Source organism: Patagioenas fasciata, chromosome 24 (genome assembly GCF_037038585.1).
Source record: "Patagioenas fasciata isolate bPatFas1 chromosome 24, bPatFas1.hap1, whole genome shotgun sequence".
Taxonomy (NCBI): Eukaryota; Metazoa; Chordata; class Aves; order Columbiformes; family Columbidae; genus Patagioenas; species Patagioenas fasciata.
The window spans coordinates 5,841,597-6,374,874 of NC_092543.1; the positions used below are offsets into that span (position 1 = coordinate 5,841,597).

At 46.9% G+C, this 533,278-nt stretch overlaps 22 protein-coding genes across 55 annotated transcripts; 10 read left to right on the forward strand and 12 right to left on the reverse strand.

The window, feature by feature from the left end:
* The first annotated feature begins 24,994 nt into the window (after positions 1–24,994).
* On the forward strand, positions 24,995–243,641 carry KIRREL3 (kirre like nephrin family adhesion molecule 3). 4 transcript variants are annotated; one of them, XM_071798881.1, is made up of 18 exons: positions 24,995–25,253; positions 47,025–47,085; positions 181,887–181,964; positions 198,080–198,229; positions 199,582–199,731; positions 213,641–213,798; positions 214,863–215,013; positions 219,696–219,801; positions 230,992–231,140; positions 231,770–231,897; positions 232,899–233,025; positions 235,652–235,752; positions 235,844–236,042; positions 236,923–236,958; positions 238,313–238,420; positions 239,916–240,025; positions 241,677–241,763; positions 242,321–243,641. In XM_071798881.1, the coding sequence occupies exons 3-18, from the start codon at positions 181,931–181,933 to the stop codon at positions 242,780–242,782; spliced, it is 2,256 nt and encodes a 751-aa protein (XP_071654982.1). In that variant the 5' UTR covers positions 24,995–25,253; positions 47,025–47,085; positions 181,887–181,930; the 3' UTR covers positions 242,783–243,641. The 4 variants fall into 4 exon arrangements, with proteins under 4 accessions (XP_071654982.1, XP_065711752.1, XP_065711754.1 ...); XM_065855680.2 differs by lacking the exon at positions 47,025–47,085; XM_065855682.2 differs by lacking the exons at positions 47,025–47,085; positions 236,923–236,958.
* A 528-nt stretch (positions 243,642–244,169) lies between these two features.
* Positions 244,170–257,721, reverse strand: ST3GAL4 (ST3 beta-galactoside alpha-2,3-sialyltransferase 4). 5 transcript variants are annotated; one of them, XM_071798884.1, is made up of 12 exons: positions 257,639–257,721; positions 250,765–250,825; positions 247,063–247,138; positions 246,717–246,798; positions 246,373–246,453; positions 246,168–246,265; positions 245,787–245,847; positions 245,418–245,513; positions 245,153–245,342; positions 244,929–245,072; positions 244,707–244,850; positions 244,171–244,472 (listed from the first exon to the last, which is right to left on the reverse strand). In XM_071798884.1, exons 3-12 carry the CDS (start codon positions 247,076–247,078, stop codon positions 244,386–244,388), a joined length of 999 nt encoding a protein of 332 aa, XP_071654985.1. In that variant the 5' UTR covers positions 247,079–247,138; positions 250,765–250,825; positions 257,639–257,721; the 3' UTR covers positions 244,171–244,385. The 5 variants fall into 5 exon arrangements, with proteins under 5 accessions (XP_065711759.2, XP_071654985.1, XP_071654983.1 ...); XM_071798882.1 differs by lacking the exon at positions 257,639–257,721 and adding an exon at positions 254,991–255,054; XM_071798885.1 differs by lacking the exon at positions 257,639–257,721 and adding an exon at positions 253,409–253,431.
* DCPS (decapping enzyme, scavenger) lies at positions 256,736–264,007 on the reverse strand. Its single transcript, XM_065855688.2, has 6 exons — positions 263,802–264,007; positions 262,771–262,939; positions 260,150–260,295; positions 258,965–259,078; positions 257,639–257,749; positions 256,736–257,170 (listed from the first exon to the last, which is right to left on the reverse strand). The coding sequence occupies exons 1-6, from the start codon at positions 263,973–263,975 to the stop codon at positions 256,904–256,906; spliced, it is 981 nt and encodes a 326-aa protein (XP_065711760.1). The 5' UTR covers positions 263,976–264,007; the 3' UTR covers positions 256,736–256,903.
* Positions 264,008–264,293: 286 nt separating this feature from the next.
* TIRAP (TIR domain containing adaptor protein) lies at positions 264,294–268,135 on the reverse strand. 7 transcript variants are annotated; one of them, XM_065855720.2, is made up of 6 exons: positions 267,990–268,135; positions 267,682–267,758; positions 266,284–266,357; positions 265,766–265,805; positions 264,846–265,412; positions 264,294–264,735 (listed from the first exon to the last, which is right to left on the reverse strand). In XM_065855720.2, the coding sequence occupies exons 4-6, from the start codon at positions 265,770–265,772 to the stop codon at positions 264,692–264,694; spliced, it is 618 nt and encodes a 205-aa protein (XP_065711792.1). In that variant the 5' UTR covers positions 265,773–265,805; positions 266,284–266,357; positions 267,682–267,758; positions 267,990–268,135; the 3' UTR covers positions 264,294–264,691. The 7 variants fall into 7 exon arrangements, with proteins under 7 accessions (XP_065711792.1, XP_071654990.1, XP_065711793.1 ...); XM_071798889.1 differs by adding an exon at positions 265,982–266,109 and having other exon boundaries at positions 267,682–268,135; XM_065855721.2 differs by lacking the exon at positions 267,682–267,758.
* A 146-nt stretch (positions 268,136–268,281) lies between these two features.
* FAM118B (family with sequence similarity 118 member B) lies at positions 268,282–274,326 on the forward strand. 5 transcript variants are annotated; one of them, XM_065855602.2, is made up of 10 exons: positions 268,282–268,362; positions 268,734–268,768; positions 270,316–270,393; positions 271,263–271,515; positions 271,717–271,944; positions 272,436–272,564; positions 272,750–273,035; positions 273,230–273,283; positions 273,814–273,883; positions 273,996–274,326. In XM_065855602.2, exons 3-10 carry the CDS (start codon positions 270,323–270,325, stop codon positions 274,324–274,326), a joined length of 1,422 nt encoding a protein of 473 aa, XP_065711674.2. In that variant the 5' UTR covers positions 268,282–268,362; positions 268,734–268,768; positions 270,316–270,322. The 5 variants fall into 5 exon arrangements, with proteins under 5 accessions (XP_065711674.2, XP_071654730.1, XP_065711675.1 ...); XM_071798629.1 differs by having other exon boundaries at positions 273,817–273,883; XM_071798627.1 differs by lacking the exon at positions 268,282–268,362 and adding an exon at positions 268,518–268,540.
* SRPRA (SRP receptor subunit alpha) lies at positions 273,746–279,643 on the reverse strand. Its single transcript, XM_065855604.2, has 14 exons — positions 279,448–279,643; positions 278,717–278,800; positions 278,018–278,181; positions 277,769–277,929; positions 277,504–277,654; positions 276,841–276,994; positions 276,524–276,630; positions 276,265–276,383; positions 276,099–276,185; positions 275,853–276,025; positions 275,160–275,373; positions 274,916–275,079; positions 274,717–274,815; positions 273,746–274,645 (listed from the first exon to the last, which is right to left on the reverse strand). The coding sequence occupies exons 1-14, from the start codon at positions 279,571–279,573 to the stop codon at positions 274,517–274,519; spliced, it is 1,932 nt and encodes a 643-aa protein (XP_065711676.1). The 5' UTR covers positions 279,574–279,643; the 3' UTR covers positions 273,746–274,516.
* Positions 279,644–279,777: 134 nt separating this feature from the next.
* FOXRED1 (FAD dependent oxidoreductase domain containing 1) lies at positions 279,778–283,753 on the forward strand. 3 transcript variants are annotated; one of them, XM_065855678.2, is made up of 10 exons: positions 279,779–279,978; positions 280,531–280,772; positions 280,870–280,980; positions 281,069–281,187; positions 281,274–281,368; positions 281,623–281,724; positions 281,831–281,883; positions 281,966–282,102; positions 282,326–282,455; positions 283,248–283,753. In XM_065855678.2, the coding sequence occupies exons 1-10, from the start codon at positions 279,816–279,818 to the stop codon at positions 283,602–283,604; spliced, it is 1,509 nt and encodes a 502-aa protein (XP_065711750.1). In that variant the 5' UTR covers positions 279,779–279,815; the 3' UTR covers positions 283,605–283,753. The 3 variants fall into 3 exon arrangements, with proteins under 3 accessions (XP_065711751.1, XP_071654779.1, XP_065711750.1); XM_065855679.2 differs by lacking the exon at positions 282,326–282,455 and having other exon boundaries at positions 279,778–279,978; positions 283,248–283,543; XM_071798678.1 differs by lacking the exons at positions 281,966–282,102; positions 282,326–282,455 and having other exon boundaries at positions 279,778–279,978.
* Positions 283,754–283,968: 215 nt separating this feature from the next.
* Positions 283,969–314,518, reverse strand: DIXDC1 (DIX domain containing 1). Of its 5 annotated transcripts, none has more exons than XM_071798675.1 (20): positions 314,447–314,518; positions 305,142–305,271; positions 303,276–303,401; positions 302,479–302,728; positions 301,219–301,326; positions 296,851–296,963; positions 295,885–296,033; positions 293,261–293,350; positions 293,101–293,154; positions 292,461–292,511; positions 291,750–291,854; positions 291,185–291,238; positions 290,559–290,651; positions 290,398–290,469; positions 289,615–289,701; positions 289,289–289,450; positions 289,095–289,161; positions 288,457–288,565; positions 287,818–287,926; positions 283,969–286,947 (listed from the first exon to the last, which is right to left on the reverse strand). In XM_071798675.1, exons 1-20 carry the CDS (start codon positions 314,501–314,503, stop codon positions 286,867–286,869), a joined length of 2,067 nt encoding a protein of 688 aa, XP_071654776.1. In that variant the 5' UTR covers positions 314,504–314,518; the 3' UTR covers positions 283,969–286,866. The 5 variants fall into 5 exon arrangements, with proteins under 5 accessions (XP_071654776.1, XP_065711858.1, XP_071654778.1 ...); XM_065855786.2 differs by lacking the exon at positions 314,447–314,518 and adding an exon at positions 312,351–312,589; XM_071798677.1 differs by lacking the exons at positions 291,750–291,854; positions 314,447–314,518 and adding an exon at positions 312,351–312,589.
* Positions 314,519–316,017: 1,499 nt separating this feature from the next.
* Positions 316,018–324,426, reverse strand: C24H11orf52 (chromosome 24 C11orf52 homolog). Of its 2 annotated transcripts, XM_065855838.2 has the most exons (4): positions 324,257–324,423; positions 320,026–320,066; positions 319,249–319,295; positions 316,018–318,902 (listed from the first exon to the last, which is right to left on the reverse strand). In XM_065855838.2, the coding sequence occupies exons 1-4, from the start codon at positions 324,286–324,288 to the stop codon at positions 318,666–318,668; spliced, it is 357 nt and encodes a 118-aa protein (XP_065711910.1). In that variant the 5' UTR covers positions 324,289–324,423; the 3' UTR covers positions 316,018–318,665. The 2 variants fall into 2 exon arrangements, with proteins under 2 accessions (XP_065711910.1, XP_071654868.1); XM_071798767.1 differs by lacking the exon at positions 320,026–320,066 and having other exon boundaries at positions 324,257–324,426.
* A 2,458-nt stretch (positions 324,427–326,884) lies between these two features.
* On the reverse strand, positions 326,885–329,977 carry HSPB2 (heat shock protein family B (small) member 2). 2 transcript variants are annotated; one of them, XM_065855752.2, is made up of 3 exons: positions 329,826–329,977; positions 328,524–328,977; positions 326,885–327,131 (listed from the first exon to the last, which is right to left on the reverse strand). In XM_065855752.2, the coding sequence occupies exons 1-2, from the start codon at positions 329,917–329,919 to the stop codon at positions 328,526–328,528; spliced, it is 546 nt and encodes a 181-aa protein (XP_065711824.1). In that variant the 5' UTR covers positions 329,920–329,977; the 3' UTR covers positions 326,885–327,131; positions 328,524–328,525. The 2 variants fall into 2 exon arrangements, with proteins under 2 accessions (XP_065711824.1, XP_065711823.1); XM_065855751.2 differs by lacking the exon at positions 326,885–327,131 and having other exon boundaries at positions 328,097–328,977.
* Positions 329,978–331,735: 1,758 nt separating this feature from the next.
* Positions 331,736–336,613, forward strand: CRYAB (crystallin alpha B). Of its 2 annotated transcripts, XR_011735637.1 has the most exons (4): positions 331,736–332,129; positions 333,496–333,618; positions 334,515–334,809; positions 336,484–336,613. XR_011735637.1 is itself a non-coding variant. In XM_065855745.2 (3 exons), the coding sequence occupies exons 1-3, from the start codon at positions 331,932–331,934 to the stop codon at positions 334,716–334,718; spliced, it is 525 nt and encodes a 174-aa protein (XP_065711817.1). In that variant the 5' UTR covers positions 331,736–331,931; the 3' UTR covers positions 334,719–334,843. The 2 variants fall into 2 exon arrangements, 1 of the variants encoding a protein (XP_065711817.1); XM_065855745.2 differs by lacking the exon at positions 336,484–336,613 and having other exon boundaries at positions 334,515–334,843.
* Positions 336,614–337,423: 810 nt separating this feature from the next.
* On the forward strand, positions 337,424–343,162 carry FDXACB1 (ferredoxin-fold anticodon binding domain containing 1). Its single transcript, XM_065855718.2, has 6 exons — positions 337,424–337,632; positions 338,521–338,677; positions 338,817–339,020; positions 339,357–339,515; positions 340,201–342,276; positions 342,417–343,162. The coding sequence occupies exons 1-5, from the start codon at positions 337,464–337,466 to the stop codon at positions 341,387–341,389; spliced, it is 1,878 nt and encodes a 625-aa protein (XP_065711790.1). The 5' UTR covers positions 337,424–337,463; the 3' UTR covers positions 341,390–342,276; positions 342,417–343,162.
* A 45-nt stretch (positions 343,163–343,207) lies between these two features.
* ALG9 (ALG9 alpha-1,2-mannosyltransferase) lies at positions 343,208–364,818 on the forward strand. Of its 3 annotated transcripts, none has more exons than XM_065855825.2 (15): positions 343,208–343,527; positions 344,014–344,152; positions 344,344–344,478; positions 345,198–345,268; positions 346,142–346,230; positions 346,825–346,960; positions 347,329–347,416; positions 347,555–347,660; positions 352,440–352,562; positions 354,301–354,455; positions 355,225–355,354; positions 356,021–356,168; positions 356,474–356,603; positions 358,457–358,587; positions 364,572–364,818. In XM_065855825.2, the coding sequence occupies exons 1-15, from the start codon at positions 343,427–343,429 to the stop codon at positions 364,693–364,695; spliced, it is 1,806 nt and encodes a 601-aa protein (XP_065711897.1). In that variant the 5' UTR covers positions 343,208–343,426; the 3' UTR covers positions 364,696–364,818. The 3 variants fall into 3 exon arrangements, with proteins under 3 accessions (XP_065711897.1, XP_071654774.1, XP_071654775.1); XM_071798673.1 differs by having other exon boundaries at positions 343,244–343,527; positions 344,017–344,152; XM_071798674.1 differs by lacking the exon at positions 364,572–364,818 and adding an exon at positions 359,998–360,219 and having other exon boundaries at positions 343,319–343,527.
* An 11,952-nt stretch (positions 364,819–376,770) lies between these two features.
* Positions 376,771–408,390, reverse strand: SIK2 (salt inducible kinase 2). Of its 3 annotated transcripts, none has more exons than XM_065855640.2 (15): positions 408,158–408,389; positions 401,980–402,096; positions 400,880–400,943; positions 395,849–396,010; positions 389,692–389,816; positions 388,758–388,881; positions 387,621–387,841; positions 386,995–387,147; positions 385,980–386,144; positions 383,961–384,189; positions 383,126–383,410; positions 382,782–382,945; positions 381,619–381,735; positions 381,103–381,194; positions 376,771–380,499 (listed from the first exon to the last, which is right to left on the reverse strand). In XM_065855640.2, the coding sequence occupies exons 1-15, from the start codon at positions 408,305–408,307 to the stop codon at positions 379,896–379,898; spliced, it is 2,772 nt and encodes a 923-aa protein (XP_065711712.1). In that variant the 5' UTR covers positions 408,308–408,389; the 3' UTR covers positions 376,771–379,895. The 3 variants fall into 3 exon arrangements, with proteins under 3 accessions (XP_065711712.1, XP_071655003.1, XP_065711713.1); XM_071798902.1 differs by lacking the exon at positions 408,158–408,389 and adding an exon at positions 407,535–407,631; XM_065855641.2 differs by lacking the exon at positions 381,619–381,735 and having other exon boundaries at positions 408,158–408,390.
* A 1,725-nt stretch (positions 408,391–410,115) lies between these two features.
* Positions 410,116–426,219, reverse strand: LAYN (layilin). Of its 3 annotated transcripts, XM_065855669.2 has the most exons (10): positions 424,953–426,219; positions 424,577–424,662; positions 422,743–422,802; positions 417,075–417,098; positions 415,661–415,953; positions 414,142–414,299; positions 413,742–413,780; positions 413,301–413,384; positions 412,492–412,594; positions 410,116–411,975 (listed from the first exon to the last, which is right to left on the reverse strand). In XM_065855669.2, the coding sequence occupies exons 1-10, from the start codon at positions 425,515–425,517 to the stop codon at positions 411,618–411,620; spliced, it is 1,770 nt and encodes a 589-aa protein (XP_065711741.1). In that variant the 5' UTR covers positions 425,518–426,219; the 3' UTR covers positions 410,116–411,617. The 3 variants fall into 3 exon arrangements, with proteins under 3 accessions (XP_065711741.1, XP_071654869.1, XP_065711740.1); XM_071798768.1 differs by lacking the exons at positions 422,743–422,802; positions 424,577–424,662; positions 424,953–426,219 and adding an exon at positions 418,495–418,630 and having other exon boundaries at positions 415,661–415,958; XM_065855668.2 differs by lacking the exons at positions 417,075–417,098; positions 422,743–422,802; positions 424,577–424,662; positions 424,953–426,219 and adding an exon at positions 418,495–418,630 and having other exon boundaries at positions 415,661–415,958.
* A 6,469-nt stretch (positions 426,220–432,688) lies between these two features.
* BTG4 (BTG anti-proliferation factor 4) lies at positions 432,689–434,254 on the forward strand. Its single transcript, XM_065855826.1, has 4 exons — positions 432,689–432,861; positions 433,414–433,551; positions 433,725–433,917; positions 434,075–434,254. The coding sequence occupies exons 1-4, from the start codon at positions 432,689–432,691 to the stop codon at positions 434,252–434,254; spliced, it is 684 nt and encodes a 227-aa protein (XP_065711898.1).
* Positions 434,255–451,118: 16,864 nt separating this feature from the next.
* Positions 451,119–461,088, reverse strand: LOC136111385 (uncharacterized). 2 transcript variants are annotated; one of them, XM_071798803.1, is made up of 12 exons: positions 460,637–461,088; positions 458,198–458,319; positions 457,851–457,899; positions 457,551–457,594; positions 456,753–457,411; positions 456,087–456,192; positions 454,917–455,063; positions 454,648–454,708; positions 454,255–454,421; positions 454,056–454,172; positions 453,378–453,489; positions 451,119–453,070 (listed from the first exon to the last, which is right to left on the reverse strand). In XM_071798803.1, the coding sequence occupies exons 1-12, from the start codon at positions 460,875–460,877 to the stop codon at positions 453,060–453,062; spliced, it is 1,836 nt and encodes a 611-aa protein (XP_071654904.1). In that variant the 5' UTR covers positions 460,878–461,088; the 3' UTR covers positions 451,119–453,059. The 2 variants fall into 2 exon arrangements, with proteins under 2 accessions (XP_071654904.1, XP_071654903.1); XM_071798802.1 differs by lacking the exon at positions 451,119–453,070 and having other exon boundaries at positions 453,088–453,489.
* Positions 461,089–479,666: 18,578 nt separating this feature from the next.
* Positions 479,667–490,984, forward strand: POU2AF1 (POU class 2 homeobox associating factor 1). Its single transcript, XM_065855743.2, has 5 exons — positions 479,667–479,783; positions 487,087–487,214; positions 487,902–487,944; positions 488,033–488,307; positions 489,141–490,984. Exons 1-5 carry the CDS (start codon positions 479,768–479,770, stop codon positions 489,450–489,452), a joined length of 774 nt encoding a protein of 257 aa, XP_065711815.1. The 5' UTR covers positions 479,667–479,767; the 3' UTR covers positions 489,453–490,984.
* A 1,005-nt stretch (positions 490,985–491,989) lies between these two features.
* Positions 491,990–502,410, forward strand: LOC136111495 (NF-kappa-B inhibitor delta-like). The gene is made up of 7 exons (XM_065855742.2): positions 491,990–492,067; positions 492,658–492,804; positions 494,804–494,855; positions 495,249–495,415; positions 495,782–495,898; positions 499,508–499,672; positions 500,107–502,410. The coding sequence occupies exons 1-7, from the start codon at positions 491,990–491,992 to the stop codon at positions 500,176–500,178; spliced, it is 798 nt and encodes a 265-aa protein (XP_065711814.1). The 3' UTR covers positions 500,179–502,410.
* A 1,086-nt stretch (positions 502,411–503,496) lies between these two features.
* Positions 503,497–511,828, reverse strand: POU2AF3 (POU class 2 homeobox associating factor 3). The gene is made up of 8 exons (XM_065855535.2): positions 511,745–511,828; positions 511,495–511,630; positions 510,003–510,290; positions 509,807–509,949; positions 508,586–508,681; positions 506,722–506,779; positions 504,971–505,197; positions 503,497–504,096 (listed from the first exon to the last, which is right to left on the reverse strand). The coding sequence occupies exons 1-8, from the start codon at positions 511,826–511,828 to the stop codon at positions 503,758–503,760; spliced, it is 1,371 nt and encodes a 456-aa protein (XP_065711607.1). The 3' UTR covers positions 503,497–503,757.
* Positions 511,829–513,955: 2,127 nt separating this feature from the next.
* On the reverse strand, positions 513,956–524,169 carry POU2AF2 (POU class 2 homeobox associating factor 2). Its single transcript, XM_071798649.1, has 7 exons — positions 524,040–524,169; positions 523,793–523,966; positions 521,689–521,770; positions 519,265–519,424; positions 515,977–516,019; positions 514,985–515,283; positions 513,956–514,357 (listed from the first exon to the last, which is right to left on the reverse strand). The coding sequence occupies exons 1-7, from the start codon at positions 524,167–524,169 to the stop codon at positions 513,956–513,958; spliced, it is 1,290 nt and encodes a 429-aa protein (XP_071654750.1).
* On the forward strand, positions 523,961–529,098 carry HINFP (histone H4 transcription factor). Its single transcript, XM_065855724.2, has 9 exons — positions 523,961–524,330; positions 524,557–524,783; positions 524,907–525,018; positions 525,479–525,631; positions 526,129–526,206; positions 526,300–526,420; positions 526,532–526,670; positions 526,968–527,092; positions 527,777–529,098. The coding sequence occupies exons 1-9, from the start codon at positions 524,168–524,170 to the stop codon at positions 528,297–528,299; spliced, it is 1,641 nt and encodes a 546-aa protein (XP_065711796.1). The 5' UTR covers positions 523,961–524,167; the 3' UTR covers positions 528,300–529,098.
* The last annotated feature ends 4,180 nt before the right edge of the window (positions 529,099–533,278 follow it).

A 533,278-nucleotide genomic window follows, 5' to 3' on the forward strand; every position in this document is an offset into this window, starting at 1 on the left:
GGAAGAGAAATAACCCCAAAGTCCAAGCTGCTCAGCCCCAGAAGCAGTACGTTGCAATATAGCAAGAAAGTGCTCCCTCTCTGCTGCACTCACCCTCCGTGCCTCAGTTTCTCTCCCTCCCCAAGGAAAAATTGTTCCTGCATCCTGGGGTAAGGGAGTTGGTGAAGCTGAATGTCAGGAAGAGAAAAGAGAGGTAAATCGCAACATTAAAAAAAGAGGAATAAAACCTCCCAGGATTAGGCAGGTGCAATGATACCCGGGGGGAAAAGCCACCCTGATAACAAAAAGTATAAAAATACAGCGCTCCTTCCTAATTATTTTGAGGTTCCATTAGCTCAGTTCCAACCCTTGCTCCCCAGGGATTTTTCTTAAGCCTTTCATACCTTCCCCTTTCCCCGCGTCACCTTCCCCTGGATGAGCTGAGCCACTTTCTGTGGTCCAGGGGATGCTCTGAGTGTGGATCAGAGTCAGAGGCCGCTTTGAAAATCCCCAGGGCAAAGGATGGGGTCGAAACAGGATGAGCCGCCATCCACTTAAAACTGGCCGAGAAATCTAGCAGCTTTGATGAAAACTGCCTTCCTTTGCCTTTGACACCCCTATCCGAGCAGTGTTTGGTGCCAAGCTGATAGCACGGCTTTCACCTGAAGTAGCAGCAAGAAGAAAACATGCTCGGATAGATATTGCGTGAACTGGGAGCGATTATAGAGCACGAGGAGTGTTTAATGTATAGGTTCAAACACAGCAGATGCTGGAAAGTGTCTGTAACCCAAACAAGAAATAAAGGTTGTGATGTGAAAGCTCCATCTGCCTAAGGCCGAGCTAAATATTCCTGGGCCAAAAAGACAGGGTTGCAGTGAAAATAGAAACGTTTATAGACATTCCATAAACACACGCACAACTTTACATCAAAACCCTTGAGATTTCAGAGCACCGACATATTTTGGGGTGTTTGTGCACACGATAAACATATTATTTGGTTTTAGCTGTTTTCTGCGCATTTTCTCCACTGCTTGAAAGAAATTGCTTCAAACCTCTTAAGAGCAGAGTTGAAATATCTTTGAAATTTGATTAATAATGCCCTCTCCGTATGGGATGCATACTAATTCGATCCCCACCTGTGCCACCCAGGCAGATATAGGTCAGACTACGATACTGATCTCCAATAAACCCTCGAGCACTGGGAGAAATCCAAAAACCTGAAAGCAAACGAACCTCGTGCCAATATGTAGGAAGGATAAACGAGATGACCTGTGTAATTACAGCCCTGTCAGCTTGACATCGATTTTGGGCAAAATAATGGGATGTCTGGTACGGGACTTGTTTAATAAGGAATTAAAGGGAATAACATAAAGGATGCCAATCAGCGGGGATTTATGGGGAATAAGTCTCGCCCAACTAAGTTGATATCTTTTTTTGATGAGGTTATAAATTTCAGCTGATAAAGGTGATGCCGGCAGTGTAATGTACTCAGGCTCCTGCAAGGTTGGGTCCTGCGTGACACCTTGATTAAGAAACTGGGAGGGCAGGAAACGGCTGTGGTGGAAATCAGGTGGATTAAAAACCAAAGAGTTTCCAAAGGTTCCTCTCCAAGTGGGAATCAACAGGGTCTTCTGCTCCCCACCGCCTGCAAGGGTTGGTTTCCTGCTATTTGACATTTTTATCGATGACCTGGAAGGAAACATCACATCGGCCCTGATAAAGTTTGCAGCTGACACAACGATCAGGGGAATGGCACGGGAGGAAGAGGAAAGGGCATCGATACAAGATGCATCTTAATAAAATCATTCGGCCAGAGCTGGGGAAAAAAGGCTCTTCCCTTGGCAGTGGGGATGGGAGATGGGGCTGATAGACGGACAAGATTTAGAGGATGAAATGCAATGCTTTTCCAGGCTGAAAAGCATATTTTCAAGCTTTCTTACATGAAAAGATAGAAATTTTGGATCAAAGCCCATTTGGTTCTGCCCCGAGCAAGTCACGCAACACCCCTGCTCGTTGTGCACCAGCTCCGCAATGCTCGCTGACTTCAGCTCGTTTCTCCCCCACTTTGCAGCATTTCAAGGACTTGCAGCTCTCAGACCTCACTGCAAATCCCACAAGGCACCTGCCTGAGCCTTTGGGCTTCCAACTATATTAAAAACGTGGCCTGAAGTGACTTGCCTGGAGCCAGGCACCGAGATACTGATGCTGCTCAGCGGATCTCTGCGTTGTGTGGACTTTGGGCGATGTGCAGGGAAGCTCAATGCTCCCTCCTTGCTCTCGTTTGTCCCAGAATTGTGTCTTTTCCCCCAAAAAACCTCTCTTGCAAGCCTCAAGTAGCCGCAGCCGCTGTGATTTCGAAGCTGCCTTCTGCGATTTCTCCCAACGCCAAACACATGCGACACTCCAGGGCACTTCATTGCTGGTTGGGTCTTTTTTTGGCGGCTCCTGCAAATCCAGTGCCCGAGAATAATGGACAAGCTTCAGCCGAGGGAATTTAATTCTGCTCCCACTCCTTGCGGATCAGAGCCCGTGTCAGCGGGGTGCTCTTACAACAAGAGACTTTATTACAGCTTATCCAGCACTTGGCAAGTTCTCAATCTGGAGAACTGGTTTGTACAACAGAGATTGCTGCTCCGCGTTGCATGCTAATAGAGATCTATAGCCGCGCTTCGTACATATAGGGGAAAAGATGTTTTTAAACCCTACGGTGGTGAAAAAGCACGCTGGAAAACTTTGTGGAGGTTTGAGGTCGGTTTGCATGGGAAGATCCGCATCAGGTACTGCGGTCTAGCTGGAATTATCGAGCTGAATAATTCCTTTTCATCCAGCTGCTGCCATCCATGAGAAAAAGAAAGAAGCAACTGCACCAGAGATGTACAAAATTCCTCGGGAAAGGCTTCTGGTCCCAGGTCCATAGAGCATCATCCAACACCGCACTGGACCCACATAGAGACACAACCCTCCCTCTTTATTCATTTTTTCCCTCATATGAGCATTATGTTCACCTGCAGAAAAGCCCTGGGAGCAAATTGACCTGCGCAAAAAAATGCCTCACCTACCCAAACAGCTTGCAGCAGCTCGCAAATCCAGCCTCCCATGATTTTTTTCCTCTCATCTATAGTTTATACTTCCCTGCTGAGAATGAAACCCAGGAACCCTGTTTCCTGGGCTCCTGCCTTGCCAAAATAGAGCATCTTGTCTATTTTCTGCCCTGAGCAAGCATCAAACCCCCTTGAACTTCAGCAAATTCTCCTCCGGCCCAGCCGGGGAGGTAACGTGAGGATGCTCGACTTGTCACTGCGGATGCCACATGCCTCTCTCTCAGGATGTGGTATAATGAGCTTCTTCATGGTCTCCCAAGGCAGAAATGTATTTATGGCTCAAGGGGAGATTTATATAGGGTTTTTTTCTTTCAAATCTGTCAGCTAATAATAGTTGTGGCTGGGCCTGGGCTGGTGTGCAGGTATAAATCAGGGCTGCGCTCTCCACGCCATCATTTTCCCCTATTTGGGAACCGAGGAGATAACGCCGTGTCCAAATGTTTGCTCCAAAGAGAGGAGAAGGATAAGAAAATACTCCAGCTGGGCTGCCAAGGCTTAATATCTTATCTCTATCCTGCACTTCCCTGCCAGGGCATTCACCTGGATCACCTTCTTGCAGACCAAAAACCGCTTTCCAAGGCAGGGATACCCCAGCGAGGGGAGGTTATCCGTACTTAAAATTATTCATCTTTACCCTGCCAAGTGACCTATATATCTTCGGCCTCAAGCAGCAAGCGAAGTTGATAAAACACCTCCCCTTGTCCCCTGGTATCGTGCAGCCTTGAATAGTACAAATGCCCCAAAGACAATTTTTTTTCAAGCAAAATAGATGCGTGTTATTTTTCTTTTGGTCTATTGGGGTCTGAATAAAATAGCTAACAGGTTCCAGAGGGATGGATCCTGTTAATTCCACTCATGATAAAGGTCTTTTAAAATGCCACTGATGCCTGAAGCGCTGATGAGTTTCCAGGTTTGCTAATTTGTGGACCGTGGGCTCCCAGCGGAGCCCATTAGGTGCCCTATAGATGGATGCACAGGCACAATATGCCAGTCAAAAACTGAAAAACATTACTAAGCAATCCTGTGCATTTCCCAGCTCTTGCAACAAGGCCAAGCAGGGGGACGGGTTTCTGAAAACCACAGCAGATCAGCTCCTCGTTTTTTTAGTCTTCGTGTCACGTTAATTATTTCAATGTGGAGCTCAAAGTGTGATGCTGGGGAGGAAGAAGAGGGGGATGAACCGGCTACATCACGCCGTGATGCATCTTGCACCTTCTTCACCCATTGCACCCAAAACCTCATGCAACCCGCTTTAAACTTCAATTCCTTCAAGGCACAGATTTGTGCAAGTCCATCTCGAGAGGTTCTCACCATAATGTCACCGTGTCCACCTCATTTCTTCTCCGAGCTGCTTCATTTCTTCCTGCAAGCCCAGCCCGAGCTCGGTGGTGGACGGTGTAATTCAATAGGCTTGCAGATCTGTCTCCGGTCAATTTTAATTCTATTTAAAGGACAGTCAATAGAGCCATCTCTGGGGTTTTCTGAGACGGAATTTCATCTTGTGTTTAATATGCACTGAATGCACTGGCCAGGGAACAAGTATTTCAGCGTCGATGAGACATAAAGGATGGGACAGGAAGCGCTTTGCAACCTTTCTCCTTTGCTATTTTAGGCTTTGTGAGACCCTTGTGAGCTGGTTCAGGGAGGAGATGACATGAGAAGCACCCATGTGCTCTCCTGATGCATGTGGAGACATGAATGAGCTCCTTCTTGAGCATCACCACCCAAAATACCACCCTAACACCAGATTTACACCACTATGAATGCATCCTTGGGACCCAGGGGGGGTAATATGTAGCAAAAAGGAGATAATCCAAATTGCATGAGATGTGAGTACTGGTGCATGACCATTACAGCCCACTCTACCTCCTTCTTCATCATAAAATAAGGGGTAATGTCTCTGAGAAGAGTTGGATATTGATAAAGAAAGAGGGCTTGCAATGCTGCTCATCTCCAACACTCCCTTAAGTGCAGGATGAGATGTTCAAGAGCTAAGACACAGGTTTGATGCAACTTAATAAAAGGGGAAAATGATATCACCGCTGGAAAATGAAACAAAATACATGTAGGGAATTGGATTGCATCGCTTTACACACAGATCAATCCCAAAATTGCATTGCACAAGCAAATGGGGGAGTTATCAGCACTCAAGGAAACCTTTGCTTGGATATTTCTGGGGGGACAAACCCCATCACTCCAGATGGAAACATTTTCCCACCAGAAAAAGCAGGAAAAAATGCCAGACTCACCCAATAAACCTGCTGCTGTAGGATAAACTATTCGTGATGCATCTAATGAGCATCCAAATGATAAACGTGGATTCATATCAAGGAATGAATCTGCTTGCCTCACGTCAAGACAACGGCAAACCAGAGGTTAAAATATCCCTCTGGCTTTTGCAATAGGATGGGGGGGAACCCGCTCTCATGTTTTTTGAGCACGTCACGGGGTTCGCTCCCGTCGCGGGGAGCATCCAGCCGTCTGCTGCGGCTCCAAATGAAATCATCCGTTCCCTGTTGGAGATAATTAACGTATATCAGAGAGGAATTTAGCTGGAGTGGCTATTTCAGTAACACGCAGCGTTCTCCCCCAGTTTGGGTTTGTTTTCGAAATTGCACATAAAGTGCAACTGCGGCACATTTACTTTTCTATTATGCCTCCGAAATTAAGTTAGATGGCCCTAATAATAGCATTGCCTTTAAAATAACGTTGTGTTTAAAGAACAAACTCTCCAATGTCGCCGGCACAGCATATTTGTCTTGTGCTTAATTTCCACTTGCTGTTGTATTATTAGACATTAACATGATAGTTTTGTTTAATCTCTGGCTCCGTCGCCCATGACTGACTCCAAACCAATCACTCGCCCCCATTGATGAAAGTCCTAATTCATCCTCGTTAGTGCAATTAGGGGGAAATTGGATAACAGTGCCACTTCTCACAAAAGGTCTGGGAGAGGTTGAGTCTCTCCCCTGAGAGGTGAAGCCAACAGCAAGTTCTTGGCTGCAGGAGGATTAGCTGGTGATGGCGACAAAATGAGTTGCGACTTTGCGAGGTTTTGAAATGGAATATGATGGGGTTTGTTGCTCTTTTTCCCAGCAGGGAGGTGGTAGGAGCCCACTCCTGAAACCTGGTGAAGGTCATTGTGGCTGTAGTTTGGGGGTTTTTTATTATTACTTTTTGAAGTGTTTGCTCTTTGTGGGCATCTTTCTCCCAATCATGGACATGAGCACAGAAATGAGATTGAATTATCTTTAACTGTGATGCCGAAAATAATGTGCAGGTTTGCCAAGCAGTTCCTCCAACCTTTGTCCCTCCTGGCGTGACTTTTTCAAAGCTCTTATCTCCTTTCCACCCAGCTTTTCTGGGTTCAATGAACATCTCCATACCTAAAACCACCTGCAGACCCAGGGCTCGATTTGGGTGTTGCTTCCCATCCTGGTCAACGTGGGACCTGCAGTGAAATCCATGTGGGATCAGGAAATCTTGAGAATTCGCTTCCCCTCTGTAAAAATAAGGCTGACAACCCCTAGTTCTTGGAATATCTACTTTATATTATAGGTTTTTTTCATGAAATGAGGGAATTCAGGGCAACAAAGGAGGAATTATTGTGGCTCTCACCTCACCTGTGTTCTCACCTTCCTGCATCTCACAAAGAGAATTAAGCTAAACCAGACAAACGAGCTTTTATTGCTTAATGAAGTCCATTCCTCATGGGTGCAACTAGGAAAGGTACAAAGGCTTTTATACCAGAGGCGATTAAATAACTCTGGTTTCTCACCTCAGAAAAGAGGCGGCCAAAGGGGGATTTGATGGAGGTTTCCAAACAGTGAATGGCACAGAGGGAGGAATGGAAATTCTCATTTCTGCAAGCGACTTCAGATTGAAGAGGCACCGGTTAAAATGAGCAAGAGGTGAGTTTAAAGCAAATAATCGGTTAAACTGCGGCACTCGTTTCCAAAGGAATTTGTGGCAATCCAAATTATAGATGGGGTGAATGTGAAGGGTTGGACGAATGTGTGGAAAATGATGTGTTCTGTTATTAAATATGCAGATGCAGTCATGGCAGGAGTACTTATTTCTCTGTTTTATTCAGAACAATTTTGAATGTACATTCTTCATTTTTTCTGCCGTTGCCAGATCTGGTCCTTCCAGCAAACCCACATGGGAATATGTATCAATAAAATATATAGAGATGTATTTGGGTGATTAAACCCAGAGATGCCAAAGGCAGGAGGCAGATGATCTGAAGCTGTTCAGGACTGTTAAAAAAGTTGTGGTTCAAACATCCCAAAAAGTCGATATTTCCTGGTATGGTTGGGGTATCTCCCAGGTTCTGTGCTGGATTTATTGATTATTTTCAGACTTTAGGATTTTGGCACCATCAACCCAGCCAGCCCAAGAAAACCCAACCAGTCCCCCATAGGATTTACAGATGTCCCCAGTCGGTACCATTGACTCTCAGTTCAATTCTCACCAAACACCATAGTGAAAACAACAAAATTAGATTGGAATTTGTGTAGACAACCCCCCTCTGCTCCATCTCTAGCAGCTCTCAAGCTTTTGTATAAATCAGGGTTTATTCACACATTCAGGTGGGCTCGTTATCCATGCAAACAACCACAACAGTAATATTTTATCTTTTAGTGAGGATTTCTTCGCACGCTCGACAAAACATTAACATCCAGCTCCTTTTCGATGGGCTGGGGAGAAACAGGTTTGGACAGTGAAGGGTGGAAGGAAGAAAAATTGTGGCTAAATGTTTTGTTGTCACAGTCCTATTAACCTCCTTTGGGTCTAATCCTGTCTTTAATTGACTTTATTCTGATTATATTCTCAATAGGCGATGAGTGATGAGAAGGATAGAGTGAGCTGGAATATATAAGAGTGCGCTAGTGTCTGATTTTTGCAACAGCAAATGGAAGGAAAATCAAGTTAAGACTTCCAAATAAAAGAATAAAAAAAAAGAGAAATCTCCCCCCAGAACGAAAGCTACTGTTTTAATAATTAAGAAGCTTTAAACTGGTTGTTTAATACAGATGGAAATACCATCTGCAAGTAATAGGGAGATGATGCTCGGTGCCTAATCAGCCGTCTTGGTGAAGCAACACCAGGCTGTGTCTGCAATCAGCGGCGGAGCGGAGGCCGCGACGCCTTCGAGTGGCTCTCGGCAAGGGCTCCATAATTGCAAGAGTTTCCCTGGTGCAGAGCGATAAATCAGGGATAATCATAACTCTTCCCCCAAATAATCCTCAGGTGGAGACGAGGGGAAGATGGTGCCAAAATGTGGTGCCTGGATCCAGGGGGCTACGAATACAATGAGTCTTATCCATGCGGCCAGTTTGCCATAATATAATTTTATTAGTAGTACTCATCTGTAAGGATTAAGATTTTTTAAAATCAATTTATTTCCTGACTCATTCTTTTGCAAAGAAGCAGCTCGAAAACGCCCAATTCAAGGGTTCCTTGAGCTCCAGCATCTTCTCCACCCGCTATTTCCATCCGTCGGAAGTAAAGCCCCAAGAAATCCTACCCTGTTACCCCAAAAATAAGACCTACCCCAAACATAAGCCCTAGCATGATTTTTCAGTGTTTTTGAGGGTGCTCAAAATATAAGGCCTCCTCCAAAAATAAGCCCTAGTTACAGTTAATGAAAGCGGTCGGATTAAACATTGTCCAGGCAGCTATACATGTAAAGAAAGGCAACTTTTGGAGTAAAAATTAATATATTATTATTAATAATAATAATATACAATTATTTATTATTATTAATATACTATTTGGGGGGAAACAGGTTATTTGTGGGGTGCAGAATCTGTCAAACCACCCAACCCCCAGCTGAGGAAAAAGCCAGCAAGCATGAAATAATGTCATCAAACCACCTTTCTTTTTTCCCCTATTTATTCATTCCTTTATTAGTTCTGATTTTGATTCTTTTTGCCCCCCAAAAAAAGAAAAAAACCAGTGTGTGTAAGGTTATTTCAATGTTTTGAAGCGATTCTATTTACTCGGGAGATGAGAGGATTGATTTACAGCCAGGTGATGAACGCAGAGAGGGGCGGAGGGAAAGACCTGGAGCAGAGCAGCCGTGTTTGATTTCAGGGCTTGGAGGTGAATGTTAATGTGAGGAGCAACCTCAGGCCCTGGTCATCTCCAAAGGAAGGGCTGGGGATGGTTTTGCTGAAATTGGGATAAGAGGAGAGGGGGAGAAAAAGAAATAAAGCATCTCGGTGCTCAAGAGACCTTTTGTGACAGCATCTTGGGGAGAAATAATGAAGTTTTAGTGGTTTATTAAAGAGGTTGGTTTAAACATTGTCCAGGCAGCTATACACGTAAAACCGGCATCTTTTGGAGCAAAAATTGATATATTATTATTACTAATAATATCAATTCATTATTATTATTATTATTATACTATTTTGGGGGAAACAGGTTGTCTGTGGGGTGCGGATAACCTGTTTCCCCTTTGAGGCGGCAGGGGGGTATTTTCTCTTATATTTTGATTTATTACGCTTTAAGAAGCAATGGAGTACAGGGAGGAAATGTCGGGGAAGTGAGGTTTTCTTTGAAAACAAATCCAAAGCAAAGGAAAATACAAACATTCAATTCAAAAGCTGATCCTTTAGTACGGTGAAAAGTTGCAAACAAACCGCAATTTTGGGGGGTAGTTTGCTTTCCAGGACACATATAGGACAATTTTTGGGAATCAGATCTACTCGAGAAACTTTGGTTGGGGTCTCTGGATCTTTAACTTCCCATCCTCAGCATTGAGGTTAAAACTCCCACTATATAAACCAAAGTTCCCAATATTACCGTCTCTGCGATAGCAAATTTCACCCCAGTCAGCTAATGGAGCTGGAGTAGCTTATAAGGGAAAAATAAGTTGATGGAAGTGCTTAATCTGGGATGGATGAATTCTCCCAGCTTTACCTTTGACTAAATCGCTGTGCACACGTGTGTGTGCGTGTCCCAGCTGCATCCCCTGCTGAGCCTTTTTGTTTTTACGAGCTTTAGGTTTTGAAAGAGGCTCTTGGCAAAGGACGGGGAGAGACAAAGGGAGAAATGATCAAACCCAGCGGCTCCTGCCTCTTGTCTCCTCCGCTCGGCCCCTTTCGCAGCCCCGCGGAGGAACCCTGCTTTTATACAAAAGCTAAACACTGTCAGTGGGAGAGCAAAGCAGGATCGCTCTGAAATGCAAATGTCTTTTTTTGAGAGCAGCCAGCTTTGAAAACAGGGATCCTGCTGACTCATGTGTCGGAACTGAGGGAGAGAGCCTGTTCCTGTGCCCTCTCCTCTTTACCCATCTTCGTCTCCTCTTTACCCATCTTCGTCTCCTCATACCATGGATGCGGATAGGATAGGATAGGATAGGATAGGATAGGATAGAATAGAATAGAATAGAATAGAATAGAATAGAATAGAATAGAATAGAATAGAATAGAATAGAATAGAACCGAATCCTCATATAGGTCAAGTGGCCCATACAGATAAAACAGCGGACAGGATCTACAGCCCAGCCTTGCAAAGCCATCAGTTGCCCTTCCAGCAAGGAATAACACGATGCTGGCATGGTGGAGGATTTAGTACGGATTTCAAGCTTGATAAACCATGTGGATTTGGAAGGGCAGCTCTTCAAACCTCTTTTCTTCCCCTTTCTCACCCACAGCATCTTCATTTTCCCTTTTTTCCTGGTCATTCCCTAGATCCGCAGCCTTTCACTTTATTTTAGGTCCGTTAAGGTCGAGCCTGCACCCAGCTCCAAGATCCAAGGAGGCAGAGAGCTTGCAGAGGGCAGAAGCCAAATCGGTGGCTACTCCAGCATTTCTTTCCACTTTTAAATCTCCCTTCTTATTATTTTCAAGAGCAGATTGTCAATTTTGGCAGCTGGTTTCCCAAGCCCTGTTTTCCCAAGCCATGCCCGATCATCAAAGGGGCAAGGAGCTGCATGACTGTGACCCAACACATTTGCAACACATTTCTACGTGTGCATGGTCCATATTCTCCCCTCTCACTTTCGCAGTATCTCTTTATCCATTTCTCATTAATATAAACCAATACACAGCGTGTCTCCGATCCAATGCAAAAGTGTTTTTTCCTGAGCGATGAGTAGTTGATAGCAAAGTTGTACAAAGTCTCTGCCTCCTGATACCCACCCACAGACACCGCTCAGGCTCACATGGGTGAAACATCCCCAAAATCTGGATTAATGTCATGGGGCGACTGGCCCACATCTCCAATCACAGCCCAGATGAGCGCCTTGTGATCTGAGCTGCCTGTAGGTGGGATACCTAAAATCAAACCACATCACGATAAGCAGAGCAATAATGGAAATACCGTGACTTGTAGCGATATTGCGCTCCAGGGCCATAAAGGAAACCCAGCCTTTTTTCTCCTAATGCACTTCTGCTCTAATAACCATTTTTTTCTCCCCTCATCTCTTTTCATCTGCAAACACCGGCACCAGTAGCAGCTGCTCGAGGCTTCATCCGTCCCGCTTGTTACCCCCATTCCGCACAAGGGGAGATGAGCAGGATTTACGGCGCCCAATTTGGCACAAGCGTTGCCCCAAAGTGAAATACCCACCCGTGTCTGCTCTCGGAAAAGCTGCAGCTGTGCTGGGTCTAAGGCTGCGAAAGGAGAGACTTTATAGGGCCAAATAAAATGTTTTATTAGACCAACTGATCTAGCTGGAAGGAGCAGACAGGTTTTAGATACACAGACTCATTTTTCGCTCTTGGGTTGTCTCCATAAACCCCGGAGATGCAGGAGATGAACTAACACCACCCTGAAAAGCCTCCAAACCCCTGCCCAAATCCTTCTTTAACACACCAAAATATCCCCATCCTGGGGGTTTTGCTGTTTTCCAACCCATTTTTCCCTTTCTTTGGAAACCCACCTTGCAGAAAATGATGCTGAAGGGCAGCTAAAAGAGGGAAAATTCTTTCCTTTTCTCCTTGTCTCATATATTAATCCCACTGAGGAATTCCCTCCACCTTATTTAGAACTGCGTCAGGCATATCAATACGATTCATCTTCTTTTTTTCTTTTAAATAATAAAAAGGATTGATCCTGCTCATAATTTCTAATAATTGTAGTAACCTGATAATAATTTCCAGCAATTAAGCACAATACTAATTCACTCATTTACTGAGTAACGTCTTTATTTATGGGGGCTGCGCCGGAATATAAATATCTTCCTCACTTTGTTGGGTAATGAAAATTTACGAAGTAGCTTTTTGTTGTGGTGGTTTGTTTTAAAAAAAAGAGTTTATTCATTTTACGCGATTCTATTCTTAGCGATCACGTGCGAACCAGGAGTAATTGCTTGACTTGGGGATGGTAATTAGAAAGTACTAAGTCATTGTTTTCCTCTTGCAAACGGATGGTTTGTTTAAGTGCGCATCTGCTCTCCCGGCATTAATTTAACTTGCCAGCCCTGAGCACCCGGGGCCGCATCCTGATCGCTCCCAACAAGAGTTTTGCAGGGCTGGGGATGCACAGAGTGCGATTTGAGGTGTCCAAGCGGCTGCAGAATCGCTCGATTCGTGTTGTTGAGAAACCCTCCATCGGATCTTGGCGGAGCGGATCCATCAGCACACGTAGCAGGATTTGCCGCTGCTAATCAGAGCTGGGAAAGCAACTTTCAATTTAAAACAAAAATAAAAATCCCATTACGAAGCAACCGGCTGTGAAATTCTGCGCCGGTGTTGCAGCCCTGCAAACCTTCCGCTGCTTCTCTCCCTGCCAGGGAGGTGGGAGCTTCTCCTACGATGGGGAAGAGGCATAAATGAAATAGAAATGGGAAGCATTAGTGATATTCATGCACAGCCTGCTCCACTTGGGTTGCTTGTGGAAAACTTAAGGAAAAAAGACATTTCTTTTCCAAAAGCAGCCAGAAAATACGTGGCTTTTTGCAGCGTTAGCCACAGGACTGGTGCATTACAGCTTTGCCAAACATATATCTGGGAGATGTCCATCCACATCTCCAACCGCAGCCCAATGAGGTGAATCGATGTGACTTAACGCACAGCATGCCTCAGTTTCCCCATACATAAACTGGCGTGAATGGTTCTGCTCCCCTTAGCAAAGAGCATCAGGATGTCCTGGGCTCCCACACTGGGCTAAGAGCTGGTTGCCGTGGGGGATATTGGGCATCACAGCATCGTTTTGAGGCGGTCGCCACGATCTTTAAAAGCAGCGAGCGATTTTTAAGTGCTTCTCTGAGAGCATTTACAGGGCCTGATTTACTGAGTGCTCAGAGCAGCCTGTTCTTGCTGGAAAACAGGCCTTGAGATGCAGCCGAGCATCTCCAAACACCAGCTTCGCGCTGGCTTAATCTCTGCCTTTCTGGTTTCCCATCTTTAAAAAGGGACAGTCCTTCCCTGTTTCATCCTGATGTGACAGCAAACTAGGGGGAAAATCCCCATTACGTGTCCCAGGATAAGGGATAAAATGCTGCAAACGAACCCGCAGGCTCATCCATCAGGTAAGGAGGGTTATCAGTGGTATTGGTATATATTCCATACCTATAAAATATATATCTCAGACATGCCTGGCAGCCAGAGAGCCAAAGGAGGGGTCAAAACACCACTTAGGGGTCTTAATCATCTCCTTCTCATACCAAGGTTCAGCAGCTTTGTGCAGCATCTCCCAGGGTAAATTTTCATGGGGACCATTTGCACTTTCACATCCCCTTTTCTTTCCAAGCATCCTTTCCCTCCCGCATCACCTTGCTTTGAGATTACTGGTGCTGTCTCCAAAACTGCAATAGGATTGTACTTTAAGAAATAAACAAAATGCCTTTTCCACCTCTCTTCAGCACCGCTCCTGCTGGGTTTGGTGTTCCATGGGTGCGTAGGAGCCGGCGCGAGAGGAGGAGGCAGATCCAGGGCGCCTCGATAAATCCCTGCAGGGCTCCGGTCCAGCACGCCTGCTTCTCGGAGATAAAAAGAAAGCGCGGCTGGTCCGTGGCAGGAGCACTGGGCTAATCTCTCCATGTACCGGCGCTGTCACCGTGTCACCAGGAGCAAAGACGGGCCAGGGAGGGAGGCGGCTCCGCGCATCCCGAACCATTCGAGGGAGATCAACCCCAACCATCTGCTTGGGGAAGGAGGGAGGACTTGCATTTATTCTACGCGTGGAATTGGAAAGATTTCTTTTATTATGTTTTTTTTTTAATTTCAGAGTGGAAAAATAATCCTGCAGACAAGCTCTGGGGTTTGGGGATGTTATTGAGGTGGTTTGAGATATATCTTAAGGTGCGATGCGGCTCTGGCCAGTCCCATGATGGGGATCTGGGAGGACAAAGAGGAAAATTGCAGATGCTGGAGGAAAATCACTCGATGAGGCAGAAAAAAGGCAGCTGTAATGATATATAAGCAGCTTCAGAGGGAGAAAATACCAGGCAGAGGAAGAGAAGCAAAGTGGTGCTGCAGGACCAGACAAATTCACGTCGGAATTTTAACAGGGAGGGTGATCAACCCTGGGAAGAAATTACTGGGCAAAATGAGAAATGCTCCACCTCTTGATGTCTGCGGATAAAAACGAGGTGATTTTGGGGAGGTTTTAGTTGAACTCGAAGCCCTGAGGTCCCAAAAGGAGACAGTTGAGCTGATGTGGGAGATTTTCCCACCCTGTGCAAGGAACGTCTGCCAAAGCAACAACGAAGTTCATTTAGACTTGAGCGAAACTTTGCATTTCCTTCAAACGTGGCCCTTCTCATAAATGTGGCAGCAAAGTCTTTTTGGGATGAAAATAAAGACGACAGCAAACTCCAGCGACGTCCCTGGGGGCGAAGATCTGATGTTGTGATGTTGTCCCAAGTCTTATATCTCCTGGGATCATTTTGGGGGTAATTCATCCAGTCCCGAGCACACGGATGGGCATGACAATAGTCCCCAAAATTCACATTAATCTGTAATAAGCCCAGCTTGGTTGCAGCCCATCAAAGCCAGAGCTGGGTCAGGCTTTCTTCAAGCAGCAAAGAGCTAAGGAAGGGGAAAGAAACGCTCAGAAAAAAAAAGCAAAAAGCCATTTGTCCCTTCGGCTTTATTCCGGCTGCCGAGCCCGAGCAGCTTGTAGCTCCAGAGAACTTTTAATAGAAATCTTCGGAATGAAATGGGCTACAGCTGTTTGCCTTGATAAATATATTTTATGCTACATGCCTCAGCCGCCATCTGTTTGCTGATATGAGCATTTCTCTGCTGCAGCAGCTGAAGAGAAGCCATCAAAGGGAATAGCGGGAGATGGGTTTTGTTGCAGGTAGGAGGGGAAGAGGTGAAGTGGCCCGTGCAATGGAGTTATTCCGGCGGCTTTACCGTGGCAAAGCCGTCAGGACAACAAGAGGGAGACGACGGGTGGGCCGGGAGTTGGGGTTTTGCGGGAGGAACCTGGTTTTTCTGCTGGAGAAATGGTCTGTATAATACTCCAGGTCAAGGGTTGGGCTTCTGGGAGGTATTTAGATATTTGGAGGTGTGTAGGAGGAGTTGCAGAAGTTTTGGTGCTTAATGATAATTAAAAATTGCCACGCTGCATGGGGAAATGCCACGAGGTGGTTCAGGCACCTCAGTAAAAGAAGTGGTGGGACTTGGGCTCCAACCCTCGTCTCGCTTCATCACCACCCAGGAAAACTCCCCTTCTACAAAAGAACCAGCCCCATAAACCATCCACGCTGATGTAAAAGCCCAGTGATCGGCATTTTTCTCTCACCCTAGGAGCATCATTTCTCCAGCAGAGACATCCAGCCCTCCCTGCTTCAGAGGGACCAAAATGCTCCCTGATTCACGGATATTCAGCCCTGGGGTGACCTCCAGACGTGAGCCACGTTGTTGGAAATTCAGGTTTTGTTTTCCTATTTCCCCTCCTCTCTTATTAACACCCAGCCCTGACACCATGACACTTAGGTACATAATAGCTGGTTGTCACCGTCACCCGCATGCCTAGGTGACAGGCGCCCTAACCAGAACGCAGCTTGTTATGATGATTATCACTATCATCACTATGATTATCAGATTATTTTCTGTTGCCTGGGTGGCTCAGCCAAGGTCAGGGGTATGGAAACACATAGAAAAAGGGAGACCCATGTCCAGAGGGGACTTGTCATTAGGCGGATGGGTGACAAGGTCTGGATCGGGGCTGGAAAAATTTGTGTCCACCCTTTGCTGTGTGTGCAAAACGCTCCTTTTTTATTGTCCTGCATCTCTTTCTCCCTCTCCCACTCCTATTCTTCCACCCAGAAAGCTTCAAGCTCGCAGCACTTGAAAATTCAAGGGGATTCAATACAATGCAGGAGGTTTTGTATTTTCCTCCTCCTCCCTCATCTCCGGCATCTTTCATACGAAGTGTCTCCAAGCTGGGGGAGATAAAGGCTGAGAAAAACCTTTTTGCAGAGCTGGACATCCTGGCGGTTCAGAAAAAATGCTGTAAAGCAGCGAGCAAGCAAGGAAGGTGATGGTTTTAGGGCATGGGCTCCCCACAGATCCCAAATCAGGGATGGAGAAAATGAGGGGTACCCTAGGAAAGGAGCCCCCGCTTCCCTTCAGCATCACCCCAAGCCCTAGATCTCAAGTCACCCATTTGCCTGCATCTCTTTGACCTCCTCCCTGCCCCCATCCTTCTAGCCATGCTGAGAATTTGAGCTAAAAGGGACTATTTGATCATTCAGCATCCCACATTTTGGTCCCCAACCTTTGGACCACCCCAGCATCCCAGGTTTACTCATCCCCATGCTGCTGCCACTGAATTTTGACCAATCCAGGAGTTTCCATCCATCAACTCACACTAAGAATTAGGGCTAAAAGAGATGACTTGATCGTTCAGCATCCCACATTTTGGTCCATGACCCCTGGACCACCCCAGCATCCTAGGTTTACCAACCCACGTGCTTCTGCCACTGAATTTCAACTGATCCAGGAGCTTCTGCTGGTGGGAACTTGTAGATTTAGGAGCATTTCTGTCAGCGCACACTTATTCCCATGAGTGATTCCTTGCAGCAACGCCAGGCACTGAATCACTGGTCTGTGATCCTGTAAAATTAACGTGCCCCGTCATAAATAACTGCTCTCTAATGGGCTGTCATGCGACGGTTTTTCGGCTCGTGCGAGGGAAAGTTTTAATGACTGTAATTGAAACAAGATGAAACCCATCAATGTTGGGCTTTCTGTGACCCGCGCTAGGACAAAAACTATCATGCATCGGGGAAAAATTACCCCCCTTGGGACACGTCAGGGATGATGAAGCCCATGTAACTCTGAACACACTCTAGAAGCGCAACCGGTATTTGGTTTTCTTGCATGGTGTACAGTCAGAATTTTCCCTTTTCCATTGAATTCCTTGTGGGGTGGGATGTGGTAGAGAAGCCACCAGGTCTGGGAAGCACTGATGCCCAGAGGATGCTCAGAGCTGGACCGGGGCCCAAGCTTTTTGCTTAATATTTAAGAAGAAACACAAATTATCATGGCTATAGGTAAAACAAGGTGCATTTTGCCCCAGCACACTGATTGCACCTAGGTTGCCATTTATTGTGCGCCCAGGTTGGTGTTTTGTTCTCTTGCTTCTTCTCCTCCCAAAACAAGATGCTTGGGCTCCTTGGGGCTGCAAACCCCCTGTGTCCACCCCCCAGATCACATCGTACCCCTCGGGGACGGGATAACAAGTCCCCGTGTGCATCTCGCGTGATTCTTGCACATAACAAAACATCTCCCCTCCCGGGACGAGGCGACGAATTAAAAGATGCCAAAGTGCCCCAAAAGCGCCGCTTCGCCTTTGTCGAAGACGCCGCTAATGAGGTGGCCGGGGAAGGGCGGCACCGCTATGGGGTTTGGGTTTGCTCCTAAGAGGAAAAGAGAAGAAAATGGACTTTATTTTGTTGGGTTTTTTTCAGTCCTAATAGGCGCCAGTGATTTTCCGGCACGCAGAGACATCCAGGGTGATGCTTCGCTCTCATTACCCGGGGAAGGCACAGCGGGAAGGCGAAGGGGGAGATCCTCGCACCACGGTTTGAGTGGTTTCCGCAGGATTTTTGCAGCAAAAAACACCCGGAGAACATTCATCAATTGCCCAGTGAGGCGTCCGTTGTGTTCTCGGGGAAACTGAGGCACAGGATGCTTCAATTTATAGTCCTACAACCCAAAAAGCAACTGTTTGGGGATGCAGAGCTTTGCAGCCTGGCCTCAAAATCTCGATTTTTTTAAAAGGAAATACAGTTTATTGTGGCTTCAGGTAAAATCAAGGGTTCTTTCCATCCTGTTGGAATGACATTCAGGTTGTTGTTTATCTACTAATAGAGGAGATGGATGTTTTGGGGTGGTTTTTCCCTGTGAAACTTCTCCTGGCAAACAACATACTTCCTATGACAAAGAATTTGACTCCACTTGGGCAGCTTTAACTGTCTTTAAACTCGCAATTAATATTTTTCACTTGAAGAACTAGACGTTAAATAGGGGCAGATGTTTCCAAAACCCACAAGGAAACAAAACACCTGAAAATAGAAAGAAATCAAGTAGCTCGGGGCTATCGGAGTGAACTGGGTGCTTGGTCTGCAAGAAAACATCATTTTAATGTAGCAGTCGCCGAGGAATTTTTACAGGATCGGTTACCATCCCCTATCAGAGACAATGTTTTTATTCCCAAATTGCCAGCAAACCCAAAAAATTTGATTTTCCTCTCTCTCTATTTGTAAGTGAATATTCAGAGGGGTATTTGATAGCTGTAATTTACTCTTCAAGCTGTGTAATTAGCCACCTCAATCAAATTGCATCATTTCTATCTTTGCTCGAAGAATAAACCATTCCACTGCAAAACAAATGCCTTTTTTTCTCCCTCAATTTGAGCAAATCTCAGGAATGGGCTGAAAATTTCCCAGCCAGTTTTTTGCTTTGTCCTGGGGTCCAAAAGCTTTATGGGAGGCAAAAGATAAAATAGAAATAAAGAAAAGATGAGGCTGAATGTTGACTCACAGCTCTCGCTCATCCCCCATAGCAGCAACCAGCTCGGAGAGACGGGAGGAAGGATTTAACTTGATATTTAGTGAATATTTTTCCCCAGTATTGCAAATTTTGGGGCTTCACGGCATGGGAGACGAAGGGGAAGGAGCTGCATTCACCCAAAGGTTCCTTTTATTGCCAGCACAAAGATAATTTTTCAGTAATTTATCTTTTCCTCTCTCTTTTCCAGCAGATAAAATGACCCTTATTTCCAACAGAGAAATCATTTCCCCGGAAGGTCAGGAACCGCAAATCTCTGCTGTCCCATTTACATCCCCTTTATGCTCCGACTTGTCTTTTATATCTGGGTGTAAAACCCAGCTCAGCCCGACTTCTCTGCTCATCTCAGTTTAAATTTTAGGACGTAGCAAGACTCCGGTATGGGCACTATAATCCGGGCCTATTCTTTACCAGTCGCGCTTATCTAAAACCAGTCTCAAGAGATTAGGAGCTGCGAGCCGGAGTTACGGCCTCGGTGCAGTAAAATTGAAGGAAAAGAGGGAGATTGCCTTATAAAAACCACAAGGACTTTCAGCTTTCTTCTGTTTTTTATGCTGAAGTTGTTAAATTCAAGGCTGACTTTGGAGCTTCAGCTCGTTCCTGGCAGACTTGAGAGAGAAGAACTTTTTCATTGCGTATTCTTCTTAGCATAACAATCCCTTGTTAACATAATAAGATTAATTTTTGTGCTGCAATCCACTTTCTCGGAGCCCTAATGAATATCGTTCCCTCGCCACATCTATAAGGTAGCGGGGTTTTTTACGTCGAAAGAAATAAATAAATGGAAATCTTGTAATCTTGAGATAAATATAACGGTGCGGAAGCTCCGCATTCTCCTCCAATCTGATTGCAGTAGCAGCAAAAGGACGTGGGCCTAATTAAAGTGCCAATCAAGCAAAAATGGGACGCATTGTTTTTATACAAACGCCGCATTTAACCCTTCGTGGTTTGTTCATTTTTGCGGGGTTTTTATACACGCACCATTTCTTTTCACCAGCAAAGAGTCCAAGCTGGGGTTCAGCAAGAGCTTGTGGGATGAAAATTAAGAAAATAATAATATTAATAGGTGTATAACTGGCAAAGGGGAAAGGGGCTGTCTGTGTCCAGCAGGCTCATTGCAGACTCTAATTTGCATGTTTAATTTGCATGTTTAATTTGCATTTTCCCACAGGCAGCTCCTCTCCTGGAGGCAACAGGAGGAGCTGTGAAGGTCCTGCCTGTGCTCCCGCTTGCATGGGACCTGGAAGAAGTCAGGATCAGATGGTGATTCTTAGCAAACACTAATGCATCCGGTCTTTGTTATATTGTTATCATCATCAACATGTTCAGACAGGTGAATAACCCCTAATGCAGAGGTTTAATAGTTTTTGCAGTAGGTTGAGGCAATCTGCCCACATCTGAATATCTGAGTCCCTTGTGTTCTTGGGGAAACCGAGGTATGGGACATGTTGGCTTATGCAACTTTTTGGGGATGCAGAGCTTTGCAGCCTGGCCCCCAAATGTTGATTTTTAAAAGGAAATACAAGTTATTGTGGCTCCAGGTAAAATAAAGGGTTCTTGCCAGCTTGTGGGAGTGAAATTCAGGTTTTTGTTAATTTACTGATTGCTATTAATTACTATTTGTGCCCATCCGCGCACAAACACTGCAGCAGGTTCAACTCGGCTATTTTAATCCTGCAGCACAAGCAGCGGGACGGAAAAACATAGAAGCAGCCGAATGGCAAGCACGACATTAAAATAACTTGGCATTCAAAGACCTGCATGAAAAGCTGCATCAAAGCATCCCAGGGATGGTTGCAAGGATGATCTTGATTAATTAGGAAGGCCTAATGAGGCCTAACGATGGCACTTGGCTACTTTTGGAACTTCAATTTGTCCCCATTGCGGTGTGGCACAACCCGCTGCATCTAAAACTAAGGGGACAAAGCAGGGTGAAACCATGGGGACAATTCAAGTATTTTATTAGGATTTGTGTGGGGGACACACTCCTCCAGCCTTGGGGACACTTTTCAGGGGACACCAGTTTGGCGTAGAAAGCCAAGCTGCCTTGCTATCCCCACCTGAAACACAAATGATCCCAAAAACGCTGCTATTTTTCAACTTTAACCCTGGAAATCTCAGCGCTTCTCTCTTTTTTCCAGGCCCTGCCTCTCTCTGCCCATATTGCTCCCAGAAAAAGAGCTTTATCAAGTGCCACAAGCTGAGATTTTGGCGGCTGTCCATCCCGCAGGGAGAAAGATAAAGGAGACAAGGAGAGAAAAAGAGAGACAAGGACCAGGAAAAGAAACAAGGAGGAAAAATAAGAGCTCAGGCCTCTTGCTCAGCTCCCCTGGCCTAAGCCTGGGTTGTTCTCTCTGGGGGGAGATGTAGCACTTTTCGGCACTGAAAAAGAGCCTCGAATGTGTCCCCAAAATCTCAGAGGAACCTCAAAAGGCTTCACTGCATCCCAAGGATGCTCCTTGGCATCTCCACAACACCAAATTGGCCGTGAGGTCCCACGGTGTGCGTATCGCATTATTTTGGGGAATAATGCTCTTTCCTCCAGCCCGTTACCCAAATAATTGCCCGCTATGCAGGTGGTTTTGCTTTCTAATTAGGAGACAGCTCACACCTTGCCTTGCAGAGGGGGAAACTGAGGCAGGGTGGGATGAACTTCCCAGCAAGAGCAGGGAAAACCTCCCGTGTTTTTATAGCAGGGCTACACGCAGCTTTCACTTGTCATATGTATTTTTAAATGACAAGGCAAAGATGTTATAAAGCCGGGGAACGCGTGCTTATTTTCCCCTCTCTCCCGCTCTTCCAGGCGCTTGGCTCAGCTTTGCGACGCACAAGAATGAAATCCATCGCGGTTGCTGTTGTCCTGCTGTTTAAAACCCCGTTTTCTGTCAATATTGCTTCATTTTGATCAAGTTGCTTACACGTTTTATATTATTCTCTCTCTTTTTTTCTTTCCCCTCCCATTTTGCTGCAGCAGTTGAGAACATTTGGTTTCTTGCACTTGTCGGTAAATAGCCTGGAAGTAAGAGAGTCAAAGGCACGCGGAAAGTATTTGCTTTCATTGTTGTGATGTTTCACATCTATTGCACTTGTCGATGTGGAATACCAATAAAAGAAAAGGAAAAAAAGGAAGAAAAATAAAGAGAAAGGTGCCTGGTTTATCCTTAAATCAAGGGAGAGGTTTATCATCTGGTCTTCCCAGCTTCTTGCAATGCTCTTTGCTGTTAAATATAGGGAATTACACGGAGGGGTGCAACTACGGTCAAGGTCTTGATGCAAAGGGACCCAATGCGGTGTTTCCACCGACAAACCTCCCCAAGGATAAATCAACCTTAACATCCCGTTCCACTTGGCTCTGCGATTCTTTTCCTCAGCTTTTTAATTGCAATGATTCATTTCCCTCCGCGAAGCACGGCAGATTTAAATGAGATACCTGAGATGAGCGTTTAATAATCAGTTTGCACTCGCATTTCTCTGTCTCCTGTAATAACGCCATCATGCAGGTAAAGGAAAATCCGTCTTGCAGGACGATACTGGGAGCCGCAAGCCTATTGCAGCTCCAGCAAGCCAGAATTATATCAGAACTTGAGTTTTATATGTGCACAGTACAGTCCTTTAAATCAAATTTGACTACCAAAGTAGTCGAAGCCGCAGAGGTAATCAGTTAATAAAACTTTGCACTTACATGCTACTTCCATTCAAGGATTTAAAGCCCTTTGCAAAGGTCAGTATTGCAATGATGAGAATTTTCCAGCTGAAGTGTTTTCGCTGGGAAGGAGAAACAAATGAAATATATTCTCCTTCCCTGGAAGTTAAAAACACATTCTGCTGGTTTTAATGCAGGCGAGGAACAATATTCTGTATGAAAATAAAAAAAAAAGAAGAAATTGCCATGAAAATGTTAACGGTGTTTTGAAGCTTCACTGGAAAGCTTCACTTGCGTAGCAGCCTTAATATCCATTAGTACCCCCGGTCTGTAAGCAAACAACGTTTTGCAGAATAAACTCAAACACGACAGGGAAAGTCTCGGAATTATTTAGGAAACTTATTCCTGCTGAAACCCGACGTTGAGAGTTTTATTCAATGTGCATTTTAAACCAGCGCCGCTGCCGGAAAAATCCGCCACCTGCAACCCGGGGAGCCCCATGAATATCTTGGTAGCCACAAACATACTTGTGTAGCCGCCAAGGGTCAGAGTTGGTGTCACTTGTCCACGTGGCACAGGGAAAATACAGCCCAGGGGTGTCACTTTTAGCCCTGCTTTCAAGTGCAGGAACATGATAATTTGCAAGCAACCGTCCGCACTTTTGCACCTTTACTTCCCCAATGGGTTGACAGGTATGCAAACAGACAGGGATGGGAAGACCAGTGTGCACGGACAAAATGAGCTTGATTTCCTGAGGGATGCAAGCTAAATATAAATATATATATATAAAATCTTTATTTCCCCTCTGCAGAGAGCAAAGCGCGTGGGTGCCAAGCTGAGATGCTTTATTAAACCTCAGTTCACTGCTGCTCCTAAGCCAGGTTTAACCCACTGGCATTGGTTTAGCTTGGCAGCACAAGAGGGTAATAATCCTTGCTCAGCTAAACCAGCGCAGGTGACCACAAAGCCGAGCTCCATCAAGGCAAGCAGGCACTTGCAGAAGCTCCCAGCACGGCACCAAGAGCTGTGGCAGCCCCCTTTGAAGTTCACCTTTCGGCACAGCGGTAAGTAATTAGAGTCCACAGCTGTAATTACTTTCTAATGCTCGGGTTTATAATTGCGCTCAGCGGCCCTCCGCTGCCCCTTTCGGACTCGGGAGATGGAGGTGAGGGAGTCTGTGGCCTCGGTGGCTGCGCAAAGCGTGACGGTAAGAGTTGTTTGTATTTGTTTGTGTATTCTGAGCCCCCTCTGTTTTGTCCCAAGTATTTTGCTGGGTAAAAAAATAATAATTAAACGAATATTTGTTTATTAAGAGGAAGAAAAAGCAAGCCTAAAACTCTCAGAAGTGATGGGTAGAGAGAAGAAAAGGCCTTTTCCTGCCTTTTTGGTTGCGCGGGGGTTGCAGCAGCTTCTGCAGAATCCACGCGTGTGTCCCCCCCCGAGCGCTCCCGGAGCCCACTCAGCGCCCTCCGGTCCCCCCCCAAAAAAAACCTTCATTTCGGGGTTTTTTGGGTGGATTTTCCTCCTCCCGGCTCCCTTTATTTTTGGGGAGGGGGGTGAAGGGAGGAGCCGCTGCTCCGCTGGGGGTGAGGCTGCGATGGGGGGCGCTGGACGAACTTCCCCCCCATGACCTGTGCAAAGCGCCGTTTGTAAGGATGTAACTTAGCCCTGAGAGGGGGTGAGTTGGTTTTTGGGCCCCCTTAATTGGACCTTAGGGTGATTCTTTGGCTGCTTCATCCCCCTCAAAATCGTGCAGGTAGGTGAGGACGGTGCTGGGGGGCGGGCAGCGCCCCCCCTCCAAATTTAGCCATATATATGGGGGGGAGAAGCCACATAACTGCTTGGTTTGTTGTTTTAATTACCGCGTTGGGGTAGGGAGCAGCACTGGAGGGGGGGGTAAATTATGGGGGGGATAAATTAAAGAAGCGATGCAGAAGCAGCCGGGCCCCCTTCCCCCTTAATTTGCACCCCACGCCGTGTGGCCAAGCGAGCGCTTGGAGGGGGCGGGTGGGTGGGTGTGCGCGTGCAAATGCCCCCCACCTTGCCAAAATGGGGGGTGGGGTGTGTGCACAAATCCTTCCGACCTTGCAAAAAAAATGGGGTGCACAAATCTCTCCGACCTTGTAAAAAGGGGGGGTGCACAAACACCCCCACCTTACAAAAACCGCACCCCCCGCGTCCCGTCTTGCGGGGCTGAGCCATCCCCGGCTGCGCGCAAGTTACTCCCCCTGTAACCATCACTTTTCTTCTTCCCTCCCCTTTTTTCCTCTCTCTCTCTCTCTCTCCCCCCCCCTCCTCAAAAAGCCAGGCAGCGCCGCCGAGCTTCGCTCCGCCAGTCAAGGCAGCGCTGCCGGGGGAGGAGCTGGGGGGGCGGCGATGGAGCCGGGCGAGCGGAGCCGGCGGGCGGCGGCCGCTTGAACCCCCCCCACCTCCGGCATCCCCGGTAACGGAGCCCCAGACCCCCCGGCGCCCGGAGCCCACCCTGAGGAATGAGCGCTTTCCAGGCAGACCTGCTCCTCCTCCTCCTCGGCGCCTTCCTCCTCAGCCACGGTAGGGACCCGGCACTTAGTTGGGGGGTGTTGTGTGTGATTTTTGCTCTTTGGGGAAGGTGGGGGGGGGGGAAGGAAAAGGGAGGATTGCAGACGGTTTTTCTAATGCATCTCTGCCGAGGCAGCTCGCTTTCTCCTTTTTTTATTTTTTTGAGAAAAATCTTTAGCATGCAAATGAGTTCTTTCTGCTCCAGCTCCGTTAATTAGACCGTGTTTGTGTGTAAACACGGGTTTGCTCAGCAACAGCACCTACCCCTCCCACCCGGTACCGATGGAGGATGAATTTCGGTGGTTGGGGGGGATGAAGCCTCTTTGGCTGGTGAGAGAACCCGCTGGCTGCACCCAGGAGCCTGCGGTTGTAAACCTGGGGTAGGGAGCGATTTGCTTCGGGAGGGAGGGATGAGAGGAGGGTGGAAGAGTTGCTTTGAGTGCAACCAGCACAGGGAACCCCTGTGGTGGCTTTTTTGGGGGTGTCACAGCCGGATCCCACCTCCCCGACAGCGCGGGAGCTGGGGCAGGAGCGTGGGAATCTGCCTTGTAACTTTGCTACTTGCTTGTGTGCCCCCTCAAACGCAAAAAAAACCCCAAAAGATTGGGGGGGGGGGGCGCATTTTGGGAAGCCGTGTTTGTCATGCTGCTGTGTGCCTGGTCCATGGACTGTGTGTCACCTGTGGAGGACGCTGAGCTACAACCAGACCCAAGCTTCGTGGATCTGCTGCCCGTCCCCTCGCGACGCCGGTGTCAAAGACCATCTGTGTCCCGCTGCCCTGGTCCCGAAGCCGGCTTTTGTGAGGGTAGGGCTTGGGGTTGCTTTAAAACAAAAAGAAAGGGAAAAACAATCCCCACTCCCGAACCCACGCGGCTAGTCCATCTGTTGATTAAATGAAGGATAAAACTTTTGGAGAGAGTGGTACTTCTCAATGGGCAGCTGCTTTTTTGCGCAGCCAGACATTATTGCTGAGCATCCCCCACCATACGCTGCGTTTTCCCCCTATTCCCCGAGCAGGGACGTTGCATTGAGAGGCAGCTGTGCTTCTGCTTTTCCTGGGCTCGGATGCGACGCTGGGCTCCCACGCTGCCCTCCCTTCCCTTCTTTTTCCTCTTTCCCCTCTCTCTGCTTGTACTAATATTCCTTCAGGGAGAGAGCTGTGTTTGCATTTGCCTTTGCTCCTGCACAAAAGAAACCCACTGTGCCTTCCGTGTAGGTTTCTGGCTGAACAAATTTGAACTCTTGCTGGTGCAGCAGTGGGTCCGGGGATATATCAGCAAAATTTGGAAGCTGATCCTGTCCTTTTGCATCTCTCCCCACTCCCACGAACCTCTTGACTTCCCACAGGTCAAAAGGCAGTTTGTAACCAAGCTGAATAAGTTTGTGTCTGAGATCCAGCGGGGAATTGATTCCCTTTTTTCCCCCTCCTCCCTTTTGCAGCCATTATTTTTAATAAGGGCTAATGCACTTTTTTTAATAGCTCCTGCGTTAAAAGCTGCTGTATCCTGACCCCGGTTGATTTGTTTCTCTTGTCTGTACTGTCAGGAGTGTGCAGCTGGTACCTTGCTTATTCATGCTGGGTTACGAGGCAGAGAGATCGTGTCTTGCAGAGGGTTTTTGGCTCCTTTCTCCCATCAAAAGAACCAAATGCATTTACATGGAGTTGATGCTCATAGTACATGAGAAGATGGGGCTGTCGACAGCATAGTAGCTTTCCCCTTGGGGTGAAACTGTGTGAGGGATCCCTAACAGGATTTCATGCAAAGGATTCCTTAAACCACATGGTACTTTGGGGGGGGATGTAAGAACCGAAGCTTATTTTCCAGCACACGTTGTGTTTGCCTCCCCTCGAGCAGCTGCTCTGGTTGTCCTGATGTGTCTGGGTGCGGTGGCGTTTGCTTTCCGTGTGCAAAGATGCTCCTAAGGACCGGCGGGCTGTGGGGTTGGGATGTGTGTACCCAGAGAGCATCCATGCCTTGCTCTGGAGGGAGCTGGTGGGCCAAAACCCACCTGAAAAAACAGCTAAAGATCACTTGACCCTGCCTGTCAGGAGTTTCAGTGACTGCTTTCTGTGGGCAAGGGGCAGGCAGGGCTGTTGTTTCCTTGCCTGCAGCACCAAAAGTGCCTTGAAGGGATTTGCCATAATAAGGTGGGCAGGACTTATATTCCCCTGAGCCAAGGGCAGGAGGGAAGGGAGGAATTGTGGTCTGGATATTGTCTGTGTGTTTTTTTTAAAAAGCCTCGTGAAAAAGGCATTTTCCACCACTGGCTCTGTATACCTCTGCCCTTGGGTTTGTATTTCATGGGCTTCCTTGTGGCATCCTGCTGGTTTCTTGCACACTGTGCAGGCTGAAGCTGGGCGCTCCCAGCTGAGCTTGCAGGAGGAGCGGAGGTTTTTTGCTCCTTTGCTACACCTGGGTGTACACGGGCATCGCTCAGCCCAGGAGGAGCATCATCTCTTTCTTGCAGCTGACTCCTGTGCTTCTCTTGAGTTGATCTCAGAAGAACAAATTGCCTTTCCCTTGAGCATCCTCTGCCTTTCACCCTTGCAAGCGGACTGAAACAACCTGTGCTTGCTCTTGCTGGAAGTCGACAGGTCTTGTGTCTTCTTCAGGGCTGTGTTTGTGTTTATTTTTCCCCCTGGCTTTGCTCGCTCTTCCACCCACCTTCCCCCCAATGCTGTGAGGACCATGGTTTTGGTGGAAGGTGAGATCAAGTCTCAGCAGGATTTGCCTCATGCAGAGACTTGGATCTCTTGGTGGGAAAAAATTGATGCTGCCTAAACTAGTGAATAGTTTACAACCCTTCCTCTGCTCCACCAGCAGCCAAACTGGGAGAGGCTGGAAGCAACTGGGGAAAGAGCCTCAGCTGTAGGAAGAAGGACCACAGATGTAGCTACAACCGCCACCTCCTCTTACTGCCCTGTACCAACCTAGATGAATTTGGCAGGATGTGAAATTTACCTTGGATGGGGAAGATTTGTGCCTGCCTGGGGCTCTGTTTCTAAAGTCGTGTTTGCTTTCCCTTAGGGTGATGAATACCAAGTTCTCCGGGTGTTGCAGGCGATGTTTTTCTCCTTCACAGTTCACTTGGTTCCTCCCTGGAAGCAAATGCTTTGCAATCTTCTGTCAGAGGGGTCTGTTATTAGCAGCAGTGGCTCAAATTCCCAGTTCCTTGTCATCAGCCCCAGGTGGAAAAAGGGTAGAATTATGCTGGTTAAGAGAAATCGGGCCAATTCCACCCACCACTGCTGGCTAGGACTGGGAGATAAGGTTTTTTAGGTGCTGTGAGGTATGTGTACAAGGGTTGGTGGCTTTGCTTGCTGCTTGGGAAGCCAGCGAATTGCACGTGGTGCTGCAAAAGGAGTGAGTGCTAACGGGCTTTGAAAATTAAGGCAAGGAAGAGTGCTCGCAGCAGAAGTCGCAATTAAAAGCGAGTAGAAGACAGTAAAGGTTTGGAGAGGTGTTTTGTGGGGGTGGGAGGTGCTGCTGGTGGAAAGGTGTGGGTTTGGTGGCACCACGGGAGTTCACAACTGGGAAACCGAAGTAAACCTCAAGCTGGAGCTGGGATCACCCAGTCTGTGTTATCCTGGGGGAAAAGTGCAGCGTTGCCTCTTGCCGTGTCTGATTTAGTACAATTTAGAGCTCTCCATCTTGAGTCTGTATCTCCTGCAGTGATATTCACGTAAGGTTCGAACTGGCTTTTCTTGCGAGGTTTGAATTATTTGAGAAGAACAAGAGGGAGGAGCAGTGGGTTTGTTTCTTCAAGTGCACTTTGCCAGAGGGATGAAAGTGAGGAGGAACACCTGCCCTGGTGCTACTACCAGATTACACAGAGATTCCTGGAGGGTTTGTGCACAACACATCTGGGCCAGATGTTGCTTATTTCTCTGCTTTCCCATTGTTTTAGGGGAAGACACCAAATGGAGGAGAAATGCACACACAAATCCCTGACGGCTCCTGGGCTCTCTGCAGTTAGACTGCACAGTTAGAATAAAAAGGCTCAATGCTCTTCTTCCTTTTGTAGCCCTAAATAAAGGGGAGAGGCTGATGTGCCCCTTAGGTTGTGAATTGGCTGAGGATCAAGGTCTTTGAATAAACTGTTTTCCTACAAGTGGCCGCAATAGAAAGCCTGGCTGGCTTCAAACCTCTGATTTAATGATTGGCTTTGCAAATTTGCGTGGTTCTTCTGGCTTTCAGCTCCTCAGTGTGGTGCAGGGTGGAGGAGACTTCATGAAAACGCTGCTGGAGAAATGGCTTTACATGACTTCCAGGATCCTTCCAGTAGGATTAAACAGCTTTCTTTCTGCTTTTATCTGTTTTAAAGACCCAGCAAATTTATAACCACAATTGGTGAAGGCCCTGATTCAGCCTCTTTTTAGGAGCAATACGAGTCTTTACTTTGGCTTCTTAGGGAGCTACCTCTGGCCAAAGGGAGACAACAGGGCAGCAGTGATGGTTTACAATCTTATTTTATAAATCAATAGGTAGTGAAACAAATTGGTGGTAAATCAAGTCTCTTATTTGCTGAGATTTAAGGTGGCTGACAGATCTGAGAGTCTGTTCTTAAGGCCGTCTGCCCTCCCTTTGGGGCTGGCAGTTGTCCCAGCTCTCACAGGGGGTGTGAATCCCTTACCCGCAGTATTAATTTCAAAGGTGCTAGGAGACGTGCGGGGTATTCGTTTTGGCTGGGAAGAAGTGAAGTTTAAAGCCTGCGCTGCTGTTTCTAGGCAAGGGTTGAATAGCAGGATCCTGATGCTGCTCGGGACTCCTGGGTTTCTATTCTTCTGCTCCACCGTGCCTCGAGAAGCATCTATAATCCAAACCGCTGGAGGAGGGAAGAGGAAAATATCCCTTTCTGAACGGTGCATTGTGGTAGGACAGAGCAAACGCTGCGTTCTGGTCTTGGAAACCGCGGCCCGACAGATGTCCTGGTTCAATGCGCCTTTTGAGCGCCGTCAAGGCTGTTTATTCATCGCCTGGCTGGCAAGAGCCGTGCTCGAGTGTTTGCCTTTCCCTGGTGGCAGCAGCAGCCTCCAAAGCTGAGCAGGAGGAGCTGGAGGTCGCTTGGCTGCTACGCGGCTCTTACTTTATTGAGTTGCGTTAAACAGCTTAAAAATCACATGCGCTTTGAGCGTACCTCTCAGCGATGGGCCTCCTGCCTCTTTTAGCATCATCACATGCTAAGTAGGAGGTGGAATGCTCGTGTTGTTAAATTTGGACGCTAACGTCGGGATCTTCTCTTAATATGTTCATTCAACGCCCCCACTTGCAGCAAGAGCTCTTGGTCTGGTGCGTTTTGGGTTCTCAGAGTGGAGCAAGATTGGGGTTTTTTTGAGGGCTTTGCCATAACTGCTGCTCATTAGCTGTTGACAGAAGCACATCAGACTTTCAACTAGGATAATAGATGCTGTCTTTTGTTTCCAATGTTCGGTGGGATTGCTGTGCTGGTTTGATGTCTGTGTGGTCAGATGGTGGCTAATTCGCCTCTTAAGTGCCGGTGAATTTATGTCCTTGGGTCCCTTGCTGGCGTTTTCAATATGACATGTGGCAAAGCCGTGGTGTGGATGCCCTACCTGGCTGTGCCAGGCTTTGGCTGGATGCTGCAGCACCTGAAGGCTTTTGGCTGGCTCTGTGGGAAGGGAAATACAGAGAGAAGTCAGTGATGTTTTTTTCAGGAGCAGCCCAGCAGGCTGTGTGCTGCAGGCTAGGGGGACTGGTTCTGTGATTCTGTAATTATAGACAAAATATGCACCGATGAACTCTCTCAAACTTCCTCTTGGATGAAGGATCAAAGCTTTCTGCTGTGGGCCCAATATTACTTTTATTTTCCCCCAAGCAGAGAGTGAGTGGGGGAAGGCATTGGATTTAGAGTCCCACCTTGCATTTTGGGCAGGTATTTACTCATTAACTTAATATTGCTTAACTCATTAAAAGATCAGAAATGAAGGGCCTGAATCCTCCTCAGGTTTTCCCCGTCTCCCCATAAGCGTAAATGAGTATTCAAGCTGTATGCTGCCAGTCAGTAAATGTCAATATTGGATAAGTGTTTCCTTCATATCACTACAATTTAGCATAAGCTGCTTGGAAACAAATGTCTTCCATAAGCATGAGGTGTTTCAGTAAGTACACAGTCAACATTACTATGAGGATTAAATAAATGTCAGCCCCACTTGTGTGCTCAGCATCAAGTTCAGACAACCCAAGCTGCATAATAGCGGTGACAACGGGAGGGATTTTGCGAGTCTTTGTGGAGAATGTAGGATGGAAGGAGACACTTTGGGTGGATACTAAGGGGATGTGGATGCTCAGAGGGTGCAGATGCACCTTTCAGTGGTGTGAAGAGCAAGGGGTGCATGGACTATCCTCCAGAATAACAGGGCTGCTCTGGAGAGAGCCTTTTTTTGGCACTAGCTGGCAATCCAAAGCCAAAAACTTGATTTAACCAGTTGCTGGCTCAGTGTGAGCATCAGTCTGAAGATCTGCCCAGGCCACCAGTGCTTGGCTGGACCTACCTCTGTCTTTTCCGGTGCAAACTGGGAGTTGCTTGGCTGCAATGGGCTTATCACCCCTCGCTTTGCATCTTCCCCGGTCACCCTGAGATGTCACTGGATGCTGCCTGGATCCATGGAGAGAAAATCTGGGAGCATGGTGGGGGGGCTGAGCTGGATGTATTTCCATTTCCAGCCATGCAAAACTGCTACTTTCTCCCCAGCTGGCAAGCAGTTGACTGTAGCCACTCGTTCCCAGCTGCACAAAAATAACTGTAGACAAAGTCGTTAGCAGGCAGATGAGCCTTATCAGCTCCTCTAATGCCTGTCTCTGCTTCTGGCCTGTGTGGACTCGTTACCCTGCAGAGTGTGTATTTTAATGACTGGCCCTTGCTGTTCCAGGTGACTTGAGCAGAGCATCCCAGTCGTGTCCTAGCAGCCCTGGTGAGCAGTTGGGGAGGTTTTTGCAACTCGTTTCTAGAGCTCAGCCTAACCACGGCTCTCGCCTCGTTAGGCTACGCATTTACGGTGCTGAAGAAACAGCTTGCAGACATGTGGGGTGTCTTAATAATTCAGATTAGAGGAAGGGGGTGCAGGGCAGGGAAGGAACACCCAAGTATTTTGAATCTCAAACCAGGTCACCTCGCAGAAATAATGCAGCTTTTCTTCTCGCTTTTCCACTTCAGCCTGGCGGTGGCAGCAGCAGCGCTCGCATGGAGCCGAGCAATCTGTGTAGGGCTCTTTTGCAGAGGTGCAAGGTACCTGCTGGGCTCCAGCCTCTTGGGGAGACTTGGGGTTCAGCACCCAAAGCCATTCCCCTCTCTGTGCTGCAGAGAGGTTCTTGGAGGGATGAGGTAGGGAGGAGACTTGGGGGACCCCTCCTGAAGAGCAGTGGTCACCCCATTGTATGGTTGGACACATCTCCATGCAACGAGGCAGATCTTGGGATGACCCCGCCAAGGGGAACATAGATGCCATCAGCTTGCTCAAAAAACAGCAAGGGTGAGGGTGTAGGAGGGGAATATGGGGCTGTGTCTGACCCACTGCTTTTTGCCCCCTCCCTGGTGCTGAACTTATTTTTGCTGATGCCACACGGGAGGTGATGAACCCCCTGTGGATGCAGCAGCAGGGATGGATGCTGTAGCTGGTCAGTGGTGCCTTTGTTTTATTTATCTTTCTTTTTCTGTCCTCTCTCCCAGGAGCTAATCCCCAGAGTCTGATTTACCACTCCTCTCTTCTCCTTCTGGCTGTGTCTTTAATAAGCTGGGAGTGACTGGGGCACCGTCTTGGCCCCCCTCCCGGCTCCCCCCTGTAAGTGCTGAAGAAACAGAAGCACCAGATGCTAAATTTAGGCACAGCTGTTTGCAATGTTTTGTCCTCCCGATCGCACAGTCTGACACTGTCTATGCTTATTCCTCATCTTGTCCAGAGACTGAAAAGGTTTAAGATATCAAAGCTCTGAGTTGGCTGTAAATTAACTCCTGTTTAAGCTGAAGCCTTGACTAGTAGATGGGAGATTTCTTGTGCTTTCCTTTATTTGCACTTATAAAAATGGAAATTACCCGGTAACCTCGGGAAAGGTGTCTTCCTTCTCTACTTGAGAGACGGTACTGCTGGTTTTTCCCTTGCTCATGAGCTTCCCCACCAGAAACCAAGGGACACATCTTCAGCCCTGCTGCCCCTCAGCTGTTTTATGTGCCTAAACCCAGTTCTCAAGTGCAGCTTAAACAAGCTCAGCAGTCCAGCTCAATCTCTGCATGCCTGAAGTCGTCCTGATCCAGTACCATGTCCTGGATATTATGGAAGATTTAATGATTGCTTTTTCTCGTGGTGTTTTTTCTTTTCGTCTTGTGTGTGTGTCGAGCTCCTGCGGCAGCAACAGCTCCTTGAAGATTCCTCTTGCTCTGGTCATGCTTAAAATGATAATATTGGTTTAAGATAGACACTTGTGATAAACTAGCAAACACGATGCCCTTTGAAGTTTTCAAAGCCCTCTTCTCTCAAATGGGCTGGCTAGAAAGGCAACTGCTAGGGCACTCATTGCCACGCTTGAGATGCCAAACTCCTCCGAAAATCCCATTTTCTTTGAAAGAGTTGACACCTCTCACCTTCCTCTCCTTCTCTGGGAGGTGCTGGCTGCATCAGGGTGGTACTAACTATGTTGCTCAGCATATCTGTGCAATGTACTTCTTGTGTACCACCCGTCACCTCCCAAAATTTGCCTTTTTTTTAAACCTTTTTGCAATGGCAGCGAACCAGTGCTAACCAGGTAAAGCAGGTTTTTCCTGGGGTTGAGTAGGAATGGAGGGGGGAAGAGTGAGACTTATCAAGAAAAAAGGAAAGGACCATATGCAGTTGCCAGATGGGTGATGTCCATTAACAATTTCTTTACAGTGGTGGTTATGGAGAACTTCTCATCTAGCATGATGATTTGCTTTTGTCTGCAGCAGGTAGTTTCTGTCTGTGGTTTGGCTTTCCAAGGGTACCAGAGTTGCTGTCCTAGGGGAAGCATTTTGCTCAAAATCAAGGAGAAAAATTGAAGTTCTGAGACTTGTTGTGGAGCAGGAAGCACCTGAGAATTATGGATTGGAAATGTTGAACTGGACTTGCCAAAATACTGTGTTTTGATATTTGCAGTTTTAACGTAGAGTTCAGGAAGGGTTTTTCTATGCACAAAGGATGGTGAGTACTGCAGTCCTCTGGATGAAGGGGTGCTGGGAAGCTGGTTTAGAAACTATCCGAGTGTTGATTGCTGCTCATCCTTCTCTGGGGTTCGGAAATGGGGTGCAGATCTCTTCTTGACTTTGACCTGGTGATTTGTCACAATATATTTCATTCTAGGACTATGTTAACCTGATTTGTATGTCCGCAAAGTGTCTTGGGGTTGGTTCAATGCGATTGCGTTATTTTCTAACACGTGGTTGTTCTTTTGGTCTGCTTGTGTCGTTTTCTTGCCCATTCTCCTGTACACCATGATGATGTTGTGTGCCAGCGTGTGCATTCCTTGCTCTTCTCTGAGAGCACCCTTAAAATTGGCTCATAGTTATTGGAAAATATGGGAAGATTATAAAGGTGCCAATGATGTTCATCTGGCCCTGGTGCATTGAGCAGGACCTAAGAGGCAATTGGAGAGATTGATGGGCAGTAATGGGTATAATAGTAATTTTTGTCCCGTGTTTTTAATAGTGATTGACGAGAAACGCAGCTGGAGCCCCCATGTGGAGGCTGAGGGATGCTGTTAAATTACAGAGGTTTCTTAATGAGCCCGTGTAATAAAAACGAGGCATAATGAGCAAAGTATAATAGCACTATTATGCTTACGAGTGCGCTAGCAGAGGGCTGAGCAGGCAGTGCCTGGGTGTGCTGAGGGATGATGTCTCTGGGATGAAGGGCTTTCCTGGTTGGGATGGAGATGAGGAGGCTGGGGAATATTTGGGAGAATTGGGGAAAATGTTGGCTAGTGAGGTGCCATGATTCCCTGTCATCCAATGGGAATGATGAGTAGGTGGAGAACCAGAGATGGTTGATCCTACATCCTTTTGGTTTTGTTTGTAAGGTTTGGGCAAATCTCTGCTCTGGTTTTTATCCACTTAATGTAACCTTGGGGAAGCCCATGCGAGCATCCTTGCTATGTAGGTTAAATTGCAAAGGGGTCAGACTTTGTGTCGGGAAGGTAAAGCAATGGGAATTTTAGTGGCCTGGACGTGCAGGGAATTGATAGATTAACCAGATTGGGGCTGTTTTGGGGTGGAGGTGGGAAGCGGATTAGCGTCTGCAGAACAGTTATGTCTCTGCTGCTGTTAAATGTAGTTAAACTTGAGTGACTTCTAATCTAATAATGAAAAGGAAGAGAAATAAGTGTTCTCAGTGATGCATGCCCCTCACTGTAACTACTAATTGAAAACAGATATTTACTTTTAAAATGAAAATGTAATACGATAAATGGCGGGTTGAGGATTTTGCGCACGTAGGAGGGAGAAATGAATGTGTGCAGCCTCCTGTCTGCTCTGCATCCAACTGGGAGCAGGACCTCCCATGCTGTGGGACAGTAAGCTGGAGAAAGTGCCTGAGGCTCATGTTAGAGCCGAGCTCAGAGCTTTGCTTTGCTGAAATGGGGTGCATTGACGTTCTCTTCATCTCTTTCTCCTGTCCCCTGCAACCTGCCTGCAACAAGCAGCAGCCAGAGTCACAGTGCTTTTTAAAGCAGTTTATAGGCAAAGATCGGTGCTGCGTGACCGGTGGCCATTAAAGGATGCTCCCTGACAAAAGCATCCCCCCCAGAGCACTGTAATCTTTGGAGGGAAGCAGCCTGGCCCCTAATCCCTTTGTGCAGAGTTCCTGCTTGTTTCTTCCTATGGGTGCGTTGATGGAATTTGCATTTTTTTACACTCTTGATCGTATGCATAGAATTCAAATTGAAAACAGGGGCTTGAATAGATTTGCATGCTGATGAGGTGGTGGTTTTATTTATTTATTTGGAGCCCTCTCAAGCAGTCATCAGGCTGCTGGAAAGCCACTTGTGCAGCTCTGGTGATGCTCTTCCCTGAGACTCACTTGTCCCCTGTGTGGTTGAAGCTGATGGTCTCTGCTCCAGCAGCTCTTGGCCCCATCCTTCCGAACCCTCATGGAGGCAATTATGGAGATGGAAGGATAATTTCAGCCCACCTTAACTCACCAGAGATGCTAACTGGGTCTGGGTGTGGACCTGCTACATGATGAAGGGGGAAATGTTACGGTGTTGGAGCTGGTTAGAGCTGATATGAGCTGTTTGATGCTGAATATTGGCAGAATAATGGGATTGTGCCCCCGTTCTCTCCATGACTTTGCAGCAGTGCTCAGAGTGAGTGCAGGTACCTGCTGCCCATGCTCCTCATCAGAACCTTCATCACCGGGCTGTTACTTCTGCAGCTTTTTCAACCAACCTTGGGATACTGCATATGGGCTTTGGCTGTGATGCCTGTCAATCCTGCTCTGCTGAGGACATCTTCCACCGGTGCTGCCGTGGTCCTCCTTGAAGGGAGCCTTCCAGCCTTTTTCAAGGTCAGAAAGCTTGGAAATACCAAGCAAAGTGTCAGAAGGGAGAAGCCAAGGGCCAGAAGGCAAAAAAATGGTTCCCAAAATGCCACACTATTGCTGGGGAGGAAGAAAAAGGCACCGAACCCCAGGTGTTTCATTGAATTGTGGCTCTGTGTCCATTTGCGTTCTCATCCCCTGCCCCAAATCTACAGCACATAGACCTGGCTTAGAGCTTAGTGCTCAGCCTGCCTGTGCCAGCTCTCCCTCCCCAGATGACTTCTGCTGCAGCTGAGTTCATTGCTGAACCACGGCCAAGCTGGGGCTTTGGAAATGGCAGCAGGAATTTGGGTCACATCGCGCTGCCCTGGGAGGGCGAGTTTCTCTCGGAGCAGTCTGGATTCCAGTTATTATTTTACGGGGGATGTTGGAGGTTGATAAGGGAGCTGTTCTGAGTGCCGATGGGGCTTATTGTATGCTCCGGTTTGTATTTTAATATAGTCAAAGGTGACTTACAACTTTAATATTAATTTTAAAACTGATTGCTTGAGTGCTTTTTTTATATCTATGTGAAACCAGATTAATCTCGGCCTTCCTTGATACTACTGGTAGCTTTTCTTTCCCTGGTTTGGAGACACATGTGGTCTGTGTTGCACCAACAAAAGAGAAGACGGGGAGGTGTTTGCGTAGCGATAAATAATTGTCACAGGGTCTGCTTTTCTTCCAGAGAAATCTCCGCTCTACAAGCTCGACAATGGCATCAGTGGGATCTCTTGCTTTTGTAGCAGGTTCTCTGCCTCGGCTTGCGGAGCGGGGCTTTGCTGAACAATGTCCAGCTTTGTGCTTCCCATAGAAACCTCATTTTTGTTGTCGTGTTTCTCCCCGGTTTTGCAGGCTCTCCATAAATGCATCTCCTCCTGTGTCACTTTGTACTGCCAGAATTATAATTCCTTGTGCTTGCTCTGCTGCTTGCAAGATGTTTTGTGCCCCAGATGACAATATTTTGTGGGATGAGAAGGTGGCCTTGTGGCAGGGACAGTGTGGTGGGTCATGGGGAGCTGGAGTTCAGTCCTTGTCCTCCTTTTGGCTCCTTGAGCATCCTTGGGTGGTCATGCCAGGCTGGAACATCCAACAGCTGCTGGAGCTTGGAAATGCTTCTGCATCTGGACACCTAATTTGGGATGTTCAAAGACACCTTTAATACCAGGGTTTTGCCTGATACTTTAAATGTCATGCCTTTTAAGATGACCAAAGTTGAGCCCCCAAAACAGAGTTGCTTTAAGTAAAACTCAGTTTTAATGCTAGGCTGCCTTTGGAAGTGGAAGCTGGTGCTCTCTGACACTTTCACAGGTAATAATCCCAGGTGAATCCCGTTGTTTTGCTCTGGGATGCTCGGTGGCCGATTGTGTTGCTGCAGTTGCTCTGGGTTTAGGAGCGGCTTTACTGGTCCTGCCAGTCTGTGGAGCATCAGTGAGTGGTTGGTCTTTGGAATGGGAAGAGAAGGATCAGAGTTGTGACTCTGGAGACCTGTGGTCATGAATCTTCATGTTGTGAGCATTGGTCAGCCTGTATGAGAGTGGCACGTGTTAAACTTACCCTAAATAATGAGTTTACAATGCGCTGTACTGGGAGTATTGTTGGTACCTCAGTGAATGATTGATGGAATCTCATCCCTTAGGAATAAGTGCGTTTCAGAGCTTGTTATTCCATGTACAATGTAACTACTTATATATAAATATGTTGCACTGGGAATTGAATAAGCTTAGTGAATCTGACAGTGGCAGGTGAGGGAAACTGAGGCGCAGAAGTCTGCAGCAGAGATCTGTGCTGGTTTGTATTACAGCCTGGGGGGGAAAATTGGTTTTCTTGCTAGAGCTACTCCATGTCTTCCTCTCCCCCATGCTGTATTTCAGCTTGGGGTGGGAAACCATCAGCTGTTGTGTTGCCTCAGAAGCCAAACAATTTATTTTAAGACAGTGACAAGACCAAAGAGCCGTCGAAGGCAAGATTTGACGCTGTGCAAGCGCACGCCAAACAGCAGCCGCATAAATCCCATTTGTTTTACATTTCAGAGCTTAATGAGACAGAAATCGCATGGCAATTGTCATACGTGAAGGCAGAGATTGCTGGTTTGCATTTAACTAAAGCAACCGCCGTATGCGGCACCATCTCTGAGACTGTGCCGTGATACCCGCTGGCTGCACCGCTGCTGTGGTGGGGAATGAACTTTAGGTAGCTGCAAGGTGGTGTTTGCCACGAAACTCAGCACATATTGCATGTACAAAACCCTTGGTGGTAGCACCAGGTTGTCTTGGAGGTCACCAGCCTTTTGTTCAAAGTACTTGAGTATCCCACTCTTCATGCAAGGACTTGAGGCATGCAGTAATAGAGGCCAGAAGCCAGGTTTTTGCACAATTTCACTAGGATATGGGTATTAAAAAACCTATAAGGTGTCCTTTAGGGTGATTTGTAGGAAGTTCTAAGGAGCATCGCTCTGGGACAGCTGAATGCGGTGGGTCCAGATGTGCCACTTCCCCACCAAGGGCTGGAAATGGTTCTGGAAGTCATCCCAAATCTCTACAAACCATCAAGCTTTCCTGTTGTTTTTTTCAGTATAAACCTATATCTATTTAAAGTTAGTCAAACAATAGGAAGGTATTAATGTCAGAATGCATTATCTTGGGTAACTTGCTTCGTCTCTGCTAATTCGTGTCTTAGCTTTCCAGATAATGTTCATAAATTGCTAAAGCAGTATTTTAGTATTAACATAAGCTCCAGTCCTTTCAGCAGCTGTTAGAGAATGGGCTGTGTATAGAGCTCTCAATTATTTTTCCCCCCTTCCTTGTCTGAACTGAATGCTGAAGAAATGCTATATTGGCTTAACTGAAAACAAGACTGAAAATATTTGTTTCAGGTCAAATAAAACATTTCATCTGATATGATATGTTCTTTATTCAGACTTAAAAATCCCTTTTTTTAATAGTAAATTAACTTCGGGGATGTCTTGAGGGGGAGTGTGGGAAGCGAATGTTTCATGTAGAGGGAAAATGTCTAAATAAACCACTTTCACTTTTGACACCCACTCCCCCGTTTCAGTCCGAACAGCTGAATGGGTTTGATGGGAGTTCATGAATAGCGTCACTTGACCCACATCTGCATGTTGGAAATATTGTGCCAAAGGCACAGGGGGAAGAGCTAGTGAGTCATTTTTCTAATGGGAATCTGGGTAGGTGAGAGAAGAACTGAAGTTATGGATTTGAGGGAATAATGGGACTGTAGTTAGGTGACTAAATCTTACTCTTAATCATCCCGGGGGTGATGAAGAGGGGAAATTATGAGTCGGATCATCCCGATCACATAAATTGTGGGTGAAAATAGTATTTTGCAGCTATCCTAGAGCTCCTGGGGGGAGAGGGGGAACCAAACCCAAGCTGACAGTGATCTTTTCTTGTTGAGAGGTCTCCTTGATGGTGTTGATCATGTTCCATCAATGGTTACATCAAAAACATATTAAATGCCTTAAAGGTGAAGTGAGCAAAGGCTTGAAAAAGAATTCAGGTGGGATGTCCCTACTGGTCCAGGTCATCTTCTGAACAATGGGTGTTTCTCTAGGTACGTCTGTTTGGATGTATCGCCTTTCAGGTTTGCGCTTGGGGCACCAAGAAGGGTGCTATCTGTTCCGATGGAGTAATTGAGCAATCGCATTGTCCTGGACGTAGCAACTAATGATTTTTTCTGTATGATAATGCGTCTTCATTACTCTAGGGAAGTCATTTGCTCCTGCAAAGACAGGCCGCTCATTCCTTTCATTGTGTGGGTTAAGAGGAAAGAGACTAATGGCTTAATTAAAAGGTTCTGGAGAAAAATCTGTCTTAACTCTTTCATTTTTTTGTATTTAAAGAGTACCGCAGGTAGGAAGATTACATATGAAGGCACGCCACAGCCTGGCCTTGTCTAGCAGAGCTATTTGGTACCATTGCATCAAGTGAGGGACACAAATGTCAGGTCTTCAATCCGTCACCATCTCTCCCGTAAGCCATCTGTGCCCACTGGAGTAGACATGCACTGCACTTCTTTGTGGGAAATGCTGAGATTTATTCTGTGCAGAAAGGGGAGCGTTATTTAAATCTGCACATTTTGCAGGATGTGAAAGCAGCTCCGTGTAATATACAGCTTTCCTCTCCGCTGGGACCGCTCTATTAACATCTTTCATTTGTGTAGTTGGATGCTTTGCAGTTCCTTTTAGCGGTGATAATCCAGCAAAGTCCTCTGTGTTGTTCACACTGCAATATTTATGGAGCCAGCCTTCCTTTTAATTTCCTTGCCGAGGTTGGCTATATGCAGAGATAAAATACAAACGGTGGCTTTAGTCGCACAATAGTTCAGGCTTTTCCCTTGGTGGGATGTGGGGCTTTTCAGTGACTTATTTGGAGCCGATTTGGTATCCTTTTGGAAAAGGAATAGAAAGGTTTGAGCGTGTCTGACAGTGATTGTGCTCTTGCAAAGACAAATAGTGGTAGAAAGCCCTTGGTTGGGAATCAGGTCAATGACTTTGAGTGGAGTCAACAAGGCCAGTGGGTCAGCTACAGGGATTTTTAGGATAGAGGGGACCTGCTTGTTTGTATCCTTCCATCCAGCCCTTTTAACAAAGGAGTGAATGAGAAGAACCATCTTGCAAATGAGCAGCATTCCACCTTCTTTACAAGCTGGGTTTTTGGGGTCCTACAGAGGGGAAGGGAGCCCTTCTCAGGTGATTTGTGCTTGAGTGTTTCCATGCTGGGACTTGTCTTGTACCAGGGAGGAGAGCAGAAGGGAGCCTGGCAGAAGCCAACATGATGGGGCACATCCAAAACAGTGCTCTTGAGGCTGGTGCTTTGGCTCGTTTAGGTGCTCGCCTTGGCACGGAGGCACTGGAGCACCCGGCACACACGTGCATCCCTGTCTTCTGCAGCTCTCGTTCCTCCCAGCTTCTTTCTCTCCGTTTTGCACAATTAAATATTAAAGCCGGTAAACACTTCGGCTCGTCTGCGCAGCACTGTCAGCCCAATTATCCTCCTGCAGGGCTGTCATATTGTGCCAGTTGCGTCCCCGGGTGCTGGCAGCCTTTAGCCCACACGCCAGTCATCGCATCGAGGAAAGCTCCTGCTCTCCAGCCCTCTCTCCCCACCTCAGTCTACAGCTTTTCAGTGCCTTGGGGTTACCTGTGTGAGATATTGGGCTGCCCACACCTTTTCAAAACAGCCACAAAAAGCTGTTCGTCCTTCTAAAGCTGTCTTGTGGGTTTCGACAGCAAAGCTTATCCTAAAAACATGTCAACACAAGTTGGACCTGTTGCACCATGAAATGCAGAAGCTGTTTCTCGCTCCTCAGAGCTACAGGATGGTAATTCTGAAGTTTGGTCCCACCAGGCTTGGGTACTTTGTGTGGGTCTGCAGCACCCAGGAAACCTTTGCTGCCTCCCTGTAGTAGTGAATGTGGATAAGGGTGGGATTTTGCTGCTTCCCAAGTATTGGAGTGAAGGCATTGGCTTCTCAACTTCAGAAATGTGTTCTCCTCAGCCCCCTATCCCAATATCCTTTTGGTAACTTAAAACGCTTTTTGTATTTTTATACAGCCGACGAGATTTTTCTGCAACCATTCAAGTAGAGCTGGTTTGTGTTTTGGTGTTGATTTTTTTTCAGTCTTTTCAGAGCCTCGATATTCAGTGGAGTCCATTTCCAAGAGGGATGGGACAGCATGATTTCTACTGTGGTTTCGAAAGACGCTTTAAGTGCTTGAACTCCTGCCATCACTGAGTTACACGCCTGAGTGTGGCCTTGACTGCGCAGGTTGAATTTCTCGCGGTGATTTTCACGGTAGTCTGTATTAGCAGCCTGTCTGCCAGACAGATGAGTGCTAACAGCTAATAGGGTTTCTCTTTTCACTCAGTGGTGACGTGCTGTCCCAGGCTTTGGCATCTGAGATGGTCAGCGTGAATATTGCCCTAAGAGCCAGAAGTCTTGTGCTTCAGAGTTTTACCCCAGAACAAAATTCAGGTGGGAATTTTTCCCCCATCTCCGTTAAAAGTTATTACCTATTGGGATTGCCATCAACAAGGCTCTCCTGTCACTCAGTGTTTCCTTCCTGGATCGATAAATCTTGGTATTGATTTCAAAATGAGTTGGTATATTAGAAACACAGTGGTGCTGGCTTCAGGAGGAGCTCAGGGCTCTGCTGCTGTTTGAGATGTGAATCTCAGGTCCCTGTGGGTTGTATCTGCAGGTTGCCACTTCCATAGTCAGCTCTAGGATTGGTTTTGGTGTCTGTATCTCAAAACCAACCTCTCCCTGTGGAGAGGAGGAGACCAAAAGTGCTTTAGCTGAGGGGAACAGTCCTTTTGTGTTGCTGAATTTTGTTGTATCATGGGTCAAGGGCTCCTATAGTGCCTGGGCTGTTTCTCAGCTGAATCTGATTTGTTTTAGAGCTATTGAATAGACTGGTGGCTCTGGCCATCCTGTCCCTTAGCTCCCCAACACCTTGCTTTCCAGCCCAAGGAGACCTCCCGGAATGCTGGTTAATAATGCTGGAATCTCTCTAGGCTGGATGAACTTGTCCCTGCGGTGGCTTTTGTCCTATACGAGATATTTCATAAGGAGCTTTACTGTTTTATACCGGCACCAGATCTTTCAGGCTTAGCTGGCTTAGAAGCAGCTGAGGCATCAGGCAGGATCCTGTATGAAATCTGTTGGGAGTAATGAACCACAGATGACTCTGTTTTCCGAATCGATATCGAGCTGCTGTTTCTAGAAAGCTGCCAACCACACAAATGTGAGGTTAGGGATGGCAGAGTGTTTTCACGGGGGAGTCGGGAAAGCTGTTGGTGCTATCAAATGTCTCTGCTTTCCACCCAAGAGGCTTCTGTGTTTCCGTCTTGGGCGAAGCGTTTGTTCCTGTTTTCTTCCTCGTTCCTTGTGCAGCTTAGTGCGGTTCATGCCTGCAGAGCTGCTCTTGGGTAAAGCATGCTTGAAAAGTGCAAAGTATTTATTATTATTTGCATAGCAGCCCCTGACCTGCTGTGAAGAAGCAGCCCTTCAGCTCTGCTGAGTAAATATACCTTCATTAAAAAAAAACACCCTCTGCCTGTACTGCGTTGAACCACTCTGTCTCATGTTCGTCTGCTTTTTCATGTGTAAAAGTCTTAGGAGTATTTGACTTTAATGAATTTTGAGCGTGCAAAGCGCCTGCCTGGACCAGCATAGTGCAACATCTTGACCCTGACAGATATGAACAGCATCCAGGTGGGCTGCTGAGAAATTATTCACTTTAAGGGGCACCTCTACACCCAGTTTAGGAGTTGCCTTATAGCTGGAAACCTGCAAGCTTCTGTTCCAGCTAAAGGACCAGTTCAAGGTGGTGTGGGGGTGATATTTCAGCTTGGTTTCCTGGAAAGGTGCATGAATTGAAGCTGTTGTGGGGCTCCTTGTTGGAAATGCTGCCAACTCAAGCCCTGCTCCTAGGGCATTGCACCCACACTTCAAAGCTGCTTTAGTCCTGTTAGTGCGAAGCTGTTCGGGTTGCAAATGGGATGCCAAGGTTTTCCATGCTCTCAGTGGCCCGTAAAATCTTCTTGAGCTTTACATGACGTTAAGGCTTGAAGAGTCGCTATTTAAAGCAGAGTGTTTTCACAAGTGCTTGAGGTTGGCTTAGTGCTGCTCTTGTTGCTGTTGATTTAAGCCTAGTTCAAACAAACTTTGCTTGCCACTCTGAAAATATTCCCTCCTCCCTCCCAGAGGAAGGCAGGCAGATAGCTGTATTAGACGAATATTTGGGAAGCTCTGGGGCTTTATAACACAGGAGGATACAACCATTTGCAGCCCGACTGCTGGAGATGTGGAGGACAGAAAGCATTGGCCATGATCCTTTAGCTTCCCAGCCTTGGCAGATATGGTAAATCGGATGCCAGGCAATGCTGGGTGTTAAAGGGAGCGGTTATTTCTCCTTCATAATTCATTGGTCTGTGTACAGGTTCAAGTGGGAAGCTGCTTTGTCTTCAGCATCTTGCTCAAAACAAGCTGCACATCTCAACAGATTTCCTTGATAAATTCCTGGAGCGTACCCTCATATTTCCCTCTTGGCACCTGACAAATGAGGGTTTTGTCTGGCGGTTCTTATTGACTTATTTGCTTTTAATGTAACTGTGTCACAAAGAACTAAGAACCTGGGCAGCAAGAGAATCTTGTTTATCACTTTGGGGTTTTGCCTTTAATTTAGGAACTGGGGTAAATTCCTGTGTGCTGGTTTCATTTGAGGTTTTGTGTAGTGGATGGAAAGTCTCGTGAAACTTCCCAAAACCCCAAGAATATGGCAGGGATAGAGAATAAACAAAAGATGCTGTAGTGTCACTGAATGAAACTGAAAAAGCGTAATCCATCCCCTCTGTGTTTTGCTTCCCATGCAGTTGTTGGTCAGCAGAAGTCGTGAGGACGGTGCAGCCACGCGTGCAGGTTCTTGGTCCTTCTACCCAAGATGAAGGATTTCTGCTGGCTTGCTAATTAATCTGCCAAAGGATGGGATTTGCCAAAACACTTAAGAGCTGGAGTTCAGCTGGCTTGCAGTAGGATTAGAGCTCCTAAAGAGGCAAGGATCTTAAAAACCTGGTGCTACTGTCACCTCTGCCTTGGAGCAGGCAGTCGGGGAGTCTGTTAGAATCATTTGGTCCATTTTATTTTGTCTTTTGATGCCCTGGTGTCTTTCCTACCGAACCACCTTTAAGACAAGATGACTTTATTTGCTGGTACGGAGCACAGCAGCTGTATCCTAGTGTCCTGCCATGTCTCTCGCCAGTTTATAGCAGGTAGAGCAGAATTAAAACCTAGGAGGATTATAAGCAGCCAAGATGCAATTACTTAGGGAGAAATCCACTAGGATTCTGCTCAATACCACATCTTAAAAGGACTTCTGGGGCTTCTTAGCTGTCTGGAAGCTTTGGGATCTGCTAAGACTGTGCTTTGAGAAAAGTCGGTCTTAAGTCTGTGGTGTTGGGGAGGCGGGGAGAGAAACCCTTGAAAGGTGCAATTTCCTCTGGGCTACTGTGGGGCAGTTGGAAGAGCCAAATAGTGCGCTGGACCAACTTTACCCAAGAGTATCCTTTCCAGATGCCTCCTCTCCTGTCGTCTTCCAAGACCTTCCCCAAGCATTTTGGCCAGTTGCTAACCGTATTGCTTTTTATCCTCCTCCCATCTGAGTGATGCTCGCTCCCCCAAGTCCCAGCACCATATGTCATTAAAATGCTTAGACATGTGGAAAAGGCCTTGACAGAGATTCAAGGAGACAAGGGAGATGCGGACAAGCGGAGACTTTGTCAGATGGAATGATTCTGACATTAGCGACGCTAACCTGAAGAGAAAGATACAGCTATAGGAGGGGGATGGATGGGCCGGGGGACGCGAAGTGACAGAGACATGGGGATGAGGGACACTGAGACACGGAGGGAAAACCGGAACAATTTCCAGTAGCAAACAAAGCGTAAAACAGCGGTGGGGATGGGGAGGACCTGAGCATCGTCTTGGTTTCGCAGGGCAGCCTGTGACCCTGCCTTGCCTCAACTTTGGGGATGTTTGGGTCTGAGACCAGCAGAGCAGATCTTGTCTTTTCCTTCTCCACCCTTTGGCGAGCCAGGAGGGTTTTTTGGGAGCCTTTTCTCCCCAGTTGTCCTCCCACAACCCTGTGAGTAAAGCTCAGCTTCCAACAATACCAGGTGAAGGCGGAAAAATCAACCCTGTGAGCATTTTTAAGCTTTTTTACCTTCATTTTTACCTTCTTGGCTGAGTCTGTCTCCATCTGTCACCTGCTGCTGTTTGCCCAGGTGCAGGATTCCCCCTGCTCTCCCCTATTTTCATTGGACTCTCCTTAAAAAGACAAGACAGCTCTGTTTTGCTGGTTTGCTATCACGCTTTGAAGGTATTTTTTGCCTGCAGAGAACACCTCTGAATTGCTTTGTGATGCTGTAAAGAAAACAAACGAAACCAAGCCTGCCCTGCTCCCATTGATAGGAAGAATTGAAGCATCCACATAGGTGGCAAGCGTGAGATGCGTGTGTGTATTTGATATTCAGGGCAGGAAACCGGTGGGGGAAAAAAACCCCAGCAAAGAAATCATTGTGTTGTTAATGCAAATATGTCCATGGTTCAGAAACACCAAACAAATGAAACACTTGGAGCTGGGAGGGGGGAAGAAAACCAGGCTATTCCCAAACTACGTGCAGCCTGCAACAAAAAACACGGCTTCTCTTGTTTAAACAGACTTAGCAAGAAAGTGCCAAGAGGAACACCATCTGGAAGGGAGCGGAGCATCAGAATTCAGGTAAAGCAAGTCATTAGTGAACCAGGGAAGGCAACTGTGCTGTAGAGGATGCTCCTGCACATCCCTCCTCACTCTGTGTGCCGGGAGAGGTTATTTTTATCTATTTACAAACAGCTGGAGGCTGGGAGTCTCCAGCCAGCGAGGGTTTGCCCTGTGCTCTTTGTGGAAGGGCTGGGAACCTCCTCTCCGTGTCCATCACTAGTAAAATTGGTTAATGTTGTCATGTTCTCCTGAGTGGTTGGGTTGCAGCATCTCTGAAGATGGGGCACTTCAACCAGCATCCAAATGCTGTAGTCGCCTCCTGCACTTTATTTTCTTGACTGTTTTTACCTATGTTCTGTGAGGGATGCGGTGATCTGCCTTTAAATGTAAGGGCGGATATTTGCTTCTGGGCGGGTGACGCTTTTATAGAGGCTGGGCAAAGGCAGCTTATTTGGTTTTTCTCTTGTACCTGGATATGATCATTGAAATTTTAGTGTCTCCCTAATTTCTGTTCTGGTGGCTGTGTTTTTTCTCGGTGTGTTTCTCCTCCTTGTCTCTCAGCACAGTGGTGTTTCCCCAATGAGTCGCTCTGCAGACAGCACGTCATTTTTTTCCTGCAAGTACCCTACATAGAACAAACTTTGTGCTCTTAAGTATGAAGGGAAGCATTCTTAGGGGAGGCGAGCTCAATTTGTTTAACACTGTAATTCACTGTTAGAAATCTCTCTCTTTTGTCGCAGACAGAGTCATTGGATGCGTCAGCCTTTGATCTCAGCAGCTGATCTTCTGCATGTAAGAAATTTCAGTAACATTTTAAATTATGTGTCTAAGATCCCCATTACTACCATGTTGTGCTTAGATTTAGGGAGACTGTCGAGTGGTAGATAAATACTGGATGAGGCGCTTTTTAAAAGAGTTTGTTTTATTACGTGGGTATTTTTCGCTATGAGATGCTCTTAGGAACTCGGATACTGCGTTTCCTCCCCTGCCATTTAAAAAGATGCTCCACAAGCATGAGTTTATTGTAGTCTGCCTGATTTGATAGATGTTGATAAATGATAGATCTTATAACTAGCGGCTTTGGGGCTGAGCATGCTTTGTGGTTGGATTTAGGTTTGCTTCTTACTCTGCAATTAATTCCTTGGGTGACCCTGAGCGTGTTGCTTCGTATGTCTCATTTTACTGTATTATGTATAAATTAAGTATCTCTATTTGGAAAGCATAAAGGAAATATCTTGGTAGATGGGAGATCAACTGGTTCTGTGCAATGGGTTGCAAAAAGGGGTTGCATTTCCCCCTCCGGTGCCGCGTTGTGTTCCACTGGAGTTAAATCCAGCCTTTTGCACTCATCTGTCAGGCTCCTGTGCGAAGGGGATTCACCTTGTTGCTTTTACACGGCTTCAGGTCCCTGTGCTTTGCTTAAGGGGATCGTCTGGCCGGGAGACAGCTGGGGGAAAATTTAGAGATGTGCTTTTCCTGCCACCTGTGTTCTTGCTGGGAAAATCTATGGGAGCAAATCTCACAGGCTGCAGGAGGCGAGTGCTTAGAAACACAGCTGAGACTTCTAAATCTCCTCTGGAAGCATCCACCTGAGTGCCAACCATGTTTTAAAACCGGGTTTTAAACCGAGAGGCTTGAACCGTGCACACATAAGCTTGAAAAGAGCTGGACCACCAAGATGATGAAGTGATGCAGCTGTTGGAGGAGAGGCTCTGGTTGGTTTGGCAACTCACTGCCCAAAACCTCAAGTTTTGGGTTTTTTGGGGGGGTTTTTGGCCCTTTTTTCTTTCTTGCGTGTGGTGATTGAACCCATTTAATAAACCACAAGAGCAGCAGGAGGGACTGATCTCCACTCCTGGACAAATCCGGTGGCATGGCAAGAGAAAGCTGATGTTTCTCCAGGGCTAACAGCCTATAGCTGTTGTTAATAGCATAATTTCCAAGCTGGTGTTCTCTTTTGAAATCCCATGAATGGGATAGGAAGGGTCAAATTTAGAGCTTTTTAGCTACTTGACCTCCTGCTTTTGTTTTAAACAGGCTGTGCTTGTGTTTTGTTGGGAGAGCGTTACAGGAGCCTGTGCCTGCACCACTAGTATCTCACAAATGGATTTATAGTCACAGCGATGCTGGTTACTCTTGTTTAACAGGTGGCTTAAGTCATCTCCAAATATGTTGAAGTGCAATGAAGTAAATGTATAAAAAGGTGGGCTGTTTTGTTGAAGATGAACCTGTACTCTGAGCATGTTGTGTATTATTTGTCAGAGGAAGGTTGTAGCTTCTGTAGGCAGAGACATCTGTAGAATGGAACAAAATTTCCTCAGGTGGGCGTTAAGAGCAAAGACACATTGATCGGAAGCAGTGAGGTCTGGTTGGCCACCTACCTGCCTGGGGCCTGTGGTTTTCCACTGGCCTTTGCCATTTGCATCGAGCTTTCCCCTTTGGCAGCATGGGCACAGCAAAGCTTGCTGCCCTTTGAAGTGCTCACAGAGCTAAAGGAGGAGGGGAAGAAACCCAAGAAATAGGTGCTAAATTTTTTCTCCTATGGTTTATTTGGTGTGCGTGGAAATGCCTCAAGGGGGAAGCAAACCAGACCTAGGAGCTGGTTTTGGGGTACACTGAGCAACCTGTAAGCACAGATGCTCTTTAAAGTTCATTATGGACTTATTGTTATTTCTTGCAGCTGATGCAGGTGAATAGCTACTAATACATCCAAGTGTATTTTTTGTGTTTAAGTGCAGCTGCTGTGCTGTGTGAAGACAGTGCAGGTTAGCAGAGGTTACTGTGAGGCATCGTAATGAAACATGGAACCCTTCACCCTCAGCCAAAGCTTCTGCAGATTGCAAACGGGGATTAAAATGGGCCCAGGGCCCTGTTCCTCATGGTGCGAAACACATGGTGAATTTTCCTCAAGCTGAATTGGGAAAAAAAACACACTTAGAAAACAAGTGTTATGGGGCAAAGGGGAAAGTCTAATGAAACTAACTGTGATTATGCTCCCCAAATTAAATCCAGAGCAGTTGGTTTGCAGAGAACTCTCTGGCCCTGGTTATTTTTTTATTCTTATTTAATAAAGCAGTCATGTAGTATCTGAAAGAATTGTGGAGATGGAGAATCGTTGGGAGGGGGGAGCGAAGGCAGGAGGAGATCAAAATGGGTTTGTCAGTGCAAAAATCACATAGTGCATGACAAGGAGACAGGGAGAAGCAGATCGCATGGGGGAAAATGAGACTGAGAAACAGCGAAGGTGTCAGAGCAGGTTTGTCGCCGATGGAGCCAACTGGAAGTGAAAGCGTCACGGAGAACTGGAGGCAGATCGAGACTGTCAGGGAGATTTAATTTGTCTGAGGACTGAAAACACTCAGGGCCCGGTGGTGATTGGAGCCGATAGCGGGGATGGGGATGCTGGAGGTACCCGATGAGGTGCCCGGATCTTGTGCAGCCCCATGGTTGTGATGTCCAAGGGGAGCGTTGGCCTCACCTGTGAAGAGTTGTGCCCTCTGGATAGCTCGAGGGTCTTTCAGTTGATTTCCTGATGGACATTTGTTTGAATTCTCCAAGAAAAACCAACTATCCATTGAACTGAGTAGGAGTTGGGAGAAATTGGTGGCGCATGAGGAACTGGTGGCCGTCTCCATGTGGAGCTTGGTGCTGGGGGAGCAGTGTAGAGCTTGCTGGTAGATTCCCTTTTAATATTCTTCCTGGATCCTTCTAATGCGACAGCCAGGGGATGCTGCTGTGCTTTATTGCCACCACGTTAATGAAAAGGCTGTTGTAACCGAGCTTCTTCTTGTGACTTGAAGATGGATCTGCTCTTAAGGCGAGTAAAATGAGCCGTCCTCATCCCGTGTGGAGATAAGAAATGGTGAAAGATGGCTGAGACCGGAGCATATTTTGCCAGGCGTCTGCCATTCTTCTGCCTGATGGCTTGTTGTTTAAAATCCCAAAGACAGTCTCTTCTTGTCGAGCAGTGCTGTGGATGCTGCAGGCTGGGATTTTTTGAGAGCTCTGAGCACTGAGGACCTTACGGGGAAGAAGGAAAAACCCTCTTTGCCCTCGTTTTAATACCATGGAGAGGAGCTTCAAAAAGATGCAGGGCAAGGATGCTGAGGCAGCATTTAAGCAAATGAAGGGTCGGTGGAGGAGGACTCAACGTTGTGTGTTTCCCAGGTTTCAGCAGAAGGTGGCAAGGCTGGGGTCACAGTGCAATCGAATACAGGGCAGAGAATCTGGAAGGAGTCAAAGCGCTGTTGAGCCCCATGGAGCTGCGTCTGCCAAGAGTTCGGCCCTTTAGAACTAAATTTAATGAATTTTTTTTAGTTTTTGCACATTTCTGCTGCAGAAAAGCTGGTTTTTAAAAAAGTTGGGAGGGGAAAAAGTTTCCTATCTGCTTTAAATTAAAATAAATCCAGAGCAGCGAAGGCCTTTTGTAAGGTCTGCTGAGTTAATGGATTCGTAATGACTTTTAAAGCTTCACTTGGGTAAGAAATACTGTTCATTTTATAATTGCATATAAATATACTTTCTCATAATCCAGGACAGCATAGCAGAAAGAAATCTACTGGCTTAATTATAAATCTCTTTATTAGCTGGAACCCCGCCGGAATTAAAAAAAAAAGCCACATATTGTTTTTATCTAAGAGGAAAAACATGGGGAAAGGGTTGGGTGGAATGTCTTGGAAATGGGTTATGAGGAATTAAATGGGAAAGAAAACAACTGTGAGTGCCGAGGGCTGATGTGAGCGCTTCTCCCCATATCAACCTGCAGGCGTTTGGCCGCCTACCCCGGCTTCCCCGGGCATTCGGACCCAGCATGGAAGATGAATTCAATATCCAACCGGTGGCTTCTCAAACATGTATTTTTCTATTGTTTTGACCCACTGTGACCTGAGCTGAAGTGGATTTTTCTCCTTAGCTCCAGGCCACCTCATGTAGCTTTTAAAGTTGGGCTGGGGCAGAAATCCCAGATGGAGGAGTGTCCAGTGACCCTGTGTGATGTTTGGGTACCTGGGGGAGAAAAAGCAGATGCATGTGTGGTTTTTTTGGAAGCGGGATGCAGCGTGCCCCTTATGTAAGGGATCCCCCACAAGCAAAGGGATGCTGGGGGTAACTGGGACCTGTTGTTTGCTCTTGGAAGTGAAGTCCAGTCACTTGGGCAGATGCCACCAGGGCAGAGCTCTGGCGGCAGAACCCATCTCCTGGGCTTGCTGTTCCAAGGCTGGAGGCTTGGGCAAATAGCCCATCCATCATGGGGCTCCAGGGGAACATGGCACCCAAACACTGCTTTTAAAAAAACAAACTAATCAAATGCTTAAAGGTTGGGCAGCCTGTTTTGCACCTGATGGAGATGAAAGAGCAAATGGGAAACCTGGTGCTCTGCTTCTGCTGGCAGTGACAGGTTGGCTGCAAAGCCCTGGCCATGCCAGGCAGCTGCTCCTGGCATCCACCTGCATGAAATATGGAATGGGGCCAACTGGGAAGGATGGTGTTTCGTGCAGCTTTTCCACAGACTGACCAAGCAACTCTTTACCACCTGCTTGTGGGCTGGTAAACGTTGGCTTTTTTGCTCATGCACCTTGTCTTGTTTAAAGGACCATGAGCAAATCAAAGTCTTTTCTTTTGGCTGTAGGAAGGTGTGGAGCTGCATGAAAATGCACTCGAGCGCCTTCAGCTTGGTCACTGGTTGTGTTTCTCTAGTAGCCCCACGTTTGTATGGTTTAGTTGTTGTTTTTTTCCTCCCAGACATGTCCAATCCTTCCTTGAACCTGCACACACTTTGCAGCCAAGTGTCCCAAAAGCTTCTCATCTCAGTTGTGACTTGGTACGTGTTTCCTCTTGTGCATCAGCTGTATAAGACTTGATTTTTTTCTTTGCAAAATGTGAAATTTCCACCTGGGCTGGCCAATTTATGACTCCTGAATGTCCTTTTCCCCCCTCTGATGGCATTTGGGGACCAGGTGTTCATGAGAACTTTAATCTGTGTGACCAAAGGGAAGCACAAGGGCCTCCTGGTCTTGCTCTTCTTCTGAATTCGGGTGCTGGTGTCCTCAGAGTTGTGTCTAAAGTGAAATACAACTGGAAAGTGTGAAATCTGAAGGGCTACAAGTAATTTCAGCTAAAAGCATGTGTAAAACTCTCTCTGTGTGGTTATAATCCAGTTCTTTGGGAGGATTTAAAACACCAGCATGGCTGGGAAAATAATTTCCCTGTTTATTTTGCTTTGTATGTTGAGAGATCTGATGATTTGTTCCTTCTTAGGGAAACCCAGGAATCTCTTATCCAAGCTACACCAAATAATCAACAAACAGTGTTGGCTTAGAGCTTCCCTGGCTCCTGTATGTGTTGATGGAGGTGGGAGGGGAAGAGGGAGCCACAGCAAAACCAGAGAATTAAAAAAACAAAGCAAAGCAGACCAGGCCTTTTCAAAGGAAATGGGGCAGGGGGGGGAACCTCTTCTCCCACCCTTCTTCCAGACCATAGAATTAAATCTATAACTATTAGAGAAACGTTTTGACCCAGACATCTCTCTTTTGTCTTTCCCCTGCGCTCTTCCTCTGCGTTCGGAAGCCTCCCGAGCGCCAGCGTGTTTCCGTGCAGCCGGGATGTGCGCAGCATCTCAACGATGCCGCGGCAGCGCTGGAGAAAAGTCCCCAGCACACGGGCCCTGGGGGTCAGCGCCAGCTAATGCGCCGTGCCCCCCCCGCACCGTGACCTCCCCTGCGCTGCCGAGCGCGGGTTGTGCTGATAACACCCCGTACCCTCTGTCTATTAAATCTCATCCACCCTATAAGCAGCGCAGGGGTGGAGTTATTTATTTTTCCTGCTTTCCCCGTTTTTGCGAGGACCATCCTGTGCTAACGGGTTACCCAGTGGGCGTTTTTCACGTTGCTGGAATTGGGAAATTTTGGTGCTGTTTGCTCATTTTTTGAGTTTTCTTATCCCAGCCTTGGGGCTACCTGCTCTAGACAGGAATGCATTGCTTCCTCTGATTGCAACAGAAATTATTTCAGCCCCGTTGCTCATTAACCACGCTTGCACCAGCTTGCTCAGCAAGGAGGGAAGAGGTCAGGCCACCAAAGCTGCTATTGTGGGGGCTTTTTGTAGGAAACTGTGGGAGCCTCTTAGAAGAGAGGCCTTGGGGACTCATTATCTACCGCTGATGTTGCAGGGTGTGAATTGGCCATGGATCTGCTTTTAAATATAAACAAGTGTGGCACTGTGGATCCCAGCGTGTCTTCTGCAGGTCACCGAGACCATGGGGTGCTCCGGGAGCAGGAGGGTGGGTGGCCACAGAGAACTTAAAGCTTTTTTTGGGTGTGAAAGGTTAAGAGCAGGAGAAGAGACACCTCTTCATCCATATTTCCATATTAAGGACCTGCTGTTCCTTGGGCAAAGAGCAGGATGACTGTGCAGCGAGAGATTTGCACTGTGGGGATAAGGATGTGTCTTAAAGTGATGGAGGGAGCTTGTGTCAGGCAGGAAGAGCAAAAGAAACAGGAGAAGGCAGCCAGATAGACACCTTTAATCTTTCACATTAACTGGGTCTTTTTGCCTGTGAATTTGGGGAAAGCAGCCGGCTCCTGTAGAGAGAAAAATAAAGAGGGATGAGGGGAGATCTGTGATGCTGAGAGGGATAATGCTTGTAGGGGAGAGTGTTGGAATGGGGGGAGATCGCCGACATCTGCTCCGCCGCTCAGCCTTCACACTGATCCGTCCTCGAATCTGACAATCCGCTCCCAATAATCCTTAAATCCCAGTGATCTGCTGCAGCCGCCTGCCCCAACACTTCATCATCTCTGGGCAACCTGCCTGCCCGAGCTCTGCCTGTCTCTGCAGCTGCCCTGGTGACTTTCCCCACCTGGATAATGATGATACGGTTGTTGCCGATGGTCCTTTTTTAGTGGGCAATACTGTGTTTTCCTTTGAGAAATGTCCGCCTCTGGAAATCCAGGCTTTGCACCAAGCAAACCATAGGCTGATGCAGCAGTGCTCAATGACTAGCTGATTTTTTTTAATATTTATATATATATAATGTATTCCCCAGTGTTTCTTCTTAAGGAAATTAGAGGTCTTTTGGGAGGAGGAAAAGCTCTACTGTGTTTGCACTGAAACCCATTGGCATGTGGAGCGTGCTGAGGTGCCACCTGCCATCTCTTTAGCACCTTGTCAGTGGCTGAGATTGCACAGCCAAGAGAACTGGCTATTAGAGAATGCTGGCTTTTTACATTATATGTAGGTTCCTTGGGGGTGATTTTTCTCAATGTGTTCTCCCCCTTTGTCCTCCCAAAGTTAGCTGACTTTGCGGTGTGTGACACGCGGAATTGGAAAAGCATTCTGCAGAGAGGCCTCTTTTAAACCTTTCACGGCTACTGGAATCATGTCCCTGTGCCAAGGAAAGATGGCTGTGCTGTCTCAGGGAGCAAAACTGATGTTAATTCCCATTGCCGTGGACAGGTTTATGCTTTTTTGGGGGGCTGGCAGCCATTCTGCTGTGTTGGGGAAGCACATGGATGTAGCATGTCTTGTCCCTTATAAAAGCGTGATCTGGCATCAGTGCAAACCTGGGATGTTTGTTATATTGATGCTGTCCAGTGCAAGAGCGCTACTGAATCGCACCGGCTTGCCAGATGGAGCCAAGCGGGGGTTTGCTTTTTGTGGGACCATGTCCTAGCTGTTTGCTGGCATCCTCTTGCACATGCAGGATGATTTATTGCTGCAGCAAGAGCTGGAGAAAAAAACACGCACCGGAGCTGATGGTCATTAACTCAGGGCATCCTGCACCACAGGTGTCCTGTAGATCCTTGGCTAGCAGGCTGACATCTAGGGATATGTCACTAATTACTCTAATTACTGTTGCCCAGAACTGCCAAGGTCGTCTCTCAGTTGTAGTTCCAGGCTTTGCTGTTTGGGCACAGCCCTGCTGGTTTAGTGGGAGTGATTTAAATGGCACTCAAAAGGCTGCAGGTGGGTGGGATGGGGGGAGAGAGGAGAAAATATGGTTCGCGTGTCACAGAACCACAATGCCAAAATCTGGCAGTTGCGTAATGATGCTCTCATGGTCTCCAACAGCTTTGTTGGGAAGGAATCGAGGATCTAAAGAGGATTTAGAGCTGAGAATAACTGTGCTTATGCTTGTTGTTGGGCCCACGGGTAGCAGGACACGCTGCCTGGAGGTGTCTGAGGAATAGATAACTCTTGGAGGTTTTGAGGATCGACACCAGAACTTCTTGGCTGTCTGGTTTAGATAAATCACGTTGACAGATATTACCTTGTCTGTACTTCTCTGCGCAGCTTTGGCTGGAGGCTCTTGCCAAGTCTGGGGAAATGTGAGTCAACCTTGGTTAAGAAGAGCTGTGTGGAGTGGGATTATCTCATCCCCGCCAGTATTTCCACTTGAAAAGAGGGAAAGACAAGAGGTACCTTTTCCTCCCTCTTCTTGCCAACAAAAAAATTCAGGCTCCTCGCTCTGTTGTAGCTGAATTAGCTTAAGCCTTTTTTGTGTAGGTAACCTTCTCTTATTTTAAACCTACACCCAGCAAGCCCGTGTTCATTACTTATTAATTTACAAAGTGGTAAATTTCAAAGCTGTCACGATGCTGAAGTCATGTTTGCTTTAGTTATTCTGCATAATTAATTACAAAGTAATAATTTGTACATCATGATATTTTCATTCCAACATGAAAGCGAAAAGACTCGGAGCTGTAACAGCCTCGGGCAGGCGAAAGACGGAGCCTCGTGGATGTGTCTGCACCAAGGGGAATCTCAGTTCAGCCTCGGTGGCCGCAGCTTCTTGGGGTGATTTTTTTGTTTTTTGGAGCAATCTCCGTCTCTCACGCCTCTGTCGTTTTATCTCAGATGCTGAAAAATAGCTGTTGATTTGGCTGGGAAGAAATGCCGCTGCCGGTGGAGCTCCACAGGGAGCAAACCCTATGATTTGATCGATTTGTGCTTTTGATGCTCTTTTTGTTTATAAACAAAAGGAGAAATAGATTGTGCCTGAAACTGCCAAGGACTTGAGCCCTAAGATGCTGAATCCGTGTAGATAAACACACCTCGAGGGATGGAGCAAGAGCTGTTTCCCCTTTGCACGAAGCCACACTAAAGCTGAGCTTTACATGCAGTACTTCTCTTAGCCCAGGCTGAGGGTGCTCTTAGTCTTTCTCCCAATGTTGCTTTGGAAGGGGCTTGACCACATTTCCAAGCTTTTAGTCATGAAAACGAAAAACTTTGAAAGGACAACCGAGAGGACCAGGCTCACCTGACCTACAGAGCTCGGGCTTTGGGTAGAACTTGAAGAGATCCCAGCAAAGCTCCCTGTAAGCTCAGTGGCATCGATTTCACTCCAGACATAATGAGCCTTAGCAGCTCTGTCAGTTGTACTGCTTTGATCTCCATTTTACTACCGGTTTCCTTAGCTCTCCAAAAAAGCTTCTGACCTCTGGTTTCCCAGTGGTTGATTCCTCTGCTTTTCAGTTATTCCTGAGACAAACGTACTGGTTTCTGAACTGTGTGTTCTATTTCTTCTGCACCTCGAGGAAAGTCCTGGTTTTAGTCCCTAGTCCAGCTCCCCCTTTGCAGACCTGGATGTTTTTGTGCCTCCCGTGTTGATGCTGTCGATCAGTGAGGTCCCCGAGATGAAGTCACCTCAAGAGCTTGGGCTCATGTTACTCTGGAGCCCCTTCATGCAATGTTGAAAGGAGAGGACTCATTAAAAATCCCTTCACCCTGGGTGCACGCTGCTGCCAAAATTTGAGTGTATAACTACAGAGAACACCATGGACTGTCTGTTCTTTAATTACCTGGCAAGCGGTGATGAGCAGGTCAGTTTGAAGTTGAACCTTCATGTGGGAAGCAGCTTTGAGTCCAGTGTCACCATCCCACCTCCCAAATCCTCAGTGGACAGCAGGTCACTTGTATTTTGTTGCCCGTGGGCAGAACCACCAGCACTGGGCCCCCTGAAGAAGGGTAAGATCATCAATCCTCCCACAGCCAAATCAATCCTTTGTTGTTGGAGTTTGCCCTGTTGCGAGTGTCGCTTACCAATCCTATCGCAGGAAAAAGAAATATCCCATCTGGCAAGTCTAATTAGTTTATTGCGATTGATGATGCAGTTGCAACAGGAAGTGGTGAGGGGGTGTTAACAGCAAGCATTGCGAGGTTTTCCCAACTGCTGTGCGCTTCACGTCCTTCATCATAGCCGGTTTTGACATCCCATTAGCAGCAAGTTGCATTGCTACCGGCACAGTAAAGGCTTTTCAGCCCTCTGGAAACAGGGCTGCAATTTTTATGAAGTCTGCCTATGTTTATTTGGTGAGAAAACAAAAAAACCCTAACTTACTGAAAGCAAACAGCTCTCAGAAATTGAGTGGTGTAATGGCAAACTTATAATTTGGGAATGGTTGTTATATTTACCATTGCGAAGATCAATCTAGCTTTTGTGAGCTGGTTATTTTACCCGGTCTGGAGAACTTATTTTAATCACTGGAAGCTAATCTCATTTCCAAGCCTGAAAATGGTCCCAAACATTGAAATTATATGTTAATATAGAGAGATTGACAAAAGGAAGCTGGTTGTATTGACTTGGAATTAATGAAGCAATTCAGCGATGAACAATAATGCTGGCAGGAGGTGTTAAGGAGAATTGTCGCAGTTGTTAAATTTTGGCACGGAGAGGTCTCGTTGCTCTGAGGAGACGGTCAGATCACTGCAAAATGAACATTTCCTACTAACTTGGGGGTTATTTAGCCAGCCTGAGTCATCGCGCGAAGAGTACAAGAGGAAACAGGAGAATATCGGTGGAGTTTATCCTATTTATCCACTCACTCTGTGATGCTTGGTGGTCAGCGGCGTGAGGGGCTTGGAAGTCCCTGAACCGGGCTTTGATTCTTTGATCGGCGATCAAGAAGCGGCCAAGAGCCACAAAGCGTAAAGCTCCGTGTCAGTAGAAAAGGCAAACTTGTTAAAAAAATAGAGTTTCCGTTCCTTTGAATGGAATTCTCAGGACTGTAGAGAAAGATGCTGAGATGTGTTGTTGCTGTTAACGTCTCAAGTCTTTGAACTCGTACATGCAATACTTGAGAGACCAATTTGAAGAAACCGAATTCAAGGCACAACAAAAATGCTTTAGAAGCGGCTTGCTGACAGTGATAAGCACGGGAAACAGTGAAGCTGTTGCCCAACAGATTTTTGAAGAGGCTACTGGTGAAACTGTTCCTTCAAGGGAAGCCAAAGTTGAAAGTTGAAGGATGTTTGCCAATTATTGGCTTGTTGATTGATGGCTTAGTAGGATGAATGAGACGTGAAAACATCAACCCTGGTTTTCTTGCAGAAAAAGGGAGATTCCCGCATGGCTGCAAAAGCAAAGCAGGACCGTCGATGGTCTGTATCCCACTGTAGTTTGATTTTTCCTGGAGCATTAAGTGTTAGTGATAGACTTTTTTTTTGAGGTAAAATATAGGGTTTTGAAGTTGCAGCCTTCTCTGTTTTGGTAGGTGGTTGAGCCTCCAAGAGAGGCGAGGGGATATGTTTTGGTTGGGTATTAAATTTAGGTGGTTTGACCTGTTGTGAGTGTACTGCAAACAAAATGATTACGTTTTCCATCTCGAAGTAACTGAAATTGTGGACTCGTGTTTTCCCTTGCAATAAAAAGTAAAAATGCTGATGGTTGATAATGCTTCCATTTCATGACTTCAGGATATTCTCCGAGTGCGGTTCAGGTTTGCAAAATGACTTCGTGCCCTCTCTCTACCTTTTTTAATTACAACCTCCCTCAAATACCTGAGCTCCATGCAAAAGAAGCCCATTTGGGGCAGCAGTGCCTTGAATTTCAGGCTGAAGCAAATTCAAAACCTCCGTGTGAAAGTCTCTATCGGGGTCCTGATGTCTTTATCACTGTGCTGGACCTTGCAAATATCTTTACATTCCCTTGATATGAGGTGGCATTATCACATTTTAATGATGGAAAATCATCTGTGATTCAGGTAGGACTGGAGTTCAGAGCAGCTGTGTTCAAGCCTCAGTGTTTAACCACAAGACCATCCTTCCTCCCTAAAAATTCAGCTTATTTGGGATTACATTGTTTGTTTTTCTTCTCTATGGAAGTTTGCATGTTTAAATAACAGCGAGGCACTGAAGTATTTTGGCCAAACCCCCAAATGTTGACATTTTCAGGGCGTGTGTGTGTGGTTTTGGAGCTGCGCATCTTCTGTACTTCTTGTATTGTACAAAGACAGTGTTGTGTCCAAAAAATGCCCTTTTCTTTGCAGTCCGCTTGCTCACAAATCAGATGTTTTGCTCTCCCCCAGGCTGAACCAGCTTTTTTTCATGTGTGATATTCAGTACCCTGTTCTCTGAGCCTTTTCTTGCCTGTATTTCCAAGTACATAGGCACAATATTGTGCAGATGTCTCAGGCAGTGGATGGGAGGTGAAGCCTTTAGGAGTCCTGGGGATAAAACGGAGCAGTTTATCAAAATATCTCCCTCCCTGGCTAAACAACTCAGGATTTTGCTGCCTCTTTGACAAAACAAAGTCCAACTTGTCACTGTTTTCATCTTGATGATTCTTTTTTTGGTGGAGAAAAGAAAAAAAGTGCCTTTTTCTTTTTGGTGGAAACTCTGCTTTTCAGTCAAAGCCCATTTTTTCAGCAGAAAATGGGAAGAAAATTGATTATTCCCATCAAAAACGTGCCTCTGCAGCTTTCTGTCCCCAAGGCTCCAGGCAGGGACATGGACATCAGATGATGAATGTCCCCAGTGTCCAGTTTAAATAACTTTGGGTGTTGCTCTGAGACCAAAAAAAAAGGGGGAGGTGGAATAACTTTTGGGCTGGGTGGGGTGAGCAGCTCGATTTGTCGGATAAGAATCCACCCATCTCTGCTTGCTGCTTAATTAGGTTGTCCAGAAGCCGGGATTAAAGACTTTGCCTTATTGGCTGAAGGAAAATAAAGAGGGTTTAATGTGACTTCAAACCGACCTTCAGCAGCATCTGTTAAACTGCCCCAAATCCCGCGTGTGCCTTGAACCCCTGGCCCTGGAGCGTGGCAGTGAGTTAGTGCTTAGAGATTCCTCCCGGACGTTTATTCCGAGCGTTCAAGTCGATGGCCGTGAACCCGACTGCTGGGGATGCTGCTTTTTGTGCTTTATTTTCTGTGTCTGGCTTAATCGGTTTGATAGGCTGTCCATCACTTATTCTTATTTATTTGTGTTTAGGAGGGGGAGATGGACTCTGTTTGCTGTCACAGCTGTCCAACAGTGTCTGGCTTGGACCTTGCAGCCTAAAATAAACTAAGCCAAGGGGTTGTATAGAGCACGGGCTTTGTATGAAGCAAAATAAAAAGGGTGTGAGGTGTTTTCTTGTCCCAGCCCGGTGTGTTCAATGTGGTTGTGCTAAGCAGGAAATTTGGCCCGTTTAGTGGTGTTTCTGGAGAAAATGTTCTACAGGCAAACGCAAAGACACAGAGAATTGTCCCCTAAGAGGAAAAAGCTCTTCTGACTTGGGGTTTAGGTGAAATTATACCATTTTTTGGGTCAAACTGAGGTTTCTGCTGCAGGCAAACCACCATCGACTGCACAAATGCCTGGTGGTCGGGCAGTGGGATGGCATCCTGGAGTGGACACCTAATAGCTTGATTCTGCTATTTCCTAAAGGCTGGTTTTAACATAAAGGCTTTTATTGTGAAGACCCCAAGGTTTGCTGCCTTCTTTAAAAATAGATATATTGGATTTTTAGAACAGGGTGTTTATAAATGGTTAAGTTAGAGCAGGGTGAACCGGTTGTTTCCTTTCTTGCGGTGATTTGCAGGCTACGGTCAGGGCAAGAGGAGAAAAGCCTCTTGTGTAGCACAGTAATAATACATAGGAAGCAAGTGTCTAGAGATGTTCAGCATGTTATTGTGCTCCTTAAAATACATATGCCTTGAAGTCTGCCAGGCGTTTTGTTCTACAAAGCATATGGTTTAACAGATAAAATGATTTCTGACCTGGAGACCTGAACTGACAACTGTGGAGACAAACAAAAACCAGGATGGCTCCATCTGTCAGGCCCGTTTCATCTCCATGCTGCTTACTGACATTTATGTGTTTGCATCGGGGAAACTCTGCTTCAGTGCCCCTTTCCCTCCCTTCCCCGGCATCCAGCCTCGTGTCTTGGCTCAATCCATGGGTTCAACTCCGGGCTTCTGGCCCCGACCTCTTCTTCAAAGGGCTTTGCCATCCCTGTGGCTTGCAAATCAAGTTATCGCCACCTCAAATCTTGATGGCCAAGGGTAATTGGTAGATGTCAGTCCAGCGGCATGTTCTGCTGGATAGCAAAAGCTTTGGGTGCTGGTCTTTATGCTCTGCTTCCTTTTCAGTTTGCTGTGGGTGTGTTTCTAAATCCTCAGTGGTTTGTTTGATAGGACTATCTGGCCGTATACCCACTGAGTCTACATCGGAGTGATTCTCTAAAATACCCCGTGTTTTGTGCAAGAATCAAGTAACCATTGCAGAGGCATTTGTTGGACTAATTACTTATCTTGGTTGAATTCAGAGGCTGAATGATGGTTTAGAAAGCCCACCTGGCCTCCTCTTGTAGATAACTCATTCATCAACCTCTATGTGGTCACTGCATTCAAGCTTGATTGCAATAGGGAGTAGTAGTGTCCAAAATTAGTGCCCAAAATTGCCCATTCACTCCTCTGGGAGACAGCAATACTCCTTGGGACCTGCCTTCATGTATCTGCAGCAGCTTGGGTTGTAGTAGTGGTTTTACCTCCGGAGAATATGGTTGGAAGATAAGACAATGAGGTTGGAGATGTCCCATGTACCTGTAGATACATGTGCATGTGCTTTCTTGGTGGAGATGTAGCTGGGGGTGAACTTTTTCCATGTTGCCTCCTAGAATAAGCTTTGACTTCTTTCTTCTCATCTCATTATTCCCTCAACACCCCGATCTCCCTATGTACTTGCAGGGGTAGAACAGATGACGGCTTAGGAGAGGGGGATTACTTCTGCTTTTATCAGCAAATATATACCCGTGTAGTTATTTAAAGCTGAAACTAAAAAGCCAGTAGCATCTGAGCACGGAAGCTCTGCTAAGAAGTTCTAAGCAAACATTATTAGATATGACCTCTTATTTGTGAAAGACTTTGCAAAGGAAAGTCTGTAACCCTGTTACTGCCTCAGCAAAAGACCTATTTTCCCCATCATAATATCCCTGCCAGCAATCAGTCTGATTAGAGTTTAGGATGATGCAGTAAATAGATGAAAGCTCAATTTAACCAACGGCACAGAAGCAAATAATAATAAGTCGGGGCCTTTGGCTGTAAAAACACAGACATTTACCTTAAATGTTGACTTAAAGCATTTCAATTTTGTGCCAAATGAGCCTTGAAATGTAGCACCCAACGTAGTGTCCAACTAATAAAAGTTGCCTTCAATATTATACTTTAGTGCTGGCAGCACATGACAGAAATTAAGCATCTCTTTCGAAGCTGGAGCTCCCTGAAGTGATGCAATATCTGATTTTGTTGTTGTTTGATTGGTTTGGGATCTCGGAGCGAACTGTGAATATTCACTGATGGCTTTCTGCTGTCACCCGGGCTGTATGGCGGAGCGAAGCGTGGGTGTCTTTCTGCCCCAACCTGCAATTTTAGGTTGAAGGAGGGGGATAAAAGGAAGGAGGAGTGCAGACAGATAAAGCCAAGCAGCTGAAATCTCCATCTCTTTGCTTTGCTGAGCTTCCTGATTCATTAGCAGGCCTGATTATCCAGTTCCTTGGCTTTAATCTCTAATTAAACACTGCCGCAGACAGGGTGTTTGTGCCAAGCTGAACATAAGTGGCCTCTTCTTAATAAATGTGTAACTATCATCTCTGTACTGTTAACCAGAAAAATGTGAGAGCCTGGAGTTCTTGGAGGATGGTAATTGCCAAAGAGACTCGTCTCCCCCACCTTTAGATGCACAGTAGATGATCATCAGCCTTTCGGTACCTTTTAAATGGTAATTCCTTAAATCAAAAGCATTAAAAAAAATAAAATAGAGGGCTCTGTATGTGACTGTCAGGCAGCAAGGTGGTAATTAATCTGTCTGGAGAAGAGGTGTTATCTTTTGTCTGCAGCTCTTGGTGCTTCTCTGTGTCCTTTTCCGTGGGGACCGAAGGATGCTTGGGATAATTATTTGGGGAAAGAAATCATGATGTGTGTTTGGGGTGGAGTAACACATGTATGTTCCCTTATTCTACTGGTTTATCAGCAGACACGTTTGAAATGGGTTAGGATCATACGATCTCTGGAAGGGCAGTAACAACTAAATGGCTCGAACCTGTTTGCAAAAGCACAGTTGATTGCGCCTCGCTCCATGCATGCTCAGGCATTTGCTTTAACCTCTTCTGCCTAAAATAACAGCTTCTTTAGAGAAGAAGCACGAAGGGGACAAAGGTTTGCAGCTAGTGCATTGATATTTAATGCACAACACTGGGCTAAACCAGTGCTACGGTTTTGCTTGTAAAATGTGGAATTAGCTAGAAGGATTTTGACCACATCTTCCAAGGCTGAGTGATGTGGATGGGTGTGCATGTGCAGGTCAAGGTTCCATCCATGAGAAGCTGGGAAGGCTCTGCAGTGTGTACAGCTGTGCCTGCCTATTCATGCTGTTTCCCTTGGTTTTTGGCTCTTGCCTCTTAATAACTGATTCCTTTTTGATAATCTGCAAAGCTGAGCTTGGGCAGAGCACAGGAGCAGACCCTCAGGGCAAGGGGCTGGGTGGAAACAGGAGGATTTCAACTGTGGACCAAACAGAACAGAGGAGACTTTCCTCCCTCTTTCCTTCTCCTTTAAAGTCAGGAGGGACTTTTCCTTCTCCGCAGCCCAAGTCCAGCTGCTGAGGCTGCAGTGGATGGAGATGCCGTCCCCGGTGCCGCGGGCATCGCTATGAATTCCCCGTGCCCTCGGAGGTGGATGCTGAGCAGTGGACATCGCTTCCTGGTGCTCCAGGTCCTGCCTTTTGCTGCCTCCACCGCAAAATGTGACATTTCTTCTTTGGGGCTTGGGCGGGCAAGGGTGATGCTCTGATTTCTTGGCTGTTGGGCTTCTTACTTTAAAGATAGACACGTGAGCCATCTCAAGCCTCCCCCTAGCACCACCTTTTTTTCCTTTCCCTGAGCAGATGTTAAGATCTTGCTTTTGTCAGCTTTCCTCCTGCTCAAAAAAAGAAGAATTTGAAAAGAATATAAAATCCAGGAAGGGTTGAGAGCAAGTTTTCCTATCGCACATCAGAGCCGCGTGTCCCACATTCCCCTCCTCGAGGCGGATCCTTTGCCTTGATTTCTCTTCTTTACCTTTTTCTTTTCTTCTGTCGTGACTCCTGGAATAATTAGTTACTAGGAACTGTGTGTATGTGGTTTAAAAGGCATCTTTCATATCAGCAGTGTGGGTTCCCTTTGCCACAGCTCTCTGCAGTGGCTCATTCCCTTGAAGATATGCAATCAATACTTCTCCTGAACCCACTGATATACTCGGTCATCACTTAAATATCATTACAGGAAAGATTTCGACGAGATCACTGCGCATTATACTTTAAAGTTTGACTTTAAAAGAATGTCTGGGCTTTGCTAAAAGGCATTAGTAATGGGATTCTGTATCTTTGAGCTTAATTTATTCTGAAGAGAAAAAGGCCATTATCTTATATCTTTTTTTTTCCTATTTTCCTTCTCTTACCGCAAAAAAAAGGAAAAAGCAGGCTTCTGAAGTCCTGTACTTATGGCAAAACCATTGTTTAATTACTTTTTTAACCCTTTGGAGGAAGGGGAGGTGGGAATCAACTGCATTTTGGTGCCGTGTCTCGTGTTGCTCCACAATGCTGGGCTTGAGATATTTTCCAACCCCTTCTGTACTTTACCTGGTTTAGCAAGTCCTGGGCTTCTCTTCAGCAGGAAGCCTCAAGCCTTTTATGTCACACCATGTCGTAGCTTTGCTGTGGATGTGCCCCGACTAAGCCACGAGGATGGGCAGCAAAATTCTGCGTTTTCTCGGTGTTATCCGCCAACTGCAGGGTGGAAACCTCCGTCTGACAGACGAATCCTCATTTGCAGAGTTCTCATTAGCTTTGCTACAGATCAGGGTGGAGGTGAGTGCTTGTCCAGGGATGTATTTTGTGTGCAGAGATGGTTGGGAACAGTTGTTGGGTTAATGAGGATTTGATCAATAGTACCAGAGCAGAGAGCACCTGAACCTCCTGATGTTAACACTCAGCAACTAACACTTGCATGTTTTGTGTTTAAAACCTGTGTTGTGCCTGTGCTTTGAAACTGAGCAAACCCTCTTGCTTTGGGTTTAACTCCACTTGAGGATAAGCCTGGCCTTGCATTAAACCCTATAGAAACTCTTGGATTAGGCCAGAAACATAACTCAAGCTCAGCTTTCAGCAGCAGGCATTGTAGCCTTGTTTTATTCTGTTAGACATTAGAGACCTGGTGATGATGAAAATTAAATGAGCTTGTGCTGAGGTGTTTTGGATGGTTTCTCACAGTTTTGGTCCTAAGCAAGACTTAAACCTCAGTCTCCTGACTTAAACCTTGTTCTCCTGACTTAAACAAGCGTCACTGGGCATCTGGAGCATGAACTTCAATTTGTGCAGCTTGTACAGGTTGATGTAAAGTCCTCATGAGAATCCAGTCTGGTGGTTAAAGCAGCATCAGATGCTTTTTTAAATCCCTTTGACTCAGTTTCTCCCTGTGGTAAAGCTGTATTAATGACACTTACCTGCTTCAGCGCAGTTCTGAAGGTTAACTTCTTTTTTTCCAAAGCACTTAGCAGACATTAAGTATTCCATAAATCTCAAGTATTATTATCCACAAGATGCATTGTTTTGCGTAGTGTGGTCATATTGTCTAGATTTCTTTTTTTTTACCTTTAAAAAAATCAATCCATTAGAAAGAGGGGGGGAAAAAAACCCAACTCGTAGCTCTTCTAGGAGACCAAACAGTTACATAAAGAGCACAAAATGTCTTATCAACGATAAGGCAAATGGGGCCAATTGTGTGGCAGCTCCAGCCTCCAGTTACGGTTTTCATCGACCATACTGGGGAGTTGGGTCTTGCTGGGACAGATCCTGCAATATGACATTTTCCTACTTTATTTCCCCTTATTTCCGTGCACCGTGCTGCCTCTGGTTGCCCCTGGTTATTAACAGGAGTGGCTCGTGCGTCATTGGGGAGAAAAAAACCACATTTTTCTAGCAGAAGGCAATATTATTTACACATCTATGCCGCCGTTATCTCTCTCAGGACAGGGCAGTACAGCCCCGCGTTTTTGAGGGTACTGAATGCAACCACAGGGAATAAATCATCAGGGAGCAGCAGTGAAGAGCAGGGTTGCTCCTCCGGCTCTGGATGATGCTGTAATTTCCCCTATCAGGAACAGCAGGACAGGAGAGATAACTGAATGTTTTCTGTTGGGAGGGGTGGAACTGACAGAACCGGTGAGGTTTTATTTCTTGCCTGAGTGGCAACATAATGGCAAGCATTGTGTCTTCCTCCATTTTTGTACTTGGAAAGCTAAGGTAGAGTAAGCAGGGACTTATTTTTATATTTTTTTAGCTTCTTCAGAGCCATGAAAAGTGTCCCCTCCCCAGCTCCAAATCAATCACGACTCTGTTAGGATTATTGATTTACAGACAGTGTGAAACCACCAGCTCCCTACACCCCCAGGTTATTTGCTTTTTGGTAGAAATTATGAATTTTGCAGTAGCTCAAGGCAGCAAGAGGTGGGATGGTTGTAACCAGGGGCTGAGCCAAGCGAGTTGCATCTATGCTGACCTGCTCCTGTGTTCCCGACTATTGGGCTGAAACTGAGCAAACTTGTTTCATGCAAGCCTCTAAAATTGAAGATTTGAGTCAATGAGATGGGAGCTGCTGATCCTGGGGGAACCGGCTCTTGCTGGTGGTGTCCGGTCTGGTGTTGATGGTTCACATGTTGGGTCTTCCTTGGGGCAGGGTCATGTCTGCTCCTGCTCTTTCACTGGAGAAAGAAGGGGGACGTGTGGTTGTCGTGCCAGATTCTTGGGTTTCTCTGCTTGGGAAGCACTTGAATTCTGCTATAGTGCACCCGTTTCTGAAAGAATGGAAAAGTGGAGAAGCTCTATTGCTTTTCAACAAGCCCAAAAATCAAGAGGGTTTTAAATTCTGTTTACTAGCGGGTGGGATTCGCGTTTGCAAAAGTGCTTCGACGTTCTCGGCAGATGGACCCAACAGAAGCGCAAAGTGCCGTTGTTCTCCTCTGAGATGTGAAGAGCCCAAGATGGGTTTGTAACAAACTTCCCCCAAATCTGAAGTGGTTTCGGAGCTGATGGGCTCTGCTCCGCGGAAGAGCGGGCCTTCCGAGGCGGCGCATCGCGGCGTGTGCCGCTCAACGGGATCTGTCTGCTGCAGAGCACACTCATTGTCCCCACCGCGTTTTGGTGTTTGTCATAAGCCACACGCTCTTATGAAGGAAAAAAAAAACCCAAACCATTTGCAAGATAAGTAAAGGAAAATGTAATCCCTGAGTGGAATGAAGGGTGCTTTGAAATGAATGGGGGGATAATCCTTTTGTTGTCTGTTACAAATACACTTTATTTCTGCATTATCTGAGCATGAGAATAGGCTGTTCGCTCAGCCAACAAATCCACCGCAGCACCCTCTCCCCGATGCGTCAAACCTGAGCGGCAGACGGCGGAGAAACCTCTGAACTGCCTCGGCTCGACCGCTTGTAAAGACCTTTTCTGTTGAATTGCAAAATCCTGCTGGCGTGATCATTTTGGTGCTTGCAATGTGCGGAGCCTTGGCGCAAGTCACGCTCAGAGACGTGGGTTGAGGGTCACCAAGCAGTCTGGGGGATTTAGCTGTCTACCTACTCTTGATTTTTCCATTGAGATGCATGGGGAAATCTGCTTTTAAAAATCACCGAGACCGATCTCTGGCCCAGGGATCTCGTAGTTGGGGTAGAATTGCTTCCTTCTTCTTTCTCAGTGTGTTTTGCTTTCTCATGTTGCCAAGTTCCTCACAGCGAGTTCAAGCCCGTTGACTGATGCGAGGAGACCTTCCAGCTTTTGCGGAGCGTGGGCTTTTTGACCCGTGTGGCCCGTGGCCAGGAGATCCAGCTGACCATGCTGGCACAAACCAAAGCTCAGAGCTTCAAGACTGAGTGCTGCACGGCTTTGAAGGGCAGCAGCTATTTTCAGCTGGTGTTAAAGTCCTTCAGTTACTGTGGGTATCGATTCTTGAGGCCTATAAAATGAGTCACAGTGTGACTTCTCCTCGTTTTGTTGTTTTTTGGAGGTTTTTTTGAGTGACCTAAGTTCAGGAGATATGTCATGAGATATATTTGCTCACTTTGATTTTATTGCCTCCAGCCAGCAATCCAAAAACTTCATGTTCTCCCTCCCTCCTGATTTGATGCATTTGCCATTGAGTTTCCATGAAGATGTGATGCAGATTTTTTTTGTGTTTTAGTTTTGCTTTGGGGAAAGTCCTTGGAAGTAAGGTCTGTCCTGGCTGGAATTTTGTTGCACAGTTTGCAACCTGGGCTGCGCTTTTTCCCAGCTAAATTTCCAGCAGGAATGCTCGATGCTCCAAAGCAGAAGATATCATGGGATCCCATCGGACCCCAGCTCTGCAGGGAAACTCGCGGTTTTCCTTAATCAACAGCTCCAAGCCTGGACCTCCCATCAGTCCCCATATGGATGATATTGGTCTTGGAATAACCCAGTTGTTTTTAGTAAAGCAATTATAGCTGGTAGAATTTGTCTTTGCAGACATAGTAATTAGGGGAGAATAGGAAATTGATTAAAAAGCTAATTATAAAGGCTGTGGATGTTCTTTTCTACTCTTTAAATGAATTTACTTTTGTTAAATGCCACCTTTTTTCTGATTGATTCAGCTCTGGTGGCGGTGGGTGGGGAAACTGAGGGAAACAAAACATCGGCTCCTGGCGTGGCGCGATGCTGCGCTGCCTTCTAAGGAGATTATGGAATATACGATGGAAAAGACACAGGAGCAGCACTAAGCTGACTGTAAGCCTGTTGTCTTCCAGCTTTTTCCATTAGGAAGCACAAAGGAAATGCAAGTTTTCTGCCTCCCGGAGCCTCACACCATTCTAATCTAAAGCTAATCCCTTCGAACACGCGTGCCGTCCGCCCTCGGAGCGGGTTTGTCGTGGGGTCTCGCGTGCTCGGGACCTACCGAGTACTGCAATTAATCTGGGTCTTTAGGTGGCTCCTTCTAGACTCGGCAGCAATTTAAACCAAGTGGCCACTGGTAAATGGTAAAAACTACCCAGGGAAAACATGTGATGTTCTTCCCATGCATAGCAAATGCGTTCATTAGCATCAAAGCTATTACGCCGAATAGCAAAACGACCTCGCAGTCATTAGAAGCTGGGTATGTTATGACTTAAGTTTAGAAGGCCTTGCAGTACAATGTAAAACCTAATTAGTGTTACCTCTGCTAATTGCTGCGTATTCCTGAGGTGTATAAAAATAAATGCATGATTGATATCAAGAGCCACCAATGCTAAGGCTAGCGCCCATTTTTACGGAGAAAGAGAGAAATTTACTGCGGTAATGAGTAGCAGTAATTTAGTTACCTTCATTGACACCTCGTTAATGCATCTCTTGTTATCTGCTTGAATGTAAAGAAGATTTTTGAATGTGGGTTGCGACCGTAGGCTTTGCTGATGTCTTTCCTAAGGCTGAATGGGTCTGTGGGTAGAAAAAGCAGAGAGTGTTGGCGGGGAACTATTAGCAGTAATTAATGGTGGTGGATTTGCCAAAAAGCTGGTCCAAGTACAAGACTGTGGCTTTGGATTTGGGGTCAGAACCTTTACCTGTGCTGCCAAAGTATAAGGAAAATATTTAAGTAAAATAAGTAAAACAATAAAACTTCATTAAGTCCAAGGAAATACTGAGGTTTTTATCCCCAAGGACCCACGTGTCCCTTCCCCAAAGCTGAAACTTTGGTTCCTGGGGCTGAATATCGTGGTGTGACGTCTCTATGAACAAGCTGAGCAGAAGTGATGGGTTGACCAAGGGATAATTGGTGCAGGAGGCTGAGCTCTGTGGAGGCAATGGCTGTGTCTTCATGTATGCAGGTAATCAGTGCTTTAATTAAAAAGAACAATTTGTCTTTATCCTGCCTTGCTGCTGAACAGTACGTGTAAAATAAGATAAGCTTGGATTCAGTGGCAATGGCGCTATGTACCCGAATTGCTGACCTCCGAACGCTTTTGCTGCTCAGCTTTTGTTTCCCAGCTGCCTTAGGGTGGTTTTTTTTTAAGCTTTTTGTTTGTGGGGTTTTTTTTGCAATAAATGCTTTAGGAACCATTGAACTGCTGGTAATTAAAATGAGCCTTTGTTCCATGTGGTCTCTAGCCCTATGAAGTCATCATCAGAGCCAGGCGGTGATATTTTGATATTCTAGACTTTAAGTTTTTGGTATTTGGAGGGGAGATACAAAGCAGGGAAGGGACAGCAGGCCTGGCAGTTTTATCATCGCTCTTTCTAACGTGCGGTATCATGGGAGGCCTCTTAGATGTCTCCATGGTGGCTTCTGCGTGCTTCAAACACGTGTGCCGTTAAATGCAGAAACCAGCTCCTGAATTAATAAACGCGGCTTCAAAGGACCCTCCCGCCTTTCCCGAGCCGGAGATCTGAAGGCGATCTCGAAGTGGGTGACGTGCCTTTGAAAAATTATGCGGCGCAAACAATAAACCTCATTAAACGAAGTCGGGGAAAGCGGCACAGAAATCCAACGTGGAGGATGGACGTGGGGGTTCAGGTTGGTGGTGGTGTAGGGAGGGTTTATCCAAGCGGGAAAACGTGAATATCCCGTTAATATCTGTATATCTATTAAATATTGATCCACCTCTACGGTGAAGAACACTCGGCTCCACCACCACCATCTCCAAAGATGTCCCACCCTCCTCTTGGAGCCTCGATGCTTTGTCTGTTCTGAAATGAGGATTAATGAGTTCCTTGCATTTGATACTCGTTTCAGATTTGCCATTTGGGTTCATTTGAAGCTAATTTTATTCTCCATGTCGCTGGCAATTTATGCGGCAAATGCAATTATTGGAGATGAACGCCTGCCACAGCTGAAGGCTACAAGTGCCACTTCCTCGGATGCAGGAGGAGCAGAGAGCCGGGGAATTGGGATAGAGGGGGAGGAAGGGAAAAAAGAATATTAGAAAAATAATCTTTCCCCACAATGCTCTCAGAGCTGATACGCTACACCTTCATAAAAATGTAATTTAATTTTCCCAGTGCAGCAACGAAAAGGAGATCTAATTATCTACTTCTAAATTGCTTTCTTAATTTTTCAAAACGCGGCTTTTTGTTTGTGCCTTCTTTTTCCTTCCTGAGCCCGGCTTAGAGGTGGCTGTGGAGCTCACCCCCATATGGAGGTCAGCGATAAAGCCACCTCCAAACCTACTTCTTTTTGGGATAGCAGGTGTTAGAGCTCCTAAAGCACCACGTTGGCCTTTTTTGTGTAGTAATGGTGCTTTTCCACAGATTACGTGCTCCAAGTGACTGTAAGAGAGGCAGGGCCATGCAGGTAATTTGGGAAGCAACCCCAGAGCTTGGCCGGGGACGCACATCAAACTCACACTTATTATTTTCGGGGAGTTCGCAGGAGTTTTGCTGCCTCAAAGCTCTGTGGGTTCTGGCATTTCTGGATCTCTCAGACCATCCTCGTCGTCTGTTGTGCATCAATATCAAAGACCTTAATCCTCCGTAATGAAATTTCTGGCGTTTCCCAGAGATTCCCGCAGGTGTTGCCTTTTAGGCTGTTTGTTTTCCTTGTACCTGGACAATACTTTCCATTAAGTCCCCACAGACCCAGTGCTTCTGCAGGAAGCTCTTGTAAAAATCATCAGCTGGTGTTAAAGCAGAGAGAAGCGTTTGAAGAAGAAGAAAAAAAACCTTGTTATTTTGATCATATCGCATAGTGCCCCTCGCCATGCTTCATGTGTTCTTCACAGGGATTTCCCTCAAGTTCAGCTAACAGCCTTGCCTTCTGAATTTCAAATGATGTGCGCACATACCTTCTCTAATATTTATAGGATAAATGCTAAGCTGTACTTCAGTGATTATCATGAGTTTCTGAAAAACAGATTTGAGATGTTGGAGGCGACGCGTCACCTTCACTTATTTACCGGTGACTCTTTGCAAAGCGCCGGCTACAATTTGTTGGTGTTGAGGTGGGTTCAGAGCCTCATAAAGCAGCTCAGGCTTATGTTGTCTGTGTGTTGAGCTTTTATTTTTGCATTGTGTCCCACCATTAAACGCTCCCTCTGCGTGCTCGTTGTTGGGATGGGCAATAGGTTTTGCGCAGAAAATCATGACTGTTTGTTTGTTTCTTCTTTCCCTGTTTGGGCTTTTAACCCAAAACTCTATTGGCTTATAACTTTTTTTACCCCAGTTTTTCTTCCTCCATTTTTACTGGCAGCAGACCAGAGCTTTTTAGGGTTACCTTGCATCTTACTGGCTTGGATGTGGTTTGTGCAGGGAGGGATGCACAAGCTCTAGGGTCAGAATTGGCCCTCGCCACCCCCATGCAGGTCAAGGACCATGGGGACTGAGCTGTCGGCGGCTCGGGAAGCTCATCTGCAGAGCCTGCCTGTTCAATAATGCTCTAATTAACTACTGCAAACTTCAGAGGACCCAGCTAACTATAATTGAGAGATCAACAGAGGCTGCAATGAAGTTAGATGTGCATACTAATTACCGAATTATCTAACACCTGCTTTTGAGAGCAGCACCGAAATATAAATACATTTTGCATTGTGAGGCCCTTTGCTATAAGGAATGCAAGATCTCGCTTGAGCGAGAGATGAAGTGTCTTGTCAGATCTTAGATCGCTTTCAGCGGCTGCGAGTCCTCGTTTGACAAATCTCTGTCCTTTATTTTCAGTCGGGGTACTGGGGCTGTCATATCGCAGGCTCAACCTGCGAGGAGCCAATTAAACAGCATTCCAGGCGTTAAATCCGCCGCTCCCGAGGTGGTGGTGAGGATGACTATGGTGACGTTCTTCGTGAGGCCCCGGTGGGTTCTTTTGGCACCACACGTTTTGTGTCACTGTTCAAATGACACTCGATTTGCTGCCACCTCCCAAAGCCTCTTGGCAGAGGGGAGCAGGGGGAAAAAGACTAACAAAATATTAGGATTCATTTTTCAGCTACTAAAGTGACAAATACAAAGGTTAAATATCCCAGACATTAGTGCTGTGGTCTGCTGAAGGTCTGTTGCCAATCAATCTTGGCATGGGGAAGAGAAACAAGTGAGAAGGGAGAAAAAGCTTTATTTTTTCCTTCTTCTTATCCCTTTCTGCTCTTTTTGAAGAAATCCTTATCTGAGGTGCGATTTCCACATCATCAGTTCCATCAGCCATCACCACCAGCCCTCTGAAGGCAATAATTTTCTGTTAGGCAATTTTGTCACCGTGTTGGAAGGAAAATTAAACCAACATTTCAGTATTTTGTCCACCCTGGGACTGGCACGTGGCACAGTTCACCATCTCCCCTTCCAACATGAGGTTGTTCGCTTCTTTCCCCTCTGCTGAGGATAGAGCCGCTTACCATGGAAAAACACTTGAGCTTTACTATTTCTTCCTTTTTGTTAATCCTATTTGCCCAAGTGTCATAAAACTCATTGGCTGTTTGGTGGTTTCAAGTAGCATTGATAAGACTCGTTGCAGAGCTGGTTGCATATTTTGGTATTGACAACTCAACCATTGCAGCCCTCCTGCAAGGTAAGAGCTCTCGTGAAGCCTCCTGCTCTTGAAGAGATGCTTTTTAGTCATCGTTGCCATCTACAAAGCCTTGAAACCCAAAACCTCTTGAAGGCGTTTGAGCCAAAGCTGGGCAGGGTGAATCTTTTTCTTGCAGGGCTGTGTGTATGCGGCATCAGCCCAAACAAAATGATGTTGACCTTTTGGCAAGACAGAGCTGACTTGCCCGTTGATGCCTCGTCCCTTCTCTCCATCGACCAACCTTGTGTGGCTCCACACAAGGCATCCTGAGTATTTGGGAGAAGGGAGTCGTTAGAAATTCCTCTCTTGCTCCTCTTATCAGAAGCAAACCTGGGCTTATTGACTGCTTGTGATGCTAAACTTTCTGTGCGCTGGCCTCAGCCTCCTGCTTACTTTGAAAATCTTTTTGTAGCCACGGTTGCTGAGCAACTGTCAGCTACGTTTCTGAGATGCTCCCTGCCTTCAAGATGTTGGAACCTGAATTCTGCCATTTTTCACTCCAAGATTACCGTTTTCCCTGGGCGCTGGGCTTTGTGAAGACCAGGTAGCGTTCTCCTGATTTCACCCTTATCTCTGCTGGCTTTATTAGCGTGTTTTCACAAAGCTCTCTGCCCGCTTACCGCGTTGATTATCTTGCTGGTTGGGCTTCAAGGGGATGCTTGGATCTCCTCCTTTGTCGTTCCAGCACGTACTTTGACACCTGATGTGGTGTTGAGTCTGTGCGAGCTGGAAATCCAGGTGTTGCCCCTTGTAACTGGTACAAGTGTTCCATTTATCATGGGTTTTTTCTTATTATTTGTGTTGTGTTGGCTCCTACCTCCTGGACCATGGTCCTTGCAGGGAAAGGAGCTGCTCCAGGTTGTTGTTTGCAGCAGAAGCCTGGTAGCATCTCTCGCAGTCCACGTAGAATTGAGAGGGCCGAGGGGAAATTAGAAGCCCATCAAAGTTTGCCTACAGAAGTGCTTATTAACGGGCACCCTACGTACATGGCCGCGCATGGTTTATTTCATTTTAGCGCCGGCCTATTCCATTTGGGCTAATAGAAGAAATATCCGTTCTATTAGGTGCGTTACAGTGACAAAGCACCGAGGGAGAGGGAAGCTGTGCGCTCGTCAGCGCTGTCACTCGTGCCATCAAACCTTCCTGCTTATTTGCAATTTTATTTTCCGATGTGATTGACATCTGGAGGCTCTGACATTCTCGGCACAAACATACAGCCTGTTATTATGCTTGCATTAACATTTTGATAAACACACAGCGCGGCATTGAAAAAGTAATTACATGTCATCACATCTCTGCCTCATCAAAGAAAACTTTGCTGTGTAATTGCTCCAAGATTTACCCAGGTACAATGCGCTGCTTCCAGTAAAGGCTGCTTTCTGTTGAAGAGTTTACATTTACCTTTTAAGATGCACAATATCTTTTCCCCATGGGGCTTTCTTGGGCTAAAATAAACTTGGCGATATAATTTAGCTTTCCATAAATACGCTTGGATATTAGAGTGCAGTACTCTCTGCGTAATAGTTATTTAATGCTCGATGTAAATATGCTGGGTATTATATGGGCTAAGCTATCAAGGTATGTTTTTGACGACTGGGAGAAATAGCACATTGTTACGTTGGTTTCTGCATTACCAGAAGGGCCTTTTTGCACTTATATTTATATCAGTACTTCTCACAATGACATCTAATTTTACAATAAAGTGAGCCTAGCTGAAGCGCCTCGCTGCAGATTCTAAAATATTGGCTATTTCCTCGCTTGTAAAGGACTTTTCTGATGTGTCTCTGAAAGAGGTATTATATGGAAGAATACAAATAATTCCAAGGGTATTTTTTTTCGTCCCCTTTCCTTCAGAGCCAGGTAAGGAAGAGAAAACCTCATTGATGTTCAGTCAATAAATCTTTCAAGATAGACACTGAAAGACCTGAATAAAAGGTATAAGGGGGGAAAAAAGTGATGATAAAACAGGTGGAAGTGGTCGGTGGGACAATTGCTGGCCATGCCATGGGTGTGGGTTATTTTATTTAAGGTGCTACATGCTGTCCAAGTCACATCGCTCCTTGCTGGGTAGCCTGGGTAATATGAGCTTTTTTCTACTACTGGCTCATGGGATTTGATTCCCTTTGCTCAAGCGGTGCTTGTCTGGGCTCAGAATTACAATTCTAAGCTGTGTCCCTAGTTCTGGTGGGTAGTGTGCGTAATCCTGATGTTTCCCACCAGTGGGCCATGTGTTGAATATTCTGTCTGCTTTTAATTGTTATATTGAAAGCTTTTTTTGTTTCCTGTGGCTACTGGGGAGATGTGAAGTCTTGTGTGTCGCAACATGGTTGGTCTAAAGCCTCTTCTGGAGCAGAGAGTAACTCTGTGTTGTTCACGAGAGGAGCTTTATGAGCAAATCCTTTGAGATGCCTTCTCCGTCTAATTCTAGCAGCAAGGAATGGCCTTAGAAGTCATTTCGTCCTATCTTCCATCCTCTGCCTTTCATCAGGGCTCCTGTTTCCAGAGGAAAATGTTTTACAGGAACAATTCCCTTATTTCTGTGGGTTTGCTGCTGGTTTTAACAGAGGTGCCTGATCATCCTGAAAGAATCTGGCTCCTCCTGGGGTTGGGATCCCTAAAATTTGTGCCCTTTGAGAGAGGAAGCCTTGTCCAGGAGATGCCACCACAACAGCAAAGCCTGTTGGTTGGGCTGATCATCATCGCTGACCTTGCTGGGGGATGATTTATAATAAGGAGCATTAAAGATGGACAGAATGGCACGTGTTCCCAAGTGTGTTTAATGGTTTGATAATGCGATGTTAGTGTCTATTAATCCTCTAAGGAGATTGGTATTAGCTCAGCTTTAGCGCTAGACTGAATAAATACGCTAACAGGATGCACCCAGCCTTGCGCCTGGAACATCTGTATCCAACATCTGTATTATTGTGATTATAGGCTTGTGGCCTATATACGGTATCTATGAAATTAGATCTGGTATTATGCCTTTAGTGCAGCTGGGATAGGTTAATTCCCTGGACTTGCTGCCAATGACAACCCTGGATGATGCTCAGGGACCCTGTCCTCTCCTATCAGAATTTCTCTCATTTATCCCAAAGAGTTATTGCAACTGGCTCACAATTCCTATTCATCTTTTCAGCCCTTTACCCATTTGCTTTTAGGACATTTCCATTTAAATGTGTGTTTTTGTAGAAGCTTTACAGGAAAACAAAATTGGACTGGGGAAAGAAAAAAAGAGGAGAGTTTAAAATGCATTTTTCATGCTCTTTCATACTCTATTGATTTTGTTTTTCCTCATTTTTTCTTATAAAGAGAAGGTTTTCTGATACATTTTTCAGAAAGAAAGGAGTCAGCAGTTCTACCCTCCTAAAGCAATAGTTATTCACCCAGATTATAAACAGAATTTGTGAGGGAGGGCTATTTATATACATTTCCTTTTTCAATAAGATGAATATTGTGAATAAAGCAGGCAGCTCACAGACTGTGGCTCCCAAGCGGAGAGTTTGGTTGCCGACTTCTCTCCCTTTTCTGGACTGGAGATGCTGGCCCGTGGGCTTCGCTTTGCCACATCCCTACACGAGCATCTTGTGGGCAAAAGTCCATTTACCTTGTCATGAGGCAACACTTGGTGTTGTGTGAGCGCTGGATTGCTGCGGTTCGACAGCGTTCCCGTCCCAAATTCCGGTTCTTGCTTTGAAATGGCTGTTTGCCAATGCTCTTTGTGTTGGTCTTTCTGAAAACGGGAAGAGAGAAATGAGACACGCAGCATGTCAAAATTATTGAGAAGATTTGCTGTCACTGACTCGATTTTTCTAATCTTGCAGATCTTTTTTCCAGTTAGGGACCATTTCTGAGATGTTGATAGGATTGGGGTTGTTTCTTTGCATTTGCGAGCGTGATTATTTTTGATACCTCAAAAAAACCCTCTTTCTAGCTCTATTTTGATGTAGACAACCATGTATCTTGGTTAAGCTCCTGGAGCTTGCGAGAAGCTGCCAATGATAGTCAATAATATGCCCTTTTATATCAAATCTGCCTTCCCGGTTTGCTGGAAAACAAATGGGGCCGCGTATACTAAATGACAAACTTTGGCTCGGAGGCTTAGCTCTTTTTTTCCCTTATTTTTCCCTTGTTTGTATGGCTCTGCAAAATTTGCGCCAAGCGGCTGTGAAGTCCCAGCCGAGGGAGGGACCGTCTTGCTCTGATGCTCCCACCACCAGCACTCAAAATTTGCAGAGATTTGGGCAAACAATTTGAATTAAATTTCTTAGCCTGTGGTTTTTTTTCTTATTCCCTTACTGCTATTATTACTATTAGTAATTATTATTAATAAAATATTGCAATTATTATTATTTTTCTTGCTGCGTGCCTCTGGAACATCGTCCGTCTTGCTCTGAATCTCTGCAGTCTCTCCTTATTTACTGTAAATGAGCTTTGGCTTCTTGCTTAGGGATATTTCCTCCTCCCTCACTTCTGTGGACCAAAATGTCCTCACCAGCTGCGGGAAACCTCCCCCTTTTTGTTTTATCCTTGTTCCTTGTAATCTCATACAACGTAGCTAAATCAACCCACTGTCACTGGGGGAACTATGGGTTTAATTTCATTTCCATCTCCCATTCCTTCCCTCTTGGTGCTGATCTCCAAGCTTTTACAATAACTCGTAGTGAAGGGCGTGAAGTCGCCCCGTGGGAATAGCTCTTTCCTTCATCCCATTGGATTCATTAATAACAACATTATGTTATGATGTTTTCCCCTTGTATTCTCCTATAGATCATTTTTATTATGTAGATACAAACCCTTTGATATTGTAATTGTGAAGTACACGTTATGAAGACAAATGTGTTTGGCTTAATGAGAATGGATTGCCAATAAAAACTGAAATAGAGGAAACCTTTTTTAATTTATTTTATACCGTTAACCCTCATAGAAAGCGCTGTCAGCCTGAGCATTCAGCAGCAAAGACCCTCAGATGCGAAGAGTATTTTTAGTCTGTTGATAAAGCGCTGACTTTCCGGAGCGTTGGGAGAAAAGTAGTTGAGTAGTTATAAGGCTGGAAAATCAGGGAAAGGGTGGAGGTGGAGCTGGCGCATCCTGGTACCCTGCAGAACAGGAGATCTCTTTTGGAGAAACCAATGGATCCCCCACCAGAACTGCATTTGCAGGTCTGTCTGGGAAGGACAGATGATAAATCCCGGTTGGCGTTAGTAGGATGTACTGGGAACCAGTAAGCTTGGAGGGCGCGAAGCGTGGGCTTGCTGCCTCTCTACTCTTGTCACCAAGGATTTCGGAGCCGGGCATGGATAAGAAGCATGACAGGGATATATTTTCCCCTAATTTGCGTTGTCCCCAGTGCTCTCTGGCTTTTTGGCCCTCCCCTTGTGGTGCCAGGAGGTATTTTACCTTCCCATGTCTGAAAAGCTTGTCCAACAAACACATCTCCAGTATGGAACTGGGGAAGGGAGCAGCCCTGGTCCTCCTGCTTTGCAGATGGAAATAGAATTGGAGGAGGGACTCAAGATTTTGAAACCTGAATGTCTTGCACAACGCGGGTGAGAAATCATCAGGTGGAAGAGAGGGATCTCCATGCCCCGATCATTCCTGAATTTCCTAGATAAGGGCTGTTTGTGCAGCAAAAGGAACGCGTCCGGATGCGGGCGCACGTCTCCGTGCCCGTCTCTGCTCTCACCTGTGGCTGCCAGAGCGAGATAAACTGAGGGACCTGCTGGCTGAGCCGCCAGATGGAAGGAGCCCTCTTCCCATCTGACATGAGTGCAGATTTAATCAGCTCACACTTCTTTCCCACCTGGCACAGACGCTGGGAAATGTATCTTGATTTGCGTCTCCCAACCCCTCCCCGTAGACTCTCAACATCTTTGGGGTTTGGGTTTTTTTTGGGTTGTTTTCTGTGACTTACCAGCAGTGATTGCAACCGAGCGCTTTGCCAGCTGTCGCAGGGACGAGCCCGGTCCCTCCTTGGCTGTTACAAACAGATTCATGTTTCAGGTTTTGCTGGATGGTAAAATACGATGGCAAAGAGAAAATCATCCAGTCTTGGTGCTCTTGGCTTTTTGTGGTGGGTTCCTGGGTCATTTCTATGTTCCCCATCTTTCTTCCCAGCTTTACAGAACCATTTAGGCTCAGCTTTGTTCAAGGTATTAGTGAAAGTGGAGCTGTTTCACGCTTGTAGGCGTTGCTGTTGCTCACGATTTACTTAATATTTAATGTCTTGCGTTCTTAAAGCCCACCTCTTGGAGCTGATCATTGAATGTAAATCTGTTCTCAGTAAGCAAATGGGAGCAAAAAAATAAAAGAAACAAATGACAAAGCCAAAACCAGATGCCTCGAGAACTACATTAAATATTAAAAAGATGACTTTTTTTTGTTTTTGAGATGGTAAAATGAATGAAAGTCCTCATAAAGTTCAGTTGCAAGAGGCTCCTGCAAAGCTGTTGGCTGTTCTTGAGTAGATCGACCAAGGTTCTGTGGGAAGCATCTGTTGTATGGATGGGGAAACTGAGGCACAAACCCCAGTTGGCCAAGGAGGAGAGAAGCCAAATCCCATGTGCCTTTCTGTTAGGAAGTAGATCAGCTTGGTTCATGTTGACTTTATTCAATAAACGCTAAAAGAATCAAAATGAAAAGCAAGGGCGAAGGGAAAGTCACTCCTTGACTGATACCTGAGGTATTTGTGCACATCAGCAGAGCTGTCAGAGTTAAACCCCAAACACAACCCTTGGAGGCGAGTAAATTGAGATGTGAAAAGTATTTTATTAGTATTCTACTATTGATTCCTTAATGGCTTTTCTTCCTGGAAACCAGGAAAATATTCAGTCTGTGAGTTGCTTGGGGCAGGGGCTGTCTGGGCAGCAGGGTCTGGTGGGGGAGATGCCCAAGGAGTAACATATAGAAAATTCTGCGAGTTTGGATTCGGTTTCCACCCTCTGTATGCGCTTTCTCACTTGCACATTTCTATTATTTTAAGCTTTCAGCACAGCAAGGGGAAAAAAACCAAATCGCTTTCTACCTGCAAATGATTGTATAAAACACATCACTGCTGTAACGCGAGGTGAGGAATCTGGGATAATAAGAAAAAGCAGTAAGGAGGCTCATCAGTTTGCTTTGCCCACCCACAGGTGATATATTAGATACTGGTCTGGGCGGTTTTGGTTGATACACTGAGCAACCAAGTTGCCTGGAAAGCTAAATAACCTTGTTTGATCTGCTCTTGACTTCTTATTCTTTCCTCTCTCCACCTTATTTTTTCTGAGGGGGGCTGTGTTATGTGAATTTCCTTGGCTTAATTTGCATTGCATTAGAGTAAAACATTTTAAATTTCCTCACAGCAGAAGTAAATCTGACAGACTTTATGAAGCCATTATACCTGCAGGTATTTTATACTTTTAAAATACATTCTTGTCAAGCTATCTTAATTATATTATTATATGTACTTTTGAACTCAGATCCACTCTTGGGTGATATATTACGCTTCTGACAGTGCACTCCTAAAAAGCTACAATTTATATCAAAGCTCCGTGGCTGAACAAAGATGTACCTATTATGGATTCAGGGGAAATTTATTAATTTACTGTTTTGGAACACTTATTCATTGACAAAGCTTCCCGGCTTTAAATTCCTAGTGGGTGGTTATTAAGTGCAGCGTTTGGGGCTGTTGGGATGGCGATGGAGAACACTGGAGATCAGCTGTTGGCTGCGAGTGCTGGAGACTTTGCTTGGCTTTTCCCCAGGGCCATAATGTAGAATATTAGCTCATTGTGATCCGCTTCAGGTCATCGGCAACGCTCCTAAGAGGACCTGCCCTGGCAGAAATGTCTTCAACAAGTACTTAGGTAAAGCTGTTTGATGGTCAAATTGACGGGAGTTAAGAACATGGGAGTTAAGGGCTTTTCTGAGTCAAAAAATCTCGTTTGCGGGAGTGATTTTGCTCAGAAAACTCTGTTTATTTGCATGTTCCATGGAGTTGGTCATCCCTGCTACCAGGGGCAAAGACCTTGCCCTTTTTTTTTTTAAATCACCTGAGAAAGAGGCTGGTAGTAAATAATTATCAATTAGTTGTCTCCTTGATGAGGAGATAGCATGTTACTCTGAACTTCTGAAGTGCAGCGGTTGGACTCAGTGATCTTAAAGCTCTTTCCCAACCAAAATGATTCTATTTTGCAATTCACAAGTGCTTTTGCTGCAAGGGGAAGCCACGTGCTCACCCTAAATGTCAAAAAACAGCCCATGGACCTGGAAGGGCTCAGCTTCTTGCTGATGCCGGTGACCTGGAGGTGAAGGTCATCTCCAACCTTCCTCTTCAAACTCTTCCCCAACTCCATGTTAAAATCAGAAACATATGGATCAGCCTGTAGTTCAACCACTCATTAAATTGCTGTCAACTCTCGTGGCTGGTGGGCTCCGATAGACAGGAGGGCGTTCGTGAAATGGTGAAGGCAACATCTACCTCCCATGTCTGCGTTGGCTCTTGGCGTCTCCGCAAGAGCCGTTGGTGGAGATGCGATGAGCCAAGAAGGTTGGTTTTTATTCCCATGAATCACCTCCTCCTCCAGCAACAGTTTTTTTCCCACTTTTCCTCGTATTAAGGAGGTGACGAGAACTGGAGGAGAGCAGCGCCAGACTTTCTATTCTGAGCTAGCAATCGCTGAAATCCATTCAGAAAGTTTAATTGCTGTGAGTAAAACCCGTAAATACCACCGCGGCATCAAGCACAGTCAGGCAGACGATTTTCTCCTCTGCCTTTTGAGAATTCAAATGATTTTTCACCCCCTACGTTGTTGTTTTAAAGGTTTGGAATAGCATTGGTTTATTTATTTTATATTTTATATTTTTGCTCTTCAAACCCTGCGCTTCCCTCCTAAAACGTGCTCCAGCCGGCTTCATTGTAAACGTCTCCCTATTGTCAGAAAAATCAGGTTGACTGCTTCATCTTTCAAAGCTTAAAAATTAACTGACATTTCCAAGTGAAATGTCATTTTGCTCCAAATAAATAAATAAATCAAATGTTTTGACATTTTTAAAGCGCTTTTCCCTTGCAAAAGGGAAAGAAGTTCTCTAAATGAAAATTGTGTCAAGATTGGCTTGTGGGTTTGGTTTTTTTTTTTCCTTCGGAGAAATTTTGACTTTTATGGATTTGTTTCTGTGAGAAGAAATTTGGTGGCTCCCCCGCGGGCTCTGGGGATCCAGCCATGTGTTGAGGTGCTGCTGCAAGTCTTGGCCGGTCAACACTGAATTCCTACACATGCCTGGCTGCATATGTATTTTCATATGTAAAATGAGGATAAAGACCAACATCTGAGCTGAAAACCGGTCTCAACTTCAGCTTCTGCCTGCAGTGGGGCTGGGAGATGCAAACCCAAGACACTTGCTTGGAGAAATCGAGAATAACCACATCTATGGCCGTTTCTCTTGTTTTTATGTTAAGGAGTTAAGCAGACTTAGGTAAATCACTGCAGGATGTTGTAAGTGATGTGTGGTTGGGGAAAAGTCGCATATTTTTAGCGACTGGAGGTTGTCCTGCCTCTTGTAACTTGGTTATGCAAAAAAGTGACCCTTTGGCCGCTGTTGAGGTTGGCATAGGAAGATACAGCGAACTACAGACCAAAATCCAGCTGGGTGATGTTGCAAACTGCTCGTTTTGAGGAGTCACTTTAGGAATATCCAACCCATTTCTTCTGTGTCTGGTTTTTATCTCCTGCCTTGCGTGTGTCCTCCTTCCAGACAGGACTCTGAAGCTCCCTTAGCCAGGATTCAGATCATCTCGAGATCGGCTGAAGCCCAGACACGGCCCCCGCTGCACAACCTGCTATTTTGGGAGGCGAACGAATTCCAGGGGCTATTGGTTTTCTGTCAGTGCCGCTGAGCCGCTAAATGAGAGGTAGTCAATGCCATAAGAGATGTCAGGTTTTATTTCCAGTAAGAGCCGGTGAAGCTGGGAAAATTGCTCATTAATGCTGTATTGATATTCATGTTACTATCGAAGAAGTCTGGAGTATTGGGTTGGGTTTTTTTGGGGGGGTGGTCCGTGCTTGTGTTAATGGGGCCAGGCTGGAAATAGGTTCTTTTATGCCCAGGCTGTGTCAGGCTCTCTAAATAGAGAACAGATCTGTTCTGTGGCTGAGGAAGAAAACAATAATGCAGGTCAAACTGTGCCAGAAGCGTTGGAGTACTCTCTTAAGCAAAATTTAAAGCAGATTGTTGTAAAACTATACAAAATGTTCATCCCCGGGTTTGGGGACTATTTAACCCTCATGTTTGCTTTAGTGTTCTGTTTTTAGAGTCATTTGAATTTAAAATGCTCTATCAAAAGGAATTTATTTCTAAAGTGTCAGATTACTTTATTTCAGAAGCGCTGATGCCAAAATGTTTGGATTTTGAAAAAAACAACAAAGCATACTCTTTGGTGGTGTTGATGGTCACAGATGTTATGTGCGCTTGGGAGTGTAGCATTTTCTTTAGGATCTCGAGGGATGCGGATACAACTCCTCGTGCCTCGGTTTCCCTGGGCGCTAAAGCAGGAACTGCGATGCCTTTTCCTGCTACAAGATGAAGGACGTGAAGTCTCCAAGCTCTTTGTTCTCCTTGTTGCTGCACAGAGTGTTTGATCAGGGTAGGATTTGTGGAAGGGCGGGATGTAACATCCCCAGGGCTGAACTTGACCCAAAACTCCTTGCTTAACCCTAAACAGCTCCTTTTGGGCGCTGTTTTAAGCTCAACACATTCCCTGGTCTCCTGAATTTAGTCCAATCCTTCTGTCTGCTGGGACTGGGTCTTAATAGAGGACTGGGCATCCCACACTTGTCAAGAAGCTTATCCTTGTTGTTCCTGGCATATAAAGCAAGAAGAGCAATTCTGGTTTTATAGGTAGAGAACATTTTCCCTGGTGACACCTCCTTCCCAAGGCAGGAAGGCTTCCCAGTAAAGCTGAGCTTGCTTGAAAGGACTGGGTAATCCCCTTTTTGCAAGACAAGAGATGGAAAGCTGCTTGCAAATACCTTCCCATCCCTTTCCATGCAGAGAATGGGGACTAATTAACGTTTATAGGTGCTGAGATGATGAACGATGCTCTAATCAAAGTTAGGGCACTGCTGCTCCTAGGCCTAAGCAGAGCATAGGGTCACAGAAGCAATAACACTGCAGGATAAGGGTCTCCGTTGTTTTATGGTCCTTTTCGTCACCAGAAAGTTGTTTTAGTTGAAAGTTGATTAAACTTGCAGGGAAATACAGTAGGTTATGCCAATCCTCCCAATCGCTTCGCAGCCACCATGTGGATTAAGGGTGATTTAAAATCAGGGGAAGGTTCCCTTGTACCTCACATAGGGTTGTTTGCTTTTTGAATTGGGTTTTTGGGAGCACCCCTCTCTGCTTCCGCTCTGCTGGATCCCCGCTGCCAAACAAGAGGAGGGCAGGGGCCAAAGCGCGAGAGCGTGGCGCTGATTATTCTAAATGAAAAGCATCTCTTCTTATTAAAGCTGAAAATTACGGTCCACGGGTAACTCCGATGGCGGTTCACAGAATCAATAAAAACCCCGGTTTGTTTTGAAAGCCGAGTTGCTGATGTGCCAAAATACATATTTTGCAAATTGCTTAATTTACATTTGAAAAGATCAAACCATATTTCTTGTGGAAGCTGAGATGTGGGGCAGGGGGAAGGCGGCATGCGCGCAGCAATTTGAATCTCCTGTTTGCTATCTTGCAAAATGCATAATCTGATCGAAGCTGATAGCAGTTGAGAAACTATTTTCTGGGGTTTTTTTAAATAACAGTGTAGGGAGGCTGATGGTCTGAGTTATCAGGGAGTTTCTACTAATTCTGAAGCAGCCATAGCTGGTTTTTTGAATCAAGGTTTCTAGGGTGTCTTCGTTTGCAGCATCAGTCTCTTGGAGATGCGATGGTCATCGGTGCTCTTGGGGATGCTCATTACTTCTGTCTCAAGTTCTTTACTCTTTCCTAGAAATTTTGATATTGAAAATGTTGGCTATAAAAACCTTCTTATGTAGGATATAAAACCCTTTCTTATTTTGATGAGGGTGAGGGCAGCTCCCAAAGATGTTTAGCAAGTCTGCTAAGCTCCTGCTGCAGCTCTGCTCCTCCGTAAAAACCTGGAAATGTCCCCTTTTCCTTGGATTTTGTGATAATCTCCCTCCCAGGCTCCTGCTCCTTCCCAGCAGACGCCCATGACATCCACGCACCTTCCACCCTGTGCCTCCCCACCCAGGGACTTCTCCCTTTTCTTCACTAAACCCTCGCAACCCACTTGAAAAAATCAAGATGTACGACTCCCACTTGAGGAGAACAGATTGGTTTCGATTGCTATTCATCTGTTATTTTAGAAAGTAAAATGAATAAAACTTATGCAGGTCACAGACATTAAAGAGCATTTTTATATCAGTTTGGGAGCGCTTGTCAACTTTGATTTATTAAGTAAAGTTCCCCGACTGGCTACTAGTATGTGTTGTCAGTCTCTTGGTAATGGATAGACCTCACAGCTGAGTGCTCTGTGATTAGACTTCTCAACTATATATTTTTAAATAAAGGCATCGCATTTTCGGGTTTGCTCATTTCCCTCTCTTAGGCAATTTCATTCATCTTCCCTTGCCCTCCCTCTTGCTGCTGTAAATTTGTTTTTGTTGCAAGCTATGAAGAAGGTAAATGGGACGCATCCTTAAGGCTTTTTTTTTTAGTTTTATTTTTCCCCCTCCCAATGTATCTTGATTGATTAAATGTCATGAGGGGGACAAAACTGGCTGAGCAGAAGCCATCTAAACATCTTTCCAGAGACACCCATTGCATACGCTGCTCTGTTCCTACAACCACATCAGCATTTTTATTGTCAAACTGCTCTTCCTTGGGGCTCAGGGATGGAAATTCTGGTGGCGAAGGGCAGGGGATTTGTTCTGAGCTGCTGTCATCAGCCACGTGTTGTGATCTTCTCTGGGTTGGCCACTGGTTCCATCATCCCCCCTTGGTACCAGTGAGAAGATGCTCTGCTACAAATTGGGTACCACAGACTAACATCCCCCAGCTCGAACTTTAATTACGCTTCCATCACGAACGGAGCTGCAAGGAGGATGGGATTGTTCCCCTGGGGGCTGAAGGAGCACTGGGTCTAATTCATTAGCATGGAATTTAAATAACACAGGCGGGAGACCAGCAAGGACCTGTGGGAAATGAGTCTTGCGGATCCTTCAGGAAGGGGAAAAACCCCAATGACTTCCCCAGGATGCGGGGCTCAGACTGGTTTTGTTATCCAACATCTTGGTCTCAGAACAAAACTCATGTGTACAACCTGCAAAAATGCAGAATGCGCTGAAAAATATACGTGTATAGTCCGTTGCACCAATTTCATAAGCGTGTTTGCTCTTGTATGACTCCAAAACTTGCCTTTGATTGAAAGGTTTAGATCTGACAAGCCAACTGACCTTAAAGATCTTTCTTCCCCCTCTCTCCTCTTTTCCTTCAAGTTTTCTTTAAAACCTTGAAATATGAGAACATCTGGATGGGCAGAGAGGGAAGCGAATCTTTTGGGAAGTGCTACTGCTGTTTAGGATACGGTGGTTGGATGAGGACTTGATTTTTCTGCATCAGCTTCTGCTCCTTCCTGCAGCAAAATCCCTGCCCATTAAAAAGAGGATGAGGAACCTCATGGATGAAGAATAGATGAGGAAGAGGAGCATGGAGAGAGGATAGCGCAGGGCTTGAAGCCACAGTTTTGGAAGGACAAGCAATGTGTCTGCGGTTATTTGATGCCATGGTTTATTGCAGGGTACCGGTCCCATCCCTAGAACTGGAGTGCGCTCGGAAAAATATCTTGTGCAGTTCATTAAGTGCCTCTGCGTTGCTGTTTCACAGCCTGAAATGGCATCGGTTGCTTTGCACGTTCCAGTGCCGCTGCCATTATCTCCTAATAACACATGCATTAATTATTAAGCCAGCTTGCTTATTCTACACCTTCAAGTGATAACCCTGCTCTACGTGCTCGCTTAATATATGCAACCCCAGTGTCTTTTTAAACGGCTCATTAGGGGCGTTTTTAGCTGGTCCCCACTGACTGTTGTTTCTTAAGCTGCTGCGGGGACAGGAATTTCACAAGCAAATCAATGCAAGGGAATCACATGCTCATGGTGTTGTTGATGGTTTGCCATCAAGAAGATGTTGCAAGTTGGGTTTTTGTCCTCTCTGTGCCCACGTCCATCCTTTGAGCCCAGGGAGGTGTTCCTGGGCTATTAGGAGGAGTTAAATACAGCAGGGAATGCAGAAAATGTTATAATAGTGAATTAAAACCGCTATCTGGACCCCCAGCCCCCTTTCTTCTCACACAACTCCTGCTGGAGCACCAGATGGGGCTTAATCAGGAGTGTGGTGGTGCCGGAGGGTTATTATTAAGAGACATCTAGTTCTGGATGAGAGAAGATTATCCAGGGTTTATTTCCAGCTGATAACACTCTGCCCTTCCATAACACCTTTTATCTGAGCATCTCAGAGCTCTTTACAGCCTTCCATTAATTAAGCCTCACATTGCCCTCTGGTGTCGTGGGTGAAACAGGGGTGAAGCATCGCGGAGGAGCAATTAGGAGGGATCGGGCTCTGGCGGGGAGATAAGATAGAGATGATCTCCTGGCTCTTCTTAAATATCTTATTTGCATGTTTATCTCCCCTGTGCAGAGAAAAGGGAACCCAGAGGTTGCTCAAAGTCCTTGTTTGGTGCCACACCAGCTAAGAGCTCCCCTTTTCCAGCCCCACTATGTGCTGGATGCAGAAGTGTTATACGTCAGTAGTGCACGATGCTGGCTCTGCCCTCCAAGTCTCCCTTTTCTTGGTCTTCCTTTGCTAGAAAATAACAACATCTCCAGAAAAAGAGCTTTTGCCATCTGCTTCTGCAGGGCCAGACTTCTCAAGGGCGATTTTCCCCTGAGAACATCTGGGCCTGAGGTTCCCTTCCCCTCCTTTTTTCTTTTCTGTTCTCTACGTTCCCCCAACTAAAAAATCAGGAAGCTCTAAAATCCTCTTTGAAGTAGCACTGTATGAAGAGGATTTATCCTTGTCCACTTAAATATTCATGACAGCTTGCATTTCTGTTCAAAAAGACACTTGTTTATTTAGATAAGATTTAATTTATTCATAATTTACCTAAATTTGCAGGAGCGTGCATGTACATTTTAGCTTATAAGCAGCGTAATACATAAAACATTATTGAGGCATGCAAATTACACAAATACACCATTTGAAAATGCCGGTTTGTTTTAGGCAGATAACTAATTTCTTACCCTGAGTAGAGACAAAACCACAATCGCATGGGCTTGTTGCCTGGGATTCAGCGACTCTGAATTTTGCTTCTCTTAATGGAAGAGATGGAGCTTTTTAGCAGAACCCCGCTCTTTTTTTGAGCACGAACCACAATAACGTCGAAGCCCTTTGCGATATCTTCCCAGTCCTCTCCCCGGGGGCTCGATTCGGGTTTGCTTGAAACCTCTACATTACTATTTTTTTTCCCCAGGGTTTGTAGCAGAGCATCTTCTCATCGGTACCCAGGATGATGGTGCTAGCAGCCAAGGATCTGGCACTGTTGGATCTACTCTTGCTATGCATCCATCTCTTAATTTTTCCCCCTAATTAATCTCTGCACCCCTCAGGGTGATACGGCCGCTTGTTGCTTTCCTTAGGGTAGCCCCAAAACATCCTATTTTACACTTCCAGATAACAATTGCACAAATTAGCGTCTACAGAGTGTGCTGGGCCATAGAAACCAGGGTTGGCTTCCTCGCAAATCTTGACCCCTCCACGTGCTGTAAGCACAAGGGCTGGAGACGTTTTTGGGGGTTTTTTGTGTTGTGCAATTTGGCTTTGTTGTCCAGGCACTGACTTAGATGTTTGCAGCGGTATATATGAAATGTAGTGTATGTGCATATGAAACCCATAGGAGAAGAGACCTCAAGGACTTTGAACATCGTGTGTTCAGCTGCGTTACCCCATGATGTGTCCTTAAGCTCGTCTGCCCCTTCACATGAGATTTTGCTTGCCCTCGCCAAGCTGTAAGTGTTTGGGCTCGAATTTCTGGGGCCAGATGTCCCCCTGGGCTCATGGGCTTTATTTGTTCTGCAGGGAGGGATGGGAACAGCAGAGCTGTTTGATGCTTTGTGTTTTTCCTACCTGAAATCACAGCTGATATTTTCAATAATTTCCAAAATTGAGGCTAATGGAGAAAATACATCTTACTTGGTTTTGCCTGCTGCAAAAATGGCTTATGAAGTAGGTCAGGACAGGGAGAGATGCTTTCGGTGGGTCATTAAAACACCTTTCTAACCTTGGGAAAAAATCTCTACCCTGTTTTGGGCTTGGTGTTGAGTGCTTGATGCGCTGTGGGTGATCAGTAGGGTAGAAACTGGCTGGATCTGCCTTGAAATTCCACCCCAGGAGACAATTTGCCCCTCATGTCCCTTGTCCTCGCAGCCTCAAATAAACCAGAGCAGCATCTTCCTTTTCTCTCAGGGGTCTGCTGGGTCATGAAGCGAGGAGGAGGAGGAGGTGGCTGTATCTGAATGTGGTCTGCATTTGCATTACAACAGCCTTTAATTACAGAGGCTTAATTACATGATCACAGCCCTATTTGTTTTATCTGCAGGGCCAAGCCCTCGCTGGGTGGACAGTGTTGGCTTAATGAGTCACTTGACTCAGGTGCTCCAGTGATGAGTGGTAGGAAAACCTAGGAGAAAATTAATGTAATACCTTGTCTCAGGGTAACGTGCAGCAAAAAAGGCTTGAGGACACCTATGGAGCAGCGAGGAGAAATTGCAGTATTAAATATTTCCTTATTAAAGGGGCCCTGCCCGTTGTGTGTGCGCTGTAGATCCCAAAATGAAGTGGTGCAACAAGTCTGTGCATGGAGGGCTTTACTAGTCTTAACTTTGCTAAAGCTTAATTTAGTGTGAATGATCGTGTTATCTGAGCACGATCTTTCAATTTATGTGCCTGTGTCTGCATACAGGTATTCTTTATATTGAATTAATCACCCTATTGTCCTTTTTCTACTCGGCTTTGGCTGGTATTTGTGCATAGAGGGCATTATTAGGTGGGAATATTGTGATGGAGCAGGTAGGTTCCAAAGAGGTTTGGTCTCAGGTGGAGCTATAGAAATGCAAAGAGATGGTATATGTGGTAATGCCATAGGGGTGAACTGAAACACACCTCAAAAATGAGTTCTGGGGAAAAAATTGGCTTTACCCCTGATTTTGGAAGGAGTGTGTGTGGATCGGAGTCTCCAGATCAAAACTTCAGGTTTCAAATTGTTTTGCTGAAATAGCTCAAGCTCGCATGCGTTTGAGTGGCGCAGAATGGGGGAAATGCGGTTTTTGTATGCGTGCCCACATATTAATAACACGGAGAGCTGAATATTTACTAACGGTCACCAGCGTGGTGTATCGGGAAAGAACAACCCATCGATCAGGGTACAAAATAAATAAATAAACAGAAACCTTCCCTCCCCGCCACCTGTAGATGCATTAGGGAGAAAATATTGAACTAGGCTCTCCCGGCTCCCCTGCAATTGATGCAATTTCTTTTCAATTTGTCAAACGTGGCATTGGAGCAGCAATTGTTTTTGGTGATTTATTAGGAATTTTCTAAGCAGGGCACTCTGTCATTGGAGCGACTTCACTTGTGTCCCAGCAGATTTTTGTCTTTTTCAAGCTGTGAACCCAAGAAAGTGAGTTTTTCGTTATTTTTTCCCCCCCTCTTCCTTTTTTTTTTCTTCTTTAAACCCAAAGCAAAAAATCAATAGAAACGAAGCCAAAAAGAGAAATGGGGAAAAAGTAGCAAATCTACATATTTTCAACATGATGACAAGACGGGCTGTTTCAATTGCCTCTGTGAATTGATTTAAAACATGTTGGTAGCATCTCTATTTCATTAACTGTCTTTCTCCTTCATTTCAGTCACTGGAGTCATTGCCTCTTATTACCTCCCAGGCTCATGATATCCATCCACGCGCCTATTTTGGTTATTACTCTCTGTATACAGAAAAATATAAGAGGCAATTTTGGGACAGAAGCAGCTCGGGAGGGATGTAGAGTGAAATAAAGAATGTGATTTCTATATGGCACCCGTGATATAAAGCCCTCGGGATCGCGATCGCGTTAGCGCCGGGCGTGAGGTTTGGGCAGAACCTGTGGGAAAAGCTTTGCGGTGTCGAATCTGGACCTGGCAATGATGCGTTTTCCCATCTGAGTAACCAATAATGACCCCAAACTGAATTTTCTCCTGGGAATTAAGCAGTCTGATGTGTGCGTGGTATTTTTCAACCTGGCATCAGGAGTTTGGGGAGCGTAATGTGGATTTTCACTGACCTCCCACTTTGCGATAGAGCTCGGGGAGCAGGAGGACCCATCTGTGTCCTTGGGGACATCAGTGTCCCTCGTTACATGGGGCATATCGATGCTCCCCTCAAGTAACAGGTACGATGTGAAAAGTTGAGCTTTTTGGGACGTCTTTCTCACAGCTCGAGCCATTTCCATCGCTTCTTTTCAGACCGCAGAACCCCCAGAGAGCTCTGGATTATTTTCACAGTTTCAGAAAATACTGTAGCTTTTTTATTTTTTCCAGCAGAGTCATTAACTTGCTTACAGCACTTAAAAGAAAAAATGTGGTGCTTGGGAGACTTAGCTTCTGTTTGCTGTCTTTACCACCAACTAATTGGTTGGCTAACGAGCAAATATTTTTCCTCTGTTCCTCAATTTCCCAGCTTTTTGACTTGCAAGTGGGAAGAGGAGAAACTGCTGGTTGGCAGCCAGCAAAGAGAAATAAGAATTTTGCTGGAGATGCGATGGCAGCTCTTGCTGCCCCCTCGTTTTGTGCCTTTCCTTTGCTTTTGCATCCTATAGGTCTGGTTGTATTCATCGTATAGACCTTCAAAGCCAGTGGGAAGGGATGGGGTGAAGGAACATGGTGTGACCAGTGATTACTGGTTGGAAATGGTCAGAACGAAGTGTCCAGGAGGCTAAGAGCACTCGGGTGATCCTGTTGTCAGGGTAAGTGCAGTGGGAAGAGACCTGACTGCACAAACAAGCATCACCTTGCTTTGAAGGTAGCATTTTGTGGCTTTAAACTCTGAATTCCCCAGTTAGGCTTGGTTTAATTCAGAGCCACGCAAAGCAAGAGGATGCCATTCACCCCGTTAAAAAGCCACGTTGCCCCACAAGCACAATGAGATACACTAATGGGCTTAATAAAGCGCGTTGCGAAGGCACCGACTTATTGAAATCATGGGTGTCCTGAGTGCCAGGAGGAGAATAGAGAGCTGACCCGACAAGCAAGAGCCAACCTCTTCAACGAATGGATCCATCACACAAGGACGTTCTTGCTGTAAACAGCGGAGCTCCGTGAAAAGGGCGGCTGTGGACACGCATTGCAAAGCCCTCATCTATGGTTTGAAACCTTTATTGGAGCTTCAGGGCTTGGGAGAAGCAACTTTACGCTCGGCTCGGTGCTAAGGGCGCAGCATCCAGGAGCACCAGGGTTTTAATTCGTCCTCTGATATGAACCCAGCCTGGGAGCATCACTTTAGCTCCTTTTTTTGCCCTTTTTTTCAGTACCTTAAATTGTGGTGCGTGTTCAGGTCAGGAATACAGAGATGGTTTGGTAGGAGGTTGCAGCTTTTGGTATCACGTAACTGCCCTCACACATGACATTGGGAGCAGCAGAGGTAGCATGTTCTGTTGGCTTTTCCCCACTATCTCAATATACAGTTGCTTGATATATTTGGCGTAGAATGATTTATCCTTTAGTAATTCCTCTTTATACGAAGGGAACACCTAGGTTTTGAGTGTGCGGGAGAAGCCCCTCACGTTAATTGCAAACGCATCCCTCGCAGCGTCCGATTTCCAAGACCATCGCTTAGAAACGTTAATGCCATTTACTGTAGTGTGTGTCGGATAATGGTATTGCTCAACATCTGTTATCATTTAAAATTTCGGAGCCTTTCTCTTTTTCCTTTGGTAACGGTGCCGCCTCGTCCTTGCCGGGTGGCAGGATGGGAAGTGACAATCTCCAGCCCAAACCCCCCAAAAATGTTATTAATGAAGATCCGCAGCTGCTCCTGGGACTTGGCAACTGCCTGCAAAAGCTGGTGACAGGATTCATCTCGTGAAACGTCCCCGTGATAAATATCAAGTGGGAGTGATTAGCGGGAGGTGGTTAATTCATGAGCGGGTTTTGTGTGTTGGCTGGGGAATAATTTGGTTTCCAGTGGCAGCAGAATGAATTCTTTTTGCTCGCTCCGTCTCCTAAAGATGCTGAGGGTTTGAGTGCGTAAAACAGCGACTGTTGCAGCTCCTCACCTCGTTTACAAGCCGAGGTTGATCAGTCTGGAAAGGAAAAGGACCCGGTGATGCCTGAAGAGCCGGGATGTGCTTAGGGAGGAGAGGGAAGGGTTAAAAGCAGGCAGGGTTTTATCTGTTCTGCAGGTGAAGGCAGCAGTGATAGTTATTTTAGATAATCACCCTGCTCCATCTGGGCTGAAAAATTTGCTAATTGAGGCAGGACTCGTTTCCTGCGGGAGAAACAGAAACAGCAAACCCTGTTTGCAGGGCTTTAACTATCCCTTATTGCAAGGGTCGGAGCAGATATCCCTTTGGAAATGACTGGTTTAGCTGAAATAATATCAACTATTTTCCTCCTATTTTCCTCCATCCCCAGCCCTTCCATCCATACAGGCTTGGGGGGGGGGGGAAGCGAATAGGGGGAAAAAAACATTAAAATATCTATAATTTCCATGTCCAAAAGCTGCGTTTCGGCTCCTGAAGAGCAGGTGGCGCAGAACTGATGCCGCCTCTGACAGCTCGATGCCAACGGGGGGGTGGAAAAAAGCCCTGTGTTTCCATTTCCAGCCCTGTCCCCCTGGGCAGAGTTCACGGGGAGGGGGGAGGAGAAAACAATTTGATGGCGGGGGGGCCCTGGAGTCAGGAACTGCTCTGGTGGGGTTTTTCACTTGTCATCAGCGTCAAGTTGATTTTTATTTTTAGAGAAGTGATGATATTAAAAGGAAAAGGAGGGGGAAGCCAGTGAAGCACCTACAGGTATATGGTGCAGAGCCCCCGGCAGCTCTTCAGCTGGTCCTTCCTAAAATGCTCAGAGATTTTTAGAGCTAATTATATAAAAAGTACATGGTGTAGAGGGGTGCAGGTGCAGAATTCAGCTTCGTGTAGCCACGCATATCTAATGCATTAGCAGTATTCTTATATTTTATAGCATTTTGGGGTGGGGTTTTGCTGCCTGTGGCCAGCTGGAGGGATTTATAAGCAAGACTGAAGTGCTGCAGCACAGAGCTGAGGGTCACCTGCCATCCAGACAGGTCCTGTCCTACCTCTTAACTGCTACAAACTGCTTGAACACCTAAAACCTGAAGTTTTTATTGCCTATCTCAAACCGCTCCTCCCTTCTAGCATCATCTGCTCTCACCCCATCACTCACATAAACCTTTAATTGCTTTAGGCCCACCCAAAATCACGTTATTTGAGAAGCGTGGATAGACGTGAGCTGGTGTTTTGGGGAGACGCGTCCTCTTTTTTGCAGGGCTGTCTCCAAACTCATCCTGTGGGGTTTTGAAGCCTTTCTTTCATCCGTGCAGAGAAAGGAATGAAGGAAAACCTGTGGGCGGCAAACTGTTGCCTGCACAATTCCCTCTCTTCATCGACTTCTGCTTAAATTCTTCCTTCTTAATGATGGTCGTATGTATGTGATGCATATGACCATAATGTATATAGATCTTTTTTTTTCTGGTGATCTGAATTGCCCCAGCAAAGCTCACCTAAAATCAAGGCTGAAACAAGATGAAAGTTTGCTCCTTTCCATGCCAGGGAGCATGAAAACGAGAGGATCCTCAAACTTTTCTCATATTTTCCTTTTCTTCTGGGTGAAAGGTAGCGGCAAAACAATAAAATAAGGCTTCCAGCCCAGACTCCGGCTGCCAAGAGGATTATTAGGCTGTTTTTTCAGCCTAGTCTCAGTAAGGGCTTTTTATTTCCACATCCCAAGCTACGCAGGTGAGATGAGGCGCTGCTTTTTGATGGTGCTCAGGCAGGTCTGTCTTTTCCCCTACAACAGCGAGCAGGTGCAGTCGGACGATGCCGGCTCCTCTCACCAGGCAAAACAATGAATTTCCATCACTTTACTCCACGTGCAAACAAAATAAAAGAGCGCCTTTTGTTGCTGAGATGGTGCTGTTCTCGCACTGACAGTGGGGCTGCGCAGCGCCATCCTGACTCTGTGCTGGCAGAAATGCCAATGTGGTTTAATGAAGAATCCTAACCAGGGGTCGGGGGGTGGAAATTAATGCTTGCTCGCAAGCCCGCAGGGTTGGATGGAAGAATGGGTAAAAATCGGCTCTTCTCCTGCTTCAATTAGTCAAGATAATGGTCCACTTGCAATGAGATTTTTGCTGATGGGTGACCATGGCCATGGCTTTGTGATCATCCTGGCCAGTTGATGGTGGTGATGGCTCCTAAGCAAAGCCGCAGGTGACATAGGCTGAGCTTAGCAATCAACAGCTTATTCATCCCTGCTCCCGGTGTCATGCTCTAGTAACCCAGGCAGTTCTTGTTCATCTAGAAATCCCCATTGAACGCCTTCATTATCGCACAGCAGCGTTGCCTTTGTGGATAAGAAGTCATACAGTGAGCATTAACGTAGCCCATGTCGTCTGGGTTTGTATTGTGGGATTGTTGTAAGCTCTGAATGAAGCTTTTCCCCTCTTTAGGGTATTTATTCAGGTGTGAGAAATGGAGTCTTCATTGTCTTGTAAGATCTGATTTTAGAGGGGTGTTTATAGGGCTGTACCTTATGAAGTTAATCAGCTGCATGCATGGAGTCTCTTTTGTTCTGTATCCCATCTTGTACCCACTGTTGACATTGTCGTCTCGCTGGAGTTTTACCCCATCTGCACAGGAGAATACAAGGTAGATGATGCCTGGGATTTTAACATCTAAAGGAGGTTGTGGTTGGAGCATCCTCCTCTCTGCAGGGTATCAATGTCTCCCAGCAGAGATGAGAAAGCAGATGCACAGCAGAAGGAGGAAAGATGAGCTCAAGAACCAGAAAACGTTCTGGGGACATGGGAAATGGTCCTTTTTTTGTTGTCTGGAAGAAGCAGGACATGGTGGGGCTTTGGGCCAGCAGCTGCAGGGGTTGAGACGTCAGGTCGCTCCATCCTGGCTGGAAACCTCGATGCTTTCGCTCCTTGAAGAGATGGGTTGAGATGCCTTAATTGGGATGGATGTGTAACTGGGGGAGAGGCTGGCAGGGCGGATTTCCACACTACACCTGTGCTGGTGGCCACAAGGTGAGGAAGAAGGATGCCCATTCTTACATTTCATGTATAATATTTCAAATCCTACCTTTCCGTCGGTGTTTCTGGCCAGAGTGCTGTTTGCTTGGCTCCGGGAGAAGCTTTAGCTGTGGCACCAGCAGCAGGAGGATGCTCTGTCCTGCCAGGGAACCACGGATGTCCCTGTGGGTCTTCTTTCCTGCACCTTCCACCCGGCTTTCTCCATCACAGACACTTTGAACACTCACCATTAGTATTATCCTCACGGGCTGGACTTTGTCAGGTGCTCCCAGTCCATCTGAGAGACGCCTGCCAATTGCAATTTACCTCTTCAAAGACTTCTAACGAGTTAATAAGGATTGATCTGCTTTCCACGAGATCACGCTGACTGTTCTTAATGAACCTGGGTGTTCTCAAGCCTTTCCTTCCCCTTAAAAATCAGGCTCCAAATAAATACTCTTCTCCCAGCTGATTCTTTGTACAAATCCCCAGTGAGCATTTAGATTTTGATTGAAGGAGGCATCTCTCCAGCTTCTGTGATGGTCACCTGTGTTGGTTTTGGGAAGGGACTTAAACAAAACCTCATACTTGGTCCTGGGTAAACATAGATTTAATTACAACTGTCTCATTGAGCGATGGCTTGAGAAGGTGGGTTCAGGCCTGATTTTTCGGAAAGATATATAAGATTTAGCTCCTAGCCAGCTGAGAACAGCCAGGTCTCGATTTTCTTCTGGAGAGGCTCTAAGCCTTGAATAGCAGAAATAAAGATGGGGAAGAGCATTTCAAGATAAGCAATGAAATAAGTGACTTTTCCCTATTGTAACTTAGATAATCCACCTTACTGTGTATAGCAATGCCAGGAAAGAGAAGTCAGAGTAATGGGGTCTTGGAGAGATCACTGGTTCTTCTTGTAGAAATGTCCAAATACTTGAACTCTCTCTGTTCCCTGTCTTCCCTGTTTTTAAGGGAAATCCATAAAACTCAAGTCCTGCTTTGTCCTTGCTTCGCTAAATCCCTCGTGTGCACATTACCATCTGGTCCCTAATGCTTTGTGTCAGTTTTAAGTTCCCCTAAGCTTTTATTGACCGTTTCTTGTGTTATCTGCGCGCTCCCTAATTCCTCTTCTCCTCTCCCGGGGGATCTGATCCCCGACGCAGGCAAATCCTCATCCTCTTCATTTGTGAGCACAGATGCAAAAGTAAATATTGTAGGTGTCGGTGTCAGCTTCTTATCCTCTTCTGCCTCCGGTTTCCCCGTCACTCTTATCTACGCCGTATCCACTTATCTCCTGTGTATATGTAATGTTTTTTTTTCCTTTAGTGTTGTTGTAAAGCCAGGAGATTCTCCACCGTTAACTGTCTTTACTCCTTTAATTATATACTTGTGTGTTTACCTTCCCGAACCCGTGCCCCCTACTTCTAATGGATCCCTACTTCTAAGCAGGTGAGTTTTCTCTGTACGGCGCTTTGATTAAAGGCAGGAACACGCCAAAATCTCGCGGGTTGAAAACTCAAAACCTCAGACTGTTTGAAGCTGAACCTGAATTCCGCATTGAGTCGACAGTTTTGTCTGTGTTTTGAATTGTGCCGTGACTGAGGGTGGTACACGTGTGGGATACAGGATACAACCCCTTGTCGTGATGGTCTGTATGAAATCCAGTGGGTTTTTTTGTCTGTGTGTCTTGGTTTTCTTGTCTGTGAGATGGTAATATTGGTTCCTACAAAGATAAAAGGTTGTGTGGGTGAAAGCTACTGCAGAGGGCACCCCCTGGCAGAAGCAGGAGCTGAGCTGCCTTTCCCTTGTGATACTGGTTTGTATGGATGTAGGAGTATTTTGGGAGAGCCTGTACCTCAAGTGCACGTGTAGTTTAAGCCAGAACATGAGCAGAGAACTCCCAAAACGTTTTGGAGCATCTCATTCCTTGCAGAGCCGCAGCCCTCGGTGGACGGTTGGTGCTTTGTGCCAACTTCTGGTCCACCCCCAACCCGACGATTTGTGGTCTGACCATCGCCAGCGTTAGAACCTGGTGACGAATCGATTTATTTTTCACCTGCAAATGCCACAAAGTGGTGTTTATTACATAACAATTCCCATCAGGAAGGTGTCTTGCCGGATGATGTACGGCAATACTAAACGCTGGCGTAGCGTGAGGGCTCTGCTTTTTTTTTGCAAGATGCAGCGGTTTGTAATTTCGGGATCGATATGATGACATGTTTTTCGAATTTTAATGAATAAACTACACTGGTGTTTGTTGTTTACCTGCTTTCTGATTTTTTAACAAGTGGCTCTAGTGATAATTACTGAAATTCTGCAGTCACAGAAGGAGGGGGGGAAACCTGGATCCTTCATAACTATCCAACTGGGCAATTATCTCCATACTGTATGTGCTGCTTTTCTATAAATGTTGAAATTCAGTAATTACTACCAGAGCCAGCCGTGACATTTCCAAAGCAGATACATAATAAATAGGGATGCCATGGAGTCATTAAAATTCAGATATCAAAACAGCTCTCCCTATTCTTCTTTCAATGAATCCCTCGCTTTGTTTCATGAGGAATTCAGATGCCAATTAAATACCTTTTCTTTTTCTTCTTCTTTTCTATTTTTTCCCCTTTTCTCTTTTTTCCTTTTACAAATGAATTCTGATCTCCATGAAAGGAACTGAGCTGACAGTCGTGACAGTTGGCGCATTAGGAAAAAGAATGGGTGAGTTTAGTTGTTCCTAAGCCAGCACCTCACAGTTGGGGAAATGGTGAAGCTGTACCCAAAATTTAGGGGGGAAAGGACGTTTTCCCCAGTGATTCCCCTTCTCTCCTTCCAGCACCACTTTTCCTGTAAAGGAAAACAGCTTTTAAGGTTGCAAATAACTTTGGGAAGCATTTTTTGCCCATCCTGCCAGGGCTCTGGTTTTGTCGCTGACAGGAATAGCTCAATTATTTCCCAAATATCTTTTCGTGCTGCGGTCTCGTAGCAATCGCTGGCATCTTGAGGTTGTGGGTTTTTTTTAACGATGTTGTCTTGTTTACGGGTTTGACTCTGGGAAGACAGGATTTGATGCCTCCCAATCAGTCGCTAATGAAACGGAGGGATTGACAGTGCAGAATTGATCCTTCCTTTGTAATCCTGGAGCAGCCAGACGTGTTTGTTTCTCAATCTGTCAGCAGGTTGGATGTAAACCAGGTGTGATGAGGAACCCGTGCGCTGAAAACAAGGAGAAACAGCAGTTTCAGAAACCTCCCAAGCAAGGAAACCTGTAGGGTTTTTATGCCTCCGCTCTTCCCATATCTAAGGGCTGCTTGTCTGTTGTTCCGTGAATGTCTTTTAGAGACAGCAGGATGAATCTGTTCGGAGAGAGGTAAATCTTGATCCTTCAGCGTGGGTGAGCACCACGAACCTAAATAGTCAAAATTAAGGCTTTTGGAGAGGTCTGTGCTCCAAATGACCCGCAGCTTTTGTCTTTCGTAGCTTTACTCTGTGCTTTCTTGGTAGTTTGTCCCCAGCAAAGCTCATCCCACCCTTGGACAACACCCTGTTTCAGGCCCTTTATTTATTGCATCCTTCCTCTAAAAAATAATTCTGCTAAGATGGGAGGATTTCATTTTGCTTTTATACAATTTTAAGAAGCCTCAAGTCCATCCTTTGGTTATGACAACGCTGATTCCTCCTCCACCAATGCCTTCAATAAGGGGAGTTAGTCTGAGGTTTATTCTCAAGCCTGGCGCACGTGTGTGAAGGTGAATAGGAATTATATTCACTGCAAGGAGAGACGAGGCCCTTGTGTTGACTACATTATCATTTATACTAACAAAAAGAGCTTAAAATGTTAGCATATTCTTTTGAAAATGGAGCTTTGCATCCTATTAAGAGGAAGGCAACACAACCCGCGGCGCATTATATTTCCAAGCGCCTGTCAAGAAGCGCTTAGGGCTGTCGCCTGCTTACCGATCATCCTGCAATAGGAATAAATGGGGAATCGCTCCCCGTGTGCTGTGCCCCTAACCAGAGGCAGGAGATGGGGTTTGATTAGAACACCAAACAGCCAAACGCAAATCCTGGGTCAGCATGGGACAGAAACCTGGGGAACCGGGGTGTTCAGAGGGTGGCAAGTGTTGAAAATGGGAACATAAAGACATCTTACAGCTCGGTTTTGGAGAGTGGAGGAATTTGGATGAGATTCCCCCCGCTTGCGGCACTGTGGATTTTGGCAGAGTCATTTCTAGCCTGGCTGGAATGGAGAGGAAAAACAGATTTGATTTAACCTCTCCCATCTTGGACTCCGGTTTGGGGAAAGCACTGAAACATCAAGATTGCGTCTCGCTGGTACTAAATGGTTGGTTTAGGTGCAAAAAATCAGAGTTTGCAATATATAGCGTGTGGCTTTCTTGCAGGGACATCATGTGCTATTAATAAACTGGCCATGGGGACGGTGCCTCCCGCTCCTCAAAGCTGCTCATCCATCCCCTGAGGAAGGCAGTAAGTTCTGCCTGCATCACTACAAACACAGTCTGTGTTTTTAAGGAAAAAAATAAGAGAAAAGCCTAAATCCCAATCAGAAAAACTCCAAAAGCCCTTCCCCAAGCAAGGTTTTTGGAGATAAGCTGCTGCTTGGCAATTTGCTAACATGAGCTTGAACAAACAGAGTAGGGCTTGGACACACCATTCCAGAGCTCCATCATGTATGAGCTGCAGGAAATCAGGGCAAGAAGTGACATCGAGCCAGCTTTGCTAACGGGCTGGCTGCATCGTCATTGGCACCTGTGTGTGTCTCCATGAGCGTGAGCAGGTGAAACAAAGACGTCCTGCTGTGCTTTCTCATCAACAGCGGTGCATCCAAGATCCCACCGAGCACCGTTTCCTTCCCTGTCCGCTTGGATTAATTTGGCCCCTCATCTCTAGCGTCTCTGAATTTGTCTTGGTTTTGTTCTTCCCCTTGATGCAGAAGCTTCTCCCCCTCCTTTTAACCACCATTGTGCTACAAAGCCCTACACAATTCGAGCAGCGAGACCAGCAGGAGATGATGTGTAAGCCACTGTGCTTTACAGAGCACAAAATCCAGCTGTGAATCCTCTTTGCGAGACTCCAGAAACCACCGCTAAGACCCGTGCGCCGGCCAGAGAAACGGCAAAAGCTCTGCCGCTTTCAGGCCCTTCAAACCCGGCCATATCAGGAGGACACAAAGTCCTTCCAGCTTTAACACAGAGGAGAGAATAAAAGCTCAGCAACAGCAAAGTCCACTGGAAAGGTTTCTTTCTCGTGCGCTCAGTAAGATAATGTATGGAAATGAGGACAGCACCGAGTTGCTGTACGCTACAAGAACTTGTCGCTGCTCTCGCAGCGCGTTCCCAGGATTTGCTCTGGCCAAAGTGGCGTGAATAGATTTATTTTGCATTGTTAGACTGTCAAGCCGCTGCAGAGCAACAACTTCCAAATGATCGCTTCTCCAGCGCTCTCAAATTGTGAATTAACGTGCTTTTAGTCCCCGGTGAACACGCGGGGTGGGTTGACAGCAGAAACCTTCCTGCCCTTCCCTCTCGCTTCTCCCTGCCTGTGGTCAGTGGTTCAGCATCAGCTCCCTCCTACAAACCCGCTGGGGCTGTTATTAAGAATGATATCAATTTATTTCTAGCGGCAGAGCGTGTAATTGGGGACAAGAGGGAAGCGCTTTCTTGCTGATCCTTAATGTGATGTTAGCTGGGTGAGCTTGGGTTGGTCTGGAAGGAGTTTGGAGAAGGGGAGGTGGCCAAGACAAGGGGACGTGTTGTGGTGGGACATCTTTCCTTTATGGGTCAACATCTTGTTTTCTGGAACTTTGACCCCTGTTGATGTCATTGGTGCTGGAGATTTGAGTCTGTAGGTGCTGGGAGATGGCTGTGGGAGGTGATAATGGTGTCACTGACTGTAGCTGTAGGTGACATGGTGAAAATGTCCCATCCAAGGGGTGTCCTGGGTAGTTCAGCCACATGGGCGCAGAGATAATTCCTGGAAGAGCAGGAGCTCCTCTGGGATGTGGAGTGAAAGGGAAAGACTTGAGAACTGGAGCAGTGGAGATGAAACTGGGAGGAGAGCCCAGGCTTTTGTGTCATTGTTCTCCAGCTTTCCTCTGGTCCTAGAAATCCAAGAACAAGGGACGGCAGATCCTCGGTGTTCATGGCTGAATTGCCTTTTATTTTTTCCCTTTGGCTTCTGAATATCCACAGAATTTTATTTCTTGTTGAGGTGGGTGTTGCACATGTAGGTCTGGTCTTCGTGCCTTTGTTTTTCCTGGATTTATGCAATTATTGGGGTGGAGTAAAATTTCACAGACCCTGGTGTTGCAGGCACTGGTTTGGGAATGCAGAGCGTTCGGGGTGGAAAGTTTCGCTATGATTTTCTTAATATTCCGCTGGAGTTTGAGTCTGAATCAAGAAAGTTCTTTGAAAAGGAAATAAACCCATAAATTATAGCAGGAAGGCAAAAGCAACACAAGATGTTTTAGAAGTATTATTTACTGACCTTGACAGCTACTTGTGATGTTATTTAAACATTTGGGTTTGCAGGGTGGTGTTCTTATTTATTTATTTAATAAGCTGCCAGCTTACAAATTGCAAAACTTCTGCAAGCTCCTCTTATCTTCTGCAGAACCACTGAGATGGCAAAACATATTCTCTTTCTCAACAATTCAAGTCTATATTTGCATGAGGAAATTGGAAAGCAAGTTGTTTTTCTTCGTTTGCATGACAATACCCAGAGCGCAGTACAATCCACCGTTTAATTTGCGGTAGTTACTGGGTGAGAAGAATGGGTCGGGCGGTTTGGCTCAGCTGATGCCGCCGTCATTGTAATTAAAATTGATTTATATGTAAGGGCGAAGAAATCTAAACTACCTGGTTATTCAGCGTGTTGTGGACCTGCTGAGCACAATGGTTGGGGTCACCAAGTTCACTTCTCCTACCGGAGAGTTTGGCTGAATGAAGTTTTCAGGGTTGAGCTTCTAATTAGTCAAATATTTCCAAGTGGGTGATGGTGGAAAGTAATCAGACCCAAAATCAGAGGAGGCAGCAGCTGGACATCCACAGGCATTGTCCTTCCTTACCGGGCTTTATAGCCTAAAACTTCGGTCCCGGGAGTGACTTAATCCTCAACTCATTGCGTTAATTTGGCTCCAGCGACACATCTCTGCTGATGGCAGCTCAGGGCGGTTAATAAGCGCTTGATTGGATTGAGGAATCCCTTGAATTGCAGGGGAAATATCTGAAATGAAGCTCTGCTGCAAGGTGGCTCCTGCGGTTTGTTGGGATTTTGCGTCGCGCTGGTGCTACCGCGGGTGGTTTAGTGTCACAGGCGGGGTCTGAAAGTGTGAGCTGTGAAGCTTGGATTCCCATAATTGTTGGTGGTTTGTTATGTTTAGTCAATGGATTGAAACAGGCAACATCAGCGGATGCTTTGTCTTGGCTGCAAACAGGCGTTGGAGGAGGCTTGCCTGCTAAAAACCCTCATTTCTCTCTTTGTGACGGTAAAAGAAATCTCAGGTGACTGATTCATTCCTCAGTGTCCGACCTGAGATATCTGTCCCGCTTGCTTCAAACAACTTGGAAGCTTCTCAGCACTTTCTGAGCGTTCTAAGAGGAATTGAAATTCCTGCTTTTTGCTGTACGTCACAAGGTTAATCCTGGAGCTGGAAGCAATCCGTTCCAACTGAGACAGCGCAATGGTGATTACGATGCTGTTGAGACAACAAGAAGCGTTTTGGACAACTGGTTTGGTCATGAAGGAGTTTTGAAAGGCAGATTTAGGCCGATGCCAAATAGGCTTTGAAAATCCCACTATTTACTCTTCAGAATATGCAGCAGCGGAGATTTTTCTGAGTAATCCCTCTAGTTCTTCAGCGCAAAGAAATATTAACATCAGACAGCGATCACCTGGCTTTGTAAAAGAATAAACAAAGGCCAGAAAGATTGAATAGTTGGAGCAAAGCGCGTAGCAAATGAAAATCCATTTCTCTTGCCCTCTCCAAGCTCAGGCCAAGGTTGGAAAAAGGCTGAAGCGCTGGGCTTTTTAAAAGACGAGTCAACGAGGAGGAACTGGAGGGTATATGGTATATTCATACACATCCTTAATGACTGTCGTTACCTTGAGAGTGTTTATTCGTTGTGTTCGAGCTTCATAGGTTTCGCAGATTGAAAGTTGTGTTTGGGGGGTGAAGCTCATGATGTGAAATAGAAAAGATAGAGCAGCCCGAGGATAGAAAACTGCTTCTCCAACCATAGTGCAACTGCTACCAGTAGAAGGTGACTTAAGACTTAGTTTTATAATGTTTAAGGATGTCAGAAAGTTTGGGGAGTCGCGGCCTCCTCTGACCTGGCCCAGTGCGGGGAAAAGCCAAAAGGTTTTGGCGAATCTGTACGTATCAACCAATATTTGCCATTTATGATATTTCGGGGGAGACTTGACTTTTTAGAAAGCGTTTCTGAGCTTGGCCTCTCATTATGCCTTTTTTTTTTTAATTCTCTTCTGGTTATTAGGAGATATTCAAATATCGCAAACAAATGTCAGTCCGCAGAATATTCATGAAGTCTCCTGTTCAGGTTGGTCCCCCAAGCCGCTGCTGGCTAGAATACATCAGTTAATGCTGATTGAATGTGTTTGGGGTTGAATGAAGATATTCCGCTATAAATAAGCACAAAACTGCTCTTCTAGTTCTGAGGCTGGGAACTGGTGAGTCCCAGTGCCAAAGAGCTACTAGTGGGGTTTTTTCTATGTGCTTGACCATCTCTTGGTATCAAGGGGGAGATTTATCTCCTCTGGCCACCTTAAATCCCTCTCAAAACGCTTTATCTGGGCTCCCTGCTTTAGTCAAGAGCAGCAATTACAGCCCAAACCATGACAAAATGGCAACGTTTTGAAATGTTGTCAAAACATCCTTTAGAAAACAACCAACCAAAGAAATCCCACCCAAACAAACCACTTCGGCTTGGTTACATTCTTCCAATATACGCAAAACATCCTATGAATACCCTAATTCCTGGTTACTTTTGAACTAAACATTTACTTTCAGAAGCAGCCAGGGCAAGTTTCTGCTCCGAAGTTGCCAGAAGAGGATGCGCCACTGCTTTGAAAATGACTCTGTGAGCTCTTTCTGCTTTGGTCGAGCTGGAAACAGTTTTGCAAATTAGTTGCTTCAGACAAAATAATAACACGGAAAAAGGGAAAGCTTAGGGGTTGGCCTATCTGGACTTTTATTGTTGCTTCTGAGTTTGGGTCATTTGCAGTAATATACAGGTGAGAGAAATTAGAGAGCAAAATTCATCAGGTGTTCCGCTCTGGCCATCGGAGATGGAACAAAACCCAGCGGGTGGCAGATGGAGCTTCCAAACAAATTCAGGTCAGAAAACAAGCGATACCTTTAATAGGGATGCTGCTCAGTGCCAGGGGTTATGGCAGATTCTTTGTTTTTGGCAAAGTTTCAGTGGAAACCAGATGTTTTGCTGCCATCCCAGTCCTGTAGTTTAATAAAACATTAACGTGGAGAAACCGCGTGTGATGTTGAGCCCAGAGGTCGAAACAGCAGATCACAGCGGTCCTGCAAACCTTGCAAATGTGTGGATCCAGTGTCAGGATTATACATTTATTATAAGAGATGATACATTTATAATAAGCAAGCTTTGCAATCTATTTCTGTAGCAGCCGTTTACTTCTCAGTCACCATCTTTAGCGTGTGAGCTGCAGGGAGAAATAATCACATTGAATAGGAATGGTGGGTTCCCAGTGCAGATGTTCGGTGCTCCTGATGAACAGAAACATCAGGCCCATATAATAGCTGGGAAGGGTTATGTTCTTGGAGGTGTATTGTGTTATTACCCGGGGCTTTTGTTGGGTTGTCTGGAGACACCGCGCAGGTGTTGGGTGGGAAAGACGACGACTCGATGGAAAAGTAGGAAATCCTACCCTGCTTTTAAAAGATGCTACTTAGAGGCTTTAATCTCGCTTTGGTTGCTGAGCCTCCCAAAGAGGCACTAGGAGTGGTTGTAGCCACCAAAACTCCCAAGGGGAGACAGAAAGAACAAGAGATGCTTTGTAATCTGTTCTTGGGCCGGCGCACCGACTCAGAACAAAATACAGGAGACCTCAAACCTTGCTCCTAATTTTTCACTCCCCATTAAAATCGCTGCATTAAGAGTATTTGAAAAAGTCATTGCCTCCTGTGACTGTTACCGCTTCATCTTTTTTTTCCTTGTAATAAAAGCTGGGCATGAAAGTCACTGGCTGAAAACAAGCGTGTCCCACACTGCCGGTGTCTCGCAACAGTATTTTTTTAAGATCGTAGCTCATAACCACAGGGAGAGGTCTCTGCGGAGGGAGTGAGAAGTAACTCTCTGTTTATAGCCATTTACCTTCAAACCGTAATCTATTTAAGAAGGAAAATTGCCACTTACACTTGCAAAGCAAATTGGCTTGTGCTCAGTAATAGCTTTGCAGCCTCTGTCTAGGAAAGGTCATGCTGGAGACTTCTGCGCTCTGCAGAACTCAGATTTGATGGCCGGGAGGGAATTTGCGTGGCCCCCGAGCTGTAATTTCTTCCATATGTGAAGATTTCAGCTTGCGAAGTTTCTCCATCCTCGTTGCGTCCTGGCCAGGGTACGGATTTGTCCTTGGGGTCTCTTCCCCCCAACACGAAAAACCCTGATTTGTGTCAGACAGAGACCCGCTGGATGCGTTTTCCCCTTCCCTCCATCATCTTCCACTTTGCAGATGCATCAACCTGCTGCGAAAATAAGTGCCCGTGTTCCATTTTAACGTTATTAACCATCGCCTTGGCAACAAATATAGATGTTGTGTTTGCAATAGCACCGTTTCGCAGGTCCCCGAGGAGTCTTTACCCTTGAGTGCATTTAGTTGATAGCGAAACCAAAGTGGACGTAAAACAAGCAGCTTGGAAACAAGACAGTGGCCTTTTTTTGCTCCGGTCCAGCTCCAGAGTGCAAATCATTGGGTCGGGTAATGTTGCTGACTGTCACCCTGCGTGTAAATCTCACCCACTTGTCTGTCCTCAACACTGTAAAACAAGCAGAGTTACCAACTCTAGTAAAAGCCGTCGTTGTGGCAAAGCTGGCGAAGCAATTATCTTAAAAACTTATTCCTTTTTGCTGCTGTTTTGATTAATACAGCTGTTTGTCTGTAAGTATTCTCACCTTTAGCAAAGCCTTTATGAGTTTTGGGGAGCAGCAGTAGACTGGAGACCAGGTTTTGTTTTCGTAGAACCATGGAGCAGGGTTGTTCAACACCTTGGGAAAGAGATTAAAACACCCCCGAGAGCCATAGGAGGGTGAGGAGGATGCTCCAAACCAGACCCTGGCAGATACAATCTTGAGAATGGGGACCAAAAGCTCCAATTTAACAGGAGTGCTTGTGTTAACTGAACAGGACCAACTTGCTTCCAGTGGTCCAGCAATTCAGCTCTGCTTGGATTTCTCCCTTGTCTCAACGCTGCTTTGCATCTTCCGAATCTCTTGCTGAGTTTTCTTCTTGTGCTTAAACCCCATGAAGCCAAAACTGGCATTAGCTTTTCTTTGCCTTGCTACAATGCCCTGATTTCATCTTCCCATCTCAGCCCAAACAACACCCAAAGTGCATTTCCCACCGCGTGCACCGGCGAACCGTGGGATGGCACCAGGTTTTAGATGTTTTCTTCATCTACCCATCATTCACAGCGCAATAAAAAGATCTGCCTGGGTTTTTTTGAACCTGTAGCATCATTAAATGTGAGGACGACCAGGCTGGATCAGAGAGCGTCACGGTGGTCCCTGCAAATGGAGGAGATGCCCTTGTCATCGGCCAGGGGGACGAGTGTCGCGCCAAAACTTTGCTAAAAGGACACCCGGGGCTCGTTATGGTGGAAGTGAAACTGGAAGGTCATAGGGGCATGGAGGGATGTTCTGGGGCTTAAGGAAGAAAAGAAGAAATAGAAGATATTGCGGTTGGTTTGTGTCTGTTTAGAGATTCTGGGCACAACAGGCTCAGAGGGCAAACTTCTCGCAGGAGACGTGTTCCTGCTACTCCAGCGCAGCTGAATCTTAATCGAGATGATGTTTTTTCCCCCTGGCAGACCATCCCTATCCGCATTGCTTTTTGCAAACAAACATCCAAATGAAACTTTTCCATATATTGCAGTTGAATCTTCTTTTCTTGTGCCCTACGCTGTATTTTTTGTTGTGGATTGCAGGAGTAAGAAACTCGCCCTGAAATGGGAAGAGATGGGGGATATATTTGATTTTCTTTACCTGTAGAGAGAGGGGTGGCCCCTTTTCCATCTCGTTCTTCTCTTGTTGTTGTGTTTTGTTTTGATGTTTTTTCCTAATTTCTTTTCCATTACCAGCGAATCTCATCACCCCTTGTCAAGTCTGGTTGAAATTCACTGAGAAATTCAAAAGTACTTATGAGACGCTGATTGATGTGCTAACAAGGCTGTCAAAACAGCTTAAGAAAATGAGGCTAAAACTAAAGATAATAATTAGTGGAATAGATAAAAAGGAAAGAGGCTGGGAGGCTCTAGTAGGGATAACAAAGGCAATCGGGCACCTGGAGTAGAAACTGTTAGAAAATGAGCTGAGATGTCTTGCGCTGAAAACTTTGAGCCAGAGCTTCCTGAGGATGCTTAAAGGGGAAGGTGGCTTCATGTCAGACTCGTTTGTCCCCCACCAATTGATGATGATCCCATCAAGGGATGAAGGAATAGAGAACAGCCGATGGCTGTTCTTACATCACCTGCAAGCTGGGGGATCGGAGGCTTAGAGAGACCCTGGGAGCGTGGGTCTCATAGATCTTTGAGGTTAAAAGAAACCCCGTACTGGTGTGTGGACAGCTGGAAGAATGAAAACAAGAAGGTGAAGTGGCAAAACTGAGATAAATGCATTTTGGAATTAGGATGGAATAGCTGGGCTTGGTGTAGGAAGGTGCCAAAAACCAGGAGAGTCCTGCTTAGCGGCTCGGCTGCGCAGCCAGGGGTCTGCACGGGCTGTTCCCCTGTAGCACTGATGGATTCTTTTCATTTCCGGATGTAAAACCCAAATTCTCAGCGAGGTTTTGTCCCCGCGGTGCTGCGCGGCCCTCGCCGGCGATGCAGGTAACGGGTGTGATGGACTCGACACCCGCGTTCATAAATATGTACCTACATGCAGAGGAATCGCCTCAAACCGCTCAAAACACAATTATTTCATTTCCCTCCCCATCCAGGATTGTTGTTGCTCAGGAATAAATTGCTGCTGATTTACAAGGGCAGGAACGGCAGCATGAAATGGGCTCAGTGAAGTGATTTTTGAATTTCCACTACAATTACTCTTCCCTTCAACCATATGATTCCCTTTTTCTCGCATGCACCAGCCAGGTCTTGGGTTTGTTTTGCTTGCCGATGCCCTGGGAGGTTTTTCCTGCCCTTCCTGTGCTGTAAACCCGGGGCTGAGCGTGCGGAAACAAACCCGAGGTGCTAAATCGTGCTTTACTCGAGGCAGAGAAGGTAAATCCCCAAATCCCACCACGCGGACACCGAGGGATGTTGATGCTCTCGCTTCGGTGGTGAAGTCAGGAGTTAAGACCCTGGATTTGTGTATATTGGTGTTTGTATAAATCTACAAACTACTGGGCAAATTCCTTCCCTTCTTGGTACCTCAGTTTTCCTGCTGTTATGCTGGTTTTTGCGGTTTTCTCGAGCTCATTCAGCTGCCTCAGGGTCACATCTATAAATGGGCTAAAAATTCTCCTTTACCCGCAGGAGCTCTGGAGCCCAAATCCACCCCGCTGACCCTTCCAGGACACCGGGTGTTTTGGATGGTGTTACTAATTCAGGGCTGTTTTCCCTAATCTTACATTGTTTTACGGAAGGTACATGCTGGGGATTCCAAAGTTATTAACAAAAATCTGAGCTCTGCTAACATAACGCTAATACAACACTAGCTACGCCGAGCTCTAAATAGTCTAATAAATGTGAACATCTTGGGTAATGTGATTTATTATTGGCAGCATGAATAGGAAAATAATAAAACAATATAATGATTCTGCAAGAAAAATGAGGAGTTTTTATTATTATTATTCATACTTCGAAGCTTATTTACAAGGCAGGAATGAGGTCAGACTCTTAAACAGAGCCGCTGATGCCAGATCCTCAACTTGGAGATGTAATTCCCTTTCCCCCAAGTTCATTTGTGTGGGGAATTAGGCTCCCCAGTTTCATTAGCGCTAATAGACCTTGCCTGTTTCTAAGTGCTGCACCGCATTGGAGGCCTGAATTGATAACTGAAGGGCGAGCGATGGTGTTGGGGAGTGGGATTTGTTGGTTTAGCTTAGCAAGGCGGGAGCTCAGGCTCAGAGATGGGGTTTGGTGGGGCTGGGGAGAGACAGAAGAGGGGTATCCAAAACCCTTGAGGTTATTTCGCTGAGGAGGAAACTGAGGCACAAAGAATCGCTACAGCCAGCCAGGGATGGTCCGTCAGGATGCACAAGGTGTTCATAGGGCAGTGATGTTTAAAATTATACCCCAAACATCCCCTTTTTCATTCCCTACCAGTTGTCTTGGGCGTTTTCCTGTTTCCCTGGGTCTAAATGAACCCATCACTTTCCCTCCAGTGTGTGGTGCATCCTGGAACTTCCCCAAAAATGCTCCATCCTTCTTTTTACGTTTTGCATTCCGCTTCTTGCCCGACATGGCAACATTTAACAGAGACAGGGCTAAAGCATCGCTTATTTACCTCTTTATTTTGCATCAGCCCAGCTGCACTCAAGACCAATTGGATTTTTCATTACCGTGCCAGGTTACGATCCTTTTGTTACTTTTCCTGTAATTTTCATGTATGCCTTTTACTATTTCTTATGAGATTGAAAGCTGCGGATAAGAGGCTGGTGAGCTTTTGCTCAGCGTGTTACAGGGGAACTACTTGAATTAGAACGAGGTACGAGGAGGTTTGAGAGATACTGGGCACAGGTGATGGAGCTGAGCACAGGGAGGTTGTAGCACATGAAGCAATGTCCACAAAACCCACATTTTTTAAGGCCCAGTGGTGCTAAATCTCTTCCCCTTTATAATTCCAGCTCCTGCTGCCATCAGCGTCTCCCTAAAGTCATTTCTTTTAGATGCTTCATGTAGAAATGGGTGTTTATAGGGAGGTATTTTTTCTGTTTATATATAAATGTAAATCTATACCTGTCGTCAGCTGGTGTTAGAAAGAACATAAAGCACATTTCTGGCTTGGCTGGGATCGTGTATTATAGCAACAAAAATGGCCCAAACGCCAGCATTTCCTCTCCATGGGAGGGCACCACTACAGGTTTTGGTATCTGTGGGATCTCATGGATGCTTTGGTAGAGAGTAGGTGTTACTGAGCGTTTATGGCACTTTGTTTTCCTCTGTATGAGAAGGAAAAACAGCACTATGGGTTTTTTCCTTGAATAACTTTTGCTGGAGAGTGCCAGCTTCCCTGCAAAACAGGGCTTTGTGGAGCTCCCTTTTCTCGGAAAGTTAGATAATGCAACTGTCTTATTTAAATGCCATTAAATGCTGCTGATGACACTCGGCTAAACCCCCCTCCTGTGGCGTTTCACGGGTGGTGGCACAGAACAGCATCTTACTTGGCTGGAGGGACCAAACCACGAAGGGATTTGGAAAATCTCCGCTATGGGACCCAGATATTGCATTTTGATGGAGTCGCCTTCATTAGCTCCGTACTTTATAGTGCTCATCAGTCTTTTTCCCCTGCCAGAAAGCCTCAAATAGGCTGAGGAATGTTCTGGCCTCTCTTCACAAGCAGTGGAGATAAGTGGATAATAAAACACACCTTGAAAATATTCGCCGTCCTGTTATTAGCCACTTTCTTATTATATTTGCATAGGAAATAATGCAGTTATAAAGCGGCGTGCCCTGTCTGGACACGATGGACTGACAATACAGAGCTTGCAAAGACAGTCGTTCAGTAGTGTTCTCACTGTTGTTTGTTGATTGGCTCCGTTAATTGGTTGTTCGTAGGCTCAGCTGCGGGTTTCCATGCACCGTTTAAATCTCTCCTCCCTCCCCACAGCCTCTTTTCCTGCTCCCATGGAACTTTGAAAACCACCATTTCAGCAGGAATGAGAGGAGACAGATCTGCAAAGGTACCTGCTCTCCTTTTGCAGAGAACAAAAGCTCCCTGGAATAGCAGCTGTTATTTATTCATCTCTCATCAGCAGATTTGACCTAATTTTGCTCTCTGTTCGCCTTTGTTTCAAACACCTGGTTGCGGCATTGCCAGCGGATCTGACTCCTTTACAGTGACTGGTTTTATTTGATGGGGGAGAGACAGGCAGCTCCTAAGCTGCTGTAATTGTTGCAGGACACGCCACATCACCATTTAGCTTAAGGGAACCCTCCGAGAGGCTTTTACGGGGCGTTTCGAGAAGATGGACTCAATTTCAAATTGGAAATCGCTTTGATATTGGGTTTATCTGTAGTAATATGTTGGTGCGCACGCCTCTTGCGCATTATAACAGGTTTGCGGCACGCATATGACCATCTGGTTAATGCGTTGCTGGGTCTTATCAAGCTCAGGTGATGGGCACCCGAATAACTTGTCCCCCTCTCCATCAGCTCACGTGGTAGGAGCAATTTGACCCATCTCCAGCGCTGCCCGAATGGATGTGACTGCAGATTTTTCATGGCTTTCCATTTAAAACAGCCCCCATCTTCCCGGGGAGATGCGCCGACGAGAAATGCGGAGCCCCTAAATTCATTTTTCAACGCTGGCAAGCAAAGCCGGTGATTTATCTGCTGTCACTGCGGTCCCAGCAAACCTTCCCCACCAGGTGAGCGACGCAGGGAGGGCGGCACAGCAAACACAAAACACAACCAAGCCTTGTCAAGTCTCCTCGCCTGGAGCTGACTTTGATTTCGAGCCCTGGAAGTAATTAACGGCACCGACTAGAAAAAAAATAGTGCACCTTTCTCCCATGCAGTGTCTCAGGTTTATTGGCCAACTTGGCTCCCTGTCTCATGAGTTTTCATGCTGGTGGCTCCCCCCGTTGTCCTGCTCCAAAGGTGATAAATCAGAGACCTCATCCCCTGACCTGGTTTCTGAGAGACCTTCGATGTCATTGACAAAGACCCATCACCGCCTCACAATTTTCGGAAGTATTAATAGTGGGTGTCCCGTTGGATTCCCTTGAGGTTCTCATCCATCTCCTCCTTGTCACAAATATTTCTGGTGAAGTTTTCAGCTATTTTAGTAGAGTTGTGTGCTGTGGAAGCTCTTTGGGAGCCATGTGATGACATAGTGAGGATCAGTAGGTAATAACCGCGTGTCACCTTATTTACGTGGGTCAGTGAGCAGCTCTACGTGCCCTCAATCGTGATATGGCATCAACCTGGGAAAGCAGCAGAGGCTTAAAAGAACCTTGTGAGGCTTAAAAAAGGGGGTTTACAGAAAAGAAGGGGAGGTTTAGGGTGTGACTCCGTGCTTATCTAGTTGTAACGTTGAATTATGAAGAGATCCACGGTGTTTGGAGGTCATGGCCTATGTACTGGACTTTAATATTAAAGGCTATTTTCAGTTGGTCACCTGTGCTGGAATTAAGGTCCGACATCCAGTGCCTGGGTGCTCCGGGTTGGCGTCTCCTTTTGGCTTAATTTTCTTAGAGTGATGCAGATGGACCAGCTAAATATCTACCTGGAAAACACATTAATATCTAGCCGCATCCGAATAAAACTAGGGATATTTGCTCCCATACCATTACCATTTTTTAATAAGGATGCAAAATATTGTTCCGCTTTCCGGGTCACTCTTTCTCCAGGCACATTGGATGGGAGCTGCAACTTCACTGGGTCATCCCTGGTCAACAGCTTAGCTGGGCAGTCAATCAGAAAACTCAAGGTGCCATCAAACAGGGCTGGTAATTCTCTATTCCTGCTGGGAATTTTTATATGTGTGTGGTTGGCTATTTTTCAACCAAAAATGGAAAGTAATCAGCCAGGTATAGTTTGAAGGAACCTCTGCCAGATGATTGAAGGTGGTGACCATGGGCTCTGGGTCAGATTTTAGATTATTTTACCTGCCTCACGTACCTAAATCCCCTCATTTTTTGTCCTTTCAGATAGCTGAGTTGTTCTTGACCTCTTCCTTTGAATTCTCATGGTTCGTTACTGCTCGTCATTAAAGAGCCGCTGTGCTCTACACCAGAATCAATGCGGTTCAGACCTAGGTAAATGAATCCTGTAGATAGTCGATTATAAGCACTTTGGGACCCTTCTGCGTGTAAAGAAGTTATATAAATGCAAACAGTTATCTTGTCATTTAGACAGTGAGCTCAATAGACTCTTTACAAGTACCCAATAGGTATGGATAGTTATTCCTATTGAAAACCTTCCACCTGATGCTTGGTTTAATTATGCAAATTATTGCCAAAGCAAGTTCCTGTAGACCTTTCTTCCTCCTCGGTGGCAGCACAACCTGGAATTGGGTTGTACCCTTACAGCTGAATGCCCGAAATCTTGTTGTTTGCCATCATTACGTCTGCTGGGAGGGTGACGTAGTGGTGAAGCCACACATGCATCATATTTGCCCAGATTTAATGAAAATTATACCGAGGAAACCTGATTTTCTTTGCTTTCCCCTTTTCTTGCTGCGTTGGGTGCAAAGCCTGCACGGCAGGTTTGGTTTCCAAAGCTGACTTTTGGGTCTTTATTACTTCAATCAGCGAAATATCGTGAACAACCCCGTGATTTCTCATCCCCTTTAACATAATGAAGCGTGCGAGGTACTTGCTAATTCATTAACGCTAAGATTGCTTTTATTAATGTTCTTACCGTGCCAGCGACGGGGCTGGGACTCCGGGAGAGGGGCTTGATTTCAGATAAAAGAAAGGTGATATTTTACTCTGAAAAGAAACACAAAACACGGTGAGACTCACGATAAATCATGTGCTCGACATCCCTGCTGCTGCAATGGAAATTAATGGGAACCGTGAGGTGACATTCCCCATCGCTTCTTGCAAATCTCAACTGGAGTTCGTGTTCTTGGAGCACTGAGCCCTCGTTCTTGTAAAAAGGGGCCCTCCAGCAGGCTGTAAACTTTACGAGGCGACGGAACAAACCAGAGCTAAAATGGAAGCTTTTTGTCATAACCCAACGCAGCCACTCTGGGGGCTCGGCGGGGACCGTCGCCTGCAGAAGGGTTTGGAAAAGATAAAGCATCCGAGGTCTTAAGTCTCTTACAACATACATAGAGCTGATTTGGAGTGAGGCAATAACCTCGGAGTTGCTCTCTTGGCTCTAATAACCCAAATGTTCGAGGTGTTGGGTTGTAGCTCAAGAACAGAGCGCCGATGCGCTGGCATCTGTAAGGGTCCTTAATGAAGCATTAATTCATCCAGCGCCGCTGCCTTCTGGTTTTGTATAAGACAACAGGGGGTACATCTAGTCACAAGACCCTTTTTCTCCCCTGTTTTTCTTTTGGGAAGGAACCTTCTTTGCAGTTAACGCGTTGGTGGCAGGTGGCAAATCTTCTGCTCGAATTTCCTAAAACCTGAACCTGCCATCAGGGCTCTGATCCAAAGTCACCCCAGCCCTCAAAAGCTGTGGAGATGTGTGGAGTGACATCATATCATCTTCCTGTGGGCTTTTGGAGCCCTTTTTGGCCAGGTGGTGCCAACAGACAAGGGCCAGGCCAAGCCGAGATAGCAGATTTTTGTTCTCCTACTCACCTTCCCCACAGAAAATAAGACTTTTTGTTTTAGCATGAGCTTTTCAGCAGGAACTCTCTGCTTTCAGTCAACCATTCGAGCATATCAAAGAAAGAACATATTGCTAATTTTGGCAGAAATTTGATGGCTTATGTTCAAACCAAGCCTTCCTTGCTCTTGAGACCAACCAGCTCACAGCAAAACAGAAAATGTCGATGTAGTGAGATCCTCAGCATCTCAGTTGCTCTTTGCTGAGCTTTCTCAGGGAAGTGAATTTCCCAACTAGCCGTAAATGTTCATTCCCGTTCCCTGTTTATGAATTATCCAGCACTATCCTGGTGCCGTGAAATATCCCAGAACTGCCATTAATAGCTCAACCTGGAGAAAAACGCTTAGATTTAGAGCTGCAAAACCTCATGCGCTCCTCCGATGCTTTGCCTGGAGCAAGGACTTCTCTGTAGTTTCTGCTAGGTGATCTTTGCCCTGTTATTTTGCTTTCCTTCCTGGGCAGGATACAGCTAAACATTTGTGCCTAGAAAACAACAAGGATTTCTGCTTGAATATGAGGAATAGAAAGAATTTGTAAGGTTTTTTGGGGAGCTTGATTTAGCACACTTGGTTTGTCGTTCCCTCCTCGTGCTTTGCGCCGTCCCCGTTATCTGCACGTCAGGAATTGCACAGAAAACATACGGGTGGGGAAATAATCCTTTCACCAGCCCGGATGAGAAAAGCAGCTATAATTAAGAACAAAAATGATGCATTTGGTTTCTAGCGTTGGTCTTTATTCCCCACCAGGCTGCGAAGACCAGGCCAATTAATCCGTTCCAGGTGGGAGTTGCTTTTAATGTCATGTCGAAAGTCAACCTAAGTTGGTTTGTTGGTTTTCTCGTTCCACCATCCGACTTGGTCCTCCTGCCCTCTTGCCTTCATTAGTGGGAGACAATAAAGAAAATGACGGTGTAGCCCTCTCAAGGCGGCTATATGGGAAGGGGTGGTTTATTTTTAAAAAATCAGAAGTAAATAACAGTGACCTGGCAATTACTGGAGGGTTGTTTATTCCAGCGCTAAATGCGCCAACCTCTTAAACTGCAGCAACATGGAAACCTGTTATAAAGAAGATTAAAACCAGCTCGCCTTTGAAATATTATTATTTTTATATTTTAAAGGTGATGTACATGGGACTGTTTCTTCCTTACCGAGGCTTTTAGCTCTCTATAGTGTCTTACATAGGGATGCTCGATCCGTGGAGGGACATACCCAGACAATTAGTTTTCAAACCCTCTCTTGCTGCAACCTCAGGCTGGAGTACGCTGAACCAGCTCATATCCCTCGATTTCACAAAGGAATTAATGAATGGACAAACACAGGGCCATGGTGACTCAAGGTGGGGCGAGGAGCAGGCGCAGCAGTCGCATCTGCCCCTTGAATTTCCTTCGGCTGCGGGAGGTGAACCTTGGGAAATAATGAAGCGGAATTTATTCTGACTTAAGTACCTTTTTAATGCTTAAATGCATGAATTATCTTCCCGTTAATTGGGGGATTTGAAATATCAGTGAGCATATGCACAGCCTTACCTCGTGATTTTGATGTATTTTTTGCATAGGCAAAGGGTAGAGGCAGCAGAGCCCTTGCAGGGAAATGGGGGATGCAAAGCAATATGATGTTTCTTTCCCATCTTTCCTTTTAAAAGGAAACCAGCTGGCAAAGAGAGGGGATGAGACCACAGACACCAAAGGTTTCCATCCATGGTCCTTCCAGCAAACCTGTTGCTATCATAAAAACCATAACACCTCCACTTGGCTCAATTAGGCAGTTCCGCAGTCCGTGTTTGGAGTTAATAGCGCAGCACCGAAAAGTACATTTATTTGTTTATTAAGAACCCGTTTCTCCCTGCTTTTGCACAGATTGATAGCCGAACGGAGACTTTGAAAGGTTAAGTGCTGGCATCCAGGTTCATATTTTCTTGCTGTTTAAAAAGAAAAAATACCCAATTCATCCAAGTCGTGGCTTTTTTTGCAGCTAAAGCAGTTCCCCGGAAGAAGTTGTCACGCAGGCTCATAGTTATGCAAATGCAATAGTTATTTCTGACACCGGTAAATAATAGTTCTGTATGCGCCGACACTGTTTTCCTACCTTAGCGTGCGAGGTCTCGAGCCGTGATTTAGATGTTTGCAGCATATTAGCATTTTTTGGACTGTGGCAAGCAATTTGTATGGCGTGTTTCCATCTTATTTTATGCATACAGAAGGGGGAAAAAGGTGATTAGCGCTCTTTGGAAAGAAATATCTACTAAACTGCTGTTCTGATCAAGGTAAATCAAGCTATCGGTGTAACGATCTGGTGTTATCTGTGAGCCAATCGTGCCCGAAACTACTTCATGTCAACAGGAAAATTAAGACCTCGTGGGTTTGGTTTGTTGGGTGTGTTTTTTCATTCCCTTTCTGCGAGGGCGAGATGTTTTTCCTGCAAAACGTTTTATCCTTAACCAGGGAAAATAGGATCTAGCTTCTTTCATCAGGAGATCTGAATGCATGTCAGGGTGCTAAAGTAAGGCTTAGGAGAACAGCATCGTGTCTCTGCCATGCTCAGATTAAATATAATCCTGAACAGATAAGCTTTGCTCAATGACACCCACACAGGTGAGGTCCAGGACAAAGAGCCGTGAGGTTTGTGCTGTTTATTTGGTCCCTTTGCCAGGTGGCTTTGCTACCAGATGCTCTTTTATTCCAAGTTTTCCAGGGTTGCACGTGGTGGTGGTTGGGGTGAGCAGCCTGTGTATTGCTGGCCAGGACTTTCACACTTTGGCCATCCCCGAAATAGGTTTGTCTAAGCTGTACTTAACAACCCGCAGTGACAGCCACTCTGCAAAGCTATTATTTTTTTCTGATGTCTTTCCTAACTTTTTCTCGCTGCAATTTAAGCTCATTATTTCTTTCCTATCTGCTGCGGGCACGGAGAGTCGCTTTTTTCCCTCTTGCCAGTGGCTTTTCATGTGTTTGAAGATTATTCCCGCGGCTCTCCCCACTCATCTCCTCCACAGACAAAACAGCCCTGGCTTGCTCGCTAACTCCTCTTTGGTGGTGTTTCCTCCTCCCCGAGGCGTTGTCACCGCTGTCACCTGGCTGCTCATCCCCGTCTCCTTTTGTGCGCGATGTCGCTGCTTTATCAGAGACGAGCAGAGTGCAAGGATTGCTTTGAGTCTCCTACACGTCCTGCTTGGCTGTGTGGACAGAAAAAGCCAAATCTTCACATCAGGGAAAAAGGTATTTAATCCATTTCTAGCTTGCATGAGAAAGCATCGCGTGGAGAGGAGATGGTGGCAAGATTCTGCACTGGGAAAGACCTCTTGGGTCACATCCACTCCTCTCCTCTTGCTTGTGTACTTACTGATGTTTGGACTATAGTTAATTAAATTTTCTGCCAGCATCACCCCATGGTTCCCTGGAGATGCTCTTCCACCACTTCGCCCTTGTTGCAGTTCAAACATTCTTACAGTTTCCAGCCAAAATTCATGCACGTGGTGGGATGAATCCAACCAGGGCTACTGCAAAAGCCCCAGAGCTTTGCTCAGAATGAAAGACGGGGTGGTGTTAGTTAAATACAATGACTTTTGCATCCTCTAGCTATACGATCATGTTGATAAGGCTGAGTTGTCACTGTGGTGTGGGCTCCTCTCCAGCCGCAAAGGAGCTCGGTGGTGATTATTTGAGATGATATTTATTCATACAACCCAGCTGCCCCATAAGTTCAGCTCCCATCCTCTACCTCCCTTCAAAACACTCCCCACCAGCTCTTTTCTTCATATTTAGAGCTGCTGTGCCCCAACCTCGAGGTGTTTTGGTCAGTAAAGCCACCTGTTGAAGTCGTTACCCTTGGTGCCTCGGCCACCCAACACCCTTTTAATAATTATCCCTAATCCGACCGCTTGTTTCCGCCGCAACTTTAAACATTGCTCCTTTTTCTGTAGCGCAGCTTTTAAATTTTCTCTCCCTACCAGAAACGATTGTTTATGTTGTAAATGCCACATTAGTCCCCGCAAAATGGAGATGGAATTGATTTTCATTTCGGAGATTTCACAGCTTGCCCGGGAACTTTTCTGCTTGATTGGTGGTGCTCAAAGAGGCTCCGAGAGAGTAAGAAAGGACGTGTCAAACGTGGTATATGCTAATACAAGAGTCTTGCTTGAAACAGAGATTTCTTCTGCTTTGCATGCCTGTAATTTGCAACCATCTCAAAGAGTTTATGTCCTTGAGTCTCCCATCCTGGTCAGCTTTGGAATCGGTGGCTGTCACTGAGTGTTTCAGGATTCATTATCCCACCACCAGGCAAGTCGTGAGGTCAAGGAGCTGCCTGGTGATTTCTTTGTTCTTGAAGACCTTGCTTGGATCAACCTTTCCTTTTCCAACTTCCAAACATTAGGATGTGAGCCCAAGTCTACCTGTCCACATGGCAACCAGTTCTAGGTGATGCTTGGCTTGTACCGAACCCTTGCTCCTGGTTGTTCCACCTCCTAGGTGGCTAAGACTGGAGGAAAATAAGTATTTTTCTTCCTTTTTTGGTGGTGGTGTGATGGAAACTCATGTTCCCTTCCTGTTCTTGCAAAATCAGGTGAAACTTTGAGGAAAATAAGTTTTCATGGGGTCTTCTTCATGCTAGAGAGCATACAGAGCTATCATAGCAGGCATCGTACAGATGGGAACATCACGCAGTCCCCATTTAGCTCATGTCACCAAGATGTCTTGGAAGGTCTTTGTGGGGGTGGCAGTGACCCATGTAAGGAGCAGAAGGACCATGAAAAGGCTGCAAAGATGCTTTTCCCTCTCATGCATTGGCGAGGCCGCGGTTGGTTTTGGTCCCCACACCACGTGGAGGCTCCTCTCCATCTGCTCACGTAGCTCCTTCTCTTAACGAAGCGCTCATGGTTAATCACTCAGAGCCCATGCGTCAAAGCCAGGCTCGTCCTGTGTGCGCCCGTGGCGACATTGCGTTGAATCATTCCCGAGCGAACCCACGGGCTGAACTACATTTGCATCAACCATTTCTCACAGAATGCTACATAGAGAATCAGTTCATAAATAACCGGGCTCGAAAGTTCATAAACACCAGCGCCTGTTGAACAGTTTGCTGCAAATAATTCACTGTTGTGGGGTTTCATAGAGGGCAAAGCAGGAAAAAAAAGTAGAATCCCCCTCACTATCACCTTATAAATGAATTAAAAGAAGCTGGAGATTAATCCATCGTCTTCCCAGGGCGTATTTTTTGGAGCAGATTTTCTCAATTCCTGTGCAAATCCAAACTCCCCTTGGGCGCCGGAGCAGGATACAGTGACGCGCGCGCCGGAGAATCGCAAATAAGTGGCGTGAAGACAATTTGCTTGGAGCGGGGAGGAAGATGCGCTCTGACAACGATGGATGGAATGAGGTTGTCGCCAGCAAAAAAATCTCGAGGAATTGCCAGCCAAGTAGGGGAGAACCTTGGCTTGCAGCGAGCGTGGAAATCTCCTCGTGTTTTTTGGTTTTGAAGCCGTAGACGAGTGGGAGGGGGTAGAAAACAATCCAAAGGCGCTTTGTCAAGCCTGACATTCCTTTCTTATCCAAAAGCGGGTATTGATTTTCCACCCGTGACTGCTAGAAATGAGAATTTCTGCGCGGTGGCCACGGCCCGCCACTATTCGCGTTTCTTATCTCTTTAAATATGATTACCGGCGCTTCGTGGTTAAAATCCTAATGAACTCTGCCGGCCAAGTCAAGTTCAGCGTCTTGGGCACGTTTGTCCGCGAGATCAAACGAATCCTCTTGCATCCCTGGGCTACAGCTTTATTGACTGACTGCTAATTTTCTTGTCAGGGTAATTCTTCCAATCAAGATTTAAAACAAACCGAGAAGGTTGCTGAAGTACTGGAGATTAAAGTCCTAACGCTTTTGGATTTGATTAAGAAACCTCGGAGCGTGGGTGTTTATTTTAGGGGAAATGGGACAGGGGCTGGGGACTTGATTTGGGTTTGGTGCAAAGATTCTCTTGGAGGGATTGGGTTGTTTGTTTAGAGCAAATCCTTCCTTCCATGCCGGTATCTACTGCTCTGGAAGCAAAAAGAAAGAAGGAAATAGATTATTACCAGTGCATCAAGCTACAGGCGGCTGCTGGCTGCAATTTTCTTCAATTTCTTGCCGTGAAAAGCAAGACCGTTCATTTTGTAAGTGCTGCTTTTGTGTGTGACCCATATTTTGAACACTGATGGGGTCACCACCTCCCTCCTCCCAACCTGTTGAACCAGAGAGTGTTTGAGATCTGCCCTAGATTGCATTTATCTCCAAGATTATTTAAAAAGCAAGGTAGCTATTACTAATAAGACAGTGTTCTTCTGGTGGGTTTTTGAGGCTTATTTTGATTTTTTCTCCTCCCCTTTGGCAATGAAAGCCCTCGCCTGGCTCCACCTGAGCAAGAAAGTGCTTTTCTTTACGTCTTGTCCTTCAGAGCCGATTTAGAAAGCGCGTAATCTTTCTCCATTCATCATCTCCTGACCCTTTATGTTTTATTTTCATCCCCTGTTGGTTGCTATTAGGCTGGCTAGCAAGCTGAAGATGTCGCAGCTTGTCAGGCAGCTTTGAAGCCGTCGTATTTGTGCATATGGATACGGGCAATTTCAGCGCTCGAGTCGCTTAATGACTTGTCTCGTTCCTGGTTGATTGGAGGTTGAAACCAGTGCAGACAGAACCAGGTGAGATGCAGCAGCCCAGACTCATCTGTGCTCAGCAATTCTTGCCCTATTTCTCGAATTTTAGGGTCTTTTTTCCCCATCAGAAGTTCTTTTTTTTTTTTTTACCCTTTAATCTCACTTTCTATTAAAAGTCTTCCCAGAGCTAATGTAATAAATTTAGATCCAAAGCCAGATGCATAGCAAAACTTTTGGCAGAGAATACTCTATCAGAAGACATTGCAAATGAAATATGCTTTCCCTTGGGGATTATTCTACAGTTTAATTTAATTTGATTTTTCAAATTAAATTAATTCAAATGGCTATGCAGTTTCCAGGGAAAACAGACTTCATTTGTGATGTTCTGCCACCAAATAGTTTTGCTCCTATCATATATCTTATATTGTTAACCAGGAATGATAAGTAGTGACAATGTAGGATTTTTTTCATGCGCTTTGTTTTGCAGTTCCCATCCTAAAGGGAGCAGAAACATTTCCTTGTGCAGGGCCCTATCTGTGCAGTTAGTTTTCCTATGAAACCCTTTTTTTTGGCTGAAAATGAGACTTTTGTCAAAACGTAGTTTAAAAAAATGAAGCAAGTTTGAGAATGTTTTGGTTTGATGCAACTCTTCTTGTTTCTTGATTTGCAGATGAAAAAATAACGATGCTTTCTTTGTAATTGATATTTTGATATGCTAAGAATTACAGCACAGGGAGGACAAATATCGGGAAACAAATACAGTCTGGGCTGGTTTGTTGCCAAAAGCTTTTGGGTTGGGATATTCAACTTTCCTGCAAAAAGGTGGCAAAATCTTATAATTTCCAACCAGACGCCGCTTCAGCCGTACGGAGAATTTAGGTGGTCGGGTTGCACTTGGAGTGGGTTCGTTCTCTTTCCTCCTTAATCTACAAAAGATAGATGGATAGATGGATGGATGGATAGATGGATGTATAAAATAGAAGCCTCAAATGGTTCTGTTTCTGCTACTGTGCCCCCATTGTGTGGGTTACTGATGCTGTAACAACCGCACGATTCCTTTATCATCATCTTCTAGCCCTTGTGAAGCGACTGATTTATTTAACAGGGTTTTTCTCCACCGGCTCTTGTTATTCAGAGTCATGGAGTAACTTGCACCCAACTCAGAAGTACATTAAGATGAGGTAATTCAGAGGAGCGTTTGCATCTAGAAATATATGTAAGCACTTTCCTCTCTGCTGACCTGTAGAAAAGCCATTATTCTCGACAGGGGGGAAAAATATTGGTATTATCACAAGAGATCTGGGGAGAGAACATAAAACCAGTTTCATTTTCCAGTCAGCTGAGATCTAATATTTCCTAGACAAGATGTTTAGATGTTTTAGAAAAAGGAACAATGTTTATTTGTCTGAAGCGATGCGCGCACAAAAGTTCTATATTGTGCTTGTGGCTTTTTTCCCATTATAAATGGTTTTGTAGGGAGAAATCTCTTTCTTATCCATCACAGGTGGTAGATTAAAGAAGTATAAATATTATCTAAAGAGAACAAAGTGAGAAAATGGGAGAAAAATGGGAAATTTGGATCCCTACTGCTGGGAAAGGCTGAGTACAGAGGGATTTACTGGGACAAGGGGTCCCAGTGTGATATAACATTTCTTCTCCGATATGTGTTTTGGGCCAATCCAAACCCCTGAAAGTACATTGTTTCTTTTTTTCAGAATATTTTTCAAGTCTAGCAAGGAATTGTTTCCTTCTTCTTCTTCATCGTTGTTGTCTTCGTCGTCGTCATCTTCTTCTTCTTGTTCTTTGTCTTTCCGTGTGGCAAAATCCTGTGATGTAGGAACCATTTCAATGCAGCTTTAAAAGTCTTTTGGGGATAAAGCCACTGCCCTTAGGATAGTTTAGGAGTTATTGCTGGAATAACCTTTGGGGACCAAGTCTTGGCTTTCATGGAGTCGAGGGAGAAATTGTTTAAATAACCCATATCCAGCCACAAACCACCGCTAATTGGGCGTTTCTCCCGTTGACCTCGTTTCTCAAGCAGATTTTGGCTGGGTCTCTTTCTTCTTTAAATTTATTTATTTATTTATCGCCAAGAGGGCTCAAAAATGAAACAGAAAACAGCCACGTGATGGGCGTCATGGACCATCCTTGGTTGTATCCGCCCCACTTTGAGGTACCAAAATGCTGCTTTTCCTTCACCATCATCCATTTTATACACCCAAGGAAATCAGGGGTAGAAGGAGATGGATCAGGATGGCTGGAAATCTCTCCCTCGTGTCCTTTTTCTTTACCTTTGCGCTCATATTTATGAAAACATATTTTATTCCGTGCGTTGGAATTCTGCCCCATCTGCCTTCCCTGGCATTAATCAATTGTGCTGTTTCCCCCGTAGCGTTCATTACCTCTTTAAAAATGAATGCGGAGAGAAAACACAATTAGATGCTTCTTTGGTTAAATAATACATCGAAAAAACCAGAACAATGGCTTTAAAAATAAGGAGAGAGTGAAGATGGCACAGTTTGAACTAATGATGGAAATTACCTCGGGTTAAGTTGGCTTTTAAATCAGAGGTTTGGGGGGATTTTGATTTTTCCTTTTCTTTGCAATGAATGATACAAACACAGAGGCTGCTGGGTGGGCGATTAGAGTTTTTTCTTCTCTCTTCCCATCCGCATTGAAAAATGAAATATTTCTATAATATTAAATCCGTCAAATTGATCAAAGCGCAGTGTCAGAAAACGTTGTGAACGCTTCTTCTCATCCTCAGCAACTGTGAACCAGGGACCTTCTCATGGCCCTTTCTGGACATTCGTTCTGCCATGAGAATCTGTGCAAGAAATAAATCTGCATTTCTCCATTGAATTGCCATAGTAGGGACTTAGAAAGGGCACGTGAAACTTAAGCCATGGTGTCCTCAGCTTTGTGGTTTTGTGTCTGTAATCTGTCCTAAAACCGCCTGCCAAATATCGGGGTCAGGACCAGGGTGGATGTGACCAGAAAATGGGGTGATAAATGGAATTTTTACTTCTCTGCTTCAGCTTTATGAGGAAACGCTGGGAGATTTATTGGTGTTTCACCTCCCCTTTTGTTTTCCTTTCTCGCTGGAGAACGGGAAAACCAAACAAACCAGAAACCCCGAATATTTGGTGATTGTTGGAGATGGTAACGCAGCGTACGCAAACATTTGGAGAGGTGGCAGCCTGGGGCGTTGCAGGACGAATGCAAAGCGTGTCCAGAGTTTTTGATTATTATTCTTGTAAAGCTGTCCATGAGAAGCTGAGAGGGTTGGGGCTGCTAAGTCAGGAAAATAAAGGATGGTTGTAAATAAAATGCTGAATGGTTGCCTTCCGTTCAGAGCTGTGAACAGATGAGAAGAAATCAGCTTGGTTTTAGCAAGAAAGATTCATGTTGGCAATGAAATGGGAGGAAAAAACCCTTTTTACTGGGGTGGCGGAGCATGGGAACGGGTAACTTGGGCTGTTATGGACTCTCCTTCATTAGTAGCTTTATTAGGAACAGCTTAAACAAATATTTCTTGGAGGTTGCTGATGTGTCCTTGATATCTCCTTGAGTGCAGAGTATAGAGTGACCCAACGTCCCTTTTATTTCTATAAAGCTGCTTCTATTAGTTCTGCTGAAACTCCAGTTGTCTTCAGAGAAAAACGCGTAGAAATAAAAGGACGTGGATTTCCATATGCTCACCTATCAGGGAATTGTGTTATTTGCTTGAGCAGTAGCCACTTATTTCTGTGGCTTCCATAAAACGTGCACAAAGCTGCAAGTTTTGCTTCATCTCTGGGTGAACAGGTGGATTTTGCAAAGTTCTCCTACTGAGTCATTTTACTGTTTGGGCCTCGGTGTCCCCTTCTCTGCGTGCGTTTGAGAGCAAAAGATGAAAATCTCTGCTCCTCCATCCATGGATGATTTGGCTTCAGGAGCTCTTTGCACTAGCGACTAATCCTGGCGAGGGGAAGAAAGCGTTTTCCTTAGTCACACAAATGGGGAAACAGGTGTAAAAGGGATGAAGTCATTTTTCAGAAGCAATTTAGAGCCCTCCTTCCCCGGCACAACCTCTGTCTGCTCCGTTAACCCAGAGGAGGGTCTCAAACAACCCTCCAGAAACGCAACAAAGAGACCGGATTGCTGCAACTCCGCTGCTTACCAAATTAGAAACAATTTAAGGATTTAAGGATTAAGTACCATTAATTACTGCCCAACAAATGCTGAGCTACAATGGAGCACTTGTGGAAATGGAGAGAGAAGTTCTTTGTGAATACTAAACGGCTTCATTAATGCTCGGTGCAATTTCATTGAGTGATAAATTAATTCGCTCGCTTGCTCCCAAGCATTACGGAGCGGGACCGCGTGCAGAGCGGGATGCTCCAGGGCAAGGTGAGGGGAGCCCTCACGTAAAGAAAAAGCGAGGGACTTGGTTTTCTGAGTGAGGAAAAACCCCAAATGCTGCTCTGCCTCATCTGGGAAACACTGGAGGTTTTAGAGGTCAGGATGAGAGCAGTGGGGTCAAGGTCATTATCATCCTCTTGCATCTGGAGGTGATGCTACCACCTCCTGCGGAGAATTCCGTTCTGCTGCCGAGGACGGACACCAGCCCTGATTTGCTGCAATATTCCCTGTATTTCTGGTTTCTCCCTCCTTTCCGCTTCACCCTAACCACAGGGCTGATCAGATTCATGGATTTCCTTCAGTTTCTGAGCTCAATGCCAGCTCCGTGGCTCATTCTGGATGTTCTTCCCATTAGATGAATGAGCCTGGACCTCATCCCCTTTCTCTAATGCTTACACTGAGCTCTTACAAGATTTGGAGCATGCCAGGTGCTTCTAAAATCTGGGGGAGACAGGTCTTGTGTGGGAGCCTAGCAAAGCCCAGCTTAAAAACAGAGTCTGCTTTCCCAGCAGAGGTTTCCCCCGGAAGAAGTGGAGCAGGAGGCAGGGAGCAGCATCCAGCCGGGATGTCTTGCGCCGAGTAATTTTAGTTTCTCCTCCAGCTTTCACGGCGCGACAGCTGCCTGGGCAGAGCCTCCCGCCTCCCTTCGGTCTGTGGTACCTGGAGTTCACCACTGGTTTTCTGTCCCTCAAGACTCTTTAGCCTTCTGTTGCATTGCAGCCTTATTGATTGCTCACCCGGCCGTAGCCTGGAGCCTGGATTAGGTGTGAAGAAAGCGCTGGCCCCAGGAGGCTGGAGATACAGGGCAGGATGCTCTGAACTTCGTTTCTTTTAGCTCTTTTTTTAGCTCTTTTCTGCATTGCCCTTTGGCTGCTTCCTGCGTCTTGCTCTTTGCGAGCGCATTTACGGTGACCGTAGAAGTTGTGTGGTTTTAACCCCTGCAAGATCTTGAGGGTACCAGGGCGTATCCCTCACTATCATGAGACATTAGGACCTTTGTCTTGGCCAAGTGGGCCGTTGAGATATAATCCAAATATGCCAGATGTGCTTTGTCCAAGAGTGTTGGGTGTAAATTGGTTTAAGTAGGGGGTTGGAGGTGGATGTGGAGGCTTGTGTCTGCTCTTCAAGGTCTTTGCTTTGCCTTGGCACAGTTAATGGTCCTACATGGCTCCTGGTCCAGCCCTGGTGGCTCAGGAATGAGATTTAGATTGAGATGAGATACTTGCATCCCCCATACCTGCCCATGGAGACATGTTCTAGATTGGCCATTAAAGACGGGAGCAAGAATAGCTAATTAACAACCCTAACGCTAGCCACGTGCAGAGCCCACACTGAGGTTTTTCACGTGTAATGAGCTGGTGTAAAAGCAGCCAGAGGGAGACATCGTCGGTGTTATTGGGCTGGCAAACCCAGACCATAGAGCTGCTCATTCTTGAGTTCCATCTTCTGATGCGTCCCAGTAGCCAGAGCAATCTGGTGACGCGGAACTGCTGCCCGACATGAGGCCCAAAGCGAATTTCCTATGTTTTCCAACTCATTCTTGAGAGATGCATGGAGAACAATGCTTATTTTTTTGCATTTTCCCATCCCTTTGATTGTCGAGTACCCACCTCTGCCGGCACGGGGAGCCGCGCGTCTGCCAACCAACCTCTGCGTGTGGTTGGTACCGGCTCCCCGTGCCAGCTTGGGAAGCATCTGTTTGCTGGTTTATTTATCCCCTCTGCAATCACCGCGGGAGGATAATCTCCGCGACATGCCACATCTCGTTTACAGCCGGCCCCTGAAAAGTTGGAAGCGCACGTTGTCTGTTTGGGCAGACGTGGAGTCGCGCACGCTGGGGACAGAAAAGGGAGTTGGGGAGACGTATAAAATATTAAATGACATCGCGGCAAGACACAGACAGGGGTAGAACAATAATTAAAGTAAACGGCGCATCAAAAGCCTGGCTAAAACTCGCATTTAAATTGCAAGTTGATGCAGAAGAGGCTTGTGTAACCGTGTATGAATGTGTTTCCAGGAACCTTTTAAGAATATTAATGATGATGGAAGCGGAACAGCAATGATTCAGACTTTATGGTATGTGACAATTCAGGAGGCCACCAGACTTGGCTGGTGGCATAAGGAACCTGCTGAGAGCTTGGATCTTGCCAAAGGAGCAGGTTTCTTCCCAGGGTTAATTCAGGAGAGGGCGATGCTGGAGGGAGTGAGATGGAGCATCTTCTCGTGACAGAATTGCGTAGAGTTTTCCTTCAACTTCATGATGGGACTGTGCCCTTATAAATTAAATGGCAGGAGCGTCTGAGATTTTATGGCCAATCCTACTTTCTGCTTCCTCAGGCTTTGCCCTAATTAATTTTAAAAGACCCAGGTCAGGTTCTGAAAGAAATCAGTGTCAGATTTGTCTCGACTCCAGTGCTGGACACCTTTGGGCTATGGAGCGAACCTCTTAATTATTCCCCGTGCCGTTTGCCCCTTGCCTGCGCAGGGACTACAATAGCTCTGTCCTTGGGGAGGACGAATTCTCCTTTGTCCTGTTCATTCTGTGATTTACAGAGGATTTCCCCCCACCAGCCTTCGGGATGACCTCATGGAAGCAATTAAACAGCATTGGGAAGTGACCCCCTGAAAAGTTCAGGCAGCAGCAGGAAAAATACGGGAATTAACAAGCAAACTGTGGAGCATTTTTCACTCAACTGTGTATTTTCATACGTGGCTCTTTGGATACTTGAAGCCTGGGAGGCCCTTCCTGGGAGGTTTAACTTCCCAGAAGGTTCAATTTGCCAGAAGTTTAAGTTTCCAGATGTTCCGGTTTTCTCGTAATAGCAACAAACTCTTATGTGCTGTAGCTCCTAAGCTGCTGTTTAAAGGAGAGCGTTAACCCTGGCTTTACGTATGGGGAAACTGAGGCACAACATGAGAGCAACAAGCCTAAAGGGGACAAACCAAGGCAAGAAACACCCTGGGCAGCTGGGAAAACAGGAGAGTTAATTTTTCCTATCTTAGCCAAATTGCTTACCCCCTAATGGAGAAAAGCATAATATTCTTTATTTAGTTTTACACATACTCAATTTTCTGGGGGTGCCTGTGTGGAAATGAATATTCAATATTTCTCAAAGCGATCATGAGTTTAGTAAGGACAGGATTTCCATTGTTTTCTCTCTTGCAAACAGTGTCTAAATGTCTCTGATCAGGATTTTCCTGGCATGCGGATGTTGTTTTGACCTAGATGCTTAAGCATTTGCTTACTGCCGAAGTTTTGCATTTAGAGGTCTTAAGAGTTTGTATCGCGGGCTGTCTGGAAAGCTCCAAAAGGGGAAGATAAAACCACTGAGGGCAGCTCACGAGTTCTGAAGGAAAAGCGATTTGACGTTATTATGCCTCCGTTTATTGGCAGCCCGCAACGAGACGTAAAGAAATGTCAAAAAATCCCGTGTGCATGTTGGTTTGGTTCAGGAAAAAAATTGCTGTTTGCCTCTGCCCGCGGGCTCCGAGTCGCTCTGCTAATGCAGGAGGCACTAAAATGACCCCTTTGTTTTTCCCATGATCGCTTCTGATAGCGCGCTCTGCCAGAGATATCATATCTTTGATGTCTCCGCGCTGATGTTAAGTCTCTCTTGAGTTCGGTAGCGTCTCCTTGAGATTAATCCTTGGTGGCATCCTCAGCACCAAGCTGTCCTAAGCCATACATCATGAGATGGCACAATAAATAACCCTTGGCCGGCTCCGTTCTCCCCGTTCGTTGTGTACGGAGAGTTGAGTGCAAAGAACTTTCTATTTGGCGACCGCTTGCTTGTTTTCCAGGGGCTCGTTGACCAAACCGGGCACTTTTTATAGATGTATAGATGCCGTCTCGCTTCTTTTTTGGGGTGTGAAGCAGCGTGTCAACCACAATTTGAAGAAGACCACAAAATGTACATGGGACTGACTTTCTGAGCCTTCTGCATCACCTTGCCCAGGGGGAAAGAAGGGATTTTTTAATGTAATATGTCTATTGGAGGTTGTGTTGCTGCATGTGAACATCACCATTCATAGAGCGCTGGTTAATCTTGAAATATCTGATGTTCAGTAGGGCCGGGGAAGAAGGTCAAGTCCATGCTCAGTCCTTGCGATGCTTGAATATGAACTCTAGGAGATGCACCGGCCGTCCGCTGTTGTCAGCGTGCTTTGGGGTGAAGAGGGTTTTGCAAAATGGTTTTAGTTTTATTATTGTGGGGTCTGTGACCAGGGCTCCCCCAAGGTACCCGTCGCCGCTCCCCTGGCGACCAAGGGGCTGTTTCCTCTTGTTTCTGCTATAGTCTCATCTTTTAAAGTACGTTTAAGGCTCAGAGCGGCACCACATAAAGCCGGGAGGTACCCGACCCAAAAAGCACCCACCAAATGGATGCAAAAAGTGATTTTTCTCTCGAAAAAAGAGGTGACGAGGGCACACTGCGAGGCTTTCTATCAGAATATAAAGGACTGTATGGGGTGTGTTTGACTTAATACAGGCTGGGTCAAATTAGAGAAACCTCCTTCTTTTTATTTTTGTATTTTTTCCCCCTATTGGGAAAAAGGGTTTCAATATTTTAAGTTCTGTCACAACAGGTTAGAATATTAGCAATCAGTGGTTTGCTGCCATCCGTATTTGTTCCATTTGCAGCATTTACAATGGTTCTCCCCATTAATTATTTTGCTGCTAAAGTCCCTTCTAATTTCAGAATGTGGTTATTTCTGAGGAAGATGGCTATTGAACATGCCACCCATCCGCACAGGCTGCTGTTCAACCACGCCATTAAGTTCTGATGCGAAAAATAACTTTGCTGTTTGTAATCACCGCAAAGCATTTTGAGCGGCGCGGTTTGGAATGAGAAATAAAGATGATGACAGGAACTGATTTCTTATTAGGATGCGGCGCGGGCGTTTGTATAAATCAGGAAGGAAATAACAAGGTAACCCTTGGGTGGCCGAATCCCTGTGGTTTGATGGGGAAAAAAGTAATTATAAATAAAAAAAAAAGGTCGAGATGGAATGTGACATTTTGCTCAAGTCCTGGATGAAATGTTCCCTCAGTCCAGAATGATACACCAACCCTTCCCAACTGTTATTATCTATTAATTTAGTGCTAATTAATTATTAAAAGGGTATTTGTTAAGATTTAACAAGTCTGTAGTTAAAAAAGAAGCAAAAACCCCCCCCAAAACCCGGTGGTGACAGGTGTTACACTCCAGTAATGAGGTTCTTAATAATCAATTGACATTTGTTTGACTTAGAATAACATTCTTATTAAATCTTAAATCAACTCCTTGCTTGAGACACTTAATTACATGGAGGTGATTTTTTTTCCCGGCGCAATGGGAGATCCCATCCTGCATCTCCAGGCGCAAACGGAGCGTGTTGTACTTAATAAATACAAAAGGCTCTTCTCGGTGACAACCAGTGGTAGGACAAGGGGTAATGGGTGCAAACTGGAACACAAGAGGTTCCACTGAAAGAGGAGAAGAAACTTGTTCCTGGTGAGGGTGTCAGAGCCTGGCCCAGGCTGCCCAGGGAGGTTGTGGAGTCTCCTTCTCTGCAGACATTCAAACCCGCCTGGACCCCTTCCTGTGGAACCTCAGCTGGGTGTTCCTGCTCCATGGGGGATTGCACTGGATGAGCTTTACAGGTCCCTTCAACCCCTGATGCTCTGGGATTCTGTGAAAGGTGATGGTTATTCCACTTAAGGAAGGATTTCCCTGAACTCCCATCCAGGCCCACACTACTCACATTTAGCATGGGGAAAAGTTGCTGGAAACCCATAGGAAGGGAAAAAATAAAAGTACCTCTTAGTAGCACCATTTTTGCCTTGGAAGGAAATGGGAGGCTGGGCAGCGACTGCTGCCTTTAATCGAAATTTAATTATTTCCCCTTTTAATGCGGCTTTTGAAAAGGAACCAAGGATCCCACCGGGTGCTCTTTTAGCAAACAACAACAGGAGGGGAAAAAAAACCTAAGAAGAAAAAAGTAACCACCAGCAACAAACAATCTGGGCTATTAGAGGATCATTATGCCGATATTATTTATTTCAGACTTTTTGATACTTTCCAATGCTTGACTTCACAGGCTCATTTAGTTCCTTTCAACAGCTGCAATTTGCCAGGAGAAAATGGGATAAACATTATCAAGGGGGGAAGGAAAAATAACATGGTGACTTAGTGACTTATAGGGAACAAAGCAAAAATAGATATATATGTGTGTGTGTGTGTATATATATATATTTTTGCTTTTTTCCCTATAAGTGCGTGTGTATATATATATATGTATGTGTATATGTATATATATACGTATATATATTTGCGAGACACGTGGGTGTGTGGAGAGCGGCGTTGGCGGCTTCGGAGCCGCAGGGATGTGGATCCAGAGGTTCGAGTGGTGATTTTTTCAGCTGCTTTTCAAATGTTAAAGCACTTTCCTGCATCTTGCCTGGGAAGACGGTGCCGGGCACAAATAGTTTCCTCCATCTCCTTGGGTGTATTTGGAACTGTGCATTCCCGGCATGGGTGGGATGCTGCTGGGGGTAGAAAAACAGCTGCAATCCCAATATCTCCAACCCAAAAGAAAATATCACCCATTAAAGTGGTGTAAAATATGCTCTTTTTTACCTGAGCAGCATCTCTCTATGGAGCAGGATGCTCAAGTGCATCAAGGCTGATGGGTCCCTGGTGAGGGAGTCAAGAGGTTAAAGATGCTTTTTATCAAAAAAGAGGAGACCTGGGGTCTGTCCCAGCTTCAAATCAAGGGGATAAACAAGCCGTCATCTCTACAAAGTCTTAAATAAATAACTATCAAGAAATAAAGCTTAAATAAACTGGTTTGGATGAAAAGCAAGCCCTTAAAAAGCCTGATCGCAGGGCACGTTTTCATATTTGGGGTGGAGAGGCGGATGGGTCACGTCTGGGGTGCCCCGGCCTGAAATTCCCCCTGAAAGGGCAGCTAAAAAATCTGCAAATCACGCGATTTATTGTCATAAGGGCCGCGATACTGCAAAATAAGCCTTGATGTTGCGAAATGATTGAAATGCACAGAGAGAATTTAAATTTAGCCACTTTGTTCCAACAGTACTTTGATGCTTTGTGCTTATATATTCAAATGTATTTATCATGTATAGATTTATTTATTTTGCGGAGAGACGCTTTTAAAGGTTCTTTTGGGCAGAATGTGGCCTTTTTTGGGATGTTTCTGGATTTTATGGGTATTTCCGTGGGAAGGGGCCGGAGAAAACCAACCTGCACTCTTAGAGCATCTTCACCTGCTTCTTAATGGAAAATGGGGGGGGATAAATAAACCAAACCACGTTGTACCTGCAAAAATAACCCTCCTGGTCTCTCTACCTTACACCTCGAAAGCTCCAGCACTCCTGTGGGTGCTTTTTCTTGGCTGGTAGCTGCTCTACGGTGGCCAAATTTCCTGGGAATTAATTAAAAAAGGAGGTTTTCCTGAAGGAAAAACCACCAAAGTTGAAAATAAACCAGCCCCCTCCACTTCTCTTGCTTTGGCGCTGCGGTGGAGCTCGTAGCCATTATATGGCTTCTTTTTTGATTATGAATAGAGTCGTAGCCAGTGTGGGAGCGGGATTTGCGCTCCCCAGGGCCTTGTCTTTGGGACGTGGGGTAGAAACATCCTTCGATCTTCAAAATAATCAAAAAGCCCACGTCTGGCTGCAAGGCTGAGAGCCCGGCTGCTGTAACGAGCTGTAAAAACCTGCTGACGGACAGATGGAGCAGTGTAATTATATGCGGGGAGGGGGAAACGCTCGCTGAAATTATTAATGTGGGCAGACAATTAGAGGCTTTTCCAGAAGATTACCCTCTCCCTCCCATCTGCGCCGCGCTGAGGAGGATTTTTGGCCCAAAATTATGGTTCTGCAGTCGTTTGGAGTCACCCTTGGGAAACGAGCCCTCAGGAGGGTGATTTGGGATGAGATTGGGCAATTTCAGGCTTTCTCCACGTGGCATTTTCAAGCAGCAGGGCGGGCAGCAAAGGGAATGGCCAATTACAGCCCAATTTCAACCAAAATCATTATTTTCGTAGGATTGTTTGGGTCAGAAGGGACCTTCCAAGTCCTCAAGCCCAACCCCCTGCAATGGTTGGGCTTTTATTTTGGATATTTGACATACTGGGATTTATTTTGGGTGGCTCACGCCTCTTTGTTTTTCTTTTCATTTCTTGAAGAAAAACCCAAACAAGTTAGCGCATTTTATTTCAGCATTCGGGGGTTATTTCTCAACAGTTTATTTTTCACATTACAGTCGCTTCATTTTGAAAACATTGCCACTGGCCATTTGTTGAGTTTTCTGAATTAGGGGGGGAAAAAAATACGGATATGTCTGAAAACAGATCTGATGATTCATGAAGTCCAACGTCAGCTTTGCTTTCGCTTGGAAAATGATAAATTGGGTGAAAACTTTCACTGAGCAAGGTGGGATGGCAGCAAACTGCTGGGGCGAGGGACCCGTCTTGCCCTTTTCCTCCTCGTATTATGGAGCAAAGGAGCTAAAATGCTGGTTTTTGGGGTGGGTTTTGCTCTTGGGAAGGTCTGAGCATCTCTGCTTGCTTGTGTTCCTCCGTCACATCCTCTTTTTCTGTCAAATCGTCGAATATCAAGTTGGAAATGGAGCACAAGGATCATCTGGTCCAATTTTTCCTTGGGTTTTTGTTCTCGGTCTTCTTGGTTGGAAAAATAACATGCGTGGCCATGTGAGCGTTGCTGCCTGCAAACCCCTGGATGCAAAAAAACCCCATCGTTATAGAATCATAGAATAATTTGGGTTGGAAGGGACCTTGGTCATCTGGTCCAACCCCATCACTCTGTCCCTCACCAACCCCGTCTCCCAACTGATTTTATGCCACTGTTTGATTTTAACACTCATTTTTCTGCATTTGATTGTTGAAGGGACACGCGGGACAAAGCAGCAGATGATGCCGTCAGTGCTTTGGGGTTGAAAATACAAAGTTGGGTGATGGCAAAGGGCCCAAAGCCTCCTTGGCCTGTTCTGATGTGGCCACTAGGGGTATTAGCATCATTTTGAGTTTGCGACATGCCAATATACGTGATATTTTGGGGATGAAAACCAGCTGGGGAGGCTGTGACAGGGGATTTACTCATAAAGTTGCTATTCCAGTTAGGTAAATCCACGGGGATCTTTGTTTGGCCTTTTCCGAATATATTTCCCCTCCCTTGCTCTTGATTCTACTCCATACTCTTTTTCCCCCCGTTTTTCTAATTCCACCGAAGTGTTGCCAGCCATTAGCCTCTACATCATCTCACATTAGGAGCAGGAAAAGGAGAATTTATTGCAAGTCTTTAAATGGGCAGAGGGATTTTCTCCAAGAAAAAACAACACAGCTCGCAGCCCAAGTTTGGAAGAAGTTTGACACGGCAGCTCAGAAGGCAGAGTATGAAACGATTTCTCCCCGCTCCCCTAATTTACAGCTCTGACAATATGATGCCGTTAGTGCTCATCTATCTTTGTGCATAAAGGGGGAAAGAAATCAAAATATATTAAAAAAAAAACTCTACATGCCTTTCAGCATTGACCAACCCAAGGAGATGCGAGTTATTCTTAAGAAACTCATGTATCTTCTTTATTTTGGCGTCGCCATAAATAAAATTATTTATCTCTCAAATCTAAATGCTCTGCACCTTTAGCAGGCAATAAATTCTTCTGCTGCCCCTTTATGTATTTATTTCTCGCTCAATCTTTCACGGCTGAATATGAATCCGCAGCTTCACTCCTTGCTCGGGGCAGGGGGAGGATCCCGAAGGTTTTTCTGTCCTTTCCATGTGCGTTATCCCTGGGGAAGGGGCTGCCAGGGCCATTCAATATCCCCACGTGATGGGTCAACCCTGACATCTCATCATTTGGGTATTAATTACCGCTCGGGGTGGGGGGATGACCCTGCTGATGCTGGGGATGTTCCTGAGCTGCCGTCAGCACTTTGCTCTTGCCTTGATGTCTTGAATCAAAAGGGTTGTTGGCTTGATGGCATTGACAGTTGAGGGGCACGGGAAGCCAGGAACGCACACAAAAAAAGACCAACCTCATAAACATTTCATCCCATCTTTATTTCTGCTTTTCTCTTCTCAGTGCTTCACCCGACACCATCAACTTTTGCTTTGCTATGCTTTCCCACTTGGATTTAGAAAGGGAATAAAATAGTAACAATAACCATCGTCTTGCAAATTAATGAGTGTTCTTCTAGTGGTGAAAATCATAAAGATTTTAATAGCAGCCTCTGTCTGTCTTGAATTATATGAATTATGATGGATATTACCAAATGGGCTCGTGGTCAGAGCAGGAGGTGTGGTGGCACAAGGGACTTCGGCTCCTTGAGTGGGTCTGCAAGACCTTGGGCAAAGTCAACTCGAGGAGCGATGTACAACCTGGTGTTTTCTGGGCAGCACGATGGGGCTCAGGGATGGTTGAGACAACCCTGAACCCAAATTTACAGTGTGTGACATGGTAGTTACTCTTTAGACTTGACTTTAGGCCTCAGGCTGGTGCCAACTGTTGTGTAGGAGCTCTTTGTAGACTTGGCCTTCAAGCCCTTGGTTGGGTTTACAGGTAAAAGAGGTGGTGGAGGGCTCAGGAAGCTGGATGAGGAGCTGTGCAAGCACTGCAAGGAGACATTGAGAGGTGCCCAGTTGTATATTTGGGGGAAAGAGTCTGAGATGTTGCTTCAAGGTGGGACAAGGTGACTTTTCCACAGGAGACGATCAGATCTGCACCAAGAGCGGGGTCCCCATATGGGCATCTCATCAACATCCTCCTGGTTTTAGCGGGTAAAATAATTCCAGCCTAATAAACCCCCACATTTTTCCCCGTATTTTGGTGGGAAGCTTTGTGCCCATGTTGTGGTACATCTAAGGGGGTTTTGTCTCAGAAATGTAGAAATCCAATAGCAACCAGTTTCTTTGCCTGGCTTGACTTTTTTTTTAATTCAGAGTCTTTATTTTTCAAAGTCTTCTCTCTTTTTCCCTACCCAAAAATAACCTGGCAGCGATGACATTTTAACAGGAAATTAAATGAAAACATTTGTTTTGAATTGACATTTTGACTTGAAATGTTGATTTGTTCTGGATTTTTCAACCAGAGAGCAGCGACACCGCTGTTGTTGCAAATAAGAATAAAAAATGAGATTGTCGTGGAAAATAGCCGCGGATTCTCAGGACGTGGCGGGGATATTTTGCTCTGGGGAGTCCCAAGGTAGTTTTGGTTTTTTAATGAAAAATCTAGAAATTTTCATAAGGGAGAATCAATTATTTCCACCCGTTGTCCGCTGTTAAGAGGATGATACTGTTGATGTGTTGAGGTTTCGCCTTCTTTAAATATCGCTGGTATTTATTTTCATGACTTGCCCTTAATTGTGATGAAGCTGAAGTCTCCTCTGTGCCCTGATGGGGAATTTATCCCAAAAAATCATATTGAAATGGCCGTTTTCTTGGTCTGCAAACATCCTTTCATCTCTCCAGCGTCCCATCTGGCTGCCTGGCTGTTCCTCTACCGCTTCCTTGTGATCGCGGCCACCAACACCCATTAAACCAACATTTTCAGTCTTCATTTGCATTTCAAACGAGACAAAGGCACCAAAACCCACAGGAATGGAGAAATCTTTTTTCCTAAAAAAGCAAACTTTACTTTCCTGATTCCTCCCTTTTCCTCACGTTTGAAGAGATTATGAAACTTGCCCAATGGTAAAAATCTCAACCTTTCCCCACGCTCCTCCAATGGAAATAATGACCCTTGGGCCTTCACTCGGGTTGGGTTTGGTTTTCTTTTTCAATGATGAATTTGTGCGATGTTGTCCTCTAATATCTGCTTGACGCGAAAGCGCTGGGACCTGCCCAAAAACCTTCGTTTTTCCCTGGGAGAAATGGGAATTTTGTGGAGAAAAAGGGTTTGGAGGGTTTGCTCTGTACCCCCCAGAGGCGAAGGAAAAACGCATATTAAGCCCTTATAACGTTGCCTCTCCAAAACTCTTGTTATTAATCCTTTTCCCCTAAATAGAAATAACCAAAACTAAGTATTCAAAAAGGCATTTTCCCCCCCCAAAAATGCCCTCTTGGCTGTTTGCACAGCCTTGAGCACCTCAGCAGGTGCCTCCCTACACGGGAGCTCCTCCATTACTCATATTTTTCCTCATTTATTTTGCTTTGAACAAGTGAAAACATTTTGACTCCAACTTTCATACATAATGATGAGGGTGAGTTACCAAAATCCACACGTTTTCTTGAGTCATTTTCATTTACTACTGTTTTAAATTATTTCCCAGCCTTGCAAATCTCGTCCTGACAGCCAGAGCCCAGGCAGGGAAAGCGAGGAAGGCAAAAAAGCCCTACTAAGTGTTCATTTTTCACGTAATATATTCCAATCCTGTTAGGTCGTGCTGGTGAAGGTAATATTTCTGGCATTCATTTAATGAAATTGACAGTGATGAATGGTTAATTATACAAATTACATTCTTATTAAATCCCCTGGAATCGCTGCCTTAGAAAGTCTTAGCTATGGACTTCTCGCGCTATATACATTTTTTTTTTCAGAGCATCTTTACTTCTGGCTGCTGCAAAACCGCCTTCCAAAAAACCTTGAAAAGCATTAAAAATCCTCTAGTTAAGTCAATTACTGCAGATAAGTTAATCTTAATGGGCTGCTTAAACCCCTGTCCTTGCATAAGTTTACTTTCCATCCCTCTGGAGGCGCTGGGGAGAGAAGTTTTCCAGCCCTCGTCGTGACAAATGGATTAAGAGTAGATAAATGGGGACAGATGCTAAATTTGGGGTTTTTGGTGGAATTTTCTCCCCGAGCTCGGGCAGAAATTTCCCATTTTGGGGTGCGATGCCCCAGGGCAATGTGGGCTGGTTCTATTGCAGCACCAACCTCCCCACTAAAGTTTGATGCCTCTGAAAAGGGGGAAAAAACCACCAGGAATGGACAAATCTCATTTTTCAAGCAAATTTTTTGGGAAGGGGAAATTTCTGCACAGCATTTTTCAGCCTCACCCTTTAACCTCAGCTTATTCCTGGGGTGTTAAACCCGACTCCCAGCCCTTCCACGTCCTCTCGCTGCAAACACACCGCAGTAATTTTAATTGCCCAGCACGGGCCGAACTTGCAGATATTATCCAGGTCGTGTACGCTGGGGGAATAGATGTAATAAATAGACTATTAAGTTAAGCAAGTTTTCAGCTTCAGCAGCGAAAGTGCCCATCCATCTTGCGTGGCTTTCTGCATGCTTCATTACCGCATGTAACCGCGTCGAAAAAATATGCTTTATCCTTTCTAATTAGATGATAAGTTCCCTAAGACAGACGGCGGTGCTGCCAAGCACCTGATGCGCGGAGTCGCCCGCTTCCAGCAGCTTCTAATGAAATTTATTACCCAGCCTCGTATTAGACTAAGTTAACATCGCTTAATCTTCTTTCGTGACAGAGTTACCAGATCTATCGGTGGGGATTGAGAGAATGGGAAGGGAGGGAGATTTTCCAGGGGGGGTGACGACTCCAGGACGTGATGCTGTCCCCATCCCCTTATTTCCATTGATATCCCGAAGGAATGGGAGCATCTTCTCGCGCCTTCTCTTCATTTCTATTTTATTATAACTAAACCGCAGGCTGGCTTTGCCCTGCTTAATGCAGATAACAGCAGCAGTTGATAATTAAGAAATGAGCCGTGACCTCTTCGCAGAGGATGGAGTGTTATTTGACACAGGCAGAGTGTCACCAGGAATCAAAAATAACTTTCCTGGAATTATTTGGGCTGCAGAAAAGTGTCCGCTGGGTCTGAAAATGATCACTGCATCGCCGTTTGGTCACAGCGTCTCTGTGCCCTGGTCCCAACTGCTCCAGGTCTTTCAGCCGAAGGAAAACAAGAGGGTTTGTTTTCATCCTCATTTTAATTCTCATTTTCAAGGGATGCTGGCGATGCGCGGGTTTTTCATGAAAAATCAACTTGATTCTCCCCATCTTCTTTGTCTCGATAGCAAAATGTTGAACCCCTGGCACCTGCTGGAGCCTCGAATAACCCAAAGGCAGGAGAAACGATGGAGCTGCCGTCGCATCTCCCTCCTTTCCCATAATAAGCTTCATAATCTCTGTCTAACTACCTATTTCACACACAGACAGGAGGAGCAGGGGGAACTTTATGAGCTGGTTAGAGCAGGCAACTCCATCACCAGCCATGACTATTATTATAAAATATTCGGGAAGTTAACTCAATAAAAAAACTAATAATGAGAGGAACCATCTCTGCCTTTTGTTTATAGCTTCTTTAAGTGTATAAATGAGCGGGAGGTGATTAATGAGGGCGATCTGAGAGAGAAAGATTTGCATGCACAGGGCTTGAATTATTTCCTTATTGCATGTGCTTCCCAGTCCCTCTGTTTATTGTGCTGCTCGACGCTATTTAATACAGAATGAGTAAAGTTATGAGGTCCTATTTATTCCACCTGACATTGTCCCCTCCGCCAGCTCAGCCCCTGGGACAGATAGCGCATGCACAATGAATTCAGAAAATATATTAAAAAGCAATTATAAACTCCCTGCCTTCGGTGTCCTGGCCTTATTCTTCACTGAGAATTAGCATAATGTCTACAGGCTCTTATGGAGTTATGGAAACACGAGGAGTCTCTATCTGATTCTCAAGAACTGATGGATTTAGGAGTTAAAGGTGCCAAAGATGCCTTTGTGTTCTCGTCCTCCATGCCCTGGGAAATGTTACTGGTTCCAGTAGCACATTCCCCCCATCACCAGCCACCCCAGGACATGGTGACAGCCTAAATTTCGCTGGCTCAGTGTGTGTTTCTTGCATTAAACAACGTCCTTTGCTCTTCCCACCGTGGCAGCTCCGATATTAGAATTCCATTGCATTCTTGGGCTGCTTTCCCCACCGTCTTCTGGTTTATAGACTCCAAAAAGCTCTCCAAGGGGCAGGGAAGATATCGGGGCGAGCTGGTTCTTATACAATGGGTGACTTTTCTTGCCTCTCGGGCGTTGCAGGGTAAGATCCCATCTTGCGTGCCCAGGGCCCACGAGCTGCAGTGCCAAAATACGAACCCACTGGCTCAAAAACACCATTTACCTTGGTCAGTCCTGCAAGGGTGACAGCTGACAAATGGCCAGGAAAAAGGCCATGAAGTACCATTTAGGGGCTTTTTGAAATTGCAACAGTGCCTTGGGTTGTTCAAGTGTAATTTTTGATTGAAATAAGGGTGAAACTGGGGCTTTTCACCACTTCATAAATAGAAAAAAAAAAAGGGTGAAGCCACAACAAAATCCATGCAACTTTGCCAGGTCGTGCTGGAAAAGCTTCCCACCTGTATATCGTGGTGTTTTATTATTAATGTCTTCTTTTACGCATGCTAATACAAATATATGTTGCGAATCCGAGGCAGCGTTGAAGCAGCCGGCCCCGTGCGTCTCCATCTAATTACATCCAGTCTTACGGGTTTCATTCCAACTCCGCCATAATTCTCTCCCACAAACCTCACGCAGGATTTTTAACTCATTCCCGGCACAAAACGCTTCATCTCCATTAAAAGTGAGGGCATGCGCAAATATATGAGCATTTCAGGAGGTACTTGAAGGTTTTCATAGCCCGTCTTTACCCAGAAACTGTTTATCAAGCATCTTAATACAGACCAATTTGTACACCTCAAAAACACATTTATTCTGTAAATTGTTTATGGAAAAACCAACAGAAGGAAATGGGCATTGCTGCTGTTGAATTCATTAGTAGCAGACGGCCTGATTGCTTTTATTCCTTCTAACCTGTTGTGTATTTTATTTGCTTGGAATATTTTATAGAAGTCGGTGGTGCACTGAGCTGGCCGGATTCTGCTCCTGGAGGGGGAGTTAAATCAGCCCCAAATGGAGAAGAATCAGGTGGTGTCGCCGCTTTTTTACTCTAATGCTGGTTTGGTTTGAATAGATAAGAGAAGATAGTGACAAATTAAATTATGTTGTTTATCTCCGAGCGGTTGCAGGAAAAACTATGATCCTTGGTAGTGCCGGTTGGCTTAAAACGTAGGGCACAAGGGTTGTCATCACCTCTCTTGCTGATGGAATTAAGGTTTCTAGGAGGGATTTTTGTGCTTTTTCCCATGGGGAAACACGTCTGCGGAAACATTAGAGTAAGGAGTCAGGGCTCCCTATAATTTTGGTTGGTATTAATCACTTATTCTGCTGTCTTGCACTGGGGAACCTAAGGAAGAGATGAGAGTAACCAAGTCCCTGGGCTGGAAATAATCCAGAAACCCCCTTTTTTTGGTAATTCTAGAGGAACAGCCTACCTGTGCTCTGCATGCAAAGGAAGAGTTTTAAGGCAAGATCGATGACTTTGAGTCAAAGGGAAGTTTGCACCTTGGGGGCTCTCGAGCAAAGCACCTGCAAAGTCAATCAATCAATTACTCGCCTTTCTCCCCCTTTCACTGTACGCTTCTCTTTCATTTTCTTCTCCTCCGAGGCGTTAGGCTTGGATTTTGGAGCATGAATGAATAAAATATGTACCATCAGCCCCAAAACATTTTGTTCGCGGTGTTGAAGGATGCGGGACGGGGGCGTCTTGTCCCTGGGCTGGTACCACAGGGTACCTGGAAATATCCCGATGCAAAGGAGGAGAGCGAGCATGAGGCCAGCGATGCTGTAAAAAATAACCCTTTGCCCCAAAACAATAACCCTTTGCCCTAACACATCCAAGGGACTTTCATTAGTGGAGATGGGGCATGATTCTCCTAAGCCGCTTCTCGCAGCTGTTGAAACGCAATTTTCCTTGGAGCGGGAGCTGCTTCACCATGGCCCTTTTAGCTTTTTTTCTGCAATACACTCATATTTTCCCATTTTCAATGTAATGGAGGATAAATGATACAGGGAGAGGGTGCATTCTCCCCGAGTAGGAAACAGCAGGACTTGCATTCAAGGGGATGATATTGGCCACAGGTTGATGTCGCGGACGCAAGTTGAATGTAACGGAGCTTTAGTGTTTGTCTGATCACACAGACTCTCGTATTAATTTTTATATTCATCCCTAAATACCAACTCATCTGCTCGCACAGAGCCGTGTGTATCCACCGATATCCCTGCGTGCATCGTTCACGAGACGCGTCTCTCGCTCTGGGCTCGGGCACCATCGTTTGCAACAGCTTTGCAAACAAATTTTAAAAAGCAAGTGGAGAAAACAGCAGGAAACTTCAAAAAGAGAAGGGAAGGGAAGGGAGGCGGATGGGGGGGGTTGGCATTTCTCAGCGAGTCAAAGTTTGTGTGCAAACAAACAAAACGTTCGCCAGCGAACGGAGGCGTTGAGCGCTTTGGCAGGACTCCCCGTGACCCACTTTGAGAGCAGTAGCCAGCAGGAGGGTTGGGTTGGGTTTTTTGCATAGAAATAAGTGGGAAAAGGAAAATAAAAAGAGAAGAAAGAGGAAACCTTGCTTGGGAGGAGGGAGTTTTGACACCTGGAAAGAATATCTCCCTGGAGGGGTCTAATTCTCTCGGTTTTTTCCTATTTCTATCAAAAAAAGCATCCTCATCCCTGCCCAACATGCACCCCTCTAGGGTGAGTGCGTGTGTTTGTTATTCTGCCTGCTGCTGGCAAAAATACAGGTTTTCTTTCCCTTTCTTTTCTATTCTGATCCTGAGATGCTACTGCGGGGGTCTGGAGCATTTGCTGGGGGTCTGGCTACAGGCAGCACCCTAATTTCACAACCCTACCCAGCAGTGGAACAGCTGAAAGATGGAAACATGGTTTTCTTTTTTCTCTATACCCCCTTTTCTTCACTCTTTGCATTCTGGGGGTGGAGGGTGAAGAAAAAGGCTGGATCCACCCCAAAACTGCCGTCTCGTTTTCCGTCGGGGAGACACAAAACTTTCTGCTGAGCTCGACTTCAAAGGCGAGCGTCGAGCCTTAAGATATTCATTTGAGTAATTCGTGTACAGCTGCATTAGTCAGGGCTTCGCAATGTTTTATCCACTTGTCACGATTAGACATTATTATTATTACTGAAAACAGAGATGGCTGAGAGATAATAATTCTTTATGAACCTCCTGTCACAATTAATGTAGGCTCCATACTTGCCCATTTGCTGAGTTTTAAGCTAATCATTCCTTATATGTGTTTCGAGCCTTTAGTGAAGTACAAATAATTCGAACTAATTAGCTTATTAAAAGAAGGGAATGAAAACAAATGGCACATGAATGAATTGTGGGATTTCGCGTGGAATTAATATCTCCCTAATACATGTGGATTTGGTAAATTCATTACGCATTCATAATCAGGCCTGATGAATCACCTAGCTAATTCAGGAGTAATTAGGCATGAACTACTGACACTTTATTTTTAAAGTGTAACCGAACAACTTGGCTTTTCCTCGGGACTCAATTGTGGTCTTGGAGGTGTTGATGCAGAAGGAGAAGAGCTCGTTGGCCCCAATGGTTTTGGGAAGAGGATGCAGGGGACGCGGGTACCCAGGGAAACACAAGAACTGAACCTCTGCGGCAGATCCGTGACTCATCTGCCTCCAGGTGCCCGCTCGGTGTTTGCAGAGAGGATTATCCGGGGATTAATTGTAGAGGGAGAAGAGAAATGTAGATTAGTCATCCCTTGAGAACAGACATAGATCAACAGCGTTTAGAATTACCTTTGGGTGTTGAACAGCCGCTGATCGCCAGAGTACCTGAACGCCCACCATGTAAAATCAACACTCTCGTTAATTATGAAAAATAATTCATGTCACGCCGATGTAAACCCACTCAAATCTCTGCATTCGTTCCGGGGGCGGCTCTATCGCTCCTGCGCTCGCCCCGGGGCCAGCAAAATGTTTGTGTTTGTTGGGGTTTTTTGTTGTTGTTTTTGTTTATTTGTTTGTTTCCCTATTTCTTCCCACACCTTCTCTAAAAAAACAGGAGCAAAATTCAGGGACCAGGCTCCATAAATCGAGATCTTTGGTTATGCTTTCCAGGGCACCCAGCTGACAATTCAATCTTTCCTTACTATGTGCTGACCGGCCTAAGGAAAGAAAAATACAATGGGAAATCATATTCTATGCACGCTAAGAGCTTGGGTTTCCACAAGAGAAAGGGTTGGGGATGGTTTTTCTGGGTATTCAGGATGCCACGCGCTGATCCGAAGCGCCTTGCAATCCCCAAGAATGAGCAGCAGCAATTACTTAACACTTCATGGCGACAGAGTCTTGAAAATTAGCGCTGGAGTTCAGCGCTTGTAAGACGCGTAGCACTCGGTTGAAGCCTGCGGAATTTTACATAGGAGAATCGAGAGTAAATAAAATTACAATTTAAACAAAGGCAGATAATTTAATTATCTTGTAGGTGCAGTAGTAAAATTTGGAGTGATTGGGTAATCAATACGCGATTACACGGCGCAATGTGAGGTTGTTGGAAACGAGAGCGCGGGTTTGACATCGGGAGTCGCTGGGTTTGGGGAGTTTATTCATTAAATTACCTACAAGAAAATTGGTCTTTTTTTGACCAAAACAAGGGCAGTGTGGCTCGGGCAGGGCTGTCCAGAGAGCAACGTTAGCATGCAACTGGTATTTATTGTGGCAGAGAGGGACAAACGGGCTCGGAGGAGACAACATCAGGTGCTTATACCCTTCACTTTTGTGGGGTTTGACTTGCAACTTTTCTCTGCTTTGTCAATTAAACTGGGCTTTCTGGAAGTGGGTAAAATGAGGGAAATGGGCACTGGTTAAAGGAGTGAGAGAATTGCCACCTCTGAACGTGTGTATAAAACCCTCCCCGGTGCAGCTGCTGGGACACGGATGGACAACCGTCTGTCCATGCAAAACTGCCCAGAAACATCTAATGTCAACTTTCACAATGAAAATTTTGCAGGCTATTTAGAGCTCTCAAGTCCATCCTCTGCCTTGCGTGCCCTTCCAGATTAGGGGGCAAGTCATCTTCTCTCTAATTGTTTCTTTGCACGAAGCCTCAAGATCTGTTTTCCATCCCCAACATCTTCCAGCAATGACGAGGAGGAGCCGCTTTTCAGGGCCATCTCTTGACCCTCGCTCAAGAGATTTCAACCCCTCGCTCCCCCGAGCACCCCCCCCGTATATGAGATGAGCAAGACAGAGTTTTTCCCTCATCTCCCCAATTAGCAATTTGCACAACGAGCGCTTCGCTGGCCGGAGATGCCGTCCCCACGCCAGTGCCGCGGGGGTCCGTGCCAAATTCCACCACCTGAGGATCTGGCTGCTGCAACAGAGCCAGTTGGGATTTGTGATGAGCAATCCCAGCGTGAAACACGCTCCTTCGGTTCCACACCAATGCCAATCTTCCCTTCCAGCCCATTGTATTCCACTAATTTAATTCCGTTCTGTACGTCAAATCGCATTATATATTCACACCAACGGAAGAGTTATTTTTTTTCCTTTATTAATATTAAGACATTTATTTGTCATTTCCTAACGAAATTGAAAAGGAATCAAAACCTCATTTTCTAGAAAAGTGGCGTTCTTGGCATTGCATGTGCGACTGCAGCTGTCTCTCTGTCTGCAGGTTTTTTTCTTCCATTTCCAAAAAGCTGGATTTTGAACGTAAAAATCCATCCTCCATGGGGCACGAGCCCCACTTCGGAGGGACCAGTGAGGAGAACGCTGAGGTGCAAGCGTTGCTTTCTCATCCCGTGCCGCGGAGGTTTTCAGTGACAAGGGACGACGCTGGGATGCCAGGTGGAGCGATGGGCGCTCTCAGGAGGGAATTTGGGTTGTCCCGTGAAAATCAAGTTGCAAATCAGGTTGTAAATCGGGTTGTAAATCAGGTTGTAAATCAGGTTTCTCTCTCCTGCAGCTCATGACCGCGGAGCTCAGTGCGGGCACAGTAGCAAGATTCAAGTCCCACCTCTCAGGAAGGCATGAGATCCTGTAGTTTATTTAATAATTTGTCAATATTACACTCCGGGCTGTAGGAAAAAGGGTTTGAAGCAGGTGGTAGGAGCAGCATGGTCCAACAAGACGCAAGTTACAGGAGAACAGTGATCTCCTTGAACTTGTTTTACTGCGAGGCACCCATGATGCTCAGTACCTGAAACATCCCTCGGTGACCTTGGTGGGAAGGAGATGACATCTCCAGCTGCTGTAAAACAATTTTAACAGCGCTCAGGGAGAGGATTATGATCTGAGCTGCCAAGTGACTGAGGAACTCTTGGATTTTGTGGAAAATTCCGTTTTTCTGTAAAAACAGCTGGGGAAATGGAGCAAGAAGTGGTAACAGCTCAGAGCTGGGAGGGTTATTCCAATTACCTCCCTGGTGCTTTTTCACCTTTTGGCCAGGTAATATTATCCCCAACACCTCTGGTTTTCTTCCACCTTTGCAGCTGAACCCAAGCAGGTTGTCATTTTGAGGGGTTTCTTAACATTTTTTAAGCACATTCATTCCAAACCATGACCAGGTTGGAGCTCATCATGTTACAGAAGGCTTTGAGCTTCTCTTTCTACTCTGGCATCTGAGACTTGGGTGATTTAAGTTATTTCTTCCTTTCTATTTTGAAGCTCTTTGAGGGCAGATTCTTTGGAGAATCAAAGTTTCTTTTTTGCACTGATTTTTCTCCAGCCTTCCTGCTCTACCAGATTTCACGTGCCAAGAAGGTGCCTTGTTCTTGGAGCTCGGCAACTGATATTCATTTTTCGGTCGGATGCTCCAATGCAGTGCAGTTCACCTGAGCTGCAAGAAAAACCAGCGTTTTTTGTAAAACCAAGTATTTTCTAGAAGAAAGAGCAAAAAACCACCCTAATCCCACAGTTGTTTTCCTGCTGTATCAACATAACCTGATAGAAACCCATTGCTTTGATGAGGTCTGAGTGTTTCCTCTCTGGTTTATGGTATCATATGATTATAAAGTTGAAACAATAAAAGCAAATCAAAGCCCTTTGATATCATGAAAATGAAACATTTGGGGTTTGGCTGAAATGAAATATATTGCTGAAGCTGCATTGAAGCGGTTGGATTATAAGGATTGTCTTGTGGCGCTTTCGGAAAAAAAGCTTTACATTAGATTTAGGTGAATTTTAAAACAAACTGTGGGTTTAAACAAGAAAAAATAATCCTAATGTTTTGCTTTGAGAAGGCAAAGACAAAACCTTCCTAATTTCCCATAGAAAAAGAGTGAGTATTTCCAATTAGAAGTGCTTCAAGCCAGTTGTCAACAATTTGGGGGCATTTTCTGACTTTTCAGTTTTGAGCAAATGAGGTTTCTCACTGGAAGGAAGTCGCCCATCTGTAGGAGAGTGTCCTATATACAGCCCTAATAATGTTGGCATGAATAATTCATGCTCTTTATTACATGTGTGGAGCGTGATACGCACACGGTCACATCAAAGCAAAGCATCTTCCGTTAGAAAATCTTCAGTTTTACTGTAGATTTTTAGGGCACTTGTGTGAGGTTTGAGGTTTGACTCCTGCCCAGCAAAGCAGCCTCCAAGCTCGGCTTTTGTTTGTCCTGAGATTATTAATATCGTGTAATGCTCAGTTCATAGGTCAAGATGCAAGACCTTATTATGAATCAAGGATAAATCACCTCTCTGGTCGCATGTAGCTTGACCTTCACGGACTTGAGAGTTCAATAATCACCCCTCGTTCGTTCCGCCTTAATTACCGCACGCGGGGGCGTTAGCGCCACCACGAAAGGTCCAAGTTCATTTAGTCAGGACCCCACTTTGCGTCGCCTCTTGGGAAGGACAAGTCAAAGTCTTTTTCATGGTGTTTAAAACCAGGCTCTTGTTCATGTCTACTCCCTCTTTTGGTTGTTTTTCATCCAAAGTTGGACCTGGGGCCGGTGAGATTACCTTGTTGAGCTGGGTTTTTAGGATGCGTTTGTATTTTTAAATGACTTCAAATAACGAAGCAGTGCGGCCTCCCTGGAAACGCACCTTTTTGGTTTTTACTAAATTCTCCTCATTTCACGGTGGAAATGTCTCTGGCCTTCATTACAAGTCAGAGCAGGTGACATAATTCTCCTTCTGCGCTTTCGAATCTATGAACACACAAACTTAATATTAGCAACACAGATACAAATAGCACTTTAACGCAGTATTTATCACCGTGCTTTCTTGGGAGAAAATCTATCAAAGCTTTAAATCTAAAACTCCCCCATTCTTCTCGAGCAACAAGATCAATTCATTAATATTTGGAAAGCTCTCAGTGTTATTAATCATCTGTTATTATTTTATTTATGTGCCTCTTAGTAAGAAAAAGCAGACAAACCAAGGCCAGGCTCACTGATTACATTTTTTAATGTGGGGGAATGGGAGGGGAGAAGGGCGGGAACAATTTTATTGGGTGAAAAAGCATCTTCTGTGCTCGTGTTGGGGTGGCAGAGGCAATAAAAGATGCTGCAAGTCATCTGAAGGCTGAGAAAAGTAGCAGGTTAATTATCTTTATTGCGAATTCTGTTTGTATTTGTGGTCGCAGCACAGATGATAATGAATTTATTTAGTATTCACACGGATGTCACAGCACCTTCTTTCCATAGGTGCCGTGTCGCTATACAAAACCACGTATATCACGGGGCAGCGGTTCGGGAGTTGAGCTTAGCCCAGGCTGGAGTGCACGGAGCAGAGAAGTTATTAAACCTCATTGCCCGTCAGGTAGGCAGGGAGGTCAACCCCTAAATGAATTTATCTCCTTCGCTGGGTCTATCTCATAACGTACCCATGGCTTGAAAATAAGTATGTAATTGACTGATCCAGACAGATGAGTTTTGGAAGAGGTGATTGATGTCAGCAATATATTTGAACGCGATCAGCCTGGCCGAGAATACTAATTTTACAGCCTTTAGCTGCACAGATCTGCCACGGAAACACACGGTGGGTAAGCAGATCAGGTTGCTGGTGTCCAACCCCAACTGTCGCCTCGGGCTTCTACTTTTTTACATGGGATGAAGAGTTGCAAAGTCCATTGTGTTTTCTTGGTGCTTAAAGTCTAGATGCCCCCAAGCTCTTACCTTTAAGCTCACGAGTAGTTTGGCTGATCTTGGGAGGTTTAATCCACCTCAAAATGTCAGAAACACGTGAGGATTGTGCTAAATCAGGCCAGACGCAGGACATGGGTTGTTAATGGTTTCCATGAATCAGGGCTGGAAGCAATGACCTCTTGGTCGTTAGAGCTGCATCCAGCTTGGATCTCCAGTGGAACGGATGAACCTCTGGTTTCCAGATCCCAAAGTGGCTTCTTGGGGGAATGGCATTGTCACCAGGCTTGGGGAAGATCTGGGAAATCAAGGTGGATCAACAAAAGCAAAACCTGGGGCTGGAAAGGGCTGAATGGCGATGATAGGCTGGATAAATGGGAAAATCCGTGTTTCACCACCCCCGTGCTTTTCATAATCGCGGCAATAACTCAGACAAAATCGTGGTTTTAGTTGCTTGGCTGCAAGACCAAAATGAAGTGCTGATGATTCTTCACCTTGAGGAGCAGCGTAAAGGAGCCTTTTCCCTTTATATTTTCTGGATAATTAGATTAATGGTGCACTCGGGGTGAGTTTTAATGTATGAAGGCTATGTTAGATCACTGTAATTCGTCGCTTTACCAGCTGAAGTGCTGGGAGCCCAGAACGTGTGGGTAAGTTCAGGGCTACAGCCCGTCTGTCTTGAATAAAGCAGCAAAGGTTTCCAGCAGCCATCGCTAGAAGATGCTACACGATCCCAAACTATCTGCATCTAATCAGGCTGGTGCTGCCTTCATCCCCTCTTTAATTCTTCCCTCTTTATGCCTCGTCTTCCTCACTGGCAGGATATGAAAAAGCTGCAGAAATCGAATCCCATTTAAAGGCATCCTCTAAGAGAGGATTTTCTTTAATTTTCTTTCTTTTTTTTTAATCCTCCTTCCCCGTCTCTCCTCCTTGAAATGAAGTTTCTTACGCTGCTCATTAGATGATAAGTGAATATAGGAAAAAAACCCTTTGAGCAAAGGTAATTCCTGGCGCGCGGGAAAGGGCTGCAGGGCCGGCTGCGCATTTGTGAATGCAAACGAGCCCGGGCGTCCCGTGGGGATGCTTTGTCGGGCCTTTTATCTCTAAAACCAAAGTTCAAACCCACTTCCCGAGTCAAGAACCATCAAATTATTCTGCTGAAAGGAGTCTCAAATGCCATTCGCGGATGGGGGGAGACCTTCATTTATCAGCCTCTGAACTGGTCCGTGCATGCGCGGGGGAAATGAAAGAGCCCCTCGTTATCGGGGTCCTATTCAGCTTCATGTTGCTCTCTTATAATTGATGGAATGTATTAGACTCCAACGTGGAAAGTCCTGGTAACTCAAACAGAAATCCATAATAATAATAATAATAACCCAGTGTACTTCTGGAGCCCATTTCGTCTCCAGATCTCAAAGCGCTTTTGAGATGATTAACTAAGATGTGTAGAAATCCTCTTGAAAATGAGAAGCCTTTAACAGGAAATTTGCCTTTATTGTGAATCGAGTGTGAGTTGGAACTTGAGGGTCGTCCCCTCAAATTGTCAGGTCCCTGTAGCATGGGAACACCTGTATCTCCAATGAATTAGTGTTTGTGCGTATAGGCTGTTGTGTTGCGGTGCCAACACAACCATGGACATGGGCTAAGAGCCTGGCCACAATTTTCTGGGGTATTTTAGGGAGACTTTATCCGGGATCTGCCTTTAAAAGACCTGCAGATGTGTGAGATTGGGGCATTTTTGTGTGATTTTGGAGCAGCTTATCTCTGGGCTGACCCTAGGCCACCATTCCTGTGCCCAGAGTTGAGTTTCCTTAATTGAATGCACCACATCAGTGATAAACCCTTTATACAGGTTGCACGTTTCAGCTGGGATGGGCAAAGTGGTGGAGATACGCCAAGATTGGGATAAATAAAACACACGGTGGGGAAGTGACACCAGAGGAGAAATCCAAGCGGCGTTGTTGCCAACACTTCTGTCCCAGTTTCTCCCACCGAGGAGAATCGACACCGCATCACCGACGTCTGCCTGGTTACGAGCCGCTCCGCCAAATATTGTGGCTGTTACAGAGGTTTTGCTTTAATTGCAGCACCAATTAATAGTCTGGTTTATAGGCACCATGCTGGATATTTGGGGGGTTTTTGTGCATTTTGAATTTCAGCACTTTTCTAGTCGCTCTTCCTGCAAAGACAAATTGCTGCGGTGGTGTTGGAGAGCAGAACAGCCGTGTCTGTTGTCCTTTTGATGCCTATTTAGCCAAGTACCAGAGTGGCAAAGACCAATTCAGTTGTGATCGAAATTGTGTCGATGCAATGAATGAGCCCAGCACCTGAATCCAATTCACTCGGAGCAGACAGAAACTTTCCCAAACTCTTCCACCATCTCCCAGCACTGCCCAAAGGTGGAAGACCCTATTTAATTAAGTAATGAGAATCAAACATGATTGCTACAAGCATGGGCTAATTAAAAGGAGGGAAACTGCAAATGAGAAGCACTGTGAATCCTGTAAAAATCAATCAAATTAGAGCAGCTCATCATCCCTTCAAATGGGCCTGGTCTTCTCTCTCCTTTTTGCTGCTTAACCCTTTGTACCACCAGATTTTACACAGTGTTAGGGGGGGTTGAGGGACACGTGATGGGGGAGAAAGTGGCATTTGGGATTCCGAAGGCACGTGGCCACCCCGGTGCTTTAATATTCAGCCAAGCAGGTGCTCCCATGACTACTGGCAGGGCCCTTCTTCCTTTAAATCTTCACCAAAGAGTCCGACGGCAGCGCCCGCCAGAAGAGGAGGAAGAAAAATCCCCGCTTAATCAAAGAGAATATTAAAGCTGAGCTTTTTGTACAGCAACAGGCCTCGGATTGAGAAATCCCCTCCGTTGGCGGAGGGAAGAGCAAGGGAGAGGGAAGGAGATAAAAAGGCATCAGAGTTTTAATTAAAAAGCTGCATCTCGCCTTGAGTTGCGGCTTGTTTCCGGATCCCTTCATTAAGCTTCACCCTTTAAACGCTCGTTATCAAAGATGTACAAATTCCGTTGACTCGGTGCGTGCATTTGCTTGAAAAAAGCGCTGTTTTTCTCTGGGTTTGGGTGTGACAAGCCGGCGGTTGGGCTCCAGCAGCAGAAGGAAGAAGCAAAAATCATCATCTTGGGTAGGAAAATCATCTCGCTGTGAATCTGCTTGGCTGTGCTGCTGGTGTTGCAAGGAGCTCCGTGCCTGATCCCTGCGAATGGTGGCAGAACAGGGTTTGGCTGGCGCCGTGGTCCTAAATCCCAATTCTGATAAGTGCCCTGGGACCTTTCATGGCCGCTGGTCCATGCCTTAATTTCAATTAAAGTGCTAATGATCCCTTCCAAATTAGGCTGCGTAGAAATGTGCTGGTTTCTACCCCAAGGAAACCCAATGTGGTTTAGGATCCTGCATAAAAATATAATACCCCATAACGTGGGTAAAAATCCCTCATTCCCTGAATTTGCCCCTTTTTCGCTGCTTTTTGCAGGGATGCTGGCCTGGGGAGGGATATGTGGCAGTTTGAGCCTCTTTCCGCTGCTTTCCTCCTCATTCTAGGAGCTCAGGTGGCTGCAGGGGTCAAAGCCACCATCACTTTTTTAATCTTGAATTTAGGACCACGCTTTGTCTTTTTTCCCCTTAAATAAAGTCCTGGACATAACAACTTGCCAGGCAGCCCCAGTCCCTCTGCCGGGTCCCAGCGACAGCTGCTGGAAGTGTGTTGCCGCCCCCAGCCGCCGGCCCTGATGAGATGCGTTAATTAGGACGCGATGTGCCATGATACAATGCGTCCAAAGCATGAGCAGAATTGGCAGTGTCAGTCACGATGGGCAGAGCAATTTTAATTGAAGGGACGCGTGGGCTAACAGCAAGGTGTCGACAGTGGCCACGCTTGCTCTGGTGGCTCTGTTGAGATTTGCAGTTGTTGTCCCCAGACTGGTCCAGAGGGACCGTCCCTGCCCAGGAGCAAACTCAGACATCAGGTTTCTGCCTTCTGTCTTTCCTGAGGGAAGGACAAAGCCAGGACACTGGGCAACTGTAGATCTTGGTTTAGTGCTAGACTTAGCTTATGGTTGCACTCAAGGGTCTCTTCCAGCCCAAATGATTCTATGGCTTCACCGTCCTCCAGACACAAGTGTATCTTGTTTACGTTCAGCATCTCTTGAGGTTTGGCTCAGAATGGTTTCACTTTCATTCTCTGCCCTTGCCCAGCTGATATTTTCGGCTGCCCTTGGACCGTCTGCCTCGATGGGAAGCTGTGCTGAGGATTTGGGTGAGCTGGATGTGCCCAGGAGAGCCACAGGGACCGCTCGCTGCTCCGTGCCACGTAGTTTGGGGTGGGTCACCTCATTACTCACAACCTCATCAAGATCGATGGGACTAGAAAAGCTTTTGGGGTGACTTAAGTAACATCTTCAGCGCATTGTCTTTGGGGAAAGCTGCCTTAGCCTTGGAGCTCATTTCCCTGAAGTCAAGCCAGATTCTTTCTGGCTTTGCACTAGAAACATCTTAATCTTTGGCGTAACTGCACACGAGTAAATTAGGGAAGAATCTGACTCCTTTTTTTGGTGCAGCTGTGAAACCCTGGGTGTGGTACTGACACAAGATCTGTCTCCATGACTCCGGGTAGCAATGCGCTTCTGAATCGACGGAAATTATTTCCCAGTAGGCTCCAGACTATACACGTGGGCCTAGTTAGGCAGGTGAATGGAATAACTCGCACATTGTTGTTGTACTATAATTGTCATTGCTCTATAAGGAGCTTCAGATGTATCTCAAGTGGAAGCAATAACCCTGGGTTTATAGGAATGTGGAAATATATCCCCAGGCCTAATTCCGTCCAAGGGCAGAGCCACCTCCCCCACGTACCATGGGCGTGATTGCTTTTTCCAGCTCCGAGGGAGCTTTTCTTGCACGAATGATACATATTCCTATTTCCAGGCAAAAGAAAGACCCAAGTTTTTATGAGTCATCCAGGAGAAATCTCTCTGAGGTGTCTTCATGTGTCTCGTGTTGGCTCTCAAGTCCCCCAGCACTCAACAAGGGGACGTAGTTCTCAATATCATCCATGTCTATATACAAGTTAAGACCCCAGAAGAGACTCCTGGAGAACCTGTCCCATGTTTTACCCCTGGCTTCGATGTCATCTCTCTCCTCCGTCCCGCTTGTCACCTCATCCTTTACCCAACCACAATCTGTTCCATGTCCTACAGATGTCCCCATCCCCTCCCAATCCACTCCAGGATTCATGGACCATCTTCCATCAAACAAAAGTGGAAGGCGGTGGGAGCTGGGGGAGCTTTCATTGCCAACAGATTTAAAAAATAAAAAAAATAAAGGACCCTTGTGGTTTGAGCCAGGAAATAAAATGTCGGGGGGAGAGAGGAAAAAGTATTTCTCAACATAATGAAAATACAAATGGACAAGATAATTATCTTCATAAGGGCTTGGATCCATGACAATACATCTCATTTTATAAAGCCCATTAGAGTTGGAATTTTATGCAAAACGCTAAAAGAAATCTAAAAATATAAGGCAATAGAGTCAAAGCAATGGGGATTATTAAAGGGGGAGGGTGTTATATTGGAGGCAATAAACCCTGGAAGAACCAGGAAAACAATGTTCTAGTAAAACAGTAATAAATGACAGTGGTTTAATCACTTGGTAAATAACTAAGATATTTCTGCAGGTTTTATAGTGTCACTAAAAAAAAATAATCCCAAACCCGTGTACATTAAGGATTCAGCCAAGCTGATTTTTCTGGAGACAGAATCTCAGAAGAGTGTCATTTTAGCAATTTACTTTTTTAAATAATAGTATATTATTTTCTGCATGGATCCACTTTTTCAACCTCTCCTGTGCTTTTAAGATATCATTTACCATTAGTTCGTTCTTTTCCCTTTCCCCACTCAGCGTACTCTTGAGTCTTTGAACACACAGAATTATATTATTCCGAGCAATCTTCCCCACCACAGCAAAAAGCAAACACTTAGGGAAACTCCTGGAGGGGCTCAATTTTAATAATGATCTTTCATGTGCTTGGACTCTAATTGCAAGATATTATATGGGTGGTTTAGAAAGTATAAGCACATTTTGCATGAGTTTCTCTTTACCTTTTAAAGAGCTGGAATCAAAAGGGTGGCTGTTCTTCCTCCTCCCCGCAAAGTTGCGGTGCGTTCTGTTCAAATGAAATGCTTTAATTTAATATCATTTCCTTTCTTCTGAGTCACTCTGAAGGAAACCCAGCTCTCAATTTAATTCTGAAGAAGGCAGGTTAAATGGGGGAGGAGGTACTTGAATCACGTGCAGCCCCATCCTCACCGGTCCTGGGCCAAAACCCCTTGTCCACAGCAGCAAATGCCTCGCTCGTGATCCAATGAGCTTTATTCTTGTTGAGAAATCACCCCAAGGTCACCCCAAGTCCTCTTGCAAAGCCAACAGGGTGGTTATTTGGCATAAACCAAGCAGCTTTTTTGCTGCAAACATCTCTTTTTGTGTAGTCTGGAGCTAAATGTACCCAACGTAACTACCACCGTGCTGGTGCTTTGCTGAGATCGGTGCTGGAAGAGGCTGAATTTAAGACCCGACCTACGTGTGCACCAAACCCAAGCGTGATACAGCTCCTACATGGCCCCATGGAAATTCATATCAGGCTAGAGGTGAAATTGCAAAGTCTTTGAGCGTCTCCACTCTTGAATTCCTCCCATGGCACCTGTTTTGGGGGTGAGCTGTAAAACAACCCCCTGTCCTACCCTAGAGATGCCTGCGGTCCTCAGCTCAATGCCTCCATGGTCCTCAACTCAACGCTTCCATGGTCCTCAACACTTCCATGGTCCTCAATACTTCCATGATCCTCAACCAATGCAACATCTGCTCCACAAAAAACCCTTTGGACCATCTGCTGCAAAGCTTCGGCTCGTGAGAATCTGTGCAAATAAAAAAGGGGTTTTTTTTGCCTGGAATTGGCACGAGAGAGGGAGATCTGTTAATATTTCAGACCTCGTGGCTTTGGCATATTAATTCCACTGCGGATGGTGGGACTCAGGGTGACGGTGGGAGGTACCGAGGTAGCACTAGGACAGGGACTCACTGGGCATCTCCGTGCGACCCCTCTTCTGCATCATCCCATCCATAAAATGAGGAATTTGGGATAATATTTTGGTCTGTCCTCATGGGAGACCTGGTCCACACCTCCAGGAGATGAGGTCGACCTGCATCTCCTGATCAGTGGAGCCGCCTTTCCCTATTGGGAAAAGCCCCATCCCCTCGTACCTGACCTCGTCTGAAAATCCCCGCAGCCACATAAATAAAAGGGATAAACACCATCTTTCTAAGTTTCGGTCTCCTGTAGCTGCAGAGATAAAGCTTTAAAATATGACCCCTTGAAAGCTCAAGACTTGGGAGGGAAATAGAAAGAAAACACTAAAATGTACTTGTTTTAGAAGTGCCTGTGATTTTTATTTATTTATATATATATTTTTTAAGAAAGTCCCTTGAGAGGCATAAATCATGGTTTTATTTGAATTAGGAAGAGCATCTCTGTCTATCTCCTTAGAGCCAGAGAGCAATGGACACTTAAAGCTCGTAAAGTCCCTTAAAATGTGCATCTCCATCTAATAAAGTGCTGCTCAGAGTCCAGGTCTGAGCAGCCCTTGCAGAAACCTGACCATTGCCTGAATTCTCATCATTTTCCCTCTTCTGAGCGACTCCTCCGTGTCCAGCACCAGGACACACTCTGTATCCTGCGTGGGTCTTATTCTGCAAATAGCACCTCTACCATAAATCAAAAGCCAAAACCAAGTCTTAAAAACAAATTTAAAGTCCTGAACATAAGGCTTTAAAAAAATCAAACCTACTAGGTTTAGTCCCTAGCTGGCAGGAAAGGGAAATATATATATATAAAGATTGAATTAAAATTCCAGGGAAGTCATCCAAAATAAATACGCAATATTTTCCTGCAAAAGACCATAATATTATTTTTATTTTTCACTCCCAATGTGATCAGACTACTTTACATTTTAATAAATGTGTAGTTCAGAAGGAGAAAACAGTATTGCTTTGATATGGCAAAGATTATTTGATCAAATAATGTATTAAAACTTCTCAAGACTGCATTACGGAGGAAAAACGTTTGCTTCTTTGCAGTATTTGTCTGTCTAATAGGCAATGATTGCAAACAAATAATTATACGCTGGAACAAATGGGGAAAAATTAAGGTTATCTGGCATGGAACAGCACAAAAAAAAACCCAGTACGATAACAATAAGGGAATAAAGTGTAGCGAAGTGTTTTGGAGATAATTGCGTATCAATTGGCTGATTGCGGAGCGGGTGGAAAAAAAGAACAAATTTGTTCATTATTAGAACCGCTCTTTGCTTTTCCAGTTACAAGTGTGGGGTGTGGGGTGAACCCAGCTCCTGGAGGAGCCACCAGGTTTCCAGCTGCAACGGAGTCCCCAAAATCATTAAAATGACCTGCACTGGGTGACAGGGACAACTGATTGTCACCGCTGACGGTTGCGTGTGTTTGTACAAGGATGTTGATGAAATAAAGGCTGGGAACGGGAGGAACGACAACCCAGCAAATGCTCAGCGGGTGCCTGGGCTGCTCATCACCCGGCAGAGGTGCCAAGAGCTGCATGAGAACAAAAGCAAGAAGAACGTTGCTGATTTTAATGAGCTCACCCATGGGTTGAGAGCCATGAACCAGTAGGAAGATGTGTCTCAGTTTTGGGAGGGAGGAGAGTGGTTCCTCCACTTTTTGCTGGTCCTGGAAGAGAATTCATCAGATCTGGTCAAAAGGTACCGTGGAAATGGCATCGGCGGGTTTGACCGCGCTGACTTTCGACTCATCAGCAAACCTGGAGCATCTTCATGGACTTCACTGCTGGACTGAGATTTATCCCACCGCAGTTTTGCTGCCCATCTGCTGTCTGTGTCAAGGAGAAAGAGCCTGGACAAGCCCATGAGATGTAGCCACCTATTCAACAACTGAAATCATTACATTATATGGAGCAAAGCCCACCCACAGCATATTTATTCTGCCACCCGATGCTCATCTTCCCCCCTTTCGCACATCGCGTGTGAACAGCCTTTCTCTGCACGGCACGGAGCGATTCTCCCTTCCCATTGAAGCCTGCCTTCCATAATCCACTTAGAATTTGCAGCTTTTTTCTCTTTTTTTCCTAAGCTTCCTTTAAACTCTTGATGTAGCTCTTTTTCCATCTGTTCCTGCCTATGCATCTTTTTCTGCGCTCTGCCTAATGACTTACTCTCGCCAGGAAGAGACTGTATATTAATATTATCATTATAATTCTTCTTTCCCCCACTTCAGATCTTGCGAGGAGCGTAATTGCTAAAGCAGATTTTCAGTTCCATCGTGATAACCCAGCAAGTTACGGGGGAGGTCAGACTATCACTTTGCTTGGTAGTTTCAATTTCCTGTCGGTGTTGCTTTCTGCAGGTCCCCAATTGCACAGCGAAGGCAACTCCCACACTAGCGGATTCATTATTAATGTTCTCGTTCCTGGTGTTATTAAGTTAGTGCATGGCTGTCCCAATTATGGGCTGAAATCCCGTTGTCCTTGGGGGCTTGTTTCCCATATAACTCCTCTTCCACTGGGTGCAGGTCCTTTATTTTTGGTTCATTCTGCACCCCAGAATTTCTCTTTTGCTTCAGTCCACGTGTTCACAGGGAGATTATTTTCCTCTGGCTCCTTCCCCAGAGGACAGGGGGACATGGTTTACATGCAGATAATGCACCAGTTTGGCTGGGACACCTGAAATTCATCCATCAACCCTCGACTTATTTCTACACGTTATCCCGAATCTGCTGAGTTCCATTTGGACCATCCTCTTCTTTTCTTTCTCTAACGCAGTTCCAGGGACTCAGGTGGTTTGAGAGCTGGGGACCAAGAGACTTTCATTATTCACATCGTGTGTACCTGAAAATTGCATTGCCTGCTGGCTTCCAAATTGAGTACATTAAATACAAATGCAATAAACTTCCAAAATATGGAAATATCCAGGGAGGGCCTCAGATTTAAGATGCTGCTCAGCGCGGTCTCCCCGTTTTAGAGACCAGTGAGTTCAGTCGTCATTGCGGAGCCAGCGAGGGGACGGGGGATGCTGGTGGCAGCAGGGTGGAAGGGGACGAGCCAGATGTGGTCCGGGTGGAAGAGGAGATGCTGCTGAGTGGGATCCTGGTGAAAACAAAGAGTTGGGCTGGATTGAAATGCTTAAAACCAGGCTTTATGCTCTGCCTGTCCATTTGTTGTGGCAGCTTTTGTGTTGGGCATCAGCTGGCATGTGGGATGTTGCTGGGGGGGGATGAGCTGTGCGGAGTCCTCGGCTGACCCTACACAGCGTAAGATGTTGGTTCAGGCACACAAAACACCCGTTTTTGGTCCCCTTGGGCGCTGCATTAACTTCATCCATGCCTTATTCACCCCTCGTGAAAAATAGAGCTCGTTGCTCTGCACACAAAGAGGCTTTTGCGGCTCAGGAGTGCTCAACCTTCTCCCTTTGGCCCTTCTCAGTACCTATGAAGTGTCTTCACCATCACTGAGCAATTAAATGTTGACAATGGGAGGTTGTTGCTCTTTTTTTAAGTGGTGAAACTGAGGCACAGCAAGGAAGAAAGCTCCTTGTCCAAGGTCAAGAGCCTCAGTAGCAGAGCACGGAGCAAAACCCAAGCATCTCTCATTCCCTGCATGGAAATCAGGTTGACCCAATTATCTCAACATTATTCACTCTGTTACTTTTAATGACATGCTGGTATCTCCCTGAAACACATATTTTTTCATTAAATACGGCAAAAACGTAGCAGGAGAGATGTTCAAACTGCCTTTGGACTGATGTAGCCCATTTTGCCGCTCGCTTGTGCTGGGTCTCTCCGTGCTCACAACTGAATTTCCCAACCAACGTGTGTGCAAACCCACATTAGATCCTTGCAAATATCCCTCATGCTGCAGCTTTCTCCAAAGCGCACAGGTCAGGAAATGAATAAGGTGCAAATATTGAGTTTCACCTGGGAATTTAATTAACCAGGGTTTGATTTAGATAGTGGGTTTCCACTTGTGTGATTAGAAAAGCACCGCGGGATCTTCAGTGGGACCGATAGTCATCAAGGCTTTAAGATTTCATCTGGAGAGAGGAGCGCTGGAGAATTTAGCAAGAGGCACCTGCTGCTCAGGAGAGGAGAGAAGTTTCCAGCTCCTGTTTTAACAAATTATAGTTAAACTCTGTCTTGCTGGAAAAACCTGGCTGCTTCTTGCTCGACCTCCACCACAGGGTACTTAAGAAAAGCAAAAAGGCACCTCTGCTTCTAAATAGACCCTTTTAGCCAAGGAAAAATCGTCGTGTCCCCCGAATCCAGGTTTTCTCCTCGTCTCCAGGTTGTTACAGTCATGGGTTTTGTTTGGCTCCATCACCAGTCAAGCTGCCAAGTTTCGCCCCTATTAAAAGCCATCCCTTCCCATCCCACGGCAGCGCCACCTCCCGCTCCCCCGTTAATTGAATACTATATTTTAATGCCAGGCTTGCTCTAAGCGATTGTAAACAGGGAGCCTTACATAAAACAGAGACTGCAAACATAACATTTTATGGCTTAATACTAGCAATTAGAGAGTGGACGGGGGTATATTTTGGAGCATTTTTTGCTCCCTTCTCGCCCTTCCTCCCCTTCACCGTCGCATCCCATCATGATTTACCCCCCGAGCGTCATCCCTTGTTGTAGAGAGGGGGAGATGTGCAGAGAAAAGGGCTGGGGGCCATATAGCGATTGATTCCCACCAGCACCTGAGAAATTGGGTCCTGCAGGATGCAGAGCAGCTTTTTGGGGTGATGCCAAGTGGCCTGGGGGGGGTTTGGCGCTGAGCACCCCAACCTTATTGTGCCGCGAGGTGGATACAGGAGCCAGAGCCATCACTCATCGCCTTGAACAAAGCGTAGTACAAGACAATTCAATTAAGGGCGAGCAGGAGTCAATGACACCGCGACGCTTCCCCAGCCGGGGGAAATCAAAAAGGCTACGCTGGTGCCTTGTCGGCCAAGGGCTGCGAATCTAGGGTGGGAGCAAGGGATGCGGGAGAGAAAACCATCTCCTGGAGCATCCCCGGCAGTGACAAGGATGCTGGAGCTTGGGGTTCTCTGTAGCCACCTGCACCCCAGGTCATCTCCTTGGATAAAACGAGGGAAAGGGGATGATCTGAATGATGTTAGTAATGAGGGGGAAGCAAGCAGAGGGTCAAAACTGAATTTGTGGTGAAGATAGCGAGGAGAGATAGCACCAGCGGGGTTTTCTGGAGAAATAGCTCCACATTTTCAGACAGCAGGCCTGGGGCAGATCCTTGCTGAGAAAATATTGTCCATCGGGACCCTCTTTAGAGCTTCCTGCTTTATTTGCACAGCATTTGTGGATGCCGCTTCTCTTAGCAAACCGTTGCAAATACGCAAAAATCTTCTCTCCATCCTCTGCCCATCCTCGTTTTCTCCTGCATCTCCCCTGAGCTTCGCCGTCGATTCCCTCTCCGATGTACTTGTAACGCTATTCCCCTGTTTCCCAGGGTTTGCTTGTGTTCAGCGAACACACCTTATCATTCCCGATTTGTCTTGCGTGAGCTATCACTGGATTAGCGAGCTGGAAACCTTTCTGAGTTGTCTTTCAGAAGCCAATCCCTCGGGAGCGCCGCTTTAGTAAGTGATTTTTTTCTGTTCTAACCCAAGGAATTGGATTCGCATCCGGTAGCCAAATTGAATTCACTCGGGCAAGTTAAGAGCCGTTTGATACAGTTTTAGATTAGGTGAAGGCAGCCGTAGGTATTTCATATTCCGCACTAGGATGGGCTGGTGTCGCGTTTATCGACTGCTCCCCCGTGATCCTGCCGCTACAAATGGATGGCGCTAAACAGGGGAATGGATCCTGAATCTTACAGAAAGGTAACAGGAAGAAGACAGAATGATAGGCACAAGGAATGGCTTGATGCTCCGTAAAACGTCGGGGTGGTTGTAGGCAGCTCGCAGGATCTTTTCCCCTCAGGTGACGGGTTTTTTCTGCATTTTTCCATTGGTTTGAGCTTTTTCCAAGATCCGTGCAGGACCGCATGGGACCCTTAGAGAAAATGATTGCTGTAAGTCGTCAGCGTGGGACTGAGCATCGCTGCTGCGTTACCGTAGTAACGCGGCAGGGTTGGGATGCGCCGAGCGGTACATTGGCCTCCCCGCGCTCGCAGAGAGCCCAAGTGACCCTGTTTGTGTACGGTGAGGGAATTTGGTGCCAGCCGATGATACAGACACGGGTTTGAACAGCAGGACAAATGGGTTTCTCTGTTTTCTTAAGGCAAACCCATCCATAGTGGCGGTGACGCCTGAAATGCTCGTGCGCGATCACCATCTGCTCCTTGCTGGAACGAGCTCAAGAGCCGTGTCCCCCGGGGCCAGAGCCCTTCTTCTGTGTCCTTGCAGGATTAAAAGAGAAACAAAAAGGAAAATAAATTGTTATTGCTGTTGTAGGGAACAACAGGGGTCTGGGGGTCTCTGGTGCAGCACCCATCAGTGCAGGAGAGCCCAGCGAAAAAGGACTTGGAGAACAAAAAGAAAAGCAAGTTGTATTTAGGATAAGCAAAAGCCCCTTTTGAAAGATCCTGAGGCAAAGGACAGTCAAGGCCCATCAAATCCTTCTTCACAAATCTTGCCCATACCAAGAGCATCACTCCAGTGATGTTTATCGCTTTTCTAAAGCTCCCGGAGTCATGGCATGAAATGAGGAGCTCAGCTCTTCTTGCCTTTTGAGAGAAAATGCGGAAAACATAACCTTTATGTTCTGCAGAGCCAGGGAGCAAATAAAAAGGGCACAGAAGTAGTTTGCTATTTATTTGTGTTTCTAAAAAAAAAATATCTCACAGTTTCTTTATTTGAAAGTGCCTTTTTTTAGCTGCTTGGACTGGAGATGTGTAAATAAAGACGGGATTTAGGCCTTTTTGTGCATCCTCTACGCTGCTCCTTAAACTGCTGGAAATGAGGCAAATGAGAAGGAGGGGTGGAAAAAGACATGGAGCACAAGATGAGCCACGGGTCCCTCTCCTAGGAGGGCTGGGAATGGGTGCCAAGTAAGAATTGACCTGAGCGCCGGTCTCGGGCAGAGAGAGCTCTTCAAAGCGGGCGATGGCGGAGGAGAGCTCTTCAGCTTCATGGCAGCGGCTCTGCAAACGGCGTTCGGCATGAATTCCCGCTCTACGGTGACCACGGAACGATTTTCAAGGCCATTCCGAGCGGTTTTGTCAGCTGGATTCCCTGGGAGTCGTAGGGCTGGGGCTGTGACATGGCCATCAAGGGACGTCTCCAGATGAGAGCGCAGGACGCAGGAGATGATGTGACATTTCAACTCTCCTTTATCTGTCTTTTGTCAGCGGAAACCTTCCTCCTCCTCCTCTTCCTCCACCCATGTTCACCACCCAAACCGCCACAGTGAAATTTGGGGCTTCTTTGGTGCTTTGCTGCGCCTCCCCTTCCCTGTGATATCTCCTCCCATGGGGCTTTCACATCTCGTTTTTTTGGCCATAAACCTGTTTCCCCTCATTTTTGCCATTTAAACGGCCACAGAACCAATGGGGAAAACGGACAAATCTTCTCATTTGAACCAGGGAAAAAACATTCTCCCTGTTCACAGTCCCTCAAAAGTTTCCTCTGTCGTCATTATTTGGTTTGTTGGGTTTTCTGACAAAACAAAACTACTTTTATTTCTTTATTTTGGTAAGAAATGAGCGCTACCCAGGTAGAAATGTTTTCACTTGGAGGATTTTCCGACCTAAACATAGGAAGAAAGCAAGCATGGAGGAAACCAAAGCTCAAATAACACGGCGCTGCGAATCCCACCGAACTGGGAATTAAGCATCGTTCCTTTTCAACTGCTTCCTCAGAGGACACCAGCCACTGCGAGCAGTTGTGACAAATGTGTTTCTATTGTTTGGAGGAAATCTTCTAGTCAGTATTGAAATACAATATTATGGGGCAGGATGGAGAGGGGAAGCTGAACATTCATCTGTCCCGAAAGCAAACGGCACACGTTAGGATTTACGTGGATACAAGCGTATCAGGACTTATTGGACAGTAGCCGTAGGTCTTTAATTTAGGATATTTGATGGCTGTGTATCCAGCAGTGTAAATGCAAGGGAGGGCATTTCCCTGTTGGTCTCTGCGGAGACCGCGGCGATAAATTCGGGATGAAACATTGCGCTCATCACTGCAGTTCCCCGAAGGGACGGCCGGGCGCCGAGATGGAGGATGATGAATGGGGGCACGGGCGGGAGCGGAGCCCGGCAGGAGCTTTGCTCCCTCCCAGAGCCAACCTGCACATGGAAAAAATAGTAGTGTTGCTCCTCATTTTATTTTCCAGGGCCCCAATTTCATGTAATTTTGAGGAGGAGGCAGGCTTTGGTGATGGCTCCGGCTGTCTCCCTAGGCCAGCTTCAGAGGAGGCTCGTGTCATCTCCAACCTTTCAAGGAACCCACAAGGGCTTAATTAAAGCCGAAACTCAGGCACCGTTATTCAGATGAGAGCTGTCGGTTCCTCTGCTGACGGCAGCTCAAACTTGTCACTTTGCTCGTGCTGCGGATCTTGGCTGTTAAGGTAGGAAATTTCAGCCGAGAGATGAGCCCCCGGCTGGCGTGGGCTGAACCTTCCTGCCAAAACCCACCCAGCTGGGGTGACAGCGGCATCCCTGGAAGGGTAGGGAGCAATCAATCAAACAAACTTCATTAAAAGCAGCATCGAAGGCAGTTTCTTGACAGAGAGGTGACGCAGACCTGACTCCAATCACTGGCGCTTCAGGGAGGAGAAAAACATCTGCATTTTCTAATCACATTGCTTTGGTCAGAATCTCTGTTTTCAGCTCCGTTCCGGGCGTTTTCATGCATGCAAGGAGGGAAAAGTGGAATATTAACTGTTGGCTCCCATAATGGCATAGAAAGGAACAACTATAGAGAGAGATGGTTTGGGGGCGACTTGGAGACCCAGAGGAATGTTCAGTTAGAGAATGGCTTAAAAGCAGTATGGAAAATACAGCGTAGTAATGCAATAAATGTGATTCCCAGCAAAAATAGAAACCAGGTAGTGAAAAAGGTCAGTATTCTTAAAATAAAACCAGAAAACCAGGTACTGAAAGAGGGTAAAAAGATGCTTATTCCTGTGTGTATGGCTATGTGCCGTGTATGGGGGGAGCTGCGAGTGTTGCGTAGGTGTGGAAATGGTGGTAAATTTTGGAACAATGGGAAAAAGACGCTGAGTTATGTGTAAAGCAATGGCGAAATTTCGACTTCCAGGGGAGGAAATGAGAAAAACACACCCCCCCAAAAATGAGGCCAGAACCTTCGTGAAAAAACCACCATCCTTCAAAAAATGAGAGCGAGTGAGAGAAGAAAGGCCAAGGAAGAGATGAAACAGCTAAGGCAGAGAAAATAAAGTGAGTGTTTTATTTAGTTCTTCAAAGAGATGAGCCCTGCCAGAGGAGCTTTTGGGTAACTGATCTCCATTTTCCCAGTTTTCCCAATTTTCCCCTTTCTAAGGACCCTGTCAACAATGGTGGGGGACATCCTAGGGTAGATGCCTTCAGCCCCCAGCTCTCTGAAGAGAGGGGAAAGGGGCTTTCTTGATTTTCATTTAGTTGTTTTTCTCTCCAGTGTTTCTGTTGTGGTGTTCTTTGTGTTGATTTTTGCCACCAGTGACAGAAGGTCCTGGAAGGTTCCCAGTGGGTGTGGGCTGCTTGTTAGACACAGGTGCCACTAATCAGCTAATTAGGGCCCTGGGGCAGCTCTTCTAGCTTCCTCCCCCTGCCCTTCCCCTCTGTTTTGCTGAGGGAGAGGTTGCTTGGGGTGGTTGTGGCCACGTTAGGGGTGGTTTTGGAGGGGAATTGAGGCGATTTGATGGGCCTCATGGTGAGGAAACAAGATGGTGGCCGTGGTGGGAAGACCGGGGTCTGCATGATGGAGCACAGGTACCATTTTCCTTCCCTCCTGCAAAATACTGTGTGAAAATAGTCGCCATCCTCTGTCTAAAAACCTTTGAGGAAGGGTATTAATGTGCATTTTGCTGCAAAAAACGTGTGGTCTTTGTGGTTTCCACAGTCCTGAGGTGCAGTGGTTGGGGTGACGCTGCCCTGTGGCTGCATTCCCTCAGGGGGTTGCTGACTGTGGGGGGTATTCTGGGGCTGACTCGCCAGCTTCTAGAATGGAAATACCTGTTCCAAATAAACTGCTTTTTTATGACGACTTGTTGAAGCTGCGGTGGGCTGGATTTAGTGTTGTTTTGGTTTTGCGGGGAGCGGGGGGGAAAGGGATTTGCTGCTCTATTTTTCCTGAGGATTTGCTGTGTTGTTTGCCCTCGGCAGCCCCTGGATTTGAAGCGCCGTGTAGCAGCAAAAAGGTGGGGTTTGGGTCGCTTCCAACGTTGGGTTGTCTTGCAGGATCACAAGAGTTTGCTGCAATCACCTCTGTAATCTCTTAAAAACATCTGAGCTCTTGTCAGGCATCATTGGAGCTGCTCTGGTTGCATCTCCCCTGCCCAGGCTGCTGACAATACACTGGAAACCTTTCTTCGCAATAGAATCTTATGAGGCTTGCTTGACACCCCTCTTTCCCTCTCTTCTTATATCCGTCTTCTCTTTTCCTGGGTTTTTGCAGCCTGTGGGTGGTAATTACGTCCCCTATCGCTTTGCCATCAAGATATAAATGGAAGGAAATCACAACCCAAAGCAGCAGCGCCGACCTTCATTTCAGAAGGTTAGCAACAGTCTATAATCCAGCCCCAAATTTACCCAAGACCTTGCTGTTCTTGAGCTGGGCTTATCACGTGCTGTGATGTGGGGCAGATGCTGGTCCTTGCAAGGCTGAGAGGGGAAGCACAAGTTCTACAGGAGCCATTTTCTGCAGGACAAGGTGTCTGTGTGATGAGGGGCTCAGGGTGGCTTTTCGGGGACACAGGGGACAGCAGAATCTGCAGTGGATTGTACCTGCTTCACTCTAATCGTGGCTTAGAGAGCAGGAGGGTATTGGGGCCCCCCTGAGGTCAGATACTTAAACTTCATTAAACCTGTTCAATCCAAGGCCGAGCAGAGCTGTAACACCGCTTGTATCTCCCCAAAATGTCATCTTCCCCCTGTGTGGGTGGCTAAGTTTCTTTCCTAAGGCTTTCCCTTGGTGTCCCATAGCTTGGAACAATGGAAATCCACTGCTGGGCTTGGCGGTACCAAGATAAACCTCAGCATGTCTGTCTGTCCCCTCCAACCTCCTGGTTGTCGCACACAGGTGTGTGTCACTGTCACACAGGTGAGGGGACATCTTGCTGCAGAAAAGGGGCTTCTCTGGGAGGATAGTTATGAAAAAATGGAGGTGAAAGGCGCTGTTTTGTATCTAAACTTGCATTCCTGGCCCTCTGCTGCCCTGGCACAAGATGCAGGGCAAGGACTGGATTCTGGTGTCTTTATTCTTGTCTTGCTCTGTGCCTCCCATTTGCTGTCTTGTGTTTGAAAGGGGAGCGGGGGGAGAAAATAGATGGCAGTAAGAATTGTGTTCAGCTATTTTATTTAAGTCATAATCATTTCTAATCTAAATGTGCGGGAAGTGTATTACATGGCCTAATCAGTCACATATATTGTACTGCACTTTGAGTTTAGTGAAAAGTAAAAGCCATCTAGAAGGCAGGAATATGTTAAATGAGCATCTCTGAGGCTCTGCACCTTTTTTTAAAGGGTAGAACAGCCTTGATACCTCAGCTTTGGTGGTTTAAATGAACAAATCCAAAGGGTAGGGATGCACGAGTGGTTTTTGGGGTGATGTGGGTGCCCCGATGTGTGGGAGGTGATGAGAGGGGTGGACACTATGATCTGGTTTCTGCAGTTGCATCACGTTTGCTCCCTTCATGTTTGCCACAAGCACCCTTATTTATTTCATCAGCTAAATGCCGAAAACAGATGCCTGCTTTCCATGAAGACATTTAACGATGATGATCATTGCTTCCTCTAACACGGCATCTTCCAGCGAGGGACGGTGCCAAAGCCACGCGCAGCTGTTGACCGATGGGCGCCTGTCTGTTTCCTCCAGTATTTTCGGGTATTTTAGCTATTTTTGTGCCAGGGCTCCTTTGTTGTCGGGTGTTTTTTGCTGAGTTGCGGGAAGTTGCGAGGTGGAACGTGGCAGCTGTTTAATGGCAAGGCAGATGAGCTCGGGGAGCTCCTCCGTAGTGCTTTGGAATGCCTCGTGCATGCTGAAAATGTGGTTCTGCATCCTCCTGGAAGGAAAAAAAAAGGATGCTTCTGCTCCTTCCCAGCTAAACTATGAGTAAATAACACAAATGAGGCTGCATGAGGAGCTTTTGGCACAGCCAGGAGGAAGAGGTTTGCTCTAGAGGCTTATTTATGGCACGGAAGCATGATTTTCCTTTCCTTGAGATGGAAATACCAAGTTGAGCTTGAGAGGATGGTAGGCAGGGCACGTACAGTGGGATAACCCGACCAGTAAAGCTGCTCAGACCTTCTATTTCTACAGACACATAGCTGAATGTTCTCCCAAACTGCTCCATTGATCAAGAACTTGGCTTGAACGAGCTATTTCATTTTTGGCTGGTGGCTTCACCTGGAAGGTGGGAACAGGGTCATGTCCACCCATCCTGAGGTGTTTCGGGATGAACAGGCAAAGGCACTTGAGTCGTGCTGTTCCAAAAGGTGTCAGGAGATCTTTAAGCTGTCACCATCCTGTAGAAAACATACGTGGCTGTTCAATTTAAGTGTGGTGTGGCTTTCCCTCTGGGAAGCACTGTGCAGCTGCTGGGCTTGGTACGGTAACATATTTGAAGAAACAATAAAGAATTTCAATATCGCTTTGATATCCGTTGGACGAAATGTCGACACAACACACCGGGTTACTCAGATTTGTTTTAACATGCAGTTTAGACTTAAAAAAAAAATAGTATGAAATGAATTAGCAAATTATTTTGATTGCTTTGTTCGTTTTGCCAGCAAGAAAGCTATCCACCTGGAAAACATCGACTGGCCGCGAGCAGGAGCAGAATTTATCTCCTGAGATAAGTGGATCTGGGATAAAAGTCCTCTTTATGTTTTCATCTTAGCCGCAGAGGATGATATCCCTCTGTTCCCCTCTTTGTGCTGCAGATCAAATGTAAAGGAACTTTGCATAGGTGTGCCAGTGCTTTTCAAGGAAAAGTTTCTTCCCCCAACCTTTTCCTCCCAGAAGCAGCACCTTGGACTGGAGATGAGAGCGATATTTAACATTCCTTTCTCAATAATACTGACGTGACTCTGAATCCCAGCGCTGACGCTTACTCCGTTTTCTGTTCCACGCGCAGTCTCTCTGATCTATCTACCTCAGCCTTGTTTTATTCTTTTTTCTTTTCTTTCCTCCTTTCTTTCCCCATTTCTCTCCCAAAGATGGTTTTGTGGAAGGAGCATCATTTCATTTCCCGAAGGTCCTGAGAGGATGGCTGGCACATCCCGTACATGGGATGTTAAATGAACGTGCTCAGATCACTGTAAACCCCTATTTACACGCAATAAACATGAGGATATAAGACACAGAGGATATAATACATTATTGATTAGAACGCTGGTGTGTAATGCCCTTTGAAAGGCGGGCAGTGCCATCAGAAATCCTGCAGATCTTCTTGCTTTTTGGCGATTTGGGCAAGGCCGTTGTGTTCTGTGCACTCTCTGGGCTCAGGGGGAGAGGTTTGTGCATGGTTCTATCTTTTCTTGGGCTTTTTTATTGTTTATTTGGTTGATTTTTTTTGTTTAAACGGTGATCTAAGATGCTCGCCATCCAAGGTGCCTTATTGGCAACACTGGCCCGGTGCTTGTGCTGCACTGATGAACAACAACATTTTGATGGTTGCTGCACTTGTAGCTGATGATTTCTTCTCTTTCCCAACAGCTGGCACCATCCCTAATCTCCCGAGCAATACATAAAATTAATTCCTTCGGTTTATCTCTGCCTGGGGTCGCAGGAAAGTGAGGTCCCTGAGGCTTGACAGGCGACTGGAATAGGTTTTATGTGGTTTAAATGGGTTGAGACTTCAAACCTGAGTGGGTAATAGAGCAGTTCTCCTCCCGTTGTTCACTTTTGGGGGACCACAGACCTTTCTGCCCTGGTCATCCGAACCCCAAGGTGCAGACACACCAACAGAAGGAATATCTTGGTGAAAACCACAGAACTTTAATCAACACGTGGGGAAATCTTCCCCCCACAAGTTTCCCCGACCACAGATCTGAACCGTTTGCTCACTCATGTGAACTCTGCAGCGAAAACATATTAATGTTATCTATTTTTTTTCCCTGCGGCTTTTTTTTCCCCCCTCCAGGTATTTAATCTTAGTTTACAGACGAAATGTGCAGCGGAGAAAAAGATGCTCATCACACAGTTGCTGCACTCTGCTCCAGCCGCTGAAATATTTATGACAATCTGTCCTGGGTTGGATGGGGCCGCGAGCAGCAAGACGTGAACATCTTTGAAGCGGTGGCAGATAAACTCGGCATCGCAGCACAGCACAACATCGAGCGTTGTCTCCTCTGTGAAGGTCAGGGGCAAGAGAAGTCTGGTTTTGACTCAAAATTCCCATCGTTTGGCTCCAAGTGTCATCTTGGCAACTTGGTCAACCATTTAACTCATTGGCTCTTCCCACTTATTTTTTGCCCAGGTATTGAGATGGTTGTTGTTGTTTTGATGTCTTGGATGTGTCATTATGGGTCTCTTCCCCAGCTGGCACGTGGCTTTATGTGGTGAAGGTGTTTATGAAACCAGAGCAGAAGACGAGGTCAGAAATGGGGTTCCTCAGGCACCCACAAAAACGTGTTTGATTGCACAGCTTTCTGAGTGTGTTGTAACATCAAAGCGTCATGGAGGCAAAGTGGTTTGACTTCTGTCTCTATCCTCAGTGTATTATTAGGATTACAGTTCAGAAGTACTCAAACTACAGCTGCCGTGATGAGTCTTAAATATATGATTTGCGCTTCGCTTTTTGTAATATTTCTCGCAATTCCGCTTTCCCTCCAACACCAGCTGAATGTTGGAGCACGTAAGAGCTTCATAAAGCACCCCTCCTGTGGCTGCGTTTGCATGTGTTTCTTCTTTTTTTTTAACTGTTTTATAAAACCCCGCGCCTTGAAACACCAAAAGCTGCTGAGCAAGGAGACGTTTGTCAGCGGCGCGAGCAATTAGCAAACCCAAGTGCAGGGTTGGCTCTCGTTCCAATTAAACCCTGGCAAGCTGGAACATGTGATGCAATAACGAAGTGGGGAGTTTCAGAGCTGCCCTGCTTCCCGTTTGGGTGATACGGGAGTTTTAAGTTGTCTGGCTGAAGCGAAACCATTGAAAGTAATGGGCTTGGACGATCTCACCCCATTACTTTTAATGGGATGGAGAGAGCGCGTGCTGGGGGAAGCAGGGGAGCTGTTTTCACGTATCGTTCAAGTTATGGCTGGTGTCTCCGGGCAGTGGAAACCGAGCTGCTTGCAATAAGTTATAGGGTTTGGTGTAATATGTGGAGGTGTGTAAAGGCAGGTATTGGCATTGGCTGGGAGCTGGGGCTTAATTTGGGGGAAGGTTTGTCATGAGGAGGGGGAACTGCGGAATACAAGAGCTCCCTGCGGCTTGCGCATGCTGGAGGGCACAAGCAGGGTGCTGAGTCCTTCCCTTATTCCCCTGTTTACCTTCTAACCTCTTCCCTGTGATAATTGCATCTGTAGGACTGGAGGAATTATTGAATGCGGTGTGAACTCCTTGCCTTTTTTTGGGGCACCGCCAGCAAAGCGTTTGTGGTGTTGAGACCTGGCCAGCAGGACCAGTTGCAGAAATCGTGAGTTTTCTGGTCGATCGGGAAACCAGTAGCGCTCTAAAAGGGGAAAGAGGAGACAAGAAAATATCGCAGAATTAAAGATTTAGGCTGCTGCAACGTGAGGGGTGGGTGCTCTGTGGCTTCCCTGGAATGGTGGGACTCAAACAGAAGCAGCAGCTGTTGGGGCTGGATTTGTTTCCCCGAGGGCCGCAGGCTGGGCAGGGCAGCAATCAGCCTCCCGCCGCCTGAAATTTGCCCACCCGCTTTCTTTTCCCCTCCTGCCGAGCGTGGCTGAAGCCAGCGCGCTGCGAAGCTTCAATGCCTCAATCAGAGCAGCCTTTCTGCAGAAAGGGACAGAGATGGGGTGATTAGATAACCCCTTAAGTCTTGTGGCTTTCACCCTTCGCTGTCATCGGTGCCTTGTTCGTTGGCGGAGGGTAGCAACCAATTTTCCTGCTGTCCTCTCCGTGTTTTAATGGAAGGGGAAGAGTCAGAACTGCAGCAAATGCACCTCCAGCTGGGATTAATCTCAAATTGCAGCTCCCTTGGCTGAATTACTCATCCATAATGGTTTAGTAACACCACTGTGAGATTGCTCAAGCTATTTATGTGCCTCAACTCTTATTCAAATTTCTGTGAGGTTTAAATAGTTCAGGAGGAAACAGGGGTCCACCTGTGGTTGGGGGTCCCACCAAGGTGACTTGTTCTTGTCACTGGTCTCCTGGTGGAGATGGTTGTGTCTGCCCAGCAAGTCTCAGACGCACAAGAATTTCAACCCTGCTGTGCGGTAATGGGCAAATGCAATTTAATTAAAAGATGCACTTCTGTGCGCTTCTGTAACGACGTTTGCAAGGATGGAGCGTGATTTCCTGGTAACAGCCGGATGGTGGGATTCCCCATCTCTAGCAGTTGTGTCATTTTCAGATGCAAGAAGGCGCCGTAGTTGATCCAAAGCGCCACAACAGACCTGACCTTAACAGCACCGGTGTTCTTCTTATTATTCTTTTCCTCTCCAATGTGTCCAGGACCCATCAGAGCACGTGGGGCCGTCCCAGGCTCTTTGCAAAGCGTTCCCATCGCCGCCTTCTCCTGGTGGAGCAGTGGCGGTTCACACCAGTTCTGCTTTTAGAGCTTCCCTAAGGAATCAAAACGTGTGGATCTTGGTCCTATCTGAGCTCTCATTAGTGCAAAATAGGAGTTGATTTATTATTACTAGCAGGCTCTGTTTATACACAACCTTGTATTTGCTTTGCTTTCTAATAAAACAAGCACACTGTGAAAGTTAGGAGTTTTACAACTGGAAATACAGGAAAGATACTTTTTCCTGCAGGTGAGGTGTCATGGAATTGGCTGCCAAAAGACCTCAGCAAAGCATTTTGGATTATTTGGCTGGTATAAACACATATTTTTGCATCCAAAGGTACAAAAGCCGTTCATGCAAGAAGCTCCAAGTACTGAAAGCCACTTCCCTTACTCTGGGGTAGATTATTTTTCCCTACAGCAGATCCTTCTGACTTCTTTATTTCAGGGGAAATTAAAAAGAAAAATGCAGAGAATGCCTGGATTTGAGGTTTATGAGGATTCTTCTGCACTTGCTGGATGCTCCTCAAATAGGACGTGTTTGTTGGAGGTTCAGAAAAGGAATTCCAGCCATGGAGGGGAGTGGGGAGCACAGATTCCATGTACTGAACTTTAGGGACCGAAGTCTCTGTGTTGCCACTAAAGAAAATCAGAAAAGCTCTTCAGGACACAGCAGTGCTGAGTTTCGCCTTGGAGGTGTCTTTTCTTTCTCCTTCTTTAGCCAGGGAACACAGAAATAATTCTCTTTGCTCAGCAGTGTGAATCCTGCTCTCTTTTTTCCTCTCTTCTGCAAGTCATGTTTCTTGCTAAGAAACCACTTTTAATTGTCTGCTGCTGGGGCCGAGCTCGTTCTTGGGCAGAGTCCCTTGCTGTGTTGCTTCTTTGCTCTTCCCCCTGAAGCTTTTGGTGCTGGTGCCTTCCAAAGCACCTCGAGGAGCCGGATTCCACTGGACTGTGATATTTCACGGCATTTGCCTTTTGTCCGAGACAACCTCCCCTGGGCAGCTCTGCGTTGAAACAACCTCAATGAAAATACGCACACCCCAGTTTTCCCCTCATTTTCTATTACAGTTTTTAACCCAAGGAATGTTCGGTAGAAATTTTAAGGAGCCTCAAAGCTTCATCACCAGAAGTTCCCTTTGTTTAAGGTAAATTTAGGTCTTAAGGTACTTTAGAGGATTTCCATTGCAGGGGAATTTTCCTCTATCAAAGTTGAGTTGGTCTTCGCGCATCGGCAAGAAAGGAGACTTGGCTGCTCCAAAGTCTTCAACCAGAAGATAGGCGGGGTTTCTGCAAGCTCTGCCTTTAATACCTTGTCTCTTTAATCCGGACAGGACTTGCAGAGGTTGAGGTGGGCAGAATGTTGCCCTTTGGCACAGTCACCTTTTCCATGTCGGAGCAAATGCCTCCGCTCCATCAGGTTTCCTCTGCTGATGGGTTCTTACAACTCGGGTTGTGTCCCACAGGGCTAATCCTCTGCTCTTAAGATTTTTATTTGGGCAATAAATGGATGACAAGGTGGTTCACAAGTACATAACACAATAAATGGGTTTATAAATGCAACTTTTCTGCAGAGCGCTATAGAATAAAACTCCAGCATTTAACACCGATCTCTGGTTCATTCATATTTGAAGCAATAATGTGCCTATTTTCTCATCTGGGACCCCTCTCAGTTGTTTTTAGTACATTTTTCTAAATTAACCAGGCACAGATTTAATAATAACTTGCATTTGTGTAGCACTTTTTCATCTCTGAGGATCTCGAATTGCTCTGCAGACTTAACAGCGTAATATAGAAATGATGTGCCGAAGGATCCGTTTGCTCTTTGCTGAAATGTGGTGGTAATTTGGATTATTTGGCAAATAATGTTGAAACGATGTTCAGAACAAAGCTCACGCGTGTAACATGCGACCGAAAAAGTGTTTATGACAGCAAATTGCCACCTCTGTGGAAGAAAAACATGTTAATACAAAGTTTGGAAAATTTAATATAAGAGACCAGCTGTTTTTGCTTCTCTTATAAGAGCTTAATTGGTATATAATAGCATAGTTAATTAAATACAAATCAATAGTTTAAAACAGCTAATTGATATTTAATATGTATGGGAAAATATAGCTTAGTTGCAATATAATTAACTCAATATTAAATAAGCAATGGAATTGCAATTAGGCCTTTGCAATTATTAGAAAGTTTATCGTTCTTTAATAAACTTGCAATTAGGATGAGCTGAAAAATTATTAAACAGGTATTATTGAACTATTAAACGTTTATTATCATTCCTGGTGGGATACAGCTCCACAACAGTACACATTACAGCTCCGATAATAAACCTTTATTATGGCTTTGTGGCTTTAGCCCTTTCTGCACCCGTTGATGAGAAACTTATTTCCCCCTCTGAGTTGTGGGTAGAGAAATTGCCTTGAAATTGGGTAAGAAAATTCCATATGATGGGAGAAGCGAGCAAAAAGGAGGAGGATTCCATACTTTGGGCCAGCGGAGGGAAATCGTTTTGTCTATGCATTAAAAAAATCCCTTTGTAGAAGACCCTGAACTTGGTTCTTTGAATTGGCTTTTGCTTCGTTGTCACTGGCTGCCCTTAATTGTGGCTCGTGCTTTGTCTAAGTGGGCTCTCAGCAGGTTTGGAGGTGGATTAACGCAGGCGCTTTTGAGCGAGTAGGAAACCACTATTCTGCCAGGTATTTTCCAGACTGAAGCTCGCACCTCAAAGCGCTTGGGATGATAAACTTCAACTGTAACTCATTGAACTCTGCTGTGAAAAATCAAATGCGATTGCAAGGAACTGGATGGGATTTGTTTTGGGTGATGGGAGACACGCATGGGTTAAAATATTCTGTTTTCAGTGATATCTCAGCCAAAACATTTAAAATTCTGCGTATCTGCGGAACTATTTTAGCTCTAGGTAACCACTAAAAGCCATGAAGTGGGGAGATGTCCTTAGGCAGAAGCGGCTTCTTGAAGTATTTTACCTTTTAAAGGCACTCTCAAGTATTTAAAGGCGCCTTCAGCTATGAAGATTTTTGCATGTTCTCGCAAATTTATGGTATGAATTATTATAGAGTGGTGTTCTTGTATAGCTGCTTTCATCGTGGGATATCAAAGTGGTTTATAAGCATTAATTATAACATCCCTCAGGGGGGCGAATGGGAGACAGACACCTGTACTGGTGTGTGCTGGTCCAGGCTCCAAATGGGTAATAACCCTGATTTAATCTGGATCCGGCCCACGTGGCTCAGCCCTGACTATCTTTAGTCTGAGTCTGGAGTTGAGCGGGATTGCACATGTGGTTTTCATTTGGTTAGATGCCGATGTTCTGCCCGATGGGAGCTTTGGTTCAGGAGGCTCTTGGTGACGTTTGGAGATGGAGAACATGACGGTCCCATCACACCAGGTCTGTGCACCTGGGAAAAGATCCACATATTCTGAATTAGTAAGAAGGGAATGCTGCCTTGCTCAGCTCCGCTTGTGCCGCCTTGTGCGACGCTAATCTAATTGTGTTGTTTTAATTATGCTTTGATACCTTGGTGCTCGGTGAAGGCTCGATAGGAATCAATGCGGTTTTGCTGTCCTATCAATAAAGACACAAAGGTTCTGGGCTGATTCGCAGGCTGTGTGTGAACTATCGGCAGGTTCGCATCTCTCTGGCCACGTGCACCTGGGTTTCTTTTATTTCATAGACAACCCCTCACAGAAACCCCGCTCAGAGTTCAGCAAGGTCTTATCGATTCTAGTTATCGCGCTAAACTTGTGCTAAACATGTTAAACATCCTTTGGCTAAAACCAGCAGCCCTGGCAGCAGTCAGGGGTTTTAGAGGCATCCAGTCTGCAATTCAACGCTTTTTTTGGTGTATTTGCACGTATGGGGATGGTAGATAATGTCACCTCTGTGCCGTGGAGTGAGAGCGCTGGTTCTCACGTTAGCATCCGAGACAGGAGGTGGTTGGTGTTTACCTCTTCCTGTTAATTAGGACTCTGATTCAAGAAATGGCTGAGGATGGGGATGGTTGATTCATCTGCCCTGATTTGTCTGATCTTTCGACATCTGAGTCACCACCTCTTAGGCGCTGCAAACACCTCCAAAGTGTCCTGGGTAGGGGGTGCACGTCGCTTTCTGGAGATGCCTATTTTTCTTCAGGTAATGATGTGGATTTAGGGGGGCAATGAAATCTCAGCTCACTCTAAGCACCTCTAGAAACTTGTTTTTGTCTGGACATTGACTTCAGTGGGACTTACATGGATTTATTTCAGTTAGATGCCGATGTCTCCCCGACGGGAGCCTTAGGATCAGGAGCTGCTCTTGCAAGTCGTTTGTACCCTGAGTGTCCTGGCATCAGAAAGAAATCAGTTTTTTCTGCATTTAGGCTCTGATTCTTGCCCTGTGTGCAATAGGAGGATGCTAACCCCTCTGCAGCTACCAGTATCACGGAGGGGTAATGTGTATGTACCCTGGTAAATCCGCATGTCTTCCCTGCACGTCACCACGCTGCGGTGAGCACTTCTCCTCTTCCTCCGCCTTCAGCCCAGATCTGAAATTCAAACCCAAGTTTGCATCGCGGTGCTAAACGCCGAGGCTGCTGGGCTTTATCCGGAGCTGTTACCGTGCCCTCAACCCTCTCGCGGGCGGCACAACTTTGCGACACTCCCAAGGGGAGTCTTTAGAGGGGGCTCTGAAGGGACCACGGCCACATCAAGCAAACATCAAAGGGGCTTTGATCAGCGTGGCTCTGCAGAGCGCACAGCCCCCCGAGGAGCTTGGCAGGTCCGCAGACAGCAGCATCGGGGACGTGGTACCTTCGTTTTTCTCCGCTGCGATGAGGGAGGATTTGTTTGAAGAAGTCGAGCTCTTTGCCGCATGGGGAGAGCGCGCACGCACGCAGCCTACTTCTGGAAAAAGCCGCCTTCAGATCTCGCTGTGCTTGTTACCCATGGTCAGAAAGCCCCATTAAGAAATCCAAATACCAAAGGCGTGTGCCTCCTCGGACTCTGGCGCTTTAGAGGGTCACTTGCTTTTCACGAGGTGCCCCAAGCTGGACTTCTCTTCTTTGCTCGCCGCAGCGTCCCTGTGTCCTCACTCTTGTCCCCAGCCCCGTCTCCTAACGTCGCTCTCTCTTCTCTTGCAGAACTGGGGCTCCCGGGAAGAGGATGCTGCCTAGTGCTGGGGTTCATGTACAAGGAGAAGTACCGCAGGATGACTGAAGGTGAGCGGATTCCCCACCTTCTATCCCTTCTTTCTCCTTAGCGATCTCATTGCGAAGTAGGAACACACCAGGTTCTTGTTCGTACCAAGGAGAAAACTCTTTCTCCTTCCATCTCTGAAACATCTTCGTAGGTGTGGATGTGGGAAGCCCCATGTGTGAAGCTGCAATAGAAGAACACAAGTCTATTAGTTTCATACACCCAAAATCTGTTTTTTTCTTACAAAAAGGATTTGTCACATGGGAAGGTCTTCCAGCAATCAGTACATCTACTCATTTTATTCTAGTTGAGTGGTTTATGCATTTATAGTTGAGTGGTAGTGCCTCAGCCTGACACATCCAGAGAACCTGTTTTCAGCGTCTTTCCAGCTTGTTCCGTTGCCTGTCAAACCCCTGCACTCTGTCGGAGATCTCGCTGAGATTTCCCTGTTTTATATTCCAGTCATCCCCCAAGTACTTTATGAGCATTGATTAATCCATAGAAATATCATAAATAATTATGAAGCGTAATAACTAAACAAAAACTATTTACGGTCACAAGAACTGGCATTTTTTTTCCTTCTGGTAGCTTCATTGCTTGGCTCCTTTTTCTGGAGCAACCCCTGGTGCAGAACCATCTTGGGAAAAGATGAAATATCCAACAGCTCTGTGAGATGGGAGGATCTTGAGAATGTGTCGACCTGTGAGGTTACTCTGGGGACCATAAACTCCATCCGGACGTGGATTTAGTCCTTGTTTGGGATCTGCTCTTGCAGGAAGCCTTGTCTTTATGAGAGTAAAAGCTGTGTTAGCCTTCACGGGGTAAAACTCTCTCATAGAGGCGAGTTTACGGCTCAAATATCAGTTAGAAGATCAAAGGTTCGTTCAGGCTCCCAGGAGCCCCGATGCTGAGCTGATAACATGGGGAAAGTTCTTTGCAAGGCTTCACCTCATGCTTGTTAATTACCACATGCTTTTGAAACATTGATTAGTGCGTGTTTTTAAAAGGAAGGGACTGCCTCTTGGGAGGACGGGTGGCAAAGTCTCATCTGAGCGGCGTGAGAAGGTACAATCTCCATCTCGATACCTTCCTGCCCCTCAAGCCTCTTGAAGAAGGCTCCTGTGGTTGTGCTCAGGTGGGCAGGAGCACCCTGGGGATGTTCATGGGGTGTCAGAGTTTGCAGCACCCCAGGGATGCTCAGAGTGTGTTCAAGAGCTGGCAGAACCCGTGGACACAGCAGGACATCCCACCGATCCTCTAGGCTGGTTCACAGAAGCTCCTGAACCCCCGCCATGGATTCTAAGCCCCCCATCTCCCTCCGGAGTGAGCCCCCTTTTCAGGCAGAACGTGGCTTTTGTGTGGAGAGAACAAAGAGACATGAAAAGCCAAAAGTAAAAGCTTTTGTGTGAGAAAGGGAACAAAGTGTCCCTGCCTGACAATGCGCAGTTTCTGGCCTCCGCAGGCTGCAGGACCATTACGTTTAAACATTACATTTAAAGGTACAATCTGCCAAAAAAGAAACCCAAAAAACCAAAGCTGGGGAATTTCCATGGCTACAAAGACTGCCTGGGACTTGTGTTTTCACTAGACAACAATCAGAGGCCTCCAACCTCACAGAGTTTTGGTGGATTTGAGTGTGGATCCACGCTGGATGACACGCGAGCCCAGGGGGGTTTCAGATGTCTGGTCATCCGCCGAGGTACAGCCAAGGAATTGCCTCCCCAAACCACCTGAGCCAGACTCTTTGGGCCACTTACCTTGGAGAGAGACAGTTTCCCTTTTATATTTGTGCCAAGTGAGAGCTTTTCCTCTTTTTATTGCGCGGCGGTGCTAATGAATAGCCCTATTAATAATTACAGGGTAGCTGGAGGAACTGAAAGCCGAGGTAGGCAGTGGGGCAATGAGATAATTATGAGGTGTGGGGTCTCCGTCGTAGTGGAAATGGGTAGTTACAGGGATCATTAGAACCTTGCTGTCACTTAATGAAGACACCTCCGAAACGCGCTCGTAGGTAGAGAAGCATGAGATGACTTGTTGGCGTGGAGGAATCGCTTTTTGGTGGGATTTGGAGGTGCGTATGGGCTGGGGAACAGGATGATGCTTCTCAAACGTAGCTGCTGTAGGTTTATCCCTTTGCTGTGATTGACGATCGCCTCGTCCGCATGCCGGGATCACCCGCTGTGAGTTGTGGGGTGAAATTAAGCCCAGTGACAGTTGCCAAGACAGGAAGGGCCGTCTGGAATGACGGCCCCGCAATAAAGATGCTTCGAAGTTAATCCTCCACCATCTGTATTCATCCTGCTAATAACCTGCTCAACCCGATGCTGCTGCCTGTTTGTTAACATTCAGAAATAGATACGTAATGGGGAGGAGGGTGCTGTTTGCTCAGAAGGGGCTGGATTTGTCCTCAGATCAGCTCATCGGTGGGAGCCACGGCTCGTGGGATGGACGTCTCGAGGTTTGTACCATGCACCAGAGGTGATGCTGGGCTTGTGATTTTTGGAGCAAGATTTTTGGTGTCTATGAGGTGGGTCACTTGAGTTCCCCAAGAACAAGAATCTTGAACCAACCTGAAAATTTAGGCTTGTTTTTCTATTCCCTCTGGGGTAGCCAAAGGACAGTATCCACACATCTTGCTATTTTTCTTCTTCTCTCCGTTGCCTTTGACTTCTCGCCAGGTCTAACTCAAGTTGTTAGCGAGCATCGCTGCAGCGATTATGCCGCTTTTGGCTGCCATTTATAAAACCACCAACAGGGACGGTGGGTGAGCTTCATCCTTGTGGTCATGGCTGAAAAAGGGACAGAAGAAGCACTTTGTGCAGCATCCTCCTCCTGACCCACCTAAGGGTTCATGATCTGTGCCCAAGGAAGGACAAACTCTCCCTTTTCAGCTCCCTCCTTGGTTTATAGCCCTACTCATTGCTTTGCTGCAGCTTAAAATCACCTTAATATGCAGGCGGCCTCCTCGGTACCGGCTGGTTTAGGTGCAAACGCAGACCTGTGTGGTAGGAGAGGGGTTTGTTAGCGACCGTAAGGAAAACCTGGAGTTTTGCGAGCCTGGAGGGTGAGTAATTAAAGTTTTGCAGCCTGAGCTGCACACCTCACCTTGGTTATTTTGTTCAGAAGGTTTGGGATCTTATTTAAAGGCGCTGGGACTCATGCAAAGCTCTGGTGTCTCTTTCCAAGGGAAGGTGGAGGTCCCAAAATGACAAAATTCACCTCAAAATGGGAAACTCATTGAGGTTTTGTTTTTGTGTTTGGCACATCTCCAGTCTGCACATGGGTTTTGGTTCTGCGAGACATGGGGAGAGAATTGTGCTGTTTTTATGGCTTATGATTATCTCATGCCTGTCCTTAGAATAATTATAGCTCCTCCATTATTAATAATTGGAATTCCAGTACTTATCATAGATCACAAAATGGAGAAGCGACTCAACCCAGGGTTTGCATAACGTACCTTGGTCTAAATTGAATAATTGGTAAAATGGTGAAAATCATTAGTTTTCCCCCCATTTCTTGGTGCTGGAATTAGTGACATATTAGTGCAATTAGCCAGAGCTTCCATTTGAGGCTGCAGTCATTTGGTTCGTAATTTAGAATAAATGTAAAAGCCCACTTGTGCTTCTGAGCAGATTATTTGTCCTGTTTAAAAGTGTCTAATAGGGTGGCTGTCATCTAAGCAAGATACATTTGACCCATTTCAATTTGTTTCTCTTTTAATCTGCTATCTGTTTTCCTGGATCTTTTTTTAATAAAAACATAAAGAAGAAGTGGGCGAGGGAGACCAAAGAGAATAGAAGCGCTATAGATCTGGAGTTTATCATAAGCCGAAGTAACTTGGAAATCGAGGCTGTTAAACTGCAGAAAGCAATAAAAAGAAAACACTATTTGGAGATCGTTTAAAGGGCCGAGTGACTTGTCGATGAAAGGTTGCTCGATTCGTCTGCTGCTTAATAGCTTCTCAAAGGGAATGTGCAGCTCTGGCAAAACCGAAGGGTGCAGGGTTTCGGCTTTAAAACGTGTCCTAAATATTGAAGCCTTTGGTAGGCTGAGCATCCTTCCTACAACAGGCTCTTCTTACCACCCGGAGAGAAACCAGCTGGGGCTCTGCGATGGAGCCCCTGCTGTTTTTTGGGGGAAGAAGCGGCTTGTTCAGAGCAAAGCTGGCTGTGCTTTTGCTCCGAATGCCGCTCTGCGTGAACTCCTGCTGTGGTTCAAAGCGGGTTCAGCGAACGCTCCCTGCCAAGAAAATGTCCTGTTAGAGCGCGGCACCGAGATGCGGTGACGGATTCGTGCCCCCCGTTAGCAGCCCAGCAAGGCGGTTGCCGCCTCAGAATTGCTTGAATTTATGGGGATGCTTAATCTGGATCTTTCAAGTGGCTTTTACATCTGCAGCGGCAGAGGCTGAGCGTCAATCTTCCTCGGTATTGAGGATAAATCTGAGCCAGAGCTCCTCTTATTCCTGCCAAAACTGACCTTGCTCCTCTATGAGGTACCAACAACCTCTGTGCTGCTGGAGAAGCTCGAACTTCACTTGATTCTCTGGCCTGATGTTGGAAGGGGTGTCTCAAACAACTTGAGTGTTTTCTTGAGCATCCTGGTGTCTTCTTCTCACCATTCGCCCTCCAAGGCTTTGAATCATTCTGCAACCTGAAAATGGGATTTCTGCCAAGCTTTTGCTCAAAGCTACAGGTTCCCTAGCAAAAAATCTTCTCGGATCCACTGTAGCAGTGGGTCTGTTATTGTCTGATGTCCAAAAATTCCCCATGGGATGCGGTGAGAACTTGGCATTGCCAGGTTTGTTCTCATCGCCCATAAAGGTGCTGTCTCCTCAGGGCTTGGAAGGTCTCCTCACCCCATCTATTTCTTCCCACAAAGGCATAATTAAGGATTGATTAGGGACGATATGGGATTGATACCTCCTGTATAACCTGCATTGAGCCTTTTATTCTTCATCTGCAGGAGGCGTTTGAGAAGGAAGATGGAACAAGCCCTGGAGAAGTTAGAGATGTTGAGGTCTCCCGGATATTCATGCAATGCTTTTTGTGTCTGCTAGCTAAACAAGGCAGGGATGTGATTGAAACCTGAGCAAAAACGCCATCCAGGCAGGGTTGGAAACACCTCCCCATCTTATTGCCACTCTCCCCCACTTTGGAGAGGGCAAAAAGAGGGGTTTTTATTGGTGATGCTCCAGTTTTCTGCAGCGGTTGTGGCACAGCTGAGCCATCCTGGCTATAAATCTGGTACCGAGCTCGCGAGTTTTATAGTAACAGTGTTGTTGTAGCAGTTAATGGTCCAAGGGTATAATTTTGTCTATTGATTGGAGCAGTGGTCCCCTGTGGAAAGCTATTTCTGCGTGGTCTTAAATAAACGAATATAATACTTCCCTGCTGACCAAGTGCCAGCGTAAGATAATTTGGGAGCTGCTCCTCTTGCTGATCGGCCTTCAGGTGCGTACGGGAGAACCTGGACAGGTGGAAACCACGTACCATCGTTTTGCAGGTATCTTAAGCATTAATAAACACAGATCAACATCTAGGGGTGTTTAGAATATCTTGGCTACTTGAGTATTGCCCCTGCACTCCTCGTTAGGTCCTTGAGGGCATTTGGAATGGGATGTGTGCCTAAGGAATACAACAAGTGGTGGGGAAAAGCTCTAAAATACACCTGAAAAAGGGCAGAGAGAAGGTAACTTAGCTGTTTTATTTTGCAAGGGGAGCACGAGTTAAAGGAGACACGAGGATTGTCTCTACAGACTCTGCCTTTCTCATTTCCACACCGCCCTCACATTTTGCCTCCCAGCCTGTTTATCTGTTGATAATATTTAATTTTCCCCTCTCTTCAGAGCTGTTCTTGCAGCCTGGGGGTCTGTTATTTGGCTCTTCTCCCTTATTGGCAATAATTCCTTAGTCGACGCAGGTCACCAGAGCAAAACCTGGACACACAGGTCTGGCTGTGCCATCAAATCACATTCTGATGATGTTGTGGATCCTCCTGGCATGGACACCGTGGCGTGATTCTCTCTCAGCTTCTCAAATTATCTGGAAGCCATTGCTTCCAAGAGAGAGCCCGGGGCTTTGCTATGCCACGAAAAAGCTTAAATAAATAGTTTCAAAGCTCTGTTCCCCGCTGGTTTCCTTGCACGTTGTCAGGTCACGTAATGTCACCGCCGCTCCCGGGTCCCAAGGTGGGAGATGCACCGCTGCCGTAAGAAAGGAGCCTCGAAACAGCGGTATTTCACAGCTATTGTGACAAATCGGAAGAAATGATGTGTTTCAGACCAACAAAATGAACCCGTTCCCATTTCTCAGTGAAGCGGGACTTTGTTGGGTTTGACAGAAAGATACCACAAAATGCCCAGCAAAGTATCTTGCTGTTTTTTTCTTAAACCCTTCTAACAATCCATTCTTATTGTAGAGAAATAGTGAAATACTGTTGTGTTGTTGTCCCGTTCTTTTTCTCCCCAAGCTATTTTTGCGTCTTGGCCAAACCCTTCCATCTGTATTCCCTAAATACATCTGAACTCCATTAGCAGGTTGATGAAGACAGAAGGACCAGCCATGGCCAAAAACCTGAACAACAAGTAGGAACGTGAGTGAAATTCCCCTTGGCCAAGCAGCCAACGTGACTCTTATTTAGTACCCAGGGCCACTGCTGTGGTTCTTCACAAAGCCATGAACCTGAACTTCACAATTACCTCCAGTGTGGCAGCAATCTTAGAGCTGATATATAGAAATATATATATTTTTATGCCCAGTGTTTGCTCCCATAGGTATTTACTCAATCTATAAATGTACTAATGGGGCTAATTTTAAAACACATCCAGAGATATAACTTCAGATGGGTTTTTTCCCCCTCCTTTAACAAAGATGAAGGTTTTATATAGATGAGGGAAAGAGAAGCGGAATGTTCAGTGACTAATGATCCTCATCAATATTCATGAGCGACGGTATGCATTTCGAGCTTTAAAATAGAGGAAGGAAGAAAGAGAGAAAGGAATTGACTTCTAAGGAAGCTAGATGAAATATTTAGGTTGACCTGGAGATAAATACATCAGCTCTTCGTTGCCATCAGCTCAGACCAGCGTTCAATCAAGGAGCTTCCACAGAGGAGCAGGAGGAGCTGAATCACTGGTGGGGTTTTCTGGAGATGGAGGTACCAGCGTGTTGGCAGCAAAATTTTCAGCCAAGGGTGACGTTTCATTCTTTTCTTTCCCTCCTTGCCTTTATTTCCCACTCCCTGTCTTTGCTACATCAGAAAATCACCCCAAGTGTACTGAAAGTTGGAATTTTAATCCCTCGATACTTGAAAATGGACAGGGGGGACCTTGGTCCTTCCCCATTCCATTCTTTTGTTAGATGGGGTGAAAGCTTCTGCAGAGAAAATACCTGAAAATAAGGGTTTTTATAACCAAGGTGTACGGCAGTGATTTTGGGGGACTGAAAGACCATCAACATCTTACCAACCAGATTTAATTACCAGAAGAGCACATCACCCTCAGAATGAAGTCTTCCCCCCAGCCTCCTCTTCTAAATCTTTTTCTGTTCTCCTTGTGCACCTTGTCCTTGTCTCCCTCTGCTTCCGAGGCTGCTCCTTTTTAATTTCGGTGCCATCCCTTCCATCCTGCGAGTGACAGGTGTCCCACACTTGCCCTTAAGATCATCTTTGATCTGTGCCCTGATAGAAGGATATGGTATTGACTTTGGCTTCGGCTTCATTAAGCGGCAGCCTCATTTGTCAACTTGTTTATTCCAATAGCTGCTCGGGAGCCGGTGGGGAACCTGCAACCTCGCCGAGCTGCCACGTTGTTCCAAAATTAACTCCGTCTTTCAAGGGTTTGCAGGCAAGGTTGTTGCAGGTGGCCCTGTGCAGTCATCTTCTTGTTAATCGGTGTCACGGAGGTTTGAAGTGAGGGTAGATCCAGTTGGTTCGTGGACAGGAGACCTCTGGGTACATAAATCTGCAGCGTTCCCAGCTGGAAGCGCAGCCCATTACACAGAGGTTTGCCCTGAGATGGCGTTTCAGACCCGTTTTCATGGTGAGATCCTTGCAGAGGCTTCTCTAGGGCTGGTTGCATCTAGATTACAAATAGCGAAGATTAATTTCTCATGTCAGTTGTCATCAGGTAATGTATCTGCCAGGGGTTTAATCAGATGGTTAGATGAGGTTAATCAAATAAACTCTTTTTTTCTTCCTTTTGGGTGATGAATAAGTCACGTTAAACAACTGAAACTCCAGATGTTGGTGTTCCCAGTGTTTTTTTGGGATTCGGAGCCTTGAGGGGCAGCTGGGTTGGTGGCAATGCAGGAGGGACATCCCTCCCTTTGCTTGGGTTCAGAGCAGAAGAAAAAGTGAAGCTGCTGAGGAACTTCCAGACCCGTCTGACCTTGTGCAGGAGAAGATAAAAGCAAAAAAGCCCAAATTTCACTCAATAGCTGGTGTCCCATTTCCTGGAGACCTTAATGCCTCCCTGTCATTGTAGGAAAGGGACTAATGATGCATTTTGGTGACTGGGAGGTGTGGAAGCATCAACCTGACCCTACACATCCCTCGTTATGTGACACATCTCAAAAAAACAGAGGTGCTGAAACGTATTTTGGCGCTGGAGTGGTTAAAGCTGATTTTTGGTGCCGGCTACCACCGCAGGAAAGATGCTCCTCTTGCCGCAGGCGTTTTGCTTTGGCGGATCCCCAGGTAAATAAGGCATTGGTAATTCCGCAGCTTCACCGCGATGTGACCGGCACCGGCGCGGCTTGTGTGTCCCCACAGCCCGGGGAACATTGGAGCAAAGCCGGGGAGAACACGGCAGGAATGGCCCAGGGATTAGAGAGCTGCTTGTAAGAGGAGGTGAATTTATAGAGTCTGGAGGAGGCTCAAGGGGAGACACGACCAGAGTCTATAAATACACACAGGGAGGAAATTATTCAGAAGGGAGGATAAGGAGCAAGCGCCTGAAGTAAAGGCAAGAAAAGTTTCCACTGGAAGGAGAACAACCTTCAGGAGATGGGGTCCTGCTGCTGCTGTGCTCCTTTCAAAGCCTCAAAAAGGTGTGTTTTTTCTCTTTCTTACCCAGCTCTGCTTCATTTTGTGGTGCTGAGCCACCCCAGTGTGCCTTCCGGAGGTTTAATAAACCAGACTGAGATGCATTTGGGCTTCTGGCTTGACAAGTCGTTCCCCTCGGACAGGAGCATTCGCTGGGTGACAAGGCTTTGAGCCCGTAGCCCTAGGGGCCACGGCTCATCGCTCGTCATCCCTCCGATGAATAATACACGGGCCTGAATATCTGTCTGCATACATTTCCCTTTCCTAGCGGGGAATTTAATGTTCTTTTTGGGCCTCCTGCTCCTGAGATGAAGAGATGGCTCCAAACCTGCAGCCCGTCGGTTCCAAACGTCATTAAGTTTCATTAGAACAAATAAACACCGCGATGACATTTATAAGTTACCGGAGAGCGCAGAAACCACAAATATGAAGCAGATAAACTGTATTTGATCTAAATAATTACTGCAGGCAATATCGAGCTTAGGCTGAGCTGGCAGCCGGGTGCCGAGTAATTTATCGGAGTCCGTAAGGCTCTGTGTTGCACGTTGCTGCTTAGAATTTATGGTGATGGTTACATGTCTCTCTCTAAAGCCCTAAACTGGTTGTGTTCCTGCCCCACTGAAGGCTGGAAGCTTTTCTTCCAGTCAAAAATGGAATTGGTGCTGGCTAAATGTTTGGCTATTACAAATTTTGGGGCTTTTTCTATCCCCGTTCCTCAGGATTTTAGCCCAAAAAGGGACCTGCATTTGAGGTTTGCTTCTCCTCCAGCAATAAAGCAGAGAAGTCACTGGGTCTCGGCCACGTCCAAGGGTGCGCGTGGGCTGGTAAAGCTGTAAATATTGACCGAATTCATGTTTTCTCTTGTTTTTATTGGGTAAATCCCAGTGAAAAAGCAGGTGCTGGTGATTGCAGGTCACTGGCCTTTTCCATAATTGATAAAGGTATTTTCTAAGCATTTATTTGCTTGGGTCTACCAGCGGTTTTCAGGGCAGAGGAGCTTTTATTAGGCCTTCATGAATGGAGGGAAAAGTCCACACGTTTTTAAGTGTTTTCCTCGAATAACAGGGACGGCACGTGCGTGATCTGTTGATCTCAGCGTCTCCTACCTCCTCCTGTCTTTTCCCTGCTACTTCTTTTTAATGTGTATTTCATGTGCTTAACTTCAGGCTGTTCTTCGGCATAATTTGGTTTAAATACAAATCTTGCATGTAAAAAAGAAACAAAAAGGCGCACATATTTACAATCATTTCCACTTGGAAAAATCCAAACAAACAATAATTACAGCAGAAATCTGCTAATTCTCATTCCGCTTTGTCTTTAGACTTGCTAATTTGTGCAACACAACCTGAAGAAGTCTCAACCTTACTCGGAGGTGGAAGCCAGGAGCAGAATCTTCCGGTAGTTCTGGTGTTAAATATCTGCGTTTTTCTCTTCTCCGCTGAATCTTCATTTCAATTTCTCTCCGTGACTCGAAGCATCACGGATTTTGCAAAAACAGAGGTTGCAAAGTGAGGATGGAAGCGCAACGCAGTGCAACCCGGGGCGAGCTCTTTGGTCTAATTTTCCAGCCTGTAGCCTGTGCAACCTCCTATCGCTGCTTGTCCTGGGAGCAGAGCCAGCCTTGGAAATCTCCATATCGGTTGTGAAATGGATTACTCATCCTTCTTGTTTCCTTGCGGACGGGCGTCCTGCTTGCCCTCGAACTCAAAGATGAGCTGAGATTTACGGGACTGTATCTCCAAAGAACAACCGTGAGCTGGGAACGTAGGGCGGGTTTAGGGGATAAACCCAGATCAGATATAACCCAGGGGTCGGGGGGAATCACCTGAGAGATTTCAGAAGGTCACAGGGGATAAAAACCCTGAAGGATTTAAAATCCTCGAGGATTTTATGCAGGAGACTTTGTGAGAGGCAGAATGTCGTGTATCAGCTGTTATTATAGAGGAAAAAGTTCCTTTTCCTCCGTTGTGGATTAATTGGGTGGATTTAGGTCTTGAGAGCGCCTGTGCAGGATTCCTGCAGCCAAGGATGTGCTGACCCCTTTTGCAAGCACCACAAATAGTCCCTATCAGAAAAACATCCACAATTTCCACCACCAAGCGGTTTTGGCTGGAGGTACCGAGCCCCTCGCTCTGGCTGCCTTGGAGCTGCGCCCCAACAAAAGAGCGAATGCTAATTTATTATCTCAGGAGTGCCAGTAACAAAAGTGTTTCTTTGGAGTCATCAGCAATTTTCAGCTGGGACTTCTGGGTGGATCGATGAGAGGAAACCTCTTCTCCGCTCCGGAGAGCAAAGCATCTTCTGTTTTGAGCCAGGGATGCTGCTCAGCGCCACATCCACCGCGTTCACTTTGCTGCTTCTATCTCCAACCCAGGGAAAATCCTGTGTGCCCCAAAGTTGGTTGGTTGGGTATTTTTTCCAGCTCTGTCAGCTTGTCTAATAGAAAATAATGCAGTTTCCTACAATCCCAGCTGTATCTGGGCAGCAGGTACCCGTGAGCTTGTTAAAGCAGAACAGTTGAGTCGCAGTATTCACTCCTTAAGGTCACTTGAATGCTGATTTTTGGGGACAGCTTATTTTCGATCCTATGCTATGGCACATTAGTTTATTTTCTATCGGTGCAACTATCCAGAACAGGCATTTAATCTCACAAGAGGTAATTCTGGAAGCCGGTTGCTAATAAATATCCCCTGGTAAGTGTATTCTTACACCTTTCCCAATCGGTAGCTAATAACGGAGCAGCCGATGACATTTAAGCCCTTTCTGCACGGCTGATCAAACTACTCGCAGCGACTTTGAAAGCAGCGCTGGGATTTTGCGCGGGTATCAAAGCCGGCGCAACGCTCGGTGGCTCAGATCTCTTGCCTGTGTGACTAATAGACAAAAAAAAGAATTCTTAAAGGTCTAATACCTTATTCAAAAATTTCCTCGTCTCCCTTTGAAGCTGCTTAGTGGCCACGGTGGGATGATGATTTTTCTTCGCTAAGTGGCGTGATGGGACTACCTGACATCACTGCGGGATGAGCTCGGGCCTAAGGGTTATGCAAAGGCCGAGCTTAAACTCAGCTCTAGCTGTTGGGCCTGCACCCAGGATCATTTTGGCTTTGGTTTTACTTAAATTCAGCTCGGTCCCCCTTGGAAGCCGCAGGGTTGGCTGGGATTGATGAGAATGCCAGGCTTTGCATTTTGGGGTGCTACAAGGGGAAAGTGGTTCCCGTCTCTCTCGATGTTTGTGGGTGACAAGGTATGAGCTCAGGGACTTTGCTCTAGGGCAGGGATCTCCGTACTGGGGACAGCATCACCGGTGCGATTCATCTGTCTGGGGAGCATCTTCTCTGAAGGTGCACGAAAATTTTGGTATTGTCCTTAAATCTTCCTGGGGACACTCGCTGTCCCTTCCCTTTCTGCTCCACCGGGGAGATAATTAAGACGGAGGCCGGTACCGGAGCTCGGCCCCGCTCTCCCCGTTGGCTCCGTGCTTCCCTGTGACTGACAATTCCGGAGAGCTTTGTAAATAATTTAATGCTTTTGTCTTGCTTGCTTTTCACCAGCCATCTAAAAATCAATGCGGGCCCGTGTTTCTGAGCGTGATGGGCCTTACGCAAGGCTCCTTGTCCTTGGCTCTAAGGAGAAGGACCTGTTTGAGAACCAGCCTGTTTGTCGCGGGATCAATGGCTGAAGATGCGCACGGTGATGCAAATACAAGCCCAGGTCTGTTGGGAAATCACAGGCACGCGGGCATCCTGTCCCAATGGTTCCGTCTGCAGGTGTCATGTCATGAAAAACCAACCCTTGGATGATGTTCCGCTCTTCAGAGGGACCCTTGTGGGCTGGGGGCATCACACAGAAACCCCTTGAGCATCCTCATCCCACACATCGTGCTGGGTTGAGCGAAGGATTTAGCTCTTAAAATTGAGGGACAACAAAAACGTCCCACCTCTCTTCATCATTGTGCCTTTCATTTCCAAACAGGAACATTTTTATAAGGAGCTTCACAGTCTTTCTTCACCACTCCTCGACAAAAAAGGACTAATTCTTTTCATTACACAATGGCAATTCAAAGCTCGGCTTACATAAAAAAAGCCCCGGCGTCTCTGTTTCTAATGAGTCATTGTTCCCTCTGCAAGTACCTCGCTTCTTACTACAATACTCACTTCTCTTGGGTAATGAAAATTTAACTATCTGCTCTTCCCGCCTGCCTCTCCTTGCAGCGAGTTGCCCGCGAGGCAGGCGGGTTTTACACAGGAGGCCACAAGCTGGAAATAATTCCAACAAGAACTCATGCAAACAGATTCGGGTTCTTCAGAGAGCTCAGGAAGCCGCTCGCCGACTTCGGGCTGTGGCCACGGAAGGAGCTTTGAGGTCTCACCACGGCGCACACAACCTTGGCAATGGCGCCGTGTAGGTGCCTCCCGCTGCTTTCTGCATTGTAAAATGGGAGTTTTGGTCCTCAGCACCATGCATGTGTGTACTTGGGCTTCTCTGAAAAGGAACGTGACGGTGTCAGTGGCGTGGTTTCCCTTGGAAATCACAAACACAGCGGAGTTGCAGCCTTTGTTTGAAAGAACAAGGCAACGCTATGGAGAAATAGTGAAAAACAGGAGCCACAGGTGCAAAACCATTAAGGAAATACAAAGAGTTCTAAAGTGGTTTTATCTTCATTTTCTTTTCCTTAGACTTTTATGACAGGCAGGATCCTGCCTGTGATTGTTTGAAAGCAGGGTTAGCGATGTTGCTTGCTTGCTGATCGTGGTGGGTCTTTTATTCTCCCATATCTACCCAATTAGAAATCCCCCTGGCTTTTTTTTCAGAGCATCTTCCCACAGCAAGACAGGAGCTCGTGGGGCCAGAAAACAGGTCACACAATGACGATGACAAAGTTGTGGACTGGGAGAAGATGATGCTCAGAGATCCAGAACCTTCTCCGGCACCCAAGCTCCATCTCCAACAGCCACTCAACAACCCGTGTTGAGCAGAAGGGCAGCTCGAGAGCACAGATGGGACTCCACTGTCATGCTGGAACGTGGCCAAGAGGCATGATTAGCATCTCATTTGCATATCCATTGGCTTTTTCAAAGGGAAAAAATCAACAGCAAACTCAGAGTCCTAATATTTACTTGTGCTTGGTGCATCTTTTCTGCTGGGTGAACAGAAGATGCTCCTTGCCCAGACTCTTGGTTGGTCTGAACTCTGGTCTCTGCAAGGATTTGGATTTGTTAAGCCAGGTTATAGCTAAAATTTGATATATTTTTTTTGGCTAATACCTTGTTGAGTGGAAGGGGAGAGAACAGGAGACTTCTGGTTGACCCACAGCATCTTGTGTGATCGTTGGCTTGGAGTCAAACCACCACCCTGCTCTGAAACCAAAGCACCTTTTTGTAATAATATTGTAAACACTCATGGCAAAAATACCCAAATTGACGTGTTTCAGCTCATTATCTTGTAGCTGAAACCGCATTTGCAAATCACCCTCTCTTAGTCTCCTCATTTTCAGTTATCTTCTGTCAAGCATCTCATCGCCCTTAAAACTTTTCGGCAAATTACTTGTGCTTTTGACATTAAGACATGAGACGGCTGAAAGCCGCAACGTGGACGAGCCTCTGATCTTCCAAACCCAGTTAAACCCAGTAAATCAGACTTTAAGCTGATTTGAGAGCTAGTTGAGCTCAGCCTTCAGTACTTCTTCTTTTTTTTATGTGTGATTTAGGGAGAGATGAGCCAGGTAATGCTCTTAAGGACCTTACCCCCGTTTTCCTCTCCTTTGACTGGGTCCAAGTTGTTTGGAACTGAAAGGGAGCCTTGGACCAAAAAAACCTGACCAGTTTTAAGCTTAATGGACCTTTTCAGAGGGCACGATCACCACTTTGTGGTTCTCCTTTCTCACTCCACCCCTCGCGGCTCCCGGCTGACAACCTGATCATTCTCGCTGATAAACCAATCTTTGGGGGTTATTGCTGCATTCCTGCCTGGACAATTAGCAAGATTATGGAGCGAGCTGCAAAAATATAAGTTAGCGGGTGGAAAATACATATAAAAATCAACACAAAGCAAAATGCTCACTTTTTCTGCTTGCTTTCCCAATTTTCTTTTTCATCTTTGTCACCTAATGTATATAAACCTGTAGAAATCCAGAAAGGATGGCTCTGCTTTTCTTTAGCTGGCTAAGAGCAAGTGTATAAATTAAGCTAGACTAAATTAAATCAAGCGTTCACACGGGGACGTACATTGGTTTAACTGCATGGGTTTAAAAAGTGATGGAGCTTTGTAGCTTTGCCCAACAGCTCATTTGGAAACACGTTTAGTTGCAAGAACTTGTGTCCCCCCTAACCTTGGTTTAGGATTAATCACCAGTCAATGATGAAAATTGAGCGGATGTAAATTAGGATGGGATTGATTGAGGGTGGTTCACAGGGAGACTGTCCTGGTTTAACAAATGGATTTTCAAGAGAAACTTTTTCTTCAGCCCACTATAATTCTGTATATTGAGCTGACATTGAGCTGAGGGTGTGGGCTCCGAATTTTGGGCCTGAAATGCTTTCACTTGTTCTTTTGTTTTTTAACTATTCTCTTTGCAAGCTCAGATATGAAATGAGGGGAGCGAACGGGCAACATTGGATCTGAGCATCCCAGATTCTCATCTTGCCTGATTGAAAACCACAGTGCCCATTTTGGAAAGAATAGATTTTCAAATGATATATAGAAGGATTGAATACTTGAATGTTTTTCAATCATGGTAAAGCCAAGGAAAATACTGGTAGCAAAAATGCTTTGGGAGAAGAGAAAACGGCAGCGGTCAGGTGTTTTCCTGAGGGTTTTGTATCAGGTTTTCAACCACGCATCCTGGTTCTCAACCAACATCCTCTTATATTTGCTATAAAACAAAATATCGCCTCTTCCCAGAAGATCTTCCGTCTGCTCATCGCGACGGCTAAAACACCATTTAACATTTGGAATAAAATGGTCAGAGGAAGCGCCTGGCGCCTCTCGGCTGTATCATTTTTTCAACCTGGGGAGGAAAATCATTGCATCTCGAGCTGTCGCATCCTGTGGAAAAAACTCTTGAGAACTGAAGGCTCTTCTTTCTTTCTCCGTCCAGGTCAGGCGTCCTCGTTCACGCAGCAGCCGCAGGACCAGGTGGTGATCGCCGGCCAGCCCGTCACGCTGCTCTGCGCCATCCCCGAGTACAATGGCATCGTCCTGTGGATCAAAGACGGGCTGGCCCTCGGGGTGGGACGCGATCTCTCCAGTAAGTCTTGTCCCCTCGGCGTGGAAAACCAGCCGCGAGGTTGATTTAAAGAATAACAAGCATTTTCGTTTCGACTGCAAAACCTTCCCTAAGCCTCCAAACTTGGAATAAATAAAAAACTTGGTTGGCTTGAAAGCAAACAGTTGGTTTCCCGCAGGTGCTACCTTTGGAAATTCTGGCTTTGGTTTGGGGTGGCCTTGAGAAACAAACGTCACGTTTCCAAAACACAGGCTGGGATGTGTTGTAATTATTGAAAGTATCTCTTTCGACTTCTCAAAAAAAAAACCCCAAACTAAACACCACCAAATAAAGTGTCTGTTTGCTTTGGATAAATATGTTTATTGCAATTCAGAGGAGCCCACAAGTACTTGTGGCTTCCTTAAGTGGCACTTTTGACAAATTCTAGTTTGGTTATAGAATTCCCCAGAGTTCTTGTTACTTAATCCCACATTGTGTTTGAGGGTTTATTATAACTGTTGAAGACTCTGAAACAATAGTGGAGAAGTTACACAGTTTCTTTTATATGTTATGTCAGAAAATACTGATTTTTTAGTGAAATATTTCACAGGACTAAGGGAGAGTGTTCACTTGAGAGCAAAAAACCCGGCAGGGCACTGAGCCCTTCCAGGAACTGCAGCTCCTCTCTAAAGTGCTTTTTCTTTTCCTCTGTTTTTTTAATAAGTGTAATTACTCATTTCTCAGAGTTGCCTCAGCAAGCCGTCCCCCTTCAACTGTTTTTCGAAGCTCAGTGCCGCAACTTTTACATATATTAAAGAGCTGATTTTTCTGTATGAGACCCCGCGATGCTGTTGCGGAACAACAGCTCTGCTGAAGTACGGAGCTCGTTTGAACGACTTCCACAATTAATGGAGCAGGGGCTGCTTTTCAGCGAGAGGAACTGCCAGGATACCAGCTCAGCCAGTCATCTAATTAGCTAAATCCAAACAAACCCAGCATTTGTATTTCTCGTGGTTCAGGAGAGCAAATCCTGCTGTTGATAGCATGGGAAGAAAACAAAACTCGAGCGTGTGCCAGGCTGCTGGCGTTAAGCGGCGCATTGATGGCCTGGATGGGTGGTGGCAGCAGTCCTTCCGACTGCTGATTGCGGCTATCGCTGCCCCCAAACCTAAAAATTGACATATTCAGGGTTTTAAGGAGTTAAGGAAACCCCACTACAGGTCTTGGAGGAGCCATGGAGTTTCCTAATAGAAGGGCTCATCCCTTTCCCTACAAATTCCAATTAACACTCCTTCGGCAGTACCTCCTTTTTGAACTCGTGGGGTAAAACCTACAGTCTCATTCCCCAAATTTGGAAGGTCTCTCATTTTGGGCTGGTTTTCTGCATCCCACAGGTTATCCGCGCTACCTGGTGGTAGGAGACCATCTGTCCGGAGAGCATCATTTGAAAATCCTGCGCGCTGATCTCCAAGATGACGCTGTCTATGAATGTCAGGCCATCCAGGCAGCCATCCGATCCCGACCTGCCCGGCTGACCGTTCTCGGTGAGTCCCATCTCCCCATCGTGTTGATGGTTATTTGTGCTTTTTTTGTCCTCGTGATTGCACTCAGTGTTTTCTTGACAAAAAGCTTTGTTGCCGAATGGAGAGGACTGGAAACGAATCCATGGCGAGAGTGGTGTGGGTGCCTCTCGATCCTGCGAATGGTGGGAGTGGGAGATGATCAGTGAGCACAGAGGTTCTGGGATGAGTAGCACAGGCACAAAACGTTTAATACTTCAGTTTTACAAATATACGTGTTGATTCAAGGGCATGCATGTATAAATTTAAGGACACAAAGAGCGTCGGTGCCATCAGTGCAATGTGCAGCAGGACCAGGAGGACTTTACCCCTTGAGAAAACGCTTGTTTTCATTCCATCGTCATACTATCTATTATATTTTCATACATATATTTTATTATCTTGCGTTACTCAGTAATTAATCCTTCCCATAAGCAACACAGGAGGGTGTTGCATGGGATTGCAAACAGGAGGCGGCTCACAACATCTTGTAAAGACCCTTTTTGGGTGGGAGATGGGAAATGAGCACTGGTTTTGTTGGCAAAGTGGCTGTAAGATCCTATCAGGAGAGCTGGGAAAGGCCAGGCTGGCCGGTGAGACTTCCCAGGATGGATGTGGAACTTAATGAAAATGGTATTTTCTTGAAAAGCTTGGACGACGTCCAGTCCATGTCGCTCCCAGATACATCCTGATTATTCAACCCACAAAGTGAAGCTATTTCTATATTTAAGGTGGTTTAAATGGAAATTTGGATTTGTTTTTCCCTTGTTGTTTTTTGTCGTGGTTAATTTTTAGGGAAAACAATTCTTTACAAAAAGAGGTCCAAACCAAGATTTTTAGTGCTTTTAGTCCAATTGACGCTAATTAATCCTTAGCAACCGAAACAAGTGAATTAAGGTACTGCTTCTGGTGGAAGGTTCACCTTATGGGAATCTGCTCAACACCACGAAAATACATTCGAATTTCTGCTTTTTCATTCCCCCTACATTAGTTTTTCCCTCTCCTCAACCCCCCAAACCACCTTACCCGAAACTTCCACAACTGCCACCTCTTCCTTCTCCCTCCCCGAAAACAACATCGATTGCCTTGTGATTTTTCCTTCTGCTCCATCGCCCCTTTGCCGCAGCTCAGAGCTCCGACATGTGCCCATACATGAAAGAAGCTGTAAATTAATCGAAAAGCAGAAAAAAACGGCTGTCAGGGTGGTTTTTTCCTTGCTTACGGAAAACCTCTGCAGGCTGCTTTACTTTCCCTTCCTTCGCCCAGGCTCCCTCCTTCTGTTGCTAAAGCAGAATCTGTTGCTGGAGCCAGACAAAAGAAATAATGTTATTTAATTAGAGCTAAAGATCTCAAAACTAATTTAGTCCCAGGGCGCGCGGGTGGACGTCAGAGCTCCGAGCTGCTGCAAAAGCGTTGATTGAGCCGAGCGATGTTTTTATGGATCAAAAGGAAATCGTTATTATCTTTGGGGTTATGGAATGTGTTGAATAGATGGCACTTAGTGTTTATGTGAATCTACATGGTAGTTGCTAATTGGTACATTTACCTAAGATGTTCAGCAACTTAGATTTGCAGCTTTCCTTTTAAGAAAATTAAAGTTATAGCGCGTTCCGCTTGGACCCGATCGATAGGAAACGGTGCTTTGCAACCCGTCGGTAGCGCATCTTTTATTTTAGATGAATTTCTGTGGATGTTCTGGGGAAACTTAATGCTTGGCACTGATACCCACACCCTCGCAAAGGGGCTGGGAGGTTTTTAGCAGTCAGATTTTGATACCTGTTGGTGTTTTTTTATGGCTTGGTGCTGCTTTCTCCATCCTTGCCAGCTTTTCCACTTTCTCGGTGCCATGAAATCCCCTAACGCCTCCCAATTCAGTTTCCAACTGCTGTCATTCTTGTCTGACAACAGCTTTCCAGGGCTGATGCCTCCTACTTCCCCACTCGGATGCAGAGCTACATCACATTTTAATGAAATATTTAAGCTTTTGTCACATTGTTTTCAAATCTACATGGTTAAATGGAGTGGAACAGATCATTCCATAGCCTTGGAAGTCCAAACACTCAAAGAGATGAGCTTATTAGTGTCATCAACATTAGGAGAAGTCTTTGATTTGTAGAATCTCGGGGACAAATATTGCTCAGGAACCGGGATCTCATCCCAAATTTTCTACAGTCAAAGGACGGCAGCGGTTTGGGAGGAAAACCCAAGCCAGGAAGCCACGGGAGGGCTGTTTGCTACCTGGTACATCTTTAACGGCGAGGCTTCTTAATTTATGATCTGTTTAACTAAGCCAGGGTATTAATTAAATAAAGTAAGAGCCTGATTAGGACTTGGAAGAAATTTAAAAATAAAATCAGACAACGACCGAGCGAAATTGCAAAGCAAACACTTCAGCTGTAACCATGGGAGAGTTCCCTCCGGTCTTCCATCAAAGCCGGGAGCAGGGAGGGCAAATACAAGAGATTATGGAGCCGACAGATGCGCCTCGTTAAAATATGCATCTGCCAGCCGCGTCATTTCGGGAGCCGGAGGGTTCGCTCGTGGATCCTTCTGCACCCACGGGAGCAACGATGGATTCGAGGCCTCGCCAGCCGAGCTGGGATTTGCAGCCGCGTTAATTAGCGTTGAGTTCCCACATCTCGGAGGCAGCCGAGCAAGGAGAAACTTTGAAGAGAGCGTTGGCTTCCTCAGGAGGGGAAAAAGGGAGGAGAAGAGAGGAGACCTGGTGATGATGATGATGATCTGGCCACGGTGTTGTGAAGCCTCAGCTCGCGGGACGTGGAGCAGAATGGGTGGATGAGGATGGATGGACGGATGGATGGGAACCGGGTGGTCGATCTTCACCGGGGTCTTGGCAGGAGCATCCCAAGCCTGTCTTGCGACGCCTTCATCCCTGCCTTGGACTGTCCCAGTAGAGATGCTGGTGGGAACACGGTGACAGCCACAAGGGGACAATGGGAGTGTGAGAATGGAGACAGAAGCTACTTAAGGTGAATAATTAATAGGCAATTAACTCGTACATCCACCTTTTCTAGTCAAATTCCCCATCTCCTCCCCCTCCATGGCCTGTTCTAATATTAACTCTGCCTGCGTGTGCGTCCCATTAGAAATAACTCCTTCTTAAATCAACATGAATTATTGAGCGCTACAGATTAAGTTAATTTGAAGGGAGAGCTCCTGTCTTTTAAGATGACATAAGCCAGGGACAGAGGAGCAGGGTCACCTCGGTGCCAACTGTATTGGTGTTTAATCACAACCCTTTTCCTCTGTCTGTTTTATTTTTAGTTTTATTCCAGTGCTCTTTCTGTCCAAGTCTCCCTTGCAGAGTTGAGTAAGCTATTTCCATTACCAAAATGACCGCTGGCAGCTTGAGACATCAGCATTTCCCAGCTTTCCTGCTCTTTTGATCAGAAAATAAAGAGGCTACAGCCTGGAAAAGGTCATTTTTCAATGTTTGTTCGTAATGCTGAGCTGCAGTGAGAAAATGTGGACTAGGTGACGTTTCCAATCCAGGAACAGTTCAGCTTGGAACCACCTCAGGTATTTTTTCCTACTTTTTGAACAGAATTCAATTCTCTGAATGGAAAATTCAGCCTAAACCAGAGTCAGGATGTCAATTGAAAACAACAACGAGAAAAAAGAAGTTATGAAAATATGATCATTTTCTTCCAGGCAGTCTCTTCTCCTTGAATAAGTTTGGGTCTCCACGAAGCCGCGTTTTCTGCTGGGAATCTTTCCTAGTGGCAAAACAGCAACCAGGTCTACTGAGAATGAAACGGAAACATCAAACAATTGAGCACAAATCCCAAATAACCTAAATATTTGATGTCACGTCTGAGCAACTTAAGTTTACAACACTCTGAGCTGGCTCCATTGGATGGCACAGGGTGGATGGTTTTCCTTGGGGAGGTTTTCCTGGGGTGGGAAAAGCATCTCGGAGGTGCTTTAGAAATTCGGGGCGAAAAGCAAATTCTGCCTCGTGCAGCTCAAAAATAAACCCCATGTTTTCATTGATCCCGTCAAAATTCACCCTTTTTGCTTTGTTCCTGCCCGGATGCCGGAGCCTAAAGGACCGCAGAGCAAATTGGAAAAGACATGGTTAGAAATGATTAATGTTTGGGTGCTCGCGCCGATCTGCGATTCCTTGTCTCAACACGGGGAGGGCCTGACCCGTGTTTTTATCGAACGCGAAGCGTTTGGCTTCTCGGCACAGAGTCCACGGGTCTGTACTGGACTGACAGATGCAAAGCACATTGGGTTGATTAAAAGCTTTTCTGGTTCTCCGTCATCCCTTTCCCCTCTTACTCTGCCCCTCGTGCAGGAGCCCTGAGCAATTATTCCCGGCTACAATGGCTGTGAAATGCCACGGGGATGCTTGTTGTGCATCCAAATCCCTCCGTCCCACTGTCCCTATCGTTGCTTGCGCCACCTCCTGCTCTGGGCACAAACCTTTTTGTGTCTCACCCCCAAATCCTCCCCAGTTTGGGTAAAGCATCCAGGAGTCTTTGCTCCCTCTGAACCACACGAGCTTTTCCCTTTTGCATTATTTCCTGCTTTCCTTTTGCATCATCTGCTGCGTCGAATTATTCCGATTATTCTGCTTTTTGCCCTCATGGATCACTGACACCTTGTGTTCTGTGCCGCGTGAAACAACCCCACACATGTGCGTTTCTCCCGTTTGTCAATCGAGCCAAAACTCTCCTGTCTGCATCCGACCCGTGCTCCTCGGAATCTGCATCACACGCAGCAGCTGCTTTTGTGCCTCTCACGTATGGATGCGCTATAGGTTGAGGGATCCATCCCTGGGGGGAGCTCGGTGGGTTGTTAGCGACCTGACGTGAGCATTGGCTCCCTCTCCCCGTGTCATCCAGCGGAGAAGAATGAGCCCCTTGGAGCGTGACATCGCCTGAGAGACAGCCCCCGCTTTCCTATCGATCCCCCCGATGACAAACGGAGCAGAGATGCTTTGGGAGAGGATGCGTCAAGTGGGATGTTCCCGTGTTTTCTTGGGGCTGAGGGCTTTGCCAGCCCTATCCTGGGTTGATTTTTATGTTTCTTGAATTTTTTCCCTTCCTTTAAGTGTTGTCCAGCCTTGAGTCGCTCCAGCACTTCCCCTGGCCACGCTGGAGAAAGGGCCGGTGAATCCTGCAATGAATCTCTCTGCTTGGTACGAAGGTCCTGGCCTTTCCACATGACATTTTATTTCTAAAGCATCTCTTGGTGTGTCTGATAGACATCGGCGTCCCACGCAATGCTGGAAAACCCTCTTTCTGTCCATATCCAGGGCTGATGCTGCAGGGATGATAGTTTGGGACAATCTGGGGTGCATCAGCATCCCCGAAGCAGCTGTTTCGTGTCCAGGTCATTGCTAGAAAGTCTGCAGAGATTTCTCATGGTGGGCGAGAAGAGGCTTTCAGATCACAGGCAGCGCTGAAAAATCGCAAGGGGAAAAGGAAAGTCTTTCGTGGTATCACATTTAATTGTTAACAAAGACAAAAATAGCACCTCTCATATCAGGTTCACCAGTTACCAGCTGCCCTGTTATGTATTTGATTCCAACCGGTAGGTTTAAAAGATGTAGAAGGTATGTAATGATAATAATTTACATTCGTATAGTGCCTTGGATCCACTAGGATCACCAAGTGCTTTCTGTATATATGGATAAAAATATACTGGATAACAAGTGCTCCATCCATCACCAAATCACAGCCACCTCCCCGGCGAGGCGAGGAAAGAAACCGTGACACTTGGGGTGCTGCACAGTAATTTCGTCATAAAACCAGGTGATAAAACCACTTTAAAAAACAACAACGTCATAAAAAGGAGAGCCCTCGCTGTCATAAAAACGGAACAGGAGGGGAAACTTGAAAGGCAGAAGGTTGTAAATAGGGATTGTTGTGGAAACCGAGATGTCGCAGAGATGCTCGGGGTTAGAAGGTGAGGAGCTCGGCCAAAAAATCCACCCCCCCGAAAGGAGACCCACAGTTGAGACCCTTCAGCAGCAGCATCTAAGCTGGGTCTGTGAGGCAGAGGAGGGCGAGGAAGGAAGAGAAATTGAGGCTCTTCGAGTCATTCATTCAAAATTCACAGGCGCAGAATCGCAGCCTGCACAGATTTGTTTCCTTTTTGGAAATTACAGGAAACTACAGGCGCCGGGGATTTATTCAAATAGCCACTTTAGATGATTAGGATGGCAGGAGGCTGCGCTCACACACGCAGACCCAATATAATCAGCTACCAGGCAGAGCCGGCGGGAGAGGAGCTGAAGGAGCTCAGAAGGGACTAAACACGAGGATAAAGCCAACCCTGCCACCACGATGGGACGCAGGAGCATCCTATTACCTTCCCCTGGGCAGGTTTGGGGTGATAACGGAGAGCACAGAGCTCCCAGCCCCTTATAAATGAAGAAATAGGGAAAGTTTTTACCTGCCCTGAATTCATTTAACAACAAAAAAATAATAAGCCATGCACACATGCAAAACCCTGAGCAAATATTGTTTGTAGGGGTGGCCTGAGGGTCAGCAACAAAACCTCTGACCCACCAAAGGGTGCAAATTGCGTAATGAAAATAGATTTGGTAATAGAAAATGAGGAGGAGGAGACTCACAGCTTTTTATCCAGAGAGCTGTTTGCTTTCCTTTTTAAATATTGCTCTGGAGTACCAGCGGTGCCACGCACATCTCATCGTCGTCCTCCTCGCCACTGAGCGGCGGCGTCTCCCTCCTCCCCGCGCATGGACGCCTTCCAGCCGCCCTCTTCGCGCGTCGCTCGAGGTGTCGCAAAGTGTTTGCACACAGGCGAGCAGCCCATCTGCCACCGAGCCGGCAGCCAACGTGCGGCTTCGCCACGTTCGAGCCGGGGAGCCACAGGAATGGGGCACCCGGAGCTTCTCTGCAGGGTTGGACACAAATGTGGACCCTCCAGGGTCCTTATTTTGCCACAATTAAATCTTTAACCGTGCAAAAGCCCTTCTCGCTACTCTTTTCCCCAGCTGCAAGGTCATGGAGGACTTTATGGGCCATTAAGCTCTTCTTGCTCATCCTGGCAAGCGAGAATTGTTGTAAAGCACCCGGGTGATGGACAAAGGTGGATGTGAACATCTTAAAAGGGAAGGAAACCTAAAAGATCAGGATTAGGAGGTCTTGAACAGGCTGATTTGCAAATAAAAGCAGCTCAGAAGCTTTGACACCTTGCCTGAGTGAAGGAGACATTCTGAAAACTTCCAGGCTCCTCTTAAATGTGGACAGCATCAGCTGAACCCTCCGTGGGGCTTTGGGGGTGAACTAGACCCTCATTTCCCCTTCCACAGGGTTTTGGGGGTCAACTAGACCCCTACTTCCCCTTCCACAGGGTTTTTGGGGTTAACTAGACCCCTGCTTCCCCTTCCATGGGGATTATGGCGTCAACCAGACCCCTGCTTCCCCTTCCATGGGGATTTTGGGGTCAACTAGACCCCTACTTTCCCCTTCACAGGGTTTTGGGGGTCAACTAGACCCCTGCTTCCCTCTCCATGGGGTTTTTGGGGTGACCCGGAACGCATGTTGGCCAGACACGGATGCTACCGAGCTCTTCCGTGCTCTCCACCTTCCCCCTCTTTTCTTTACAAGTGCTTTTCTCTTATCCACGAGTATTTTGTCCAACTTCACAAGGTTTTTAGCAGCGAGACGTTCACTAAGAGGCTGTTGATAAATCTGGAGGAGGCGGCACGAAGGCTTTAGTGCTGTGTTCTCTTCCTTTCCACTGGAAAAAGCAGCTTATCTGCTGCCGAGAATACAGGTTCTTCCTCCTTATCCGCCCTGAAATCTTATCTAAACTGGTTCAGGTGGCGGAGCTGAGAGAAGGAAATAATTAAGCAAGAGACGGGTGAAATGGTGACATTATTATTACTTAAATGGCCCAAACCTTTTACCTCATGTATTTTTTTTTAATTTTCCTCTTTTTTGTTGTTTTTACTGCTGGTGACACATAACAAGGGAGAAATTGGGTTTTTTCCAGGTTATCTCACCCATCCACACACACCCAATTCAACCCCCTCCTTCTCCCCCCACAAGTATAAATCTCCTTTAACTGGCTCTGTTGGCAAGACAGAGAAATAATTAAGGCGAAGGTGGCTGAAATGTTGATGTTATTACCGTAATGCAGCAGCCTGTTTAGTTTCTTTGCCGATGAAATGCAACCAGGGGAAAATCAGTTTTAAAGATTACCTCCCAGAGATGCAAATTGAGGAGTGGAAACCATGTAGTCAGGAAGAAATGGTCTCAAACTAGGAAACATTTCAAAGTCTCTGACAGTCTCTCAGGGGCTTTTAAGACCACAATTTACCTTTTGACTGCGTTCTATTTTCTCTGAAATCCTTTATTTCCTTCTTATTTATTGACTGGAGAGACAGCACAAAAACGAGAAAGCGATTCTCCAGTCGCTGGTCTTAAAAATCCGTAGAAGAAAATTATTCTCAAGAGGATGGGTTTTTTATTGTTGTTGGGCTATTTCTTTTTTCTTCCCCCTGTTTTTTAGCACTCTGTGTGAACCGGGGCTTAATTGAATCACTTTGCTGTAGAAAGGCCTCGGACTGGAAGGTATCAAGGTCAGCAGCGTCTCGGAGTGAGAAGCCCTGATTAGAGAGGTGGGAACCGCGGCGATAATGTGAACACGTCAAAGGGGACGGGTTGGACTCCATCCCCACGTAATTAATATATCAGGAGCCAGTGGCCAAATGGCAGCGATGGGCTCTGGGGGGGTTTGCTCTCGTTTTGGGGGTGGCAGTTGGGATTAAGAAAAGGTGCGTCTGTGGTCCTTGGATTAGCATTGCACAGTTAGATTAACATTGTGATTTTGGATTAGCATTGTGATTTTTTCATTATTATCGTGCTCTTGGATTAGCATCATGCTCTTGGGTTAACACTGTGATTTTGGATTAGCAGCATGGTTTTGGATTAGCATCTCGATCTCGGTTTAGCATCCTGCTCTTGGTTTAGTATCTTGCTCTTGGATCAGTGTCTCACTTTTGGGTTAGCATCGTGTTCTTGGTTTAGTATCTCGCCCTAGGATTAGCGTCACGATCTTGGTTTAGCATCTCACTCTTGGGTTAGCATCGTGCTCCTGGATTAGTATCACAATCTTGGATTTGCATCTCTCTTTTGGGTTAGCATCTTGATCTTGGATTAACATCGCGCTCTTGGTTTAGCATCGCGCTCTTGGTTTAGCATCTCACTTTGGGATTAGCATCGCTCTCTTAGATTTACATCTTGCTTCTGAGTTAGCATCTGTTTTGGATTAGCACCCTGCTTTTGGATTAGCATCATGCTCTTGGATTAACATCTTGTTCTTGGGTTAGCATCTTGCTCTTGAATTTGCATCATGATCTTTGGTTAGCATCAGAATCTTGGATTAGTATCTCACTCTTGGATTAACATCTCTTAGTTTAACCCGTCACTCTTGTCTTAGCATCTCGCTCTCAGGTTGGGATCACACTCTTGGATCAGCATCTCTCTCCCACAGCAGCAGCAGGGGATGGAGGACCCTCCGTCCCTTGCATTGCAATTCCCGCTGTTGACACGCGCTCCCCTTCCTCCCATTCGAGCCTTGGGCAACGGTTGAGTCACTTGCTCTCGGAACCAAAGGTTACCAACCAACTGTCCCTCATCCATCCCTTCCCGGGTGTCTCAAACTCCATCATCACCCCCCTTCCAGCTGGTTTTAGCTGCCAGCTCCTGGTTTGGCCCAGCATCGCATCCCCTTGGCCTTGCCCTGGTGCTGTCCTGCTCCCTCTTGCCATTCCCCAGCACACACACGTTCCTCTCTGCCGGTGTTTCTGTGTTTCTCTCCGGGAATGATACCAAGACGCACAGAAAGATAAAAAAAGAAAAAAGAAATATAATCATAAAGAAGTCCCGCAGCGCTGGCCTAGTTAGACCGTACCCAGCTGTGAGCTGAGCCTGCTGCCCAAACGAGCCCCCTGGAGACAGCTCTGCTTGGGAGGAAATAACTAGATTAAAAAAATATCGCATCAGCTTAGGCTAATATGGGTCAGAATCGGTGCAGCCCAGTAATTAAAACTGAGATTGCAGAGATTAAATCCTTTTAGGCCATCCAGACCGGCTTTGTTTAATTACTCCTCTCGGCGCTGCCTGCGCAGAAAGAACTGTGTTAGGACATCGCTCCTCCATCGATAACGTTGAGCTTTTGTCAATATTTTTCTGCTTAACTTCTGAGGTTGCACCCACAGATATCAGGACAGATGTGCAGCAAAGGGGTTACAGGCTGATAAAACCTTGCGTTCGATCCGGAGTGAGGATTTTCACGCCCAGGCTCCTCAGACCCGCTCTGGTTGCTGCTCAGCTGCTTTTCCTGGCAAGACTCAGAGCGACTTTTGCTTCCTCGTGCTGTTCAGAGGTACCTTTGAGAGGTGCAAAGGCAGCAAGGAGGCTGGAAGGGGAAAATCACAAAGGTTTGGAAAGTTTCCCTTTTGGAACGAAGGATTTCGCTACAATTGAACTGAAAAAAAAGACTGATTTGGGCAAGATCTCCACAGGAACAAAACCATTTCTTTCAAGCCCACCTGCCTTGAAAATTGCAACCTGGGGTGTGCGTGTCCCCGTTTCCCCACCAGGACTTAGACACCTCCTGTGACAACATGGTGTCTTGGTGGCCGGGACCCCTGAGCTCTCTCCTGGACAGAGTTTTGGGGGTTTATGCCTGTTTGCACAACTCAAAAGCACAATTGGAGTCGTTACTGCACTTCCGTGGCTCCTGTTTTTCCCATCTCATCTAAAGCCTTTCTGATTTCCACAGGCTCTGGAGATGGAGCATCCCTGGGGAGACAGAGCTTCCCCGGGGAAGTGAAAGGTCCCCTCGTCCTGGTGCCAGGACCCCACATCCCTCTGCGCATCCATCGCAAGATGCAAGAGCACCCTCTCCTGTCGCTGCTCTGCCTCACAGGTTTATTGGTTGAACTCCCTCTCTTCCCTAGAAACCAGCGCTGAGATTCTCCATCGCCTACCGGGACGAGGACATGGGTGACCCATCACCCCTTGTCGTCACCCATGATGCTCCTGACATCAGCACTGAAGTTTTTTAGGAGAACCGGGGGAATATTTAACTTAAAAACGCAATTTCAAGGAGAGGCCTGTTATAATTACTAATTAGGTCTGGTTATAATTATCTCTCTTTGCAGTCCCATACCTGCTGCAGAATAGCTCCGGTTCCTCCTCACAATTAACGCAGAAAGTCTTTTACGATCCGCTGGGTGATTACATCGCAATCGCAGCCTCTGCTGGCTTATTAAAGGAGGGCCGATATTTACAGAAGAACATTGTGATCAAATTAAGCTAAAATTAACCGGAGTAAATTAAGAATACCGGATTTTTTTTTTCCATTTGCTTCCCTTTTCCGCCACAGAAGTTGCCTCTGGGTTCATTCTTAATGCTCGGTGTTGATTGCAGTACTTGACAGGGCAAAAAAAAAGACACAGAAAGCAGCAAAAACTCATTTATCTGTTTTGGCTCTGCTTGAAATCTGCATTTGCATCCTGCAAAACTACCGGGCCAGACCCAAATCTCTGGCATTCGCAGCCCCACAAAGGTTTAATAAACTTGCTAAAGGTTCTGTCGGAGACTCTGTGCTCATCACTCGCCTCCTGCTCCGGGAGCAATAGACAAGGAGCAGATTTCCCCCGGCGACGCTAAACTCAGCGCTTGCTTGCACTTAAGTCGCGCCTTAATAAGCCCAAAGCCAGCGCTCAGTGTTGGGGAGAATCGCGCAACGAGGAATTCACAGATTATTTTCATAGCGATGGGCCAAACAAAAGAGTCATCAGAGGGTTTGAGGTTGTGGTTTTCATTTTTTGTTGTGGTGCGTTGGGTTTTTTTGAATTAGCGGTGGGTTTTGTGGATTCTCGCTCTGCTTTTACCAATTCAGAAGCTGAATCATCCTAAATAATAATCTTGCAGAGGGTGGTGGAGGTAATGAATAATATCTCTGGCCCACGCCTTGGGGTAAATTATCTTTCCGGTTAAAATTAATGAATTTTGACGGGCTTTGCAAATTATGTCTTATTAAGGATTTACCAACTTCTCCACCTTTCCTTGATCACCTTGTCCCTAATCCTCCACATCAAAGTCGTGCTGAACATCAGGTCCCTTCTTGCGTCTTTAGCAGCTCCTGGTTTTGCCCTTAATCCAGGAGCTCCACCTTAGTCCTGGTTTAACCCCCCCGGCTGAACCTCCATCCTGGCAGCTCCACTTACAACTTTTAAGTCCCAGTTAGCCCCTGGATGTGCAAAAATAGGGCACGTACAGCGACTGGTTATACTGTGGTGGCTAAGGATGGTGTTAATTGAGATTAATTGCCTAGATGAGGTTCTTAAGGACACAGTTTAGTACTGGTGTTGTGTTAATGGTTGGAATCAATGATCTTGATGGTCTTTTCCAACCAAAATGAATCAAAACACCATCTGTGTTTGAGGGAGGAGGATGCAGGTCATACTTTAAATTGACTTTAGGAAGATGCTCACTTAAAGATGCAGTGGTTGGGATGAAAAGTTTCATGGTGAACAGACCAAAATGCTCCTTTTCCTCCTTAATTTCAGTAGAAGAGGCTCCCATGAGGTCTTCAATAAGGTTTTAGGTTGTGTCCTCTTCTTTCTTCCGCTTCTTTCCCCCAGAGAGAAAGAAAGAAGAGAAATGAGTGAGTCAAAATTAGGGGAAAAACCTTCAAGCATTGCAGGCTTGTTATTTGCAGAAAACAGGTGGGGGGTTGTTGGGAAGAGGATCCCATCTCAAGCCAGGTTTCTAAACTGATTTGTGTTGTCCCAGGTGCCATGGAGGGTCTAAAAGAGGAGAGTCAGGAATTGGGGCTTCACAAAGTCCTGGATTTAACAAAAAAGTTCCATTTTGGTGGAAAACTGGCAAGTTCTCCCCATCTGCGTCCCCTCGGTGAGGATGCTGGAGGGTGGGGAGCTTTCTCCGCCTGTTTCTGAGCTGCCTGTGAAGCAGGAATTTCCTTGCTAATATAGATTATTTCTTATTTTTGGGCAATATGGATGTTTCCCACTGCGTCCTCCACATCTGGTGGCTTCGCAATGCTCGTTGGGTCCCCAGAGCCCCCCAAAACAGGACGTAAAGTGGCTGTACAGCACATTTATCTGTAGCAAAACCTGTTTTATTGCAAAGAGAGTCTCTCAGATGTCTTTTCACCGCCAGAGCAGAGATGAAAGGTGAATTTTTCATCTCTTACGGTGCTGGTGGTGGTGGTGGTTCAAGAGCCAGTCACAAAAGAGAAGATGATGCTCAGGTGGCCCCTCATCTCCTGCTTTATTTCCATCCCTCCTCGTCTCTGACGTGAAGAAAAAGCCACAGAGATGCCCGGGGTCCACACGGCAAAGCCGCATCCTGTAATGAGAATCCAGGGCTGTCAGGTTGAACTGGTTTCAAAGCAAAGTCGAGATCTTAAATGTCTCCTCGATGCCCCCTGGCAAAAAATCCGCTGTCACAGAGGGGAGATGCTTAAAAGACTCACCGTGGCGAGCGGGAGCCCGACCGAACCACGGGAGTTTCACAACTTTTTGCACAGTGAGCAAAAGTGACAGGGAAATCAAAGCTCAGGGCTCCCTCCATCTCTTCCTTCAAAGGAAACCACCCTCCCGACAGCTGTAATAAGCTGTTTTCCCCCAATAAATGCAACAGATGATGGTCCAAATCCAGTTCTTCTGAGCACCTGCTCCAAATCACACCCGCCTACCTCCCAATTTGCAAGTTTGGATGGTGCCACAGCCCCATCACAACCACCTCCAGAGGTCTGAGATGTCACTGTCCGGTCCAAAAAGCCCCCCCGGAAACCAGCAGGAAGGTTTAGTGCAAATAACTGACTTTATCTCCCTTGTGCTGTCTCTTTGCAGTTCCTCCGGATGATCCCATCATTATGGGGGGCCCCATCATCAGCCTGAGAGCAGGAGACCCCCTCAACCTGACGTGCCACGCGGACAACGCCAAGCCGGCCGCCTCCATCACCTGGATGCGCAGAGGAGAAGTCGTCAACGGAGCCACCTACTCCAAGGTGAGGCTGGATGGGGACGCATTGGGCTCTTTTGCTTAAAAAGGGGGTCCCAGGCCTGGAGCTGCTCTTGATACAGCCCCAAAATATCTACAGAGGTGAAGCCCCCACCCCAACAACTTCCTTGATGGAGAGGATGGAGGAGGCAGTCAAAAAACTACAAGTTGTTACCAAAATGCTCTGAATTTAGCTGTTTTTTTGTACCCTCTCATAGCTCATAATCACCTGGTACACCCACTTCTCCCCCCAAAAATCCCACCTGGGTGCAATATTGATATTGCATAGACCCAGCCTTGGCTGGAGCAGAATCTCCAGATCAAAAGGTGGTCACAGTGACACACATACATACATCCCACCCACCAACAACAATTTTCCATAAAAAAATCAGAATTGTTGGCATTTTTTTAATTTAAACGAAAAAGCCTTTATTGGGTCATAAAAGACAACATCAAAGAGCAATCACCAGTGTACTCGGAACGGGTACCCACACGTTCTCCTGTTTACGGATGCCTGCCGTCTGGTAAGTGCTGATGATTCGGTAACACTTGACATTTCTAATGGAAATTTCTCAAGAACAAAACAAGAGACGTAAAATGGGTCAGTTTGCAGCCATTTGTAACGCGAGCAAACTTCAAAGCCGGGAGTCAAAGGCATCCCTCTTGAAGCTCCTGAAAGTGTTTTAATAGACATTTCACCCTCTGCTTCCACCCACCCTCGTTCCAGCAACATCCTGATAGAGACAAAACCCTCTTTATTTCCTCCTGCCTGTCACTCTGCAGAGCACATTGATGCCTCTACTGATGGGTGAGAGGGGGAATCACCCCATCTCCCCACACACGAGGCAGTGCTAATTAAAACCAGGGAGAACTGACCTTTCCCTCTCTCCAGTCAAGTGGAATTAATTAAGACCCAAAGCCATTGACATGCAGTTGTTTGTAACTTTTCCTGCTCACCCCAAGCCACCTTCTCCACTGCAGAATGCTCAGACCTGGCCCTGAGGAGCCAAAATCCTCCAGTATCCATCACAGTGGTTATTACCTTTTCTCACCCCTATTTCTCCCCCGCAGACGCTTCTCCGTGACGGCAAGAGGGAGAGCATCATGAGCACCCTTTTCCTCGCGCCCTCCGACATCGAGAACGGCGAGAGCATCGTCTGCCGCGCCACCAACAAAGCCGTTCCCGGCGGGAAGGAGACCTCGGTCACCATCGACATCCAGCGTGAGTACAGGGAGTCTCCATCATCACCGCGGGGTTGCCCATGTGGGTCCGACCCAGGTCAGGAGTGGGACACTGGGATGTAGGGCTTTCCCTTTACTGGGATCTACTGGCAGGGTGCAGTCAGAGGTAGATCTTGTCTCCCTTGAGCTCCCTGGGGCACCAGAAGGACACAGACCCCCATGAGGACATCTTTTGTGTCTCATGTCAACGATTTTGAGGAAAAGCAGCAGAAATAGCATCCCTGGACATGACCCATTAAGATTTCTGGTACAAAAAACCACATGTTTTCTGTTTCATGAGCTGTTTAACGGCAAGTTTTTTGTATTACTCTCCACCGAGACAGCGTGTTAGGCACCTGGTGGGTGGGAATTCTCCCTCTTGTAAAATAAAGCCAATGTCAATCGCCATCTGAAGGGGACAGGTGTGTATTGAGAGCAATATCATTCCCCCTTTACGGTAAATCCAGGAAGAAGAATCTCCCTTCCTCAAAAATCCACATTTCACAGCTCTTTTCCCTACTCCCCTGCAAGAGCTGCTGCTCATCTCCGTCCGCACACACAATCCCTGCAGCTGTATTTACCAACAATTTGCGAACGCGTGGTGTTCGATATTAGCACGCCAGCTGCTTTCCAGAGCCCAATTAAAACTGGCTGAACAAACTCAAGCATGGCAGAAAATACACCCATTTCAGACTTCCAGCTTTCGCTGCGGGAAGATTAACAGGCTCTCGGGTCGCCAGGACAGCACCAGCCACATAAAATGAGATAATAACACGGGTTATTTCACAGTTACAATGAGATGCACGCGCGTCCTCGCGAACAACACGGAGCCAGAGACATCATGTACAACACAGGGTGGGAGACGTGAGCCGCATCCTGGCAGAATCTGCGTTGGAAAAGAGAAAAACCCCAATAAAAAACACCCGATTTCCACTCTGAGCCATTAAATACTCCATGCCGTGAAAGTAATAATAATAACGACCTATCCAGCCATTAGAAGTGTGTTGTTCTTAATGAGAATATCAATTTCCCAGACCTGGATGGGTGATGGAGGGGTGGGAAAATGTCAAAATGGATTAACCAGCCTGCGATGGGGTGGATTTTGCTGGGGAACCGACATCACCCTGGGGAACCAGCATCCCTCTCGGGGACCAGCATCATCCCAGGGAACCAGCATCTCTTTGAGGGACCAGCATCCCTTTGAGGAACCAGCATCCCTTGAGGGAACCAACATCATCTCGGGGGCACCAGCATCATCCCAGGGGACCAGAATCCCTATGGGGGAGCAGCATCCCTCCCCACCAGCTGTGCAGCCACCAAGACACCTGAGCAAACCCCTGAGCGATGGGGCAGCCTGCTGAAGGTACTACCCACTCCATTGGGCTTCGCTCCCAACCACAAGGACTTTGCGAAGAGCTAAAGGTATTTTTCTTGAGCAAAAATTATCTGTGCCGCTCATTTCTCCTGGGGAGCTGTCCTTGCTGCAATGAAAAGGCAGGCTGCGTAGCCCTCTGCACCTTTATTCCGACATCTAGCAGAGAAACAGCACCTTTTGGGGATAAAAATTTAGGTGTTTTGTGCAAGAATAAGGAAGGAGGCAGCGATTGTTGGCTACCGAGCTTGTCCCAGGCTGGCACAACCCGCAACTCTCCACCGCGGCTCTTCGCACCCTGGCAAACGTTGCCTGGCCACACGGTTTGCAAAATAAACCCAGGGAAGCAAAAATAATCCCTCCCGAGAAGCAACAACCCGGTAAATCACTCCTGCTTTCGTTTCCTTTTGCAACTCAAAAGAGCATCAGAAATGCTCACGCTCGGCAAGGAAATGGTTTCTTTTCTACGCAGGGCGCGTGCGTGTGGTGGGAGAGAATGTTCTCTTTTGGCTGATGCGAAGGTGAAGTTTGGCTCCCATCAATCTTAGCAGCGATGAAATAGCTGAGTCATAAAACCTTCCCATTCCAAAAAAAGTAAAAAAATGGAGGGGGGGAAAGGAATTAAAAAATAAACCAACCCAGAGCAGGGTCTGTAAGGGAAACACTAAGCGACTCCAGCTGGAACATCTGTTCGATGTGATTTCCCTTCCACCAGCCACATCAAAGTCAACCTCCTGTGAGTTGTGCGCCGAACATCACAAGTGGGATTAAAATCATGTTTAATAGTTTGATACGCTATAAACTATTTATACTGCCGGAGTGCGGGGGCTCCCTGGAAATGCACATCCTGGGATGGGGAGGAGCGGGGTTATTGCTTATCCAAAGCCATTTGCTCCAAACCTCTGTGCACACAGATGCAGGCACTCATTTTTACACCTTTTTTTTTACATGGCAAGAAGGGATTTGACTGCATCTGGATTTTTTGCGGTGGGAAGAAGGTGCAGGGCCTGTGAACCGAGGTGATGAACAAACCGAGGGTCTCCTGCTGCATTTATCCTTGTAGCACTGGAGTGTTTGATCCCCTTTTGAGGTTCCCAACAGGGAGTGTGAAAGCCCAGGGCTGAAGAGGCATCTCAAGCTGCTTCCAGCTCCTCATTCCTCCTGTTTTGGGATTCAGAGGTTTGGGAAGGCAGTAGAGCACAGAGAGGGGTCAGCACCTGGCAGCGCAAGAGCAGATGGAGCTCTCAGCCTGTGACCCCAGCGAACATTTCCCAAGTGATAATTTAGAATAGTGGGAGTTGAGGGGTTTGCTTAGGTGTCTCGGTGCCTGCATAGCTGGTGGGGAGGGATGCTGGTCTCCCGTAGGGATTCTGGTCTCCCGGGATGATACTGGTGCCCCTGGGATGATGCTGGTGCCCCCAGGATGATGTTGGTTCCCTCAAGGGACATTGGTTCCTCAAAGGGATGCTGGTACCCGGAGCTGATGCTGGTCCCCCAGAGGGATGCTGGTTCCCCAGGGTGATGTCGGTTCCCCTGAGGGATGCTGGTCCCTGGAGGGATGCTGGTTCCCCAGGATGATGGTGGTTCCCTTGAGGGATTCTGGTCCCTCAAAGGGATGCTGGTCCCCCAGCATGATGCTGGTCCCCCGGGATGATGCTGGTACCCCGAGCGAGCTGCTCACAGGGACACGAGGTACCCAGGCGTGCAAGCATTTGCACACATACTCTCCTCCCAGCCACCTGTGGGCTGGCTCTAGCTGATTCCATCATTCAAATTAATTACAAGAAGCCAGGCAGGAATTATAATTGTAACCAAGTGGAATTACGTTCTGATGAGTTACAATTTGGGTCTTTTTTTTTCCTTCCCATCTCTAAAATACCCCAAAAAGCGCTTACACACACAAACCCACGCCATCCGCGGCTACTGCAATATTAGAAACCCCAATCCCATTTGTGAAAGGCAAGATCAAAGCCTCTAATTCATTTCCTTTGCTCTTTTTTTTCCTTCTTTTTTTATTATTATTTTATTTGGAGTGCAGGAGGGAGCCGGGCTCATTTTAATACAAAACGGCTCCTCTGGAAATCGCAGGCACAGCTACTAAACCATCAAACAATGGGGAAGCTACTAAAGAGAACTGTGATTCATACTTAACAAAGGAAGGTGATTAGCTGTTGTTGTCTAACAATAGGGACGTGTCAGGATGCCTGCAAATGAATTAAGAGCCCACTAAATATCTCTGGGCTGTTCTGTTAGGGAAGCTCATTTCTATTCCCAACTGCGCTCATCTTTATTGTCATTTGAGTTGCACATTTTAAAAATTGAGATTAGGGTAAATTGAAAATACCTATAATTTCCCTGTCATCATTTCCCCATCGAGGAGGCAGGTGGCTTTGCTGGCGACAAAGTGGGGCTCCGGTGGGGCATCATAAAATGGAGCAAATGGAGCATCATAAAATCATGAAATAGTAGAATCGTTTAGGTTGGAAAAGACCTTTAAGATCATCGAGTCCAACCGTTAACCCAACACTGGCAAGTCCCCCTCTAAACCGTGTCCCTAAGGCACTAAATCACACCCGTAAGGCACTAAACCATGTCCTTAAGGCACTAACCCATGTCCCTAAGGCACTAAACCATGTCCCTAAGGCACCAAAGCGTGTCCCTAAGGCATTAACCCATTAACATCCCCTCTCAGACAACACGAAAAATCAAAACGAACCTGGATATTCTTATTCCCCACCTAAACATCGCAACCTTTTCTCTCCTGGCTTTCTTTCATCTGTTCTCTCCTAAATTTTGTTTGTCACTAAAGCATTTAGACGCTTATTATATAAAAAGAAGAGAAACTGAGCACCAATTGGAAAAACTGAAGGGCCTATGACACCACTAAGGGCTTGGCACTGATGATTAAGCTGATGAAAGAGTAGAAATGCCACTTTCATGTTAGCAGATAGACAAAAGATCATCATTACCCAGCACGATATTAAACGGGAGCTTTTCAAAGCAAGAGAGTTGATTTCCTGAAACAGGAACTGATGCCGGCGTTAACGTTTTTGATGTGAAATGCTTCATCGAATGATTTGTGCGGCTCCTCTTTCTGCCTTATTTACTGACGTTCTCCAAGACGAGAGCGGCGTGCGTGACATGAGCCTGTCTCACCAAGCCCTGAGCATCATCTCACAGCCTCAAGGAGTCTCAAGGCTTTTGCCATGTTTTTATCATGACCAGATTTGGCTTTCTAGACTCAGAAAGTGCTTCCCAGCCTTAGAAGCTTCTGGGGATCGCTTAGGGGTTTTATCTCTTTCTCTTTGCAGATCCCCCCCTGGTGAACTTGTCGGTGGAGCCGCAGCCAGTCCTAGAGGACAACACCGTCAAATTCCACTGCTCGGCCAAGGCCAACCCTGCTGTCACCCAGTACAGGTAAGGCAGCCGTCCTGCTTGCTGGCACCGTGCGGCTCCATCCATCAAGAGCTTCTCGTGTTCCCCACTATGCAAAATTATCTGCTTCAGGTTACCCAAGAGCACTCGTAGGGTCAGAATCATTTTGGTTGGAAGAAACCAAGGTCATCAAGTCCAACCATTAACCTGACTCCAGCACTAACTCGTGTCCCTAAGAACCTCATCTATGTGTCTGTTAAACATCTCCAGGGATGGTGACTCCACCACTTCCCTGGGCAGCTCCAGCTGTGGTTTCTGGTGGCATCTCTGTCACAGCTTGGTGATGATTCCAGCTCATCCCTACAGCTAGGGATGCAATGGCTGGATCCTGATCCCCCAGAGCAGCAGAGACCTGCTCTGGCCTGGTCCTTTCCCAGCATCCCCTCCCCGATGGTCCCCAACGCTGCTCTTGCCTTGACGATGTTGTTTCATGGTGAGAGGCTCCAGTTCCCTCCACGTTAGGCTGTCTGCTCCATTTTTGCTGCATGCAGCATGTCCTCATTCAGAGATTCATTGGCGTTTGGAGTGGATTGAGAGTCCTGGCACCGAGCTGGCGGAGCCATCTGTTTGGGGACATAACGAGCAAAGCATGCTGAGTGAAAAGCCTATTATGGGAAAATTCCTTTTTTTAAATTTTTTTGCCTGCTCTTTTATGATTTGAAAAATACAACTCCATTGCTGTTTCTCTGTAACCCTTAAGCACCTGCCATGAGCATCTCTAAGCCCAGGAGAGTGGAGCAGAGCCCAGGCCAGAGTAGAGATCCCAGGGCTGGAGACATGAAGGGACATTGGGGATGGGCTCTCCTTGAGTAGGATGTTCTCCTTGAGTGGGACGTTCTCCTTAAGTGGGACATTCTCCTCAAGTGGAACATTGTCCTTGAGTAGGGTGTTCTCCTTGAGTGGGACATTCTCCTTGAGTGCATACGGTCGTTGTTACCACTTGGGATCTTCAATCGTTGCTCCGGTGAACTTGGAGTGGGATATGGGGGCTGCCAACATTAGGAAACACCCTTTTTCTCAGAGATTCATCGGTCTAAGCCAACAAAAATATGGGTACGGAAAACTGCCTTGAAATTCTGAGCACACATAGGCACAAGCGTGCAATCGGTTCTGGGTTTGCAGTTGATGATAATGGAGGAGGTACCTCTGGGGACAGGTCACCACGACCCTCCTCCTGTTGGGCTCGTACAGCTCAATTAGCACAATCGAGTTTGCTGGCAGGAGCGATTCCTTCCGGCACAACAAAACAATAATTGCGTTCCTGGTTACACAGAAGAGTTATTAATTCGAGAAGTCAATTAATGTCAAAGATACAAATAGCCCTGGTTTTGTATTTACAGCTAGGAGGAAAATTAAGCAGGGGACTATCCAGGAAAGGATACGTCCTTGATTTCATTTCCCTTCCAAAAGATCCCAAAGCTCTTCACTAGATACATAAAGGTGGCAGATTTTTGGCACTTAAACTTGGAGTCCCCAGGACCGAGATACTTGAAGGTGTGAAAATGCGGAACACGAGCTCGGCGACTGGTGAAAATGAACTTATTCTGCCTTAAAAACAAACAACAGAGAGGAAATCTGATATTTTTTTTTCTCTCCTCAGGAGAGAACCACTCTAATACATCTCTGGCTTCCCTCGGCCTCACATAGAGATACCAGATCTTGATCTTGCACCAACATTCCTTTTTAATACCTCCCAATATGTTTGTCAGTAAAGGGCCCTGAACAGAAAGGAAAAAATGTCTAATAAATCTCCTTTTCTGGGGGTAAATTCCCAGGAGACAAAAATCTCCTTCTGCCCCCACAGAGAACGTGGCTTGGATGAAATCAAGGCAGCGGCTTTTTCCTTAAGAGGTGTTTTTTTGCACTCTTTTATATAATATATCACACACAGGTGGGTTTTAATGTGAGGAAAACCTGGTTATGGTGACCTGCTCCTGGAGATGGAGTGGAAAAGCTACAGCCCACGCTGCATCCTTTGGGGGGATTTAATGACATTTTATCCAAAATCTTCAGGTTTCTGCAAAATGTTTGGCCTCGGTGGAATTTTCTAATGGGGGATCAAGCCAGAACCCCTTTGGATTTAAAATCTTGTGATGCTGGAGGGTGGATGGGGTGTTGGGTTTCTGGCATAGGGATTAATTAATCATGGAAGTGGACAATTCTGAGATGGGGAAGGGGTAATTTGGGAATTTTCTGGCTTTTGCCGCAAGCAAACGGGCACAAAAGGGAAAGGGAGGGCGAGTAATTAGCTGTCACCATCGTTCCACCACCTGTGCCGACGGGTAAAATTAATGGACAGCAGCAGAAGTCGGGGTGATGTGAAGCGACTCACAACCAGGGCTCCTCTTTTCTCCCTTCACATCTCTCTGTTTTCCAATCTTCTCCCGGCTTTTGATGTCTGTTGTGTGTCTGTGGGGTGCGTTCTTTCTTTTTCCTCGCTGTTATTATTTATCACTCGTGGTAAGAAAGGGAATCTTTAAAGCGACAGAAGAAAATGGGCAAGTTGAATATTGCAAGAGGCAGAGTCCCTCAGCCTTTCGGGCTCCTCGGGTGCTGATTATTGTGGGGAAGTTGGTACAGGCAACACAATAATGATCCATATCTCACTCTCACCCTCAAGGTCCACAGAGACCTTTGCAGGTAATGTTATTTTTGTAAGCGCAGAGGTGTGGGGGGTATTTTGATTCTGGGGGGCACTGCACTTGCAAAATAAAGCGTGGGACTGATGGACAAACAGACACCTGCCCAAATATCAGTGAAGATCTTCCTGGACTACATGTCCAGAGCTCGGAGCCAGCCCGCAGCATCCCACCAGGAACATCATTTGTTTGTTTGCTCGGTGGGCTCCGGTCTATAGAAAGGACACTTCTTGTTGGGTAAACACCGTTTTATCTCTGAACCAACCGTCACTCATCAAATATTAACCCAAACTCAACTGCTTCTTAAAGAGGTGTTCTCTAAAGGTGACGGGGCTCGGGTGCACCTGGTGGGACACAGTGTCCTCACCTTCCTCTGCCTTTGCGCAGGGGAAAAGAAAAACATGGGACTTGTTGATGCTGCAAAGGGACAAACTGGAAAAAGATTCAGTTCCTCCAGTTCTGTCATGTCCAGGTCTGTGGGTATTTTGGCTGCTGGTCTTGGGGGAGAGAGTGGCAGGTTTGCTACACGACAAAGAGCTGGTCGATGCGAGGAAGAGTCTTGGGAATTGTTTCCTGCTGCCAGGACTGTTGGGTGGAAGGAGAAACCACCCCAGGCACTGGGAACTGATGTCTCTCATCAGCCCCACTGGGTCAGCCGGGCTTCTAGATGTGCGCAACATCTCCATTCTCAGGTGAAACACCAGGGGAAAAGGTGTATTTGAAGTTTAATGCCTCTTCCATTGAGCTACCAGCAGATATATTCGCAGATCCGTATGTTGCCGAGGCCTGAAGGGATGGTTGGATGATGGGAAGTGGATGCAGATACTCGGGGCGACACATTTCTTTGGCAGCTCTTGACAGAGAAGCAACAAATGATCCATTGTTGGGAAGCCAAGCTGCAGCAGTGGCCGTTTTCCCTCTTCTGGCACTATAAAATCTGAATATATTTCAATATGAAATTCCGATGCCTTTGAAAAACCTCTCCTGGGAGTTGGTGTGCTTGCTGTGTCGCTTGTTTTCTTCTGCCCAGAAGAAAAATGAACATCCCTCTCCACCCTGCATTCCCCAGAGCTTCTGATCACTGAGGCCACCACCTCATGGGCACGTTTTGCTGTCTCCACCACAAAAAGGCAATCTGCAGTATTAAGCTCTTACTAAATGCCAAACGCATCTCTGTTAATATTTAGAAGGGACGGTCAAGGGTTTGAAACACACGGAGAAGCCAGTGACCACTGGCAAGGTGTGAAGTCCACAGTCACACCACCCATCAAGCTCAATGTCACGTTCACTGGGGAAAAATAATGGGACAGCTCTGCTGGGGACAATGAGGAGACCCAGGGTGGCACTGCAGACCCTTGGGTGTCCCTGCGGAGCAGGAGAGGTGATGTGGGGATGTCTGGTCCAGGCAAGAAGCATCTCAGCATTTTCACGTGGAACCGTCACACTGGCTCTGCACCATTTCTTGGCACGCTCTGGACCTGTTTCCCCCAAACCAGCTCCATCCTTCAGTCCAGTGGGAAAGGGCCCTGCAGGCATTTCACAGCAGCGACGGCATAAATCTGATTTATAGACACAGCAAAACGGGGGCTGAAATGAATGCAAAGCACACGGAGGTCTCGAGTCATTGGCACGGTGACGTTTTTCTTCCTGGCTATCTCTCTGTTTTCCTGCCCAGGTTTGTCTTTGTAGTTTCCTCCCAGACAACTGGACCTTTTGCTCTGAAGTGAAAATGAAAGCTGGCAGAAGAAAAAAAGAAAATATATATATATATATATATGATGGGAAATGAATTCTTCAGATCTCCTTTGTGACACATCAGCCCCATCTGCCAGCGAGCGCAGTGGCGGGTGGAGAGGGAAAGACAGGCTCTAAAAATAAAATAGAAAATAAAATAAAAGGCAGAAATATCCCTGGGATGCTGGCGGACTCCCCCAAGATACGTGAGGCCGGGAAGGTGACAGGGAAGGCGCATCCATGGCTCCCCGAGCCACATCTCCTCTCCCATTTGCAAAGGAACGCGACGGCTTCTCCGGCCGAATTTAACCACCTTTAATCGGAGTTATTCCAAACCACACTCTCCGCTTCCTTCATGCGCTCCCGCAGGACGATGGGCTGATTTCACAGAACGAAAAGCCTCAAGCAAATCTTGTCACACAAGAAAATTGATTTTTCAAAACTGACTTTTACAAGATTACTGGTGGGTTTGGGGTTTTTTGGTTTTTTTTCCCCCCCCCCTTGTCTCTCTTCTCTATCGTTCCCTTCCAGTCTCATGAGGTGGCTTCAGATCTAAGGAAATTAGAGATGCTGTGACTAAACTGAAAATGTAAAAAGAGGGAGAAAAAATGAAAAGAACTTATACCCAGCACTCAGCACCTCCTCCCCTGCTGCCTCTGAAGGATACGGCCACCTGTGTTCGTATTTGGGAAGTTCTAGAGATGCCTCCATCACTTCTTGGTAATCCATTCCTTGGTGATCCTAAGCTGGATCACAGGGGCTTTTCTTTCTCTTCTTATTTTCTCTTGTGAAAGAAAAAAGGGACTTTCCTCCTGCCGCTCGATTCAGACATCTCAATGTCTTTTGTTAAAAAATAATCAGAGAGGGGAAGAGTTGCCTTGAAGTCATTTCAGACAGCTTAAAATATGCTAAGCCTTTGTGTTACTGCAATATAAATAATGAATCTTCTTACGGCTTCCGTGTTGGGTAAGATGTTAAGAGCATTCATTTCCGCTTGTGCAGAACATGGTCAGGGACACGCGTGGTGTGAAGGATGAGGCCGGAAGGACCCCAAAAAAAGGGACTTTTTGGTCTCATTCAGCATCAGATCATGGAGAAACTCCATTAATTTCAGCTCTTGACGTTGTCCTTGGGTTTGTGCTCCCGTTCAAACTCTCCAGAAGCTGCTGGCAAATATTAAAGTGAAGGAAGAACATGAGCTGTTGGCTCTGGATTCGAATCAAGCGACGCTTATTGTTCAGCTCAGCTTTGCTATTGAAGCATGTAATTAAGGACTTAAATCTTTTTACTTTTGGAGAGTTCTCATTTTTTAAATACTGTTACTTGCTGGTTTATACAGAAGTCGATAGATAATCACAAATCAGTCTGTTGTACCAGCGTGCAGTCACATTTTCTCGTATTATTGATTATTTTCTTTATTTTGTTGTGTTATATGATTATTTTCTCACAGCGTGGCTGAGAACAGTATTGGTCTAAGGGGATCGAGAGGCTTGGTCAAGAATAGTGACTTGAGTATAATTTTGAGGGCGGGATGGATGGATGGATGGATGGATGGATGGATGGATGAATTTCATAGTGAAAAAATGAACAGATCCTTTGGTGAACTTGCAACTTTATTCTACTTCTTCACCCGTATATGTTGCCTGTTAGCACAAGGGGAACGCATTTCTGGGTGTATCATTTATTATTCCTCCTTATGAGCTACCAGATCCCCCAGTTATTCCCAGTTGAGCCAGTGGAGCCCTGTGTTGGATTCCACCAAAATTGTTGCCCTTGGCATGTCTACAAGAAGGTTCCTACAGAATTAGGACTCAACCCATCTTCACCCAGGGCACATATCTCCAAGCGCCTCCGTTGGTCACTTGAATCGTTTGATCTAGACACAGTTAAGCCCTGAATAATTAACTTTTCTGGCAGAATCATCCAAGGAACCTGCCAGAGAAGGAGCTTGTGGCTCTTACCAACCTGAGTATGTGCCAAAATTCAGGCATATAGAGCCTAAAAAGCAAGTTGGAATGGTGGGATGGCAACAAGAAAGAGAAAACCCTTTGAAAAGCCACCTGGGGGCTCTCTGGCCAGAAAGGCAGGAGCCATTCTTGCCTTCGTGCCCATCGTTTCTGCCCTAAAACACGCAGATTTGGTAGTCATCCAAAACATGTGGTCCTGGCTCCGAGATCTCCCTGGCAGCAAATTTCTAATGCTGATGAGGTGCTGTGCTGCTTTATCTTCATTTAGCACCATTTTTTTCCTTGCAAATCCCAAAGGAATTGCACGGTGAGGCGTAAAGTTGTAAATATCACAAGCACGGGTGATGTTTTTTAAGGTGAAAAATAAGCTGGGGACTCGAAACTCAGCCGGGACTAAGGGGTGACTCACATGTCCAAAATTTCCCCAGGATAAGCAATTTTGGCAGCTGGCTGTCATAGCCTGCTTCTTCAGCCCTGCCTGAATGCTTTCCAACCGCCTCTGCGCCTAGAAAAATCAAGAATTTAACATTAATAATTTAACTTGGGGTGGAAAAGTGTAGTTTTCATATGATCCCATGGCTCTGGGGCTGAGTTTTGTGGAGGGGAGATGAGTTATGGCAAAAGGGGTGGGTTTGTGAAAGGTGAGGGTAAGAAAAGCGTCCGTCATGGCAAGAAAAACACCGAAAAAGGGATTAATGGGGACAGGGTGGATGCACAATCTCCTGGGAAGGGAAGGAAGAGGATGGGGGATTTTGATTATCTGTGTTACACCATTGACTATTTGCATTATGTCATTGATTATCTGCATTACATCATCAATTATCTGCATGGCTCCATTGATTATTAGTGTTACACCATTGATTATCTGCATTACACCATGATTATCTGCGTTACACCATTGGTTATCTGTGTTATGCCATTGATTATCCACATGGCTCATAAGCCGCCTTTAACCATTTCCAACAGTTGATCAGTCAAGTCGTTGACAAGTTAACAGCTTTGTTTACTTCTTCCCCTTTGCTTCTGCGGCCAATTTGTTCTGATCCCTGCGCTAAGAGAAAGGGTATTTGGATTGTTTTCTTGCCAAAATGACACGGCTTTAATTGTGCCTTTTGGGAGAGAGCAACATTCTCATCTTGGTTTCTCCGGGCACAGAATTGGCCTTGGTGTGTTCGTGCCTGTCTCCGGAGGGCTGAACTCCGCTTCCACATCTTTCAGGTGGGATCTGGAGCCCTAAGAAGCTCCTCAGTGATTTTTTCCCACTCTTGGGACCTGCTGATGCAGAGCAGACACAAAACCCGTGCACCTCCGTCAACAGCTGCAGTTTGATGAGCAATCAGGCTCCTCGCCGGCCTCTTGCCTTGGCAGGGGGAGCAATGCAGAGCTGAGATGAGACGGGAAATCAAACCAGAGGTTTCTTCTGCGCGGCAAGGTGTTATTATGATCATCAAAACCCCAGAGTGTTTAAAAACAGTCAAATCCCATGTATTGTGGCGAGCGCAATCAGACACTCAAGCCTGAACTCTTGAAATTCAGGAAAAGGTTATAATATTTCTCACTGATTTTTGTTTCTGAAAAAGGCGACATGAATGAAAAAAATAGGCAGGGGGAGCGTAGCAAAGTTGGCTCAGAAGCTTTTCCTTGAGTGCTCCCCACACTGTAAGGAAGGATGCTCAGCGCTTTACTCAGGGCTCTGCCCTCCTGAACTTAATTAAACCCCACTCTGCAAGGCCCAGCTTTGTAATTTAGATGGCGGTGAGATTACCCAGCTGATAAATGAAGCCAGCAGAGGGAGTGGGACCGAGGAACCACGCGGGACCCACATGTCTTCATTAGGAAGGGAGCTGGCAGGAGGAGAGGGACAACCCCATAGATCACCATTATGGAAATTTACTCCTAATAAAGACATAATTTGTACGATGCATCATGCCGGAGCCGCGCGGGAGTGTTGGTGACACCACTCGGACCATGTTGCTCATTCAGTCATTTCAAGGGTGATGCTCAGCAAAGGTGGAGCTGCCACCACGAGCCACCTGCTATCCTTGCCCATCTTGGACCTTGACCATTGTCCTTGAAGGACCATCCTTGCCCATCTTGGACCGTGCCCATCATCCTTGAAGGACCATCCTTGCCCGTCTTGGACCATACCCATCGTCCTTGAAAGAGCTTCCTTCTCCATCATCGTCCCATGGAGGGTGACAGAGTGACACTCACATGGGGACGGCTTTCGTTACGCCACTTCAATTCCCAATTGAAGTTACCACTGGCAATAAAGCAATAAAACCCATTCTCTGAGCGATTTCTCACAATTAATAGCCATTCCCAGGAATGAAACGTTAATTAATTCATTCCGTCAGCCACGCATTTATTTAAGGTATTTGTGGGTGTTCTCACTACTTTTATTAAGCAATTAAAACGTGTCCAAGAAAATATTTATCTGTTTTAAGCTGTTCTTAGTAAACACAATTTATATGGCAAGCAAGTGCTATATTTCGCCTTGTTTAATTAAAAATTACGATACACGCCGCTTCCCCGGGTTGCAGCCAATCTGGCAGGAGTTCTGGTTCAAGGAATGCGTGTGGCAAAAACAACTCCTTAGGAAGAATCTGCATAGCCAGAACTATGGATTTAAGTCCCACCTCCCGTTCAAAGGACACAGTACAGATGTGGGGGGGGTTTTATTCTTTAATTACTGTTTTTTGCTGCTGTCTCTAGTAATTCCTTTGAAACTGGGATTGAAATATTGGTTGAAATTTGTTTGTCTCCATCACCCTGACTGATTCAATTTCCAGAAGATACTGAATTGGGAGGCACTGGGCGCTGCCCCCAGTGAAAAACAACAATAAAAAGCAGGTTAGAAATATGAGGAAGGAAATAACAAAATATAATTCAGCCTGGAGGAGACAAAATACCCATGTGGGGAAAGAGATGAGACATTAGGAAGAAATCCCGAAGAGCCAAAGCAGCGCATGGGGCTGCTGGAGCATCTTCCATGTCTTCTTGGCTCTGTTTTAGTCAGATTCTGTTTATAAATAATTACCGGAAGGTTAATAGGTGAGTAAGACATGTTGTGGACTTGTTAAAAACAACCCTGAGAAGCTTTTCAAGAGGGTTATCAGGCTGCTGTTATTAAAGAACAATTTGACATTATAAAAGATCTATACTGCTCGGCCAGCCACATCGATTTAGCAGCATTAAGGCCCTGGAAAACTGGAGTGAGAACCTTGATCTGATTCTGTTTGCGACACAGGGAAAATCAGGTTTTGTGGAAGTGATGGATTCGGAACAAATACGTACATTTTGGGGTGGTTTTTCCCAAGCTCAGACAACTCCTGGAAACCTTGTTTTAGCAACATCTGGGGGGATCTTGAGCTCAAATCCACCTCTGGACATTTCTCAGTCTGGTTTTGGAGCCCTGGAGCTCACATATCATTTAATCCTCATCTTGAAACCTCCTTTTTTCTGGTCCTTTGCAGAGCAGGGAAGGTGGATTTGTGCAAAATAACAAGGAAAGTGCCCAGCACAAGGGAAACGATGGATTTCCCCATGGGTTTGGTGCCACAAGGAAATGGTTTGTTGTACCTTGGTGCCTCCCTTGAGCACCCGAGCAGCAGAAAAAGACCCCTTGGGGGCTGAAAATCTACTTGTGGCTGCAGAAATGGAGCAGAAATACTCCTGAGAAAAAGCAGAGGGTATTTTGATGTTCACCAGGTGAAGTTTCCCTCTCTCTCGCCAGCTTTCTACCGTCTTTCCATCCTTGTTTTCCTTCATCAAGCGTTGAGGCTTCAAGCCTTTTTGACCAGCAAAAAACAACAAGATGTGTCCCTTCTCCACCCCACAACATGTGTGAAGCTTCGGGGATGAAAATTCAGGGCTCAGGTAGATTCCCCTGGCTCTGATGAGGAGCATCCCCAAGGGACAAGATGCTGCTGCATCCCTGGAAGATGCTTCTCCACGGTGGACACGACAAATCCATTGGAAAGCGGGAAAGGGTGATGCTGAGATTGCTCTTGCAGACCCCTTGGCTTGGGTCGTGGTTCCTTCTGGAAGGAGAAAAGCATCACCAAAGCATCACTGACCATCCAAACCTTCAGAATGCGTCACTTGTGCTGTTTTTTCCATATGAGGAACCTCCCTCCAGCCTGGAAGATGAGCAGGAGACCCATGGGTGGACCATGAGCAGATGCTCTTCACCTTGAAGGTGACATCTTCTCCAACACCACCACCCCGAGCATCCGCAGCTTGTCCCAGTGCGTAATGGGACAAATCCATCTCCCAACACCCAATCTATCCCCATCCCAACATCCCACCCCAACCAGAGGAGGGACCCCCAAGACAACTTACCCATCAGTTGTTTTGGGGAGGATTATTATGATTGTTTTTTCCCAGGCTGTGTTTCCTTTCCCTTCCCCACGCAGAGCGGCTGGAGTTTCGCTCCTCCTGACAGCATCTCCCGTCTTTCCCACCCGCTCCAGAACGGCAGTTGCCAGCTGGTGCCCCGTTAGGTCACGTTTGCTTGTTGTTTGGCAAACAGCGGCTTAATTCAAGTGCTGAGTTGACAGCTTGTTCTCCGAGACAATTTGTGAGCAGCGGCGGCACAAATGCCAGCTTGGCTTTTCAGGGCGATGTTATTTCAGCTGCCTCAAAGGGATAAAGTTCTCTTGGACTGGAAAATAAAATAGAAGAAGAGGGTGAAAATGGGGTAAAGCTGGAAAGGTTTTTAGCAGTTTCGATGTGGAGGGATGAGTGATGTTGGTTGGCAAGGGGCTGCTGTGTCCTGGCACCGTGGTTCCCCATCCACGTCTCATCCGATGCTCTTTCTCCTCCAACAGATGGGCGAAAAAAGGCCAAGTGATCAAAGAAGCCTCTGGTGACTTCTACGAAACCATTGTGGACCACACTTTCTTCTTTGAACCCGTCTCCTGCGAAGTCACCAACGCGCTGGGCAGCACGAACATCAGCAGGACTGTGGACGTCTACTGTAAGTAACCCGTCAGCTTGAACCTGGCTTTCCAGGACTAAGTGGGACCAACAGAGCTGCTGAAAATTAACAGGAAGGGGACATGGCTTGATTTGACATGTCCAGGGTGACCAGGAGCCAGCGGGCTCACTAGCATCTCCAGCTTTGTGTGGTGGGACCCATTAATTCCTCCTGGATAATGTGGGACCCATGATTTCCTCCTGATCGATGTGGTTGGACCCATGATTTCCTCCTGGTTGATGTGGTGGGACCCATAATTTCCTCTGGTTGATATGGTGCGAGCCACGATTTCCTCCTGCTTGATGTGGTGGGACCCATGATTTCCTCCTGGTTGACATGGTGGGACCCACAATTTCCTCCTGGATAATGTGGGACCCATGATTTCCTCCTGGATGATGCAGTGGGACCCATGATTTCCCCCATGGTTTCACTCATGCTGGTGGTCCCTGGGGTCATTCTGGGGCTGCAGCAGAGTCTCAGGCTCTTTATTTGGAGTTCCCACATAGCCGTGACCCACAAAAGGTCCATCAAGACCTATCACTGCTTCTTCTGACACGGTGACCCTCTGGTTTGATGGTTCTGGTTGCCACAGCCCGTCACCGGGAGTAACGCCGGTCTCCTCTCTGCAGTTGGGCCCCGGATGGCGACAGAACCACAGTCCCTCCTCGTTGACCTGGGCTCCGACGCCGTCTTCAACTGCGCCTGGACCGGGAACCCGTCCCTCACCATTGTCTGGATGAAGCGAGGCTCAGGCGTGGTAAGAACTGGCTCATTCAGGACACGAAACGTTGTGTGAAGCTCCTCATTTGGGAGCCTGGATCCAGCCCAGTGGACTTCTCCGTGTCCCTTTTGTCCTGAAGAGCGTTAAGGAGCTTTGCAAATATTAATCTCAGCTCAGTCAGCCCAGGGAGGTACAAGATCCACTTTGCAGACAGGAGAGCTCAGCAAAGCCACGCTAAGGAGCTCAAGGAGGGTTGAGGCATTAAAATCATCCAGAAGACACAGATTTGGGGTTGAAAAGAGTCTTTCAGCTTTGTCTGTCCTGAAGGCTCATTTACCCAGCTCAAGGCCGGGTTTTATTCAGAGCCGGGCTCAGAGAAGCGAGATGAACGGACTGAACCTCCTCACGTCACCCCCACTTTTGAGGCACTTTCTGACTCCCCAGAAGGAAACAAATCAGAGACAGACGAGAGTGCGGGGCCAAGTAAACGCAAATATTTTCATGGAAATCTCTGTAGTCGGTGCTAAAACTGTGGGTTTAAATGGGATCTGACACTTGCTGTCTCTGCCTTGTGCCAGGTTAGGGGTGAAAATCCCATTTTCTTGCTACAAGGATCTTCAAAGTCCTGGGGGACAGAGGGACAACTGGGAGGAATTAACCCCCAGCACCAAAATGTGTTCCTCCAAAAGCCACCATTTATTTTAGACCCGCCACGTTTTATTTTCTCAATACAGCCTCAGCCCAATCCTTCTGCTCCAGCGGTTTTCCAAGTTGGGGCTTGCCAAGAGCAGCTGGGATTTCCCTGGCTGTCCAGACCCAATTTCCAGCTCTCCATGTTGATCTCCCACCATTTCTGGGTTTGAAATACACAGGATTTACATTTCCCCAATGTCATTTTTTCCCTTGGATTCCTACACTATGTACGACTTGGGCTCATCCTCTTCATTTTCTCTGGGCTGCCCTGAAGCTTGTGGCTCACATCTCTTATTTTCCTTATACTTTTCCCCCCTGAAACAAATCCCCTTCCTCTCTTGCAGGTCCTGAGCAACGAGAACAAACTGACCCTGAAGTCCGTCCGCCAGGAAGATGCCGGGAAATACGTCTGCCGAGCCGTGGTGCCGCGTGTCGGCGCCGGGGAGCGGGAGGTGACGCTCACCGTCAACGGTACCTCTTCATTTCCTCCCATTCCTCTCGCTCACGTCGCTAAATTATCCCCTCGGATATTTGCTTTCCAAGTGAATCCCACCCACTGGATTAGGGAGGGTCCCGCCCTGCAAGAAATATAAATAAATCAGGTTTTGCATTTGTTTTCCTGGCGATGCATGGGTTAAGGCAAAAGAAAAATACATTATCTAAGACCTGCTTGCTTCCTTATTATCAACAGGGGTTTATTGAGTAGCTGGGAGCTGGCATCTTTAAATCTTTAATAGATTTATCTTGCAAAAAGCCTCGCAAGGTCGGAGAGCGCTGTTGTCTCTTGTTGTACAGGCAGAGAGCTGGGAATTGAGCCTGGAGCCAGGACCAGCAGCTTAATCACTCTCTCAGTCAGGATACCAGTGCTATATATATATGTGTGTGTGTGTATATATATGTATACACCAGTGCTATATAGCTCCTCCTATATAGCTATAGAGCTCTTTGGGAATCAAGATGTGACCCAGACTTTCACCCTCACCCAGGAGCACCCCAGACCCCCAGAGCTTAATGATGATGTGGCCATAGCAGCAAATAAGGAATTCCAGCCTCAATATGGAAAGAAAAAACTCCAGGCAAGGCTGCAAATTGTATAAATCAAGCATTAATTTTGCATTGTCCCTCACCCAGGTGACAAACTGGCAGGATTCGTCCCCACTCGCTGTCACAAATAAGCCGGGAAGCGGCTCGAGTGTTAATTTTAAAGGCGGGTGATGCTGGCAGGGGAAGCCAAGGGCAACACAACTGGGGGATGGAAACCCAACCACTCCCTTGACTTGGGCTGCTGGGTTTTAATTACAATTAAATGAGCTGGCGGAAAACAAAGCAACGAATTAGTGCAAACAAAGAAGCTGAGCAGACTCCGAGCTTTTTGCCTCGCAGAGCAAATCGGTGGTGAGATGATTGTCTTGGTGTGACCAGGTGCCTTTTTCCGTGGGCTGGGGTTCATCACAATAAGGAGATGATGTTCTCGGGGACATGGTTTAGTGCCAGTGTTGGGTTAACAGTTGGACTGGTTGATCTTAAGGATCTTTTCCAACCAAAATTATGATTTTATGATTCAACGAGCAAGCCCAGCCTGCCATAGAGCTGGGCTTAGGCTGGAGAACATCACGGTGTCCCCTCAGCTCACGCCCATTGAGAGCTTCACCAAACGTGTCCCCACCACTGCTGGTGGACCTTGGGATGGTCCTTCACATAAAAAAATGGGCAAAGTTTCTCAAACTTCTTCAGAAAGCGAGGAGTTAAACCAAATTCTCACTCTGAACCATCCCCAACCCGGCGAGGGCTTTGGAGGAAAGGTCTCCATCAATGTCTCCATCCTTCCATTCCTCCAGGGCTCCTGAGTTGATGAGCCACCTTCTCTTTTGTGCCAGCCACCAGGACCGCGCAAATAAAATTGGTACCGGCGCTCTAAAAATAACCGCAACCAATAACTCCATCATTTATATCCATAGCAACGTCGTTTAAAGCCTATTTTTCCTGCCCGTGGGCTGTGTCACGCCAAGATCATACAGAGCCAGAGCCCGGTGGAGAATCAAAGAGGCTGTAACTTGGTGCTGTTATTTCTGGCCATGTTCATCTCACAAATGGTCTTTTAGTCGTCGGCTGTTATCCTGATGATAAGCCCTCGACTCGGAACTCCTAAAGCAATAATAAAACTCAAAGCCGTTGGCATTCGTGCCATTTAAAATCCGCTCTCCTTGGGGAAAATGACCCTTTTAATGATTATTAAGCTGTTTTTCTCGAGCCGTCACCCAGTCTTGGAGAGCCTCCAGGATTTATAAGTGACATACAACTGTTAAAATAGAAAGAAGATGGGGTTGTTTATTATTATTATGATTATTTAGACCTGGCCTACAGATGCCATCACTGCTTTTGGCTTTGGGTTCATCACGGCAGGAGGATAACGCACCACATGTTTCCTTAGCCAAGAAGCTTAGAAGAACATATTTTTTGGTCCATTTTTGTGCGCTCCGTCAATAAATGGGCAATTTGGATGAGAATCAGTCAGGAACACCCGGACTGATCGTTTCTCCTCACTTCACCCCAGATCCCTTAGACTTAGAGGAATGGCTCAAAATGAGCAAAATTTCTCCAGTCCACAAAGGACAGATCAATGGGAGGATGAGAAAACTCTCCCGCTCCGATCATCCCAGAGGCCGGGGCTCAGGACCCGACTGCACTTGTCCTCAGCAGAATCTACTTTAATTAAAGAGGTGAATGAAGAGCAATTAGGATGCCAGATTTGAGGGTGATCCCTCCTTGGGGTGGGGAGGGGAGGTTAATTAAGAAATCTGGGAGATTGCAGAAGAGGAACACAACGGGGCTGGAATCTCACGTTGCTTCTGGAGCAAATAAATATCCCTTGGAGGCCAAGTTGACCGAGGAGATTCCTGCAGGGTGATTTAATCACTGTCCAATGCCAAAAATGGGGAGACGCTGGTGCTTTTGCGGGGGGGGTTGCAGAAAAGGAGCAGAAAGCAAAGCTGTAGGAGCTGGTCCTCCATCCCTCCTCTTCAAAGAGAGACCCCAGTGTCCCTTGGTGTCTCTGTCACCTGTGTGAGATGCCAACATCCCTCTCCTCTCTTTGCAGGGCCACCCATCATCTCCAGCACCCAGACGCAACACGCCCTGCACGGCCAGAAAGGGCAGATCAAGTGCTTCATCCGCAGCACCCCGCCGCCCGACCGAATCGTGAGTAGCACCCATGGGGTGTCTCGTGCAATTTCGGGCTCCCAATGTGGGGCAAACCTTTCCCTGGGTTGACCCCTCACTCTCTCGGCAGGCTTGGTCCTGGAAGGAGAACGTCCTGGAGTCGGGGACCTCCGGGCGCTACACGGTGGAGACGGTGAGCACGGACGAGGGCGTCATCTCCACGTTGACCATCAGCAACATCGTGCGGGCCGATTTCCAAACCATTTACAACTGCACCGCTTGGAACAGCTTCGGCTCCGACACCGAGATCATCCGGCTCAAAGAACAAGGTGGGCAGCAGGAACCGGGGAGATACCACAAGAGGGTCAGAAAAAGCAATTTTGGGGTGGAAAATGGAAATTAGGAAGGATGGTGAGGATGCTCTGGCCGTGATAGATGCATCCTTGTGGTGCCTGGTCTTGGCAGAGGGTTGGGACATGGGACGAGCACTGCAAAGTCTCCGTTTGAGATGGTATCGCCCCCTTTTTGCCTGTTCTGCTGAAACTGGAGGATCGTTTCAAACCTCAGAGATGCACGAACAGCCTCTCCTACCAGACCTCGCTGCTCTGTGGCAACGGGAACGAGCGGTAGGAAGGAATTTTGGGCTGGTGACAACGTGTTTTACCAACTCGGGATGACCAGGGGGTTTCCACTCAATGGCAAGGGAGGGAGATGGATTTGTGAGGAACTCGTAGCTCCTGGAGAGCCTCCAGTTCTCTCTGATTTTATTAAATGCCAGGGCAGGCAGGTGGATTGTTCTCATTAAGCCATGATTTATAGGCAGAGGCTGCGGTCCAGATTAAATCAGAGCTAAATGAACCCCTTAAAAATTAGCCTTGGGCTCCTTCCAATGCAAACAAGAGCCAGGGGTTCGTTCCAGGTCGGCTGCCAGGCGGCCGGGAGCGCTTGGTGACAAACCCGTGTCCCCACGGAAGGTGACACGGCATCCAAGTCGGTTACCGGCTCCAAGCATCCCTGCGAGGGAATGCGAGGGGACATCCCTGCCCCTGGGCAGGGGGACACCGTCGGGTGGCTGGGGACACTGTAGGGCGGCTGAGGATGCCGTAGGGTGGCAGGTGACGTCCCCTTCATGGGGACACCGCTGCGCTTGGAAGACGTGTGCGCTTGGGCTGTTGCGAGGCTGTGGACACTTGCTTTATTTTCAAACAGGTACGGAAATGAAATCAGGAGCTGGTATTCAAGCAGGTACGGAAAAAAAAACCCCACAATACTAACAAAATCCTGAGCTGATGGGTGAATGTGAATTTGTCCCCAGCCGTTTGTCACAGCCGAGGACCCGGCGGCCTCCTCCTGGCCCAGCAGGGCAGGCAGCACCTTAAAAAGCTGCAAAGAAAGACCACAAAAAAGGGGAAAAATAAATGTAAAAAAGGAGGGAGCAGTAGAAGTTTCCAGGGTCATTCGCAGACATCAGCTTGGCTCGGCATCCGCGGGTTTTTGGGGGATTTTGGGGTAGATGCTGCAGGATGCAGCGCCCTTGCGCCTTCCTCATCCTTTGTGCCAGAGCCGAGGCCAAACCGCCCCTCAGCACCAGGTCCCTGTCACCATCGCCTTGATTTTTGTCCATCCCAGCCCTTTTTCCTGCATGAATCTCCACCACCTCCATCCCCATCACCACCTGCTCCTGTCTCCTCACCTTTTCACCCTATATTCCCAAAAATCAGCCCATGACACATCACCCAGTGAAGAAAAATCCCCATTTCTTCTTGCTGGTGCATTGGAAGACGCTGGTTTTAGGGTGACATGGCTGGAACCAGCTCCAGCACCTCCTGCCCGAGCTCCAGCTTGAGCTTAATCACTCAAGGTGATTAATTTGCCTTTACACCCATGGAATTCGGCTTTTCGGATCTACTGGTGCTGCATGGGTCTGGTGACGAGTGGCACAGCAAGGGACCAGCCAGAAAATTCCTAAAACTGGAAAACATCAGCATAAACCACAGAGCAAATTGCTCGAAACAACAATCTAAGCCAGGCTTAAAGGCTCTTTTTAGATCAGAAGAGGCTGAACTCACCCCACACCATTTATTTGCCACCAGGCAGGACCCACATGGGTCACAGGGTGACACGAAGTCACTCGCCTGTCCCCATGGTCCAACACCCGTGTCCCCCATCCGAACAGGTGAGGAGGGAAGGCGAGCACCTCTCCACACCCATTTTTCCTGAAATTCCATTTGCAAGAGAGGAGAAAACACCCAGATCTGCACAAATAAATCAGATTTTCTGGCCGAGCCGCCGTCCAAAATCCCAAACGCAAACTTATTGTAGTCAAAAGGGCACAAATGCAGAATTCCTGCTCCATCCCTCCCTCTCATCAATGCCATTTCTCTCAATAATATTAACTCACCATCTTTTGGCGCTTTTCATCCTTTAATTACTCACTCATCAACAGGGTGCTAATGAGGGCGGTTGCTCTGCTGGCTCCCGGGGCACCGGGGATTGTCCCCAAACGTCCCCCCAGTAGCCGGGGGTGGGTTCTTTGCGGGGGAAAACCTCTTTTCCGACATTAATCCCGGCTTAACGTTGGTTGTTCTTCCACCCACAGAGGCGGTGCCGATGGCCGTGATCATCGGGGTGGCCGTGGGGGCTGGCGTGGCCGTCCTGGTGCTCATGGCCACCATCGTCGCCTTCTGCTGCGCCCGCTCCCAGCGGAGTAAGTGTCACCCCCCACCACTCCCCAACCAGGTCCCGTCTGGGCTAAAATTTGGGGTTCCAGGGCGTATAAACTAGAGGTTGAATTTCAGTGCGGGGATTCGCTCTTCGGGCCCCGCTTGGAGGAACCGCGATGTCCAGAAGGGAGAAAAACCTTCATGGGGCTTAAAAACCCTCCTCCTTTTCTGCTCGTTGCTTTAATACCCTTTCCTCAATAAATATATATATATATAAAATATATATATATTTCCAGGTGGGAGATTGCAACAGTTTGATGCAGGACATGGGGGGGTGAAGCCAGGGAGCACAAATTGAAGTGACTTTAGAGATGCAGGTAGAGAAGGAGGTGGCATCAAATTGCCTCATTAGAAAGATGCTGGGAAATGAAAGGATAATTCTGGGCAAAATAAAATGGAAGGAGAAAATAAAGGGGATTATCTGGGAGAAAAAGCTGGACTTGCCCTTCTAGGAGGGGACACCCCTTGAATTCCGGGGGTGAATTGGGTTAAAAAGGCATTTTTCTTCCATTTCTTTGTCACCACCAGGCGCAGCCACATGGAGCCCAGAGGCTTTGGAAAAGGAAAAAACCATTAGAAATATATATATATATATATGTATTTATTTTACTGCACATCTGTTGTTGTATCTTCGGTGACTTAATGGCCTGGAGTTATTTGAGGGGAGCGCTCCTGGGAGGGGACGCGCCAGGCAGTGATCGGCTTCTTCTCAATTAAATACAGAGGAATATGGTCCTAGAAAGAAAAATAATGTAAGAAAATTAGTATTGAATTCCCTTTGGTTGCACCCTGAGATTTGGAAATGTCCATGGGTGACAACAGGGGACACTGGGATGGATTAATCCCAGGCTGGAGCTGCGTGATTCAGCTGGGTTTAGAGATAAACCCGGTCCAGGCTTTGCTAGGCTGAGATTGGAGGGCACCGCAGTTCCTTTGGCTGGAGGTAGATGTGACAAAAACCAGCAATTTAAGGCGATTTTGGGTCTGGGGAGGCAAGAGCCAGCATGGAGACTTAAGCCTGGCTTAAAAGCTGGGACTTTTTAGAGCTCACATCCTTCTTTTGCTTTTTCAGCTGGGATTTGCATGGCCGTTTCGGCTCCTTTTTTGGTTTAATTTTGGCTCGAATGACTTGTTCAAATCAGGCCTGACACCTTGAGGGGACACAGGGAGTCGCTCCCGAAATATTCTCGATGACTTTATCACCCTCAAAGCCTTTGCTACATCTTTCTTCATTTTGAGGGGGTTTTCCATATGCAGCTGAACCCCAAAACTGGGGATTTTCTTGGGGTTTGGGGAATTGCTGGAACATCCCTCACGAGCAATACAAAGGCATTAAAACGCGGATCATCCACGCGGCGACGCCAACATCACCCCCCATGTTTCACGGACGCCCTTGCTGAGCCGGGGATTAATTTTTGCTGAGGATGCTCCAGCATTTGTTTCTCTGCTGATTGACTTTGTCTTTAATTCGGGGCGCAGATCTCAAAGGGGTGGTGTCCGCCAAGAACGACATCCGCGTGGAGATCGTGCACAAGGAGCCAGTGGCCGGCAGGGAGCCGGACGAGCACCCCACCATCAAGCAGCTCATGGTAAGGATTCCCTTTCCCTCCGGGTAACAAACCCATGCTATTTGGTGCCGTAACCCCCTCTCGAGATGCTCTTCCAAAAATTCTCACTCTTGAGAAGCCATAAGTTGAATTTTAGGTGCGAAAATTAATGTATGTGGGTGCAAGTTGGTGACACCTGCGGCTGGAATAATAATGATGATAATAATAATAACCTGGGGGTGTCACCGTCCTGTGCACAAAGGACACAGACAGGGCAAGATGTGATGATCCAGATCATGGAAAATCCCCAAGACGTTCAATCTGGAGACATTCTGGATCCTCCAGGGGTATTTGTGACCCTCTGGGGACCCTCCGGGGATGCTTGGACCCTTTGGGACACTCAGGATCCTCCAGGGACACTTGGGCTCCTCCAGGGATCCTCTGGGGACACTTGGGATCTTCCAGGGACCCTTGGGATCCTCTGGTGACACTCGGGACCCTCTGGGGCCAATTAGGACCCTGCGGGGTTATTCTGGATCCTCTGGCGACACTTGGGACCCTTCAGGGATGCCTGAGACCCTTTGGGGTTCACTCAAGACCCTCTGGGGTTGCTCAGGTCACTTTGGGGACACTTGGGACCCTCCAGGGATGCCTGGGACCCTCTGGGGACACAGACAGGGGAAGATGTGATGATTCAGATAGTGGAAAATCCCCAGAAAATCCCCAAATCATTGAATTGGAGCCCGGCCGCTCTCCTCACCACCGTTCTCCGCATCTTCGGCCCCAATTTGGTTTTGCTGGTGACAAAGAGAAGGGATAAAAATGGCAAAGAAAAGGCGAGCGGCCCTAAAAAGTGACAATATAAGGACTTTTTTAGGTGATCTTTTTAGATGTCGCAGCGAGGCGTGTGGCGCTGAGCGCTTTTCAATACAGATGGAAATGATGCAGGAAAATAAATGACGATATTTATTTGATAAAAACCTCTCCCAGAAGAGAAATCCCAGTGGTTTTTAGGGTGGTGTGAAGAGGCAGAGCAAAAAAAACCCAACTTCTTATTTACCCTGAATTTAATCCCCAGTGGCGCTTGTATTTATCATGAGAAATCAATGGCTGTTAAGGGCGTTTTGGGGGTGGTTTTTTTCCCCTAGGAAAACTCAGGTGTGTTAATTTTTCTCATTTACCAACCGTATCAAAGGCTCCTGGGAGATGAACCCAAAGTGCTGGAGGGTGAATTTCTACAAACATTTAAAAAGGCAGAAAAGTTGGGTAATAAAAGGGGATTTTGGTGCTGTGATCCCAGTGTGAAAAATACGGGAGAATGTAAAAAAGCTGAGAAATCGGTTGGTAATTGATCTCCTTCTGCACAGCCCCACCTTGCTGCAGGAAGGGTAATTAAAGTTCGGTTCAGGATGGAAAGGAAGATGAAATAATTCACTTTGCACCTCACTTTGGCCTTTTTAGTCCTAAAAAAGAGGGGGGGAATAGAGTTTTTAACCCAGGAAATGATGCAGCTTTGGGGCGGCCACTCATCTCTGACACCGCCCGCCAGGACGGCCTTGGGCACGTCCCTTAATGTGAGTGGTGGGTGACATCTCTGGGTGGCTGGGAGGGGGGAACAGAGCACTGGGGAGGGGACAGGGGGTGACAGCGGTGCTGCCACACACCCCCCGTCCCCCACCGTGTCCTTTGGCAGCTGGAGCGGGGGGAGTTCCCGCAGGACTCGGTGCTGAAGCAGCTTGAGGTGCTCAAGGAGGAGGAGAAGGAGTTTCAGAACCTGAAGGTGAGATGGACTTTGGGGACATGGCCGCAAACCCCCCCAGTCTGTCCCCAAGCCTGGGAGGGGGCTTGAAGCCCCTTCTGTCCCAATCGGGGGGGGTAAATGTCACCCAAGTCCCCTTTTGCTTCGATTTTGTGGGGGGGCGTGACACCCATGTCCCCTTCTGGCCCCAATTTGGGGGGATGTCACCAATGTCCCATAAAGCCGCAGTTTTGGAAGGGGGGGTTTAAGTGGCACCCACGTCCCCTTCTGCTTTGATTTAAGGGTCCAAGGGGTGCCAGTGTCCCCTTCTACCCCAATTTGGGGGGGGGGGGGAGGGGGCGGGTAAACATCCCCCATATCCCTTTCTACCCCAATTTTGGGGGGATAACTATCCCAAATGTCCCTTTCTGCCCCAATTTGAAGGCACAAGATCTGGTGACAGGAGGGGTTGGCACCATCCTCACCCATCACCAGGTGGGTGCCCCAAACCCCAGTGTACACATAGCGGGTGGGCACCGCCAAAACCTTATGTCCCCCCACCTAGTGTCCCCCAACACCCACTTTTACCCCCTCGCCAGGACCCCACCAACGGCTACTACAGTGTCAACACCTTCAAGGAGCATCACTCCACCCCCAGCATCTCGCTGTCGGGCGTCCCGGGCGGGGGTGACCTGCGGGCCGGCGGTGTCCCCAAGCAGCGCGTCCCCACCGGGATGTCCTTCACCAACATCTACAGCACGCTGAGCGGGCAGAGCCGCCTCTTCGACTACGGGCAGCGGCTGGTGCTGGGGGTGGGCAGCAGCTCCATCGAGCTGTGCGAGCGCGAGTTCCAGCGCGGCTCCATGAGCGACAGCAGCTCCTTCCTGGACACGCAGTGTGACAGCAGCGTCAGCAGCGGCGGCGGCGGCAAGCAGGACGCCTACGTCCCCTTCGACAAGGCCAGCAAAGCCTCCGCGTCCTCCTCGCATCACTCCCAGTCGTCGTCCCAAAATTCCGACCCCAGCCGGCCGCTCCAGAGGAGGATGCAGACGCACGTTTGAGTGGTCCCAGCGGCTCTAGGGGTGCTCGAGGACACTTGGGACCCTCCGGGGTTGCTTGGACCCTCTAAGGACACTTCAGGATCCTCTGAAGATGTCTGGGACCCTCCAGGGACACATGGACCCTCTGGGGATTCTTGGGACACTCGGGACATTCTGAATCCTCCAGGGGCATTCGTGACCCTCTGGGGACACTCCGGACCCTCCGGGGATGCTTGGACCCTTTGGGACACTCAGGATCCTCCAGGGACACTTGGGCTCCTCTGGGAATCCCCTGGGGACTCTTGGGATCCTCCGGGGACACTCAGGACCCTCTGGGGACAATGAGGACCCTGCAGGGTTATTCTGCATCCTCTGGTGACACTTGGGACCCTTCAGGGCTGTCCGAGACCCTTTGGGGGACACTCAAGACCCTCTGGGGTTGCTCAGGTCCCTTTGAGGACAATTGGGACCCTCCAGGGATGCCTGGGACCTTCTGGGGACACTTGGGATCCTCTGGGGAAACTCCCAGCAGAGGGAAGAGGCCACAGCCAGTTCATCCCCCTCCCCAATTTGCTAAGCACAACCGCCCCCTGAGGTCACGCTGAGTCCTGGGGAACGTGTCCCCCTGTCCCCTCCACAGGATTGGGGGCACCCACACACGGTGTCCCCTCCGTGGGTTTGGGGACATCCATGAGTGTCTCCCCCACCAGCTGCTCGCCGCCCCCTCCCCTGTGTCTTGGTGTTCGCTGTCCGTAATTAGAGGCCGTTTTGGGGGATCTCCACACATGGGATGGGATGGGGGGGACATGGGTGACACAGGGACACCCCCCCCTTGCCCCAACGCTGTAGCAGTCAATACAAGAGGTTGTTTCTCATGGCACAGGTTGGGGACACCAGTGTCACCTTGTGGGCGTGAGGGTCAGGGGGTCCCCACCTTGGGGACATGGGCCGATGACAAAGGGAGACTGAGGCGCAAAAGGTTAAGGGCCAGCGCTGGGGACACAGGGGACCTTTATTGGGTGTCCCCCCACAGGGGACCCTGCACCCTGCGGGGGGACACCCCCATTCCCTGGAGCCAAGCACCCCCCTGTCCCCTCCCCCACGGCCACTTGTCCCCAAGGGGGATGCAGGCTCCATGATAAATAAGCTTTTAAATTAATTAAATTAATGCCCCCCCCCGCCCCAGCAAAGGGTCCCCAAGGTCACCCCAGCGCTAAGACCTGGTAAAAAAGAACATTTAAAAAATAAGGGGGGGAATTAAATATTTGGGGAGGAGGGGGCAAGATGGGGGATCGTGGGACCCCCAAAATCAGCCCCTGTGTGGGGCCCTCGTCTAAATCTGAGGGGATTAAGGGGACCCCCCTGCTTCCCCTCCCAGGCCAGCTGGGAGGGACCCCCCCCCAACCCCAAAATCCCCCCCGCCAAGGTCCTGGGGAGCGTCAGTGTGTCAGTAGCAAAAGGTGCGGCAGGCGTGGGGGGGCTCCCTGCGCCCCCCCCAAAGAGCCGTCCCCAACCCCAGAGGGACCTGTGGGCCAGCACAGCCCCCCAGCCCTGTCCCCAGAGGGTGACAAGGACATGGTGTCCCCCGCTCCATGGTGGGGGAGGCGTTGTCCCCGCAGTGGCCTCAGAAGTAGGTGAGGTTCTTGAGCAGCCCCAGCTCCAGCATCCGCTTGATGGCCACGGCCTCATGGGATACGTTGTGCTCCGACGCCTGGGAACAGGAAGGGACAATGGGGACAGAAGGTGACACCGAGGACAGGAAAGGGGGTTGGACATATTTTCCTCCTCCCAACTCCCCGCCTTGGCCAACCCATCGTGTTGGGTCGACCCACAGGGAGAAAGAACATCCCACTCAGCGTCACCAGGACGCTCCTGGGGACAAAACTGGGGATGACGGGGATAAAACTGAGGGTGACAAGGACAAAAAGGGGGGGTGGACACTCACGGCCATGGATTTGAGCGTGATCTGCTCGTAGTAGTGGATGGTTTGCTTCTTGTTGGCCAAGTCGGGGTAGCCGAAGCCAGCGATGTGCACCAGGTCACAGAGGTGCAGCGCCAGGGTGATGGCCAACAGCCCTGTGGTGGGTTTCTGGGTTGGGGACAACACCTGTCACCTCCCTTGTCCTTTGGGAGGGCGGGGGGGGCCACACCGACCCCACTTCTGTACCTGTTTGACCTTCCGCAGCTGCTTCATGGGCAGGTTGAGCAGCTTGGCCGCCGTCACCTCCATGAAGTAGGGGTTGAGGACGCGCACGCGCTGCGGGTCGGCGTCCCAGATCAGCGGCGGCTGTTTCCAAAACCCTTTGTGAACCTGCCGGGGGGACACCACAGCTCATCTCCATCCTTGGTGGGGGTTAAGATGAGGTTTAGACTCAGTTTTACCCCCCTCACCCTTTTTTTGTCGTTGAGGATTGCCTCCAGCCACTGGAAATCCGCACGTTTGAAGGGCACCAGCACCAGCAGCGTCTCTGGGTTGTTTTCCCTCCGGGGGTTAAAATGAGCCGATTCGGGGTAAAAAAGCCTCATGGTGGTTTTGGAACCCACGTCCTGCTCGTAACCGTGGACCGGGGCGTTGTTTAACCTTGGGGAGGGGACACGGGGACGTGGCAGTGGCAGCAATGGTGGCGGCGGGGAGGGGCGGGACACGGGGACGTACCTGATGACAATGTCGTAGGCATCAATGGTCTCACCCATGGAGCTGTTGCGCAGCCGGTGGCCATTTCCGACCACTGCACACCTGCGGCACTTCAGCCTGTTGGAGAAAAGCCCCGGCTTAGCAAGACCTGTCCTAAACCCAGCCGGGTTTAACCCCCAAAGGCGGGGTTTTAACCCTCAAGGCGAGGTTTCAACCCTGCAACCACCGCCCCTGGGTTAAACCAGATCATCTCCAGAGCTCATCTCCAACCACAACCATTTTGTGATTCTGCGATTTGGCCAAATTTGGGGCCCAAAATGAGCAAATCTCCCTCCACCTCAAATTAAAATAAAAGAGGAAAAATGTCCCCAAACACCCCCTCGGTGTCACCTCTGGATGCTCTCGGGCACGGAGTAGTGGGTGATGGACAACAAGCGCAGGAGAACATCTTCTGCAAAGCAAAGGTGGGGAGAAGGTGAGTTTCTGGGTGCTGCCACGTCTCCTGCTCTTAATCATCATAGATAATCCTCAACAGGGGTTTAATAAAGCCCGACACACCCAAAGTGTCTTTACAGGGACCACGCACCCACCCAGGGCACGTAGATACACATCGTGAAGTCTAAAAATAAAGTGAACATGGCAAGGAGGGGAAAATAAATCAAACATTTGGCCCCGAAAAATCAACCTGCGTGTGTTTGGAAGTTAAAATCTCCCGGGTAGGGCGTTGGTGGGATGGACAGACAGACGGACGAACGCGCCACCGGGACTCACCGCTGCCTTTGGTGCCGTAGGGCAGCTCATAGAGGGACGGCGTCTTCACCCAAAAATAATCCTTGAGCTGTAAGAAGAGCGGCTGCTCCCGGCTGTAGCTGCCGAGGACAAAGGGCCAGTGACATGGGGACAAGGAAAGGTGACACAGAGGGGTGACATGGGGGGGGTGTTGGCTCCACATTCCCCCCCCTTTCCAAATACTCACTTGGCGATGAGCTGCACCGCTTTCTTTTCCACCTCCCCGAGGGGACACGTCGTCTTGTTTTCTTGTGCAGGGAAATAAAAGCTGTAAGAGAAGAGGTGAAATAAATTAAAACATGTGACGCCGGCTCCTCTGTGTGTCCGCAAAGCTCTGGGGGAGGTTTAAGCCGGATTTAAGCTCAGTTTGTTGCTGGGCTTGCAGCCTGGCATCGGAAGGCGTTTCTTTCCATGCTCACCGCACTCGCCACCCTTCCCTTTCTCCCCAGCTCAAAAAACCACCAGAATTTGCCCCAAAACCCCGCAGAGCCCAACCTCACCTCCTTAAAACCAGAATTAAAAGCCACTCACAGCTGCGTGTACCCATCTTCCCGGTAGATCGCGTACCAAACCGCCACCAGGAACAGCGCCAGAACCCCGAGGATCTTCCCTCCTGCACAGCAGGGAGAGAAAAGGCAGCGTCGAGGAGGTGGAAAAAATCCAGTTTTGGGGTTGGAAAGTCCAATTTTGGGGATGTAAGATTGCAGAAAGTCCCTTTTTCCAGGTTTCCACCCTGGATTTGTACCCCAAAAATCACCCACCCCAAATGCTCCGAGCAGCATCGACCCCAAAAGTCAAATTTGCCCAAGGAAATTCCCCCCGTTCCCGCTCAGAAAGAGGGAAACAGGATTTTATTCTCCCATCCTGTGGGACTCACGAGACTTGCTGATCATTTTTCTGGGCGGGAGGAGGATCAGGCGAGGGCCGGAGGTCTCATTGTGGCCGCCGGTCGGCTGCGAAGAGGAAAAAAGGGCAAAATGAATCATCAAATGAAGTCAAAATCCAGCAGAGCGACCCCAAAACCCCACCCCAGGGGGTGCAAAGGTTCCCTGAGGGATTTATTCCTAATTCAATTCACATCTCTCTGCCCCACAGCCACCAAAACTTGGATTCATTTTCCAACACCAGGTGAGCTGTCGAGGTTCCTAAGGACCCTCCAGCCGAAATTCCGAAGGAAAATAGAAGGTTTAAATAGGAAAAAACAAGAATTAAAGAGGAATTAACAAGCCCCCAGTGGGGGTTTCAGCTGCAAAACCTGACATTTTAAGCCCAGCCTAAACTCAAGCGTTTGCCTGGCACCAGCCACCGTGGGGATGGAGCCAAAAGTGGAAAAATTCACTTACCGGCCACAAGAAAAGCTTTCGGGACACGGGAAGTTTTGAATCCTGCCCTCAGCCCAGCTCAGAGTTAGGCTGGACTTTGCCATGGTATAACTGAGCTGCTCCCCACTCGTCTCGGAGAAGAAAAACGAGGGTGGGGAGGGTGTGAGATGCTCAGCCAAGGAGAAGATGCACGCCCCGGGCTGATAATCCCAGTTTTATGGGATTAGTCACAGTCTTTGCGGGGGGGAGCACACACACACACGGATCTCAGCACCGCGACCTGCCTGACAACGCAGCTTTTGGGGCAAAATATAGGAAAAAGGAGGAGAAACGGGACAAAAAACAGTCCCAGGAGAGCCAGGCGCTTCCCTCAGGCATCATCGGCTGCTGGGACTGACAGGGCAGGGAGGATAATTAATTAAAAAGCGTGATTAAAAGCGAATTAATGGCAATTAAAATGTGTTAAAAGCAACGGGATGCAGAACAAAGAAAGTTGTGTCTGACGGCGAAAAAGAGGGGTAGGGATGGATAGGGGGGTCTCGCTGCTTTATATGTTACTTTTACACAAAGATAATAAGATTTCGGAGATGATTCTTGCACCAAATCCGCCCCCAACCCGTTCCCAGCTCTTTCTTTCAGTGCCAAATCGCCCCACCCCAGGAAAACCCGCTCTCGCTCCCTCTGTTTGCTTTTGTCTACCAGCCTTTGGCAAATAAGTTTAACTTTTTATAGCTTCACTGATCTTCCCCCAGGCTTGTGCACGCAAGTTGTGCGGCCTCCACACAAACCGGATCTTACTAAGCCAGACTGAAGGATCTCGGCAGAAAACCAACGCTGGCTGGGGAAGCGTTTGGAAACGTGGAGCAAAAAAGAACAAGCCCAGGTGGCCCTGAGGCGCCGTCAGAGCAAATTCAACTCGCCCTGTCCCCAAATGCAGTATCCCTGGTACCCAAACACAGCATCCTTGTCCCCAAACACATCTGGTACCCAAATGTGGCGTCCCTGTCCTTTAATACAGCATCCCTGGTCCCCTACAGCATCCCTGGTCCCCTACAGCATCCCTGGTCCCCTACAGCATCCCTGTCCTAAAATGTAGCATCTCTGGTCGCCTGGAGCATCCTCATCCCCAAATACAGCATCCCTGGTCCCCTGCCCCATCCCTGGTCCCAAATACAGTGTCCCTGGTCCCCTACAGCATCCCTGTCCCCAAACGCTGCATCTCTGGTTCTCTGCAGCATCCCTGTCCCCAAATACAGCATCTCCATCCCCAAATACAGCATCTCTGGACCCCTACAGCACCCCTGTCCCTAAATACAGCATTGTTGTCCCCAAATATGGCATCACTGTCCCTGAATATGGCATCTCTGGTCCCCTGGAGCATCACTCGTACTCAAATACAACATCCCCGTCCCCAAATACAACATCCTTGTCCCTAAATGCAACATCCCTGATCCCCTGGAGCACTCCTGTCCCCTACAGTATCCCTGGTACTCAAATACAGCATCCCCGTCCCCAAATACAGCATCCCTGGTACCCAAATACAGCAGCCCTGGTACCCAAATACAGCAGCCCTGGTACCCAAATACAGCAGCCCTGGTACCCAAATACAGCAGCCCTGGTCTCCTGCAACATCCCCGTCCCCAAATTCAGCATCCCTGGTACCCATGTGTGGCATCCCTGGTACCCAAATAGAGCAGCCCTGGTCCCCTGCAACATCCCTGTCCCCAAATCCAGCATCCCCGTCCCAAAACGCCCCCCAGACAGCGGGTTCACCCCAGGCCGCCACCTCCCACTTTAAACCCCGCAGCTGCTGGGGGGAAATTCCCGGGCAGATCCCGCTCCCCACGCCGGGAACAGCATCTGAAAAACCCCCTTTCTTTGATGTGTGAACATCACAACCTCCAAAGCACCCCCAGGCAGGATATTATCACTGAATAAATCATTTCAATCCCTGAAACCCCCTTCCCCAAGTCACGTCGACCCAAAAAGCGCCAGCCAAGCCGCTCCCAAACCCACGTTTGGGCCAAAAAATCAATATATTTAAAGCAGTGGAACGAGCATCTCCAACAGTTCACCCCCTCAAAATATACGTTTTTAACCGGAGCTGAGCTGGATGTGGATGGATCCCCCAATTTATAGCCCTGGGATGTCCCAATGCTGCAATTTGGGGGGAAAAAGGGATTTATTTTTCCCAAAAAGCAGCAAATTGCAAGAGCGCAACCCCAGGTCATGGGTGCGGGAGGCTGCTACAACACAGCACGGGGAGAAATAACCCAGCTTTATGCCATCAAGTCGCATTTATCCTATTTTTAAGAGTCACTTGAAAGGAATCTTTATTACCTCTGCCGTTCCCTGAGCCCGCGGTATCCTCAGTGCACAATAATCCGGCCAAAGATTTATGATAAAAGAGAAAGAAATAGTAATAAAGCAGCCCTGGTTGGCGAGTGAGCCCCAAGACAACATGGCCCGGTGACAAGGGTGACAAGGGTGACAAGGGTGCAGTTTGGGCGGTGACGAATAAACAAGTATTTCTATGGAAGCATAAACACGGGCCCATCCCGCGGGTTGTATATTATCATTATATTATATTCTAGAGGTTTAACCGCTCTTTTCCTATCGCAAATAAATAAAATAAAGGCCATGTCTTGCCGGATGTGGGCAGGACGAGGGTGATGATTTTACACCCCGCATTTTGGTTTAATCCCCCACCCCAAAATAAGCAGCAGGAAGGGGAAGGCGACCAGATTTCAAAAAAATCAGTATTTGCACCCAAAACCTTAGTGATGCGCAGATTTAAGCGCAGCTTTCCGGGGGAAAAAATGGGATTTTGAACCCCAGGGTTGAGTTATCCCATAAGCAGCTCCTGTCTTGGTGGTTTTTGGCTCCAAAAGTCCCTTTTTTGGGGACCCCTTCACCGTCCCCTCGGCGAGGCTCAAAGCGCCACTTTAAACCCTGCCCTGAGGTTTTGCTGCCGTTTCCTCCGCACCTCCTGTTTTACGCCAGCAGAACCCCAGAAATAACCCCACCCCAGCACTCGTGTCCCTTGTCCCCACAACCTCGGAGCGGGGACAAGATTTATCCCCCTGCTCGCGTGTTCCCATGGCTCTTTTCTTCCAAATTCACCAGCCACACGGGGAGGGGATATTCAGAAAATCACCCGATGTACACCCGCGGCATCAGGAGGGGGACACGCGTCTCAAGGGGACGAACCCAAGATGCTGGTGGCACCGGGGAGGGGACAAGTCGCAGCTACTTACGGTCCGTCCTTGGGGTCCCGGCAGGAGCTCGGTGGGGTCGACGGCGCCGTCCTCTGGTCCCCTGGCGAAGAAAACCAAGCAGAACATCATCCTTAGGGCTTCCTGCGGACTTCGCGAGGATCCGGATCCCCAGCGATCCCCAAATGTCCCCGGAGTGTCCTCATGGGTGACACAGGACGTGTGACCTCCCCGCAAAGCCACCGACCGCCTCCAGCACCACCCAGCGCTCTCGGGTGTTTTAAGGAGGAGGTGCCAATGGTTTCTTGGCTTTTTTCCACCAAAATCCCCCCTCCCTGGTTTTTAACTCACTCGGATTTTTAGGAAGGAAGCGCCGGTTTTTCCCACGCTGGCCCGCCGTCCTGTTCCCAAATCCTGTGCCTTTTCCCCAAAAAATGCCCAAATTCCACGTCTTTTCCCCCCAAAACTGCCCGAATTCCACATCCTCATGGAAAATCCTTATGATTTTGGGGAGAAAAAGCCCCCGCGACACACAAAACCCCTCCTGCCATGCAGCCGCCTCTCAAAGCAAAACCTGGCGCACACGGCTGAGCTGCATCCAGCTTAATTACCCGGCTCATTAACAGCAAGGTGGGGCCCAGCGGATAACCAGCCCAGCCAGGTGAAGCTCCAGTTTGGAGCTGGTTTTGTTCTTTGTTCTTCTTTGACCTTTTTTTGGGGAGGTGGGGGGGAAAAACAGCCAAACCGGTTGCGTTTGGGACCAAAAAACTTCACCTTCCCACAGCCAGCGAAGCGTCCGACGAGGAGATTTTTTATTTAGTGAATTATCGGAGCCGCTAACGAGGTTAAACTCTCCTGATGGAGCATTTTGTGGTGTAGAAGCTGAGAAATGATGAGGACGCTCAGGGCTGTTTGGGGGGACAAAGGGATTTGTCTTCAGCCTAAATCAGGGCGGCGCGATCCCTTTAAACCTAAACTCTCGCCTAAAGCTGGTCTTACCAGCTCGATGGGAGGAGCCGGATCATTCGCACCACAAGAAAATAACACCCTGTGCTCCAGAATCCTCGGGAAAAAAAGCCCCAAATGAACTGAATTTTGCTGCTTTTCCTCCCCACGTTCTGTGCCTCAGTTTCCCCTCCTGTTGATGAGCATTAAAATAACAACTTCCAAAGCCCAGGCCTTGCGCTCTGCCCACCTTCCTATCCGGGACAATCGGAGCTTGGGGTGGAATGAAATACAACCTGATGGCTCCATCCCGTCCCTTATTAAAGATTAAAACCTTTCGGGGAAGAATCCACGGAAGAGACCCCCATCAATTAATCAGTTATTAAATATATTTGACCATTCGACGTACAAACAAAACCATTTCATAAACCTCTCTTTCTATCAAATGCCCCGGAACGGCAGGAAAAGCAAAACCACCAAGCCGGATTAAGCAAAGTGGACCTAAAAATAAACGGGTGGTATTTAAGGATGAGCCTCCCACGAGAAAAACCTCCCTAAAAAGAGATAAAAGCCCGAGAAATCGCCGCTGGTTTCCAGGGGGTGTTCAGCATCGCAGGTCGGACCAAGAAAAAGAGCCTGGGTTGGGTTTATTTCTTAGCAAAACGCCGCCTTTCCGAGAGAAGAGCATCCCCAGGCGTAAAGCCAGAGCTTTAGGCCAGCCAGGCAAATAAATAATTAAGACTTAGAGCTGGATTTGCATAATACAGGTAACGTGTCAATTTAACTTGGAGATTTAGGGGGAATTAAGCAGCGAATTTGTTAATTACAGAGCAAAGGGAGCCTGGGAAGCCAATGCTGAAGGACCAGGATGCTAAAGCTAATTTTATGGGGGATGCAGTGGCGGGGCCGGTTTTAGCCCCCAAAACCCTCACGTTCCACCTTATTTTTAGTCCAAAATCCTTATTTTTATTCCCAAAATCCTCCTTTTTTTATCCTCAAAGGCCCCCCCAGTTCCTCCAGCCTTAGTCCCAGCTGTAACCCCACAGCGTCGCGTTTAAGCCCAAAATCCCTTCGCTCATGTGGGGGATGCGGCGGAGACCCCAAGCCCCAAATCCCAGCCTGGCTTATATATATAAATCTCTCTTTTTTAAAAAAATAAAAGGAAATTTAAAAAATATGAATAGAAACACACATTGGAAACATCACAAGCAGCTCAAAACCTGACGCGGGATTCAAATCACAGCCCCGGCTCACGCCAAGGCCCACGGGGCGAGTTGGTAACTCGGGTTTAAAAATAATACATTAAAGCTCGGCTTAGTCAGCGCAACCAGATCGCGGGACTAAGGATCCAGCCGGGGAAAAAAGGCGCCGGCAAGAGACATTTTGGAAAGGGGGGAAGAGCATCTGGAAGCGATCGGAGGCGCCGGAGCCTCTCCCGGGCGCGGCGGGGAATTCCAATGGCGTGAGCTCAGGTTCTGATTTAAATAAAAAGGAATAAAAACAACCCCAAAAGTTCAGCTTATATGTATTTTTTAAATCGCAAGTATGGAAGGAAATAAGCCAGCTAAGCCGCTCGGGCCTACCCAGCTTAGTGATTTAGGTTGGTCGTGATTCGTGATAAAATAAACGCCCCGGTAGCTCACGTGTTGAGTAAAATCAAAATAACCCCCAAATACACAACCGCGCGTTGGCACCGTGTTGATGTCACCTCGATAGCTCACCCGTCATTAATATAAATCACCTGTTTGAGCGCTCAAGGCGTCCCCAGCGTCGCAAAAAACCCGCGCCCCGTCTTAATTTGTGATTATTTCGCCATCCCGGCGCCTAAAAATGGTGTAAAATGGGCTGGGGGCGGCTCCCGCTCCGCTGCTCCCGCTGCAAATCCTGTCCGCTTTCCTCCCAGAATAAACCCCAACCTTCCAGCCCAAGCCGGGTCACATGCGAGGGGTCAGCAGCTGGAAACGCAAAACATTAGCAAGAACTTGGCTTTTCTTTCCTTTTCTTTTCTGGGTTTTTTTCCTCCCAAGAAGCCGCGGGATTTTCCAAGAAAAAGCTCGAGGAAAACGAGGCAAAAAGCACCAAAAAAAGAGAAGAAGTTGCAAAGAGCGGCGTGAAAATCTCGGCTGGTGGTTTGAAGCACAGGGATGCCCCAAACTGGGAAAATCCCAGCTTGGCGACTTAGTCCTGAGTTTAAACCGGGGCTTAACTGGATGTTTTCAGTTCTTAAATCCTCACTGGAGGTGCAAGCAGAGATTTACCACTACCGACAATTAAGCGCAGGGTTAGGACGGGTCTAGCAAAGCATCCGTGAGTGTCTAACGATGCGGGAGGCGGGACAGGTCGTTAGGAGACGGGATGGGTTCAACTTACTCCAAAAAATCATCATTAAGAATAAAAAAATCCCAATAAAATATAGAAATAAAGCAGCTTTCTGACCACAGGATGGTGGGAGGTGGACTGGAGGGGGTTAAGCTTGGGTCTCCCCCACCTCTAAATTGCATAAGCTTGGCTTAGATGTGGGTTCTAAATCACCCCCCATGCAAACCCTGCCTGTTCTCCCCCTGCCCAGAAAAAGGCAAAACACCAGAGTTTTTGCTCAAATGTCCCCATTTTGCTCAAGCCCCCAATTTCTTCAACCCCCCCATTTTGCTGAACCCCCTCCCCAACATTTTGCACAACTCCCCCTATTTTACACAAGCCCCCCAATTTTGCTAATCCCCCTTCTTTTCCTCAAACCCCCCCATTTTGCACACACCCCCATTTTCACTCAACCCCCCTTATTTCCCTCAACCCCTCCAATATCCCTCAACCCCCCCCGATTCTGCTCAACTCCCCCTATTTTGCTCAATCCCCCAATTCCGCTCAAACTCCCCTAATTTTCTCCCCCCCCCATTTTGCTCAAACCCCCTTCTTTTCCTCACCCCCCATAATTTTGCTCACATCTCCCCATATTCCTCAACCCCCCCTTTTTGCTCAAACCCCCTAATTTCACTCAAATCCCCCTAGTTCCCTCAAACCCCCCCCATTTTCCTTACCCCCCCTATTCTGCTAACCCCCTATTTTCCTCAACCCCCCCCCATTTTGCTAACCCCCCCAATTTCCTCACCCCCCCCCATTTTGCTGAACCCCCTCCCTATTTCCCTCAACCCCCCCATTTTCCTGACCCCCCCATTCTCCTCAAGCCCCCCCGTTCTTCTCAACCCCCCGCCCATTCTTCTCAACCCCCTCCACACCTCGTTCTGCTCCCTCCCCGGTTCACACACACACACACAGTGGGGTCCCCTTGTGTGTCCCCCCCACTTTGGGGACAGTCCCGGACTCACCATGGGCGGCGCAGGGGGGACCCACGATCGTGCGGGCGATGAGCGGCGGGGGGGGCGGCGGCGCCTGCGCACAGAGCGAGGGGAGGGACCACCATGGGACCACCCCCTGCTATTGTCACCCCCCTGCTATTGTCACCCCCCTGGTCCTGTCACCCCCCTGGTATTGCCACCCCTCCCGGGCCCTACCGCGGGGGGGACAAACGCGACGCTCCCGCTCAAATCACAGCGCCCTCCCCTGGGAATTAAACCCCCCACGTTTTGGAATAAATTGGGGTGGCAAAGGGTCCCCCCCAACCGGGGGTGTCATTGTCACCGAGTGTCACTGTCACCCCCCAACGGGGGCTCCACTGAAAGGCTTGGCTTCAAATCCTCAATACTGGATATTTTTAGAAGAAAAGTAATTTTGGGGTATTATATTTTGAAAATCATCAATATTCAGTCATTTATTTAAACATCATTATTGGGTCTTTTTTTAATTATCAATATTGGTGGGTGTTTTTTTAAAATCATCACTATTGGAGCTTTTTCTTTTTTAAAATCATCAATATGGGATATTTTCTTTTTTAAAATCATCAATATTTGGGTTGGGTTTTTTCCTTAAAATCATATTTTGGGGGCTTTTTTATGATGATCGGTATCAGATATTTTATTTCTTAAAATCATCAATATGGGGTATTTTTCTTCCTTAAAATCATCAGTATTGGCTATTTTATGTCCTTAGAATCATCAGTATTGGGGTAATCATCATCACTAATTATACTCATCACTAACCACTACACCCAGCCCCAGTATTTCATTTAGAAAAGGAGAAATCGCCAGTCCGATTAATTCTGGGGGAAAATTTGCAACAAAAAATCATTAAAATTCTACAAAAATTCACAGCGAGGAGCTCAAGGCAGAGATATTAGGAAATTAAATGGATAAAGTGGTTTAGGAGAGGTGAAAACGGCTTTCGGGACAGCTGGTGTGTGGAAGCTGTGCCGCCCCAGCGCCTGGCGCAGCCCTCGCAAAGTCTCCTTTCTGAAGAATTCGGGGGTTTTTATCAATTTTCCTTCTTTTCCAAAATATCTGAAAGCCACAGAAGGTTCCCAGGTGCCAAATCACCTCCAGCTCCTAAATCCAACGCGTTCTGCTGCGAAACAAAGGGGGAAAATTGCCCTAAAAAGATCAATCTTGGCTTTTGTTACTGCAAAACCAGCCCTTTTTTTGCAGGGAAGTGGCCGTGTTCAGCTGCAAGAAGGTACCAGGGAACTGCCTGACCTGAATATTAATTAATACTTATTAATCAGACGATGTTACCTTCCCATTGTGCCACCATTTGGTCAGAAAACCAAGAAATGTTATTTATTCAGGGTTTATTTTTTAAACGGGTGCCCTGGGAGGTGTTGCAAAACCTCGAGAAGTCCATGGTAGGGCGGGGCTGCTCTTTCCAACAAGCTCGTTTAAGCCAAATTATGACTAATTAGCCAAAAATCAGGCCGCTTTGACTAATGAGCCAAAAACCAAGCTGCAGGCGCAGTCACGTCTGCCTTTGCGAGGATTTGGGTTAATAATGCGATTTATTTGCCAGCAAGAAACACTGGGAAAGCCACAATCCTACTCCTAGGAGTAAATTCGTAGGAAATAAGTGAATTTTCTGAGGACAGTGGGGTTTTTTTAAGCCTAGTCCTGGATTTAGGCTGAGTTTTGGGTCAAGAAGATTGAGAGGCTCACCACGCATAATAAAAAGCACAACACAACAGGGGTTAATCAATCAATTTTTTAATTGATTTGAGCACAAGGAACGGGTTCCGCCGCACACGTACAAAATGGGAGTTAAAAAATACAAATAAAGCGACGGAAGTTTGGAAAAAAAGGAAAAGAGAATGGGTTTTATTAAGAGTAAAAATCGATACAAAAGCACCCGCGGTGGCTCACGCTCTTCCCGCCTCTCGGAATTTGTGGAAAAGGGGCTCGTCGGCACGGAGGGCGAAGGTCAAGGCACGTTTTTGGTAAAAGGCTGGGTCGGCGGCGAGGTTGTCGATGACATCGGCCAGGAGATGGGCCCTCTCGACCCCACTGCCCGGCGCCTCGTAGCCCAGCGCTGTGAAATGCACGTGCAGGTGATAGTAGGAGGGTTGGTAATGCAGGTACACGCGCAGGCGGGACGGGGCGATGCCAAAACGCTTCATTACGGCCTCCTAAAGAGAGAAGAAAACAAAACTCAGAGATAAAACCAAGCGGGGAGGGCACGGGGAAGCGCAGGGACGGACAGACCTTGCGGCGGATGGAAAATTTCTGCGTCCTCGGTGAGTTTTTTTTCCCTTCCGCGCTTATCGCTTCGGCAACTTAGAGCGATCCTGTTACCGGGCAGTGTAATTAAAGCTAAAAACGGTGGTAGCGAAGTCCAGCGTGCTGGGTCGGGCGGCGACTCGATGCGATACGGTCCCCTGACTAATCTCGTTAATTAATCTCTGCTTTCCCTGGCGCGATTACTTTCAGAATTTCCGAAAGAGGGTGGAAAAAACCCGTCGGTCCATAAAAGCCATCAAGGGGAAGAAAATTATTGACACGAGGAGCCCCGAAACACCTTGAATTTGGCACGAGGGTTCAGGCTGTATCGTCGCCTCTCGGAGAAGCGCAGCAGGCGGGACCGGCCTCACGCTTACCTCGCCTTCTCGTAAAATGTTCCGGAGCAGCGGGAGGTGCTCGGCCGTGAGATCCCGAAGTGATTTGAGGTCCCGACGGCGAACGAGGGCGATCAGGTAGAGATCGTCCAGCTGCAGAGAGACGGGACGGTGACAAAAGTGATGAGAAAAAGAGCAGATGGAGGAATAAATGCTTTAGATCTGATGCCAACCGCGGCTTTCTGGGCCGCCTGTTAAATGTTAACCCAGTATGAACCTCCCAGGACAAAATAAAGACAAACGCACCACACCTCGAACTGTAATTTTTAGATAAACTGGGGTTTGGGCAAGAATAAGCCACAGAGATGAGCTTCACCCCGACTGATGAACAGCAAGATCACAAATATTTCCCCCGCTTTAAAGGCAAATCCATCCGCCAGCTCTTTTCTACGGTCGATTTTCCCCGAGTCAAAAGCTTCCTCTGTTTCCTCTGCACAAAGAGCCGGTCGCACCGGTTCTATAAATAATGATTTTCGAGGTTTAATCGGTTGCCAGCCGACCCCAGCGCAGTAAAATAAGGTGAATCGGCAGCTCGCAGCCGGATTTGGCGTCTCCCAAAGCGCTGACCGAATTCAATGTTTAACAAGATGTAGGGTTGGGAATAATTACACTTCAAAACAAATTAAAATAAAATAAAAATCACTATCTGCTTCAGCTAAGTTAGTGGCTTTCTAAAAATATAAATGCTCTTTAGATCTTTGAGAAACACATCTGGATATTTGAAAACAGGTTTTTGTCCCAAAAGAAGAGAAACCCTACAATTTAAACACTCCCCGACCACAATGGGAATACAACAATCAAGGAAAAACCCCAAATTTTTAGCCCATTCACCTTCAATTCTGCCACAAGTCGCAAAGCTCGGTTCTAGCAAGCAAGGATTTACAGCAAGGTTTTGCTGATCCTTCCTGTCCAGGAGCATCTCACAAAAAAGGAGCCCAAGGAAATAATTTAGGATTAACAATCTGAGCTTAACAAAATTGGTGTTTCAACAAGCAGCCACTCCCATGAGGGATTAAGCAGCCGATCCTAAGCTCAGCAGGAGCAAATATACAGCTGGGTTCAGGTTCAGCCCCATCATGACAAGATTTGGGCTGATACAGGCAAGAGAAAGTGACGCTAATTAATAAATCACGCCTGTTTTGTGGTGTCTGCAATTAGGCCCTGGCAACATCACCGCTTAACAACAGCGTGAACAGGAAGGACTCAAAATTTAATTATTGTGCTCTCAGCAGCACCAAAGTGGACGTTTCCTCTGGATTAACATCCTGCAAGCAGCATCTCTTCAAAAATGAAGAGGAGCAAACGAACCTGGTTTTGATTCCACTTAAAATCCGGAACAAGAACGAAGCCGTCGCAAGGATCTGGGTTTTCATGGACAATCCGATCGGCCTCGGCTTTCTTCTCCAGGATATTATACACCCACTGAAAGAGAAAGACGTGATTCATAAACCATCAGAGGAAAAGAAAAACAAAACCTCAGGCATAGTTAGTCCAAGCTCACGGATTAGTGCATGTTCACTGCTAGTAAAATATAAAAACAAAAAATAAAGAGATGGTTTAGCCCAGCATAGAAACATTTACAACAAAACACACTTGATGCTCTAAGTTTAAGTTGAGCTTAAGTGGTAGACTAGCAAAGGAGCCCCCAGCCAGGTCTCCAGAAGATAAGGCAGCAGAAAACAAGCTGAAGCCATTTTGAAACTTCACTTGACACTCAAACTGGGGAACTCTGGCAAAAGTTTAATTAATCTCATCAAAACTCAGGATCATTGTGCACTGATCCAAATAAATCCTTACGGAGCAACTAACCTCTCCTCCCTTGATCTTGTATTTTTGGTTTAAATTTCTGGTCTTTTCCCCCTAGAAACGGCATCTTAGAGCAGATTAGACCCTCACGGTTTTTGGAAAGCACGGCACACGATCGCTGTGCTCCGCGACCCCGGCAGCAAAGCAGGGCAGGAAACTCCGCAGGAAATCAAAGATTTGTCTTTTGGGCTTTTATTTTAATTCCTGCTCTTTTCAGACAAGCCAAAGTTTAAACCCTCATGCAACGGGCGGCTCATCAGCTGACGGCTCTCGCCGTTTCCAGCGAGGAAAATGCACGTCCAGAGCACAGCACCACAATAAAACCATTATACCGAAAGAATCCGCGCTTCGCATCCTCCAGCAGAAAACAGAGACGGCACTGTAGTCCCCTGATATTTCTGTTACGCTTCACATTTCCCCTTCCACTCGTTTAAAAGCAGTTAAAGACAAAAACCAGCATTATCAAATCACGGAGGTCAAGGACTGGCTGTGCCGGCCGCAGATGCTCGCCAGGAATGTTTCCATGGACAAAAATCTGATTTTTGGGGGGTTTATTTTGAACAGATAGCCTCAGCAAACCCAGGATTTGCTTTATTCCCTCTTCTGCACAGGCTGCCGTAGAATCATTCCCTACAGATTTGTGTTCCTTTGGGCTCTAAAAAAGCAAATCTTGGAAGAAAGCCGCACCTGAACGCTGAAGCTCTGGGACTGGATAAAAGGCAGCGTGATTTGGGTATAATCCTCCCAGGTTTCGCGGACGAGGTGCACATCTTGCCGGAGGTATTTCTGGATATGTTTCTCTGTGGCCGGGAACACCACCGTGGTTTTGATCTCTAGAAAATAAATGTTATTGACTTAGTTATCACCACGGACAAAAGCCGTGTCCTTCAGTCTCCAGGTCAAGGGCACAGGGATGGATTTGGCGCAAAAATGGGTTAAAACAGCACAAAATGAGCCAAGGGAAGAGGTTTGGGAGATTCCCCCTGCACTAGAAAGCAAATAAAGAGCATTCAGCTGTTTAATTTAACAAAAATAAAAGCAATCACTGTTTATCCTTGAGATGAAAAAGCTTCACTGTGGAATTTCTGTGGCCTTAGACAAGACGCAAAAGCGCACATCGTGGACTTGGCAGCATTGAGTCTGCCCCGCAACAGTGAAAAAGGGCGAAAATATCCCCCTTTTGGCCAAAATTAACGTGTGATACGGAGCCTGACGCAACTCCCAGCGCAGTGGCAGCGCCGCTGCCTTCCCAGCTGCACTAAAACTTAACGCAGGAAGGAGAAAAACCCTGCGTGGCTTTTATTTAAGTTTTCTGGTTGTGTTTTGTTTAAGGCCGGTGCTGCATAAGCTGGGAGACTCTGCCTTTCCATCCCCGCCAAGCCCGGCTTAAAGAAATTCACAGGAAAATATTGGTCATGCGAAATATGAAAACCGCAAAGGCTGATTCCCACTGTGTGCATGTTCAAACAGGATTGTTTTCCAGGACTCAACTGGCACTTGTAGCAGGGTGATGTAACAGCAAAGAAAAAACAATATTAAAAAAAATAGAGACAAGGCTGTAGCTCCTCGAAAAAGCAGCAAAAGAGAGGAAACCAAAGGACAAGCTCAAGTCGAGCAACAGCAAAACTTTTCCCCTCTCCTGCTCTAAACGAGCGCAAAAAACCAACACGAGACAAGAAACAAAATCAAAACACCAGCTCAGTTTGGGGAATGTACAGGAAAAAAAAGAGCTGAAGTAAGCTGCTGCCAAGAGGAGAGGAAAAAACACGTTATAACAGAGCGGCGGTTTTTATTTCTGTGTAAATCAGAGTTTTCTTCCCTGGGAGATGAACCAACCTCCTCAGCGCAGCTCATGCGAGTTCCTCCAGTTCCACACTGCCTAAAACCAGCCAGATTTTTGGGCTGGAAAAGGCAGAGCTGTGTCTCGTGTCCCACAGGAGTGAATATTTTCCTTCCACACTCTCCCATTTCTCCCACAATTTGGAGAGATGGAGCTGGAGCGTCTCCCAGTTTGCTCATTTTGAGATGTTTTCAATAAGCTTCAGGCTGTGGCGCAGGGAGATGTTCCCTGATAAAAGCCCTGGAACTACACAGTGTGGCAAAACATGACATCCCGCTGCTGCTTTTTGCTGGAAATGGCAAAATCCCCTCACTAAATGGGCGCGGAGCTGGAGGTTATGGGGAGAAAATGTAGATTGGACCATCTGGGCCTTGAAATCGAGCAGGAAAATCTTTGCCCGCTATCGCTCGACGTCCAGGGATTTCTCAGAAGTCCTGACGACGCTTGCAGCCTCACACGAAATTTCTCCTCCTTCGCTTGAGGTTTATGAGGCGCATTCCTCGTGTTGGCTCCTTCCTCGAGCTGTGACTCAGCTCGAAAAGAGGCAATTTCCTTCCCCTCCTGATGCACAGGAGCCAGTCTCGTGCCCCCCAGCCATTTTAAAATCCATTTCAAAAGAAGCTTCAGCAGAAGGAAGTTGGAGGCTTTTTCTGCATTCAACTTGCAAGGGGAACAGCACAAACGCTGATCCAAAAGCACAGCAGGATTGGCGAAACAAGAAACACGGTCGGACCAAACCCGCCACACAAAGGCGCATCGAACTTCCCGAAAATTTCGTTCGAGTTTGAATTTTAAATTTCAAAATTTAATTCACATGACTTCTTACTTCAGGCTGTCGCTCTGATTAATTTTGACTGTTCAACCTGTTCGGCCGTAATTGCGTTTAGAGAACATCGATGCGTAATTAATCACTGCACTCAGGGAATTTAAATGCAGAGCAAATTGCAGGACACCTTTTCTACCCTGACAAGAACCTGTCTCATGGGATGAAGTCCTCCGATCTCGTCACACGTGGTTTTTAATTGTGTTTTGGAACGTACGCATGCATGAAATCAGCAGGGAGAGGCATCGGGGTTACCAGAGTTTAAATCCCTTCGGTAAACACGGTACTTGTCCATCATTAACGGGTAACATCAGGCAACGAAAATACAACCACAAAAGATGACACCCCGGATGAGAAAAAGCCAACGTGTGCGCTCTGCAGATTATTTTTAAAGTAAACCTTATGGGAACAAATAATATCTTAATCAGATTAACTGATATTGGTGAAAAAAGAAAACAGAAGGAACTATTTCAGATGCCTGAGCCCTTTAAATCACAGCACAGATCACCACAAATAAGTGATGGCAGTTAAACGGCAGCCAAAAAGAGGTGAAATGAGGCATCGTCACCGCGTTGGCCCCTCTGGAACCAGCGGGAAGGCAACAACCAGTACCCCAACCCTTCCTGGACACCAAAAAGCGCTCACCACTCAGCTCCGGAGGAGGGTAGAGGTGGTAGGTGCTGTAAATGTCATTGCGCATCTGCAGCTCCAGCTTTACATGTTTCTTCAGCAGGTCTGAGAGCTTTTCCTCCTGGAATGGGGTCTTTTCCAGGATGATCACGGCGTCTGTGCCCTCACCGGAGGGGCCTGTCACCTGGAGTAAGAACAGATAAAGCTGTCAATAAACATAAATCCAGTGCTGGATGAAGAATTCAAGGCTGAGACCTCACCCAGGAACCACAGCAGACACCTCATGGCCCCTTAATTCCTGGAGACAAACCCCTCTCCCACCCAAACCACCAAAAATAAAGGAGGTACAGCAGGAATCTGCTCCAACAGGTGGTTTTTGGGGGGAACCACAGGATGAGGACGACATCTCAAGCCCATTTACACCTCCCCAGATGCTCCCACATCACCTCAGATACTCGCGAGGTGACACGAGGACACATAGACCCACTGAGCGAGTGGTCGGAGGGTCAGGGTACAAATATAAGCCATTTCAGGGCAGGAAGGAGGAGCCAAAACTTTAAAAATTTATTACAAATTTCCTTTTACAGCACATGACTGACATCCCCATCCCTATTCCCAGCCATGGAGTTAGCATCTTGCTTTCAATTCAACGCCAATTTACCCACCAAGCGCAAAAAACGTGCTTACAGGGTCAAAAGCATCAGTTATGCTAACAAGAAGTCATAAAATAAGGATTAAAATAACAATTTCTGGCGCTGAGACGCTGCCTCCTGCCCCCTCCCCCGGCCGGATTTGGGCAGCGCTGGGCGGGAAAAGTGACTCCGGGGTCACGGTTTGGTGGATAAAGAGGTGCTAAGCCGGGTTCTCCGGGAGGAAACCAGGTGGGTGGCAAACGGGTGACAGCTGAGGGACCGGGGGAGCCCCCGGCCGCGCCATGTGGCTCCCGGGGGCGTGGCCTGTTGGCAGGGGGCGTGGCCTCCCCCTCAGTGTGTAGGGGGGTGGAAAATGGCGTCGGGCCCACCCGGTTCTCCCCTGCCCGCCGGTACCTCCCCGTGCAGGAACACGGCTTTATCCCGCGCCGACTCCCGCAGCACCCGCTGCAGCCGCAGCTCCGCCAGTGGGAAGGGAGCGGCGGCCGCGGCCCCGTCGTGAGGGGCGGCCCCGGGTTTTTCATCCTCCTCCTCCTCCCGCCTCCTCTTCGGCCGCGGGCCCTCCGCCATGGCGCCCACTCCCTCCCCGCACTGCGCCTGCGCGGCGCCGCCGAGCGACACGAGAGGAGTGAGCGGCGCTGCGAGAAGGAGGCGCCCCCTTGTGGCTCGGCGGTGCCGCGTGTGCCGTGTGTCCCCACCACCGCGAGTCACTTTTAAGCGCAGAATTTTGGGGGACAACCCCCTCCCCCAAAAAGCCAAAAAACTGCATCCGCACACAAAAGCGGAGCCGACACGCGCCTCAGGGATCACCCCCCACACCATTTGGGGTCACTGACCCCCCACGTTCCTTCCAGACCCACAGAAAACAGACTAAAATAAACCCAAAAATGTAAAACTTCTGCATTTTTAGTCCAAACAAAAACGTGCAAAGACACTGCCATGTCAGCTTAGCGGGAGTCTGACCCCCCCAAGACCACTCCTTGCCTCCATAAGAAGCTTTGAAGCCCCCAGACCCACCCGATGTGGAGGCTTAGTGTTGTGTGACAAGCAGCAGGGATGTCCTCATCCCTACCCAGGGGGTTGTGGCCACCGGGACGGTGACACCATCACCGGGACATGGCACCTCCACCTTGTTGTCTGCAAAACATTGTGTGGTGATCTCTCTGTCTTCACTTCCCAGGTCAGGGACAAAGTGGAACCAGAGGTCCGTCAGGACATGGTGACATCCAGATGTGACGGTGACATCTCTGAAGCACCCATGGGGACACCCCGTCCTGCTTCTGACGCTATTCTGTCCTGCTCACGGAGCTCCGGCACAGCTCCTGGAGGTCTGCAGAAGAAAGAAACGAGCCATATTAGCAACCAATTACTTCAAAAGCCGACTACTTAAATATATTTATAGAATTCAGGCCCTGGCGTGACAGTTTTGGGGACACTCACAGCGCAGCACAGTGTCCCTGATCCGCTGGAAGCCGCTTTCCTTCAGCGCCATGTAGATGTAGTAGAGGTTGCGCAGCTCCTTGGGATAATCCCGCCGATCCACGTCCTTCAGCACCGGGATGGCGCGGCCGTTGGCTGCCGGCGCCTCGGCCAGCGCCTGGTGCATCTGGTAGCGGCACCACGGGTCCTCCAGGAAGCCCGGTGTGATCAGCATGACCCACGTGTGACTATTGTGCACAGCGTCGCACAGTTCCGTCACCACCGCGCTCCCCGGCACAGCGTCACGCGGCTGGAGGAAGCAGCGGAAGCTTTCGGGTTGTCCCTCCAGGTAGGACACGAGTTCCAACACCAGCTCCAGGTCCCCAGCGCTGTGACAGATGCAAACGTCGTAGCTCTTGGTCCAGCGTGCGCTGCCCACTGCACTGATGTCCGGGGCAGGGGATGGATGGACGGACCAGGACGAGGAAGCAGGGCTCCGGGAGGAGGAGGAGGAAGAGGAAGATGAAGAAGAGTGGGTGCTCTCCACTGAGCTGGGCTTCGGTTTGTGTAGGAGCCGCCTAAACCAGCCTGCGGGGTTGGAGAGGTTGCGGTGAGATTTGGGGAGGCCACGGTAAGATTTGGGTGGGCTCATCACACCCCTGAGGTCCCCGCAAGGGGTTTCTGTGACACCTCCAGATGTCACTGTCACCCCAAAAAGACACACCAGCCCCTAAAACCCACCTGACACCCCTGGGTAGCCTCACATTTGGGAGGGGACGCAAGGGGAGAAAAGGGGATGCAGGTGGTGAAAAAGGGGACGTGAGGGGAGAAAAAGGGATGCGAGAGAATGGACAGAGCCAGAGGGTTTGTCCTCCCACAGCAGGTTTGTCCCCTCCCCAGCAGGTTTGTGTCCCCCCCGCAATGCCAGTGCCCCCACTCACCAGCCATAATGGGCAGCCAATCGCTGGCACCAAACCACTCCTGTAGCACAACAAAAAGGATAATTAATTACATTAGGAGAGCAGGAACCACCCCATGGGGGCCTCAACCCCAGGACCCCAGCGGGTGACACCACAGGGACACGCAGCGCCAGGGCGCTCACCCCGAGAGCAGAATTTTCAGCAATTTTCCCTAAGTTCACCGGGAAGGACACGCACCTGCGGCCGAAAGCAAACGGGTGGGAAAGAGCCTCATTCCCGGTGGTGGGGAAAGGATCCAGCAGAGGGTACAAACAGGGATCAACTGGCAGTTTTGGGGCACCCAGACCTTTCTCTAGGGGCACCTTCTGAAATAAAGCCACCCCCAAGTCACGCTAAAGCTTTTCCCTGTGGCAAAATGCCAGCAAGACCTCAGCACACCTGCAGAAACCACGCTCACCGCTGCTTAGTCAGAGCAAAAAGCTTGAGCAGGAGAAATTTGGGGGAGGAAATTTGGGGGGGGAAATTTGGGAGATGCCTACCCAGAGTGCAAGATTTGGGCAGCGGGACACATCAGCTCTGGGGTTCGGCGAGGAAGAAAATCTTCCCGGAGCGCCTAGGGGAGATAAGATGCAGCACGTTCACTCTGAAGCCTAATGTGATCCGCGGCGAACGGCACGGCTGAGCCATTCTTCCAGCTTCCCCATCCGGGAGCGGTTCCCGAGCCGGCCCCCCTCCTACATCCGCCATCACTGGCTCAGCGTCACCACGCCCGGCCCTTGCCGGCATGTCCGGGCCCACGTGCCTCCCTTGTTTTATAACCACACACCGACAGGTCCATCTCTGCTAATTTTAGGAGTTAAATTTATCAAATAAAGTGATTGTTTTCCCCTATTTTTTCACAGCCATGCTGCACAGCTCCATCCACTGGCTTCAGAAAAGCCTTCAGCTGCACAACAACCAGGCGCTGCTGGCGGCAGCCACCGATTGCCATCACTTCTGTCCCCTCTTCATCCTCGACCCCTCTGCCCTCCCTGCCAGCACCAAGGCTCAGCACTGCCTCGAGTCCCTGAGGGATTTGGAGCCTGTGGGACGTGGGCTCCAGGTGAGTCACGAGGGGTCTCAGAGGGGGTCTAGAGGGGCTCTCAGGGGATTTGGGAGGGGGATCTTGAGGGGGTTTGGGGACTCTAAAGGAGATTTGTGGGGGTCTTGAAGGCTCTCAAGGAGGTCTCAGGAGGATTTGGGGGGGCTCTTGAGGGGGTTTGTGGGGTTAAAGCAGATTTGAGGGGGCTTGAGGGCTCTTGATGGGGTCTCAAGGGGATTTGAGGGCTAAAGCAGATTGGGAGGGTCTCAAGGGGGCCTAAGGGGGATTCGGGGGGGTCATGAGGAGGTTTGGGGACCCTAAAGGGGATTTGGGAGGGTGTCAAGAGGATTTGGGGCTCTCACAGGGATTTGGGGGGGTCTTGGGGGACTTCGAGTCCCCCCCATCCCAAACCACAACCCCAGTATGTGCTTCCAATCCAAGCCCGGGTGTGCGGCTTTGAAAAGCCAGAGGCTCTGCCCAGTTGCCGCCTTCTCCTCCAGGCACCCAGCAGGAGCCATCATCCAGCCCTAAATCACAAAGCAAAGAGGGGAAGATCAAGCAGCGCTGAGCCCTGTGGGGTCCAGCACTACTTGTCATGGTCTGACTCTCCTTTAATTAATCCCCTCCCCAATCTCATCCGGGGACGGACGATTTTGCCGCTGCCACTGTCCCAAAAATCAGCTGCATATACCTGGAAATCAGCTCAATACACCTGGAAACCCCCAAACTGCTGTAACACAGAGGCACAAACCCCTGGGGCGACATCCCCACTGCATCCACCTCCGCCTTGGCTACAATAGAATCGTTATTAAAAGGAAGAGGTAATTAAGAAAGTACAGCTGGATTCGCAACCTACTGTGTTGAAATCCCCCAGTGGCACAAGAGTGTTTCAGTTAAACTCATCGTGGGCAAGCCTGCGGCATATTCAATTGCCTGTGGAGAATATTAGGAAATCAGTTGAGTACAAGGCAAGAGGACAAAACAGGGCTAATTTGTCTCTAAATAGACCCACAAAGTGACAAACGGATACCCGGAGAGACAGAGAACAGCTTCTCCTCCAGAAAAGCTCTGAATACACCCAAACTCCTCCACACAGAGTTGCACAGTCCAAGCACCGCTCTTAGCACCTCGCAGGCTGGGAGACACCGCTGCACAGACACAAACCTGAGCAGAGAAGCAGCTCGAGGGACGAACTCGAGAAAATACGGCCCCTGAGGGGTAAAAGACCCCTCGAACAGGACGGTCCGGGCTTCGGGCCCCTCACAGCACAGCCTGACAGGCGGCACCACACGAAGCTCCCGCCCCGCGCCGACGCCGCAACTGCATTGCGCATGCGCCCGCTGGCTTTTATATCAGCGCGAAGCATCGCGAGAATAGTTCCGAACTCCCGCGCGCGCGCTCTTCGCTGCAACCAGCCAATGGGAGGGCGGGACGGAAAGGAGAGCGAGCCAATCCCATCCCGCCGCCCGGCGCTAGGGGCGGGGCGAGGCGCGGCGGCCGGACGTCTCCTCGTGGGGGCGGGCGCGCTGGGCGCCAGGTGCGTGCGGCGCGGGGCGGGGGCGCCGTCGCCGTCGCCATGGCGATGGCGGCCTGGGGAGGGGGGGAGGCGGTTGCTATGGCGACGGCGGGACGCGGCCGCCATGACCGGGAGGCCCGAAAGCCGCGGTGGTCAGCGGGGGCTCCGTCCCTTCAGCGGGGGCCCGGGAGACGAGGAGGTCGGGGGTGAGCCCGAGGAGGGCGAGGGGCCCGGGGGGCGGCCGCGTTATGGCGGCGAAGGGCGATGGGGGCCTAGTCCCACCTCGGCGGGGCCGCTCTGTGAGCCCCCTCGGCACCGTCGCCCTCTTACAAAAACCATTTTCTTGGACGTTTTCCCACATAAAAAGGAGCCTGTTCTTTATTTTCCCTCAGGTTTAGCGTGAGAGGGGGCGCGGCGGAGGGGAAGGGTAAGTCCTGGAGGCTCTGGTTCCAGTTTGTGGGGGTACAGACCCCATTTCCAGGCCTCATTTTATCATTTCTTCTCATTTCTCATGGAGCTGCTGGGAGTCCAAAGATCAGGAAGAACCTCAGCGTTAAATAAAACACCTCTGATGGGTTTTAAGTCGCGGATCTTGTGTTCATACTGTCAGCACGCACAGGAGCCAGGTTTGGGTTTCCTTGCCCGTTGAATCGCTGAGGTTTTGGCCTTTTTAGGACAATTTTGATGAGCCTGCTCCAATTACTGTTCCCACATGGAGAGATAAAGCTTGGGAATCAGCCAGGATGGCTCATCAACATCCTTTTGGATTCTCACTGAAACATAGTGGATTTTAAACTATAATATTTGTCTTATCCCAACGTCTTAAAGCCACTTAATTTAAAAGGGAGATGTGAATTACAGCCTCCCTGGTGGTTGTTCTCAGCGCTCCAAGCTAAAAGTAATTGATGAGCAATTAATTTGTGCCTTCTTCTTTATTTATTTCCTGGGATGTTTCTGCAGAGTGAGGTCCGACATTGACTGAGCAGCATAACTTGTTCTGTGGGCTTTTTAAGAATGATTTATCTGCATATTATATATACGTATTATAAGTATGCACCCAACCGTGAGCCTCAGCAATAATTTGGCATATCTTTTATTTTGGCCTTTGGTTTTAGCTGCAATACTTCACATTTCGAGTGTTTTTGCAGCCCGACGTGTCTTCCTTATGTTACATATAAAATAATTGCCATTAAGAGAAATAAGCACTTTTGTAAAGACATAAACCAACTAGATATTATTTCTGAGGTTGTTTCTATTTTGGCAATCTGTATTAAACAGAAATGAAGGTTGCAGTTCATGACACTAGACAACCATTTCTTTGTAACTACCAGTTCAAAAGCTGATTTATTTTTTTCCTCAGTTCAAAATTACTTTCAAAATGTCCTTAATGCTTTAGAGGTGCTTAAAAATTGAATCGATGGCTCTGCCATTTAAAGCAGAACAGGAGCAGTTCTCAGCAGGCGAACAAGCCCATGTGGTGTTTTATATATAAACAGGTTTGATATTTGACACTTAGCTGATAATTAGCAACCTAAAACTAATATCACTTTATTTCCTTTTTAATTTTTATTTCGGAGAGGACCATGTTTGCCAGCAAATCTCTTCTATTTTACATCTTGAAAGTGTTTTTGGGACCTAAACTTTGGTGTCTGCGCACTTTAAGGTCACATTGGGCTGGATGATCATCTCATCCCCGGGGAATTAAATTCTCTGGGTGGCTTTTTGTAGCCAAGAAAAAGCCTTTATTATTTGGAGCAGTTAAGGAAGGGGATGAGAGTCCCGGGGGCAAAGTTCAGGACGAAAGAAAAGCACAATTTTCAGCCCAAAGGTGACCTCACCAAGATAATAAAAGCTGGTGAAAAAGCTGGCTCAACAAAAACCGGCGGGCTGTCCCACGTTGTGTTGCATATATATAATATAAACTCTCTATATATACATACACAAACTTTGCTTGTGGTGATTTATCTCCTACAGAAACTGGATGGCGTCTACGCGCAGCCTGGGGCCAGAATCACTGCTGGAAGATGGAATGCCGCCTGCAAAAAAGCCCAGGTTAATTTAATTATCCTCCAATTAGTTTCTCCTAATAAGCGCGTCTTCTGCAAACCCCACGTCGTTCTTCAGAGACGTTACGGACAAGCCCTGTCATTGGTATCTTCCTGCGTGGAATAAAGGCTTTAACACCCAAAACACGCTTTTATTTGTGCAACCGTTACGCACAGTTGCACAAAACAATGGGTTTTACTGCTCTGTCTCCCTGGTTTAGGTGGGTGTTAAGCCCAGCTCAGGTCCTGCCCAGGCTTCAGGTCACGTTGGATGCGGTGGTTGGACAGCAGTTTCATGGCAAATAATTTTCTGCGTGGAAAGGCTAAATATCTCAATTTCGGAGGCTCCCCATACTAATAAATTGGCCATAATAATATTAATAATAAATTGGCCATAATAATATTAATAATAAATTGGTTGTAATGATAATAATAATTAATTGGTCTTTTTATAATTCTCCAAGTGGCAACTTGATTGTGATGCTAATTCGGGCTGTATCGATGCTTCTTCCCCTCCAGGCTGGGCTCAGAAATTAAGGCACTATCATTACAAACGAGCCACTAATTCATCCAGCAAGTCATCCCCCCCTAATCTGATTTATTTATAAGTTATCATTTTGGATTTCGGTCCCTGGTCGTGTTTTTATACAAGCTCATTAGCACAAATATTAATCGATTCTTTGTGTGCGAAGCCAGCAGTCCCAAATTTAAACCCATTTATCACAGCGAGGACCTTAAAAAAAAAAGGGTTAACTTGTCTTTTTTTGCACACAGGGACAGCAAAACTCCATCTGCGCGGTGTTGCTTTCAAAAATAAAAAAACCCTCTTTTTCACGAGATTCTTTGTATCTGGGCTTCCAAAACTTGGCCTTGCAGGAAGCTCTTGCCAAGCCTCAAAACTAAGAAGCCCCAAGAACTCGTCTTGGTGATCGGGACAGGGATCAGCGCTGCGGTCGCTCCCCACGTCCCAGCATTGAAATCGTGGAAGGGTTTGATCCAGGCGCTCCTGGACGCTGCCGTTGACTTCGATTTGCTGGAGGACGAAGAGAGCAAACGCTTCCAGAAGTGTCTCCATGAAGACAAGAACTTGGTGCACGTTGCCCATGACCTTATCCAGAAGCTGTCACCGGTAAGTTCATGGTTGTTGACCTGGAAATATTCGATCCGTGCCTCCTAGTTTTCAAAAAGAGCCATATTTGGTTCTGCAGTGTGCCCCAATCTCCAAAAGTTGCTCTGTCTTAGAGAAATATTTGCGTAGTTTTTCATCGAGTTTGCCACAAAACTTGATTAAAAAGCCCCCGACTCTGATCTGAATCTCTCCCCTCCTCAGCGCACGAGCAACGTTCGCTCCACCTTTTTCAAAGACTGTTTGTACGAGGTGTTTGACGACCTGGAATCGAAAATGGAAGATTCCGGGAAGCAGCTGCTTCAGTCTGTGCTGGATCTGATGGAGAACGGCGCTCTGGTGTTAACGACCAACTTCGACAACCTGCTGGAACTGTACGCAGCGCACCAGGGGAAGCACCTGGAGTCTCTTGACCTGACTGACGAAAAGAAGGTAAAATATGGTGATTTTTTAAAATCAGAGCTGTTTGTTGTGATTTAATTGCTGTTAGACAGACTCGCCATCTTCCCATCGTGCGTTTTACCGGCGGAGAGCATCCCATCCGTATCTTGACTCATTAAACACACGCGACGTGTGGTCTCTGGTCATTCCAACTCATTTCTGCACTTCATGTTTCCTGTGCGACCTCAATCTAAGTATTTAGAGCCTTACAAATAACCATTTTAATTATTGCAAGCTTAAACGAGCTGAGGGCCGCAGGAGGAAACTGAGAGCAAACCGTGGCTTTTAGAAACAAAGGTCAGTCATTGAGCGCCCCTGGAGCTTCTCGGAGCCTCGAGGGGGCAAGAAATAAACCTTTTTAAGCTTGAGAAACGTGTTGAGATGCCTTTTTCCGCCGAGTCCGGTGTGCTGATTTGTTGTTGACCCAAAGAACGCTGTAGAATGTTTTATTTTGAGGATTTTTGGTTGTTTCTTTTGCGAAGGTGCTGGAGTGGGCGCAAGAGAAGAGGAAACTGAGCGTCCTGCACATCCACGGCGTTTACACCAACCCTGGTGGCATCGTCCTGCACCCAGCCGGCTACCAGAACGTGCTGCGCAACACCGAGGTGATGGTGAGACCTCCCTCTTCTCTTCTACACAGCGCATCTTTACATCTCCCGCTGCCCCCTTAAGCGGGCGTAGACTAAGCCGAGTTTAAAGCCTGACTCTAATTTCGTGAAGCAGCCGAGGAGGGATGGATTCTCTAAGCAGCATGTAAGCTTTGCCGTGATTAAGGAGCTCTTTCCCTTTCTTAAAGCGGGCGATTCAGAAGCTGTACGAGAATAAATCCTTCCTGTTCTTGGGCTGCGGTTGGACTGTCGACGACACCACGTTCCAGGCGCTGTTTTTAGAGGCGGTGAAGCACAAATCCGACCTGGAGCACTTCATGCTGGTGCGCAGGGAGGACGTGGACGAGTTTAAAAAGCTGCGCGAGAACATGCTGGACAAAGGGATTAAAGTTATTTCCTACGGAGACGAATACACCGATTTGCCTGAATATTTTGAGAGGCTGGCGGGCGAGATAGCAGCGCGCGGACCAACAGGTACGTCCGCCTCGTTTATTCGGAAAACCGAAAGCTTTAATGGAAAATCGCACTAAAAAAATCATAAAAATGAGGAAAAAGAAGCAGGTTTGCCAGCCAGCGCGTGTTCCAAGGGTAAAACCCACCTGGGAGAACATGGCTGTTGGTGCAGGGTTGATTTTACACCCGGCCGCGCTCTCTGCTCTCTCTCCTAGGCCAGCCTAAGGAGGGACAACAGCTCAACGGCTCTGCTGCTGCCCAAATCAAAGGTAAAATTCATCCCAACCCCTTTTTCCAGCCACTTTGCAGCCGCTCAGGCTTTGCGGAGCCTTTTCCTTCCTGCAGGACGCAGCGCTTGAACTCCAGGACCTGAAATGCAGCCAGCGACTCCATAGGACAGGCCTAAGCCAGAGGCCTGCACGGTTTAAGCCCGGTCTAGGGGAAGAGGCACATATTGGACATTTAACATTGCAATTGTCTTTTTAATCACGTTTGCGCATGCTGGGGGCGTACGGGCTCCTCTAATTTCATACTTAGTGCTTTTATATTCTGTACTTTCCATTAAAAGCATAAAACTTGAATTCTTTTTCTTTACGGAAAGCTCTAGTTTTCTAGTCTTTCTACTCTATTTTGTACGTTGAAGCTTCTATTAAAGCCCCATTCACTTAAAGTTTGTGGCTGGCATGTGATTTGCACCTCACACCCGCCCGGAGGCAAATTTTCTACACGGAGAACAAAATCTTGAAGTTTATTTCTTTGTTTTTTTATATATATATATATATAAATTATGTCTCTTTAGCAGACAGCATTCGATTTATTGCACTAGAGCACACCTGCGATACAAGAGCTACAAGACATCGTCGGAAGAGGTTTGTATTATTCCGCGTAGACCGGGAGCAAGAGGCACTCGAGGGGGCAGGAAAGCAGCAAGCAGCCACCGGTATCTTCCAAAATTAATGCATTTTTGCCTTTTTTCCCTAGCAAACACCACCGAGGAGACACAATTAGCGCTATCGGACCAAGATCTCCCGTTCCCGGTGTCCAGGTACCGCACTCCAGCGTCCCGGTGACAACAAACCGGGGACATTTAAGGCAACTTGAGCGTTTTCCCATCTCCAACCCAGCCCTGTTGTTCTTTTTGGTTTATCAGCTTCGGTGGAGCTGCCACAGCAAAAAGTCGCTCATCTCCTCCCTAAATTGGTCTAAAAACCCAAAGCAGGTCAAAAAAAAAAAGCCTTTAAACTCCCCAAAAAGCACGAACAATACAAAGCTCCGGTCTCAGCTTCCCCGCGAGGGAGCCTGTGTCACTTAAAACACAACGAAGGAACCCAGGGAAAGGGGTTTTTTGCTGGATAAAAGGGGGTTTTATCCAAAAAAAACCCCCACCCCTTGCACCCATATCCCTTCATTTGTTCTGCACTACAGGGGAAAGACTAAAGCATTTTCTTCTCGGACATCTGCGAAGAGAAATTTGGTGGTTTTTTAAATTATGTTTCTTTTTTTTAGGCCTTCATGAGCGCGGCGACCACGGCCTTGGCGTTAAGGCTGCGCAGGTCGCAATACGTCTGCCCGGTGCCGACGAAAACGATGGGTTTGCTCGTGATGTAGGTCATGGAGATGGCAGCGCCCACCTGCCGAGGGATAACGAGCATCGTTAGGCTGCGAAATAACGAGCTCCGAGGTGTCTGGGCGATGTCCTTACCTTGTCATCGATGGTGTCGAACTTGGTGAGGACAATCCCATCAATGAGCCGCGGCGTCTGCGCCATGGAGTGATCAGCCAAGGCTTTGTTGAACTTGACCTAGAAGAAGCGAGAAGAGGCAAAAAAATGTATTTTTGGTGGCCAAGTCTCCACTAAAATGGATAAAATTGGGGGTTTTTGCTCAAACTTGGGCGCCTACCAGCTGATCCACGGCCTCGTTGCCCACCAGCGCTTCCCCAACAAACAGCACCAAGTCGGGCGCGTTGACGGCGATGAGTTTGGCCAACGCGGTCATCAAGGGCGCGTTGTCCTGCATGCGGCCCGCCGTGTCCACCAGCACCACGTCGAAACCCTGATTCCGTGCTGGGCGGTCAAAAAGACACCATCAAACACTATTTTCTCCCCAAAATGCCATTTCCCGCTGCCGTTTTTCCTCAAAATACCGTAGGAAATGGCCTCCATGGCGATGCCGGCGGCGTCTTTGCCGTAGCCTTTCTCGTAGAGCTGCACCATGGTCTTCCCGCCATGGCTCTCCGGGGGGTGCAGCGCGTTGAGGCGGCGCGTGTGGGTGCGCAGCTGCTCCACCGCGCCCGCCCGGAACGTGTCGCAGGCAGCGATCAGGACGCTGAAACCGTTCTCAATCAGCCAGAACGAGATCTGGGGACGGTTAATAGATTGTTAAAAAAAAAAAAGGCACTTTTAAAAATAAAAGCGGGGGGGGGGGGGGGGGGGGACAGGAAAAAGGCACAACCCAAAGCTTCACTTTAAAGGCGATACGAAATAAGTTGACAATTTCCCAGCAACAAAGGTGGTGAAAAAAACAACCAACCTTTTGCTTATTGTTCATTACATAATGAAATTTGTGCGGATTGAGAGCAATAAAAGGAGACTGAAAGGGAAAAGATTACGATATTTTCAAAATTAATGGAGATGACGCCTTTCTGGCTTTTTTTAAATAGTCAAAGTAAAAAGGTTTTATCAGGACGTAGAAACCTGTACAGTTTCTATTTGAGGTTTAACAACTTTTAATCCTATTACAGATGATTAAAATAAGACCCTACTTGCTGTACGACCAAGAAGGTGTCACAAGAGGGAGAAGAATTGTCCCCCTGCTCCCCGAGAGGCCCATGTCCCACCTTGGCCAGGTTGGTGGACTTGCCGACACCATTGACGCCACAGAACGTCACCACATAAGGCCGGTGCTGCCGCTGGGCGTCCAGGACGTCACGCAGGACGTCCACACGGCGCTGGGGCTGCAGGATCTGCACCAGGGCCTCCTGCAGCGCCTGCTTCACCGTCGACGTCACCGCTGGGGATGAAAAAATAACGTGTCACACATCGGGGACGCTCCCAACCTCAAAAGCAGGAGCGCGGGGACTTACTGGTGAACGTTCCCATCACTTTCCCTTCCAGTTTCTTCGCCACCGACTCGCAGAGCTGCACCGCAATCTCGGCCGCCACGTTTTTGGCTTTGAGGTAGAGAAAGGAAAGTCAGAGATGCCGGGATCCCCGCAAAACAAGACCATTGTCCCACACACACACACATACCGATCAAATGATCCTTCATCTTCTCCAGCACGGGGTCCATGTCCTCCCTGGTCAAGCTCTTGGAACCCACCAGCCCTTTCAGCATCCCAAACATTCCCCCCAAGCCGCCTTTCTTCGCGCTGCAGAAAAAACATGGAGTTTGAGGAGCAAATCGCATAAAACACAGGAGAAAAAGCCACCGTGCAGGTGACAGACACACCGATTTGTCCCCAGTCACGTTACCGGTCAGACTGGAGGACACATTATGGGAGCCTCTCACCTGGTTTTCGAAGGGTTTGGAACAATTTTCTCCTCTTCAGTTTCATCATCGCTCTCGTACTCCAGGTCATACAGGCGGCCGGGCTCCCGATTTCGGTCCCCCAGGGCCTGCAAGAGGGTAAAAAATGCACCAAAAGACATCAGTGACCACTCACCCTCATCAGGAGTTATCACAGAAACCTTTGCCACAGGGGGTTGACCCCATCTAGAAAACATCCTATTTTTGCAAAAAACTTTCTCAGCCAACCGCAGACACTCAGCTGATCCCCAAAATGATCTTTTAGCACAAACACAACACCCCAAATTATGTTTTCTTACTGTATCGGGGTCAAATTCCTCCACGGGACCAGGCTCGGCGCTGCCGTTGGTCGCGGAGTTGCTGTAATCGAGGATTTTGGCGTTGGAGTTTCCCAGGTCCCACACTCGGGGCTTCTTCCCCTTCTCCTTCTGCGCCTCTGGCTTTGGAGATTTGCTGGAAACAAGAGCAAAAAAAAACCCATTTTGTTCAGTCAGGGAAGCAACAGCAATCGTTTCCTTAGAAAGGGTGAAAACTAAGTGCCTGGTTTACTCAAAACCACTAAAATCAAGCCTGATTCAATCAGGGAAGCAGCAGCAATTGTTTCCTTAATAGGTGTGAAAATTAAAAGGCTGGATTAACCAAAAAGGCCAAAATTAAGGCTAAACCTGGCTGACATAGTCAGGGAAGCAGCAGCAGTAATTTCCTTAAAATGTGTGAAAATGAAATACCTGGTTTACCCAAACCCAAAGAAATTAAACCTGATTCAGTCAGGGAAGCAGCAGCAATTGTTTCCTTAGAAAGTGCAAAAATTAAAAGCCCAGATTAACCAAAAAAGCCAAACTTAAGGCTAAACCTGAGCGATTCTTTCTCCAGAATTAATTGATCTGAATTTTGACCCTGTATCTGACTGGTTTTACCTCAAACCAGGCCCAGCAAAGCCAGGCCTAACTCCCTGGGCTCACCTGGCTCTCTCTCCAGCCTTCATGTGTCTCTTGAAGAACTCCTCCCGGTTTTTCTGCAAGATTTCATCCTTGCTCAGCTCCTCCCTGTCCCCGGCACCCGGGAGCTGCTTCTCACCCACCGGTGCTTTCCCCGGCACCGCAACTTCTGTTCCTGATGGAAAAAAACCCCAAGAGAAACTCAGAGCAGCGTTTGTGCCTCACAAAACCACCCCAAAATCCAAACATTTATCCCCCCCTCATCACAATCTCATCCCCGTCAGCTTACCTTCTTTTTTAGAACCTTTGTTCTTTTTAGGTTTGACTTTTTCCTTTGGCTTCTCCCCTCGTGTTTCAATCATACACTTGATGGTCTTCTGGGATTTGAGTGACTGTTCAAACGTCTTCATGGCCACAGGAGCGCGGGTTCTGCTGCTCTCCTCGGCCTCCCTGCGGCGAGGCGGCTCATTAGCCCCAATTTCACCTCTCCCCGCCCATGCCCAATTAGAAATGAAATTAAAAAAGCGATTTCCACTACCGGAGGAGGCGCGTGAAGTCGTCTTTAAAATCAAAAGTGCCATTTAGGAGGGCCAAGGTGCCTTTTTGCTGGAATTCATTGCGATATTTGTCTCGGAATTCCTTGTGGACGTCGTCTATCAACTTGTCGACGTAGGTGAGCGTCAGGATCTTCTGAAAGCCCACCTGTAGAATTAAAATAATCAGGTAATTTAATCAAAGCAAGTGAAAATATCGTCATTTGAGACAAAATTCTTTAATTTCAGCAGGCTTCACGCTACATTCTTTACTCTGACCCCCCAGTTTTTTAGTAATAGAGGAAAAAAAAATGACACAGATTAAACAGCAACGCCAAGAAAATTATTTGACGGTTTCACAGCAACAAAACCACAAAACCTTCGGCTGATTTTTAGGTACTGAACAAAATTTGTGTGGATTGAGAGATCGGGGGAGGGTGAAAAGGGAAAGCGTTAAAATATTGTATAAAGTCATGAAAATGACACATTTCTGGGCTTTTGTTAAATAGGTTTGGGTCAAAGTGAAATAAGTTTTATTAGGATGTCTCAGCCTATGCAGCTTCTGCTTGAGGTTTAATGAGTTTTAATCCTATCGCAGATGATTAATAAAAATCTCACGCCTTGCGGAAGCCACTAAGTGGATTTTTCCACCCAAACTACACCCAGATACCCCTTTTTGGGGGGGTTTGGGAGGAGTCACTTACCACAAACACCAGTTCGAACTGGTTGTCCAGTTTGTACTTGAGCATGAGGGCTTCATGGGTGAAGGAGTTGCTGCCGCCACGCTCCTGGGGAGGATGGGGGGAGAAGCCATTAAAAAAGGAGGGGCAGCAGCGAGGAGACTCCCCCCATCGTCACTTTCACCCCCTAAAAAAATCATCCAGGCCAACCTCAGGGATTGAGGGTCCCATTTTTGCTCCCCAAAATGGGTCATTTGTACCCTGCTCACCTACATAAATGGTCTCACCCGTGTCCCCGCCTTCCCCAAAATGGGTCAGTTTCCCTCCCTCCCACAGCTAAATGCTCCTGCCCATGTCTCCCCCCCTCCCTACAATGGGTCATTTGCCCCCTCCCCCAATAAATGGTCCTGCCCATATCTGCCCTGCTCCCCCCACAATGGATCAGCTGCCCTTCCCAGCCAAGGTAAATGGTCCTGCACATGTCTCCCCCTCCCCAAAATGGGTCATTTCCCCCCCCAACAAATGGGTCCTGCCCATATCTCCTCCCCCCGCCCCCCAATGGACCAATTAGCCTTCCCAACCAAGGTAAATGGTCCTGCCCGTGTTTCCCAACCGTTCTCCCCATGGCGGGTGATCCCGTGGGCCCCCCCCACCCCAGGGAGCTGCTCCCGGCCGCGTCTCCCCCCCGCATCAGGCCGATGGTTCGGCCCCACCGCCTCCCCCTTCCCGGGCGGACCGGCGAGCCCGGCGCGGACCTGCAGCAGCACGGAGCGGATGAGCGCATTAACGGGGGCGGTGGCGGCGGCGGCGGGGCCCCGCACGCCCTGGAAGCACCAGAGGACGAGCCCGCCTTTGCTGAAGATTGTGAAAAAGTCGAGCATGGCGGCGGCGGTGCCGGGCCCGGCTCCCCGCACACGTCGCACTGCCCGCCGCGCTTCCGCTTCCGCCGCTTCCGCCGCCTTTCCCATTGGCTGGGAGGACGGGAAAGGGCGGGAGGGCGGCAGGCCAATGGCGGGAGGGGCCGTGTGAAGGGGCGTGGTGAAGGTGGTGTGGTTTGGGGCGTGGCTTAGCGTTATTGACGTGAGTTCAGGGGCGTGGCTTTCGGGGGGAGGGACCAGACGTCATGCTGCGCTGGGGGCGCGCTTTTCGCCCTCCGAGCCGGGGGGCGCCCCCGGGGGGGATCCCAGGGAGGTCCTCAAGGTCTCCGGGGGGTGTCCCGGTCCCGGGGGATGCTCCGGGCCGCCCCCTCCGCACCGCGGCGCCGCTGCGCTCCGACTTCTTCCGCGGTGAGAGCCGGGGAGTGGGGGTCATGGGCACCGGGGGCGGTCAGTGGGGATTGGGAGGGTCCCGAGGGGAATGGGGGGTCAGTGGGGTTAGGGGGGGGAGGAAGGAGGGGCTGGGGGGGTCAATGGGGTTTTGGGAGGGGAGAAAGGAGGGGATGCGGGGTCAATGGGGTTTGGGGGGGGGGGGGGGAGGAAGGAGGGGATGGGGGAGTCCCGAAGGGGCTTGGGGGGATGCAGGGGACTCAGGGAAATTGGGGGGAGGTATAGGGAGGGCCAGAGGGGACTAGGCGGGGTTCAGGAGGGACTGGGAGGGTTTCTGGGGGGTCACGGGGAGTCCCTGGGGGAAATGCTGAGAGTCCTGGGGGGTCCCAGAGAGTTCTGGGGTGTCCTGGGGGATGTTCCCGGGGGGGACATCTGGGGGGTCCAAGGTGACTAGGAGGGTCCTGGGGTGTCCCAGAGGATGCTGAGTATCCTGGGGGGTCCCAGAGTGCTCTTGGGGGGATGTCCATCTATGCCCCCCCAGCCTTGTCACCCCCCCCCCAACATCCCCCCCAGACCTTGGCCAGACCCTGAGCCACATGGGCCGGACCCTGAAATCCCAACTTCCGCCATTACGAGGCGGGCAGGGGGGTTGGACCCCTCCGGGGATCCCCCTGCAACGTCCCCCCATCCCCGAAGAAGCCGACGTGGTGGTGGTCGGCGGGGGGATCCTGGGCTGGGCCACCGCGTTTTGGCTGAAGGCGCTGGAGGGCCGGCAGCACGGCATGAGAGTGCTCCTGGTGGAGCGGGACCCCACGGTGAGACCCACCCCACCACCCCCCTGCGGGGGTCACCACCTTGGGAGCCCCCCCCTTTAATTAACGTTTTGATTCGGGCCGGGGGGGTGGTCTCCAGTATTCCCAGGCTTCCACCGTCCTGTCAGCGGGGGGAATCCGGCAGCAGTTTTCCCTCCCGGAAAACATCCAAATGTCACGATTTTCTGCTAAGTTTCTGCGCAACATCAATGTACGTTGGGTTAATTTTCGTGGGGGGTGGATGTTTAATTTTGGGGGGGTCCAGCCCCCTTTATTTTAGCCCTCACCCCCACTTCTAGGAACACCTGGGGGTCCCAAACGATCCCCCCATCGACATCCAGTTCCAGCCCTCGGGGTACCTGTTCCTCGCCTCCCTGGATGGCGCCGAGAAGCTCGAAGCCACCGTCCAGCTCCAAAGGTTGGGAACATACAACAACCCCCCCGACATATTTTTTTTGGTGGGGGGGGGCTGGACATATTTTAACCCCCTTTTGCTGTCCCCAGGGACGAGGGGGTACAGGTGGCCCTGCTGTCCCCCACCCAGCTGAAGGAGAGATTCCCCTGGATGGACACGCAGGACGTGGCCGTGGGCTCCTATGGTATGGGGGGGGAGGAAACGCACATGGGGACCCTCCCCAGAAATCTCCCTACCACCCCCCCCAAAAAAAAAAAAAACCCACCCAAAAATTCCCCCCAAAACTCCCCATAATCTCCATCCTCATCCCCATCCCGCACCCTTCATCCTCACTTTATTTAGGAAAGGGGGGGTCCAACCCCCTGAAATTTAGAACTTCATTTGGGGTGGGGGTCCTGCTGCATTGGGCCCCCTCCCCAAGTGTTTTTCCCCCCCTAGGTTTGGAAGACGAAGGCTGGTTTGACCCCTGGACCCTCCTCAGCGCATTCCGCCGCAAAGCCAAGTCCCTGGGGGTGCTCAGCTGCACCGGGGAGGTGCGAGGTGAGAAATTTTGGAGGGGGGGGATGATGACACACAATGAGGTGACCCCTCCCCTCAAAAAGATTAAAACCAATCAACATTATATATAATAGTAACAATACTGCAGGTTTTGTCACCTCGCCGCGAGACGGGGACACCGCACGCATCAAATACGTCCACGTGAGTGCACGTTCTCCCCACTGGTGTGGGTCCCCACAGGGGGGTGTGTGACCCCCCCCAATTTGCTGTGTCCCCCCCGCAGATCCACATGCGGGACAGCCGGGAGTACCAGCCCGTGGCTTGTGCCATTGTGGTGAATGCGGCGGGGGCCTGGGCCGGGGAGCTGCTGCGCATGGGGGGGCTCCCAGGGCCCCCACTCCCCATCCAGCCCCGAAAAAGGTGATTTGGGGGGTGGGGAATGACATCCTGATGTCACCTCAGGGTGGGGTCCTTTTTTGGGGGGACACCCTGGTACCCACAATCCTTTCATCCTCTGGGTGGGGTAAAGCCTTTCATCCCTTGAGGATGGGGGGGTGAACCCCTTGGTCTTTACTTCAGCCCCCACACCCTATTTATTTATTCCCCCCCCCGTAATTTGTTTTTGGGGGTGGGGGGAGTCCAGATACATTTTTTCCTGGCACTGCCCCGACGGCCCCGGATTTTCCTGCCCTTTCCTCATTGATACGATCGGCGCTTATTTCCGCCGCGACGGCATCGCCGGCAACTACCTGGGGGGCATGAGCCCCCCCGAGGTGAGCCCTGGGAAATCAAATCAAACTTGGAATGTTGACTTTGGAACATTGAAATTTTGAAATTCTGAACATTTGCAAATTTAGACTTTTGAAATTTTAGATTTAGACTTTTGAAATTTTGGTATTTTGAAAATTTCAGGGAATGAAAATTTAGAGGTTTGAAATTTTAAATTTAGACTTGAAATTTTAAATTTAGACTTGAAATTTTAAATTTAGACTTGAAATTTTGATATTTTGAAAATTTCAGGGAATAAAATTTAGAGTTTTGAAATTTAAATTTAGACTTGAAATTTTAAATTTAGACTTGAAATTTTAAATTTAGACTTGAAATTTTGATATTTTGAAAATTTCAGGGAATAAAATTTAGAGTTTTGAAATTTTAAATTTAGACTTGAAATTTTAAATTTAGACTTGAAATTTTAAATTTAGACTTGAAATTTTAAATTTAGACTTGAAATTTTGATATTTTGAAAATTTCAGGGAATAAAATTTAGAGTTTTGAAATTTTAAATTTAGACTTGAAATTTGAAATTTAGACTTTTGAAATTTTGGTATTTTGAAAATTTCAGGGAATGAAAATTTAGAGGTTTGAAATTTTAAAATCAGAATTTTGGTATTTTGAAAATTTTGGGGAATGAAAATTCAGAGTTTTGAAATTTTAAAATTAGAATTTTGAAATTTTGGTATTTTGAAAATTTAGAGTTTTGAAATTTTGGTAGTTTGAAAATTTTGGGGAATGAAAATTTAGAGTTTTGAAATTTCGAAATCCTGAAATGTTGAATTTGGGGGCAGGAGGACGAGCCGGATCCCAGCGATTTGTCAGTGGACGATGAGTTTTTCCAGGACCGCGTGTGGCCGCGGTTGGCGCGGAGGGTCCCAGCCTTCGAATCGCTGCGCCGGGGGAGATCCTGGGGGGGTTATTACGATTTTAATACTTTCGATCAAAATGGGGTGGTGGGCCCCCACCCCAAGGTTGAGAATCTGTTCGTCGTGGCGGGGTTCAGCGGGCACGGGCTGCAACACGCTCCGGCAGCGGGGAGGGCGCTGGGGGAGCTGCTGGTGAAGGGGGGTTATAAGAGCTTGGACCTGAGAAGGTTGGGCTGGGGGCGGCTGGAGACGGGGGAGCGGCTGGAGGAGGCGGTGGTGTAGAGGGGAAACTGAGGCACGGTTTGGGGGGGAAGTGGGGGCGGAATTTGGAGAAAATGGGGTGGAAATTGGGGAAAAATAGTTGGGGAAACTGAGGCACAACGTGGGGTGTCGCTGTCACGCTACGCACAAATAAAGTGGTTGGATGATGACTGTGATGGGTTTAAATTGGGGTGGGTCGCACTGGGGCTGCCCCCCAGCCTGCATCAGTTTTCCCCCCTCAAACACTGTGGGAAACTCATTGGTCGCAGAGAAAACCTATGGGAGGCTGAGCTTAAGCACTCCAAGTTATTTATGCGCTGTATCCCCATCTTCACCTTCTCATTTCAAAGCCATCTACCCCTTCACAAGCACCGAACAGACTCGGTTTGCAAACCCTGTTTTATTGAGATATCTGCCTGGTCAGCTAATGGAAGGCTTACCCGGTCAGCTAGGTCTGGCTTAGATTTACAGATAACGCTTCACTTTCCTAGAGAACAGGCCTTAGAATTACTGCCCTCCTTAAGAGATGGATGCAAACAGAGTTTCTATGAAAATATAATTTTACACAGAGCATGTATAAGCAAGTTACAAGTATAGGAATAGGAAAGTAACTTTGAAGCAAGCTGGGAAGAACTAAACAGATTCAAAACACTCAAAAGTCCTATGTATGGTAATAAGAGCGCATCCCCAGAATAAAGGCACTGAAGTCAGTGTTACAGCAGTGCCAAACTGGTTTGAAAGTAACATCTCTTGTTTTTATCAGAGAAAAACATCTGGGCAGCGGCTTTTGCACCTGGTACCTCTTACCCCCATGCCTAATATTCCTTACCACCTCCTGTCAGTCATGCAAAGGTGAAAAGTCTGCAGAACACTGCAGCGTGAATAGAGAAATAAAGCCATCCAGCTTCAGTCACGATTCCAGCAATTCTATCTTCACTATCACAGTGAAAACCCAAGAACAGAGCGCTGCTATCAGTTCTGATTTCTTGTGTCCTGGCTTACGTGTGATATTAGCATGGATAAACGGTACAGGTACAGACAAGCAAGCCTTGTGTCCAGCCTTGCTCCTCAAGTAGAGCCCATTGTTGCTCTGGAGAGCACGTGTTTCCATACGGGGTTCAATCCTTGGCTCTCTGGTGGCAGTAAATGTGACCACGGTCAGTTAGCTGAGCTGATCCTACAAGAACAGGCTGTCTCCTGTATCAGCCAACGACTCTTTCCTTCGTGGGAAAGCCGTGGGCAAGGCTGGGTTGAGCACTTACCCACTAGAAGCTCTGAGCATAGCTTGGTGCATCTTCAGTGCTCCGAAAGCAAACTGCTCATCTTTGAGTGGCAGAGAGGGATATGCAACTGGCACCTACAGACCTTGAAAACTGTCTTGATCTTCTCCATAAAATTCTAACCTAGGTGTGTGGCTCTCACTGGAATAAAATGGATGAGTAAAACCCAAAGAAAGAAACACTTGAGAAGATTTTGCAATCCAAATACAATTGATTTCAGCGTAACACCACCATGCTCCCTTCACCAACCCACTAGAGATCATGCAACAGAGAAACTATTTCCAGGGAAGAAGAAAATCTTTGCTTCTTTACCAAGAGAGATTTATTCCCACCCCCCTGCAGCCCATGGATGAACTTCCCTACCATGTCTGTAAGGAGAAAGTCACTATTACAAATTGACCAGAACATATTGTGTTGTGCCGTGCCAATGTGGCACAGAGCCACATAAGAGCCTTGAGCTCCTTTCTGGACAGTGAAGCAGTTCGAAAATCAATAGTATCGTTGCTGAATATTAAAGCTGGCAAAAGTATAAAACGCAGTAGGAACAAGTTGGATTTCCATAGTAAAATAAAGTTATGAGCCCAGAGTTGTCTTAACAGGAGACAATACAAAACATCTCAGCATCCACTAGAAAATGAGTATAACACAGTATAATGCATACATAAATATACAGAAAGCACTTGCACTAGTATAAAAATACCCACAGTCCTCAGACAAATGTAAACTGTTAAAAAATAATTCCAAGAACAGGAACGCGTTTACAAAAGGACATGTTAATATAAAACAGTAAAACCAGGTTTACCCTCTCCCAGGCTCATGCACAGCACAGACACACGCGTAGCCCACAAAAGGGCCACATGGACTGAGAATGAGCAGAGCCTTGAGTTGCCATTTGACCCTTTAAGTCAGTGTCTGCTCACACAGCAGCCGGCACTCTGCAAGTACAGCTGAACCAGCAGAGACGGGCAATGCAGGAACAAAACCCACACAAAACTGGAAAGAAAAACCCTCAGGGATGTTAGGGCTTGTTCTTTCCAGACCCTTCAGGTACGCCAGAAGCAGCCATACCAGGGAATGGGTGCTGCAACTCACAGGATTTATCCTGCTGGTGTGAATAGGTGTTGGGTGGCCCTGGTAATGGGTGGACAGCAGCACACAGTGATGCGTGTGCACAGGAGGTGACAAACTGCTTTGGTGGAAGAGACGGCAGCAGTGCAGGGAAAGAGGCTCAACAAGGAGGGGCAATAAGTACCTCAGGGAAGCAGATTCCAGCTTTCCCACAAACTAAATCCTTCAGCAAATAAGCAAGCACCAGGATCTCACAGTCCCCATGGCAACAAAGCAAACCCAGAGGGCCTCAGAAGTGAGCACAGCTTGGGAGAGCAAGTGGGAAAAGCAGGGGTAGGAAATTGAAGCCTGAGTTTGGGAGAAAGGGAGCTTTGCCGTGCTGGTGATCTTTGCTTTAGACCATGCATAAAGCCTCCAGAAGACTGTCTTCCATCCCCAGGTCGGATTTCTGTACTGTCAGTTTGGAACGTCCATAAAGTTCGCTCTGCAAGTCCAGGACCAAAGTTGGTCCAACCTTCAGCTCACATAACCCAGCGGCTTCTTCTGAGGGCAAAGCTTCACATTCTTGCCATCAGTGCAGCTTTATGTAACACCACGTACAAGAAACCACGCTTCAGGTGCCCAGATCACAGCCTACAGCACAAATTGCAGGAATGGAGAAGCAGGGAAAAGGAGCGATGCATCATTAAGGCCTTCAGGGTTTAACTGAAAGGATAGAGCAAGGTGTTTCTCTCCCGCAGTCCTGTCATTTCAGTCTCAGAACGCTGTGTTTGGCCATGGAAAGTCAGATGCCACGCATTACCCTTTGTTTGTAGGGAAGCCCTCTCTTTTTGGCAGCTTGGATTGGACTCCTTCCAGCACACATGCTTTTTGGTCATTCTTCGAGCTCAGCAGCCAGTTACAGGTTTCCATAGTGACAAGACTTGGAAGCTTGATTAATTCTCCCCATGGTCTTCTTCCACCCAGGCCACAATTTTCCCCTCCCAACCAGGAATGATGTCATCATCATGGAATACCTATTAAAGAAAGGGAGTCATGTCTGGAGTCTGGACACCACCATGCTACGTGTGAGCAGCAGCAAACCAGAGGTCCTAGCTCAGATTTTACTATACAGCCCATAAAACATGTCCCTCCTCCATCATTCAGATGCCTGTTTAATCTTTTCAGGCTTTAGGTAAAAAATAGATTAGGCTCCTTCTTTAACCAGTAACCATCAAGGGTATTATTGGCATGTTTTTGACAGGAAAGGTAAAATAAAGACAGGAAACATGCCTTTTCTGATCCAGAATACAATCTCCAGCTGTTTCTTCGGAACTGCTCAGCTGACTTATCAGAGTGACCCTTCACACTTGTCTTATCAATTTGTGAAACAGGTTCCTTTAAGGTTATTGTGATAGCTGCTAATCCACACCAACACATAGACAGGGCTGTAATGCAGTACATAAAGATCACACACTCCGTTATCTCTGAAAAAACCTCTAAAAGTAGGTGTTTTTCTTAAGTAAATCGTGTTTGCCTGAAGTGTCTCTCACTGCAATAGCTTTATGAAGCCACCTGAAGGGGCTACAAGTGTAGTGTGGGTTTTTGCCCAGTGCACTCTGACCAATGCTGTGTCAGCGGCTGTCATTGCCAACTGCAAGACCTTGGCCCAAGGGACTCTGCAACCCCCATGCAAGTGCAGTCATATTCATGTAATTGCTCTGGCTGAGGATTAAAACACCCGATTTTAGCACCTGACAAGGGGAGCCCCATCTACAGCTGTGAAAACAGACTCTTCAGGGGCAAGTCCAAAGGTTTCATTCATTTAGAAGCGAGGTGACCACAGTCTCCAGGGTTCTGTGGTAACACTGAACCCAAAGCAGCTGAGAGCTAAATCCCACACTTACCTCCTCCTTGACTGTGCCAAACTCTGGATCCAGGGCTTTGAAGTGGTACCTGTGGGTTCCTTCGCGATCGATAGCTACCTTAAAATCCTTCAGAGTCACCTCCCCTAACCTGCAAGGGAAGAGTTTGGCACTATCCCATGGTACACCACGACCAGACTTAGCTCAAAGCATGCAGAGCCAGAGCACAGGTCTAGCTGGACGTGTGGCACCCTGGCCACAGGGATGTGAAGAGCGTGCCCCTCCAGGAGCACCCCTGTCAACCCTGAGGTCCTCTTCAGAGGAAGAATTGCCTCCTGGTTTACTAAGAACCACCTCAAAACTGCCATTTTCACTGTCTCTTTTGCATTGACAACCACAGTTTCTTTTGGCAGAAGCCTCCTGCCACTACACTCCACAATAGAACTGCTTGGCTGCTTTCTCTTGCTTTTGGGATTTCGAAGGAAAGCAAGAGATGAATCTCTGAGGGCTCCAACACAAGCACATCAGCTCAGGGACTGCTTCAGACAATTTTCCTCCGACAACGGTATGAAATCAAATGCCCAAGTTAACAAACAGCAAGCCTGTGCTAGTTGTGACCATATCCAGAAGGGAAACAAGCAGGTCCCAGATGTGCGTCAGCAAGGCGAAGCTGGACCTCACCTCTTTGGTATGTTGACCATGAAAGGTGTGAGGGAGCGGTCAGTGAAGTACAACACTTTGGTGCAGGCACTGGTGCTCATCATGGGAGTGCTGTGAGAATGAGGCAGTTCTGCAAAGCAAAGAGCAAAATCATTGGGGAACAACCCGTCTCCTGAGAAGCAAATGTGGAGCTGCTGCAGCTGGAGTCAGGAAATGCGGTGTCAGAAATGGTTGTGATGTTACACATGTATGAAAGGAGCTACACACCGAGGGGGAACAGGGGAAGCAGCAGCTGTACAGTTATCGTGTCCGCTAGATGGTGCAAACCAGCAGGAAAGCTGAAACAACGCCACATTTCCCACTCATCCCAAGGGTAACTGTTTGTCGTAGTTATTTATACTGCAGTACTGCCAAAATGGCCCAGACAGACTCCCACCATGATCGTGCTTTACAAACGAGCAGCTATAGATTGTCTCTGCCCCTTTCCTTTGCAGTGAACTCTCATCTGTACAGCAAATCACTGAAGGGAAGAAAGTGAGCTCTGGTAAAGGGAGTAAGAAGCCAGTGGTGGCAGAATCCCAAGGGGATGCTATGCCCTAAACTCTGCCCAGGAAACCTAAGCAATGAATTTGGGATGACAGGACCTCAGAGGCACTTACTGGATTTGGGAGGCCAGGAGTCTCTACACTCATTTGTTGCTCTGCTTGCTGGTGATTTCCCCCGGATCTAGGATGCAAAACCAAAAGAGTGAGAACAAAGTGTCACTTCCCAGCTGGAGCTCTCATTGCAGCTTAGATCTGGGTTGTGTGTGAGAGGCAGAAGTTAAGAGCCAAGTGCCCCAGGAAGCCTTTACCATTCTCTCTTGCCTCTCCTGTGTTTCCATGTGGTAGAGCCGCTCCATCAGGCTGGAGATGCCCTGCTCCAGGCTGTCAATGGTGTGGTGCTGTGGATCATGGCCACTGAAACTGTTCCTGAGGCTGCGAAGGGCATCACGAACCAGCTGCAAGTCGTTTGTCTGCCCAAGAGACCACAAGTCAGTCAAACTCCAGGCTGCTTTCTTCCCATCTAAAGCCACATGTCTTAGAAAGGGGAAATATCTCTTAACAAGAGAATGGCTTCCAGAATATCTAGAGCCCACATCTGCCTCTGGCTGGGAAGACATCCTGTAGGTGCACTTACCCCTCGGTGGGCTGTGGGAGCAGCTCCTTTTCCTGCTGTCTGGAGGAAGCCATTGCTTTGAGCACTATGACTGCTATAAGCCATCACCTGTTTGGGGAAAGACGCATGTGCCACTAGGAAAGCGTTAGGACCTCCCCAAATATCCCAATTTGTGAACTTCAAAATGATGAGAGGGCACGTCAGTGAGAGAATGCCCATTTTCTACCAGGTAAAAGCGCTAGGGAGCGTGCAGGCAGTCCTATAGACCAGGGCACAGACATGATTCCTCACATACGGGTGGACAAAGAGTGGCAGAGACAGGAAGGGGCTTGCTGCAACATCACAGAGGGCTGTGCAAGCTCTAGTGAGCACAGTGTTCAAGTGAAACTGTGCAGAGACAGATACTGGGGCTGGAACTATTTCCACCAAGACAATTCCAAGTGCTCAATACCAGGATCAAAAGGAAAAGATAAGAAGCTAAGCCCTGGTGTAACCATTAGCTAGTGGCAGAGCTGAAGCTAGAAGACAAGAGTCTCTGGCTTCCACTTGCTCCTGTGCTCTCCTCACTGTTTCATCCCTTAGGATATTGACGCAGGAGGCAAAGTCAGAGTGCTCACTGCTGAGAGCTTTGGTAAGCTGGATGCTCTGTGGAGTCTGGCTGCCTTGTTTAGGGCACTGACAACGAGACTGCAAAGCCAGGCCTCTCTGGGATGAAGTGGATGCTTTCTGGAGATAGGTAACTGGAGAGTGCTGGACAGAAACATCACTCCAACAGTCTGATGTGTAGACCAAGGCTTCCCATACCTCTTCAGCTTCTCTCTTCATGCAGTGAGCTAGAAGGGCATGTTTGTGTTCAAGCATCTGCTCCAGGTCTACCTGTAAGGGGAGCAGAAGGATCAGCACAAACTGAGCCATGAATGAAGTGCTAGCTCTCAGGGCATCAGTGCAGCCCACCGGCTCCATACCTGCTGGTAGCTGGCCTCCGAAAGCTGCCTAAGCATCTCATCCAGTTTGCTCTGATGCTGCTGTAAATGGCGATCCTTCTGGCACAGTTCTTTCTGCAACACAGTAGTCCAGAGAATCCACAGGACAGTGAGTAAGGCTCACAATCGTCTTCCCATGGCAGGAGAGGTTGTCATCTGCCAGGATCCTGTTCCTCTACAGGCTGACTCACACAATGTGTGTACTTGTTGCTATATGTTGCTGTTGCCTGGAGTCCCCTTGCCCCAGCAAAGGTCCACTACTGAGGACAGACAACTGTCCCAAAGAAAATGGATTCCTGAGGAATCAGTGAACAATCGGGTGGCCCAACATGACCTGCTAGGCTTCTGCACAAGTGTTAGACACTTAGCAAGCCATCACAGAAAAAATATAACAGTAAAAGGTCTTCTGTAAAAAGCTGTGGGCATAACACAAAGAACATCTGATCTCTCCATCTCATTGCAAACAAGCATCACTATCGCAGTTTATTCACTACCCACAGGGCCATTCCCAGAGGTACCTGGGTGCCAGGGATAGCAGTCCCATTCACAAATCTGCAGAACCACCAGATGCTGCCCTCAAAGCCTCCAGTGAAGAGAGGTTCCATTACCTTGTATTCTGCCAGTAGCCGGTTTCTCTCTTCAACTTTCCTCTGAAGGTCAACCTGCAGAAATAACCCATAGGTGTGAGGTTGGTGTTCCTACAGAGTTAGTGATAACCTCTCTGTCAATTGAGCTAGATGGTGACCTGAGACCAAATATCTGTGGAGTTGCAGTGAGCTGGTGGCTAAGCATGGCAGCCTTTGGACAAGACAGTTCCTCCCTTGCCCTTCTCTCTCCAGGGAGACGCTGTGCACTCACTAAGCCAGGGAGCACAATGAGGAAGAAAGAATGCAACTGTACTGAAAAAACTATAGGAAGCCCTTCACTGTTTCAGCTGAAGGTCTTGGAGGATGGGAAGTAGGAACGAGCAGTGGGAAACTCCAGTGAGTCTCATCACTATCTAGTAGACTGTGTGCAGTTTTTACTATGCAGAGACCTTTGACTAGTCATTCACTATCCCACAACCCCAAGAACTCCGCTGCAGCCACCAACTCTACCCTGTGGCTGCTGGAGCCCTCGGGGCCACCAACCTCCTTCTAAAATCACCTAACCCTTAGCAGCACAGTGACTCACGTTCTGGTTTTGCAATTCCTCCTTGTCCATGTTTGCTCTGAGCAGTTCCTGCTTCAGCTGAAGAACTGAAGCATCCTGTTGAACCAGCCTTTGCTGTAAAGCGTCCTGGGGAAAGATGTTATCTGTAGGAAGGTGCAAGACAGACGCAGAGACCCTTCCCTGGCAAGTGAGTGACCGAGACCAGTGGCCATAACACAGTGGGGCCACTCACAGGGCTGAAGTGTTGCCAGGGGCCCAAGAGAACAGGACATCTATAGACATCTGCCCAGTGGGCTCTCAACCCTTCTGCCTTTCTCTTACCAAAAGTGATTTCCCTGCCAACAGTCTAGCCATTCGGGACAGAGGGGTTTCTGTGCTTCTGCCTGAACCTCCTGCTCTACAAGTGGCCTGACAATTTGCTTTTATGGAAGAAAACAGCAGTGTCTTTGGAGGGTCTCTTTGGTGGCCTATGGCTAGTGTCTCCAGCCATGCATCTGCAGCATCCAGAGGGCAGAAGGAGGCCAACATCAGCCAAGCACACAAGGAAACTTAAGCTCTCAGGGTGACCTAGTTGTGCAGTGAAATCCCCTCTGATGAGGCAAGAGTCAGGACTAATTCTGCTCCTTCCACTCAGTGTCACCCGAAGCTGAGCGTTCTACCTTGGGCAGCTACTGCAGGTAGCAGACTCTAAAGCTTTACTGTCTACATTGAATGAAGTTCCCCTTTCCTCACCTTTATTCCCTGTAGGTTTCGAGCTTCTTGTTTGTACTTTAATAGCTCTTTCTGTAAATGGAACATAATTTGATTAAATGACATCTTGTCACCCCTTCAGAATCAACCGGAGTCAGTGTTCTCTGTCCCCAGACACCTGCATCAGAAGAAAGCACGTCCCACCTTCTCCCACAGATCAAAGAGGGTGTCAGGCCCTGAGGCATTTTAATGAATTACAAACATGACAAAACCGCTCCCTAAGGCCCTGCTATTAAAGCCATGAGAGGAAAAGATTGCCTAGGCCCCCACATGTGTCTTCAGGGCAACATCAAATACTTCTCCCCCAGCACCAGAACTGATCCCAGAGCCAGCATCAGCTGAAAGATGAACTAGGGCAGGCTTGACAGGGCAGGTTCAGCTATGGTCTCAGGAAAGTAGACATTTACACTCCTGGAGGGAAGGAGATCCCACACATCAGAATATGGGAGCCCTAACACAATGTATCCCCCACCTTATCTGTTGGGTTGTCCACTCCCCATCCCACCCCATCCACCCTCCCTCCCCCAAAAAAAAGACCAAAAATAATCAAGCAGGACAGAGTCTGCAAAGATCTCTTGACCCAAACCCTCCCTTTCCCCCTCTTCATCCGTCCTCTTCTAACCTTTAGGTCTTGATTTTCTTCTACGCTCTGGTCCAGGCGACTTCGGATTATGATCTGAATGTAAAATATCATGGCTATTACTGTGCAAGACAACTGCCTGTGGCAGAACAGTGCAAAGGGCAGCGTGACCACGGGAATGCAGTCATAGCAAGGTGCTCACCAGCTGCTCTTCGGGGCAGGCTCCACGTTCACAGAGTTCAAAGGACCCTTCCTGCTCGTCCTCAGGTAAAGAGCCATTGAGCAACAAAGCCTGGGAAGATGAATGGGAAAAAAAATCTCCTCTTCAGGACTTTCAAAGGAAAATAGGCCAGCTGCAGCTTTTGCTAGCAGCAATTCATATCAGCATCTAAACAGTTTCATTTTCCATTTCTGCTGGTTTACTTCCCTCAACAATTAATAGACTTTTTTCTGTAATAAACAAGAAGATTTATCCCCTGAAAAAACCCTCCCAGAGATACCTGTCAGCCAATACTCTTCCCTACAGAAAAAGACCAAACAAGGACGATTAACCAGATTTTCAGAGAGTGAAGTCTATCTCAGGCTACAGTCCAAGGGCAGCCATTACTACAATAACAGATTTGAAGTCTAAAGTAGAGATTGAACCAGGTTTGCATTGTAAGGCAATGAGACCAATGTGTCCCCTTCTGAAAGAAGTCATTATCTTAAGCGCACATCTACAAAAGCCTTTAGAAACAGGATGTTCAGGGAATCCTAACTCTGTTCTACACTAGGCAAGACCAAAACACATTCAGAACTTTTGCCCAAGCAAGAGAAGACAGTGAAAATGTTAAGCTATGCCCTGTGCTTGAGGAAGGCTACTAGAAGCACAGTATTAATTCCTTCAGTAGCTCCAAGGTAGCCCAGAAGCCTATAGGAATATGCCAGAATTCCCTCAGTAGACTGAATCCAGTAAAGTGTGCGCTGTAGGAAGCGCAACAAGCAGGATCAGGCTGGATCTCCAGCAGGGTATATCATACTGGTTTTCTCTAGCTGATGATTTTTCCATTGACCTTGGTCTCGAATTCCAGGACTCGGGACACTTGGTAGGGACATAGCATACAGGACATGGCATACAACTGGGCACACTGGAAATCGTCATGCCTCTTTCCTTCAGTTTGCTTTCCAGTGCAGCCCCAAACGACTTCAAGGCTGACAGGGCAGGTTCTGCCCGCTAACAGAATCTTCCAGAGATCCGCAACTGCTGCTGAATAGCAAACAGCAATCTGTATTCAGATAATGCAAAAGCTCTTTGGATTTTCTGAGTGCATCCCAAAGTCTTCCCTGCAGGACCCTCAAGCAGGAATTACACAGGAACATAAAAAGCTGCCATGGTTTTAGCACTGTATGGGGTATACATACATCAGATCCCTGATATTTCAATCAAACTCTCACGGACTAGAGGCTCTTAAGTATTGAGCATGGGGCGGGGGGGTGGAAATCAATTAATCAAATGCAATTTCTTGGCTAGCAACATCAGCTGCCTGTTCCTGCTCCCATAGGATGAGAGGGCAGCAATGCCAGCTGCTTGCGCTCACTCCTGAGACACGGGGCCAGGGCTGGAGGAACACAACGTGCCAGTGCCTCCAGTGCCGCCTCTCCCTGCTCCCAGTGAGCACATAATGAACCCGGATTTTACTAGTGAACCAGCCTTTTCTTCTTTCTCTCCAGTCTTTTGTTTCCTGCCCATTGTCCACAGGGAAAGTGCCTGCCCGCCCACACCCCACCTTCCAGCCTGGCTGCCTATGCTGCTCACACAATCTCTGCTTTGTTTACTGGCACATAAATATTTACAATTCAGAGCCAGTATGGTTCCCAGCACAAACAGAAAGGGGTATTCTTGGGAGAGTTTAGGGTCTTTGCCATGTGGATCAGGGGCTCTACTCCCCATGCCGAGTCAAACGCACCAGGCTGAGGGTCATCTGGTCAGGGAGGAACCGGAACAGGGCCGCAAGAAAAAGGTCCCCAAAATAAATAGTTTTATAGAGAATGTGCCAAATATTACAGTCTGTCCTAGCTCCTAAAGTCTGTGCGATCCCTGATCTTGAACCTTGATTGATTTCCTGACACTCTTGTCTTTCTGCATTGCTTCCAATCACAAATTGCAGAAAGACTGCTCTGTTCTCTCAGGCTGCTGACAAAACCTGCAGGCCAAGTGCTCTGGTGAAGAACAGGAGTCCCAGCACATGGGAAAGCACTGCTGCATCTTTACCATTTTGCACAGTAACACACGTGTTTTGCACCGTGATGGCACACAGAGTTAGCACAGCAGCACAGGACGGGGCGCCCAGCCAGTGAACCCAGTTAGGATATGCACTCCAACCAAAAGACAGACAAAATCACCTTCTAAACAGACTTTGGTTTATCTTACCTACACTGGTTCCACTCTTACCATCAATTCAGTGCACCCGTTGCCCTCCTACAGTCCAACTAAATTACTATTAGTGAATATCACTGATCTTCAGTCTTCATAGCAATATAATCTTTCCCTCTCTCCACATCCTTCTCTCTCCCTCCCTATTGAATAAGAGTCTCAAATCACACCAACAGTGAGTTTTAGAGAAGCCTGAGCTAAGAAGAGGTCGTGTTTGGATTGCACCGACTGACATTCAAATGTTTTCTCTGAAATCCTGGTAAATATTCTGGGGCTGGGGAAGCTGCAGCCACCTCTCCTCCTTCCCTGGGCTCTCTGGGTAGGTATGCTACATAATGATGGAGAACAGGCATACCCTGCCCCAAGCAAGACTTCCAGCTAGTGGAAACAATGGCTGAGAAGAAAATGATTACCTGCAAACCTGAAATCATCTTCTTCGCTTCCTCCATTTCCTTCTCCAAATGGTCCTGTTGTTCCAAAAGCTGCTCCTCCCATGAGTTCTCCAAATACGACCCAGGGTTCCCCACTTGCCACTCCGGCTGGAAATGAGATTCTGTCTCTTCTGGAAAAAAGAGCAGCTGAACGTGGTCATGACAGACAGAGGAGCCTAGAAAAGACCTGGGCCAGCCCACCAGCAACTTTGGCCACTGAGACAGCCTGGCGAATACTTGTGAAGGGGCAACGATGCAGGACTACACTGGGTGAGACAGCAAATCGTCTCCTCGGAGACCTTCCCTGTCATTTTCTCTTGGGTGGATGCTAACTAGGAAGAATTATTATGAGGCTGCATTCCTGAGAAGGCAAAGGAAGAAGCAAATCCTCTTCAGGAACTTCTTTGCAACCCTTTCCTCCAATCTGCATGAACATTTTAAGTGTAAACTGACTACATCACAGAGCATTTGTGGCAATAGAGCAATGAGTTCTCAATGCAAACACCGCAATACAACTGTTCAATTCCTTGCAAAGAGCCACTCAACCTGTGTGCAGATGTGCTGTAAGCACAGGACCTTACACAAAGTTATGCATTTTGCACTTGACAAGCTCATGTGGACTCTCTCTTTAAGTGAATTTTTAATGTATTTTGCAATGTGGCCTAATAAGGCTGTGATGAAAGCATTGCAATTCAGTGAAAATTATATAGGTTCCCTATTACTTCTCCAGAGCTTTTTTATTTCCAAAGCACCACTTTGCAAGCCTCACAGACATTGCCACATTATGGCATTACTGTAGTATTAAAAGTTTTGGGATTTAGTCTTATGTGAACAGATACTCAGCATCACATTCTCTCCATTCATTTCAGTCACTGGGGAACTTTTCAGCAAGTTCATGATACAAAGAAATCTCAAAGTGTGAACTGTAAAGCACTCTCTGTAAGGTACCTGGTTTAGTTTCTGTTTCTTCCGTGTGGATGATCACAAGTCTCTCCTTCTCCTCTGATGGGGCTACAGTAGATTCACTCTTTGCGCTGTGGACGGGACTGGGTGATGTAAGGCTGCAGAGGAAGGAGAAACCGTCACTTCTAGTGCTGCTCAGCATCCTTCTCATCTAAGATAACAGTGAATGCTCAGGCAGGCTTATTGAAACAAAGAATTACCTGCATACTAGAGAAGCCATTAACAAACCAAGCAGGGCATGTAACTTTTCCATCAGTCTAGATCAGTGTCATAGCCAGGCTAACTGGTAAGTAGCACGGTGTCTCTCTTCATTTTCCTTCACAAAATGCAAGTTTGAGACCGCCACCATAGAATCCACATACAACCACAAAGATCAAGACCACATTCTACTGAACGTCTGTTCAGAAACAATTTACTGCAAGCCTTACGTTCATACTGCAAGCGGAACAAAAAGCCACCCTAGTTTGCTTCATCTCTTGCTCCAGCTTTCAAAAGCACCACTTTGCTAACTTTGATTTCCAAAGTATTTTGCCCTTGGAAATTCCGATACCACTCATGTTCCTCGGTTAAAATTCCTTGAACGTACCCACATATTTTCACTGGAGCCATCCCAGCTGACTGTGAGGTTCAAGCAATTCTTTTTTCAGCAATTCTTCCTAAACGCACAACCCAGACAATCTCAAAAGGTGGCTGAAGCTCACTGACCCATTCAACGTACTCCTAAAGTCACAGGGACTAAACCTTGCAAGCGTGAGCAGGAGTTAGTTTTTCATTCTCTCCAACACAGAAACAAAGGACAGAGGGGAAAAAAAAAAAAGAAAACAAGTATGGAAATAATATAATAGGTTTAGAAAAAGAAGATGCTCTGACAGCTTGCCTTTCACATCTTCCCAGCACTGCTGCTGCATATTCCACAGCTCTCTCGCAGAATCAGAAGAGTGGTGCAATAGAGATGGAAATCACTCACTAGCAGCTCTTATCTGGTCCGCTCCCCCAGCCAGTGCTGGCCTACTTCATATTTACATTAGAGACCTTCAGGCAGTCTAGCTTAATGGTCCAGACTCAATGGACTTTCAGCATGTTGAAGGAAAAGATGAGTGCAACTTATTAAGTGAAAGAATGGCCATTTTCTAATGGGGATCACTAACAGCTACAGTGCCTGTCCTTTGCTGCTCAAACAAGTTGTGCATAACTGTTAAAGAGGTCCTGGCCAGGATTTACCTTCAGGTAAATTACAGCAGTCCCCAATTAGGCACATTTTGTCCATAACATTTGCAACCAGCCCCTTGCTTCTGCTTGTCACTGAATGGGTGCACAGCATTAATTAAAATAATTGTTTGGGAGCCCAGAGAGTGCCGTTTGGTTTGCATTACATAATAAGGGTCAGAGGAAAGGATGAAACTTTGAAGCAGCACAGGTACCAACAGGAAGCCCAGCTGATCCAATGTGTCCAGGAACTCAGAGATCCTGCTTCCTTCTAGGAACAGATCTTGATATTCCCCCCATATATTATCAGCTGATACTCTGGATGTGCCATCATCCTGATAAGAGAACTGCATTGCTGCTGCTCATCCCTGGAAAAGACGGAAGAATGAGAACTGTCCTAGAAAACAATATTAGCAACTGTTGGGCAAGAAGGTGGTGAAACCGAGGGACGGACAAGAGCAGAGAACTGGAAAGAAGAATGAGCAGGACCAAAAACAAGGGGATACAGAGCCTGGAAATAACATTCTTCTCTTCCAAAGTCGTCTCCTCTCAGCACCGCATCCATAGCAAACACAAAAAAGGATCCCAGCTGGGGTGGGAGGGGTGGGTTAAGTAGTTGCTACAGATCTCCACAACATAGGCACTTTTACAGATAATTGCTTAGGCATTGCTATGTCCTCAGTCTCATTCCCAGGCAGCTTCCCTGTTTTAAAAGGCCAGTGGCAACCTCTCAAACCATGTCAAACAGTGAAAGAGCCACTGCGATGCACTCAGATGAAGCAGTAGCACAGGTCACATTGCCTTATACATTATGCCATCAAGTTAACACTGGAAACATTTATACAGCTTTTGTATCAGTCACCAAACACATTAGAGTATGAAATACCACCGATGTAATCTGTTCTTTAAAGTACATGACAATTAATGGTTAAAGCATGCCAAAATAAGTGCTTAGAAATTAAAGTTATTCAAGACAGATTTATGATGCAAACTGTTCCAGTTTATTCCTTTTACCAGTTGGTTTCTTAACCCGTATCCCTTTTCTCCACTGAGTCCCAGAGCTGCCAGTGCCTGCACAGTCGAGGCTTTAATGCAACAACCCCAGTGATAGGTCCGAATTCTCATAATTTTAATAAACACCCCAGCCCTGTTGTTTCAAATGACAATCGGAACAATCGCTCACCATTTGACCTGCTTCCCTCCCATGATCTCACTTTAACCTTTCGCCTCACAGAGTCCGTTTCCCTGGGAGCTTCAGGATTCCGGCTACAGACATGCTTGGCCCCTTCACACACACAAAATTCAGTGCAGAAAATGCCAGCTCCTGTCAAACTACCGGAGAAATATTTGCAAGCCAGACCGCTTCACTGAAAGATTGACAGTAGAACCAACAAAATCTTCAGGGTCTTCGCAAGAAGCCGTCGGATGCCAGATCAGCAGCCCCCACGCACGTTTTTGATTCCAGAGTCAGGGAATTCTGCAGCCCGGATTTTGCTTTCGCTGGTTTTCCTCTCGGGTTATTTGTCTCTTGCTGCTGCATTTTGGTCAGCCGCACACCCGGTTTGCATCACAAGGACTGCGAGCCGGATTGCCGGTGACGTTCCTCATCCCATTCTGCCCTCTTTAGACTCCGAGCACCTGCTACAGATGCCAAGGAGCAGCCAAGAGAAGGTGCTTCTGCAAGCGATAGGCTCCCTGCTCTTCCAGGCTCGGATGCGGTCTCGGAAGAGCATGCAGCACTTCCCAGCCCTATGCGGCTTCCTCTTCCTCGCCGTCTCCAGCTCCCTCTCCCTCCTGCTGTCACACAGGCTGTGCAAGGCTGAGCCTTTTCTCTGAGATGCCTGGCTCGGAGTGGGGGAGGGAAGGCTGGTGAAGGGGAGGGGAAAGGGAGATTGATGGGTGAGGGGCTCAGCGGTCTGGGAATCCATCTGATTTCAGCTAATTTTCCATAAATCATTTCGGTTGCCTTTGCTTATTAGAGCTTTTGTCTCTGGGAATTGTGTTATTGAGGCTGTGTGCTCTCTTACCGAAGAGTTAACGCCAAAATGAGCTGATGCTAGGCAGGGGATGCTGCCCTGGGACAGACACAATTAGATGGAGGGGGGTGGCTGCAGTTAATAACCACGTGCCACACCAATAAAAGAAGTGACTTGTTTCCCCAAGCCAGTTCTCATAACTAAGCCAGCGCATTTGTCTCTGGGAGGAAAGAGAAACCAGCATCTTGTTTTCATCATGAAACCTGCTGTCAGCAGAAGACATCCCCAGGAGGTCAGATTGCTCCCTATTTCTTTAGGTAGATCACTGACCACTTATGTAAAGATTCTCACCGCATTACATCCTATCACCCGTAATACCACCATTATCATACGGTAAAAGAACTCACGACATTGTGAGGAACAACAAAAACCACAACACTCTGATTTAGAATGTGCAGAGAAATATTCGCTCACCACCAAAAATGCAGCCACATATGAACAAACAGCAAGTGTCCAACAGCCCATCGTAGGGTAGAAGTGTACACATAATACAGCTACGTTAAACTGAAGAATGAGCGGAGGGAGCGTGTTTCACTCGTTGTCCTACCAGGATCACAGTTTAAGAGCCAACACCAAAATCCTGTGACATTAGCCAGGAGATCGTGTTGCCAAGACCAGAATTTTTACATGTCCCCTTGAAATGACAACTTCAAAAGCACACTCTCTACTGACATCCTGTGGAGGCAGTGGCCCAACACTGGCTCCCATAGAACTCTACACTCTTCCAAATGCGTATGTCTTTAGTTATAAACAATCTCACAATGATACTCAGCCAATTCTAGGGGTGAATTACAAACTATTGTATTGTTTTCTCCTCTGTTGGTCCAAGTGACCTAAATTTTTGGGTACATAGTTTTGGACAATTGTAGCTCAGAAGTTCCTAACTCCTAACTATGCAATCACATCACATCACAAATGAGATCTATTTCATCTATGGGATAAATGGCAATAAGCCACTGCTTCAGGTTGGTTCCTGAGGCTTCATTCTCCAGATCAGGCAGGAAACTATATGCTGAGAATTCTCTTTTCTGTCAGAGCTAACCAGATCACAGTGATCAATGTCTTACAAACGGTCATGAAGGAACACATCTTGTCAATCGAAGTTCCTTACCTGGCAGAGTGAGACTCCAATGGCACATTCTGCTGCCCTTCGTATTGCTGCACCAGTGCCCGGACGCTCCAGTAAGGGTTTTCAATCTCCTCGTCCATGCTGCTATTTCTGGAGACAGTAATCACAGAATGAGGGAAGCCTCACCTCATAGGAGCAGAAATTATCGTCTCCAAGAGGGTAGGAACGCTAATGAAAGGAAGGTAAGAAGCGAGGCACAGCTATAAAACTGCCAATTAAGAAAAGTCTTCTATCGGGGAGCTCCATCCCATCTTCTTGGTGCGAAAGAAACAGGCAAACAGACCCTCCCCTTTTAAACTCATCTCTAATTCTGTGACTTGCAAACTACAAAAGCTCTAGAAAGGCAAGGAAAATAGTGTGCAAACAGCACAAGGACTGGCTTTTCTGAAGAGCTCCTGGCCTTTGCAAGAGAAAACTCCAACATTTAAATTTTCAACAAATTATACCATTTCAACCTCATTTTGAAACTGCTTCATGGATATTCCCTTTGGCCAACATATGGGCAAACCACCTTCAGTTGTGTAAAGCAAACCCTCCACAGACCACCATCTGGCTTCCATTTAAATGTCATTACTATTATAATTCACATAGTACCTTTTGCAAGTGCTAAATGTGCTTTTCAGAATTAGGCTTTCCTTCTGTACATGGATCACCTCCAGTATCACCAGAAGGCTGCATCGGTTGATGAACAGCACACAACACCCTGCATCTGCCTGCACAGCACCAAACATAACATTGGGCTGAACAGCAATGTAAAAGACAGAATGGACCTGTACAACAGGCTCAGTGCCTCCATTCTGGAAGTAACTGCTCCCAAATCTGCAACCAGTACCTATAGGTAACACCTTTTGTTTCACTTGAAATGAAAATGTCTTTAAGTAGACAGCACCAAGAAAGGGCACCGAGCTCAACATGGCATTGGGAAAACGAGGTAGCTGAGTTCTCTCTGTCTTGCCCATGAAGAATTGTTCTTTTCCAGGGAGATAACAGAGATCCAGCAGTTATTTTGCTATAAAACCCAAAAAGAAACTGGGATACCTGCAGTCTTCATGATGAGGCAGCCAGGCTATTCCCCTTTGTCACTGTCTGTTTAGTTTTCAGCGAGACAAGCAGCAGCTTATTTGCACAACAGGAGGGCTACCTTACACCAGGTATTCTCAGGATAAAGAGGCATTTGTTTTAAAAGAAACCATCAATCTGCTAACATGACCTCACCTCGCATAATCAGGGAAAACTCATTACCTCTGTCTGTGCCGGAAAACATCCCGGCCAGAGCGCAAGACGTCTTGACGAGCGCCTGCCAGAGCAGCCACTGCCCCTTGGGCCACTGCAGCAGCTGAGCGGGGCCTGTGGCTGGCGGACGGTGCTGACGAGCCCTTGGCCACCGTGCCAGCAGGGCTGTGGTTCACTGCTCTCCCAGAGCCCGGTTTGAAATGGGCGGCTAAGGCCAGGATCAACCTCATGATGGATTTCAAGTTCCCATCAACAATATCTGCAAAATGTAAATAAAACCAAGGACAGCGTCATTATCATGAGGTCCCGCCAGAGCTGTACCTGACCAACAAGCAGGAATATGATTAAACCCAATGGCATCATGGCAGTAAATGAGGATGATGCAAAAAGGACTGCATTACAGCTCTGGTTGTTTTGTACAGAGCAGCAAACTGACTGCCACCTACAGATCACAAGTTTAAATGCTTTGAGCAGACCTGAGCCTTCCCTCTATGGCCATTTCCAGCTAACAATCCGGTAGGTAAGGTGACAGCACGTAATTACTGAACGCTCTCTAGAAAAGTACTACAGATAATTGAAGACTACCACTGTAGCAGCAGTCACTTCAATTAGCACACGGGATTTCCAGTTTTAATACTAGAGGTCAGAGCACAGCAATGTATTTCTCTAACAATATAGTATCCTGTACTATAAACTGTTCGTAGCACCTTGCAAATGTTAACTGGTCAGTTTTAATAATATCACACCAGACAGAAATGGGCCTTCAACAGATAGAATCGCCGGTGGTAAGCGCCAGGGACACGTACCTTTTGCTGATGTCTGATGCATGCGGATCTTCTTTGATGCCACAAACTGTAAGACTTTCTCCACATTGTCCCTCATCTCCTGCTGGCTGGTGGGGTTCACCCGAATGCCGTTCAGCTTCTCACCAGCTAAAGGAGTGAAATCACTATTAGAGAAGGACTGGACCACTCGGGTCTGCCACGGGAATTGCTATAGGTGTACAGCCTGATCGTGTCTCTTGTCTGGGTACTGCGAGAGGCACGCATGGCTTCTTGTCCTGCTCATAAGGTATCCAGTACCAGGAATAACTAAGTTGGAGACAGTATTTGGTTTATGTGGAAAGGTTTTGGTAGAAGGCGGGCTACAGGGGTGGCTTCTGCAAGAGGATGCAAGGAGCTTCCCTCATGTCTGACAGAGCCAGTTCTAGCTGGACCCGCTGCTGAGCAATCGGTGATGTTGGTAGCACCTCTGTGATGTATTTAAGAAGGGGTAAAAGCTGCTGCACAACAGCAGCTGGGAGAGAGGACTGAGACTGTGTGAGAGGAGCAACTCTGCAGGCGCCAGGGTCAGTGGGGAGGGGTAGGAGGTGTTCAGGCACCAGAGCAGAGTGATGCAGCCCATGGTAAGGCAACCATCCCCCTTGCAGCCCACAGAGGTCCATGGTGTAGATATCCACGCTGCAGCCTGTGGAGGACACCACGCTGGAGCAGGTGGATGCGCCCCAAAGGACCCTGTGACCACCTCACGCTGGAGGAGGTGGATGAGCCCCAAAGGACCCTTTGACCACGCTGGAGCAGGTGGATGCGCCCCAAAGGACCCTGTGAGCACCTCACGCTGGAGCAGGTGGATGCACCCCAAAGGACCCTGTGAGCACCTCACGCTGGAGCAGGTGGATGAGCCCCAAAGGACCCTGTGAGCACCTCACACTGGAGCAGGTGGATGCGCCCCAAAGGACCCTGTGACCACCTCACGCTGGAGCAGGTGGGTGCGCCCCAAAGGACCCTGTGACCACCTCATGCTGGAGCCGTTGGATGCGCCCCAAAGGACCCTGTGACCACCTCATGCTGGAGCAGGTGGATGAGCCCCAAAGGACCCTTTGACCACGCTGGAGCAGGTGAATGCACCCCAAAGGACCCTGTGACCACCTCACGCTGGAGCAGTTGGATGAGCCCCAAAGGACCCTGTGAGCACCTCACGCTGGAGCAGGTGGGTGCGCCCCAAAGGACCCTGTGACCACCTCACGCTGGAGCAGGTGGATGAGCCCCAAAGGACCCTGTGAGCACCTCACGTTGGAGCAGGTGGATGCGCCCCAAAGGACCCTGTGACCACCTCACGCTGGAGCAGGCTCCTGGCAGAACCTGCGACCCCACAGGGGACCCACACTGGAGCAGTCTGCTCCTGAAGGACTGCACCCCATGGAAAAGACCCATGCTGGAGGAGTCACTGAGGAACTGCAGCCTGTGGGAAAACCCACGTTGCACAAGTTTGTGGAGGACTGTGCATGGGACTCCACACCGGAGCGGAGGAAGAGTGTGGGAGCATCTCAGCAAGCCAGACACTCCTCCGAAAATGCCACATGCTATCATCATTACTTTATAAGGTGAATCTTTTCATAACTCCAGTCCAGCCTCGTGGGAGTTAATACGGCCCCTGACAGGTTTTAGCACATCTATTGTAACTGTCTACTAAAACATAAGGACTTCAATAAAACCACATTTATTATTTGCTTTATGATTGTTTACTTTTAAAGTCACTCCTTCCCCCCGCAGGCTCTGACAGCCATCAACATCTGCCAGTATATGCCTAACAGATGTCGGAGCCAAGGACAGCTTTTTCCACACAAATCTAAATCTGCAAGATGAAAAATAGTGCCATATGGCATTACTGACCTACAATCTCAATGAGCAAAGCAAGAACGACTCCATCTCGGAGATCTTGTCTCAAGTCTTGGACCGGTTTTATGGTTGGCTGCTTCTTCAGCTGGGAATTCACCCAGGCCACATATGCCTGTAATTGTTGCTGAAAATAGAAAACAAAACATTCCCATGTCATTGCCATTTCTGGGCAAAGCTGCATAGCTCTCACTTTTCATCTCCGCAGGTCTCATTGTCTTCAGCCTTGAAAACAGCACCAATGGTCTCATCCCAAAGCCTGCTGAGCACTAACGGACATCACCGCTCGCTCCATGCCAGGACAGGAAGAGCAAGCAGGACTCACGATCCAAACACAGTGGAGAACAGAGCTTTACATTATACTTACTCCAGATTAGCGCTAAACCAATGGTGTCATGCCCTTACTTTTGGTGCCAGAACTGGTTCCCTCACAGCATTTAGTGTTCCCATCCACGCTATTTTCTTGCGCATACCAAGAAAGAAAACCCACAATGCAGAAGAAACCCTGTGTTCTTTCCCATTAAGCTACACCACCCACCAAAAGCAACAACCAGGACAGGTTTCCTAGAAGAAACAGCAGCCTTAACAGTCTCAGCATAGCCTGTTTCTAACCGCTCATGCAACAGGGAAGAGACACCCTGTTGTACAACTCCTTTCATCCATTTCCTTGGAGCTGCATCAGCGTTTCTAATGGCCCAGTTTCCACTTCTGTACGTGTGAAAGCTGACTTGCTGCAGCTCTAACACCTGCAAGACCCAAGAGGAAGGACCGCTGGCTTTCTAGCTGGTCGTACTGGATGTTGCTTTGCATAGCTGTGCACGATGCTACACGGGATATAGCAGGGAACTGGAACTCGGGCTTCTGGTCAATGTGAGGACCAGTCTGGCATAAATGACTAAAAGGCAAAGAGCAGATTCATATGGTATTTCTCCTTCCATGGCTAGCAGGAGCACTGGTACAACACTGAAATCCCTTTGGGCAGGGCTGGGATGGTACATGGAGGGTAAACAAACTGATCCATTTATGGGATTACCTCCCTTTTCACTAAGCTTCCCATTATTCTGCCAACGCAGCAGCTTTTAAGTCTCCATTCCAAATTATCTCAGCAACGTCAGTCAGAGTTTATGTTTTTACAGCCCATCAAAGTCACCATCTGATCACAGCTCTGCTCTCAATTATCCTGACATAGGAAATCCAGCTTCAAGCGCACGGCGGTTCGGTCTGCTGGCTCAGAAATGCGACTGGACCTGCATTCAATCCGTTCCACTCACTCAGCAGCGAGCTGGGGAGCAGAACAGCGGAGATGAGCCCAGGGACTGCCTGACTGCTTTTGGAATCAAGGGAGCAGAAGTGGCAGATCTGATGCACGCTTGCTGGAGCAGACCTGGCCTGTCCCGTGGATTGCGTCTGCATGCTCTCCTTTGGTTGTAATGACAATGGTGCATGTCATTTATGCCTGCCCAATTTCAGAGACCTTTATTTTCTACTGAATGCGACTGGGCCTTGACTTTCTTTCTTGCACAAGCTGGTGAGCCCATTCTGATTTTCAGAAAGACTCTCTTTGTAGCAGCTCTCACCAGCTACAAAACCCACCCCACCTCTTGCAATTGTATTTTAACTGATTGTGTGGGAACTGAGGTTCATTCTGATGCCAGAGAGGCCACAAACCTTCTATGGCATAGACTCAATAAAGCTTTAATTAATTAAAACAAATACCAGAGAAAAGAGGTATGCTTGCTTATAGTAATATTGCATCATTATAGAAACATCTAGATTCATAAATAAAGATGCACCAAATTGGGTTGCAGCATGAAATCCTCACATGAAGCCTATTTAATTTAGGGAAATAATCTTACCAGAGTTGTGTTTACTACCTTGCTGTAATTTTTCCAGTCATTTTACAAAGTTCTAAACTGTTATATTGTACTAATTCCACAAGTGCACAGCCCTTCCAGCCTACAGAAAACTTGCAATTTCCATAGGAGCCCGTGTGGTTCTTCCATTGGGACACTTCTGTTTTCACTCAGGGGAAAAATAAACCATTTAACTGTTTGTTTTCCATTTATTTTCTCTGAATACCCTGCACGCAGAAGAAAGCATTTTTGGCAAACTTTTAGTCTCTCTTAAAAGCCTGGGAAAGTTGACATTGTTATTATTAGAAACAAAACCACTCCTAAATCCCAATGCATTTACATTTTAAACAGTGGTTATTAAAAGGAGGATTTTAGGCAATGGAATATGGATGTCACCATTACTAAGTAGTTTCAAACCAGCAGCTGCTGTAACACCAGAGCCTTACATTTCATTAGCAGACATACTTTGTTATTTAGTTGGTGGGTTTTGCCTTTTTTTTTACCCACTAAAGCATAAGATTTTCCTGCAGAAGTTCAGACCCTTGGACTGATCAGCATTTCCTGATTTTTGAGTCCAAAAATGAGAAGATCTAATGACTTTAGCAGGAGACTTGGATTATTGCAGAGCTAAAAGCCCAGGGAGCAGGCTGTCGCTCCTGGCAGCTGACCTGAGCAAGTGACCAAACTTCCCAAGAAAACAACACACATTAAAGTTTAGTGACCTAAAAACGGCAAAGTAGTGTTAAATGTGTGAAGGGACAAAGCCCCATAGGTGCTGACCAGAAATCCCAAGAGCAATTTTGAAGCTAGCAAGTCAAAAATGCTTTGCTTCGCCTCTCTGTGTTTGATACATCAGCTGACGTGACCTGGGCAATAACAAGGACATTATGGGCCATACCGTGAAGCCCTGTGCCTCCACCACACCACAAGGCCTGGATCCACAGCCACAGATTCAGCTTAATGAATCAGACCTATAAAGTGAAACGGTTGTCTCATTCCCTCTGAATTCCCTTTGTTTCAAAACCCAAGACAGATATCAAATCACAACAGAACAGCCCTAAGTGCTACCATAGTGATATGATCTGCTACATGGATGGACATCACTGATGGCATCTATTCTGGGAAGTTCTCCAGGCATCATCTTCCAGCACAGAGACAACAAAGGTTTGCTAGGATGCATTCTGCCATGAGAACAGCAGCTCTACACAGCCTATTTCACCCCACAAAAAATATACTCTAACCTCTGTTTGTCCATAGAAATACACCCAAAACACATGCTCCTTCACCACTTATGGCTGCAGACGCACCAGCTCAAATGATACACGCACCCCATCCAATCTCACATAGGTCTCAGCTCCTCTCAGTCAACAGGACTCCAAGGAGAAAGGAGGTTGAGGGCAAACAAGAAGCTGGATGATGCATCTCAAAAGTACACCTCATCCTCTTCCTTCATCATAGCTGAATAATTAACTGAATAATTCTTCCTTCAACCACTGACCACTCCGGAGTTTTCTTCTTCTCCCTGCATTTTGGTTTTAGCTTCTGTTCAGCCAAATCTTCAGCTTGCTGGGGCTCACACTGCTCTACTCCTGCACCAACATTTATTCCCAAATCAAGATTTTTCAGGGGAAAAAAAAAAAAACAAACCAAACCCTCCAAAAACACCACAACACATCAACCTAGTCTAAGATTTACTATGCCGAGCACATGTTATTAGGATTATGGTGGAGTTAAGCTTAATCCTATTTATGTTAACACAGATTTGCATTCCAAAAAAAGGCTAGGTTTACCTGTACCTTGTAATGGGAAGAGTAACTCCCTTATCTGAAGGAAGTTGGAGCTTGGGTTGCTTCAGCTCCTAGGCAGATCATTGTAGAGTGTTTGTATCCAGGTCACTCTGGAAGCCTTACAAGACTTCACAGGGCAGGAGGAGGTTTTTAGGGGAAGGTACTAAGGGCCACCTGCAGCTCTAAGGAATTTTCCAACTTGGAGGCACTTCTGCTGGCAAATTAAAGGTCAGCACTTCAGTAAGCACAACACATCTCAGAGCAGGATTGTACTTTGAATTACTTAACCAGCACATACCCTGAAAAAACACCACAGACCTACCAGCTATAGACAAAAAGCTGCTAAGGTCAGGAGTATGTGTATTTATGCCTTCAATCAACAGCCAATAATATGGAGGAGGAAAACCCCTTCCAGGGTCAGCATGTTTTTCTTGGCAGCTGTAATCCCTTGCTGATAATTACAATGAAGTGTGATTATCTAGTGTTTTCCACAGGTGGAAGAAAAGCAGCAGCTCTATTGCAAACCCGCCAGTCCACTACAACCAGTTGTGGGTGTCCTTGCATTCACCACCTGCTGCTTAGGGCTCAGGTTTCTCCTCTCCCGACCATCAATCAGTCCGGTCTGCCTGACAGTAAATATAGGTAGATCACAATGCCTTGATATGCTTCTCTCTCCTTTACCATCAGTGCTATCTACATTACACTATGTAAGGTTAATTCACCTCCTCTGAGATTATGATATTGCACATTTTGAGGTTGGGCAAACCTTTACTCTTGGAGCAAATCATTCTATAGCAGGCAGATGCCTTCAGAGGGCCTGACCTCCTTGCTATCACGTTACAGCAGACTCCCATAACACTCTCTGCTTCTAGGAGGAGATGACTTTTCTGTGTTCCTTTGATGAATTTGAACCTATTCTTCTCATTGGATTTAGTGAATCAGCGTGGAGGAATAATGTTTCACATAATACTGACTCTGCTTTTCCTTTATACCATGTGGACATTGCCCAAGCACCAAGTCTAGCAAGATCAACAGTAATAGCCTCGTGCTACGAGGTGGGTCCCAGTGTGGAAGTCATTTACTGTCCTATCTGTTCAGAGCAGTGAACCAAATATCTGCAAGAGCAAAGCTCATAGGCTAGCCTAGTTGCTTCAGGATGTAATGTTTAAGGCCTTATATAATTTTTAAGCTTTCTGACATTACCTTAATTAGATGTGAACTGTAATTTTCCATCCGGTGTTCCTCCGGTTTGATGTTTTGTTTTGTTTGAGAAGGCCTTTGCAGAAGCAGAAAATACAAACTCACAAGCAAAGAAAATGTTTCTCTCTGCTCTCAAAGACAACAGAATATTCTTTCCCCAAAATTGCTGCTTAAATGTGATTCAGGCTGTTTAATGTATTGAGATGTCTCCTGATGCACCCATTGAAAGCACTGAGAGTGACCACCATTCATCAACTGTTCAGGTTTGTGCAGAGGTTTTAGAAACTCTAAAAGGCTTTGGCCAGATCTTTAGAAATATCTTAGAGACCTTCTCGTTATCCTGGGTGTTCAGAACAAACATAAAGAATTGAATCCTCCTCTCTGTACACAGCTGCCTAAACACAGATCTCTCACAGGGTCTTGGCTGTGTTGGGTAACTTTCCAGGCATGGATTATTGACCAAAGGTGCAAGACAGAGACACACGATCAATATCCCTAGAGAAGCTGGAACCATACCTGGCCTGCAGGTCCCAAGCATGGGTAGGGTTGCGCTTGAGCTCCACACATACACATAGGAGCTTGCTAGTAACTTAGGTTAATGCACAGATTTGGAAAGTACGTCCTTGTTTTCAAGGTATCTAATCACCAAAAGAGCCACCTAGCCACAAAAGAAGCTCTAGCAAAAGAAGAGACACAGAACCAGCAAGGCAATTCCTGCAATAACCCTGCTTACTGCTTATGCCAAATTAAGTCTGACTTTTTATCTTTAATCTGCTTTTATACCAAACTTTAGGTTTTGTAGCCACTCACTTCCAGCCTTCTAACATCAGAGCACTGTGTTGGGATCAGACACCTTGGTACACTCATTCACATTCAAGAACTTCTATAAATAAGCACCGAAGGTACAAAGAGACACAGGGGGAAGCACAGCTGGTGGACCAAAGCACAAGACAGGGAATCACGGGGTTTCTTTCTCATTTCCAACTGTGTCTGTGATGTGATGCATGTCCTTGGCAAGTCACTGGACCTCTCTGTCCTGTAGGTTCTGCACTTGCAAAATATACGTTAATATTACTTCTGTTTTAATGTGAAGTGTGTGATGTGGAAGACATGAGAGTTATTCCATTTTCATAGTGGGAGAGGGACTTATTTTTTCCACAGCTGGGCAGCCTGTGGGTAAAACCAGTCAGGGTGGGGCTAGCACTGCATGTAAAACTGTACTTTGCTCCCATTATTCATTATATTATTAATATGCAATTTACTATTAGCTTATGTCAGAGAAGGATCTGCTGCTCTCGAGCACAGGAAGTCTAAGCTTGAGCTGAACCTTTGTTAGCTCTAAATGAGACTGAGATACTCCGTGGAGGCGGGGATGGAGCATTTACACAGTTACACAGAACAATTAAGGGAGACTTGCGGCTGGCGTGAAGCTGTGAGGCTTGAGTTTCATACCCAGTTTGTTTTCCCCACGATGGCTGGTGCTGTTAAGCCCAGGAGGGACGTTTGTTTTCCATGAAGAACGGAGTATGGGGGCAGAACAGTCAGGTGAGGGCAAGGATGGGGAATCACTAAGGACAAACATAAATCAGCTATGTGCTCTAAGAATGAAACACACCAAGATAGTACCCTTGCCACCAGGTGAGAAAGCAGAGAGCAGCCACTGCCTGCTTGCAGCACAAACCCCCACAATTTTCCTTTCTTTCAGCTTACAGAGAGGAAATCATGCTCAAGCATGGTCTGCACAATGCCCAGCCAGGCATTATGTACTGAGTATTATGTAGAGAGTATCCAACGGAACTGATTTGTTGGACACCGTACGAGGGAAGCCGACGGCAATCTGCACTCCCCATGAAGTTACAGGATCCCCGTCTCTGGGATTTCTTAGCACTTCTCACTCCTAATTTTATGATCTCTAACAGCAGAACAGGCAAATAAAGAACACTTTAAAAATCATATTTTCCTGACAAAGATTAATTTCAGTCCCCCAGAGATTCAACCTACAGAACAAAATAGGGGAAAACATTTATATAAAATTAACTGCGCTCCATAACCTTGCTGAAGTTTATATTATTTACTAGCACAACAGGAAAGTGTCGCAAAGAGAATCAAAACTCTGAGCTAAAAACACCAGTTGTAAACCAGCCACAAACTCTTCACAAAACTATTGCTGGTTTGCAGAGCCCTGGCTGGGCTGCCCAGGACGCCTTCTGTTAGTACGTGGTTCTCCCACCCCGAAATCTTGCTCATTTTTCTCCTCCTCTGTTCCTCAGAGCACTGGGAGGCATGACAATTCCTAAGAAATGCTGCACAAAAGCATTCTGCCTTGCTCTGGAAAGGTCTCTGTGAGGCTTAGGATGCGCATTTACCTCCGTGAAGCCCTCCTGAAGAATATCCAGTAAATTCCCCCTGGCCAAACAGGCGAGCATTCTCCAGGAGCCCACCGACGGGCGAGGGTCTCAGGGGACACAGGGCAGATCCTCCAGCTCTGGGAACGACCTCTTCCTCCTCCTCGCAAAGACAAAGAGTGGGAGCTCATCAGGAACCGCATTCATAGTCCCATATGTGCAGCCCGTTAGTGCACATATGAGTTGAGCGCAAGTCGAGGCTCGCACTGGGCATGCTCGAGCGGGAGCTGCTGGGGGAGTCGCTGCAGAGATGTCATACGGTTCCTATAGAAACGCTTCAGCTTACAAGATGCAGGCCCAGGACTGAGCTGCGGAAACATCTGAAACCCATTTCCAGCAGCCGTGCTCACACAAAACCTGCTGCCCAAAGGAGGTTTTCAAACCCGCCAAACACAGCAAGCCCTGTGCGCGTGGGGGCAGGGAGAAAGCTGAAAACCAGCAAAGAGCGGATGCCTCGCTAAGCTAGAAAAGCAAAAGGAAAGGCTGCAGGAGCTGCCGGCTTTAACTCTCCAAAATTGTTCTGCAGTCCTGAGGAAACAGCGGCGTTGTCAGCAACCTCATAGGGACGGGAAGCTGCAAACCAGGTGGCACAGCTAGTGACATTTGCACCGTACTCGCCCTGCTCTGTCTGCCCCAGCAACGGAGTCACAAGGAGAAAAAAGATGGAAAACTTTCAGACTAGAATTAAATACAATCCCCAGCAAATTGTCTAAGTCAATAATAACTGCATTCATTCCACAAACGATGGCATCTCCACACCATCTCTCAAACTTCATCTCTCCTTACAGGAAATGCCCAGGAAAACAATTAAAATCAAGTTAAAAATAGGAAAAACCTCTGAGAATGGATGAAGAGACCTTTGCCAGGGGCTCTGGCTGCCAGGCCACTGCAAGTACTGCCCAGTGATATCACATTGTACCTTCAGGTTTCAAAGGGTCTGGCCAAGCATCTTTAGTCTGAAATTCAGGTGGTCGCTTTCAGTCCTGTATCCCTGTTACAGAGCTTCTTCCTACCAGAACACCCACACAGAGTGCTCCTTACACACGCCAAGTTCAGCTACAGCCCTGCTTGTGCTGTGTTTGCCATCAAAGATTTGCTTCTACGTGGGGTTTCTTACCTTTGAAACAGAACTGGCTCACTCTGGTGATACAAATGTCAGAAAAGAGAAGCTGGGCCATTTCTGATGCTCAGGCTGAAGCAGAGCGTGCTGAGCCATTCTTCTCTTCATTGTGGTAAAACAAATGCATCTGGGGTGTATGCGTGTGCTGAAAATAGCTTCTAAAAATTAAATGCTAGTTCTCCCATCTTTGTGTTTCACTCTTTAAATTCAGGCTTCTTGTAGCAGGAATTGTGTTTCCCTTTCAGTTTTATAACGCCGTAACAGATGCCTTTGAATGTTATCTTTGCAAGAAGCAAACAAAACAGCCTCTTACTAAAACTAATGCTTCATAATTCTCCCTGAATATCATTCCAAAGTGAAAGGCACGGGGCAATGATATCAAAAAGGATGATGTGATGTTGATACCAAGATGATATCAACATCAACTGTTCCTGGTGTGAGTGACCTTCAAAACAAACGTGTAGGATGGCGGTTTGGTTGGTGGTGTTGCCCCCTCCTGGCCAGTTTCAGCACAACCCTGACCCTTGTACTTGGCCCCGTTGAATTCCAGGCAAGGTGGGGGACAAAGCCCAGTTACCGCTCCATTTCCTGTTGTGATGTGGCTGTGTCACAGCAGCACCACCAGTATCAACACATAAGCCTTCCTTCAAGACTCCCATCCCGGGATTTTAAGGCACTTTATCAATATTGTCTGGTTGTTTCTCATATCAGCTCTTTAGAAAGAGATAAAGATCAATGGCCACAGTTCAGATTTTGGCTGAAGAAATAGAAGCAAGGCTGATTCAGAAATGTGGCTTGTGACGCCACGACTGCAGTAACAGCAGAAAGAGCTGCCTAATGCAACTAATGCCACTGTGTCACTGAGCGTCCCCTCCCAACTTCCCCATCACGCATCCAAAACAGAGACCAGACACGAAAAGGTCTCCTGGGAACTCACGGAGGACGTAGCAGGCTGTGATGTGTGTTGGGGCACCGTGTCTGCCACGCTTCCCATGCTGGGTGCCACAGCTCAGCTCAGTGCCAAGGGGAAGGTACCAGCACTCCTTCCCCCTCGAAGCCTGAGGGGAGAAGCAAATGCACTAAATAGAAAGAGTTTTCTTAGAGGGAGAACAGACTTATCAATGCCATGTCTGAATATAACCAAAATAAAGGAGGAAAGTCGCCACCTTCTACGATTGCCTGCAGAAAATATATTTAAGCGCTGCCGTCTTAGGGAAATGTACAAATTTTTGTATTTTCTTCCATATGTGAAGTGTGGAGCGTGGGCAGAATTTCTCTGAAACACTTGTCAAAAAGATTCCTCGTGATCCTGATTTGCCCTGCACATAGGATCAAATTATCTCTGTGGAGGGGGAATCCAAATTCAACAGGAGTCATATATGCCAGCCAAAGCTGTACTGGTCACCAGTGCCAAAGATTCAGGGTATTACTTGATTCATTTAGCTCAGACAGCAAAGATTCATAAATAATTTGAGGAAACAATTCCACATGTTATTTAGGAATTTTCTGGTAATCTATATTTTCTTTGCTTAGTCTTCCTTTAGAACTCCGAAAGGGGAAAGGGGAGTTTGGAAGAGTTAACAGAGTACATAATGGTACAATTCCTTGGGGAAGACTGAGTCACTGAGAATCACTTAAAGGTGGCAGGAGTGTAACCTTTAGGCAAATGGTCACTGTTGGTTGTGTCATCTGGGTGCATCGATAGGGTCTAAAGTTCCCGGATAGGACAGAGTAACAGAGCAGAGTAACAGAGTAACGGAGTAACGAAGTAACAGAGTAAGGGAGTAACGGAGTAGCAGAGTAACAGAGTAACAGAATAACAGAGTAACAGAGGCAGCGCCAAGGCAAGTTGCTGAATCTGCACAGGGTGGAGGTATTTGGGGACCCATTCTGCAGAACAAGGCTGAGAGCGAGTGAGCAGGGAGACCACGAGGTGTGCGGCAAGGATTCGGGGCCTCGGAGGGGCTGTGTGGTGTCTCTGGAAGCGGGGTCAGTCGGGGGGAGTTAAAGCATGGGGGTCCCCAGGAGCAGGGCTGGGCTTGGGGAGACCAGGGTGTGGGGAACAGTAGCCCGGGGGTGGGGGACTGGGGTACCAGCAGAGCTCCGCGGTCCCCAGGAGCAGGGAGGGGGACCTGAGAAAACCGGGGTACCCGTGGGGTGATGTGCCGAGCCCGCCCCGCCAAGGTTCCCGCGCCCTCCGGCCCTACCTGCGCCCGGCCCGGCCCCGCCGCGGCGCGTCGCCGGTCGCCATGGAGACGGAGGCGGGGCGGCCCCGCTCAGGCCCCGCCCAGCTGGAGCGTATCGGGGGTTCGGAGCCAGGGAGCGGGCGGGGGGCGCTGGGCGTCCGCACCCGGGGGTCCGTACCCAGGTTCCGCACCCGCACCCGCGCTGGGCGCCAGAGCGTTTCTCTGCAGCAGCGGCACGGGAACCCGCCGGCCGGGGGGTGTCCTGTGCGTCCCCAGGGCCCCTGTGCAGCAAGCGGGCAACGGCCTCCCCAAAAAGTGCGAATTTGTTAGTTAAACCTAAAAAATTACATCTTTAATGTTCAAAGAACATTTGATACATTAACACTCATTTGACACCCATAAGGTAACAACCTCGGGAAACACAGGAGATACACTGTTAAAAGCTTTTAATATTCAGTGCAAACCCAAGCTCTTCAGAAAAATCCTGTTGCAGAACACGTGGCTTTCACATTTTGCGTATTAAAGGCCTGGTGAACAGGCAAAATTGCTGCTTTACTCCTGTTGCTATGCAGAACATTTGATTATCTCTAAGATGCACTGTACTTCCAGAAACAACACCAAGCACTAACTACGTATGGAAGCTGGAACTCCTAAGGGAATAGGAGATAAACGACCACTCTGAGGCACTCATTAGGAGATATTTTCTGTTGTAGCTCCCATGCGTTCAGAATACAAAAGGGCTCATCCACAGATGAGCAGAACCAAGTGATGTGACCGGGTGAAAGCGAGTTCCTCTGAGCTGAACACAGTTCTACTTATGTCCACAGCAAAACTGGTTTAACTCGATGGATGTGCAAATTTACACAGCTCTGCGCCCAGGAGCTTGACCCTCATGTTTGTGCAGCTTTTTGTCCATGGCCACAGCTCTCCTGATGGATAAACTTCCCAGGAAAAACATCAGTAGCACTGTGCGTGCCACTGCAATAACGGGCTTTTCCACTTCAACTGTTTTTAAAGATGACCTGTTGGAGTCTGCACTCCTTCTAGAAAACCTCCTGAACTATCATCCGTATTTAATAATGTTTCTAAAAAACCCAGCGTCTCCCTGTAACACGGAGGGCTTGACCAGAACTGAAGTGTCCCTTTCTAGTTCTTGTACTGGCGATTCAGTGCAAGCAGGGACATAACTGCTCTCCAGCATGAACCGGATCTGTGTCTCTGGCTGCCCCTCTGACAGCTGGGCCAGCGGGACTGAATGCTGCAGGCTCCCGTGCCTCCCTGACTCACTCCCATCAATAAATCCTCTGCCCATTCAATCCCCTCAGTCCCAAGGACAGGTTTTCATGCTGGGCATGGAGTACAGAAAGGAACTTGGAGGAGCAGAAAGAGGAATCCTTGGCACTCAGAAGGTCCAGCCCTTCAAATAACATAATGTTACACCCACTACAAATGAAGGGCCTTCTACTGCAGACCTCACAATAACCCCACTGAGGGCAGCTGGATAGCATAGGCAAAAAAACCCTTTTCAGGTTGAAAAACATACTGTATCCATTATTTTAAAAAGGGCCTACTTCTGTTGATGTTACTCTGGCCTCACAATAGCTGCTGGATAGCATGGGCAAAAAGGTATACAAATTGCAGAATTGGTCCTCAAACCACTTCCATTTTAGCAAACACTGCCCATACCAGCTTTATTTTTGTAATGAGCAGGAACTCCCTCGTGCTTTTTACATTTAGCTGAGCCATACTACGCAAATGTGCATGTTTAGAAAACGTACCAGGCTGTCCATTTTTAAACACTGGCAATAAGCAGGTTGTCCCACGATCTGCATTTAGCTGTGCAGATCATTATGTAGGAACAGAATGTGCCAAGCATTGATTTGGTGCCTAAGGATACTGCTTGGGAGCCCTGCTCATCCGCCAATGCTGCAACTGCCAAATTCAGCCCAGCGGCAGAAGCCTTTGGACAATTGCTATACTGCATTACTGACACTATTTTAAATCCGTGAACAAATTCTCAAAGGTGTATCTGGGAGCGTTAGCAGAAAACAACACACAGTGTGTGCTTTCTATTGCTGGGGTTTATAACTAAGGCTGACAGTACAAAATATGAAAAAATGCAGTCAAAGGTCTCTCTAAAGTCGACCAGGATTAATTCCCAGTATCTCAAGTATGCAGACAGCTGCTGTACTCTAAAGACTGGATAATTGCCCTAAATATGGGCAGTGGCTTTTAAATGGTTGCCTCGCAGTTAGATTGCAAATTTGCCTTGTTCTATCTCCAGTCAGAGCCAAGAGGTCACTGCTCATTTCTGTGCATTTTGGGGTGAGAATGCGTATCTGTACCGCCCGTCAGTGAAAGAAATTGTTCCGTACCCCTCAGTTAATTCTGCATTTCTGGTTTTGGTTTTAGTGTTACGGAACACTGCCCTTTGAGAAAAGGGGATGCACATAGTGCATGACTGCAGTTACAGTGGCAGGTGCTGGAGGAAGACATTGCAGTGGATACCGCTAAAGGTTCCGTGCCATTTCTTCACAGTATCACACACGTCATTCTGCACATTGTCCCAGTATTGAATCCTGGATGCCATGTTCCCAAGTCCATATGTACAGCAGCACTCAGCTGGTCCTGTGCCACAGCAGGAACTTTCTCACTGGGGCTGTGGTTTCAACCTTCATCAGCCAAGGAGCAGCTCTGTCTTCTCACGGTGCTGAGATGGGTTGCCAGCTTCAGAGGCAGCTCTTCCAAGGGGAAGAGGTGCTTGTTGTCAGCAGAATCAGACAGGAAACTACCCACCATGTGACAATAAATATGTCTGTGTCCTCCAAAGAGAAGTGCAGGTGGAAAACACTGCCTCTCCGCACTTTCTCAGGGAGGCTTAATGTGTCCATGAGGTTAGCTTGCATCTACAGCATCTCTAAGTTGGTGAAGTCCTTTTGCTGCTAAAGGAGGAGGGGACCACCAAGCCTTTTATACCAGGGTCCCATTCTTACTGTCGTATTTCAGCCTGGGCCGGGGGAAGTTGAGGGTGGCATATTCTGTGGCATTCTGCATTTGTAAGTTCTTCACCTCTGCCGCAGAGCGCTCCCGGACCTTGGTGAACACCTGGATGTCTGCGTAATGAATGCTGTCGTCCTGCTTCACACTCTTGGGTTTACTCACGGTGGCGTAGACAGGGAACTCCGGGACATCTTCGTACGTTGGAACCTTTGGGGAGAAAGATCTCTGGTAGGTCACCCCTGCTGCTACCCCTGCCTTCCCCAGCCCAGGCAGAGACACCCCACACGCTGCCCCCAGCACCATCCAGCCCTCTGACACCTCAGGCTCAGGGAAGGTTTCATCCTCCTGCTTCCACTGCACTTTAGGGGGAAAAAATGGGCTCTCATCCCTGTGCAGCAATGCACATTGTTCCCACAGCCATTACAGCCTATACAGGACAAGACAATTCACGGCTCTGAATAAGCTGCCCCATGTCCTCCCAACCCATCTAGCCTAGGAAGTGGTGGTCAGCTCTGCCTTCTCAATATACAGTTAGGAAAACAACTCTATTTACCTTCCTGCCAGGCTGATGCTGTTGAGTCTCATGTCTCACATTAGGTCCTGGAAAAGAAACACCAGCAGATCAGGTTAACACAACTGTTCATTGTTCCACCTTTGAACGAAGCATCTGGCCCATGGGCTCTCCCTACTGGACACAAGTCAACTTTCCTCCTCATGACACCCTCCACCCTGTTGCTGTCTCTGGGGGCCGCCTCCAAGAAGAAAGCCTGGATTTGTTTCTTTGGAAAAAATAAGGTTTCCCAGGATGACAACATGCTGTGGACCGCAATGTTCTTGGCAGAACCCCGGAGGACAGACGCGGCACAGAGAGCTTCCTTGTCAGGCCCTTGGAGAAGTCAGATCCAGTTTTAACTTTGTTATTTCCTTTGCTGCCTGGCAAGCATTTTGCCCAGCATGGTCCAAAGGACACAACCAGGCTGCTCAGTGAATGCGCTTTATTCTGGGGGACTGATGTCAGATGGATGTTTGCAGCTCTTACAGGAGTTCGGTGCAGCTTCTGCAATGCGACCCTTGAGAGTACTCACGTGTGTTTTGATATGGGATTGTGGTGCTTAAAAAATCCTGCTGAAGTCCCTTCCCTCCCTCTTGCCAAGTCCCATGGCACATCACACCCCTTTAAAGAAAACATGCCTCTTGCTTCTACCAAACTTCCTGAGGAAGGTTAGGTACGAAGAGATGCAGTTCAGCCAGCACTGACTAACGTCATTTAACCAGAGGCTCAGTCACTCCATCTCTTCTTGTCCTCTAAAGCATTTTCGCAAATCCTTACCTTGTTTTTCTTTCTTTCTTTTAAAAGGCGAAGGACACTTCCTGAAATCAGAGAGACGTGTCAGCCATGAGAAGCCCCAGCCTGTGTTCTCAGTGTGCATACCCAATGAACCACCCCAGGGTACCACATCTGGGTGATGAGAAAGGCCCTAGAAGTGTCTAGAGAAGAACTATGGAGTCAAGCCAGAACCTGAGTGACTCTTGCAGGGAAAAGGTCCAAAGGGGAGATGTAGGGATGCAATTCCTTCTTCTATGACATACCTACCATACCCTACAGGAACCCCAAGTCTCCTTGCCCTTCAGCCCTGCCAGGCTGTCCAACAGGCAAATGCATCAGAGTGACTGAGATTAGATTTCACTGCAGTTTTCCAACTACATTGCTGCAGCTGTATGATCAAAGGCGCAGGGTACAGAGCATGATCTCAGTTGGCATGAAACCCTTCTCTTAGGGCTAGATGTTCTGACAGCCCCGTACCCTGTCCCTCGGCCCCCTTGCACAAGAGGCAGCTTTGCACAGACCTTGTGCTGAGTGTTTCACATAGTTGTTTTCCACTTAAAACACAACCAAACCAAACAACCTATGCACTTAATATAACCCAAGCCAAATCCTCCTCTCAGCTGTGCCTGTGTGACCAGAGACAAACCAAACGCAGCAATGTTCCAGTCACGGTGTGAACAGATGCCAAATTCATTCCAGCTGTAACAACAGAGCCAGGAGCTAAGCTCTTGTAGGCTGGTGCTGGCAGGGGAGCGCAGGCCGTCTGGCAGAGCAGAATCGTGTCACATTCTCGGCCAGATGCACGAAGGAAATGTTTTCCTTGTGTCACACTCAGAGGAGAGCAGGTGCCAGCCCTTGGGTGGCTCCTCCAGTGTCTGTATGTCCATCTGGTACTGGCCACCAACCAATGCAGTGTGCAGCTGAGAGCACACACAGGTCTGTGTCTCTACTGCAGCACAGGCAGCAGCCAAAAGTAGGCAGCTAGCACTTTTAATGGGGCTACAGATCTACCAGGTGGTTCCCAAGAAGCATTATGTGTCCCACAGCATGTGCATTTGGCAGGGGGTCCTGCCACAGGTGGGAACAATGCAGTGCTGATGCAGAGCTGCCTTTGCAGGCTCTTAGAGGCGGTTTCAGCCATGGGTGAGCTGGGCAGTGTGTGCAGTAATGCCTTTGGCACTCTAATTGCAAAACAACAAAACAATGAATGCGGGCAAAGAACTTGGAGACCTTCAAAATGATCAGTAATGATTAACCAGACCTGGGAAGTCAAAGGCAGCTTTGGGGAAGGCAGAATGGCCAAGCGCCTGTGCGAAACAGTCCAACACTTCTTGTGTCTCTGCTGTGTGCTGCCCCACAGAAGCACCAATGACCCTCCAGTCCTTGGTAGGCAAAATCTGGGGGGCTGCCCCCTGGATTTAGGGGCCTGGCTCAAGGCAGCCCTGCTTTGTCTTGCAGTGTCTCTCACTTGGCTCTTGCAGCTCCGCTGTCTCTATGAACATGCAGGCTCTCCAGGGACCTCCTTGCCAAGGCTTGTGTGCTAGAGCACTTTGCCTCTTTACAGCACTCATGCACATTGTACAATGTAATTAAAATAGCACCATTTGAAGGAAAATCAGCATCCTCTTTTCTGGAAGGTAGGTTGCTGTATCAGCTTTCCAAGCTGTTCTTGCTCGTTTTGGTTGCCTTCCTTTGCAGAGAGTGCATTAGCAGCCAGTGTGTAGGCCGAAGCTATTTGTAGCTGTCTGCGGGCTAATTACAGCCAGGCAGGAGACGGCATCTCCAGCCTCAGATCTGCGGTAATTAGAACGGATGTGGCAAGGGAAACAAGAGCAGAGCAAACCTCTCCCCTCCTCTCAAAACCAGGTCAAACATGTCACAACCAACAGCCTGCTAGACGCACATCGTATTCTGCATGACAGCACGCATGTCCCTGCTTCTCTGTTGCTTCTTCCCCTTTCCCCATGGCAATGCACATCTGATTTCTGCCCCACACAGGTTTGCCTCACAGTGGGTCCTGAAATTTGGCATCTTTGCAGCCCATGCACACTGGAGCTCCTGTGTGGTGGGAACCCCTGGGGCATGCTCTCCACAGGGCCATACTTGCAGAGGTTCTCAGACCTGAGGGCACTCTTGCCTTCATCAGTAACATTCTTCTGTGAATAAATTTGCTGTAACAGCTTTTCTTTAAAAACTCCAGGAACCTCCTCAGTCTCTTCTCTTTGCTGTCTCCCTTAGGGCCCATGCTTCAATAGTGATCATGATAAGGAGCTTCCATCCAGGAGACGGTGGGTGGCCACCTCCCCTGAGCCCTTTTGTATGCCTCAACTTTATTAGGAAGCCCAGCTCTTTGCTAACACCGCTGTGGTGCTGAGCAAATATCCAGAAATAAAAGCAGCAGAGGTGCCTGGAAACACCCAAACTAAAATTAAGTATCGTTTATTTTCCTTCTTTCACCAAGGTAAAGCTATGAATCATGCACATTTCTGCAGTGGGGCTTCAGTGCACCAGTCTGCTCTTGATTGGGGTCCTTCGTAGGTGTCTCTCAAGCCCACGTTACCAACAGCACATGCCCATTTGCCTTCCCCTCTCCTTGCTCAGAGCCCGTTCAAATAGCCTGCATAGCACAGGGAGAGCCTGGGAGCCTGAGGCCATTCTTTGTCTGTGTGTTTTCACGTGCAGGACAGGGAATGATGCTCCTGGGGAGAGGGATCTGCTTTCTCCTCACTGCACAGTCTATAAGGCACATGTTTGCACTTGAGTTCTATAAGGGTTGTGTTTGGCCAGAACTTCACCCTCTGCTGCAGGAATCTACCAGAAGGTGACAGCACCAGCAGAAATACCATCCCAGCTTCTTACTTTCCATGCAGCCTACGAGAAAAAAATCATGTGGGGACACAGGAGTCCTGGTCCAGTATCCTTGTGGTAGCAGAATTGGACATTGCCCCAGAAAAGCCAGTCTGCCACCATGCTGCTCCCCGGCCTGGCCCTGCATAGGTGGGTGACCACCAGATTCTGGTTTATGCTTCCTTTTGGAGGCAGAAGAGTTTGTGCCTGGCCTGGAAATGTCTGGACCTGAAAGTGTCACCATGGCATGCACTGTAATGGTGTTTTTTGCACTCCGGAGTCTCTGGCTGTGCCAGTCTGTGCTGTGGCATCGCTCTTCCTACCACACAGCATCAGTGCCTGCCGGCTGCTCAGGGGAACAAGTCTGTAGAAGGAGAAAATGGGGCTTTTGGTGGGGGACATGTCAATAATCAGCCCTCCACCTCTCACCTGCAGCTCCTGTTCCTAAACCCCAAATTCCTCTGCCCTCCAGCTCAGGACTCAGGCTGGAAGGACTTTGGTCTCCAGAACCTCCCGTGCTCCAGCCACTAGGTGATGCTGCGCCTCTTGTAATTATTAAAAAAGCGTTGGTGAATTTATAATACTTTCAACAAATGCAGTGTTGGAGAGAACGTCCTCGGAGCTATATCTGATATTCATGGCTCTCCTGCTTGTCGCGCTCTCAGAGCTGAAAATATTTCCACTTGGCACCGAATGGTGCTCCACTCTGCCCTTTTTCTAAAAGCAGGAGGCCCAGAGCACAACGTGAGCCAGAAGGGATTAAACTGCCATCCTCCCTCTCAGGGAGAAAGAGCAACATCATCTGAAAACCGTGGCCAGGATTTCCCAAGAGCGAATAAAGCCCAGACAGCCATGGGCAGGGAGAGGGGCTGGGAGAGCTGAGAGTAGAATGGGCCCTTAATGCCAGCACTGCCCCGGGACCCCTCCTTGCAGCATGCCAAGGGGACACGTTATGGGGTCTGCCTGGCTGGAGACCACTGGGGCAAGGACAGCGATTTTGGGTAGATCTTTCTGAGAACTGAGCTATTCTCAGCTGCTGGCATGGCTGTGGCATCCAAGCTGCCAGCCCCAGGAGGTGCCACAGCCCATCTGGGCTGGGAGATAGGAGCAGCAAAGCCCTTTTGCCTCCCCCTACCATGTCTTCAGCAGAGAGGGGCTGCCCCAGCCTCCCATCCCCACCCTGGCACTTGCACAACAGTGACCCAACGTCCCTACTCACTAGAGCTCAGTTTCCGTGTGAGCTGGCAAGGGGCAGGGCTGAGGGACAGGTGGGAGCCCTGGCAAACCCAGCCCAAGGAAGCAAAGCTCGCAAAGTCCGCCCAAACTCGCGCTGAGACTGCCCAGAGCTTTATCTACCGTTCCCACACCTGGGGGCTGCCGTACTCACCATGGTCGCCCGCAGCTGCAGCGATTGCCCATGTCGCTTCTTCCTCCATGAAGCAGAAGTGTTTTCTGGACAGGGAGAGCTTGTATTTCCTGGTTCCTGCTCAGCCCCTGGCTATTCCAAGGGAGTGTCTGGCAGTGTCAGATTTCTCTCCATCGCCGCAGTGACGCTTTGCTAGGCCCGTGCGTGCCATCTACCGGAAGGCTGGCCCTGGGCTCTCTGTGCCCCAGGGGCTTATACTCATCTCTTGCTACCCGGGGAGGAGAGGGCAAAGCAGCAGCATGCCTCCAGGCCTCAGCCCTGGGGCTAAAATTCTGCTTTCGGAGTTGTACAGTGGATGTCCCTCCGCTATCCCTCTCTCCCACCAGGGCCATCCTGCCGATGCCAGTAGTGATGCAGAAAAGGATGGAGGAGGAACGAAAGGAGGAGCACCATGGTGGGAGCTGTCAGCGCTGTTCCTGCTGTTGACCATTGCATCTCAAGCAGGATGTCAGAAAGATGTGTGGTGAGGGAGGTGATGCCCCAGCAAAGCTGAGAGCAGTCTTGCAGTCTCAGCTGAGCTCCAGTGTTGCTGCTTCTGCTGCAGGCAGAAAGGCAGAGGCAACTTTGGGGACGTTACTGGGCAACCATTTTGTTTAAAGCTACCTAGGTGAAAGTGTACAGATTTGTACTTTCGAGAATGACAGAATCCCACAAGGGACCTCGCGTCAAGAAGGACCTGTGAAACAGCTCTTAGGCTGTGTGTCAAACGGGAACGTTGAAGTGCGTTTTACTTCTCCACCCCTGTTGAGAGCCCTTCAGACTGTGGCTGGTCATTCCTGGACTGAAAGACAGGTAGCTGATCTCTGGCAGCTATGAGATAGCTGATACTCAATACGAAAAGATACCATGTTAATGTAGTCCTCAAGCAGAAACCGTACTCCACAGCTTTGATTTGGCAACCAGCGCTGGTTTTGTGCAGGCCTGGATGCCTCATGGGGTGTGCTGACAAGTTTTAATTCACCCTTCTGGGCAGCTATCTCGGGAACCAGCCCTAGTCCCCTACTCCAGCTGTATCCATGCTCTCAGCCAGCCTCACAGCATCATTTATCATCTGCTCAAGTGCAGATCAAGGCTTGCACTTGTCCAGACGTGGCAAGAGGAGAAGGGTTCTGCTTTGGAAGGGCCATGGGGCACAGCTGGATGCTGGATGAGATACACAGTGACCTGCAGAGCCTGAGTCTTGCTCCAAAACTGTTCCTCAGCATGTGAAACTGCGCAGCACAGCCCGCACCACAGCACCCTGGGGACAATTCAGGTTTGGATTTATGCAGGCAGATGGGATTCAGTCCTGGTCTCAACAGGACCGTTTTCTCAGAGCCCTGCAAAGACCAGGTGGTCTCGGGAGTCTTTGCTGCTTGGGAAGCAGCAGTGTGTGTGTCTCTGGGTTTGCCACAGACACTGTTGGTTTAGTGAGACAATGTCTGTTTTGATTTCTGGGATAACTTGGGCTTTGTTGCTTTGTGGAGGAAAAAAAACCCAAAAGTCTAGGAGCCTGTTCCCATCGGTCCCTTCCACAAATACTGGAGCTGCTGGTTTGAGCTCCACCAGAGAAACAGAAAGGCATCAAAAACATTGGCAGAGCTTGAGAGCGTTTGGCTGCCACTCCGCATTCCCTCCTTAGTCTGTGTCTGCGGGGATGAAAGCGAGCGCGGCTTCCAGCACTCCTGCTCAGCAAACCCATCGGGCTAGTTTGTGAAAAGCCTGCCAGGGTGCAGAAGAACAGCCCCGTCACCGACACCAGGCAGTGCCAGCCCCTCTCCCTGCATCACTGCTCGGGGCAGCTGTCTTCATGCACTCAGGGATATCGTCTGGGTAACAAGCTGTTCAACTGGCATAGGATGAGCCTGCAAGTGCCCAGAAACAGAAAATGAACTCATTGGAGAGCAAAGACAGGGCTAATAAAAGGCAAAGGGGGGGAAACAGAACTGTGTAATGACTACTAATGCTGTGAATTTCTATCGCAATAGAGTCAAGGTACCTCAGACGCCCAGTGACTGGGACCACACTGTGATAGGTGTGGTACAGGCACACAACAAGCTGGCGTTGTCTATGAAAATGAAGGAGAGAGAGCTCTGAACTGTTTGGGGCACTTTTACCTTAGAATCAACTCCCTGTGCAGGCCCAGCCCTGTCCACATGCTGTTTTCAGTCCGCAGCGTTTCAGCAAGCCAAGCGCCCTGTGTTGCAGAGTCCGAACAGGGCCAGATGGCATTTCAGGCTCCAGCCTGCCATGTCCACCCTGTGTGTGTCTGTGCACTCCTCCAGCCAGGCACTCTTTGCCCAGCTTGCAGGTCATATATTGGACATCCTCCCTATCCCTAATACAGCAAAAATGTTTATCCCAGTGACAAGAGGCCTGCGGTGAGTGAGGGGACCACCAGTCCTTCTTACCAGCACAGAATATGCCAGATCAGAGACAAAGAAAAGTCTTTTATAGTGCCGTTCCGAAGCAGCTGTGAGTTTGAGGTATCCTTTTATGGCAGCTGCTTCAGGTGGTTGAGTTTCACTAGGATTGTCTCTGGAATGACTCTTAATGACTTAGACAAAGCCTATTGTAAAGGTGGTTTTTATTTTGACAGTGTCTGAAATACTTACTGACAGCAGCTTATCTGGTCCTACTTCATGAGTGGTGGCATCTCTCAGCAGTACAGACTGTGAGTGTGGGTATCTGATCTGCATGGGGAGGGTGATGGAGGCTTAGCTGTCCTCCCGCCTGCTCTCATGAGGCTGGCAGGCAGGGCTGGTTTAATTTGACTCTGATCCTCACTGCTGGCAGAGGCCCTGAGAAGCAGAAAATAGCTGCACAGTCGTTCACTCTGGTCTGGATCCCACTTTGCCTGGTGAGGTTGAAAGAGCAGTGTTATACCAGTGTTTCAGCAACTGAGGGGGTGTGCTGCACGGCACAGGCTCCCGAGCAGGGCATTTCCGACCCTATGTACTCGCGGAGGTGGGATGCAGAAACCTGCAGGTCACCTCCCAGCACAGAGAGGGAGAAGCTCCATCCATGTGGACCTTGAAACCTCCTCTCCCCTCTGTGGGAGGGCTGCCCTGAGGCATGCCAGGGCCCAGGGCCCCCATATTTGGCCAGTGACACAGCATTTTGGCTGCTTTAATTGGCTCTGACTAGACAAGGATTGCAGCCGGCACCTGCTGAGCCCTCAGGGCCATCCAAGGCAGCAGCAGCTGCCGCCGACAGCAGCACACACGATCCCTCACCCAGCATCACAAGACTACAGAGACATTTCTCATGTAGCTGGTAGCATCATGATGTCTGCACGAGGGGTCAGATTCATCCCCTCTGTGACTCTACAGAGAGCACCAGGATGCCAGCAAGGCCCTTGGGAACCGACCAGAGCCTTTCCCTTCAGCATTTTAGAGCTCACTCCCCTCACAAGGGCTGGAAAGGTCTGTGTGTGAACAAGCCTATGTCCCGTAAGCTGGAGGGCTGAATCAAGCAGAGACCATTGCCTGGCATTTTTTCACTTGGGCTGACTCCAGCTGTGGGTCTGGAGATGCACAGGGAGCCTCCAAGAGCCCAGCACTCTACATCTTTTCTTCTCGAGACCCCTGACCTCTGCGGGCTTCCCACAACACAAGCAGCTCCAGCTGCACCTGAGCCAGGTGACACACAGAGCTGACAGTCCTGGCTGCCCCATGGACAGAGTCCCTCCAGGTCCCCACTGATGCCGTTTCCACTGATGAGCTCAGTGTGAACTCTGCTATTCTGTTTCGCACATCTGGAGCAGCCTTCCTGCTACAGAGTGGGTCGGCCAGAAGCAACACGAATCCAAGGCAAACAAGAGAAGATCAGAGGCAGATTTATTCCTTCTTCCTCCTGAGAGCTGCAGGTACTTTTACAGACCAACAAGTACCTTCTATGTCCACACAAGTCAGGTGCCAATTCAGAAGCAAGGCACCAGCATAATGTCTTCCCTCTTCCCAGTACCCTTCTGGGCTAGAGAACAGCGGCTGTTTTACAGTCCACTGCAACACGGCCTCGCAGTTTGGGGTAAGAGTGGCCCTTGCCATTTGAGGTGAGAGAAGAGCACCCTCTTTTTCCAGTTCCAAGTCCCTTTTTCCAGTCATCAGCCTTAACAAGCAGAAGTCTGGCATATATATGGATGCCTCACAGCCCCGCTAAACACTGATGGTGAGAAATAGGGGTCTGGCACCACAGATTCCCCGTCCCTCTTCCCCCTCCCTTCCCTGTGCATGCCCAGATCCAGCACCTTTAGGACTCTTCCTTCCCTTTTCCTTCTTCAAGCTGTTCTTCTTTCCCCGCTGGCTGCTCCTGTTGGGTTATCTTCACCTCATTGACTCTGGCCTTCACCTCCTTCCCCGTCCGGGGAGCCACAATGCTTAAGATGCCATCGTGGGACAATGTGGCTCTCACCAGCAAGGGGTCGACATCCAGCGGGAGGATGTAGGTCCTGGTGAACTCTCGGGAGATGAAGCCGTGGCGGTCAGCCTTCTGCGGGTGCTGTCCCATCACCTCCAGCAAGTTGTCTACGGTGCGGACAGTGAGCTCATCTGGCAGGAAGTGACAAACATCCAGGAACACCTGGAATTTGTGCTCATTGAGGTTGATCTCAGAGATGCCTCGATCCAGCTGCTTATTGATCCGAGGCCTGATGTAGTAGCCGTGGTACAGGGCAGGGGCTAAAATTTCACATGGGGACACACCTGAAAATGAGACTCAGTGAGGAGTGTGGGGTTTCCAGGGAAGGAGCTGGACAAGGATGGTAGGGGGGGTTGGTGACAGGAGGAGGATGGGACCTGGCAAACACTTTGGTTTTGCCACCACATCAGCACAATATGGATGGCGTCTCTTGCAGTTCCTACCTTTGTGTCTTTAAAACACACCCAGAACCAGATGCCACCCAGCAGCAGCTGCCAGCAAGCCAAGGGCTGGCACCCAGCTTCCACATGGTGGGTGGCCAGGGAGGAACCGGCAAGTGCACCGGGTGCTCTGCAGTGCAAAGCCCACAGCCAGGGATGGGCACAGAAAATGCTGATGGTGAAGAAACTGCCCTGAAGAACTAAAGGCCTTTTGTGTGCCATTGTCCAGGGGGCTTTCCTTGGAGCTTTTTGCCTTTTCACGCTGTTGTGCTGGTGCTGAATGGTTCTGCTGCTGCCCACATTCCTTCCCCTCTGCCAGCTACTGCCCGGCTTTGTGCTGAACACCCCAGCTCAGCTTTTCTCCACAGCCCCGGCTGCAAAAACTTCCCCCTCACCACCCCCCCTCCCCAATTTGGAGCATTTTGCTCCATGCTTGCACAGCATATCCATGAATGCCAGACCACTGGGGGCATGAGGGAGAGACAGCAGAAGGCATGGATGGAGGAAGCGGACCTGAAAAGAGAGACCCTGGATATTCCCTCCTGATTTGACCTGGGTTCTTATGCTCAAAATTCTGTGTCTCCAGCTTCTGTAACCTGCTCTGGAGCTCAAACTCCCCAGGGGGACTCTACCAGCCCACCTGCATCAGAGGGGAGAAAGGTGCCGGGGGGGGATCCCATCTCCTTTCTTACCTTCTCCAAAGTTCTGGTCGTAAATCTTGCTAGGATTGGCAAACTCATATTCCGAACTCATGGGGTAGGCGTGGGGGACAGTCCGTGCAGCCATGGTGTGTCTGGGAAGGGGACCTTCCAAGCACTCACTGCCTCTGAGAGCAAAGGCTGCGGATTGCAAGGTTTTAATCGGGTGAATTCCACAGGGAGGAGTGTGTGATAAAAAAGATGGACCAAAATAGCCATGCACACAGGCCCCAGGATGCCTCGCCAGGGTGACGAGGAAAGCTCCTCGCTGCGTTCCAGCAGGGAGCACAGGCGCTGCCTGCAGTCAGGAAAGCCTCGGGAGAACCCCACACTGCCTCCCAGAGATCCCCTCCTCGAGCAAGGGGCGCAGGAGGCAAACGAGCAGCCAAGTCCAGCAGGGAGGCACAGAGGTGAGCTGAGGGGGGCTGATGTCCAAGAAAGCGGGACGGCCCCCAGGCTCTGTAGTCACTGTCACATGCGTCGCTCACTGTGAGCTTAGGACACATATCAGCCCCTCCTGTGCCCTACATGACGGAGCTTGGTCTTCCCAGAAGCTGAGCAGACAGCTCAAGCCTTTTGTTCCTATGGGTGGTGAAACACTGCAGGTGGTTAAGGAGGGCAAGACAGGATCCAGATCCCACTACTGGCACCTCCACATCCCAAACCACGCTGCTGCAACCTGGCTGTCCGGACTCTTCCCTGGCCAGGGCTTTGGCACAATGTAATGAGACCCGGAGAAATGCTTGTGCTGGAGATTATGAGCCCACCAGGGATCTGAAACTGGCACAGATGCAGATTTATTGAACCGGGGATGGGGGTGGCAGGGGAGGAGTAGTTCCCCGTTAAGCTCCTTGTACCCTGAAACCAGAGAATTCCTTGTTTCCATGCCCCTGCAGTATGAGAGAGCAGGTGCACTGCTGTTGATGTAATGGGGAATTGGAGAAGGTATTTACAGCCTGAGCCGTTGCACAGGGCGAACTCTGCTCTCTGTTCTTGCAGGCAAGCTGAGAGGAAGAGGATCAGACCCTTTGGAAAGGACTGGTGTGGTTAGCAGTAGGAATGGTGTGCTTCTGAGCTAGTGATTTTATTTAAACTGAGAGCTCTCAGAGAGACACTAGGCCTGGCCATTTAAGGACAGTTGCTAGGCTGAACCCGTTCCCATGATTTAGATTCACAGGCGAGGCAGGAATGAAAATAAATACGTGAATTAAGACATATTAGGAGCATAATTATAGGAAATCAGTTTACTGCAGGCACACAGAGGTAGCTTGCATCTCTGAGAAGGCGTCGGAGTGCGGCACCGCGGAGGCAGCTGCTGTGCCTGGTTTATCTGTGCTCACAGCCCTCTGGAGTGCTCTGAGGTCACAGTGTTGAGCTCTTCTGCTCTCTCCAGCAAAGTGGCTTCTGTAGTGGGCAAAAGATGAGAGGCGTTGGGCTGAAGCACTGTAAATAAAGCCATCCTCCATTCACACACACCCATGGACGTGCGCTAAGGCAGCGGGGGCTTTCTGGGCTGCAAAGAGCCGCACCGCCATGGGTATCTCATCAAAGACCTCCCGGGATCTCTCCTGCCCTCTCACTAAAGCAGGCCTGTGGCTTCCTTTGCCTTAAGCAGGGGCAGAGCTCTTCCTATATCGGTGGGTAGTGTGGGGAGCTGAAGTCTCAGTGCTGGCAAAGGGAACAATGGCCCCTTGTCATTTTCCCTGTGAGCCCAAGATAGAGCTGCATTGATCCCGCTGGCATCCAGAGCAGCTGGGAACATCCGCCAAGCTTGCCCGGGACTCTGCAGATAAACAGCACGTGGGGAGCGGGGCGGGTAGCTGGGCAGTTTGGCTCCTTGCTGCCCCATTAGGCTCCTTTTCTTCTTCTCCCCTTCCCCCTCCTCCTCAGCACCATGTTCAAATCCCCCAGACAGCTACTGGGCACCGCTGAAGGGACCAGCCCAGGAGTGGGACAATAAAATCCCTGACACCACTGTTCAAGAGGCCTGGGGGGGTTGGGGGGGGAAGGCCAAGCCAGCTGCATGGGTATAAATCTGTCCCCTGCTCCCGGCACAGCACTGCAGCACAGTTGTTTGCCAGGCTCCTCCAGCGCACTCCAATGGATATCACCATTCACAACCCCCTGATCCGCAGACCCCTGTTGTCTTGGTTGGCACCGAGTCGTATCTTTGACCAGATTTTTGGAGAACACCTGCAGGAGTCAGAGCTGCTCCCCGCCTCCCCAAGCTTCAGTCCCTTCCTGATGAGATCCCCCATTCTTCGGATGCCCAGTTGGCTAGAGGCAGGACTCTCTGAGGTAATTTTCCCTTCTTAATGCTCTTTGTTATTGCTGTGTGCACATCCTGTGATGGGGCTGGAGCTGGACACCCATGACAGCTGAGAGCTTGGAAGCTGCTTATAGGTGGCTATTAGGAAAAGGATGCTGTGCTTGCACCTCTGCATTAGGCAAGACCCTCTGCATGCATACTGTGCTAATCATTTGTGACTGAGAGCAAGTATTGACACAGTGTTTGGAATAGAGGCAAACTGAGCTGACTGTATGCGGCAAATGACCGTAAGAGCTGATGGAAGAAAGGAGGAGACCTAATTTCCCCATCTGCTGAGCAAGACTTTCCATCCCACTCTCTCCTAAGAAACAAACAGCCCAGGGGTAATGGGCAGGGCTGGTGGGATCCGCATGTCAGGCAGCATGGGAGCTCATGGTTGCTGAGGAAAAGGGGGCCTATTCCAAAGAATCACTGCCATTTTTAGTAAGATACAGGACCCAAAGGATCATGAAGCAGCCGTCCGCTTGCTTCAGGGGCTGGGCCAAGAGGTACGCAGTTCAGACAACCTTGCCTGTTCTGTGGTTCAACTGTCTTATTCACAAGTAACTTGCAGAGCTATTCTAAGCCAAAGGGTGAGAGGAAAGTATTTTTTTAATCTTTGCATAGCGTTTCCCTCGATTTACCGACCTATGTCTGGCGGTCCACGGTAGCAGCCATGATAAGAACCACAGATAACAATGTCTATCTCAGTGGAGAAATCTCCGCAGATAGTCTAGAAGGAGAAGGGAGCGCTTGGACTTGCAGGTCAAACCGTGGAAACCAGAGCTGGCACAGAGGCCACCTCCGCATCGCAAAGCAAAGCTGCAGGAGGCTCGCATGATCCCTACCATGAATGCTGCAGGGAGGAAGATGCTCAGCTCATACAGCTCATACAACGTGTCCAAGACAGGCAGAACATACAAATTCAACCTCAGGAAGCAGTAAAAAGCACTATCTGCTGGAGGTGATAAAGTGCAGAATGGAAGGGAAGGAGGTGAGATTAGCAGCAGGTGAGTCAGAGTTTCGGCAGCAGTCTTGTTGCTCAGATAACAGAGGTGAGCGGTGAGGCAGGATTGCTCACCACTGACACATTACCTTATTTACTAAAGAACGACAATGCGGGGGAAAGGCTGCAAACCTGCAGATGAGCTGCAGGCAGCTGGACAGTCCGGATTTCTTTGGCTTGAATGGGCTAGCAAGGGACAAAGCCACCCAGAGCAGAACCACAGGCTCGAATGAAGGTCAGACAGTGCTTGTGCAAGCACCGGCTTCAGTCTTGAACCGCTGTATTCTGAGAGCCTTTTAGAGCTGAACTCCTCACCTGCTTTTTTCTGAAGTCACCTCCTTATTTTGCAGATGCGACTGGATAAGGACAAATTTTCTGTAAATCTTGATGTGAAGCATTTCTCCCCCGAGGAGTTAAATGTGAAGGTGCTTGGGGACATGATAGAAATTCACGGGAAACACGAGGAGCGCCAGGTACTTCTGCTTTAACTGTGCGACTGATAGTGTGAACTTCCTCACCTATGCTTAAACAAGGAGACTGCGAAACACCCCTCTCCTATGCTCATCTCAAATACTTCTAACGTTTTTAATCAACCAGTCCTAGTCGAAGATTCTCTGTGCAACCTCCCCAGCTGATCCCAGACTGGGCAGTGACGGGTGGAGATTTATTGCTGATGTTACATGAACTGTGAACTGAACTGGAAAATCATCTTTGAAATGGGCATTTCTGGGCCTCCCTCTTTCTTTGAAGAGGCCAGGAATGCATGGAGACATTCAATAAGCTAACAACAAGCTGTAATAATTAAACCACATAATGAATCAGTGCATTGCCCTGTTCCATTACCATGAGGCTACCTCTTCCTGAAAAAGGCCCATCTATCAGTTTGTAATCCTTAAAAGTTGCACTGCCTGTAGCTGGTGGGAGCCTGATCCTCACGTAGCTTCTGAACATTTTTGGGGCTAAGAAAACGATCAAGCGCTACAGCGGAGATGAGCTCCCTAGAAAGCTGTGTATTCCTAGAACCCTGGCGACCCTCAGGGACAGGTATGGTGGGCACTGCATGTAGGTCTAACTGCTTCACCTTAGGAACGACTGCACCTCGCTGTGCCAGTCTTTGTGTGGCACAAGAGCCAGAACAGAAACCCTTTGAGCAGTGTCCCCGCAGGCACCTGGTGGGGTGGTGTCTCACTTCAGCCACTCTTGGCTCTTGGGGGCATTGTCATAATGAAAACCCTTTTAACTTTCTGAGAAGTTTTCCTTTGGGAGCTGGAGCTTTCTCATCTCAGAATTTATGCAATGGGTCCATGGTTCAGCTGGAACCGAGCGAACATTTCTAATCAGGGCTGTTCCTTCTCTTCTCCTTTTGAAGGACGAGCATGGCTTCATTGCCAGGGAGTTCAACAGGAAATACAGGATTCCAGACGACGTGGACCCGCTGACCATAACCTCATCGCTCTCTCTGGATGGTGTCCTGACCGTGAGCGCACCAAGGAAACAAAGCGATGTCCCCGAGCGTACCATCCCCATCACCCGTGAAGAGAAGCCTGCCATTGCGGGAGCCCAAAGGAAGTAGCTGCTGTTGCGAGTCACCCGAGGAGCCATTCAAGAGCACTTTTCATCAGATGCCAGCTATACTGAATGGCTACTCTTATTATTTATGCTGAGTAAGTTTACTAACAAATAAACCATGAATAAGCAGTTTGCATCTTTTTTATTTGAGTGCTGAGGGCAAAGGGATTGCTGGGTCAAGAAAGCTGTGTCAGGTTGCTGTGCAGGGAAACATACCTGGCATTGTTGGGTTTCCAGCTTGAGGGGCAGGTGTGTCCAGGAGAGCTCGTTTTGGTGGTCAGAAACATTTGGGTAGCTTCACTTCGTGTACTCTAACGTTTTACAAACATCTAATTGCATGAGCTTTTTCCTTCAATGTTGCCAGAGGATTTCAGAAGGTTTCACAAGCAACAGTTTCTCTAGCAGATACTGGACTGGTAAAACAGCTTCAGGACAATCAAAACCCATTCGAAGTGTGGGTATTAGATAACAACTTATTGGAAGACAACCATATCTCACATATCTAGAACGACTTGTGTTATGGAGAAGCATCCAAGTGCTGCAACAAATTCAGAGCAGTTGCAGATGAAAACTGCGCAGCTGCAGTAAACAGAGATATATCCAGAGAGGGGAAAAACAACCTGTTCCCACAGTGCAAATCACGTCACTTTGAAACTGTGTTGTCAGTGCCCTTAAAATAGCGAACAAGATCTGATGTCTATGGTATTAATCTGATTTATGCTAATGCTGAGCGGTACAAAACACTACTAAGTCGTTGTCTGCTTGGCACCTCTCTTCAAAGGGCTGTGAGTACAAAGGAAAGTCTGTATTACTGGAATTGAATTTCCAAAGTTCATCTCCAAAAAGGACAGAACGCCACAGACCTGTCGCACAGATCACCAGGCTCAGTTGTGACCTGACCTGTTTTCTGTGTTCCTTGTACCTGCTAAGACAGAGGTTATATTAGAAGAGATCAGCTTAAATTTAAGATGAACAGAGAGCGCATCCTGCTTCCTCGGCTTTAAGTGGGAAAAATGAGCACTCAGTGATGTGGGGTCATTTTTGAACACCCCAAACCCCACCTAACTGCCAGGGTCTAGTGTTTCCTATTAGCTGGTTCTAAGAAGCTCTTCCAGTTAAAGTGTTAGCTGGGCTTGACTGACAATGCACAGGGTGACTGGTGACTTGCAGTCATCTCTACACACAGAGCAAATGACAGATACACACGCAGGTTGCACACAATACAGCACACTAAACAGGAAGAAAGATTTTCACATGATGCTACATTTGGCTTTAATATGTGACAGGGCTTTCTGCTTGAAGAACATCCTTGTAGCTCTGCTAGCAGACAGGCCTCCTGTTTTTCTGCAGATTCTTTCCATCCCTGTTGCTTTTCCTGTATCCTTCTTGTTCCTCTCTGAGTGTTGGACACAAGCAAATGCTCCCATAGGGAGGTTTGTAGTCTGTTGTGTAGCTGGACTGAGCAGGTTGAACAAAGGAGGGTGCAGCTCAGGGTGGTGGCCTGGAAACCAATGAGGTTCTTGGTCAAATCATAAACACACACAAAAAACCTTGGAGAAGTGCAAAATAGTAAGAATATATCCAGAAAACGCAACCAAGGGAAATCTTTTCTAGAGAGCAATGTTTTGTTAGGCTCAAACTCAGGAGCAAGAAATGGGAATTTTGAGTGAAAGCTCCTTGGGGACAAACATAGTGAGGTTAGCTAGACAAGAATACTTGAAATGCAAATGCCATTCCCTGAATGACTCGAAATACCTGTTCTGTGGCAGCTCAGGAGCACAACTCAACAGTGAGGAAATGACAGAAAACAATTCAGCCATCTCAAAGCACAAATGTCATTGAGAAGCCATTTTCATTGGCGGTGCACCTGCAGCCATACCGGGAAAACTAAGTGCTGTCCCAGTCCATCCACAGCTCCCCGCAGCCAGCAGCACACGACAGGAGCCACAGCGCAAGTTGTACAAACACATCTTGGATGTGATCTGACAAGAGAAATCAACAGCTCCCTAGGATCAGCTTGGATCTCAACAGCAGGTGACATGACATGGAATGTTGTCCCTTCCACCCGCCTGGTGACTTGAGAGGGAACTCCTACACTTGTGACAGAGAAGAATTGTGTTCCTTGTTGATGCCAAAAAGCTTTTCTTGGAGGGGTTTGGGGAGGAGGAGGAAGGCGGTAGGTGGGGTTGAGGCTCAGGGGGTGATAGGTATCTGTCTTCCTGAACTCCTTTTCTCAGCTTCAGTTACTGAATACCTGTCAGAGTAACTTACCCACCCATTGCAATAGATGAAGTAATTTACCCAAGTTCACAGGGACTTAGTGCATGAACCAGGACCAGACCACATAAACTGCGGGTCTCTGTTGGAGCTTGCCTTTGCCAGTTTTAAGCATTCCGCTGTCATTACCCATGCGGCTCCCAAAACACTGCCTTGCCCCGTGCAGCAGCTCAGGGCACAAAAACAGAACCGGCGGCAGAAAAGCATCGCTATTCTCTCTAAAGCCGTAACTTGAGATTACAGCTCCCGGCCTCGCCAGGGGCGCCGGCGGCTCTTTGGGCCCTGGGCAGAGGCTCCGTGAGGGTCAGCGGCTGCCGACAAAGCCGTGGGGAGGCTCGCAGGGCAGCGGGGAGAAGGGGCTCCCACGGGGGGGACGCGTCTCGACGCCACCAAGAGGCGATGAGCGGAGCGGCGGCCCCGCCGGCCGGCAGGGACGTCATGAGGCAGCGCCGGCTCCGGGCTGGCTGGCGACATGGAGCCGCCGCGCCGCGTCCTGCTGCTCGGGGAGGGCAACTTCTCCTTCGCGGCCTCCCTGTGCGAGGCCGCGGGGACCCACGTCGTGGCAACGTGCTACGAGAGCGAAGAGGAGGTGTCCCGGCGGGGCCGAGCCGCGCACAGCATCGGGCGGCTGCGGGACAGAGGTGCGGCGGCGCGGCGGGGCTCGGCCGGCGGGGAGGGAGGGTGGTAGTGGGGACCCCCGCGCAAAACCACGTAGGAGGCAGGGACGGAGGGAAAAACGGCGTCGCTAACACTCGGCCGTTCGCTGTGGCGGTCCGAGCGAGGCTCTAGAGCCGCATGGCTGAGTTAAATCGGGGAGCCGGTGCTGCGGGACGTCCGCGGGAGCTGTCCAGTCGCTTTCACCGCTCCAGGCTTATCAGAAGGAATTAGAAGCGTCCAGGAAGATAATAAAATACCCTAAAGTCTAACTAGACTGAAACAGAACTGAAACAAGTAGTCGGTTAGCGGAATCTCAGCAAGAGAGCAAAGGGAGTCTGGGTTTTCAGGTTTTCCTAATGCATATGAGTAGGAAGATGCTGGGCAGCTGCTGCTCTGATGTGCTTAAAGTGGACTAGAGGACTTGAATTCACAGAATCACAGATTCACAGAATGTGAGGGATTGGAAGGGACCTGGAAAGCTCATCCAGTGCAATCCCCCATGGAGCAGGAACACCCAGCTGAGGTTCCACAGGAAGGGGTCCAGGCGGGTTTGAATGTCTGCAGAGAAGGAGACTCCACAACCTCCCTGGGCAGCCTGGGCCAGGCTCTGCCACCCTAACTGTAAAGAAGTTTCTTCCCACATTTAAGTGGAACCTCTTGTGTTCCAGTTTGAACCCATTACCCCTTGTCCTATCACTGGTTGTCACCGAGAAGAGCCTGGCTCCATCCTCCTGACACTCACCCTTTAGATATCTGTAAACATTAATAAGATCATCCCTCAGTCTCCTCTTCTCCAAGCTAAAGAGACCCAGCTCCCTCAGCCTTTCAGTAATGGTGAGCATCAGAGTCTTGCTTTGCATTTACTTTTAAAGGAGCTGAAGTTGTGTTTTCTGTGGACTGCACCAAGATGACAGACTACTTTTCACCAGAGAAAAGAGAATTTGATCGTATTTATTTCAACTTCCCTCACTGTGGGAGGAAGTCTGGAGTCGCGAAGAACAGAGACCTGCTTGCCTGTTTTTTCCATAGGTGAGTGAACCAGGAGCAGTTCTGTGCCGGTTGGCTGCTGTGATACAGATTTTCAGCCACGCCACGGCGGCTTTTCTGGCACTCTGACATTTCTCTGTGTGCTAGCGGGTTTTCCCGTGTTGCCTGGCTTTCCTTTCAGCTCCGCAGAGATGCTGACAGAGGAGGGAGAGATCCACGTGGCTCTTTGCAATGGACAGGGGGGGACACCTGCTGATCAGCCAAGGAGGGAATGGCACAACAGCTGGCAAATAGTGGCCGTGGCAGCAGGAGCTGGGTTTATCCTGAGTAACGTTCATCCTTTTAAAGCAGAGACTATCCCAGGATACAAGTGTACAGGCTACAGGTAACCATCATGCGGCAAAACCGAAAAGTCGATATTTGTGCTCTTACAATGCCTAGCACTGGTATGTTTGTTTAGTTAATTGTTTGTTGGAGAGAGGAACTCCGTTTAACTTCCCTTAAAATACCTGTGGTCCTTTAAATCGTAGCCAAGATTAAAATGTAAGCATCTTGCCAAAGTAAAAATGTGGTAGTGTTGCATTTTTGTCTCCTTGTAACGAAACCTGGGACTCAACAAGAGGTGTGTCAGTGTTGCAGAGTTGTCTGTGTAATGCTTACTTATGACACATTAAATATAGGAAACAACCAATGACTTTGCTCTGCTTTTGTGTATTGTCAGGAGTCAAGATAAATCTTTCCATGTGGAGGGTGCTTTAAACCACGTTTTCACACGGAGCACGCAGCTTCGGCCTCCCAAACCTGTGATCTGCGAGACACAACTGGAGAGCCGAAGAGTTTATTTCCAAGTACCACAAGTACTCGTGGATAAAATTAATAGGTGAGTTTTATAATTAGTTTCTGTTTGGGAATGACCAGCATATGCATCAAACAGAAAGGAACTGTTTCACTTTCCCTCCTTTCCCCTTTACAGAATTTCCTGCTCCGTTTCCTCTTCATGTTGGCTTGTGGTTATGCCCTACTTAAAACCAGAACAAAACGAATCTTTATGGTTGAGATCAAGCTGCTGTATACTTAAACACACAAATAAAGATGAAAACTTCGATCTGGTTTATGATACTGTTGAAGAAATTCAGGAGCCGACATGGTGTTTGCTAATACCACAATACTAAGGCTAGCTGGGCTACAGAACGTTAACCTCTTAGGTGAACTGCTGCATACTTTGGAGACAACCCAGAGCTAGCATAATTTGGTTCATTTCTATAGTTTGGTGATGCCTGTGCTGAGTGGAAATGGTGATGCTGACCGTTAAGTCCCATTCCTTTTTTACCAGCGAATGTGCAGTTAATTCTTGATTGCAACCTGGAGACAAACACCACTGAAAATGTGGTAGCCATTGGCACACCCTTGGTGAAAGACTTGCCTTGTTCAGATAGTTACTAGAAACCAGCTTAATATCTGAGGTAGCTTTAGGTAAATTGCTGCACTCAAGTTATGATCACAGGAAGGCGTTTCAAGGAAGCCTGTTTAGTAATGTCTGTAATTTGCACTTCTATTTTTTACAGGGGTTTCCTAGAACTAAACTCATGTCACCCAGTACGGACAGTAAAGGAGAAGCTCGCTGCGGAGCTCAGCCAAGCCTTTCCCTTACAAAACACTGACTACTGCCTTCCTCTGCTCCACCACGGTCACCTCGATGGGGTTTGTCACTCAAATGTCTTTTGGGTCACTCTGAGCCCAGAGAGGACTCCAAGGACTGAAGAAATGCCTAATGAACTGGCCAATGTGGTTTTATTTTCCCATATTGATTTTTGCAGGGATACAGCTAAGAATGGCTGGGTGAACGTACAAGAGGGATGCCACACTTCAGAACAGTATTATCTTAGACCTTCCCTTCTACCTTATGCTCAGGCAATAATACATACAAGAGCTTTTCTTCCAGGAACACTTCATGTTCTTTCTGGTCCAGTTTTCAGGAAGCGTCTCATCACTCCTCACTCCATGCCCGTTTTTCATGAGATGGTTTTTGCATGTGCAGTTAACAGGGGTACAGAGGACAGCTGTATCCAGATGTTGGTGAATAACATTGAAACCAGCATAGATTCTCTTCACAAGACCGTTTCCAGCTTTAAAGTGAACATCAATCTGCAGGAAGCAATGAGTTTTGAGACAACTGAGCTGGATGACTTCGCTGCTTTTGAATCGCAGCTTAGTAAAATTCAATACTTCGTCTGTATGGAGGGGGGTGTTCCAGGCTCCTGTGAGAAGGGTTCCTGGGTGGGAACTATAAGGACGGCTCCTTATGAATTAGCAAGTGGTGAGCTGGTTGTTGTCTTCGCTTCGCTGAATCTTGACCTCCTCGCCATGTTGATCTGTGGAATATCTGACTGGCGAATGCTCTGGACATCAGACACACGCTTCCTCCGTCAATTTCCTAGAGGAGAGTTAAGACTTTTCAAGAATTTTTCTCTCTATCCACCTTCCTATGTGCATGATGTCAGCTTTTGGGTTCCTGATGGGGAGCAATTTGATGAAATTGCTTTTCACACCATTGCTAGGCAGGTGTCAGGTGAAACGGTCATATCCATCCAGTTAATTGACAGTTTCCAGCACGCAGAGACTGGACGGAAGAGCCTCTGCTACAGGCTGACCTTTCAGTCCTGTGACGGGGCGCTGAGCCATCAGCAGGCGGCAGAGATGCAGCTGCTCTTTCGGAAGGAAATAAAGCAACGCTTGCGTGTGACTCTTCGGTAGAGCATCGTATGTTGGTTTCAGGTGCTTGAGCAGCATCTGCCGTTGTTGCCAATCTAGAAAGCGTTGCCTACATCTTGTTGGACCTTACACTGCGTGTTAGTGCAGCGCCTCTTACAAAGGTGGTGTGGACTTCAAGTACCTGCGCACATTCTAAATGTGGAAATTCCTGTTAATGAAGACCAAGTGTGTGGTCAATTAAACCTCATTTTAAGAAGTGGAGCTTTGGTAGGGCCCCATGAGACTGGACTTGATCTCCTTACTGATGCCAATTCACTCTTCCTGCTCTTGCTTGTGTTTGCCCAGTGCCTTGTACTGGTAGTAACTACAACGAGCACACTGAAAGAGGGAGGATCTTGCTATTTCCAGAGGGTTGTGTACAGTTTAAGCAGTGAAAACTCCTTCTGCAGGTGCTCAGGCCCTATGGGAGCATAGTGTGTGCTGGGCTGCTGGTGCCAGGGGCGCAGCTGGTGGGGTCCCAGCTGCATGCACCAGCAGACTGTTTTGGAAATGAAATCAAAACCTCCTAGTAGTGAGCACAAGAGTCTGGTGGAGCCAAAGGAGGGTCGGTCAGAAACTGACCCACCTGGTCAGTTGCAAACAGGCTCTATCGCATGTGCTGTCGGAGCCGTGGGAACCCCCTGCAGCCGTGGGAACCCCCTGCAGCCGTGCCCTTGCCAAAGTCACCATCCATCGCGGCCGATTCACCTGCCTCCAGGGCAGAAAGTGCCCCTAGCTCTTGCCAGTGTTTAAGCTGGCAGCTTGTGCGGGGTGAGCGCCCCAGCGGTGGGGTGCAGCTCAGGGTGCCCCAGCTCGCTTTGCCCAGGGTGCCGCAGGAACTCCGCAGGCGGCAGCAGCGGCGCCCCGGGAGCACCGGGAGCACCCATTCGGTGAGAAAAGCCGGTTGGCGAGGTTTTCCGGGGTGGGGGGGAATAGGTGGGAGGGCGGCCGGGGCGGTGCTGACGGGAGCTCCCTCCAGGGGCCGTCGCGGTGCCTTCTCGGTCCTGACCGCATCCTCCTGCCTTTGCAGCAGCTGCTGGTGGAGGGGAGAAGAAGCCTCCGGATGACCGTGTTCCTCCTCTCTGTCCCAAAGATGCTCCTCTCGCCGCCCTTTTCCCAGCGGTTCAGTGCTGGGGGTATTGAGGTGTGGAAATGACTTAACAACCCCTGAGATTGTAAAGAAGGTATGTATTTACGACGCCGGACACATAGGGGATAGCTCCGCCCAAGATGTGTGTGTTTTTACAGTAGTTGTGAGCTTGATTAAATACAGTAAAGTGTTACATATTCATGAAAGTTTTAGGAACGCCTATACATATTCATAACGCGTCCCCGAGAAGGTGGTTCTTATTACAATGAGTTCCGGGAGACCATTTCCACACCTCCGGCTCCTCCTGGTTGCAGCTGCGCAGTGACCGTGAACCCGGGTCCTCTTCTCTATCCACGGTCACCTTTGGTCCGGTGTGATGAGTTGGTTCGGACTCAGACTGCTGAGTTGGTTAAAATTGGCGTGTCTCCTGCCCTGTGCCCAAGTTTCTGTTACCTAGGTCACCCAAGGACTCACCCAGGATGCATCCAAGGATTATTATCTTTGCAAGGCGTCAGCGAAGCCCTTTTTCTCGTACAATAAGTCACACAAAACTAAGCAAGCCTAGCCAATAGTGATGCAGGTTAAAGGCTTAGCTCTCTAAGTGTCTTTAAGTATTATTTAAGTGTTAATTAGTTGCCAGTTCCCTGTATCAGTGTCAAATAAAACGTTCTGGGGTTGGTTTGGTTTGTTCTTCCCAGCTGTGCGCTCCCTGTTCGGCTGCTTTCCCGCCCAGCGCAGCGCAGCGCGCGCGCGGGAGGAGGCGCGGCCGTGGGCGGCGCGGGGCGCGCGCTGCCCGCTATAAGAGCGCGGATCCCGCCGCCCGCGCACGCCGCGCGGAGGCGCGCGCCCGTGTCCGTGCCCGCACCCGGCATGGCGGCCGGCGGCCTCGGCGCTGCTCTGGTTTCGTCCGCCGGCGGCAGGGAGCGGGCGCTCGCTTTCCCGTACTCGGCATGGCCGCCAAGGGGGCCCGGCAGCGGCCGCGGGCTGGAGGCGGTGGGGAGTCGGCCCGGCCTCGGTCGGAAGCCGCGGGCGCGGAGGAGGCCCGGCCGGAGTAGGTGTCGGAGCGGGCGGCGGGGCCGGGAGCGGGGCCGCGTTCTGCAGCCGTCACTCGGGCGGGACCGCCGCGGTCCTTCGGGCTTCGGAAGCCCCGAGGCTGGTGGGGCGGCGTTAGTTCCTAGCAGCCGCCCTGGTGTTTCCTCGTACCCGCAGCCCTGAGCGAGCCCCCGCATCGGGTGGGCTTGTGCTGTGGAAATGGGGCTCCCCCGTCTCCCTTCGGTGCCGTCTGTTGTTGGGGAGAGGAAGGGGAGTTGTGCAGCGGTGGGTGAAGCCCTCGGGGCCATTTGCTCCGGTATAGTGAGGAGGATGATGGTTTTTCCTTGGGAGAATAGCGTCCCCCAAAGAAAGCTGTGAATGAAAGCCTACACAGTACTGAAACAACAGAGATGTATATGTGCTTGTCAGTTCTTTGCCTAGTGTCACATTGTGAGTCTTGATCTTGTTACTGAGCCTGGTTGGTGTATATTTGTATTTCTTCTAGATCATCTGGGAGCAAAACAGGGCAAGTTTGGGCCCCTGAAGGATCCACAGCTTTCAAGTGTCTCATCTCAGCCAGGTTCTGTGCAGCTCTCTTAAGCAACATCTCTGATTGTGATGAGACCTTTAACTATTGGGAACCAGTAAGTGGCTTCCTCTTCTTGGAGGTACTTGGGAATTTGTAGTTTGCATGTGCAAATGCAGATTTATCTAGAATTTTGTGCTAATCTCTGTGCTTCAAAGTGAAATTTTCTTACGGATTCGGAGATGGGAAATGCAAGACTGTCTACTCTGTGTGGTGCACGTGTGTTTATTTATTTAATCTCTATTGTAGACACACTATCTTGTTTATGGAAATGGGTTTCAGACATGGGAATACTCTCCAGCCTATGCGATCCGCTCCTATGCCTACCTGTGGCTTCATGCCTTACCAGCCTTGTTCCACGCTAGAGTTCTACAAACTAACAAGGTAAATCAGATATGTGAAAGCTGCTTTTGTGATGACTAAACATGCCTTTGGTTTGTGTTAAACAGCTGCTTTGTTTGTTGTCAGAGGTAAGAGAGTGTTTCCAAAGTGCTGCTTTGTTCACCAACACTTATCTCCCTGTGAGGATTTGGTGAGCTGACTCAATGGGGTGCAAGGAAAAGTGATTGGGAAGCTGCAGGGAAATGCTGTCTGGCTCTGGTTTGATTGAGAAGTTGTCCTGGAGGGGCTGGTGGCTCCTGGGGACAGCGACCTGGCAGCCATGGGCTCTCGCTCAGAGTTTCACCCTGATGCTTTAGAAGCCGGTCTTGTTTTCTCTGCCAACTATTTTTGCTTTATTTCAATAAACTATAAAAAATAAATTAATATTTTGCAAGGGGTATTGCAACTGAACCCACAGAAATGTAAAAAACCACTAAATATGCCTTCTGCTTGTGTACCCATTTCCATATTTTATGTGTTTTTGCACAGCAGCAAACAAAAGGGGGTAGTTCTGGTAAGTTCAGTGGGCTGTGCTCGCTGTCTGTGTTAGGGGGCCAGGCCTTGAGCTGCCAGGATCTTCAGCATCTCTTGGTGTGGGATCTGGGCCTACAAGAGTAGGCTCATTCACCACTGCCAAACTTCCTCCATCCTGTTCAGAACTTCTGTTCTTGGGACCAGCTTGTTAGTAATAGGTGCATAAACCATGTAACTATGTCTCCTAGGTTCTTATCTTCTATTTCCTCCGATGCTTCCTGGCCTTCCTGAGCTGCGTTTGTGAACTCTACTTCTACAAGTGAGTATTAGAAGCTGTCTACAGTGAATTCTTTTTGAGCAAAAAGAGTGACATATTCAGTTATTGCCACAGGAAATACGTTCTGAAGCTCATGGGCAGATGCATCTGGTAAATTTGGTTGCTTTACAGTGAACCTTGAAATTATGCATTCCCATGATAACTTAATGAAATGTTGGTCAGGATTCCACTATTAGGACAAAATTGTATCCTCAGATCTGCCACCCGCTTCTCCACTCCAGCATTTTGTTGGCTACACTCAGTTTCTCAGTGATACCAGCAAGCAGGGTGGGAGCATTGTACACTGAGCTCTTCTGCATTTACTTATCATAGTGAATTTTAGTGGAATACATTGCTGCTGTCTGTAATGTATCTGCCAATAGCATTTGCATCCGCTAAAAGCAGTAGCCTGAACACACAATTATCTTGTCTAAGCTGGATTTTTATTCTTACCTGCTGCTTCATTTGTGGGTTTCAAACTGTTAACTTGCGTGACTGTCCTGTTGCCAGCTGTCTGATTTTTAAGGGCATGATATGCGGCTTTTTGCATGATGGGGTTTTGTAAGGGGTAAAAACCTTCTGTAGATTGATATTACTGCAGCAGTGCAGACTCCCTACGTTCCTGATATTTGCAGGAGCACAACTGACACATGTGGAAGCCAAGTCTCTTCTAGTTTGGCACTAGTGTAACTTAGGAGATCTGAAATCCCAGGTTGGAGACAGTTGTACTGCTCCTCGGGTTGCTTTCAGTCATGAAAATCACCCACCCTAAAGCTCTCGGGATGCTCTGTGGGTTGTTTGTGGTTCTGCGTGCATTGGGTACTGTTATGTACTGAGAATGTTTTTGTGGTCTCTAATCCTCTCTTGCTTCCTTAGGGCTGTGTGCAAGAAGTTTGGGCTACACGTGAGCCGGCTGATGTTGGCCTTCTTAGTGCTCAGCACTGGCATGTTTTGCTCATCTGCAGGTGAGTTTGCTTAACGATCACGCTGACAATGACTTTGTCCATAGAAACCAAAGACAGGTCCAGAGAGAAGAAAATCCACAGCACTGTTATATCCCTCTAGCAATTGTTTGTTGTATTCTGTTGCAGATATTTCTAGTGGCAGGTGTGATGGCAGAATAAGTGTTGATTGAAATGATGTTCCCCACATCACTGTCTAATATCTTTCCATTTCCAGGGAATGATTGTTTCTATTGCTGTCTCTGGTCTCTCTGCAGTGGGCCTTGCCTTTCAAACAGGGTCTTGGCCTGCCTTCCTTGAGCATACCTTAATCCAAGGAAGGATATATAGCAGGTGCAGCAAGTGGTGACCACTTAGCTGGCTACTACTGCTCAGTGCCACTGAGGAAAGAGGCCTTTGTACTTAAAGGAAATATTGGAAGTATTTCTGGTCTTAGCAGAACAAGAAAAATAATCCTTTTTATGTTGCTTTCACAGAAATGAGTGTCCAGTGTAGCATCTCAGCTCCAGTGGCATAAATGAGAAATGATTATTAGCCTTATGCAGTTCTCCTGCTGTGGGAAAGCTGTGCTAACCCCTTTCTTTCCTTGTGTTGCAGCTTTCCTCCCGAGCAGTTTCTGCATGTACACCACAGTGATTGCCATGACTGGCTGGTATATGGACAAGACCTCGGTAGCAGTGCTGGGGGTGGCTGCTGGAGCTCTTCTGGGCTGGCCCTTCAGCGCAGCTCTTGGGTAAGGAGAGGAGGGCTCGGGAGTTGTGCACTTTGGCAAATGTTTCTTGCCAGGTTGGGGAGAACGTAGGGGCTGGAGAGCTGGAGGAAGAAGATAACAGGGACTGAGCTGCCAGCCTGGGCCAGGTTCATTGCTACAGGCTTCCATAGCCTGATTTCTTTGCTTTTGAACAACTTAGATTGGGAAGATTTCCTGACCTAATATACTGAGAGTAAGACCTGGGTTGGATGACTGGAATATGGAGTAGAAGCAGAGCCCAGTGATGTGATAATGATCTTCCAGCTACTGTCCTGCTTGCTTTGAAGAGACAGAAAAGCCTGCAGTGGAGAAATACAGAGTCTCTGGTTGATATCTGGTCTCTCTTTCAGGCTTCCTATTGCATTTGACCTGTTGATACTAAAGCGGAGGTGGAAGAGTTTCCTAAACTGGTGTATTGTGTCATTGATCCTGTTTCTGGTAAGTGCCTGTAACAAGGCGAAGAGGGAATGGATTTGGCTTGCAGTAAAACAGGGTGGGTTCCATTAACAAAATCACTTGGAGCTTTTGGGCAGCCAAAAACTTCTGGCACTTTAAATAACAGCGACTTTCTTCCAGGTGCCCTTGGTAGTTGTGGACAGCTATTACTATGGGAAGCTGGTAGTTGCACCACTCAACATTGTTTTGTACAATGTCTTCACCTCTCATGGACCTGATCTCTATGGTGAGTTTAAGATAAAAAGACAGAGTTGAGGGTTTTCTTGCTACTGTTGTAGAGCTGTGACCCATCAGGTCATGATTGCCAATTATCTTTCTGATGTGCTCAAAAGCAAAAGTAGCCTGTGAGCTCCAAAGGGCTGCAGTTCTACCTTTTTGCCACAGAATGTCTCTGTCGAGCTGGAAATCGGTCGGATTTCTCCATGTTGTGAGCTGAGCAGCTTTTGTTGACTTTGACATTCTGTAAACTGTTGGGAGATGTCTCCGTGTCACTGCAGAGAGCTGTTAGTGGTGAACGTGTTTGGATGGTACACGGGTGCAGTGGGCACAGGTGATGTGTGTTTGTCAGCTTCAGGTGAGTTCCTGGTGGCTGTTCCTCACCGTCAGGGTGCACAACTTTGGGAAGGTGGGTAACAGTGCAGGATCCATAGTTGTTTGAGTTCACATTGGGTCTGCAGACTTCCTGAGTCCATGCTGTGCCTTGGGAATCTCCTTATTGGCAGTGTATGGCCTGGGCTTTGCTGGCAAGCAGAATCTGAGATGACTATAAAGGCATCTAATCTGCAGGCAAATCATTTACCTATGAGGGGTTCTCTGGTCCTGGCCATTTAGGATACTCTGTGACCCACATCTCAGGTCTGAACCTTTATGGCAATGCTGTGTTGTTTCTCTGGGAGCTGCTACTGCACTGAGTTGTTCATATCATGTACTTCTAGAGCTGAGGAGTAGAATAGTATATTTCTAGCAGGGCTCCAGAGGGGCTAGCAGGCACTTCAGGGAGCTTAGGGTGCAGGTTCCCTACATCACCTCTGTCATCTGTTTAAGCCTGATTGCGATATTCTAGGAGGAATTCAGTGGTTAGCAGGGCTTTCCCTGGCAGTGCACTGTAGGCCATATTTGTTGCTTCATTTGGAGGGCTATTTTGGTTGGTGCTGAGTGGTGATGTTACTTGTGCTGTGGCACAGCAGGGCAACAACTGCTTTGCCACGCACGGTTCTTCATCTCTGCGGGAAGGCTCTGAAATCAGTTGCTCCGAGTTTTTTGTAAGGAAGCTCCAGGCTCTGTCTCCGATAGATTTTGGCACGGGCTTTTTGCCTGACCTTTTCCACACTGGTGTGCGAGTTATTTCCAGAAGCCTCCAGGGACCAGGCTATTCTGAAGTGTTTTATTCATAGTGACATTTGTAGAACATCCCCAGGCTAGTAGAAGAGCCTGCTTGAAATTGCTCTTTAATGCAATGTGGCTAGAACAACACTGTGTGTTTAGAGAGCTTCAAAACACTTGGGAAAAACAACACTAGCAGGGGAGATGAAAGGCTGGCCAATCCCTTTTGGCTTTGGAGCTGGGGTTTCCCAACTTTCACATGATGGGAGCAGGAACTGCTGGAGGTTGCAGTCATCAACCCATATTATCTTCAATGTAAGCACCACAGTATTTTTCCTTCTGCCTGCAAACTAGAGTTCTGGAGACAAGGCTCTGTTTATTTTGTGTGTGTAGCAATATGTTCTTTCTGGATAAATACAGTCTGTGCAATGGATATTTTCCTGGGGTGATTAGGTTTCTATAGTCAATGGAAAGTAACTTGTGTATCCATAAGCCTGATAACCCTTTGGGGTGGTTTTGTGTATGTATGTTCGAAGAATGCACAACTGGTGAGTTTTGTCCCACTTCCTGCAATCAGAGCTTTGGCTGTGACTTGAGGTGCGATGGCACTTTGGGAAGCTTCGCTCAGCCTGGGCAGGATGTGCCAGAGGTGTTTTGACACCTTACTCTGTCGATTCCTGCTTCTTAACTACAGTGGAAATAAATGCAGAAAGCAGACTGTTTGTTATACTAGCACTGAATCAAACTTGCTTAGAATGAGGGCTGTGACTCATGATCAAATTATTGCGGTTTAGTTACTGTTTAGCAGCCGAGCTGCAGTTCCTGTCTGCGTGCAGGCTTTTAGCCTGTGATAAACATCAGGTGGAGCACTTAAGCCTAGTTTATAACTCCTCTTTGTCCTGAGCCGCCTTCACCATGGCTGTGGCCAAGCTGTAGCACGATAGCTTGTTAAGTTCTATAAACTTATGTGCGAGTTTGATTTCTAGAGTGGCTCCCGGAGCCTGTCACAGAGCACAGAGTTCAAACCAGCTTCTGGCTCAGTGTCTGACAGCTGGTTATCCCCATAGTGCCATGAGCTGACTCGGCCACAGTGTTCTTCCTACTGCTTTCATCAGTCTCTCGCCTACAGCCTACATTTTGCTCAGCTCTGGCATGTGGGATACTTGCAGCAAGTTAAATTCTCTACCGTGGTCTGAAGGCAATGCTGTGAAAGCGTGTTCCCATTAGTATTGCGCATGGAAAGTCCTTTAGCATCCCTGCCTGCTTGGAAGATGTTTTTCTGAGCCAGGACTACTTGTATGCAAAGGGGTTGTTCTTGTTTGATATTGCAGATCTTTCTCAGATCACCTCAGATAACAAGAATAAAAGCATTTTGCCACGGGAGGCATTGGGACTGAATGCCGCTGAATGGACGAGGCATCACAGTGACCAAGCCTATTGCTTTTTGCTTGGTGTCTGAATTATTTAACTTGCCTGTGTCACGCACAGTCACCCTGCAAAAAATAGCTGCAAAAGTAGCTTTTTGTTAAAGCTTCAGACCAACTGAGAGTTCCTCAGGGCCTTTGGGGCTGTATCTGCATGGTGAAGATGCATGCTTCATGGGGTGTCCTTCATTCCGCAGTCCCAGGCCACCGAATCAGAGACCACACTAGCGAGGACTGTAGTTAATTTTCTACCTGCCCTGCCTGCTATAGAGAGAAAGGTCCCTGGTAGTATCCTTTAAAGATTTGGGACTCGGCTGTGCAGTGCAGCTGAATTGTAGCCAGAAAACAATAGAGGGTAACAGTTTATTTTGGTTTAAGAAGCTTCCTATCTCATCCTGGCATCTTCTGTGATAAAGTGGCTGTTTACAGCAGTGAGAGTGGGGAAGCAGGCTACAGAACCCAGTTCCAGCCCCTTTTTTTAAATAAGGAGAGGACTTGATGTTCCACAGGAGTAGTTAGAGTGGCCTAAGCAGTGGTAACTCTGCTGTAAGTCTTTAGAAAGCTGTACTATCGCCTTGGGAGGGCATCTGGAGGCAGAAAGGCTGGGAAGAGAGCAAAGCCCCCTTTATACACATGGTTTTTTCCTAGATGTCCCCTAGAAGACTCATTGTGGTACTGTAGTCTGCCTCAGGTTTTCCATCACAGCCATATCCCAGCCAACAGCCCTGATTTCTAGGAAGGGTCATACATGTGGGTTCTAAAATGATCTCCTTTCTGCATGTGTTCAAGATCTGTCACAGTGAGTATTTAGAATTGCAGTCCTTAAATATGGAGAGTTACCAGCAGGGTCTAGAGAAGGAGGAAGGAACATTGGCACCATTGCGGTGTTGCCATGCAGATAACTCTGTCATGTCCATCACTTGATGTTCTTTCAATCTATCATATCCCATATTCAGCCTTTCACAGCCTGAGGATTGTGCTTATGTGAGACTTAGAATTATGAGGCAGGTGGAGGGAGAGAAGGTGAATTTCACTCCCTTAAAGGCTCCCTACTCCCCAAAATCTGAGGTTGCTGTGTACTTCCAGTGCTAATAGCTAAAGGTTTCCTAAATGAACATCAGTTGCTTGGACTCAGCTCCAGTGACATGTTTCTGACATGACTAGTGCAGCTTCTAATCATATTTAGCTGTAGGAGCTGCAGAGGTTTTGGGTTTTCCTTGCTGCTTTTCAGTTGTCTGATTAATTTCAGCATGGACCCTATTTGAGTGGCTCTGATTGCAGGAAATTGCTGCGGCATGTGACACATGTCACAACAGTGCAGTGATTAAAGCCCCCGTGTGTCATTTACTGGCTGATTGAGCTAATCACACTGAGAGAGTAGCAAATATATGGAGAGAAACTGGCATTCCTTATTGTTCTGGATTTAAGCATCCTGAATTAAGAGTCCAAATAATGACAGCTGGACTGGTATTTCTTTCAATTTACGTCCTTTGAAGCTTGCAACCAATACCCAACTATGTCGTGTTAGGAAGCAGGGTTGGCTTGCTCCTGTTTTCAGCTACGCCATAAGAACAAATTGAAGCAGGGACATTTCCAATAGTGTTGACTCTCAGTGTGTACCAAAACTACCATCTGGATGGACTTTAGTAGGAGAATCATTGGTGTGAAGTGTGAATGTGAGGTCTTTCTTCTTGTTCCTTTTTAGTACACTTTCTGCCAACATGGAGTATGCATCGTCCCTCTGTAATTATAATAAGCACTTATTAACATTGTGGTTTGTGTTATTCCTCTGTTACTTATCTGCAATTAGAAAGAATTTGGAGTCACCTTTCTTAGTTTTACTGGTTTCCACCTCTCCTTTCTTGCTGTGCAGGCTTTGTTAGTGCAGGGTGGGTTGCGTGTGACAGAGCTCTGCTGGGCAAGGCTGTTTGAGTGGCGTGTGATTCACGGGCAGCAGATACGATATTGACTATGACCCAGTGAAAAAGGAAGGAGAAAACTAATTTCTGAAAAGGAAGACAATGAAGTTTCTTGGGCAGACATGATTGTGAGGTGCTCTGCTACCTTTGTATGGCTATTGAGTAACTTGTGCCACTGTTATGGTGGTTTTATGGGTAGGAGCAGAACCATGAGGCTACTTTGAGTTGGATGTCTGCTCTGGTTGTATCAGTCAGGCAGAGAAGGAACGATGCTACTCTTACATCTACATCTCATACATTCCTGTATTTAAAAACTTGTTTCCTTTTCTCATCCTTTAGGTACGGAACCCTGGTCCTTCTATTTCATCAATGGCTTTCTGAATTTCAATGTGGCGTTTATCTTGGCGCTGCTTGTGCTGCCCCTGACGTGTCTCATGGAGTGTCTGCTCCAGAAGTTTCATGGTGAGTGCAAGGCAGCCGCGGGAGCCAAGCACAGGCAGCCTGGATCTCAGACTTGTTACCACAGGGAGGGCTTGCCTGCCAAAGGGCAGCTTTCCTTCATTGGAAGTGAAACGGGGTTCAGGGAAAGTCTTTGGAATAATAAGAAAGTTCCTAGAAATCATTACTCAAGTCAGTATTGACCCAACAGTGGAGTTGCTGTGTAGAAAAGGAAAAGGCAGTGAGATGCATCTACTCACATCCAGTCTGCAAAAGGGCAGAAACATGTTTTTTCTCTTTAAGGACGATTCCTGTGTTCTCTGCCTGAAGAACAGGGCGTTATCAAAGCTGAGCTATCCATATCCAGAGTAAGCATAAGTTGGATGGCGCATAGCCTTCAACCAGATATGCAGATGCATTAGAAACAGCCCTATCAGAAATCCTAAGGGGGAAATAAACTATGTACTTGGTGTTTCCATCTTATCTGCAGCTGGAAGTGATAGCCTTTAGAGTTACTTGGAGAACCATTTGCTGGCTCTTCTGTTGTTGCTTTTTTATTATACCACTGCCAGAATGTTTTCTGCAGCAGCTTGAGAGAACAGAACAGGACTGAGCCCTGGCAGGACACTCTTGCTACCCCATGCTTTGGGAAGGGTCCCCATAGGTGTGTGTGTGTGCTGAGAGCACAGAAAGAAGCAACCAGAATATTCCCTACCTCACACTGGGCTTCCACTTAAATGCTATCATGGTAAATCCATGACACTTGGTAAGTCACTCTAGGGAGGAAAAAGGTATTAAGTGTGAATTCTTCTCTGCTGTTTTCCTAAGGAAGATTGATTAATCAGCAGCCTCCAGATTCATCAGTCCAGTTAGTGCTTCGCGCTCTGATTTTTTACTGAATATAAGAAACAAAACCATCATAGTCCTTGCTGAAAATGTGTGTTAATGGATATTTGCTTGTATCAGTTCCTTGGATATGACTGACATCCTGTCACAAACCAGTGAAAGCTCGGTAGGAGATCCCGTAAATGCAAAATCTGCTGTTCACTTGGTGTTCTTGTACTTAACAGCAGGAGCAGTTCTGCCGAGTGCTTTGTTCTTATTGTCTGGGAAATGCAGTTCGCTTAATTGCTTAACTCTGCTGCTGGGAGTAGCAAGGGGGCAGAAGGGGACTGAAAATTGTCAGGCACTGTAGAACCCTCCTCAGTGTGACTGAAATTCAGGGTAATTGTTGTTATTTTTGAATCGGTTATTTCCTCTGTTAAGCAGAAGGTGCCTGGGAGACCTCTCATGCTGTTTTATTGTAATGAAGCAATGAAGATTGTGGAAACTTCAGTTGCTAAACCACCATTTGTAAGTGGGTGGGTTGAGAGGAGATCCTTTCTGATCTTTGTATGAACAGCATCATACACAGCAGGAAATCCAATACTTCTGCCAACCTGTTTAGACATGTCAGTTCTTGATGGGTTTTGTCTCTTGCTTGGGTTCAATAATGCAGTCCCTTCTTTTCTGCTTTTGGTCTCCTACCATCTGTTGAAATTCTCAGTATTGCAGCAATCTACAAGAGTTCTCAGATCAAAATTCTGTTTGGACGAGTTACCTGGATTTTAACAACACGACTGCTCAGAACATGGTGTGTTTGTGCTGAAGGCAGTGGGCTCAACCTGAAGAATGGGCTTTTTGAACGTGATACATGATTGAGCAAGAGGGAGAATAGCGTAAATCCCTATTTCTGACATTACTACTTTGCTGTTTCTTTCAGTTCAGAACCTGGGCCGTCCCTACTGGCTGACATTGGCTCCTATGTACATTTGGATCATGATTTTCTTCAGTCAGCCTCACAAAGAAGAGCGGTTTCTCTTTCCCATCTACCCCCTCATCTGTCTCTGCGGAGCTGTGGCTCTGTCTGCTCTTCAGGTCAGTTTTAGTTGAATGTGTTCTCTTTAATGAGGTCGTAACTGCTAGCTTACTACTTCAGCATTGCTTCCCTAAATTTGGGAACATTTGTAGGATATCTGCATGTGTGACACAGTCTATAGCGATCACACAGTTCAGGACTATACTATGTATAACTCTTGATCATAATCTTTAATCTGTTAGCCGGCACTGCTGTTGTTTTTGACCAGTGTTTCATGGATAGGTGTTGAGACTCTGGAAGCAAAATGTGCAGCTGTCTAATACTGAAACAGTAGCTGCTGGTTAAATATGGGTGCAGAATGTGCTGCGTGTTCTTTTATCCACTTCAAAGCTGCGGTTTGTGCAGACAGGGCAGACAACCATAGGTCATGCAGTAAATCTGGGGGATGGAAGTTGTGTTAGGAAGCCAGTCCAGCATTGAAAATGAGGTCTGTGTTCCACAGGGCTGTCTGAAAGCAACACTTGCTTCTGGTTCACCTGGAAGCAACCAAGCTGGAGCCCTGGTAGAGCGCACTTTGCAACTTGACCAGAGGCCTTCCTAGGGAAAAGAGCTCAAAATGTCTCCAAATAGCCTAGATGATCAATTAAGAAATGCGAATGAACCGTGTGAGTTTCTGTGCATTTTTTTATGGGTCCGAATGAAAAAATGAAGAGCAAAGAGCTGGTGGGAGATACAGGCACTGCTGTGAGGTCCTTAAGAAAAGTAGAATTTTGCTAAACATATTGCAATTTGAGTCATTTTATATTGTCTTTTTTAATCTTTCCTCAGAAATGTTACCACTTCATATTCCAGCGCTACCGCCTGGAACACTACACGGTTTCCTCCAACTGGCTGGCTCTGGGGACCGTCTTTCTCTTTGGCCTTTTGTCACTGTCCCGTTCTGTTGCCTTATTCAGAGGTTGGTGGTTTAGACTTGTTCTGTGCTCTCGTGGGTATCGGTCTTTGAGTCTGAAGTTGTGCTGCTTTGACTACAGCAGCACAGTAGGAATAAGGAACCTTCAAGGTTTGTTGCAGGGAAAGGAATAACTTCTAATGGTCACCATGATTGCGTGTATATGCACATTGATACATGTATTCACGTGTTGCTGGAATTATATCAAAGATCTGCTGCCATTTGCCTTCAGCCAGTACAACTGTACTGATATAAAACCTGTACCCAGACTGGTATTAAAGCAGATACTTTAAAACATACGATCCCACTTGAAAAAGAGTTTTCCCCTGTAAAATTTGTAATTAGGTGCATATGTCCTTAAGGGCAATATCTAATCCATCTCCATTAAGTACTTTCTTGCATCAGAGCCATGCAGTGAACCTTTCCACCTCATCAGTACTTTTTTGCTTGATGGTGGCCGTTGACAGCTAGGACAGGAGAATGTGAATACAGGTGATAGGGTACAAGCACTTGTAAAAAAAGCGGGGGAGCTTTGGAATCCAGCCACTTTTTAGCATAGACCAAATAATTTATTTAAGAAGTTATGTCTGAACAATTTTGTTATAGTCTTTCAAAAGCACTCATGTGAATATCACCTATTTCTTTAGCCTTACAACTTTCTGCTGTCTGCAGGCTACCATGGGCCCCTGGACCTGTACCCGGAATTTCACAGGATCGCCACTGACCCAAGTATTCACACTGTGCCGGAGGGGAGGCCGGTCAACGTCTGCGTGGGGAAGGAGTGGCACAGGTTTCCAAGCAGCTTTCTCCTGCCGGAGAAGTAAGTTTTCTAATGTAAAAGGTACAATTTGCTGAGATTCATAAGGAGGGGCACTTCTCCTAAGTAGTATTTCAAGACCTTGTATCCCTGACACCAGCGTATCCAACACAAAAGGATTCCAAAGTTTATTGTCAGCAGATTGTTGCCCACAAGCTACAGAACATTTGTAGTGTGACTGCTTCTCTAGCAGCGCTGTCTGTGCTCAGGCGTGAATTGTCCTTGCTTATGCTTTTGATTTTATCCATATAAAATGTTTACTAGCTCCTGCATGTTCCCACTGGGCTTCCTGACCCTGTTCTCTGCAGTTGGCAGCTCCAGTTCATCCTGTCAGAATTCAGGGGCCAGTTACCAAAACCATTTGCCAAGGGACCAATGGCCACCCGGATCATTCCTGCTGACATGAATGACCAAAACAAGGAAGAGCCATCTCGATACGTAAGGATTATATTCCTCTTTTCCTTACCTTACTGTATAATTCGTATTGATGTAATGCCTAGGATTGCATCTCCCATTTTCTTTCCTGGGTACCATACAAGTTACAGAACAAAAACGGGCTTTATGCAGCACTTGGAAATGTCCCCATATCTGTGAGTGGTTTCTGTTTGCAGTGCATCTGCCTATTTTTCATTTGAAGCTATAATACCAAAAAAAATGGCAGCAGAAGTAATAATTCCTAGTTATTGCAATTTGGGATTTAGTATAATGTGTTACTGTGATCACAGGGAAGCGAACTGAATGAGTAGTTTGAAATCCCACAGAAAATGTTTTGTCATTGAGCAGGGATTGGGATTTTCCTTTGCACTTTCCTTTCTTTTCAAATATAAATGTATTTATCACATTTGCAACTGAGGAGGAGGAACTTAATTTGGAACTTGACTGAAACAATTGCCTCAGTGATTTCAATGGGGATCTGTTAAGATTGTGTATACTGGTTTTATTTATTTGTTACTTTTCCTGGTTGGGGTGTTAACACATATGGATAATTTAAAATTATTGTCAACGAGCTTCTTTAAAATGATTTAACAGGTTAAATCTTAGCAGCGTGCTAAATATTCTTTGCGGTGCACTAGATATTTAGTCATCTTTTTTTGTCCTAAGGGTTGAATGAGATGAACTGCCAAGAAATGCATAGTGCTTTCTTCGGTTCTCTTAGTGCCTTGGAGGACAGCTTTGGTATGGGTGTCATAGGAAACATTGACGTGTAATGGACCAGGTTTTTGACTTAGAGGTGGGTCTGTCCTGGCTGAGGACAGTAGGTACATGTTTATGTGGCTCGTGCCTTTGCCCTGTTAGACGTTGTACGACCGCTTGTGACCGCTCACAGCAGCGGGTGGAAGGCGGTTCTGTAACAGAGGTAAAAACAGGGATCAATCTTCTGGCTTCGAGCTCTTATTTTGAGTCTCGTTATGTAGTTAGTGGAAAAGGGAAGGAGGCGTGTTCCCACCTAAGAGAAGCTGTGTGTTCCCACCTGAGAGAAGCTGTCTGCTGCACTGCGTTTAATTTATGAGATCTTCAAGAGTCGCATATTTTTAGCACAGACAGCTGGCTGGTGCGCAGCCTGTGACTAATGGAGCAGAACACGCTTCTGTTTCATGGCTTTTCTTGTAATATCACTGTATGGTTTTATTTCTTATGCAGGCAAAAGGACCCAGAGCATTAGAAGTTAGCTACTAAATGTGACTTCTGAATGGAGTTTTAAAACGTCTGACCTAAGAACACCAAGAGAACAAAGTCTTTTTGAAAAAGTTCCATATACCACCGAAGTCTTGTGTAAATCCTCAAATAAATGCATAGGTGCTAACAAAACCTAGTACCAGTTAAACACCAAATGCTGGTAGAACTTGCTTTGTCCTGGTGGCTGAAAATCATATGCTGCTGTGCATTGCATCCATGAGGGGCTCATTTCTCTGGTGTATTTTAATGATATAGCTGCCCTAGTACAATTTAAACATGGCCATAGCTTAGGGTTATCTCACTTTTGAAAATGTGGCTTAGATCACTTAAACACAGTTAGATCTTCAACAGGAGGGTTGTCAAGCATTGCAACAGGCGGCCAAGGGAAGTGGTGGAGTCACTGGAAGTATTTAACAGATGTGTAGATTAAGTTCTTAGGGTTGTGGCTTAGTGCCAGGATTAGGCTACTGTTGGACTTGATGATCCTGAGCGTCTCTTCCACCCAAAGTGATCCTGTGATTCTATGAAATTTAACCCCTCTCTCCTGTACAAATGAACATATATAATCAGAAGCCTACAGGAAATAAACCACAAGATTGTCTGTTTTTCTGCAGATTGACATTTCCAAATGCCACTATCTGGTGGACTTGGATACAGCAGCTGAAACCCCAAGGGAGCCACGGTATTCCTCCAACAAAGAAGAGTGGGTAACCATTGCCTACAAGCCATTCCTAGATGCTTCCAGGTATGCTTTACACGTTTGAGAGGGAGGGAGGGAGAAAGGCTGTCAGGTCTGTGAACTAATTCTGTTCAGTTTTATATAAACATTATATTTTATATAAACATCGGCAAATGCCAGCTTGAAATCCAGTTTCCAGCCAAGGCAGCTTACTGGCTACAGCGGAATCTTTGTCAGACTTGTACTTGCAATACTTATGACCTAGGTTGCTTATTTTTCTTGTACTCAGCTGATATTTGGTAGAGAAGGAACTGGCCTGTCTCATGGGGCTTTTTGGATTATTGCCCTTTTAATTCCTTGCCCGTAGCCTCTTAGCTTTTGATTAGAGCTCACGAGAGGCACGCCACCACTCTTCTTCTTAACCCGTGTCACTTCACCTTGATGTGTGAGATCTGGCTTGCAAAGGGAGAATGCATGTGGCTTTTACCACTGGAAATAGTGGCTTGGCTTGTTGTAGCAAAGGTGACATCTCACCATGGGGCAGCAGCTTGTGAGAAGCTGGGAGTCAAAGAGAGATCCTGAGACTTCATACTGACCCTGGTAATGAGAGATTAAGGCAGAATACTGGGAGTGGGGAAAGGTGGGAGCACACTCCCTGGCTAAATAATCACCAAGACCTTAGAACCTGTCATCTAAAGGTGGTGGGGAGGGAAAGGAATCGTTCTGGTTGCTGTGTCCTCCTTAACAAAAGATGCTGTTGCATTAGTGGGAGATGAGAACAGAGGAGGGTTTGTGGAGTGTGTCCCAGGAGGAGATCAGGCGGTCACATCCTCAGCCCTGCTGGTGCTGCCCGTTTTCTGCCTCTGTTCTTGTGCCGCATGGCAGTTCTCCGTGCTGTTCTTTATCAATGCCTCACAGCTGGAGCGCAGGGGAGGTGCGGTGCGGGGAAGGCCAGGTTGCCATAGCAGCGGGTCTGATTCCATCCCTGCTGTCAGCACCTCCAGAGCTCCCCCAGTCTGGAGCGCTGGGCTCTGTCCTTTCAGCCTTCAGCAGCTGGAGTGCACAGTGCTGCTGAAGGACTGGAAAGCCGTGTCCTTACCTGGGGGTGTCAGCGATGCTGAGGGATGAGTGAACTCGCAGTGTCTCCTCATCTCGTCACCCTGCTTGTCTGACGGATGCTCTGTTCCCCCTGAAGAACAGCAGCAAGCTGGGAACCATGGCCTGGCAGGGCAGATGCACAGCAGTGGGCACAGGGCAACTCATGGTACAGTGATGAGCAGAAAGAACAAACCATGCGAGGTTTGATCTGCCCTGTTTTTAGCCAGCGTGTCACTTGAAAGGTATCACACTTAAAATTGGATGCTACAGACATGGTAAAGGCAACTTTTGCCAGCCCATCCACAACAGCATGAGTAAGAGAAATTTAAGAAAGGCTCTTTCTGGATTACCTGCTTCATAGTTTATCATACATTTTAGGTATCGTTCTGTAATTTGGCCCTTGGAGAAGAGGCAGGGTGGATGAATGGAAAGGGGCTCAGCTGGAACTTGGTGCTCCCATAACTCTGTCCAGGTCTTTTAAACTGTCCATGTGTTGCAGTTTTCCATTTGCACCAAAAGTTTGTTAGCTCCCCACTTACCTCCAGGAGTTTGTTGGCAATGTTTGAAAGCGTGAGGAGCTTCAACTTCATAATAGCGGCGGCAGGTAAATACCTTTGCATTGCTTTGTCACAGAGTATTGGAATTTTGCTGTAACATCCATATAAAGCTTTTCCATGGTGAACGTTCATAATCAGTCTGAGCTGTTTTCTCGGAATGCGTCATAGTATTTCTAAAATCAGACAGTGGCGTTTGCTTTGTGGATTTTTGAGTGTGATTGAGTTGTAACTTGCATGAAATAACAGGGCTCAAGCAATTCTCAAAAGGGGACATGACACAAGTTCTGCAGTAGATTGGTGGCTGACGTGAGCTGCTAGTGGCGATTGCAGATCTGCTTGGTGGGTGAATGAGATGTGAAGATCTGTCTCACCCTGCAGATCCAGCGCTATCGCCCTTGTGCTGAGATTGGGAAACCTCATTTGCGAAGCAAGTGCTGGGGGTGCATCTTTCTGCGGCTGCAGGGGTGCCCGTTGCTGCTGGTCAGCCCTGTGCTGCTGTCCCTATCCCAGTCTGTGGGGAGTGGGCCCTGCAGAGCCTCAGGGCGATGACACTGAGATTTGCTGCTCTATCTGCCTGGAAGGTTCTCTGAGGGCATCAGTGATGCCCTGAGGCTTTTTCAGTGATGCAACAAGTATTCTGTAGTCCAGAAACTTGGTAGCAGAGCTCATAGTGGAAAAGGTGTGTTAATCCCAGCAAAAGCATTTGTGGTTTTTTTTCAGTTTGGAACAACCAATCTAGGCAGTGCTGTCTTGGAGTTCAGAAGCTGGTGTTTTTGGGGGGTTTAGCTGCAGGAGAGCAGCAGTAACACAGTTGTGACAGCATGTTAGGTGCTAGAAAGTGGTAAGCTGAAAGGATCCCGTAGGATCTGTGGGGAGAGCTCTTCTGAGGGTCAGACGCACGGGTTTGTGAGTACGGTCAGTGAAGATGCATCGAGAACTCCTGTAATGATCCAGGCTGCTTGCATTTCTGAGCGTGTACCTTCCCCCTGTTCCTAGTTCAGCAGAATGATGCGTCTCAAATCCAGCACATGCTGCTACACAATAATTTGGTAATGCCCCGTGCTGCCTGTGAAGTGATAAAAACATAAAAAAGGGTGGAATTTTCATAATAAAAGGGAAGGAGGAACACAAGTGTCACTTTGCACTGAGCTGTGGGGGAAGCTGCTAGTGTAGATTTGGGGTCAGCAGCTCGGTGGCTGCAGAGCAAGGAGTATTCGAGGGAAAAGAAACATCAGATGCCTCTGCACCCAACACCAAACTCCAGCTCCGTTTCGTTGAAAATAAACGACCCCAGCAGTTCAGTTCAGTCCCGCTGAACCGGAGGCTTTTGGGACTCGCTGCAAGTCTCACATTGACGTCAGCAAGTGCAAATGTAAATCTCAGCTGGCTCTGATAAATGGTGCTGCTAATTGAATTAGAGTGTACTCCAAGCAACCAGCTAATTATGCTCCTCAGGAAGCTGCTTTGTCCAGGTCCATTTAATTCTATATTGGCTGAGCACTCCAAATCTGTCACAGAAAAGGGGAAATATATTACAGCTCCCCACTGAGGAGCACATATTTTCCAGCTCTCTAGGCTGAGCCGTCTGCTTGCTCCCAATGCTTGAGTTTTCCATCAAAAAATAAGATTTGTGCAAAATTAACGATTTGGTCACCTTGTCTAGGATATCATTACCCTGGTTTAGTAAGAGGCTTTGTCTCATTCCATTAAATGGTGCTTTCCTCCACATTACATGTAATGTTTTCCCTCCTTTTGTTTTACAAGTAACTAAATTCCTTCTTAGGTGCTCGGTTGGTACAAAATTTAACACCTATAGGAAGTGCAGACATTAATGGGTTTTCAGAGAGCTTTGCTCATGCAGCAGAGATTCAACTTCCTCCTGCTAATAAGACGTGAGTTGCTACCAGAGTTAAGAGCACACGGAGAGCTTTAGTTGCACAGAGTTGTTGTTTCAGGCTGTCTGCAAACTCAGGGTGGTTACACTGAGCTGGCTTACTTAGGATGAGATCTTTTGCTCCCAACAGCTCCTGGAATATCCTTTGTTCTAGAACAAGCAAAGCCGCCTTCCTCTGTGTCCCTGAGCTAAACTGCACAAGGCTCTTTCAACAAATAACCCAAGCGCACTCCCTGAGCTCTGGGGAGTTGTGCTGCTTTCTATCTCTTTCTTACAATATAGCAGAAAGCTGGTACACTACCTAATTTTTCATTGTTCTAAACAGCATCCAAAGCAGCTTGAACACTGTTTTTCCTTGTTTTTCTTTTGCTGAAGGGAATTGAAGTGAAACCAGATGGTTTGCAGAGAGGAACCATGGTAGCAATGGTAGGTAGTGAGGCTCAGAGGAGATGCCAGGAGGAGTTGAGCAGTGACATGTTCATTAGCCATGAGACATGGAGGAGGAAAATCAAGTGCTTGTTTTCAAAGGATTGCCGTCGCTTCTAGTGACTGGAGGGAGGGTTGACCTCCAATTTCTGGGTGCAAGGAAATGACAGCTGCAAAAACTGTTCCTTGTTCAGAATACACCAAAATTACCATCTTCTGCCTAGTTATTTGCTACTAAGAGATTCTGCTTTGAACATGTTCCCAATTCCAGCACTTCAGGAATTCACAAAGAGCTGCATTTCCAGTGATTCTTTTATTTAGGAACTTTGCTGGGTGCTTTACAATTTGTAAAGGGCCTAAGTATTATCACTGAGTTTTTTTGTTCTTCGAAGTAAAGCAATCAGCATTTTTATATCCCAAAGTGAGAGCTGAGTGCTTGGCACACAAAGCAGCCTTACAAGATGCTGAAAGGAGGCAGAGTCTCACAGTTGGAAGTGGGACTTGTAAATCTTAAAATCCAGACTTGCTCAGTCTCTCTGAGGGTAGACAATGCTTTCCGCCTCAGTTTCCCCTCACCAGCGTGGGAAGAATACGGCTTTGTCTTTCTAAACAGGGAACATTCCAACTGAAAAATGCCTTTTTTGTGCTTGTACGGACCCTGCTGCTGGGTGGTGCTTTGCCAATGCAAGTAGATCTTGCCATCTTTTCCTGGATGGTCTTTTACTCCAGGTAGGAGATCAGGAGCTGCTGCTTTGCAGATGAATTAGCAAGGCTGTCTAAGAACCCTGGGAGCCTCTGGGGAGATGCAGCTCACAGTGGCAGTTCCTGCCATTGTTTCATAGGCTGCGTTTTTGAAAGATATCCAGTCCAGCCTTACAATAAGCAAACAAAACACAATTCATCTTTCTTCTGAAAAAGTGACTTGAACTGGATATCCAGAGCCTTGGCTACGTTACCAGCAAAGCTGTGTGAACTGCAGTGACCAGCAAGTACACACTGGATCCGTGTGCCATTCGTGACCACTTACTATGCCGCAAGTCAAAGTTGAGTGCCGCTGCTGCTTCTCCAGGCAGTATGTAGGTGGAGTTAGACTTAAATTTGTCAAGGGTTGATAGTTTACTGACAACTTGATCTTAAAGAGGGAGCAAGACTCTGCCCAAGCCCTCATTTCAGTCAGTTGCTCAGATTTCTGAAGCTTGTAGCACTGTTCAGTGCTGCTGCTGAAGGACATTAATTATTTGTCTGCTTTACATTTAAAGCTGAATTTTACTGTTGGTTTGCTCAGTGAGAGTATACATGCATTTACAATGTCCTCAGCTAGCACCGCTCCAGCAATTAGCAACTAAACAAAGGGTATTAACTTAATGCAGCCATTAAACCCTCCATGCTTGAGTACTCCATTGGGCCAGTTGTTGCCAAGTGCTGTGAAATGTCAGCTCCCAGCACTAGCGGGGCACAGTGAATGCTGGCAGGCTGCAGCAAGCTCCCTTGTAGGCTTCGGAGCACTCCGTCCCTCTTTAATTCAATACCCTCAGCAGAAGATCAGCACAAGACCAACACTTCAAAATGCCAGTGCCCATCGAAGCTTCTCTCTGCCCCTCAGGTGTGCGTGGAGGAACAGGCAGAGATTGAATGGAAAGAGATGCCAGGAGCTAAGTGCAACCTTTCTAATCTCTCACCTTCACAGGGTGCCCTGAGGAGCAGGAGGCCTGCTTGTCTGACACAACAAGCCCTCAGGGCTATGCTGCCTGCTTTTTAGACGGTGATTTCCAGGATCTAAGTTTCTTTCCATAATTAAACACCTTCCTGCCCTCTCTCCCCCTTAATCCTACTGGAATGCGTAGTGGGCATGCTGAAGAACTGCTGCTCTCCAACTGATGATGCTGGCACAAACCAACTTTGGTCTCACCACCAAGGAGAAAATGGGACTGGGCTCTGTGCACCTGAACCATTAGCGTTCCTCATGTCATGGGCTCACCAGCTCCAATCTCTTGCAAAGCCTCATTTGTGTAGTTTTGAACATTCTGGCTAATGGGTGCTTTAAGGATGATTTGTGTTTTCCTTTCTGGTTTCAGGTCCTCAAAGCTGCTGCGTGCGTTCTACATCCCTCTCCTCTCAGAACAGTACACGTGGTATGCAAACTATACGATTCTGAAATCCCGGAGGTCGAAGCAAACCAGGAAAAAAATGGGAGGCTAGCAACACACCTGGGCACCAAAAGCATCTGCTGCCACTCTTAGACAGCTGCCTAAGCCATCCTCTGTTCCCTTTTTGAAAGATCGTGCTTGTAAGATTCACTAATAAAGATTTCCCATGAAGTGATATTACTTTGCAAGCTTCCAGCTGTAAAAAGGGTGCATCATCTGCTTTCTGTTCTCAGTATCAGATCTCACCTCTGCTGACACTGAACATATTGGTAAGAAACCATTTGAAAACCCAGCAGCCACCTATGGACACATTATCCATCTTACTCCCTGTGTTATTATCTATTACACCAGAGAAGAGAGAAATGGAAAATAAAAAGGGATGATGGTATGAGGTTCTGTTCCAGATTCCTGCCCTCTTACTTGGCTGGGAAAGCTGCACTTTCAACACATTGTACATTGGTCAGCAACAAAAAACCACAGGGCTGCGAGATGTGGTTTTTGTGATGAATTCATAAGCAGTTGCCCATGCTACCGCATCTGGTTTGAGACCAGCCCGCTTATCAAGGCATGGTAGTGGCAAACTGCAGACTTGGGTTTTGCCTTGATTTGGGGCCAGGTAGCTTTCCGCATCCCTGGCGTGGTTTCCACTGCTGCAAAATCTTTGAGGCCTGTTCTGTCCTTACCTGCATTTCACAATGCATTGCTCTGCGAGTTCCTGGACTCTGCCCAGTGCTGCTGCAGGTGTGAGGACGTAATGGATCAAAGCAAAAGGTGCAATTATCAGACTCCTTGCTGTTTCAAGGCAGAGCGAGTGGTTTGCTTTCCTTGGGAGGAGACTCTGGTATTTCTTCTACACAGCCCGGTTTGCTCCAGCATCTGTGCTGGCCCTGGCTGCGCCCCTGCCGGTACCCGCTGTCCGGAGCTCGCTGCAGCGGGACTCAGGCCCTCCTCTGGCTCACAGCTCCTCAGGAATACGCTCAGGGGACAGGCGGGAGCTTTCCAGCAGCTTTATGCAACGCTGTCTGAATCACACAATAAACAAGTCCAAGCCCTATTATTAGACTTTGGAAACTGCTGCCTTAGAGACAGGTTTGCTTATAAATACCCATTATTTTCTCTCTGTTTTTCACTGGGGAAGCAGGCAAGAAAAAGGTATCTCGGCTTCTCCAGAATCTGCCTGCCCCTGCTCTTGTCACTTTTTCCCACCTGAGCTCATCCTCCTCGCTTTTCCAGCCTCCCAAGTTCTCGCTGGCTAATGAGACAACCACTCCAATCTCAGGGCGGGGGAAATGCCAGTTATTTTGGAAGGGGATGGGAAAACACAAGTATTAAGCAACTGGGCAGAGCACTTGCCATAGTGACCACAGTGTATAGGTGTGCAAGCCAGCAGCTCTGGTGGCTAAAGCACAATGGTCTGGCTCCCTACTTGGCTCGAGCAATGCCCTGCATGATGCTGAGAAGGCTCCAGTCCTTCATGAAACGGGAATGACAGCAAAAGAGCAAAGTGAGAATGTGCAGCATTAGGTAGAAGCGTTTGTAGTTTTTCAGCTGGGTATATGCAGTGAGGGTGGTGTAAGGTATAGAGACCGTAGGGGAGACACGAGAGGGTGGCACCATGCGGAAGCAGAGGTGTGCTCGTGCAAAGAAATCATGTTGGCTGAGTCATCTGAAGGAAAAATTTGGAGGACCTGCCCCACAGCAAACATTTTCATTGCCTCTCGGCTCACAAGCGTTTTTGTCAGCTTTTCTTGCTTTTCGTACAGCATCCTCTGCAGGCTGATGGTCGGTGGTGGTGGCTCTAGAGATGCAGTTTATTCGCCTTCAGTTCTTCTAAGCTTTGGAGTCTGTGGCTGACGGAAGCTTAGTTAAGGAAGTGGGATCACAGCTAAAAGCTGGAATCTCTGTTTTAAGCCCCGAGACACCGGGCCCCTGGTGGGAACCGTGCTGGGTTTCACTCTGGGTGTGAAACGCTTCTCCAGCCGCTTCCTCAGGGCCCAGGAGAGGGCATCGTGCTCCACGAGAGCACCTTCCTGCCTAATTGGGCTTATTTCTGGATCTCATTTCCTCTAGAGACTTGACACTTACTGACAGATAATCCATAGAAAGACGATAAAGTGTTTCCTTTCAATTTCTGTTTTCTATCTTGCAGAATTTGCTAACAAATACGTTATCTTTCTGGCAGTCCAAAATAAATAGTTGTCCTCATCTGGGAGCTGGTGCAGAATCCAATGCTGTACTTGTCTTTCCCAGCAACAGCGAGCCTGGAGATGGGAGTCATTGCGGAGGAATAGATGCAATCCTCATTCACTTGTTTGGCCGCAGATGGGTGAGAGGAAATAGTGGTAACTTAGGCAGAGAAGAAATGGGTGGTCTGATTTCTACACAGGGAAAGGAAAGATTACAGGGTGCTCGCCACCAGAGTGAGCACAGGGTTAATGGGGCTGCCTTTTACATGTCAGTTATGGTCTAACATGCCTGCTGCATTAATGATTTACAGGAATAGCGGGCTGTGTGTGTCTGAGCTTTCATTGTGAGAGTGGCTGTGATGTCGGTGAGAGTCCGATGACTCCAGAGCTGTGTTACAGCCCCCAAAAGCCTTTTAACTCCAGCTGCCTGGCAGTCACCATGTATGGAGCTCCAATTAAACCAGTAACAGACTGTGCATGAAAGGCACTGTGAATTTTAGCATTTTTTTACTGGTGAGTTCACAGGTGCACATCTACGGACTTTGGACCTAACAGTGATTCTGTGAGCCGGGTGATGAAAATTGTCTGTGTCTGTTTGTGCTTGATCTCCACGTCCTGAATAGCTGTGGCCAGTTTCCATCACCTGACTGAAATACCAGTGGTGCTTGGACAGCAAATGCTGCTAGAGGAGGCCAAAGCTGAGTTGTTCAACCTTTTGAAAGGACTCCTTGACACAAGAGGGTGGACCAATGTCCAGCATCTCCCCGAGACAAGCCAGGTTTAGTTTCCTGCTCTGCTGTAGCACTTGCTGGTTCTGGTTAATCTGTTCCATTCTGTGGCCATCCTAGGGGCTGGGACGCGGAGGTGGGCAGAGAACCCAGCCCTGCTTACCCATAGTGTTACGTGGATTCCTTGTATGTGTTTAGCTTACTCTCTAGAGGCCGTTCATGTGTTCATGAACAGAGCCATTGTGCAGATCAGCCGTCCAGTACCACCTTCCAGAAATATTTGCTAAGAAACTTCCTTGTAGTGTTTTGTAAACCCAATGTTCTTGCTAACTTGGGAGGGCTCCTCCTCTGTGCCAGAGCTGCCCTCACCAAAACGGAGGATGAGCTGGCTTTTTCCAGCGAACCAGTCAATATTTACTCTTCCAGACAAGCTGTTAAAAAGCTGTTCCTCTCTTGTTTTGGTATTTGTTTCTCCTGTCTTGCTGGAAAATCGCCCCAAAGTCTCCCACACTGGCAGCTCTTGTTTGTGCAGCGATGCCATGTGGGCGTTCATAAAAGACAAGGTTGTGGGAGCTTTCCATGGATTGCCAGGTCATGTTTTCATTTTCTCTTCTGAGTGTGGAGTATGTTTCAGCCCATCTGCTTCAAGAAAGCCTGTAGTTTGTGGTTAGGACAGCTCTGGAATAGCCAGCTCAGTGCATGTGCTGGAGGGGTCAGTTCCAGCTGCATTTTCTATGCCAGCAAGTCCTTTGCATGTACTGTAGCCCTGCTAAGCTGGGCTCTGGTGAGGATAGGCCATACTTGCAATATTACTTGCAGTGTAAAGGTAACAAGGATGGTCTTTAGCAATAGCTTCTGGGGGAGTCCTGATAGACAAGCTTGGACAAAGCCCTGTCTTAATGGATTTTGTGTGTGCGCGCACCACTGGGATATATCTTGTGTATAACAGTAGCTTTGTCACTGCAAATCCTTGGTTTAGCGGTCTTTTCTCTTTGTTTTCCTTAATTTCCTTATTACTGCAACTTCCTGTGATCCCCAAACATGTTTTAAAGAGAATAATTCTATTTGCTGCTCTACCTTTCAGTGCACTTGCCGTTGTCTTTCTGCTTTGCTGACAAGAAGCCTGAAGATCTTCACTGTGCATATTATTTAGTTTGTCAGAGTTATTTGGCTGCAGTCAGAAACTCTTCCACTAGCAGGGGAAGGTCCTTAATTGCATTCTGCAACTTAGCCAAGTGAAATCTATCTTTATGCTCCCAGAGCTGAAGCCAAAATAAATACACCCCACTGGTCCCTCATGCTTTGCAACTCCTCACTGAGTGAGCCTGTTTCCAAGTGTTCATCACTCCTGAGATTTATAACCAGTGGGGTTTAGCTCGATGGAGATTTAAAGCTCTTGCGTACAGGAGAGCACCCCATTGGTTTAAAGCGTGATTTGCACTGGTTTATCTTTGTTTAAAAGTCCAGGTAGACAAGACTGGAAAGAGTTTTAGTGAGAAAGGAAGAGCCTGTCCTGGACAGTTGTCAAAACTGTATCTCACTGCTGTGCATTGTGTTGGTGGACAGGAAGGATGGCTTTTGCAGTTAAACCTGTGCCTTTGAGCCTCAAGATCATGTCGCCAATCCTATTGCTAACAAAACTGGTTACGAACCTTGCCACATAGAGCAAATGCTTTCTGTAGAATTTGTTCACGTTTGCGAAGACCTTTTCATTGTTGGAAGCAGAGAGTTTCAGTTTCTTTTCAGAGATGGTTTGCAGGATGCTGGCTGGAGGGAACGTGTTCGGTACTTCAGCATTGTCAGGAACACACAGCTCAGATGGGGCCTAACTACAGCAAATGTGTATATATAGAATGTGTCTCTCTGAATGCTGGCGTGTACCTGTGTTCCTGGGCCCCATCAGGTGTTCTCCTTGCTTGTAAAAGTTCAGCTAAAAACATACGTTCTTAAGGGTTCCAACCGGTGGTTTGTTGCTGTGTTCTCTAAGGAACAGTCTTTCAGGCATGACCATGAACAGCCTGCAAAGCCTGGCACCCTGCCCCTCAGCCTTCACTCAGGGCTCCTGGAGAACCTGTGCTAGCCTGGCTACTGCTAACGAGCCCTGGCGATCACCACCTGCCCTGATCATCACCACGTGCCCTGACCATCACCACGTGCCCTGACCATCACCACGTGCCCTGACCATCACCACCTGACCTGGCATCACCACCTGGCTGGCTCTGAGACCACTCCACAAGCTGCTCCATGGCTGAGCTGGGTGTAGGCAGAGCGTGTGGTGATGGTGGCTGCACAGGATTTCCGACTGCTGGAGGCACGAAGGTAAGGCCGGAGGAGCGGTGTGGAGGTGCGATGGGAGTCTGAGGCTTTCTGGCTGGCTGGAGGGGGAGAGAAGGCAGGGACGGGTGCTCACAGAACCACAGAATATCAGGGGTTGAAGGGACCTGGAAAGCTCATCCAGTGCAATCCCCCATGGAGCAGGAACACCCAGCTGAGGTTCCACAGGAAGGGGTCCAGGCGGGTTTGAATGTCTGCAGAGAAGGAGACTCCACAACCTCCCTGGGCAGCCTGGGCCAGGCTCTGACACCCTCACGGAGAAAAAGTTTCTTCTCAAATTTAAGTGGAACATTTGTGTTCCCGTTTGAACCCACTGGGTTACTCCCTGGCGGGATGGAGGGCTGGTGTGTTAGCAGGGCAGTGAGAACTGTACTCCATGTAGAGCATGGGCTGTGTGAGATGTGACTGCGCTTGGCAAAAGGACGGTGGCCCCGCAGCACCACCGACTCCCTGTTAGTCCAACTTGTGATTGCTGGCGTTGTGTTTCGGCATCCTTGGTTGTGAGATGTGTTGGGGCACCGTACACAGCAGAATCCCTGCCCTGAGGGCTTTCTAATCTTTCCTTGGAACCCCACAGTCAGATGCCAAAGCCACTGCTCTCTGCTTAGGGAAAATAGGATGTCCTTATTCATGCAGATAACTTGATTTCAGAGGCGTGGGTTGCTGTGGAAAAGTAGCCACTACGTATAGGTCTTTTTGGTTACCAGGTGCAATGTGTAGCTGCTTCTCCTGGTTGTTTTATGACTGAATGTGTTTGAGCTGCTCAGTGACTACAGGAGGTCTCTTGGCCTGTAAAATAGGTTTTCCCCCACCCCCAGTGACCCGACCAGAACAATGGAGGCCACAGAGCACAAACAGCGCTGTAATAAAGCTGCCAGAAGCTGACGTTGCTTTCCCCTCTGAGTCTTTCCAGGCTTATTTTTAGGCAGTTTACAATTAATTCCTTTGGAGAGAAAAAAAGCAAAAGCAAAAACAAAACACCAAACAAACAAAAAGAGACCGAAATGCGCAACTGTGGCTTCTAAGAACTGTTGATCTGAAAAATCAGCCCTTTTATAGGCTGTTATTCTGAGGCAAATACCCTAGGGAAAGACAAAAGGCTGGATATGTCATGCCAGGGCTCTAGGCAACATGTTCCAAATACAGTAAGAATGCACGGGGATGTCTTGCACTATGTCCTTTTTACTCGGCTTCCAGTTCTGAGTCAAGGGTAATACATGTATGAGCTGCTTATGAACCCTTGTTCTTTTGCTATTGCTGTGTTTGTGTGTGTATCTTGATGAAAACACGTCAGCTGAGCAGGTCAGGAGTTAGCAGAGCTTCCTGGAGCTCACAAAATGCTTGTCAGTCGGTCATTTGAAGTAGGTTGTGTGAGCTTTCCTGATGGCGATTTTGGAAAGGCTTCCCCCAAACTCTTGTTGTCATTGTCTTACTTATTTAACTGGAGCTTGGCATCAGAGTGATGTTTGGCAACCGAAGGTATTACAGAGATAAACAGCCGTCTGGCTTCATATCTTGGCTGGCTTTTGCTTGCTCTCACTATTGTTAAGGGCTTTCTGGTGAAAGAGTATGTGTGTTTCAACTTTTCATTGACAATGCTGTAAAAATACAGGATTAACTTCTCCTGTCCTGCTTAGCGTGGTAGGAGCCTCAAGCCTTCAATGCTGGTCCTTCAGCGTAGCGCAGTGTGTCAAACAGGTCCGGGGAGGAGCAGGATCTCAGGTGCTTGGTTCAGGAGTGCACAGCCAGCATTTGATTTGACTTGGCTTAACCTGGTCCTCGAGCCAGGCTTGTCATGCAGGTCATGGGATGGGCTTGGCTCTATCAGAGCACACACAGGGTAAGGGTCTGGATACCACAGCATCATCTTGCAGCTGGAGTGTGCTCATGGAGACCCCCAATGCCCTGGTTTGCCTGTTAGAAAAGGGTGATTTACCTTCTGGCTAGAAATGGGGCATCCTGAGCCGATATGCTGTGTAACGATGAGCCTTGCTCTGGCCAGGTCTGTGTGCAGGCATGCTGGCTGTGCGCATGCTTTTCTAAGGTTTAGAGCAGGGTGTGCAGGGCAAATTTGGCAGCTGTTTCTATTTCCATCAGCAGCTCTGCTGATTCTCCCTGGCTCGCCACCACTCCAGCCATCGTGCTGGGGGGGAGAGCTTGCTCAGTGCGTGGAAAGGGTTAAAGCACTACAGAACCTTCCTTGGCTTTCTGTGCTAAATTACACTAAACTTTTTGACAAGTAGGATGGCCCAGCCAGATGCGTTGACATGGCAACGGCTCCAAGGAGACCATGACAAGACACGGGGAGCAGGAACCTGCAGCCGCTGCCCTGGCTGTGCCCCCAGGTCTCACTGTCAGCGCCCTGATTAGCGTGAATAATTTATACACCTTTCTAACAGCCTTTAATGCAGCTGCAGTGGTGTGAGCAGTGCTAACAGGACCCGGCCACTAATTTGCTGCGTTAATAATAATGTCCTCCTGCTTTTGCTCAGAGCAGGTATATGCAGAGAAGGAGGTTAAAGCCAGGATTTCTGCGCAGTGGTTCCAGTTGTCCCGCTCTTCACCCCAGGCTGACTGATGCGCTCGGAGCTTACAGTCTGCAAGAATGGGGACCTGGGGTGGGGTTTTACTGAAGTGGAGGTGCGGTGGGATTCTGCCTTTATAGGTGTTTAAAGAGTTACTTGTCTGCTGTTGCTGTACCTACCATTTTCTGGGTGCTGTGGCCTGAGACCCTGGCAGTTTCCCTTTGATTGCTGTGAGTCCCTCATGCAGACCAGGCTCAGCGGCTTGTTGAAGGAGAGGAGCCCAGAATTTACAGAGCCATAAAAAGGAGCCTTTGTAAGCCCCTGATTCCCCAGACAAGCTGCAAAGTGACAAAGATGTAAGCTGTTAATTGCACACCGAACAGCCTGCCCTGGAATATGGAAAGGTTGCCTTTGCTCTCTTCTGAGAGGTTTTGCTATTTGACGTCTGCGTATCACAGTAGCTGGCTTCTGGTACGTGAACTGAGCAATGGGGCTTTATATTGTGCTTTCAAAGAAAAAGATAACAACCCTGAGCCCTAAAAAGCTCCACGTATTTATTTTTTCGGCTGGGGAGTGGTGTATGACAGTATTTTCCATGCGAGCAGGCGCCTGGGCTTCCTAGACTGCTTTGCAGCGCAGTGTGCTCAGCGGGCTCTGTGGAAAGGGTAATGCATACCCAGGTGATTTCAGAACACGGTATTATTTACCCTATTGACGTCAGCAGCTGCGTGCTCTCAGCTTCCCTCCGCTATAGCAGCCTGCGGGAGACAAGCAGCAGAGAGCTTATGAGCTCCCTAAATGCACCTGACCTTTCCAGAACTTGGCTTATAATTTTCAGCTAAGTAAATGTCCATTTGTGAGTATCTGGGGAACAAACCTTCTATTAGGTTTCTGTGTGCAACTCATTTTCCTCCTGTTCTGCAAAGCAACACCACATGGATTCTTATCAAAACACTGTAGCCTTTATTTGCTGATCAGTCAGTGCAGCAGGGACTGTTACATAAAACCATATTATGGCATTTTCCTTGCAGAAAATGACCACGTTTACGCACCTTTTTGAGCAAAGAGATCTCTTCTCAAACCACCATATTTAAACTCTTGCCTAACACTGAGTGACAGCTGTATGAGAAACAGCGCCTTCCCACAAGGGATATTGTATGGAATCCTTGCTGGAAAGCCCTGGAAAAATGGACAGAGCTGGAAATATGAGATTTGGTGCCTGGGTCTCCTTTCCCTGAACACACAACAGTCCCTGCTGCTCCCGCATGATTCCTGGGTTGCTCTGTAACACCTCTGAAAAAGGAATCGCTGCCAGACGTATTCGTTACCGTGGGCTGGTTTTGTCCACTTGCACATGGAATGCATTCAGCAGCGTGCACGCAGCCTGCGGGGCAGCGCGGGGAGCTGACTCCTCTTCATCTTGCTGCTTCTGCACATTTCAGTTTTGGATCCGACCTCTTGGCACCTGTTTCTATCTATGCTTTTCCACACTAGTTAATTTGTCTTGTTCCAGCTATGTAAAACGTCATGATGTCCGTTTTTCGGTTCCTCCTTTTCCCACCTGCCTTGGTCCTGGTGTTTCTGTTGTGCCCAAGTAACAGCCTTTGCTGGTTGCTCCATCTGCCCCAGGCTGGCTGCTGCTTTAGCAGCTAAATCTACCTTATTTCTCCATTTACTTTCTTACTCCTTTAAGGTTTTGTGTGCCTAAACCACAGCTGAATCCCTGTCAGACTCACCCAATTAGAAGTTCCTTCTCATCTTACTTAAAACGAGCTTTCTGCCGTCTGACCTCCACTCCAAACATGCAGTATAGCGTTCCCATGAGAAAACAATCGGAATCAACAAAAATCACGCTTTTGTTGTCTTAACTTGCAATTCTCTACGCTCGGTTGACCTGCTTGGCAATGTTCCCTGTATATTGTCCCCATCAGGGTCAGGGCTACAGAAGTCATGCACAATATTCCAGCTTTGCACTTTGAATGTCCAGGAGGAGGGGGGAATTAATTTCTGCTATAATTTTTATTCACTCTTAAATCTGCTTCAATTTCACGTGTAGGGTGTTATCAATGATTAGTCACGCTCTGCTCCCTCATTAGGAAATACAAAGATTACGAGATTACGTTCTACCCCCTGCTTGTCCTATTAGCATTGAATTGTCACATCCTCTGTAGTGGCAGCTAAATATACTTTCAAGTCTCATCTTACATTGCATTCCCAGCTTCAGTCTTTATGACATCTGATTATCATCAGTCTGTTGCTGTTGTGCTTTCTTGTTGCAGCTCTCTGCTTCTGTTCTCCTCAGTGCTGTGACCCTTTTAGGAGGACGTGCCATTAAAGTGGAAGGCAGGGGTGATGCTTATGGCATCCTCCTTGTGTCTTCAGGGTTCTCCATAGACTGGCGGTGAGATGCTGGGATTAGATGTACATTTTGACCCCTTTAGAAGCCAAGAGGGATGAGTCTCTATCTGCTTCACTTTTCTACCCCGCCTTGGTTTACTTTGTGAGCTGTCAGGATTAACCATGTGCTGGGATTGGAATGTCCTCTTAATCTAGATGCCACCTACACCTTCTATTCTTAAAGCCCTTCTCCCACACTTTGTTCCTTTCAGTGCTTTCATACCTGGGTGTTCCCATTCGTATCAGCTCTCAGTTCATGTCACTGTTTCTCTAGGCAGCAGGAGGGGAACGGTCTCATCTCCTAAGGGGACAAAGGACAAGCACTGAATCTAAAAAGCATGGGGTCCCAATGAAAACAAAGGGTAGTTAATCAGGAGATAAAACCTCCTGTGGCCTGAGACAGCGCTTTGGCTTCCGTGTGGCTTTGCTCTGTCGCTTGGGGCTGAAGCTCACACCCATGCACTGGGTTCAGACCCAAGTTTTAAAGCCGCAGTCAGATTGTAAAAGCCTCATCAGCAAAGAGATGTGTATGCATTCTGCTTTCACCCCGTGCATAAACTGTCCTGATAGTGGCTGCTGCCTCGTGTATTGTGTCCCTGTGACAGCCTCGCTGCTGATCCATCTGCCATGGACTCAAACGAGCGCTGTCAGCCCGACAGCACTGGAAAGGAAAGCTCTGCTGGCTGGGGGCCCAGCACTGGAATGCTGCGCTCTGCAACTCTGCACGGGATTTAAAGGCTGTGACCTGGCGTGCAAGTCCGAATTGATCCCAGGGAGTGGGAGGGCTTTCTGCCGTCTCCAATGGGATAAGGAGGGTTTAGCCTTCGCACTGGAGGTGCTGGGGGGTGTCTTCCTCACAGCTAGCAAGGTTATTTGAGGTAACCCCTTAAGGTGTGACCTTTGGTTTTGCTTTCACTGCTAGCAGTGACAGGCTGCCTGGAAGGGAACGTGTGTTTGCGTTCTTGCTGTGTGTCCCGTAGCAGCCCGTTTGCGGTGCATGGGAAGGAGTGACTAACAGTCCTGGCTCTGTGCAGCTTGAGTCATCCTCCGGTCTTTGGCTGGAGTCTCTGGTTAAGCGGGCAGATGCAGAGCTTCACCTTCTCCTTGGGATCGTTGGCTGAGGCTGTATCGGCGCTTTAGGAGTCAGCAGGGTATGCAAGAAAGCAGCTGTGGTTGAGCGTGTAGATTAAGGCACAGCATTACTGGTATCTTGTCCGGAGGGGTAGTCTAACGGTTTCTCAAAACATTTCATAGTAACTTGGAGTCTTGGGGAAACTGTTTTCACTACGATGTCTAAATGAAAAATCTCATTTCTTTCATACGTTAATAATCCTGAACTCGGGCAGATGGCTCTGTAAGGTGCTTTTCCTGGTGCAATCCAGACTGGTACTTCTCGGAGCAGCACGGAATGACACAGTGGCACGCTGTGATTGCCTTACCAGGAAAATCGTGATGGATTCCTTCTATCACCTTCACACAGCGTTCCTAGGGTTTAGCATTACGTGATCAACATCAAACTGCTTTTGTATCACCTGTTGGATATTGTATAGTGATTAACACAGAAAAATGTCAAAACTGATAGTAGTTTTGAAGAAAAACTTCGCTCTTTCAAAGTCAAAGCAATGCAGCACTGACAGACGACCTTACCTGTGCTGGAGGCTTGTTCCTGAAGTGTTTCAAAACTCCACGGCATAGCAGGCAGTGTAGAAATGCAGCGCTTTTTGTTGTTCTTGAGGCTTTTAGAATGCTTTGTCCATTCATATTTGCCTTCAAAAATCAGTGGTATCGGCTACCCCAAGTGTGTCAAAATGACAGTCTAGAAAATTCAGCCTTTGCAGCAGACATTCATTTCTTGTTTGCCATTTGTAGCTTGGTGCCTCTCAGAGAAAACAGCCTCAATATAATAAAGGGGCTGCTAAGAACACGAGCGGCAAGGGCTGCTTTAGCTCACTAGATATTTAAAAATGAAATGCACATATTCTTTATTTTGTAATAATACACTGTAATTGCTTTACAGAGTCCAGCATATCAGTTGCATGTAAATACTACAGATGACCTCGCCAAACTGGAGCTCACAAAACTAGTGCATTATCCCAAAGCAGAGACTAAACCCTCTAAGTCCTTAAAAAAATACATTAAAGAACGTACCACACACACACATATTGCACTTTTCTCCATATGAAATTTTTACCCCATATACATCACACCAAAGTCTCTTCAAAGGAGTCTGTAATACAAGATAATAAAGCTAATAATTACGCTAACAGTAGTGTACATAGTTCTCTAATGTTAGACAGAACAGACTGGAACAAAAAAGCCACTTCAAAGTAGTATGAAGTGGTGCCCAATGGATACTCTGCCATATTAGAAGCCTTTTATTCTAATTGGCTTAAAGGAAATCACATGAAATGATAAAAATGCTTTTGGTTGAGGGGAAGAGTCAGTCTAAACTACATTAAAAACACTGTAGCTTCCCCCGTACTAGCACTGCAAAGCTCAAACGAGCTCAGACTAGTTGGCACATCCTGATAAATGAATTGCAGAACTAAAGACCAGAATTGTTCTTATCTTTGAGTCTTGAAATGTACAGTGTCATGGGGTGGATGGGGAAGGAAGTGGTTATGGCTGTGGCAGTGCCCCAGCTCCTGGAGCACATCCATGTTGTGTGTTCTGTTGGCAGTTTGCACCACATGGTTCCTCGAGTGCGTGGTCAGACATTGAAATTCCAGAAAGCGTTTATTATGTAGGGAAGAAGGAATGGAAGGATAGGACTCGTTGTTGCCTCTTATTTCCCGCCCCCCAGTAGCGAAATGCCTGGTCTGCTACGGTTGGTATTCATCAAGCTCTCCCTTTGTTAGTCACGTAAGTTATCATAGGGGTTCCTGTGTTTTATAGTTATTTACTGTGTCAGACCAGTTTCCTTTTGAAGGGAAATGACACAATGAAAACCTTTTAAGGTAGAGCTTTCTAGCCCTCTGTACCTTGTGTCACATAAGTAGTGTATGGATCCCTGTTCTTTAAATTCTCCCTCGCTGATACCTCGAGAATCCCTGTGATATGAGAGGCAGAAGCTGAGCACTTAAGGATTGAGTCCATCTGCACACCTGGATGAGTCTCGGGCTACGCAGCAGCAGGAGTTGTCCCTCTCATTGTACTGCGTAGGAAGCAAGGTGCCTTCTGTCTATTGTGAAACCCTTCCCTCCTTCACACAGACCACAATGCAGCGACTGAATCCCTACTAGTCCACAATTAAATATGCTCTTATTGCTGTAAGTGCTGGCTGATTATCCACCTTTCTAGTGAAGGAAAAGATAGCAGCTTCGACAACTCCTTTTCTAGCTTGGTAGGACCTGTGATTTGACAAATACAGAAGACCCAACATACCAGAAGTACTTTGTTTGTTTCTTCCTTCTGCTACCCATTCAACCAATTCAAATTCTTCACTGACCACATGTCCTGATACCCAAACTTTGAGTTTGGTGACTGCACCTTCATTATTTGTGATATCACCAAACATTCCAGCAAACAGTGGTGTTTTCTACATACGTGAGCAGCACAGTTTCTCTGCCATTCTTTGTGCTTGAATGGATCTGCGTTTGTGCTTAATGTTTGCTCAGAAAACGGCCGAACCGTCCAGCTGTGAGCCCCGTTTGTCTGTCATCCCGTGGTGTCCTTAACAGCTAAAGACAAAACCGAAACCAGAGATCTAAACATTCTAAACAACCCTCTTCTGCCTCGCCTTTCATACTGAAAGTTCTGGGGACACAACTGCTTGTTGAGTTTAGCGTTTCTTGAAACGGCTGACACATCAACAGTTCGTGATGCTAAATATTGCTGTAATACTTTCAACGTTATATATACACGAGCAATCAAAACACTAAGAAAGTTAAACATGTTCCACATGGTGGAACGTGTGCTCTGAAGGGACTTTGGCTATAGCGAGGATATAAATGGGGTATTGTCTACTTTCTTCAGAAAAAAGCATATAGGCTGATAAAGAACTGAAAAAGGCACAGCACTATCACTTCACAGGGTTTTTTTTTTTAAGCTCGTTGTCTTTATCCTTAAGTTCTAAAACCCTAAATAATTGTCCGAATATACAAAGCTCAATAAACCACCAGCAACACGTACTGCAAATTCAAAACACAGTTTGTTTGCTTGTTTTTAAGATGCAACAGAAGGACAGATGGATCCTTTCCAGTGATCAGAACTTCTCCAAGACAGAGCCCTCCACAGGGCTGCCTGCGAAAAGGGTTCATTTCAAATCCTACCTACGCAGGTTTTTCCTTTTTGAAATGCCATTGGCTGCAGCTCTTGATTTTCAAGGTATTTCTTACCTTCTGTCTCCCTCTTAGCTCTCCCGTTAGTGCTCTGATGCCCACCCAGAGGTCTCCACAAACCACTGTGGGGTCCTGTGTCAGTTCCAGGTATCTTTTGACAAAGTTAAGGTGTCAGCAGAGATTCAGACGCTTCCCTTAGTGGACAATTCAGAGTTCCTTAGCAGGCTTGGGAGATCCTGTTTGCTTGCCAGCAGGAGGAAGGGGAGGCTGCCTGAGATGCCTGGTGATCTTGGAGACTTACCATGGAGTAGTTCCAGATCAGTAGCTTAACCAGCAATTTGATGCCAAAGTGCAACTTTCCTTTACTTCCACCTCACCCTACTGTTTCAAGAGTTGCCATCAGCGCAGACCCAAATCTACCCTGAATTACAATGGAAACTATTGCTTTTATTGCCAAGAAGTACAATGCACTCATTCTCATTTCTCCAAGTGAATGTTAGATGAATGCTGACAAACTCCCCCATTTTTTAGAAGGGGCTGTTTCCTTCCTCTAGAATGTACTTGTTCTTTGGGGGATGAAGCAGCACTGTTCTCCAGCCCCTGCCCCCAGCAAGAGGAGCTAGAGGCCAAACACTTCTTGCCACCTCTTGCTTTCTTTCCCAGTCAGGTGGATTTTTATTTCCCCTGTTAATTAAAGGGTTAAAAAAATTACCATGAGCTTTGGGGTAGGAACAAAACCCAAAAATTCACATGCTTCTCCATTTGTCCTGTCTTCCACTCTCACATTAGTCACCCCATGGTATTAATTCACCAGGACGTAGCCACTGTGCTGGGGATCTACAGTCTCCATCATTTCGCAATCGAAGAGTCCGGGCAGCTCCGAGAGGGTTAACGCGTCATAGTTTGACTGGGACTCGTGGGACACGGAGCTGCTCTGGCTGTCGGGCGATGCTACGCTGCTCTGTTGTGCTGGGTCCATGGAATACTGGCACTGGTCGGGGTAGTCTGGCTCAGAAGAGCTGACAACAGGCAATTCACAAGTCTGATATGAATATTGTAAAGACTGCGGTGGCTGCTGCACCTGAACTGGTGGTGACAACCGTGATGAGCTGGTGATTTGGGAGGGTGGCAGTGGATCCAGCTGTACCTTCTGGTATTGACTGAGGAAGGGGTCATATTGCATTTGTTCTGAGGAAGGCTCCATCACAGGGCTCAGAGGTTGCTGCAGGCTGAACTGGGCTGATTGCTGCTGCTGCTGCTGCTGCTGTTGTTGTTGCTGCTGCTCCTCCTGGCATGGAAGTGGCAGCTGACTTGACCTTGGGTATGAGGTCTCAGCTATTTGCATCTGGTTAAAATAGGTCTGCAGCTGGGACTGCTTCTGGAGGAAGAGTCGCTTCTGATGCAGCCTGAATCAAGGACATCAACTGCTATTATTTTTGCCTTTCAAAGTGTTAAGCCACTAAGTATGAGTCCTGCATGCTACTCACTCAAACAGTTCCAGAAGGGAGTGAAGTACAGAACTGGAAAATTCTCAGCCAATCTTGTTTATTACATTTCACAGCAGACCAGAATCTTGTTCTTTCAGCAAATGTGCAGGGTCTAAGTTTGTAGATTCCCTTTTGCTAATGGTTTCAATTGCACAGTGAATTTTTCCCATGCAATTAAGTTAACCCCCTGCATTGTTTAATTTTATTTCATAAGGATAAGACACATTGTATTTGTATTTTAAGCCTGCTCTTCATTGCTCTGTGGAACTTGGGAGCTGAAGATGTGAGTACCTGCAGTTGACCTGCACCCTGGTAGTGTCAGCTGGTAAAGAGCTCGTAGCACAGGTTTGTGAACATGTGGCAGGACTGTTGTCCGTCTTCTAAAAGAAGGACAGCACCCTTACAACTTCTAAGGTGAAACGTTCCTTTTTCAGCCAATTTCTAAATGGACAGAGATTGTTCCAGTTCCTTATTACTCTTGTGAGTAAGAATAAATATCTGCGTATCTTGGAAGCTTCTTACCTGTGTTCCTGTAACTGCTGTTCCAGGCTCCGGGGTGATTCTTTGCAGTAGAGCTGGCAAGTATTCTGAGCTTTTGATAGTAGAGTGGGTTTCTGCAAGAAAAGCAGTGCTGTTTTAAACTGCATTTGTTTTAATGTATTAGTGCAGAAAGCAAGTGAACGATTGTCTAGCCTTATAACAGTGTAACTGCCCGTTTTCAGGAGCTGTTAACACAGCCACTATCTAAAATCACAGCCATTACTGCTTACTGGCTTCTCACCCTTACATGCAGAGTATGTTTGCGTAGAATCATCATAGAATGTCCTGAGTTGGAAGCAGGAAATCAGCAGTAATACAGTAGGCTTTCTGCATAATTAGGGTCAGTGTCTTGACAACAGAAAAACACAGCATCATTTCAAATTCAGCTGTTGTCTAATTTAGCCTTTGACTGATTCTCCCGAGTAATGGGATCTAAAAGGTCAGTCTGCTGTGTAGTAACAGCAGCTGGTTTAATTGAGTGGAGGGGAGGTATAGTACCTGGAGCCTGTGTTGTAAGTACTGTGTTTCTAAGCTCTGCCGTCTGGGTAATAATGGGGGATGTGCACCATTAGGGAAAGCAGATGCAGCTTCCTGCTGCTGCTGAGATGGTTCCTCCTGCAGAGAGAAGAGGAACAAGCTTCATCCCCAGAAAAGGCTTTTCTGCCTCAACCCTTTCTTTCAGGACTTCCCCTGGCAGATGTTTCAGAGCTGCCATATGGACTGGCCTCTGGTGGATTTGTGTGTCGCTTTTGCTGCATGATCTGCAGCCGAAACTACAAAGCTTTGAACTATCCGCACTGCAAGATGGCAAGGGCTCGCATCTGTAACTAAAATGGTATTATATATAATGTATTTGCTGATTTGCCCTCTGAAACAGCAAATGTACAGGGTTAGAAAACGGTCCAAACTCTGAACGTGCTTTCATACAGCTCTCATTTCACAGCTTCAAAATGGAAGGTGAAAAGCTTTCAGTAGTGGTGGAGAGGACACGCACGGGGGAGCCATCGCTAGCAAGCTGGAGAGGGGTGACTTGGGAGGGGAATTAATTGTCCTGAGAATACCATGAGCGCTGCGGCACGTTTCCATTAGGTGAGAGGTCCTTGTGAAAACGTTACAACTCTGTGGTTGTTAGAACTCAAATCTTCAGCAATCAGAGAGTTAGAGCTTTAACACTAGCAGGCTTCCTCTTGAACATTAGGTGCTTACAGGCCTAGGTACTTCTCACCCGTTTTATTCCTTATTATTCCTGTTTGCTGTGACCTGTTCCACTTGGAACAACTAACCAGGGAGCTGGTAGAAACTATTTAGCATTTCACTATGCAAATCAGGCTAACCATTATCACTCGGCTCTTGCACCTCTTAACAATTATACCAGGATAACTCCAACAGGGTAATATGTTATTGCTTTTAACCTTTCAGATTAATATCAATAATAAAATGTTGGTTTCTGAGAGCGAACAAGGCCAGGTCACAGACACCACGAGGATGGTGAAGGCTAGCCTGCAAATGGCCATTCTCCATTCTACAGAAGACAGAAAGGAGAAGAGGGAACTTTATCACTAAATCAGCTCTTCTCAGATCCCCAGAACACCTTATTCTCTCCTTATCTGTCCCAAAGCCTTGACAGCTGAAAGATGGAGTTTGATTTCTGATTGAAGTACCTGCGGAGAGCTATTAATGAGGTCCTGCAACTGGGTGGGAGTTGAGGTCAGGGGAGGTTCTTCTTCTGATCCCATCTGTTCATACAGCAACTGGACTTTGTTGAGTTCCAAGATTCCTTTGGTTCGTGCCAGATTCTGGAGGTGCTGTCTGAATGCTACAATTCCTGGAGAAGAGTGAGCAAAACCCTTGTCAGAAGATCAGCTAATTCGTTATCTGGCTAGCACAGCAAATGGGAGGGAAGCTGAGTACCAACCGAGTCGCAAGGTGGCTTGCTGCTTCTGTGCATGGAGTCCACTCACTACCCTGCCTAGGTATAACGTGTCATGAGAGCAGTTCTCGTTACCTTGCGTGAGGGAGGTGTCAGAAGCTCTGCGCCCCTCTCGGAAGCTGACGGGAGAGCGGTTGTGGGTCTCTCGCTTTTGGAAGGCGAGCGCTTGCATGGCTGGATTGGCAGGTCTCAGACCTATGAAAGGTGGTGTCATTCTGGGTGCCTGTTGGTTAGTTAGCACCATTTCTTTCAACGACGGGGTGTCTTCCAGGAATTTCATATCTCTCTGAATGGATCCCACGTCATACTCTGAATCAATACTGCCCAGAGATGAGTTTTCATCCAATGAGTAGACCTTCCCTGTGACAAAAACCAAAAGCCAGAATAAAAGGAAAGTGCTGCAGTAATTTAGCAAAGCAAAGGAAGTGCCACAGGCTCAAGCTATTCCTGCCAACAGTCACTGTCTTCGAGGAAACGAAACCAAAAAATCAAGTTTAATGAAGTAATTGTAATTTAACATTTGCAGTAGCAGAATGGGGATTTGCTACTGATCATATTGCTCTGGTTTTGGAATCCCTGAGAATCCAGAGGTTTCTGTTTCCCCACTGTCCTCCTCTGCCAGCACATCTGTATAGGATGACTGGCTTGGGGACAATTAGTTATGTGAAAAAGAATGAGCCAACTTGCCAGACTTTACCACTGTATATTTGCTGCTTTGGCTTTATAGTGTCTGTACAGCAGGTTTGGGGCTTTTTCCCCCTTGGCCTTTATAGCAAATGTAAGTAAAAAACCCAAGAAACTCTGTCTTGTGCTTGTCACTCTTAAAACCTAGTGGTTTTCATCCTGGCCTTATTAGCCGGGTGCTGAGAGCAGGAAATGAGCTTTGAGATGCCCATGCAAACCTCTCTACCTGTGCTTGGCACCATCACCACCTGATTGGTAACTTCTGCCAGCGTGTGGCGTCGCTTCCCGCAGCGCGCTGCTTGCAGGGCTGCGAATGCCTGTGCAGGGTCATCCTCTGCCTCTCCTTCTGCCTCTATTCCTTCATCAATAGAAGTTTCCATCACGTTGGTAGGCAGTGATTGGCATCCTTTCCTAACTGCCATGGGAGGTACAGGATCTAGCAGGCAGCCGTTTACCTAAATGGCACACGGAGAAGATGGACAGCTTTCAATTATGTGCACGGAGCATCACCTTGAAGTGCAAGAAATCTCTGTCATGTAGACCAAAGGCAGCCTGGATACTGAAAATGCTTTTTGCTTTCTAGCTGTAAGAGACCACGCAAGGAGTTACTTAAAACAGTGATGAGAACCAGGGAGGCGCTCTTAGTGTTGGTAACGAACCAGTCAGTGAGCAATAAAAGCTTCCAAATGGCAAGCATGAAATCAAACCCCTGGCTGGCAAGAGGCAAAATACAATATGCTGAAATTAAAGTTATAATTTGATGTGATATGAGACAGAACAACAAAATTTCATGAGAATAATAATAATACGCTTCATAAATGTAATTCTTTTAAGCTTCTTCCCCTTCCTCACAAAAGCTCTAACTGCTAACTCCCATGTATTTCGCTTATTCTTTGCTACCCTGCGGAGCATTGTCACAGAGCTCACAGCTGCATGGCAAAAGGGATCAGGCTAGCTCCCTAAGGAGAATTAAGCTATAACTGTGTATTTGTAAGGCTGTGGAGCCGTCACACCCTATTAGTTGAATTCATTTAAGTCTGTTAACTGTGGAGGTGTGGAAAGCCTACACAGAGTCTTCCAGTCTGATTACAGGAAACAAAACCCATCAGATGGAGCTGCAGTTTTACGTGGACTCCAGTGAAGATTTTACAGGCATTCGTCATCCCAGAAATGGCCTGAGAACTGCTACAACCTATTTGAGATGCTCCGGTTGTAATAATTTTTGACAGTCAGAAGGTCCTGCTGGCTATTTACCATTCAACAGAGAACTAACAGAAATGGAGCTCTTTGGGCTGGCTTATTATGAAGTTGGCAGAGAGACGGAATTTTAAGCACACGGTATTGTAATCACTTTAGCTGGCAATGGAAGCTTACGGTTAGTTGAGGTTCCATTAGACCTTCCTGTTCTGTTTGTCTGAATTTTTGGATGAGTAGCTGAGTAGGTTACTCCAGATACTCCGCAGTGAACCCTTTGCGTTGGGAGCTGGATATGAGGAGTCTTCAGGGCTCTTAAAAATATATTTGAGAAGAACAAGAAAAAAACCCTACTTCTGTGGGTTGATCTTTCTTTTACAAATGGCACTGTGGTGAGATTGGAATGTAAGCAAGGAACACAAGAGGCAGATTAGTGATCAAATAAGACAGATGTGTTGAAAGCTAAATGCAAGACAGAAGTAGAAAAAGAATCTGGATTACCTAGAACTCTTGATGCTCAGAGAATACTTAAATTTAGGGAAACGGGCATAATGTGTTGTGCCAGCTAGTACAAGAAACGTACAAATCAAGTGGTTAGCTACTAAAGGTCTTTGTGTTTGACTTGCTGTTTATCCTGAGAGGTTACCCAGGAATGAGAACTTGCTGGAGACCAGAGTTTTGGGGGCAGCGTATGCTTAAGAGTTAATGCTTGGGAGCAGGTTGAGAACATTGGGTCTTTGAGGAAAAGGCTACTGGAGGCAGAGAGAAGCAGCAGGGCTCTCCAGCTCAGCAGGTGTTGAGACCCAGGAGGCGCACTGAGGTCAATGAAGTGACATTAGTTTGGATTAGCAAATGCTCTGGCCATGAACTCCACAGCACTTTGCGCTAAGATGATGAACACTACCCTGTCAGAAGGAACTCATCTTTAATCATGGAAGAGCTGCAGCTACTACCACTAGCTGTGCTTTTACTAGGCAGTAATTTAAAAGGCAACAATCTTTTTCAGCCTTAACGACTTCTGACAAAAGAAGAGGGTGATGTGAAGCTGTACCTTTGGTGTCTCGATTCTTTCTTCCTCCATAAATGCTGGCTCGCCCCGGCAGCTGGGTGGAGGGAATGAAAAGGCTTCTGCTCCCGAAGTGGGGGGAAGACCTGGAGACTGCAACAGCCTTGCATTTGGTGAATGCACGTTAACTGAGGGAACCACAGCCTGTGCCTGGAAGAGATTTTAAGAACTCCAAAACCAGAACAATTTTAGGTGGGAAACTATGTACAAAGTCACAAATTAAAAATAAATAATACCTAGCTTGTCTCCAAAACAGGAGAAGTTTCTTTCCTCTTTCTTGACAAATTACATTCTTAGTCTTTAGACTTCAAAAAAATCACCACCCACCCCAAAACACACAAACCCCAAACATCACTAAGGTAGCTATTTATTGAGGTTGAGTGCTCACTAGCAGTAAAAACACTGTTTGGGACACTTAGGTGCCCTTCAACTTCTGACATGCTGGAATTCCTTGTGATATGCAGTACAAACCCCCTTAATATTACCATGAGGCATTGGGGTAGTCTCATGACAATGACATTTGAATCAGGTGGTTAAGACAGCAGAATGAATTGGCAACTTAACCTGATAGGCCGATCCTAATATTTTCTCTTGGGTACCTCTTCCATGCTTCATTTCATGGGAGACAGAAAGTGTATGTAGAGAACAGCAGGGGAGAAAGTAATTCTATTTCCAACAGGTCCCTTCAGAGTGACGATGTTTATAACACTAAATAGAGCCTGCGTGCTTTTAGCCCCCATGCTAGCACAGCTCTCCATAAATTCAACAGCTTGTCAGTCACATTAAAGATACTCCAGGTGTTGCACAGTCTCCAGAAATGGTGTTTCTCTAACATTTTAGCCCATAAAAAGTCTTTCTAAAACGATGCTGCAAGTCTACATACTACAGAAATCAGCAACCAGCAATGGTTTCTAAGTGACTCTACGTAAAACCACCCTTTTGAAAGAGAAGAATGTCTTGCACAGCCTGAAGCGCGCGTCTGCCAGGAATGAAACCTTACCTTGGCTACCGTCTGCTCAGCGATGGTGCTGGGCCGCCGCTGACGAGCATCGAGTCTCTGTTCCACAGGGAAGCTACTCCGATGTGACTTGAGTCTTTCCACTAACAAGTAATAGATGGCAGCAAAGTGGTTATAGCTCTTGTTCTGCAGAGACTGAAAAAGAGAAGCACAGAAGTGGGGGTGCAGCCAGCTATGTGTTATCTTCTACCTACCATGAGAGCAGGAAGAAGAAAGACCTGCCATCTAGGAGAAACAAAACCCAAACCAAACCAAACCCCAAAGAAACAAAAAACGAGCCACCAACCAACCAACCAATCAAGCAAACAACACAAAGATATCTAAGAGGCAGTGGAGTAGGCAAACTTTGTTCTGAATTAAGAGTTTCAAACTGGACTGCCAGGCAGAGAAAAGCATCAACCTTAGTTTAATGTCAGGCTACAACAGTGCTTGTAGCATGCAGGTGCTACACTGAACCCCTCAAAGAGTTGAACCTGCAGAAGGGACCACTTGGTCTGACTGTTGAAATAAAGAACACTGCAAGCAACTCAAGTAATAAGTTCTTAGTTACAACAACAGAACAGGAGACCTTCCGCCCCGGGACAAATATCAGTTGGAGTCTTTTTTACCTCAATAGTTTTCTGCTGGTCTATTCCAAGGCTGTGCATTAGCCGTAAGACCTGCTCATTATACTCTCCAATGGAAGGTTCATTCTCCTCTCCTGGTGGATAAAGAATAGGTCTCTGCGCAGGAACTTCGATAAGCATCCACTTGTGCTCCTTAATCTGAGCAATAGTGAGCCGTTTGGATGGGTCTAGGACCAACATTCTTCTAATCAGATGTTCACATTCTGTTGGGAAAAACAAACAAACAAAAACCAACCTCCTGAGTAGTACTGGTGTGTACTCACCCCAGAGCTACCAATGCGGAGCAGGGCAAGTCAATATAAGTTGCTTTAAGGGAGCTTATCAACCTCCCATGCATTTCTAGCTGACCTGATGTGACTATAGTACAGTTGTTATGAGTAAGACCATTCAGGTAGTTGCGACAAATAGTTCAGATGGATTTCTGGCTATTTATTCCTGCTTCTCTCTCTTGTTTTCGTGGTTTTGCTAAGGGGCACACCCTTCCCCGCATCACCATGTAATCAGGAAGGGGACCAGAAAACTACGTGTGAAACAGCTGCTCTACACAGCACTCACAGCAATGACTGCAACTCACACAAGGGTACCTGGATCTAGCTGGCATACCTACAGCAGCAAAGTCACAGACACAATACGGTTCAGCGCCGGCTGCAAAACATGCCCGGGAAGCTGAGGGGTTGCTGTGGTGCCATAAGAGCACTGCTAAAAGCAACCAAGTGCAAAATAGCTATGCCCTCGTGGCTATTTTCAGAGGTGGTGTGCAGGTGTACAGAAGGAAAAGGGGCCCAGATGTGCCTCTCCCCTTGCATCCCCGTATTTCTGCGAACAGTAGGATGAGATCTTTCCTTCAGCTTCCGTTTCGACCCTATCCCTGCCCATAGGCACAGCCACACTGCAATCTCCACGCATCGCGCGGGGAGAACTGGTTTGGTTTGCCTAGCAGCAGCATAAGTGCAGAGGCATACAGCTCACCGGGCCCTATTTGTGTCTCCTTGCAAAACAAATAGTCTATCGTACCATAATCTAGTGTGCGGGTGCACCGCCTTTTGCTGTATTGCAGAGATTATTCTAGAATTTACTCAAAGTTTAGCACACCAACAGCATAAGAGGACACACTATTACCTTCTGACATAAAATAAGGGATCCTGAACCTTCCTTCAAGAACTCGTTGCCGCAGTATGGGGAGCGTTGGTCCATCAAAAGGTAATGCTCCACAGACCAAAACATAGAGAACTACACCCATGCTCTGTAAGAAAGAGAACATCCATTTCATTTCTCAAGCTCCAAGCACAGTCTCTGAGGTTGGCGAGCCAAAGCCTGTCACAGCAAAACTTAACATTATGGTCTTACGTTCTGCAGAAACAGGAGATTTATACAAAAAGGAGTTAGATTTCTGAAGAACCCTAAACATGAAGAACACTCAGCTAACCCAAAAGGGCTAGGCTTGCAGTACCTTGTACTGAGAAGCACGCAAGCTGCAGTGTAATGTGTTAGAGACTCTGGTTGCTAGCAGGAGGCTCCATGGAGATGATGTTCTGGTCATGGCTCTTAGTGCCATGATCTAGTAAATGGGCTGAAGTTGGACCAAGGGTTGGACTTGATGATCTCTGAGGTCTTTTCCAACCCAGCCAATTCTGCGATTGAATGATGCCTGAAAAGCGAGCCCCAGCTTCAGGTGAGAATTAGAGACACTTTTAATTAATCTCAACGTTGTTCAAACAAAACCAAACCTCAAATAGCAGCTACTCCAAACTTGTACATTTACCAATTTGCAAAAGTCTGGGTAAGAGGCACACGGGTAACTTCACCAACAGTTACTGCTGTATGCAGTGCTGAACATGAGGGATTATTTAACACGAGCAAAAGTTTATGCATTCAGTCTGGAGAGACTTCCTCTAGTGGGCTAACATAAACCTACAGCATACATTTAATAGACACCTGGATAGATAGCATTGAATAGAATTGAAGTTAAGAGGCATTTTAGGACAGCCAAGAAATAAGGCTGAAGAGGAACAGCTTGTCTGCAGCTTAAGAAGAATGAAAGATGCAATGATACCCAGATATCCAGCTGGGGTCCCTCATATTGCTGTCCTTCAAAGACTTCTGGGGCTGCATATGGGGGGCTTCCACACCACGTCGTCAGAGGCTCACCACTCTTATAGAAGTTCCCAAATCCAAAATCTGTTGAGACATTAAAGAGAAAGTCACTGCCAACTCCAGCTGCATGACGAAGAATGCTCGTATGCACGGACTAGGTCTGAAAGCTCACTTCATCCATGAAAGGCTCTGTCACAAACGCTTTTAGCAAATACTTATTGGGATGTTGAATGTCCTATACTGCTGGTTTCACGACAACTATGTAATTATTAAAACACTGCAAAACTTCACAACCTGTAGGAGTTTTGAGGTAAACTTGCACCAGTTTGCTAAATCACAGTTTATAAACAGCTCTCTCTAAAATTCAACAAACTGACAATCATACAATCATATGAGCTTATTTACTTGCCAAGAGATATCTGAGACTCAGTACCGGATCGGAGATTTCCTGAGGTTTTTTAGGTGCTCTCTAGCCTTGAATACACAACCAATTTTGACAACAACTTTGAGATGGGAGGAGGGAACCCTGCCAAAAGCAACAAGCATGGGAAAACACAACGCCTTTTGCTAGGAAGGAAACTCTGCTACTGGGATTGTCTATGGCCTTTTCAGTCTACAACCAAAATTTAGGCTGCCCAGGGGGGTTGTGGAGTCTCCTTCTCTGCAGACATTCAAACCCGCCTGGACCCCTTCCTGTGGAACCTCAGCTGGGTGTTCCTGCTCCATGGGGGTTTGGACTTCTATTTGTATAGGCTGTGTTACATAAAGAGCCTGGCTCTCTCATCATACATAGCTACACATGAGAGAACCCTGAGAATCAAGGCAATACAGACACATTAAACAAAAACTGAGCAGGCTTAAACTTAGTTAACCTGGAGTTCTTTTAGAGAAGCAGTATGGAAATGGAAATGGACTACTTACACCGAGCTTAACAGTAGAGGTATGTGATTGCTTTAATTGAACTCTTCCTGCAACATACATCAAAAATGAACATATGTGGAAGAAGCAGTCTGGGGAACACCAGGACCGGAGAGGTTTTTAGAGCATTTTTTTCTTCTCTCTTCAAAGATTTTCCTTAGCATCTGCTAAGGTGTAGAATCATAGCACAGTTCGGGTTGGAAGGAACCTTTAAAAGTCATCCAATCCAGCCGCGCTGCAATGAGTAAACTCTACTTCAAATAGGAATGATTGGAAACGGTGATTGATTAAATCAGACCTACAATCGCTCTGGCTCCTTAGAGATTTGTGTAGCTGTGTGCTGATTATCCGTGTGCTGACTGCTAATGATAAGCTGTCATTTTTCTGATGACATCTATTTTTGCATTGTCAACAATCAGACTGGAAACGTACAAGACAAATATTTAAGCTTCATTCTACCCTTTTGACCCTATGTCCTTTAATTAATATTGTATTCCAGAGAATTAATGTACTTCGTTACAAGAGAACAACCTACAGTACTGTAAACATCTGGAACAGGTGGAACCCTCAAGAGGTTAAATCCCCAACATCAGTCCAAGGTCACCGTATGAGCTCAAAGTCAGAAAATCAGATACCCGGACCCAGCAATGACCTTTTGGGACTTGTCCATAATCAAAGCAAGCCCCACTGGCTATCAGCAAGAAGGCTACAATGCCATAAAGACTATTTGAAGGTCACACCATACGCAAGACCCGTAACGGTGTCATGCACTGCAAGCACACAGAATGCCCGGCAGCTGCGTGAGCAGTTGCACAACGGTGTCCTGGCATGTCAGCACACGCTAAAGGTGCAAATGGCCAAGGTCAGCTCGGATTCCAAATCTACACAGGAAACTCTGACGGTAACATTCCCCCCAGCCTTCCTTTTACGTTCACCTTCAGTTCTGAAACACCTGCAACTTCAGCTGCAAGAACAGAGGGAGAGACAACAAAATCATCTACCGAAAACTTCCCCATGACTGTATGTCACCTGCCTTTCTCCTATCACAGCCAGACTTTCGTTGTGAACTTCTTAAATTCTCTTTGAGGAGTCTTTTCTCCACATATAATTGGCTTGGCAACCCTGACAATACTTTAGGAGACATGAAGCAATTTCTTCTCTCTGAAGCATTTTGCCATCTGTGTAGGTGTCATTAAATCTGATCTCCCCCTTCACTTATCTTGAATTTGTCAGATTTTCAACATCCTCTTTGTACTGCAGAGAAATATCAGTCTCTGAGCTGCAGCTGTAACTCAGGCGCCACCCTCAGAAATCCTGGCATCAGACTGACAGGTACACGTAGGTACATTTGTAAGCACAGCTACGGAAAGCATGACCTGCTTGGAAATAAAGAAGATTGCAATTCCTAAGAAAGTGAAACTCTTTGCCTATCCAGACTGGATTTAAATCAGGTATTTGGTGAATGTGAACATATCTGAAACAGCAAAAGGCAGAACGGAGTCTTTAAGTATGGCTGGTCAATAGAAGAGAAGTTTCAGGTTTATGTTACAATTAGGATTTATTTTTTTTACTATTACCGTTACATGCTTAACTTCCTAACGCATAATAGTTTTATTTACAGTTACCAGACGTAACTCAAGAGCAAGGACATCTTAGAACCGAGCGGCGTGATCCTTGCAAGGCTGTTACCTTTGATCCCTGTCTGAGCAATAGAATGACAGGACTCAGGCTGTTGAGATAGTGTCAACTGGGTGCCACAGCAGCAACTGCCTTGCACCTGATGGCCTTGCAACAGCGGAGACTATTAAGTTTTATTAGGCAAATCCATGAATGAAAGGTCTATAAATTGATCCTAGGAGGAGTAGCCAAGGATGCGCTCTGGTTAAGTACTAATAGAACGATAGTGGCTCTGGGGCTTGGAGGTAGGGACAAGGACACAAGGCACAGGCTGCAGAAAATGGCCAGCCTGGTGTCCTCTCCCTGTCACTGCCACATGGACGTGACCTGGTGTGCATTTCCCCATGAGTCCCCATGCCTTGTCCAGAGTATGTGTCTTACAAACCCGGAAAATTGTTCATTCCGTCTATCTTTGATCTACAGTTCTAAAACTTCAATTCCCACCAATATCCTTCAGTTAGGAATTTCTGCCGAAAAACCAGCACGCACTGACAACACAAAGCACGCTGAGATACCTACTGATTCATACTGAACTTTTTCATGTAACACATAACTTAAAACCAGTCTTGCGTATTTCAGTAATCTGCTCTTATCCTTAGAAATACAATTGTATTCTACTATGGGACAAACTAATTACCTTTGCAGAGAGATAGCATTATTTGTTAGAGCACATAAATGATTATGGTTACCTCTTTTTGTTTCCATTACGCTTGCTACACTTGTGTCTTCAAGTGATGTTAAACCATCTCTTAAGAACTCAAGAATTAATAGCATCCCTGAAAACTATTTCAAAGAAAAAAATTCAGATTTAGATAGGATACTGGATGCTTAGTCCATTGAGCTTCCTCAACTTTTAATTATTGCACTGTCAGTTTAGCTGTCCCACTTTCCAGAGTGTTAGAATGGCCAGGATTCAAATCAGCACAAAACAATCACTGGTTTCTCATTGTCTCTCTTCCCCCCTCCACCCTGTTTCTATTTGCAATTGCTGATCTACCATAATCATTGTGGATCAAAGGTAAATGTTTTTAACCCAAACACACTGTTAAGATTTCTCATTCCTGTGAATCGTATTTGAAGAACATTACTGATGTTTAAGGGAAAATGTGCTCACCCTCCAAAAAAACATATGCCAGCCATTGAATTCTAAAAAGACCGAAGCTGGACTCTTTGGTACACCAGAGGACTTAGGTTATATAATTGAGTGATCTTTATCTTTTTAACATTTGCCTGAATCTGCACGTTAAAAAAATACGCTCATTTGCAGCATTGTGTTCAGTTGAATAAACTCTGTGTTTGTGCAATCTGCAAATATTGGCTCTCGACATCCGCAGCGTTTTGTTTCTCAATCTCATTACCCCCTTTAGAATAATCTTGAATTTCGAAGGTATAATTTTTTGAACATACATCATTTAAATGGAATCTGTTTTCCCGTTAAAAATGGAAACAGACTAAGATTTCAGACCCGTCTGCAATTTGAGAAATGGAAGCTCCCTGCCAAGGCCACTGCAACTTCTGCTGTGCATCGAGCAATACGAGCTAGGCTCTAATTCCTACCTCTCCAAATCCTTCAGAAGGGATACTCGCTTCAGAGCTATAATTAATCCATTCTTCTAAAATTACCGACAGAATTCAATCTCCCTGGCTTCACAGAGCCACATGGATCTTTTGTTATAACAGTAATATGAGCAATGGAGATAATCGGGAGAGAGGTACTGATAAAGGAAAGGTATGAGCGTGCTCGAAACAAACCTGATCCACTTCACGGACTGAATGCTGATCAGCCTGTTCTGACGTCAATGCATATTTTACTGTCCACCAGCAAGACAAACCAGCGCTACAACCTACTTCAAAATAACAGTCTCTCCTACCTAAGCTGGTTCGAACACAGGAGTTTTACCATCAAGAGGGCACGATTTCTGCAAACATCTACAGCATCTTGTGTGGGGTCGGAAGCACACAGACAGAAGCTCGCGAGTCCACCCTCGAGTCAAAGCTGTATTTAATTTTCATAAATGCACAGATGTTTCACTGTACACACAATGAGCAAGTTTTTATTTGCTTTCCTCCAGTCCTCAGGCACCTCTCCCCTTTCCCAAGACTTGCAAAGATGATGGAGAGCGGCCCAGCAATGAGCTCAGCCAGCTCCCTCAGCACCCGCGGATGCATCCCATCCGGACCCATGGATTTATGGACGTCCAGACTGCCCAACTGCTCCCTAACCCAGTCCCCATCAACCCAGGCATCAACCGATTATCAGTAAGTGCTAGAAATTGCACAGAATTTTACAGCAGGTCCATGAAAGCTCACTACCAACAGCTGGGAGCAAACTGTGCCGGTGGCCCTACTGGAAATTCCACTTCATAGGCAAATAGAAGCTACGTGGTTCTTTGGTGGTGGGGGGTTTTCAATAGCAGTACCTATGTCTTCCTTTTCTCTGAGTTTAAAGGGGATAAAATTCTTGCTCAAGAAATAGTTCTTTAAAGGATTGTGTACATTTCCCTTTCTGCTAAAGATGCCTTGTAAGGATTTAAAAGATTTTTTGTAAGGGTGAAGTTAATCCTCAGAATTAATTGCCTAGTCCTCCCAATGTGTGCTGTAGTATTGCGGAGAAAGGGGTGAATCTTTGTGACGCAGATGCTAAGCAGTTAAACAGGTGTTAACTTTTCCTTTCAAATCTTTAGGGACATGGTCTTCATACTCCACAAACAAAAGGGAGCGCATCTTTTAGACACTGAACACTTCTCTGCCATTTTATCCTTACAGAAAGCATTAGGGATCAAGACACATTTTTCAGTGTGTCTGTTTCAGAAATGCCAGAGAGAAAATTCAAGGGTATGATAATCCAGCGGTGATCTACAACTCAGAAACGCTTATGACTGTACCTTCCCCAGCCTGACTGGCTTCTATTCGCACTTCCATCCCCAAACGAGCAAGCTTACTCCTATACAAAGCAGCTTCTTAGAGCCTTCCTTTCCCATTCCCATATTATTGATGACTGAAGTTCAACAGTCCTCCAAGTCAAGATGTTATCTAGCTTTCCTATTTCAAGTGATGCTGGGCTAAAGTCAGTATGGAAGGATTCGTGGAATTGTAATGAGTTGACAACCGAGAAAATGATTTCCATTGCTAGCAACATCTGCTGTGTCTAAATTTATAATTAAAATGAAATCATGCATGCAAAATGAAAAAAAAAAAAATCAGTAAGCTTCCATTTTGAGTTTTCTAATGTTGAAAGAAGTTATTTGATTAACTCGGGTTTAACTCGAACATCTGGCAGCATTAGAGACATGTTATGACACCCACAAAAAATTACTATCACTCTAAAAATTATTTCCTTTTTTCCTGAAAGCATAATAGAGCTAATCTAGGGATTATTTTAGCTGTGGTAGCCATAATGCAAAGATATTACACGTATTACCACGCTGATTTTCTGTACCTTTAAGCACAGCAGCAACTGCATTGCTGGAATGGCCCTTCATAAAAATACGGTGTTACTGAACCATCTGGATGCCGAGTACCTGCTATTTTGATGTTCATGTTGTTGTCAAGCAAAAGGTTTTCAGCCTTCAGGTCGCGGTGAACAATCTTTCGGCCATGGCAATACTCCACCGCCGAGAGGATCTGCCAGAATTTGCGCCTGGCCTCCGACTCGCTCAGACGGCCATGGCTGGCGAGGTAATCTGTTAAAGCAGGTTTAGATGCGTTAGACAGCAAGCCACGACTCTGAAACAACATGATTTCCCTTAAGTAGTTACCACCAGGACACTCAGAAAGTGTTTCAGCCAATGTGTTTCCAACCCATTATTCTTGCGCCCTCCCCTCCAAAAGAATAGAAAAAAAGAGTAAGAAAAGCTGCTGCATAATGAAACTCTTCTCTCTCTTCTGTCTTTCAGAGTTACGGGATGATTCCGATAAATATTTTCATATGACGCAACTCCTGTGGAACTCGGAATAACCGGCTTCGCTGTCATGAGGTACCTTAAGCTTTAGCTTCTTACCAATTCACGCAAACTTCACGCAACTTTCTCCCTCTGAACCCTCAACAGCAGCGGCTAAAAGTAGTTTCTTCTCTGGAAATAAAGCAAGTACCCATAAGGGGAATAAGCAGGAGGTGTTAGAAACCTGTGTTAGGGCAGATTATGACCTAGTGGCAATGATGGAGACACAGTGGGACAGCACACATGGCTGGAATGTGGTCATGGATGGCTGTGTCCTTTTCAGGAAAGACAGGCCAGCCAGGCGTGCTGGTGGAGTCGCTCTTTATGTGAGAGAACAACTACAGTGTATGGAGTATTGTCCAGGCATGGATGAGGAGGAGCTGAGAGTCTATGGGTGAGAGTTAAGGGGCAGGCTGGCAAGGGTGATGCTGTTGTGGGTGTCTATTATAGGTGAGGAAGTTGATGAGGACTCTACAGACGGCTGAGAGCAGCCTCACAGGCACAGGCCCTGTTGTGGTGGGGGATTTGAACTTCCCTGATGTTTGTTGGAAGGATTACTCGGCCGGCCACAGTCCAGGAGGTTCCTCCAGTGCCTTGACGAGAACTTTGTGATGCAAAGGGTGGAGGAGCTGACTAGGAGAGGTGCACTGCTGGACCTCATCCTCACTAATGAGGAGGGTATGGCTGAAGCACCAAAGGTTGAGGGCTGCCTCATCCATAAATCCATGGGTCCGGACAGGATGCACCCGCGGGTGCTGAGGGAGCTGGCTGAGGTCATTGCTGGGCCACTCTCCATCATCTTTGCCTGGTCCAGTGTTCCTTACTGAGAAGAAGTTTCTTCTCAAATTTAAGTGGAACCTCTTGTGTTGCAGTTTGAACCCATTACCCCTTGTCCTATCATTGGTTGTCACCCAGAAGAGCCTGGCTCCATCCTCCTGACACTCATCCTTTCTATATCTGTAAACATGAATGAGTCCCCCCTCAGCCTCCTCTTCTCCAGCTCCAGAGCCCCAGCTCCCTCAGCCTTTCCTCACACGGGAGATGCTCCACTCCCTTCAGCATCTTTGTTGCTTGCACTGGACTCTCTCCAGCAGCTCCTGCCACAAACCTAGAGTGAGTTTTTGTTTGGGTTTTGGTTGTTCTGTTAAGCCCCCTCAAAGGTTCATCAAAGAACACAATGGAGCACAATACTTAAATGCCTCTTAGGAGAACGATTAACTAAAGAAGCTGCACGTTCCACAGGTTTCTAACCCAAAAGTAGGATCATGCGTTGCAAAGTGTTGGAAACTTCAGAGACACTTGGGTACAGGGCTCCAGAAGAACATCCACTAATTGCAATGTTTGAAAAGTAATGTTATAAGAGGAATACTTTATTTCGCACATTGTTAGATGTGTTAGACGTGGCAAATTCAGTACACCCAAAGAAGGATCGGGACAGGAAGGACAAAAAGCTCATATAGGTTAAGCCATCTTTATATTTTATCTTTTGTTCAATGCTACCCTGCTTTTCTCCACTTCCCAGTTAGACGCGATATCCTGCTTATCACACAAGCAGCCCAATAATGGGGATTTAAAGGGGTGAGAGAGGGAGATAACCCAGACAACAAGAAGGGACTTTGAACATTTGAGTTCCATTTCCATGAAATCCATTCCCCCGGTGTAAGAATTAAAGAGGAGCCAGGCTCCACCTCCCCAGCACTCCAATCACCAGGGCACCCTGCACGCTGAACTGTGTTCCACTGCCCTCCGAGCTCATTCTGCGTGGTGATGTGGAGAAAGTTTCTCTGAAACTGTCAGTCAACAACTCCAACTTTGTTATTACAACCAAAACGCAGGCGGAAATGAAGTGCCTGGGTATCAAGCATTAAACTTATGAAATCGGCTTTTATTAGGCAAGAAAAGTTGTTGCTTTAGCACCTCGGTCCAGTGCCTAAAGAAAGCAGCGCTCCCTGTTATGTATGAAATACTCCAGCTAAAAGGATTTTCTTTACCTTTGCCAACAACTCTGCTTCTCAGGTATTTTTCTATTGCTTTGTGTTACTCCACTAGGACATGTCAGACTCATTCATGGAAAATGAACCCATTGTCCCAGGTCCCATTCAAGCCTATACCAAAGTGGTTATTGTGTAGTGCTAGATGGTGAACGTTTGCTCTTCACCCAGCACTTACTGTTGTAGCACATTTTGGCTGAGAGCCTGCAGGAAAATCACAAGACACCTCTTTCCCCCCTCTGAAATTATAACATTACCTCATGTCCAATTCCTCCTCTAAAAACACACGTAACAGTGACAGAAGAGCAGAACATCCCATGCTTAATTACAAAAACCACTGAGAAATCATTCCAATAGATCAGAAAAAATATTCAGAAAAACCTGGGCAGAAATATTAAGTCTCTAATAACAAAGATTCCTTAATTATTTTCATTAAAAAAGCAAACCAAGGTCTAAGATTTGGCTCAATTGTGTGTGAATCATACATGAAAGGATCTGCAAACCGGGCAAGTCTCAGAGCCCAAAGCTTTACTTCTTCAGAATGAATTAGGATTTAAGTCAAAGTTTTACAGGAAATGATAGACATTAAAGCCAAGACAAATACGAAGGCAAAAAGAGTCGAAGTTAGTTCTGGAATCTTTAGCGATGTTGATTCAAATGTTATATCTTTTGCCTTCTGTTATTTTTCCCTATGACCACCTCACTTCCTTACATAAAGCAGCAAAAAACCCCTTCTGGTCATGTAAATGCAACTTAATAGTTATAGAATCTTGACTGAGTACTGAGAACGTTTCATATACGAAACCCTACAACTATACAAAACACACAACCTGCAGTAGGTACAAAGGTAATTTTGCGATAGATTTTTGGCTTACGCTAATCACTTACGCAAGTCTGCACACAAATCTTGCAAGATAAGCAACCCCCAATGTTGTAGTCCCCAAGGCAAGGAATAAGGTGAGCTGCAAGATTTCAGAAGGAGAAAGAGGAAAGCTTGTAGGGCAGCCTGCGACTCATGGCCGGGCTTCAAGACTAACACTGCTTTGAGAACAGCAGCTCCGGTGGTGAGAATTCAACCATTCAGCCTTGCCAGACGGGAACCGGCGTAAAGCAAAACATGCCGTTCCTTCCGAGAAAAACGCAACACAAAAACCAAACTAAACCCACATTCCTGAGACGTGCACAAGGTACTCAAACGTCTCCATACCCCAAACCAAACCTATGCTAACATGCTGTATACAGAACAAGAGTAACACTCTTGGGATTTTATCGTCCTAGAACACAGGCTCACCCAAATTTTTTGTCACGTGTGCAGGAGCTGATCGTTACTTTGATCATTAATGCATATTTTAAAGTTGAAGGCAATAGCAGGTCAAAATGAAATGCATTTAACTACTTAGCGTCACGTTTCACGTGTTTCTCCTTCGTGGCCTAAAAAGGAGCACTTCTATCTATATATAGCTGGTTCTGGGAACAAATTCAGCCTATCCCTCCTGGAGAGGCCTTCACTGCTACCATAGCCTCAATAGCCCCAAAAATCTCAAACAGTAACTCGGGACAGAAAACAAGATGCCCTAGAGATTGCTGATAATGGCACTGCAGATGCCATAAGCCAGACTTAGAGTTATGACAGTTATTCAGGCTACGCTGAAGAAGAGTTCAGGGCTACAACCTGGTTGCCATAAAGTTTACACCTATGTAGATGACGTTTTTACGCGCCCATTACCACAATCAAGAAGGGAGATGGAATGCAGGAATCGCCTTCAATATCAGAACACGAGCCTCGGGACTGCGGAATCACTTTTACTATTCACTCCACAGCCCTTGGGAAGAGTAAAGGCTGATGCGCAGCCACTTCATAAATTGCCTTTTACAAAATGATCTGCAGAAGCTTTTAAAATTCAGTAAGCTGCCTCAGTTCTTCTGGTCCATTAAAACAGCAGGGGATTCTCTGCTGTTCTGGAGACTAAAAGACAGATGATCCAGGCCTCCAGCTGGACTCTGCCCATTGACCACGGCTCTCTGGCTTCTTCCCTTCAGCCAGTTCGCAGTCACCTCACCACCCGCTCATCCAGACCTGGGTTTAGCTGTGAGGATGCTGTGGGAGGCTGTGTTAGATGCCTTAAGTCAAGACAGACCACTCCAAGTCAGCCTGACACCCCCCATACGAGTCCTGAAAACACATTAAAAAACCATGCCTGATAAGTCACTACGTAACTGCATAAGAAACAGATTCTTCAGTTCACTTGAACTGCTGTTTGGGCCACTGTTCATTATCAGGCTGAACACTTACATATAGTTTTTCATCTCAAGTCAATGCTGTCATGAGCTGAGTCAATGCTGAGATGAGCTTATCCTGCACTCTTCTGTTTAACGAACTATGCATTCTGTTAAAGGAACATCAGTAACTTTTAACTTTCTTCTTACACCACTGTACACTGTAACAGTGTTCCCTAAAGTTCTTAGTTCAAAAATTAAAAACCAACAGTTATTGCGCATTTTTTTGACAAATAAAGGAGACTGACACACTACGCTAAAAGGGATCCTCGCGCAAGATAAATACAACTGACAGACTTCGGAAGCTAACATGAAGATATTGAACATGAAAATTTTCTCTTACCAAAAATTTCTCCGTTTTTGGCAAATTCTGTCACAAGGTACAACATGCTTTTGGTCTCCATCACCTGTTGAGAGAGAAAACGCATGAGTTTGCTGGAAGAGCAGTAAGAAAACACCCAAAGGGATGCTTGTCATTGCTCTCTTCTGGTAAAGATAACTGTATGTGCCAGGCAAAGACTTGTATCACCACCTTTCGCTTTGTGTTTTCAAGTTACCCCAACAATTTCAAGGGGAGCATTTGCATGCTAAGCACAAGGATAGGCTTTAAATACTTCATAAAGCCAGTGTAAGGAGGAGGAGCTGGATAGGATTCCCAGCCACAAGTGACCAACACAATAATGGTCTCCTCAGCAGCGAGGTTACAGACTTTCCTCTAGGGAACCGGCCTAAAGGAATTCCCTTGCTCAACTTCTCTAACATGCTCACGACTGGTACATGGGAAACGAAACCGGGAAAACAGCGACCCCTGTTACCAACAGTTCTCCTGTTATAGAAAGAAAAACAGAAGAGCAGTCTTAAAACCTGGCAAAATTCAGGTGAAAGCACCACAGCACAGGGTCCCATTGATAAAGATAAAGCGCTTGGGAAACTCTTGCCTGATGCATGCATCTACATCACAAGTACATCTGCAGAATCTGCTTTCACATATCTCTTGTCTTATCTTTGGGCAAGATAAAAGGCTACAAGTACTCCTCTATAGAAAACCCGTATGTCCACACAGTTCGTCCCAGCTAGTACTCACTGTAGGCACATTATGCTGAACATTCCTACCCTACTCTAGCTTATGTAATACCTTGTCTAATAACCAACGGGTGTTCCCAACTCAGCTCTTTGACTAACATACCATTTACAACCTTCTGTGTATTCTAAGCAGATTTCAGGTGCACTTGAGTATCTCACACAGCCAGCCTAATTGGTACCATAGGATGAAAAAGACCACAACCGATGTACTTTGAAAAAAGTCAAATACTTGTCAATGCAAATCAATTCCGGAAAAGCCGAGTTTGTCACGGTGATGTGCCAGAAGTCACCGGTGTGGAGCACACTCTGCACACAGGAGCAGAAGAGACGGGGAGAAGGGAAAGACGCCACTAATCATACCTGGTAGAGCTTTATAATGTGTGGATGATCAAGCATCTTCATTATGTGCACTTCTCGGTAGATCTTCTCCAGATTCACAACATCCAGCTGAGATTTGTCAATGATTTTTATTGCCACCTGCAGACAAACGGCAGGAGAGATTAATTTAGCCTTATTCCAAAGGGAATCATGCAACCCCAGATAACCGGTAGCTTTCTTCTAGCTCAGAAATACAGACCCCACACTTCAAAATACAGCACACAGCATTAAACATGTCAGTCGTCCCACTAATTGGCTGCAGCACCATCCCCTGCATCAGCATGTCAGGAAAAGTAAGTTTTACAAGAAATGGAAGACACAGAACAGCGATGGAGGCCGGTGCTCCAACGAGCCCAGTGTCAAATGCTCTGATATCAGTAGCAAGTGGAACTAACTGAGGACCCTCCATGGAGCAGCACTGTAAAGAGAAAATCTCCTAAAAAGCCTAACGGTGTCCGTTTCTGGACTCAAAGTAGGGAATTTGAATCCCACCAATGCAAAACCATATTTGAAAAGATAAACTGTTGGCTCAACACAATCAAACCACGGTGCATCCATGTAGTTTCAACTGCTACGTGCTTATTTTAACCACAATTAATGTGTTCTTATATAGGGACATCTGCAGTTCAGCCATTCAGGGAAAACACTCTGTACAAATATCTTTGTCAGTCAAGTGTTGTAAAGAGATCTCAGTTTAGGAAACAGGGCTCAGTCCTATGGGCCTTGTTTTTAGCCAACGCCTGCAAAGTGAATCACACACAACTACACTTGCTTAGGAGACTAAAAATCTCCAACAGAAGATACTTAAAAATTAAACCAAGAAGAAAGAATAATATAGCTGCTGTAAAAACCATGCACAGGATGACAATAAAGAGTATTGAATATATAGATGGTGTTTGTTCACCCTGACTATCACATTATTAATGCTGAAGCAGGAGCAAATACAAGTCATACAAATGCTTCCAATTATAACTGCATTTCACAAACTATTGAACTACAGGGCACAGCTGCTATGCAGAGACAAAAATCCACGGGAGGTGAACCTCATTATCTCCAGCAAGGCTGATTATGGACCCACCTGAATTCTGAATTAACTATTTATTGACTCCATTTCAGTATGCTTTTGCTTGATAACCTCTTCAAAGCTACTACAGCTGCAATCTGCTCAAAAAAAGACAAACAAGACTTCTTGGGGAGTTGGACCAGAACCTTTTATGGTCCCTTTGAACCCAAACTATCCTATGATTCTTTAGCCAGATCATTCAGTTGACTGCTATCAGTAATATATTAGTAAATGCATGTGTTGTATAACCCCATTAGTTCGGTTTCTCGTATCTGAAATAATTCTAAGCACAGCTCTCCACTAAATCTTATTTGAGATGCAAGAGGAAGAGATGCAAACTAACGAAGAACAAACTGTATTTCCAGCTTAAATAAGTTTTTAGTTTTGAAACCCCACCATATTACAAACTCTCTTTTGCCTCACAATGTGGAGTTATTCGGTATTATTAAGTGGTTTTCGAGCACAAAGTAAAAGCGTACGCCTACATGAAGGAAAAAGCTTTGCTACTTCCAATCCTCCTTCAGCTCTCAATGTGCGTATTACATATGGGAACACTGCGCCAGGCATCTATAGGAGAGGCAGCGTAGTAACAGCTGGCACCACTGCTTCTACAGTCAAATGCAGATTAGATATCTCAGTCTATTCTGAATGTTCAGTTTTCATGCGTCTTGCCAGGGCCATAAAAGATGCAGAATAAACACTTGCAAATACTTAAAAATCCAGCAACTTGTTCCTAATGATGGGAGGAGGAACAATGCATTCAACAGCACTATGGTCCATCATCTCGGCTGTGTCACGATGACGGGAAAGAGGACAATAACTCTTAGAGGTGGAGATGCAGCTTCAAGACGAGGAACAGTTTCCTATCTGAAAAGTGTATTGTTCCTGAACATAGAGCTCGTTAACAACCAGCAGCATCTTGCTGAGATTTTGGAACATCACTAATAATTTGAAGACAGCGCAGAGAGACCGCACACAGAAATTAATCCTCATTGCTCTGCTCTGGTCACTCATCACCGCAGCGCGAGCAAACTGACTTCAATTTGGCAGGTGCCAAATGAAGGGCAATTACACAAATTTTGCAACTCTGCTTTTGGCTTTTTTTAAAGAGTTATCACTTCTAAGGAAAAGAAAAAATCAAATCCCAGACACCAATGTATAGTGTTATCACACACCTCAAACAACCAAAAAAACCCTGTTCCTTCCCTTATCACCAGTTTTTGCTGCTTAAAGACTTAATTCCAAAACACCTTAGCAACTTTCATGATTCATTTTAATTAGAAATTATTAGGAAGGGCACACGTTTCCTTCCCTTTTTTACTAAAGGCCTAGAGAACTCGAGTTCACTCAATCTTTACCTGGGAACTGGGACTTAACTGGGACTGTCAAGCAGTGACAGTGAAATGCTCACCAAAACAAGGTGAAAGTTCTAGTTTTCAGCTATTCCAGCTTTCAGTTCTCATTGGTTTCATCATCCACTTAGTTACCTGACTAGTTTAAAAAAAAAAAATCACAACCATCACACAAACCCAACACGCAAACAAACCCAGAAACCACAACACCCCCCCAACACGGTCTAACAAGTTAACATACAATAAGAAGTCTGTCCATGTCAAGGTTTCCCACAAGTGACAGAAGTTCGGATTGGAGTTGTTAAACGATGCTTCCTGAGGGTACACAGACCTGCAATCCGGAGCAACTCCGGTTTGCAACAGCAAAGTGTTTGGTTATCAATTAAAAGCATCAACCTCCCTTAGAGGGCAGCACTTCATGCTCAACTTGTCACACCTCTGAGTCCCCAGTCTGCCTCCGGAGTCTTCAGGTTAGGCACTCACACCTAAACTAGGAGCATCTTGTGTTAGGAACTGCTGATCTTCCAAGAAAAATGCAAGCACCTGCAGCACAGCAGACGGCTAAAGGCACAACTGTGATCCGCAAGCACACACCAGTGAAGGGTTTCATTTCTACCCGAGGAGCAATGGCGAGTATTCTTCTGCAAACAGCTAATCCTTAGGGGATATCAGTTACGGAGCTTGGGGTGGGTGGGGAACACGACTCTTTCACACATCGCCTATTCACAAAGGTTTTCCTTCATCTTTAAAGCGCATCGCTTTTTTTCCCAAGTAGTACCTTCACCTATTCTTAGAGCTTTTCATTACGGCTCATTATTTCACATCATATTTCACTTGAAGCTTTATCCATCTTCTCGAACTTTATGCTTCTGATTGCTTTTGTTCTCTTTTCTTAGTTTCCTCTTCTTCTGCGGAAAAATCTTCCTTATTTGTGCGTTAACCAAAGTTACCCTGAGATCACAGGATTTCTCAGCAACAGGACAAATGAGCATGGCAGGAAAGCACACGTCATTGACTTCAATGGCAACAAACAAACAACAAGCAAAGGTCACATTCAACCATGCAGCCCCCTCCAGGGCACCCCGTGCCATGAGAGGGTCCCGCGCTGCCTTCGTTACAAACACATATCCATCCCACCACTTTTCTTACCTTCCACACTTCTGACTATTTAGTCGTGCAATTTTAGTGTCGCATTAATGCGGGATTCCAGATATTTCCGAGTTTGATTGCATACGCTATCTACTACCTTGTCCTGCATCCATCTTCTGCTTCGTGCCAGCTTTCATTGTATTTTCACCGTGCTAACAAGTTATGGCAATGATATTTACTGTTTTCAGTTCAGATTACTGTTTTATGTAGGGAGGATCAAGAGAAACTCAGATAAGGAAAGAGTCCTTTCTAAAGGGGCTTTATGGGCAAATCCCAACGGCACCACAGTGCCCATCTTCTCACAGCACAGACCCGATGGTACACAGGTACAGCCTTGCCAGAACCTCATCAGCTGAATATTCTTCCACTGGAAGCTTAATGAAGGCCCAGAAGAATGTGAGAAATTAGCAGCTCAAGGAATTTAAGCAATAATTTAGAACAAGCTTGAAATATGAACAGCCGTCCATCTAGAAACATTAATAAGCAGGACTTGCACTTTATGTGCACTGCGAACCAACGCTACACGAAGCGAGGCGGTTTGAACCCGACGTGTTTGTTTGAAGTAGTATTTGGCTAGAATTCATTTCCCCTGACATCACCAGACGTGATCTTAATGGGGTTCCTCTTCCTCAAAGACCACGTGAATACTTCCAGCAACTAACTCTGCAGTTATGTTCCAGATAAACATTCCTGCCTCTCTTACTGCACAAAGTCGATGTAGCTGTACTAAGAAAAATGAAAGACCTTGACACAAATCTCCGACACGGGCAAACCTGCTGAAAAATCATGCAGGAGATAAAAAGGCTTCTTGACTGGACACAAGGCTCATCAGAAGATGAAAGCCAATTAAAGAAAGTCATTGCTGCATTAGAACGCACTGGAACTGAGCAATTTCCTAGGACACATGGAAAAATCATCTCAGAGTTAGGGATCCGTTAAGCTAAGTTTTCTGTAACCCTTTTTATTTTGAGCAACACTAGACAAACATAATTTCTAAAATGACAAAGCTGAAAGTTTTCATCCCCATCATAAATCCTGCCCAGGAAACGAGAACTAGATAGTAAACCACAACTTACTATCCTCACATGAAGTGTTTAGAAGCTCAGCACGCAGCATCAAACTTGGGAACAGAACACCAGCATTGCAAGGTTTTTGCTTTTGCACTTCAGTAGGAGCAAGGAAGGATGTAAAAATAATTAACAGTCTATTATGAAACTTGAGAAAGAAGACAGTAAGAAATTTAACACTTGGGATGAAAAGATCATCAATCACTGCATGGCCAGAGCAATGTTAGCATTGCAGGTTTGTTTTCCTTAAGTCCAAACTAAAGGCATTTTTCATTACCATACGGAGTTCTTTTGCCACAGGAGACCACAGTAACTGAATAATTCATTGCAGGTCGTCTTCTTACTTTGTACTTCAGAGAACGGTTTATGTGCTTTCGTCTGGTACAGAGCAGCACACCAAGCTCTTCTTCAGTAAACCAGGAAGGCAACAGAAACTTACAAAAAGCTTACCTCTAGGTGTACCAACTAAAACTACATAAGAAGAAAATAGAAAGGGAAACTGACCTTTCAAAGCCATTACTCTCATCAGACCCCTGCTTTTAAAAAGCGAACATGACTACATCTTATCCACAGACTTAAAATTATTCTTGTTTTAAGCAATGCTCAATATTTTAACGATCTACAGGCTAGTAACCACCAGGTAACATACATGGTGGTGGGGTAGTTAAACAAAGAGACTACAAATGGTTAGATCTGGTTAACTGCCAGGATGATGTGTTGAAGAATAAAGGACTCACACACATGAGTTCCTTTGCCAAAACAGATCATGGAAATAGAACTGCTCATCTGCCTGTATTGGCCAGGTCAGGAAACAGTAAAACATTCAGGACATGAGAGCACGCACAATACTAGGTTTGGATCTTCCCTGTTAGCAGAAACTTATCGTTATCTGATGGCTACACTCACCAACTAACCAAGAGCTGCCTGCCCCCTTCTCACCCGAGCAGCCTTAATGTGACAGCAGCCACGGGGGCACCGGGCTAGGAGACATTATCGCTGCCCTTGCCAGGAAGATGAAGGCAAGAAAACAAACACGAACGGCCGCCAGGGCTCCTGCTCCGAAGCCTGCCCGCAGCCGAGCACCTCCAGTAAATAAAGGCTCCCTCGCCTCCCCTACAGGAGGAGGTTCCAGCGCTAGAAGGGACAAAAGGAGTAAGCAGCCTGCAAGGGCGCTGCTGCACGGCCCCGCCGAGCCACCCAGGCCACCCCCCGGGAAAAGCCCGGCTCCGGAGCAGAGCCCCGCAGCCCGGAGGCCAGCCGCCCGCTCTGCACCCCGAAGGGAAGACCCGTAACCCCCACTCCAAGCGGAGCCCCTCCGGCCATGTCCCTCCGAAGTCCGCAGCAGCGCCCCGCAGCACTCCGGCCGCCGCCCCCCGCCCACCTCCAAACCCCGAGGGCTCCCGAGCGCTGCCGCCCAACGCCCGGCCGAGCGAGGCCCGGAGGCGCGGGAGAGCCCCGGCGGCGCGGCCGGGCTAGGCCGGGGCAGGGGGAGCCGGCGGCCCCCGGCGCCGCGTCTCGTCTCGCCTCACCTCGCTACGCGTGATGCGGTGCCGCGCCAGCTTGACCACAGCGAAGTTGCCTTTGCCCAGCGTGCCCTCGATGTCGTAGAAACCGACGCGGACGGGCCCGAGCCCGCGGGGCAGCAGCGGGGGGGGCCGCCGGGGCTCGGCCATTACCATGCTGGGCGCGGGGGGCGGCGGCGGCTCCGCGACGAGCGGCGGCTCGAGTCTGCCTGCGGCGCCCTGGAGCCGCGGGGCCCCGCCTCCTCCGCCCTCCTCCACCAACCGCGCGTCACCGTGCGCGTCAGCGGGGGCGGGGCCTCGCCATGGCAACCGCAGCCACGGCGGCGAGGCGGCTGCCCGGGGTCCCCTCCCCTCCCCTCCCCTCTCCTCCCCTCCCCTCCCCTCCCCGGCGATACCGGGCGCGGGCGCTCCCGCCGCGGCACGGTGACGGGTCACAGAACCACAGAATGTCAGGGGTTGAAGGGACCTGGAAAGCTCATCCAGTGCAATCCCCCCATGGAGCAGGAACACCCAGCTGAGGTTCCACAGGAAGGGGTCCAGGCGGGTTTAAATGTCTGCGGAGAAGGAGACTCCACAACCTCCCTGGGCAGCCTGGCCCAGGCTCTGACACCCTCACCGGGAACAAGTTCCTTCTCATATTTAAGCAGAATCTCCTGTGTTCCAGTTTGCACCCATTGCCCCTTGTCCTATCATTGGTTGTCACCCAGAAGAGCCTGGCTCCATCCTCCTGACACTGCCCCTTTCCATATTGATCCCCAGGAATGAGTCCCCCCTCAGTCTCCTCTTCTCCAGCTCCAGAGCCCCAGCTCCCTCAGCCTTTCCTCACACGGGAGATGCTCCACTCCCTTCAGCATCTTGGTGGCTGCGCTGGACTCTCTGCAGCAGTTCCCTGTCCTTCTGGAGCTGAGGGGCCACAACTGGACACAAGATTCCAGGTGTGGTCTCCCCAGGGCAGAGCAGAGGGGCAGGAGAACCTCTCTGACCTACTGACCACCCCCTTCTAACCCACCCCAGGTACCATTGGCTTCTTGGCCACAAGGGCCCAGTGCTGGCTCATGGTCACCCTGCTGTCCCCAGGACCCCCAGGTCCCTTTTCCCTACGCTGCTCTCTAATAGGTCGTTCCCCAATTTATACTGGAACCTGGGATATTTAGCTTGTTTCCATTCAAAAAATGCCATGCTCATTTCAATTCTGCAGCAATCTTTCCCAGTTCACTCCTGTCGCCCTCTGATTGCTTCATCTCCTGATCATCTCAGGCTGGAGAACTGGTGCCATCTGACACCCCCATACCAGACAAAGCATGTCCGAACGCTCATGGTGAAGGAGCACACGTGTCTGTTGAGTCAGCTACATGTCCAGCAACACCCACACACCCTTCACGAGCACAGAGCTCAGTGGACGCAAACGCAGCTCAAAACAGAGCGTGGCCACAAAGAGCAAGCAGAAGAATGCAAGAAACAAACTTCTGTCTCTTGCTTTCCCTTCGTATGCAAAGCTTACACGTAAGGCTGCCTCATACTTGTGGAAAGTCGGGTAATTTGCTCCGTGTCACGCAGCAATGACTGTTCTCCAAAGGGAACTGAAGGCCTCGCTGGGAAGTTAAAACCTGTCCTTCACTGCACTTGCAGTTCATGAGATTCATCTTGGGAATGACATTTCGAGATGACGCTGCTGCCTTAGACTGCTATGGGTAATAACTGTGCTGTTACTGCCGTATTTATCCCCCTAAGAAATTCTGGCAATGACTAACTGATTATTTGACTTAGTCAGACACGCACCCTTCTAAATGATTGATAGGTTCATGAGCAAGATTACCATAATCCTGCTTTAATAGAAAATGGTGTCATCCCGAGCTGCTACTTGTGAAATTTCCATCACCCTATATGATGCTTCATTTCTTTCAGAAATCTGCAACACTGACCAAACAAGAACTCTAGCATGATGCAAGCTTGCTATGTTAAAAGAAACTTTATTATGCTGCACGCCACAAAGCCATTTTTGACCTGAAAGTTCAGATTACCAAAACATTTCTTAATAACGCTGCTGAAAGAGTTGCAAACACAAGAACATCGTACAGCAGCCTTTAACGGCCATCGATAGCTTTTGCCATGCTTCAAGGAAAGGGATTCAAGCGCTGCTCACACACTGGTACACAGGCGCTCTTCCAGGCTGTTTTCAGCAGCTGGCTGAATGAGTCCAACTGTAGAACACACATACCCTCTTGTGGTCAATGTTCTGGTAGCTAATACCACAGTTGAGATGCTCTACTAAAACCCAGATGTCAGAGATTATAAATCACCTCGCCTTCTAATAACTTCCAGAGATCCTGAACATACGGAGCTGACTTTGAGTTCAACAGGCCAGCAGCTCAAAAGACCAGAGCATACACTTAGTAGCCAAAATATGGCTTTATATACCTACACACCTAAGCTCCAACATCTGGCTTGAGCTTCTTCCTCTCACTGCCTGTTTTTCAATGCCTAGAAGATGCTTAGTGTCTGCCAAAGAAAACAAACCACACAAAAAGCCAAAGCTCTGTACAAAAATAAAAAATGCAGAGGCCACACCACTGCTATCAGTGTTTAGTGGCCACTGACTTTGCCTTAGAATCTCCCATGTGCTGCAGAACTTGTGCTCCAGACTCCGAACTTCCATTTAGCACCAATGTGTTCAAGTAAGGACGAACACGTTTAAAGAGCAGAAAGTGTGAAACAACGCTGTGTTGTCCATCAACAGCTTGAAGGAGCTGGGAAGCACGGGAATGGATTGTTATTATCCATTTCAGTGGGGCGAATCTTGTGTTTGTAAATGTATTTTCAGTTTTGCAGTACTAACATCATACATTTTGCAGAAAGTAGTCCCTTATGCGACCAGATCATGTGCTTATTTGATAAATCCGAATTCCCTCGCTATTCTTTTCTGAAAGCCTGGGCCATTGCAAGTACCTCCAGCATCCTGTAAGCTAATTTTACAATGGAATTCAGCTAAAGCAACACCATATCCAGCAGCACATGGGATTTTGCCCTGAGCATATTCAAGTCAAAGTGAATTTCAGTTTTTAACCAAACTCCTGTTACACTTCGCTGCGCTGACAAATGTGACCCAGCAGAGACCTTGCACAGGAATTTGCTCCAAGCTCCCATGAAGGTTGTTGAGTCCCTATAACAGTGAGACACACACTGATCTGATCACGTCTCATGACCAAATCTTTGGAGTACAAAAAAGAATCAATACTGTTAACAAGCCGTGCCTGGGGCAACAAGGGGCTTGATGCAAAGCAAAACATATACATTCTTTTCGGTTTGGATCTTTGAAAACTCACAGTCTTTATAAAAATAAAGAATATAGGGACAATGCAAAACGAGGATAAACATCACAGGTACTATGGTTAAAAGGACAGGGCAGGTTAACTTGCATTGATGTTCACTTTGTCATCCATATTCCAGGTGTTTTTTGTCCATTTCTTTAGTATCCATAAATCTCATTCTCCACCCAGGCCGATTCCTTGCTCCTCCCCACATGATCTCCACACAGCTCATAGATATCATTGGTCACAAAGCCACTTTCAGTACTGGCCAACGTCACAAAGCCATGAGTTGGTGTATTCATTGCTGTGTTATCATAACCCCTGGAGAGGCTGTCAGGCACCTTATCTTCTTGTGTACGGAAGGAAGAGTTCTTAGTGGCAGGCCTGGTTCCAGCCAGATCTGCTTCTGATTGCTTCTTGATTACTTTGTAAATGTCCAAATTTGGGCTGTTCCTCCTGGGGTTAGACAGCCACCCATCCTCCTCCTTTGGGCTCGCGTCCATTTGTTCCTGTCTCCTTAGGGATGGAGGAAAGAGGACAAGTCATAATATGCTTTTTTCCATACAAAACACCACCGCACCTCTCTTACAGTAATTTAATGATGACCCTGGAGGAAAGCTGACATTCAGAGCCTGAACTCAGGATGACATTTGCAGGGAGAGGGAATTGGTAAATGTTATTTGCTCCAAGCTTACATCCTTTTATTTCTATCACTGCGTTCTTCACTTTTGAAGGGCATCTTCTGATAATTCAGTAGTTTTTTTAATAAGACAACTTCAATGCTAACACTTCGAAATCATCACCTTGTTTTGCACTGTTCTCTAACTACTATATGTCTATGAACACAATAAAACGACATAATATGATTTACTTAAAATTTTACTCAGCCTGGAGTATCCATGGCACTTTTTAAGCACTGATTTGGCTGAAAGCAGCGCTCTCCAGAGCATCCTACAGGATCCTGGAGCTACCTGTAAGTGATTGTCAGGACAAGATATCACAGGTTCACCTGTTATAAATAATGTCACTTACCTCTTCACAAAAAGCCAAAACCAGAAGATGACTGTAATGACCGTCAGGAGAAGCAGCACAGGAATGCTGGGAATAAGGATGTAGCCAAGGCTTTGAACAGGTTCTAGGGATAAAAATTAGATCCCAGCTTTTATTCACTTCCAGTTGCATTTGCCACGCACAGAACTTCATAGAACAGCGAACAGTGGCACAAGGCATCATCGTCACCCCAACGGGCTTCTAGTCTTGGACTAATCTACCAGTAGATCCATCTTCTTGAAGGTAGCAAGTCTAACAGAGACTGATCATCTAGTTAAGCAGGCTAAAGTAAAAGGAGCTCAAACCTTCAAGATGAGAAAGCAACGAGCCTCACTGCCTCACTGTAAGACAGCAATGGTAGGGCAGGTCAACAAGACATGCTGTCTATGGAAAGGTTGGGAACCCCCAGCCAGAAGATTTCAGAGAGCAAAATGTCTTTTATGACACGTGAATTTTTAGGAGGGAAAGTTGGTGTGGTAAGAAGAAACGGTAAGTTTTTCATAGTTAATAACAGACTTACTAACAAAACATTAACAATTTAGACACTCAAAAGTGATTCAATAAATTAAAAGAACCTTTTTCAGACCCAAGATACTTTGCACAGCTTTAGATTTAGATGCAATGACTTTAGGTTTGTACTGGAAAAGATGAAGGAACAGACACAGGTGCCTAACTTCAGTCTCCTACATTAGCCAGACAATTCAGACTGAAGTGTTGGCTGTTTGCAGCCCCATGGGAGAAACGTGTGCCTGCATCGTTAGGGCAGGCCAGGTGTTGAATGCGTAACGTACCTTTGGCTTCTACAACCGTTATATTAGCATCTTTCTTACGGCGTTCTTCTGGGACCACTGGATTCAAGGGCTCTGTTGCATCATCTAGAAAGAAGCAGCTAAATTAATATTAAAGACGTTATTTGAAAGAGCTAAGAATCAGAAAAGCGAGGTGAGGGGAGATTGAAGAGTCTGCCAGCTGCAAAGCTATGTAAGGTGGACTGGTTGCCATTTGCTCAGATTTATGTAGCGTGACCAGTGGTCCCAGATGCTGCACCAACACCAGCAGGACTGTGGTCCTGCAGAGTGGATTGCAGAGCAGCTCAAGAAGCTGCAGACTGCAGGGAAACGTCTTGCTCAGTAAGTTTTCAGTCTGGAAGCATCCTTGACAATGAATGCAACAGAGAGTGTTTCTACTACAAGTTCGAATATAATTTATAAAACCAGTGATGTGTAGCTCACCTCTTTGGGAATTCTCCATTGGAGCATTTGTTGGCTTCTCTGAAAAAATAAAAGATATGCACAATTTGCTCATAAGCTCGAGTAGGGTGCCCAAGCATACTGAATATAGCCTAATAAAATGAGCACCCCTCTTTAGTGTTCTCTCTCCCTCAGGCCCCATTTGAGATCTCACATGCTCTATCAAAATCCTCTGAGCATCTATAGAAGTCACAAGGCAAGTAGCTACATAGATACTGAGATCGTTTTCCCCAGGACTTGCATATATTTAAAGATTTCTGTGTCGCAACAGCTCTTTCCAGTGAAGCTAAGAAAGGGTTTCCCTATCTGTTACTGCCATCTCATACATCTTTTTGGGGACTGGGAGCAGGTTGGTTTTTAAAGCTGCAGAATGACTCATTACCGAGGGCATATTTGCAAATGAAGTTATTTTTCATGTTGCATCTGTCATCATTCCATTGAAACATGTAGGGACCTCCGACACCTGGTGGGGCAGATGGCTGGTGGTACATCACAACGCAGATTTCACTCCCACAGGACGGCTCATCTACATACCAGTTCCTAAGAAAACACAACAAACATGTCATGTAGGGCTCGATGTCACTTTTTACTGCAGAAGCACAAATGGGAATACAGCACAGGGAGCACCACAGAGCGCAGAATCCAAAAGGATTTCACCTCACCCCCTGCTTCCACTGGGGAACAGTGGGAACAACAACAATAAAGTATTTGCAGCGCTAGGTGTTCAACAAGGGCTGAGCACCTCACCGCACCAAACTCCTCTGCAAGGCTGAGTAAAGGCTGAGAACTCCAGCTTCCTCTAAACAAAACCATCTAGCAAAGTCATTTTTGCTCTCTGGCCTCAGTGCCCAATGCCCGCAATATTTTAACACCTATTTAGTAAGAAAATGAAAAAGTCTAGAAAAACACTAACATGAAGAAACCCCATCTTGTGAATAAGCCTTTTTTTGTACAAATAACCTTCACCGCTGGAAAACCGTGTGGGCCTTTCCAAGCGGCCCAGAGGAAGCAGGCTTCATTATTTAGCACTATAATACAATCATTACTGAGGAGGCATTTTATGCATCTTAGAGAACACACTTCCAAGACTGTTTTCCTGATTTTGAAACATTTTCAATACCTACTAATTTTGGAACAAGTAATGCCCAGCGCTTTCTGAAAGCTGATCCATACTGTATAAGTAATTCTAGATATACCAAGATATTCAACATGGGAAAAACCCCACACATGTTATAGTAGGATTTTTTTCAATCATTACAATGCTGTGTTCCTCCCTCCCTTCCTTCCTCTCCTGGTGCTGCCTCCACATACCGATCTTTTCTTTCGCTTTGTCATTTAGCACTAATAAGCTGTGGCTCACCAATGAAGGGCAATAAAGCTATGCCTGTTTCTTAGCAGCTTCCTTCTATGGAACTCCAATACCTCAACCATGGGAGAAACTTTAAGATGTTAAACAGTACTAAAAGCATTCATTGCCACACAGAGCAACTAAGAGTTCTTAAGAGGTTCCCAAAGCGTAAAGTTCACCATGACAAGGTATTCTTACACATGTCCAGAAAAGAAGAATGAAAAGGCAAACTTGTCACACATATGACACGTTGCTACAAAATATAGAACATTTGGGTTATTTTGCTATATATAAAATATTATATTTTATATATTTTTTATAGTGCAACAGAGAGGGAGCAGAGCCTCTGGAAGGTGATTTGTCTACCCCTTTTCATCTGGATGGGATTAATCGCTCCCTGGAGATCGTCCCACTCTTCAGTGTCTGCAGAAGGAACCCGGATGACAGCTGGGACAACACTGCCTGATTCTTCTGAAAGAATCCTTTCTGATTGCTAAGGGCAGGTGCCAGTCCCCAACCAGGCTGCTTCCCATTCTCATTCACGGGTACGTACCGGAACTTGTAGGAGCTGCCGTCTGACCAGGAGTAGAGGTTCTGACACTCTGTACCATTCTCCACCTCCTCCTTTTTCCTCCTAAGCCCTATCCAAAAATCTCCATCAGAAGCCAAGAGACTCCCAATCAGTTTTTCGATCAGTCTTTGCTCTGCTGCTGTCTCAATACTGACTAGGTGTCCGCCGTCGGCCCTGCAGGCGAGGTGCGCTTCTTCATAGCTGGTCCTGCGTGAAGCATCATGGAAATAGACTATTTTATAGCACGGTCGCTGTGTTCCGCCCCGGCAAACCGTCTGTCCTGCGGAAATGGAAGGAAACCTTTTACACAAACTATCCCTGTTAGTACCAAAGGTGAATGCTAACAGCTTCATTTGGTTGAGTTTCGCACTGTACGGTAGTTCATATAGAAAGTACAACACAGATAAAAAGCCTCTTGTGTTACTGGACTGGCAAATGGCATCTCCAAACTCTTCTTACTGCTCATAACAGTTGAGGTTGATCTGCACAGGGCTGTTCTTTCATGTTCCGCACTTCTCACCTCCCTCATTAATTCTCTGAGATTTGAAGAGCTCCTTACCAAGCAGCAACGCTGTGCCAGAGGGCAAGTGGATATGTGCAACCTTTTAATGGGGTAGTTCCTTTACAAGGATTCAAGGAGGCCTTTTTAAGGGATTTAAATGGCTAAAATCAGAGATCCTGTTGCACAAGCAGAGATAACAATAATTTATCTTCTGGGGTGTATGCAACAGTTTCATGGAGTACATAGTGCTGCAGATCAAGATGTGTTCACACAGTCCCATTGTAAGCATTGCTTTGCACTGTAATATTGTCTGCCCAGGAAGTAAACAATGTCTATTTTCAGACTATTATAAGCCAAGACTTTCTCATGCATGAAGCAGCACGGCTTATTTGGACTGCAAGGAAAGCAAAGATCAAAGTGGAAAGATACATCATCCAAAATGATGCACTCGTGTGTTTCTCAGCAGAAGAATCCCAATGTTTAGACTGTGGAAACAAACAGTTTTGGTTTACTCGGTAAATGTTTCTGTCCAAACACACAGCAGACACAATCTGCTAACCTACATGTTTCTAAAGAAGAAAAACATTTAGCAGCATTTGTGAGGCACTCAGAACAAACGGGATGTGATGACAGGTCATTATGAACCGCTCCATGGGGCATACGCGGGCTTTTCTTGATCCTTGTGTGCTCCTGCATGGCTGCTCTAAGAGTGGGAACTTAAACACCTTTTGTACTGCAATTTTTGAACACAGAGTCTGCTGTCACTTTACACAGAAATTCAAAGTGGCTGTACTGCAAAAGGAGTATTGAAAAATACATCTCTAGGCACAATATGGGTTTCTCTTGGTAATTTAACACTCATGCAGGCTTTGTGAAAGAGTCAAGAAGCCTTACCTCTTCTGAGGGACATGTCCACTGCTGTCGTGAAAGGCAGAAGAGAAATGGCACATTGTTATTAAAAAACTGCAGCAGCTTTCTAGAAATAGCGTCACAAACTGCCCTCAGGCTCTTTTCTGATATGCAAACGTTTTGTTCCCATCACCTGGCGGAAAATCTGTCTTATCAACCAAACTTGCCATTGCTTTCAGGTAAGGAAATATGTATTGTATTTATTACTGTCTAGACTTCACTGCTAGTTAGGTTCCCAATTATAATTACAACAGAGTACAATTGGATATGTCGCTCTAATCAATGTTGAAAGGGTTGCTCATATTTCACCTTAATCTCCTCATTGCCTACATGGGATTTGCTTCCAGGCCGGCTGAATGCGGTGAGTCTTGCTAGTGCAAGACCGCGGGCGAGCCAAATACACTGAGAAGTAAAACAAATCATGAAAAGAAATGTATCCCCAAGCTCACCGCTGGCAGCTGAGCCCTCCGACTCACTCCCACAAAGTCCTACAACAGCTGAAAATGTGGTAAAATGAAAAATGTATAATACAACTTTTTGCCTTATGTTGGAATAACATGAATATTTCACAGATGAGAGTGTTCACGCTTTCTGCTGAACGTACCAACATAACAAGTCAGGCAGAAACTTCCCCTAGGCTGGCTATCCTGTGCCCTAAAACCAGACTGGGCTACCTAGCTTGGGTACTACTACATCCAAAAATGCTGCTGGTCCAACCTTGAGCTGTCGTACACCTATTCCTATGAAAGGCAGCTAAATAGGCAACATTCTTTTGCACAAAATCAGGAGGACAAACTGATAACCAACAGAGACTTTCTAGAGGAAGAATGAGACAACCTATTGTTGTCTGGAAATACAGCCAGCCTGGGAATTATCACTGAGAGTCGGCTGACAAGAATAGCTCTGTTAGCCAGGACGGCACTTAAAATTTCCAGAACCAAGGCAGAACTGCAGCAGAGAGAGCAGAAGGGCTTCTCTGGAGACATTCAAACCTGCCTGGACACCTTCCTGTGTAGCCTCATCTAAGTGTTCCTGCTCCGGCGGGGGGATTGGACTGGATGATCTCTTGAGATCCCTTCCGATCCCTGACATTCTGTGATTCTGTGATTCTCATGAGAAGAGGAAACTGCCCCTTCAGGACCAGGAACGCAGGGGTGCTCGCACCCAACGTGGAGGATGCGGAGGTTTCCCCAGGGCAGGGCTAAGAGGAGGGAGAAATCACTGCACAAGGCAGCGCGCACACATCTTTGCCTACATCGCCACGAGTTCCCCAGGCAGCCAAACCCCAACAGCGCAAGAGCGGCCGGGCCGGTGGAGCGGGCGTGCCCACTGCGGGACAGGGGCCGAGCCTCGACCGGCCGGGACCCCGCGCCCCGCTCAGCGCCGGCACCGCGTCCCTTCTTACCGCTCAGCAGCCGTGTCCCCGCGGCGCAGCCCAGCGCGGCGGCGCACAGAGCCACGGCCGCCAGCATCTTCCGCGGCTCCCTGGATGTGCGCTGGGCTCCCCGCTCGCTGCACTCGCCTCCTGCGAGTGGCCCGCGGCCCGCCCGCCGGGAAGGAGGAGATGGAGCGGGGAGGAGCCGTTAGCCCGTCCCGCCCCGGGCTCCGGGCCAGTGGGCCGGGCGCGGCTCATCCCCTACGCAGCAAAGACCCGCAGCCAAATCCTGGGGACGGGACCCGCCTCCCTCATTGCGCATCTCTCCTCCGGAGGCAGCTGCCTCTGCCGCTCTGGGGCACACGCTAAGCCCGCACATCTTCCCGCTGCCCCCTGCTCAAACATCGCCCGTGCCGCGCTCCGGACACCTCATCACTTCTGCTTGTTTCCCCCCACTGCAGCTTTAGAACAAAATCACAGAATCCCAGAGTGTCGGGGGTTGGAAGGGCCCTGGAAAGCTCATCCAGTGCAATCCCCCATGGAGCAGGAACACCCAGCTGAGGTTCCACAGGAAGGGGTCCAGGCGGGTTTGAATGTCTGCAGAGAAGGAGACTCCACAACCTCCCTGGGCAGCCTGGGCCAGCGTTTCTGAGGGGCCCAGAATTGGACACAATATACCAAGTGTGGTCTCCCCAGGGCAGAGCAGAGGGGCAGGAGAACCTCTCTGACCTACTGACCACCCCTTCTAACCCACCCCAGGTACCATTGGCTTCCTGGCCACAAGGGCCCAGTGCTGGCTCATGGTCACCCTGCTATCCCCGGGACCCCCAGGTCCCTTTCCCCTACACTGCTCTCTAATAGGTCATTCCCCAACTTACACTGGAACCTGGGGTTGTTCTGCCCAGATTCAAGACTCTACACTTGCCCTTGTTCTATTTCACTACATTTTCCCCTGCCCAGCTCTCCAGCCTGTCCAGGTCTCTGATGGCAGCACAGCTTCCAGTGTCAGCCACTCCTCCCAGCTTGGTGTCACCAGCAAACTTGCTGATAGTCAATCTATTCCCTCAACCAATTTGTTGATGAATATATTGATATGTTACATCATTTAAAATGTTTCCAAATTAAGCATTTATTTTAACTTCAACAAAATAAAGACATTTATGGGTAGGATGACCAGCTGCTGTAATCCTATCCACAGCCTTTGTCACGTTTGTGCCATGTCTTCGGAGAAATAACTGGAGATGTAGCCTAATGGGGAATGCACGTGTCTTTAAGTCCAAGCAGCGTGGTTCTGATAGCAGGATACTTTTTCTAGAGCAAATAAATCCTTCATTGTCTCCATCAGACAATTTAGCTGAACTATTTAAGGGCCTTTACTGCTTCTTGATCCATAAGGTCGGCTTCAGACACCTTCTGCCTGCTGGAAATAACAGAACTGTATCAAATAAAGCAAACTATGGATGGAGTAGCTGCAGCTGCATGAAATATCAGTTGGTTATGAGCACACTAATGTCCTGAAGATGGTGTGGGGTTTGACTTTATGGCCGGTTCTACAGAGAAGAGTCAGTGTGAAATGGCTGTCAGGGTACAGAGTCCTTTAGCCCAGTTTGTGTTATCGTGCCAGGTACCTATACGCACAGCTAAGCACAGAGATGCCTTCTCAATGCCTACTTATTTGTAGAAAGCAAAAATCACACAACACTGGTTCAGAGAATCCACCCAATAGAACGCTCATACAGCTATCATAACTTATAGAAAAGTACACTGAGGAAAACTTCAAAGGCAATGTGCAAGCTAACAGAAAAATCACATTTAATCAAGTGAAGTACTGCACGGGATTCTTTAGTCCAAATTCACCGAATTCCCCACACTCAGGCACTTCACAGACCTTGATTCAGCATTTTCTTCCTTTTAATGAATGCCATTTAAGTTATTTAAGTGGGGCCATTTTTCTTACACTGGCACCAGTTTGAGCAAAGTGGTATCATTGAATATCACAACTTGAAGACGAAGCAATGAATCTCCAGCTACAGTTGCTGTTGTGCAGTTTTTCCCCACCTTCTCAGCCATGTCATCGCAGTCAGCACCAGCACCACTGCTGATGGGCTCAGCCCCGGCCAGCAGCGGGTCCATCCTGGAGCTGGCTGCACTGCCTCTGTTGGACACAGGAGAAGTTTCTAGCGGCTTAGCACACAAGGCACTCATATAGCACCCCCCACTACCAAAACCTTGTCACGTACGCCCAATACACTCCAAGAATTGAAATGGCATTCGTTAAAAGGAACAAATTGCTGAATCAAGGGCTGTGAGGCACCTCCTCAGCATTTTCAAGGCTGGAGTGGTTTTTGGAAGTGAAGAACAGCTTCATAATAAGTAGAGCTGTTCTTTTTAACTCTTCAGACTGTAGCTTAGCCCATAGCCCAAATGCACCTTTAGGAATGCTCTCATAGCTCCCGCCTGGCTGACACAACCGTATTTGGGGAAGGAGATTAAGATTTTGTGATAGACAGGGCAGTGCTGGTGTAGTCTTTGTTATAGATTAAGGGATCCTTCACTGCCTGGTTTAGCGATTGTTGCACCTGTGTTACTGCCCTAAACACAAGGGAAGTCTACTTCAGGTATCTATTTAGACTATTTAGACAGAGGAAAAAACAAACCAAAACCAAACTTAAGTGCTATCTTTACCTCACTTGATCAGTTTTGATCTTTGGTTTATACGGATAAGAAATCAGCTCTTTCTGAAAAGAGAAAAACACTTATGAAGTATCACTAGTTCTTTCTAAATGTGCTGTTTATCCTGGAAGACAGCTCTGTACAAACACTGAAACAAAAGACTACGCTAGCAATACTAATGAGGTATGAAACTCATATGGGTTATTGTGGCAGAAGGTAGGACACTTATGTCTTGTTTCAGGCCTAGATTAAACGCATAGAATTTGGACAAAGCAGATATACTTGGTTCAGCATTATAATGAACTTTGAGAAGAGGAAGTACTTGATATGAACCAAGTTGAAAACTTAAATAAGGGGGAGGAAAAAGGAGGTTTTATGTCTAAAATGAATGTGCCATTTCTGAAAGTATCATTTGAAATCTTATTTTCCAAGTTGCTTCTGAAATCACTGCATTTATCAGCTTTAAAATTTCAGTTCTCCTCTCTACTATGGAGTAATGAAATTGTATTAATTAGGATATGTAGCTCATCAGAAGCACAGATGTTTAACATTATATGGGTTAAAAACTCATCCATCTCTGCTTTGTATCTTGTGAATTGCAACTGAAGGAAAGCGGTGCCTTAATATAATAAAGACCTCTTATTCTTGAATTTTCTTCTCCTGATAAACATCCGGCCAGGCCAAGCAAAACCACTATAAATCATTCAATCTAAAGTTCACTACTGATAATAACAAAAATCCCTAAATGGAGTTCTTCCTTTTATTGCTCAAATTTAGTTTGTGAGAGCTTTTTGGGGAGCAGAGCATGCGAAACCTGCAGCCAGATTAATAACTTCGATATGAACTGAGTTTCAGCGTTTCAGTGGAAGAGGTTCTGCTGCCCCTCTGCTCTGCCCCGGGGAGACCACACCTGGAATCTTGTGTCCGGTTGTGGCCCCTCAGTTCCAGAAGGACAGGGAACTGCTGGAGAGAGTCCAGCGCAGCCACCAAGATGCTGAAGGGAGTGGAGCATCTCCCGTGTGAGGAAAGGCTGAGGGAGCTGGGGCTCTGGAGCTGGAGAAGAGGAGACTGAGGGGGGACTCATTCCTGGGGATCAATATGGAAAGGGGCAGTGTCAGGAGGATGGAGCCAGGCTCTTCTGGGTGACAACCAGTGACAGGACAAGGGGCAATGGGTGCAAACTGGAACACAGGAGGTTCCACTTAAATTTGAGAAGAAACTTCTTCATGGTGAGGGTGTCAGAGCCTGGCCCAGGCTGCCCAGGGAGGTTGTGGAGTCTCCTTCTCTGCAGACATTCAAACCCGCCTGGACCCCTTCCTGTGGAACCTCAGCTGGGTGTTCCTGCTCCATGGGGGGATTGCACTTTCAGAATCACACAGCCTACAGGATCCTCTTTGCTTAGGGAATTTGTTGAATAAAGTAAACTTTTCTACATTTTTAGTCAGTTCAAACTGAGGTGCTTTTGCTATGCAAGACTGGTGCCATGGTATAGTTTGCAACACCCCATGAACCCTCATACACTGGTGATGGTCCTTTGGATGCTGCCCATATTGTAAGTGGCACAAACTTTGGGATGCATCCGTAATAAAAAGGAATCATACTCACCGCAATCCATTTTTCTCTCTGTTTCCTCAGGAGAGCTAGTATTTCTTCTCTTCTCCTGGCCTGGAAAGAAACATATTTACCACAATTAACTCAGAAAATTGAATTAAAACCAAGTAATACTTAACTTGATTGCAAACTTTAAATCCCTGGTTGAAGCTGAGGACCAGAGTGAACACACAGCAGAGGCAGTTCCCAGGTCAGGCTCCGGTGGTGGTGCCCTAGAACTGCCTAACTAAAGACAGACAAATAAGAACAAGACCAGAAGTAATTTACTCGTCGAAATGAATCAGTCATCTTATGGCCGCCAGATGCCCAAAGCTGCAAAACCTTGCTATCCTCTATTGTTACTGAATGTTTTAAAAATGAGCAGAAGATTCAGGGAACTGTTGCCAGCCTCAGCCAGCATTCAGAAGGAAGGCTAATTGATGGTAATGGATGAGATGCGTTTTGGAATTGTTCATTGGACAAGGAGGACTGCTGACTTGTAGGAAAGACTTGCAGAGCTCAGCACCTTTCTGCACCCCTTGCAGATTGCCCTCGTCTGGCCTGCTTCCCAAATATAGGCTGGAGGCTTTTCAGTAAAAATGTGGAATGTTTTACTAAAACGAGAGAAAAAAAAAATGACCATCCACATATAATTGCAGAGTCAGGCTTAAAATGTCATTACAATATTTAATGCTAGTTGTCTTCGTTTCCATTGCTTGTGTGAATTGTTTTCATGGTATTACTATTAACAGTAGTTCAGCAGTTGTATTAATAGGGGCTTCAGTAAAAGTTTATATCTGTGTCTCAATAGCAAGTATAACTGTTGTCTGCATCTTCATTTTTGGGCAAAATAGTAGGAGGCACCTCAAGCTCTCTATATATGATCAAGTCCCAGTGTTTCGCAGGAAATGAACCGCAGCGATATGGATACCGTGTTTTGCTTCTTTTCATGGCCAACTCAACGCTTGAGTCAGGGCATAAGCATAAGTATATATACCTCGTAGCATGCTAAATTATATCGATCCTATACACCACTTACAGACTACACAAACCTTTAGCTAAAGTGCTGAGCGGGCAGCTGCGTGCCAGGTTTATGCTGGCTTTTGTAAAACTCCACTAAGGCTGTGCAGTCCAGAAGGATCCATCCTGAAAGGCCCTGCAGTGTCCCAGTTATGCCTGCCTTTGGAAACACAGCATCAGCTATAAACTCAGCTTTGATGTTGTCTGCTGAAATCTACAGTTTGTGCTGCAGCCAAGTAGTTTCCCCAAAATGTGAGATGGCTTGGTCTGGCAGTTATTGAATTATACCACTCTAAAAATATCACCTCAACCTGTCCCTAAGAGACAGGCCAAGGTAGAAGCGTTTCTATTGAAGCTGATTTAATAACCGCCCACTACCGAGTTTCCCGGATCTCTCACTCGATGAACCCTTGGCAGCAGCTGCTGCTGGGCACAGAAGACCCATTAATAACTAAGACAACTTAGAAACTTATCCTTTGAGCTGCGCTTTAATGTCTCTATGCCAGGATTTGGTGTGTGGAAATGCATGCGGCACTCAAATTCCACCCCAATTCTCCACTTTTGGATCTGGGCACTCCCAGTTGGCTGCTTTTAGATACTAAATCAGAACAGACATGATGTGCTTACTGTAAGAAATGAAGTGCACAGCCCTGCCCCAAGCCAGCATGGCCTAACTTGGAATTCAGTTTAAGCTATCACCAAACAACGGGCTGCATCACAAACCACACAGCGAGCCCGGTCCACGTTATTGTCCATCAGGTCATTTCCAAATGACACATGGTGAATAGAAATATTTACAAAAAAAAGGGTTGGGTTCGGTGGTTCTTACCTGCTGAAGACATTTTTCTTTTACTTTACGTTTCTCCGTGCTTTGGGCTTCCAAGATTCTCTCTTTCTCACTCTTTTTCTCACTTTCTAAATCAGACAAATGAGAGGCAAGTAACCAAATGTTCCTATTGCCACTGTCCTACAGAGGGCAACTGAGCCATAGTGTGCTTTGGGGCTGCTCAGAAAGTCACTTTTCCCAGTGTCTGGATCTCAAGACATTAGGTATCAGCTGAAATCTCTGTTGTGCACAGTGGGGGCTGTGGCTCTTCTGCCGTTCAGAGCTCACTGGAACGAGTCATTATTCACTCCTGAGAATTAATTCCTCCCCAAAACCTAGGAAACAAAGGTTTAGCAAGCTGGGGGCACACAGTACTTACTTCTAGGAGGCTGTGAGCCCTGGGGAGCAGTGTTTCTCTCTGGAAAGTAAAATCTCATTAATTGTGCCTGGGAAGGTGAGGGGTGGTGGTGCAGGGGGGACATGAGGCCCTGGAGAGGTGTGTGGGCTCTGGAGAGGGTGCAGGACTCAGGGAAAAGGTGCGGGGACCCTGGGAGAGCACAGGACCATGGGAGGATGTGTGATGATCCAGGGAAGGAGTGGGGACCCCAGGAAGGGTGTGAGGCTCTGGAGAGGGACCCCAGGAGCATCCTGAGGCCCCAGGTGAGGTGCAGGAGCCTGCAGAGTGGTGTGTGCCCCCAGAGATGGTGCAAAGCTGCAGGCAGGGTCTGCTCATGGGGCAGGGTCTCCTCGAAGGGCAGGGTTTTGCTATAGGGCAGGGTCCTCTCACGTTGTAGGGTGGCAGGGCCTAGACAGGACTCCAGTGGTGGTGGGAGCATGACTGAGGTCCAGAAGGTGCGAGCGAAGGCCACATTGTTTGGGCTTGAGCAAGCAAAGACAAGGGGTCCATTGGGAGCCATCGGGCGCTCCCCTGGCTCTGTCCCCATGGCGCTGCATGGGGCTGCATCATAGAATCATGGAATAGTGTGGGTATGGAACGGACCTTAAAAGGTCATTCAGTCCAACCCTCCTGTAATGAGCAGGGACATCTTCAACTAGATTCAGTTACTCAGAGCCCTGTCCCATCCACTCTTGTATGGCTGGGTCCAGGCAGGGAGCCCCAGCTGCACAGTAGCAGACACAGTGCCTGTCACCATAAACATGGAAGACCAGAGGGCTGACCACATTGTACATCTCATTTCGAGTGTCTTCAGGCCGTTCTCACCCAAGCCTAGTCCTGGGCTTCTCTATGAACAGGAAATAGCTGCCACCAATTTTATTTATGCAACAGAGTGAATGGAGGTAAACGTGTAAACAGTGGCCTTAGACAAGTGTAAGGCTGAGACGAGCACAAGCAAAATGGGAGCTGATGGCTGCAAATTCTGGGAACAAAAACCCCTTACACATTGTTCTAATGTTTTTTAGCGTCCTGTATGCAAACCAGTTGAGAATGAAGTGTGTCACACAGCAGGGTGCAGTTAAACTGGCTTGGCAAACGCGCTGATGTCTCTTGCAGTGTGAGGGGCCATCCAGTGTATTTCCCTGGTTATTTCACTGGCTTGCCTGTCTATTAAATGCTTCTGCAAAGGGGTTAGTCTGGCTGCCTTCTGATTTCCAAATTCTCATGCCTCTGATCTCCATTGAGGTATCTTCCAAGCCTTTTTACCTGGCTGTGTGGCTAGTGATTGGTGCTTTTGGCAATCAGCTAACTACACTGCCTAGTAACTAGGCTGATGTGAGAGTTCCCTTTCAACCCCCGCTCCTGATTACTTTCTCCATTATTAACATTCTTGAACATTAGGCAAAGTGGCCAGACTAAAAAGCATTTATGGCATACGGCGAGTTCATTGCTCAAAACCCCCTTCACTTACTAGCTTGCTAAATAAGAATGCTAAATGAAAGTTATTTTCCTAATACCTGATGGATAAACTGATGCACAAGTAGTAAGGAAGTCATAAGGGAGTTTTGTAGTGCAGGAGGTTTCTGTCCCGAGGTTGCAGCAGGGAATCCTGTGCCTTGTTTTGATGGCAGTGAGTGTAGTGATTGCGGAGCAGTGGGTACAATCAGCTAACTACACTGCCTACAAACCAAGCACCACTCTTGTGATGGGGTCATGGCATTCAAACCTGGAAAGAAAGAAAGCACTTCCAATCATTATATTAACATACTCTATCTCCTCAAACGCACTTACAACAACCAACCTTTCACACTAGCTTGTGGCAGCTGAAGAAATCAGCAAATCTGTTCTGCAGAACAAAACTGAATATGCGTAAGTAGTTCTAATCAAGTATGCCTTGTGTTGAATACGTGTGTATGCAATTAATGTAATAAAAATATCTTATATATTTATCAGGCCATTCCTAAATGAGGAATGAGAGACAGTCTGCGAGGTTACAAGGATACATCTGTCTGCAAATTAAACGATTTGCTAGCTTTTGCCCTTGAATGCCTTATTGTTAAAATGCATGAAAAGAATTCAGGACTTACCCTCAAGAAGCTTATCTTGTAATAATCCTGATAAGGACTGCATTTATAATAAAACGCTTTAAAAGACTTAATGGAAATGGAAAACCGGCTAGCTTCTTCACTCTTCATCTGCTTCCCTTTTCCATGGCTGGCACAGCAACCTATTCACTGAGCACCATGTAGTCTTCCATGGGCAGAGGTGCCTCTGGGGATGGTTCCTTAGCTGGCCCTGGGTGCCCCATTTCCTCGTCTGGGACTGCTGGGCTGCAGTGTCCCCAGTCTGGGCTGTGGGTCAGCCCCACGGCGGCAGCCTCTGTGTACGCTCTGTCGTCATGGTCGCCCTGCTGGGGCTGGTGTGCAGAGACCGGACTGTTGGTTCGAAGCGTGCAGGTGGCTCTTGCCATAGCAAGCTTTGTTGCAAGAGGGGTTTCTATGGGCAAAGTCAACAAGGAGCACACAAGGATCTTCCCCCCTCGCTCCTGTGGACAAATGGCTACAGGTTTTGTCAGAGATGCTGAAGGTGATCTGGGTTTTAGTGTCAGATGTGGCAGTCCAGGAACGTGCCTCTGTGCTGATATCGGGATATCAGGGCTTCAGCCTGGTTTTATGCATACCAGGAGTCCAGCCTGGCATAGAAGGGAGCCCCCAAAAAGACAGACTAACAGCTCGAAAGAATGAATGTCTTGGGATCCTGGCTCTGGGCTGCAGTGGGGGGCTCAGGCTGCACATCTTCCCCCGATGGTGACCAACACCACCCCTCTCCCTTTTTTTGGAGGCCTAGCCTGTATGCTTGCGCTTGACCTGTCCAGCTCATTGCAGTCATCTCACTCCCTTGCATTTCAGGTGTTGTTTCTGTAAGTAACCCTTTGCTTTTTCCTTCCTCACAACCACCACCAGCACAACCCCATCCTGCTGCCACTTACATCTGCAGGGGCAGAAGGCAGATAGATAAGCCCATGTGGTTGTCCTTCACTCCATATCAGGCACACCGGCAACTGAGGCTGAGAACATCTTTCATAGTTGTGTAATATACCTCCTTATCTCCTGCATCTGCCCCGTATGACACGCTTGCCGTACCATCGAGGTCTCCCTGCTTACCTGCACAACGTGAGTGTTCTCACAGACCTCGAATCAAACAACTTTTGCACCAGGGAGTGTTCTCCTTGGGCAAGAGGCTTCTCTGCATCAGTGTAATTAGCACAGCCATACGACTGGGTGTGCTTTGCATAGTGAAATACAGTACTCATGGCAAAATCAAGAGCAATTATCTGCAAGTACCTATCACTTAAGTTTTTACAGAGCAACCATTGAGTAAATAAGTAATCAAGTAAAGATGAAAACCTTAATTAGAATAGGGTTCATTTCTGAAATACCCATTCTTAAGCCCTTTCAGCAAGCCCAGAAATCGTCTGGTTATATATCCAAAAGGGAAAAAATTGTGAGCAAGCAGCGTACTAAGATTTTAGTTTGTGGCTTTGATTTGAAACACTTTCTGTCTTGTTTCTGTCGAAAATAATTCTTAGCATAGAGACTGCACGATTTAAATAAAGGTTTAAGTTTTAAACATCCAGATATGAGGTTTCTTCTGCCCTCCAACATAAAGGCATAGTCAATAGAATTGGTGCTGTGCCCATGCAGCGCTACCGTTGTACATCGCTGTCACATGATACTTGTCAATGTGATCAGGGCAATATATAGCCTGACAAATCAAAGGCAAAGTGCTTTACTCTAAGAAGATTGACACCCAAGATGTTTTCCCATATAGAAATAAGTCAGGCTTACTGATTTTTATATCAAGTTACAAACCTCTGCTGCTTACCTGGAGAAGTTGTGTGTCATACATCATCCACAAAACCCAAAAGGCTTGTAGAAGGAAGATTGCTGCACTTTGTTTTGTTAGCTCCGTATACTCAATCCTTTAAAGCAAGAAGAGTGTAAAATATTCTGCAGGGGTGACTCTTGCCAGCAGGGTGTTCAGGGAAACTGTTTGCTCTTGGTTTGGCCTGCAGTTACTAGAGAAACTGGGTCTGACCCTCCCTGGTCGTGTCCAGGCTTGCCTGGTGACCCAAGAGACCATAATTTAATCTAGCTAAGAATGCTGGTGCTGAGTGAGGGACCTGATCTGCATCGCACCGAAGTCTTTGGACAGATTTCCGTTGATTTCAGTGAGCTCTGGATCATGAATATCCAGGCATTGTAATCTAAGGGGTTTTAGCAGTTTGTTTTCTTTTCTTTTGTCTTTCTTATATGGATTAAAAACCAGCAGTGCCATTCAACGAGAGATGCAGATATCTACTCATTTATCTTACACGTTATGGCAGTCAGAACATGTTCTTTGCAAAATCTGCTGGGATGCTAACAGTTTCTGTTTGGATGCAACCGGGAATGAGCGGGAGCACGGTTTCTTGACTGTTATTTAACAGAGCTCACATTTGGATGGACCATTCACAGTTTGGTTTTGACTCTGTTTCTTAGCTTCTTATCATCCAAACGGAGTACTCAGGGCAATGTTTCCTCCAAGTCAGTGATAAGTGATTATGAAGGATTTGAGTTCAATTAATTTAACTAATCAAAAGAGACGGTTTTTCTTGTCACCAAAATGGAAACCCAGAAATACTCTCTGCTATTCTAATCATTAACAGTAATAATTATGAACTACTGCATGCTGTTAAAAACATCAAGTTAAAGGGTTCTCACCACCTTACTTCTGTATCAATGACAACCTTAATAATGAGAGTCAACTGGTTGAATTGCCAAGAACTTTGCTGAAATTTTCCTATGTTTGTTGTTTAATGTGTGTGCAGTTTTGCTTGGATTTTGCCTCCTGCCATCCGAGAAACATCACCTCATTGCACGACCGATTGCACTGCTGCAATCTGGTTTCTCAGATGGAGAGTTTGTTTACCGCTGGCTTGAAGTTTGTATGTTAACTATGGGAACAAGTAACTCAACAAGAGGAGGTGGTGTGGGGATTCAGGCTTCTCTTCGATTGTCTGGTCAATTCACTCTCTGGGCACAGAATTTCCCAACTCAACGGGCTTGTCTGGACAAGTTGGAGAAAATAGGAAGGCAGGAAGCAGTTCAATGCCCCATCAGCTCATGTGTCCTACTGATCCAAAGCATTTATTGAGGAAAAGATGATAACTGGATAGCCAAGACTGAACTATGTCAGGGTTAGATCCTACATGGAAACTATGATCGAATTATGGGCTCCAGGACAGGGGACGGACTCCCTGGGATGCCTGCTGCTGCTATTTTAGCCTTGATAGTTCAAGAACAAAAGGGAAACAAGGTTTATAGGAAGAAGCCATATCCTTTATTAGGTTATAATATGATACTGTGGAAAAATGACACGAAGGCAGAGAAACCAGACTAAATAGCAACTTCCTAAACTTTGCCGAGAAAGACAGCATCATCCCTAGAGGAGTCACAGTCTATATGGCTGTGATTGTGCATGAAACCCTGAGCGGACTAAACTATTCTTGAGAAGAACTTAAAAAACCACAATTATGTGCATTATTCATCATTTTCAGGTGGCAAATCTTACTCTCATTTGATATTTTCCTGGACAGCCTTTTTGTCAGCAGAGTTCGAAAGCCCCAGATATGTGATAGTTGCTCCCAGTTTTAACCTCTAGAATAAAATTCAAACATGAAAATTCAGTTTGCCTGTTCAAGAACGCTCATCCCTTGCTAATTTTGGTGTGCTGGAGGCCATCAGCAGCAAGTAAAACTCTTCACAGGCTGCAGAGAAAGAGGTTAACCAACTCCTAAACCACGCTGTAGGGAAATTCTTCCCAGCAATGCACAGCAGTTGTTTCCTGTTGTCCTGCATCGTTCTCCAGAAAGCATAGAACAGGTTACCAATGTCCTCTGAGGCCAGATGAGAAAGGGAAGGAGTGACTCACGGCTTGTTTATGGGACAAAATCCTTATGTGTCATCGCAGGCAACCAAGTGCGGAGCAGAGCACATGATAAGGATACTCTTGTGGTCGAAACACTGGGGTACTATATTAAAGCTTGGCTCCTGGCACTGCTGAATGCTGCTTCTGAACGTTCATTGTCTGTCTCAGACTTGGATTCTCTTTCATTTGAGTGATTACTTAAATCTCGCCATTAGTTACGGAAGTATTTTGACATGAGAGAAAAAGAAAGAGAGGACTTTTTTTGGGTAATTTACTACTCATGCCCTAAAATCAGAATTTCTACTGGTAAGTTTTGGTTTTATTTTTGATTTTGGTTTTTCGTGATGCAGAAAGGAGCTGCAAGGTGCAATAGTTAGTTTAGCTATGTGAGTAAAGGAGAAGAAGCTCCAGAAGTAGCCAGAAATTCATGGTCTATGTTACACTTCTGCACAGACGTGTGCTTCTGTAAATGGGCACTGTCACACTGTATTTTTCTTATCCCTTATCTTGTGTCACAATCTATCACAAAACTGAAATGTAAGCACTTGAATTGCTTGACTGCAACATCTACAGTCAAATTAAAAGCGAGTTTAAACACTGAGGTCTTTTTGCCTTAATTTGTTCTTTTATCTTGACAATTAGAGAGCAGCGTAGGGGAAAGGGACCTGGGGGTCCTGGGGGCAGCAGGGTGAGCATGAGCCAGCACTGGGCCCTTGTGGCCAGGAAGGCCAATGGTACCTGGGGTGGGTTAGAAGGGGGTGGTCAGTAGGTCAGAGAGGTTCTCCTGCCCCTCTGCTCTGCCCTGGGGAGACCACACCTGGAATCTTGTGTCCAGTTGTGGCCCCTCAGCTCCAGAAGGACAGGGAACTGCTGGAGAGAGTCCAGCGCAGCCACCAAGATGCTGAAGGGAGTGGAGCATGTTGTTCTCATGGTGAATATTTCACTTAAGCATTGCACAAACCTTCATGAGACAGACTGATGGACACAACGGACTACAGTACTGAATCAATTAAAAATACCCCCAAAAAAGGAGCTGATATTGGAAGAAGAACAAGTAGATTGGAAATACCTTTCACAGCAGCATGTTCGTTAATCTAATGGTGCACACCTGAATATCATTACATTCCTCAGAGCCACATGATGTCCTGTTCTATATAAGCCCTAAGCAAGCCAGTCTACAGGAAGAGTGAGGGGAGAGTGGTATATTGTTTTTTTCTGTTCTTTTTCTCTCCTACTCTATTATGTAAGTGATATAGGTTCTCATAGCATTTGATCTGTTTCCTTGGTGACTGTCTGTAGCTGTTTATAAAGTATATCTCAGGTTTTCAACAGTTCTGGTCTGCAAAGGTAAAATCTGTGGTCTTCATTATCTATAGAAGAATGATGTATTTGTAAGAGCTACTGATTATTGACTGTAGTGTATAAGTGCTGTGGAACAAGGAGTACTGTCTTTTTAACTTTATATGTATATATATATATATAGATACACACACACACACAGTTAACTTGCATAGTGTAAGTGCTTTCTAGCAACACATTAAACTGGTTTCACTGCCCAGAACTAAGTTCATCAGTAGTTTAGCAATTGGGTTTATCTAGGCTCTATCTGTCGTGGTTTATGCAGGTTTTGCAATATGTGTCCCTGGAACTTCATAGTACCTTAATTGTTATTAGATCTCTGCAGTGTAGTGTCTCCTCTCTTCTGAGGATCGTCCAACAGCCAAACACCTTGTGCGCTTCCGTTTAAAATGAAAGATGAAATTGCTGCCACAGTCTTCTTCATCATGAAGCTGGTGAAAAGGGAAGACAAGCTGAGCAAACACAAAATGGAGAAATTTGCAGCTAAGCTGACGACAATACTGTTTGAGAAGTATAAGAATCACTGGTACTTGGACAATCCATCCAGAGGACAAGCCTTCAGGTAAGAGGACCATCAGTAGAAGGGGAGCCTCTGCATGACATTCAAGAGGCAGTGAGTACGCTTACCATGCCTGGAAGCCCTAAATTGGAAGTGAGTGACACAAATGGAAAGAGGACAATTTAGCTGTCCCTTAAGCCTGAGAGAAGAAGCATTTTGAACTGGTAAATAGGCACTGATATTGAAAGCGGATTCACGGTGTGTGCCTGTGTAGGTATGACGAGACGTCTTCAGACAACATGCACAAAGCGTCTTGTGTAGCCCTCTGACTTACTGAATGCGGAATCCAAGTGATCTTAAGCTGACTTGTATTGCTGTAACTGCTTTTAGTTCTTAAAAATTACCAATGAAGTGAGCTGCTGGCTTGAGTTCCAAACAAAAACTTGTTTGGCTTTATAAATCAGTGCGTTAGGCTAAGTTGCTGGTTGGGGCTATGAGATCTTGCATCAACAGGCTAAATGTACAGAGAAAGTAAATAGTGTACTTAAGCCTACCTTGGAATGAGCAAAACTTGCAGTGAAACCTTAAATCCACCTGTGTTTTGTTCTTATCTAGGTGTATAAGGATAAACAGACACCAGACAAGAGATCCACTGCTGGAGCAAGCTTGTGTGGAGAGTAATGTGGACTTTAATAAGCTTGGTTTGCCCAAAGAGATGACACTGTGGGTTGATCCATTTGAGGTGTGTTGCAGGTGAGTAGAGCAGCCGTGACTAACACATGTCGAAGGTTCTGTACAAACCTGATCAACACAAAGCCTTTTACTAGAGTCTTAGTGTCTGAGGGTGTCCTTACTGATGCACAGCTGAGGACTAACAGATGTCTGTGCTGCTAGTGCAGAGCTGCGTTATACAAAGTCATTTTCAGATATGGCGAGAAGAACCGTCCCTTCACAATCGCGCAGTTTGAAGGAGAGGAGAACCCAGAGCTTCCTCAGCAGATCAGCTATGCTGCCGACAGAGCAGCTTTAGATTATCATTCTGACGTTTCTTCAGACGAGGAGAACTTCAAGGAGCCAAAAGCTATACCTATTGTCAGCAATCCTAACAGTATCTATCAGGTAAGCGTGTAGAAATGGCAGGTAGCTTTTGGTAAGAGCTAGCGTCTGCCCTCCAGGTTCACTCATGAGGGACTACAACAGACTTGAATTGATGGCCGGACTCATCTCCCCTCTTTCCCAAACACATTTTAATGTTATCTCGTTTCTTGCTGTTTAGTTCAGTGACTGCTGCAAGGCGCCCGTACAGCCCTGGTCTCAGTATCTTCATAGGAAGACCTATACGACTGATGGCTCTCACTACGCCCAGCACAGGGGTTACAAAGTCTGCAAGCCCACAGCTGCTTTCACAGGACCGCGTGTGGATAGATACCACTGGATCAATAATACCAAGTGGTAGATCTGTGGCTGCACCTGTTGAGACACTGAGCTGTGGGATGGAGGCTGGCACTGCAAGTTTCACAAGAACAAAAAGCGCTGTCTAGTCCCTGTCTCTTCTTTTGTACACCTGAAACTTTTGGGTTTGATTAACATCAATAAAATGTTTAAAAAATAATATGTGAGACTCGTAAGTTAAAAAGGAAATGCATATATTAATACACCTGCTTGTTTTGTTTGTTTTTAAAGCCAGCCAATCTGCTATCTGTGCCCTGAAGGAAGTTAAAAAGCTCTCTGGTGAAAATGCAAGCAAGTCAAGGAAGACAAAAGCATCCTACAAGTTGCTTTGAAAGAGTCTGCTTCCTTCTGGCAAAGGTAGCAAGGGCAGGAGCGTACTTCTGAGCTGTGTTGTCAGCAAAACACCTGCACATCACAAGCAGGATTGCCTCCATGCTCCCTTGGACTGAGGTTTTGGTGTAGGCAGCTGGGAGAGTGCCAGCTGGGCTCTTGGCTCTAGACTACAGCTTACTTGTTGGAAGAACAGAGTCTTGTGGGCAGGAGATGGGTGAGCGTGGTGGTGTAGCTTTCTGAAGCTGTGAGCTAGCACGTTGCCTAGTAGAGTGATGGAGCTGTTATGTCTAAGTAAGCAACACTGTGGCCCATAGGGCACTTGGGTCAAATTGTCTTCTAGATAATACAGAACTCCCGACAGATGGAGATTCACAGGAATACTTCAAAACTATATTGTTTCCAGGGCTGAGTAAAAAAATGTGGTCTTATACAATTGGCATCAACACAGCTTTGTTCTGTTGACTTATGGTATATTTTCCTACTGACTCTGCTTGCCACCTCCTCCCTCATTGTCTGCTGATTACACTTTGGGGCTGAAATTCTGAATTACATGCTGATCAATCAAGTGCTAACTAATTGTATCCAGATCTGAGCAAGCTCATAAGTTAGGGTTTCCTTTTAACAGGTGATGTAATAAATCCTTAAGAAAGAATTAGCTCTTGCAACTCCTTACTGCGTAGCACACACGTTCTGCCAAGTGAGACAGAGAGTGTATTTCTGTTTCCAAAACATGAAATCATTTTGTTCTTGGAACTTTTGTAACAATAAAAGCAAGTACAGTGTTAGTTGTTTTACTTTTGGAATTGTAGACATTTCATAGGCTGTAAGTTTTTACATGCCTATGGCTAAAATTATGAGAAGAGACTACTGAGAATTTCCTTTGTTTTTCCATGTGTAGTTGTTGAACTGAGCTCCACCTGCTGTTTTGGGCTTAAGTAACCCTCACAGGCCTCTGTCTCATCCGCGATGCTCAGTGTCTTCATCCAAAGCTCTTTCAGTGAAGATATTTCTCTTGTAAGCTCCTGATACATGGTTTTTACCTGAGGTGGGGGAAAAACAAATAGGACTATAAGAGAGAATTTGGAGATGGTGAAGCCTCTCATCCAAATAGGTGCCTCTCCATGTAATTAAAAGACGTGTCTCAGATTAAGGGTATGGTGATTTCCCCAGACGACTCATCTGTTAACCGCATGCTGTAAGGCCCTCTGCTGTCCTTTAACCCACGAATAAGCTAGATGAGCATATTACAGGCAGACTTATCATTAGGGCTGCAGAATGTGATCCCATGGATTGCAGCTGAGAGATTATTATCAATTTCAAATAACAGAATGAGGCCTCAGATCTGTGTCACTGTGTGTTCACTGGTTCATCTCCATCTCTTCCCCAATTTAACCTACAGCCCCCAGGTGTTTCACTAGGAAACCCATATTGTTCTCATTTTACAGATGAAAACTGGAAGATGAAGCCACCCTCCGAAAATGGTGTTGGTTCAATGCAGGACGATAAGAAAACCAAAATGTTCTGCCTTAAGATCATGATTCTTCCTCCTGCATTACATGGTATAAACAACATGCTTAAGAACATATATATATAAGCATTTAGTGTTCTAAAAGGATGAAAGTCGACATAAAGCATGTTCCTAACAGCCAAATGAAACAATGATAATGAGTGAATTACTTGTTCTAGGCTCTTTCTGCATAACACAGAACACAGTTTACCTCATCCTTGACGTGGCCCAGTTTGGTTGTGACAGACAGAGACTGTCTCAGCAAGAGTTCGAAGAAGACATTGGTATTGAATGCCTCAAGGTCTATCTGTTCTTCAGGCTCCCAAATATCACCCTTTTGCAGGAAAGAAGCTGAAACATGGATATTCGTGTATTAGGTTGTGGTGTTTGTTGGTTGTGTTTTGTTTGGTTGGGTTTTTATTTTTGTTTCGTGGTGGTTTTTTTTTGCTTTTGTTTTTGCATTTATGACTGTTTTTAAGGCAAAGAATGCACATAATTCACTGAACTTAGCAGCCATTGCACATTGCTAAATGTGGAATTCTGGCTTCGTTATATGCAAGTAAGCAGGTAGACCCACTGTTGTTCAGTGTTCTTGGTATCTCACCTGTTCCCTCAGTGTCACCATCCATGCTACCGTTGTCCTGCAATGAGGGGTGACGTTTTTTAATGGAAAGCACTGTTGAGACTTTGGAGCAATAGCTGTCCAGATTATACTTCAGCTGCCGCCTGCGAAATGGAGGGCAGGTAGCGCCTTTTTGTGACCAGCGAGGTCCCTGGCAAAGGAGCTGCAAAGCACAACAAAATGAGACAAATCAGTTCCTTTCCTTATTTTGACATGTTCTATTACGTGATTCACACATTATTCACTCAACAAGTGAGATGCATCATCACCGGTTAGGCAAAACCCCCGAGGGCTGGTTTTCTAAATGCATCATTAAGTGATCTATTCTAAACCAGAAGAATTATTAATCCCAGCAGATAAAGCTGAAACCAAGGGCAAGGAAGTATAATTATCTGTTGTTTGGATGTGCTGGATGAATAAATCACACTTTCTATCTTTAGCTCAGTAGTCTGGTTGCAGAAAAAGCCTGTGGATTTCAGAACACGTTACAAACATAAAGGAATGGTTGGTTGGCAGATTAACAGTCTGAAGGGCCATCTCTTCTTTTAATAGTGAAACAACACCTCTGATCTCAGGTGTGTTACGGTCACCAGGACTTTTGAATGAATAAGGAGTGAAAACTGATATCACATGAATGAGCGCTGGAGGAACTTCTTCATGACTGAGAGTTCTTTAGAATGGTTTTCCAGGATTTATCTACATCTACATCATCTACATCTACATCTACATCATTGCACAGGTGAGCTCATTCCTTCCCTAAGAGTTGTGAGTTGCAAAGAATTTTGTTACAGTTCAATCTAATGAATCAGGAAGCAGAAATTAAATTCACCTATAACTTGAGAGTCTCTAAGCAGCCTAAATAATACCTAAATATACTGGGGCTTTAGTGATGCTGGATAAATTCATAGAGTTGCATTTTACGCCATATATAAAACATAAAGTTGAGTTGCAATTTATTCTGATTTTCAACTTTAATATTCTCTAAAAAGAAATTTTGGGTGATCGTTACTTACTGTCAATAGCACAGATGCAATAAGCAATGCAAGAAGTGCTGTGATGACTCCGGTAATTGCTGCCCAGTCAGGTTTCAGGGGCAGGTCTGGCTTCTTTGCAATGCCCACCTGCACAGCGTATCGAGGTGTTGTGGGGAAGAACGGCCCCTCTTCATAGCACTGTCCTCCGAGCGGCATGACCCTAACATACTGAATAAACGGGCATAAATAGAAACACCAGCCACATCATTTGATCTGATTTAAATACGCGTGCTTATTTAAATACAAAGCTTCATTTTGTCTGTTACACTGAGTCAAAGCTTTGCAGCAGTCGCACCATTTTGCAGTCGTATATGTAGCACGTACGTATACCAAGTCACATATTTTTTTGCCGTGCTCACCTGTACGGTACGATGTTCAAAACGAAAAGATGCTCGTGATTATTTTTAACATTTCCAAATATTCATATGGAACAAGAAACGCTTTGCTAAGAGGATCATTGCAGATGCAAAGAGAGGAATCCTTGATACAAACCATCTTTTTGTGTGGATTGCTGCCCAGCCGTAGCACATAGGTACCGGGGTACCGGAACTGGAAAAAGAAGAGGAGTTTTTGGGAGGCCTGGCTTAATTCCTCTCCGAGGCTTCGAAAGTCCCCCCAGTCAAATTCAGCATTTGTGTTGTACAGGTTGTTCCTAGGAGCAAAAGTTTACAAATCAGTTCTTGTCACTACCCCTTTTTTGTGGAGGTTTACAATTACAACATAGATTCATGGAGGCACAGTTGTCACCCAAGGTTCATCCATGCCACTAAATAACTGAGGATCAGCCTTATTCTCCGTAACTTCTGTAAAAGCGTATTAGCTAAGTTATTCTAGTTCGCCATTTGTACTTACACATCGTAAACTGGGTAATGCTCCTTGGAGACAATGAACATGATGGTAACATTAACATTAATGCATGCGGTAGGATTTAAGATGCCGGTAACCATTAATTTTGATGTGGAGTTTGAAGGACTCAGGACCCAGGAAGACCCACGTTCTCCATGGTCAGACATAACTGTAAAAGCACAGACCTCATTAGGTTTGGATCATTACCGATAATTTTCTGCCTGCAGAACAACTGCAGGATATAGCATTTCCTTTTCATCTTTATGACTAAGGGTTATACACACAAATTCGGTTTCTAGAATAAAGTTTATTGCCAAGACAGCATGCACACACGCCACTGGCATTTCCTGACATCGGATCATTGTGCACCACATTTTCTTGGGGTTTCTTTGCAACAACTCTGCTGAGGTGCATCTGATAAAGAAGAAGCGCTCCTTGCAAAATGGGCAGCCTTTATAAGGGATCTGTTCCCTTTATTTTTAGTCGGATTTGGCTTGCTTACAGATTTGAACAGATCTCTGCAGACACTAAAGAGGGACTCAAGTCCTGCTCTCCAAGAGGAATAATAAGGAAGTGGTCTGAAATGCCCAAAGCTAAGGAGAGGGTGGTGTAGATTAGACCTGAAGAATGAGCTAAACTGTAGATCGGGACTACTAAGGCAAAGGAGAGATGTGCGGGGAAATGAGAGCAGCTCAGGTCTGATAGCTGCTTCTGGGCTTTGTCCTCCCTCCATACCTGTGGCCATGGTGGTGATAGCAGCATGGGGGCTGTGTGCCCTATAGTATGCACACAGATAGCAGCATGGGGGCTGTGTGCCCTATAGTATGCACACAGCTGTAGGCACTTGGCAGTTGCCCACAGCTGTTCCTCATTGCCCCAGTCAAAGGCTCGGCCAGTGGGAAGGGATCTGCTGACTGGTGGGTTTGGGCTGTGGAGGTTCTGACTTGCAGTGCACAGAAGGTAAAGCTTTTTGTTTGACTTCGCTATGCTTGGTGTAAACAGCTCCTGCAGGAATGCGAAGATGGTGAGACCTGTTTGATTTAAATGTTGTTTCCTATCGGCACTGCAGGGGGTTGATGTGACAAAGCACAATTAATGCTCAGAGCAGTTATATTGAATACATGCTTGGTAAGAGAGCTTCTTACAGGAGAGCTTACCTGGAGCTGTTGCTGAAGGAGCCCTATTTTCATGATGTGATAAAGCCTCATTTAGCACGATGAAGTTGTGAAGCAGTTGTGGGTCAGGATTATACACCCCCAAAAATCCGTTCCCTGAAGTGGTATAGAAAGTATTGGTCACTTCTGGTTTTCAATATGTTGGACTTTGTTTTTCCTTCTACTTCACGCAGTATCAGCTCACCGAAGACCCCAAGTCGGGCTTACAAAATCTAAAAAGTGTATGCTTTTTTAGCACGTTACTCTGAGACAGTGCTTTAAAATGCTTGGGCCTTATTCAAAGTGTTTGGGGTTTGCTTGGTGTTGCAAGACGTGTTTCCTAAGTGGCAACTGGTTTAACTGGGCTGAAGTTAATCAAACTGGGCAAATGATTCTCTTCTGTTTTTGTCAGTAGGTTTTCACGTGGTTGTGCAAATAGTGCTGTTGGCCTGTGCTTTGGTTGTGGAATCCTGGAAAAAAGGTTGTTTAGCTAATTCTAGTTGGTAAAAGTCCATGAAAATCGCTAGGACCTGAGAAAGGAGGTATTTCACAGGCAAAGATATCCTTCAACTCTGTTTATCGCAATGAAGGGAATTGGGGAGGGGGAATGTCGCTGAATATCTGTGCTTTTTCTGTAATATTGGAAATATACAGATATTAGATTAATGCTCTGGGACTGAGTGGGATGAGTTTTGCATGTTGATGAAGTTTTATTACTTCATGCTATTAGGATATAAGCATCAAGATTTCTTATTGTTTGGGTTACAAATGCAATGGTGGTTGTACATATAAATGCTTGCTGTATATAAAACCCATTTAATAGCCAGCTAATACTGTAGCTCTGGTTATTCTTTCCCTTACCGCTCATTTCCACGATGTATGTTGGGTGGGTGTGTTTGCCTTGTTCTGAAGTGCAGATGTCTTTTAACGAGAAGTATGGTCTTAGTAGAACTGTCCTTAATTCTTCCAAGGCAACAGCAGTCTAATAGAAGAAGAGTTCAGATTGGTTTTTACATTAATGTATTGCACAGTTGCAGTATAAGACCAGGTACAGAAATATGCTATGCATACAACAGAATGGTCCTTGAGGGTTTTGTTTGTTGCTTTCTATAATTTTCTAAGAAAAGGAATGAGGGTTTTCTTTGGGTAAAAGGTTGCTGAAAGTCTAGAAAGCACAGCAAAAATGGGTAGACTGTGAAAATAACTACAGCGTTTACCTTACTCCCGTTTCTGTAAGTGATAAAAAGCTGAGCGTTTTTCCCTGTACAAGTGACCTGCAGAGCATCTCGTTGTTGTCTCCTACACTGAGAGTTGCACACGCTCTCCAGACTGTCAGTCTGACAAATACAGAGGCCGAGAACCTTGTCATAGCCTTGGTATTCTCTGGGGACGGTACAGACCTGCAGAGGGGAACACAAAGGAGTAAAGTAGCCATACAAGTGATGTCCAGGTGTTCCTTACCTGAGAAGGGAAATCTGGGCTTCCTATTTCAGGTTGAAGAAGAGGCACAGCCTCCTTAAAAACACTAATAACAAACACTTGGTTGCCGTGACATCTGTACCTTCTGAAGAAAGAGTTTAGGAGTTTGCTTTTAGGGCGGTTTCTGCTTGGTCTTTGGCTTTAACTAAAGCAAAAATGTAAATACCTTCTCTGAGCAATAATGAACCCATCCTTTCTTGGTTAAACACTGTCCTTCCTGATTTCGGGAGGCTGAATCTCGGCAGATATCGTATGATTGTCTGACACAATGTCTTCCATCGCCTAGGGCCCTCCAGTAACCTGGCAGGCACGTGCAGCGAGCATCGCGAGGCTGGAAGGAGAACCAGATATTTGCTTAGGAACCTGTGGTCTCACGCAGATACCGTTCTGTACCTTGTTCCCTTAAGAATTGCACCTTACGTGACCAAGGTCAGATGGAACTTTAATGTCCGTACACATACCCTTTACTCACCAGCAAAGGGGGATGGCTGATGTAGCCCTGAAGAAACCCAGAACATACGTAGGTCCGGTGTCCCCCTCCCTGTGGGTCTGTGTAATTGGAGGTGAGGTGTAGGAGCAAAGGCTATCGGTGCTAAAGAGAGACTGAATAGGGCGGTGCGGGAGAGGAAAAGAGAATGAAGAACAAAGCGCGAAGTGATGCTGATGTGCGTTAAGACTGAACAGCTTTCTTGGGTTTCTCCTGTACCTGAAACACCTGACCTTTCCCAAGACAGGTGCACGTTTCCTGCCCTTCCGCAGGCTGTGCTGCCTCCGAGCCGCAGGGGAGACACGATTTTTGGCCGGGTATGGGATTAAAGAAATCCACGGGGCACGTCAAGCAGCCGTGGGACATCAGCGCTGCTCCTTCTGAGCGGAAAGTCCCCGGGGGACACGGCACTGGTGCGCTGCTTCCTTTGGGGCAGAAAAAGCCTGTGAACAGCAACAGAAATGCTTGTCAATATTTCTTTTAAATATAATGCAGCTGTACTACGTAGATCAGATCAAGTTAGTCTTTTTCCAGTATAAATATTGTAGCTCATTTATGCCATAATACCTCAATTAGTTAAATGAATCTTGCATCACTGAAAATATTCCGCATTTCAATACTGTTTGCCTATGTAATACGGAAATGAAGTCTCTGATACATGAATCTCATTACAATAAAACTGAATGCTCTATACTTCTTACTTAAGCTTGCTTACCTTTTACAATATGAATTTCAGCAAGTCAAATTGATTATCTAAAAGCTCCTGTAGCATTCAGCAAAATTAAAGTCTGGCTGCGTTTTTATTGAGCAGTACGTGAGTGAGAAGCATTCTGAAGAAGCTAACAATCCCTGGGAAATTAGCTACAAATACCTGCTGGACAAATGGGCTGTTTCTGTTCTCTTCTTCTGCAGTAAATTCCACTTGGACAGTCCTCATCATTTTTAAGTTGTAGTTCCCCATTGCCACAAGGGAAGCTTGAGAAAATAGAGAAAACAAGCAAGAAGAGGGTCATTTATCTGTTGCACTGAGTGGCACCGATTGCCCGATGAGGGTAAGTGACAGACGTGCATAAAGAGGTTTCCTTTCAGTCACTGAATATTTTATGGCCAGTGGAAGTTAAAACATGCTGATGTATTTGTGTAAAATATTTATGCAAGTTATCTGAGCCTATTGTACTCCCCTAGAGCCCATACAACAGAAGCTATACACTATCCAATCTAAAGACCTGACATATGAAATACAACCGTTGCAGCACACATAAGTGGTTATTTAGGACTGTAGACAACTTGCTACCATACTTTGTAATCTGAAGTTTCAAGGTCCCTACAGCAGCCGTGATTTTTCAAAGTCCCTGAATCCTGATTTACCATAGGGATTGTCAGTTAGCATGGGGTATATTGCCTTTTGTTTTGGGGATAGGCTGCATAGTTTATGATGAGCGTAAAACAACTGTTGAGCAACTGTGGTCTTTTTGTAAAGGAAACACTGAAACATCATTATCCATGGCTGTTCTGTCCTCTGAGCTTTTTGAGATGTAGGAAACAATTATTTTGCAAATGTAATAGGCCCGGGCAGGATCTCTCGGCAAAGCATATTTTAATAAGGATTTTGCAAGAGTGGGTGTTGTACCCGAAGGCAGGCACAGCGAACAGGGCAAAAAGTCCCTGCTTAGATCCCCCAAAATCCCAGCTGCAATTTCCCTCCCCAGTTTCCCCTTTGGTTGGTACTTCGGGGTTTACAGGCTATTCCAATGCACACAATACCCTTCCCCTTATCAATCTATTTAAGATATGGATTCCTCGTACTTTGGCTACACTTCCCCTAAATTAACTTGTAAATACAGGTATCAGTATGTATACAGGTGTGAGTATATATCCCGGGAAAAGACTGTTTTACATTAAGGATTCATGGTCTGATGTCTCCTGGGTCTTCTCTGCTGGGCTGAGCTGCCAGGTCCTCAGTTATGTAAAAACAACAGTTCTTGTTAAACGTTCCTTATAGAGATCTGTGGCAGATCCTAGAATGCACTTCAGGGACCTGCATTTGAACGCTCTCTGCTTTTTTCCGTTCTCCACGGGGGTTTTAAAGGCGGCAAAACCAGTCGATGCTCCCGAGCCCCCACGGGAGAGCCAGGCTTGGGTCTGCGAGCCGAGCGGCGCTCTGTACGGCAGGGGGCAGCCGGGCTCCGCGCAGCGGGGGCGCTTCCTCCTCCTTCGCTTTGCCATCAAATGCTCTGAGCTATTCCCCGCGTGGACAAGGAGCTGAAACTTCCCAATGTCACGTAAGAAACAGATTTATCAAGCGGAAGGGGAGTTAATGCCACAGCTTACACCGATGAGCAGTTTAAAAGGCACATATCCCAGCCCCCTGCCTGCGTGTGTCGCGAAGGAGGTGTTGTATATCTAGCAGAGACTTCTGTGTTCCTGTGAAATATCAAATATTCACGAGCATTTCTGGATGACATTTCCCATTCCCATCCCCTGTTTGTACTTTCTGTGCCTCTAGTAAATGCACTTTTTATTTCAAGATCTTCCACACATCCACTAGTTCAAAGAGCTGTAGTTGGGTGGGCTTTCTAGGGACACAATAAATGGGTGGATTCCAGATGTGCTTTGAATGGCAGTCATTGTTCCACTGGCTGGTCAGCCTGGAAAAAGTGGGAAGCGAGAGAGGGGCATGCAGAGAGAAGATTTTGAAAATTAAAATAATAATAATAAAAGTTAGGACTGCATCTGAATTGCCAGTATTCATGTGGCCAAAAATTGTTGGTGTCCCTTTGGCGAATCTCTGATTTTACAGTGAAGGGTTAGTGTGTTGTTGTGGTTGGTTGGTTTTGATTTTTGCTTTTTGTTGTTGTTGGGCTTTTGTTTGCTTTATATATATATATATATATGTGTGTGTGTGTATATATATATAAATGGCTGGATTCCCCAGCCCTTGTGCTTTATAGGGGAATGTGTAAGAGGGTGTCCACTACAGCAGTTTGTCTCTTAAAGTGGGATTTACTTAGTTCTGAATTGTCTGCACTTTAAATCACAATCCAAAGCATTCCCACTCAGTCGCTGCTTAATGCTGGAAGTACCTAAACTCCCCTCCTTGTTTGAGTTTGCATTCCCCAAGCACAGAGATCTCTGTCTCTGAGCATGCCTGGAATTGCCCCCATAGGAGGAATCCTGTGCATAGGTCCTGCCTGGAACAGATTGGAATGCAGGAACTAGCTGTGATCCTGCCTACTCTCCTGTCCCCTGCAGGGCTTTACTTTGGTGCCTAGTCTTAGAGCACACCTAGTAAATTCTGGTAACTGCCAAATTAAGGGCAGCCATGTCTTCTTTGTAGGAACTGGAACAATCACACAGAAATGTATTTTCAACTCCTTTCCCAGAGAGGTTTCAATCCGCATCTCTTAGCTCATAAGCTGGTGCATTGCTGCCAGTTCGTGTCCGTGAGCAGGGAGGAGATCCCGGAGCAGTGACCACCTTGTCCGGTTGCTCTGTTCAGGTGCAGCTGCTGATGTTGTAGTCCAGAGAAAGCACCGAGCGTGGCTGTGTTCAGCTCCTTTCCTCCAGCACCGCATCTGGATCACAGAATCCCAGAATGTCAGGGGTTGGAAGGGCCCTGGAAAGCTCATCCAGCGCAATCCCCCATGGAGCAGGAACACCCAGCTGAGGTTCCACAGGAAGGGGTCCAGGTGGGTTTGAATGTCTGCAGAGAAGGAGACTCCACAACCTTCCTGGGCAGCCTGGGCCAGGCTCTGCCACCCTCACCCCCAACAAGTTGCTTCTCTTCTTTCAGTGGAACCTCCTGTGTTCCAGTTTGAACCCATTGCCCCTTGTCCTGTCACTGGTTGTCACCCAGAAGAGCCTGGCTCCATCCTCCTGACACTGCCCCTTTCCATATTGATCCCCATGAATGAGTCCCCCCTCAGTCTCCTCTTGTCCAGCTCCAGCTCCCTCAGCCTTTCCTCACACGGGAGATGCTCCGCTTCCTCCAGCATCTTGGTGGCTGCGCTGGACTCTCTGCAGCAGTTCCCTGTCCTTCTGGAACTGAGGGGCCACAACTGGACACAATATTCCAGGTGTGGTCTCCCCAGGGCAGAGCAGAGGGGCAGGAGAACCTCTGTGATCTACTGACCACCCCCTTCTAACCCACCCCAGGTACCACTGCATCTGTATTCCAGCCAGCTGGTGCAAGGCTCTGGATTCCATTCCAAGTCTAGAAGTTCTGGTGCTGGAATTTATCTATTGATTTATTTTTCTCCAGGGAAGATGAGGTTGGGCAAGCCTCCCAGCATCAGGTCTAATAGCATTCAGCCTTTGGGAACGGAACATGCATAGCATTGTGGAAATGACCCCAGAGATTTCCTGAGGCATTAAGTTTCATGGGCAAAAGATATGAAAGGAAGTTAGTAGCTTTCCTTTGTATAGGAAGTGTTTTATAGTTGTGTATCTGACCGGTATTTGCTACACAAACCAGTGCCCAGTGGTGATGGATCTAGAATGAATAGCTTGTGATTGCTTTTTCCCCGTTGAGTATTAGGTCAGTGATTGCTCGGTTATAAGCAGACACACAACTTCCTTTTTCCACAGAACTGACATACGGTGTTGCTCTGTCTGTCAAGCTGTCATTTTCCAGGTAGGGATTGGAATTTAATAACCCTATAAATGTCTCATGACTGTAATCAAGACCAAGAATTAGTACCTGAGTCATTCTCAAAGGCCTGGCTGACACGGGGACCCTTTACTCATTGCCTCTCTCAACTTTTCAGTCCAACAAAAGGACAGATAAAAGAGGGAAAGACTAAGTACAGGAAACTCCATTTTCTTCTATTTATTTTTTTTAAAGAAGATGGGAAAATGAGCAAGCTATTGGGCAAATAGCTTCTAAAAGCACCATATTATTGAACACAGAAATTGGAGATTTCTCACATTTTCGTATGGCTCCTGATGAGAGCAAAGCAGCCTCTTGCTGTTCCTCTCTGCTATGGAACTTGGAAAAGCATCCCTGGTGCACACACATGTAATTATTTTGAACTTATTGCCTGGTGGTGTCATTCTGTGCTACAGAGATTTATGTTACAAACAGCACATTGTTGTCAGCCATTTGTCTTCCTGGGCACTGTGGTTTGAGAACTATTTGTGGCTTTGATCGCATGGTATCTGAATAAATAGGTACCAATATGCTTGCAAGACTCATATTTAGTAAGGGAGGCAAGGAAAATTGATTTTTATTTCTCTGTAAAATTGAAAATGTTTCTAAGCAAAGGGAAGGCTGCGTTCACACGACCACAGGTGGTAATGACGTTCTGCAAATATTTGACCAACCTACCCCAGGCTTTTGCCGTGTTGTTATTTTTTCTGTGTAAACTTTATTCTCCAAATAGCGTTCACAGTAGCCTTCGACTCTGCAAAAAAAGGCCAGTTACCTTTACATAGTGCTTGGTTTACAATCGTGTGAGTTTTCTGAAGAGCAGCTTACGCAAATGCTGAAATAGTATTGAAGGCTTCCAGCGAAAGGCTGGGCACGGATGGTTGGTGCCAAGCCAAGGTAATTTTGGTGTCTTTTTGGTGGCGTTACCCGCAAGTGGTCCAAAGACTGCAAGTTACCTTGAACCCTTTCCTTTGTTTTTTAGCCCTGCCCCTCCCAAAATGGACCCAATCCCTGCAAAAAAAGAAGGGATCTTTCTCCATGTAGAATACAAGCATGTGATAGCACAACCTGGAGATTTGTAGTGTTATTTGTCACCTTCAGAAGAACAAACACTGAGTTGGAGTGCCAAAAGTGATGCAACGTGTGGAAGGTTCTAATTCTACTTTCCTACTTGTTTCCGTGATTTATTTCTCTTCATTCTTCACTGTTTACTGCTTTCTACTTTGGCTTTGGATTGCTGTGATGGAATTAAAACCAAAGCAAAACACCACTCAAACAAACCTGAATGCTGGTTGTTCTGGGATAATCCTGAAAAGCCATCTGAATAATCATTTACATTTAAACAAGGATATAGGACAAAGTTCAGATTCTTTTTCAATTCCCAGCGATGCAGAGACTGGAAGTTGCCAGGTCTTTTTTTCTTTCATCTTCGTAGCTGTGTTTTTGCACTAGTAATGTTTTATAACTGGATGGTTTAAAACCCTGAGGATATAAATTAGCATCTATGTAGCTGAGCTCTGGTTCTAGGGGAGGAGGTAATGTGGGGAATATAGCAATGCACGGCCTCTTCTTCCTCAGGGAATTAAAACACAAAGGGTTTTTTGATCTGTAAGAGAATGTAGCTGAGGTTTGTGTTTTACAATAGACAAGTATTTTATGGGAAACAGTCTGCAAATCCACAATTAAAACGACCTCTGTGACATACATAAGTGTCACCAAGATGGACTTTAATAGTGTACGTGCTTCACTTTAGCAAACACTCTTTGGCTGTGAACTCCAAGAACTGCTGGGTTCTGCAGAAGCTTATCTTTTTTATACATCAGCAAAGGGATTGCCTTGGTGTGTGAGTAATAATTCCAGTGAAATGGAAAGGTCACGTTAACTGGGAGTCAAAACACATGCACCTGGAAGCACTAGAAAACGAAATCAGAAACTGCCCAACTACTTCAGCTGGTGGATGAATTTCTGTCCGCTGGTGTTTCCCGGAGCCTTTCTGGCAGGCAGATATTACTTGCTTAAGTGAAATCTGATTTCATCATGGCCTGAGTAGAGGAGTAAATGTACCTTTTGCTCCCTAAAGAAGCTTTAGGGAAGGAGCAGAAGAGATGCGTAAGAGCCTGAAGAAAATGGAAACTGATGATTTAAGAGGCCTGTGTTTTGTGGACCTTAAAACACTTTAAATCTCGGGGTTTGTGAGGCTGGGAATTGGTCTTTTTTTGGTCTTTGTGCAGACCTTTGAAGGCAGGTTGTTGTGTGTCTGTGCCGCTAGCGAACAATTAGCTGTGAATACCTTTCTAGAAGGATTGTGAAGGATTCATAAACCAGTTACTCAGCAGCAGCAAAGGTATCTGGAGGGCTCTGTTTAAAACAAAGCAAAGCCAAGCCAACCTTAATCTTTAAAATCTGCCGCTGCATTTTTGTATTAATTCATGCTGCGTGCTTTCCTTTAGATCTGCAGTATTTATTCTGTATTCATTCTCATCACGGAGGTAACGGTGGGATTTCTGCGTGCGCTTATCACACCACACACATTTCAGTATTTGCGTTTGGAGATGTTGTTGCATCCAGAAAAATGAGACTGGTCTAACTAGGACAAGCAGGGATGTCTCAAACTCAAGCCCGCTTAAACTCTCAAGATAGAATGGACTTCTTTAGGCCTGATCCTAAATGCTAAGCTGCATACCATGCTTATCCTCAGGACAAGTTAATCTTTTGGGTAAACAGACTGATGAAGCATCTACTCTCCAAAGTACTTGAGACACTCCATTTTTTCGGTTAGTGGGACTCCCTTCTCTAAGTTTTCCATCTGCGCTGCTCAGCACAGCTGCAGAAACATGTTTTAAATTGAATGGTTTGCTTTCCAAGTTTCTCCAGCCACAAAGAAAGCAGGAAAAAGAAAACTTGATGGGCGAGACTGTTCTATCATCAGCCAGCAGCGCAGCCTCTCCCTCCCGCTTGGCTCGCAAACTTGGCTCTTCCAGCCCTGCTTGCAGTTCAGCCCGGTTGTCGTTGTATGGAGGGAGGTGTGGAGTTACGGGGAAATGGGATGCAGAGCGGTGTAGAGGAAATGTCAGTGTTTCTTTTTGAATGGCAGACGTTGCTCCATATTCGCAAAAGGGCGCTGGAGGGTTTTCTTCAGGGTGAAGCCTCCCTCCGGGTGTTTTTTTTGGTTCCTCATAGAAGATTGAATTATTGCTGTTTGTGTTTTAGAAGGATTTTTTAAAATGGAATTGGTTTTCTTGTGTTTGACTTAGAATCATGGCATTGTTCTCTGTTTAACATCTGTTTTAGCGGGCAAGAGTTCATGTGCTTCTCAGTGAAGATTTTGGAATCTAGGAGGTGATGGCTGCTTTAAGCAAAACGCGGCAGCCTTAGGGAGTGCTTGGTGCAATAACTGCGCATATGCAGTAAATAATCATTTCAAGGACACGTTTTGGAGGATGCAAACAAAGCAGAAGGTGGATTTTGTGCTGAGGTCAGTCTTGGTGTGACACCAGAGCGGGGCAATGGGGTTGGAAATCAGTCGGATCTCTCCAGATTGGGATCACAGAATCCCAGAATGTCAGGGGTTGAAGGGCCCTGGAAAGCTCATCCAGTGCAATCCCCCATGGAGCAGGAACACCCAGCTGAGGTTCCACAGGAAGGGGTCCAGGCGGGTTTGAATGTCTGCAGAGAAGGAGACTCCACAACCTCCCTGGGCAGCCTGGGCCAGGCTCTGACACCCTCACTGAGAAGAAAGAAGTTTCTTCTCAAATTTAAGTGGAACCTCTTGTGTCCCAGTTTGTACCCATTACCCCTTGTCCTGTCACTGGTTGTCACCCAGAAGAGCCTGGCTCCATCCTCCTGGCACTCACCCTTTCCATATTGATCCCCAGGAATGAGTCCCCCCTCAGTCTCCTCTTCTCCAGCTCCAGAGCCCCAGCTCCCTCAGCCTTTCCTCACACAGGAGATGCTCCACTTCCTTCAGCATCTTCGTTGCCCTGAATACCCTTCTGCCAAAATACCCTTAGATACCCTTCTGCCAAAAGGAATTTGGGTCCTGCTGTTGCATTTGGCGTAACGAGTGCGAAAGGAGAACGCGGAAGCATTTCTGCCATCAGTAGCTACTGAAAGCAGCTCCCAAAGGAGCTGTTTAAGACTCCATCCAGAGTTAGTGGTCTTGAACCAGCTCTTTTGCTGCCCGGAGAATTTTATTTTGCTGAAAATCTGGGCCAGGATCTCTCTGCTCTCATTCTTGTGTTGTTTCTACTCTTTCAGTTTTAGGTATCTCTTTGCTCTCTGTTGGGATAGAACAGTTTGTTGCAGTTAACTATAGTGAATGGCTGAAAACCTACAGCTCTTTCAGCAAAGTCTTATGTGACTTAATCTCCTTAGCTCCATGGATTATTTATTCTGGTTTGAGATTAGTTAGCTGTAGACAAAACTTTTAGTGCTGAAAGAATGTTTAGAGTTAGTTTTCTAGTTCATTGAAAGAATAGTTGTGTAGCTCCTCATTAGAGGCAGCGGGTTAATGAATATGCCCAGGAAAGAAGAACAAATGACTGTCACCCCCAATGTTTTGTGGTGATGCTGGTGCTTCTGATGGGCACTGGTGTACTCTTAAGCAACAACAAAAACCTCTTACATACTCGTCTGCTTAATTGTCTCTTTTCATGAGAGTCACTTCTGTTGTGAACATCCTATGGCTATACCAGTACATAGAAATGAATGTTACATACTGCACAAAGTAATATATTTATTGACAAGAAGGAGCAACAGAACAATGTAAAGCGTACCTACTAATGTCAATGCAATTAATACATAACTCTTGTAGAATATACTTTACAAGCTAGTTCAGCTTTGAGTATATTGACTAAATGATACATATTAATAGCTTAAGATTCCTGTCCTTTCGTCCGAATGGTTTCCATGTGACTAAAATAACTTGATTAGTATTATATTCTTATAGTATTCTACACTGCTTTTTCTTCACTGAGGATGCTTATTGATGCACTTGTCTATTTGTTCTCCATCCTGCTTCCTCCTTCGTTCTGTATGTGATGCAGAATTTCTCGGTCAGTTTTCACTGCAAGTGAGGAGTCTTGAACTCCAATGTGTGTTGGATCTGATCCTTAAATCACACAAATGGAAGCTGAGTAACCCAGAAGATCCTCATTAATTCTCTTCAAATGAACAACAAGTTCTGTGAGCACAAATGTGAGTTAAAATGTAAACGTGAAGGATGAATGAGAAGTGACGGGAGAGACAGAGGAAAGTCAGAGAGGGAAGTTTTGTATTGCCAAGTAAAACCTGGGATGGAAAAGGAAAAGGAAAACTAAAAGATTTCACATAATTAAAACAATGGTTGTCTATGGAAGGAGGTGGATGAATGTTTCATAGTGTTATACAAATCAGCAAGTGAATAACCATTTGTTTTTAATAAAATATTTAAAAGTATTAAAGTATCATGTCTCATTCAGACTAGAGAGAATACAGAACACTATTTAGCTGTTCAGGGCATAAGAAACATAGGATATGACCCAAATCCCAGTGGAATCAACTTAAACACTGTCACTTTTCAGTAAAGCGTAGTTCACGTTGTGCAACATAGCTCTTGGAGCTTAACACTTAAGGATATCCAGTAAGAGGAAAGTAACCTTTTTTACAAGAAGAAAATGCAAAGGATTCATTTAAAAAATATTCCCCAAACATTCTGAGTACTCAATACCAGATCCCGCAACGGTTCCACGTGAAAAATCTCCCATTTAGTTCAACAGGAGGTACGTACGCGAGTTGATTGCTGGATCAGTCATGGTGTAGGTTGCGTAGATGTAGATTGCTCCATATGTAGCAAACAGGGAAGTTTCATAGAAACCAGCTAATTCACAATCAGAAGTTAAAATAAAAAGACACTAAGTTTGGGAAGATCGGGGGACACAGTAATTGTTTAGTTTCTAGGAATTCTGCTGAATACTTGGATATGGGGCAGCACAGAATAGTTTAAGCTCCTTGTAGTCTTTCTAACTTGCAAAATTGCTGAGTATAAAAAGGGCTTTTTGTAAAGTTTTGTTATATACTTGCATTTTACAAAGGTATATTACTCTGCTAGATCGCTCGGAGTGAAAGGAACTGATTCAAAACACTTTCTGACCCCGACTTCACCTACAATCTATTATTGGTGGCAAATTCTGATTGCATAAAGGGCAGGACTGAAGGAAATATTAAATATAGCTCATCAGTTTCTGGGTTCCCATAGCCCGTGTTTAAAACTACACATTGTCTGAGATTTCAGCATGTGTGAAGTTCAGACCGTAGAGACGAATCTCACACTGCTGCACTCAAGACTATCAATGGCTAAAATCAAAGGTTTTCTCCTAAGCTTGGCACCTGCATTAAAAATTGTCAAAGCTTTAGAATGTAGAACTAGAACATGTACGGCTTAAACAGGCTTTAGAAGAGAAGTACATGTGCTCAGCTTTGTGAGAAAATTAAGATCTATTCATTTACTGGAGCATCTAACACTGAATGCTTAACACTGCTGAAACGTGGCTCGGGAGTTTTCCCCATTTGTGGGTTTACTCTCTAATTCTGGGCACTGAGGAGATATTTTCAACAGTTGGTTCAAGCTATAATACATTTGAAGACTTTTGCTCTCTGTTCTCTCTCTTCTTCAGCAACAGCTGCAGCACACGGACCATAAGATGCAGATAAGGAGCCTTATCAGCGTTTCCCTGGAAGGGAATAAACCAACAAATATTCAGCTCAATCTACATGCTGAGTGTTCCTTCTAATGCCACTTCTTTATTGCCCTATTTTCCACTTGGTTTTGGATGAGTAAGGAGTTTTACCAGCAAAAGAGATTCTGTGCAGAACTCTGGAGTTAACCCAAAGTCTGTTATTAATCACTGGGCGTTTTTGTTTCCATCAGTTCCACATGTTATATAGCAACGCAGGGAAGGCACTGGAGCCTGCTGCTACATTACAGCTGTTGAGTTAAGGACCCTGGCTAGGCAAAATCCATTTCCCACCATGAAATACCTTTAGGAGTGATGTCAAAGTGCTCTGAAGATGACATGGAAAAGGGTTCAGAGAAGTTATGTGATGATGACGGACTGGGCATTTTTCTTGGAACATCCAGCCAACCATAACTCTACACAGAGGAAGAAAGGGAAAAGTAAATCTCCAGCATTAACAGTGACCCAGGCTTTGTGTCGAGAGGTTGTATTGGTTTTGATATGCAAAGCATAGAAACATCCCCTTACCATCAGACTGGAGAGGGTGGCGTGTTTAACAGTCCAGTCAGTAAAGAGCTGGATTGAAATTATTCCTTCTACTGTGTTTTATCTCTCCTATAGAGCATAACCGTGAAGAAATTGTTCCTAAATGGCTTCAAATGAGTCTTTAAGTCTGCAATTCTAATTGAAATCTTATCACGTTATTGGTTTCTGTACATGTACGCCGGTGAGAACTCTTACTTGACAAAAAGACCACAGAAAAGGTAAAAGGGCTGTAACTATAAAAGAATGAATATTTGCTTAATCTTGGACAAGGATCCTGGGATCTGTGGCAGATATGACATTATTTCAATAGAGCAGAATCGCACCCTAGAAACTCGGTCTTCTGTTCAGCACTCAAGGTTCTGGGTTTTTGGTATTGGGGTTTTGTTTCTTGGGTATTAGTGCTAGAGCCTGTGTAAAAGTAGCTATAGATAGTTACCTCTTGAAGAACGTTCTGCTTGTGAGTCTTAGGTTTATGAGTCTGAAGCAAACACATGAGTTCTCTGTTCTCCTCAATTTTTAAACACGTAGTATTAATTTGATGGGAATTTAGGACCTGCGAATGACAGTGAAACCTGTGATTGCAAAAGAAGACGACAATCTAAGGCTGGGGTAAACAGCCTGTTACTGGTCCTCACCTGCAGCTCGGGTTTTCCTCCCATTTGTAATAGGCAGTTAATTCCCTCAAGAATTTGATCTTTGCGTAATCTGAGAAACCTTCCCATGTCGGTATCGATGTCGGCTTTTTGGGATTCCATAGCTAAGGCGGTGTGGGCGAGAGCGGCACAGTGCAGCGGTGTTAAACCTGGACACACAGACCACGGAAACATCAAACCCAGCGCTCGAACGCCTCGCTGGAGTCAACAGGCTCATACTCGGCTAATTGCAAGGGGTGCACTCTTAAGACCGGCTCTCCTCCTAGACCTTGTATTTTTAAACGTGAAATTGAACATTCTTTGGCCTAGATAAGATATGTATTCTGAAACTTGAGTCAACACCAAGCGTTTATACGGTTAAGCTTTTCCTCTCACCATAGTGGTCAGTCAGATTCACTTCTACACAAATGCCGTTGGTTTTGCAGTTCTTGAAAACCTGAAATGAAGAAGATTGAGTTTAGTCCTGATTTTTGGCAGTGTAAAACTACCCCCTTTCCCCAGCTCCATCTCACTTTAACGACATCAGACCAAAGGTAATTTTCAGGTACCGAAAACCCTTGCATATTTTAAACCAAAGAACGTGCGTTTGTTGTGTTTGGTCTGTCTCTGCACACCTCTTTGTACAACGTAAATGACCAACTTACCTCTAAAACTTTCAAATATCCGTTCTCTGCACACAGGTGGAGTGGAGTTTTCCCCAAGCTGTCCTGTTCATTGACACTAGCGCCTAGGGATATCAGGTCACTCACCATCAGGTGTTGGTTCTTTTCTGCAGCAAGATGTAATGCAGTCTAAGAGAAAAATTGGAGGAACTGTTTGTGAATCACTGGAAAGCTCATCCAGTGCAATCCCCCCATGGAGCAGGAACACCCAGCTGAGGTTATGCAGGAAGGGGTCCAGGTGGGTTTGAATGTCTGCAGAGAAGGAGACTCCACAACCTCCCTGGGCAGCCTGGGCCAGGCTCTGCCACCCTCACCATGAAGAAGTTTCTTCTCAAATTTAAGTGGAACCTCTTGTGTTCCAGTTTGCACCCATTGCCCCTTGTCCTGTCACTGGTTGTCACTCAGAAGAGCCTGGCTCCATCCTCCTGACACTCACCCATGATATATCTGTAAACATTAATGAGGTCACCCCTCAGTCTCCTCCAGCTCCAGAGCCCCAGCTCCCTCAGCCTTTCCTCACACGGGAGATGCTCCACTCCCTTCAGCATCTTGGTGGCTGCGCTGGACTCTCTCCAGCAGTTCCCTGTCCTTCTGGAGCTGAGGGGCCACAACTGGACACAATATTCCAGGGGTGGTCTCCCCAGGGCAGAGCAGAGGGGCAGGAGAACCTCTCTGACCTACTGACCACCCCCTTCTAACCCACCCCAGGTACCATTGGCTTCCTGGCCACAAGGGCCCAGTGCTGGCTCATGGTCACCCTGCTGTCCCCAGGACCCCCAGCTCCATTTCCCCTACACTGCTCTCTAATAGGTCATTCCCCAACTTATACTGGAACCTGGGTTTGTTGCTGCCCAGATTCAAGACTCTGCACTTGCCCTTGCTATATTTCATTAAATTTTTTCCCATAAAAATAGTTTTAGAAGAACAACGCTTGTTAGGGAATGAAGTGCAGAGTTGGGACTCCGGGTTCTGTTCCCAGTTGTGCCGATACTCGCTCTGTGCAGATCGCTTCCTCCCTGCTCCTGTTTTCCCCTCTTTGCAAGGACAGTAGCCACCCCTTGTTCCAAAAGGATACCCAGTGCTTGACTGAGGTTTAAAAGGTATTTGTGTGTGACAGAAAATAAACCTCTTCTTGGGAAGTTAGCACCATACCCGTTTCTCTGCATCCTTCTCATCGATCTTATTTAAGGATGCGAATCTCTGTGCAAGAGCGTAAGTTAGAGCTCTTCTTCCTTGTGCAACAGCCTTGTGCAGCAGCCTGGAACAGAACATAGTTTTAAACAATTAAAAGATAAAGTAGTGGCTAAAATACTCCAAAGTATCAGTGAGAATGTATTTTACAACATGAAATGTTCAGGTTCATGAATGGCAAAGTCTTGGGATATTTATTTATATAGGTGAGATATTAATAATGGAGTCGGTGATTTTGTCTGCCAGGATTTCTTGGTTCTCCCTACTTTCTATCAGCCACTCCCAGTTCTTAGGAAGTTTATGCTCTAGACTAGCAACGTATGCATGTTCTGGTGTAATCTTCCCACCCATTTTTATTATCAACTAATAATACAATTATCTACAGTCTTCAATATTGTTAACGCTCTGAATTCGTCCTGATGTCACCTGTAGTTTGGCAATACTGCAAATACAGAATCTCTTCTTACTATTTGCTGAAGTATTGAGACAAGTTTGAGATTCTCATTAAGCGTGGAAGCCTTTGCTACAGAAATGACCAAAACTAGCAGTTGAGTTAGAGCAAAGCCTTGGGACAAGTGATGTCCCAGGAAATAGAAATCAATATATTTCAATAGGAAAATTGGAGACCTGTTGCCATTTTCATCAGGTGCAAGCAGTTTGTCCGCTGGGATATTTCTCAGTAAACTTTCTTCCCTGTGTAGCTGGAACTGGAAGAAAGAGACGGCAGAAAGATCCTGTTGCGTGAGAGAAAGTTGGGTCGACTTCAAATACCCCTCCAAGTGTGGAGAGCTTGTGTGAGCTTCCAGAAGCAGCTCTGAACAGCCTCCCGATGGGTTAATGTGTGGAGATGTGTCCTGTGCAGAATGCCTTGGGAAGTCTCCCTGGGTACTCGTGCATGCATTCTGTACCCACCAGGCACCCTCTTTCTCACTTGTCCTTGAGCATATTCCTGGTGAGTTGGACTCTTGCATATTTTTCTGAGAGTTGTGAAAAGAAGTCTCTGCTTCTCCCTGCAATACTGAGTTGGAATCTCTAAGACAGCAGTACGAATGCAACTTAGTTAAGGTGTGACGTCTGTCCTGTGGGCCACCAGCTGCCTGCTTGCTTCCTCCACTTTCCCACCAAGACGCTTGCAGATCTGCAGAGAAGCCCTGGCAAAAGCCACCCGGGACAGAATGCAGAGCCTCCTTCTTCAGCTGGCTTTTGTTCAGATCTTCCTGCAGTACCTCCACCAGGATATCAAGGTCCTCTAAGCCTTTAAGTGTTTGCCCAACACTCTGCTTGCTCTGGAAGAGCAACAAAATTGGGGAGGGTGGAAGACGGGGGAAGGAAATCAGACATGAATTGTCCTGTTCTCACTCAGTGATATAACATGAAATATGCCTGGGGAGGCTGGCAGCACAGAGTCGAAGGTGTTATGCATACCTGTCTAAGCTGTTTCTCTGTATAAGGGTGAACTCTTCTCTTTGCTGTTGGAAAGAAAGGAAGAAATAAGCTATTTTGAATTGGAGGATGGGTGGGAGGGAGACACATACAGAAGATATTCTCATCAGAAATTGTGTCCTAGATAACAGACAACACAATCTACTCCTGTAATTTAAGGGGAACTAGAAACCAGTATAGGTGACTGACCACGGGAGAGAAGTGGTCCAGCTCTTTGGGTACCTAACAGTGATCAACCTACTACAAAAGGAGGCTCTGTCGCCAAGAGAGGGGTTTCCTAACCTGTTTTTCGTGAGGATCCTTTGGTTTCCATCTTCATTAATGAGGCTTCCTGGGGAGACAAAACCACCCGATTGGAGATGCTTTGCACATAAGAGAAGACGAAACAGTGGCAAATATTTTAACATGAGCAAAGTAAATTGTGTTCAGTGCAATGCCCTTTTCCAGGTCCTCAGCCTGTTAAAATTTGGTATATTCTCTGCCTTCATCAAAAATATTTTCTTGGTGCATGGAAGCAGCAGCAGCTGTAGGTGTAACCTCTCCAGAACACCAGCAGAGTGGGAGTGTGATGGGCAAGCACCAGGATGCTGCACTTTGGGAGCAACCTTTCTGAACCTGAGAGTCCTCACCTTGCTGTGAGCTGGGTCCAGACCTTTGGAAAGCCGGATTTTCCTCAGTAATTCTCGTACTGGCATCTTTACTCTCACTCCCATGTAGCACTTCTGAGGGGGACCAGAGCTGAGTCCAGAGTCTGGAAAAGTCATAACATGGTGCTTAATGTAACGTAATTCTCTGAGCTATTACAGAATAGTGGGAGGATGTGGTCACCCGGAGAGAAGGCCTATGATGCTGATATTCATCCTGAATTGTGGGGAATTTTCACATCCCCCTACACGTTCCTTAGTTCTGGCCTGCATGGTACTTAACAATTACTTGAATGCATTGCTTTTTGGGCTACAACAGACTGTGGGGGCTCACAAAGGGAATTATTTTATTAAGAAACAAAACCAAACCATTCCCCAGAGCTGGCTGTGGGATCTTCAGTCTGAAAGCATAAGCAGAGTTAAACTGCGAATTATCACGTGAAGGCTCTGTTAAGCTCGAGTGTGATGGAGCACTTTGGGTTTTGAGCCAAGACATGGGAGAGACTATCCCAGGCGTAAATGTCCCAGTGAGGCTGGAAAGAGGACAACAGGGGCAGGGTAACAATGCAGAGGGAAATTCAGATAGATGATTGGGAAAAAGAAGGAAAATTATTCAGATGTTTCTGGTTTAAAGCTTCCAGCAGTGCAGAAATAAACACACTGTCTTGAGACTTGGGCTTGGGCAGCTTTTCTTGGTGCCCTTCAGCTCAGGAGTGCCATACTGGCTTAGAGCATGGTTGCTTTGGGGGAGTATGTCAACACTGGTTAAATTACTGCCCCTCTTAGTCATGTTCGTGTTTTCATCTGGTGCAGTAAATCTGTCTTTGCAGCTTCCTGTGCTGTGGTTTATTGTATTGGTATCAGTGGAAGAATAAGGACCAGAATTGTTTCAGAAATGAGATAGTGATGCTATGTCCGTCTTTCTCCAATGGTTCTTGCAGTGTTTGGAAGTCAACGTGATGGGATTCAAAGGGAAGCAATGATTTTCTGTAGTGAAATGAGAGTTATTTGAGAATATCTCTAGCTGTCCAAACAAGCTTGTCTTTGTCAAAACAAGCTGTTCTGTAACTGTTTGCATTAGATCTTCTTGCATCTTGTACTCAAATCCCTGAATTCGAGAGACTTGCCCAGATTAGGAGCTTTTGCAATACCTTTTTCAAAACACTGTGTCATCCCCCGCTTGGGAGTGATCATCTTCATACAGAATGCATTCAGCAACAGCTGTTGTCATTATAAAATGGTAACTTTATCGCCTTAATTAAGGTCTTAATCTCATGACACGTGGAAAGAGAACAGCACTTGTGATTAAAACACACTTGTGATTAAACAAAACAGCAACCTAAAGTTAAGACGTATGCAGCTTGGGCAAGCAGGTGCTGCCACAGGAGCAGCCAGCACTAAGTAAAACATGGGCTGCTTGTACCAATATTCCTACCCAACTGAAACCTGCTCGTGTGCCCTGTGGCAGCTGCTGGAGCCTGGCTGGCTAAGCCCTGCTTAAGCAGGAGCTCAACAGATGGGAACAGCGCACCGCCCCAAATTTGGGGTGTCTCAGAGTCGGCAATACTGGCACAGGAACCAGGCACACAAGGCGCGGTTTCCAGCTGCGTGATAGCGTTTCTCTTCCCTGCTCCAGGCAATGAGACTCAGGCCCCTTTGGCAGAAGGGTGTTGAATCCCAAGGAGCAAACGGTGCATTCTGAATATATCTTGAATTGTCCTTTCGTGCTAATATTTCCAGCCTTTCTGAATGCTTAATCTATTGCCGAATAGTTAAAACATTGAGACTTCAAAACACATACTTTATTGCTCGAACTGCTCTAGAAATGGCCATAATTCCTTTTTAGACCTTTGTTTTGGCAATGAATTACTTAGTCTTTGTAGAGTATTTGAAAGGCCTCTCAAAAGCTTTATTAAAAACCAAACAAAATTGCTAATATATTATTATCTTTCAAGCTATTTTAGAGTAAAAACGCTATATGACAGATCAGATTGCATGCCCAGATGTATCCTCGAAATTGAAGAAGTCAGCAAAAGCAGTGATTCATCAAACACACTTTCACATAACATTGTAATGCTAATAAGTCAGGTCACATCTATTAACTTACTGTTGGATCCAGAACAAAACTTGCAATTCAGAATGTAAATGAGCAGCAAAATGATAGACAGAACTAATGGAATACTGAGCATCCTTTACAAACAGAGTAATTTCTGACTCCGGCAGCAGTCCACAACAAAATGAAAACAAGATGCGAGTAGGAGAGCGTGCCGTAAATCTTCAGTGTTATTGCCACAGAAGCTCAGTATGTGCCACTGTTAGTTCAGCTCTGCTTAGCACAAAAGGAGTTGCAAGTCGGTGTGCTTTGTAAAAGAAGCACAATAGTGTTACATAAAACAGAAAATGTGAATAAAGGTTTGATCTTACCAGTGGGAGTAGACATCTCTTGAGGTTTATGTGAAGGAGAAGGGTGAATCTTGGGACTTGCAACATTAAGTTCAGTTAATCCAGAGTCTGGCAATGCTGGGCTCTGTTGGCAATAGCTTTTGGGGCTGGCGGTTTCTCCAGGCAGTGGGGATCCCTGGGCTGGACTGTAGCCGCAAATCTCATTTTCGCTGACGTTTTGGCTGACCAGTAGCTCAGGACTTGTGCAGACTGTTTGCAACATTACCACTGCGGGTGCAGAAAAAGAGTGGAAAATAAAAGCAGAGCAAAAAAAGCTTATCCAGTCGTGTTTAAGGACAAATCAATCCAGGTTCACATTGAGAACGTGGTGATTGCGTTTCGTTCTCCAGCGCGATGAGCCACGGTGAGTCGGGTCCAGGTTCCCTCCTCCGTTCCGCAGCGAGGTGTTGCAGAATGAAGCCAGCAGTCTGGGATCACTGAAGCAGCTTTGGGGAGTTTCTTGGCTGCGATTCTCACCCGGTTTTTATACTCGGGTATGGCTGGAGGGATGGGAGCCTGGGACGCCCCACCCTCCTTCCTCACAATCCACAGCGGCCGATGAAGAAATGACTTTTCCTGAGAAGAGATTGAGTACAAGCTGAAAAATGCTTTTCCTTAGTCTGAAAGCTAATTCACTGTAAAGGGCGTGAATAGGGAAAAAGCCACCTTTGACTTAATCAGTCCAATTAACGGCATTGTGCAAACAAGTAACTGATCCTCAAGTAAATGTTTTGTGAATTCTTCCCCCCCCTCAAAGGCAGATTTTTGCAAGGCTGTGTAAGGCGACCTATTGCTATTGAAGGAAGAATAAATAATCTAAGGAAAGATATCCCCTGCAATTTGCATAGCTTTGAATCTGTGGAGAGAGAAGTGCTATGTGCTCCAGTAAGGATATTGTTTCTATTTGTTATGTTATTATGTTTTTCTGTACTGTTCAAATCAATAGGATGAGGCACCGTTTAAGGAATTACTCAATGCTTGTATAGTTGGGAGAATTTGGCCTACTGCAAACAGGAAATTACATTGCTGAATCCTCACATTTGTTGAGCGGTAATCACACTGGAGACTGCTCATCTTTCTGTTCTTTTCCATACTCCAACCCATATATTGGATAGTTTCCACTGCTTGTTTTTAATATGCTATCCCATTCACAGTGAAAGCAGGAATTAGCCTGGGTTTATGGTACAGGAAGGACCAAAGTGCATCCCTGTAGCCATGAGAAGCAGATTTCCAAAACTAGCAACAAAAACCTTGGAATGTGGCCACTACAAGAAACTATCTCCAAGGCTTTGTGCTTGTTTAATGGGGAATCTTGTGTTTCTCCAGTTTCCAACTTTAATAGGTACCTGATATTTTTAGCAAACACTTTGTTACTCTAATTTTAATTACTCTTCATTCTATAAACAAGTACTACTGGAAGTGAACTGTCCATTTACAGCTTCATCTCTGTATTTTCAACAGTAATTTTAAAATTGGACCTGCTAATGGTGCTACATCCTGTCCTCCTGTACACATCATGGCAAGGCAAGTTTCGGCATGCACAGCAAGCAGAGAGATTGCAAATACAGCTTTCTAGGATCTGTAGATACTGCTTCAGCTGGTACCTCTTGATTCCTTCTCCTACAGGTAGAATTATTTAGCTTCTTACCCAGTGAAAGCTGGGCTGGGAAAAGTGGGAGTAGAGTGCACTATCAGCAAGTTTGCTGGTGACACCAAGCTGGGAGGAGTGGCTGACGCTGGAAGCTGTGCTGCCATCAGAGACCTGGACAGGGTGGAGAGCTGGGCGGGGAGAAATTTAATGAAATAGAACAAGGGCAAGTGCAGAGTCTTGAATTTGGGCAGGAACAACCCCAGGTTCCAGTGTAAGTTGGGGAATGAGCTGTTAGAGAGCAGTGTAGGGGAAAGGGAGCTGGGGCTCCTGGGGACAGCAGGGTGAGCATGAGCCAGCACTGGGCCCTTGTGGCCAGGAAGCCAATGGTACCTGGGGTGGGTTAGAAGGGGGTGGTCAGTAGGTCAGAGAGGTTCTCCTGCCCCTCTGCTCTGCCCTGGGGAGACCACACCTGGAATATTGTGTCCAGTTGTGGCCCCTCAGTTCCAGAAGGACAGGGAACTGCTGGAGAGAGTCCAGCGCAGCCACCAAGATGCTGAAGGGAGTGGAGCATCTCCCGTGTGAGGAAAAGCTGAGGGAGCTGGGGCTCTGGAGCTGGAGAAGAGGAGACTGAGGGGAGACTCATTCCTGGGGATCAATATGGAAAGGGTGAGTGCCAGGAGGATGGAGCCAGGCTCTTCTCAGTGATAACCAGTGACAGGACAAGGGGCAATGGGTGCAAACTGGAACACAGGAGGTTCCACTGGAAAAGGAGAAGAAATTTCTTCCTGGTGAGGGTGTCAGAGCCTGGCCCAGGCTGCCCAGGGAGGCTGTGGAGTCTCCTTCTCTGCAGACATTCAAACCCGCCTGGACCCCTTCCTGTGGAACCTCAGCTGGGTGTTCCTGCTCCACGCGGGGATTGCACTGGATGAGCTTTCCAGGGCCCTTCAACCCCTGGCATTCTGTGATTCTGTGAAGGTTTGAAGAATTGCAGGCTATCAAGGATGAAAAAGCTATTTTGATTTGCCCATTTTCAATGCCTTAGGGAATCTGGAGGTTTGATTTGGTTTCCTCATAGTGCAGCTCTGAGAAGTATCCATCTCCACTCAAAATTATTAAACTGTTTGCTTGGTTTTTGTTTTCTGGAAAAGGTACTTAAGGAGAGAAACTCTGAACTACTATAGAGAAAGTGGTTTGTTGGTGTTTCTGACCTGAACTGTACTGTTACCCTCAAACTGGCACATCTGGTCCATTCTGTGAAGCAACAGTGACCCCCCATGGGCACAGATGAGTGTCGGTGGTGCATGTTTCTATTACATTGACTTGGCAAATCTGCTGTGGAATTGGTCACCCAGTGCCAAACTATGTGCAACATTACTCAGCTTTCGGAGTAACTAGGCAGGCAAGGTGTTAACCTTGCTTATTCATCTGGTTTCTGGCATAGATTCTCCCCAGCCTATTCCTGTCACAAATACCCAGCTAAGCTGAAAGTAAAGTTTAAATTTAGGGACCTAACTTGCATACAAAGATGAAAGGGAAAAAATACCTTATTTGGAGACTTGTGATGGGTTTTCCTTGGGTGTTTCTCACTTTAACCAGTATTCCTGTAGGAAAAATTGTCAAGTCAGACCTTGGACAGATGTTGCAAGAAACGATTTCCAGAGGTTTCCTCACTGAGAATCTACTCGTATGCAAATTTTCATTATCCTTTTAATGTGCAACAATTAAAAACCAACCAAACAAAGCCCCCCAAAAGAAACAAACAAAAACCCCCTACACAAAACCCCAACAAACAAACAAAAACCACAAATCCCAAACCGGAGCTTAGAAATTAGAAAGCGAGCAATAGTTTTCTTGTCGGTATCCCAAGTCCTGTCACCAGATGGTGCTGTGAATTAGACTGTGGGAAATCCTCATTAGCGAACAAAACATCAGATACAGAAGGAGATCAGCAAGGAGGAGCATAAAGGGGAAGATAAGGGTGTCGAAGCCTCGTGTAGAAGCAAATTTGGTGTAAGACGATTTCTCTGAGTTCCCCAATGTTGTATTAAAATGCACATCCGTGAGGAATATGGCAGAAATACCGTTTTTATTACTTTTCCCTCCCTGCAAAATTGGTGACTCAAAGTTGCCGGACATTCGTGCTGGTTCCTGAGCTGGTTGACAGCGTCACTGTCAACTGTAGCTGGAATTCGGGATGAAAGGGACAGCAGTTCTGATAATGCGGCTGGTCTTAGGAACTAAGTCAGAACAGTCCAGATGGACGATCAGGTGAAATCATGAATCTCAAAGGATTCACAGACTGTAGCATTTAGATGTTAGAAGTGTAGAACACGAGTGACCACGTGGCATGGATTCTGTTGCGTGAGCTATGGCTTGGTCTGTGTGCCTGAACATCTCGTTGTTTCAGAGGAGCTGGATGTCCCACAGCCCTTGAGCGGTGCAGGTCTGTGAGTGATGAGCCACAGCTCCCTGCAGGTGTCTTGGGTACCCAAACGCATTCCAGCAAGCACAAGATGCACATAATAAGGCAGCCAACTTTCACTCTGAATATCTTTATAATGTCTTGCTATAAATATCACAGCTACTCCTCCTTATTCCTACCTTCTCTTATGTTTCTGAATCTTAAGATCGAAGTACTCTGCTTCCCGGCATTCATGCCTTTGAAAACGTCGCTTTTTGTCTCCCTGCAGCTTAATAGGGGTTGTTACTGGGTGTGAATTTAGTTTAGGCCTGTAAATCCGTTCCAAAGCAACGCTTCAGTAAAACAGAGGTCTCTTGCTGGCTCTGCAGAGGACAGACTCAATTTGAGGCTGCACAGTTAGGGTTAAGATTTCGTGTCTGTGACCCAGAGCCGCAAACACCTTTTCTTTTTGAGACCGGGTACTTGAGCACTCTTCTCTATTTACAGTCTCTTCTTTTTCTTTTTAAGGATCGTTTATCTGCTTGGTTATTGAAATACAATGACGTGGCTGGGAGCCAGTCGAAGTACTTGGTTTCTCCAACTCTTTCACAATGCTGTCTCCCTCACCTTTTGAGTCCTGTCCCTGACAGACAAAAGCACGTGGGATCTGCTGTTCTTCTATTGGGACACTGGTGCTACTGGAACGGTTTTCTTGCTTACGTGGAGCTGTGAGTTAAACCACATGAATAAAGATGGGGACGTTGAGCCCAAAATCCCTATATTTTCATATTCTTTTTATTTTCAAATCTTTTCTCTTCATTCTTATTCTTCTCTGAGATGGCTATGAAATGCTTAATACTCTGTTTTCTTTTCCTGCTTAGTCTCAGACTTCATGGTGATGCAGTGGAGAATGTCATTAAAGATAGACGCTTGCTCTCTGCCATGTTTTATCTTGTCGTTGTCTTTGGTTTCCCTGTTCTGGCAGGTATTCAGTAAACCACTTAAGTCGGGAAGTTAAGTGCTAGCCTGTCATTAACCATAAACATGTGCTATTTGAATTTGGCCCTTGCACTGTTTTGCTTATGGTAGTGAAATATTCCATGAAGTTCTTGGTGCACCAGTTTTGACATCAAGCTGGGTCTGTCTATAAAGATACCGGGTTTTCTCTTTGACATGTGATGCCTGAATAACTGAGTACATCTGGCTGGGCTTGACGCGGACTCTATTCTGGTGAGCGCGAAGAAGTTGAGTGATTCTCCACTGGATCGATTACAGAGCAGCAATCGGTGAGGGGACACCAAGCTGGGAGCAGTGGTGACGCTGGAAGCTGTGCTGCCATCCAGAGACCTGGACAGGCTGGAGAGTTGGGTGGGGAAAAATGTAATGAAATAGAACAAGGGCAAGTGTAGAGTCTTGAATCTGGGCAGGAACAACCCCAGGTTCCAGTGTAAGTTGGGGAATGACCTATTAGAGAGCAGTGTAGGGGAAAGGGAGCTGGGGGTCCTGGGGACAGCAGGGTGACCATGAGCCAGCACTGGGCCCTTGTGGCCAGGAAGGCCAATGGTACCTGGGGTGGGTTAGAAGGGGGTGGTCAGTAGGTCAGAGAGGTTCTCCTGCCCCTCTGCTCTGCCCTGGGGAGACCACACCTGGAATATTGTGTCCAGTTGTGGCCCCTCAGTTCCAGAAGGACAGGGAACTGCTGGAGAGAGTCCAGCGCAGCCACCAAGATGCTGGAGGGAGTGGAGCATCTCCCGTGTGAGGAAAGGCTGAGGGAGCTGGGGCTCTGGAGCTGGAGAAGAGGTCATTCAACAAGCCAGAGAGCCAGAGCAGTTGAATTAAATAAGACTTAAGAAGGACCAAATTGCAAATACTCTCCTATTAACTGCAAGCCAGTTACATTAAAAATTTGCTTATTTAGGGTTAATAATTAAAGTAATACATAAGTAGGGATAAGAAAATAAAGGCCCTAAATCCATTTTTCCCTTCTGAGCAAATACATTGAAAGTCACAGACAACAATGGTTTCTAATCTGGGGTCAGGTTTCAGAGCCTTTTTCCCATACGCTGAGATTATGTTTCACACCCAACGGCCTCGATCCAAATTTTTTCAGCTTCAGGGAAACAGCTTCCACTGAGGTCAGTTAACGCAGTCCTGCCGTAGCTCCGTAAGAAAAGAGAGAAGTGATTACGTGCAGACCTAAAAACGCTGCTTATTCTGTATATGGTTGTGCACAGTTCTGCCTGGACTACATAACAAGGGAAGAGCCACAAAGTGCTCTGCACTCGGCAGGTTATTTGAAATGTGATGCAGGGTCTCTACTGATTAGTTTAGACCTGTTAGGCTCAGTGAGACTTCATCCAGTTTATGCTGATGTGTCTGGAAGGGTATGATGCTTTTCTGAGATACACCAAAAAATCCTACCCCGAGCGTGGATATAAAATGGGCTCCTTACAGCCAACAGTGGGGAACAACAGAGATGCTGGAGCTATTGTCACTATTTGATTGTCATTATAAGATTCTGGCTGGGCCAAGAAGACAGAGCAAACAGAAGTCATCTAATTGTGGGTAATCAAGTTGATGATAGCTGAAGTTAACAGTTAATTATGAAATCTGATGCAGACACTGCTATGCTGATCTCTGAGTAATAATACAATGAATAAGAGCAGAACTCTGAAAAACATCCCTGTAGAATTTCCAGGACTACTGAACTACTTTATTTGTTCACCATTGTGTATAGTATTCCTTTTTGGTTTTCTTTAATAACTGTGACATCTAGTATTTATCTAAAAATAAGGAAGTACACTGTATTAATCAACAAGGCTATGGAAAGCATTCAGCAGCATTCAGTTCCTTTGTAACAGAATAAACTAATCCTAAAGAGTTTTATGTATGCACAGCTCCGTGACACCGCTTTATTAACTAACCCTTTATGTTCTATTAAGCTTTGGCACAATGCTAAAGGAGAAATGTCACGGTGAGACGAGGTTGTATGAGGGATCTCACAATGGTCAAAGACTGGTGAGATATACAGGATGGTGAAGAGAACATTAGTCTAGTTCAGAACTTTAAGAGAAGTCTTGCTGATCTTTATGGGGCCTATTCCTGTTGCTATAGCTGAGCATGTGCTAAAACAGTTTACTGAACTGACAAGGAGTAACGCAGTTCTGGGTGTATTTGAAGTGTATTAATTAGCCACAGTGCTTGGTGGAGGGGAGAAAAATGTGCTAAGCATTCAATGACTGCCTTCCCCTTGTGTTTTAGAACCTCCCTTTTCACTGGAGTCAAGAACAGCTTAAAGGTAGCCAGGAATGACGGCAGCAACCATAGCCTAAGAAAAACACCGCAAAGTGTCTTAGCACGCAGCTTGCAAAGCATTTGGCAGCTCTGTTTCAAAGGTGCTCAAGCGCTTGTATAGCTTTGAATTACAGAATCCTCACAGCAACTATTGAAAGGCTACACAGCGACAGCTTGGCAACATTTGGCCACAGTTATTGAACAGGCAGAAATGTGGAGCGGTTGTCCAGCGGATTTGAGTTACAAGGCAGAACAGCCGAATACGGCAACGCCGTGCTCGTTCCTCCAGGAACCTGTGTTCAGACTCTCTTGCCAGAATATCAAAACCTCTTTCTTGCAGGTATTAGCTCCTAGAGAAATCTTCCATCCCACACCAGCTTTTGTCGTCTACAATTGCTTGTGCCCAATAAGCTTTGTCAAGTAAAGCACGGCACACACTTTGGGTGAGGAAAATAACCTGTATCCCATAGCCCTCCAATAACAGTCTGTGAATAAATCTTCATTCTGTGCCGCTGATATCTCCGGGAAATCTAAGGGGACAAATGAGAAAATTGCTACTCTTGAGTAGTTCTGTTTTATGTAAATATAGTTATTGGCGATAGGAGAGATTTACTTTAGAATTGTTTGTGCTATAATTCATATCATTTGCTCGAGCCATGAATCAATAAATGAAGGCTCTGTCACGTTTTGAGGACCAGACTCCTGACCAAACCAGTCCTACCTGGTGGTTGTTTGGGTTGGTTTCTTGCCACGTGTATTTTTTTCCCTTGAGCAGTAAGTTCCCATGAAAGTGCCAACATATTCACCCTTGTTGTGAGTTAATATTTCATTAGCATAAATCATTTCATGTTCTGTGGAGTCTGACCTAATTTCTCCATGAGTACCAACCTCCATCTAATCCTCCTTTGTCGTTTGTATTGCTGGGTGAATTCCAGTACTACTTCCTTATGCTACAGCATACAATTTCAGCTCTTAAAAGATTTCATTTAGTCTTGGAGCTCCCATCTCTGTGTTTTGAGGGTGCAAATAGAGGCAAGATGAGGGTGTGCTGGTGTACACGGCAGGCTTTAAGAGACAGATGTTTTCCTGCTAAAACTTAAGCTCAGAGGCGTTTTACTTGCTTCACTCGCTTCTCTCACAGAGTTGCAAACTTGCTCCTGAAAGACTGAGCAAATCTTACCCTTCCTGCAGGACAAGTGGTCATTTTCAGCATGAGTCAACAACAGCAAGCTGCACTTCATCAGGTTGCTTGTGCCTTGAGCCAAACCCAGGCAGCCAGAAAAATGTGATGGTCCCCATAAAACATGTTGTGTCCTGCCTTACTCTGCTTCCAGTGCAAACTTCGGAGGTGCTGACCGCTGCCTTTCTAGGTGGGATGGAGCAATCAAGAAGCTTTGGGCAGTGGATTTCACGGCCCTTGGAGGAGCCAGGCGCAGCTGATGGGAATGTGAACCCAGCATTAGACAGTGACTGGGTTTATTTTTGCCAAGGTTCGAAGACATTCAGGGTGGGGGACATAGGTGGGGTGTTAACCTCAAGTATGGCTTGGTGAAGAGGAACGATGAGCTGTCTGCATAGTCCGTCCTCAGACTCCTCTTCCCAGCTCACTTATTTTCTGTCGCCAGCTGGCTTTGCTTTGGCTTTGAATGCCTAGAGATACCCAGCATACTCTGCAGGCTTTGCTCGGTGCTTTGTGCTCCAGTAACTTCAGAAGCAGAAGTCCCCCGGTGGAGATCTTTGAGCCAGAATAGAGGCAGGTCCTGGGAGCCATGAAATATCCAATAAGCCTTGTTAGCCTGCGTTAATTACCAGCAAGGTTCTCATTTGATAAGGTGATGAGAGTTATTGCGAAAGCTCTATTTTGTGTGGGACCAGTGCTAATATTATTGGAGATCTAATTCATTATTGTCCCACAGAACATACATGAAACAGCAAAAGTCTCCCCTTATTTGGTAGGTGATGCTTGAGAGCAATTCCAGGCAGGAGGAAAGCGCCAACAGATGGCATGGTAGAGCTTTATCCAAGTCGGGGAGAAGTGAACGTATCTAACCATTTTCAGAAACCATCGCTCGCTAAGGGTGCAAACAGAACGCAGCCTTCCTAGGGACCCTTCCTGCCTGAATCCTGAGCTCCATACTCTGTGAATTTAGCATTTAGTTGGATGTGTTGTGTTTGGTTTGTTAGTTAGTCCGTTTGTTATAGCTAATCTAAAAGGTAATGAAGTTTCTGAGCATTCAGTTATTTAATGACAGGGCAGGATTTATTGTTGTGCTTTGGGTCTTTATGCCTCAGTTAAAGGGCTGAAATGTTCAATTGTTGTGGCTGTTAAGAAAACACGTTTAATTTTGACTAAATTGAGCACTGACAAAGCTTGGAAGGGAAACTGAAAACAATGTTTTTCCTTAAATGGAAATATTTAGCATCTCTGTTCATTTGTGTCAAATGTTTCATTTATATGTTTCAAAGTTAGAAGAAACAAATCAGAATAATTGAGTCATAATATTTTCACAATATTGAGCTACTTAGCTGGGAAAGTCCAAGTTTATCTCATTGTAGGAACTTACGCTTGGAACAGTGTGATCAGGTTTGTTTTGTTTCTCTGTGGTGTTATCAGATAGAACAGAAAACTTTATGCAAATTCTGGAGAGCCTTAAGCACCACCAGCATAATGCAGATGTTTGTGCCCTGCACCCTGACCTGGCGCCTTCGAAAGGTTGGTTTCTGCGAAGGAAAGACGGCTGTAGTCCCTCTGCTCAGCTCTGCTGGCGAGTGGCACTGCCCGGATTGTCATTGTCACCAGCAGGAGAGGAGCACAGGCACAGAAAACAGGTGATTTTTAGCCAAGTGAGTGCCTCAGGGGGCAGTGCTGGGGCCAGTATTATTCAATGTATTCATCAATGATTTGGATGAGGGAATAGAGTGACTGTCAGCGAGTTTGCTGGTGACACCAAACTGGGAGGAGTGGCTGACACTGGAAGCTGTGCTGCCATCAGAGACCTGGACAGGCTGGAGAGCTGGGCAGGGGAAAATGTAATGAAATAGAACAAGGGCAAGTGTAGAGTCTGGAATCTGGGCAGAACAACCCCAGGTTCCAGTGTAAGTTGGGGAATGACCTATTAGAGAGCAGCATAGGGGAAAGGGACCTGGGGGTCCTGGGGACAGCAGGGTGACCATGAGCCAGCACTGGGCCCTTGTGGCCAGGAAGGCCAGTGGTACCTGGGGTGGGTTAGAAGGGGGTGGTCAGTAGGTCAGAGAGGTTCTCCTGCCCCTCTGCTCTGCCCTGGGGAGACCACACCTGGAATATTGTGTCCAATTCTGGGCCCCTCAGAAACACTGGCCCAGGCTGCCCAGGGAGGTTGTGGAGTCTCCTTCTCTGCAGACATTCAAACCCGCCTGGACACCTTCCTGTGGAACCTCAGCTGGGTGTTCCTGCTCCATGGGGGATTGCACTGGATGAGCTTTCCCGGTCCCTTCCAATCCCTAGCATTATAAAAAACAACAACAACAACAAACAGCCTTCATCCTGAAAGCTATGAACTTATTCACCTGACCACAGTGTGCCTGCATTTGGCACACATCCGTGCAATGCACTTGAACTCCAGCACACCCGGGCTTTGTGCCCTTGTTACCAGTTGTAAAGGAATAAATTATTTTAACATTGTTTAATGTGTAATCCAAACCATGCGGAGCTCAGTCCAATATGAAAATTCTGCCTTTCTGTAAACATAAAAGCAACTTAAAATTCTTTCTTTGGAAATCACCTGGCCTTGTCTAAGCTGAAAGAAAACCCACAACTGACTCTCTTCATATTTGAGTGTAGGTCTCCCAAATGCTCACAATTCCAGTTACAGCCAGTACTGGTCCAAAACTGGGCAGAGAGAGAATCTGTATGCCAGTTGATAGCCGGTGTTTTAATGGGATGTTGGAACTTTTCGGTGACCTAGGTTCACGAAATTGCAAGGAAAACACCCTGAATTTTAATGCGCACAGAAGCCATTTCCTCTTTTGACCATATATGTTGTCATTTCTCTTCATGTTCTTGCCATGCTGATATCCCTGGTGAGTCTGACACGTTACACAACACGGAAAGACAGAAATAGGGAAATCCTGCAATTGGTGTTTCTCTGCTATGTGGTGTTTTCTAGAGGGTGGGTGGGAAATGGATTCGAATAGGTTTGTTACAGTCTCATTCTATTTTCTTACTGATTCAGCATTTCACAGACTGATCGTATGAGGGGAAATCCCCAAATTCGTTCTGCAGAACTTGTGCAAATGTATTGCCCCTCGGATTTGTGTTCACTGGAAGAAAAGCTGCTCCTCTGAGCTCAGCTTCAATGCATCTACACTCATTAATTGTGAACTACCTTTGTGTGGCCCTTTGCCAGGTGGAGATACACAGCAATGTGTTGCTGGACCAAGCAGGTGATTAGGAAGGGTACGGTAGCTATCAGAGGGGAAACGCAGCTCCCCGATGCTTTGTTACAAGCAGGTTTTTCCAAAGAGACTTTGGCTAATATTTTCAAAACTAGCTGTGCATTTTACAGCCATCACGCTCAGAAATATTTCTGGCTGCATTTGCCTCCTTATTTTGAGAAAACTTTATTCTCAAGAAAACAACAAAGAGCGCAAACGAGTACGTAACTGTTGCAGTCATAACACCGGAGCTTTCTGTATCTTGCACTAAGAGTGTAATCATTGAGGTTTATCAGATTTTGTCAGCCTTTGGAGCTCCTAAAATGCATTTTAAGCTCCTCTGTAGAAGCGAGCTGTAAAAACCAGATGGAATTGTAGTAACCGTAGCGTCTTATTGAGGAGAGACTGGGTCACACAGTAACTGGTCATAGGACTGACATTACAGAAGAGTATGAGCTGAATGAATTCTGATAGCCAAGCCTCATGTTACAGGTGAGGATTACCAAGGCCTGATTTTCTCCCATGGTAAACTTTCAACATTAGTTTTTCCCCGGCTCAAAGTACCTTAAGAGGTGAAATTATGTGGAAAATAAATAGAACTACAGTGTGCGAAGCTACGGGCAGGGAAACAAAGGAAAGGGTTAAATGGAAAGTTGAGTGTTTTCGTTGGTACTTGCACCAGAATCATCGAACAGCTGGCTTCTGTACCTGTGTTTAGCACAATGAAAGATCACACAGGGAGAATTCCAGTCACTGAAAGAAAAGAGCAGGGATTTTTTCACAACCGAGTCCTATAAAGGAAAGCCCCTAAATTTCCAAGTGTGAATTAAACGCCTGGTGTGCTTCTGGAGTTAAAGAAAATATCCTTCTCTTTCTGCACTGCGATAGATGGGAGAGGGATTACTCAAAAATGTGTAGTGGAGATGGTCAGACAGCAGTTAATGCTGTATTTTAACTGGGAAAGCCTGGTTTGAGCATTCTACTCAGATGCATTCCTTGCTGCTGATGTTACTTACATACCTCATGCTGATGAAACTTCGAAATGTCTGCTGTATTTTAAATCTCCAATTTTAATCAGGGTGAAATAAAAGATTTATAGATAGATATATAGTAGAAAATTCATGTCTGCAATCAGTGTTTCTGTTTTATAGCCACATGCCATAAATGTGCCTAGACATAGAGCAGCTCAGCTGACCGTCCTTAGCAAAAATCAGAGCAGAACATGGAGTATGTTTGCACGAGAATGGTGCTGCTCTTATATCCACATTTGGCTAAACCAGTTGCTGCATAGCTTCCTTTTCAAAATAATAACTTCAAATTTTTAATGCATGTACAGTGTGGGATGGAGGGAAACAAAAGAGGTTGTCTCTGACTTACTTTTTGAGCTTGTTCCCTGACTTTACCATTTAAGTCATAGCAATGGGCCTTATTATTTCCCTTGCAGAAGTGTTGGCAGTGGCCACAAGACTAACAGAAAATCTCCTGTGCTTGAGAGGTTCTGAACTTATTCCCAAATTCTCATTTGCAGAGAAAATAATTTGCTTCCTTGCTGACTATGCTGTATCTCCACTGCATCCCCAGCTCCTTTTCTTATGAGTGGGTCATTTTCTCCACACGGTGTACAGAGCAGTTGTTGCTCTTCCAACTGTTGGTTATTCCCAGCACTTTAAGTGGCCGTTGGACCACTGTGTATGTTGTGAGATATCTCACTTCTGAGATACCTGGCTTGCCAGATGTATCTGGAGAGCTCTCCAGAGCTGAAACCCTTCCTGAGCAGCGATGCGCACCCTGCAGCGTGTCATTGCTGCGAGCTTTGGCTCCTCTGCTTTGTTTCTAGACAACCTTCTTTTTAAATTATCTTCGGGATGTCCTTTCTGTTTCCAACCTGTGCCAGCGTTTGCAAATCTTTGCTCGTCACTCTGATAACGCAACTGAGCCCTGAACCCTATTTAGATTGACACCGAGTGACCAGCAGGTGGCAGTTTCAGCCAAGTAATACAAATCTGTCAAGAAGCAAGCAAATTTAGGGTGGTAAGATCTCAAAGAAAGGCTTTGCTTTAGCAAACTCGACAAACAAGGACTAAAATCTTTAGTGCAGTGTGTTACTGGCTCCCCTGCAGAGCCACTGCAAAAGGAAGCCCATTTGAAGCTCCGGTGGGAGCATGGAACAAACCTTTTTGCCGCATTGCTTTCATAACTGAAGACACCCCAAGCTTTCTTGATGTCTCACGTCGCCAACTTCCAGAGCTAGTCATGCGATTTATGTGCGTAGCATTCAAAGATATTCTTAATCCTGTTTTTTCTCCGTGAATCATTTGAGATCTGCTTTTGATTTCTGCCAATTTCAGGTTTATTTTGGGGGTGTTTCTGTGTGTAATTTCCCAACAGATAGCTTGGATGGGTGGTTTTTGCTGTGTTGGTGTGCACAAGCTCTGGAAGCCAGCAAGTCACCAGACTGGTGTTAATGTAGGTGGGGAAGTTACGAAGATGCCTGCTCCCCTCAGCACCATCTGCTTTAGCAGCCGCTATGTGACCTGTTGAAGCAGAGAGGCTGTGCAACTGCTCCCAGCACCAGCTCGCCCAAGCTCATCTGGCAAGCTAAGCTTGGGAGATGCACAGGCGTACACAAACTAGTTTGAACACCTAACTGCAGCAAGGACCTGCAGTGACAAGGACTTCAGTGTGCATCAGCTACACCATAGCATGCCCATGGTCCCAGGCTGGCTTTGTGAGCAAGCACAGAAGCCTAGGCTTGTGGGATCATCACCATTCTTGGTCCTCTTGCTGGTTTGGTCAAGGTTATTTCACATCTCGCATCCAGCTGCAGTACAGACACAGGGTTTGTTATGTGCTATTGTTCCCTTTGCCTGACTCAGTACCAGAAACTTGAACTAAACGTGACTGCTACTCATTCACAGACAAACAGCTGAGTGCGTGAGGAGAATGGGTGAGCTGCCAGCAGACAGTGCCGAACATGTCGTGTGTGTGAGCAGCAGGAGGGGAGAAGCAAGGACAGGGTAGGTTTGAGCTTATGTGTGTGACCGCTACAAACAGCTTGCAATACTTGGCTTTAAGAAGTGGTGCGGTGGTTTGGTGTGGTTTTGGTTGTGTGTTTGTGTGGGGTTTGTTGTGTGGTGTTTGTTTTTAAAACTTTTTAAAGTGGGGTAAACCTGTCATATCTTGAAGCTCGGGAGCAGACCAGATGATCTCCTAAAGAGTACAAATAAACCCTGGAAAGGTTTGTTCTACAACTTAATGTGTGTTAGAAAACACAAGTGATTGTCCATGGGAAGTTCTCCTCTCTCAAAGTGCAGACATGGTCTCAGTGTGAGAAGCAGGGCTGGCTGGTTCCTTTGCTTTGTAACTTTTACTCTAGAACTCCGGACTTTCTTGAGCGAAATCACTTAGGCATCTGTGTGCAAAAGTTCTGAAGGGTTCCACGCTCTATTTTGTGCTGATGTTAAGCCTGATCAGTATGGGACATTTCTTTGTATGAAAAAATATGTGCAGTAACCCTAGAGTGGATGTGGAATGTCCCGGGTTCAGCTCCTCACTGTCTGAGAGGTCATGAGGGCTATGGTGAGTGATTTACACTGCCCAAGGACTCAATCTCTAGTGCTGAGCACATGTGAAGGCTGCGTCATTTGTTCCTTATCAAAGCTGATGTATGAATCAACCTGTTTCAGAGGGTGAAGTGGGAGGTGGGAGGCTCGCGTAAGAATTAAAACCAACCAAAACAAGCAAAACAAAAAAAAACCCAAAACAAACAAACAAAGAACCCACAAAAACACAACACCGAGTTGATTGCGCTGTACTTGCTCCAATAGGTCTTGCACTATTAAAAAAGGTGGAACACCCCTCAGCAAGCACATGGTTAGTGAGCAGTCTCAAACACAGGGCCATCCCCAAAAGTCTGGCCCCTTTTCACAGATTTCTTCTATGACCTTGAGCAGAAGCTCCTATCAGCTGCCTTATTCGGTGTTGCTTGATGTGTGTGCTACTTCAGTTTATCCTGCTTACCTGCATTTCTGCAGTGAGGGGAACCAGCAGCAAGAGGTTTCTTTAGAGGCTGTGCAATTCTGCCATTTGCGGTGGATTTTGGTGAGAGGGGAGACAGAGGCAGCCTTTGTAGTGTAAAAGAACAACGGATGGAGTTGTCCGCAGCTTCTTTGAGTGTCCACATGAAAGTCTTGCCCGCTGTTTGGCGGTGGGTGGTTTACTAGCAGGGGATTTCTGAATGCTGTGGCTGATGGGTTGGTTTTCCAGCTGGTATTGTCTGATGAGGTGCACATCTCACATATCTTAACGAAGAAAACTGATGCTGGGCATCTCTCCTCTACACTTGAATCGTCTTGGCTGGAAGAGGAGATAAGAAGGCACCTGCACTTTGAGTCATGCTTGCACTCTGCTCTTAGCATCTTCCTGAGATCAGCTGCAGGGATCCACTGAGATCTGCTCCAACCCTCAATGGGTTCTTGTGCATATAAAGCCACCAGCCCTGCTTAGGAGAAATGCATCTCATTGCAGGTCTAGAGAGAAGGGTTTCTGCACTGTACACAGTGTACAGGTGCTCTACGTGTGCTTTTCGGCTGATTTCAGGTTATGCTTTGAACAGCTGTGTGTGGTGGTCAGACCAAATCGTAATGCTGCCTCTGAATCTTTTGTTCTCTGGACACAACTCCAAATGCAGCCACCAGGAACATGACAAATCGTACCCTGGCTCAGGGCAGAGATGTTCCTTGCCAAACCAAGATTTGATTGACTCTAACAAGCAGCCTGATACACAGCTTGTGCTTTGGTTTTATGGTGAACAGGTCAAGGCATGACCATGGGCAGCTGGATTTGCATCTACTCATCTGGTGGCAAAGGCTGCAGTTGATGTTCTGTGTGTCTCTTAAAGGTGCAGCTCCCTTTCTGCTCCCGGTGCTGTTTGATCATTTAACAATAACCCGGGCTCTAGCCATATTTATAGACTATGAACTTGAATAATGCTTTGCAAACGGTCGTCAGAGGAAGAGGCATACTTGCTAAGCGATGTTTTTCATCTTTCTCTCTGCTTTTGTTTCTTCCTTTGGACCTCATGAGCAAAATAGTCATTAACCAAACTGCATTTTTTGCCTGTAAAATGCATTAAATGAGAAGAGGCTTATACCTGACAGAGCTTTTATTTTCCTTGGCATGGTGTGGGATCACCAAGCTACACATTGTACCCCTTTACATCTTACTGTGTAACTGGGAAGTTACATTTTGGAGAGTGATTCTTTGTTAGCATGTCTAAAGTTTATCTGGTAACTGTGTAAATACGGACATGGGTATCAGACACTGACCTAGTGCTGGCTGGTTTATCTGTGGAAAACATGCTCTTTTTGCAACTTCCTCATTTCAGATGTTTATTACATCAAGACTTTATCTGCCTTGTTTAGTATTTGTGAAGTATTGATATAAAGACCCTAACAACAGTTTAATCCTGGGTGATTTCATGTTATCCACAGCTTTTCTGAGCACAATTAAAGCGTAGTTAAAAGTGAGATGGTATGCATATATAGATTTAATATGAGCCTGTATATTTACTTTTGTGTATTATGCCATCTGCCTTCATGTATACGTAAGACCTGGTGCGTACGATTCTCTAATTGCGCTTCTACTACTCTGCATAGCGCAAATGTAGACAGAGTGTGTTCTCATACTTAAAAATCAGGTCATATTCCTGCCAGAAAGTTGCCTAAATACTCGATTTATCACGCTCTGTGATGTCAGAACCCAGGTATTTCCAGAAGAAAACTACAAGAGAGCACAGTTCTAAGCACCCCCTGACATGGTCTCATGCTCTGACTTTAACTAAACTCCAGAATCTTCCGCTTAAGACGGTTTCAGTGTTCTTCCTCGCTTCATTTGGCTCTATTGGACTCTTACCTGTCCATCTATGAAGTGTTAGCTAACATTGTCTGCTATTACTAAGCACTTCAACAGCAGAGAGGATGTTATATTGTTGGCTGGTAGTAAGCATTAATGCAGATATGCAAAACATGGCTAAACAATGCCCTGGTGCCTGCGGACCGAGGAGGTGTGTGCTGGTTTGGTGGGCAGCAATTTGTGGGTGCACATTCCCTGTTTCTTCCCACTCCGCTTGCTTTGGGGCTGTGTTTTTCCATTAAACGCAACACTAATGGTACGTTGCGAAATGGTCCCCAAATGGACCTACTTGCAAGAGGTGAAAGGGTGAACTTCTTTCAATAGGCTCCTGACCAAAGAACCGACCAGATCCTGCCTTGTTCTTTATATGGGGAGAGAAATTTATGAGAGCAAACTGGGGTGATGAAAATTCAGTGGTTAGAAACTGAATAGGAAGATAGGAGTGCTGGAATCCCAAATTTAGCGTGCAGCCTCCAAACGACGTTTCTCTGGGAATGAAGCTCTGAAATCAGTGTTACTTGTGAAAAGTCATCATGATGCTCTGATTATGTTAGAGAAAAGAATGTTAAGAGGCTGAAGAGGTTGTGTTCATGCAACAGTGTGAGTAGGTAGGATATAATGGTGGTGTTATTAGTGCCAAGAACTCATTTGGACTCCTATGGCAAGAAACTCTCAGCCTTGCTTTGGCTTTGCAAGCTATTTTGGAAGAGCCGTCTCTTCTTCAGTGGGAAGTGTTGTATTTTGATAAAAACAAAACAGAAAAAAAGGGTTTCTTTTTTAGCTGGAAGATGTCCTCGTTTAATGAGGCTTGAAGTGTTTACAGGTGTTTCCTCATAAGTTCAAATTTAGTGGCCCCAGGGAGTTGAGATTCTCATAAGGCAGGAGCAAACACTCAAGTTTTGTATTTTAAGCGTTGTGCATTTAAAGGGCCAGGCAGACATAGCATGTGGGCTGATTCAGTCCAGCCGAGGTGTATGGGAGCCACCTGAAGCAGCAGAATTCTGCCTTATGTGAAGCAAGACCATTCTTAGTGGCAAAGAAGGTCAAAATCTTCCTAAAAGCCCCTTGTGTTTTCTGTGCCGTGCAACCTTTTGACCTAATTTTGTAAATCTATAGTAAAAGCCCTATGAGTGGCAGGTTCAAGGTTTGATGGTGGTATCAAGGTTTGATGGTGGTATCAAGGTTTGATGGTGGTATCAAGGTTTGATGGTGATATCAAACGCCTTTTGGTGCATAATACCTGCCAGAGCTCACCGCTCTTGAAGGAACTGTTTACCATGATGAAGAACAACGGAGAGCAAGGGAAAATATAGAAGTGGTTGTGGTTGGAGGATGTGATGACATCACAGGGTTCAGCGGGAACATGGTGCTTTTAAAAAGCTGAAAGAAACATCCTGACAGTCAGTTGTCACATCCCCGTAAAGGAGTCGAACACACGTTAGCTATTAAAAGGCAAGCTATCTTCATCAAGGAAAATAAAGACTCCGTCCTCACACAGAATATGCACTGGCAAAAATGTAAGTGAGCTCTGATTTGTTTTTCATAACCGGAATGAAAGCTGAAGGTTGTGATGCGTAAGTATTAGCACAGCATGGGAGACAATGCTTGTGAAGAGATGCATGGCTCAAGAGAGATAAGTGATAAGGTATGATGCTGATTTTCCAGCAGGGATATTAACACAGGGCGGCATCGCTGCTTTGCTGGCATTCATCGCTATGAATCAAGTGGAAGACTATGATTCATAAAAACAATAACAGGATGCAGGTATTATATCAAAGGTTACAGTGGTTACATACCAGAAAATTTTCCTTCTTAAAAGTGAAACCTGTGAGAAATCTTATTTCTGTGCCTTTTTTGATATCTATATCTATAGATATAGATATATATTTTTCAACTAATAAAAATATAAGGAACAGAGCAGTTGAGGGCAATACAGTTATGACTTGACAGGAAATCAGTTTTCTTGTTTTCAAGATAATTTCGCTCCTCTAGGCCCACCTTTGCTCCAATATTTGCTGATCAGAATACAGGTAGGTGTTTTCTTCTTGCAAGTTTTGCGTTCTCACTGTATGGATCTGGAGATGATGCTCCTTTTTGCAGCCGTACTGCCATCCTTCGCATTTCACCACGTTGTTCTGTTAACCTGGAATAATACAATACACCTGCACTGAAGAAGCTGATTTATTAAGCATTGCCAGGAACTTATTTCATATAGAACTAACATTAATCTTATTTATATAATAGCTTGCAGGTTGTTCAGAGGTTGGTTTGCTATGCATGTACCTTTCTGACCTTATTGGCAGTTAAGTCTGTTTTCTCTCTTACACATTTCTCCTAATCTTTTTCGGTTGAATGCTTTGGAAGCCCAAATGTATATTTGTGCAATTATATTGTAGACTGTAGCACCCTGTAGCAAGAAGCTCTGACTGTTTATTCAATCACATTTCAATTTGTCTGACAAGCATTAAACAGCAAGCAGAGCACTACGGCAACACACCTGGCTTCCCCCTTTATCTCGTGCTGTTTCCAGAATCAGTAGGTATATGATGTAGGGAATACTGCAAGGTGATTGGATTCAAAACTGCGATCTAATCTTCCATCTCAGAAGTCCCTTATTTTTTGTCTCCAATAGTAACAACCTGATGTTGTAGGTAGAGTTAAATTGCTAACTGAATTGGTATTTTTTCTTTGCATTTTTCTTTAACGTGTGTAGTGCTTTCAAAGGTGAGCAGGAATGAGAGAAGAGATCAAAACCTCTATCCTGATGTGAGCCATTCACCGTTGATAGTTTATATACAACTTCTGCATGGTTAGAGTTCCTTTTACCAACATGGAACTGTTATCTTCTTAACCCTGCTTCTTTTCTATACCGTTACAGTAATGAATGATGTGCTTTGGCTTTGAAGGTAGACAAGAAGAATGTTCTGATGACCGGGATGTGGGCAGCTTGGGTGCAATAGCTGGAGATCTCCTCTGTGCCTGTAGGTAGATCGGGCAGGTCAGTACAGGTGTTCACGTGCCAGGTCCCAAAGGCTTCCGTTAGGTTTCTCAGTATCTCTGTGAGTCTCCATTTGATGTCTCTGGTGCACCTACATTTCCTTTTGCTGTGACCAGCTGTGGCCTCAAGTTTCCTGCACTGTCTGGTTCAAACCACCTGTGACCACATGGCTGTCCCAGTGCTCCCGTGTGAGCTATTGCCTTGCACTATGGTATAAACGGATGCAGAGGCTGTGTGGGCGTCCAGGGAGCTTGGTATGAACCCTAGGCTAATGGGAGAGCATAAAAGCCCTGCTTCGCTCCCTACCAAAGAAACAGAAGGAGCTCTCCTCTGCCATGCAGAGTTTCAGTATAGTTAAAACCAAAATTACTTACTCAGGTGTTCTGACAAAAGGGCATCCTGAATAGATGGGCAATAAATAAGTCTGTGGGAAGCTTCTGAGGAGTGAAGCTTTTCCCCAAGCAATGGGATAAAGCATCCCGTATTCGCTCTAGAGACAGATGGCTTTAATCCTGGCAAGAGCAACTGTTTTGCTTTGCGTGCCTGCGGTACCGCGCTTACGAGCCAGGTGGATGAGACACAGGCCGACACTCCCAGGAACAGGTATCAGGGTTTGGCGTTTCTCACCTGGCATGTAAACTGCTCTCCTGTGATCTAAACTGCTGAATTATGGACTAGCCAGACTAGAGAGGCATATGACCATGTACTGGGGCACATGTGAGAGAGACCTTTATTCTGCTTGGAAGTTATTGACTTGGATTAATTAATTAATTTTTAGCAAGATAGGAGGTTTCAAAAGGAATGGTATGATTCCCATATGTTTTCCCTAGCTATATAAATAAAACACAACAACAACAAAAGGCAAAGAATAAAGATCTCTTCTAAACCGAGAGCCCAAGAGTGACTCAAGAACTCATTTAAATAGGTGCGACCTCACCAGAGGGCATTTCCCATGGGCACTTTCTGAAGGGCAGTTTCCCTGCTTCTTCAGGGGATGCTTCTGTAGAAAGCCCTGCAGGAACAGAAAGAAAACTAACAGACCTTGCCCTCAGCTGCTATGGTCAGAGGCTCTTGTCCTCCAGGGAGTCTCGCATGGCTGGCCCTGCGTGCTGGAAATCGCTCCCTCGGCGTCACGGCACAGTGCGCTTCTTTGCAGGAGTGGGGCCCAGAGCTTCCGCTCAGCAAAACCCCAGAGAGTGTCTCAGCCCGAAAGCATCCCCTCCCACGGCAGGAGCGAAGTGACTGGTTGGGGCTTCCCAGCTTTTGGCAGGATTCTCTGGGTGGAAGCAGACCCGCTCTGCTGCCAGCACCTCTCCAGGGATGGGAGGCTTCTAATGGGCAGCATCAGCTGCTTCCCTCTCGTGTGTCTTTATGCAGATGGTTACCTCATGTTGTATTTTGAAAACAAAACAAAGGTACCTTTCGTGCGAGTGCTTTCTGTTACAAGAGGGTATGCAAGTAGGTTGAAACTCTGCGAGAGTTTCACGTTTCGGTGATGTTTTGGACACTCAACTCCTGCTGCAGCCCAGTGGGACTTCTGCATAGTTCTGCTGACTGCTTGGATTCCCATACAACCGAGAGATGTGAATGTGCACCTTCAAAAACCTCTTCCCAAATGCTTTTTACGTGCATAAAGCCTTTTCTGCCCACAACAGATGTGGGGCTCTGTACAGCTTTTTTGAAAGTATCAGATAATGAGACTGAGAGGTGAAACTGCACCTTGTGAGTTTTAATTTTGGTAAAACCCCACTGGGAAAGATGGATAGTGTGAAAGCTGAGCCCATCCATGCTTTACAAAGCAGGTGGCAGGCTCTACGAATGACCACATAAGCAATTAAATGGAAAGCTTGCATTACTAAAATGGAAAGAGTATTATGGGCTGGGAGGAATTAGGACGTGCGGGTGAGACTTAAGGTTAAGGCACTTTCTGTCTATCTCAGCTTCCCCTTTGCGATAGGGGTTCTCTTGTTCTGAAACAGATAATTTTTAGTAGCCCTCACCACTAATGGCCAATGCATCCAACTCTCCCTTGCCACTTAGTGCTGAGCATTTAACTAAATCTTCATTGAAATACCCACCCATAGTGTGACAAACAGTATAGACAACAATCCACTTCAGTCTAGTTTTGCTTGTCAGGCTTGTCTATAAAAAATAATGGTGACGTTTCAGAGGAGATTTGGGATGTGTCAGATGCACAAAAAGAGCTGTATGTTCAGTCCATGTACTGTAGAACATTATCAGTGTCACAGAAATAGCCGTTTCAGTTCTGATGTCAGCTCCAATCACAGGATTCATTTCCAAAGCAGTGGCAGACCCAAATTATCACCATCTTTAATACATTTAAAGAAGTATTTTTGAAGAGTTCTGTATTTGAAGTCAACACAAAATGCAGACAACTTTAATGAAATATTTAGTTGCTTGCTAAATGGGCATTGATGTCTTATTGTAAGGCTTTGATTAGAGTCTGAGCAATCAAGTAGTGTACACAAAGTTACGCCACTTTTTAATTTTGATTACCCAAAGTTTACTGTGTGCAATAAAAACATTGACAGCTGCCTAATGCAATTTAGTCTTCAATATCCAAGCCAGAAACTCACTAGTGTGTGGATTGAAATCTGAATTTTTCCTGTTTTTCAAGAGTGACTGTTTGCTTTTCGCTGTTACTGCAAAGAAGAAAAAAGTTTTCTATTGTGTTTCTTTTATTATTTTTTTTTATTATAGTGGAGGTGAAAGGAGGAAAGAGAAAAATATTGACACTGTTAACAGTGATCAGTTGATAAGCTTATCAACGGCAGTGTGGCAGCAAAGAAACAGTAAATCTCCTGAAACAAAGACAAGTGCGTCACTTGCTCTTGCAGGCAGGTTGGTGTGAAAACCTTGTAGATCAGCAGTGTATTTCAAACTGAAAATCGGCCTGGTGGGAAATCATTCTGACTTGTTTGAGAGGATGAAGCTTAAACTGATCTGCAGTTTGTGTGTGCAGGCCAGTGGTGCTAATGTGAAGTTTAGTGATCTGAAACTTGTCATGCTTCAATACTTGCACTCTTCCAAGAGCTGTTCTGCCATTATCTTCCCTCCGGTTTCAGCAATGGTTAAACAAACATGTAGAGGAAGGTGCATTTTGAATTGGCTTGGTTTAATTGTTTAGCAATGTCTTGGCATGCTTCCCCTGTCTGATCTTTTCCTTCAGACCAGAATTTCCTGGATGTTATTGTAAGCAGGAATCTTTAAAAGGACACACATTGATGTTGCACTGGCAAAAATCTAGGGATGACAAATACCATGCTAAAAGCGGATACTGTTGGCTGTTATGATGCTGTGGATATCTCTCAGGTTCTCCAAAGCACAAACAACTGAAAGCCGGGGTTTATAGGTTTATCTCAGCATTTTGTTCCCTTTTGGGAAGGGGTCTTGTGAAGTGTGTTCCTGAAGCTCTTGTCAGCCCATGAACTGGGGTTGGAGCTGCTCCTCAAAAGCAAACAGCAAGATCCACACTGGCTATGCCTGCTCTGTTCAGCACAGCTTGGACCAGAAGGAAAACCTTAACAACAATACTGATGAAGTTGTCTCATCTTCATCCAGAGTCCACTGAACCTTCAACCTTGTCTGTGCACTCTGGATGCTTTCAGGCTGAGTTGTAAAGCGGTCTGGAAACAAAAATCATTATGTGCTTCCTCCTGGTGTTATTTGATGCTCAGAGCTAGTGGGACTGCTGCATTCGGTACCTTTTCATTAGCTGGTGTGTTACCCATCCAATTTGAAAGATTGCTCAAGTCTTCAAGGTTTGTGCTAGGCTTTTGTCGACGTTCAATAAATACAGTACGTGATAACATAGAAAGGAGCCTGAGTGTAAACGCACGCCACAGATTGGTAAGGCAGCCTGACAAAAGCATTGCAATGAGCTAAAATATATGTACACGTAGAAACTACTGCAAAGCTTCCTACTGTTTGGATTAGATTCCCTCTTTCTTGACTTCTGATGCTTCATACTGCTCCGTTTTCAGAGATCAGTTGCAAAGCAAGGTCCAGTGCCCATTAAGGAACAGCATATGGCTCGTGTGGTCCTTGAATTGCCTTAGACAAGCGAGAACGCAGTGGGCACTTGAGCACACATGTTGTTCCTTTTATTTGTTTGAATGTAATTTGGGCATGAGGACCTTGATGTTTTTGCAGCTCATGACTTAAAAATATACTTGAAACTCAGTGCAAGTCAGGGTTCATAGATTATTAAGACAACCCTATGAGGAGCTGGAGACTGCTAAACCCAAGTACTTCCTTGGCAAGGTGATTTAAATCGTCATTATTTCTCAAAATGTTTTTATTTTTAAATGATCGTATTGCTTTAGCTTTATGAAGAACTGTAGACTGAAGCCAAAAGCAATTTTGCCATGGTTCATGTGTAATGCTCAGACCTGCTGCACACTCGAACAGTGGAAAAGCAGCTGTGCTATCAGTATTTTTATTTCTGGAGGTCAGCTTGGGGGAACCGAAATATGTTCTGCAGACTTTGGGGTTTTGTTGTTTTTTTTTTTTTTTGGTACTCTGCTTACACCGGAAACTCTGAATAGGTATATTTGTCAGCTTTTACAGTAAATTTCTTCTTTCCCATCCCCCAAACCTGGAGCCAGAAACTGCCATCCTTCCCCACCCTGATTCTGCAAGGAGGCCCTTTGAAATCAATCAGTGTGATGGCTCAGGGATAAGACACCACCCAGGAGGCAGGTTGCTGTCTCCTGCCTCCGTAGCACATTCACCTTGGTGGAGTTGATGTTTTCATGCAGCATGAACAACGGCAGCAATGTCTGACTCTGAAGAGCTTTGCAGTGAAGTACAAACAGATAATTTCCCAATGTAAACGAATGTCATCGAAGGCCGAGAACACACATTCGTGATGGTCTTCATTTCAGATGTCCTGCCTAGTATTCAGCTCCTTTTTGGAGTTCTCAGTACAGCTCATACCATAGTCCTTCTTAGCACTGTCTATCATTTGTAAAGAAATGAAAGATTGAATCTAGAGACAGTTGGAACACCAGCATCTATTTCTTACCTCTCTGTGATTTTTCTTTTTTGACTACCTGGTTGGCAAGTTTTTAAGTCCTTTTTTGGGTCCCTTCATACTGTGTGGCTTACTACTACTCTTATTTTGCTTGCCTATACAGTACATCCCCATAGGGAAATGGAAGTCTGTTGGTAGCTGTTGCTTTTAGGAATGGAGCATTCGCTGCGTAACAGCAGCAACAGCTTTTCCTTATCGTACATCCTCCCTGGCTTTCATAAATGTCTAGAGCAATACGCCTATTTATTTAACAGAACGTGTTCATTGCACCCTGTGCCTGACAGGGCATGGCTTCTGCAGAACATAGGAACACCTGCCAGTATGGAAGGGAAACCGCCAGCTCTGGCTTGCAGGCCATCACTGCTCTCAGTCCTGCACAAGCTCGCACGCTGTAAATCGTGTAAAATGCTCTTCTGGAGGCAAAAAAAGAAAGGGTGAGTTTCTTGGTATTGCTGCAGCTGTTTAACAGCTGGAGAGAATTGCAAGCGTGCTTATTTCAGGTTAGTTTGTCCTTGCGATCCTATGTGATCACAGCATCTGAGCAGTAAAGGTAGAGAGAGGAGGGCTACGCCATCTGAAGTCATATGGGCCAAAGGACACCAGTAGCTAAGGAAAAAACATTTATGGCTCCAGCCGCATTGACTAGTATGACTAGTACAGGCTACAGACAAGTAGCCTGCTGTGGAGGCTTTGGCTCTCTGCACGTGGCAAGGAAGGAAAATAGATGTCACCTGTGTGTTTTGGTTTTGTTTTTTCCTTTTCTCAGCTTCTGCTCCAGAACAGCAGCCACAGCCCCGGCCCTATCAAGGCGTCCGAGTCAAAGAGCCAGTGAAGGAGCTATTGAAAAGGAAACGGGGAAATGTTCATAATGCCAGTGCAACAGCACCTACAACGGTAGGACAAAAAACAGAGATGGAAAATTCTCCATGGTCGGCCAGCCCTGTCACCAGCTGGCAGTACTTTGGCAATGAAAGAAATCTTTGCATCTCTAAAGTGCTTTGAAGGCAATGCAGCCTTATGTTACCTGCAGGCACCATTACATATATCTTCACTTCAGATGGAGGGTCTTTAGGGTGCTGAGTATGTTCAGTCACCATTGACTTAATGGAAGGCTTAAAGTGCTTTGCACTTGAGAGGAGCAGAAAGTGGCTTGGAAGTTAAGCAGCTTGTTCAAGAGCACAAAGAGATCAGCCAGAGCCATCCTTGGCTATCTGCTTCTCACTTTCAGCCTACCTCTCCTCATCTGCCCAGGGGGATGCAGTTTGACTGACGCCTCTCTGAAGAGGAAATCCCCCTGCAACACAAGGCTTAAATACTGTTTAAGACCCCCTTGAGCCAAAGAGGCACTTGGACTTTGGCTAGGGCCATGAACAGAGCTGGAATTATGTGTACTGGCTCCCAGGCTCAGTTCTCCTCGCCCTTCTGCAGAGGCAGGTGGGAACATCCAGGCACTGACATTGAAGTAGTCAATGGTGATCAGCTGGTATTAGCTAATATACTCTGTCCCACAGTGCTTCTCAGATAGGACCAAATTTAATGCTTGTGATCTTAATCCCTGGACATTTTTCTTCTCTCTTCTAGGTTGTTTTGCCCCATCAGCCACTTCCTTCTTATTCACCAATGGGTAATGTTTCCCTGCCTTTAAGTGTTTGTCAGCCCTGCTGCAGGGAAGACTATGCTAAACTGACCTTTAATCTTTTCCTGACTTCTAGGCCAGCCTTGCATTGATATGGATGCTGCTGCTACGTCTGCATTGCCGGTCACAGATGAAGGAGCACTCTGTTCTGGCTGGATCTCCCAACCCTCTCCCACATCCTTACAACCTTTAACTCAGTGGACCACTTACCCTGACTATGTGTCCCACGAAGCCGTCAGCTGTCCATACACAGCAGATATGTATGTTCAGCCTATGTGTCCCAGTTACACACTGGTTGGACCTTCATCTGTTCTGACTTACACTTCTCAACCGCTGATCACCAATTTTGCAGTAAGTGAAAAAATACCCAGGTATAAATGACAACAAATTCCCTACAAGAGCCATGGGGAGTCCCAGATATAACTAGTATAATTTGTTTAGTTACTATAATGTTGTATGTCTTTGCATCTATGCCACGTATTCATTCTAGCACTGGCCCTGTCCAGGAAACACATCTTCCAGGTCAAAAAGGATGAATGACTTGTCAATAAATTTCTCAAAAATCGCTATTTAAAGCTGGAAGACCAAGGCCAAAATAGGATGCAAGTGTAGCAGAGTGTTTGATTTCAGGCTGGACAAAATCTCTGTTACTGACCCAACACGAAGGGCAGCAGATTCTGTTTCAGTTGAACTCAAGCAGCTTATTTTCCTTTTAACACTTCAGTTCAGCTGCTGAACCTGACACAGCAGAGCAGCAAAGACCCATCCTGTGGCCTTCACCGGTGAGGAAGGGCTATAGGGCTATCGTTTCAAAGCTGAGAGGAGCCGCCTTCAGCCTTGTGGCAGCAAAGTTGTGCCCATGCATCTTGCAAGAGAGACTGCCAAAGAAGGCAGTTTCCAGCACAGGGTGTAGCTGTCTCATGGGCTTACAGTGAGGGAACAGAAAGCTAGAGGGAACCTAATGTGTGAGCTGCTGGCAGCAGCAAGCAGCTGGGACACCCACGGCCACCACCCTCATGGGAGTCAGCGTAGGAAAACTGTCACACTCAGTATAGCGCTTTACCCAGAGACACAGGAAAAGGGATGTTAAAAGCGAGACTTGCGAGCATCCTTAGTCTGTGTTGTCCCCACACCCCACCCAGCCAATTATTGTATTGCATTTTATTTCTCTTCTGTTTTAACAGCCCCGAAGCAGCACCCCTGCCGTGGTGCCTCAGCTGGAGGTGACGGATCAGCAGCCCCCTCTCACGTACTTCCCATGGGCTCAGCCCCTCTCTGCTCTGCCAGCCTCCTCTTTGCAGTACCAGCCAGCTCCTTCCTCGCTCCCCGGGCCACAGTTTGTGCCCTTGCCCATCTCCATTCCCGAACCAGCCCCCCAGGAGCTGGAGGACGCCAGACGAGTCATCGGCACGCTGCCCATTGAGAAGCTGCTTCTAGAAGATGAAGACAATGATACGTATGTTTTAAACCATGCTCTTTCCGTTGAAGGGCTTTAAGTTGCACATCTGGGGCCTGATCCTCATCTACTCAATACTCCACCTGGCACCACAGCGGGTTTTGAGTACAGAGGAAAAGCAGGCTGGAGGGTGGGGTGGGAACTCTATTTACGGTTTTGTTGTCCACCTCTAGCACACCATGACGTGCATCTTGTGTGAAACTTGCTTTGTTCTGGGGCCCAGCACAAGATTTCTCTGCTGTTACGGTTTCTGCTACCTCTCCCAGGTAGGCTTTTGATAGTCCACAGTTCTTGTGCTCAGCGTCAGCACAAGGTGACTTTCATCCTCAGACACAGGGCATGGTCTCAAATTGACATCCTATAGCACTGCTGTGGTCAACTATAGCATTTGGTGGGGTTACACTTGCCTCTAAATATTGGCAAGACCCAGTTCAACAGGACTGCTTTCCAGAGCTCAGAGTAAACGCAGAATGGTTTTGAACTCTAAAATATCCACCTTCAAGATAGGGGGATGGTTTTCTAGCTGGCTGGTAATGCTGCCTGTTTTACCAATGGACAGATCCTGGTCCCACTGAAATCAATGGGGGTTTTGCCTGAGTCAGGATTGCAAGACATGGCACTATATCAGGAGATCTTTGAGGAGACAGGGTCTTCCAAAATCTCGGCTTCAGTCTAACAAGTAATTCATGGCGTTACTACCAGCCAGCAGTACTTTCATTTGTTGCGCTGAGCCAGGAACCTTAGCGACCCCTCTTGTGCCTCACCGCTATCAAAAGTCCCTCCGTGCTGTAGTCTCGCAGGCCTGCAGGCGCATACATTTTCCTTATAGCTTTGATTTTTCTTTCCTGGAGAATGAGTAGCTTTACCTTTTCCTCTGATGCAAGTTGTAAATATTGTTGTTGATGTCCAGGAGTGCCATGCCACAGGCAAATACATTTGCAGGAGATACATCCCGTTCTAACTCTTTATTTGTTTTCTTAATAAACAAGGGACTCTTGGTGGGTGAACACAATTTCTCTGGGTTTTTCTGCTTTCCAAAGCCCAGGATCCTCAGGTGATTTTGTTACTTGCAAGACTAACAGTGAAGTAATTCATTGCACTGTTATTGCCTGGTGTCCAGCGCTCCGGTTGCCACCCAGACAATATTTCAAGTGACCTTGCGGTTTATGCCTGAGTGAGGTTTGGAAGCTCAGGTTGAAAGTCTTGAGGACTTTAAAAGCATGTTTTGTTATTTAATATTGACCAATCTGAAAGACATAAGCAATGTACGTGATCATAAAGTGATTTGAAAACGGCAGTAGTTTAGGTGCATTGAAATTAGTGGCTTAAACTTGCAGAAAAACCCAGCAAAGAAATTAATTAGAAGGAGCTTACTTTGCCACTGCTTATTCCAGTTTTATAAGTACAAAGATATTCAGTAGGTAAAACTGGAACAATGCAGTTGTGAATCAAGCCTGTGGTTGCTAAGATTGCTTTTAAATTTCTTTCACTTCAATGTATGTAAATTCTGTGTGTGAATATAAAACAATGATGAACTGTTTCAGAATTTCTTTCTGGGTTGTTCTGGTTAGAAAAAGACAATCTTTTTCAATAAAGATCTACAGTAACTTTCATATGCCTAGAGTGTTTTATTTCCTATCCAAGAGGGTAACCCAGCATTGGTTTAGCAATCAATTAGTTCAATAACATATGTACAGCCTAGAACCACAGATTAACTGTTAGATTTTCTGCTAGTTTTGCACATCAAGGCACACTAAGGAGGAACTCTGTGATCCAAATATGGCCTGGGGGCACGATTTACTCAAGCAGTCCTCACTCACAAAAGCACTCGTGCAGCTCAGGTGTTAGTTCAGCCCCTGTTATCCTCTACTGGCATTCCTGGGGATGTGTGGATGCGGGGGAATGGAGGTGGCAAGTAGTTCTGTGTAATTCCTTCCAGTTCCAGGCAACCAAAGTGAAGCAGTGAAGTGTTTTCCCCATCGTTAAGGGCCATGTCACCTAAGCCCATAACCACTATGGATTGTGACAACTCTGATGCGCAAGATGAGAAGTCGGTCCCTCTCACCAGTAGTTTTGATACAGAAGTAGAGCTTGAGAGGCTCGTTACAAATACACCATTTAGAAGAGGCTGTTTGCTACCCTGGATGCTGAGATCTCACTAATGTATAAAGGCTATATCACCTCCAAAAGTGATACATATATAATGATATGGTGGACTGAGCCCCAGCACTAGGCTTTGTGAATGGCTTAGATTCCTCTAAGCAGGAGGGCACACCTCACTTGAAATAAAGCCCTGAAGTAGAAAGGAGACTACAGCACATCAAAGGTGAGGAGTGCTGAGGGCTCTTGAAAGCCGCAGTTATTTCAAGGTAGGAAGCCCTTTCCATGGCAGTGGGTGCTTTCAGGGTCAAGCCCTTTGAGGGTTATGGCATGGTTTTGTGGAACACTGGGTATAAAACCCCAAAATAGCTATGCTACCCCATAAAATTGTTTACTTCCAGAGTGATTCACAACCAAGCAGTGATCAGTGTCTTTATTTACTGTCTTAGAATTCTACATATTTATGCAGCTAAAGGTATGAGGGCGTATACATTGGCAGCTGCAGAGCGCATGAAATTGTTGCAAAGACTTGATGCCAAGGAACACAGAGGAAAGGTAATGTGAACCACTTTCTCCTGCAAACAGTGGTGTTTGGGATGGGCATGGGCTTTGCATGACTGAGAGCAACTGATGTCCTCGAAAATACGGCTCTGTCTGTTACTGCAAAAAAAGCCTTGAGCGTTGATATGACTGACTTGGGTGCTTCTGGCAGGATCCTAAAATTAGGTGGGATGAGAACGGTATTTTCCTCTTTTCAGCCTATGGTTCATAGAGTGATTTAAGGCAACACTGGTCCAGGAAAATATGAGCGTGTGGGCAGTAGTCTTTGAGGCTGAAGGTTCTACGAGCAACAGATTTACGCTAGGAGTGACATATACAGCGTTTCAAAAATGCTGGGTTTGGGTTGTTGTCCAAATCAGGGTTGAAGTGAGTTCAGCAGGAGCTGGGAAATGCCCCCATTCTTGTGATGCCATGAGTCCTAATATGCAGGATCCAAAATGTGCCTGTGAGCTGTTTCATTTGTGCACCACAACCCTTGGGATTCCAGATACTGCTCATCCTAGACTACCTTTCCCTGTTCCTCATTCTGTGACAGCGTCTGCTTCTCGACTCTCACATTTTGTCTGTTATACTGCTATTTTCAGACTCCTCTGCTGGTGGCCGTCACAGCCCGGCAGCCAGCTATTGTCTATGATTTGATCCAGACAGGAGCAGATGTCAACGCCGTAGACAACAAAGGGCAGTCAGCTTTACACCTTGCTGCAGCATACGGGTACGCCCAAGTTCTTCAGGTAGGAAAAGCTTTCATCGTTTTAATTGCTAGTGATATAAACTAACATTAAAATCTCAGTATTGGTGTCTTTAAATAACCTGCTCAGAAGGCAATACGTCAGTAAGCAATGAATGCTGGTGAAAATCTCCTTTTATATTGTGCTGGGAATAAACTTCCGAGGTTGTTCCTATTTCAGGGCTATGCTTGCAGCTGACACCAACCTCCTGTTACAGAGGAAATGGCTTTAACGTATCTGGGGAGGGGGGGAATAAATCCTTTCTGCAGATCATAGCTCTAAATCTGCTGATGGCAGGTCAGGTAGAGTGGGCTGGCTCTGGTTTGAGCCCCCGGTGTTGTATGGACACCTGCATTGGATGGGGTTCCCCAGAGGGTGATGAAAGCTATGGGTGTCAGGAGAGGAGGAATAATACCAATGTGAAACCCTGTTCCTGATGTCAGTGCCATCCAGACAAGAGCAACAAATCATGTCCAGACTCCAGCCAGCTGGAGAGAGAACAGATGTGACTGCAGACAGAGCCAGCACAGGGATAGCCTTCAAAATAAGACATGTTTTTCACATTTAAGGCAAAACCAAGATCCATTGTGAACATTTTCAAGGGTGTGACAAAAACTAGGCGCTCCTGTACGGCCGGAATCTACTAGAGCTTTCGTGACTTATATGACCAGATCCTTCCTATTGCTTCACAGATCTTTCTATAGACATCGAAGTTGTGTGTCCGCTGGACTAGAACAGCCCCGAAGAGAAAAGTCACTGTGGGAATTTTTGGAAGGGATTTCATAGCAGAGATAGGCATACTGGAATGTGTCTCTTAAATGCTTAGCCTACTGGCCATAAAATGGAATTAATAAAGCGTGCCTCCCTTGATTCATGTCAGGACCGAGTATAAGCAGCTTGAATGTGGAGTTTTCCCCGAGGACAGGGCACAGGGTCCTCTGAGGATGAGGGATGTGGAAGTGTGGGGGTGCTTGGCAAGCGGATGCTCCAGCTCCGGTGCTGTTAGCTCTGCCTCGCACGTGCCCAGGGTTAAGTCATGAGCAGGCGGTTAATGTGTAACATCGCCAGTTCTTCGGAAAGCAGGTGTTGCATTCAGTGGGGGAAAGTGGTTTACAACCTGATGATTCTAACAAACCCTCCCAGAGTGCCTTGTGGGGTTTTGTTTTATTTGGGGGGTGTTTTGGTGTGTTTTTTTCTTTCCCTTGCCATAGAAATGGCAAATGCACGCAGGCTTGCCTCTCTGTGCATTTACAGCTGTTAAGTACTGTAAGGTTTGCTTGGTCGTTGCGTTTTGGTTTGTTTTTCCTAACAGATTAAACATCTAATCTCTACTAACCAGGCAGCTCAGAGCTACTTGTATTTTATCTGTATATGTTATATTAATATTCTTGTTATCAAAATATACAAGCCCTAGCCATTCTGATAATCTTTCAGCAACAGGATTCTGTCCTGCGCCTTGGCCAGCTTGACAAGGTTTTAAATGAGCCACTACACTGCAAAAATCTTCAACCACGATGCTTTAACGTGAACAACTTGCTTTATTCAATCAAGAGCAAAAAATGTATTGTCTGTAATATATAGACAAGAAACCACAGGTCAAGGAGAGATTTTAATTTGTCTTTGCCAAGGATAACTCAGAACAGATATGAATTGGTGTTATTGGTGCCTTTGCTTAATTCCAAGTCAAAGTGAGGAGGCCAGGTCTCTTGTGCTGGGGGCAGTGACTCAATGTAACTGTTCTAAACTGAGAATCTAATGGGGTACCATACTTAAGTGGGTTTTAGCAAACAAGCGAACATGATCATCTTGTGTAACCCTGAATGTCCCTGTTGGGAAATAGATTCACAACACTGAAACCGAGTGTCAAATGAGGGCTTAGTTTGTAGTTAAACGCTCACTATCTGATTGTGTGTTTTGCTTTAACATGTTGTTAGTTTTGACTGATTCTGGCTTGGCCAGTATTCTGCTCAACTAAAGGTTTTCATTTCTCTGTTGCTTCTAGGTTATACTGTCTCTAGGTTTCCCTCTTGATTTAGAAATGAAGGATTTTGAAGGTAAAAACCTTTGCACAAATATTTTCTAGTGGTATTAAAAACCGGAAAACTGTATTGGCTGTTTCATTGGCTGATGCTTGTTGGTATTTGCTGGTGTGCTAGGAGGCCAGAGTGGCCTCAGAAACTGGGGGAGAGCTGATGCTGTGCACTCAAATGCCACAGAACTCAATGGTGCTGATGATTCAAGGCACGATTGGAACCGAGCACATGGTGGAGTGCCCCATAAAGTTGTCTATACATCCAATATAGCACCTTTTGAAACCATAGAAAGGCTTGTGTCTCCACAACACAAGCGCAGAGATGCATAAGTTCTCCCCACCAGCCCTCGCTTCCTCTCTATACATCGATATCTTTGTTGACACTGTTATCTTCCCCCTATACTTGGTTTTCCAGGCCATACCCCACTCCACTGTGCAGTTCTGGCCCACAACACCCTGCTCCGGGAGCAGGGGTGCCGGATGTTGACAGAGGAGCAGCAGGAAGATCTTCAGCACCAGAGCAGAGAGCTGGAGTCGTGCATCCACCTCCTGGTGCAGACAGGAGCCTCCATCTACAGCCGGGTGAGCCATCGCCTCAGTTATCCCTATGCTGAGTGATTGCATGGGAGCCCTGCCCTGCCTGATGCTTGTCCCATGCTCAGACTATAGAATTGGAGAAGGAATGAACTGCTGGTAGAAGGAGCAAGCCTGTTCCCCTTTCAAGGGACAGTGACCGGTTGCAGAGTCATTTATTGCCTTTTGGAGTTACTTGCTTGCAGTCCGAAGCAGACACTGAACAGTAAGAGGGCGACTGAAGGGAAGGAGGTGCTCCACGTTAGCTGCAGAGATGTCCTGGACTTTTGTCTGATGGATTTATATGACAACTTCAGGTTTTTCTGCAGAATGTTTCTTATTTTGGTTGTTTTTTCTGGTTTTGTTTTTCAATAGGATGTGAAAAGTAACAAGACAGTTCTCCATTATACAGTCCAGGATGGGAACATCTCCCTGCTCAGATACTTCTTGGAGCTGAATGCTTTCAAGTCCAAGGACTTTGTCAACAACAAGGTGAGCCAGGCCACGCATGGACAGGGTTTGCGTGCACATCCACGGGCGGAGGAGATGCCAAGAGCAGCGCGAGAGCTTGGCTGCAGTGGGATGCTGCATGTGGACAGAGGTGTTAGATCCATGGGGTCCCACAGAAACCAGTTGTTCTCATCCCACACGCATGTTTTTTTCTGGAGGGGAAGAACAAGAGTTTGTGAACATGGACTTTTTTTCTCCCCCTAACCTGAAACTGCATTTTCTAGTAAATAGACACTTCTCCTGGAAATCAGTGCCTGTCTTGAACTCTGAGCTGTGCCATGAAGCGCAGGCCCCTCTCCCAGCAGACAGAAGCTGTCAGGGTGAGTGAGACAGCCAGGGAAGAGGAAGGACATGGGGAGCGGTTACTTGAGGAGGAGCATGAAGTTTATTACATTAGGCTGAAGATTGAGAAAACAGATCTGCAATGATGCAATGATTTGCTGTTGGCAGCAACATAATACTGAAAGACTAGTTTAGAGCAGCTGCATATCATATCCTGTCAAAAATGCTCTCTGCAGGCAGGATGAAGTTCCTATTTCACTTAAGGGAGATGGTGATTCTTTCTGCCTTAAATACTATTTGCAAGTCTTCCGACTCTGTGCCTGGGCACAAACTGGTTATTGTGCTGGCTGCCTGCATGTTTGAGCCTGGAGAATCAAAACATCCACAGGGCCCACCAAGCCCTAACAGCTGCCAGGAGCAATAACAGAATACAGACCCGTGCTGCAGGCAGTGAACTGGCGGCTGACACTGCCAGGCAGGTGAACCATGGGGAAACCAGCTCTTCGAAGCAAGGCAGCACCCTTGCTGAGCAGCGGGAGCCTCGGCACCGTGGCAAGTAAACCCTCTCTGACTCTGAGGGTGCAATACTTTAGGTATTCTATACAACCCTCCCTACTGAGCTGAAGTTTTGCTAACGTTGGCTTCTCCCTGCAGGGTTTCTGGAGGCCCAGCCACTCCTGGCTTTGTATAAAACAAGCTAGAAACTTTCCCAGTGCTGCTGTTGTGTTGCCCATCCCCTTCTGTCCCTTGCTTCACCTCTGAGCAAATATCAAGCAGTGACACTATCTTGCAGATGTATCAGCTTCACCCAGCCTCCTGAACAAAAATCCTGGCATTCCTGTGCCTTAGCTGAGAAATTGCTCTGTACCATCACTCAGAGCTTTGGCTCTTGACCATCTGCCCCTCTCAGCAGGACCTGGTGGGTGGTTCTGGGTGCTTCTGCAGAAGGGTAAACTGGAGCAGGAGAGGACGACGAGGTTAAGGCTGTTTTGAGAGTGTCAGTGCTTTAGTGTCTCACGTCAACAGCTTCACTCTCTCAGCCTTGCTTGTACTCCCTAGTGCATCCATGTGCTTGTGGCCATCAGAAAGGGATTAAATATTTTCTATCAGCTCAGTTGCTCACTTGGGAAACAGATTACTGGGCAGCGTCACGTTTCTTTTTCCCCTACAGATTTCAGTTGGACTGGAGGAAACACATTTTGCATCGTGTATGCGGATAATAACAAACACTGTGTTTCTCTCTTTCTGTATAGTGAAGGACCTTACGTTGCCTTTTCACTACATTCTTTCTGTATCTTTGAAGGCCCATTAGGCAGGTGCCAGCTTGTTTGTGGGAGTCTACTGTTGTCTTTTTATCGCAACAGTGTGAGAGCTCCTTACTGTGATAGGATCACCTGGAGTCTTCGGTCTGGTTGGTGAGCTGTCTGGACAGTGAGAAATATGACGGCAAGGTTGTCTGGTACCCATCCTGACTTTTTTAGTTCTTTCAAGTATGAAGATGACAAAAAGACCCAGAGATGCAGAAGTCCATTATTTTGGCTTCCCTGGTTCACCCAGGGTTGTGGTTCTCTCATTCCAAATCCATTTCCTTGTGGATTTCACAATGCGAAAAACATTGAAGCATATATTTCAGCCAAAGGATTCCTAGCGCCCACATATTGGTGCTCTGGACCATTGTCTTGACCTGTCAAAGTCAATGGGAGGCTTCAAGATTGAGCATTGTCAGATTGCCCTGTTTTCTTAGCCCCGTGGAAGCTGTCAAGTGCTCTTGCCACAAAGATGCAGCAAATGCAGATGTTTCCATTTCAACAAGAAGTCCTATAAAGAGTCTGCAACTATCCCTCGACTCCATGGTAATACTGACAAGGATCTGCTTGTTCAGGGCTTGTAAAAAATGCCTTGTCTGAGGATTGTCTGCATTGTTAAGATTTTGCTATTTTGTTTTGTGCTTCAGTGTCCCTTTTGTCTCAGTGGTAAATAGGACCTGAAAATCATACGTATTCCTTTAAACAACTGGAATAGTAATACAGATTGCAATACGTGCCCAGGCATTCCAAGTTCATGACAAACACGTGATGTTTCTGACAGAAAAAAATATACAACTGCCTAAATGATACCTTTTGCAGACTAAAAAAATCTTGCCTTATGCATCTGCTTATTAGGTTTTTCTCATTTAAAACCGTTACCAGTCATACCTGACTAGGCAGGGGCACAGATTGCTACACGGTTGGGTGATAGCACAGCTTTTCTGCACCAAACGGCAGCGTGTTCTGTCCTGCGCCCTCCCGTGGCTTCACGACAAATATTGTGTATCATTTCTATGCAAATCCCGCTGCTGGAAAAGCTGGAGTCAATGCATGTTCAAGTAGGCTGTTCATCTCAGGGCTCTGCTTAATGATAGCGCCATAAAAATGAAGCCAAGCGCTACCCTCAGCATACTGGGGAGGATCGAGGTTTGGAGCCCAGCATGATTTACTTTGTGTGCTGCAGAGCCAAGCCCTGTTTGGTGCACAGTACACAAAGTCACTAAGAGACACAGGCTCCCGGACCTCTGGCTCAGCTGGACCATTGGGACAGCTTGGTACCTTTCAAAGCACCTCTTTTTAGTGCTACGAGTTTGGTGACTGGGGGGACTCTTACAGTCAGAGATGCCTGGTATCCAAATCAGTCTGAGCCTCGCATGTAACCTGTGCACAACTGGGTCTGCCTTTCACTTGTGTCAGGGTCCTTTTGCAACTTTCTGGCACTCGCACGTGGTTGTGAAAGGGAATAGTGGAGATGCACGGAGCACAAATAGGTCTGCGATTGTTGATCCTTGCATAGCCCATGTGTGATGGGTAACACATCACACTGTTTTGTGTCACTTAGGCTGACGTAAATGTTTCCCAGTGAAGTAGCTCCTGTTGTTTCTACTGGATAAATACGTGTTATGTGGCCTCTATCCTCCTCTTTTTCAGATAACTCCTCAGGTCTCTGAGGGTGCAATTTAGCAGGGAGCAGAGTGATTAGGGATGTTGCTGATACAGCACTATTTGTTAGCTGTTAGCCCAAGCATTAAAGCCCCCAGTTTGTAGAGCTGTATCAGAAAGAAAAACCTAAATCCACACATATCCTGCATGAGCAGCCATACATGGGAGAAACAGAGCAGGGATACTCCCTCACCTCCCAGCAAGTAACCATGTGAGGCTTCTTCAGTTCTCATTTTACAAGTCTCCATTTCTAGGACAATTCTGAGTAGGTGGTGCCACTTATCAGGGAGTTTCTATTCCTTCCCCCCACCTTCATTTTCTTTTTCTTCCACCACATTAGGCACATGGCAACACAGCTTTGCATATGGCAGCTGCATTGCCTCGTGACAAGAACCAGAAGGAAATTGTCCAGTTGCTCCTTGACCACGGGGCAGACCCAAGCATCCGAAACTTAGACAATGATCAGCCGATCCATATGGCTCCTTCTGGAAAAGCTGGGGATCAGGTATGTGATCTGCATTGCTGCTGTTTCCTGACGCGCTTGTGCACACCACGGCTGTCTGTCCTTACCAGGAGAACAGTGAGGACAAACTGTATGACACGGTTCTGCCATTGCAGTGATGTGAGCTTGGGGGTTCCCCACTGCAGTCAATCTGTAATTGAGGACCACAAAGCTAATGCCTATTAGCTGGTACTCCAAACACATCTGGGGAGGTATCAATGTATAGTTCTTTCACAATGGCAGCAAATCTCAAGGGATGATCAGGTTTCTTGCCTACAGGCACGAGAAGGCTCCTGGAGCTCATTGTAGTATCTGATATGTTTATATGTGTATTTACTTACACATACACATGCGTATAAGTGTGTGTATGTATGTATTGGGGTGTCTGCATGCACAGTTTCAGGTGGTGCATTATGAACTTCTACGTTTTTTGGCAGGTTAGGCATTTGCTGAAGAAAGGGAAAGTTGCATCCGCATTCGTTTCCTGTCACCGAAAAGCCAGAGCCTAGGTTGCCTGCAATTTCTGGGACAGCTTCACCTGATGGCGCAAGGCCTCCTAGAAACACTGTGAGGATGGTTAAACAACATGTCCCTGCTCCTAGAGTCTTTGAACCAGGGTGGCATGACAGCATTTCTCAACCTGTGGACCAGAAGCAGCACGTAAGACATCAACAGATGAGCTTTCAAATGGTTGAAAACTTTATTTTCCTAACAAAGAATACTAATAAACCCCAAGCATTGCTTGCAAGCGAGGAGGCAAGCAAAACAAATGGCTGCTACATAAATAAGGAAATGTTTGAAGTTCAGCCAACTTTTTGGTGGCAACTGAAACCCACAGTGGTGGCAGAACACGAGATGGTAGTTTGGCTGTAAAAGGTTGAGAAATACTGCCCTAAGACATGCTTGAACTGTGCCTCTTGTTAGGCCCTGTGCAGAGGTGTTGGTTGAAATGCCGAAGCCTTTGTGATGTGCAATTACCTCCGTTGTTCCTGCCAGCCTGGGAATGCAGGGGCTTGAGGTGAGGGAAAAGACTGGATGGAAGAGGACAAGTCAGCCTGAGGGGTCATCCATGGCTGTACTTCACCTGAGTGAACCATCATCCCAACTCAAGAGCCCCACGTGAGGGTTCCTGCAAGCTGCTACTACCCCGTTTCTTAGCACTTTGTTGAAGAAAGCTGGAGCAGCTGTCCATTGCCAGACTCTCTCACCCCACCCCAAGCAAAGAAAACAGATGCTTGTAAGAGCAAGTACATGGGGCAGGTTCTCAGGTTCGTGTGTCTTAAGTGTTTCCTAGCGAAGAGATTCTGTTTGGAGACATCTGATGCAATCCAAGTCTCCAGCTCTGCTGGCAAAGAATAACTCTGGAAGCAGCTCAGAGTGCGGAGCTAAACCCTCACTTGAGCTGATGCCTGTGCAGGAGGCAGAGGCTTCCTTGGGATCCTTAAGAGCTTTTGGGCATGGACAGGGTAGAAAACCTCTGCAGGGTCAGAGTGCAGTGTGGTAAGTGCTCTACAATTCCCATTCCCATCTAAGGGTGCATTTTAATAGATTTTTCTTATCCTTTCTGTGAAATGATTCGTGAATTGCTGTGCAATCAGTTGCCAACAGGATCTCTGCAGGGTCAATAGGATTGAAGGTGGATGCCTGAAGGGAGTGAAAGCTGTGTTTTGACAACCTTTTCCCAGAGGGTGTCTCATCTTCAGTACACATTACAGTTTGCTGATTTCTCAATGTCGCACACGCTATTGTTTCTACCAGGACTGAACAATAAGATGAAGGGCAGATGTCTTAAATCACTGCAGCAACTTCCTTGATCACCCCCACTGACTAACTCAAAGGGGTTTTCTAAAGCATTTGTCAGTCTCGCAGACCTGGACTGTTTGAACAACTGTTCAGCAAACTTGAACAAAAGCTCTTGGGAAATGCAGAGATCTTCTCAGCTTTCTCAGCCCTCCTCTTTACTGTTTTGCTATTGCTTCTCACTACATCGTATCTCCAAGCCTGCCAACATCCACTGACAAAAAAGCCGACGTGTATTTGCATGTGTTTCCATAAATTTGCATGTATCTGGGCACAGGCCAGCGAAAGCATGTGTTTTCTTACTTTTAAGGGTTGTTTTAACAAGCCCTGAATTGAGTGATAAGTGCATTAGTGAGTTAGTACTGCGTGTCAAGACAAAATGGACAATAAAATCTTAATTTATTGTACTTGCTAGCAACAAACCTGTAAAACTGCGAGCAGCATGTGGCCCTAGGGAAAACGTAAAGAAGCTTTTTGCCATCTAGAAATGCCTGTGAGATAAGAGAATTCCTTTTGCAACAAGTGAAAAAAAATCATGAGTGGCTTATCTTTTTATTGTGTCATCTGCCTGCTGTTGGACGTTTGATAGAGTGATGCCATCGGTGACTTTAGTCTGTAAACATCGCCATGTCCAGAATGTCGGTCTGGGGAGGGATGGATGTGGCTTCGTTCAAAGCATCGCTGTGACAGCCTGTGTTACTCAGAGCTGATAGATGGGATTTGCAGAGGGAAGATCCCATGGTGGACCCGGGAAGGATTTGTTCTCTCTACAGGCACATCTGTGTTGAACTCCCCGAAGCTCAGACATTAGAGACCTGCTGTACATATTGTCTTTGGAGTGGATCCACGAGACAGCTGGAGGCTGCTGCTTCACCATGCATGTAAAGCACCTTTCCCTCTTCCTGTCGAGCCAGCCAGCTCCTGGCCTCTGTATCAAGAAAACTCCCTTTTAAGTCTCAAAGGTGGCCTGAGTGCTAAATCTTCTGCACTGGGGTGAATTTCATTGGTTGGAGCAGTATCTTAGTTCACAGTTAACCCCTCAATTTTTTTATGACTGTTTCATGGGAAATGTACCTTTTATAACCTTAGCAGCCCTGGCAATGTGTGATACCCCTTTATTTGCACAGTTTATCTCTTCCTACCCTGTGGTTTTGGATAAGTTGCTAATAACAAAGGCATCTTATCGCCAAACAAATGTCCTGAAGTGGTACCATAGAAAAGCAGCCAGTCGGCCGGCAAGGAGAGCTTTTTGATCAAACACTCTGTGCAACTGCTAATGAGTCTGAAGAAAAGAACCTTTTATTTTCTCTATAACTGCGGGCTACTTCTGGCTGCTTATTCATGGCTTTGGTAAGAACAGATCCTCACTTTGTGTAAACATGTGTGTTACACAGGCCGGTAGAACTTCACCTGGCAGGGACTGATGAAATGTCAGTATTTCAGTAGTGCTGTGCCAGCCGGGTTGGAGATACAACACAAGCTACTTTCCTTTAAGCTCCCCTTCCTTTTCTTTTTAGGAGGGGGAGAGTGGAGAAGGTGGGCAGGGAATAAAGGGATAAAGAATATTTTCCTTATAGCCAGAAAATGCACAATGGACCTTTAAGAGGTCCTCTGTCTTTTCTTTCCTTTCTTGTGTCAACAAGACATCATTGTGTCAACAGCCAGCAAGCTTTTACTTGCACTGCGTGTGTCACCTGGAGCTATTGACATGGAGTTGGGGATCGGTGTTTGAAACATGTTTGCAGTACCTAGCGCAGGGGATTGCAAAACAACCGGAGAAAGAGCAGCAGAGAAATAGGAAGAGGCTGCGAGAGATGGAGGACAGAGCTACTTCTTGGAAGCTCTTGGAGTTCAGAGACCCCAGTGTGTAGAAATGCTGGAAATATCCTTGTCTCAACAGCACCCATAGATTCAATAATGATCCTGGATCATTAGTAGAAAAGTGCTGATATTTAGCACATGAGGAACGAACAGACTCCAGCATACATACCAAATTATTTATTTGTATCAAAAAGAGCTGGCTTAATCACATGTATTTGGTAAGGCAGCTTAGGATTTCTTTAAAGAACAACCATAAAAACAAAGAGAACAAAAAAACCCCAAACCACCACAACGACAAAATACCCCTGACCACACAAGACAGGAGGACTAATGTAGTGACAATGTCGTGTAGAAAATGTGTGAGTAGTGAAGAATAAACTGGACTGTGTTAGGCAGCTTAACTTTGCATAGTTCATGGGCAATTAATCTGATTTGGATACAGTGGATGTGTAAAACCACAGTCCCCATTAGCTATAGCAGATGTCACAGCTCCTATCGCTTCTGAAGAAGTCATCGGCCATGGCCATGGGCAGTAGATAGTCCATGTAGTCCGTGCTGGGGCAGTGGAAGCACTGTGCAAGCCTGTTGTCCCCGTGCTGGGAGCCACAGGCGGCGCAGCAACAGGTGGAGGTGCTGTATGGGGAGGGGATATGGCAGGACCACTCCTCCACAGGCCAGCCATAGGCCTTGGTGTCCAGAGCAGAGGGTGGGCTGTGGGTCACTGGGGTGAAAGGAGGCAGCTGAGGAGGAGAGCAGCTATGGTTTAATGGGCTGGACAGGTCAGGTGAACTGGGAGATCCAGGAGCCTAGAGTTTAAGAGAAAACAAACAAAATCACAGGGTGTCATCTGGGGAAATGTGGACAGCAGCCAGAATCTACACACCATTGCCTTTTTCCCAGGAAAGCCGATGGTACCTGGGGTGGGTTAGAAGGGGGTGGTCAGTAGGTCAGAGAGGTTCTCCTGCCCCTCTGCTCTGCCCTGGGGAGACCACACCTGGAATATTGTGTCCAGTTGTGGCCCCTCAGCTCCAGAAGGACAGGGAACTGCTGCAGAGAGTCCAGCGCAGCCACCAAGATGCTGGAGGGAGTGGAGCATCTCCCGTGTGAGGAAAGGCTGAGGGAGCTGGGGCTCTGGAGCTGGAGAAGAGGAGACTGAGGGGGGACTCATTCCTGGGGATCAATATGGAAAGGGGCAGTGTCAGGAGGATGGAGCCAGGCTCTTCTGGGTGACACCCAGTGACAGGACAAGGGGCAATGGGTGCAAACTGGAACACAGGAGGTTCCACTGCAAGAGGAGAAGCAACTTGTTGGGGGTGAGGGTGGCAGAGCCTGGGCCAGGCTGCCCAGGGAGGTTGTGGAGTCTCCTTCTCTGCAGACATTCAAACCCGCCTGGACCCCTTCCTGTGGAACCTCAGCTGGGTGTTCCTGCTCCATGGGGGATTGCACTGGATGAGCTTTCCAGGGCCCTTCAACCCCTGACATTCTGTGATTCTGTGAGGTGGTTCAGCCCTTGGAGGCCCAAGCTCACAGGCAGCCTGCATTGCTGTGTCTGTACTCCATGCCCCTAAAAGCAGTGACATTTCCAAGTCAGCTTGTGGTGCTCTGCCCCAGGATGTGACTCCGATCCCCACGTTCCCTCCGAGCGCACCTGCGGCTACTCCCCTGCGACACAAAGCTTACCAGGCTCTGGTTAAAGCAGAGCGGGACTGGTTGGAAGGCATCCGGGGTGCAGTGTGAGGATGTCTGGTAGGCACTGAAGGCTGGGTCTGAGGGCGCATCGGTCTGAAGACAGGAATCTACCAGCTGCTCCAGATAGCCAGGGCTTTCTTCACAGGAGAGGCAGTTTGCAAACTGCCACGATGGACAATAGTTGGGAACAGAAGAGGTGGGTTCTGAATCAAAAGGTGCTAGGAGAGAAGGTAAACCAGACGGCAGCAGGTTATTCAGTATCTGCCTTCACAAAGGGCAAGTGTCACCCCAGGTCAGGTTTTAGTACTCTCATATGTTCAGCAGCCCTATGGATTTAGACAAGGAAAAAGGTCCTTCAGGTTCAGAGTGAATTTTCTAAGGAAGCAGACACTAGAAGAAAGATGCTCTAAAGCATACAAATAACCTGGGAACTTCAGCCTGCTTAGAAAACTCCACAACTCTTTAAATATTGCTGGAAACTCTTCTGGTTCCAGCCATTTTGGACAGGGATCCAGCTGGAAATGCCTCAGACTCTGCACCCTCTGGCCTCCCTTCAAATGTCAACTGTTTACAAGCCTAGAAGCTTGTCATGCAGTGATTTATGCCTCACAGCTTGGCAGATGGCTCGCACCTTTCCCTCACCCAGTCTCCAGATGCAGGGTAGCTACATCTGCAGGAAAAAGGGCAGAACAGAAGAATAATTTGCTCTTTTATCTTCAAAACAGCCAGACAGGAGACAAAATGGAATAGGTCAGTAATAACGTAGCACTGTGTCCACATAGTGTTTGTTACTGGTGGAGGCACGAGTTCTTAGGGTCAGGCTGTCTGTGGGTACAAAAGCTCCCAGCAGAGCTGACTTTTCTGAATTATCTCTTTTTGCTGTGTTCAAATATGGCTAAAATCAAAGCTCTGTTCACATGGAGAGGCACAGGTCTGAGGGCAATGAAACTACGCGTAGGTAGAGAGTCAGACAGCATCGTAATGCTTTGCAGGTTCAAGGTGGCAGTATTTAGCTGGATGTGGGGAGGAAATGAGGATCACCCAAAATACATAAACAGATGGAGACTCTCCAGCCTGAAAAAGCTTTGGTATGTCTCACGTTTCTGTATTAACATAAGCAAATGGATTCCCAAATATTGATGATTTCATCATTTCCTTGTCCATACAATGTATATATTCACACTTGCCCAAACCTTTTAAGTCTCTCTGCTTTGGCTGCAGAATAATTGAAGGATCTGTGAGCCCAAAGTGCTATTCCCCCCACCCTTTTCCCCTTGGATAGTCACATACAGGAGGAAGAAACTCTTTGTGCTGCTGAAAACCTGACACTCATCTCACTCCTACGGGTGCTGCCAGGAGAGCAAGAAGAGCCACCTCTGCTGGAGCTCTGCAGGGTGATCTGACCCTCTGGCTCCAGCCGGACCCACAGACGGCAGCCTGGATAAGGTGTCATTCCCTAGGGGATGAGGGTCCCTTCCTGAAGGGGATCTCGCTCCTTGCTGTGGGGAAAATAACCTGCACAAATGAGAGCGTGTGAGCATGCTCCTGAACACGGTAATATGTACCCTGCTGGCCTCACGGCATCCTCATCTGCATTTCACGGGCTGCTTTCAGGTGCTGATTGGCTGCATTGCCGGTTATCTGGTAGCGCCTGCCTCAACCAAGGGCTGGAAAGACTCCGGGCTGTGGGAAAAAATTGGGAAGGGGGTGGGCAGGGACATGTGGATGGGCTTTGTACCAACCTGGGTAAGGAGGAGACACAGACTCTGAAAACTGGATGTTGTTGCTGCCCCAAGAAACCTGACCAAAGAGAAGGGAAGGAAAGGAATTGTATACACTGTAACACAGGGGAGCGGTTTTCTGCTTGTTGAGGTAAGTCAGGATTTCGCTTCAACCTATTTGTGTAAGCCTGTTTTACCTCATGGCTGTGATATGGAAAACTTCCCTAGCATTGACAAAGCAAGATTAACGTATATAACGTGATTTTCCCCTGAGCCTGTAAGGGCACTGGAGGAGGACAACACCAACCTGCTGTAAAGCCACTAGCAACCTGTCTAGTGCATTCTTCCTCCTGCATCATTACTACTAATTCAGCAGAGATGTGGCTGCCTTTGCAACTAACCTGTGTTAATTTCTAGGACCATGACTTCCACACTGGAGGGATCCCAAAGAATTCGTAAGGCTAATTTTGAATGAAAAGGAGTAATTAGCAAATTGTAGCAGTAATTCTTGAAACGTGGCTAAAGACGATTGCAGGTATCGCCATGGCTGGGCATCGGACTGGGTCACTGTGCTCAGTGTTGCTGTCGTTTGACAACAGCTCCGACATCCCTCCCCAGTGTAACGCAGCTACGTGGCTCTCTGAAGATGGACAGCATCATTTTCTGAGGCATGACGAAGCAGACAGATCAATCTGTTCTAGGAACCTGACCTGCTAGAGGGGGAGAAATCCAGAATAAAAGCAGTGGGAGTTTTGCTGCTTCTTGTTTGGGACCAGGATTTTACTCCGCAAACACAAATACTGTTGTGGTGTGGTTGGTTTCTGGTTGGGTTTCCCCCCCCCACCCCAGTTTTAATTCAGACAAACTTCCACTTAATTTTTCTTTATTCAAAACACTTCCAAGTTAGTGGCTCATTTCCCTAGCAACGGCTTCCTAGTGCATCCCTGTGTGTTTAGTTCATTGAACAGCAGCTATTCTGGGCTGAAGTGTCTGTAGGACTACCCCTTTTCTCTTTGGCTGCGAATGGGTGACAAGGCAGACAGAGTTAGACCACTACCAGCAGAAGTTTTCAGGTTCAGCTTTTTTCAATGCAGGGACGCAGCTTATCCTGCCAGCCCCGGCCTCTGGGGCCTCTCCAGAACAGCGTGTACCTTCTGCAGATGACAAAGGTAAACTCCTGCATTGCCACTTTTCATTCTTTCCTATGTGGACAAAATAAGTGCTGTGTAAACTCGCTGTGGGAAGTGAAAACCAGTTCCACACAGCCCTGTACCACCTGGCTGCAGGGAAGATGCTGCTTCTGGTAGGGCTGGAGGGAAGGAGTGACCCCCGCATTTCCAAAGCCCAGCACTTTCGTGCGGTGTTCACCCAGGTCTCTCTGCCTGTGGCTTGCGGGCTGATCAGCTTTTTGTGCAATCAGCTGCAACAAGGTGGGAGATGAAATCTAAACTCCATCCAAAGCTATAATGTCATGAACCAGGAAGAAATAATGAGTTACCAACCTCTTTATGCAAATCCTTAGAGTGGCTGGAGCTAGAGGGCTCCTACAAAGACTGGATAAGTGACTGAGAGTGTGCACGTGTGTGTGAACACACACAGATCTCTATCTCTTCCTGGGGCTGGGAGCTGCCCGGGGGATACTGAAAAATGTTGGAGACATGATTTTTTCCATGTGAGCCTTCCAACCCTGAGCGAGTTACATTTCTGGAGCACCAGTTCTGCTTCCTCCCTGCACTGATGGCTCAGACTGTCACCTGTTCAGATCCCTGTTGCACTAAGCCTGGCTGAATATTCTTCTTTCCCATCCTCCTTGGCCCAGGGATTAGTCTTAGTAAAAAAGATTAAAAGAAAAGAGACAAAGCAGACCAAAAGACTTTGTACTTACTGCTGTGCCGGTTGCTGCTTGCCGTGCTCGTCTCTGCTGCAGTAACTCCTTCACTGTAATTTTTACTCTAACGCCTTGATACACCTTAGGCTTTCCTGGAAGAGAAACATTTTACAAGATAGGAGACCTTCAGAGCACACAGAGTGTTTTCAGGCATGGAGTCTGCTTAAACAGACGATAACTGGTCACTGTTAAGTCACTTGTAACCACAGTTTGTAGCCCTCTTTGACACCTGATAGTCAAGGTCATGACAAAAAATTGTGTTGATTATATGTAGTAATCATACTCTTTGTTTCATTCTTTAATATCTCTTTTTATCACACCCTCCAGGTCTCCTAAATAGCAAGCTCCATTTGGTGCTACTGTTGAATTTGTTTAAATTCCCATCATATTTGCCACTCTAAGGACCTGAAAATAAACGTGGGAAGCACTTCACCTGGCAGATAAAGACCAGGAGTAAAACAATGGAAATATGTGGGCAGCTATTCAGAGGGCTAAACGAAACATGAATAAAATTACTGCTTTCATGAATCATTTCTTGCAAAACCTAGGTTATCTCATTTTGCTCATTCTGTACAATTCCCATTTATTTCAAACAAGCATTTAGGGTGTCTGAACTCCAGCCAAAACCAATCAGCAATCGTCAGTCACTTCCTGGTGAGGGATTTTCGATACAGGAAATGGTAAAGAGTTTACCTATTCTGAAAAATCACTTTTACTTGCCGTACTCATGCCAGAAGCCTCTGGCTGGGTCGGCCTCGTGGGGAGCTTGCTGAGCTGTGCTCTCAGCAGTGAGATTATTCATCTCATTTTTTAATGTTTTCTTTCTATTCAACAAACTGAAGATGAGGAAAACGAGTCGAGGGAAGGGTTGAGTGTAATGAGAACACCCTGTCGACACGGTCCCCCTTTAGCCAAGGAGGGTGCTGAGCTAGAAGCCCCTTCTGCAAGTTCGGGTTTGTACTGCACACATCCTCTAGGCTCTGGTCTGCACAGATTCATAGATAGTGCCAGAGACTACACTATGAGCAACTTAAAGACAAATTAGCAGGTGATGCATGGACTCGTCTCTAACTCAGGGGCTGGCTGGCAGGCAGCCTCCACCCCCATTTCCCATGCCAGAGCATTGTGCTTCGAGAATCCTGCTTTTCTCGCACTCCGAGGCCCCAGGGCAGTCTGCGTGCAGCTGAAGCATCAAGAGCAAGACCAGCTCTGCCGAACCGCCTTGTCTGTGGATGGAAGGGGCAGGGTGATGAAGCTGGAGCTCTGGGTCAAGGAGCAGGATGGCAAGGGCGGGCTCGGGGTCAGGAGCAGGGTGACAAGGGCGGGCTGGGGGTCGTGGTAGACAGAAGGTCGAGAGCAGCCTGGCGAGGGCACGAAGAGATGGAAACCAGCGTGCGGGGGTCGCGTCTCCCACCCTGCCGCAGGGCTCGGGACGGCAGCGCTTCCCCGCCGGGAGCCACGGGGATGGCCGCCGGGGCAGCGAGCGGCGCCGGGCCGGTGTGCGGCGCCCCGGCTCCCCCCGCTGGCCGTGCCGCCGGGCCAGGCCTGCCCGCTGCGCCCCGCTCCGCTGCGCCCCGCTCCGCTGCGCGCCGGCCCCGCTGGCGGCCCCGCGGCCGGTCGGGGCTGGCACTCGGCCGGCAGGAGCGCGTCCCTGTCTCTGCCTCCTCCTCCCCTCCTCCCCGCCCTCCCCGGTTCCTCCACGCTTGGGAGGCGAGATTGCCTGCCTCACTCTCGAAATGAGCCCGGCGAACCCCGAAACAGCCCCAAAATGGGGTGACGGGGGACAGGGAGCGCGGCAGGGCTTACCGGACATCCTGAGCAGGAGCGGGCAGCACCTCGCCGGGCGCCCGGTGCAGCGGCAGGGGTGGCCCTGGCCCTGGCCCCGGCCTCAGAGCAGGTGAAGAGGGCAAGAGGAGACAGGCTTAAAATTTGGGGGTGAAGGGACCTGCTTGCCCGGTGGCAATGCCAGGTGGATCCCGACAATATTATTGTTTTATCCCTACGGGTATAAGTTTGAGTTTTTCTCTCCTAATGCCAAGTATTTAAAACCTCTAGAAACCAATGATTTGACAATCAATGATTGCGCGATACTTTCAATTTGAATATTCAAAAGCTCCACAAAATGGACTATCTTTTTGTGAAACTGAGCACATCCCCATTTAGCAGAGGGTCTGGAGGAATAAGATTTGGTGGGGCCAGCCCCCCACACCCTTTGCTTTTGGGACATTTGCAGGGTTTTGTCCATCTCTCCCCAAACAAAGCAGATGCCTCACAACCAGCTCAGTATTTTCCCCTCGGTCGCGCAGGCTGGGCTCCAGCCCTCTCATATTTCATTTGCTAACTGCAGAGAGGACTCTGCAAGGGACTGGGCTGCTTTTTGCACATTTTTTCACATTTTAAAGGCTGAACACTAAAGTTTTGGGGCCAAAATGGCAGTGGGTGGGCGTGGCATAACGACAAGGCTGCCCTGGGTGCCCAGGTAGCAGAAGCTACCCGAACCCCACTACTTTCCACAGCACTCCCTGCCATCTGCCCAGATGCTGGCCTTATATTGGAGTTTATTTACCTTTTCCCCTAATTCAGATTACTTGCTCTTGCTGCACGAATTGGCCCCTCTCTTCCTACATTCTTCAGTGCTGGCCTGCCCTGTATGCTGCAAGTGCTGGGGTTTCAGTGTATGGTAGGATGACACAGTTTTTGGGTAACCCTTCGTCGCTATACTATACTGATGTAGTTGGGGTTTTACATTGCATTTAAATGCTTTCCTGGGCACCACAGTCTCTGTAGTGCTCCGGGAATAGCTGCCTGAGGCAGAAAGCAGGCCAGGCTGTTAATAATCTACTAGCAGTTCGGTTTGGCTATTGTCGCAGCTGAATCTTTCCTTTTCCTTTAAGTTGAACAAATACACTTGATTTCTGGGGGGAGTGGTTGCAGCAGCAATGCCATTCCTTGCACTGAATTGTGCCTCTGCAGCTCCTGGTAGGCCAAGCCTTGCTTGGTGCTTCCCACAGGCTCCTCTGGAGAGGAGCTCTCTCCTCCCACCTGCAATGCAGGAAGAAAAGGAGCATGCTGTGCTGGGGGAGTTACAGGGGAGGGGGTCACAGCCCTGCCTGGTTTGGGATCTGAAGCCCTAGTGTTGCTGGAGCTGCTTCCCACTGAAACAGGGGTGGTGGGTGGGCAGAGTGTGCTGATGCCATAGGTGCTGTGCTGGGGAGCTCGCACTCCTGGGAGGAGGGTCATGTTCGCCTCTATAACCAGAGACCACAGAGCGGAGCATGCAGGGTGCTCAGCTTCGGTCGTGACTGAGCTGTATGCCTAAAGAAAACATGCAGCACCCATGTTTGGGGTGTTCCTGCATGACCTGGATTTTGGAGCATTTTCAGACTCACAGAGACCCCGCCTTGGTTAAGAGCTGATTGCCAGAGTGGTTCAATCACTTCCAAGGCAACTCAAAAGCTTTCTGTCTGTGCTTCTCCCTCAGAGCCTGATGAGAATACAGCCAGACTGACCCTGGTGTCCCCGTGCATTCAAGGCCCTTGAAGAAGCTATAGCTGAGATAGCTGATGGTGATTGTTTTGCCACTTTGTCAAACAGCAGCTATGGACACCAATTCAGCCCGACGATGTTGCCAGCTGTGGTGCAGAACAAGGCTGAAGGCTCGTGCAGGCCTCAGGTTTGGGGGCACGGGGGCTGGGTGTGTGGCAAAGAGACCTACATGCACCCCGATATTCTCTGGGGGGTCCTTGCATTGCCCTGGCCTATGGTCAGAGAAGCAGCTCTGGCTGAGTGGGTGCCAGCCTGGGATGCTCCACACCTGCTGCTCGAGGGAGTCTGAACAGCCAGGGAGGTGTTGTCTGAGTTGGGCTGAGCAAGGGGGTTGTATGGTTGCTGCGTGCACACCGAGGTGCAGAGACACTCCTGGGCTACAGGACGGAGCGTGCCAGCATTGGTACTAGGTGGTACACCTCTAAACACACAGTTTTGTGTAGGGAACTGACCTGTCTCACTTGTTGCTTACAGAGGCCTGATATTGATGCCTGTTCCTAGGTCCAGTGCTGCATCCCCATCCACCTTCCCTCCGCAGAGAGGTGCCTGCACGCAGCATGGCATGAAGTGATGCTCTGGGCCCGATCCTGTTACCCTGGTGCAATTTATGATCCCTTTAGGGTGTTGAGAAGACTCCAAATGCCCCGTCGGCCCCAGGATTTGAGGACAAAAGGCAAGAAGGACCTTAAAACACCTCATCACTAGACACGCTCAGGCCCTGGAAAGCTCCTGTTCTTCCTCAGCGAGGTTTTTGCAACAAAAACTTCTATGGTTGCTTCTGTGGGTGCCAGGCTGGGGGACAAGATAGGGCAAAGGGGGTACCCTCAGCCGGGGATGAAGGCAGCAAGGGGCTCGGCTGCATCTGCGAGGGTTGCACAGGACGCCTGTGTGTGTGCGTTTGTGTGTGCAGAGCTACCTCTAGCGGCCATGGGGACCGGCCTGGCACTGGGACCGCAAATCAGCCTTGTTCCCAATCACAGCCCCAGGTGGGTGTCTCTCGGCAAGGGGCCAGGAGCAGTCTGCCTTGTGCCCGCTGACACAAGGCTTTGAATCGCATCACTTGTTCTGATTTGGGGTAGGCAAGAGGGGGAACAGCTCTGTGTTTTCTTCAGGGCAAGAGGACAATTGGGGAGGGTGTGTTTTGTGCATTGCAGGTGGGAGAGATGGTGAGGCTTCCTCGTGTGCAGATCAGCAGGCAGGATGGTGCCCTGATAGCCCCTGGTATAGTATGGTGAGCTTTATTTGGTTGTAACCTTCTGTGCTGAAGGCTCAAATGTACCATGCCTTTGCTACTCTGGTCATAACTGTTGCCCCAGACAACTCCATGTTTACAGCACACCAGTGTTAGGGATGTACATTTATGCCACTGGGTAGCCGGATATCATTATACAGACTCCGTGCTATCAAGGAGGGCTTCCCTCAGCTCCTGCCTTGCTCCCCAGCCTTCCCAAATCTCTTCTGGCAATGTCATTTTGTAGATGCAGCTAAAGGTTCAGAACAACCTATTCTCTCAGCATCTGAAAAGTAGTACCTGAGATCCTTATTTGTGGGAAATGCCCATAGAGTGCAGACATTTTTCAGGCTGTGTATTTTACTTGGAGCACAGTGGGACTGTGAGCAATGACTTTCATAAGGTGCTAGAAGACATCACTATAAGCTAAATGTGGTAAACCCAAGTGACTGTATTTCTGAACAGAGAGTAAAGCATTGCATGTTGTTAGCATCCTCTGTCTGAAGGACCAGTTTTAGGAAAAAGCATACAAGTAATTAATTTGCTTCAATAATGGTCCATTTTTCTTTTCCTCCAGCTCTTATCTCTCATCAATAAGTTCTTCGGCCTTCGTAAGTCCCCCAGATGGGACTTCCATCCTCTTTTGCCCAGGCTGAGTTATCATGAAGGGGCAGCATCTCTGAGGACTGCTCTGGTGAGAGGTGGCTCATCCTGGAGATAACCTCATTTGACACAGTCATGAATGGTGAGAAGGAGTAGGGTGAGGTGGCAGCATAGCTGGGGGAGTAGTGGACGTCTTCAAGAGGCCACAGAGAGCAGGGCTGTGCTCCAGGGATGGCTGGGGTCCAGCCCGCGCTTCGGTAGGGGGAAACACCTCCGGACTCCTGTGGGGAAAGGCAGCTGGTGCTGGCAGGCAGTGCTTGCAGGGGCTCTGAGCACACACCGTCCGACTGGCTGAGACTGTCGGGTGAGGTCTGCTCCCAGGGCTCTCTCTGTATGGAAGTGGGGAGAGAAGGCAAGAAAGACCCTTAAGAACAAAAGCTTGTCCTGGAAGTAACAGCATGTCTAGCTTGGCTTCACTGAGCCAAGTTATCCCCAGAGCCTAGCTATGAGCACTCAATAGGGTCTGTTGCTCTGGAGCTGTATTTGGTATTAAAACTGTTGAAAGGAAACATCCATGCTGTAAATAGTGGTCAAGGCTGGAAATAGGCTCCCATTGGGACTGACCAGCCCTGACCCTGCAGGGCTCGGGAGCTCTGTCCTGGGGATGTGAATGGAGCTGGCTCCTGGGAAGCGGTAGAGATAGGGATGGGCAATTGCCTGGAGCCGACAAAGGATGTTTCTAGAAACTTAAGGAGCTCAATGGAGTAGTTGTTTTGGGAGCAGGAGAGGTGGTTAATTTAGGAGCTCGTCTCCAACAGAAACAGAGGACAATTAGATGGAGGATGGGAGCAAAGAGAGAAACAGTTCTCCCTTAGCTCTGGCCCATCTGCTGTGTGCTCTGCTGTGGCTGTCCCCTGTAACAGCCACATCCTTCCCATACAAGTCCCCTTGACTTAACCCCAGCTTTAAATTAGGTAAGCTTGTATTGAGTGATTGAGAACTGTAGACTCACTCACTAGTAGGAAGTGCGCTGTGTCGTTAGGGAAGGATGGCAGGAGAGGGGGCACAGAAGAAGGGCTGAAGAAGGAGCTGGTACCAGCTGTGAGGGGAGTAGCACGGTAATCCCCATACTGGTTGGTGAGGTATGGGTCCAGAAGTGTCGGGTAGTCCTGAGTGGCAGAAGAATCGCAAGAGAAGGGCTTGGACCCTAGAGGGGATGAGTAGACATCACTGACAAGCTGCTTTGTGTTGTGAAGATCCAGTTCAGTTGTGAAGGATCTCTTGATGCCATAGTAACCCGCCATGGTAGGTGAGCCTGTGGTGGTCAGAAAAAAGGGTTGGCTACAGGGAAACGATAACAGCAGCACCTGGGGAACCTCAGAGCTCTTGGCACCCCTGCAGGTGCAAAGTAGGGTTCTTTTCTGTCCAGCATTGCCCAGGACATGAGTCAACCCTGTCTTGGAACAGATGCGTTAGCCCAAGTGCTTTCAGCATCCAGACTGCCCTGATCCAGCTGATGACCTCCATCCGCAGCAAACCAAGTGTGTTTTAGGAAGCTTCAAGTACGAGACCAGGGGATGGAGATTAGCTTTGCTGATCTTTGCTTCTTCCTTGCTCTCTGCTACAACTCCTGGGCAGGAGGATGGGGTTACAGCTGCCAAACCACCTGCCTCTGTTCCAGCCTCACTCCCCTTGCCCTGAGCTTAAGGAACAAAACAGGGCAGCTCCTGGTTTCACACGTTCTTTCTTCATCTTCAGGTACAACTAGAAGTGGCAGACGGAAAAGGAGGAGTTCTGTGTGGCACTGCTATCAAAAGAGGAGGGAACTGCTTTGATTACCTCTCTTTGGGAATTTCACACAAGGCTACAGGAGCCTTTCTTCTATTATTGCTATTTCTGATTTGGCTCTTTCAGTTACTTTCCTCTCTCTGAGGGGTGGCCAGAGACAGGAGCAATGTCAATTGTCCAACCTGCATTTAACGTATTTATTAGGGGAGTAAAACCTCACCTGGCATTTGGACAAATGGTGCCTGCGATGTGCTGGTGCTGCCCTGCAAAACATAAAGACATGTTACAAAAGTGCCTTTTGGAAGCAAGGCAGCTCTGTAAGCCTGTAGCTTGGGAAGATGTTTCCATATTCAGATGCACTGTTTCAGCCTTGGTACCATGAATATGAAGAGCTTAACTACAACATTTCAAGCCTGAGGCCTCTGAGATGTTAGCAGATGTAGGCTGAGATTTTGAGGGTCTTTTGTAGAGCTGGTAACAGTAGAAATATCAAGATAACTGGCTGCTTTCTCAGGTACTGCAGGGTTCCTTAATACAAGCATAATGCTGAACAGTCATTTTGGTGTTGGCATAGAACAGATCTCAAAAACCTGGTATCTAAGTCCTTGGCTGGTCAAAACAGTCAGAACCTGTGTTCCTGTGTTGTAGCCCAGCTCTGCTGTGCTGCATCTACCTGCCACAAAGCTGCCTTATGTTGTTTCTAGCTCCTGTTTTGGTGCTATAGCGCTACTGATAATAATAATCTCCTCCTGGTCCCTAGGCAAGGGAGAATTAGCTCTGAGTGACCCATGGTGGCTAATTCCTTATGAAGCCCTGTGGCAAAGGCATCTGTTCCTCTGGAACAAAGCTTGTACATGGACTTTCATTGAGTTCTATCTGCAGACCCATAAAAGCAGAAATACAGTGCTGCATTTACCTCCGCTGTGCTGTCACCCTGCTCAGTGATGGTGGCATGCTATTTCCAGTTTGCATAGTGCAAACAGGAGGTTCCTACCATAGCAAGCAACCAAATTTAGAGGTTTAGATTTGAATTAAATTTGCCAATACTAGGACTTCCTTTTACTGCCGAGGGAGGTTTGCAGCTGCTCCCTGCTCCGTCATGAAAATGAGCTCTGAGCCCACACCAGTCACACAGGCTTTGGGGGTTGTAGGAGGTGTCAGGAGGGAGCCCTTGGTTTTGCAGGCAGAGCATTCACATTGCAGGGTCAGGGCTGGGGCCTGCACTTGTCTCCCTCTGGGCCATTTTTGGCTGCAGACCTCAGCCAGTGAGGATCATCGCTGGTAATGCACACTGCCCTGCAAAGCCAAATCCTCGGCATGCAAATCTGGTCTCAGCAGACACCCCTCTCTCAGCATCCTCATCACTTTAGAAATATCTTCTCCTGCTTCAGGCTCCTTATCAGGTGATGAATTGCTCAGCTTAATTTAAGCTCATTAGTTAATTTCCTCCCTGCATTACTTCCTTTCAGTGCTTTGGATCTTCTGCAACACATCAGTGTGTCTGTTTAGCATCACTTGAGCCCACAGCATATTCAGCTGTTGATGAGCTTGGTCTCTGCCTGCCTTGCACATGACTGGGCAGAGATACTGGCTGGGGCTACTCCAGAGAGATGTGTTGCTTCACTGCCTTGATAACCCAGGAGCACCATTCAGCTTACAAGGTTGCCTCGGGGGAGTAAATGTAAGGATCCAGGTCAAAATAATTATGTGGTCCTGCAAAGGGAGCGTGTGATGGGCTTTAGTTGGACTTTGGCTTCAGTGTATCTCCTCTCTGGCCCAGTCTGTAGTACAGTAGCTGAAATAATAAAAAGTAATAATAAAAACAAAGCTTAATCTAGGCAGGGCACCTCACTGGTTTGCTGAATGACCTGTCCCTGGCTCTGAGTGCTGCTGGGCATAGTGATTCATCTGTGTATCTATCCGTTTTCTCACCTGAGAAAACAAGATAATCCTTTGGTCACACAGAGGGGAACTGCTGGTTCATACCTACATGGTGGATAAGCCAGAGGAGATAATGGCAGACCCTCACTAAGCCCAGGACCAAGCCTTTCTGCCCCACAGTTGGTGGGAACTCAGAATCCTGAGCGCTGTGGTTTTTCATCATGGTACGCACTGGTTTACTACTATTTAATATGTGCCAGCCTGGCTACTGGTTTACTACTATTTAATATGTGCCGGCCTGGCTATCATGAGATTTCTGCTCTTCTGCTGCCTCAGTAAACAGCCCAGCAGCTCATCTCCAACGGGCAATGACCTTTCCATAGCAGCACAAGCCTCCTCCATAGACCTCCCCTTGCACAACAAAGGCTTAACTGATTTTGGAGTAAACATCACGTTCAAACAAAAGATGCAGCTAAATTACACTGCATCATAAATATACAAAGGAGTGTTCAGTTATCTGCCGTTTGCTTTGATTCTGGATTATATTATGTCAGATAAACAGAGTCGTGCTTACAGCTGTTCTTTTCATGATACGGATGTTTGCCCTGCACAATACTTTTTTATCTTTCATAGGGAATTAGCGAAAGGGCTGACTTTGATTAGATAGACACACAACTGCTAGGCTTCGGAATGCAAACCAAAGGGTAATAAAGCAAGCAGCAAGTCTTTTACAGTTCCTAGGAAGCCACTAAAGCCGCTACCGTTGAATCAGGTAGAGCATGATAGTCATCATCATCGAGGATGTGTTTTCTCAGTGAGTGCCAACACAGCAGCTGCTTCCTGCAGCTGCCCAAGCAGTTTTCCAAGTGCCTGTCTGGTGAGAGCATGTGTTTCCCAGTTGTCCATGGTTCAGGGTGTCTTCTACCTCTCTGCATCAGCTGGAGGCCCTGGAGAGCCCTATGGCTAGGTCTGGCTTTGTTGGTAGTGCCCATGCTGTGCTGCTGCCTGCTTTGTTACACAGAGTTAACACGCATGAAAGAAACAGTGAGAAAAATACTCATAAATCCCTTTGAGGTCTCTTTGTTCTGCTAAAGGCAAGAAGCCTGAGGCAAACGGCTTGGGAGGAAAAGAGCATCAAAACTCCTAACATGTGCCTTCTGCTGCCAGTAATTCAGGTCTCTGCTCCCCCCTCTTTCCTTTCTGGACACAATTTTGCTTTTCTGCCTAATAATTGAGAAAAAACAATGTAGCATGCTATAATTCAACTGAAGTTTCCTGTTGCTATAGAACCACTTTAAAAAGACATCATCTCTTACAAAGTGGTGCTTGGCCTCTTTCCAGACCATAACATCACCGCATCTCCCCTGGCACTCTACTATGCCAGAAAGGAGCTGGAAAGAGCACAGCATTCATGGAACAGCATCTATTTTTGTGGCATTGAGTTGTTCGAGTGCATCTAGTGAAAAAGGAAGTTGACTTGGAAATGTGTCATCTGCAGGATGTGAAAGGAATGAGAAATTTAGCATCAGTGCCCTGAACTCAACATAAATGCTCTTTAAATCGGAGGATTACACGACGTGACTTTTCTGGTTAAAAAGGAAAAGTGAGGGGGGGAGAAGTGACTTACACTGAAGCGGGAGCCACTGCTCTCCCTGGATCGTTTCTCAGCAAGAAGATCTTTGACCGTGTGTTTCACTCGCACTCCTTGGTACACCCGTTTGCTAAAATTTGTAGGGACTGAGGGAACAAAATGAACATTGGAAGAGTTCAATGACAGCACAGAGCAGCTGGAGGAGGTTGTCACACAAAAAGCAAGCTCATCACCTTTGTACGCCAAGTTAGGAAAGAGGCACGTAAGACTGCTATTATTAATACAAAATCATCCCTTAGGAGCCCAACAGTGAAGGCTGCTCGTCTGCATAGAACACAGACTGAGGTGCCATACCCTGTATTTCAGCATTGGGTGCCATGTGGCTTCTGTGCAGCTTCCTCTGTGCCAGATATGGCTGGCTGATGGTTTCTGGCTTTTGTTTTTCCACGAGAGCTTTGGAGGATCCTACAATTCCCCCTTGGGTCAGCAAGATTTGGTTTAACCATACAATCCCTATCGCTTTCAGCAGAGATGTGGTGGTTTAGCCTCTCCTTGCCATTCTGGAGCTGCTGGCTTCCAGCACATCGCTCTGTGAGCTTTGGTTTCAGTGCAGCAAAGGTGCGAATACCCCAGATGGTTAGTGTGGCACCTCTGAAAGGTGACGTGCATTGCAGTGCAGATCTCAGGAAAGGAAAAGGAGCTGACTGCTCAGCCTGCTTTGTATCCACAGCAAATACAGGGAGATACTTGTGAACTCTGTTCTTTCATCAGGGATATGGAGGAAGGCACAAAGAGCGGTACAGTGTCCTAGCCATGTCAACAAGAGGCTGATGGCAGGCCTGGCTGCATTTGCTCGCCCTGCCTGGAACACAGCACAACCTGTCCATAGGGTCTGGGTGATTTTTGGTGTGAGCCATCTGTTCTTTTCCTCTGCCTGGGTAAAGCTGTGTGAGATCTGCCTTGTGTCCAGACGTTTTGGCACAAACGAGGGCAGAGAAGTACAAGGTACAATACCAAGCACACCTGTTTTCTCCTGGCTGTGCCTGAACAGAGAACTTGCACCTGTGCAGCTGGAGAGGAGTGTCCATATGGGCTTTATTGAACTCTTCCAGAGAATAACTTAACTTTGAAGCTAATCCCTTGGAAAACATGCAGCCATATTCTACCAAGGGAAAACAAACAGCCATTCCACAGCTGATGTGCTTGATCTCTAAAACTGTGATCTATTGTTATGCCCTTCTGCTTTTCGGGATGTGTCATTTGGCTCCATTTATCACTCGTTCGTGTGGCGTTGTGTCCCCAGGTGTACATAACACATGAAGAGATTAGAAAGGGAAGAGTAGAGAGTTTAAATAGCACAGAATCTCAGTGCTGGCTTGGGGTTACCCCAAATGCTTTCTATTGACCTATAGCAATTGCAACAAAGAAATCTGCCTCCTATAGTCCCTTTTCAGGGCTGTTTTACAGAGTGCAGCTGGAAGCATGGGTACCCGGGGTGCCTCTGTCCTCTAACCCTATTTCTAACTTAGCAGTCCAGCCTCATATAACTAAACCTGTTGCTTTCATTGAGTTATTCAGCAGGATCTGATGCTGAGGTATTAAAACTCCAGATAATTCTGCTACTGGCAGCATTGCAAAGGGAATGCTCATTTAGGCCTGAGCTCAAGCAAATTGAAGCAAGCAGAATAATATTTCACACCATTTTGATCTAACTGCCTTTTGGAAAAATATTGCATTGTGAAGGAATATCGTTTCAGCCTAGAGAAGGCTGAACATGCTAATAGGTATTATTGAATTCTTGGGACATTAAAGATGCCACATTGATTTTAGACAATTATTTCTTCTGATTTTGTTTTAAAGAAGCCTAAGGATGGCACAGTATGTTCTTGCCCTGCTATTTCCATGAAGACGCATCTTTACAGTTGTGAAAAGTCAAGGTGCTGAGACTCACCTGTTTCCATTGTCGTCTCTGCTGACAAGTCCCAGGTCTCAGATTCTGCAGGACTTTGGAGAAGGACCATCTGTCACGAGTTCCCAGAACGGAGTGAAGTCAGTGCTCATACTGCACTGGAAATTCCAGCTGAGCCTGATGGAAATGTGTTTTCTACGAATTTAGTGATGTCTCCACGATACCTGTTTGGAATTTGATTAAATGCAAATCTTTTGATGTGTGTTCCACTCCAATTTGCATGGTCAGTACGGACCATTCCCAAGAGCCTCTTTCCTGTCTGTGCTGACATTTCACGGATGAAAACTGAGCTGAGGTTGAGGTTTACCAACAGAAAAATCTTTGGTTAACGTGAAAGGCTGGTAAGTGTTGCAGTGACAAGCCACCTCCTTACAGGTGAGGAACCTAGTTGGAAAAACAAGGTTTGAGACAAGAGTATCCTCTTGTGTAGGTGTGAGATACCCATGTGCTGTTGAAGATGCACACAGCAGATGTTACTTGGGCAGTAGCACCGTCTCTCTGGGACCCCACAGGCTCGCTTGTGCATTACACAGTTAAAACTGGATCTTTGGACACTGTGAAACCAGGAGGCACCTGCGGGGAGACGAGTAACGCTCAGCCAGGGACAGCATGCTCACGGGACTGGCAGGAGCATCCTTTAGCAAACCCATGTGCTCCTGGGGGGCAGAAATCCAGGGTTTGTGTCCCTGCCATCAAGTGAGGTGTCCCCTTTCCGAAGGTCTGGGCTTAGTCTCCAGTGAGGTGCCAGGAGAGGACCTGTTCTTACGCTCTTGCTGGACCCAGATTAAAGGGACCTTTGGCCAGGTTTGCTATAGCCATTCCTCCATCACCAGCCTCCAAATGGTAGCAAGTCTGTCTCTGCAATATCTGAACCAAGAAGCAGAGTTAAGCCTTTAGATTAATCTTTAAGCACTGTAGCTTATACTCTGCTTGTGAAACATACGCACATTTGCACAACCTATGAGTATGGTAAGGACAGGCTATGGTGAGGCAGCTGGTCTCTGCAGTGTACAAGCAGAGCAGGCTGGTGTGGAGCATTGCTGTGCTCATCTTACGTGAGCAGGACAAGGCTGGCGCCAAGACGTTTCTCATAATTAAATATTTCTCCTCTTGTGGAGTCTGCTGCCAGCTTGCGGGTTTATTAGGTAAGATCCATCTCTCTTTGTAATTCTGTATGCTTTCCCCAGTGTTGGCCCAGAGATTAATTTGGCCTGTCATGTGAACTGCCTTTCTGGGGAAGGCTGTTGGGGTTTTTAAAGTGTAAATACTCTTTTCCTTCAGAAGAAAAATAAAATACAAAGAGCCGCAGCTGGCAAAAGCTGCAGCTGCTCAGGCCATTGAGACAAGCAGGGAAGGCAGAGCTGAAATCACATCCTGAATAATTCCCGATATTCTTAACTTGAAGAACGACGCTGGTATTCTGCCTGCTCAGACGCAGAGCTCAGGACCAAGAGGACACTGCATGATCAAACTCATGGATGACTTGAGCTGTTGTATACAGTCTTTCACTGTGTATATGTGCCCTGTTATATAAGACAAGTCCTATTTTGGCCCGTCCATTCCTGACCGCCCCCTGCTGGTACCCACAGGTGTCTCGGGTTTGGCTAACAGGTAACAGAATGGGCAGGGAGCACCGGGCGGGTCCGTGAAGCGTGGGCAGGTGTAAAGTCACAACAGAAGAGGGCAGTCTGTGCTTTGTCAGCAATAGGCTTAGTTTGCCACCTGCCTCCTGGCAGGCTTCCTGGGTGGTTTTGTCTCCTGTGCTGGATATTTATGTACAATACTTTTGTTAGAATATACAAGTTAAATCCCAGCCTTATTCAAGCTAATAGCTTTGCGCTGTTTAGCCAGTCCAGGTGTTCTCTGTACTGATTACAAAATAACCACGTTGAAAACAACGGATCCTGCAGAAAACAAGTAAACAGAGATGAGATAAAAACTCAGACAGTCTTCTTTTAGCTAAGATCTATCTCTTACCTTACATTTTCATTTGAAAAAGCATCAGATCCAGATTTTCTATATAGCTTGGCGAATTTGGGTGTGTGCTTTCCATTCACATCAGAGGGGGGAGCTGGCGTGTGTGACAGGAATTACAGTAATAATTGTGTACTGGCAAGGCACGCTTTGTGGCACATTTCATACAATCCCATTTGGTTTTAGCATGGCATTTATCTGTGCCAAAGCAAACTTTGTAAGAATTGATTCTCCATTTTGTGTTACAAAAGCCTGGAACAGCAGCCATAATAGTAAATATATATTTGTTTATTTCAAGCTGTCATTTCAATCTGCCTTCTCATTGCTGAGTAAAGAGAATATGTTGCATAATCTCACAGAAAGAACCACAATACTGATGGACTTTTTGTTCTGTGCTTGTCCAGGATGCCCAGTTGTGTGGATTTGTCTGCAAGGACTCTTGTGTAAGTGAGAAGCTGTTCTGGAGGCACTAGAAATTGACATATGTGGCCGCAGCAAAGCCTGTGCTGGGCTTTGAGCGCCGGCACCGCAAAGCCAGGTCCCATGCCCACTCTTATAAATAACAAAAGCGGTCTGGGCTCCTGGGACACGAGTGTCCCCAAACCAAACACGACTTGATACCGCGGGCCAGCCCCGAGCAGCGTGGGAACCTTCGTGAGCCGGCGCCGCTTCCCGGCGGTCCCGCTCGGTCGCTGCACGCGCGCGGCCGGTTCCTGTGCGGGGATTGGTCGGCGGTTCGGCGGTCGCGGCCGCTATTGGACGAGCGGGCGCGGTCCGTTGGGTTCCGGCGCCCCCCTGCGGGGCAGGGGCGGGTGCGTGGGGCGGCCTCCCGCGGCCGGCGCTGCCCGCGGCTCCCGCTGCCCCGCACGCCGGTTCGCTGCCGCTGGGCCCGGGCCGGGTCCGGGCAGTGGGGGACTGCGGCGGTACGGGGAGCCCGCGGCGGTACGGGGAGCCCGCGGCCCCTCCGACCCGCCCTTCGGGGCCGGCAGCCCGGCCATGCCGCCCGCCAAGGCCGGCGGCAAGGAGGCCTTGGTGCTGCAGTGCGAGTGGGATGTGTGCACCTACGTGGCCTCGAAGATGGAGGAGTTCTGCGAGCATGTGTCCCAGCACCTGCAGCAGCACCTTCCCGGGAAGCAGGAGGACGAGATGGACCCTCTCGGTAAGGAGCAGCCTCATCTGCTGCGGCTCATGAGCCCTTTGAGGTATTTAATTGTGAGAGAAGCCGCCTCTCTCTGAGCAGAGCGGTGCTGCCTGCTGCAGGACTGGAGTCTCCTGGGGTGGGGGGGTGGAAAAAGGCCATCATGTTTCTCTATCTGCAGGAACCTGAGCTTTGGAGGGCTCCCATCAGACCATTATGGCCTGTGTGTCTCCTGTTTGTGTTGTAGAGGAATACACGTGCTTGTGGCAGGAGTGTGGTTTCTGTTCCCCGGAGAGCTCGGCTGACCTCGTTCGCCATGTCTATTTCCACTGCTACCACACCAAGCTGAAGCAGTGGGGGCTGCGGGCCCTGCAGAGCCAGTCAGATGTGAGCCATTGCCAGCTGGACTTCCAGAGCCGCAATATCATTCCTGAGATCCAGGAAAACTTTCAGTGTCTGTGGGAGTACTGTGAGGTGAGAACAGCTGACCTGTGTGCCTGCCTGTTGGGTGTGTTTGTACCTGTGTGAAGGCGTCTGAGGCCAGCTCGTGCTGATCTTTTCACTCTGTTCTGTCTGTCTCTCTCTGCTCCCCAACAGAGATCATTTGATAATCCGGAGTGGTTCTATCGGCACGTGGAGGATCACAGCTTCTGTTCAGAGTACAAGGCAGCAGGGAAGGAGAACCACGTGGTGCTCTGTGGCTGGAAAGGTTAGTGGGTGCATGCAAGACCTCCTGCAAAAGTTGTGTGGGAGAACTCTGCAGTCTTTGGCAGGGTGTCAGAGAGCTTCTTGAGCTTCAAAAATATGTCCGTATGGTCCCAACAGTGAAATATTCCTGCAGAATTTCCTTCAGGAGATCCAGCTGAGTGCTTAATATTGAACTTTTCATTTATATTTAATTAGTACCTAGAAGAAAATCCTCCAGTTGAATTTTTTGAATAGTTTCTCTCTTCTGTATTTGTGCAATTACTTTAGCTGCTTGCAGTGAGGGGAGCCCGTGCCAGTTGTACACTAGTGACCTCATCCTGCTGTAACCCTGCCCTGTGGGCTTTTTGGAGCAGGGAGTTGACCCTTGCTGGTCAAAACAGAAGAAGCCTGCTATTCAGTCAGGTTGTGGATTGTGGCCCATGTGTGAAGGTTCTTAACGGCGTTCTGTTTTTTCCCTTTAGACTGTGATTGCACCTTCAAGGGGCGCTGCAAACTGCGGGAGCACTTGCGCAGCCACACGCAGGAGAAGGTGGTGGCCTGTCCAACCTGTGGGGGCATGTTCGCCAACAACACCAAGTTCTTTGACCATATCCGCCGTCAGACTGCTCTGGACCGTAAGCTCCTACAGGCAGGGGAGTAGTGGGTTGTGAGCAGTCCTCTCTCCTGGGTGTTCTTGGAAGTGGCCTAGCTGCTCCGATGACCGGGAACTCAGACGCTGGTGAATCTCTGAGGAGTGTCCTCTTGCAGAGGCACCAGGGTTGGAGGCTCACCAGTCTGCACAGGGTTCATACTGCAGCAGCCAGAGCTGTTCCTCCCATAGGGACCTGGGGCTGAAGCCAAAGAGAGCAGCTGGGCAGCTGCAGCAGCACTCAGATTTGCCTGTTGAGTTCCCTTGTGCTGCGCTGACAAGGACTGCGTGTGTGTGATGGTTGCTCCGCACTTCCTGCACTGGCAGCACAGAGAGGCAGTGTGGAGGGGAGGTAGATTGGTCTTTGCAAGTGATTTTTGTTTGACTTTCTAGTCAGTGTTTGCTGCTCTTTGTGCTGTTCTCTCTGCTTTGATCTATTTTCTCACCACCCTCTCCCCTTTCTCCCTGGCCCCGATGATGCAGAGCAGAGGTTTCAGTGTTCTCACTGCTCCAAGAGGTTTGCCACAGAGAGGCTGCTCCGTGACCATATGAGGAACCATGGTGAGTAAAGGCCCCTTCTCCCAAGTGAGGCTCTGAAGAGCATGTGCTGTCTCCTGCTTTGTGGTAATGTTTTCCACCTGTTCTTTTGCACAGTGAACCATTACAAGTGCCCTCTGTGTGACATGACCTGCCCACTACCCTCCTCCCTGCGCAATCACATTCGTTTTCGGCACAGCGAGGAGAGGCCATTCAAGTGTGACTACTGTGATTACAGGTAAGGACCAAGGCTTTCAGTCTTCCCAGGCTGGTGATGGATGAGCAGCCAGAGGCGTGTGTCCATGTGCTGTACAGTATTCAGCTTTTTTCCCTTATCATTTCCTTTTAGCTGCAAGAATCTCATTGACTTGAGGAAACATCTGGACACGCACAGCAAAGAGCCAGCCTATCGCTGCGAGTTTGAGGCTTGCAGATTCACTGCACGTTCCCTCTGCTCCATCAAGCTGCACTACCGCAAAGTCCATGAGGTGAGAAGGGAGCACAGGGCTATTCTGCTTTCTACTCTCTCCCAATGAGGCTGAGAACCACTAAGTGCAACGTGCTATACAGAAGCACAAGGAATAAAGCTAAAGTAATGTGAAGTGCCCTAGACTGACGAGGGCTGTAGGAATGTGAGGTCAGATTGCATTCCTGCCTTACTGCTGTGATGATACAGCGTGGCAGTCTTCTCAGAGGACCTGATTCTTCCTTTCATGCGTGCGCATGGATGCCAGGCCCTCTGATCAGGCTCATGGTGTATTCACATCCCTCTCTCTGCCCTTCAGGGTGACTCAGAGCCCCGGTACAAGTGCCATGTCTGTGACAAGTGCTTCACACGTGGAAACAACCTCACTGTCCACCTCAGGAAGAAACACCAGTTCAAATGGCCCTCGGGACATCCTCGCTTCAGGTACTGCTTCTCCGTATCTCTTTACTACCTCGTCTCTAGTGCAAGAGACAGCTGGAGCTGCATCTTGCTGGAGAAGAGACCCGGCAGTGGTTTGGCTCTGACTTTTGCCTGTAATGCACTCAAGACCCATTTCTCAGTGGCTGGGAGGCACTGCGTAGAAAGCATTTGGCAAAGTCTGGCACAGTGATGGTGCAGTGCTGGGTAGCAGCTCCAACAGTGTGTCAGAGATTAGGGCAGCAGTGGCACCATCATAGCTGCATGTGGTGGGAGGCTTCTGAGCTTGGCTGGGGCAAGGTCCAGGTGTCTCACTGTAGAGAGAGCTGCTGCAGTTCAATTTCTTTACAGATACCTCTGCATGCTCCCTAGGAAACTGCGAAGTATTTCCAGGGCCTAAAAGCTGGGTTGGGAAGAGCATAGACATCAAATGCACCCAGTGAAACAGAGCGGCAGACGGAGATGTTCTTAGGAGGTGATAGAGGCCTTGGAGAAAGCTCAGAAGCTGCCACAGTATGTGTTTTTAGGGGTAGGGCTGAAGGATTTTTATCTTATTTGCCCAGTATCATCTGGGCATTGGAACTCAGAATATAGTACTGCTTCCTTAGCTGCTGCTTCAGACTGCTACCTGCCTCTTGGGAAGGGGCTACAGTGTGACTGGCTTCATCACCTCTGCCTCTCTCTGCTCAGGTACAAGGAACATGAGGATGGCTACATGAGGCTGCAGCTGGTGCGCTATGAGAGTGTGGAGCTGACAGAGCAGCTACTGAAGGACAGAGAGAAGCGGGGAGAGGCACTGGGTGGCTCAACAGAGTGCGTGGTGCTGTCTGAGGGAGAGGGCAACCTGCAGGGCATCATTCTGGAAGCGCCGGAAGAGGCTCCCCTGGTGGAGAACAGTATTGCTGAGCTGCAAGGGGCCCTGTTGCGCCCAGCAGCTTGCTCTGCTGACAACCCTGAGCCAGCACAGCCGAGTGCCGTCCCAGGAGCACCACTGTCATCAGAGCAAGAACCCAGCGCCCCAGCCAACCCCATCATCCGTGTGGTGAACCGGACTAATGAGCACGGGGAGAGCGAGACTGTGTATTATGTCATGGCTAGCACATCTTTAGAGGAGCAGGTAGCAGCACCCAGTGGGCTGGCTACAGAGCAGGAGGAGAATGTCATGGACCGTCTGCAGAAGACAGCTGAGGAGCTGGGCATCCAGATCGTGTGAGCTGCTCCACCTGACTCTCTGCATGTAAAAAACTTGGGCCTCCATGGGATGTAGTTGTGGGGAAGGTTGGGAAGTGATTGGGGGAGAGGGCTGAGCTTGTCTTCACCTACCTGCAGCTGGCGAGCTTCCCCCTCTGCTGCCCTAGCCTCAGTGGCTGCTGGTTCCGGTCGGCATGGCGAGAAGGGAAGGACTCCCTCAGTTGTGGGTCAAGTGATCAGAGATGGAAAGAGCTGTCTGTTTCCTCCTTTTGGGGATTAGGAACTAGCAAGCCTCCCACCCTTCCAGGAGGTTTGGCTTTGGCCTGACATAAGCCTTCCTTTCTTGGTCACTCACTGGTGATGTGGTTGCTGTTGCTGTGCAGCGAAGTTGTCAGCCCCTGCTGAGCCAGGTCCTCAGCTGGGATCTGCCCGGGCAGGCTGATGTGCTGAGCAGACACTGCAGCTAAAGCCTTTTCCCTGGAGAGATGCACGGCCCTTAGCAGGCCTGTTCTCCCCCATCCTTAACTTTGTTCTCCAAGGGATGACAAGTTCTTCTACCGCCTTCATCAGCACCTCCCTGCACATCATCTTTCCTGGGTTGTTCAGCTGGTGGCTGTTGGTGTTTGCGCCACTGATGTCTGGGAGGAGAGGGCTGGAGGTGCTGTCCCTTACAGGCCACCGCTGCCCTGCAGCACTGGGGGACTGGGAGCATCTTACTGCTTTTGTCCTTCCCTGGGTTTCCTCCCCACATTGGGGTTTGGGTTCCTAGTTGGGCAAAGTGTACTTTGGCAAGACAAATAAAAGTCAGACTTCCAGGTCAACCAGTGTTTGGTGTCTTTCAACCCCATCCCTGCCAGCTGCAGCATGCTGTGGTGAGAGGATAATACCAAGTTGCCTGGGGCCTGCATCACGCAGAGTGAGCACTGAAGAGCTGCCAGGATCTCTTGACCTACCCTGCGGGCAGCTGCTTGGTGTAGCCGGTTACTGCTTTGGAGAGTGTGGTGTTCCACATCCCAGAGGTGGCACTGGAAGGCCAGGTTTAGCTCTAGCACTCTTGTTCTCTGCTGCCCTGATGTGGGTTTGATTTTTGCTGCTTCCTTCAGGATGTGAATGTCAGCTGCTTGCAATGTCATTGGTTTTTAATATAGAGAGTAGCCTGGCCTTGTGAGCAAAGCCAGTTTGCCCTTCGTCGAGTGATTTGGATGAGAACAGTATGAAGCTGGTGTCCCTGGAGTGACACTCAGGCGCTCACTGCCTTGTGTGTGGAGGTGATGTGCGCAGATGGAGGCACCCTGCTGATCTCCTGGGTTGGGTGCTGACTTTTCCCCCTCACTTCCTTTCTCAAGCAGTTCAGCAAAAGCTGTTGGAATTCCAGGTTAATGGGGGAAATCACTTTATGCTAAACCCTTGGCCATCTGCTCGCTTTCTAATTACAAACACTGTGGGTGTGATTCGTGGCTGTGCCCTTGGGATGGGGTGAGGCAGGGTGGGAGGCAGCTGGTTGTTCCCGCAGCCCTGACAGCAGGCACTGCAGGAGGGTGCTGCTGGCTCTGCAGAGAACATCCCTGGGCTGTTGGCACGCGATGTAGCGGAGCCTTGCCCAGCCTTCCCCATGCCTGCCTGGTCCTTGCTCCCTGGTACTTGGCAGAGCTGGGCCAAGGACATCTTCGAGAGAACAGCCTCCTGCCAGGTTTGCCTTCACAGCACCTCCAGCTTGGCTCTCTTTCCAACTCGCAGGCCCCTGGTCTCTGCTGCCAAAGCCATGCCGTGCTTGCATTACCTTGGACTGCCACACTCCTGCCCTACATGAGTGCGAGGTGTTGGGACCGCAGGAGACGCTGTGGTGGCGGGGAGGAGTTGTCCCTTTAAACACGGGGTCTGGGGAGGGTAATCTGCCAGAGATTATCTGCTGGGGAGAGGATTGGATTAAAGGGAATGTCTCCTCCCTTTGCCCATGTCCTAAAGCATCCCCTGTCCTGTGTGTATGGAAACCAGGTTCACTTTCTCCTGACCGAGCAGAGAGTGAGGCCTTTGATTTGAGGGCTAAGGGGAGGAGGGCAAAGTGTGCGCTATGGGACTGGCCCTCCTCTTCCTCGCTGTGCTGGCCACGCTGATCTCCTGTGAGGACCCAGAAGGTAATGGTGTGTTTTGGGGAAGAGGGGCTTCCAGGGTGCCCCAGAGCTGCTGGCATCTGGCTGGACGGGTCTGCCCCAGCAGGGAGAAAGACCTGTACCATGTCCCTGCACCAAGGCTTGGCACAGGGAGGGGCTGGCTTGCAGGAGAGCTGGGGCTGTTAATGGGCACTGTCCTTATCACAGCAGGGGTGAGGGAGGAGGCTGAGATGAGCCTTTGCTGGGCTTGTACCACCTTCCTGTGGGTCTTTCGGGGCTGGGGAGCTGGTGGGAAGGGTGGTCCTTGCCCCCCGACTCAAGCCAGCTCTGCTCTGCCTTGCTCCCTGCGGCACCAGGAGACCTGGATACTTACTGGTCTGGCACAGCACCCATCTGCTTGGGGGGCTGCAAGGGGAAGCACAAGGAGCTGAAGAGGAGCCAGTGTGGGAATGGCAGCTGCTGCTGGCTGGGCTACAAGTCCTTCTGCAGAGGTACAGCCAGAGGGGGAAGACTGGGGCAGCCCTGGGGTTGGCTGCAGGGTTTGGCACAGCCAGCTTGGGGATGGCAGGTTTTGTGCTACATGCGTGGAGTCTCTTCAGCAGCCCAGTCCTCAGGTCACAAGGGGACGCAGCCCTGGAGCACCCACAGATTCTGCCCAGTACTCTGGTCCTCACCCAGGCCCCACAACCTTGTCTGGGTGCATTCCCTTGGGCTGCCGTTCTGCTGAGCAGACTGTGCAGGGTGCTAGCCCCATGCTGCCCACGGGAACCTCCCTGTCCCCAGTGAACTGCGGGCGACCCGAAGCGGACTTCAACTCCGTGGTGTATGGCAACGACTGGTGGGTTGGCTCAGTGGTGCGGTACAGCTGCCGGCCTGGATTCCTGCTGCTGGGGGACCCGGCCAGTGCCTGCCAGTCCGACGGCCGCTGGACTCCCAAGCCCACCTGCCTCCGTGAGTATGGCTGGGAGTCATGCTGAGCCTGAGGTGGCACCCTGCTTGCATGGGAGCAGGCAGGAGGGCTGCAGGTGTATCCTGGATGTCTCTTTTCCCTCAGCCCACTGTGGGAGAGCTGTAGAGCTGGTGGGCACCCTGCGATGTGTTCTGGCCCTGCTCTTGCAGGGATCTGCCTGCGAGGTCGGATCGAGATCAGCGAGCGGGACATTACTGGGAGGTGCTCCTCGTCGTGCAGCACCCAGGCCCACCTGGGAGCCTTCCTCAACCACGGCTGCATCAAGATCTCAGCCTGTGTCACCAAGCACTCAGGCTGGGCTCGCTGGTTCCTGCGCTGTGACATCTGTGAGTGCGACTGCCATGTCCCATGCGGTGAGTACCAGTAGTGGCTGCCCACCTTTGGTAAGGGCCTGTCTCACTCTGTTGTGGGAAGGGGTGACCAAGAGCTGGGTGTTGCCAAACAGCTCAAAATCTGCTGTTCTTGCTCTCCTTACAGGTTCCTCCAGGTAGAGCTGGGTGGTCCAGGGCTGTGGCCACTGGCCTCATGTCAAGGGAGGCTTCCACCCTGGATGTCTGCTTTCCTTTGCCACGTGTCTCCACTGCTGCACTCCTTCCATAGGCCCTGTTCATCCCAAGGCCGTCATCTGAGAGGAGATGTGGACTCGCTCTCTCCCTTCCTGCCTGGCCCCATCCCGTGACTCCCCAGCAGCAGGGGATGCTCTGTGAGCAGCAGGCGCTGGGGCGCTGCATATGTTTCCTGCAGCTGGGCTTGAGGACTTTGGTGTCTCAGCCTCCATTTGCCCAGATACTTCCTAGAGGAGGCTTATAACCCCTTTTAGTGGGAGGTAGCATGTGTGCCTGTGCCTGTTGGAGAAATATCTGTACTGTCTGTGCTGCAGGTTGTGATTTCTCCTTGGCCAAGTCCCTGGCCTGAGAGATAGACCTTTCCTCTGTGTGTGCTGCAGCTGTCAGACAGGACTGGAATGCAGGATCTGCCTGCTATCCCCATGCCATGGGCAGAGCACGCAGGGCAGAGCAGCCTGGCCAAGGCTGCGCCATCTATTGCTGAGGAATCAAGTGTTACAGTGGGATAAACCACCCTACAGCCTCCCTTCCCTAGACTCTTTTTTTCTCCCCATTGGCCCTTCATTTCTCACTGGGGAAATGATCAGAGAGTTGCACTCATGTTGATGCCAGTACCTGACTCCAGTCAGGAACAACCTTCCCAGGGAAGAAGGTGATCTGGAGCATGTATGATGGGATTTCCAGTGGAGCTGGAGAACCAACAGTACCACCACGGGTAATTAAAGTATGCTTACAGGAGATCACACAGGTTTTCCAGTCATGCAAAGAGATTCTGTTGCCTGCTCTGTCCCTGAAGTCCTGGACATAAATAAAAGAGGCAGGACAGGCTCCCTCTGCCACTGGTGCTCTCCTGAACACGTAAGCTACCATGGGGACACAGGCATGGTCAAGGCCACTGTAGGAAGGTCCTAGCTGGGGACCACATGAATGCTGAATGTGCCCATGGTCACTGGGCTGCTTTCTGGGCACCGGAGTCCCGTGCCTGCTAGCTGTTCACCTCAAAATAACTCCCCAGCAGGAACTGTTAGTTGCTGTATGGCCACCAGCTTGGTCCTGACCCAGTCTTGAGCAGCTGAGAAGAAAGTGACTTTAGTATCAGGTGGGTTCGCTCCCAGGCCCTGTTTGTGCTCATGGGGATGGGAGTCAGCAAACTGAATTGGTCCAGTGTGCCTTTTTCTCCATGATGACTTAAGATGTCACTATGGAGCTTGGCTCCACAATACCTCCTTGTGCCCTCCACGTGCCCAGCCTGCGAGTTGTCCTGCCCCACAGTCTCTCCTCTGGCTGGATCCTGCTCCACCAAGGGAGCAAAATCACTGCCCTGAGCTCTGTGCTGGCCCAAGGCTGGCTGTGG

Bases quoted from the DNA above. Each gene is read 5' to 3' on its own strand.
- BTG4 (XM_065855826.1), top strand. From the start codon at position 432,689: ATGAAAGATGAAATTGCTGCCACAGTCTTCTTCATCATGAAGCTGGTG. The intron at 432,862-433,413 runs GTAAGAGGACCA...GTTCTTATCTAG, and splicing joins TCCAGAGGACAAGCCTTCAG to GTGTATAAGGATAAACAGAC. The intron at 433,552-433,724 runs GTGAGTAGAGCA...AGTCATTTTCAG, and splicing joins CCATTTGAGGTGTGTTGCAG to ATATGGCGAGAAGAACCGTC.
- HINFP (XM_065855724.2), top strand. From the start codon at position 524,168: ATGCCGCCCGCCAAGGCCGGCGGCAAGGAGGCCTTGGTGCTGCAGTGC. The intron at 524,784-524,906 runs GTGAGAACAGCT...GCTCCCCAACAG, and splicing joins GTCTGTGGGAGTACTGTGAG to AGATCATTTGATAATCCGGA. The intron at 526,671-526,967 runs GTGAGAAGGGAG...TCTGCCCTTCAG, and splicing joins ACTACCGCAAAGTCCATGAG to GGTGACTCAGAGCCCCGGTA.
- HSPB2 (XM_065855752.2), bottom strand. From the start codon at position 329,919: ATGGCTGCACGGACTGTCCCCCACGCCTACCCCATGAGTTCGGAATAT. The intron at 328,978-329,825 runs GTAAGAAAGGAG...TCTCATTTTCAG, and splicing joins CGACCAGAACTTTGGAGAAG to GTGTGTCCCCATGTGAAATT.
- ALG9 (XM_065855825.2), top strand. From the start codon at position 343,427: ATGGCCGCCAAGGGGGCCCGGCAGCGGCCGCGGGCTGGAGGCGGTGGG. The intron at 344,153-344,343 runs GTAAGTGGCTTC...TCTCTATTGTAG, and splicing joins CCTTTAACTATTGGGAACCA to ACACACTATCTTGTTTATGG. The intron at 344,479-345,197 runs GTAAATCAGATA...TATGTCTCCTAG, and splicing joins GAGTTCTACAAACTAACAAG to GTTCTTATCTTCTATTTCCT.
- DCPS (XM_065855688.2), bottom strand. From the start codon at position 263,975: ATGGCGGAGGGCCCGCGGCCGAAGAGGAGGCGGGAGGAGGAGGAGGAT. The intron at 260,296-262,770 runs GTGAGCGCTTTT...TTTATTTTCTAG, and splicing joins CCCTCCTCCGGAGCTGAGTG to AGATCAAAACCACGGTGGTG. The intron at 259,079-260,149 runs GTGCGGCTTTCT...TTTCTCTTTCAG, and splicing joins CCCAGAGCTTCAGCGTTCAG to TGGGTGTATAATATCCTGGA.
- POU2AF1 (XM_065855743.2), top strand. The intron at 487,215-487,901 runs GTAGGACAAAAA...TCTCTCTTCTAG, and splicing joins GTGCAACAGCACCTACAACG to GTTGTTTTGCCCCATCAGCC. The intron at 487,945-488,032 runs GTAATGTTTCCC...CCTGACTTCTAG, and splicing joins TCCTTCTTATTCACCAATGG to GCCAGCCTTGCATTGATATG.
- CRYAB (XM_065855745.2), top strand. From the start codon at position 331,932: ATGGATATCACCATTCACAACCCCCTGATCCGCAGACCCCTGTTGTCT. The intron at 332,130-333,495 runs GTAATTTTCCCT...CTTATTTTGCAG, and splicing joins TAGAGGCAGGACTCTCTGAG to ATGCGACTGGATAAGGACAA. The intron at 333,619-334,514 runs GTACTTCTGCTT...CTCCTTTTGAAG, and splicing joins GGAAACACGAGGAGCGCCAG to GACGAGCATGGCTTCATTGC.
- FDXACB1 (XM_065855718.2), top strand. From the start codon at position 337,464: ATGGAGCCGCCGCGCCGCGTCCTGCTGCTCGGGGAGGGCAACTTCTCC. The intron at 339,021-339,356 runs GTAACCATCATG...GTGTATTGTCAG, and splicing joins TACAAGTGTACAGGCTACAG to GAGTCAAGATAAATCTTTCC. The intron at 339,516-340,200 runs GTGAGTTTTATA...TATTTTTTACAG, and splicing joins CTCGTGGATAAAATTAATAG to GGGTTTCCTAGAACTAAACT.
- LAYN (XM_065855669.2), bottom strand. From the start codon at position 425,517: ATGGGGACAGAGCCAGGGGAGCGCCCGATGGCTCCCAATGGACCCCTT. The intron at 415,954-417,074 runs GTAAGGCTTCTT...TCCGCAGGACAG, and splicing joins GGACATGTCCCTCAGAAGAG to ACGGTTTGCCGGGGCGGAAC. The intron at 413,385-413,741 runs GTGAGCTACACA...GCTTCTTTCTAG, and splicing joins AATGGAGAATTCCCAAAGAG to ATGATGCAACAGAGCCCTTG.
- FOXRED1 (XM_065855678.2), top strand. From the start codon at position 279,816: ATGCTGCGCTGGGGGCGCGCTTTTCGCCCTCCGAGCCGGGGGGCGCCC. The intron at 282,103-282,325 runs GTGATTTGGGGG...GGGGGAGTCCAG, and splicing joins CCCATCCAGCCCCGAAAAAG to ATACATTTTTTCCTGGCACT. The intron at 282,456-283,247 runs GTGAGCCCTGGG...ATTTGGGGGCAG, and splicing joins GGGGCATGAGCCCCCCCGAG to GAGGACGAGCCGGATCCCAG.
- KIRREL3 (XM_065855680.2), top strand. From the start codon at position 25,193: ATGAGCGCTTTCCAGGCAGACCTGCTCCTCCTCCTCCTCGGCGCCTTC. The intron at 213,799-214,862 runs GTGAGGCTGGAT...TCTCCCCCGCAG, and splicing joins ACGGAGCCACCTACTCCAAG to ACGCTTCTCCGTGACGGCAA. The intron at 231,141-231,769 runs GTAAGTAACCCG...TCCTCTCTGCAG, and splicing joins CAGGACTGTGGACGTCTACT to TTGGGCCCCGGATGGCGACA.
- C24H11orf52 (XM_065855838.2), bottom strand. From the start codon at position 324,288: ATGGGCAATCGCTGCAGCTGCGGGCGACCATG. The intron at 320,067-324,256 runs GTGAGTACGGCA...CTCTGATTTCAG, and splicing joins TGCAGCTGCGGGCGACCATG to GAAGTGTCCTTCGCCTTTTA. The intron at 319,296-320,025 runs GTAAGGATTTGC...TTTCTTTTCCAG, and splicing joins AAGAAAGAAAGAAAAACAAG to GACCTAATGTGAGACATGAG.
- TIRAP (XM_065855721.2), bottom strand. The intron at 264,736-264,845 runs GTGAGTGTCCCC...TTTCTTCTGCAG, and splicing joins CAGGGACACTGTGCTGCGCT to ACCTCCAGGAGCTGTGCCGG.
- SIK2 (XM_065855640.2), bottom strand. From the start codon at position 408,307: ATGGTAATGGCCGAGCCCCGGCGGCCCCCCCCGCTGCTGCCCCGCGGG. The intron at 402,097-408,157 runs GTGAGGCGAGAC...GTTTGTCTGCAG, and splicing joins ACCGCATCACGCGTAGCGAG to GTGGCAATAAAAATCATTGA. The intron at 382,946-383,125 runs GTAACGAGAACT...ACTCTTCTCCAG, and splicing joins TGACACCTCCCTCACGCAAG to GAATTGTAGCATTCAGACAG.
- DIXDC1 (XM_065855786.2), bottom strand. From the start codon at position 312,410: ATGCTCGCCTGTTTGGCCAGGGGGAATTTACTGGATATTCTTCAGGAG. The intron at 291,239-291,749 runs GTGAGTCACTGT...TTATTTCTGCAG, and splicing joins AGGAATTGCAAAACCAGAAC to GTTGACCTTCAGAGGAAAGT. The intron at 290,470-290,558 runs GTATGGAGCCGG...CTCCCCTTACAG, and splicing joins CGGAGGCCAGCTACCAGCAG to GTAGACCTGGAGCAGATGCT.
- POU2AF3 (XM_065855535.2), bottom strand. From the start codon at position 511,828: ATGACCCTCCTCCCAGGAGTGCGAGCTCCCCAGCACAGCACCTATGGC. The intron at 509,950-510,002 runs GTGGGAGACGCG...TGCCCTCGCCAG, and splicing joins GTCCCGAGCCCTGCGGCAGG to GCTGCTCTCGACCTTCTGTC. The intron at 505,198-506,721 runs GTTGGTACAAAG...CTTCTCTCCTAG, and splicing joins TGTGTCTCCTCCTTACCCAG to CACCTTTTGATTCAGAACCC.
- ST3GAL4 (XM_065855687.2), bottom strand. From the start codon at position 249,970: ATGTTGTCTTGGGGCTCACTCGCCAACCAGGGCTGCTTTATTACTATT. The intron at 246,266-246,372 runs GTGAGTATTTGG...TGTCCTCGGCAG, and splicing joins GCGGTGCAGCTCATCGCCAA to CTACAGCCGGGAGCAGCCGC. The intron at 245,848-246,167 runs GTGAGTCCCGGT...TTTGCTTTGCAG, and splicing joins CTACGGCACCAAAGGCAGCG to AAGATGTTCTCCTGCGCTTG.
- LOC136111495 (XM_065855742.2), top strand. From the start codon at position 491,990: ATGAGGGCGTATACATTGGCAGCTGCAGAGCGCATGAAATTGTTGCAA. The intron at 495,899-499,507 runs GTGAGCCAGGCC...CCACCACATTAG, and splicing joins AGGACTTTGTCAACAACAAG to GCACATGGCAACACAGCTTT. The intron at 499,673-500,106 runs GTATGTGATCTG...GTTTTTTGGCAG, and splicing joins CTGGAAAAGCTGGGGATCAG to GTTAGGCATTTGCTGAAGAA.
- FAM118B (XM_065855602.2), top strand. From the start codon at position 270,323: ATGGCGTCTACGCGCAGCCTGGGGCCAGAATCACTGCTGGAAGATGGA. The intron at 270,394-271,262 runs GTTAATTTAATT...TTGGCCTTGCAG, and splicing joins CCGCCTGCAAAAAAGCCCAG to GAAGCTCTTGCCAAGCCTCA. The intron at 273,884-273,995 runs GTTTGTATTATT...TTTTTTCCCTAG, and splicing joins ACAAGACATCGTCGGAAGAG to CAAACACCACCGAGGAGACA.
- POU2AF2 (XM_071798649.1), bottom strand. From the start codon at position 524,169: ATGGCCGGGCTGCCGGCCCCGAAGGGCGGGTCGGAGGGGCCGCGGGCT. The intron at 521,771-523,792 runs GTATCAAGTCGT...GTCTCCCCGCAG, and splicing joins CTGCTCGGGGCTGGCCCGCG to GTGCCTCCTGGTTTCACAGT. The intron at 515,284-515,976 runs GTGAGGTTTTAC...TGACCACCACAG, and splicing joins ACCATTTGTCCAAATGCCAG to GCTCACCTACCATGGCGGGT.
- LOC136111385 (XM_071798802.1), bottom strand. From the start codon at position 460,877: ATGTTGCAAACAGTCTGCACAAGTCCTGAGCTACTGGTCAGCCAAAAC. The intron at 454,422-454,647 runs GTGAGAGGAAAA...CTGTGTGTCCAG, and splicing joins GAATCTGACTGACCACTATG to GTTTAACACCGCTGCACTGT. The intron at 454,173-454,254 runs GTGAGGACCAGT...TGTCATTCGCAG, and splicing joins GAGGAAAACCCGAGCTGCAG to GTCCTAAATTCCCATCAAAT.
- SRPRA (XM_065855604.2), bottom strand. From the start codon at position 279,573: ATGCTCGACTTTTTCACAATCTTCAGCAAAGGCGGGCTCGTCCTCTGG. The intron at 276,995-277,503 runs GTGAGCCCAGGG...TCTTGTTTCCAG, and splicing joins AAGGCTGGAGAGAGAGCCAG to CAAATCTCCAAAGCCAGAGG. The intron at 276,026-276,098 runs GTAAGTCCCCGC...TTTCATCCCCAG, and splicing joins AGTGATGGGAACGTTCACCA to CGGTGACGTCGACGGTGAAG.